This window comes from Gavia stellata, chromosome 9 (assembly GCF_030936135.1).
Source record: "Gavia stellata isolate bGavSte3 chromosome 9, bGavSte3.hap2, whole genome shotgun sequence".
NCBI lineage: Eukaryota > Metazoa > Chordata > Aves > Gaviiformes > Gaviidae > Gavia > Gavia stellata.
Window position 1 is genome coordinate 34,339,129 of NC_082602.1, and position 558,586 is coordinate 34,897,714.

Consider the following 558,586-nt stretch of genomic DNA (forward strand, 5'->3'; position numbering starts at 1 on the left):
AGAGAAGAAAGGTGCTTCAAGGCACAGGCTTTACACTCCGCAGATGCAGGTTCAGATCCCCACTCCCCAGCAGAAGTCCTTCATGAACCCTCATGAACCTTCATGAACAAAGTCGAATGCCTGTTTCTCCCCAGGAGATACTATCACCTCCCAGGTTCAGGGATGTGCTATGAAGAAAATTACCTGAAACGCTGCTAACTACAGAAAAATCTTAGTAACAAGAACCCATGTAGGCCACCCTGGGACTGTATCACGCAGGCAGCCACTGCATCTGGAAGCTTGCAAGGAGCAGCTGGATTCTTGAGGTGGTTGAGACAAGCAGAGCCAGAGATGCCAAACCTGCAGCTTCACACACGTAAAGACCCCTCCAGCCATCCCCACTCACTAACTCCATTCCTGCAGACAGCACGCCACTGCTGTGCACTGATGTGCCCATGTTAAGGGCAATAGTAAGAAGTCTTACTAAAACTTTCAAAGTTGCCATTAAGCTCACGCTATAAAGCTCTTCCAAACAGCGTTGGTCTCTTCCTCCAGGATCTGTAAGCACACATGCATGTGGAACCGAAACTTGACAAGAGGAAAGACAAGCAGGGGACCACAATCTCCTCTCTGGCTGCCCGCTACGCAAACACTGTCAGAAACACAACTGACATTTCCTTTTCCTGCTTTCCTCCATCCTTCCTCTCCAAAGGCGCACGGAGCGCAATGCACGCTCAGCATGCACAGGAGGTCTGCACGCTGCTTCGCACGCTGCTTCTGCTTGCTGGAAAGAGAGCAGCGAAGTTTCCCATGTGGCACACAGAATCACGGAATCACTACGTTTGGAAAAGACCTGTAAGATCATCAAGTCCAACCATCAACCCAACCCCACCATGCCCACTAAACCATGTCCCACAGTGCCATGTCCACACGTTCCTTGAACACCTCCAGTGACGGTGACTCCACCACTGGGATTTTTTGTTTGAAGAGTAGACAACAGCTCGCGTAGAGGAGAAAGCAGCACCCTCTCACCGTTAGCAAATGTGCCAAGAGGCCTTGCCCTCCCCAGCAATCGCTGCACGAGTTCAGGTCAGACAGTACAAGCCTATGTTAGATCAGATGACCTTTAACGATGTTTTGTACAATATTATTTTGCTACTCAAACCCACAGGTATCCCTATACTTACCCAGAGGCCAGGCAACTCTCTCACCTGTTGGAGAAATCTATCTATCCATGCACTTAGAGGCCTGACAAGATCTGATAACATCTGCCTCTTCTGCCCAAAGCAATTGGGCATTTACCCCATTTGCTCCCCAGCAGCACCATATTTGCTGTCGGGGGAGAGGGAATAGCCCAAAGAGCACCTAGCACTCAAACATGCTGTGTTCAGCAGATATTGCAGACTCACCACCAGTACTGCTACACGATGTATTTTCTTTAGCCTTTTCCGTATTGCTGTCCCTCAAGAGCTGTTTCGGATGAGCTTTTCCACCCTTCCACCACCAATGCTCAGAAAACACTGCAAGCAAACTGAGCCCACATCATCTCCTCCACCATTTCTTGGTAAAGGAAATGATCTGCCACGAACTCTCCGAGGTCAAAGGCCCCAGTAGACTCTAATATCTTGGCTATTTCATTGTCTAACCAGTTTCTGTGTGTCTGGATCCTTCACTTAAGCCACAGTTTTAACACAGCATCCCTATTCGGTTTGTGCATAATTTAAGGAAGAGCTGAATGTCATTTCCTTCCTTGCGCAAGATTGGATGCAGCCGCATGTCTGAGCACTTTGCTGCACACACACCTCAGGTCAAAACTGCAGCCCTTGGTATTTTGCAGAGAAACCCCTGCCGAGTTCAGCGGGGGCAGAACTTCAATCTGTCTTTGTAACATCAGCATCCTTCACCGTGCATTTTGCGTGTCACCTTGTTTCACTGTTTTCACTACAACTGCCACTTCATTTGGTGGTGTGAGGTTTTTTTGCAGTTCTATGATTTAAAGAATCTTAAAGTATATTTTCTTACTAAAATACGGACAAGAAAAAAAATGTTACTCTGCGGTGAAACAAACCTCTGACATACTGCAGTAACAGCCGGCACTGCCTGATGGCTAGACACATTCAACCCGCCTTCGAGCATACAGAAGGAATCCCAAGGAATCCCTCTTAGTATCCTTCAGTAATCGAGCAGATTACTGAAAGTTGGGTGGTTTTCATTTCTTCAACTTTCAGGAATTTTCCACCAAGTAGGAATAAGCCTTTCTGACAGCTCTGACTCAGAGTAAAAGGCAGAAGAAGTGACAGGTTTGGATAGCTTGAGAATAAAACCAGAGAGAACACACCTGCAAATGACATCAACCTCACACATACTGAAGTAGACTATAAAAAAGTGACAGCAAAAAAAAAAAATCGTACGCTGCAGGAACCCACAAATCAGGAAAACTTGATTGACAGCATAGTAACACCTACAGAATAACAGACTAGAATTGCTGGTAGAATGTTCAAATATATTTAAATTAATCCCCCCATTCCCCAAAAAGCAATTATGTTGACGCTGGAAGTACCTAAGATTTCAATCTGTTTTGAAACATCAAGCTGCCAATATTTTCATAGTTTCTGCAATACGACCATTAAGGAGAATTAAAATGCAACATTGCTAAATGATTGCCAGTACATCATCCGCACAGGAGAGAGAGATTAAAGCTGCTTTGACAACTGCAGCCTCACCCAGCTGCAGGAGAACATTGCTTATGATAAACAGCCTACTCCTGAGCAGCACTCAAGGGCAGCAGCTCAGAAGGAAAAGGGTACAGACAGCTTTAACACAGTGTAAAGGCTCTTCAGAGCACATTTGGACAGCCAGAAGCACAGATTGCCAAATGGTTAAAACAGCATTACTAAACCCAGGGGAATTCAGGTCATGCTGTTTCTGCTTAGAAAGGGACAAAGAGGTCACGTACCTGCATTGTGGTCTTTCTGTAACCGAGTAGTGTTGTCCTGTCCCATCTCTTCTCCTCCCCCTTTCTGCTCACAGCATCTGCTTATAGAGATGCACAGAGTAGCCCAAAGACCATGCCCTAGGGCTAGGAGGGAAGTTGGGGGATTTGACAGCGTTGAGCATCTGCAAGTCAGAAGACACTGGAGAGCCAAAATAGAGGCAATATTTGACATCTACATGGAAAACTACAAATTTCAGAATCAATTCCGTGAACACGTTGGAGAAGCTGACAGATGCTAAAATCATGCCTGTAAAGGCACAATAAGTTTTGCACAATCTCAGCATGTGATCAAAGACAAACTCTTCCAAGTGGTGAAGTGCTCCCTCCCTTCCTTGAGTTGTCATGTTCTGTATGACCTGGGAGTTGTATTATTAGCTCTTCACGATTCTGAAAATTCCCAAAGATTAGTATCTAGGGCTGAGAGAGTTGTTTTCTGAAATTTATCTAGCCAAGAGAAGAATTATTTCTTCTGTACAAATATCACTCTTTTGCTTTAAATTCAGTTTATTAGCCTTAATTTGATTGATATAAAGTAAGTCACAATGGCTCAATAAAAAGCAGCCAGATATGTTGGGGATTTTTCTGTGCATATGTAGCCCCTGGAAGAAATAAAGAGAATAATTTAATAATGGCCAAAGCATTTGTTTGTATTCAACACAAGAGGAATTCATCAGACTAAAGTAAGCTTGAACGAAGTCACTCTGAGGATGCAGACCAACAGAAAATTAAATTAGCTCCAGTGGGAACTAACTTCACATGCATTATTTTTCAGGATGCTTTTAAAACTCAATAAAGCTCTTGAAATACTTTAAATACAACCAAAGACTGGCTGCAAAGTAGCTAAATCAATTTAAGAGTGGAGGTTCATTCTGCCCTGGGAATTGCTAAATAGAAACACAAGCACCATTTGGTGGTACAAATAACAACACCCTTCCCAGCCCAACACACACGTCCAGCCCAGGCACATGGCTAGCAGTTCTCCCACCATCAGTACCTACACAGACACTGGGGAATCCTGCTCTGCTCAGCACCCTTTTTTCAGCATGTAGCTCTACACTCCAGAGCATGTGGGAAAGTGCCCTCTGTTAGCCAAGAGCGCAGTCACTGCCGCTCTGGCAGGAGACTGGTCTTGTGGTTTGCCCAGCACGATTCAGCTTTCCCAAAGTCCAAGGGAGAGCTCTCTTTTCTGCTCACTGCTCACAAGTAAATCCAGGGCAAAGGACAATCTTTTGTTTCCCTGTTCATTAGGCAAACCAGCTACAAACCCCAAAGGTTAGCCATGGGCCATATGCACAGTTGTTACATCTTTTTAATTAAAAACTTTACTGCAACGCACACTGTACACAGCACACGCATCAGGGCCTCGGGTACCCCTGCACGCCCAGCCCGCACCCAGCCCAGCGGAGACCCTCGGAGCAGCCGTGCCAATTGCACGCAGGTTTTGGAACCAGAAAGCCACGGTTTTGATTTCTTACAAAAGAGCCCAGGGATTACATGCTTTAGGAGGGGCACCGTGGCTTTGGTAAATATGCCTCAGAGGGGATTCCTGAAATTTGCAGATCAGTGACTGTGGTTTATTTTAAGGTAACAATCAAAGAAGCAGTGTGATGATAGGCAATTTCAATAACAAGGTATTAAAGTGCCCTGTAGATGAAAGAGACCATTCTGAAGCAACAACTGCGGATGCTGAACAGCCACAGAGGCTAAATTGCTGCCGGACTGCTCTGCTCAGTCTCCTTTGCTCAGCTGGGATCTTCAGATGCAAGTAGGTTCTTAGAAGATGAGTAGCTGTGTTGGCAAGCAGACAAGAGGAGCTGGCAAATTACAAGCTTGCTTGCCTTCTTGTCCTACATCAGCAGATCATGAAGCGGCTGATGACCAGTTAGTCCGAGTTCAGAGAATTTGCAGCAAAGAAAGAATTGTAGAAACTCTTTGCTAAATAGAATGAATGAAATATTCTCATGCTAAACGTCTTTCTTGTTTCCTTTTAAGCCAAGGAAATCGTCTTGATAATTCATCAGCAGGGTCAGAGCCTGACGTCACAAATTCCCATTTGAACTCTTGTCATCTGCGAAGTCAGAGTTCGGACACTTGAGTCTGTCCAGCAATACCTACGTGCTAAAATGGTGAGCTATAAAACATGAATGATGAGGGCTTGTTTCAGTAGTTTATAGCATAGGCACATGGCTTCATACGACAACAAACGTAGCTGAGTTACAGTAGGGCAGATCACTCAACAAGCATGTGGCAAGTGAAATCCTTTGATACAGATTTCCACAGGTAAGCTCTCTTACCAAAAGCTCTCTACAAAGCTACCATGAAATAATGGAGAAGCTTTACCATGTGAATAAACTGCCACTGGAACGGTACGGAGCAGGAACCAACAGGTCTCACAACAGAGAGAGGTCACCAGCAGAATACCACAGCACTGGGGTCAGGCTAATTGCTGTATTCCTAAAAAGCTGAAAAGGGGGTGAACAGTGAAATGCAAAGTTCACATGTGATCATCCAGGGAAGTAAAGAAGAGGATTGACTATATAGAGCTACAGGACTTCATTTCACTAAGCAATGGCGTGAGAGATCCAGATTACTTATGTTTACATTGACTGACAAAATGATGCATTGGGAAAACACAATCCTAATTTTACTTTCACAAGGAGCTACTATTACCCACAAATGATGTCTTGGGATTATAACAGAGAGCTCTAAGAAGCGTTAGCTTGATATACACTGGTTATTAAGAAAAGGCAAATTCAACACTGCAAATTATTAGAAAAGAAAGAACAAAACATTATTATGCCAAAACACTAATGAGGTGAAGGATTTATATCAACGATTGTGTGTGCAGTTTTTCAACTCAGGACACATCCCTGGAGAGAAACATGAAACAGAAGTATGCATGGGGAATTTCATTTTACCCTATGGGTGTCTCTCTCCTGCATATCTGCACTCAACAACTATGACATTCCCTGAAGTAGAAGATTGGAGTCATAACTGGAAAGCATATTATCACTTGAACGTGCTTTCAGAAGTTGTAACTAAGATTATTTAGATTACAAGTAGATAATCACCAGGTACGATGCATCTCTCTATTTTAAGGGAAATGGTTCTATAGCTCAGATGAAATTCTGCCTAACACTCATTCCAACAGACTGAAATGTCAAAACCACGTACCTTGAACAACTCGGGCTATCCAAGCAACTGGGAACAGCAGGTGCCTGCTCAGTAAAGTCTTAATACAAAAGTCATTAAGAACTAAAACAGGCCTGTTTTCCTTCTGCTCTTGCATAGGTAGGACAGGTCTGTCTGGCAAGTTCTGCTTCCAGCTCCTTTGATAAGAAGGGTTCAAGTACCAGCAGGCCATGGCTATTAACAAGGACCCAAAAATAGAAATCTTGAGGTATACCCACTTAGTGCCGTGTGGTACCTGCTGGAGAAATCTTTTGCTTCACATTGACCATATAGAGAATTCAAGTTAGGCACCTTAATGAATAGGTCATTTTAAGATTTCATGCCTTGACCTGTTTCAAGTATGAGGCATATGTCACTGCTTAGCCATTCCTGCCACAGGAACAGGTTACTATGAAGATAAGACGTGAATTTGCAGTCCATCGGCTATCCCATAGTCATTGGCTCTGCAGACTTTTTGGGTGTATGCTCACAGTGCAACTCACTTCACAGTCACTCCATGCTTCTATGGGACAGCAGCATGAACCTAACCAGATGCACCACCTCAGCTCTTCGGCAGTACATGCAGACCTCCATCTATCTTGTACTTTGAAGAGGTGCTCTTACCCTGACAATGCACCTCATCCACAGGGTAACATCTGCCGACCATCCTGAGATACTCATTTATGAACTGTTCTCTGTACAAAACCGTTCAATTTGCTGATAGATGGCAAACGGTGCTAACAAATAAATTACCTGCTGCCTGCTAAAAGAAACCGGTGATGAGCCAGGTCATCTCAGAAACTGTAACAGTTTTTCTTAAGGAATGGTTAGTTGAAAAACAATACTACAGAGGCAGTAAGTACTATTACTAAACTAATTCTGTTGTCATCATTAGGGGAGTCAGCTTTCCCATTCTGTGCTAATTAGGTAAGTTAGCAGAAACTCAGAAAAAGAAACATTAACGAAAAGTGTATCTGGAGCATCCCAGGGACAGACAGAGACAGCCAGAAGGGATTTCTGAGTACTTATTGCCTATGAAATTTTGGAAACCCCTTAAACCAGTCATTCAAGTTAGGTCAAGATATATGGGTTTAATCCTTGCACTCCCTCTAGCAAAGTACAAAGCACTTTGTCAGGGAGCTTTCAACTGAGGCCAAATCAGCAAGTTTGCTTTGCTAATGCAGTAACGCTGGTCTTCTGTGCCTCCTGACAGAAGGTAAGGCTTCCCCTTGCACGCGATTCTGCTCCCCATTCAAAGCCAGTGTATTTAAGTACTGATAAAGATGAAATTCAGATTCTCTGACCTTTTTCTGTTAACAGGCACCATGGGTATTAAAATATCTTGTTGGGCCAGTATCACACCAATTTACAGTACAAAAAGTAACATCCTCTGGGACAAAAAGTAACATCCTCTGTCCTGTAATTACTAGAACGACACCTGCCAGAGTAAGCCCATCCCTGGTTCACACCTTCTGTGATTACCACTACCTGAAGTTTGTAAGCCTACCAAAAAGCTCATTGTTTATCCTAGATTAAATCCAGAATTAAGTGCTATAAGCATAGTGCACTCAATACGATTGACTGTCTTGCACCACGTTGCCTTGGAGACCAGCAGACAAAAATCTGAGACAGATGACCCATAGTCCTCTTCCTTGGAGGAAAGATCCCACTCCTCTACCAACCAGAGAATATTTTCCAAGAAAGCTCTAGAAGGAAAGAGTAGACTCTACCCGCAAATTCTCCTCTCTTACCTAGAAATAAAAGATCAAATAGGACTGAGACCTCCACTTCCTTTCACAAAAGTCGTAATAGTTACGGACTGAGGTCAGACTCTGTGCTGAGAATGTGCACGATGGGACATGAGTACGTGCTACAGTGCTGACATGACTTGCATGCACCAACCTAGAAAAGCAACTGCACAGCAGAGCTTCACCCTCCCCTGCTTCCACTCAGCCAAAGGAACAGCACCGAGAAGGCTGCAAGCGAGGCACCTGTACCTGTTACTGCAGACCTCCGGGTCAGAGAAAGGGGGACACACAAAGCCCCACCATCTGTATTTTTCCTGCCCAGAGACAATGTTGGGAGCACAGTTTGCAGCTCAGTATTACACCATGCAAACACCTCCACAAAGATGCGGTGATCTTTAATGTGCATTTAAAGGCTTCTAGTGGAGGTGCTCTAAGAGCAGTGAAGGAGCTCTTCAGAGCAGCAAAGCAAACACCACCAATGAAAGCATATACTATCATCAACAGACTTATTTACAGTATTCAGCTGTGAAAAGCAATCTCAAGAGCTAAATGAGTGGTCAACACAAGACATCCCTCAAAAAAAGGAATCTTTAACTAGAGTAGCATCAGCACAGTGACTACCCCCATGTTATCACACCGTCCCAGCAGAGCAGAAAGGGAAGTACACTAACTCAAGCACTGAACACTCCTCCCTAGCAGGACCTTTTTATTGTGGTCAAGAACTACAATGATCCTAAAGGTACCATAACTTGCACATCGTGAGCTGAACGAAGCACCCTCTGGGTATCTGGTGCGTGTCAAGTCATCAAAACATCTTTGTTTTCTCTCAACTGGAGCTGGGTTGAAGACTGGAGTCAAATTCAAGCAGTTGGTTTTTATTCCGAAGCTCTACAGAATAGTCCTTTCACTGGGGTTCTCATAGCATGCATGGAAAACATTTTTCAGTCACTCAGAACATGGACTTTGTAGTTGGTTTCTATGTTGGTTTTTTTTTTTTTAAACCTGTAGAAAGTAAACAATCATATTAGGGAAAAAATAAAAGGGATGAATCTGGCTGACCATATTTCTATCAAATGACAGGAGTCAAAAAATTTTGCTTTGAAGTATTAATCCACAAATACTTCCTCAACAACTGTAGAAAGGTATCAAGGAGATCCAACCTTGGAAGAGTTGAGTACTTACCTAGTTAGACCCCCGGCCCTTCATCATTTGTATCAAAGACCATCTTGACCATATATTGACAATTGCCTACTATTACAGTAGTCAGCAGGATGAATTTAAATATTTCAACTTCCCAAATCAAGAAATGAAATTAATTTAAAAATATTTTAATGTAGCAAGTTTGGCTATAGAACCAGTGCAACATCAAGAGGACACCCATTGTATAACCAACTTTACTGCTTAATCTTAACAGAGTAAGCTACAGATGCAACGGAATTACCACAAGTTATTTGGTTAAATTAAATACTGCAGTTAGGATCATGCTGTTGGTAATTGTGGCTTTACAGTACCAATGCTCAAGTTGGCTGAGTTAGTTTTACTGTAAGTAAAATGCAAGTTTACAGAGAAACAAAATAATTTAGTATAGTATGCTGTATTCTGTTTCATGCTCAGTCACAATGATAACGTCTTTGACAGATAAACAATATTTCAGCATTATGTTAATAATGCCAAAACATACAGGAATTTTAATGCCAAATTTACAACATAATACAGTGCTTAACAAACAGATTTCTCAGGTATGGTGGCCAAGTGAGAGTGCTACACAGGACTGAGAAGCATCCAAGCACTACCCAGTGCATACGAAGTGAACCACGCTGACAGGAATGCTTTACCTTTTGATGGAATTATTGTTCTAGAAGTTTGTGTCCCAAACATAATGCAACATAAAATGAATGTTGAACCCTTGCCTCAAACATGAAGCAAAAGGACTACATGTTATTTAAAAACTTGAACCAATAAAACTACTTTAAGAACAGAAAAACATTGTGATCACTTGACAAAGATGACAGAGCTTGATTACTGTATTATGTGAACTAGAATGGTAATGAGGTTGTAAACAAATTTTAACCAAATTAGGTTAATGCATCTATTCTTAACTCAAGAATATTGTCATTTCAGCAAACAGTGATTTTTAAAGCTAAGGACACTATCAGAGGTTTTATTTTTGTTTAAAGCCAAAACTGAAAATTCTGGAAGCTGGCAAATCATTTTTGTTCCCTATTAGCCTTCATTAACTTCTCCATTGTGTACTTCAGCAAAATTTTAAAAATTCCTGGTTTTGTCTAATTCTGCTTCAACTTCAGTAGCTGGTAGCAAAGTTGAAGCAAACACTATCAACACCTGAAAATCCCTACTCAGTGTGGTTTGGTTTTCCACCGTGGGGATGAGATTAGACTGCTGGCATTGTCCACATTGAGAACAAAACACCGAAGCACTCGTTTTTAATTTTAAAAGAAAAGCTTCCTCAAAATGAAATAGGCTTTGCCAATATGCAAAGAAATATATAGGTAAATCAGATTTGAATCTGTTAACCACAGCAGTGTCCTCCTCCTTATTCCGCCCCCCGCCCCAAAATAACAGCATTGCCAAAGTGGCTGATGTGAAACTCATAGAATTAAATTAATTTACATGAAGTCTGGCTACAAAACAAAAAGAAAAAGAAACTTTGTCCCTGCCGCATCTATTTTATCTTTTTCCTGCATTTTGTAATGAAGTCATGCAAGCATAAAGGGGGTTGTGTTGGGTTTTTTGTGTGTTTTTTTAAAACAGGCGTAAGAGTTGTGCAAGACAAAACTGAACAAACTTTTGTTTCACTTCAGAAAGATTTTTATATTACCAACTCATTTCTCTTCAAAACTAAAGGTGATAAAAAATAAATCCATAGTAATAAAAAAACCTGTAGTCAAACTGCTTTTTCAAGTATGTTTCTCCCCTCATAAAAGATTTGCGTTAGCCATACTACTGATTAAAACCCATGTCACAATCATTAGGATTCAGACCATAGGTCCAGATCTCCTGGAACTGGGCTCAGCTGGATCTCCAGCTGAGTTTGCACAAGACTGGAAACAGGAGGCCGATGGGTATGCACGCATGCATTACACCACTCCTCAACTCCCTGATTCTGACAACATCCACTATCACACCCCTATCACATCCTCAAAACAGGAGAAATGGCACAGGAGCCACAAAGTGATCTTGGACAGGTACCATCATTTGCTGATCAACCAGATGCAAATCTGGTTTGTGCTGACGGAGATGCACTTTGCAGACCTACTAGACTGGAGAATTTTGCCCACAATGTTTCTATATAGCACAGCATAAAACACATCTTAGTATTTCATTCAGTCTGGAATTCACATCTCAATCTATTGCAATTATGGAAGCCAATGAAAAGTCAATGAGAGGGGTTCTACAAGAGTTGGTCCCAGCATTAAACACTAATACATATGAAAAATAAAAGGGAACAAACTTCGAGTCACTATTAGTGATAGATTCAACTTTTCTTCCTTCTTTTTTCTTCCTCCCATAAATGCAAGAGAAAAGTGCAACTTTGCAGCATGTTTGTTCACATCAAGTTTTTCCTCAAGAACACATTTTGCAGTAACAAAATATGGTCTATAAAGTTGCAAAGTGCACAAGCTGAAGGCACAGAGTACAAACACATAGGAAAACAGATTTCAAAATACCAAGTAACAAAAAAGATAAAAGAAAAATCTAGAATTTAAAACTCCCTGACAGAAGATACATTTATATGGGACCAACTCTTAAAAGGTGACAATTTTTAAACTAATGAACAAATACTGCAAAATAATGAAAATTTATTCTTATTATTTAAGTAAAAGCTCCAGAAAATACCTTGAAGTTTAAAAACTAATACACCGATGTGTTAACTAGTTTTAAGAATGTTCTTAATATTAAGAAAAGAGTGCAAAAAAGATTCTTCCATTCTAACGCTTTTGGAAGCTGCTGATTTCGGCTGCCCATGTCCACTTTGAAAGGATTGTTTTTCAAGGTGCATTCCTCAAAAATCGCAGAACATGAACTTGTTAAGAGGCCAGACCAAGGAATCATGTCTTTCAAAGTCATCCCAATCGTAGCAGCAACTGACATTATTATATAAAGAAGAAAGTCCGAAACTCTTCTTTGAGGCATAGTTCGTGTCAGAGCTTGAGTATCAGCAGTTGCCAAAGGAGGCTCCGGATACCACCTGCGCTCCTCCAGTGTCTGTTCTGGCTAGGGATAGAAGCTGATCCAGTATATTCACTATCTGTATCCCCTGGAGCTTGCACAAGCTGATGAGCCATCTGAAATTATAGAAAAAGTTCAACAAATTCTCTCGTATTAAACTTTCACCCTATGTATTTTGCCCCTCTTGCCCCAACAACCTGAAAACCAGCACTGCCTGCAAAATGTTAACAGTGTAAACTGAAGCTGATACACCAAGTAAACAGCTATTCATTCATTTCAGGTTGTAATAACAGTTCATCATAAAACTGCACGACATTTTATGGTAGGAAATAAAGCAAACACACTCTGCTGAAAGCATAGGAAGAAGCTTGGCAGAAAGAATACAATAAAATGAACTGAAGTTAACAACAGCACCAGAACAGGTAGTATTTCCCAATCTCCAAGGCTATTTAATGACCAGCAATGAGGACATTGTATTTAAATCCTAACCTAGAATGTATGCAACTAGATTCTCTCCTGGCCAAATATTTAGCCAGCACCGAAGATGGGACCTTTGACTGACTGCAACCAAATGAGAATGGAAATATCATTTCGCCCTCTGCTTCTCCCCCCCCACCCCTAACCTATAATCAAGGGAAATTAAGGGAATTACAAAGTGAAGAACCTCATAGTTAAACATGCAGCACAAGACTTCATCTACAAATGGAAGAGAACTTCCCAAATACTGCCTTTAGTATCTCAATGCAGGTGGATCCTGTGTTGTATCAGACACGTAATTGAGGGTTCCAAGTTGAAAAGCACAACCCTTCCAAAGCCTCTGTTCTGTCAACAGACAGAAACACGCATCATCAGTGGGTGATTCATATCAGAGGTGGACTGCCTCATCATTTCATTGCCTGTTACGTGTATCCTGACCAGGCAGAGACCTGGGACAAGTACATTCTTTTTCCTTAAGACCTCAGCTGTACACTTAAATGAAGTGGAAGTATTTTGGCCTCGGTAGCTAAGATATCTTACTACCTTACAGGTGGCTGTGGGACTCTAGCACAGTTAGCCAGGCTCTAGACCCATGAAGTTTGTATCGTTACTTAGAATGGTAAAGGTTACACTGGCAGACAGCTAGCTTCAACGTGGAGGTGCAGCCTCTGACACCTCACCACCCCCCCCACCCCGAGAACCTGGAAGCCCACCGCTACCTGTATGCCCAGCCCATCAGGGACCGCAGCACACCGGAGGGCAGGGTTAGAGGCGTACTTACTGTAAGTTAACTCTTCTCCAGCTCTCTTGCGTGACTGGTCACCTCTAGGAAAGAGGGGGAAGAAAGCTACTTTCATTTTAAGAAAAGGAAAACAATAGTGAAATACCTCAGCACAATCACCGACTTTTACACGCTTCAGCAACAAAATGCAAACATAGTAGCAATAACACATGACTGCAGGATTCTCAATTTGCTAAAACCAAAGTATAAGCTATATTTTATAGATTTAAATAGCTCATCTTTTTGTTAAAGATAGTAGGTTTGATTTTATAGGATGATTTTTTACAAAATGAAGATGAGGAAAAATTGCTCCTATGCAGTGTGGTCTTATGTCATGCATAAAATTGCTTTGCTTAATTCAAACTTCTCAACCAAACTTTATAGAACTACATGAAAAACTCTGCACCTATCAGTCTAAAAAGGTAATATGCTCCTGAAAACACAACAATCGGACTCTAAGCAAGTCTGTGCTGACAGCACTCCCTCTTCAAGCAGAAGACTGAAATAAATAACTAAAGTTGTATAAACACCAGTTGACATGATTGCTCCTGAAAACCCAGAGTCAAATTCCCATCCATTTGGAAAACAATTTTTCCTTTCATTCTTGTGCACACAAACTCTTAAAGCTGGAAAATCTTGCTGCTTCACAAGATTCTTGTGATGATAGATACACTATTGAAACTGTTATAGAAGGAAGAGAGATTCCAATATATTTTCACCACAATAGCTGTAATTTCACATTTGTCTGCTGGAAGTTGGTAAAAATTGGTGTTTTTTCCAATAATATGCAGTGTTCTTTCCTGAAACCACTCTTAAGGTGATGGACCTGCTGTGTATGACTTGATTAAGGTCTTTCAGAAGAAAAATACTGCCAAGCAACTGGCTTGTGTTCCCACTTTCTGCAGCAGCAGTATTTAAGTGTTGATAAGCTGACTATTTCAACTAGAAGCTGTCGTGCCATTAATGCTGATGAAGACACCTCACTGTGCTGTGTTCCTCATGGTTAATGTTGTAGGAAGTGCAGCAGCAAAGACATCACCATTTTTTGGTGCAATTATAGGAGAACAGATGACATTTCATGCTAACCCAGAAGAGAACAGACTTAGCACACTCTATGGTAAAAGAGAGAAACAACCCTTTTATACATATATACAAATACATTTATATATGTAGGAATAAAACCTCAAAACAATTCCAAAAGGTTATAAATAAATATAACCTATGTTCCTGAGCATAGGAAGAAGCATATTACATCTTGAAATACATTTCAAAGCAAAATGCCTTTCAAATACCGCTGTAAAATGCCATGTAGCAAATTGTATCACCTGTACTTCAGTTTTCTTTTACCTGTGTGCTTTTAATGACGACAGACTCGACTCCAACACTTTATATAACCTCCACATCTACCAGACCGCACTGCCTCCCTGGCAGTACAACCATATAAAATATATTGCACCAAACATATTCAGAGACTAAATGCCATCAATCAGTTACTCCACTGCAAAGCTTTATTTTGCATTTTTATGTACTAAATTGAAAGCGAGCTACATAGAAACAGCAATTGCACCAAAGCACAGGCTAGGGTGGGCCAATTTTCTAAACCTGCAAGACATACCAAAACTCTTCACATGGGCCAATACCCAGAAGATCACACACGGCAGAAAGCCAAAAAGGAAGAGGAACTCTTAGAAATTAGACTCTGCAAACAGTATGTGACACAGAAATTTTTACTTAGTTCTCCCCTGTATGACTGTCCTCGAGCCCTAATCTCTTCTTTGTCCCCACCTATCACAGAGGACAGACAGGACAGAAACAGTTTCCTATGGATTTGCATTAGTTCCAGTGCTAGAGAATTACTCTTCCACATAAAAGAGAAGTTGCTAAAATATATTCTGAGGATCCCACCAAGTCTCCAAAAAGAGAGCACCACAGAGGCAGCTAGCCTTTGCGATGGTCAGTATCCTTCCTACTACCCTTCCTAGCCTTTTACACAGTATCCTCCTCACAGCACCAGCCAACAAACTTTACAGCCAAGCCTGTCGTTTTCAGGTACCTAGGGAAAAACATTTCTGAAACTGATTGTTTTTGTGGATATGGACTGTTACTACTTGAAACTTAATTTTTAATTCTCTGTGAAGTGTGAAACAGGTGAAATGCAGTTGTAAACAGAACTATTATAAGCCACCTACAGAATTAGTAAGAGTGAAAATCAGGCAAAACTAAAATGTTCTTTTTTTGTTTTGTTCTGTGCATTACATTCTTTTGGACATTAGGAAACATTTCTTCACCAAGAGTGTGGTCAAACACTGGAACAGGCTTCCTAGAGAGGCCTCAAGCCTGTCAGTGTTTAAGGGGCATTTGGACAATGCCCTTAATAGCATGCTTTAACTTGGTCAGCCCTGAATTGGTCAGGCAGTTGGACTAGATGACCCTTGTAGGCCCCTCCCAACTGAAATAGTCTATTCTATTCTATTGTCAACATTAGATGCCTACTCAGTTTCAAACAAACAGTCTCAAACTTCTATTTCTTGGGCCAAATGCACTGCTTTTCTCAGCCCAAGCTCTTACAGCTTTCTTTTTAGTGTCTTAACTCATGCTTCTCTATCCAAAAATTCTTTTCTCAACAGAAAGCCTTACAAGGAGTGAGTCTACAATACCATTTGCATTTGGGTCAGTAGTAGAGTTTTGAAGCTCAATAATTTACCGAGCTTTGAAGAGAGAGATTAACTTTGAGGAAAACTACACGAGCGTATGAAATCCAAGAGTACATCTAACACTAAACATACCTAAATCTAGTGGGTGTTCCAACTACAGGACCAGGTTCTTAGTGTTGCACAGGTAACAAGAAAGATGAAGATGTATTCTCTTCACGCAGAACCAAACCTCTCGGGAACAGAGCACAATAGCTTTCCCAGCCTGATCTTGGATTGTCAGACTACTGCAAAGTGATACACTGCTGTGGTGAAAGTGCTGTACATCTGTCTAGGGAGTTAAATAGAAGAGCATAGAGCAAGAGGAACTGCCCAGAGTGAATAGTACAGGCTATGAACATTTTCCACTGCCTCTTTTACTGTTGTGTTGGGGTTTTTTTCCCCAATTCAATACTCAGAAGAGAAATGCCTATTTAAAATAAACACTTTGACTGTATAAATAGCTCTGAAAGTGGAATAAATAGAAGTCATCAACTGACATTTTCAGAAGCATCATGAAAAAAAAAAAGTCAGCTTACAGAAAATAAACAGCCAAAATAAAGGCTGAACAAAAGCATCATCATGCATTAAAAGCACAATCAAAACACAGGGATGCAGAGAATCACAGAATCATTTAGGTTGGAAAAGACCTTTAAGATCATCAAGCCCAACCTCAAACCTAACACTGCCAAGTCCACCACTAAACCATGTCCCTAAACACCTCATCCACATGTCTTTTAAATACCTCCAGGGATGGTGACTCAACCACCTCGGTGGGCAGCCTGTTCCAATGTCTGACAACCCTTTCAGTGAAGAAGTTTTTCCTAATATCCAATCTAAACCGCCCCTGGTGCAACTTGAGACCATTTCCTCTCGTCCTACCACTTCTGACTTGGGAAAAGAGACTGACACCCACCTCGCTACCACCTCCTTTCAGGTAGTTGCAGAGAGCGATAAGGTCTCCCCTCAGCCTCCTCTTCTCCAGGCTAAACAACCCCAGCTCCCTCAGCCCCTCCTCATCAGACTTGTGCTCCAGACCCCTCACCAGCTTTGTCGCCCTTCTCTGGACATGCTCCAGCACCTCAATGTCCTTCTTGGAGTGAGGGACCCAAAACTGAACACAGCATTCGAGGTGCGGCCTCACCAGTGCTGAGTACAGGGACACGATCACCTCCCTGCTCCTGATGGCCACACCATTTCTGACACAGGCCAGGATGCCATTGGCCTTCTTGGCCACCTGGGCACACTGCTGGCTCATATTCAGCCGGCTGTCCACCAACACCCCCAGGTCCTTTGCTGCGGGGCAGCTTTCCAGCCACTCGTCCCCAAGCCTGGAGCTTTGCATGGGGTTGTTGTGATCCAAGTGCAGGACCCGGCACTTGGCCTTGTTGATCCTCATACAATTGGCCTGGGCCCATGGATCCAGCCTGTCCAGATCCCTCTGTGGAGCTTTCCTACCCTCCAGCAGATCAACACTCCCGCCCAACTTGGTGTCGCCTGCAAACTTGCTGAGGGAGCACTCGATCCCCTCGTCCAGATCATCGATAAAGGTATTAAACAAAACTGGCCCCAGTACCGAGCCCTGGGGAACACCACTTGTGACCGGCCGCCAGCTGGATGTCACTCCATTCACCACAACTCCTTGGGTCCGGCCATCCAAACAGTTTTTTACCCAGCAAAGAGTGCACCCATCCAAGCCACAAGCAGTGTCTCTCCAGGAGAATGCTGTGGGAAATGGTGTCAAAGGCTTTACTGAAGTCCAGGTAAACAACATCCACAGCCTTTCCCTCGGCCACTAAGCAGGTCACCCTGTCACAGAAGGAGATCAGGTTAGTCAGGCAGGACCTGCCTTTCATAAACCCATGCTGACTGGGCCTGATCGCCTGCTTGTCCTGTACGTGCTGCGTGATGGCACTCAGCGTGATCTGCTCCATTACCGTTCCCTGTCACCGAGGTCAGGCTGACAGGCCTGTAGTTCCCCACATCCTCCTTCTGGCCCTTCTTGAAGATGGGTGTCACATTTGCTAGCCTTCAGTCCTCTGGGACCTCCCCAGTTGGCATGAACTGTTAGCAATCTGTTTCATGAAAATATTTCAAGACTTCCGATCATCTACTTTTTGGTACCATATGCAGGGTTGGTAGCGCTCAAAATGTGTGGAAAATACGGCCGTATTTCAGATACTGAGTTGTGAAGGTTATTTATTAACTCTTAAATTATTTCTTCAATGTTTTTAGGTGTATCCATTTTTACCATTTCAGCACTGTTCAGCACAATTACTACTGAAAACTAATAATTATTACCTAGTAAATCCATTCTGCATAAGCTCTCTTTGAAGTTTCTGGTCTTGAGCAGCATATTCCTGAAGCTCAGATTCCACAGCAGGGGGTAGAATATTTGGGATGAATTTAGAAAATAAAGCTGGTGCCATCTGTACCCATTCTATAAGAAGAAGGAAAGCAAGAACAAAACACGTGGATGAGATCTTTTGTGAAAATTTTACTCTTTCACAAATGTAACTTTGCTCTATTTTAAATATTTTAGGATCTTGACTTAAAAAAAAAAACCCAAAACACAAAAAAACCCCAAAACCATCCCCAAAACCCACAGAAACCAAGCCCTAAAGGAGAACAAATAATCAGACTGTTAAAATCAGATGTTTACATGTAGATAAAGGAATTACTGGTTTTTTGGGTCATTAACCTCATCATCAAATTGAAATTCAGTTCTTGCTGCATCTCACAGGGCCTGCTGAGTCTCTGGACACTCTCAAGGACAGGCACTGATGATCAGCAAACTCACCTTGATAATCAGATCATTTGAACACTTTACTCCAGGAAGTGTATTCACAAAATTTACACCTCTCTTCCCTGAACCTTACTTCTAGAAAGCACAGTAGTATCACCATACAACCCTGCTTCTCCATTCCCCATTTCAAATGAATTAATGCAATTCTCTCACTGATCTTTGAAAGCTTAGATGAACACTTGTTTAATGGTCATTATATAATTGCAACCTGTTTTAGTTCAGCTTCAGGACAGAAATGTGATTTAATTTCACTACACTGAAAATTGCCTTACAGGAGCAAGACAGTTTACCTTAAAGCTGTTTTGAGGCTGATTATAAGAAACACAGAAGACTGAGCAAAGGATGAAAACCGGGTTTATAGCAACTGTGTAAGACATTCTGAGAAAAATAAATACTCCTCAAGTATTTCTGAAGCCAGACTTTTCAGAGGTTCTGTCAGTTATCTTAAACTTCATCTCTACTTGGAAAAAAGGGATGCTTTTAAATATATTCACTAAGGCACATCACAAGTTTTTATCTAATTCCCACATATGTTTACTTGGTTGACACCAAGCTTCAACAGTCTTTACTTACCAGCAAACTCACTAAATAAACATTACTAGCGTAAAGGTGGTTTAAACAAAAAACAATGCACTAATGTCCCTCATTATAGAATCATTTAGGTTGGAAAAGACCTTTAAGATCATCAAGCCCAACCTCAAACCTAACACTGCCAAGTCCACCTCTAAAATATGTCCCTAAGCACCTCATCCACATGTCTTTTAAATACCTCCAGGGATACCAGTGACTCAATCACTGCCCTGAGCAGCCTGTTCCAATGTCTGACAACCCTTTCAGTGAAGAAGTTTTTCCTAATATCCAATCTAAACCGCCCCTGGTGCAACTTGAGACCATTTCCTCTCGTCCTACCACTTCTGACTTGGGAAAAGAGACTGACACCCACCTCGCTACCACCTCCTTTCAGGTAGTTGCAGAGAGCGATAAGGTCTCCCCTCAGCCTCCTCTTCTCCAGGCTAAAAAACCCCAGTTCCTTCAGCCGCTCCTCATCAGACTTGTGCTCCAGAACCCTCACCAGCTTCGTCGCCCTTCTCTGGACACCCTCCAGCACCTCAATGTCCTTCTTGGAGTGAGGGGCCCAAAACTGAACACAGCATTCAAGGTGCGGCCTCACCAGCGCCGAGTACAGGGGCACGATCACCTCCCTACTCCTGCTGGCCACACCATTTCTGACACAGGCCAGGATGCCGTTGGCCTTCTTGGCCACCTGGGCACACTGCTGGCTCATATTCAGCCGGCTGTCCACCAACACCCCCAGGTCCTTTGCTGCGGGGCAGCTTTCCAGCCACTCGTCCCCAAGCCTGGAGCGTTGCATGGGGTTGTTGTGATCCAAGTGCAGGACCCGGCACTTGGCCTTGTTGAACCTCATACAGTTGCCCTCAGCCCATGGATCCAGCCTGTCCAGATCCCTCTGTGGAGCTTTCCTACCCTCCAGCAGATCAACACTCCCGCCCAACTCAGTGTCGCCTGCAAACTTGCTGAGGGAGCACTCGATCCCCTCGTCCAGATCATCGATAAAGATATTAAACAAAACTGGCCCCAGTACCGAGCCCTGGGGAGCACCGCTTGTGACCGGCCGCCAACTGGATGTCACTCCATTCACCACAACTCCTTGGGCCCAGCCATCCAGACAGTTTTTTACCCAGCAAAGAGTGCACCCGTCCAAGCCACAAGCAGTGTTTCTCCAAGAGAACGCTGTGCGAAATGGTGTCAAAGGCTTTACTGAAGTCCAGGTAAACAACATCCACAGCCTTTCCCTTGGCCACTAAGCAGGTCACCCTGTCATAGAAGGAGATCAGGTTAGTCAGGCAGGACCTGCCTTTCATAAACCCATGCTGGCTGGGCCTGATCGCCTGCTTGTCCTGTACGTGCTGCGTGATGGCACTCAGCGTGATCTGCTCCATAACCTTCCCCGTCACCGAGGTCAGGCTGACAGGCCTGTAGTTCCCTGGATCCCCGAGATCACAGCAGCACTTGATTAAAAAAAAAAAAGCACCAAAAAATCCCCTCCAAAAAACCCCAAAACTCCACGGAAAGGAAAAGGCACTTTTCATCTTATGCAATACAGTAAAAAGGTACCACATATAACATGTTACCTACTAAAAACCTACTGCTATTGAATAATTTAGCCCAGCTAATAAACTGACTTGGAATTCACAACATGAAATACTGTAGTAGGGTATTTCAAGCCACTGCCAGCTCATTATAAGTAAGGTGAAAGAGAATTATAGATTAAATCTAAGTTGGCCAACCAGCAGCCTGAACAACTGCCCAGGCTTCAGTGTTTTCTACTGTAGCCATCGCATGCCAGAGCTAGAATTAGAAGACAGTCTCTTTTGGCAACGTTTGAAGTCTAACAGCTGTCAAGTACTTTCAACTTGGAGAAAGTAAAAGAAGAGAACGTGAAGAGAAAGCCCATGGCCACCAGCCACATCAGCATAGCTTCTGCTTTTGCTCTCTGCACTGCCTAAACAGACACTTCCCAGTGGTGCTCTAATCCCCCAGTACCTCCCACAGGCCATATTTTCTGCTTTACTTCCCCATGGCAAGCAGATAACATCTGCTCGCCAGTTGCCATGATACATCCAATGGAGCATGTCCCACCGAATAAGTGAGAAGCACTTCCTCAGAGGAACTCTTGCCCTAACTGCTTCAGAATTCATCCTCAAGAACCAGCACGACCAAAGAACAGCCTTCTACATCAAGAAGTCTGTCCTGTGCTCTTCTGGTTGGAATAATATTAAAGTTCCTCATTATCTGAGAGACTGAGAAGTTTGAGGAGCAGGTAATTAGAGCAAATGTGTATCTGTTTAACAAATATCTTCAAGTCAATCACTTGCATCTTCTGACCCACCTGTGGAAAGCAGGTATCACAAACTGTAGTCACAATTTTTATACTTATATATCTTAGAGACATTAAACAACTATTCAAAAACTGATTAGGCCCATGATACCAACCCAAACCAGTATCTGTCGAGTTGTGAAGTTGACTGAAAGACAGGGATCATCTGAAATGGAAAACTGGGAAGTTGCAAGTCCATCACCCACAATATTAAGTGTGGTACAAGAAAACAACACTGACCTGCTTTCAAAAGAGTTATACTTTCATACTTATGTATGCACCCTTCCCTTCTTTGGTACTGAACAGTTTATAAAAATGAAATTACTATTGCCTTAAAAATTATGGTAGGATGTTAATTTTGCCGTTGTAAAAATAATCCTTGCTTACTGAAAGTGCTTTATCCATGCGTTTTGTAAATGGAGGGCCCACCACATTCCTGGCTTGTATACATGCTAAACATTACACTAAAGCTTTTTGTAAAGCTTTCCCATCCTCATTTCTATTTCTATGAGTGGGGATTGCAAAGCAAAAATAGACTGGAGCTCAGACACAGTCCTTCTCTCAGCCACACCAAGGCAAGAAGAAAGTATCAGTATTGTAAAAGGAAGGGATGCAGGTGCCATTTATTTATGGATATTTGGAATACTTGCTGTTTCTAAAGTCTTTTCAAACACAGGCTAGAGCTCTACTCAGTTCTCCAAAACTTACATAACCAAAGATTTTGGTACAAAATTGATTAAAATCTGCAATACCATTTTCCTTTCAATATAACTGTTGTTGCACAAGATGTCACGATGTACTCACAAGTTAATTAAGCTCTTCCATGAAATAATACCAACCAAATAATGGCTTCATAGAAGAAACGGTCATTCATCTCATGTCAAAGATCTGGCCGTTTGAAGTGTGACTCACAATGTAACTTTCACCATTTCAGTACTTCTAACTTCTGCCATGACTGACTCATTACACAGCCTTCTTTCTTTATTTCTACAGAGCAAAACAAATAGATCTTCCCTTTGTCTCCAGAGTAGAGGGTTGGGGTTTTTTTTTAAACGAATTTGGTATTCACATGGTACCTTGCACAGAGATGGGGCAACAAGAACCAGGGCCTCTGCATAGCAGAGCTAAGCATTATGACAGACAGAACACAACGCACACTTGTTTGTTAAATGTGCATTACATAGATAGCAACCGCATACATATTTAGGAAAACGTCACCACCACAGTACAAGAGACTCCCAGAAACATTTTAATTTTTTACCTGGTCGTAGTGTATACAGGCCTTTCACAATATTTGCCATGGTTGATGGAGTTATTTGAAACGGCGTTGACTGAGCTTCCAAAAGTAAAGCTGAAATAAAATTAAGAGAATTAGCAATTTTTCTAATCAAGAAATATAGGCTCTTACACATACATTTTTGTATCAAAGAAATACAGTAGTTGTGCTTTTTTAGTTATCTGAGGTCCTCACAAAGGAAACAGCCAGGTATCTGATTGACAGTTCTCAAGAGTAATAAAACATCACCTTTAAATAGAAGTATTCTGTTCAAATTATGTATGATGAAAATGTGAAATAACTTATTTTTCATCCATTTTCAGACAGGCAGTAGGAGTTGTGAGGAAAAACCAAGCAAGCGATGGCTCCAAGTATTGAGATGCAGAACTGAAGTAAACAATTTATTTTTAGAAGCACTCTCATACTGAGTCTGCCAAACACCTAGAGATCAACAAATCCTTACCTTACAGTATTTAGCATCTTGTACATAAAACTAAGGATGGATTGAAAGGCTCTGAATCAAGTACAAGTAGTGCAAAAAAAAAAGTAAAAATCATGTCTGAAAAGTTGTTCTTTTAAACATAAGTGAACATTTTTATTTCATTCTTGGTATCTTCTGTATTAAACATTGCAGTAATTGCATCTTCCTCTTGTGGAAAAACCTGGCAATAGCATATTTACTGCTTATATTATGATATCCAGGCCTTTATCCTGCCTTGTATTTATTTGAGGTTTGTACATATGTCTGAATTACAGAAACACACACAAAAAACCGAAATCAATAAGGTTTAAACCAACTGCTGCCTCTCAGTTTTTATTCTTCTACAAAGCAGTTGAGCAATATATATACCTTTCTGTACCCACTACATAGAGGAGAAATGACTCTTACAATTCTACCTAAAGGGCGTATCTCGTGTGCTTATATTGTAAGGACTCTGATTTTTCAGCTTCAGAGCATCTCCAGTTCTAGCTTCAGCATCTGCCACTACAGGACTTACCATAAAAAGAAAAACGTTCAGTAGCATGTTCTTCTCTTTCTGAAACTGTTTAAGTGGCTCATGTAATAGGGAGATTAAAAAACTAAGTATTTTTTTCTAAACTCCAAGTAATCAAAGATGTTACATTTAACTGTTATGGATGAATTTATTTTACAAAGAATGATCTTAAAATTGCTTGCTACTTTCAGCTGAAGCCTCGAGGGGGTGAGACCCTGGGATTTGTTTTGTAATGATATATTTACAGCCTCTTTCCTAAAGATTTTTCGAACAGCCTCTTGGCAGCCAAGAAAGTTGCAAATCATAAAATTAAAAAGGGCACAATGCTTTATAAGGAAGATATGCGATAGTAATGCACAATCCAAACAACGTATGTGTATATACACATATATATTTAATTAGACTGTAGCTACTTCAGCCTAAGCTTCACCAATAGATTTACAAAGTGTCCAGAGAATTGTAAATTTGTTCTTCATATGCAGGCATCAAATTATATTCCTAAAATATGTATAACAAATTATTTAAAACAAAATAAGCCTAGGAATTAATACTGACATAAAGACCACAAAGTCCGGAGTCAAAAGTCACTTGAACATTTTGGAAGAATTTAAGAAAATTAAATTAACAGTTTCTTGAATTTATTCCTGATAAACTGAAAATTGTGCTCTCAGTAGTATCCAAGTTATAACTAGCAAAAGCAATTAAAAAATATTTCAGAAGCTACTTTATATAACTGTATATGTACAGGACATACTGTGGGAGAGAAAGAAGCTATTCAGAGCTGCTTTGGGGACAAACACAGGCGTTAACGGAAGCTGCCTACAACTACATAACTAGAGGGAATCTGACTACTTGGATACCTCTGAGTAAACAGAAAATTGCAAGCCACACATTCCATCTACGGATGAAACCTGAAACACTGCCTATACTCTGAGCAGTCATATGTACTGACATCTTTCAATTATTATTTTTTTTTTTAACAACAGAGAACAAGTAGATGGCAGAGAAATAAAAATTTTATTTTATGGTATATATGGATCAAAGACAAGAGTTGATGAGCACACCAGACTGGTGGCCCACCTCATTCCTTTCAGCCCGTGGTACTGGAGACATTCTAATGGAAACCCCCACAGCACTCCCACAAGTGGTTCCTTAACATGTTCAAGGTGCCAGCCGACAGAATTAGTTGTACAAGTAATAGTCGAAGAAGATACTCCACATCCTGAGTATAGTTCACCATTATAAGCATACAATATTATTTGTCACTTTAAAGTAATATTCACCCATGAAGCTCATTTCAGTTGTGACCCTTTGCGACAATGTGAAGAGATGTATTTGCAATATAAAGCAAGTATAATGAGCAGCCACTTCTTTCTGTTCTAGATTACTGACAACATTACCTGGCATTAGAAAGGAATTTAATGAATAAAATCAGTGGAAGAATTCACCTAAAGATCAATCCTGCGGAAATATCTTCTTCATCACTTTACTGCAGCTTCAGAAATTAACATTTCTTATCTTTGTTTCTGCAACTGCATACACCACATGCTACAATGCAAACTTAAATCACTCCTGATTTACAGTCAATACAAGCGTGATGGTATTATATGCAACAGCAATATAAAAAAAGTATATATTTCCTGTTTCTCAATAAAGAAAACTAAAAGAATATACTATCCATTAAACCATACAGTATAAACTAATCCAGTCTACACCTTTTCCAAAAGCTAGATATCAATACCTGAAGAATGAATAACACTGATACGTATTTTCAGAATGATTTCCGTAAGAATGAACAAGACTCCTGTGTTTGGATATATCTGAAAAATCTCAGTGCAGGTTTATAGACAAAGATGTACATAAATGAAAAATGTAAAACTTCTTCACACACAAATACATCTTCAGTTTTGCAATGAAACCTACCTAAACATTCAATCCTCTATTACTTCTTAAGAGATGGTCACTTAAACTCAAGGAATAGAAACAGCCATGCCAGACACGCTGAAGTTACCTCTGTTGTTATTTTACAATCTTACAAAAGACATCCAAATATTAAGGCTTTGGCCCTTGCTTTATTAGAATAATTAATGAGACTGTACAACACAGAAGTTGCACCGACTCCTACCTACTCCCAGAAGCTCCACCTGCGGCATTTACGAAGATAGAGCAGGGTGAGGCAGAATAAAACTAAACCTCAGATGAATGACAGCAGTAATGACACTATGATACTATCTGACCACCTCCACAGTGTTTATGAACTAATATTGCTTTTTACAGACTAAGTAACCAATATGCAAAGAAGTTAATTAACCTGCAAATAGTCTTGAAAATAACTCATGGCAGAATCAAAGAAGAGAAGTGTGGGTTCCCATGATGAAATGATTTAATCGCAGAAAGATACAAGATGCTTTGAAATATTGCTGAACCGAGGTAAGACACAATACCCAGAATGGCCTCAGGATTTTTTTGAGGAATGGTGGATGAACTATATTGGAGTAAGTGAGGTATGAACCTGCAGCACTCCAGGTACTCTGCAATAACCAAGTTTCTCCATTATTGCACAGTAACACTGAAAAAGCTTGTCCCTCGATGAAGGTTTAAGCTACTTCCTAATTACAGTGGGGTACCTGGGGCAAGAGCCGGGACCCCAGTAATTCCAGGAGTAGTAGATGATACCTTAACAAGTTCACACCCACGTTCATAACTCAAGATTCACTTGCAAAAACTAAAAGTTAGGTATTTTAAAAATCTTTTTCTATCCTTCAACATTCCTTTCAAAATAGATTTATTTTGCTCAGCAAAGATGTGATATTTCTGGCAGAACAGTGAGACTTTCGCATGTTTGTGCACAAGTTTTTTTTCCTCCCATGCAGTTCATTAGATCACTGAAAGAGTAAGATATTTTAACAAATCATACGTAAGTATGGCTTAGGCAGGTATGTTCAAAGTTGCAATTATTCAACAATGCACTTTAAAAAATTATAAAGTGTATTCCCATTAAAAGCAACTCCAAGAGCTTCCACAACTAAAGCATTAGTCAGCTGCTACTCTCCCATCTTCAACAGAAGCAGAACTGATTGCTTAACAAAGCTTCAGAGTAAAACAAATGTATTCTGGAGATCTTTATCCCATTGTACAAACTGTGCTCTTTAATACTTAGTTCCAATATGTATGCAATATTTATATTATTTTGCAGAATAACCACCACTTTAATATTTCCACAGAACTTGAGCCCTTACACAACTGTACGTGCAATACACAGGGATGCACAGCAGTAACGATGGAGCTATCACCAGTGCACAGCCTAACCAGACTTTAATAGCACAGCCTCACCTGGCAGTTCTGCCCTTTAGGAATATCATCAGATCACATGTAGTCAAATCTATAGTATAATAAATTACCTTTCTCTCAGCTAAATTCTATCAGGTCCATCTGACCACCCATACCCTTCTACTTCACTGTGATAACATCAGCTTCACCTTCAACATGGTTCCCGTATCTCAACTTCACTCCCAAACCCAGTCCATGCAAAGCACTTGATTGAACCCCACATGCCAACAGCCATTAAATAGCAAGGGAACCGCTATGGCTGGCATTCAAGATGTGCCTGTAGGTTTTTGTTGTTGTTGTTGTTTTGGGTTAAGGTTTTTTGGGAGGTTGGCTGTTTTTTCATTAGTTTTTTTTGTTCTTTAGCATTTTGGGTTTGTTGGGCGTTTTTACCTGCTGCCTATTTTATTATTAAATTGACTGATGAAGCTTGATCATATATTACCTTTTCATTACTTTAACCCAGGTACAATTTGTACATGTTAACTATCGATCTAGAACTTCAAAAGCCTTTTGCATGAAAACCGACCTTCCCTCTCACTTAACCCTCATGTTTGCAGTTACATCAAACTCCTCATGATTCTGCATTTTTATTTTCCTTTAAACAGAACTAAAAATAAATTTTTAGCAACTGAAATTCTTCAGAAGTTTGTAATGAATTAAAATGTAGATTAGAAAAAAAACATAAAAAGTTGTATTTATTACTAAGCATTTGCCACTAGGCATTTAATAAACCCACATATTACTTTTAAAATATTCATTACATAGCCCAAAAGCTTTATTAAGTATGTAATAAAAATGCTACAAAATAAAAATTCCAAGTCTTAATCACATAGAAAATATTCAGTGTTGTAACAAGAATAAATATGAAAAACAAAGCTATAAATGTAGAAATATAGACTTTCAGACTTCCATAATTGGAAAATAAGGTGATATTTTAATGTTTACAATTTTATGAAGGCTTGCTGAAATGGGAACATTATTCCTATTTCTTTACCAAAAGCCAGATTAAACATGACAGTCATTATTTGAGACTGTATTTTCCGATTAAAAAACTGCCTTACTTCGAGGTGCTGCAACTTAATCAACATGAAACAAGAAAAATAAGAAACACAGCTGCAACTTTTTAAAATAATTTAGTTCTTTGACAAAAAGTTTAGTTCAGTGACAAAATTTGTGTGTAGATTAAGTGTTCTTTAAAAAATATAAGCATATTCTATAATACTTGGTAACAGTACTGTTTCCAATATGGTTACAATAATTACTTAGCCCTGTCAAATGGCAGCTACCACTTCTATATCAGTGATACCACCCTCCAGCTGGTGAGTGTGTTATTCTTGATTATTTCATCAGATCTACAGCGCACAGAGGGTATAAGAAAGCTTAATAGCTACAAAAGCTATCCTATACAGCCCTTGAGAGCGTAGGGGTACCTGCTGAGGTCTAAGAACAGACTGACATTAATGTGCCAATTCAGTGTTTTCAAGAAGGAGGAACGGCCGATTATCCTGCAATAGCAGCATCCCATCACACTCCCCACAGGCTGGAAAAGAAGTAGAACATACTGCAGTTGACTTTCATTATCAGTTGTCTGCGTCTACCAATATTTGGAATGAAGACAGGAAGGAAGGAAAGGAAGGAAGGAAAACATTGTTTTAAGGTTAGAATGGGAATTTGAAGTGGAGGTAATGAGATTAAACTATTTACCTGTGTAGAATAAGCCAGAAATTAAACACTGAACAGATTCACAATCCTGTAGATGCACAAAAATCTTTAAGGATTACTTTTAATGAAGAATTGGATAATAAATGCATCCCTTCCCTACATCTCAAAAAGGACCCTTTATGCTATAGAACCCTCTCGCCCCCAAAAACATTTGCTGTCCAAAGCTGGTATTTCAACAGCTTTATAGCTGGGGAAAAAAGTAAATTAGCTTTTTGTTGTAGAGGAATTCTAACAGAAACCACTCCATTTTAGTCTGTTACAAATACACTGCAATAGATCAGTATTTTCTCCTAGTGCTCTGCTACCTTGCTTCATTTTTAAGACCCTCGGGAAGGAATCTTCTAATTTCATTTTACCCATGCAGACACATAGGCTGATTCTAAAGACAGAGAGCAAGTTACTCCACAGGCAAGTAATTCTGCCCTTTTTTTGTCTGGTTGGTTTTTTTAAGAAATCGACCATTTTATTTTTCTGTATCATTCTTAAAATTAAAAAGCAAGAAACTTATCTTTATGAAGGTGGCAATGTGCAGATTTTCTTCTCATACTTTTTTCCTTAAAGTGTGCAAAATCAGTAAGCAAAGCAGTGTCTAGGGCTGAGCAACATCCAATGTATTACAGAAGGAAAGAGCCTCAGCAATCAAATGGGACATTTTTTTAACAACGTATTGGTTCTGCCATCACGGTAGTCACTCTGTGTCTCAAAGAAAAAAGAAGTGATTTCAAATGCTTAAGGGCAGATTCTATATTAATGCTTTAGTTCAGATTCGAAATGTGCTTTTGAAGCAAATTCACTGATCATCCCTGCTTACTGCTCCTTGGTTCACATGATAGAGCTGCCTTGGAGCATATTAACTTAATTCCTTTTGGGCAAGATGAAACCAGATGTGCTCAAACTACTAACTGGCATTCTGTCCACAGGACCAGACATTAGCAAGCATGAAATAACACTCTCCAAAATGCATGTAAAGAACACTGAGTCCTCAACACCAACACATAGGTGTTTCATACTCTGTAGATCTGCTCCCTTTACACCACAACACTTATTAATGTAGATGTAGACTAAACCATGCAAGGAAACCTTCAGCTCTTCCTACAGGGCACATACCTTTCAAGATATAAAGCCATGGTCATCGAACTTCTGCTGCACCAAACCTATAATGATGCTCTATGCATTTTTGCCAAGACTAGGACAGTGACTTTTGATCCAACTCAGTACAGCCTCTCAAGTTCATTTATGAAAATAACTGCTATTTCCTTATGAAGCATAAGCATTAGATCTGACATGGAAATGAGAAGCAGAAAGAAGAACAACTTCTTGAATGTAAATTTAGAAGGGCAGCATACAAAAAGGGTGGGGGCAATGCGTTCTGTAAGAAGCTGAAAAATAACAGGAGTGTTTCCGCCTTTTTCAAGGGATTTTCTCTGCAGTTTGTGGGTCAAGGCAATGACAGCTTGGTTCTCATATGCAGATCATTTGAAACAGATGTTACAATGGAAGGGGAAAAAAAGAAATGCCAACTACAGCAGGGAAAAAGTCAATCCAATCCATCTTTTTCTGGTCTATCTCTGCCAAAGGGTGAGGCACAGGGAGTTAATAAAAAACCCAAGACATCAAAATAAACCCCGTGTTCTCTGTTGTAGCTGTATAGGCAGGCTATGAACCTGGCATCCATCACAGTCCTTCTCTCAGCCTTTTGTACTGCTCCTCTTCTCCTGGGGTATGCACAAACAAAAGCTAGATAGGGAATTTATTAACAGAAGGCATTATGTCATAGCAGTATGCAGCCAAAGATATGAGGGTCCCTTGCTTCACTGACATCAACAGGCTTCTGGAGGTCAACACAGCAAAACACATCTGCTAAGTATGTAGGGCTGGGTGCCCACAGAGCAACACACCCTCTCTGCTTACAAATACTTGTACTTGCAAATACTCTCTGCCATTGAATTTTACCTACTGCAAGTACTAAAAGTAGAGAGTTTCAAGGGCTGTTACTCATTTTCACCGCTGAAGACAGTTAAAGTTTGCAATAATTGCCATTCTAGACACAAGAACACAGATGTTTCCAGGGCACTGAGATTACAGTCCAAGAAACCCGAGTCCAACCTACTAGAAGAGACAGTAGCTGCGTAAGGAGAAAAACCACCTATTTCTGAATTTTACTGCTTACAAGTCATCTCATGCAGGACTCTAGCAGGAACAAAGACAACATTCTCCACCACCCCTTCCCTAATGACAAGGGGATATTATCTGCATCTTCCCCCCACCCGTTTCTGAAGCTTCTTGTAAATAAGATGCTGTATCTTTCCTTGTTACATTCAGTTAAGTAGTTCTACACACAGCAACTTCTCCCAAGCCATTTAATACAGCAGTCTTATCAGCAAGAGCCAGCTCTGGCTTTGTAAGGAAATAATCAGGTTATATTCGCTTAGTTCAAATATATCCACTTTAATTTGAAGAGCATTGACTTGATAAATATGTGTAAAAGTGTTTCACAAACACAACTGTGTTCATGGATCTGCGTATTATATAATTTTAATGTCTTTAACTGCTCAGAAGTGCTCTAGATAGTAGAGCTTTTATTTTTGTTTTAAAAAACACATTTCCTCTATCAAAAAAAAAAAGGAACCAAATCCAAAATTGGAACCAATTTCTGCAGGCAAAGTTTGTCCAAGTGAAGTTCACTTAGGGGATATTTCTTCTGTAAATAATGGATTCACACCTTAATCACTCTATTTTCTGCAACTAAGTGCTCAGATAAGTGATCCCACCACAGAGACCATTTTACCAGGAGTTGATTTTGCATCTTTCTGCCTTCAACCACGCAGCACAGGGACTAGGGCCGACTCAACCAGGGGAAGTTTGAGCAAGATCAAACACTATGGAAGAGATCTATGACGCACTGCTTTTCTGACATTTTTTTTTTCCCTGTCTTTTGAAATGGAGCAGGAATTTTTTCTTAAATCAAATGAACATGAAATGTACTTACAGTCCTTCCTGAACACAACTTCAAATAGAAATGCCAGCTTCCAGGCTCTGATAAAATGACAAGATACTACAGATAAAAACCCCTTCATACAAAAAAGCACAGCAACAAATTTCAAGAGCAAGAGCAGATGTTATTCTTGTCCTCTGAGTCTAGATCACAAATTGATTAAACTGATTTTGTTGCTTGCTTTTTAAAACAGAGGGAAGGCATGCTTCTTCTCACTGAAGTGGCAGCTGCAGCATCTCTTTAAAAAACAGCCCCAGGATTCCATTTCTCTATATAGACCACAATTTCATTGAGACTTTAGTTTCCTAAACATACCCACTCAAAACCTTATCCCTGCCCCCCCCCCCCCCCCCATACAAAAACACTTTTCTGTTGAACTAGATCTGTATCAAACATCAGGAAACAGTACCACCCACTGACAACGACATCGGGAAGTAATTAACAAACACTGACTTATATTCTATTTTCATAGGGCCCTTACACTTCCAAAAATGAAGGTAATACTCTTAGCTATTATGGTCTGAATTTCAGCAAGCTAGAAAGAACAGCTGAGAATGGTAGAAAATTACACAACACTAGAACTTTTTCCAGCACCTTTACAGCACTATATCATGTGCTATGTGTCTTCAGTTATTCCTCAGGAATCTGTTAGCAAGTTTAGAATTTTATTTAGGCATACTTTAACTCAATTTAAAGATCCTATTATCCAAGATTTAACCAAGTCAGATCACAGTTAGGAGTTTATACATGTCAGTATATATTATCTTACTTAGAAGTAAGATAAAAATGAAATAATTTAAGTTTTAACAAACTGACAGTAAGACTGAAATGAAATCGAAGGAAGTTGCTCATTAAACAAGAGACCCCACATACAGCAACAGTCTGTGACAGCTTATTTTCTAATGTTTTCTTTTGATTTTACTTCTGCAACTAACATAGAGCTGGGCAGTATTTCAGATTTCACACACACACAGCCACAGGTCTTTTCCTTTCAATAGTTCATCTGCAATTTCTATTTGATTCTCATATTATCATCCACAGATAACAAATTACATAGCAACAAACATCTGACATTACTCAGGTTCTCAAGATTTGACCAGTGTTACCTTTGCTTTGTCATTGAAAAAAAAAAAAAAAAAAAAAATCACATTAATGCTTTCATTGCCTGAAAAACGCATACACTTAAAATCAAATGTATTTAATTTTAAGGCAATTATCAGCTGAATTTTCCATGATCCCATTGCAGCAATTGTCTTACCAGGTTTCATGATATTGTTAAACCTGTTTGGCACAAAATAAAACATCAGGTCCATGGGTGGACATTCCTCATTGTCCTACTTTTTCCAAGGTGATCTCATCTGCTACATGGCTCAAAGCTCTTCTTAGGGAGACTTTTCCAACTGGCAAGAACAAGACAGCATCAGAGCTGACAATCTCCCATCATTCTAGAGTACCAGGCTCCCTCACCTCAGGGTAGTCACCTTGTTCACCCACCCTTCTCCCAGGATACCAACTCACAGTGACCCTAAAAAACATAGCAAAGCTCCTTTCCCCCAGCCCTTCGCTGGAGAGAGAATGGCATTACTACGCAAGTAAAGACAAAAGGAGAAATATATTCAACCCTAATTGCCTGTCATTTGGTTTCCATTTAGCATAGAGATAGCAATTGCGTCAGAGAAAAGAGGAGGGGAGCAGCTAGATGAAAACAGAGACACTGCAGTAGGGCTGGGTTACAGAAAGGAGTACACCAGGCCAGATACTGCACCTAACACTGGGCACCTAACTGCGCATCCAGTTGCACAAAGCACCTACAATTGCAGTTCTTTGAGCACACTGCTCAACTGCTCACCACTCAGCACACCACAACTTTTCCAATTTGAACTCCAAGTCTGACCATCTCTACCTTTGCTAATTGCCCTCTCGAGGAGCTAACCAGGCCGGTACCAAGGTCCCTATGCTCACACAAACACACACTGATGGTGGCAGGTTGTAGGCAAACTCAGCGGTTCACCACAGGAGTTACCCACAGGAGCACTTAATGGGAAGCATATCACTTGAAGCATATTCTATTTGCATTAACCTATTAGCTTAAGAGAGAGCTGCTGTCAGCATTATGCAGTTCACTAATAGCAGAGTACTCGAGTACATCATGGCAATAACCCCAGCAGTATCACAATTCTTTGTCCACACCACATTCTTAATAATACCTGTCAATATCTTGATAATGAAATTAAAGAGTAACAGCATAAGCAACAGGACAATAAAACATTCATTATGTCATAATCACAAGTCATAAGGGAAAACATATATTGGTTCCCCCAGATACTCAAGAAAACCATGACTTCATGCAAAGTCGTATTTTGAAAAAATAAGTTGAAGTGTGCCACATTTCTTAAAACGGAATTTGTATTTAAATTCACTAATCATTTGCCATTTTCTCCCTACTTGCTGTGGATTTCTGCAATATCTGAAAGCACTGTGGTTTTCCAGACTCCCATCATAAGAAAAATTCAGGTCTACTTACGCATTAGGTTGTAAATGTGCTTTTCTGCAACATGTTCCGTAAACAGCTTTATAAGGTCATCTTTTAAGTCTCTGTTAAGCTTGGTTTCTATGTAAAATTTATTCTGGAAAATAAGACAGATGTTTTCAAGTTTTTTTTCATAATAGCAAATAAAGTAAACTCACTTTTTCCCTGAATAAAAACAGTTCAAAATTTTAAAGCTGTAGAATATTTGACCTGTAAAGTGCTTCCTCGGTGACTGCATTTATACTACATAGAACATACCTGTACAACAAAAAAACATGTGTTTAAAACCAAGAATGCATGTGGTACTATTGGTAACAAACCTACTTACATACAGGTGTGCATATTATTTTTTTTCCTATATCTACAGATATGTCCCCATATTAATCAAGACTGGGGAGTCTGTAGAAAAACACTTCATTTTAGATCATTATAAATGCTCTAACACCGAAATAGGGCTGGACATCATGTTTGCAACAAAAGAAAACATTTTTACCAATGTCTAAAAGTGGTTAAGCCATTAAAATAGGTATGTTACAATAATAAATCATCCATACAGCTATCCAATTCTGTGCTTCATCGATAATCTCAGAGGACAGCTACTCAGAATTAATCCACTGTGCAAATAAGCGATATATACAAATCTATACAAAACTGAACTACATTAAAATTTTTAGGATTCGATTATCTTGACCCACTCAGCATTAATAATAAATTCACCTCTTCAACCCTCAAAGGAAATCCTGTTCATGAGTTCCTTGAGGGCCTCTATACCTAATATACTATTTAGTGTTATTCCTCAGTTCTCAGCCTGCAATTAATAGTAAGATTTCTTATCTGTATTTTATTCATAGATGGGTTTTAAATGACGGAAAAAAATAATTGTTTCAAGATAAATCTGCTATCGTTACAACACTAACATGGAAATAGAACAATTTAATTCATCTGGACAACTTGTCTAAAAGAGTTAAACAGATACTGTAATAGAAAATCAACTTAACCAAAAATAATGTACTGGAACACTTATCCAAGAGATTTACTAGAGGAAGGGATATCTTAAGGGAGAAAGGCTTTTCCACACTTTAAATCAAGTTGTTCTCCTGTTCGCTACAGCATTTAACGTAATTGGAACAAACTCTCAGAACACTATTAGAGCAATCTTTACATTTTTTTGTGAATTCCATTCTCTTGGCCATTACCAAAACTATACACATACTGGAATCAACTGTCCATGCAGAAACCACTTAAATTTTCAAGGCAAGCATTCAGCAGCAGATATTGACCTTTAATGAAAACTGAACCTGTTAGAAGAAAGGCAATTCGAGAGCTGAATACATGCCCCTACTGAAGTTTAGGTTTGTTCCAGTGATGGACAACAATCTTAAAAAGATTTTTTTAAAAGTTTAGTAACTTCCTATTGCTGGTTCCCTCTCTGAAGCTATCCTACCTGCAGAGGTTTTATCAAGGGCTATTACTCAGTTGTTTCCCCCTCATCTGGGCCTGTTCTTTGAACAGAGATTGAGGGAAAGGCTCTGCAGACAGAATAACCTGTCTCCTAAGAAACAGACTAACTTCATTTGTAGTATTTTTGGTGATTGGTGAATTGCCATTGCAACAGAAATTCACAGCAACTGAAGACACACATCTTCTAGGAAGTGTTAAGCTACACACCATATGACAGTCCTTCATCAGACCTAACCTCCTAAACCATTTCCACCTTGAGCTTCCTGACCACATACTGCCCTGCGCCCACTGGTGCAACACACAGGAGTGACCAGAGCATCTCACCACAAATCTACTGACCTGAATCAAACCTGACAACGTCAAACTACTCATTCTTACGAGTTGACAGACGAGATGCACCCAGCTAAGGAAATCACTTACTCTGTTCCTTTCCCAGCCTCAAGACCTTCTTACATTGAAAGCAGCTGGCAACAACATGTGCAAACTGTGATGCTTCCTCTTATTCAAGGGCTGGAACGCCTATACCTTAAGTTTCATAACTAGAAAAGCAACAAAAAACCCCCAGCAGTTTCAAGCAGAAGAGTTGCAACACAGTACTTATACATAGAACAACTGTAAAATACTCTTCACATTTGCTCACTTGGAAACACTTTTCCAAAAAGATGTTACACTTGCATGAATTTAAATAGACAATGAAAAATCATCTAATATAAGTACTTTGTTTCCAATCCACAGTGCTGACAGGAGATAGCAGAAGAGCTGTCACCTTCCCCATTCTTGTTAGTGGAAAAACAGGAAGATTTTCTGTATAAGATGTCACTACCTAAGCTGTACCAGTATTTCCTGAAAAGTGTGTCAAGTCACCTGAAGGTCTAACTGACAGGTAAAAGGTAAGCAGATATCAATAACTGAGAAAGTCAGATATGATATAAGCATTTCTTCTACAAAACACCATATCATAAAGCAATCTGGCAAACATTAAAAGACATAATTGTGTTCATATTATTAAAAGATCAATAAATACTTGAAAGAGAAAAAACAGTATATAAGAGTGCTTATCATCTCATCCATATATATACACTCATATATTTGTGTATCCAGACACACACAAAATGCCCTCTAGCTGATAAGCAACAAAGTGCAATACCACCCAGTAAGAATAGTAATATTTCAGAGGCAATGAAAAAATTCTTAACTATCCTAAAACTACAGTGCTCACAAATGTTAGGCTCATTTCATGCCACAAGACAACAGATTTTCAGCTACATCTCTAAGTATAACTAACAACCGAGAACCTATTATAAAAAGTATATAATCTAAATGCTGATTTTATTTTTTCTTGAAGTGGAAATACGATTTTTATTCATTCATGTGTGCAGCATACTGTGATATGTACAATCTGCAAGCATACAGAATAACCTCATTTATATTTACAGAGCAAACAGTTATTCACTAGGAATTATTCTTAGGAATAAAGTACTGTGAGCTAAGGTGACTTCCAAATTAATTTGCTTTATCTCCAGTTACATCCCAAAACTTTTGAAGGAGCTTAAACCCACAGAATTTTGGAGGAACAAAAGTGCTTTGGGCCTCCATGCTTTCTCAGAAAGTCCACTGTAGCAGCGTAAGACTGAGAAAAATCCATCACCATGTGAAAAAGAAAACCACGAGTGCTCCTAGCAGAAGAAGGAAAAACTTCCTCAATTGCAAAGTCATCCCTCTCAACCATCACTCAAAATAAGCTGTGAAACACACCTTGGTCACCACATACAAGCAGGTTAAGAAAACACCTTTCCTGTATTCCCACCATACACGCACGTATCAGGAGAAAGAAGAAACGTGCTGCTGTTAATATCAACACACACAGGACTAAGCCTAAGGCAAAATACTATGCCTTTTTTGGCCATGAAGGGACAAACACACGTTCTGGTTGTACATAAAACCTTTAGGTTTTCCTTGGCTTCATATATTTTTTGAATATTTAAATGCATATTAAAAGTCTTCCTAAGCAGGAATACAATTATCCTTTCAGAACAAAGTTTATCAGTGCAACTCAACAGCTCTGGAAACTCCTAATTAAAGCAATCACATCACTACCAAAAAAGGAAAGCTCTGCCATGTCTGATAAAGAGGCAGAGTTCAACAACTTAGTCCTCTTCACTTAAAAATACATTGAAAATATCTATTAAAGTAATTGCAAAGGTCTGATTTATACTGTAGAATAATTAGGCTTTCACCTCTTGCTATTGTTTTTTTAATTGTATTTTCTTCTCTAAATAAAGGAAACTGCTGCTGCTGTATAGAGAAAACTTGATTAGATGCTACAATGTAAAATTGCAGGATTGGCTCTATGTAAAAGTACTTCCAAATGCATACAGGAAAAACTAAGAGAGGAAAACATTTTTCACCCGGACTTCTCAAGAGGCTTTTTCCGCATCATGCACAGCACTGATTAATAAATTATTTCAGAGAAAAAGTATGAGACTTAATTTGACTTTAGCCTTCGAAGCCAGCTATATAGCTGAGCCAAATCAGCATTACCTTTGGCAGCAAAAGGAGCTAACACATAAGTCACTAACTCGCAGGCCTAACTTGAATTAAGTCACTTAAATGAGAAAGTGCTGGCAGGAACAGAGGTTTACTGCCTGAACAAATCACTAGTCATGCTTTAAAGAAGCTTCTCCTTTAAAATGATAGAGTACTTTCACTTTTCTTTTTTCTCAAATTAAAAAAAAAATACTATCTAACTATTCATTTTACAGGTCTGTTTATTACTCATTAACCATTTTTACTATGTTCAGGTATCAGTTAGACTCAAACTGTAAAAAAAGAAACATTGGGGTACAGACCACTTCTCATCTGAAGATAGAAACACCACATCATAACTGTGTACAAAGATAGATATGGAAATCTATTCAGCAATTATACCTTGTCTGGTCATAGAGACAAAGCTTATAATGATAAAATCTGTCTGCTTATATGTCTATCATGAACATTTTTTATATGTTAGTTACTGCAGTCTTAATCGTTAAGGATAGATTTTGACCGCTGTGATGGAAGAACCTCAGTGACAGACCTGAGCACTCAGTAGAAGTACACACTTTAACAGCTTATCTCCATTTGTAAATGGATATTAAATTATGAGATTGCTTAATCACTTGTCTGAAATAAACAAGTCAAGCACACACAGGTAAAACAAATGGTTAGCATCTAAAAGTATCTGAATGCAATAGGGGGAAAAAGTCTCTTCCTAGTTTTTTTCCCAGTATTTCATGACAGGAACCAGGAGAAAAATAAAAATCATGACCAGGAACACATCCCTTAGCTTACAAGTGAAGCTGTAGCAATGGACTTCTTTCTGTATTAACCAGATAAAGAGCACATTAGAAGACACACAGTTCAAGAAGGGCAAATCCCCCTTTTAATGCAACAAATCTATATGGCGATACTACACTGAACGACTATAGCAAATTACCTGGTTTCAGGTGCATTCACTGAAACATAGGAGATTCTTCTAAAAGATACTACTTGCCAAACTCTGGGAAGCTCCCAGTGAGGATTATTTTAAAGAGTTTGAGGTTTATTTAATTTAATTCAGTTTAAATATTTTTTCTTTAAAAAAAGAAAAGGTTTCTTTCCCAACAAATACTTCCTTTAGTTTTTATTTCTAAGTGATGCCAATGCAAGGACAGTTTCTGGGAGAAGGGCAAATTTCAAGCTTAAGCTATTCATTACCATAAAAAAAACAGTAAAAGTCTTGGCACTTTGACAAACACAATGCAAATTATAAACTTCTTCAGAGCTACAGAAGACTTCATAAATTACAAAATCAGCACAACAAACACATAGTGTTATATGGTTTCTGAACCTCTTGCAAGTGTGCCTGACAGTGCTATGAATAGTTTGTGTTCATCCAGTCAACGCTCTAAATTGCTTTGTCAAGTGGCACAGACATTTCCAAGAGACACTTATTTCTGTCTTGTCTGAATCTGTGCAATTTAAAAGCAAGCAATCATCTTTGTAGCCTGTCCAAATTACCAAGCCAACATGTAACAAGCTAATAAACTCTCTGTTCAAAAAGATAAATAATGACCTAACTATTTGGGAAGGCTTTTTTACAATCAAAATAAAAACCATTCCCCCCACTCCCAGGAAAGAAATATTAGGGCAGAAACACCAATTGCAAAGCTCTATATTTAAAAGCACGGCTCCCCCATCGTCTCCCCACGCAACTTGATCAGTACTGTTATGCAGGTAGCAAAACCAGGCATTAATTGTAAGTTCTACAAGTTAAAAATCATTATAGCTGCATTTTATTCTTTTCACTTTCAGTCAGCATCTTGTGTATGGACATACTTTATTTGAAAGGAATTTTCTAAAACTTACCATATATATGAAAAGAGGCACAATGCTCTGCAATGCTCCCATATACTGTCCAAGAGCTACGTTAAATCTTTCAATATAGAGATCTGGAGGGCTGGCCTGCAAGAAACCGTAAAAGTCAGGTTGTAATTTGAACAAGAGAAAGATCTGGAACAGCATGGGCTATGCTTTCATAGCAAACTCAGAAAACTACAAAGTATTTGATACACTAAGTCCGCACAAAGCAAGCCACACATCATTCCAGAGTTTCTGCTATAACTCCCTCCAGCAAAAACAGTTTTCTTCAGTAACTGGTTTTTGCCTAGGACTATGTGTCAGTGCCCAGCAAAAGGTCCATTCAATAATGTATGCCTGTAACAAACTAGCATTTAGCATATGCAAATAAAAACACTTAAAGACCAGACCTTCACTGTGAAAGAACTATCCGTCACACCTAGAATCCATAGCCAAATTTCAAGGAGTGCTGCGGTGTGTGCTCCCAGCCCCCTGCAGGCTTTTACTCCAAGACAACAGGGTGGCATTAAGCTGCTGCTTTGCGTCTGAGCTGGCAAGGGCACATCCTCCAGCTCCAGGGAGCACTGTCACAGAATCACAGAAGGACCGGGGTTGGAAGGGACCTCTGGAGATCACCTAGTCCAACCCCCCCGCCAGAGCAGGGTCACCTGGAGCAGGTTGCACAGGAATGTGTCCAGGCGAGTTTGGAATATCTCCAGAGAAGGAGACTCCACAGCCTCTCTGGGCAGCCTCTTCCAGGGCTCTGCCACCCTCAAAAGGAAAGAAGTTCCTCCTCATGTTTAGATAGAACTTCCCTATGATCAAGTTTGTGCCCGTTACCTCTCGTCCTTCACAGAAAACATTTTTAAGGTTTTGCTGGGTCACCTAAGGCAAGACAAGTATTCAGGGTGTTGAGTTGGAGGGACTACAAAGCAATGTCTTCAGATAGAGCTCCGCATCTGACGTCCTGCACTCTAGATCAGGCCCAGGAAAATCTACTGCAGTGCTCCAACACACAGCATTACCCGCAGCTCCAAGCAAAACTTTGCTACACAAAACCTGAATGTGCCAACTTTATGTAGACCTTGTAGAGCCCACAGTGACAGCACTGCTATTTTCTGTGTACAATACCATCTTTCCCAAAAAAGGAAATAGGGAAGCTAAGAAGATCTGTTCCGCAGCAAGCTAACTTAAATTGAGAAGGGAACCAGAAAAATGGGAAGCGCTAACCACTGCTTCTTCTATAAATATTTATTTGGAGGGATGCAGGGGAGCTGCGCTAGAGCATTTAGGAGTGCACCTACACACCCAGAGATGGAAGTGGAGCTGAGGTAACATGTTCCTCCACTGTCCCCCTCTCCATCCCAACCCACCCACATACAGTGCTCTGCCTCTGGCCAAACTCCTCCTGCTTTCCCCACTATGGTCTTTTCAGAGGAGGAGGTGGGTAGCTGCCCAAGTTTCCACTGTTCATATACATATACACACACCTATACACACCCAAGGACAAAGTATTGCTTGTTAATGAGAAGCAAAACTTCTCTTCCCTTGCACCATCTTCCTCTCTGACAGCACCAAGCCAGAAAAGGATCGAGAATGCAGCAGTGACTGGGACCTTGCAAGAAAACAAGCTCAAAAATTTTTCTAAAGCCAAAGCATCTGTGGCGTGAGAAACGCTCAAGGCTAGCTGCACCTCACCCACCTTATCGGAACTTAAAGCTCTTATACTTACGAAGCAGATTTTTCAACCTTTGCACAGACATTCACCAGGGGCCCTACGAGAACAGTCAGAACTTCTGTTGGCTTTTTTTGCTCTATTAGGTAGTCTAAATTTATAAAAGTTTTCTTCCTTTAAACTAGCTTTTTTTGCCTCCCTCCTTAATATGCTTAATAGACACGTGGGTAATTTTCACAGCAAACACCGAAACAGAGCAGGCGTTTCAGAAAGGAAAGCAGAACTGGCAAAGGAATAAAGGGTGTTACTGCATATGCTGTTGCCAAACGTTATATGTGGTTATCCCTCATTTTGATTGTAACTTTTTAATCTTATTGCATATGCAGTTCTCAGGGGTGGCCAAACAAATTTTAGTTCAAAATGCCAACAATGTATAAAAGTGGCTATGAACTCCAAGGACTCCCTTTCATATATATTATATTGCAAATAACATGCAATGAAATCTGCATTTCTAAGCAGTATGTATTCCTGCTTCACTCCTTTTTAACCTCAACTTTAAATATGGTTATACTCTCTGATTTGTAAAGACTTGGTATACAGCTTCTAAGATTAAAGAAAAAGGAAAATTCTACTTCAAAGAACATATCAGACAAAAGGAGACCATAGCCTGACACAGGCCACCACTCTTCTCAAACTGACAGTTTGCACTTTTCATAAAAACACCAAAACCCACCAGAGACAGAGCTGTCTGGACAGTCTGTCGTTTAACCCCATGAGCAGACTCCAGGCAATGGGATACAGCCAGTCTGCCACCCTTTTTACAGGGGACATTAAGGATTGAAATCTTTTTCCTCCACTGAAGATGAAAACTCTGCTAACTCACCTCACAAAGCCTATGTCACATTGAGAGAGATGTTTTAAGAGGGAACAACAACCGCACCCCGAGCTGTCTCCGGAGAACAACATCGAGTCCTCTAATGGAAGGGTACCTGTTCACCACCACCACTACCACCACCTTGCAACCAAGTGGAAAACAAGTGCTCCAGGTAAAGACAAAAAGGCTAAGAGAAGTCCTGACAGCTTCAGGGGAAGCACTCACTAGTGTCAGGCAAATATCAGGCCTTGGTCTTAACCTCTGGAATGCAAAATCGAAGTGTTAACTGCTTTATCAGCATGAGATGTTACCTTTCAGTTTTATTCTCCTGATAGTGCTTCATGTCAAGCCTCAACAACCAAGAAACTAACAGGAAAGCACATAATACCTGACTCTGCTTGTTTCCAAAAACAAACAAACAAAAAAAATATCACTCCTCATTTATTGCTTGACTTGTAAACTAACAAAAAACCCAAGCCAAGAGAAATCAATAATAGTATTTCCACAGCTCATCTGTGAATTATCGTAACCCATGTGGGGAAAACAGAACCATCTGTTTTCTGTTCATTAGGGTGTTACTGTATAGCTGCTCTAAACTGCTAGACTGAAATCAGTTACTTGTTTGAGCATAGGAACTTTCTCCACATCTCTACGTTCACATTAATAAGACAGTAGCTGGAGTGGGACTAACTTTATATAACATATATTAATTTTATACACTAAAAAGCAGTGTGTGGCACCAAACTCATGAGTAAATAAACGTTGCTAAGATTTTCCTATTAAATGGCCATCATTACAGTAGAACTTGCATTTAAAATATATATTTATTCAGCTATTATAAAAAACAAATAAAGAAACTGCCTAGGCTGACATTTTTCACTCAGTCTTCGTCCAGGAAAGGTAACACGTACATTCAGCTGTCTTAATTACAGGGGGATGGGCAGAATTAAGCATGACAGTTACTTCTTACAACCCCCCAGAAAATATTAAGTCTTTAAAAACCACTCCTATCTTACTTGAGGGATGTATTACTGAAGCTATTCAAAGAAAGAAAAATATACTGCTAGCCTAAGGTTTTCCAGGAAGGAAGACGATCCTTCATTTCTTCACTTCCCATCCTGAATCCTATCAAACTGTCAATTCAGGTTTTGTTTTGTTGTGGCGGTTTGGGGTTTGTTTTTTTTTTGTTTTGGGGTTTTTGGGGTTTTTTTGTTTTACACTCTATATGGGGAGACAGCTTAAATCCTCTCCTACATTTGCTCTCATCTACCACTCACAGGGTTAAGAACAGTTTTCCAGTAGCAACTATATAGTCCGTCTGTCCACAGGAGCACTGAACATTTGGTCAGGTTTCTCAAATTGTGATGCAGTTGCATTTGCTTAACATCTTCAGCTTGGTTTTGAGTCAACTACATCTTAACATAAAATACTATGGCTGCTGTTAAAAGCTGATGTTAAGGGCATCATTTAATCTCCGTACACGCCATAGTGGACATCTCAGCACAAAGAGAAATGAGAAGTAACAAGGAAACACATTTGAGAAAGGATGACATGTAAGACAGACATCTTCAAACAAAACAAGCAATTAAGAGACCCAGAATACTAAATTACCCTTCCCTTATTTGAAATCCAATATCTAGGCATTTCAATGAACTTGTGGGCAAGAAACTGTATACATGAAAAAGATGTGGGTGTTTTCAGTTTGAAAACCAGTTTGAATGATCATTCTTTGCTGAACATAGGAATGAAACCAGAAGACATGCTGCTGGCTCAAGATAACTCAGAAATGGCTCACAAGAAAGAAACAGTGACAACCGTTCTTTGCTTGAGGAACACAAAGTTAATCTGTTTGTGAATAGTCGTCTGGCACAATCAGCAATATATTCAGCAGAGCCTACATTCCTATGTTGAATGGGCAGTTCCATTTTCCTGGGAACATGCTCACTGCCAAAATGCCAGCATACATGCTGCAGCATCTCTCCCACGCCTGCAAAGTGAAAAGGGAAAATGGCTGTGACTACACAAATTAACCTGCTATTCATGTAAGTGGTCTGAATCTTTTAAACCAGTTTTTGTTCTTTCTCAAGAAAATGTAATTTGTTTACTTTGCCTTGCAGACAATTTATGTGATGCCCAGGTCTCCCTCACTAGACAAGGGTACTATTAAAACTTTTTACAAAAAACAGACATCAAGCCAAAGTACAATTCATTCAAAGACTGACTGTGTCTTCCAATTCAAGTCTGCACTCAAAACGGTTCAAAGCATCGTGACATACTCTCGTATAATTGTCTTAGAGCAGGGTAACAGATGTAGGCCATGTTTCCATGTCCATTCTACATGTCTGTAAAACAAAAAGACATTGTATCTAAGGACCATCAAAACTCCATTTAATAGTAAGAAATCTTCAGAACCTTTTCCATCTAGTAAATACAGATTCATTTGTGCTGTATTTACTTACATATTTCTGTAATTATATCAGGGTCTGCAGCACCCAGCGTAGCATGGCAAGGAACTGAAAATGACTGCAGGCATACAAGCCTTTTCAAAAAGCTGCAGGCAAGGATGCTTTTCTCAGATTAGCTTGCTGATGACAATGTCACTTTTAATGGCAATTCTGGCAATATGGTGACCCCTACCTCTACCTCAAGTCAAAAGCCATCTTTTTCACATCCACACATGAAGATGCACACATTTCTAACACTTCCTGAGTTCTAATACTGATCATTCATTTGAGCTGATTCAATTCAGTGTGATTCACAGCAGTAAAGGCTTGTTTCACACACAATTAAGCAATGTTCCCCCAGCAAAACTGATGGATAAATACTTATGGCACTGAATGTTTGGGTTTTTCTTCTTTTTCCTTTTAAATATTATGGACCAGATAAATGGCCAGTCTGAGTCTCCTCTTTAAAAAAAACGGACTGTTGATATTAACAGATCATGCCGTTGACCCAAATGGACTTTATGAAATGCTAGTGATTTAACATATTTAGTAAGAAAAGAGTTGGGAAATGCAAGTTCTCAATTTCCATTTTCCACCTCTATTTCTGATCTTTTCTATAGGCAGAACATAGACGAGGCTGATTTGTTTTCTACACAAGCGTTTGAGAAACTACTGCACCTATGGAAATTATTTCAGGGAATCAACTAATTTCAAATAAACGAGAGCTGATGTTAGTGTTATTTCTATGCTACAAGAGATGAGACATGAATATGAAGAAGGCTCACTATTTAGACAACGCCCATGCAAACAGCATAATAAGAATGGGCTTCTTCAGTGGATGGAGTATATAACCTGACCTCCCATAAGTACATTACTAAAGTCTAATCACAACTTCATTAGCAATCTGATTTACTAAGTTTACACAAAAACCAGCCACAGATGATGATGTTGAAAGTTCTATTTTACAGACTGGCATAACTGTTCAATTACAACATAGCAGTATATAAAGGTAATGTAATCATCAGTGTACCTTGGAAGGAAAACAAAATATATGAACAAAACAATCTGGAGTAAAATTACCTTGAAGTATATATATCAGGAACTGCTATGTGGCGGTACCCAGTACATAATTCTGCCCGCAGTCAGAAGTTCAGTTTTACCAGTCCCTCAAAGCACTACTTGGATGCATTTTTATACCACCCTGAGTATATGCAAAGCTCACAAGGAAAACGTGACAAGCCACTTTGGCTTCATGCTTTTACCCCTGTGATCAGGAGGAATACTGGGTTACACAACTGTTTCTAAAAGACAAATAAGGATGTTCAGAACCTAATCTGAAGTCTGGAGTAAGGCATCTGTATTTATCTGATTAATGTTTCGGAAAGAGCTGGGGCAGGAAATGACAGGCTCCTCACCACTGGATGGCAAAACTCCACATAATCACAGGGGACAAGTGGAAGGTAAACGTGAGACAGAAAAGAAGAAAGGAAAAGGCAAGGAAGGAACAGATTGTCCACAACAGATATTGCTGACATATTTTTAAGAACAGATGGCAACCAACAGTGACGTGATACAAGCCACTCAGTTCCCAGAGATTTGGCAGTCCTCAAAATAGCAGAATGGCTTTTACAGTAACCTGACTCCAGTGCATATTCTTCCAAGGTGATAAGGTATTTTCATACACTGCACTGACTGGTTGGAGAGCTGACAAGACAGAAGGCTGAGACGTTTTAAGGATTAATATGAGGCAGGAAAGCTTTCTGACATCGCACAGCGAAGACCCTAAATCTGCAGGTCGTGGGGGCCACACAGCAACCATGCAAGTTATCTACCAACACCAGTGACTGCTCAGTTCAGTCATGTTCATTATAAAAAAATACATTGTTCTTAACACACACACACACCCCCCATACATATCAAGACATAATAGAGGAGAAAGACCCCAGGGCCTCTGGAGTGTTCAAGAGCCTAAGTATGCTACCAGCAATTGGCTCCAAATTTAATTCAATGCTTTTAGACAGATGGAATTTAAGCAACAATTTCTGGTGGTTTAGCTCTACCACTTCTGTCTGATTTAAAATAGAAACAATGCAAGCAAACCAGAGTTTATTTACTCAGAGACAGACTGATTTTCACTTATTAACTTCAATGAGTGTAAAAATTACATACAGTTAGTGAATTCAACTGTTTCTGGTCAAGACAAAAAATAAAACAACACACACACACAAAAAACCCAATAGATCCCCTTTTCTCTTTTCTCTAAATAAAAAGAGGGTGCAACATGACCAAGAACTGCTTTCAGCTCTCAGTCATTTCCTAAAGGAATTACTGAGATGATTCTAACTACGATGAAAATATTTCACTGCACTTGCACAAAAAAGCTACTTTTACCATGGGCCAGCTCAATGCCTCAGTGCATTTTGGTTGTCAGTGCTTGAAGTACTTTCCAGTGTCTTTTGCTGAAGAGATATACGTAATGGGCAGAATACTTGACTTTAAATGACTTTATCAGAGTGCATAAGAATAAGGTAAGCCAGAAAAACTACTGCCTAATGCAAATATAGTTTTATTCATTTTAAAAAGAGATGTATTTAATTTGAAAGCATATGCCTGTGTATCCACTCTACCTCACACATCTGAATGACTCGGCACTTACCCACAAAAACAGCTATCATTATTTTAAACCACAACATGATGGGCTATGTCCATCACCAATAAAATGTTTCCAAATAAAGCATCTTGGAAAAATCATCTCTATACTACGGGCTTCACGGACCTCAAGACAACAAATTCTGATCAACTCCAGAATTAGGGAAATCTAATTCTCAATTACTGGAAGCTCCACATGGCAAAACTCAGTCTTACTATTGCAGAGAAACTAGTCAGACATCGATTGCAAGAAAGGCAGGCAATCCTTGCTCAGAGTCTTTCCGTAACTGAAACAGCCTGAAGAGAGGATCGTTTATTTACACCACAGTAAGGAGGGAGCTAGAAATGTCTTGGGATATAGGAGGCCCCATATCAAGAGGTGATGGTCTGATGACAAGCAATTCATCTCATCTAAATGTACTACTACTCAGCAGGCAACGTTCACTGCTTTTCACCCGATATCTAACAGGCAGAGAATACACACCAGCCCATCCACATTTTCATAATGCCTCTGCCACCACTGAAAACTATTCTTTTTTTAGGTGAAAACCTGTGAAGCAGACCTTCAGGAGTGCACATGGTGACAAACACCAACACCACACAAGGCGTCTTGCAGTCTGGAAGAGCAGAAGTCACGCAGGGGATGACCAGGTAGTGCATGCACGCCCCTGTGTGACCATGGGGACCTGGCAGCAGCATCCGAGACACCCAGCTCAGGACACCCGAGTGCCCCCCACTCTGCTGACTTCAGCCAGCTGGAGAGGCAAGCTGAGGGCTAAGCACACAGGGGAAAAAAAAATCAGATAGGGAATTTCTCCAGTGAATGCCACGCAGAAAGAAGACAAACTCCAATAAGGCTAGAACCATGCAAGAGCAAGTCTGACCGGTCCCCTGAGGTGCTCCTACTTTTACTATTTGGTATCTGACAGTTTTACTGCTTTTGCTGCTGATGAATGGTTCTTGTAGGAAACAGCTTGCTCTGTCATGTTGGTTACATGCAGATATTCTGCAATCCACTTGCCATTAAACTGTTGCACTTCTACGCAGAGAAGTTGCTCAGCTTGTCCAGAATAAGATATTGCATTTGCCTGCCATTTCAGTTTTCATGATTAACTGCTTTCTCACACAAACATTCCTGATTATATTGGGCTACATTTGCATCTCTGCATGTAAAAAAAAAAATATAAAAATTATCTTGCATCAAGTCACACCTTGCCAATTAAAGAGAACTCTGCAATTAGATTAAATATTGTTGGCAGGTGGGATGAGTTTATGTCAGAGAAAGCAAAACAGCACATATTGTGCATTAAAAGGATTCGCATATATAAGGGTTTTTTTATTGTTTGCCTGTGTGAACCAGAAACTTCCAAGTGACCAACATTTATAAAGTAATTCGTTGTTGTTGCTAGGATGAAGATCTAGCACCGCATTTTCAACATAAAACACAAGTAACTGAGTGTCACCAAAATGTATTACGATCAAAGAAGCGTCAGGATAATAAAATATATTGTAGTAAAGCAATTTCTTGAGAGTAAATTTTACAACCCACAGTTAAAAGTTTCTTTACAGAACAATTTTCTAAGGCACGTGAGTATTACTTCAAGCAGCTCAAGAAGATGGATTTACCATCTAAAACCAAAGTCATGTTCGTGTCAGACAAAACTCACGTAATACAAAGATGGTATCATGTTATATTACAGTCCTCTTGCCACCTGCCACAAGGTGTGTCTAACCTACGTAAGGAAACTTTTGCAAGACAAAGATTGCATTAAACAGTTGTCTCAATTATTCTTTCAACAGCTGATGTTCACAAAGCAGCCTTGTTTTTAGGCAGAAGCATTTAATGCACATATGTGCTAAAGCAAACTTGAAAAGCAGCGCTCTCAGTCAGTTTTGGAACGTTAGGGGAAACAATCAAGGACTACCACAGAGCAAAGAATTTAGGGTATTCCCAAATTCAAAGCAAAGTAATGCTGTACACTACCATGGGATGTATCAGACGAACTGGCCAAACCTGTACAGCTGCAATGATTCGTAATTCTCACAAGCAGAAGAAAAATGTACAGGCTGCACAAGCTCAGCAGAACCAAGGGAAGGCTTTATTTTAAATACTATGTCCATCTACTTGAACCATTTTTTACAGAACAGTGAGGCTGTCATTCCACGAGGAATAAATAAATCGTAAAAGAGAAAAGAAGCAAAGAACATAGCTCAAGACGACCTAGGTATTTTGTAGTCAAAGATTGCCCCAAAGACCATGCCCATTAAAAGCAGGTGGTTATTTTTCTTTATAAGGAAAGCAACAAGAGGAAAAGAGTGAAACGAGAAGGACATCAGAGCGATCACAGTGCTATCTATTTCGATGGGAATGCATGCTTAGGCAGAAGTACCTGATGCAGTTAAAAGTAGTAAAACTGCTTTTGACTGACAGAAATTAGTTATCAACTGTTAGAAGCACTGAAGGAGCTGCTGTAGTTTAGGGCTCCTTTGTATTTGGCATCTCTATTTGATGCACTACAATACAGTACAGAACTCAAACATCAGTTACGGAAGTCACAAAAACTGTAGGGAAGTAAAACAGTGTTGCTGCTACAGCAATGACAATTTCAAGAACATGCCTGGAGATTCTAGCCTAAAAGGAATTTTCAGCAAGGAACACACATGAAAACAAACATGGATGCACAAATAAGATGCAGAGAAGGATAGGGATATATAAACTGTATTAGGACTGCTGTAAACCACTGACATCTAGAGATAGGCAAGAAAAATGCAGAATAAACCGTAGCACAAAACTTTCAGATGCAATACTTCCTAATTTATACGTCACAATTCATATTTAATTGACTTCATTTTTTCCTTTAGATCTTCCCTTTTGTGCCGCTTGTGATGCACAAGGATCGTAAACCATTTATACAGATTAACACAGCAGTGGCAGACATCCACATCATGTGCTCAGATCATGTTTGAAGCATTTACATCCTAGATTATACCATAGATTTTCCCGGTCTCTAATCTTTGATTCTATATTACATATTCAAGTTTAGCCACTGCTCTCCACATGGTTCAGATCTCTAAGGCTAATCAGTGCTATACAATTGAATCTAGTACTTGGTATTCTGTCTGACAGCCAATTAGCAAATGAAGCAGTCCACAATTTAGTAAACTAGTGTATATCAGTCTTAATGGCAATCCCCTCCATGGGCCATCTACATGCTGCTCTGATATAATCACAGATCCCAGGAAAGACAGAATTAGATTGTGCAGCTTCTTACCTGCAGCTCCTTTGAGACTCTCTCTAAGTGGTTAGTTATCTTTTTTATTAGGTCACTATACATCTGTTCCGAATGCTGCTGGCATACACACTTATACACACAACTGCAGAAACAAATATAGGAACAAACAATGAACTTACAACAGTTTGCAATGAAGGGTAACAGACTTCAAAATATTTTGTTCAAGTCTCAATCTAGAGGATAATAGAGTTAATTGAACGACAGCTGAACTTTTACAAACAGCCCTAAGCTTGGAATGAGCTCCAGCAGACCCTTAAGCCTCCCCTGGAGGCCCCAGTGTGTCCGACCCATTCCCCCTCCCCGACCTCACTTTAACTTATGAGTTCTCTTAACAGTGCACTTCAGAACAGCCAGGATAATTCTGTCAACAGCACACTCCTAATTCTGGCTTTTGTCTCTCCTATGTGAATGAAGTCTCCATTAAAATAAGCAGGTTTAATGATTATGTGCATATTCTAGGGCAAAACCCTTTTTAAAAGAAGGGCAACACTGACAAGCGGTCATAGAAGCTGCACCAAAACTGTGCTGGCATTTTAAAAAGAAACAGCAGTAAGTTCTAAATTACAGACCCAAGCATGTTACTCCATCCTTTGTTACTTAAATGCTAAGAAAACCCTACTTTTTCATAATAAACAAAGATATAGAGAAAGAGCAACAAAACTTTAATTCTACATTCCATGGCTTAGCTGTATTAACTCTGGTCTTCAGTGTTACCTCTGATTTTTATGAACATTTTATTGCTCTCATACTGCAATATAACATATCTGCAAAATAAGGCTATGTATTGAAAACGTATTTACCACAGTTGTAAAACAAATACATATATTACTTTCAGCAAGTAGTTACGTTAAGGTAGCTATCATCACCAGGACTAACACCAGAATTATCTGTACCAAGCAGCTTTTACTTCTCTTGAAGTCAGCATTTTGAAAGCTAGCTGCCAAAAATCAAGAGGCACAAGGAAGACTTCACCTGGTATCTTGGGCAAGCCAAATCTCCTCCCCATACCTCTGTTCTGCTCCCTTCTCTCCCCATCCCTCTGTACGGAGTCCTGTGACAGCAAGCAATTTAAGCCAGAGACTGCTCCTTAGGACATGTGCAAACAAACTAGCAAGGCACAGACCCCAGACTTGAATTCTGCAGGTTTTTAATAGCACCGAAAGCCTAAAGCTATGGTACAGCAACACTGTGACTCTGTAGGGGAATTACGACATTCCAATTCTCTACTGAGAAGGTGGTACAATGACAAACAAACTGCAAACATGGGATTAAAACAACCACAGACTATGGGCTATTGGAATTTTCTAATGCAAGTGAGAGGTTAGGCACCAATTCAAGCCTTCAGGGGCCAAGACAGTGCTCTTATTCAGTAAATGCCACCCTCAAAGTCTTCTGGAGGAAGGTTTCACAAGTGAATTATCAGTAACTTTTAGAAGTTTGTATTTATTCTCTTTGACAACTTCAAAAGCCCCAAAAATACAGCGTTCATCCCTATGCAAAGCCTGCTCATTTGGCAAACCATGCTATTTCTTAAAAACCAAAAGACACCCCACACATCTCCTACTATTATTTTTAAAAATAATTGAGTATCTGTAGTTTGATATTATTTAAATAACAGTCAAAGTCATTCTGTTTCTTTCACATGAAGTCTACCAATAGCAGATCCTATTTTGGAACAAGCAAGTGCAAAAGATATTTTGGTATGATGCAGTAACAGCAAAAATATCAATTTAATTTAGATCAAAGAGAGAAACACTGATAAGAAAAGCCAGACTGATTTTTGCAATCTCTTACAAACCAGCCAGCTAAGTAAAAAGGGCAAATGGCCATATGTTTGTTTGCTCCATAACTAACCAGTGTATAGCCACTTCCACAAGTTGACCACTTCATTTGCAACGATGTAACTACACTGAGCTTTAAAGTACAGGTCTGCTTCGGGTTACATGCAATACTGCTGTATCTATTTCTGCAGCACATTCTGTAGTCAAACACCAATCTTCATATGTACATGCAGAGTGTGTTTACATTTTATTTGAACAGTTCTATTTAGAGGTTCCTTCCCCATTTTCAGATCCTGTTTTCAGTTCCTGATTGTGGGCTGATTCTGTGAATCATCCTTGCCCTGCTATTACCCAAAAGAAGTCAGCAGCTTGTTAATCCTTTAGCATAACCAAACACCTTAGGAAGAGGAAGACCCAAGCAGGACATTAGAAGGTAAGCATTTATTGAGAGGGATGAAGATCTGACCTCTGTAAGCTGTCTTGAAGAACAGCGATCTAATTGCATTGTACGTGGGAGGCAGCTGTAACGGTTGCCAGAAGTACAACTTAGCTGTCCACATTCTCCTCACCTCTCTCCTTCACATCTCTCTGTCAACATATTTAACCCTTTTAATAGGAAGTGACTATGCACAGGCAGACTTTGGACTCTAAGATGAAAACAGTCACTATTCACACTTTGATACCTTACAGGTAAACTGATCCGTAGTAAGTATCTGCATACACACCTTTGAAGTTATCTCCTAGCTTTCACTGCTGTGGAGTAGGCACCTACAGTTATCACTGATCATGTCAAATACAGTAGTTTGGGTATCTAATAATATATTTTGAGTTTGCATTATGGAAACCTTGATTCCTTTAGTCAGCACAAAGACGATCAAAAAGACCACTGTATTTTCAGCTCAGTTTCACTGTAAAAAAAATATAAAAGAGATGTAGCTGTTTGAACCACTTCAAAAAACACCCCGTTTTCAGACTAAAGAACTAGCCTAGGGAAGCAGAGAGGATCTAAACATCAAGTCTGCTACAGACTTTCTGTAATACTCCAAGCCAGCATCATCATTAAATTCAACAAAAAAGCAGTTTTTCTTCTATGTTGTCTAGATTAAAAGTCAAGAAAAGGGACACCCTCTAAAATAAAATAAAATAAAAAAACCCCAAAGCTCCTGGCTGGAAGAGGCTGTGTCAGAGTAATTACATCCACAGACATAATTTTTAAAAGAAAACTTATAAAACTGACACACTAGCTTTATGAGTAACACTAAACTACAGACAATATTTTGTTTTGGTAAAAATACATGCAACACACATCTGCGCATCATTACAATACTGCATCAAGTGTCATCCTGATGTATAAGGGTTATCTATGAGAAACTTAAAACCCATTATTCCTTTGATAAATAAAATTTTTGAGCAGTAAAAAGATGGCAAATATAAACTGAAGTTATCTGAAAACCATAACTAGGTACAGATCTACTCTAGGTATTAAAGCATTAATTTTGCACGCCTACTCTTTATCAGAGCTGACTATGGGGAGATGTTGGCTTAACTCTTACTGACAGCTGTTTGCACATTGGGGATTTCAAGCTAGGAAAAGGATTTTGATTACTTACACTAAAGCTGCAAAATGTCTCACAATTCAAATCTACCATCTCAGTTATTATTGATACACATGCTGATGTCTGAGTACTGATAACAGCAGTTCCAAAAGTTTGGAGAAGAAAGAGGAAATTTAATAAAGTTTTTAACCGGACTTAAGAGGGAAGACTAAACACCTGCCATTCTTAGATCTGGTTCCCTAATCCAAAGTTTTAAACTGGAGAGACAAAGGGGCTAAGAGCAAGTGGGCAGGAGACAACAGAGCTGAAAGCCTCTAAAAACAGCCGTCAGTGACTGAGCTGCCAGTGTTACTTCGTAGAGTGCCATGCTATGGTAAAGAAAAACAAGACAGCCGTGCTACTAGTTGTGGTGCTGGCAAGGGCCAGTAGTTTTAACAGCATCTTGGCCAGTAAGTGCAGCAGCAGCTACACAGTTTCCATCCTATTTACCAACAGCCTGGATACCTGTCACCTACAGAACAAAAAAAATCTCCATTTTAGTCAATCTCTTAAGAAACTGCCAGGTTTCTAAAACATTTAGCATTTTGATTTGGAGCACTAGTGTGGTTTTGAAGCCAATCCCCTACCATCCCCACTACTGCGCACTAGCTTAGTCTGCAGGGCAGTTCTGGTGTGTGACTAGATCCCTTTTAAAGCAAAGTAAACTGCAGCTCCAGGCCAGGTACAAATCAAATGTGCTCCAGACAACAATGGAGATATAAAGGACTGAACCTTGTGTCACTCCTTCAGACAGCCTCCAACTGCACATGCAGCGGGATGGCTGGGCAAGGGGGAAATCAGACCAAATCTATCTGATGCAAAATGACAGTTTATATGGATGAACCTTGGCATCAGTTGCTTCTATTTTCTTCTGCACCTCTACTGCACCAAATTGGTTCCTATTAGACATGACAAAGAAGCCTTTTGAAACATTAAGTCAAACGCCTACCATGCCAGTCTCTTCTTCCCCTTTGAGAAAAGGGATGTTGAGACTTTAATACATTTCTTAATATATTTACACTAAGCAACTGCGGTGGAGCCTACTTTAATGTTAATGTTTTCAGCACTTATGTATTGTAATTCTTTAGCATTTATTCCTGTTAACATGGGATGTCAAGATATGTATCTATTTTTCACTCATTCCAACCATTTAAACGATATTGTACTTCACATAACCTGCCCACTTTCCTCCTCATACATACAAAATATGACATATGCATAGGCTGCAAGATAAAACAAACATTTAACCTTAAAGAAAAAAAAAAAGTAATGTAGCACTTAAAAGATTTCCTTACCTGTATATTTGTTCATAGGAGATAGGGATGTAGTCACCAGGACTCTGAGTTAAAAGCTGATCTATGGCACTGTCCAACTTTGGCCAATATGTGCTCTTATAGTCTTCAATTGTTATAACATTCATTACTACAAGAAAAAGACAAAAACTACATTTAGTAACTTTAGCTAAAGATTAGAAGCAGGTGAATGCTCTGCAATTTCAGATCACACCAATAAGCTGGCCAAAAAAATTGGGAACAATTCACTTCCACTACAATAACCTCATCTAAAACTAAAGCCCAGACTTGAATTTGTACCTTTTTATTTACAGAAAATAAAATTAAATCAGGAAACCTGTCAAATCAGTGCTTGGATATTTCTTAGGGCCCCAAGTAGCAGAGAAAAACAAACTTCTGGGAGTTCTAGCATGAGAATATAATACTACTAATTAAAAAAAAAAAAAAGAGTAGTTCAATAGTTAGTTCAGATTAATAAATTACACAACTTTGTGGGAGTCCAGAATCAACAATTAATACTGGGTCCTCACATGCAGGAGAACAAGCTTTGGCCAAGACTGGTAGTTTTTGGAATACTCCTTCCCAGCAGATGTATTAATTTTATAATTCTCAGGTGGGACCAGCAGCTTCATTGGCCTAAGAGCTGATGCAACTCCCTCTGCCTTCAACTGCAGTTAGGCTCCAGGGCAACGTTTTTGGATCTGTATTACAGTTCCCCCTCTAGCAGGCACAATAATACTCCTTTTCCAGATAAGGATCAACACAGGGAAGAATAGGAGGCATTTAAATTAGAGTTCCTCATCACTCCCTGATTTTCCTCCTGAGCTTCCCAACTGCACCCTCTTGCGCAAGCCACTCAGCGTGCCTTCACAGACACAGAAGAGTTTTAATCTCTCTCTTTTCAGGGAGGATTTCTGAACTAACCTGGTTCAGTTCCAATAACAGCCACAGTAGAAGGGTTAGCATACTCCCTTCAGAGATTACTCACAGGACTACCTCACTGGCTTGTCACACCACCATAGCTTCACAGCACCCACTCAAAACAAAGCCCTAAGTAACAGCACAGGGTATACTTCATATCAAAACTATCCAGTCCAGGAAATCTAAATTAATTTCTTCATTTGAACTCCACGTGTGGGTCTGGGTTATATGGAACAGAGAATAAAGGTAGTTCCCACACCAAACAATCCAGCTTAGACACCGCACTGAAAAGAAATATTTTGAATAGAGCTGCATTTTAAACACATGTGTAAATGTAAATTCACTGCTGGGTTTGAGGAGCAAGATTTCTGAAACGTTATTTTCACAAGGGATTGAAAGGAGCTGGGTAGGTCACTTTTAGCAGCACTATGAAGAACAATTCTAGGGAAATACAGGCAAAATAGTCAACAGTATCATGAGAAAAAGAAGAGTATAAAGAGAACATGGAAGAAAGAGAGCGGTGAGACAAGAAAGTGTTTGAATGCTATCTGTAAGAGCAGGTATTACAGATTCCTGTTGTGTGTCTTTTTAGGGTATTTCAGCCAGAAACCTTGCTTAGTGAAGAATGTTAGTGCAGTACTCCTAGCCCCAACTAGCCATTGGTTCGCTCTTGCTTCATACCTGTTACAGAAACAGATCCAGTTAACCTAGTAAGTGTCTGAGCAGTGAACAGGTCACCACTACCAAGTGCTGCAGGACCAGGACGCCAACACTCCAGCCTGCAATCTGAAAGTACGACACCATTTGCTAACATGTTGATAAAGGATACGGGTCCAGGTACATAACTATCAGGACGTAAATTAACAAGTCCAGCAAGTCAGCTCCACGATGTAAAAGCATCCGTACAGTCAGGAACAGCACAGCACCTGCCTGACAGTAAATTCACCCCTTATTCATCTATTTCACAATGACTGGCTTGAGTTCTCGTCCCTTGCAGAGAGAGCCCAGGCTCCGGGCAGATCTTCTCAGGACTAGCTTCCACGTAGTAGCTTTACTATTCATGCTTACACTCAGCAGCAAAATTTGAGCATTTGTATTTCATTTTGTTACCCAAAAAAAAGGTGGGTCTCCACAGAAGCACTCTGTTCCACAGAAAACATTAAACTGAAGTCAGCATAAATATTAGATCAAGTCTTGGTTTAAGATTTCAATGTATAATCACACCCACATCTGGTTTAACAGATTAAATGAGCTCTAGTCATTTGAAAGAAAGTAGTCAAGTAAGAATTAAGAACACTGCAAAATAACTTTTAACAGGCTATTGAGATGTCAATTTTTTTTTTTTATAATATGGAAAAAGAAAGAATTAGCAGAGAGGAAGGCCTGCCCATTAGAAGTGTCACACAGGTAAAGGAGAAAACGCTTTTATGAACAGCCCCATGAGACTTGCATAGGAAACACTGATGAGTTCAAAGTAAGATTCTAGAAAAGCTTCATTTTTATTCAAAAGACTCTTAAAAGCATTATTTCATTTGATTTCCACACTTCAGTTCTGAAACTAAGCCAACAATAATATTTATACAGTTAAGAGTCCAAAGACTACACACTGAACAATCACTGTTTTTATTCTCCTAATCCAGAAAACAAATTCCTTCAAAATCTCAGTAACTGTCACAAGTTAGTAAGGTCATTTTTTTCTGGCAATGCATGCACACACACACAAAAAAAAAAGCCTAAGGATGACTTAAAGCAGCACCCTCCAATTACAAACTCTGCAAGAACAACCTCCAGACCAGTAAGGAAAGGAATCACACAAATCCTTAGAAAGAAAAGACAGATTGCCCTTTTAGAAAGTTCTTTTATTTTTTTTACTCTCCTATCTTTTTAGGATGTCATTCTTAAACGTTTATCCCTACATTAGGTATTCAAGATTTAAGAGGATTTGTCCAACAGCCTCCATTTCCAAATGGCAAGGAAAGGGTGATACTAAAAGATGACTTTCATTTCATTGAGATTTATTAAGTTTCTGGGAAGTGACACAGACATTTTGTAACAAAGCATGCTAGAATGCATGATTTTATCCAACTACAGCAACTTGAGGTGGGGCTGGGAGAGAAACCAATCTGATCAAATGGAAAGGAAGCCAGTTATTTTCCAGCGAATTATAAAAGACTTCACAAGTAAAGCTTGAGAAGAAACTGCTGCTTTTCCATATACAGAAACAGTGTTTCTTTTGAACTTTTAAGTCAAATACAGCAGTGAAACCATTTAAGTGAACAAGAATATGCATGAGCTTCATATCATAACCTAGATATTTCAGTATCATAGACATAATTGAAACATAGCCTGCTCCAAGCTACCAAATTCTTTGATATCAACTTCAATCAGAAGAATGGCAAAAAACACTAACATTTTTAAAAAACAAAAGCAAAGAGTCCAAGAGTAGGTATACATCCCCCATGAAATCGGTAAGAAAAACTTAAACACACATAGCTCAAAAAAGATGCTGGAACAGTAATAGACATAGGACGTGAAGAATCGAATAATAATTTAAAAAAGAACATCATTCATACTGTTGGTTTTGTTATTTAGATGAGACAACTGAACCTGAAAAGCTACTCAAAACACTTACTACGTTCACATATAAAAAACACCCTTCTTTTAAAACTATAGCTAAAAAAGGAGGGGACAGAGCGGAACAGGTAATCCAGCCTACTGTCAAGTAAGCAGACATCGGTCTGACAATTATCTGTCATTTATTCCGACAATAAAAATCAAAGAAAGCAATTAGGCATCTTTCAGAAGCTCTATTTCATCTCACAAAGTGACATATATGAAGCTTTACTGTTCAATTAGCAAGGCACCCTACAATCCTAAAATATTTTGTCAAAGTGTACAAACTCTTCAAGCAGATGTCTGAGACTGATCTACAGACTTGTCGCTATCGCTGTGGCTCTACGCTTTCCTTTTTCTCAGCCGTCATGCACATGTTTGCAAAACAGATTTTGCTATATCCCCTGCCTGACACATCCTAGCATATATTAGCAAGTTTATGAGTCCGCCCCGTAGTTGCTTTCAATTCTATTCTATTTTTACTACGTGTTTCTCAGTCTGCGTTAAGACTGGTTAGTAAAAGTAATGTTAAACTTTTTCTTCATCAGACAATTTGCCTCCACAGCAAAGCACATATACCGCGCTGAGCTACATTATGCAACAGGGTAGTCAACAGATTTAATGGATATGCCAATGCTCACAGCCGCATCTGCCCATCCTAAATGGGATCAAATACACTGATAATCATCCTTGCTTGAAAAGGATGAAAAAAAACAAGAAGGAAAACTCTTAATTTTCCTCACAATTCAGATACACTGCAATGACTAGTATAGAAGAGTTTTGCTTAAAGTATTAAATGCTTTTACTCTTACTTTCTCCCTTATGGCATTTGAAAAATATTTTTCGTAAGACTACTGCTTTATAAATCCATAACTATGACTGAAGCTGATCAACTGTAAATAAAGATTTAGTTGTAAGTTCACCACAACATGGAAAAAAGATCTTAAGTTGCTTTAACTAGAAGAAAAGCTATTAAATGAACTATACATTATTATGTCTGATTTTAGTTCTCAGACTCACCAAAATCTCAAGGAACGGGAATTGGATTTGGCCCCTTAGAAAGATTTTAAAGGGTTTCCATCTAACCTTCCTCCTCCATTATTCTGCCAGCTGAATTAGACAAAAAAAGGCCCACCAGACAGCTTTAGTCTGCAACTACGAACATGAACGAAACCAACACACTGCAAGTAATTACGTACTGGAACACAGGCATAGGATTTTTTGTCTTGGAGGAAAGAATCAGGAGGGAGAGACCTATCTGAATATCAGAGGTGCTCCAATTTATCATAGAGTTGTTGGAAACCGTACGTCACCCACATTTTTGAAGGTCACCTGCAGGATAACCTGTCTAAAACTAAGCCTCAGCATCATGAAGCAAGCAAGGCATGAGTCCTTGCTCATTCAACTGCAAGAAGCTCTTCATGCAGCAGAAAACAGAGAACTTTGCTATCAAGCTTAAGGCTGACAATCAGCTGCTCTATGCATGTTCTACCATTGCTAAGAGCAGGCAGGAGGAGATCTAGCACAGTCTCCCTTTTTGCTGTACATGGACATCAAAAGTGGCCTTTCTCCCTTTTTCTATACATGAAAACTAAACATAGGAGATTAAGGGATCCTCTCTGCCAGAGCCAGGATTAGAACAGGCAGGATTCCAACTCAGCTCCTGTACTTTCTCAGTCCATACTACTTCACTGGACTGGTTCTGTTCATATACGCATACCGTCAAAATTATCCACAACACAAAGGGTACAGAAAAGTTCTAATGAACTTAACTCAGAGAATTTTGTATTTTACAGGAATTTTAATTTTCTTTAAAACAATACTTAACATCAGTAAGACAGATATTGTGTTGGGATACCAATGTTGGAGAAGTGAAAACAAGAACTCAAACCACACCCTAAGCAAAATCATGCGTAACCACTTCTTCCCCCCGCCTCAGACATAAATTACAGATTAGCTGGAAAGTCACCTTCCTATTTGGTGAAGATCCAGCTTGAAAACCATTTTCATTCTGAAACAGAAGAAAAAAACTAAGACTCTAAATTTCTGGATTAGGAATTCAAGAGCTTCATTTAGCAAGGCCGAACGACATTTCATTTCAACTGACTCAAGTGCTTACAAGCCACCCCAAGGTACCTGGAGCCCTGACAAGCAAGGCAGGCAAAGAGCCAGAAAGCTCATGGAGTCTGGGAGCCTCAACTTCAAAGCTGCTGGCCTTGGCAATGTGCCTAGAGCTACGAAACCCAGGCTACCAGAGAAGCAGGGATCCTGAACTTCGAGCTTCTGATCCACTCTGGGGCTGAGCTGTTGAGAAGCTGGACAGGTGAGGTAGGGGAAAGGGGGAAAACAAAATAAAAAAAGTACGCTTCCCATCAAAATTTCATCATGGCAGTTACGTGTTTACATTTCCAGGAATACTTTTAACTAGCCAAATCCAAGTTTTCCTACAGCCATTAGAGAAAAGGGCATATTTTGCCCAGAGGTGTGACTTCTGGGAATAAAAGCAGAATTGAAATGAACAGCAGAAAGATATTCCCTGCCCTCAACCTCAGCTCAGCAAACCAACAGAAAAAATTGCCATTTCTGTTAAAAGCTACAACCAAAAGATGTTTCAAAACTATTTTTTGGGGGGTAAATTCATTTTCAGTTGTTCTTATCAGGACTTTGCAGACATACACCCCTTCCAGGGCAGCACACCCCTTCCAGGGGCTCTGCACACATTGCCATCCGCCATCAGCAATCATCTTTGGGTTTTTCAGGTGGAAAGAAAAAGTCTTTAGGAAAACACGACCCGAGCTAAAAGCTTCAGGAAAAGCGACAGTGCCTCTGTCGAGCTGAAAACCCTGCCTACACTGGCTCTCCCAGTTCTACAGCCAGGCCTATCACGTCACCGTGCCGTGACAGGAAAGCAGCAGTTGGGGTGTGTGCAAAGAAAGGTTATTTTCTCCTTCCAAGGCGCCTTAATCCGTTTGATTTCGCTTCGAGAAGCCTCTCGGGCCAAGGCCCACGTAAGGGACCCGCCGTGGGGCAGAGCGGAGCCTATAGCCGCCGGAGAAGCGCGCAGGGGGCAGCGGGAGCGGCGGGGGAGCGCAGGCTGAGGAGGGAGCGGGTGACAGCGCCGCGGAGCCGCCCGCGGGTGAAGTCCCCCCGTGCGCCCGAGGCCCCCGGGGCGGAGGGCAGGGAGGTCACTCACGGAACTTGGAGGTCGAGGCGTTGATGTTGATGGCGGCGGCGATGGCTCCGGCTCCCCCCTTGCCCGCGGCGCCCCCCGGCTCGCAGCCCCGCAGCACGCCGTTGGCCTCGGGCACCGCGGGGAGCTCCGGCCCGGCCGGGGGCCCGGCGGCGGCGCCGCGCAGGAGGCGGTCACCGAGCGGCGCCGCGGCGGGGCCCAGCAGGTGCCGCCCGTAGCCGCCGGCGCCCCAGTTGTTGTGGTTCTGGTCGTCCATCATGGCCTCGCAGCCGCCGCCGCCCTCCTCCTCCATGCTCTCCTCCTCCATGGCAGCTGCCTGCCTGCCGGCGCGGCGGGGAGCGAGGCGGGGCGGGGCAGAGGATCACCGCCCGCCGCCCATGGCGGCCGCTCTCCGCTCGGCGGGGCTCGCCGCGGCACGGCTCCGGGCACGGCCCGCGGCCGCCAGCCCAGGCTCCGGCCGCACAGCGCGACACTTTGCGGCAGGCGGAAGACGGCGGGAGGACCGGGAGCCTCCCCCCGCGCCACTCCCGGGGCATGCTGGGAAGTGTGGTCCAGCGGGGCGGAGCTGCGATTGGCTGGAGCGCGGAAGAAGGCGGGGCCGCCCGCAGGCGGCCCGCCCGCTGTGCCTTGTGGGACGGCCCGGGGGCCGCCGGCGCTGGGAGGGGGCAGGCGGGCGGGGGGCGGCCTGCCGCGGCGCGGAGCGGGGACGGGGAATTCCTCTCCCGGTTCTTCCCAAGTGGCTAATTTTAACTTGAGAGGGGGAGGCTCCAGCAGGTCCGGCCTTCGGCTTCCCTTTCTCGCTGAGGAGGGAGCCGCGGGACTGCCCCCTCAGCGGCCGGGGCCTGCGCTCGCTCTCGGGCCCTTTGGCTGCATCCCCCTCTAGCGGGAGAGCGCTCCGCAGCCGGCCCGGGTCCGGGCGGGGAAAGGGGCACTGCCGCCACAAAATCCCCTTAGAAAAACGCTTAAACACGGCTGTGGACGTCATACCGCCCTTCCCGCTCTTGTGTGGTGATCTGTAAAGCGCCTGCGCAACGTGGCTGTTCTACAGTGTTTCTCCGGTTAATGGTGGAAAAGCCTGCACAAGTAATACATGAAACCGTTTATCTTGTCAATGAACAATGTAACAGCTCAAAACAGTTTTTTAATATTGTCCAGTTGCTTTCAAGTATACTTACTTTCGGTTTTATTTCCATTTGCCACTGGCTACTGCAATGGAAGAATGGAAATGAATAGTGGGGTTTTATTAAAAATAAGTTTCCACTGTGTGGGTTTTTGCTCTTGCTTGGAAAACAAGAGAAGTGAAAAACGTAGATAAAAGCAGGGGTGTCTAGCCTTCTTTCCAAAATGTCTCATGAAAAGTGAAAAGCATGCCGTTTATTTTCCAAATAGCAACACCTACTTCTATTTTAGCATGAGGCAAAATTGCCCTATTTTATAAAAGCAGAATATGCCACTGATTTCACTGCACTTTGGAACGGGCCTGTCTTGAGTTGCTTTCATAAAGGCAAGCAATGAAAAGAATTTGTCCCTATTGCATTTTTTTCTTATATTATTTGAACTAATAGTGTTTTTCTTAGATGTAAAGATCACGCTGTGGACATCAATGGTTTGTTCAGTTTACAGTCCTCTCCATTTTCTATCGTGGTAGACGTCAGCAAGTCACCGCTGATTTCAGAGACCAAAAGCTGATGTCGTGCATCAGGCATAGATCTTAGATTGTGGATTCAGCACAGTCACACGTCTGTCTTGGCTGTTCATCTATTTCTATCTACACCTTGACCACAGCTGGAAAAAGGACAGAAAGGACATTTTTGTTGACTTCTGCTGCATCTTTGCGCTTACTGAGTGGGATGTGTAATACCATGCAAATATCATTAGCATCAGTTATAATGGATATTAAACTTGGAAAGCTACAGCAGCAAACCATTTTTAGTTTAGGTAAGTGTTGCAATTTTCTGGTAATCACAAAGAAACATAAATGAAGTTTGCATATCTTCACGGCTTCAAGAAAGACATGTTCATGTTCTCAACCTGCAGAGCAACTCCGTCATACCCTCCCACTCATCTCCACTGATCTAGGAGTGGGTCTCAGATTGTTTGCTCGTATTTAAAAACACTGTGAGCTGAGGAGAAATCAGAAACTTTTCCGTATCAGCATAGCTTTATCTTTCTTTGTCTTACTAATTTCAAAAGTGCTTATGTTAACATCTAAGAGCAGTGGAAAAGTAAGACAAACCCACCATTTTTCAGTTCTAGGCTTTTGTATTTTCCGTTTCATACTCTCTTGTTGCACACACCTATTTTTGTTACCATCTCTGTAATTTACTGACCAGCTGGGGTCTTTTGGGGTTTTTTTTGCTGTCATCTTTAAAGGTATGTTTCCTTTCTAATCCCTTTCACAATGTTCCTTGCACTGTGACTACACTCACTGCACTTCCTTGTGGAAGGAGTCCAAAAAAGCTTAGGAAATACTTCACTATGGAGCTCTCTACAGAGACTTCTCTGTTGCCTTGTGCAAAAGGCTAGCTCATCTTACAAATCAAACAAGAAGCTCTTTCTTGCCTCCCATAAGGCAAATGACAAGCTGCAACAGTCATCTATGGCTCATGCTATTTAAACACATGACTGCATGCTGATAAAGGCACTATCAAATACTTCATCATTAAAGCAGCACTTGTTTTTGCATGCACTTCAGAGACTTCTCTGCATCGTTTCCTTTATTCCTCGTCAGCATGTGAAAGATTGATTCAGGCTTTAAATACTGTCTTGGCAAAATCACCTTTTGCAATACCACAACTATAATTATTTTCAATATTAGTTGGGAATACCACATACAAATGCAATTCTGACAAGACCTGAGTATCCTCACGTCTCCATAAAATCCCTGAGGACTTGAGACTTATCTTTATTGTAGCTAGCTCATCAGTAGACTATAGTACTTTCGCCAACAAAGTAACATGCAGGTGTCACACTTCCATTTTAGATTCCTGGCTCCATATTTAATTACCTAGACAAGTATCAGAAGCATTCGTTACATCTTCATAGTATTTACCTTTTTTTTTTTTTATTTTTGGCTCAGCCCTTTTGATAACCAGGTCACAGCCGCAAGCTTTACTACAAATTAAAAAGGAAGATCAAGGTTTGCTAACAGTACCCACAGAAAGTGTGAGTCATTACAGAAATATTTTCTACACAGAAATTTGTAGAAATGAGGCTACAAGGGAGCTTTTCCTTCTAGGCTTTCAGAAGCAGGCTATGACACTTGCTTCTCCTGGATGTTTCTCTCTTATGTAATTTCAATTTTATATGAATGTTTGTATCAATCAGATAAGGGTATTTTCTTTTTCCTCAGAGATTTGTGTTTATAAAGCAGAATTTTTAGGTACTCCAGAACAGCTGTTGCGGCACTCCTTGTCACAGCTGGGTGTATGCAGGTAGCAGTTAAATGATATATGAGGCCTGTGGGGAAAAGACATGCATAATAAGTTTTGTTTTATTTCCTGCTATTGGTAATAAACATTATGAAATGGATACAATTCTTCTTCTTTTAAAACAGACCATTTTTCCTTATTTCCCAAGCGCCCGGTCCGCTGAAGTCACTAGGAAAGCTTTCATTGATTTCAATGGGATTTCAGTCAAGCCCTAACACAGCATATAAAATGCTTTCCAGATTTATAGCTCTGGTTCTAAAAGCCAAATGAAAAGAGAAAATAATTCTGACAAGAAAGAAATATGAATGCTAAGCAGAGCCTTAAATAGCAGTCCATCAGGAGGAGCATGAAACGTAGTTCTTTCAATGGCAAATAAGACAGCTCCTTGCAGAATACTGGCGGAGAGCAGGTAAAGTGAAAAGGAGGTTTGACTGCTCGTTATTTTTGAGACATATTTTGACAATCTCCAAGAGATGGCTTGCCCGAGCTCAGAGAACCCATAGTCCCTCTGCAATCTGTGTCATACCCCTTCCAACAGCAACTACCTCTTGGGGCAAGGTGATTCATGTAGTTTTCATGGCAATGTGCCAGTTACGGTATGGAGAGACCACTCTTAGTGTTTCTTGACTATATACAGTCTGCGAACGCAGGCTGTATACAGTCTGTCTCATTATATTACAATCTCTTGGTTGGTCTCTGCCTAGGAAAAAAACAAAGCAGCTTATGTGGTAAGTCCTTGGGAACTAAAGGCTATTAACACATTTTATCAGCGGTATCGATTTCTGAGAGTTCAGAAGAAGGAAAGACAGCACAAGCAGATATCAGCTGCCTGGAGAGGAACAATCCCTGCCATCTTCCACAGGCAGAAGAAAGCAAAAGAAACAGTGTGTTTTGAACACAGGGAAATCCCAACTGCCCCCCACCCAGACAGCAGGACTATGCTCTTGCCAGGTGCCAGCACGGTGCCTTTGGTGCAGGAGAGAAGCACACACTCACCACACAGCCAGGGAACAGTGGTGTAAGTGCAAGCTGCTGATCAAAACCAAACACAAGCACTCCAGAGATGTTTGTCCTTTCTCCTGTACTGTGCTAGACATATAGGTATGCTCTTGCTCTGCAGGGCACAACAAAAATACGTAGTCAAATCAGATCATATTGTCCTGAAACTAACAAAAGAGTCGTAGGAGACACACCAGGGTCTGCTCTGTGTTACCCCTGGGTGCATATGCAAAAACTCAGCTGGATCATTTGCATTTAGGGTAAATGGGAAGGTTTTACATCAGGTTCAAGTACATACCTGCTTCTGTCCTTTAGCAAGTAAGGCTGTGTTCCTCCTCTCCAGCCTTACAAAGAGAATAGGACCCAGAACTGTGTGAAGCTGTTTGTAAGGAAAATATATTTTCAAACCAGCTCCCTTTTCTCTGCCTGAACACCATCATCAGCAAGATAACTAAGAGCACAATGACTACAGTAGTACATCCAGTGAAATTTTTCCAACTTCCCCACTAGTGGTCACAATCCCTGCATCATCTGTGCCTGATGTGAGAGCCCTCAGTGCACTAATTGGCTATAATTAACACGGCCAGCCTCACCTAGGACCCCCACCCATAAACCTCTGCCCTGTCGTCCAGGAGCTCCATTTAAGCTCAGAGCTTGAGGTTCACTCCTTGCCTGTGCTATGATGTTGTGTATGTCTTGTTACTGTTCTCTACCGGGTCTTTGCGTGTTACTCTCTCCCTCATAAATTATTAAACAGGATTATTGCAAGGTCTGTGTCACTCAGTTGCTGGCTATGAGGATAACTCAGTATTTGGCCATGGGAACAGGCAGAAGAGACAGCCCTGTGCTGAGGTGTTCCCTGGGCCAGAGCCTTGGCTGAACGTACGCCGGATGCTCTGTTATGTCAGTCAGGCACATAAAGCAGTGCCCAAACCCGAGCCCTGAGGATAGCAGGATGGGTGGCATGTGTAGCTTGTAATTTTACAGCACATATGCTTTGCTCAGATGGGTTTGGTTTTGGTTTTACAGCACCAATACAAAGCACAATTCTTTTAGCATAATTACACTACAAGCATTTTTGTGGTATGTGATATGGGTTAATCTTTCTAACTATGGGCGTGACCAGACTATTCTGTCCCATAAGCCCGTATCAGAAGGGACTCACATTTAAATAATAAAATGTATTGGCTGGTATTCATTAGTAACCTCATTTTGGTTGTTTCTTGGGCCTTTGGTCAGACAGTCCAATACGTCTGGACTACACTGGGCCAGTGTGAGCAATAGAAAGGACTCTGAAATCAGTGCTTTACAAAACCAGCTGCCTGCCTCCAGCACACGTGAAAGATCTGGAGTGCGATCTGTCAGTGCTTGTGCACCACAAAATATGAAGACAGTTGAAGACAATTCCCTACCACCAGGGAAAGCTTCAAGCATCTGAAAGTCCAGGATGCCCGGAGCGTGCCATCACCTCTTGTGTGCAATTATACAAAAGGTGAGGTTTTGGCCGTATCTGAGCTACCCATGGCAGCTAGTACCATGGCAGCTAGTACCATGGCAGCTAGTACCATGTCAGAGGGTTACATGTGTTTGGCCACTGCATGATGCCACTGAAGGCCGCGCTCCCACCAGCCAGGCTGAGCCATCACCACGGGTCCACGTCCTGCCGGCACAGTGCCCTGGCACTGCGTGGTCCTCACAGGGGACGTGATGCCACTTTCACGCAGCTTTCTTCAAACCCGTGGCTGTCAGCCCTTTTGCTGGGTGATGCTCACGCGGATTCTCCACCGAGGGTCCCCACCCAGACTGGCTCCAGGCCCCACCTCCCACGCTTGGCAGCTCAGCTGGCACTGGTGTGGTCACACTGGGGCCGAAGTGGATACATCATTCTAGCTCCCCGATGGATTTAGGTTCTTCAGGAGAGGCCTGATGCATTTAACACAGTAAAAAGCTGTGTAGGCTGTTTCACTGATGCTGTTTTCAGAGCCCGTCATTAGATGTCAGCCCACTCCCCTGGGACCGCGGGGCTGGGCAGGTCATCAGCTGCACGGGCGCATCCAGCGACTCCTGCTTATAGGGTAACATTTGGAAACAAACAAAAAAGCCCTGGTTTTATTAATGCAAAAGGAAGAAGCAAAACAGCATGTAAATTTTCTGCTGTTTCATCATGTTTTCTCATTTGACTTGCTCCATTATCTCCCGGTAATCTGCCGCCGAGCCTCCACCTCCGCTCGGGTGTGCAGTCTATTGTAAGCTCTCTAAAAGCGCCCCATTTATCAAACAAGTGCTTCTTGACTGAAAGCAAAAAGGAAACTCTAGAGTTCTTTGAGCAAATTTTGTTTATTGTATCATTAAGTATTTCATTTCTTTCTCACAATGTATTCAGAGAATATGTGCAAGTCCATGAAAACTTTGGTTCCAGTAAAAGAAGAATAAATGATAGAATACATTAAGTAGCATTTTTGGAGAATCTGCCAAAGCTTTTGCGCTTTAATCTTCAATCCAGGTTCCCCTTTCCACTTCGCATTTGAGAATGCAAATACAAAGACGTGTTGGGTATAAAAGCACAACAAATTCAGTCATTTAAAAAAAAAGGAAAAGCGAAAAGGATTTTGATATTAACTGATTCCAATAGGATCTTCTCAGTAGTGAGAAACTTTTTTAAAAGGGACATTGCCGATACATTTAGGTATACAATTTAGGAAATATTTGGGAGTTTTTCACGACAGAGTGAACAGAGTGAAAACTTTCATTCCTCCTTTCTGCAGGTAAGTGTAACAGCAGTGTTGTGCTGGTTACCAAGAGCCATCAATGTAACAGAACATTCTGGTTTAATTTTTCCAAAATGAAAATAAAAAAACCCAGCATAAACAGTGATGGGCAGATCACCCTGTAAAGCCAACCGTCATTCGCCTAGAGGTGGAGCCAGTCATCTGCAGGGCTGAACACAGAGGAACGACATTTTCTGAGCAATAATGCAGGAAAACTGGAAAAAAAAAAAGTCAGTCATGTATTTGCTTGAATAATGGCTATATATGCGCGATATACATCCTCACCAGTAGTGAGCAGCAGATTACTGGAAGGTTTAGAATACATTTGTGATAGCCACAAGAGAATTTTTCAGGGGAAAATCTGGGAAGGAAGACTGGGATGGGGAGGAATCATTGCACAACCAAAACCCATATATAAAGGGGAAGAGAACAAGTAGCACCTCCCTTACAGAGTAACGCTTTGCTGCCCTACCGTATAGAGCTCTACTACTGATTACTGACTTGCACAATGCTTTTAGGTGTTAGGCAGCACTTCTCTTGCTGTTTCAAAAATAGGCCTTTCTAGGACAGTTTAATCAGATAGTACGAAAGCTTTCTCCATCACATCTTTTGTTTGCTTTCACATCTAAGGCATTCTGGAAAATAATTTGCACAGCACATATCTGGCTGGCGTGAACCACCAGCATGCAGCAACAGAAGAACTGGCGCCCAGTCTTTGTTTTGTATTAGATACTGGATATCAATTTCCTCATTCTTGGTATTTTCTCAGAAAATGGAAAAACAGCATCCATAGTTCCTCCTGCTGGAAGATAATGCATGAATTCACCATGTCTTGAGTTTTAAACTGGACCGCTATCTTTCCATAGCTATAATAGAGGAAATACCGGTCCATTAAGACTTTTTTTTCCAATAAGCTGTCACAGTGGCGAAGGCTTTAATGACAGTCTATCACACGGTTTCTTGGTCTGGTTTCAATTCAGTACTTAAAGGAAGGTCCACCCATGTATTCTGTGGGACCTGATGCCACTTCCCGCTTTCCGTTCTGCGTTCTCCAGGTTCAGAAGTTGACACCTGCTCTGATCTCCTCCAATATCTCAGCTGGCCAAACTAATGTCCCCTTTGTGAAACACTTCAAGGTGAAAGGAGGAATGTAAGAGGTTTTACAGACAAACTTAAACACAGAAATAATAAATGCAAGAGATTTTTAAGTTGTCTTAGTCAAGGACCAAAGACACCCAGACGCCAGCCTCCAGCCCTCATGATTACTGTTCTTACCAGTATGGCAAGTGGCTTTCCCTTAATCAAACTTCAAAATTAGCGCTCCAGCCTCATTCTCCTTAATCTGCCCAGAATTTTGGCATCATTCACCACCCACAATCTTGTCTTGCCCGGCTTCTTTGCTGAGTACTCTCTAATTTTCTTCCTACTTCTTCAGTTATTTCTTCCCTTCAGCCTCTCTCCCCGCCGCCCGAGGCCGTGTTTGTGTCCCTGGCTTAACTTTCTCTCCTCCTCCCTTCCTTTCTGGCAGTAATACAATCTCAACATATCAAAAACTGTAAGTTCAACTTCAAAGCCAGCTTTTAATTACCCTCCCGACTCACTACCTTATCTCCTTCCCTTACCCCTTCTCTTGGGCGCAGTCCCATCATCCCACCCGGGCACTGCCCTGGCTTGGGCCTCCATGTCCCACATCCTGCCGTTCTTGGAAATGGGCGCGAGTAACATTTTGGCATACAGCCTCTCTTACCCACCCAAAGGTGCCAGCCCCCTGAGCAGATTCTCTCCTCTTTCCTTGGTTACCGTGACCTTTTTTTCACTTCCCGTCACCAAATGCAGTCATGTTCCCCCCTTATCCATCAAACCGACCATGTCACTTAAACCATCTCAGACCCTTCTTGAGTTTCTGGACCCTCTTCTCCATCGCATCAAACAGAAGCTTCCCTTTCAAGGTTCTTTATGATCCACTTCTTGTCTTCCATTAAGTATCAGGAAACCAACTCTGTCCTCCATTCCGTTCAGGATAAAAGCCCTTATCTCCTACTTGTTAAAACACTCACTCAGGCACCTTTGTGCTTTTTCCCAGGCAGCTATAAGTATCTGTGAAACTATCCTCATTATCCTGAAAATTCTCCTTTGACATTATGTCAATAAAATCCTTAAGTGTTAGGCTGCCGGTGTGCTGAAACCCTCTGACTAACAGTGGCTCATATTTCCTCCTGCCTCCCTCCCTGTCTATATCCATTCATTAGCTCTTGTCTGATAGTGAGATCTCAGGCTTTGAAGGACAGACATTGCCTTTCTCTTTCACAGCCCCCACCACAACGGGGTCTTGATCCCTGACCAGCTGCTGTATTACAACAGCAGGGGAGTAAATCAATCCATAGTCTTTTCCCATGAAAATTATGCTTCAAACTTTTTTTCTAATTGATAGCATACTTGTCCCAAGTTCACCGTGGACTGCAGGAATTTTGGTGCAAACAACACAGAAAACATTGCATAATAAAGGGAAGCAATGAACCAGCAAGAACATCGATGAACGTTATTGAATACTAATTCTGACTTCATATCAGAATGAAAGAAAAAGTAAATGTGGAACTTCCTGACAGCACATCAGCAGAAAAGTGATAAAAACATGCAAAAGCATTCCTGGGAGTCTTTTATATGTACAATATTTTAAAGTCACACCTTTGCTTCTGCCAAGTATTTGTATCTAACTGCTGGTAGACCCTATCAGGAAATGAGAATAGAAGGAGAAAGAGGCTTTTAAAGGATTCTAAAACTCTATCACCCTGTAAATGTCATCTTCTGACATGGCAAAAAAATACCAAATCCCATCCTGTTTTGTGCTTGTTCCATGGTAATAACATTAACAGGTTATGCTTCAGGACAATTAGTTGCTCTGCTCTTGCCACTCCTTCTTACCAGCTGCTCCTTCCCTGCTCCAAGACTGATTCACCAGGACAGATTTTATTCCTAAATCAGAGACCTATCCACTTGGCTTCATAGAGGTCTCTCCTGAAGTCAAAGCAGAATTCAAAGAAAATACTCTTTCATGTTAATGTGGTCAAAAAAATTGTGTTTTCCTGTTAGACAACAATTTCTAAGCTATAAAACTTTTCTAGGGCAACTTTTGCTGGCAGAATTATAGTGGCAGCACAGCTAGCATAACATTCCTGATATTTTACGCTGCAAACTCTACCAGTCTGACATATGCCTAAATCTAGAACAGAGGGACTAAGCTTTTAAATAGTTTAATTCATTGGTGCAATTTCTTTGATATGTATCAACAGAAAATGTCATCCAGGATCAAAGTCATAACAGAGATGCTACAAGACAACAAAGTGAATGGAAAACAATGCAGGAGCAAATATAAACAAAAGAAACTTTTTTTACAGTGAATAATAGGGCATGGGGAAAATATCAAACAAATCACTTCTCTTTATGTGTATTCATTAGTGTGGCTTAAGGCATGTGGAAATTTTACTACAAAACTCACTGCTGCAATGCATAATTAAGAAAAGCACAGGGACTGCTTACTGTTACAGCAAGAAATCTCAGCTGAATCTAACCATCTTTCATGTAGTTTTCTTTGCACCACCTCTGTTGAGGTGTAATGAGAATTACCATATTGTAGGTGAGCTTTTATGTGCTGCTTTATAAAAGAAGTTAACTTCTTTGCAGAAAAACTCCAAATAAATAAATCACTATGGAGGAACTGGTTGAATTCGACAAAACAAATGAAATACTTAGTAAACTGTTACTTAAATAAACATAAATAAAAAAGGTAGCAAGTAGCCTTTCATGTGTGTTCACAGACAGGAATTTACTTTCAGTTGTCTTTAAATGTTTCTTCTGAAAGTGAAATAGGTAAAGAAAACCCCGTATGACAAAAATAAAGGGAATTAGGTCAGCTCTGGACTCATCCATCAGTGTAAATGCAGTACATCTCCAGCTCATACAATTCCAAAATCATTTAAAGTGATTGTTTTCAAGTCAATCTTCTATCATCCACCTTTTTTTTTGCCAGAGGCCAGAAATAGCACCTCATAATTTATCCTCTATGTCAACCTTTGCAACAGCTGCCCACTTCTGAGCCACTGAACTCAGTTTACTGCATCTGCTTTCAATATACACACTGGCACCATATTTTCTCTATTGCATTCATCTGTCAAATATGGTTTAAAAGAACATGCTTCAGATAATGCTAAGAAACGCTATATCCGCAACGCTACTCCTGCGCTTATAATTCAGTGTGTTTGTGAACTGTCTTGAAAAGCTTACAGAACTTCATCGACCTTCAACACATTGCAATGAACTAATGCTGCAAATTTATGGGTTGGACGCCAGAGAGAAGTTGGTGGATAATTTTTAAATTTCTAAAATTAGCAGTTCCCTTGGACCCAAACGTTTCAAATTTCTGCCCCAAAAAAGTGGTGAAACCTTCCAAGCTCTTCTTCCAATCACCCTGTATTGTGACCAGTCTGGGACACTTGCCTCCAATGAGTTCCTGGAGCCTTTCCCAGTTCCCAGGTCAGGGTGTGAATCTCCTCCACATGCTGGCTCTGTGAAGATAAGACTCAGGCATGACAAGCCCTTGTCCCTCTCCATATTGACCTTGATGCTGTGCTTTAACCAGAAGAAAAACTCGGGCGCATGGGTCAAAAGCGAATGCACTTTGGGCAGGTGCCTGTTCTGGGCAATCAGGAGTAGGATTGTACCATGGCTTGTGCTTGTCATTCAGCATAGATGTAGCATCCTTCCTTTTATAAAAGCTGATTACAAGATGCCAGTGTACCCAGGCTGCTCTGCACAAGTTCTTCCTTCTCTGCAACTTGCCAGAAAGTCTCTCTGGCTTTTCACGTTGCCCGAATGAAATTTAGCCTGATCCAATCAGAATAAAACTGGTGGAAGGGACCTCAACACTCTTGCCATTTATTATCTGTTGTAGGAGTCCACCTGGAAACACACACCCAGGCCGGGTCCGTGTTGTACCAGGCACTAGCCAAGAGAGTAATCTGGCAACAAATCTCTGCTCTGCACAATTTACTGAGCAGATGTTGGACAGGACAAAAAGAACAATCCAGACAATGGGAGAAGTCTCCTGAAGTTGAACCTCACCATACCAGGTTATTGGTCTGTTTCCACACCCTCACTGCTCTGAAGCCGCAGATTCACAGTTCCTGTGTGAACGCGCACAGTAAGATTCAAGTAAATGGCAATTGGCACATGGCAGTTTGAGTCCTTTGTGTCGGTATCTCCTTCTTCATCTTTCAAAAAGCAGAAGCAGCAGCCGGTCGGAACTGGAATGCAACCAGGTTCATGTTGAAAAGGGAAGAATTCCCTTTAAGAGGTTAGTATCCAGTCTCAGCTTTGTTCAGCACCACCTCCTGAATAGCAAGAATTATGTTTGAAAGGTATGTTCTTTTGAGCAGCTCCTGAATAGGAAAAACTATAGGAGACTGCACATTTATACAAAGAAAGGATGTGCTCTTCTCCATTTACTGATCCAATGCTCAAAGAGCACAGAAATCACCTCCTGCGGGTGCCAGGCTTTGAGAACAAAACAAAACAAAAAAAGAAAAATGGATTTTCTGGTAACTATGGAGAGGCTAAAAAAACGTTTTTCTAGGTCACTGAAAGCAAGCAAAACACAGGAAATGTTTTCTATTGCCACTCCACTCTCCTCTCTGCTCCCCCCAAAACATAAACAGTCCTGTGATTCTTTGGAAAGCTGCTCTTTCTTTGTTGAATCTTGAAAGAAAATATAATTGCTTTTTCCATATACCGGTAATGATGAGAGAGACCAAGATGTATTTTTTACATTAAGCAATATGTCATTCATTAAAATTACTACTGCCTGAGTTGAGGAGTTTCTAGCAGAAGTGACATCTTCTCAGAACATGTATTGAAAGGAAGTCAGGTAAATAGAAATTGTCTCCTCTTATTTTTACACAACACATCAAACTCTAGTTTGCAGCTTAACAAAACCTGTCTTTTATGTTCTCATAGGAGTTGCAGGTTTGTTAAAATACCAGCCCAAAGCTGCTATGTACATTTATCTATGTATATATGATACTAAAAAAAATAATTCTCCATTATTCCAAGTGTGACCAAATCAGTTCCTAGTGAAATATTTAATCTTTTATTCTTTGCATTCAAATGTATAGATTTAAACTAATTGGACTAGATTGAACTAAATATATATCATTTGTTACGCCACTGCAATCAACAAATGGAAAGAAATATTAGGCTTAAGGGATACTTTTTCAATAGTGAAGGTAAGTAATTAGGAGTTGTGGCCAGTGAAGGAAGCAGCGGACTCTCTGTTACAAGCGTCATCACTCAGTACATCAGTGATGCTTTCTGGCTCATGATGCAGTGGTCCTTCGTAGCTTTAAAAACTTCTAGAAGTTCTCTCTGCTGATCATGTCATCTCCCGCCACTATCTGTTATACAGTATCAGCAACAGACCTGCCAGACCTTGATGGCATTCATTCCAAGAGACCTTGTATCACATGAAATCCCAGAGCTCTCATGCAACAAAAATAATGGTGTGCCCTTGGTCAACAGCAATTTGTTCCCTGTCTGTCAGTTCATTCCCTGCGAGGGCGGCATCGCCCAGCGGCAGAACCCAGTGCCTATCACACAGGGGTGCACAGCTGGGAGATAAAAGTGAACATGCACTGTTTTTTTAAAGCAGAGTTACAGAGTCGGAGTGATATCCCTTTGCCTAGGACGCACCTAGCTGTACAGCAAATGCAACACATCAATTGCTGATGTTATCAAAGGAAATAGCATTTCCAGCCACATGGGAAATATGTCAGCAAAACAAATGGATTCAAATAAACAGCAGCAGAAGGCGCATAGAAATATTGATTCATGGCTTTTTATCCTCTGTCCTTTTCAAATGGTCCCTTTCCAGCACTCAAGCTGCTGTGATAAATACCTCCTCCCCTTCCTGTATTCTTGACTACTGGGAATACACTTTCTGTGATTTTCTGAGCCCGGAGGAAAAAAAAAATTAAAAAAAAGAGACATCTAAACTTTTTAGTTATTCTGGTTTCGAGCCATTAGCTTCCCCTGCAGTATCAGGCATTGCTTTGAACATCTCCCTAGTACAACAATGGCTGATTTGTAACAAGGTGCTTCTCAGTAAAGGCAAGGTATTTGAGAAAAACACTGAATTAAGTGTCATTAACAAAAGATTAGCAGTAGAAATGCATCAAAGGAAGCAAGATGAAATCCCTGTAAAGTGAGCAACTGAAGCAACTGGAAAAGTCCTTCCCATTCAGACAGGTCACCTCTTCAAGTCCAACCCAATCAAAAGTGAAAATGAGTCATCTGTAGCTTTGGAGAAATGAGATGAGAGGTCTCTCCACTGGGTTTACATTTGATAGACAGCCCCAACACAAAAACAGTTGCTGTGAATTTTAGCAAAAGACAATGCAAGGTTGTAGGTTTGGCTAATTCAATCAAAATATTTGTCAAAAAAATATTATGCTCATTTTTTGACTAAACACCACTATCAGAAGAACTTTTTTGCCACCTAACCATAAAAGCACAGAAAAGATGTGCAAATGGTTTTTGTTAGCTGCTGGTTTGTGAATGGATGAGAGGAAGGCAACAAAGCACAGGCAGCATCCGAGGGCTGTGAGCCTTCGAAACCTTGTGGTGAGGGTCTCAGCTGCAAAGGATTGTCAGCTACCCCCAGAAGGGCCATCTCCTGCTTTCCTATCCCAGCTACCTCCAGGGAAGCACAGCTTTCCTCAGTACTTGCAGACAAACAGGATCGTATCAGAGTCACCGATGCCACCTCTCCTCAGTCTCTCTAATGCCTAAATTAAGCTAAGCATTTAAAGAATACCAAGAAAACTAACTCCTATCCTTCAGCATACCTAATACCTGGCTTCTCAAAGCACGGCAGTGCTGCCCGTTCAAGTCTTGCCTGTCCCCCAGGCAAGAGGATTCATCTTCAAAGTGGAGGCAGCAAAGAGACATTGCTGATCCGATCCCTGTGCCCTGAGGGCACTGCTCAATGACTTTATAGGTACAGAAAGGGAAAAAAAGCCTTATAAACAGTAAGGAATTGTTTGTGCTGACCTCAACCCGTTGGACTGGTTACCCTAGCTGGCATGGATCTTATGAGGAGACAGCCCTTCCTGTGCCAGGTGAAGGCACAGACTAAAACCCCTTCTTAAGCTCCAGGGTTCACAGCCCAGAGCACGTTCTTGGGGAGGAACATGGGGTTTTTAGTGAGTTGGTGCTGTTCTGCTAAATGATCTGCAAGTGCTTATTCCCCTCCTCCTACGCTAGTTGTCCTTTTTTACTGCTATAATAATGTTAGTATGACTGCATTAATAACTGCCCCTGATGAATTTCAGGAGTTTCAACACATACTTTAAAAGCAGAAGTCATTAGCAAGTATCTATTTTACCACTGACAGCTGAAACAGTGAGAAGAGCAATCATTAATAACAGTTAAGGTTAAATATATTCCTGTAGTCTATCACCATTCACTTTCCCTAAATGCACGACATCAGGTAGTAAGCGGTGAGGAGAAGGACAGTGTGAATTACATGGTGTGGCAGATACAACCATCAGTGGCGGGCTTTAACATCAAACCAATTCAAAACAGGAGTTTGACAAACAATGCCAGGTGATCATCATATGACATTAAAGTCCTCATAATATCATGCTTTCATATATGTGATATATTGGAGGCAGCTCTCCGGTAGTCCATAATGGCCCACCTGCCATCACAGTGATATATGCCCTGTATATTAAGGAAATGAAACAGGAATTATGCACGATGCATCATTTCTCTTGCTAGCGTCGTTGGGCAGGGAAGACTGCAGCACCCTGTTTCTTCAGGATAAAATAGGAGTCTTAAATCTTTATTGATATGAATGGGGGGGTGATTTGTGAATAAAGGGTTTATTACATTGGGGGAAAATGGAGATTCAAGTTCACCCCATGGGGCAGTGAAAGGGAGGAGCACAGCTTGCATAGCCCCAGCTCTTAGCCATCCACAGGCTGATGTAGGAATAAGCTTTTCATCATAGATTTCAACTACTGGCCTATGGATGGTTTTGCAATGGAAACTCTTCCTACAAATCACAAGTTTGAGGGTGCTGTAAGACCTTGGGCAGCCAAGCTAGATTTCAAGTTTCCTTTGACAGTCAGCAAAGGCAACTTAAGCTTCTCCAGGGGACCATTCACAGGACTTCAGCACCCTATATATTCAACAGGGAGAAATAAGTTAATGATACCTAAAACTAGCCTGTGAACACTCTCCCACATACAGAAATGTTCTCTCTGAAAATTCCTGTGTAATTTTAAATATCAATTCTATTTGTAAATAAGAAAAAACACTCCCCAAAGAAGAATTTAAACTGTATCTCTTCTCAGGACACATTTACTGTCCTAATTTACTGTATTTATAGGAATGAAACAAGGCCATATAGCTCATTAGCCAGTGATGGCAGTGGGAACCTGTAACCCAGCTCACTGTCTGCAAAAAGAGAAGGGGAAGAGTTCTGACTTTTGGCTCCAGAGAAGTGGAGTAGTCATGCTGAGGGGGGTGGGGAGCATGGGAAGCCGAGCATCCCTCTGAGCAAAAGGTCAGACCCACCCTATGCTGTGTCCATTCACTGGGAGAAGGCTTGGGACCACTTGCTCCACCTTGGGCTCTTCTCTATTAGAAAACCCCATTTTGTTGCCTATTTTGGCCGCAAATGCACGAGCAGATGTTTAGAACACAAAATCATTACCCAACATAATGGTTCATCACCTTCATTGCACTAAGCGATGCTTTTAAAGCTAACCACCCCAGCTGATTTCAGAGACTACCTGGAAAGCACAGCATTTCTAAGTGTAGAGGAAACGACATGAGCAAGGTGCAGATGCAGGCCAGGTGCTGAAGGCTTATCCAGGTGAGTCTTCCTGCTAATGGATAAGAATTCTGTCCGAGGACAGACTGACAGCTCAGTCCTGCTGTGGCTTTGTGTAGACACACCATAGGACTGTGGAGTCTCCACGCAGGACAAAGGAGACATTTGACTTCCCTGGCAAGTGCCTAAGTGCATGCTGCAGCTTACAGACCATACCCTCCATGGTCGCTTCTTTTTGGGGGAAGGTAAGCGTTACTGCAATCTGCATAAGGCTTCAGGATTTACAGGCAGTTCATAGCCTGCTCCACCCTTTCTCCTACAAATGGACCAACACTTGATGATGAAAATTCTAGCTGTGCTTGATTCAATTCTCTAACTCAAGATCTAGAGGGCTTCCAGCAGAAGGGAGAGAAGAGTGGATGTCATTTCAACTCCACTTGTCATACAACATTTTTAAAGCCTGTCGCCCTTCAGAGTCCTACCCACCCACTCAGCCCAAGCAGCCTGGAAACCCAGCCACAGCACAGGTATCTCTAAGGCAAAGCTGGATCAACATCCAAGAGAACGCCTTGGTTAGCCTAGCCCAGGGGGATGGAGAGGCGCCTCGGCAACCTGCCATGAACAGGGTGGCCCCATCTTGTTTCAATATAAAAACATTCAAGGTTTGGATCACCAGAAGGCTGCCTTTTTTGCATATTTACAGATGATTACAGGTACTTACCAGGTTTTCAAGAAAAAAAAAAAATAGCCAAGCCTGCGACCTTCTGTTTAGGGTGGCTGTGCCGTTCAACCTGCAAGTTAGGGGGTAAAACACCAGCAAAGCAGAAATCCTCCCTGACTCACAATGAGTGGATCTTGCACCACTTCATGCAGGTGCAACAGACCCACCAAATGAGAAGACATAAATCCAGAAAGACAAGATCTGTTTAGAAAACCACACTATATATCTTGAAATAACAGCCTGTTCCTTTCCCAGCTGTGCTACCTAAAGGCTAACTTTGCCTCAGAAAGGGTGATTTAGGCCTGAAAAGATTACATCTGTCTTCCCAACAGCTAACGAATGAAACACACACTTTTTTCCCCCCACTCTGAGCTCTGCTCCATTCCTTATTCCAAGGATGAAATGGGAAAAATAAAGAGGTTGCCACTACTCCCTGATTCAGAGCCTTCCATGCCCTGCACAGGTTGGAGCAGCTTGCGGATGCTCTAGCTCACTCCCTTGCAGTAAGATAACTGAAATACCTCATAAAGAATGAGGAGAATTAAATACTAATCTACAACTCAACATAGCTTTTGCACTAGAATGCCAGTGCACAATAACAAAGCAAAAATAACAGCTATCTCTGTCACCTTTGCAACAGCAGGCAGCTTTTCAGTCCAAGTTTCCTGTGTAGCCATTTATAGCAGCACAGAGCAGGTGGAAATCATTGCTGTTCTCATCTGGTGGCATTTTACACCCACTCTGGATCAGGGGAAATCACTATAAAGAGGTACGGTATAAGAGAGGTAAATGTACAGCACAAACAGTCATCTTAAACATTTGGCAACAGCTAGTTTCCATGCTCACCATCGCATACCTGCAAATAAAATTAGACTGCCTGGGCAAATGTAATTGTGAGATGCTCTGGAGTGCTGACAGAAGAGAGGAATCAGCTTAGCTACTAACAAGCACCCATCTGCGGCATGGAGCAGGTGATAATCCCAGCTCCAGCCTGCACATCCCTTCCCAGGTCAGCTCACCTTTTGCAGGTTTTCTCCCTCCCCAGGGAGCAGGGGAGGCAAACTCCCTCTTCTCACTCCCAACAAATTTGCATCTGCTATTCAGAATCTATGTTTTCTTATTACAGAGCTGACAAAGTGACAGCAATAATTAATCTTACTGTTTACAGAGCTGATTGATATCAAGCGGAATTAAACTACTGTAATCAAGTTAGTCCACTGCAGATGTGTGAAGTGCTACAGTTTATCAAATTCTGCAGGCACACGATTTGATTCTGCATAACGAGGGAGAACAATACTGACAAGATAGTGGAGAGCCAATAAAATGATGTAGGATTTCATGAATGCCTTTTTTTAGCTCTTAAAAAGTGCCACACTTGTCAGCTGTACAAAAGGTGCCATGACATGTTAATACATGTCGTATCAAAATTGTCAAAGGAGGCTGCACGCTGGCTCCGTGGGGATGTGCTCTGTGTTCAAATCAACATGTGCATGCACAGCGTTCTTGTGAGACACCCGGACTTCAGAAGCTGAAGGCTCCTGAAATCAAGTAATGGGAGTAAATGTGCAGATCTATAAAGGTGTAAAAAGATGCTGCTAAGGGGGATGTTGAAATAGAAGCAAGACTCAACAAGGACAATCATCTCTGTCAAAGGCTTTTGGTGATCGATGTCAGCTGCCATCACAGTAGGAGGAGGGAAAACCACAACATGAATATTTGATTAAATTAGGCCAACCTGAAGTCTCTGCCAGAGCATGTGATGAGAAGTGTTTTCTATGGGATGGCAGGCTTTTTCTTTCACAATGGATTATGCTTTGTCTTGCTTCACCAGCTTCTTTTTCTTCTTCAGCTGAAGTGCTTTTAGCACTCATAACAAAAGGTATGGCTTGTCAGTGCTGGGGACATCTGGCCTCCCATGCCAGCTCAGCAGCAGACCTGCTCCCTCCCCAGCGTGCTCCCCACTAACCTGAGGTGCAATTATCACAAACAGGCTGAGGGCACAGTCAGAGCAACAAGACAGGCTGAGCTCATCTAGCAATTGGCTGCCTGCAAAACCAGGCAGCCCTGCGCTTCCATCCCACCTCCCACCCAGTTTAGGTCTGGACATTCCTGCCCCCGTCTTGGTGCTGGCCCTTATATTGACCCCCAACGTCCTTCAAGCTGATTCAATGCACTAAGCAAGCAGATATCAAATCTGGGGGACGAAAACAAGAAAAGTTTCCTATGCCACAGCCAGTACAAGGCCAAGGGACCAGAACATGAGCAAGGATGCCAGAAGGGGGGAAGAGGCACAGCCTTTCTGGCAACAGTAAGGAATTGGCTCAGCTCTCCCAACAGCCAGAGGAGCTGTTGTATTCAGAAGGAGCAAGTGCTATCAGGCCTTTATTTGATGCACCTCAGGCAGCTGAGGCAGCCTGGGGACCGTCTACACAGAATTTACTAACCCCTTGGCATTTATTCCCTTTTCACTTATGATGCTTTACATCTAACCTAGATGATAAATCTCCTGTACTCGATCCTGTTCTTTGCTCCCTTTAGAGAACTAAGCGGCTCTACACTCTCTTAGGCACTACGTGCTGTTAACAAATCACTTGCAGCGTGGATGTTTGCTTGCAAAGACTAACCTGTAGGGAATGGCTTATTTTCATTAGCAGCCTGGCCTATTGTTCAACACAGATCCTAAATCTGCAACATGTACCCTGACCTGCCCACTCAGTCTCTTGTTTCAAAGACTTTTTTCCAGACTAGCCACTCTTTTCTGGCAGATGCCATCAGAATAGGAACCCCTTGGTACCTCAAGTAACTCCACAAGACCGTGCTGCCAAGCAGTCACCTCCCCCTGCCCCAACCATGCAACCACAAAGAGGGAGACGTCCACCTATCCTGCTGACCCCCTTCTCCCACAGCATGGAAGTAGATGTTTCTCATCCATTGAGGCAATGAAAAATTAGCAAGCAGAGTAGGTCAGAGGTGAAACTGGATATTTCCTCCCTACGGAAAAACTGTACATGGCAGCATTTACTGCATGTGTCTCTGACTGTAAGAGAACACACTAGTGCTGGAAGAGACCTTCCAGGTTGCTAAGGCTCACTCCTGCTATCACAAATAGCTCTTCCATGTAAAATTGCACATAAATTGATCGAACTCTCTCCTTAAACTAATTAAGTCTTTGGCATCTGTTGCAAGGCCATACTCCCCTAATGCCTAAAAGCTCTCTGCCAGTTTCCAGCCTCTGTTCATTTTGCAGCTGGTTTATACTCATTTTCTCTGTTTACCTCCTATCAATTCCATTGACTGACTCCTTCACCTCATATTATTCAGTGTTTCATTGTGTTTCTTCATGCTCCAACACTAACAAAAGGAAGCGCAAACACAGGAGTACACATTCAGAGCAGCAGGAAGAATCATACAGCTTTAAACAATTATGAAGGGATGTGGCAAAAGGTAGGGGATAGCCCACAGCTGAATCTTGCAGTTTTCTGCATAATAAATAAACAAAGAGGGACTAGGAAATTGGACCCATGAGTTTGAAATGAAACAAGATTCTCTATGCCGCACGCAAATGGAACAGCATTAATAATCTCATACAATGACCACTTCTGTGTTAGATCTGTATTAATGGGGATAAGCAAACACAGCTGGGGAACCGGCTTTGGGGAAGAAGGAAGACTTGAGAAAAAGAAACTCAGTTGTTGGAAAGAGCCAAGAAGGCAAATTTAACGTTATTGGAGTAACGTGGTAGAACTCACCAGACAGTCCTTGTAAATAGATGTGGGAAGTTATGCTTCCTTTGCTCTGCAGAGGGAAGATGAACATGAAGAGTTCATGTCTTGCCTCTAAGCAAGCAAGAGCTACTTTTAGTGTCGTTTGATTCCATGGAAGAAGGATCAAGGTTCAGGAGCTGGGTGGTACATGGGTTGGAGCCAGCCAGAAACATGCTTGGGTGTGTAAGATAGCGCGGCCCCGCAACAAACAAGGCTTCCTCTTTTTAGTGATTTGCTCATGCCTGATAGAAGGTCATTCTTCATTCATGTTTCTCCTTTCTCTCCAATTAATAGCACCCCCCTCCCCAAGATTACCAGACTGGACAGTACACAAGAGCAGTTAAAGGAGAGAGGGAGCTCTTAAAATAGAGCAGTTTCATTTCTGTGAAGCTCTCAAGGTTATCTCTCTTGGCTTTCAAGACACTTGTTTGCAACACCTCCTCTTTCAATAACCAAGATTCAAAGTTTCCGAAGTCTTTTATGGAAAATCTCCTAAAATGTATCACATAATGTCCTTTCAGAGAGAACATCTTGAACTCAGGCAATGGAAAACATCTTCACAGGCAACAAGCAAAGAGGTAACTTAACAAAGAATCATTATAGGAATGATTAGGCTTTTTGCTGGCGACATCAAAGAGTTTATTTACTTGATACAGGACTGGAAAATAGACCAGAAAATGTTATAAAATGTTCCAGCTCATCTGAGAGCAAGCACAAAAGCTTCATGTACAGTTGTATCGCCCTTTCTAAGCTGAAAGCAAATAAAAGCCTTGTGATTAATTCCATGAGTACAAAACCACGAGAAGCTAGGGGCTCTGACCACCGTGCGTTTAAGTATCTAAGGAGATGTAACTTGGTTTCAGAGAAATTCTTGTGAACAAGTCAAACCATTTTCCTTTCTATGTTTAAAAAAGCTAGAGAAATTTTGAAGTTGCACTGAAAAACTCAAAAAATGATCTTTTTTCATTTAAAATCACAAAAGCTTAGGTTTTAGTTGCTGGAAAACATTCTTTGCCACATTTTTTCTCAAGTAAAAACTTAGAAACAATCTGCAGAAATGGTATTTTGGGTGCAATTTTCATTTCCATCAAAGCTTTTGCCAGAAAATTCTGGCAAAGATGTTTTGTTGTTGCTGGCAGTACTGCTCATTTGTAAAAATCAGGTAAATCGCTAGAGACAAGCACAAGCAATTAATTGTCTCTTTATTGCACTATACATTAGCCTCTTGTTTTGTTTGAAGGTACTGCAGGTTTGCACCAACACGAGAGGTTCAGGAGTGAAGTGAGCAGGGACAAGGCAGCAGTGACAGCTTTCTTCCCGACTGAGGATAAGGGGATGCCCATGCTTTGTGAGCCCAGCAGAACCAGGCACTGCTCCCGCACAGGTTGCCCCTGTTTCACGATGAGCTGGCTCTACCGATGACCTGCCAGAGCTGGGGATTGGACCTTACTCATTCCCAGAAGCAGGACCTGAGATGCCTTGTGGAGGACTCTTTGCTGCTTAGGAATGATGGAGCAAGTAGGATCAGATGGAGCTGCAGGTGTTCACATCCTGATAATGAAATAACATGAAGAACACCACAACTTAGCAGGGTGATGGTGATATAGCACCTACACAATCAAAAACAACTCCAGTTCAGACTCCAGTAGGCGTAATAGGTAGAGTCATTCATGCTTGGCCTACCAGGGCACCTTGCCTAATTGTCTGCATTTGTTGGGGGTGGGCACGCGAGAGAGAATATTTATACCAAAACACAGTGCAGACTTGATTAACTGAAATAGTGCACAAGTTCCATTTTTTCATTGGAAAGCATACTGGGTTTTTTTCTGGTAAAAGCATCCTGGGCCGTTCATTTTCACATTTTCAGAACAACATATTCTGTTCTATGTCAAAGAAATACTTGGAGCAACGCAACCCTTTTTAGCTTTTTTATTTTACATTTCTGTGGGAAGATGAAAAAAGTTGGGGGGATCAACCCACAAGCATTTTCCTCGCACATTCCTAGTTCAGTCAGCAAACAAAAAAATCAATTCTTCACCTGTTTCTAATGATGAGGGTCACTAAATGTGAAACACATTCTTTTCCAGTAAGTCACTCCTAATAAAAGGCACGAAACTCAGTGGGCAGATGGCTTTCGTGTAGATCTGGAGACATACAAATTGAAATTAAACTAGTGTCCAGCATCCCCTTTTCTCCACAAAAGGTAGGTATTGAAGGGGAATGGTTTTCTAGAAGCTAGTGGATGTGTGGGTTAAATTGTTCAATAGGTTTTATGATGATTTTGCTATCCATTCAGCATAAGCGGCATTTTACTATGGTGGTTTCTGTACAGAGAAAGGTATTGGACATATTTCAATGAAATGTTTTGCTAATAATCACTATTATGAGGTTAGTTTAATAAATAGATGACAGCAGATGAATGGTCTTGCTCTCAATGTCCAATTTTCTTTCATTCCTCCCTTCACAGAAGGGGCATTTACATTCATGTAGAGAGAGGGGAAGGCAGCAGTGTGAGCAGGTCCCTTCCTGATCTAACATTTTCTTCTCTGTAGCTACTCAGTTCCAAGTATGTCTCTGCAATAAAAAATTCTAGGTCTTTACACAGCACCTATCAGCATGGTGAAGTGGGGACAGGTTGATTTTCACCACAGCGACCCTCTTGCATCTGTCATGGCACAATTTAATAGTGATACTGAAAATAAAGTAAAGCTTTCGCCATGTAGGAAAAGAGAGAAGTCACTCCCCTCCTGCTTCAGCCCGCACTCTTTGTTCAATGCAACAAGGTGATGGAGTCCCTCTCACCTCTTCAAAACCCAGGGCTTGCTTTGCTTGCAAGGGTTTGGAAACTATTTCCGACGTTTTCTCGCAGCTGGTCACTGGCAGTGGAAGATCTGTTCCAGCACAGCTAGCCCAGCAATGCCGAGCACCTCCTGCCCTGATCACGCAATCTCCCTCCCAGCCGCACACCTCCCAGCATAAGCAACGCAGTCACCGTTTCATATATTTTTCTACTGACACAAACCATGCACCTCACAACTTCAGGAGACAGAGCACCCCCAGAACAACAGGTTTTTGCAGAGCTGCAGTGGTCCCATGTCCTGTGCCAAAGTCCTGAAGGCAGTGTGCCTGCTGCTGCAGCAAGTGAGGGGATGCTCAGGGGATGGAGATGTAGTATCAACAGACACAGCCCCTATGCCTCCAACCACCAGCTCTCAAAGCCGGCTCTGCCCTCCTTTGCCTGTCTCCCTCTTTGCCCTGGCAGAAGCTCCTTGTCTGGGTGCAGCCCAGCTCTTATCTTCAGATCTGGAAAGTTCAATATTGCCAGCACGGGTAGGAAGCTGCTAGCCAGGTCTTGGAGCTGTACACACAGATCAACGAGAGATGTAGATCCTGAGGCTGCAACACAGATTGTCCATAGCAGGTCTACAGACCTCTGCCTCCACAAAGTCTCAGAGACAGTGTCCAAACACACTCCTTCCATTTCAGGGTTTCATATATACTTCCAGGAGTAATTTTCTCATGCCTCCTAACATTAGAAGTTTGAGCAGAGATTTACAGGGTGGGGGCAGACTGGCAGCATTTCTTGCTTTAGTACAGCCCACAGTGTGTTCACCCCGTAGCTCACTCACTGTAGGACATCACTGTAGCTGTACAAAAACATGACTTTTCCTTACCCACAGGCACACACGCACACACACACACACTCAGGATGAAGCTGGAGTTGTAACTCCATCGTATAGCTTTGTCACAGCTGTCACTAGTTCAGGAAAAAGAATTGTGAAACTCCTCTTCCATTTTGAACTAACCACTGAGCAATGTGTTAATTTTCTGGGTCAGCATCCCAGGATTTTCCTTTTCCTAGCATGCTGTTCAATACTCTCCACTCTTTGACATCATGTACAACTTCTATAGCAAGAGAGTGCTTAATCCTCTCTGAAGTAATTTCTTTCTTCTTTTATGACTGGAGTCCTGGACAGTCTGTTATGCTTCAACCCCGGCGCTATATTTAACTCAGCCATCTTGTTCATTCTTCCTCTCGTCTACAGCTTGGCTAAAAGGAAGAAATTGCAGTCATGAATAAAGCACCAGGAAGAAAGTAAAATTGTTTAACACACTCTTAGGCAAATTGCAGCATCTGGAAAAGGGCTGGATTTCTACAATGTTTTTCATTTTGTTTAGGGAGGATTTCCATACAGCTTACTGCTCGGAGGTGAAATGCGAGAGTTAAAAAGATGCGACCTTACGAACATAATAAATGGGACAGAAATTGAAACAATGGTCAGATAGCAATAAAATTACTCTGGTCACAGGGAGCTGCCTCAGACTCCTGACCTAAGTTGAGGGCTTGCTTCTGCAAATCAGGTGACAGCACATGCAATGGGCCAATATAGCTCCCAGGGTATATATTTTACAGAATAGTTTTCAGCAAACCATGGCCACCACTGTACAGTCTTGCTCAAGAAAAACCAGTTCAACGTGGCATTTGGTATCACTTCCAAAATAAGAAAACTCCATTTGTCTACATTCATATGCCACCGCACTGTACATAACTCATTAGTCTCCATGTTAGTTCTGACACCCTTTTCAAGACAAGTGCTCTCTCATTTTGTTATATCCACAGGATGCAGCCACAACACAATCAAGAGGAAGAACATGCATTAGGGCTGCCTGATTCTGACATTGATCATATGGTTGTCCTGCCTCAGCTATATCATGTGGATACAGCCTTCACCATCTCATCCAGACAGCAAGGAATGACCACAATTCACAGTATTGACAATCCTGAAATGCCTTATGTACAAGAATTAGGTATGTTTGGTTTTCCTCCGAGCACCATGCTTCAACATCTCTACAGTTTATTTTATGCTGCTTTGTTCATCTTTAGCAGAGGCGTATTTTCCTGAGGCATGTAGAGCTTGCATTGGGGGAAAAGAGGACAGCTTTTTCAGATATCTCTGCCTAAAATAAGGCTCTTACCTACATGCAAAGCCACACGAATATAAATAGTCTGATCTTCAGAAGGATGGTAGATCTGGATAATTTTTAATGATCTGGGGACAAAAGTTGCCAATTCTGCCTCTATTCAGTCAGTTTTCTAAATATGACATTTTTATTTTCTGTTTTGCCTGAGCACACACAACTGAGACGCTCCAGGTTTTAGCCTTGAAATGTTAGTACAACTGTGTGGGTGACAGCCCACAAAGCAGACACCAGCACACACACGTGCTTACAACACAAATGTTCAGATAAGTCTAAATTCGCAGAAGCGTAATGTGCTGAAAAAGTTCATCAGCAGTCACATTTTTAAACAATTTCAATCTGCTCTATTTCATACTTTTCTCTTGGTGACAGCAAAACCTCATGCAAATCTCCTGCATGTTCCCAGCAATAGAAGGGGCTTGCATACACATTGGCAGCAAACGATGAATTTCACATTCAGATTTGAGACCTAGAACCAACTGAACTTAAAACCCACCTACAAAGGCATGGCACACACATTAACAAAGTTTCCACTCCCAATGTACCAAGCAAGAACTGTTTTACTCTGAATCTAGACCCTTTTTGACTGTTTCCCAAATCTGGAACTGATGCAGATACCACAGATTAGATAAAAGCACCAATATTTGTTTAGTAGCCAGATAAAGGAAGAGCAAACTCCTTTTACATTTTAAACTTTCGATTGGTCTGACAAGTAAACCAGGAAAAAGATGAGCCAGGAGAAACTGAAGCCTTTAGCCTGTGACATCCTGCTCTCAGCAGGGATTTCTATCAATCAATCACGGACAGATGCTCCATATCCCCAAGCCCTCTTAATGGCCCTACTTCCAATCGCAGCAGAAATGCTATTCTCCTCTGCACCCTTGGCCTCAGAGAGGACCAGTGGGACATGATGCCTCCAGCCACCACCCAGTGGCCTGGGACGTCTTCCCTATTCCCACTGCCCCTGCCATAAATAAGGGAGGTGTGGAAAGGCCAGTAGCTTTGCACCAGCCGGCCGGGAGTTATTGTTCTGTGAGGCTGCTCACAAAGACCCTTTTTTTTAAATTGTTTTGTGTCCTTTTTGTTCCACCAGACCCACTCTAAATAGGCATTTCCTTTGCTATTAATGAAATCTGCTTCAATTTCAAAAGTTCTGTTTGCAGGCTGTAATCTCAGTCCCCGTCCAATTTAAATATCTGTTGTTTTGGTGGTGGACTTCTGGACTACGTCCCTCTACCTCAATGCCAAAAACATAACGGAGAAAATTTCACCCACCGTTAGGAGCCATCTGGTTATGCCGCTCTGAAAAGTGAGACAGATAAGGAGCTGTATGATACCCATGTAAGGCAATTTGCTGGCCTGTTTATCATACCTGACTCTGGGGTGCACAGCTTTATTTTGATTTGATAAAAAGCAAAGGAGTACAGCTGCAGCACACTGCTGCTTCACTAAGCCGACAGATGGGCATCACTGTAAGGAAGCCACATGGCATTTTTTTGTTAAACTCAGCTCATTAGGTTTTATCTGCAATATGTTGCTGTATTGGCAGAAAACCTTTTAGCGAGCAGAAACATTAGCCAAAGTTTGTCAACAGATATGGGGCAGATCCTATTGTGGAAGGATATGTGTCAGGGCAGGGGTGGGGTTTGATTGCTTCTCAATGCTCAGAAGTCTGCTCTTCAAACTTTTTTCAGCGCTCTCTGTAATTTGTATCGTAATGGTAGTCCTGACTAGCATATTAATAGAGCTGCTATTCACAGTGTGCAATTGTTGGTGCATTTCAAGACAGTTCACAAATCCCTTTATCTAAATAAGTGCAGAAATTTTGTCAGCAAAACCTGGGAAATGGGAATTTTTCCTTGCCTCTAACAGATAACAAAAACCTAGATGCCCACATTTCTGTAAAAGTGAAAAGTGCATTTCTAAGTTGAGAACCACATCTGCTTTTACAGGCTGTATCATTTTGAGATGTTTTGAGCTGTAAGCAGTCCTTTCCTATCTTAGGTCACGGGTTTAATTCCAACGGGCCAGTTCAACTTTCTTTGAGAGAAAAATGAAGCTAAGTTCCGTGTGTTAATAGCAGCTTTAGCCGCAGATTGGTAAATTTGGAAAGCAAACCAAAGTATTTTCAATTCACAGAAGAAACATCAGAAACTTTGGAAAGTTTCTTCTCAGGGGAAGGAACTGAATGGGCTGCTCTGGGAGCTCCCCAGCATTTCAATGCCTGCTCACGTGGGAGCCCCAGTACCAGCCATTTCACAGAATGGGGTCCAAGTGAGGTATTGCTCTCTACAATTACCTGAAAGGGGGTTGCAGAGAGGTGGGTGTTGGCCTCTTCTCCCAAGTGACGAGTGACAGGGCAAGAGGAAATGGCCTCAAGTTGCACCAGGGGAGGTTCAGGCTGGATATTAGGAAAAATTTCTTTGCTGAGAGAGTGGTGAGACACTGGAATAAACTGCCCAGGGAGGTGGTGGAGTCACCCTCCCTGGAGGTATTCAAGGAACGTGTGGATGTGGCATTGTGGGACATGGTTTAATGGGCATGGTGGTGTTTTTTTGGTTGATGGTTGGACTTGATGATGTTACAGGTCTTTTCCAACCTTAGTGATTCTGTGATTCTGTGATTAAGAGCTCTCAGGGGCCCTTCTGCACCAACTTCTCAAAGGCCATTTAGGTAGCCAGGAGGCAACGGCATCCACATCTTAGTCCAGGTCAGCAGTGTGCTTTCAAAGCAACAGTCCTGACCATTCCCACTTTGCTTTGGGTGATGTCCATGAAGTGGTCTGGGAGTACACACTCTGCATTCCTCTTGGATGAAACTAAACCACCAGATGAGCTGCAATAATGCCCCAGTCCTTAATGGGCACTCAGTCCACAGGACTGAATTAATCTGAAACAATCCCCCAGAAACATACCCAATATGGTCATCAGGGCCTCAGCACCATTTCACCCTCGACATCTACAGAACCCGATTACTTGCTAAATTAAATGCATCGAATAATCTCTCTTGTTTTAATTTATGGGAAGTAAATTTAATTTTACACTTGGGCCTTTCATTTACTTCAGATTTGAGCCAAATCAAATCAAACCCAACCAAAATTTAATATCTCCAGCTTAAACCAAAGTAGGAATATCCACACAGATTTCTGGTTACTCTAAATTTACCAGTCTAATATGATACCTTGAATTAAACCATACCACCTCAGCATCTAAATGTAACCTTAGTATCTGTAAAAGAAAACATTTTTCAGTAATGCAGAGAGTTGAGCTATGTTTTCCATTAGTGGAAAATGTGATCCCATTCTGAGATACTTCGTATTTTTATATCAGCTTTTATTTTTAGCTGTTTCTGTATTAGAGCAGTGCCCATTATCTTGCTATAATTAAAGGTCACTGCTCCTGTTACTATCTATAGCTGTAAAACTTCATGGTAGGCTGCCACATCTTGACCCAAAATTAATATATGTATCTTAGATCATATATTTCCCCTTTCTTCAGTTGCCTAGCCTGTGTGCATATAATAGATGCTCTCCAGCTCTCAGCCATTTTAGGAGTGTATCTGAAAGATACTGCAAAAGGGTAAGATCACTCTTTCTGGGAGACACAGCTGTAATCATCGCTGGTATCAATCACTTAGACCGGGGTTTCACCAGCAAGGAGCATGCAAGCTCCCGCAGTGGGGAACATGCCAGCACTGCTGGCTTGCTGTCTGTTTGCCAGGGAAGACTTGAGCCTTTGGGCTCCTCCAAGGAGACCAGCTGCAGGGCTGGAGGTGGCAGGGAGAGCTGCTGCCTTTGGTAATCGGAGTCCTCCTACAGCAGCGGTACCTGAGCAGAGTAGGTGTGGGAACCACTGGCTTAAGCTGAAATCCCTTTTGGGTGGATTTGCCTTTTTGCTTGATTTCTGCAGAGCAGCCAGCAAAGTGGAATGCTAACCCGTAAGTAAAGTTCACTGGCATTTTTGTAATTCAAATAAAGAATACCTTAGACTTACTGCCAGCTCTCTCTTACTTCTGCTGCCATGCAGTCAGAGCTTATTTTACCATGGGTAAAATGGACTCTATGAAAGCAAAGGATGGTTTCATATGTAGAAAAGAATAGATGTGAAGTTTGCTATATGCTTTTGACCTTTTTGTTGCCATGATGATCTGAATCTGCTAACCAACAGTGCAACAGAGACTATAAAATAAGAGAAGCATTTATTCCCTCAGAAATAGCCCTATTTCCCAGTAGTCCATAAACTCCGCTCATTTCAACACCAGATGTCTTCCTCCATCTCAAGCACTAGAAATTTTTCTGTCCTTTTAAACTTCAGTCTTGCTGGAGAAAAAAAATACAATATCTAGTCACACATGAAAGAGCTAAGCTCCATGGTAATTGAACAGCAGAGATTCTACACTCCAAATTCTGCCCGAGAGCTTGTGTGGATATTGCCTTTCAAGGGCAGAAAGGGGAATGGCTTTTCCTGATAATCATTGTATATATAGATACTACAGGAAAAAAGCAAAGGGCTGTCAGCATGGTGGGAGGGAGTGGGAAGAAGAGATGGCAGGCTTGACTTTGGAAAAATGCCCCCAGGTTTTACCTGAGGTAGGGTCTGTATGAAGAATTAGGTCTCAACTCTGCTGAAAGTAAGAAAAATCTGCTGGCATCCAAGTTGTAATTGATATTCATGAAAATGTATGAGATTAATGTACTCACTCGGCACTGCCCTTCAACCTTATAATGAAAGCAGTCAGGTCTGAGAGGAGATGGCGGAGAATAAAGAGGAGCGGGAAGAGTAGAAGTGAAACAGGGAAGGGGAATAAGCGAACAGAGCTGATTGACCGAAATATTCCCTTTCTATGGATCTGCTGGCCAAATGCGCATCTCTTTTGCACCACGTAACACTGGGGTTAAGTAAGATTTTCCCTCCTGACCTAAGCCACTAACATACCTGGATCTGTGCTCTTTCCAAGCATACATCAGAGCCTGTAACAAGCTACTCCACAGGAAGCTTTTCTGATCCTAGAAGAGCAGCGCTGACCCTTCACCATTTGGTTTTAGGGACAGGACACAGGACAAAAAGGACCTAGCACACTGTCAGATTTCCTGCAGCTGTGAGCAATACCGCGCTAGAAGCATCAGGAAGGAGGGTCTCCAGAGCTTGGATGTGACATAGATAGAACGAGAGAAAACGGCCTCAAGTTGCACCAGGGGAGGTTTAGGCTGGATATTAGGAAAAATTTCTTTACTGAGAGAGTGGTCAAACACTGGAACAGGCTGCCCAGGGAGGTGGTGGAGTCACCATCACTGGAGGTGTTCAAGGAACGTGTAGACATGGCACTGCGGGACATGGTTTAATGGGCATGGTGGGGTTGGGTTGATGGTTGGACTTGATGATCTTACAGGTCTTTTCCAACCTTAATGATTCTGTGATTCTGTGACATGCCACCAAAAGCTTCCAAGTTTTGTCTTGGTACAAATCTAGGACACAGTATATTGTGCCACAGGAAGAGAGCAGAGAGATAAAGGGACCCCAGACTGCAGCTTTTGTTAGAGTTTCGTTACAGTTACTCCCCCCCTCAGTCCTGTAATTTAGCAGCCCTAGGTGCTAAATCCTCATTGTGTTACACCTTTCAATACAGCAGAGAAAGTCTCTCAGTCCCTGCAGCACCACTGAGCTATGTTGCCTGGCTGTACCCTGAGCAGTCTGCCTTCTGGGCTGCCTTCCTCCACCCAACCACAGCCAAGGCTTTTAGCAAGCAATCTGGATGTTGCCGAACAACTGGAGCTCCCTCATTCTTTGTCAGGGTCTCCTTTACACTAATCTTTTTTTCTGACCATCTTATTTTCTGAAATGCTTCATAAGGTAACTATAAAATTCCATCCATGGCATTTCATTTCAAGGACCAGCAGGTTTTGCTGGCACTGTCTTTGCTGCAGAAAGCAGGATCAAGAACAAGCATTTTTCAAGCAACTTTCCTGTTGAACCCTTTGTCTCTCTTTATTCACTTCAAGACAGCAGAGCTTCATGCACCAGACATAGTCTCTTTACAACCTCTTCAAAGCAATCATTGTCCCCTGTGATGAAATTTCTCAGAAGGTGAAGTTGTCCAATACCCTGACATGCTGCCACTTTTTGTTTCTGCTGTTCCCTTTATCCTACAGAGGGTGATCAGTGTTGCCATGTCCTCATCCTGCAGAAAACACAGATGCATGTCCTAAAATCATTCAGCCACTCTTTGGAGGACTTTGCCCTAGCCTTGAACACTGTTACTCTCCAGCAGAACATTCTCAGCTCTTTATATTCTACCCATTATCTTGGCAAGACTTTCAACTCCCTGTGCTTTCAAGGTAGAGCAGGAGGAGGGTATTGAGAGATAGCAGGTCATTCTGTCCTCTGCCAGTCATCATCATCATCTTAAGAGACATTTAGTCTAGTGTTGGCCATGGCTTGGTCCTGCCTTTTCATGAACATCTTTACGGAAGGTCTAGATGATCACATGGTACTAAGTGAAATATAATTGTGGAGCCAAAGAAAACCTTCCTGTTGACCTCTGTCTATGATTAGTCTCAGTAACAGAGTTTGCCATATTACACATAGACCCTTGCAGAAATGATGCTGTTACTCTGGTGTACTGGAAAAATGCAAAAATGCATCTAAAAGAACTGTAGGAAGGACTTTGTTCTGGGGGAAAGGGGGGTGGGGGGGTGGGCACAGCACAGTGAAACCACCCTAAGGAACAAAATCGTGGTGATGCACACCTCCCTTGCCTATAACCCCTCTCTGGCTCCACCTGTAGAATCTCTTCTTCCAAAACCGTGGTGTAGCTCAAGGGTTGTACAGTAGATATTCGCCTTCTCTGCTCAGCTTTGCTGGCATGCCATAGCAAATATGTTTACAGCACATTTGACATAAGACTGGACTGCTTTACAGTGAAAGAAAATTCGAAGCTTATTGTGGAAAACAAAGAAACTGAAAACTGAAATATCGCCACTGAAGTACTACCATGGAACCTCCTCAGAGTAATGTTCCTGTACTCCAACTTTCTCCAGAAGCCACGTACCCTGTCATACTATATCCCCATCACACACTACAAAATATTCCCAGGGTGAGGAGACAGCTGTTTGTGGTGCACAAGGGAACGGGCAGTCCATCTGGGAAATAAAATTCCCATAAGACATCCTTTCAATATTTCTAAATAAAATGTTACTGTCAGTTATGTGACTTAAGGGGTGGGGGGGAGTTAAGGACAAAACACGGTCTTTTCTCAAAAAGTTTAACTTCACTGGAAGTCCAGTTTGCTGTTAGAAACCATTTCAGAGGACATTTTCAGTCAAATCTAACACGTTTCTTAAGGCTCGCAGCTGAGTGTGCTGGAGTGCACTTTGGACCACAGGCTGCTCAGGGGAGCGCGGCAGGGGCAGTGTTCGGGGAGGAGCTGCTGCCAAGAAAGTGGAGCAGCTCTGCAAACTGCGGTGTCTACTGAAGTAAGCTTAATGGGAATTGGTCTTTTTTTGCTAAGGAAGTCTCACTTTAAAAATTAAATCCCACTTCCTTTCAAGGATCATAAAAGCATATGCCAGACCAAAACCTGCCTGTACTTGGGTATGGTGCACATGTAATTAAAATCAAAGAGAATATTGCTTAGGGCCCTGCTCACACTTACTGTCTAGTAACTTCATCGCTGCACATGGGTGTTGCCGCAGTAACTGCATCACTGCATGTGCACGCTGCTGTCCTTTGCCCTCCAGTGCAAGGAACATGCGGGTGGATTGAACACGCTGTCTCCATGAGTGCTGCAGTGATAGCTGGCAAGACGCTAAAGACTTTCAGATCCTATTGACCCTGGTGGGAAGGGAGGGGATTCAGAATCTCCTCTGGCCTTCGCTTTGCCATTGTATCTCATTTAAAAGGGTTGTTTTTACCATTATGAAAGAAGTAGGTCACAGATAACCCTTACCAGTTCCCGGCTACCCACTTTGCTACTGATGTGGATTAGCACCAAAAAAAGTAACATTATTCTTTTCTCACATAAGGATGATGCAAATTACCTTCTCATGTTTAATTCCATCACATGAAAAAGGGACAGCTGAGCTGCCCACATCTCCATTTGATTTTCTTCTCTATGTTTTTCCCTGGGTTACTAGGACTTCTTCTCATCCCTTTCATATCAGCACAGAGAGAAGACCTTGTTAAGTTGCCTCTTTGTATTTAAGAAACCAAATCTGCTCCCCCCCCGCTGGCACTGAAAACCTCAGGGGAAAGAAAAACACTTTCTGACCTCCAAAGTATTTTCTGAATTAAGTAGACCCTTTCTTTTTCACCAGAGATCACAGAACAAAGCACTAGTGATCGGTCTTTATGAACTGAAGAGATATCGGGAACCGATGCAGCTCGGCATTCAATGTGCCATTACCCCAGAGATGAATTCCCTCCAATTTACTTTCCTGGTTTTGTTTCTCTCTTCTGTGGCTGCATTGTCCTCCCTCTACACTTATCCCAGGGCTGAGCAGAGAAAGCGTCAAGGTCCAAGCTGATAAACAACAGATGAATTCCACCACTGTACTCAGCGGCTCTTTTTGTACTTTCATTGACTTCTTAGGTCAATCAGGACTTTATAGGCCAGTTTTCCCTTATCTTGAGAGTAACAGTGCACATACGGAATGGAGACATTTATATCCAGCTCCAGGAACAGCATGCTAACTATATTTATCTTTCCAGGCGATTATGCCAGACTCATCACCATGGTACCTGCAGTGCACAGACTTTTAGCTGCGGCCTTTTGATACAGAAGCCATTTGGTAGCCCTCACCCAACTGCTGGGAGCCATGAAGTGCAAGGGACCATTGATGCTGCTCTTGAGTTATTTGGGGAGGAAGGGAAATGTTAGTCTTGTTAATCATTTCTTACTGTTTGCATCGTAGTACGCTCTGGTATGCTAAGTGCCTTAGCTCTCCTAGGCTGAGGGTTTGTGGATTATTAATCATCCCTATTTTCAAATATATAAATCATGATAACAGTAAAGGCAAAGGAGGAGAAGTAGAAATCTGCTGTTAACCCTTCCAGCTCAGAGGATGTGGTCTTCCTGCCTGATTCATTTTCCTGATCTCACCAGCGGTCCTGGGTTGTCCCTGTGCCAGTCACCTCTCCAAGAGAGAGGCCCCTATATGTTTAAAGCCATCCTCAAACCCGCTCAACACAGTAATCTCACATCCACCAATTTCGGGGTTTCAGACCAGGCCCAGAAGATGACTGGGAGGTCCCAGGTGCCAGGCTCCTATAGTGAGGGAAACCCGCTAGCTGGACAGCAGACCCCACTTCATTACTTGTATGAGGACCTGGAACAAAAGCACACAGGACTGCTGCAGACACAAGTATCCTTGGGTCGAGAGAGAAAGGAAGACACGCTGGCTGTTAAAAAAACACAGCAAAAATATGCTGGGATTCTCAAGTCCATAGAAACTGGGCTAATTTAACAAAGATTCACAGGTGACTTGATGCTAATACAATTGTCAGAGTGAAAAAAAATTTCCCTCTTTCCCTCCTCCTGAATCATTCTAGCCTTTGCCTACGCTAAACCAGTATTTTTGAACTGGAGCACACCTTCCTCAGCTGGTCTAAATATTATATCCAATAAATACTTATTGGAGTAAGGCTGCGTCTAAGCCAAGCCCACAGGCTAGACAGTCTTCTAGTCTACAGGAAATCTTTCAAACTGTACAGACCTTCATCAGTGCCAGAAATCTACATTGACTTCCGTCCCAGCTAATGAAGTTCTCAAAAGCCAGAGCAAACCACTGCTCAGGCTGGGCTCTCTTTCAAAGCTGTGACAAGCTCTGTAATACAGGAATCACATTCACATCTTCCATTAAGCTCCAGACAGTGCATAACCATACCATGTAATGTATCACTACACTCCTCCAGCTCATCACAGCTAGGAAACAGTTTAAAAATAAATAAGTTTATTATAAATAAATTTGCAGTAAACAAATAGGCTAAAAGTAGGGTTGTTTTCAAATTTTTCTTTTTTTTTTTTTAATAAAATCTTTACAAAACACTGATATGTCGGGGTGGGAAGGAAAAAGGAATGGTTAGGAAAGATTGTGGAAAAAAATCTTCAATAAGATTAAGAATTAGTACTGGGAAAAAAGATATTTTGTGATTGAAAAGACACAATTTGCAAACCAATACCACCTGAAGTGATTTATCTCAAGACAGCATCACAGTCTGCTCACAGCAAGACTCATCTCAAGACAACACCAGCTCTGATCTCTCCCCACTTCAGTGCTAGGGAATCCCTGCCAGCCAAGAAAGAGGACGATGCTCGCTTCAACTCTGGGACCAGCCTCGGAATGCGAGAGAGGTGCTGCTGTGTGCCATGCTGCTGCGACCTGCCCAAACCCAGGTCTGCCTACCCAAGTCTTCAGAAAGCAGGTCCCTGGGTGAGGTAGGGGGATGGCTAGGTCATTAGGCTAGATCTACAGCAAAAAATTTCCACCAATACAAGATTTTATTTCAGGGAGACCTCTCCTTTCTCAAGTTTGTGCGTAGCCATGAGGTTTGTTCATGGTGAGCATCCTAGCTGGTCTGGGGAGGGGAGGAGGTGCCGCTGCTTAGAGCAGAAGACAGTTAATGTAGCAAAACAACCACAGTACGTGTGCTGGTAGTATTTAGTCCAACAGTTTGGCCATTTTAAAATTAAATATAGCACAGAATGACAAATTATTGCTAATCGTCATGACTTGTGTGCATGTCTCATGCTATGGCACAGATTAATATTTTGGGTTTTTTCTGTTGTGCTACAATGTTTATAGCTAATAACAGTAAATCTGCTTTTTATGTCCCTAGTCAGACATAATGCTCTAAAAGTCTTGCAGCAAAGAAAAGCAGCCGAAATCCTGACTACAGTGATGATGACTGAAAGCTATAGTCACAGTATATCTAAACGTTGGTTTGATTTCAGGTTTAACTGTGTCCTAACTAGGCATGTTTATAAGAGATCACAAAAGGCTGGTTTGTAAGTATATACAGCCAGATTCTCATGTAAATCAGCATAGTCCCATTTCAATCCCCTGGACTGCAGCCTCAGGGAAGGAGTTGGTGTCAGTGGAGCTACATCTTTTTACAGCAGCAGAGCCCATTACATTTAAGAGTTTGCAGAACCAGAGCAGGTCTTAAATATTGAAGGTTTTATCCTGCAATGGGCTAAAAGGATTCGCATGTCCTGGGAGCAGCAGGCATTTAGTGCATCTCTGGAGAAACCCAGTCCTCCGCATAGTCATTTTCTGTTATCATCTGAGCAAAGCTACGTACGTACTGTCACGGTGGGTGAAATTCACCCCTGTGAAGACAGTCTGCATGGAGCATACCTTGGTTCGAAGCTCAATTCATCCTTTGAAGTGAATACAAATGAATTTATACGAGGGAAAAACTCCCTGCTCTCTAAATTATCCTTTGTACAGCCCTGGAGCTAAAAACCCTACGCCCAGAACTGTATCGTGAACATGCATTCAAAATCTCTGCAGATATGATAGGGTCAGTGCAATACCTCTGCTTAAATTTAGATTGACAATTACAGAGAGCAGCTCTAGCATTTCTAAAAGGAAAAATATATCTGATTCCCCTCTGCGCTAAGACTCAATAGGTCCAGCATAAAGTGTCTAGAATACCAGCAGTGCTTGAACAGACATAATAATCAATCTTATCTGCATAACTTATTCAGGTATTTATAAATAGTTAATAAAATTGAGAAACCCCTAAGTGTATGAAGCAGGAACAAAAGATACGAAGATTCGTAAATAAATCTAAGCTGCTACAAAGCGTTCTCACTTAGCTGTGATTAAGGCACAGCGAAGTTCAGCCCTTTGTGTTCTGACACGAGGGTGAGGATCAGCAGAGGCATTGAGGTCCCACCTAGGGCAGCCTGGGAGGGTGGAAAGGTTGGTGTTGGTAGGGGAAGTCTACTGCCCAGCTTCGCTCGTGGGGCCATATGGGGATGGCTGGCTAGCCTAGCTGTAGCTGATAGCAATTTTTCACATGGACAAGCTCTCAGCTCTCCAGGCAGAGGAAAGGGGCTGCCATCCCAAGAGCTGCCTCGGGGAACCTGTTCTAAGACAGAAGCAAAGCCGTTCTCTAAGTAATTATGCCAGGGAGAAGTTAGCTTTATCTCAAAAGAAGTTAGCTTCTGAACACAAGAAATACTCCAGAATACTTGTAGAGCACTAGCTGTCCCAGAATAGCTCAGGCAATCAATCTACCCACACAAACAAGCCGTCAATGATTCATCTTGCAGAATGAGAATGACTTTTCCTGGAGGGAAAAAAGAACAGTAAGGATTTGTGGCCTGGCTGAAGCTCAAGTTATATCTCCCATACTCTCTTCATACAATTAACTTCTCCAGGGCTCTTCTGAAATGCTCTCACAGGCAGAGAGGGAAATTTAGGTTTCTGCTGCATTGGTGTCAGTGGCTTTGCCCTCACATAATGAACAAATATTAGCTCATTTTGTTTTTCATCTTTTTCTCAGATGCCAGCTCTTATTTTTTCTAATCTACCTAAGAGTAAATATTGCCAGAAGCAAAACGACTCTTAGAACAGCTCCTGAATCATCTCTCCTGTTTTCTAAGAGCATTTGAATTAGACCGAGAAAGCCACCCTGTAGTCATATAAGCTATATATTGAGCATACCGATTTGATTACAACCACTTTGGTTTCCTGGACTAACATTTAAATGGGAAAAGACAATCAAAATGAACCAATATTAGATATAGGCCTTGCAGGCAAAACACTTATTGTGCTGAAAACTTGGAATACTGCAATATAAGAGAGGAGAAAAAGATCCTGTCTAAGTGTTTTATGCAAATTGTAAGAAAGCAAGAAGAAAAAAAAACATACCAGAAACACTACTGAATCCACCAATTGGATGTTGCTTTATGGGCAAGTTCTTAGGCAGAAAACAGTAGTAACTTGTATTCTCCACATTGAAATTAAAAATGCACTTATAGTATAGTGGATTACGGCTTTGTGAAATATTACAGTTTTCTTTATTTGCTTTTGCAGGTAGTTAAATTTAAGCGCTACTTACATTCCCCTCATCCCCGAATTTAAAAGGCAATAAATTGCTTTAGTGTTTTCAATTTCTTTTCCTTCAAGAGATGTAAATTGATTGCCTGAATCCCTCCACAAACTTTATTCTTATGAATAGGGGAGAATAATTTACAAGGTTATTTGCCCCATCTAACTCCCCTTCAGTCCTGGGTCTCCTTTCTCAGAGGCCACCACTACAACACTTCATGTTCAGCAAGACAGGAGAGCGGCAGCAGCCCCCGTAACCCCATGTCAGTGCCACCCCGCAGCCTGGAAGAGAGGGATGGGCATGCTCGGGGTCTGTTGGACCTCTCAGCTCAGTGGTATGGAAAATACAACTGGACTCAAAGGAGCAAAGGGATAAAGGATACTCCTCAGAGACACTCTTGGAATCTGCCTGAAAAGCAGTTCTTCTTGGGCTAACAAATCACTTGTGTATAAACCAAGCAGATAGGTTTTCAAACTTCCTGGCTGGCTGAGCAACAAATCAGCTACAGAATAGGCATAAAGTAACTTGACCAATTAAAGAGCCAGATGTTGCTAAATGGCACAGTTTAGCAAAGTGAAGGCTTGGGCTCAGGCCAAGAGCGTGACTTCAGGCTCCAGCCTCAGGAGCGGCAGTCTCCAGTAAACCTTGCTGCAGTGCTTCGAGGTGCTGCCACAGGAGATCTGCAATGTTCCTTTACAAGAGGTGACCACCTCCACCACACCGGTAACTACACAAGACCTGTCCCGTGCCTCTGCCTCAGTTTCTCCTGGTCAGTTCAACCCGTAGGCAGGTCTGCACAAACACACGCAGCAGCAAGCTGGGCTGGCTGACTGAGCAGAGGCCAAAGCAGTGGCAGGGAGGAGGATGGGAGCAGCGTGAGCACCCAGGCCCATCTCACCTACGTTACTGGTTATTCGTGGTAGGCTCTGATCACAGTAAGCAACACGCACACAGCATCGGTGGTGACGCCCTCCCATAGACGTGCTGCTTGCCACCGGCACAAGGTGCCAGGCTCCTTCGGGCTCCTCGCTGCTGAGTGGTGTGGCTCACCAGGACCATGCGCCTGCCCTGGCCCTGCTGCTCCCACACTGGCACACGCGTTTGGAGGAACAACCCTGTATGAAAACCAAAAATCTTTATCCAGAAAGGCTTTCAGTCATGCACAGTCAGAAAGTTGCCTCCACAGCTAAGATGAGTGACACCAGAAGTTTGTTTCAGTGAGTTTTTTGGGTGGTGGGTCAGGCTTTCTTCTGCCTGCAGCACAGTGGAGATCCAAGCCATGGCTGGAGCCTTTCCAAAACTACCTGTTTGTATAAAGTTCAGAGCAAGCACAAAGCTTCTGCCAGTGCAGTTTCAAAACACATTATAGAGATGACAATAAATTCTTTAGCAAGCAAATAGCATGTAAAAAAAAAAAAAAAAAGGGAAGCTTATTTAAAACTATCTGTAGCTTTTGATTCTGCCTTCAGGAAAATAAAAATACAGCAGCATGGGGAGCGATGAGGGGGACAAATCAACTCAAGGGGGGTACCCTCCCTTACATGGTTGGATTTTTCCAGGAATAACAATCATTCCCTAAGCAAAGCCTTATTGCCATTCATTGCACACATTCCATGCAGCCTCATCAGCCATCCCACGTGCAGTACAAAGTGCAAGCGTGCTTACTGTCAAGTGACAGGAAGAAAAATGCCATCACCAGGCCAGTGCCTTCTGCAGCAGATTTGCAAAATGGAAACCTGCAAAGCCTTAAAGGGTAAGAGGCTGGCAGTGTGGCTAATTCTGTAAATAACTTGCACGCCTCGACAGGGAGGCACATCTCTTAGGAGAGATACTGAGATAAGACGGATAACCCGAGAGCTGAAGCTGACGTGCACAAGCAGCAGGGGTGCGTGGCTGAGAAGCCTCGGCCAGCAGAAAGCACGTCCTCCCTGAAGCCCTCATTGTGCTCCTTCTCCGCTGCTCACTGAGGACAGTGGCTCTTCCCGGCTTGCTGATTTAAAAAGCTCCCTAAAAGGTGAAGGAAGCTGCGAGAGAATTGAAGTATTTGGCAAAACGCAGCCGCTTGAAGACGTTACATGCACAGAAAGCCTGTAATCCCATCCCCACCCTCATCTAATGTCTAGTGACAGCCCATCAAACGTTCCCTCTTTATTAAATTCAACTGTGAACAAAATTAGCAAAGAAATATGGGGTTTAATTAATGTTTGCCTTGACCATAAATGAAAGAGAACTTAAAATTTTTTACTGTATTTTACTAATCAGAGTCATTCAATATCTTGGATGCTAGTAAATTAATTCTGAACTAATGAAGTTAAAGGAGGTCATTTGTTAGAGAAAACTGATTACATATCGGGATCTCCTGGGGACCTAAATGAGAAAATCACTATAATGAAAAAATATTTTAAATGATGCAGGTCAACCAAGTAGATCATTAAGGATGGGGAGGGGGGTGGGGTGTAGAAATATTAATGATACTGCGACAGGGAAATGCCAAAAGGGAAGTGAGCTGACATAAGTAAGCAGAAAGGCATTTACAGTGCTAGGTTGGGTTTTTCCCCCTTTTAATAATTGAAACACATGAATTTCATTGCTTGCCTCAAATTAGTCACCGGTGCCCAGGTATTTCAACGACAGCATAACAGCAACATGCTAATGTGCATTATGTACCTAAATTTATTTGTGTAAAGCATAAACATTTTTAATAGTATTAATCACAGTGGCACCTAAGAACCCAAGCCAAAATAGGTGCTGTACTGGGCAAGACATGGGAAAAAATAGGCAAGGGGAAGGGAGCGATCCCTGCTTCTCAGAGGTTTAATTTCAACAAGCAAGCAGCAGCCAAGGGAGGGAGGCTTACATGGCACATCACAGCATCAGGCTGGTGCTTAAACACAGCTGGCTAGAGCAATGGGAGTGATGTAGCCTGGGCAAACAAGAAACGGTCTCAGGGGCTGGAGCTATGGTCTGTCTAGCCCAGAAATCCCACTGCCTCAGACCACGGCAGTGGGAGATGCCTCCTAGGCAGAGCACGTGAGCCTGACCACTCTCTGCAGCCTGTTGTCCCTGTGCTCCTCCAGCACCTGTAATCACTGCAAGAGGGATGTAGACAGCACTGCTCTACCTGCACTCTTTATATTCACTTCAGACCCACTGTCTGAAATTAAATGGGTTTAGTTCTGTTTTGAACTTGCTGACACCGCAACCTCCTGGGGCAACACATCCCAGAATTTCGCTGCCTGCTATGAGAAACAGTAGTTTCTTTCGCCTGTCTTACACTCATCTCCTACCAGTTTCAGTGAGTTCCTCCACCCAGAAGCAGTGCAGCATTTGGTGAGAAACAATTCTGCAGTCACCCGATTCATGATTGTACTAACTTTGATCGTATCTTCCTCAACAGTAAACCAATTCCCAACGCTTTGCTCTCAGCGCCCTTCCTGAGGACACCCAGCACTGTGTTGGATTCTGTGGCTGCCACTGCACATGGATCTCATGATTTCAAAGAGCCATCAGCAATGGCTCTCTCCTAACAGTGGCAGTTCTGAGTCTGGCATTGTGTAGGCAGGGTTTAGATTATTCTTTTTCCTTATGCATCAAGTACTCTTCTGAGACTCCCTGAAACATCCCTCTTTACCACATTCACGTCAACGCTGAGGATGTGACTGAGCCTAATCTTGCATGGCAAAGCACATAAGCATTCAACATAATGGGAGCATCTAGATAGCATCCATAGTCAGGTTTGCTGAGTTTTACTGAGGCAGTTTACAGAGCTTCAGGATACTCCCAGAAAAAAAAAAAATAAAATCAAAGGGGTGACTGAAGGTAGAAAGCAAACAAGGCAGGAGGTGCAAGCAACATCATCCCATGGGGAGTGGCAAATGTAGCCCGGCAAGGAAAGTTGCATGGCATGGCTAGAAAAATAAGGGGAAAAAAGAGATCTCTGTTCAATAGCATGAGGATGGGAGGATCCTCTCATGAATTCAGGAAGGCAGAAGGAATCTAGGGAATATTAGTGGAGAAATTAATGTACTACTGAAGGAGAAACAAAGCAGCACCAAGAAAATTAGTTGAAATAATCCTTTAGGAAAAGGGAAGTAAAGCAGCTAAAGCACTGACACATCTGTTTACAAAGCTTATCAGAAAGCAGTTTAGTCAAAGGAAAGAGGAACCAAAAGCAATACTAGATCCACTAAATCCACTTTTCAGGATTTCTTCACCAAATTAGGCATAGAGAAATACACTAGTCCTACAGAGCAGATGCAAACTATTTAAATGAGTACATCAGGCAGTTCTATCGCAAAGAGATGTAATTAGATTTGAGGAGCCAATACCTCAAGCAGAGCCTGAAAGGGCGATCAACAGTTTACAGCTTGGAAAACTCCCAGAACTGGAAGCCAAATTCTTCAGAGCATTTAAACAAAAACTCATCCCCTCATTAAATGGAGCATTTGCTGAAATTCCAGGAAAGACTAGGATGAAGCTACCACACTATTCCCACACAGAAAAAGGCAAAGCCATTAATTATTGAGGGTTCTTATGATTTATTTCTCTTTTAAATTTGGGTATTAAAGTTAGTGCTAAAAGGCTGATGACAAGATGGAGATTGCTTTTTTCAATGGTAAGCATTTCTGACCTTTTAGTTACCAGTTGTTTAACTGCAGTCTCCAGATGAGCAGTAATAGCAATTGATTTGTGTTCATTAAACTCTATCATAGAACCAAGAACTAATCCTGATGTTTTACAATGTAAAGACAGCATTAGACTGAGTTAAGTAACTACATCAGTTAATATTATGATGATGATTTGGCTTCAAAGTAAGTATGCCTCGCATTGAACTGAAAATTGGAATTCTTGTAAGAGCTTCTTCATTAAATAAATATTCCTCAACAATGAATTAGCCATGACTGTCTCTTTTTAACTGCTCTTTCAGTCAAAGTTTTCTGACCACCTTCAAATGAGAAACCCCAACAGTTATAAAGCAAATGTTGTAAGACCCAACTTTCATTTCCTTATAAGTGTATATATATCTCTCTCTCTCCATTTATATCCATTATATTGAAATATTATGAAAGCAGGTATTAATTCAAAAAATCTGGAGTTATCAACTATTTGACACAAAAACCAAAAACCTCAAATCTTTGCATGTGTGTGTAATACCTAGTAGAAAGGACTGGCATAGTCAACTGAAGATGTTAGTCCCGTACAAGCAAACAACAGGAAAAGAAAATGACAGTTCTACCAAGCTGAAAAGGAACAGATTACTGACACAGTATAGGGGGTGGGGAGGAGCTTTCATTCCTACATGAAAGCAGAAGGCAGGTTTAAAGTAATACTACGTCCAGAAATGTAACTGTCACCTTACCGGAACCTGAGAATTAAATTCTGCCATATCCCACTGGTGTTGCTGTGTGGATGCTGCCCCTGAAATTACTGTACCACAAGCAGTGTGAAGAAAAAAAACATAGGCTTGAAAGAAGCTTGCAATATATTTGCTCTTGGCCCAACAGAATAAGAAAATAGTATGACCAGAAGTATGAATGATATATTTCTCACTCCACTACTCTTATGTGGAGGACTACATTTATAAAACAGCTAATTACAGTTTGACTCATAAGTAAGCACTGAAGCTGAGTTTCATTTTACTCAGATACATAAATTTTTCTCACCTATAAAACTTAGAGCAGATGTACAGTGGCTGTACACAGCTGATGCTATCATTCAACGTGGTTGATCCAGATAGAAAACGAACGATGGTTTGCCATACTTTGTATGCACATTTTGAAGGCAGTATATTATCCATGCAATATTGAGCAATAATTTCTCCATTCCTAACCATGGAAGAACCATATATTTTTTATATATATGTATGTATATATGTATTTAATTGAGAGCACAGATTGGCCTAAGTTACAAAGCTGCAAAATAAATCATTTGTGCTCCTGTGATAGGTGTTCTTCACAGTTTGGCATCACCACCCAAACTTCTTAAGACACCTTCACTTTTTGGCACAGCAGTCCTTGGAATGTACAAATTCCAGCATTTTGGCATGCCCTGAGTTGTGTCTACAGAGACAAGTTCTGGTTGCCAATGGAAATTCAGGCTGCATGACTCGATGTGCATGTGCTCAAACTGGAAGAGGACATCTGTGAAATCTGCTCTGATGATTACAACTTGGAAAAAAGGGCGAAATGTATCATCAGTGAAGCACAGGCATTAAAAAAACCCCTTGTTTATTTATCGCTGGCCAAAAAAACCCCAATGGATCCATTACTAAAGTTTAGCAAAAGTATTAGCTCAATAATAAAAGACAATTATAACCAACAAGTGTGTTTCTGAAGAAGCCAACTGACACTTGCTGTTGAGGGATTCCTCATTATCATTTAACACAAGATGTTCTTGCAAAGTTTATTTCTCATTTCTAAGACAAGAATGAAATTCAAGAAATTTATTATTAAGAAACAGCCAATATATTCCTTCTTTTATTTTCCATTCAAGCATGCTCACAGGGTTTTGGGGCCATTGAGAGTTGGCAGCAGATCTTTGTTCTCAGTTACTACTACTACGACGCAGCACAATTCAAGTGAATTGAAGCACTGTTTCAAAATAAACATCTCTGCCTCATGTCCAAACATTGCATGGCATCGTACCACGAGAGGCTAAAGTAAGTCTGGTAGAAAACCAATCAGTTATTCTAACCGCTATTTCCTACAGCTGCTAACTGTAGCGTGGTAACGAAAGCATGGGGTTTTGCACAATCCTAAAATATTGCAATCTCTTGGCTGTGAAAGAAGAGTGTGGCTCAAGCTGAAGCAATCTACTTCACACCAGCCTGATCTTGGTGTATTTGGCGATCGCTGCCAAATATAAAGCATATGCTTTGTCCAAAATCTCAATGAAAATCTCTGTGTGTGTATATATATGCTGAATTATTAAATTCAGAAACCCATAGCAACATCTATGATAATATATACCACTGCTATTATTACACACAAGAAGCTCTAAAGCCACTTTTAATCAAAAAAGATCCTTTTAAATCTATACCTGGTTTTAGTGACATTACTGTTAATGCAGCTGATGAAATATTAAGCATGCAATTACTGTACATGCTCTATAAATGGCTTTCCTGACATTCAGGCTGTATAGAAGGCTGTTTCAAAATGAGAAGGAAGATATTTTTCTCCCAAGTATCTTTTTCCCAGAGAGAGATTCAAGATTAGGTTGAAAGCATTTCACTCAGAAAAGATGAGAGCCGCAACCAAATGCCGCATTCATGATAAAAAAAAAAACCAGGCTGGAGGAGAGAAACCAGCAGAACTCCCAGATGCTGTCCTGAAAGAAGGTGGGGCAGCCGTGTTCAGGCTCCACACCCGGGGCTCCCGTCTGGTACACATTGAGTCACTCACGAAAGGAAGGGAGAGAGAGGCAATCTTCTTAAGAAAGCTTGTTACAGCCTTGCAAGCACAAGGCACATACGAAGTGTGGGATAAAGATCACTTCATGCTCATTTTTCTAGGAAAACAGAGCATTCAGAAATGAGAGACGGCCCCGGTCTAATCTCCAACAGAGTTCACGCTCTATACACTGTAAAAAGGAAGGTTCATTTTGCAGGCAATCTATTGCCACCCCACTTTTGGAACTGCAGCTGTAACCAGTATTGACTGATAGTGTCTAATGGTCTGAGATGGATGTGCTAGCGTAATTGTATCTACACAGGCAGGTGTCAAAAACGTACTGACATGAACATTTGGAGAGCTATAGTATCTGTCCGTCAAGTACACAAGTCTCCTAGTAAAACCCAATATAACAAAAATATAATTCCTGACTGCAATCAGCATACGGCATCCGCTCCCTGTGTGTGCACACACATACACAGTCGCTCTAGCCTATGCACTGATATGACTAACAATTATTGGGACAAATAGGTAGAAGCCCTACAAAAACAGTTTCACTGCAGGACATTTATGACCCTTTGTGATTAGCCCGTTAGAAACCCGTCACATCATTGCTGATTGTTGTGGTTATGGGCAATCTGGTCATTATTGAGACAACATGCACAAGAGATAAAAAAAAAAAAAGTAAGTCCTTTTACTGTCATAGGGAAAAATGTTGCTGCTTCTTTATATACAGCATCCTTCCTCTGGGACACTAACAACGGCTCCTGCAAACTGAGGGAGAAGTCTCCTATTTTGGGGCACTGCTGTCTGTTCTCCCTATGAGTCTTCCTCTATGAAATGAAAGAAATTGGCTGCCAGACTGGGGAATCCTTTCATTTCAATGCTCACCCTTACTAGCTTCAGAGCTGTGCCAGAAACCCTCATTCTCCCTGGACCCAAAGCTCCTTCCTACATTCCTGGCTCCTGTAGCACAATTTTCTTTCAAAAAGAGCATCATCAGTCCCCTTCTATTACACAGAAGCCTCTTCAGGAAAAGCATAGCTGGAAGGATCCCAACAGCTGGTATTTATCCAGGAGACTGATAATTGTATACAACATGGGCCTCAAAAAATGATTAGTGCAGTAGAGACAGCTCCTGCTTTATAAAGATGTGATATAGAGGAGGTCAGGCTAAATGCAACAATCCCTTCTGGACTTAAACACTATGAATCTATGAAAAGATCATTTATTTTATTCTGTGTCTCATAACCAAATGATTATGCTCACCCTTCCTCCTAGCACATCACTACCGGTGACAGGTTCACAAAATAATACTGCTCCAGACAGAATGAAAGATAATATGCTAAAAAAAAAAAATTAATCTACAGTATTTAGATATTACTACTAGGATATTATTCATTTTGGTCTTGTATTGGACAGCAACATCTGCATCAAAACAGATGCATTTTCAAAATTGCGGTTAAAAATTACCCAGCTGATAGAGCATCTGACATACTTCTGGTGTATTGCATTATTTCCATGCAGCTGGAGTTCTGCATTCAACATCCTAGTCCTCTGGATCTGGAAAAAATGTCTTTCCTTTTGTTCCCCTATGAGCTTGGATCTGGGATACTGGATGATAATCTAAATATTTAAACTATTATTCAGGTCTTTAATCAATTCTACTAAACAGCATTTCTGGACATACTCCAATATAAAATAAAATGCTTTGTGCTGTAATTGAAGAATTACTGCTATTAAAGGATTTAATCCTAAATATGCCACAGCACGTTTCTTCATACATCAGATGAGCAGAGTCTGAAGGGCTGCTATTTTTATCGGGTTTGCATTTTACAGATAAGCATTAACTGCAGATTACAGGATTGGTTCACACCAGGTTTCCCCACTGTACAAAGGCAGAGCTTTGCAGAAGCAGCAAAGCTAGACAGTTCTTAGCTAAAAGTAGTGCAAGTTTAAATATCATTACCATATTTTCATACTTGTCTCTCTCTCACGGTAGCAACTTTCCCTGTTGCTAGGACAGATTCACTGGCAACCCAAGGAAAGGTCTGTAACAGCTGGAAAGACAAAAGGCAATCACAGAGGATGGCCATGAACATGCTGGCCTTGGCAACGTGATCTACAGCCTGCGAGGGCCACCGCAGAACCCGCTGCCCCACAGGACACAGCACAGCCCTGGGCAGGGAGAGCACGAGGGGTCCGGCTGGTGGGATGCTGCTAGAGACGTGCCCCAGGACAGCGGTGACACCTATGTCAGCAAAACCACATCTTGCATTAGGATACAGGAAAAAAACCCACCCATCAGAATAGCTGCCATAAAATAAGAGTTAGAATTTCTTTTGGCAGTGTCCTGGAGGGAAGTATAGCAGCAAATGCACCATGTGAAAATGAAAGCTGAGAGAAGAGGGAGGATTTGACTTCAGAGAGGTGTTCAGGGCAGAAAGCAGGGTTATTCACAGCCTGTGTTTGTCTTGCTGGCTGCCCAGGATAATCAGAGAAGGGAGGTAATACGGGAAGCTAGGAATGATGAATGCAGCGATTTGAAAATATTTGCAAGCATCTCCTTCCATCTCACTAGGAAATAATTGTTGTGGCAGTTTGGAGCTATTTGGGAACAAAATACATTTCAATGAAAGTGAAAGGGAGGAAAAATGATATTCACAAAGCTATCTAAGGACTCAGGTAAGAGCTATTGGCCTGTGTAGACAATGGATACCCAAAAGCAATAAAGAAATGATGGGAAGAGAAAGCACTGGGTGGGGGGTGGGAAATAATCAAAAACCTCACTAAAGGATTGGGAGACAGGAATCTGGTTTTATGAAGGAAGCACTGAAGGACAAAAGAGCAAGCCCAGAGGAAGCCACTGTCAAATATGTAAGAGCAGAGAATGATGGATTGAAGAAGATTCCTGATTGATGCAAAAGGAAAAAAGTCCTCAGATGTACTTCAGAAAGGGGATATACAGCTGAAAGTAGGTGAATTGCACTGCAGAGGAGGGGATGGAATTAGTTCTGAATCCTTCTGCAATCTGCATTTTTAAGGTAGCAGTGAAGTACTTGACTGTAAACAATATGGCTCACAAGTAAGACACTAATAGGCTTGTGTTTACAGTGATGTTTTTCAGGACATCTCCCTTTGATGCAGGCTGGTTACCTCCTTTTCAAAGCAGCAGGAATGCTTGCCTATAGAGACAGCTGAAGGCATTTTTATTGCGCTCTCACCCAGGTCTGCTCCAGTGAGCTCCAGATAAAGTACAGCAGAAGCAATGAGAGTGGTCCCCCAGAAGCATGGCTTGCACTGGGGACACCGGAGCTGGGACAGGTTTGCTGAATTAGCCTCTGAAGAAAAGACTTTGGTTAGGGACCTGGCAGAATGCACTGGTGAGAAATTAAAAGGGAATTACTCTAAACTGCTTCTTCAAAGAGAAAGGACAAAATTGTCCACCAGCTGAAACTAAAAAGCAGATGAGTCACTGGAGGAGATGAGTGTTTGCTTTAATTCACCATCTTTCATATTTCAGAGGTTATTTCTCTCCAGATGAGAGCAAGAGGCTTGTGCTGAAGCACCAGCTCATAACTCTGGAATGGTGGTTTCAAATCCTGGCTTTGCTGCATGGTTTTCCCAGAGCAGTGAACATAATTCAGCTCACCCCGTGCTTCATTTTCCACATGCAAAAATAAAACGCTTGCGCATCTACATTTACATTTCAGGGCTCTGGGAGGAGACTGGACACCACAGGAGGGTTGGGCTCAAGAAGTTGATGTCCAGATTGACAGGAAGCCAAGTGAAGGATGGATGTAAAAAGCAGTAGCTCTATTTGGGTGGTTTAGAGTTGATGCTACAGGAATGACTTGTTTTTCACCTCAGTGGCAACGCCATAAAAACCTTTCTGACCAAGCCAAAGCTTTTGATTTTAGAGTACCTGACGAAGTGTGCTGAGTTGAAAGAGCAGTTCCAACAAAGCAGTTGGAAGAGCAATTCCAACTGCTAAAACAGTTTCATCCCTCCTCATCCATCCCTTCCCAAACAGGTTTTGAAGAAGAACTCATATTTCCACAAAAGGGAAAGCCTGTGCCTGCTGCTAATAAATTCAGGTCCTCTATTATGGATGGACATCTGTTCATAAGTAATGGTCTGACATCAACAAGATGAAATTCAGTAAAGACACGAAGAGAAATCAAACACAAAAACATGAATCAGGGATAACTGATTAGGCAAAATCACTGCGGAAATGGAGGTTATCACAGACCATCAACTGAATCTGAATCGCTGCCATCACGCTGTACACACGAGGTTGATCCTGCTCTGGGATGCACTAGCTGACATGTTACATGCAAGACATGGGAGATGAATATTCTGCTCTACACAGAGTTGAGAGATCTCAGCGGGAATATTGCAACCAGATTTGTGCATCACACTAAGAAAAATGTGGAGAATGTGGAGATGTTTCAAAGGAGATCAACGAGAATCATAAGTGAAGAAAAAAGTGATTTATGGGGAAAGTTTGAAACAACTGGGTTAATTTTCACTATAGAAGCAGTCAGACATCGCCTGAAACTAAGGCAAACAGGCTATCAGTCTCTGACTAGGTAAAAAGCAAAAAATAATTGATAAAAAGACTAGATAAACATCTTCCCAGACTAGATAGACCTGTTTCTGCCATGGAGCAGGGGGATGGGCTAGCTCTTGACCTCTTAAGTGCACTCCAAGCTTAAATATAACAACATGTATCATAGGATGTACTAGTGAAATAAAGTGTCTTTTTTGTTAAATACTGTGAGAAAACATAAAGCAAATCTCAAAGCTATTAACACGTTAAAAAAAAATCTACCAAGACAATATCTCTGTACATGTTGGGCATATATATTAGGACATATGGATACATGGCTTGATAAAACATCAAAATCAATTACAATCAAAAATATTGCTTGTCTTAGCAATTGCTTTTCTTGTAAACACATGTAAGGACTGATTCAATAATCAATCCCCAATTAATCCAATGAAACTGTAGCCAGGAATATGTATGTTGACCACAAGGAAAGTTACTTAACCCCATTCAGCTAATAATTACTTTCTAGCTTGAAGCCAGATACCTTTATAAAATTTTAGCTAGCAGAGCAGCAGATGATACTCCTACTTTCCATGCAAATGCATAATCCTTTTCTGAATGCTACTAAGCTCTTTGCCACCAAAATCAGTGGAACTCTGGCTGTTTACATCGGATCTGTGAAAGGCTTTGAAGATGAAAAGAACTGTGCAAGTGCTAAGTGTAGCTATTTTGGCAAGGAATCTAGACCAGAAATGCAGGCTGTTACACAGACCCTATTGTTTCCTGTCAAAAGTCATCTTTATCAGCATAAAGGCAGAAGCCAGCAAAACCCAGGCAGTCTGATAAAAAAAGAGGGGGGAAAAAAATCATTTGAGATCCAGTAGTCATTTCCCTAGGATATTTTCAGAGGCACTCTCAGCAGAAGGGTGCAGTAAAACTTTACTGTGTCCATTACCAATCCTTTCTTGTATCAACTCTAACTTTTTTTTAATAATTATTTTTATTTGTTCTGACATGGGTTTTGATGACTCAGTAGGTCAGGCTAGTATTTGGGGGACTCCCCAGCAACCTCAATTTATGCAGATGAACAGGAGAGGGGTATGGAGGTTGAGGTGAAAAGGCTGTTTGTAAAGAACAGCTCAAGGTGAGCAAGCAAAAATATGGGGTGGAAAGAGTGTTCTGAAGAACCCAAAGCACAGCAGATGAAAGAGCCCTGGCACAAATAAAAGAGAGCAGGTACAAAGTATTTTTGTTTGGTTTGGGGGTTTTTTGTTGTTGTTTTTGGTTTTGGCATTGGTTGGGGTTTTTTTAGACAAAGAAGTCTAAGTCTCAAGGTCTTGGAAAAAAGTTCAAAAGAGAAAAAGGCAGAAAATATGGCATTGGAAACACATGCTACAAGCAGGTAGGGAATCCACAGCTAAGGTGCTGTACAAACCAATTCCTCAGTAAATGTAAATAAAAGCAGGGTAAACAATGAAAAGAAAGAAGAGCACTGGCGAAAAGGTGGAAGAAATACATGTGGTTAAACAGGCTGGGTTTAGGGCAGTACTCAGGAAAAACATACCAACATACTACTTTAAGACAAATCTCAGAAAAGTCTGCAGGACCCAACTCAACCTTCTATAATAATTTAATAAAATTTTAGCAGGCTCTGACAGCATCGCACAGAAAGCAAGAGATGGGGAATTCTGCAAACTTGTGCATCCCAAGAGATTGATCAAGCTGACAGAAAACATTTACAGCAAGTCATCGCATGTGGCAACAGTGGAAAAGATGATGATGGAATGGTTAAGGATGACTACAGAAGTCAGACAAGGATGCATGCTATGTCCAGATTTATTTCTCTGGTAGCTGAAGCTACAAGGCTTTAGCCTAACAACAACTTTAGCTTGGAAAGAAGAGACAGGGAAAACTGAGCTGTATGAAAAGGCTGTTGATCCATAAGTAAAACTGACCTCATGCCATGGATCACAGGGACTTTACAGAGAATAACTGAAAAAAGTGAATGAGAAGACCATAAAACTCAATCTAGGAATTGTTAGAGGACAACAAAAAATAAGGCTGTAGGTTCAGGTATTCCAAAACCCTGCAGGTTCTGAGGACTCCAAATGGAGAATGGGAATTGCGAAGATGCTGGAAAGAGAAGGAGCATACCTATTGCTACTGACTGCAAATGAATCAAAAATATTACAAGATCTATGAGGGTAAAGCTTTTTTTTTTTTTTTACAAAATTCATAACTGAAGCCACTCAGCAGGCTGGAATATGAGGGAAGCAAGTGAAGAAAAGTCATTGGCTGTAGAAATTACTTTAGGTAAATGGTAAGAAATTACATGGAATAATAAGGTCTAATGACACAGAGTGGTAGGATGTCTTATTTCATTTCTGTTGTTGCTGTTGAGTTAAGGGACATGCTTCACATCCAAGTTTACGAAGCAGAGAGGTAAGCAAAGTAGCCAAACAACATCTAGCTTAACCTTTCCAGTGTATAAAACAAAATGCAGCGTCACAGAAACATGGACTTGAGCCAAAGTCCCCTGGGGCCAGAAATGCTCAGCACACTCCTGCAGGTCTCTGCAAACCCCAGAGCCAAAAGGAGCACAGAGAATCTGCTGTTCTGAGAGAACTGACCACATCAGTCATTCATGCATTCAGGATATTGCCCCAAAAAACAGCCGCTGTGCATTTACACAGTGTTTTCATCATTTCCCATCTTATATTTGATAAACTTATGTAGTGGGTCAGGAGAATTTCAGTGAATTCCTCTGACAGCAGAAGACCGAGGTATTCAGTATAGACCTCTGCAACTGCTAGAAGCATGGATCTAGTTTTTCTAAGACCAACTTCCTCGTCTACATGTGTCTTTGCAGTCTTCACAGAGAGGATTCAAAAAGGTCAGGAGATCTGCTTCCTAGGGAAGCAATCAGCAGACAAGGGCTGTATGGTTTCCTCATCCCCTCCACCCCATCACATATTTGCAGGCTGCACAGTGTGGTGGGGTACAAGGGACCTAATGTCATCCTGCTTTGGCTTTTTCTTAGATCCCCATCTCAAAAAGATGTGAAGGGCTGCCCTGAACCCTCACATCCTAACAGCTCTTGCTAAAACCAAATAAAACAGGGGGGGAGAGGGGGGAAGAGTAAACTTAAAGCAAAGGCTTGCTGCTATGGTGAATTTCCAAACACCATGTGAGTCACTTAGAGGAAGTTTCTACATGCTTATGTCTTCCAGCTCAAATACTGTAATTAAATTACCTTAGCTACTGACTGGAAAAAGCTTTACTATTGCAATAGCTAGGTTTGAAGATTAATCACATTGCCATTATACACCGCAGGTGGTTTATCACAGAAGTCACCCAATTGCATTTTAGGACAGTTGGCATTTACTAAGAGAAAAACACACTTTTTAATGTCTGTCTAAGCAGAAGATGCAATCCCAACCATTGTCCATTCTCAAAAAAATAGACTGAGAAGGCAATGTTTAAAGGGGAGAGACAGACTGCAAAGCTGTTCTGACACTAGTGATTAAATCCTAAGAATTTAAGTCTGTTTTGCTTTGCAAAAAGAACTGAAAAACCCAGCAGCCCACTACTGATATCTTTTGCAAACTGAATTAGTGTTGTTCACAGTAAGATTTTCCTTGAGCACAACTGAAGAATGGGCCATGTATGATCAAAGATGTGGCCATACCACTGTCACTTAATATGCTATAAGACAGACAAAAAATAAAGGCATGATGCAAAACTATGCATTCCATTTTAAGAAACATTTCTGGGTGAGGTTTTGAAGCAGGCTCTGCTTCCATGTCATCAGCAAAAGCTGATTTTCTAAATGGTTCAGCAACCAGAGCGTTGAGATCTTTTGTTATACTGGCTAAATTGACCCAAAATAAGTTGCTGCGTATTGAGCACTTTTAAAAATGTGGTTAAGGGATCAGAATGCTTCTCTCATATGCCTTTAACAGAGAAAGGCTACTACTTCCAGTTTTACAAAGGGCCAGATGGGGCACTGCCCACAGAGAGTAGGAGTTTCATGGGTAGCAGCGCTGAACTTGGGACTAGTCAACTGAGCCCTCAGTCAGAATGAATGAGAGCTAATAAATGCTGTGGTAGGTCAAATATGGGGTTTTTTCTTCTTGCTTCACCAAAGAAGCCACAGGAGAAAAGACAGCCCTTGGTGTTCTGACCTCTTACCCACATTTTATTTCATGTAATGGTGCTTATGACTGTTCTTTCTTTTTCTGTAGAGAACTGATAATATTAAACCAGAGTGAGAACAAGTCATGTACAAAAAAGTTCCTTAAAAAGGCAAAAATTAGCCACCCTTGGAAAAACAATAAGGGAGGAATGTGAATAACACAGCATTTCCTGTGGCTTGTATACTTATCTCATACCATAATGATCAAGTGGCTTACTTGTCTCTACCCGTTACAAAAGGGATTCTTTGCATTTTCACGTGGTTCTGCTGTACAACCAACCACACAGTTTTACTATTTTGTCTTAGCTATTTTGGTGCTTAGATACTCAAATCCTTTCCCCTTCCCCCCAGTAAGTAAATTTTCCAGGCTAAAGTTCAAAGTAAATTCCAATGTGATTATACAAACACATGCATACTGTAGATTGACATCATACAATGCTATTCTTTGTTGCTGGATTTTTTTTTTCCTTTTAGTTTGCAACAAATTTTGTATGCCTGGCTTACTTCCCTAAAATAGTAGCTTATTACACCGTACCGAATAAGATAGCACTGTATGTATTCCTCTGGCAGTTTAGATTTCACAGGAAAAAAGCTCATGATTTAATTCATAAAAATAGACTTACAAAGGAAAAATAAGAGTAACAGCCCTTATGAATCTCCCTGTTTATTAATGCATGTGATTAGTGGAGTGGAGAGAAAGCAGGTTTATATGTTTCAGTCCATCATGACTGTGAAATTGAACTGTAAATGGTACCTAGTGCAGTCAAGTGAAACAGACACCATGCCGGGAGTTAATGGAAATGTGGAGAGCTTTTCTTTTTAACAAAGTACTGGAGCAATTATCCCAGCACACCCACAGTGAAATGAGATAAAGTTAGCCTGTGCATTACAAAGGCTGTTAACTGCAAAATAAATTTACTGACAGCCATTGGGAACCTTTCGTTCATTGTTCCTTTTTCTGCACCTATTAGCTAAAAATGACAAACAGCGTCAGCGGGAATAAACAGCCAGTGCTTTGTGGGGTAGGACAGTTGTTATGGGCATGCTCTAGCAGACAGCTGTTTGCTCCAGGTTATAGATACTACTTAACCCAGAACACAAATAAATAGTTCAAGAAAGTAATACACTTCATTTTCACACTCACCTGGAAAAGAGGTGGGGATTTGGGAGTAATCTGAAACGGCCCTGTTCTGCCACTCTGGTAACGCAAGCACCAAGTGCTTCTGACAGCCCTGCTTTGCTGTCAGGGCTTTGTATTGACATGAACCTCTTATAGTAATAGTAAAAATACATCAGCGCTTCCTCCCAGACTCAGCTTTCCCATTGCTTCCCTGGCTGCCTGTAGCACCAAAGAGTGAAGGTCATGTTTGAGGCGTTAGCTGCTTCAGTGTAGTATTGAATTCTGGGGACAAAGAGGATGAATGGCAAGTCCCGTTTGCCCTCCAAACCCCACCCTGGTCCGCATGCTTAATAAAGATCTCCTTCCTCCAGCTCCACCTGCTCCCCCAGCAGCAGTGCGGCAATACCAGCGTGTCCAATGGTAAATATTGATCTCCTGGGGCAGACCTCACCCCCGTGTGCGCGGTCAGGCAGAAAGCCCTGCCCAGCTGTGTGCAGTCTCTCACCCCCCCCATCCAAAGGGGAGCTTTGGTGGATGAACCATGCAGGTGAAAACACAACCGCTCCTTCAGTCAGGAACCTGAAAGAGCTTTACTTCCTAAGCAGAAAAAGAAAATCCCAAGCAGACACTGAAAGGCTACCCGTATAGAAAGTTTTCATCAATAATCACAATGTTTTTCTATAGATTTTCCATTTAAGGGAAAATCCTTCCCTTTCAGAAGTTCATTAGAAAGCACCACTGGTATGTTACAAGTTACATACCACAGGAGACCAACCTCAGCATTTTATGAGAAACTCGCTAGAGAAGCTGATATAGGAATGATGTTAAAATGTTTTGAAAAATCAAGCAATTTAAATATCAACTGCAACTTCTGTTTTACAAAGTCCTTTATTGCTAGTGAGGACTGTGCTTAGGCCTCTTTGATATACCTAAAGTAGCAGCATACTATTTGGTTTTTATCATGCTATTTTGAGAGCAGCTCAAATGCAGGCCAGCATCAAATACAGTACATTGACCCAAAGTCAAGCCACATTTTATGTAATACCAATGACATCTCTTACTCTTACGGCAATATGATCTAGTTCCTCTTTGCATTTCCAGTGCAGATGAAAGAGAGGGCTATTTATTCACAACTCTTCCATTGCTATTCTTGGTCTCTGTGCTGGAGCATTGCTCTTTTCAGCAGGTGTATTGACGTCCCTAATTCTCTCTTCTGGAGCTCATTGCCATGGTTTGTTGCTATTAGCCTCAGCTACTCAACCTCTGAAAGCACCCCTCCCTTCTTTTCAGGGAGGTATGATTTGAAGATCTCCATCTTTTGGCCTCACAGCTATCGTTTATGGCTGTCAGTCAGACAACAGAAACTGAAATCAAAATAACCAATGCTCTCCTCCATAGCCCGACTGTTACTGTCACTTTTTCCTGACTTTTATTCAACATAATCAAAATTTATTTTATTTCCCTTACTTATGTGTCTTAGATAAGCATTCTATGCAGCCCTAGCACAGCTGCATCACAAACCAACATACTCTCCATCCCCTCCATAACCTTAATCCCAACCCCAGCAAGTAAGAGCCTGGTAACTCTGGGAACTGCTCTAATTTCAGCCCTCCTGAGCCATACACAGGCAAAGCTGTCCTCACATAGATCCTCACTGCAGAGTTGGGACACTGTATTTTGCAACAGCGGTTAGACATGAAGCCAGCCTGGACCCTGGGGAAGTCACTGCTTCGTCCAGCCCAGAGCTGCTAATGCATGTGTACTGGCTCCTCTCTCTGCCTTGCGGCATTTCCATTTCTTTACACGTCTGTCAGATTCTTTCCATGTTGCTTTTCCCTTGCTGTGCAGTGTAGCAAGATGCCAGCTTTCTATTTTTTGCACCGTGCATGCTCTGGATCTAACATTATGCTTAAGATGCTATCAAGTAGCCAAATGTGACACGTTTTCAAGGTTGGCCTCAAGGTAGCTAACTCAGGGAGTAAGCCCTTCAATCACAATCAGATACCAAGCAAACAAAAATAGATGAGGGCTGACAGGAGGCTGGCGTTATTATACTGTCTATTTCCAGCTGGTTTAGTTCAGGATGTTTTTATCAAGTGAGTCTCCAGCTCACCTCACTAGTATGCAAGGAAGGCAGGAGGGGAAGTGGCTGTACAAAAATGGAATAGTTTGTGATTTATAGCTGAAGGAAAACTAAGACAATGGTTTGCTTGATTTATTAGATGTAATTGTGCCTCTAGCATCATCATACGACAAAGCAAATCCTAAAGATAAAATAAACCTGGGGGAGGAGTGGGGACGCACAGCTGTGAAGGCATCATTTCAAGATGCAGCTTTTCTCCCTCTCCTTGCATAAACATTGCGTCAAAATTATTGCAAACCTGCAGCTACCCAAATGGCACTCGTTGTGTCCTTATGTACAGCACAAAGTTCACTATTGACTTCAAAGGAACAGAAAGATACTGGGAATTTTTACCTTTAGTTTGCCGTGCTGATATAGATCAGGGAGATTTGTAGACTTTGATCTTCCCTTATTTAATTAAAGTCAGATGGAGCCCAGTTGAAACGTAAAGTTTCAGCTTCAGCAGAGGACTCTATGGCCCAGCAGAGTTTTCACCAGTCTTTCATCTCCTCCGATCAAAGCTCCTTATCCTGACCCAGCTGATGTCAAATTATTCTGATCAGTCTTGGTGAAGAACCATCTTTTTATTTGTGATGGGGACTTCCTGTGAATGTCCAAAGACATCTCACATGGAGGAGCTACACTGTTGTTTACCATACTAGCTTCAAAATACATTTAAAAAAAAACAGACTTTGACTGCGCTACAATCCAGTAAGGACCACAGCCAGACCCCTTTAAATACAGGGATAATAGCATACATCTTGGATCAAGGTCTAATATAGGTTCCAATCTTTCACTGACTTGTTCCTGATTTTTGCACCTGTAAGGAATCAAAACAGTGATTTTGAGTGTAGCTGGCCTGAGCGTAAATGAGAGGATAAATAAGAAGTTGTAGCTTCTCATTAAATAATTGGGTGCTGCTTTCATAAATCCATTGTTTCACCTGAACATATTACAGATGATTCTAACACTGACTGTTCTCCTACCTGTTATCGCTATGTGTTATGTCTTCTGTCCTGCTTGTTTGCCTCACTTTCAACAGAGATAAATGTTGGTGTCACAGCGACAGAACTGTTGCAGCCCATAACACCTGATTACAAAGCAATAGTTACATCTCGGAAAAGAAACACCACCAGCCCCATGTGAAGCTCTGAATCCACAAAGAGCTCTGCAGGAATTGGACCCTTTGGCTGCTTGTGCAGAGTCCCATTAATTCAGGGGGACTTTCTCATGCAAAGTTCCTTCTGGGCATACAAATAAAGTCTACGTCTCATGCACGGTCCCCTCATTCTTCAGTGGAGATGCTCAACCCTACTACTCTGGCCCCCCCAAAACCCACCAAATGTCATGGCTGTGGCTACCCATGGCTGAAAGACTACTCTTATGATCTAGACTGATTTACCTTCCCACTTGAGAACTTGGCAGCATGGTCTCAGCAGGCTTGTAACAGCCTACAAGGGCCATGGAGACATGAGATGGGAAAGACACTTGCATTTCAGTATTGACAAGCCAAACAACATTCAGGTGCCCCAGGAGCTCAGTTGCTCCAGTTAATTACCAGGGAAATTAGGAGCACCTTACCACTGACCACATACTAAGTTTCCTGTTGAAGGTATCAATATTACCTGTCTGAAGTTAAGGGTTCTGAAGACCACTTGTTGCTAGTAAGGGTCTGTGTTAATGCTGCTCTAACTAGTGGGATTTGGGCCTAAGTTTGCTAATGATCTGACAAGTGGTCCTTTCTTCCAGGGGCAGGATCTTAGAGTTTCCCCAAAGTAAATGTATCAGTGGGAGTTAAATGTCACCATCTACCTTTGGCTGATTAAACTATGTTTTTCTACATCTGATACAATTGTAAGAGTACACCGTGCTGATCAGGCACACGTTTTGCACAAAATGTCATGCATGTTTATTATTAGATTAAGCTGCAGTAGGTTTAATTTTAGATCTTTTGATTCAAGTGGTACAATGAAGATTAAATGTTAGGCATTATTAAAGATGCAGATGTGGTTATATTGAATTATAAACCTCATTAAGTGCAATGTCCTAGACAAGCTTGTGAGATAAGCTACAAAGGACTTCCTTACTTCATTCTGAAGTTATTAAAATATTAGAAGGTAAATCTAATCATAAAAATATTATGATAGAATGAAACTGATACTTTAAAAACCTTATTACAAAAGACTGTATTTCTTTCATGTATAATTACTTCCCTCTCAGTTTAGATTGCTGGATTGATATTAAAATGCAAGTATCTTTCCTCTTTTGAACACACATAAAAAGCAAATACAATGGAGCCAAATTTTGTCACTGCTTTCAGTGCCTGAGCCTTGAAAGGTCCTCCTCCTCATTGTCAAGCTTTTAGTTCTCAGCAACATTAAAGTTATCCACTCGTGATTATATCTGGTAGCAAGGCCATCCCTACTTGCATGGATGAGTGGTTGAGATACAGCTATCACAGGAAATATATGATGAGATTTTGGAATGTCTGAGGTGGCTGAATTTAGAGAAGAGACCAACAACATGGAATTGGGCAGAGATTCATGAAAAAATAAAGGGACACAAAGAGGACTCTCAGATCTTCTCATCAACTCCTTTAACATCAGTCAATTGCTATAGCCTTCTATTTTGTAGTAGAAAAGCAGAGGGTACACAGTGAAACTTGAAAGGGCAAAAGGAGAAAAGTTTAGATTTAATGAAGCAAATTTTTTTTTATGAAGCATATAATAAACTTGGGAGATTCATTGCTATGAGATATGGACGTTCCCTATCATCCCACTTCAAAAAATTCCCTGTCAGCATGGATAGTAGAATTTCACCATGGCATTGGTGAGGCTAAATGATCTATAAAAAATAAAAGCATTGCTGGCCCAGAGCATCAACCAACCGGTGACAGAGAGGTAGGGAGTCAACTGTCCTGTGGGAGTTCCGCAATTGCACTGCCTAGCGCTTCCCTTGCTCTGGCTCTTACTGTCAACATGTTGCTCTGACCCAGCAGGGCAATTGCAGCTCTTTCACCCCACAGGCAGGTACAAACCATTTCACATTGCATCAGGACTTTCACAGGTTTTGTCAAAACCCGCGGGAAAGCGGTATCCAAGTTCTGGAGAAGGTCTCACCAGTTCTGCTAAGCGTTCTGCCATTGCAAGGCAAGGCTGAGCTATGCTAAAGCCATTGCCTGATTCTTAGGTTTTGCAGATGGACAGCTTCTCCCTTCCAATTTAAAGGACATAAAGTGTTTGTCCTAGCCTGGACCACCTCTGAAAAAATGCCCATAAAATCCTTCAGTTCAAGATCCATGTTTTCTAAACAGGGCTTTCTTTTATTTCCCCATTAAACGCTGGCAACTCTTTGACTGCACTGGATAAAGGCCATTCTAATACACTGCAAATGTAGAGATAGCAATACTATTTCTCATTTGCTAAACAACTGTAGTTGTAAAGTAATGTAAGAATTTAAGAGCATTTTCTATAGGTGCATTATGTCAACTGAATGAATTAAGTGACCACAATGGATTTGATCCATGATAAGATATTTGAATGTGCTTGTTTGCAAGACTTGCTAGATCAGATAACCTGATTTGTCTCTCAGCATACAGAGCAGGTGTCTTCAGATAAAGCTTGGGAAAAAAGTACCAATTGATTTGATTGCATTATATTTTACATTAGATGTTCCTTTTGGGATTCTTGTAAAAGCTGGCATTGATTTATAGCTATCTGTCAGTGACTCAAGGCACTTGATGCCAAAAATGGCAAGATAAAAAAGCTTGTTTTACAAATAAATCTTGAAGAGCAGAGCTAAAGCAATGATTTTTGTAAAGTAGGCAATCACATTCTAGTGTGTTAGAGTTTGAATATTGCAGCTGTTAGGAGAATTTGAAAATAAAACATGAAGATACTGCACTGCCACTAGGAAGGGAATTGAGGAACTGTGAAAGCAAGACTTGTAGCAGAATATCCAAATCTTTTATTTTATTTTTCCAGTAGGGAGTTACAAATCCAGAGGTACAAATTCTCCTGCTTCCTTTTAGCTGTTATTCTGTGTGACAGGCTAAACATTTTTAGGAGCAAGGAGTTTCTCCTATATTTAAACCAAACTGTATTTAGTACTAATTTTTTTTTTTACCAGGCAGAATAAAACAACAGGATTTAAAGGGAAATATTAGATTACTTGTGAGGGTTTCTGAGAAACAGCATGGTTGGATATTTTTATCTTCATTTCCTTGTCTTTTACAATTTTAATTTGAGAAAATGCATACACTGTGAAATGTTCAGTTAAATATTTCATTGTTAGTGCATGCTGCAGAAAGCAAAAAGAAAGATATTAATACTCTAAAGATCAGTTCTTATGTATTTGTTTTGGTGGGTAATTTGTTAGTGTAAACTGAAAAAAAATCAAGATTCCTACTGAGAGCAGACACTCTGGAATAAGGCGAAAAGTAATAAAGCACTATAATGACTTCAGATGCTGCAGACAGAACTACTAAATAAAACACACAAATGGGGGAGCCAGAACTATTGCCTTTTCTTCTGCTCTATAAACATAGGTCTGCAGAACTTAGATTGCTTCCATAGCTGGAAGTAATAGCAGCTCCTATATCCTCGTTGAGCAAAACCAGTCATGACAACATGATCTCTCACACAGCCTGTACTTTTTAGCACATGGACAATTGTAAGATGACTCACCACACTTTTAATTGCAGCTTTGATCATTAAATCTTTTTTGAATTACTGAAGACTCTATTTCCGCTTTTCAGTTACAAAACCCATCAGAAAAGAATTTGAGGTTTCAGGTTAGAAAGTTCAGCTTTTCTTTTAAAATCCCAGCCTCGTTCAATGAGCATCCATAAAGTGCTGCAAACACGAAGACAAAGCATAAGACAGACCACACCAGACCAACCTCCTTAGTCTTTAGCATCCTACACTGGCATCCACCACTTTATCTTGTCTGCCATTTCCAGGTCATAATTTTTGTTGCTTTAGTAACCTACCAAAACACTGACCTTTTCATTGTAGTTGGCCTGCTTCTGGCACTAATCCCTCTTTTCAGATTAATCAGATGCTGTTTAAATTTTTCAGTGAGACTTTAGATTCAATAGTCAAGGAAGGCACCACTAGATGGCTCAAGGGACTATTAGGCTGCTTCTGCTTCACAGAATTCTCTAGACAGGGCGCTTGGTGGTGGCCCCCAGGAAGCATGGTGCACCAAAACCAGCTTCCCTTGGCCACAGAGGAGCCGTTCAGGCAGCAGAAGGCAGGACCCAGCTTTGCCCTGTTTGGGGCAGCTGTCCAGCAGCGAGGTCCCTCTGGCACCATGCAGTGACACCTCTCCTCAAACAAAACCAGCTTCCCGCCAGTTGTACCCCATGCCTCATGAAGCAAAAGGGCATATTTTGCCTTGTAAAGGTCCTGCCCTGTTCTGACGGAGCCCCATTTCTGTGCGATGCATGAGCAGTCAACAGAGGAAAAGGATGATCCCTCACTGGCACATGTAGTTTGCTCAGAAATGCTCATTCTGGCTTTTTTCCCTTGCATAGCCACATGAATCCCAAAGCAACTTGTCAGTGACTTTTAATTCAAGCTGCTGATTAACACAGTTGGTAGTCATAATCACCAAATGTTTCCTTGCTGATGTAAATCCCTTCCCCGATGGAAACCCGGGACCTTGCCACAGCCCAGCTTGCGAGGACAGTTCCTCTGTGCATGCTATGTGCGAAGAATGAATTTAGGCATTAGCTTAATGGACTTTTAAGTCTCTCTGGTCATCGGCCCCAGAGAGGTGCATCCAACTGGCTGCTTCTAATAGTTAATTTGTTCCACAATTGGAAAGGGAATTTTTCTCTTTAACAAGCTTTTTAGTGGGACCATTTCTCCCCTAACCAACGTCAGATCTTTTTGACTTCCGCAGAGTCACTTTAGATTTAGACTGATACAAGGGAGGTAAAACTCAGCTCCTTATTATACAGCTGAGCTTGTCTGCTCAGGGAAGTGCAAAAAAAGAGCAAGGGAACTATAAGAGGAAATTACAAATAATGTCGATAAAAGCAGCACAAGAATCACAGTTCTTATCGAAGTGTGCTACAAAAAGTTCTCCTAAAACCATTCCACTATTGTACAGTCTTTTCCTACAACAGCACTTGCTTCATCTACTCCCACTCTTTGGCAGCCCTCAGGTGGGCACAGTCTCGCTCAAGTCATTTTCTTATGGGGGAGGGTAGGAATTGTAGCATTTTTAATATTTCCCCAAGTTTCACACACATCGATAAGCTACAGAAACCTGATCAGCTTTAGCTGAAACACAGCAGTACAGTAGCCAATTTATCTGGGATATTTAGAAATGAAAAATGGGTCAGTACACTTATTAACAAAAACCTTCTAGCTGCCAAGAGAGCTTTCGGGCAGCCAAGGACTCATTGGTAGGAGTTTCCACAAATCTTGTTTTTGTCAGACTTCTTACAATAGGGCAACATAATCAGGTGAAATTAAAATGGCCCTGTGTGAGACAGTCAGCAAAAAAGAGGGCCCAGCCTTCAATTAATGTCACCACTAACAAGCCATGTGAAAGATAATATAATGGATCTTGGCTGATTTCCTGCCAAGTTTTCCAGACCTCACTTTGCTTTTTTGACTTTACACGCAGTATCATATTTAGCAGGACTAATGAGCCTGCATTCCTCTAATGGGCCCAACCCAGCATGTGAGTTCTTTTTTTTTTTTTGTTGATGATCTCCCTTGCTCAAGAAATCAATGTTTTGAAAAAGACAAAGAATAAGGTCTTTGCGGCATTATGATTCCAAGGCCTCTGCTCTACCCTCACTTTTAGAGCACACAAATAATTTTTGCCTAGTAATTTCAGAGGAATTCACAAAAATATCTTTCTGCAGGATTGCAAATGTTTCTGCTCCTGCTGCAAGGGCCCAGAGCAGCTCAAATTGTTACAGTTAATTAGGGAAACTGATGGAAGGAAACAGAGAAACAGAAGAGAAATGAAAGCAAAAGATCAGCAGAATTCATCCAAGAAACTCGCTCTCTGCTTTCTAAAGAAAAGAGTATTTCCATTTCCTCTGGTAAGTCTTCCAGGACAATTTTGATGGCACCAGGGGGTCACCCTTAGCAGCACAGTTCATCAGAAGGCAGCCACCATCACTCAAACGTAGCTGAAAGTTCCTCCCCAAGGACACAGAAAAGGCCAAGATCCTCAATGACTTCATCATCTCAATCATTACTGGTAAGACCAACCTTCAGCAGTCCCAGGTCCCTGAGACCAGTGGGAGTCTGAAGCAAGGCAGACCTACTTTGGTGGAAGAGGCACCTGGATCCAGGTTAGGGAGCATTTAAACAAAGTGGACATACACAAATCCATGACAGCTGATCATGAGGTGCTGAGGGAGCTGGCTGATGTCATTGCAAGGCCATTCTTGACTGTCTTTGTAAGATCATGGTGATCAGGAGAGGTTCCCATGGACTAGAAGAAAGCCAATGTCACTCCTGTCTTCAAGAAGGACAAGGAGGAGGATCCAGGAAACTACAGGCTGGTTGGCTTCACCTTGATCCCTGGGAAGGTGATGGTTTCCAGCATTTTTTTTTGCTGCATTTCCAAACATCTGAAGGACAAAAACAGGATCAGAAGTAGTCAGTATGGGTTTATAGGGGAGTAGTCCTGACGCTCCTCCTTCTCAGAGGCCCCACGGGCATGTTTTAAGTGTCTGACAGCCCTTGGCGACATCTAAAATTTGGTAAAGACAAGTAATCAACAGCAAGAGAAGAGCTTCGCTTTCAAACATCACAAGAATCAACAAAGATGATGACTGCTACAGTTTTCTTAAGACATTAGTATTAATAAAATTCATTCTGAAAAGGCCAGGACATTAAGTGCTAAGCAGATGATGAGCTCCAATTGCAGCAATTACTGATTGACTATGTAATGTGCCCTGGGTTTTGCTAATGCTGTCCTTGTCCTCTTCTCCCCCTCCTTCACCCCTTCTCCAACCGTTAGCTAAGTCTTTTTAGGCAATGGACTGTGGAGTGAGACTTCATGCAGAAGGTGTTTTGTTTGCTGATGACAGTTTCTCAAATTCCATTCCTCCAGTGAGGTTTTTTTCTCCCTTGTTGATTTTATGCTGGTATGTATAGGGTCTCTGCCCTCTATCCAGCTGTCTCTTTTCACAAAGCCTGTAGGGTCACAATTATCATGAGCAGTTTTTATGCCTTTGTGAAGTAAAACCATCCAACAGGTTCTGCTATGTAAACCATCATAAGGTCATGCCAGTTTGCTTCATGTAAAAAATAAATCTCAGAAAGGAAAAATGTAGATAAGAGAGGAAAAACCCTGGGTGCATGCTCGATCTACTAGATCACGTGGTCTCAACAGATTTCTAATGCTGATTTCAGTGTTGAACCTTGCTGCATGCTGCCTGGGTGGGGTGTTCCCATTAACAGTAGCATGGAAATATGCTGAAACGTGTGAGGTTTCAAGTGCAGAAAGTTTCTTGCTAACTTCACTGAGTTTGAGAAATTACCAGAATGTAGGTTTCATTAAGAGTTGCTTTTTTATGCATATGACAGAGAGAAATTGCAGCCAGTGGTGCCTTTGCTGAAAAGACTCCATTAGATTGCCATTAGTTGCTAATAATATATCATAATTATTTTTATAGGGTTAAGCTTGTCTCTTTCCTCATCCACCTGCCTTGCAGAGATAACCTCTAAAAAAACCCTGAAGGACTGTCAGACTCCAACTCAAAAGCTTTTCCCTAGCTAAATTTTCTAAACAATTCATTACCTATAAAAGATTGGTGAGAATACAGAGATATGACCCTGTCTTTCTCCAATTTACATTCTCACATAACTCCACTCAATGCCTAGTCAGACTCCGGAATAATTTGATTTTTCTTCCATTATTACTATGGAGAGATATTCTGTATATTAGTGCAATATCCATTCATTTTTCAGAACACATCTCATTTGCCATTCGCTACACAAACACTTGACTGTACTTAAAGAATTGCTAGTCACAGTTGTGTCACATATCTCATTTAAAATATCCATTTTATTTAGTGTCTGTGGCATGGTTTTCAAAAGGTTGAGCCTTAGTAGTGCGTATTTCTACTAAAAAATGAAGAATAAACTCACTGCTAAGATGTATGCTTGTGTATGTGCATGTGTTGTTGGAAATATTAAATGCTGATACTTCATTTTCTTCTTATAAGCTTTGCCTGGAAGTGAAGCTTATCAGTGAATCTGTCAGGTCTAGTGGCAGCATCTGCTGCCTGACCTTTATGCAAGCATCTTAGATGATTTTAATTGTAGAGTTGAGCATTGCTGCTGTATAAATATGAACAGCATATCAGCTGACTTGACTGAGTCTTGCCAAGAGGATTGTTTTTTTTTCTCTGCTTAAAATCACGCTTCTGTAAGCTTAGTCCTGCTATGCATTGGACTTCTCTAAAGCTGGAACTAGCTCCAATAGCCTGTAGAGAAGGAGCAGGCAGGATAGCAGGTCTATCCCTGGGAATAGGCATGGGTGACTAGACCTGGAAACACTGATAAGGTGCTACAGCTTAGACCTGAGCTTGAGAGGAACTGAAATCATAGAATCACAGAATAGTTTGGGTTGGAAGGGACCTTAAAGATCATCCAGTTCCAACCCCCTGCCAGGGGCAGGGACACCTTCCACTAGACCAGGTTGCTCAAAGCCCCGTCCAACCTAGCCTTCAACACTGCCAGGGTTGGGGCATCCACAACTTCTCTGGGCAACCTGTTCCAGTGCCTCACCACCCTCATAGTGAAGAATTTCATCCTTATATCTAACCTAAACCTACCCTCTTTCAGTTTAAAGCCATTACCCCTTGTCCTATCACTACATGCCCTTGTAAAAAGTCCCTCTCCAGCTTTCTTGTAGGCCCCTTCAGGTACTGGAAGGCTGCTAGAAGGTCTCTCTGGAGCCTTCTCTTCTCCAGGCTGAACAACCCCAACTCTCTCAGCCTGTCCTCACAGGAGAGGTGCTCCAGCCCTCTGATCATCTTCGTGGCCCTCCTCTGGACTCGCTCCAACAAGTCCACGTCCTTCTTATGTTGAGGGCCCCAGAGCTGAACACAATACTCCAGGTGGGGTCTCACAAGAATGAAGTAGAGGGGAAAATCACCTCCCTTGACCTGTTGGTCACACTTCTTTAGATGCAGCCCGGGATACAGTTGGCTTTCTGGGCAGCAAGCGCACATTGCCGGGTCACGTTGAACTTCTCATCAATCAACACCCAGAAGTCCTTCTGAGGGCTGCTCTCAATCCATTCTCTGCCCAGCCTGTACTTGTGCTGGGGCGTTGCCCTGACCAAGGTGCAGGACCTTGCACTTGGCCTTGTTGAACTTCATGAGGTTCACACAGGCCCAACTCTCAAGCCTGTCAAGGTCCCTCTGGATAGCATCCCTTCCCTCCAGCGTGTCGACCACACCACACAGCTTGGTGTTGTCGGCAAACTTGCAGAGGCTGCACTCAATCCCACCCTCCATGTTGCCGACAAAGATGTTAAACAGCGCTGGTCCCAATACCGATCCCTTGAGGAATACCACTCGTCACTGGTCGCCACTTGGATATCGAGCTGCTGACCACAACTCTTTAAGTGCGACCATCCAGCCAATTCCATATCCAGCGAGTGGCCCTTCAGTCAAATCCATGTCTCTCCAATTTAGAGACAAGGATGTCACGTGGGACAGTGTCAAATGCTTCACACAAGTTCAGGTAGATGATGTCAGTTGCTCTTCCCATGAACCTTTCAGCAGTGAGAGTCCAGTGCAGCAGACCAACCCATTGCCATTTTGAGAGCCGGACTAGTTCAGGTCAGAATAACTAGCTATGCTGCTTGCGTATGAAGGTCAATGACTTTTTCTGCCACTATGAAATGATATCTTTACACACCATGGAATGCTAAATACTCATTTTCTCAAACTGAATTAACATAATTTAACTGAATGCCATGTATCTGCATTCTGGACTTTCTTCCATTGCAGGAACTTTAAATGGTGACATGACCTCACCAGCATATATGAATCTTCACTGCAATGACCCTCTGAACTAAAGCCAAGTTTAATTATAAGAAAATTTCCACAAGGAGAGTGAATCAGACTTCTTTGTATGAAACCAGAAGGTGCTGTAGTGCTCTCCAGAGAACGTTACATACGTAATCAACAATAACAAAAACCAAACTTGTGCAAATAGCAGTATTTTCTGGGAAATGAGTAACATGGTGAGGAGGAGATTTTTTTTCTTATTCTTTTTGAAGAACGATATATTTGCAGAGATGGAATTTGGGAGGAGACAAAAACTATTAGTGCATTAACATGCAAGTTAGCTAATACTTTCAGGAAAAAAACAGAAGACATCTCCATTTGTGGAGACAGTCAAAACCCAACTGGACACGGGCAACCTGCTCTAGCTGACCCTGCTCAAGCAGGGCGGGTGGACTAGATGATCTCCAGAGGTCCCTTCCAACCTAAATGATTTTGTGATTCTGTGACACTAAAAGTATCAAAATATTTTTTCCTTCACGTTTCAAAGTGTTTTGGTGTTTCTGCTTTGAGAAAAGGGTAGATTTCTCTTCCAAACTCTAGTTTAGGGGTGCTAAAATACTTTTTGAAGTCTTAAACTGAGTTTTGAGTTTGCATTTCAGAATGACACAGATGAAGTACATTTTTTTTAAGTTGGGGTGGAGAGAAAGAGGAATAAAGCCTAAGCGACTCACAAAAGAAAATAGATCTTTCAGTTTGAGTCAAAATGAAAAAAAATTTTGTTTTGCCCAGATAAGTTGCTTTTTACTATTATTTTTAGGTTTAGCCATTGAAACAAAATAAGAAAAATTTCCATCTCTGTTTCTAAATACAGTTACATTAAAGTTACAGTCTTCTTGATCTCTAATATCAGTTATGAAAAAAAAAAAAAAGAAAAAAGGCACAAAACCACAGGAACATTGTTCTGGATTTTGGGTGCTTTCAATGTTCAGAGATGCCCCAAAAGAAATTCATTCCAAGCAACATGAGACATAAGGAACCCCAATTTAGTATTTCAAGTTGTGAAAGATTAAGTATCAAATTTCCATCCTACCTCTTCTGCTTAGATCTGTCAAAACAAATTAGCACGTTTCAGGAACATTTCCACTTTCTTTCATCTATCTGGTTATTCCAGAAGAGTTAACATGTACTATTTCCTTCTCTTATCCAACCACTTGAATAACATCTGCCCTCTTCGTCAGCTTCCTAAAATAACTGCCTTTGGCAGGTTAGAAAAGATTTTTCACTCTGCGGTGCAAAATAGCAGACAAGTAATGAACTTAGGGCTCAGCCCAGCAAATATTTAATTTGGCGAATGCTAAGTTTTAACTTGTGATATCTCATCTTTGCATTCAGATATCTAAAACAGGTGATACACGCGTAATGCAAAAAGCTAGAAGCAAACATCACAGCATTCAGAAAATAGCTGCAGGTTTTTTGCCATGGAAATTATTTCTGCTTAAAACATCAACCCAGAGTAATTGTATATTTTGTTGAGAGTGACAGCTGAATTTTTCATGTATTTGCTGTCTTTTGATGGCAGATAAGTGGGAAGGGAAATGTGCTCTCTGAAGGCTTTTATCAACGAAAATCACAGTCAGAAAATTGCACCATGGAGCACAGCAATATTTCCATACTTTACTGCACTTACAGAGAGAAAACTGTCATTAGGGCTAACAGGGTGTTATATAAAAAGAGATGTTTCTTTTTACAGATCCTTTATTTGGCCAGATTTTTTCCCCCTACAGTTGCAGGGGGTGGGAGGCCATTACAGCAGAATTTAAAGTATTAGGCTTTTCAGTGAAGCACAGTTAATATTTTAACAAGGAGATCCAACAAAATTCCTGCTGGATCTGTAGACTGTGATAAAACCCAGGATGGTACAGATTCACCCTGAGGAAGCTATTCACCTGTATTGCATTTAAACAGAAGGGCCACTATCTTGAACCAAAGAGGGAGCAGAAATACATCTCTAAAGCCTTGCTTTGCTGTACAGACATCCCTTGTTCCCAGAAGACCGAGATTGTTCCTCCTGATGCCCTTCACGCATAGTTTGTAGGGCAGACATTTCAGGAGAACATCAGTAAAGGCAGCTGAGCAACTACCTTCTCCTGGGAAGAGGTTTGGGAGGGCTGTTTGTTTGTTTTGGAGTCCTCTGGAGGACTGCAGCCCATTTGAAAGGGAAATAGTATCTCAAGAGCACACTTGTAAGTGACCAGACTGGAGAAAAACAGGGGGTAGACTCCAACCGATGCCCCATGGGATTTCAGGAAAACAGGCGTGCTTGCCACTGGGCAGTGACCTGGGCTGCAGCAGGAGCCCTGGGGTCTGCTCCTGCTGTTGCACCGACTCACGTTTACTAAAGCTACCAAAGCCCTTGTTGCCGCCTTCTAAGTGTGAGCCCTAACTCGTAGTAAGAGTTGCTATTTCTACTGTTAGGAATGAAATTCCTGACAGGCAGACCCCTGCAGATCCACAAGAATCATCACAGCAGCTGTAAAACCGTTTCATCTCTCTATGACTCAGTCGCGCTGCTAATACTTCAATTATTCGCGAATTTTGTAAACAAAGCTATTCTGGGATCCTTCGGAAGTACCAGTTTCCTTCTCCAAAGGCCACCAGTTAGTGATGGCTTCATTCATCAGCAGCCCCTTCACCTTGGGAAGCATCTCAGCCTAGGCGCTCTCCCAGCTCGCTCTGCACAGCCCTTTGTGCCGTTGCTCTCGGCTGTGCTGCAGCCACTCCTCCACACTCCCTTTACAGTCAAGAGCACGACACCTCCGGAAACCCGGCACACAGGATCCAGCCCCCAGTGCCGTTCTGTTTGCACTCTCCATGGATTATTACAATAATAAAAGCAGCAGCTGCCTGAAACAGATTTCTTCTCAGCAGAGTGGTGAAAAATAGCCAAGCCTTCTCTGCCATCCTAGCTTGACAAGTGACAAGAAAAGCTGCACCCATTTTGTTCCAATAAAGTGATTTGAAATTAAAAAACAATCTCAAACGCTGCTTCTGACCCAAAATAGTATTAGTACTAACATAGGTGCACCTTTAACCCACTGCCATTGAAAAAATGAAGACCTCTAAAAATTCTCGTATCTTTTTCCCTGACTATCCCAAATAGCTTGAAGCTGCAATAATCTGTTACAGTATCTGGTATTATAGGAGGCCCCCAAGGTAACATTGCAAATAACGAAGGTCCCAATCCAAGCCATTCGCTTTGCAAGCACAGAGCAGGATCCCAGGCCCTCCCCGAGACCAGGGAGGTTTGCCTGGCTCATACTAGGGACAGCCGTTAATCATTTGATCTGTTTGCATTAGGAAGAACCTACTTCTGGGATGTGGGATAGATGAGCTCCCAGACCTGAAGAATGCAATCATCAAAAGTTACGGCTAAAATTGAACAGAGAACTGCTAGGGGTAGGAAAGCTTAGGAGAAGGAAGAATTTGCTTAGCAGACTAATATACGCACCATGTAGGAAGCAAAAAGGCTTTATAGTTTATAAGGATATACAATCTTCCAGGTAGGAAATGGGGCGCAGATCCCTCTCCGCTCAGGACTGGGAAGCCAGCTGCCAAGAGCATCTTTCCCAGCATTAATCAGAACGGGGAGTTCAGCCTCCGCTGTGGCTGCGGACAGCAGTCAGACGGGGAAGCCAGGCAGGGACCCAGGCTGGATGCGCAGATGGCTCTGCACCCTGCCTGAAAGCCAGGCTGTCTGCACAGGTCTCGGGTCGCGCTGCCTCACTTAATAAATGCGATGACAGTCATTCGGGTGCTTGGAAAAGGTGACAAATTCAGGCATTGAAACTGCCATTAATCAAGTCACATAACTCATTGTCTGTACGCAAGTAAAACATCCCGAGTTGTTGTTCGGGTGTCTCAGTCACAAGACCCTTTGAACGGCTGTCCTTCTGCTCAAACCTCCTGATGGTTGAGGCATTGTTTATATTCTCCGTACAGATCACTGTCACAACTATTAGGGGACTATTTGCTTTTGTGTTTCATGTTATGGATTTTATCTCTAAAGCATTCACCTCAACTATTTACCTAATACCCACTCAGCATTCAGAAATATCAAGCACAGCAAGTATGAAACATTTTTTTCTTGTTCTGCCAATATTCAACTTTTCATCTACTCCTCCAGCAAGGAGCTGGTTTTATCTTTATTTGGGATACTTCAGCATTCCTTTAGGAACTGATACATATGCTGCAGAAAATAACAAGTGATTTTTATTTTCTTCTTAATAATTGATTGGGTAGAATGGAGCTAGCTCCCTATAAAAAATAAATAAATAAATAAAGCAATAGCCTGATGCCCATAAAAGCTTTTGGTCCTTCCACAAGTCGAGTTTAATTTTAACTGGTAGGTAATAGAAAAAGAGAGAATGGGTCTGAATGGACAAAACTGTCAGAGACTTCACTGTACAAAATAGTAGCCAAAGTGCTGCAGTTTCATCTTTTAATTCTTAAGACCCACAAAATAGAGGGAAGTCAGAGCCTCTTAAGAAAACATGACCATTCTCCTTCACGCTTCTCTTCTTTCTCCTTTTAGGAAACTCATTGTTTCTAGTTCTTTCACAAATGAAGGAAATACAAGTGTTGAGTAGGACCTTAATGAGAAGGAGGAAAATGGTATATGAATAGGAACCTGCAGTGGCCCAAGACCATCTCCTGAGTCCATCCATACTGCCACCTAGATATTGGGAAAGCTCGCAGACTGACTTGGCTGCACTTAGTTAATGGTCACTCCCTTAGACGAAAAGTTCTCAGAAAAGACATGGAAAAAACCCCAGGGTTACTGATTAGTAGAGATGTAAGGGCTAGTTTCTCCTTTGCCCAAGTAATACCTTACCAAGGTTGCACACTTCCACCGCTTCCAAATGCATTTCCTCTTGGAGCCCAATTATCACAGAAACCAAGGCAGGCAATCAAATTCTGCCCAACCCAACAGTTGGGATTTTTCCAGCAGAGGAAATATCTGTCTCTGAAAAAAATCCTAAGAGTTTTCCTACACTTTACAGATCATTTAGTTGCTGTTACTTTACAAGAGTAGATCCAGTAGGTTTATTTGGTCAGTATATTTCGTTCTGGTCTTTAGCAGACAACAGACCTGTTTATATTTTCCAAAAAGACAGACCTACTTCCTTCCTTTTGCTTGGAGGAGTCCTTTTCAAGCAATAACTCCAGAAAAAGAGTATAGGAATATGAATAAATTATATTACAGAGGTTTTCAGAAGAGAAAGATTGAAAAGACCTTACAGATCACCTAGTTCACTTCCCTTACAATTAAAGACCAAGACCAACTTTAGCCTGCATTATGTGAAATAAAATATTACCTGAACATTCTCCTGTCTTGTAAAGAGGACTTAAAAAACAAAAAAAAAACCCACACAAAAAAACCACATACACTTTCCATCATATCATTAGAGACCTGGTCACAGAAGTTAAGAATATTGCTACAAGATGTACCATTACTCCGTATTCATGTTTTTTGCATAGCTCCATAGAAAAAAATAAAAGTTTGCCTGCAGAGCGTGATATCAGTATTGCTATGTCAAAGCCCAATTCTGTGTTTGTGGGCGTGAAGGTAGTGAAATAAATTAGAGGTACTTACCACGTTGGTTTGCTGGCTATAAGAAGGTGAAGTGGAGGATCTTCTAGCTGAGCAAATACAATGTTCTTGCACAAAACACACTCTCACAATATAAGTAACTTGAAGATTAACAATTCACTTCATTTGAACTGAGAAGTGGTTTGAAATAAAGGCACTATCGTTTCCCATGACTATCATACTTTACAAACACCAGGAGACACTGAGATCACTGAGATGAAACTTCTTTCATTTCACAGAAGAAAATGCTGCTCTGGAAGCAATCAGTGGTCAGCAGAATATAATAGCAGCTGACATTTCAGGTCAATATGAAAGCAGTTTGGAGCCAGCCATTTTGGAAGCCCTCCAGTTTGTCACTTCATTGCTAACAAAGACAATGTTGCAACATGTTTTGTTTAATATAAAACCAGGATAGGATCATGGGAGAATTATTTCCCTCTCAACTTCACCCCCTACCAACCAGCTTTCCAAATGCAATTGTTCTATTTTTAAAAAGCTCATTTGTTCTTATTGTTTTTGCATCAAGTTGGCAGCTCACCCATCTGTCTCCCACTGTGCTTAAAAAGATGTCATGATCCTGCAGTCCCAAACGCAGTCCTGATGTTTCCACTGAGCCAAAACACATCTGCAATGACAGCTTTCACTTAGGGATGAAGCTATTTTTGAAACAATGACAACCTCACTAGTCAGATTTCAGATGCATTTATCAAAAAAAAAAAATCAAAAAAAAATCCAGTGCCACCTCATCCAAGGTACCAGGATATTCATTGCCTAAGACATTAAAAACAAAGCTTGTAAAAGCTTGTTTAAAGGGATCCTAGCTTCACCATACAAGTTGTTTGATAGCAATACCATACAAAGGTGGTTGGGAAAATGAGGCTGCCTTTAGGGCTGCACTTCACCCAAAGTCCCACTGTGATATCTTAAGCAAACCCCCAGCTCCAAAGGGGTCCTCAGATCTGTGATGGAAATACCAGATGAGACACCCCCGGAAAATTACTACTTGTTCCATGACAACTGGGAAAGAGACAGAAAGCAAGCAGGTATCCAAACCAACCTGTTAAAGCAAGGTAGTTTCAGGGTTTCAAACCCAATTCTTGCAAGTGACTGAAGGCAGACCCACTATTTTGCAGCTTCCACTGAAGGGAATAACACTGTCTCATGGCCAAAATCAAACCGCATGTGCTTTTACGCCTAATAGCAGTGAAATCTAATGGAGAGAGTCAAATTTAACATGCCAGTCTAGGTCCCCTCATTCTCTCTGCTGCCTCAGGTTTTGGCTGTCTTGGTAAAGATAGTAAGATCTTCAGAGGTGGGATTGACTCTACTGAAACACAGTCTGCTGCAGAAAAACTACTCTGCTTTTAGATGAGACCTCAAGCACAAAAGTAGTATAAATACTAAGAAGCTTTCAGACCTGGCACAACCTCCAGCACAGTTTCTGATGCTCAATATATGCATCTTGGTTACTTCAGTGGGTTCCCTCACCTTATTTTGGGACTCAGATAAGGGTCCCCAAGACTCTCTGACCTGGTAGAAAATAGATATTGAGTCACTTTCTCACTCCTAAGACTTCTTCCCCGTGAATCAAGTCAGAGGCAGAGTAGACACACACTTGCCCTAAGTGTGTTTCATGGAATAAATAGGTTTGACAGCTGAGCATTTCTGGCAAGAGTTGCACCCAAACTTGCATTTTTTTAAAGAAACTGAAAGCAGACAATCAGGCCACTCTCCCCAGAGGGACAAATCCTAAGGAGACGATTTATTTTTTTTAATTATTACAGTAATGAATATTCTGTCACTGTAGTAGGGCAAACATAATTGTTCAAGCTGCTATGCTGAGACTAATTGCCCAGTCATTTACAATTAGAGGTGTTAATATGGTCATTAAGATGTTACAAATGGCTCCTGAACATCCTCTCAGGTCACTGTGATGTATAGAGCACCCTGGCAGATTAGCAGAGGGAGGTAGAGGTTGGGGACCTGAGCAGGTCACAGTGCCATAGGATATGCGACAGGCAAGAACATGCCCCAGCCTTCCTTCCTGCTAAACTCTGGCTGGCCAGCAGTGAGGGGACCCTGCTGAAGGGAGACCCAGGTGTACCCCAGCACAATGTTTTTCTCTGTGGGGAAAGGACAACACCGTTCAGAGAGGACTGGCCACTTTCACACAGCTTGCCTGCAAGACCTGCCAGCCCATCCAACTCCCTTGCTTCAAGACACTGCGACCCCACCAGCCCTTCCCTGCAGCAAGCCAAGCAAGGCGTGTGGTGCCACGGGCTCCCAGGGACAATTAGTCATCAGAATTAGATTGAGAGTTCACTCATAAGCTTTGCAAAGGGAAAAGACCATCTTGTAACTGATTTCTTGTGTCCACAGAGCAGCCAACATACAAGACAGTGCTCCGTGAAGCTTTTAATCCATATTCCAAGGCTGGAGAGTGCAATTGCACCCACTCACATAGAAGACTTCTCTCAGTTAACTGAGCTGTTAAAACTGGGTGGGTGTCAGGTTGGCGAGTGCAGCCTGTGGGGTTTCATGCCATATTAGCTGGAAGAGGCTGCATTTGCATGGAAGACTCCAGACTCCAGCTATATTCTACTTTGAAATGATTTGGAATCATTATTTTTCAAGAGGTCGGTTTGTAAAGAGGCATGAAAAAAAACTCTCTAAAAATAAACCAACTCCTGTGAAAAGGCTTGGCATTCCCCTGTCAGGTTTCAGCAACTAGAAGAGAGAATAGTCTGTCTGGTGTTGGCTTCCAGCCACGAGGAAGTTCATATCTAATATAATCAAGCCACATTAGAAAGAACTGAGCAGATAAGAAGCCAAATGCAACTCAGACCACAAGGCTTCCACTGAAAATGTGTTTTGACTTCAGAAGGGGGAGAGGAAAAAAGAAGAGAGAATTAGAGATTCAGGGCCCAATGCTCCTCAATTGCCCCAGATTTACATCCATTATACTCCAGCAGAGTTGGTCCAAATCCACCTTGCTATGAGAAAGGCAAGTGCTTAGCTTAGATCAGCTGCAAAAACATTTCTGATTTCTTCTCTCTCTCCTAATTGCCATTCAGGGGACAGTGTGATTTGTGTCACATCCAGCCTTTCCCCATTTATTCTGAAGGTTAAAAATGTCACAACGGGTGAAGAGTAACCAGCATTTTAAAAAAAAATGTTTGTAGATACAAAAGTATGTTATTGCAACTCCAATGAGAAAATAATGCTTTCTTTGTACTTGTTTTCTCTTGACAGACAGCTTAAATTAGGTTGCTGAATAACTTGGTACATGGTACAACAGTAAACCTGTCACAAAAGCATGTTAATCAAAGCACAACTGATACTTGACATCCCCCCGTGAAAGGCATTTTTACAGTGTTTCATTAAAATTGAAAGGAGGATTAAGAGGCCTATTTCTTGATTAATGTCTCTCTCTGACTGGGAGATGTAATCCTATCTATAACCTCAAATTACTGGAAACAAAATTAAATTTCTGCCAGCAGATCATTCCAAGCACATATGACACTGAGCACAAAACTATTCATTTCTTTACATTCTTCATCCAACCTGGAGACCCTCTGATTTGCAAACACCATAGTGGGAGCTCCACCGACACTCCACGTTACAGGAGACACTGTGGAAGAGCCACTGAGCTCTATGAGGGTCGGACAAACATTGCTTTTAGTGTCAAAAATTATTGCAAAATTATATGGGAAGATCCCTGGTGGCAAAGTAAATCAGATTGTTAGAGAAAGAGAAAATTTCACAGAGGCGGAAATTTAGAGAGAAGGTAGTCAACCAGCCTTGCATGCCACACCAACGGCGACAGTGAAATATTGCAGCTGACATGGCATAGCAGGGTGTGACACCAACATCTTCAGGCTTTGGGAGGAGAAAAGGCAGCCAGTCTGGAAGAAACACAATGTCAGGTTTTCTAACAAGATATGTCCTCACTGTCTTCTCCGCCAGGTGACAGGGATCCTCTTGGGAACCCGACTCTCCTTTGTGACCAGCGGTGTGTTGAGAAGTGGACTCTTCCTACCCGCCAATGAGCTTTTATTTCTGTAACTGAAACAAGGCCAGGAATTCGGTGTCAGGAGTGCACATTCCCAGCTGGTGCAGGGACGGCGGAGCTACGCTGGGTATTCCTGGCTCACCAGCCCTGACAGAGAAGCCGGCTCCCTGCCAGTGAGCACAGCTCTGGGACGTTTGCTTTCAAAACCCGGCATTACTTGTACCAGCAGTGCTTGGAAGCTGTGTGTGCCCAGGGGAAGGAACAAAAGATGATAAAACTGGCACTAATTTCAGCCTGTCCAACTCCAGACAGGGCAAAGACAGTATCGGGGCAGTAACTCAGCTGCAAACACAGCCCTAGCCACGTGCCAAGATCCCCATTTCGCAGCACTTACTGCTCACACAAAGCGGCAAAATCCTGCCTGGCTAAATCCCAAGAAACCCAAACCAACTGCATGTCCCTTTCAAACAAGATAAAACCATGCCTCAGTAGTCCACCCCAGCAGCACATAGCTGCATCTCCCTCAAACTGAGCGTTACTGTTGCTTCCAGGAGCAAACTCCAAGTGGGTTTTTGCAGCAGCCCAGGCAGACATCACTTGGCTTCTCAAAGGCAGGCTAGTCCAAACCACTCACAGCTTTGCTGTTTCAGCCACTTTTCCCTGGAAATATCCTCTGCCTGCCTCAGCCAGAGGGTTTATCTTCAGAAGCCAATATATGAACTAGAAACCTAAATTTCAAGGGCACCAAAATGCACAAGAGTTGGACTCTCAACAGATGCCTCTCATATTTTTGTGCTCCAGTACTCCCCTCACAAGACCATTACCACCCAGTGCCAGGAACGATTTATTCCATTAGATAAGAGCTAGAACAGCGTAACCTACATGCACTGAGATGTCAGCAGCTCGCCTAAGGCTACATCACGTTTCATAAATAGCTCAACTTTGATCTTCTCTTTGGTTGGTCTGAATATTACTTCCCTCATCTTCCCTCTCTGCAATGCACTGCTGCGTCGCGGGAGAAACCACATGATTTCAGCCTCCTTGGAGGCACTGCCACAGCACCCCCCACTCACCATCACTGCCTGCCCAGTGGTACTGCGAGACCATATCGGAGTTGTGTTCAGTCATGCATACCTGGGAACTTTTCTTAAACAAAACAAAAAAAAGCATTTAACACTAAGCTCTGGAAGATGGCAGAGCATTAAATACATGTTTTTAAAATAACACTGAAATACTTTCATGTATCTGACCTGGATCTTGACCAACCAAGTCTCACTCCAGTTTTCTGCAAAGAGGACAAGCTTGTAACCCATCCACCCCCTCCTTACATTTTTCTTTCCCTATTGACTCCTTAGCACCAGCTAAACACCTCTGTTCTCATGTCTGTTTCCAGAGTCAGTTTAAAGCAGTCTGTGAAAAAAAGGCAGGGTTCAAGAAATGGATGGGGCCATGTTATCCTCAAAGTGTGTTAAAGGCAATAAATATCAGGATGCTCCTCTCCTTCCCATATGCATTTCTTGGCAAACCTGCCAGTGTGTTAGCTCAATGTACACATACAGGCAAGTACATCTGAGAGATGAGCTTTGAGATACATCCTTTTATAGTATCTGTAATAATTTAACAAGCTACACGCTGTTCCCAGAGCACATTCATGGGAGACAGGGGTTGTTGTTTTAGCCTTTGTGGCTTTGTTAAGCTTTGAACTGAGGGTATTAGGTTGTACAGCAGTAAATGCACTGCAAGTTGCCTAGAATTTTCCGTTATACCATTTATATCACATAACCTTAGTACTCTTAAACCTGGCATTTTTTATGCTATATCCACTGCCTGAAAGAAGAGCTGGGTCTTCTGTTGCCATTTATAACATCCCAATAGATCTTAGAGAGTCTTATCAAAGGGCAGGTTTAAACATTGCTACAATAATTAAAAATCTAATCAGTTTATTTAAATTAAAAAAAAAAAAAGAGAGAGAAAGGATGTATCAGGCATTCGAAAGCTTCAGGGTCAAGTCCTTTAGAGCAGTATTCCACTACACTTTTTTTGTTAATCCCACCTTAAAAACTCAATTTCTTCCGATGAAATAACAACTTCCTCATTTGCAATCTAACTTGTAAGGAAATATTTACACCACATACACTGGCTTATTTATCTATTAAGTGAGCCATATGGCATCAAAACTGGCAATTTAAGTGGGAACAGACAACAAATAAATGGTGCAGAAAGCTAAACCTTAGACAGCCGCAAGGACTGGTTCAGAGATGAGCTTCAGCGGAGACAAAAAGAACCATTTCCCAAAGAGCGAGAGGAGTCTTGACCAGAGGTCATTAGGGAAGCCACCAGATAATCAGACTGGTGTGCTACTCTATCATGGGTATGTTCTCGTGCAGAGCGTTGACCCCAAATCACTGGGCCATACTGTATTCATCAGTTCTTTGCTCAACCTCTGCAGCCCACCCCACACGACATGCCAGATCATCAGCCCCCTCCAGCCCTGCACTGATCTCCTGCAGCGCTGAGAAAGGCATGTAGTCTGAAGGAGAGGCCAAGCAGGCTATCAAACAAAGTGAACCAACACTCCTGGATTCTGGCTGTGCCGATGGCAGATGTACAAAGCAGGCTCAGGTCGGTGGAACCATTTGCAGGGATCTGGCAAAATTGAGCATAAATCAGTGTCTTGAGAATGCCCCCTGGACTCTAAAAGCTGCTTTACAGAGAGGAAGAAGAGCAAAACCTTCCCGGCAGCTCACTCCCTTGGGCTCCTCGTATTACTGATGCTGGCAAGGGGGGAGGGAAGAATGTAAAACAAGATTTCTCTAGCTCTGTCCTCATCTATGTTATGCCCATTTGAAGCCTTCTGCTCGCATTTCTAAGTACCGACATGACTCTCACTGCGCAATGCGGCGGTAGATATTGTTAATCAAGAACATGGTTATCCTACCTATTTATTCTCAGTAGGCTGAGGATACTAGGTTGCACTGTGTGGAGTCAGGAGTTGGACTCGGTGATCCTCGTGGGTCCCTTCCAACTCATGATATTCAATAATTCTAATTCAATAATTCAATAGGAAACAATGGGCGGGTCCATGGGGAAATGGGAGCTGGCAGAGGAAGGAAGGAAGAGGCAGATTTAAGTTTTCTGCATTTCAACAGCACCAGAAACAGTTAAACGGGTCACCCCACCTTGATGGGGCATGCTGCACCAGGACATCGAAGGCAAGATCTTAACTTAGTTCAACTGACCAACTAACATCAGTCTGCCACTCAAACACTGCTCAATGTGCATGCGACCAAGCTGAATGCAAGAGCAAAGGGCCAGGATGGCACCAGAATTAAGACAGGAGGACTCGTACTTCCCACGTGGAGCAAAAAGAGAAGCTGCCTGGCAGGCCCTGAGTTGAAGCAAAGCCAAGAGCAGACCCGATGCAAACCCCCAGGAGCTGTGAGGAACAGGACACTTCCTCTGCTTAGTTTTGTCAGATGCACTTGACCACCAGGTCATCTAAGTGTCCCAAAGGAGTCCCACTCCCTTTTTCACGCCATTTTAACAGCAACACACAGCTACTTAATTTTTCCTATTTACAACGTAATTTATGACCATTATCTTGTCTGGTCCTCAGGCTCAGTTTGGATTAATACACGCAAAGGCAGAGGTCAGCACTTGAAAGAGGAGCCCCTCGGTAGCCAAAGAAGATGGCAGCATGAAGAGACACAGCAGAGCACATGGCAATGACATGACGTTGGATCTGCAGCAGCAATGCTGGCTTCAGGGCCTAACACGCAGTGCTTTGAACATCCTTGGTTATCTGAAAAACCAAATAACCCCCTTCCTCCCAGCTGGTTGGCACCTGTGGGTCACTGTGGACAGTCCCTTATGATTCCTGGCATCACCTTGGTACCCAAGGCACTTATAACGAAGGGGTGTAGGGCTTGGTACTCTTTACCTTCTAGTCAACATTTGATTTTGATATGAGGAATGTCAAGTCCTTACACAGCACAGCAGCGCCAATACAGACTTTTTGGGCAGGAGGAGATAAGGAGCATGCTGGGTTCTAGCTCTTGTTAAAGCATGAAGTATCACTTACAGCCTACTGCATCCAGCATCATACACCAGCTCCTGCATAGCAGGGAACAGCGCCCAACATTTGTCAGCATTAACTAGAAAAAAAGCAGCATTTCTCCTTACTTGTTTAAGATTAGAGCCCCTCCCAATGTTAGTCTTACTGGGGAATTTTGCCTGTCATGGTTATCCTGTTATTGAAGTTCTAAGTAGTGTTGGGCACAAAAATCTCTTTGGTTATCTTCAGAAAATAAGTGTCTTTAAAAGGGCTTGGATCTAACATAGAGACCATGTGGAGGGGAATACTGGAGTGCTGGGAATTTTAAAAGGCATGAGGTATAAACATTTCCACAGCTACCTGATTTGGAAACCAAGAAATGGGAGGATAGTTTAGTTTACTATGAGGTTGATTTCTTTTCTGATTTCTGTAACAGAGTGTTTTTATCATGTGAAACGATACTCAGTGCCGCAGCTAGTTAAATAAAACAAGTGGGAGAGAGCAGAGAAATAATTCTGAAACCTTTTGAAAATGAAGGCTTTCTTCCAACTCAGGAGCCATAAATAAGATCAAGTATTTGCCCTCAGGGAAGAACTTAACACAACTCCAATTCAGCCAAAGGAATCTTTTACCAAGGCACGTCTTTGCCCTCCCAGTCTGCTACTGTGCCTTCTCGTCACTCCCTTCTGTTTGGGAGTCAGAGTCACTCTCTGCATTTAATAGCTGTGCACTACCAAAAGTCACCCCGAAGGAGTCAAGAGAGCCAATAAAATTCGGACAAGCCTGATTTCTAACAATTGCAGTTCAGTGAAAGAGGACTTTAGCCTTCAAGGCTTATCAAGCAGCCTGCACACCCCACCGACCCCAGCACCTCCCAGCATCAATGCCCAAGTTTCTCACAGCTACACCGTGACCCTGTTCCTTACAAGACAGTGCAAAAGTTGCAGAGCTTTTCACTGCTGCAGGATTATTTCACTGTACTTGAACAGATGCTCCATATGAAGCTGTTCCAGGTTGGAGGGCTTATTTCAGAAGGGGCTCCCAGCAATCCAGTTTAGCACAATGTGAACCATTTGCAGTCCAGGTTCATTTTCCCCATCCATCTGAAAACCACACAGAAACCAAACAAAATCACATCTGAAGACCCATGTAGGCACAGTTTCCCCCTCCTTCTTTCACCACAGTGAAATATTGTCTTCCTCCCACCCTCGGAAAGCAAAACAAACCCTGAAACCAAAAGCAAATCAGAACCTTTTATGAAGTGGAGAAGGACAGTGCAATGGGTTGCACGATGTCAAGACGGCCAAAAACTTCATATAATAAGTCCCAAAGGTCATACAAGGAGCCACCTTGCTTATGCACATATGCAAACATCTACATACTATTAAATGTTTGTTTGTCATAGTGAAAACACACACAAGTCTGATAGCCCTAACAGACCTAATGATTAGCTACAGCTTGATTGCTACGTAGCAGTAACAATCCTATTGCTGAAGAGATGGAAGTGGTACCACACACTTACATTAGGAGTTTGCACTGCATCCATACTGACATTATATTGGTCCCACCTCCGGTACATTGGCAGGGCTTGACAGCTTCTCCAGCAATGCTTTTCGGCAGCACTGATGATGATGACACAGAGATTGAAAAGCCTGGGATATGCTGGTACATTTTCAAGAAGCATCTTTCTCTCTCCCTCACCTTATTACTTCCCCAATGTCATTACCTAGTTTGGGCTTCCATTTCTGGTAGTTCAGATTAGCTAACAGTTTTAACACCTGCTACCCTGCCAGACATCTTAAGTCAGCCACAATTCCAAATGCAACAGGCCAAATCACTTTTTAATTCCACCTGTATAAAACCAAAGTCACTTCCCAGTGAACTCGGTAGAGCTGCCCAAATTTATTACAGGATAATATGAAATAGTGTGGAAAAGGAGACTATGAACCAGTTCCTATACAGGATGGCTTGCAACAATTGATGACATTATTTTCTTCTTGGAGTAAAACCTGTCAAAATCCTGTAATTAAGAGAATGCCTTTGTTGCACGGAATTTATTTTCAAATACCAAAATCATCCTATATGGAGTAAATCTGTGTTCATCTTATTTGTCGAAAGCCTCATTTCCAGCATGATTTACATTCCCCCTTAAAGACTTTCTCAGCCAAGCTGCCCTAACCTCAAAACAGTTGAAATAATCCAGAATTGTGTGCAGTGGCAAGGGGGTGCTGAGGCAGTATTGTAATCTTGTTTCCAACCTGGCTTTTTCTGCATTTCCATTTTGCCTGTGTGTTTACAAAAAGGTAAAGTTTTATATTTCAAAAAAGCCTTCCAAAGGTATTACACCTATTAACCTCAGAGCAAGATAAACCAAACCTTGAATATATGCGCCTATAACTGTTCACAAACTGCTTCAAAGTGCATTACAACTTCTTTAAAAAGAAAAATCACACACAAGTGTGCTCACACTGTTAAATAGTATGTGGAAAACTTGGGAGTTGTTTTTAAATATAAGCTTCTAGCCCAGCAGATGCACCATTACTGCTGTTTTGGGGGGCGGTTTTTCATTTTAGGTACAGCAGCCTTCTGCTGCCTTCACAGCCCTCCTGGTTCTGGAGCTGTCGTAAGCCGCTCTGAACAGCTGTTTTACTGTACAGAGGACCCTGAAACTCCATAATACAGCCCCCCACATCAGCAGGATACTCCAGAGCCTGCAGAGAACAGGAGCTTCCATTACTTCTAAACACTCAATCAGCAAAATGACCCAAGACCCTCACAAGCAGCAGAAATCTGAATCCACCAAAAAAAAACCTGCTTCAGTGGGATGAGGCGGTTGCATCCACTGTTCGGTGTAGGGACTGAGCTTTCCCAGAAGCAGTACATCCCCACAGGGCCCAGCTAGGAATGTGCCTACAATAGCATGGAAATAATATGCCAATATTCCAATTCCAATAACAACATTGGAAAATGCTGAGCTTGCCAAAGCTGATTCATGTGTCGGGGGGGGGGGCGAAGGTGATTTTAACACATCTTGTTCCTGCCTCCTGTTTCTCTCTGCTTCTTTGAATTTCAAAATTCAAATGCTATAATTGGAGTTGAGTGAAAAACAGAATTTCTGTCATATGAGAAACTGACATTTTGGCATGTTTTTACACTGAATCAGAACCAAAAAAAAAAATATCTGAAATTTCTCATGATGTGACAATCCAAAAAATCCAGTTTTGAACCCATCTATATGGATACATTTAAACATCTTGTTTTGAGAATGTCAAAGTAATGTAACAAATTAAATCCTTCTCAAGTATATCAATATTTTCTGTGAAGAATCCAAACAAACATGGAAACAAGGATTTTACCTTACCAAAGCAAAACAAAAATGTTCCTCAGTTGAAAATATCTGTGTGATTGACACCTCTCAGTAAGACATTTTGATGAAACTGCATTTTCTGACAGAAAATTGTTCCATCAGAAATTTTTATTAGCTTTCCTGCAATATAAACATGTTTGTTTTACACATGCCTAGGAGCAAATGGCACTTTGCAATATTTTCATTGGTTAGGTGCCTCCCCATAAATATGAGGACATTACACTGAGTCTGGGTTGGTTTCTCCCCATTCCCCCCTCCCCACACAGAACATGTACATTTATCATCTGATTAAAAACATTATTTATCTTTATATAAAAACTTATATTTCCTAACAAGCCAAGACATTTATAAATAACTTATAATACTACAGCTGAGTGCTAAACATCATGATTTAGGATGAAAGAAGAAACCTTTCTGATCATTGTCCTTTAGTATTTCAAAGCCCATTTTTCATGTTTATTTGCTGTCACTGGTGATAAGTGATTGCCTTGCTGTATTACATTTCCCCTGCAATGGTGAGTTGTTTGAAAAAGGAATGGAGGACAAGCTGTCACATCAAAGAGAAAAGACTAAAACCCACCAGGAGGTGAAGCAGGGGTTTATTGTCTTTTGCCCTGGGTTTTGACAGTTAATTAGCTCTCATCCAATTTATGCTTGTGTGGCAGTTACACCAGGGTCAACAGCAACAACTCCAAGGTGAGGCAAATGCAAAGGATACAAGACAGGAAAACCTGCTACAGAGCCCCAGGAAAGCAAAGGGCTTCATCCTTCACCCCCAGCCACGGCTGATGGAGTCGTTCCCTAATGAAGCCTTTGACTTGTTTATTTTTTCCCCTCACCGCACAGAGGCTTCTTTCGACAGCTTTGGGCACTGAGGAATTGCCAAAGCGGCTGCTAAATTAAGCAGTCAGCATAGCAGCATCTGTGGAAAAATGCTGTCCCTTCAGCTTGCTTTGTGTCAGCTGCCTCGGGAAGAGGAAGAAGAGGAAGATGTCAACAAGGAGGTGGTAATGAAGGGCTTCATCCAGAGCCTGCGGTGCTCCATGGGGCTGGACTTCACTGTCTGCCCTTCAGGACCTTTTTGCCTCCTCAGCAACCTCTTCTGGCATCCAAAGATCTTTCAAGATTTTGCAAAGCAAATGTGCTTCCTCTCTCGTTACCTGTTGCTCTTACTGCTGCTTTAGGGGGTTTTGCCACCTGCACTTTTTCTTTCCCCCCACTGCCAGTTTGAAACTCGGAGTGCAGGGAGCAAGCAGTGCCCAAGCTACACTCCTGGGGCAGGAGCAGGAAAGCAGTATTTTCACACCATGGGATAAAACCTTTGATCAAATCACATGCCCTAGCTGCAGTAAAAGCTTAACCCCTGGAAGAGTGCTGCCCTACTTGATCCCTAGCAAAACACAGCAAGGCCTCACCTCCGAAAAGAGAGGTTGGATCAATTTAGAGGTCGTGTAAATGTCTCAGGGGAATGTAACAGACAGTAGCACTGGAAAAAAGAATTGGAAATGAAATGCAAATTCTCTTTATATTAGAGTAAACATCCACTGAATGGGAACTTCCAGCCATAACTGAACCAGTCGAGGCTCAGACTGGAGAGCCAGCCCTGAATACTACCGAGCTCCTTGGCAATGCCTAAGACATGCCCCATTTCCAAGCAAAACCTTCATACCTTGCAGATAGTACCTGCTGTCTCAAAAAATAGTTTATTTTCTAGACTTACCCATTCAGATCTTACCCAAGCAGAGCTGGGCAGTTTCTAGGCACAGAGGAAGTATCTTTCCTACAGAGACACTCCTAAAGAGACAGCCCCATTTAGCCACATTAAATATGGAAAGCACTGCAGTAAAACTAGCACAGGCAAAACATCCAGAGCCCTGTCTAAATACTGCACTGTCCCTGTGATAGCACCTGATGGGATCCAATGGCTGAATTCCTCCTTTACTGCCCCATGCTCCTATGTATGTGCACATCCCATCAATGATGCCACAGTCCTTTATACTCTTTTGGTAAAATACATTGAAAAGTCACCAGCAAATTGGGAGCCTGAAGCACAGAATTATCAAACTTTTTCTATCAAAGTCACTTCTGGGGAAATTTCCTCTAAGTAAGCCAGTCTGTAACAGGAGTCACCACAAGCAAATACTGAGCTACCAAAGACAGTGGTCATCCTTCTGCTCATGGCCTCTGGAGGCAGACTGTGAGATGCAGCAATGAGCCCATACAAATTGTCTGCAGAAGCTGAACTACTCGGGTCTTGTGGATGCAAAAGGCTGAGAGATTCCAGCTAAGCTGAAGAGCCCGGCCCCAAACATTGGGCCAGCAACAGAAGGGGAGCCAACACCTTGTCCTTATCCCCTTGGATGTACCAATAGAGGCACATGCTTCTGCACATGAGCCCCCTGCTACCCAGTGAGGCATGGCCACCTCTGTGACTTCCCCTCCGAGAGCCCATGGCTGAAGTGATAGAGGGACCTCTGTTTTATTAGATAGTTCAGCTCAAGTACACTGAGTGCAACTTCAGATTCATCACCCAGGAGCCTAAGTCAGGAGCCTCATCACCATTCCCTATCCCCATTGACAACTGAGACCCAGAAGTCCCTCTGCAGGACCCAAAACTGTCACTCTCTCAAAGCACAAATGCCTCTTTCTTCTGAATACAAGGAGCTGAGCCCCTAAGAGACCCAACTTATTTGAGCACCTACGGCTAGGTGGGATGATTCTAGCTCCTGCAGCTGATTCCTAACATCATCTGGCATAACCTTACATTATGCAAAAAACCCACAATGCTGTCTTAACGAAGGACGAATGTTAATACAAATTGTATGAAAGCGGTCTCATGAGACGCACGCAGCAAACTAAACAGACTAAACTTAGCCCGTGAGCTCGTGGCTTTGTGTTTCTCTCAGCTGTGAGTCATTGTGTGGGGCAGAAAACTGCCTTCCGCCCCCAAAATATCACAGAAAGTAAGCAATGCCTCACGTTACAGTAAGAGAGGCTCTACACAGCAGGGGCCAGAATTGTGTTACTCACAGGGAGCCTGAAGACTTGGCAACATCGTGGCCAAATCTGTCAATTACGTTTCACACAGGCCATTGAGCAACCAGCAGAAGAGAATCATTTTCAGCCAGTCCTGAGATCCAGCAAGGTTCAGATTAGAAATAGGATAAAGACCCTCTCAATTCAAGGTCACCTCCTCCCTCCTTTCTCTTTGGTTCCTTGAAAGACTCGTTCCAATCTTCTCTCCTCCCTTGCTATCGTGAACATTGTGCACAGCACAGGTCTTTTCCCCGAGGTGACATGATCTGTGACTGCTGCCTCGGGACTTGGATGCATTGCCTGGGAAGGCTGCCAGCCAGACGAGAGAAGCAAGCACCTCTCGCAGATTAGCAATAAGCGCAAACAAGCCTTTCTTCTGCACAAATTTGGAAGTTTGAGAGTTTGAGCATGTACGCTAAACACTTCCCAGCAGATTTAACAAATTTGCATTGGCAAACATTCATTGATTCAGCTCAGGTCTCCCTCACCTTCAAAAATATGCACATCAGGTACCATGGTGTGTGTTACCTGAGTGTGTCCCTGTAAAGCACCACAACTCACCACACTGCTTTAACGCAGGTACTGCATCCGCTTTGCAGTGCAGGCATCAAAAAAAATATGGTACTGAATAGTCAACTCAAAGGGAAGGCAAGTCAGAAATTCTGAATCCGAGTCTTCTGCTTTGATCAGGAGACAATTTCCTCTGTACATACTTCTCATAGCAAAGGAAAACAAGTTCCTTAATACGAACTCCAGGATGCAAGGCATAAGCATGAAGAGACAGCCACCAGTGAGAGGTAAGACATACACGTATATGCAGCTTGACAGTAGCTTTCCACATGTTTAATATCCAAGCATACCAACTACTGCCTACTTCGGGACAGTGAGCCATGACTGGGGCCACAGGACATGGGCCCTCATGTGCCCTCCCTGCACCAGCAATTAATTACGCAGCACAAGAAGTCAAAAAAGTCTCAAATGCCATGACCAAAGCAGGTGCCGGGCTCTGCAGGGGAGAGTCCCAATCACATAACAGAGGAAAAGGACTGTGTCTTATCTGATGTGTTGCCAGACCAACCAGGGTGGGACTGGTACCCACACCAGGCTTTTTCCTAGATTTTTTTGTACTCATTTCCCTCAGCCCATACCCCTGAGGAGCACCAGACACTCCTCCACTATCTCTCACTGAGGATTATCTATGCTTCTTTCAGATTTGCAGAGGCTGCATGGGGGGAGCAGAAACTTGAAATGAATCACAGCACTTTAACATCCTCTCCATTAAAAGAGCTTTTTCAACTATCTGTGGGCAGATGCTGCTGCTCAAAGGTCATGAATACGGAGGACAGCGAAGACCCCCAGTGCAAAATGACCTGGTTTAAATGTCTATTTACCTTTGGGAAGAACATGGTGAGGCTTTTAAGAATGGATAGAAGGTAAAAATTCTAAAGGAAGATCAATATTTGGACATCAAGTACCTCTCCATTTCAAAACCATACCAAGAACATTTGACATGTGCATGCATATCTTTTGCCAAAGGACCTTTGAGTTAGACTCATGAGAGAGGGTTGAGGGTTTTTTTTTTTGAACTACCCTCAACCCAATATTTTAACAAACATTGCTTTTCATTTCTGACTGCACTGCAAATCCGTTATGGATAAGGAAAGTAGTCCTAAAACACAATTAAGAGCTGGAATCATGAGGTCATAGCCTTGCAGCTATGAAACAATGACCTCAGCACAAAGAATAGATGGAAGATACACTAATCCCTATTAAAGAGGGAAGCTGGCAAATAATGCCTTTTAAATCATTTAATTTTGCAGCATGCTGAGCCAAGGGTGCGTGAGGCTGGAGGGGAGCTGAAGGAGCCATGCCAATAGATTTATCTGCTCCCTGGAGCTCAAGAGGCGCCCTGCTTAGCAGAGGCACTGGAGAGCTGGATGAGCACTGTGTGTCTAAACATGCACACAAACACACACAATTTTTGGTCTCATCACCCAGGGACTAAAGGGGCTTTCTGCTGGGGGCTTCCCGGCTGACACAAAACAGCCTGGTTCACACAGACCAGGAATAGCTTTAGTTTCAGGATGTCACAGCTACAAAACAGCCCTCAGGAGATGCTTTATTGAAAAGCTTGTCCCAAGCCTTTACTCATATCCACATCTTTTGTGCCTTCCTAGTGCTACAGAGGAGCTCAGAGCTCCCATGATCTCTCTCTCAAGCACCCTCTGCACAGAAGTTACAACACAAGATAGTCAAGGGCATCACTTTCCTGGCAGGCTCTTCTCCTCCCTCCCCCAGTTCCAAAGCCCTTGGCTTTTGAGCAAGTGCAAAGCTTTCAGCTTTGAGCGGTCATTGGAAAAAAGGTGACGCAACCTGTAGGAGGAAGAGATGTCAGAGGAGAAGCAGTCGAGCAGGGGAAGGAGTCTCTGTTCACCACAGGTCTGCTGGCAGTCAGAGATTATGAGATGCATCTGTGAGGAGAAGTGCCATTGCACAATCAGTCAAAGCAGCAGTGTTTCTTTTAGAGGCATTCAGATGCCTGGGCATCCTACTGAGTCTTCAAATAAATAATATTTGATTGTGACAAGTGCCTAGCATACTTCTGAATGCTGTAAGAAAATAAGGCACTGACATTATGAAAATATTAGAGTGGCATAAGTCAATCCCACTCATCCTATTAAGAACAACAACAAAAAAAATCCAAAAGCCCACACATTTGATTAAAAAAAAAAAAGTCCTCACCAGCATTAGCAATCATAAAAGCCACTTTCCTGGCAAAGCTCAAGCTACCTGCAGAGAATTCACTTTCCTTGTCTTTTGACAAGAAGCTCAAGGGAAAAATGCCATCCATCCCTCTTTCCTCTATATGCTTCATTCTGCTCCATATGGTGCTGCCTGATAGTAAATGAGAAATTAAAAACATTAGCACCAGCCTCTGCCCTCTCCTCCCCCATTGCTTTCTCCCTGCAGTGACTGTACAAAATATGCTGGCCCAAGCTGGAGATGGAACCATTTAAGTGCTGAGCTCTGAAGTCACAGACAAGCTCTCTGTTGTCTGCTCAGTTCATAGATGCCAGTTTTGTAAAGCACCGACTGTCCTTCTGAATTATTTTGTCTTGGAATATAACCCTATTGGCAGACTGAAACTCTCTCTATGGATTTTTTTTTTTATTCAAAACATTAAAAAAAAAAGAAACAGAGACAATCAGAAATTAAAACTAAAACCTTTGAGTTTGAGGCAGGCAGCAGTAAGCTGTAATACTATATCCCAGTCCTTCCAAAACCAAATTTCTAGAGACATCTTTTCTCATTAAAAAAAATTCTGAACCAAAAAAATTTTTCAGTAAATTCCAATCAAAATCTTGAACTGCCATTTTACTTTATGTCTCAGATGCCTTCAAAATAAGCTTCAGCATGTGCCACATGCAGTCAGCTCCTTCAGAAAAATATTGTAAAACAGGAACCAAACTTTTTTTTCTTTTTTTGATATTTTGGAGCAATTGAATGAAAAGCCCAAGAATTGGGGGAAGTAGTCAGTAGGCACTGAGGTTTTTTTTTTTTATTATTCCCATAGCAACCAGAAGTGGAGGCAGGGGCAGGTGCCGCATCAACTCAGAGAAAGCTGTTCCTCCCTGGTGCACGCAGTAGGAGACAAAGCCAAACAAAGGGAGAGGAGGTCATGGTGAAACGGGCACAGCAAACGTGACAAATAACATATCACTATGCGCACGTGTATGATGTCTATAGATTAACCTTGGCTCCTCACAGAATACCCATTATAATCATCTCATTTTTGTAGGCATCACAGCCTTTTGGAAAGATTTGAACGCTGAGGGTAATTAAGCTTTGTCATCAGGCTATAACAGCGACGGCCTTGACTTTCACAGGCAGTGCTGCGGGCACTGCTGAGCCTCCTGCGCACAGGGATGCTCTGCCAAGGGGATCTCTGCCCTGTGGGCAGCACCTCAGCTCCATGCCTCCAGCCACATCAGCTATTGCCCAGCTCTGCTCTTCCTCACTTACCAAGAGTGAAGACTGAAATATTCATGAGAAGGGTACAAGTGCTGCCTTTAGGAAGGACTCTCTTGCACGCACACTTACACGCATGTACATGTCTGTCTTCTGTGTAAGGCAGTTGGCAGGGTACCGGGGCAGAGCCACCAAAGCAAAACCACCAGTGGTCAGCCGGCTAGCCCAGGAGCCTGTGGAGATGGAGAGTCTGTCCATCACAAAAGTTGCAGTATGTTTTCAAAAAGAAGTTTCAAGAAACTTTGATTCAATTGCTCCATCAATCCTTCCATGTACGCCCATGATCTGAAACAGCAGCAAAGCAAACAGTGACATCTGGCACCGCTCATGCAGGGGCACCAGCTGAGATTCAGGCTGCCCATTGGGGTCCCTGTGCAAGGTTTGGGACGCTGCAGCCCCTGTTCTTATCGGCCTCCGCACCAAAATGTTCCCACCAACAGGATAAGGCCATAAAGTCCCTCAGGCAGAGCCCACTCAAAAGGCCTGGAGAAGTGGGCAAAGGAAGAAGCTATAACATGTCTCCATTTTTCATTCAATCTGTGAAAAAAAGCTTGCTCCAAGATTTAAAAAAACACTGATAACTGCCTCAGACTTCATAACTGCCACATCAACAAAATCTATGGCCCTAGCTACAATTCACTTAGCATACTTTCACAGAATCACAGAATCACTAAGGTTGGAAAAGATCTGTAAGATCATCAAGTCCAACCATCAACTAACACCACCATGCCCATTAAACATGTCCCACAATGCCTCGTCCACACGTTCCTTGAACACCTCCAGGGATGGTGACTCCACCACCTCCCTGGGCAGCCTGTTCCAGTGTCTCACCACTCTCTCAGCAAAGAAATTTTTCCTAATATCCAGCCTGAACCTCCTCTGGCACAACTTGAGGCCATTTCCTCTTGTCCTGTCACTCGTCACTTGGGGGAAGAGACCAACACCCACCTCTCTGCAACCCCCTTTCAGGTAGTTGTAGAGAGCGATGAGGTCTCCCCTCAGCCTCCTCTTCTCCAGGCTAAACAACCCCAGCTCCCTCAGCCGCTCCTCACAAGACTTGTGCTCCAGAACCCTCACCAGCTTCGTCGCCCTTCTCTGGACACGCTCCAGCACCTCAATGTCCTTCTTGGAGTGAGGGGCCCAAAACTGAACACAGGATTCGAGGTGCGGCCTCACCAGCACTGAGTACAGGGGCACGATCCCCTCCCTACTCCTGATGGCCACACCATTTCTGATAGAGGCCAGGATGCCGTTGGCCTTCTTGGCCACCTGGGCACACTGCTGGCTCATCTTCAGCCGGCTGTCGACCAACACCCCCAGGTCCTTTTCTGCAGGGCAGCTTTCCAGCCACTCGTCCCCAAGCCTGGAGCTTTGCATGGGGTTGTTGTGACCCCAGTGCAGGACCCGGCACTTGGCCTTGTTGAACCTCATACAGTTGGCCTGGGCCCATCGATCCAGCCTGTCCAGATCCCTCTGCAGAGCCTTCCTACCCTCCAGCAGATCAACACTCCCACCCAACTTGGTGTCATCTGCAAACTTGCTGAGGGTGCATTCGATCACCTTATCCAGATCGTCGATAAAGATATTAAGCAAGACCGGTCCCAAAACTGAGCCCTGGGGGACTCCGCTTGTGATCGGCCGCCAACTGGTTTTCGCTCCATTCACCACAACTTTCTGGGCTCGGCCATCCAGCCAGTTTTTAACCCAGAGAAGAGTGCACCCGTCTAAGCCACGATTTGCCAGCTTCTTCAGGAGAATACTATGGGACAGTGTCGAAGCCAAGTGCAAAGGTACGTAGAAGCACAGAAAGCTGCCTCCTGAAAGGAGACACTGGCTTCATCATTTAACGAAACCCGTATAACCTGGGAAATTGCTGCTTTTCCCACCTTCTTCCTTCCTACAGCAGCAACGGCAAGTATTTCCCATAAAGACAGCATGGAGAACAGGATGCACGAAGCTTGCAAACTGAGGAAGAAAAGAAATGACAGTAGCCTATAAAACCAGGGAGTAGAGAGGAGGAATTCAGGGATAAAAGTGAGAAGTGGCCTGAGACCGGAAATGGAAAAATCCACACTGAGCACGATGGAGCTCTTATCTATGCAGAGAATTACAAAGAAAATCATTTACCTGGAGAACATGACTATAAATGCTCAAAAGAAAATCAAAAGATACTTGCAGGGAAATACAGTAGCATAATTCCGTCGCTAACTAGAATATTGTTCGGGGTACACTCAGATATTCACTCCATCTCTTACAAAAGGCAAAGGGATTCATACCTAATCAAAAAACCTACCATAGCATAGATCAAAAAGTGAGTCCTATCTAGTAAGCCTTTGGAAAGCACACCTTTCAACTAACTGTTTTCCAGGCCAAACAATTTTATTAAAGGAATTTTTGCCACGTACATAAAAAAAGAAATCTAGTAGCAGAAGGCTATGTGAGAACGCTCCTTCTCACTTGATAGTTGTTTCTCCAGCAAGAAGGATAATGGCACATATCATGCAATGCATATACAGAGGGTAATTCCTGTTCTTCAAAAATCAATGTCACAGCATCCAGATTTCACTCCAGGGCATTTAAAATGCATTTCTGTTCACCATACTTAGATCAAAGAGCTGGCCAGGATGCCAATGTCTCCTCATTTGAAATAAGTGGCTAAGCATTTGCCAAGCTTCAAAGTACATACCATCAGCACTGAAGGCAGATCACACCAGGTGAAAATGCTTTCTTCCCCTTTAGCAGGCAAAGCTACCCCCTTACATCCCTCTCAGATGCAGCCATAGCTATGTTTGTCACCAGTACCCATGGCTATACTTACCAAGGGGGCCCAGGAGTGTCAAACACAGCAGCCAGCCTCCTCCACAGCACTGGCTGCTCAGATCACATCGTGCTCAACACTCAGGAGATCCTCCTGCTCCTGTGCCCAAGTAATGGCCATCAGCAAGCAAAACCCAGCAACACAGTTTCCCTCAATGCCTTCTGACACAGCTACCCTGGCACAGAGAAATATGGCAAATAAAACAAAGAACAAAACCAGAGATGAGATATTCTCCCCGGGATAGCTCAGCTGCAAAACAAGCTGCAAAATGAGGCCAGGCTGAAACGAAGGGTAACCACTTTGAATCTACATGGCAATTCCTTTAGGACAAAGATTTCCTTTCACCTGAGGTGGGTTTGTGATATGTCCACCAACCTAAGCTTTTGTGATGTGCTTAAATTAAAGCATTACAAGCAGAGTCCATTAAAACCGGACACACAAAAAAGGCAGGAAACCCCCATCATTTGCAAATCCAGGAATACATGCACACTGCTCACTGACATGGCCTGAGCTCCAAGCCTGCAGACACACTGGCAGATATCCCCTGGGCTTTTCCAAGCCTTTGAGGCTGTTCAGTCAAGTGTAGACGCTGTCTGTGAGCCCCTGTCATTGCTTTAGCTTCCCTGTTTGAAGGTGTCTATAGACTTGGGGCCCCTGTACTAATGCAGCACAGTTGCAGAAAAAGCTCTGGGGGAAGCTTAAGACCAGGATAAACAACTTATTACGGTTGATGGTTTTCTCAGTATTTCGACCAATGCAATGCCAGTCACCCAAAGGCAGGGCTGTGAGTCTCAACATTAGCACAGGCATAACAGAAAGTGCTTTTCGAGGTCTGTCTTCCTGCTAATACTGGATTACTTTATATTGTATCATAAAAATTGTCCGAATGGCAGTTCAACAAGCCAGGACTTGATTCACAGACCTGCCATGTTACTGATGCAGCTGAGGTCAAGAACTACAAATAGAGCAGATAATTAGAAGGGAAGCGCATGCTGCTGAGCAAACACATCAGGCATGGGAAGATTTTCTGCTCTGGAAAGGTAGAGAAACTGCGTTTACAGAACTACCCGAGCATCTTTTTTTGAATTGGTTAGAAAATGCATCCCTCAAAAAACAAGGACTTGAAGGCTTACAAATACCAGAATATCAGCCTGTATTCGTTGCAGTTGCTCTTTTAGGGTTTGAACGTGGGGCTCTGTAGAGACCTGAAAGACTACATTCACCAGTGGCATAACACAATGCAGGCAGCCCTTAGCAGAGCTGTCCCCTTATTTCCCGGGAAAATGAGATATCAGGGACAACCCTTAGGGACTAACAGATCACATTCATTGCTGGAAGAAATGAAGAGAAATGCATTGCATTGCACACCTTCCACCAGCAGAAAACAACAGGCTTTGCTGTCTTGTTTTACACCCCGGAAAGCAGAGCATGGATACCTCCAGCCTGGAATTCAGTTGACCTGACTGCTGGGAGAGAAATGCTTACTTTGATACGGAAGCAAAATATCAAAAGCTTTTCATTCTTGCCTTAGCTATGTGCTTTGCTGGTTTCCCTGTCTCATTTCAAGATTTGGTTAATTTTTGTGTTTCAATTTCTTCTCAAAAGCTACCAACAGACCACCTGTTTTGGATGCACCTTTGCGTCTAAGGACATGGTAGACAAACAGTCCATTCATACTTTTAAGAGACACTGTGCGTGTGGACATCAGGCAGTATTCAGATGCTTCAGAAGACATACAATCCACATAATTCATCTTGTCAGTAGAGTAATGCTATGCCATTGACAAAACCCCTACATAAACACCCAGCTGGTAATACGATTACGCCCTGAGGAAAAAAAGATTGATAGTCTTGGTGATTTTACTGTGCTATAACAACAGAAGCCATCTTTGTCCACATATTTCTCTAATCCTTTCCTGAAACATTACTAAATACCATTGCCTGACAAAGGTGAGCTCTACAAGTTAATAATACGTCACAGAAAGAGCAAGCTAAAACCCCAGTGTTAAGCTTGAAGCTGTAGCCCTTTTGCTCACTAATGAAGCTGCAGATACTGGAGATATTTTTAGGATGCCTGCAAACCTTGTTATAATCCACAAAGAAAAGTTTAACTATGATAGGAAAGACATGGAATGTTACAGAAAAATAAAAACTAAATATCTCCTGATGCTATTAAAAATGTCCAAAGAGCCAACACAAAAAGGCTTACTTGACATAAAGCAAGATTTAAACAAATATTCTTCAGTGTTGTAATTCCTGGAACAAAACTTATTAGCAAATTTAAATTAATTCTGCTCTAGGCATTACGATACACTATCAGTTACTCCCTTACCCCCCCGGGAAATATTTCGCTTTTGCTGTCAGTCAGCCGCTTGAATGCTTGGAGTTTACCAGCTGCATAACACATATTGATTTTTGATGAATGACATCTCTCTCTGGGCCATTATGGTTTTGTTTTCAAACCTTATTTAATTGTTCGCCTATTTTTCAGTGAAATAAATGCAAAGTGTTTATTCTCCAAAGGCTGTAAACAGAGATCTCAGGTCTAGTTTCTATGACAACCTCACTTGATACAGCAAACCTAGATTATCTCTAATGACAGACATGAAGTTTAAATTGCACATTCTGCACAAACAGTGCACTGTTGACCTTTTATTGAAAAATGGAATACAGTGTGATTAGCATAATGTGCTATATGAAAGGGAAAATTGTGGAATAATGCAGATTGTACTCTAATCATAACTACAGCGCTAATCTCTAGCAAACTGTTTGCCAGAACATGAAGCTTTAAAAATTAAGATTTTTCCCAGACACCATTTTCAAATCCTGTTAGATAGTAATGCTATCACATTAAATAGTTCTCAGATAACACTTGCTGCTTCTGTTATTTTTCTCCCATTGCAGTTTTTAACAGGGGAGTAAAAGTGGATAAGGTTATGTAGAAATATGGCAAAAAAAATTCCAGCTATGAGAACTATTTTTAAACCTCCTGAAGGCATTTTTTTTCTTCATGCTTACAAATTAGTTTCGAAGCGAGAGCCAAAAGACATAGTCCTTTCTGTCGGGTGCTGTCTTCCAAAACCTGCATGTTTTCCTAGGAGGAAAATTTGCATGTATGCTAGTGAATAAAACCCAGCTCATCTATGGAGACAGAGAGGCTGCAGGAGACACTCTGCTTTGCAAGAGCAGAGATGGAAAATATCTTGCCTTCATATGCAGCAAGTTTCAGCAGCCTTTGATTTTGCCAGCTACAATTTGTTGCTGCTCACAGAAATGTCTGCAGCAGTTTACAAAATGTTAATACTTTGGGGAGTTCGGCGCATGAATTGAGGTGCCCATTGGAGTTGAAAGAGTCCTATGCTGCTGTAAGGGGACAGCAGGCTGTCAAGTCTGTCCTTCCCTCTGCAGAATACTTTTATTTCCTTTAAACTTTCATGAAACAATAGGAAATATTTCCAGTTACTGAATGAGATTTCAGCTCACTTGTATTCAACATAACCAGTGAACAGTCTGGAGACAACCAACCAACCAACACCATCGTTAATATCAAAATACTGTTAGAGATAGTAGAACTGATGGGTCAAGGAATTGGAGATGAAGCAGACTTTCATTTCTGCAGTCCCAAAAGTAACGCCTGGTTGACTGTTACTGTCCTTCCTATGTTTAAAAAAATTTAAAAAGTAGCATTGGCTATGTCTCTAGTGAGTGACAAGTACTGAGGAAAAAGATAAAAGCAGCTCTCCATCGCATAGCGGGAAGTCTTGGATTGTTCATGCCTGGCCATGAAAACTGAAAAACCATAGGCACTCAGCTGTTGCCCCTCTTTCTTCCAGAGGATGATACTCAGCAACTAGATCTTATTAGCATTACATCGAAGTGGTCTCTCCATCCCCTCCTATTCAGCAAACAAGCTAAAAATGATTTTCAGGTGCTAGTCTACAGAACAATGCCATTAGAGGAAACCTATTCCCTCATTTCTCTCTCACTCTAATGGGTTTATGCCATTAATACTGTCAGCTGAGTTGTTTTTAACCAGCAGTTAAGGCAGCAGTCATAATAAAGCATTTTTTAGCAAAGGCAGACCCCAGTGTACTTGCATTCTAAGCAGCTATTCACCACTACCACTATTCTCTGCATATCAAGAGATCTCTGGTTTCCAGGGTTTTCCATTTGGCAGTATTATATTTTTCTTAATAAGCATTGTCTTCCACTACAGCAGCTGACAGGAAGGAATCAATTAATTTAAAAGACATCCACTTGTTTTCACATGGAGTTATTACACTTGTAAATGTAATCCTGTCATTTGATATATAAGATAGGAAACTGTGTGTTTGGTAAGGCAGTGTGTCCCAAGCTTAGGGATTTCTAACCCCTGCAACACTGCCCAAACTCATTCACTGTAGGAGTGATTTTTAAACTTAACTGCCCCATGTGATGGCAATGAGCATTTGTGGCACTGCTCAAGTGTTACGGGACAGGGGCTATATTGACCATATCTGCACAGGTGTTCAAATGTAACCATACACATTATAAATCTTTGCCAAAATAAAAAAAAAATCAAGGTAAATATTGACAACAAAAATGGCAGCAGAAGCCAACATGTCTGAACAGTAACTTTACAAGCGGTCTCCCTACCTACTGGTATGTCTAAACACAAATAAATGAGTGCTTTTAAAGACATTGTAAATTATAAACCTATTTAAACATAGGCTCTCACGTCTAGCCTCTCTGTCAGACTAATACATTCCCTGGACTTTCACTTCTACAGGTCAGAAGAAAGTAATTACTTCCTTGTGCTTCTACCACATTTCTTCATTTTCCCTTGTAATATTTTTAGTCAGGATACTGACTAATTTTGGTACCTCCAGTTAATTCTTATCCTCTGTTTCACGTTTCCTTCAGGCACAGTTTGCATAGCTCTAGTCACCTGTACAAATATTTAAAACCAGCAAGACAGACCAAGCATAACAAATCCAGAAATAAAGCAACTCCCACAGAAGCTAATGTTTACCCAAACGAGAGTATGAAATATTCCACACCTCTCTCCAGGCAGCCTCTTCTGTTTCTCTAAGGTGGGATCTGATGACACTGTGGATAATAAGGTCCAAAGAGCCAAAGTCCCTGCCATTTCTGCATTCCCACCTTCGACCCTTAGTTATTCAACCTTTCCAGCTTACTCTACACGATCCTGGAAGGGTTGCAGCTCGTGTAGGCTGAATGCAGGTGTAGACTTTGAGATGATGAAGATGTATGTATCAGTCCCATACTCATCATACAGAAGAGTCTGGACTCCAAGCCAGACACAGACATTGTCAACCCTGTCACAGGACTAACCTGTGAGCGGGAATCACCATCCCTCTTTATTGTCCCATGTCTTCAGCAGAGCTGGGATTTGGCTACCCTAATGAAGTGAATGAAAAAGTTCAACTGGGAAAGAAAAATTAACAGACAGACCTAATTAAGTAAATTATTCCCATCCAAGTAAAGCATGTTGTTAAGAACACTGAAAATTCACACTAGCTGATACAATCACCTTCCTGCAGTAAGTAAACATCTCCTACAAGAAGTCAGACAGCTGAGATACCATTTGTTTTGAAATGAACTTTTAGCCCCATAGCTCAGCCAAGTGTCCACATATTTTTTTTCTCTGAAACATAACCAGCTCTGTGAGATGCCAGACAGCTAGGAGAGCAGTCCAGACTCAAAACAAAAAGATACTGTTGTCTTGGGACTGCCACAGTCATTATTCCTACCTCTACACATCCCACCACTTTTGTAAGGCTGACAAAATAGTTAACAGATAGCTCTTCCACTCACAACTGCTTAGCAATGCTGTGAATTAAAGCTGGACTTGGAATAAGGCAAGTGGCAGAAATGAAACATAATATGCTCAGTTCCTGCTGTAAAGACCAGAACCAGGAGTCCCAAACAGATGCAAGACTCCAGTCTACATTGACCCACATGTTTACAGACACAGGTAGCTCATCCTGCAGGTGAAACTGGTTTGCCATTCACTTAGAGGATTTCTAGTCCTCTCCCCTGCTCAGTAAGCTGAGAGATCCCTGAAGGGCCACCAAGCCTTTACCTCCCAGCCACAGGTATCTCAGACTCCTCTTTGCAATCCCCATGAACCCAGGGAAGAGCTGGACTGCTCAGATGGCCTGTATCAGAAATAGCGTGTTCAGCAGGAGTAGGGAGGTGATCGTGCCCCTGTACTCGGCGCTGGTGAGGCCGCACCTCGAATGCTGTGTTCAGTTTTGGGCCCCTCACTCCAAGAAGGACATTGAGGTGCTGGAGCGTGTCCAGAGAAGGGCGACGAAGCTGGTGAGGGGTCTGGAGCACAAGTCTGATGAGGAGCGGCTGAGGGAGCTGGGGTTGTTCTGTCTGGAGAAGAGGAGGCTGAGGGGAGACCTCATCGCTCTCTACAACTACCTGAAAGGGGGTTGTGGTGAGGTGTGAGGTGAGTGTTGGTCTCTTCTCCCAAGTCACAAGTGACAGGACAATAGGAAATGGTCTCAAGTTGTTCCAGGGGAGGTTCAGGCTGGATAATAGGAAAAATTTCTTTACTGAGAGAATGGTGAGACACTGGAACAGGCTGCCCAGGGAGGTGGTGGAGTCACCATCACCGGAGGTGTTCAAGGAACATATGGACGTTGCATCGTGGGACACGGTTTAGTGGGCTTGGTGGTGTTGGGTTGATGGTTGGACTTGATGATCTTACAGATCTTTTCCAACCTTAATGATTCCATGAATGTTTCTGGGACTCTGAAATAAAACATCCTGCAATTCAAGTTCTGTAGTTAATGTACACTATTACTCTATATATGATTCAGTATGCTGTGCTGTCTACCTATATGCAACATTCATTTGTTCTTTGATCCAATAGGAAACTAGATTTTTAAGTAAAAATCAAGTTGATGTTTACAGTAATATACTTTAAAAGTTACTTTAAATTTTAAGGAAAAAGGCATTCATAAAAGGGGCTTCTACCCTTCACAAGAGCCTCTGCTTCAACCATTTGTTGGCATCTTTTCAGATACTCTTTGTAATGACTAAGGACTGTTCAGGACCTTCAACATCTATCACTGCATCCTCTGGGAAGAATGTATTTGATCAAGAGATGTTGGGGAACTATTGCCCCATCCATGGAAAGGATTCTTAACCAGGTCAGGAGAAGCATGAGGGTAAGGTTTCGCAAAAAATTTTCTTCAAAGTCTTCATCTGCTGTAGCTGCTTTCTTGTTTTCCAGCAAGATAATGAGGACACAACACCATAAATGAGTGAATGTGAGCAGAAAGACCAATCCCAAAATGGGTGATGGCTTGCAGTTAGGGTGGCTTCCAGATTTGCTGGATTCCTGCTATATTGATAGGCTGTAGCAGAATTCAAGAAATATATTATTAATCAGAGCCTGTGAAAAACAAGATGAGAGTCAAACTGCCAGACATGATAGGAATGTTAGTCAAAGGTGTCTGTAAACTTCTGCTGACCCCTTACACCAACCAGGTCAAGAGCTTTTTCATTAATGCTAATGCTTTTCATATTAGTGCTTCACATAAAGAAATCCTGCTGACTGCTAGGGTCAAAGAGTTCACAAAATGTGTTAGCCATATCAGCAATACGCTGATGATTGTTTCTGACATGGCCCCACAGCTAATGAAGGGCCATTTGTGAGGGAATTGCTTTTCACGCAGAAAGAGGTTTGTGATGAAGGTATAAAACACATCTAGAGTAGGACAGGCTGCTTCTTTCATGATGCAGTAATGAAAAAGACCACCATCCTACTGAGACACAGTGTATCTGTGCAAGTAACATGTCCCTGGGTTTCTTCTTCCCATTCCTGTCACTACATTTCCTCATGCTTCCGCTCCTGATTGCTAAATGACTAACACCCCTCTATTCATGGCCCTGCATCAAGCACTTCACCTGTAAAATTAGACATTTTGAAGCTCAGGTGAATACTACAGCTCATCATTTCTCAGCCTATTACATCTCCTGCATGCCTTTCTTTTGGGGCACCTGTCAGTGAGGCCTTATAAAGAATACAAGGCTCCAATCCACTGCAGTACAGGGATCGCAGCAGTAGGCAGTATAAAGGACTAATGAAGTAGTCCCAATCTTTTGTATCACCACTCATGTTACTGAAGCTTTTGCTTTCTAGCTTGCAGTTTGAGTCACAGCCCAGAAAGGACCTCAGGAGTGGGGATTGCAGAGTGGCAGAACAAGCAAGCCCCTTAGCAACAGAGTGGCTTTGTTCAATAAGAAGCTGTCTGCAATCTGTTCTATAGTCGTCTGCGAGGAGATCCATAACCACGAATTAAAAAGTGAGTTATCCTTGCTGTGTAATCCTGTGCCAGGCAACATTTCCACCTCCTTTGGTACAGATTGGTTTCTGCACTTGCCCAGGCATGAATTGATCACAGAGAGGTCTGGAGAGGGCTTTAGGAGGTCATCCAGAAAGGGACATGAACTCTGGCACTCCTGGCAGATATGTCTCTAACGTATTCTAAAAACACTCTATGGAGACCCCCAAGAAACTGGGCCTGAGAAGCCACTCTTCTTGTCATTGTAAAGAAAGATAGTCTCTATTACTGTGTCTTCCCAGGATCTCAGAAACATCCGTCACTTTATGTAAATTATGCTCTGCTGCGATAGCCTGGAGGCTCTCTTCCCTAACAGATAACACCTTATCTGTTTATAAAAGACCTTCACCAACTTGCATGTTTAATTTGTTAGTGAATAATGGTTTCATTACCTAATAGGAGTGGCTACATGTATTATGGGGGACCGCAGAATTATGGGGTTTTCAATCATTTTCACCCTGAGGAGAACAAGTTACCATAATAGTATATGAGTATATAGGTATTACAAGATTTTGAGGAGGAAGGGATTGCATGCAAATCTACAGAATCAACTGAGTAGAAAATCTACAGTGATCATAAGCAAGGAACAGTCATGCTGAGAACATCTCCCTTTATCACCTTGAAAAGGATCTGCTGGGAGACAATTCCATATTATGAAAAATGTCAAGATGTCAGATACTCCTTTTCATCCCTCAGAGTGGGATGAGACAGTGTCTTTCTCAAGCAAGTCTTTTCCATTAGATCTGTTGTTCTTTGCATAAGCATGATACCAAGCAAGGAACAGCAGTAACACAGACTCAGGTTTCCCACCCCACCATCGACCTGCAAAACCATGGATTCTTCTGCTGGAATTGTTTGTCCCTATGGTCCAGGAGGAACATGCAACAAAAAGCTCTTTTTTAAAAAACACTTTTCCACAAAAAGTTTTGTCTTTGATGAGCCATTGCTCTCCAGCACAAATACATTTAGTCAACATTCCCAGCCTCTTCTTCAGCTTCCCACTCAGGTAGAGGAATGAGGCAATGGTTCATAGCTGTATTATTGCTGCTGTTAGGGTCACAATGGAGAACAGAACTCCAAAAGGCATCAGAGGACACAAGCAAAGAATTTGACGTCAACCTTCAGCCACAGCACTTTTCCCTGGTGTCTCTCATGGGGTTGTTTTTTTCCCCACAGAAAAAGTGGGAAAACTACATTCTGTAAACGGCTGCAGTTCAGACCACAGCCAGCAGCATGGATGGCGTAAATGAGGAGGACATGTACCATACCTCTTGAGGAAAACCAGTTACAGCTGGCAAATTAAAAACTTTTGTACTAAGAGCTAGGCTGCTGCCTTAATCTAGGGCTGGCACATTAAAAACAAGAGTCCATATGTCCAAAAGCTTATCTGTTTCATTCAGCTGTATCAGCTGGTCTAATAAGAGATATCTCTCCTTACAGCTCTCACCATGGAAATGGGAGTCATTTATCAAGAAGGACTTTTCCCTGAACTACCTTGACCTTTTCTGTTGATGCTGCTTTTTCACTGTGACTGTTACGCATTTAGGGGACAGTCACACAGTCTAACTTTAAATGCATTATGAGCTTACATGCCCTATATAATAAAGGGACCCCAAAAGGAGTTGCAGAAAGCTGTTAGAGTCCTCCAGCTAGATACTACTTCTACATCTTACTGTATCCCAAGTACTTACCTCCAGCATATATTTCTACACATAGACTTAGCTATGGAGCTAAGTGGATTCATATTGATTTCAATGTTGTTACAACACATGCCAATATGTATACTTGAAGCATATTCATTAAACTTCAAATTATATATATTTTTAAAGGGTGCTAATAGCACCATTTGATGTGGTAATTATGGATATTGGCTTCCTGTAGAAAGAGCACTCAAACTACCAGCTAATTTCACACGGAAAACAGCTGTCACATGGTAATGACATTAAAAGCCACTAAGCTGATCTGCATTCAAAGCCATGCCATAGAGGTGAAAGGCCCTGTAGCCAATTATTACTCCTCTGAGCCAGACAGTCCCCAAACACAAGCAACATATGCAGATCCATCCCTCCTTGTCTTTAATTAGATCCTGCCTACCCTCTGTAGCAACAGCAGTATAAGTGAGAAGGGCACATGTTAGGCAGTGGGGAAATAATCACAAAAAGATCCCGACGTGTTCTGTCTGGCACGTCCTGCTAACACCTGCATGCTGTACACGGGAAGGAAAACCAGCAGCAAGAGACAATTTTTACAGTGTCCGTTCTGCAAAATGTATGACTTTCATGGAGCTAATAAGCACAGGGCATTCTGTGCAGAATTGCCCAAGTCTCTTCGTCCGCTGCAACAACCATGTCACTGACAGATTAACAATGACTGTTTTTTCTGGTAGTTGTGGGTACACAAGGAATACAGGTTTGCACCCACTGGTTATGAGGAAATAGCTTTAAAATGATCATTGGCACAATCTGGTACTACTTGAGTGAATCTAGTCAATCTACCCAATTTGCAGTGATTATGAAACTGGGCAAAAGCTAATAAAAAGGTCCAAAGAAAGGTACTAGAGCAGCCTAACTGCCTTAGTAGAGATTTTCTAGCCACAAACTCACCTGGCTGTTGCTGCAGGTTCTGACACGGAGGACTCCCATGCCCATATCTATGCAAGGTCCCACTTGCTCTGACGCCAGCCTTTCTGGTAGAGTTGGTGCAAAGTCCAGTTCTGCTTCTCTTTCCAGAAGGAAGAAGGTCCACTGCCAAAGGTCCCAGGCCTTGATCTCTTTCCTAGATCTCTCAGCTTAAGCGGATCTTTTCTGCAACACCAGCCACTCTGCAGTAGCAGACACACTTCTTGTGAGCAGAGTCAAGTGAAAGAGATCTTCCATTGCTTTAGCCTGAACAAGTGATGTGATCCATATCAGTATATATGAATGGTATGATCTATACCATTCAAATAATAGTGGTCTACAGGTCTTTCCCACACTACTCCAAGGTATCTCCCTTACAACTGCTCCCGCTCCTCCTGCACATGACTTTGCTTTGTCAGTGAGTGCCTCCTCCTTTCCCCCAGCTCTTCTCCCTGCTGTAGCCAGTTTCACCCTAGGAATCCCCTCTACCACTGGAAGGAGGGACAGTTATCCTTCCTTTTAATCCCTCTGTCAGGTGAATCCCCACCATACCAGCTGCTGCCTATTCACCAACCTACCTATTTGGCAGAACCAGGTTTCTAATGTGGAATTGACACAACCTGCTAAAGAGTGTGGGTAAGCAACAAAGTCTTGACAGCCCACTAACCCAGGACAGATGTGCCAGCAGCATGCACATACATTAGTCCATTAAGTATCTGCTTCCCAATCCCAGAAAGCACCTCTAGAAAGGAGACAAACCCCCCTGGGATCAGCAGACAAGAAGCACAAGATCAACACACTGAGTCATACACAGAGTCATTCTCATAGAAATCTCCCTCCTTCTCTACAGTACACTGACTTCAACACTTACTCAGTAACAGATTAAATATTTCATTTCTGAATTTCAAAGGCTGCAAATGAAAACACCATCAAAAAGGGAAGGAATCGTAGCATAAATAATCATAGCTGCATCCACAAACTGCAATTAATCACTTACTTTTTACACTGCAAGTCAGAATCTATGAATGTGGTTTTGTTCCACTGATCTGCATGAAGCTTAATAGGGATTTTTTTAAAAAAATCACTGCCTAAGAGTTTCCAAAATGATCCTATAGATTTTACTGTCAATGAGTCAAGAATGACCAATACATAAAGAATCTGCAGTAGGAGAAGACTTGTGCATTTTCCCTCAGAAAAAAATGGAGGCGATCTCAGAGCACAGAGATACTAATGGAGTGCATGGAGCGGGAAGGGAGGGTCTGACACTATGCCCTCAGAGCTATGGCTCAGACTAATGAATTATCTCTGCTTGGTTAAATCTCTGGCATTACTAATCAGACAAGAAGCATAAAATGGAAAGTTCATTAGCAAGATCATAAAAGAGTCATACTGACAAAGATCATTCGACTTGGCGATAGGAAGGTCAGTTACAGGAACTGGGAAATCGCTTTGCTTAAGGAAAATGCGTTAGACCAAAAGTAACTCAGAGTCCAGAAAAGACCTGCACTGGAGTTGTGTGCAATGTTCTGCTTTATTTTTGGAACATAAACAGGGAAACATTTCCTTGACAGTGGATAAACTAGACTTTCTTTAATCATTTTCATCCTGCCCAGGGTAAGCTGGACAGTATCAGCTTTCCCCCACAGCTGATTCATTTACCTCCGCCCAGACCCAGACAGCCCACAGCTCCTCTGTAGGAAACGCATTCAGCACAAGTCACAAGATGGTCTCAGAAGCAGAATTTGCTAATTGTGTCAAATTATGTGTGAAGGGTTTACAATATGGATCACTGCCCACTTGGGATTTAAAGGAGATCGCTAAAGTAATTTCAAGATTTCAAGATAATTCAAAAACCCAGTTCCCAGAGGTTACTAAACACTCTGTCCCCTTATTACTACTAAAACCATGCTACACTGGGGGTTGGATTTTTTTCTTCAGGGGTAGGAGAGAGAGGAAGGGACATGGTGGTGGGTTTTTTATTAGAATAATTAGGAGGGGAAAAAGCAGAATCTGTATATTCTCCATATTTAGCCTGATTTCCTAAAGAAATAAGGAATAATAAGGCTATATAAAGCCTTTTCACTTTTGAGGTCACTAGCCTATTTCAACCACATTTGGGAGAGAGAGCAATGGCAAAGGGATTCCTACACATCTCATGACCATGAACTAGGCAGGTAGAAAGGAGGCAAGAAATTATTGCTGCCTCTCAGGAAAACAATACAACCTGAGCTCAGTCATGAAGGAACACCAGAGAGGTCTGTTAGGAAGGCTGCAAAACCAGGAAAAATTCCATCTGCACCTTTAAGCCTTGAATAACCGCTCCCCCACAAAAGACACAGACCTGCAGGAAATTCAGTTGCAGTCCTGATGCATGCAAACGACTTCTTCTAATCCAATGCCTCTACCTGGAGATGCTCCGTCAACTGAAGCAGCCAACTTCCAGCAAGCATTTTGCTTTCCAAAGTAACTGTGCCAGCCAAAAAGGACTGAGGCATAGAGGAAATTAAGACGTTTGTGTTCATTTGTTTCTATACAAGTCAGCAATCAAGAAAAAGCCACTAGTCAAGGTTTACCTGCCTCATCTTTCTTGCCTCAGCCCCAACACTTTGCTGCTGCTTGGTGGGAGCAGGCAAGCTTCATCCTTGCCAAGGGCACTGCTGCATCCTGGCAGCCCCAAGCACTGATCACCAGCACAACAGGAGCTCCTGCACCCCAAAAAACTGTCAATGGGAAACAGAAGAATGTCACCAAAAAAAAGGTATTTTCTGGTGTTCAGCAATGAAGCCGGCAAGAAAACATTTCAAACATGCAAACACACAACTCCCACTGTAGCCAGGCAAAGGTAAGACACCAAGCACCTTGCCAGATGTCACTCTCCCTATACGACTGAACTGTGTCAAGTTCCTCTTACTACTTCCCCTCAAAAAACCAACACCCTCCCTACCCTACAAGCAATTGTCATGATGCACATCGGTAAGAAAGTATTAAATAAATGTGAATGGTTTCTAAGCACCCTACTCCATGCAGGATTAACCTGTAGAAGATACATTTTGGAGAATGGTCCTTTATGTTTATCCACGTCCAATCTAAATTGCAGTGGGGAAAAGTATCCTGACCACAAAAGAGCGAGACAGTTTTACAGCTAGGACACATAACACAATAACCATTTAGCCAGATTAAAGCATACTGAGAGCTGCATCAAATATTGTTTAGAGCACATAAAAACTGCTTTAATATTTAAATGTAACCCATGGCTGGGCTCTTTAGATTTGCTAGATTCACTGGGGCTGCACAGCTATTAGCTTCTACATTTCATCTTCAATTTCTCTTCACAGTAGGAGAAACATAAAAATGAGGGTCACTGCTTGGTCATTTCATTACCCCTGGCAGAGAAATGTGCTTTGCACAAATGAGGAAATATTTTAGATGTAGATTGTTGTAATGTTGGTGTGACAAAATAAAACCAGAGTTAAAAAATAATAACGATATTATAATGGTTATTTTGTAGAATAACATTAAAATAATATGCAATGTTGCAACGGTCCCCTTATCAAAGGGCCTGGTGTATTTCATTGTCATCATTTAAAAGGTCCATTAGCAAGAGCCCTGGAAATGTATGGCTCAAGGTCACAACCAAACTAAATGAGACTGAGCAGTAATTCAAAAACATTAAACTGTTTATGGTTAGAAGTCCAATAAATAAATCCTCAATACACACACACACACACACACACGAATCTTAGCAGCAAACTCCTCTATGAGTCTCCTTTTATTTCTCCAAAAACAGAAACTCAATGAAAGAAATTGATAATCTGCTTAAACCCAGAAATGGATTAGATGAAATGTCACTTTGGGAGACGTGTGACTTCCTGCCACAAGCATGGATTAGGCTGCACAAACTGTTTGGCAATGGGCGCCCTTGCGAGCCAAATGCAAACAGTGCACTCGCCCAAGTCCAGCGGCCGTGAAAACAAAGAGATGGGCAAGACCCAGGCAGGAAACAGGGGCTGACACAGGCATGGAGCCCTCTACTGCCACACTGCATGGGGACAGCTCACCTTGGGCAGGGGGAGAAGATCATTACTAGTCTCGAGGAGAAGATTAAGTGCAGAAGAAACAGGAACACAATGTTATTTATTAATCATGACCTGTGAGGAGAAAACCAGTCATCTTACTAACACTTAGCTCTATTTGCACTATCTAAAGCGTGGCATTTAACCCATATTCTAAGTATCTGAATAAAGGGACTTGATTTTCAGTCACACTCTTCTCCTCCCCAAAAAAAGTCAGTGGGAGGTATGTGCCTCTGCTTTACCAACTTTAAATGAAGATGAGAATATGTCACTACTTTGCAGTCACTTCTGGCCCTGAATGAGAAATGTTGTTGAAATGAGAAACCTAGCAGTGCTTATTACGAGGCTATTCCTCCTCAGCTTTCTGCTCTGGCCCCGAGCTCTGCCTTAGATCCTGACAATGGTCGTTTTGCTAACCTTGGAGGATCAGGACATAAGTCTTATGGTGAACATACCAGGAATTTCTGTGTACAAGAATCACTGAAGTTGGGCATATTCAGCACAACCAAAGTCACCAAAGTGTGGAAAAAGTTATTTAGGTGGTTTGATGAGAAATGTTTTGGTATATTTAGGCACATATACCAAAAGACTCTCCCATGAGCAACAAGCTCCGGAATAGCCTCCAATACAAAGCATTGTGTCCTGAAGACCCAAGCCCAGCTGAATATTAACAAACACAGGAAATCTCTTCCAGTCTTACTGTTTCTGCCTGAAAAGCATTCTCCTAAACCTCCCAGTTTAATATCTCTCACTTTCATAAGCCTTATAAAAATGCCAAAAATGGAAATGAGATTCACATAACACAAATGCAATCAATCACAGAAACTGATTCTTGGGGAAAAAATGCATAAAGTATACTCTGCTGACACCTGTAAATGGAATTCAGCTTCCAGGTAACTTACACGTCTTGCCGACAGCATGTTTTATTGATGTCACAGTGATCTTGTATTTCATTTCCTAGCTGAGTGTGGATGCAAGAGAAAAGGCCTTGGCAAGCGATTGTACTAACGCTTTGCATCTGGCTGCGCTCAACAGCCATTTGAAGGCTGTAAGTGCCTGGAGAGCAGTGGCACACCTCTCTGGAAGTTTAATCCATGACAGGAGCTGAATGCACATCCAACAAATTATAAGTTACATATGAGGAAAAATATTATTCTGTTAGCAGTTAAGTCACAGCCCTGCAATAAGTAAATTCCAAAGCAATACAGCTTTGTCTAATGACTATCAGTTGGCCAAAAAGAGCTCAGGGGTATGTAACACAGGCAGAAATAAAACCCCATACATCTTGATTTAGATACGTTGAAAGCATTTCCTCTAATATGGCTTTGTAGTTTCCCACTAAAATCTTTCATCACGGCAGCCCTCAGCTCCCATGCATGCAGTAGTACAGCTACTACAGACAAACCCCCTCTGCCTGGTCGGTCACTTAATCAGGGCTCACATCTTCCACACATACAGGATATGATTCAAAAGTGACATAATGCACATTCATCCCAATTTCCCAATAATCCCCTTTCACCACTTGTGGAAATGCTAGCTCAACAAAACGTAATGACATTATTGCAGTTAAGTCATTTTCAAGTTAAGTGCCTGGCTCTCTGTCTCTGGGACCCCACCAACAGTTAGGCTCCATCGCGGCAAATAAACAAAGGCTTCAGTTTTGCCTCATGTTTGATTAAAAGGGGGATAAAAGCTGGGTTTAATGATCTCAGTTACTAAGGGCCAATCCAGATTCCATTTAGATCAATGTGAGCCTGTTGCCTTTAAAGGCAGTTGGACCAGACTCCACCAATGTAGGACCTCTCCTTTCACATACACTTCTTAAACCCTTCCTTCCAGGATTTGTCAAGTCCCTCATGGTGGCAATTCCTCCTTGTGTCACAGATTCGCCAGGCAGGCAGGATGCTCTGTGGCAGTCTGCAAGGTTGGTCTCTAAGCAAACTGAGCCCTTGGGATGCAGGCTGTCTACCAGCAGGCTGTGCTCATGGTGCCCAGTTGGTCCAGCCCCGAACTGCAGACACCATGGAGAAACAATCTGATACCTACAGTGTAAAAGCCATAGCTGCAAGCCTGGAGGTAGTGTTGGCCAGATAGATTCAGCTCCCTGACCTGTCCAATTTCACTTATGTCTAACCTCCTCCTTCTCCCCTGTGCAATGAGGCAGAGCTCCACATCATGGGGTATGGAAGGGACACATGACAGACCCCAGCCCTGGCTCAGCGAGGGGCTGCAAGGCAGCCCAGCCCATCACCCCAAGACCAGGCACAGCAGAGCAGTCAGACTCAGGAGCTGCAGCCAGCACAGCAGTGTGGACACACAAGTCTAGGAGCAAGCTCAAGGCCAAAGCAATGTGAGTACATCTCCCATGGGATGTGCACATCTCAACAGAGAACCTCACCACGGCTGCCACCATCTTTTTTTGAAGTCTGCTGCATTCTCAGTGAGGAAAAGTAAGAGAGCAACTAAATAACAAGCTTTTAAAGGAAGAGATTTCCAGGCTGGGACCACATAGGGCTTCCTGGAGTAGCAGAAGGAAGTGCTACTATTTATAAGATGGTCATCAATGTTACTGTGAAAAGCACCAAGCGGCTTTTCATTCCTTACAAAACCTCTGTCACTCAGGACTGGAAGTCATCCCTGTTGAATTCCCTCCTCCATAAAGAAAGAAATAATACTGAAAACTAATAACCAACAGCGGAGCTGGGGAAGGGAAGAAGGACTTCTCCAAGAAGGGAGAGCAGCAAAAGGTGATTGCAGGGGAATGAACTCTAGTTGTCCCAAGGCAGGTTGCACTGGGGAATGGGAAAGAAGTCCCTACCCTCTCACAGAGCCACCAAAACCTCTTACAAATAACCTCCCAGAAACTCTAACTAACCCTGCACACAGCACCCGCCCTGACATGGCCCCAGCCTTTATATTTCACCCACTCAAATCCATAACCCCTTCAGCAGCCCAAGCAAGCCGGGGACACATGAAAGGAAAAAAAAGTAACTGGAGACTCACATCAACACTCTATGTGCATCTGCAGGTTCCAGCTAAGAAGTTTAGCAGACACCAACATTCACTGCTTAAATTGCACTGTGCCACCACAGGCTGCTCGTGGTGTAAAATGACATAGCACAAGTCTCATAGTACCTAGAGAGCAAGCCATAGACCAGGGCTCCATTTTGCCAGGCACACAAATTTCATGGATATTTCAGGTATTTCTAATCTCTCCTGTTCCATAGAACCAGGTCTCCATGTTCTTGAAGGATCATTTCTCTCAACATATACACTCCCTTCCAGGCAAGAAAAAAAAAAAAAAATTATTCATTTATTCTTCTCTCCTCTCTTCAATCCTAACTGCAATAGTGTCGCTCAGATTTGGAAACTTGAGGTGCCCCATGGAGACAAGACAGCCATTTTTCCATTACAGCAGTGCCAAGCAGCCGTCCCACACAGCAAGACATCCCCTCGCACACCCTGCCCCACGACTCGTGCAGAGACAGGGAGCACCACTGAACTTTCTGCTTAACTTTCTGCAATTTATGAAGAGCCCCCAAAGGACCTCCCAGAGCAGAGCCTCAGGCTGAAACAGAGACACATCCTAAAACCCCAGAGCAGGGATGCAGTGACTTAATGACAGTTCAGCCTGTGAATCTAGAATAGCAACTCGTTTATTGTCTGAAGCTGGAATCCACTTTGTGTGATGACAGATAGCTTAGGAGAAGCAGACCTTGCCTGCCAAGTGAACTTCAAAAAGGACAGGGGGAAAGCAAAAATGTGGCTAGAAACCAAATGCATTGCTAAACCTAGATAACACACTGTTTACCAACAGCAAACTAGATTAGGGGAAAAAAGGGGGGGATTTATGCTAATGTTCTTAATTTAATAACTGTGATCAGATATGGCTTTGTTTCTTCCATGTAATTTGTGTAATACAAATAAAGTACAAGGGCTCTTTTCCACTATAGGAAATGAGAATTATTAAACATTGCATTGAAAAGCAAAGGAATGTGTTTATTGACATGAAAAATGATCCTGCGGATACAAAAGCTTTTGTATGTTAATTGCTAAATGTCAATGCAATTTAGAAAGTGGTTGCAGAAGGGAAGAATTCCTTTCCAAAACAGAAGTGGCTTTTCCTCATCTACCAGCCTGATTCAAGACTGCATCTTGAAAGTATTTATGGCTGTGTTTTGATCGGTGACACTGGGTCAGTACCCAAAAACATCCTCACTTCATATTGATGTGGTTACTTGCTAGGAGGCATAAAGGAAGTGAAGGATTTCCTCCCAGTTTTATTACTGAATGCTCAAAATGTTTCCTGGGGTAAACAACACTAAAGCCATCTGGTTTTTTCTCTTTTTTTTTTTCTTTTTGGAAACAAAAGGAGAACAACAGTAGCAACTAGTGAATGGAAAAATACAGATCTAGAGCTGTGTAATGAAAAAGACCCTCCTCTGAAAGAGGGAAGGGGGAACAACCACACACGTCTTTGGCTGATATATAAATTCAGCAGTGTTGGAAGTCTTTGAATATGTTGTCTCTGGTCTTCCGTCCCACTCCATAAAGGAGAAGAGAAATACAAAATATGTTATTCGGCTCCCAGCTAGTTAGAGATGATTCAGTAAATTAAATTTTGGACTGGCAAATGAAGGAGCTTCTTAAATTCTTTAATCACAGCCTGTTGATTTACTGCTCCAGGGGAAAAAAAAAAACAAAAAACCAAACAAACTTTTGCAGCCCTGATGGAGAAAGGCAATTAAAGAAAATTTATAATGCAAACATGAGCATATTTGCAGAAGGAAGTGAATACATTTTATGCAAAACCTCTTCTGTGAAGCATGCAAACCCTGCTAGGTATAGAGCAGCCAGTGCTTGTTGCACTAAGTCAAAAAAGAGGATGCATTTCACCAGGACAAAACAGCAGAATTTGCAGAGCACACTGTGGCTTCCTTCCTCATCCTGCACCACCTGGAGAACCTCTGACTGTAAAACCTCAAGACAATTTAACTAATACAGAGGAAACGTTGATGTGTCATGGGATGACTGCCAAGGTCTCCCTTCCATGTCCAACACCTTTCTCTGCCAAACCATAGCCAGCCATGCTTATGGAGATCTCTCCCTTCCTAAAGTATCATCTCCTTAAAAGACACTATTTCCACAGCTCTGCAAAAGTGGTTCTCATAGCTATGGACAATCCATAGCTTTCCCAGGAGCATGGTCAGAAGCAGCTTATCTTCACTAGCTCTTATCTAGAAAAATCTAAACACAGGACTGGCACTGAGGGAGACAAATATAAGGAAAGGCAACAGGAAAAGGAATCCAAAAAGCAGAAATGAAACCTAATGGCTGAGCAGAAGAGTTTGCTGCCCCACTCCTGCCTGGAGAAACACAGGAAATCATACAGTTAAATGACTCATCTGGTAAGCTGGGCTCATTAATAAAAATGCTTTTATTACAGTTATACAGCGAGGAACAAGGAATGCAGGCGATGCCTACAGCCTTGCAAGTCTACGTGGGAACAAAGTGCCTCTCCTACCATGCCTGCAGTTGTAGTCACACAGTTCAGCATATGTGTTCCCCTGGCACTGCTGTGGGGCTGCAGTTGTGTTTCTCCATAAACCATGGTGGGATTAATGCAGAAAGACCAGGCACAACTCTGGGATCTGTACTGTCCCAGAAGAAATTGAAAAATTTCAGAGTATGAAGAAAACTGCCACCAAAATGATTTAAAGGCTGGGGAGGAGGAACTGCTTCCAGTGAGAAATTTGATGGGCAGGATTTGTTTAGCTTATCAAAGAGAAGACCAAGGGTGACTTGATTACAGGGTATTAAGCACCTCCACAGAGAGAAAATACCAGTCGTAAAGGGCTCTTTAATCTAGCAGAGAAAGGCTTAACAAGAACCCATGGCTGGAAGCTAAAGCCAGACAACTTAAAATAGAAAATACAGTTCAGATTTTAAACAGTAAGAGCAAACTGGCAAAGGATGCAGTGGATTCCTCAGTCCATCTTGAAACATGCTGCACAGCTGCCTCTATTCATAGCAAGGGCCAGCCCTGCAAGGAGCACTGCTGACACCCTTCCCCTCCACACACCGCAGAGCTTGAGCCACAGGAGATGCTTTCAAAGAGGGAGAGGGACTTGACCTCCCACACCCGCTTTGTGAAAGAGCTCCGGCTGTAGCTGTGCTCCCTTCAGTGCAGGTTATCTGTGATTCTGTGATTCTATCTAGATGAGATATATGGAGTGTGGCACAGTTTCTTCAAAAATTGATTGCACTATTTAACAGATAAATTTGAAGTCAGCATTCATTAAAGAGTATACAAATTTACTGCAACTGATTTTGACTTTCCACCTGCAGAGCAAGATTCAAAGAATATTCAAAGAATATTCAAAGAAGATTTAAAGACAGGTTTTTGGCTACTGTTTTGTAAAGCATTTGGTATCCTAGTAATATTTGGGATTCTTCCTCCTATCTAATTACTTCTATTTCCTGTTTTCTTTGGAATTGCTACTATGTTCTGCATTGCTGGAATCTGAAATATTGTTTCTTGGAACATTATTGTATTTATGCATACCACAAACTCCAGAGATGCTGAATTCCTTTTTGTTCTACTGCTCCAACTTTTGAAAAAATATTTCCCATCTCCAGCAAATATTAACACACCTCCCCAAAAAAGTGTGAAAGCTTCAAACCTGTATAAAAATGTTTAACCACTAAAACATTGTTTTCATTTAAAGCTAAAAGAAAAACACACAAAAAAAGAGTGGCTTCAGTTTTCAAATACAAAATAACATGTTGTTGACAGTATTGAAAAGACCCATTTTGTCACAAAGCCAGTTTCTGTTCAATAAACAGTGAAGAAAAATTATATTTCTGTACTCACACTAGCTGCCTGCCTAATTCTGTGCTCCAGCAATTTGGTGAAAAAACCCTTTGATAGTCAGTTCACATGTTCATTTCCTTCAGCTGAAAGAAAAGGAAAAGTGTTGGAATTAAAGCAAAGAACTGGGAAATTGCATTTTTTTCCTAACTCTGCCACAGATCAAGAGACAGGTCTATTATCACACAGGCAATTTCTCTTTTACTGAAAAAAATGGGATATAATATTCCATTTGAGGAAATACTGCTTTTTGCTTTACTGCTTTGACATCTGTAAAGGGATGCAGGGTCAGCTGATGGGAAGCCAAATGTATTGCAGCTCTTCATTACGTTCTTTCATACATTAGCTTGAAGACACACTCAGGTTTTGGGTATAAAAGTCCAGGATTCTGCAAGTAAACTTGCATTGAAATTCCACTTTTTAGGTACGTCCCTCTCCCCAGCCAGTGCCACACTGTAACCTGTGCACATGTGTTTTGTAGTCTTTGTCTCCTCCTCATAGTCAGGAAGGTTCTCTGCCTTCTTGCTTTTGTGTCCTTTTCCCCACACACCACTCCTATTCTCATCATTAATGGTTGATAAATAGCTAATGAGTGGATTGGACATTAGGACCTCCCTTTCCATCTGGGCTGCATGCTATTTTACAGGCCCTGCTAGATCTTTATTAGATTTGGGTGCAGATTATTGATTTAGGTAGATGAGGTCGTTGTAACCTCATCTCAAAGAGAAAGGAAGCAGGAGAAGCCAAATGTAATTCAGCTGTTATTTTCTGTAGCAGTGCAAGTCAATGGGAGATAAAAAGTCAAAACAAAACCAAAAAGTGTGCGTTAAAAAAAGTTGTAACTGGACCTTATACCAAAAGCAATGCTCTTACAAGCACTTGAAAGCAAAAGACCTGAGATAAGGTATAAAAGTTAAGAGCTTTTCCCAGTTTAGCACTACAGAATAGGTGGTAGGTGCTAGTAACGAGACAATGTTAATAAAATGCCAGGCTGTTCCTAGGGCAAAGTGACATCTATTTATAGAATAAGAACACTTTACCTAAGATATAGTGATGGCTTAATAAAAGGACATCTTTTGCTTAAGTTATTTTTACTCCTGTTAAATGGCCATATCAGCACCCGCAGATCTAATAAAAGCAGAGCTCAGACTTTGTACTAAGCACTTTCGAGCATCCTGTCAGAGGTAACTTAAGCACAGAAATCTCCCAGAAAGTCTGACATTCAGAGCTGGTGCCTCTAAAAGACTTCAGCATGCTGTCACCACTTATAATCCCATGGAAGTGAGCACTAAGAGTGTATATGGGTTCAAAAAGAGACTGCTTAAACACATGTAAAAGAAACCTGGAGAGACTTTAGGAAATAAATCCTTGCACAGGTGTGTACAACAGTTGCGTGTTCATCTTTACCTGAAGCCCAGTCCACGCACAGGGAAGCATGAGCCCAGGTGGAGGACAGCACTAACATGGCTAACTGTGTTCCTGGCGACTCACTGGTGGCTGTGTACCTTTCTCCTCCTCTTCTCATAGTCGTCTCAGGCCAGCCCTGTCCTTCCCAGCTCCACCAGACAGCTCACAGCTGTAAATTCAAAACAGATGTGATCCCAAGCTAAGCACCTGCCTCTGAGATAGAGGTGCCAACTGCAGCTCAGCACCCTCTTGGCCACCCCCACCTGGCCTGTTTAGCCCCACGAGCACCTCTCTCATCATTCTCTGTTTTGGGGAATGTAACCCAGGGTGGCAAATTCCACCAGGCAGCAGAACACTTAGTCAAGCTCACAAAGGACTTGTGTATTGTGTGCCTAATCCTTGAGCATTTGGGGATTCCCATCCTAAAACCACATACCAAATCACACAAAAGCCGTTTTCACCTGGACACAGGGTCGTTGTTCACTCCTAATGCACCGTGACAGGTTGCTGGCTGTTTCCAAATTACAGCTCTTTGATCTCCTCATTCTAAAGGAATATGAAATTCAAGATTGCCAGTGGTATCCAGGGGCTGTCAAGTTGCACTAAGCTCTCTCCCTTTCACATGACATCCAGCTGGTGTTTACCTCTGTAGCCACGTTGTGGTGTGGAATTCCAAAATCACTGAGCGCAAGAGCTGCGGGGAGGAGGCTTGGGTTGCTCACGCATGCTAAACTCCAGTAAGACTTTGTCCAGCTTGTGACTGAGTCTGCACAAGCCGCTCTGTCCTATTTAGCAGATAAATTTGGTTACCTGGAAGAATGCCAGGCTGGCAGCACAGCCCCCTCCCTGCAGTGCCACAGCAATGGCCAACAAGGAGACCTGGCAACTCAGCAATGCCAGATCCAAACTATTTATTTATTACTATGTTTTACCTGATATGGCCCATGGTGATATGAGTGTTTCTTTACCTCTCATCCACAAATGACCAGCATTAAATGCTCAGCTCATCAGTATGTGATAATGCTCACATAGGATTCACTCTCTCTCTGTTTTTGGTAAGAAAAACCGTCAGAGAGAGCAGCATATTCTGGTTTACTGCACCCGCAACCAGCTCCTGACCAGGCACTGCAACCTTACAGCCCACCGAGCATAGGTGTATCCTGACCCATCTTGTTTTAAACCAGCCAGAGAGCCAACACCCTGGGGACTGATGTGATTTCTGAGACGTTGGAGAAGAACTGGGACAGTTTTCAAATTGTATGTATCTGCAGGCACTTTTGCAGCCTATGCTGAGTCCACCCAGACTGGGCTGTTTTGAAGCTCACACCATAATATCCAAGCTATGATGCAGTCTGCAGCAGAGCAGTAGACGTAATCCTCATTCCCTGGGGCTGTGGGCCCAAAACTTGGGTATGCTATGGTGCATGACCTGCCCCAGGGAATCATTCTCCGACAGTGATGTCTGGGACACTCAAAAGAAAATTTGACCATATCTGTCCAAAATGCAATTAAGAAACTACTGCCACAGGGCCAGAGCATCTTAGCCTTCATTTACCATTTTGTGATTTCACCATTACTCTAAAAAGGTCAAGATATCTCTTCACAAAACTGGTTTGAGTGAAAAATTACATATTTCTATCCGGTGTGTGGGATGACTAGCCTGTCTCCAGCTCTTACCAGGTGTGCAATAAGAGGCTGATTCCTAGTCTTCCTCATCTTCCAAAGACTAGAAAGATTCTTAAATCAAAACCACAACAAATTAGAGCAGTCACCTTCACCACAGCTGACTGAGCATGCCAACCATGCAGTGGGTGGGTGTGAGTTGTATGCCCATATGAATGTTCATTTTCTGGGTAAGAAGACAGGAAGAAGCTGTAAAGTGAAAGGTTTTATATGTTTGACCCAGTAAGGCTCTTTCTGCAAGCTCCACTCCCTCACTCCAACTTAAGCCAAATGCTCTCTTGTTGAACTTCACTGCCACTACAGCCAGAATTTCCTTTTTGCCTCATTAGCCAGAGCAGTAGCTTGTTGTTTTCAGACTTTGCTAACACTTCCTTCCCTCTCCCCATCCATAATGCTCCATCAGACATCATCATGCTTCAGTAAGAAAATAATGAAGAAAAATGTATATTCAACAGAGTTTGCTAAGACTGCTTGCTTTGCTAGTCTCCATTTTGACTTTTGTTAATTCTTGAAACATTTCTGCCAGGCAATACCTACCCTGCAGCATGAAGTAACAATATCAATAAACACTACCTGGATTCCCTGTGGAAATACACCAGTTTCCTCCTCCCCTTGGGATGACAAATATCCTTGCCCCAGCTGCTTAGAAGTTACCCATCTTTTCCTCGGCAAAACACTCAGATTTTCCTCACTACTTTCGTATTTTGCAAATTTTTTAAGGAAGAAATCCTTGCTGGAGATGTTTGCAGAGAAGTTAAGGACCCATGAGAAGTCATACAGTGGGGAGGACACTGTAAGGGCCATGAGGGCATCCTCCCCTCTCCTGCAGGTTTGGCTGCTGGAGCTTAGGGTCAAACAGGTCTGATCCTGATCCTGACCCACAGGCTGACAACCTGGCCTGGCCTCAGCCCATCCCTGTCCCTGCGGAGGTGCCTGGTGCTCTGGGTTGGGGACTGCCCCTGGCTGCCCTGCCCCCCGAGCCTGCCCTGCTCCCTGGCTGGGGCGGTGGGATGGATCCTGCCCTGCCAGCCTGAGGAATCCCCACAGCTCCTGGCCCCCAGACAGCTACCAGCCTGCACACTTGCCTACAACTCCTGAGCTCCCACCTCTTCCTTGCTGCAGGAGACACCTTTGGGGATCTCAGCACCTCAGTCCCACCCACTGGAATCTGCTTTTACATCTGGGTCTGGCTCCTGTTCCCCAATTCTTCCCCAATAGAACGGCAGGACTTTCCTGTTTCACAGCAGTGAGAGGTTCAACACCGAGGTGCTAAGGCAACACTAAGACAGGGCCCTGCCTCAGACCGTCGTCCTGGTCATGACTCCAGGACGCTTGCACAGCGTGAATGGTCTCATTTCCTGCACGTATCGCAGTTTCCATGAGTGTTCTCCTTTTGGTTGATCCCATGCTGGTAGCACAGCAAACACACACCAGAACTGCACTACTAATAACAACCTCTCGGGGAAGCTACAAAGCAGGGCTGTAGATAGCGATTTCATTAGTCATTAAAGCAGCAACTAAGAATGCAAAGCATGGACACCACCAAATACCAAGTGGCACAGATCTGAAAAAACAGTCAGCACACACCAGTCAGCCAAAGCTTGAGTCAGGAACACTTCCCTGTGAGACCAGGCTGCCACAAACACGACCTCTGGGAATACCCTGCAGAGACCTCTCTGGAGCCAACCAGTGCTCTTCAGCAAGCTCATGCAAAGGTAATGCTCCTGTCCACATCAACCCTGAGAAATCCTTCAGGAAGTCTGGGCTCTCTGTAGGCTTGCGTGCATACTTAGCATTATAACTTTACTTATTTCTCAGAGACTCACTAAAAACAGCTTAGCATCAGTAAATGCCTTCCCCTAGATAGCTCAAAGAAGTCATGAAGAAGCCATAAGAAACAATCACTGCTAATCACACGAATGGTTCAATAATCCTAAGGATCGCCCAAGCCTTCAGTACCATAATCACAAAAAAGAGAGCAGCCTCTCCTTTCATTTTCCATGTTTTTTTCTCTTCATTTCACCAAGATTTCCTTGTTCCTGGATGGGCAAACTACAGTGCTCTTTGCAAGCCCTGTCCAGCACAACCATACTACAGGACAAAAAACTATTTCTAAGAAAAGAAGAAAATCCAATGTCTGCGTCTGCACAGCAGCAAAGGGAGATGCTGTAGTGGACCTGACAGTCCTGGTCCTCGGTGTTTACGCTGGCCACGTCCCTGCTTTGTATGGATACGCCTGAACATGTGCATGAACATGGAGGTAAGGGCTCCTCAGGCACTTACCAGCATCTGTGGCTGGGAGCAGCACGTTATGGAAGGAGTCGGAAATTGGTACCTCCTACATGCTTGGGAAGAGATACACCATGCAGCTAACCATCAATGTACACAGCTTATCCCCTCCCACCACCATTCATCCAGAGAAATCTTTGAGTCACTGCTGCCAAGAAAGCAGTGACATTTCAAAGTAGCCACACACAGATTAACCAGCATTTATGTTGGCTGCAAACGAGTCAACACAAGCTGATCTTACAGCCCCAGACACACCAGGCCTCCTGTTGCCATTTATTTGGCAACAAACAGAGATCAGAGTCTCATGTTCTCATTCCTCACCATTAGGTTCCTCAGGTTGGCTCACTGCTTGGCCCAGGCTCAAAACCAATGTCATCTGCAGCAAACATAGAGCTAAATTGTACTTGTGGCCACCTGGTCTGTGGATGCGTTATTGGCTCTCACTCAGAACATGGTGTTTCCTAAAGAGTTACAAGCTGGGGTAAATGAGAGGGATTATCACATAACAAACACCGGTAGGTCCTCCTTAATTCAGAAACTGTGCTCTACATCCCTAACCACCATCACCAGACACCTTATCCTTCAATGTATAGATAGTTTTCAACCTGTGGCCCAAGGACACCTGGGAATCCTAGGATGATCCTGCAAAGGGTAATTAAGAAAAGCGAGTCTATTCTTAATGGGCTTAAATGAGCTCTATGGGGATCCACATGCTCACTGAGAAGTGTTTTTAATAAGAAAAAAAAGTCTTATACAGATATTCACTGCACCAAAGAGTTCTTTCTCCAAGATGGACGGAAGTCAGCTAGAGACACCTTCTTGGCCCTAAGCCCCTCTCCCACAAACAGCACACCCTCCACATACTGTGTCTGTACCCATGCACACTGACCAGCTTAGTATCCGATGACCTCCCGCTATGCTCACCTACCAGATTTTCAGCCCGTTACTGCTGGCTCCTTGACCTTTGCCACAAAACAGAGCGCTGAGTTTTGAGTCTGACTCTTAACCCCCATAGCTACACAGAGAGCATGCCAACAGAGATGGAAAAGACCATCACAGCTGCAGAAATGCCTTTTATGGACCAAGCAGTTGAGCTCTGATGCAACTAGACTGACATGATGCAGAGGGGAGGTCTCCAGGTGGTGTCACCCCAACAGTTGCAGAAGGCTAGCACAATGCTCCTTCAGGTCCTCAACTCTGTACTCGTTTCTTCCTTTACCACCACCAGCTTCATATAGATATGTATATAAGTATTATACACACAATCCCACCTCATCCCTTCCCAAGGGGTCTCGGGCAGCAAAGGCTTGTATTTAACATTTTAGAAGCCCCAAATCTCAACCACAAACTCCTGGAACAAGCTGAGGGACATACTTCCAACTTCATTTGTACCCAAACATGTACACAGTCACCTAGTTCACTCCTGCGGCAATCGCACTGTGTCTATTACTATAAGGTGCAATCATCTCTTGCACTTTTGACAGTACTGGATGTAAGCAGTCCACATGGATCTGCAGCTGTTCTAAGGTAGATGTTGATGACAAGCCTACAGCTCAAATTTACTACTGTATTTGTCTAAACAGCAGGGCCCTAGGAGCTCATTTCTCTGCAATCTGAATTCCCACCTGAGGCAGGACCTGACCCTGACAGGTGCCCTTTCCCTCCCTGAACTCCTGGAGTGACTCATTTTCCACTGCTTCACCAGTAACTCTTCCTTTGTGTTTCCCTCTCTGCTGCATCTTGGAGAGCATACTCTATATCCTGATTTACATGGAGAATCCCTGGGTTAAAGTTGCTTTGAGATTCAAGCCACTTTATCCTTTATGTTTATGAGCAGCAAGCATAATATTGTACGAAGATGAACAGTTTTTAATCAGCAACACCAATACCTAAAACCCTGAAAAGTCTTCCTATATAAACTCAACCCAAAAGAACCAAACAGCAAAAAGTCACTGGACTGAGAAGTAAAGAGGAGAAAACTTCTTTTCTAAAAACAATATTCATAAAATTGAAAACAGACTAACGTGGAGGCAGCTCCTGTAATACAGTATCACTAATCAAATGCTACAACACGTTCGCTCTGAAGAGAAGGCGCACGTCATGCCACATGCATCCAGTCCCTTCTAAACTTCATTAAAGTCTAGTAAAAAATAAATAAGATAAATATCATTTGCATTTATTATACGAATTAGAAGAGCTTGCCAGATGGAGAGCTCTCCTCCAGCAGGGCTGTTGTTTTCGAAGAGAGAAAAGCACTAGCACTACCCAGCTGTTTGGGGCCTGTGATGTTCCCACTCTTAGAAAACCATCGCCCCTGGCTTCTCCCTGTAATTAGTTAGTGCTAATACCCTTGGTTAGTCTGTGGAAAAGTCACATTCTGAAAGATCACCCTTGCGAACAGCTGTACTCATGAGACAAAACGTCACCACTCCAAGCTGTCAGCCAATTCATCTCCAGCGGAAGTCAACCGGGCCATAAATTGGGAGTTCTTTATCTCAGGACAGCAGACCGAACGGGGTTTAATTGCTGAGCTATGCTAATGAGCCTTGTTTGCGACACAAGGTGCTTCATGGTGGCTCTGTTTGAAAACATGGTATTGTAACCCCCCTGAGGGCACATACAATCAGCTTAAAAACACAGCCGTCTGGATACAGAGGAGAAATCATGTAACGGTCCCTTCAGCATGGCACATTATCAAAGGCATCATTAACAGCTGCTTCATGGAGTGGCAGGAGGCTCTCCTGGGTCAGCTTAGTTCAGTTCTCTCCTATTCTTTCCTCCCTCCTCATTTTTTCTAAATCATGAGTTCTGTAAACATCCCTGTCAAATCATCTGCAGGAGAACAAAAAGATACCAAGAATTAAGTCTTTCCTAGCAGATAAGGGCTGTGTCTGTTTTTAAAAGGAATTAAAAAAAAAGCAAAGCAAAACAAAACATACCCAGGGAAAAGCAAACAGACAAAAGAATAGCGGCAAGTCTTTCTCGATGGCTTGTTGAGACACAACCTACTGCAGCCTGGATTTCACTTTATTCCTTTTGGATTAGGGACTGCAGTAGTGAAGACAGTATTGTAACATTCACATTTAGGAAAAGAATAGTCCAGGTGGACACGAGGCTACAGGTTTCCTTGTCCAAATATCGTACGCTGTTTCTTTTGCACCATTAACAGTGAGGCTTGCTTGACACAGAAAGCGCAAGCCACATTTCTGTGGGGAAGGCCAGCGCTCAGCATCTTTAAAAATCAGTAGTACTTAAATACGGCATTATTATTCTTATCGTACTACCCAGGGACGCGTGACAGGCATCACAGACCCCATGTGCTAGACACTCTACAAATATCTATTTCCCTAGTCTCTGCGATCTTTTAACCTGGGGGCCCGACCTTGCATATGCTTACACACTCCAGTAACTACCAGCATCGCATGGCCCTACTGAAATCAACAAAACTGATGAATGGAATGAAATCAGTAATTACCCATGTGCTTAATTATTTGCAGAACTGGGGGCTAAGTGCTTAATTTTTAGCTTTTTGCTTGAAAATATTAGTTCTAATCTAGTGTGCCTCACTTTGCGCTCAATCCCACAAGGAACAGCGCGTTCTGGCCTAATTAAGCAAACTGCTTAACAAAGTGTTTAACTTTAAGCATGTGAACAAACCCATTGACTAAACGCTACATTCCTTGGATTAGCATGCTCGGCCCCTTGCAGGATGGGACCCTTCAACCCAGGTATGAGGGGTAACATAACTGCGGACGAGGACCAGGACTCGATTCCCAGAGCCACCTGAGGCTGTGTGCACAGGGTGCTGGGCACCCCAGGGCTTCCCTGGCTGTTGCCCAGCAGTGCAGTGGGTGAGCCAGGATGCCTGGCAGAGCTGGGGATCCACCAATGGGTCCCCCGTTCCCTTCCTGGATGGCACCCGAGTTTCCCTGTGGAAGAGGGTGCGGAGAGGCAGTACTGGGATTTAAAGAGAAGCTGCAAATGTTCTCTGTAATTAACTGACTGAAAGTCTTCACGCTCAAAAGCACATCCCTCATTTAACATTGGCCACAACTCCCACTCTGCAGCCGCAGCCTGGTTCAGGGAAAGTGAAGAAACAGCCAAGCCCTGCTGCAGCGTGGATGCCCCTGGGAACCAGAGGGGAGCAGACCTCTCTCGCTGCCAGACTGGGAGAAGCACAGGACAGGGATGAGGCTGCAGACAGGGACTTGCAGTCAGCACCTCTCTGCATCTCTGTTTCTGTCTCCTTTTTTGCCAGGCTGAGGAGTTCCTGGGACAGGGCACATGCATGAGACCCAGCTCACCCCAGCACAGGCTGCCCGGGATGAAGCCTCCAATAGTGGCTTGCTTCCGACAAGCACTAATTTTAGGCCCTTTAGGACACAAAATAATGATAACACCCTCCCTGGAAAAAAAAAATCCCCCTGGGCCTGTGTAAAATTAGCAGTGTGCTGACTGTCCCACTTTTGCTCCTGCTATGTGGGGCAGCCTGGCTTATTAATACGCTGGACTCATTTCAAGATCCTTTGCTTTCCTCCTTGCAAGGGGAGCCCGGGGCCAGCCAACCTGCTTCTCCCAGCGGTGTTGAGGATGCCCCTGCTCACCCTGATGGCCAAAGCTTCCTGCACACCACCCTGGCAAAGTAGTGGGAGAGGACAGGGCAAGGAAGGCAGAGGTGGAGAAGCTGCAGGCAGCCCTGGCCCCTGCAGGGGAGGAAGAGGAGGGACACACCCTTTGTTAGCACAAGAGACACCCCAGCAATGAGGGCTGAGGGGCAGAGGACAGCTTGGACACTCCAAGGGGGAGAAGATAAGCCACAGGTGCTCTCCAACCTTCAGAGCCCTTGGGAGCAGCCAGGCAAAGCAGCAGGGACTTCAGTGCCACTCCCTGGGGCTGAAGAAGGGGCTGTCCCTCTGTCACTGCCACACACACGCGCACATCTGGAAACAAAGCACAGCTTAACAGGAAAACTCTTTGAAAGTGGCATCATTACCATAAACCAGTATTAGTATAAAATACGACCTCTAGCCAGGAGCACAAAGGAGATTGGTCCCTTGAGACCTGTTACCTGCCCAGGTGAAAACCTCCTGTAATGACTCCCCAGGGTGAGGCAATTTCAGAGCTGCTGTGAGATTTCTTCTAGTGTGGAAGAGAAATCCTGGCAAACCTGCAACGTCCAAGGAGCAACTTGGGGAGAAAAGGGGAGGTGACCCCCAAACACATCTACAAGCAATGTGACCACACACGTTAGAGCCATTCAAGGAGAGGAAACCTCGCCTAAAAGAACAAAGACCTTGGAAATAAGCTTTTTCGTAACGTCACATACCCTGTTCTTTCACTCCAAACTACGATCTGCTCCAACATTATATCCCACTGCTCATGATGAGTGTTGTAAGCTCTGATCCAGACCCAGCTTCCCTGTTAAATACTGATTTAACCTCAACTCAGACAAAACCTCAGAAAATTAGTACTAGATTTGATTGATATGAAACATAACAATGTATGAAGGGAGAGAAGAAAGGAAAGATCCAGGGAAAAAAGATGTCAAGTACCTTAAAACAAGAGGAGCAGTTAAACTGCCCTTGCCCCACACAGCAAAGCCCCAAGAACTAAGCCTAAGCAACAAATTTATTTCAGTAAACAAAACCCTACCAGTACGGCACTGTTTTTCTCTGTGCAGTTTTTTCCCCCATAGGGGCATCAAGTTGTGTTGCCTTGTTTTTTGTTGGGTTTTTTTCACAAAGCACATTATTCCATTTAAGTGGTTGTGCATGTTTATTAATAGAGCAAAAATGAGTGAACAATGAGCTACTCCAGGGACGCTGAAAGCCTGCACTGGAGCAATGAATCAGAGGAGCAAATCCATTTAGCAAAATGCTCATTTTAAGACATGTTCCTTTCATACTTGAGTTATTTTCCTCTACACCCCAAACGTAATTAGACTCATAGTGATATGCCGGTCCTGCACCTACGGCACCGTGTACATCTGAGCTACCCCAGCCCACCCTCCCCACCTGCCCCAGGCACACCAACAAACACGCAGGACCCCCGAGCTACATCTACTGATGTTGTGCTGCAAGACAAGCAGAGAGCGACCAACGTCAGCTCCAACATGTTGGGAAGCAATGAACAGTCACTAGAAACCTCTAGAAAAACACCCCTCATTGCAGCAAGGCCTGAGGTGGACTGTAAATGAACCAATGTAAAATGAGCACCGTTCAAAGTTACTGTTGCTCTGTAGTGGATGGAAGACCTGAGATACTGAGATGATTCTGGCCCTCCATCATGTACCCTGTAACCACAGGTGAGCCCAAGGGCTGCAAAGACCTCCTGGGATGATGGGAGACAGTTTATAGCTCCTTGCAACTACTCTACAGAGGCATAGGTTGCTATTACCAGTTATCACTCTGCTCCGGAGCAGGGAGGAGGCCCCACTATGCTCAGTGCTGCTGATAAACCCAGCGGAAAGACAGTTGCTGGCATGAATACAAATGCAAATGTGGGCACAATTCCCAAAGCAGTGGAAAACCAGCTCCCCACAGCTGGCCCTGAAAAGGGAGTCAGAAGAAAGCAAGGCACACCATGAAGGTGTGCTAACTCAGGCCACCGCCGAGGGAAAACACATGTTGCTCGCTTGCTATTGAAAGGAATCCAGTAACATGAGAATAAATATTTCAAGTCCAGCTCATCACTTATCATAACCCACCCAGCTTTGGCAGTGACACCTGAACTCCTGCTACCTTGGGACCACAAATCTCCCTGAAGATACCAAAGGTCAAATGTCTTTTATTAATTTACTCTTTCCAAATGGGATTGTTATTTACCAGCTGTCAGTAGCTGTGTGCTCGGCAGTTTCAGCTCTCTCTTGGCTTCGCTTAAATAGTTTCCCAGCCAGTGGGAGGCTGCTGCTGGCTTCAGCAGAGCCAGGACAGCCTCTGATGTGGCCTTATCCCCCGGCATACCGCAAGCACCAAACCCCTCTGTTTACAGTATCGCAGTTTCTATGTTCACTCAAACAAGATTAGCTGATTTCAGACAGTGCCTAATGAAAGCTGAGGTTTTTCATGCCAGTATTCGCCTTTCCAGCATGCAAACACAAGGCTGGAAGATCGGCCTGGCATTCAGTCTGCAGCATGTGACCATTTAATGAGGGAGGTCTATGAACTGCAGGACTAATGCACATAGGCACAAAAGCAGCTACCCGACGTGACTTGCTTCAAGTGGAAGGATTTTTTTTGTGATTAAGGCCCACGATGGGGAAACAAACCTATTCCTGGCTCTTTCACGGCCCTAGTAGGCGACTATGGGCAAATTCTATAACCATGTTCTACCTTAGGAGTCCCCCACCATAAAAAGGAGATTAAAATGCCCTTTCTCACAGGAGGATGCAACGGGTTCAGGTATTAGTGGGATGAATGTCACAGTAACGCTTGCAAAATGTAAAGACTAAAATGGAGAAAGCCCTGCTGTGCTAGCTTTAAAAGCCTGCGTGGAATTGCTGGATCACAGTGGTCTTTTGGGTCTCTCAGCAGCACCTGCAGCAAATGCAGTTTCATTGCTTCCCTCCGCCCTGCCATCCTACCCAACAGCAGTCTGCCTGCAAAACATCAGGAAGGAGAAGCCAGCAAGAACAGCAGCTGTTACAGGCACAGAATGGCTGGATGGCAATAAGCATTTTGTGCCCACGCAGGGCGCCAAGGGCCAGGCGTTCCTACACTCCCACCTTCAATTACCGCACTGCCTACTGGACTGTGGCTTCTCCTGCAGAAGGGCAAGGGGCACCTCGCTCCTCAGCAGCCTGCCCCAGCTGCCCTGCTCAGGGCAGGGCTGGGCGATCCCCAGAGGTCCCTTCCAAGTACCTGGTGGCTCGTGTTGGCTCGTGAACCTCGTAAAGTCGCAGCTTACGCAAAGTCACAAAGTCGCAACCTCCAGTGAGGTTGTTCTCTCAAATGACCATGATGAGAATGAAGTTACAGCCTTAGAAGGAGGCAGGATGGCCCGGTGCTCCATGACTTACCCCAGGCTGAGCAGATCAGACCTGGTTTTCATTCTTCCCTCTGGCTGGCCTCCAGTTGGGCAAGTGTGTGTCCATCTTTGACCTCTTTCCCCACCTTTAGCAGTGAGGGGGAAATAAATTGAAGAGACTGAGCTGCTCGGGCACTGACATGGCAGGAAAAGTGTCTTTTCCCCATTTTTCTTCAGTGTTTGCATACTTATGCCAACAGACGTTGCAACTACACCTGAAGATGCTGCATTGCCCCAAGACTGAAGGTAGCGCCCATGGCAACAGGAATTTCCCCGGACTCTGGCAGCACACAGGCAGCTGCCGAACCTTTTCAGTCCTACCAGATGAGCAGTGTCAGGCACCACTCAATCCGCCGGAGATTCCTGACAGTTCGTGTCACCTTTATCTGATTTGCCTCTGAAAGAAACAGCGAAATAACATTTTCTCTCTGCTGTTGACAGGAGAAAGTCACAAATAAACAAGAAGAGAAAGCAAGTAACTAACTAGAAATAAGTAAAATCAAGACAGGCTGAGGAGGTGGCGGCTGGAGTTCGTTCTTTGTCCTCTCTTTCCGTCCTGGTGGTCATGGGGCTCACCTCCAACAGTGGCAGGTAAAACACTACTGGGTGCCTTTTTTTCCTCTTTAAATAATTTGTCAGCCTTCGGCCCCTGCCTTTAGCTGACAGATTTTTAAAAACACGCCTTTTGGCAATATCAGTGTAAAATAAAACGGCGGAGGCCAGGGCTGCCAGGCCTCACCAGGCCCCGCACTGCCTCCCGTTGCCACGGAAACGGCGAGCGCAGCCTGTGCTGGCCTAGGCCCTGGTGGACCCTGGCCCTGCTGCCAGACACCCCCAGCCGCCCCACAGATACCCCCAACTGCCCCCCAGACACCCCCAGCTGCCCCACAGACACCCCCAGCCACCCCCCAGCCAGCCCCAGCCGCCGCAGCGCTGCCGGGAGCCTCCCCACACCATCCCTCAAGGCTGTGGGCTGGAACCACTCTGAGGGGATGGGGAGGAGAGGCCCATGAGTAGACTGCGCTACTTCAGTGAAATCAATATAAAATCAACTTTGTCCAGTCCACACAGTTCCACAATTCATGGCACAGCGTACCAAGTGTATCTTTTAAGCACTTTTTGTGCTCAAGTTTTTGCTGTCCTCCCATCATCCCAATTCAGAAAGATTATCCTATCTGCTTCAGATTGCTTCAAACCGTATTTTTTTTTCTGGCTTCTTGTCACATCTCTCTCTCCTCCCTTTTTACATATGTTATTCCCTGGTTTTCCACAGAGCGAGTTAAAGCTAACCCAGATTTTCATATTTCACACACCTTTTTTTTTTTTTTTTTTAAATGAACCACTTCAGGACTCCCACTGTCCTAGGATTAGCCCTGCTAGATAACTTGCGATTTTTTTGCAGCCGCAGAACAAAAATATTATGGTTACATACAAAAACAGGGCTTCGTGTCGGCTAACAGCCAGGGGAAGGCAGGAGGGCAGAGCCCGGCTGCGGTCGCAGCCAGCACCGCCGACGTGCTTCAAACCACGCTCGACCCGCTGCCAACATGGGCAGTCTCTGTGTTCACTGTCTATAGCTACAGTAACTTAACGACAAAGTTATGGTTGCAGAAAAATTGTTTAAATAATGGCAGGTTGTAAAGGGATGGCTGTCACCCAGAAAGAGCAGAGGGGCACCTGCCCCGGACCGACGTGGGCAGCGTGGCTGGATGGGCAGCCGGATCTCCCGACTCCACTCCCAGGCTCGCTTGCAAGGCTCGCCGCTCCTCACTCCTGAACGCAGGTTGATTTCTGACCTTAAACTACTTGACGGGCTTCCCTAGAGTATCCACCGTGGTTTCCATGGAAGTCTCCTTTTTACAATGAGATAAAAATGTGTCTGATCTCTTCCTAACATGTTAGCAAACAGTGAAGGAAAACAACAGAAGCCTACATGAGAAAATATTTTAGCTGTTTTGCAAAGACATAAAAATCAGTGATACAAAAAATTCCATATTAAACATCTTAAAGATCCAACCCACAATCTCTCTTCTCATTATGAAGAATATTTTACAAAACAAACAACCTCCTTCAAGTAGATGCAGCTATCTGTAGTTACCGAGCAAGGGGTAGAAAGCTTGCCCTCAGACAGCATTTCAGGCAGCATTTAATAAAATTCCCAAGATTTGCGTGCCATTTGCCACAACATATAGTGTTTACAGGAGCGGATCTCTCCAAATAGCGGATTAAAGATGGGCTGGATTTTTTAAACATCTCTATCCCGTCTAAAAAGCTTGAAATGCTGAAAGTGTGGTTACATTTTATCTGACGTGAGTCCAAGAGGAAACGGGAAGAGGGGCAGGGATGGAGTAAGCCAGTAAGTAACACAGAGAAAACCAATCACCACCACCTGTACAGCCCAGCACAGATTACACAGTTCAATTCTGGATGTATACAGATCCTGTATACATTAAAATATTGCATGGTGTCACTGGCACAGTTGGTTCAAGGTAAGTCAAAGACTCCATAACTGCATTCACAAGAGTCCCAGAATTTAAGGACAATTAATTCAATTTCTATTTGTTTCATTTCATAGTAACTTTGACCATCATATATTATTACATTTCAAAATACGTTGAACATCTTTGAATTCCAGTGTTGTGATGTTTTGTGACATTGCTGAACAACAATACAATGGCTCTGTCTGCTGTCTTAACTGGTAATGGTAAAAAAGAGGAGCTCCTGGCACTTGTTAAAACTCCATTAATAAGAAGCAATCCTGTTCTAGGAAGGATTTCACCTCTCTCTTCATTTGCAAATGAATGAAAATCTCTCTCTTTCCTGTTCCCTCTTTTGCAGGCACTGTCATTTCACTAGTATTCCTCCACACCACAGCACCGGCCATGATCGAAATAACTATCTAAATGAAACCATCTGGATTCTGTGCGGGTGAATTTATGTTGTGAGGTTTTCATGAACGACAGCACAATGTATCTAGAGTCGGGTGACACTTGGCATGTGTCAGAATGAAATAGTGAAATTTAAAAAATCTCTCACAATTTCTGGGAAAAAAACAGAGATGTTAAAATGAGCAGTTTTAAATGTTTTATTTTAACAAGGCCAAGACACTCCAGCTTTATAGTTCTGACAGCTACAGTTACTGAAACAACACTAAGAAGCATTTTGAAGTAACCATAAGGTTTTAAAACTGTTTTTCAAATACTGATGAATTCCACATGTGTAAAACACTTCCATTTCAGTAAAAGCTTACAAGTACACTGTTTTCAAAGGCATACACTTTGGTTCCAATACACATGTAATGCATATCTAGGCTCTCAGGAGCATCATAAATTTAAAGAAAAATCCAACCAAATCTCAGCACTGTTCCTTTTTTATTACCATTGCTATTTTATGACCTTGCATAAAATCAGTTCAATAATATTGGCTTTCAGTAGCATGCACTTTCAATAATATTGGCTTTCAGTAGCATGCACTTTCAATTTTTATAACATCTGGGTGTTAAACTTAGAGGAAAGTTGTTTATTAGTTTAGGAAACAATGGTGTTTATTCGCATTCTCTTTTTTTCAAATGGGAAGAGCATTCATATTCATGTGGAAAGCTATAATAATTTGGTACCAGGACAAAACTGCTGAGAAAATCAAGATGATCCCTCCAGAAATTTGAATGGTAGAGGAATCTTCTCACAACTAAATATACTTACAAACAAATATTTTTGCTTTCCTCAGCTGCTCAAACAAAAATCCAAGTGCCCAGAATTGGCAAATTACCAGAAAAATGGTAACAAATGGATAAAATATTTATAAAAAAATAAAAAAAATCCCTCCAAAAGTAATAAAATCCCAGGAGAGGCCCCCCACCCTGGGGATCCCCACCTTCCTTTCTTACACCAGGGGAAACAATGGACAACTAGAGTGCGTGACACTCACCCTTCCCGAGCAGCGGGAAGTTATGACTGTGGTTTTTGCTCTTTTCGCCTGAGTAACGAGACAAAAAAGTGGAATACCTCATCACTATGGCTCTTTGTGTCTCAATTATTTCAATAATATGATTACAATAAATCAATAAATAAGGCTAAAGCTAGCAGGACTCTTCCCATTAATTGCAGTGGGACCAGAATGTCACGAGTTTGTCTTTTTAAAGAATCAGGATCCAGGGACAGAGTGGAAATCTGCATTTACATTTGTGCATGTACATTTACATCTTCTAAGTGGCCTATAACATCAGTTGTTCTGCCTAATTCAGAAAACAGGATTTAAATGTTTTTTAAATCATTTTTTTCTCTGTGTCTCATCTCTACATTCTTGCTGGCTTCACCTGGCTCTGCTCTTACTTTCAGGGCCTTAAAGCAACAGATTTTCCTGATCTCCTTCCTCAGCAGTAAAACACATTTCCCCATCGCCAGTCTTGCCCGCCACTAGCGAATATGTCTTCAGTTATCTGCATGCCAGCAACATCTTGAAACGCAAGCATATCCATTTCTCCCTGTAGCACTGACTCTATCTTCGGAAATCTTGCTTTTTCCATGGAAGTTTCATAAACAAAATTCTGTGACACTGGATTATACCTTATTTTAGTTAGTCTGGTACTGGAATGGTCCAAAATACCCACCCTTTCATCCTTCCAGCGGCCCAAGGGCTGTAGTAAGACAACAGTGCCTCAACACAGGGCATGTGTCTACAGCAAGTATATTCTACTGAACTATAGTTTGGTGTCTTGTAACTGTAAGACGGTTAACTGTGTTGACATATGTACTAACATTGATGCCACAAAATGCTGCGTGACACCCAACCTAATACACTTTGCTGATTGAGAAACTAGAACAGCACAGAACTAACCTGGCACACAGCAAGTAACCTGAAAACTGGCTGACAAATCTCCAAGTGTAACTGTAGACAAGGAATCATCACCTGGTAGTTTCCAAGAAGCTCCACGGTGATCTATTCTCAGCTATGTAACATCTTTACTGGAAGAAAACATGAAGTCATGCTCTAATAAAGTTGCAGATGACACAACGCAGTGGCGTGATAACAGAGGGAGAGGATTTGTTGCTGCCGGGGAGCTGGCCAGGTCGCATGGCCGAAAGAAGGCAAGGAAACCCCACATGCTTTGATGGGGCCAAGCTCAGTCCCCCAGCTCCACATGCACAAGAAGTAGGGCTTTGTCTTGGGAGTCAGAGACGCTACAACAGGTTTGGGGATCACAGTGGTTCATCAGCTAAGCACAAGCACAGTCATTACAGACAGGGAAACATTAAGAACGTTGTATTAACTCCTTCCTTGGCACTCAGGTGGCTGCTGTCAGAGTGCTAGCGAGCCTGGCAGGGCCCCACGTTTGCTCCCGATGCCTTTTTGGGGTGTCAGCCCCTGGCACTGTGGCACGGCCGTCAGGCGCGAGGGTGGCGGGGCGGTCTCCGGCAAGACAGCCTGCTGACAAGCACTGTCCTCGGGGAGCAGGAACACGCTGTCCCTCTGTCTGGACCACGGCTCTCGCCCTGCCTTCTCAGGGCCCTGCTGTGATTTAAAAATATCCTTTCCCAGACTCTTAGCAAAGACACAAATCTTCTGGTTTACAGTTTAACTCCTTGGGCAGCACATGATACAAACGCTGAAAACCAATAGGTGTAAGACACCATTTAGACACCAAAAACATATAAATACCAAGGGCTTTGCGTGGCATTTCAGATTGCGTCTTTATTTTAAAAAGATAAGGGGAGGGCTACGCAGGGAAGTATCACCCTTCAGCATCCACCCACTACAAGCTACTGTCAGAAACAGAATACTGAGCTAGATGAACCTTTGGTCTGAACCTATTTTTATGTTCCTACTCAGTTGTACACAATATTTGAGCACAGTACTGTAGCAAAGAGTGCAAATCTTCCTGTGCTCCTTGGCATTACTGGTATAATTCCCACTGGAGGGCTGTGTTAAATTTAGAGCCCACAATTCATAAAGGATGTTGACAAGTTGCAGAGAGTTCAGAGAAGAATATGAAAGATGGAAAAACAGCCTTTACATTACAGATCCAGGAGCTCAATCTATTTAGCTTATGAAGAGAGGAGGTTAAGGGATGACTTGGTTAAAGACTATCTATGTTTACAGGGAGAACGAAGGTTTGAGATCATGGTCCCCAATTAGCATAGGAAAACCTTAACACTGAAAACAGGCAGGTTCTGACTGGAAGGATGGGGCACATGTTTAACAGCACAAATAATGAATTTATTACCAAAGCCAGAGCTGGAGCAGGCAGGATGATTCTTCATTACAGGTTTTTTTTGAATAACATTTGGTTATTTTTTTCCTAAAAAGACATGCTGAAATTCAAACATGCGCAAACAGAAGCAACCTTGTGACCTGTGACATCCAAGGAAACAAACAGTAATGCTCCCTTTTGCTTTTATAACATTGATAGTCTTCTCTCCCTTCCATCAGCAGTTCTGACAGTAATTCCAAGCGTTTAACAGGTATGCGTATAATCCTGATCACAGATCCTCCTGGCAGATCTGGTCTGTGTATGTATAAGCACCAAGTAGCTCTCCAGTCTCTCTGCTAATAGTCTCTCACCTGCATGTGCCTTGAACCATAAGATAACATCATAGTGGTGGCACTGGTGCTTTGGCTGCCCGCTGCCTGACGCCAGGAGCAATCGCACCCATGCCACCTCCGCCAATGCCTCCCTCACCTCTTCCTGGTGTCTGCCAACAGTGGAGACTACTTTGACGCACCCTGGCCCAAGCAATTTCAACCAGTCCTTAATTATCCGTTCTGAGTTTCCCTAACACTCGAAGTCAGACGCCCTCACTCTGCTTTAAGCCCATTCCTCTGTGTCCTATCCAACAGGATCATGAAGAACAGATTATTCCCTTCTTTGAAGGCGTTTAAGACCATTTTCATGCCTCGCTGCAGTCTCCTCCTGACTCGACAGCACCAATTCTTTCTACCTTTCCTGAGAGGTCACAGCTCTCATTAATTTTGCCGCTGGACTCACTCCAACTGCACCTCCTCTTCCTTGAAATGTGACCTCCCCAAACTCGACACAGGGCTGCAGGCGTTCCACAAACTCACAGCAAAATCCCAAGATCTGTCACGTGTGTCTGAGAGCAGAACTTCGCCCTCTTTTAATCCCATCTCGTTTATCAGCAATATAACGTTTTGCACATTATCACCCCAATTATAAAGGCTTGTAGGTGATAATAAGATTCCACTGGATATATTCCAGCAAAGCACATTCTAGGTTTTACTAACTTCATTAACCAAGAAAAGCTGGTTAATAGCTGAAAAGTGCAATGATGCACATAATCATACCAGTTGCTTTGCTACTACAATTATATTATTAAGATGGATCTTCGAGGTACAATTTCCATGTATAATTAGTGGTTTATCCCTTCAGGAAAAAAAAATCAAAAGCACACAAAGGTTTGAACCAAATCGTTCTTACTGAAAACACAAATGAAGTCATGCTTTCAGGGTCAGCCTCAGAACAGGATTTGTGAGAAAACAAGAGGACAAGAATTTGGACACTTAACACAGGCTCCCAGGGGATGTGAAATGCCGAAGTGCAAATTGCAACCTGCTCACACTGCTGCGCACAAGAGATGTGCACACGGGAGCACCCAATCTCACGTCATCTGTGGGCATCCATGCCCAGGGCTCCCAGGGGTAAGGAGCACGGATGGGCAGGAGCCAGCTACACCCCAGCCTCTGTGCAGGAGGGTGCAGGAGGGACCCCATAGTCCAGGGAGCAAGGGAAAGCCTTGGGGGCAGACGGGGCTTGTGTCCCAGCCTAAGCTGTGAGCATGGGCACGAGATGAGCTGGGAGAAGGGCACAGCCAAGGAACAAGGGAGAAGCCCTTTGGAGGCACACACCATGGTGGAGAGCAGTGAGAGTTGGACGATGCCTTCTGTGCGTGTGGCCCTGGCCAGGCACTGGGGTGGCTGCCAGTTGCATGGGCACCATTGTACATCAAGGGAAACACCAGCCCCTCCACCACACCGGGGCCTCCCCAGGGAGAGGGCTCTGCCATGGGATCCCCACCAAGCCCCAGAGCAGCAGGACCCAAGAGGTGCACAGCACTGCAGCCCAAGCCCTGACCCTCAGAGATGTCCAGGAACCCTCCCCAAACCAAGATGCGTTTGACCCAAGATGTTTACATTAACAGTCCGAGGGGCATTCGCCTTCTTGCCCAGCACACAATGCTCCGAGAAACAACTCGCTGAGATTGCATCTCTTTTCTTATGGGAAGATCAGAGGAAGTCAGACTCCAAACCCCAATCTCCTCTGTTCAGCTGCAGGATACACCCAAAGTCCCCAAACATGTTTGCTGGAAATCTCAGGGTGGAGGTGTTGAATCTTTAATGAAGGCCTCCTTTCCCCAAAATCTTAAGTCTCGAAGTTAACTATGACTTCTGAGAAGACAAAAGATCCCAGAATATATCAGAAACAGAAAACATTTAGACTGATTAAAAATTCTTTCCCATGTTCTCTTGACTTCAGCATTCTTCAGTTGTTTCACTATTTTCTTGGTCATCACTGTTCTTCCCAATAGAGACAACTTCAATTTCAGGTTAAGAAAACCAGCACCAGCAAGCAAGCAGAACAATGAAGAACCCTCTGTTTACTCCTTTTACCAAATAACAAAACAGAAAACAACAGTGCTGGTTTTCAAGCGCAAGCCTGATTTTTTCGGTTGCTTTTCTCTTAAAGTTAAATCATACTTACCAGCTTGACAAAAAATGCAATGACTGTTTTTCAGTAGGAATTTTCTTACAAATTTAATCAAGTTGTCAGGAGAAATACTATTATCCTCACCATGTGAAATTAACATATCAGAAACTTACCTACTGTCTTGCATGTGTGTATGACATTTATATGGATCAACTAATATATATGTCTTCTGCTTGGTAAAATTTCACACAATAAAAAAAATTTCAGAACTGAATTTGCGGTCATCTTAAAGTCCTTGATATGGCTGGCTTTGCCTAGGAGCTTAGCAAGAGCCTTTGCTGGATTTAATCAGCCAGGCAGACCTCAGAAGTTCTGCTGGAATTCTTGTCGCTATTAGAAATATGCACTATCATTTGCTAATTCAGGTTCAGAATCAATTCAGAAACTAAAAGCAGTAAATCCTCATGCAAGTACCAAGCTCTCTCAAGTATATCCTGGAGCAGTAATTTTTGGAGAGGCAAAATACATAAAGGAATGTAGAGTGTCTAGCCAAAATTTTATTTGAAATACTCTTCTCAGTGAATCCAAAACGGAAAGCCTCTGCTTTTTCCCAAAAGCATTGGCTTGGCCTTCCACTTCCATGACGTTGCACGGAAGACAACAAAGCGTGGGCAGCATGCAATGCAATCGGTACGTAAACTCTTGGCCACCCCCTTTAAGTAGGCAGGAGTTTCATCACTGATATCAACTGAACAGGATTTCACCCTGCCTTGCAAGTCACCGTAACATCTCTCTCTGCTTTAAAAACTCTGCAGTCTCCTGAGATCTAACAGAAACTGCCAACTTCGAGAAAAACTGCAAGTACTGTAGCAAGACCTGTAATGGTAAGCACGTACTTACATGTTTGCTGAACTGGGTTTACATTTATTATTACCCTGGAGTTAAAAGAAAGCGTGAAACAGTATTACACGCAGATGAAGCCAACCAACACTTCAAATTTAGCTGGGTGAAACCTCTGAAATACCAGACCCTCCAAGAGCCACTGACAGCACGAACCTCTGACACACAGCTGCTGGGGCAGACTCTGACAGAGGCACATGATAATAACCTGCCAGCCGTGATAAGCTCCAAAGATGAAACCCTGGCTGCACCAGAGACCGACAAGTCAGGATTTCAACCTCGGCATTTCAAAACGCACAGCCCAGGTCACAGGCTGGTGTCAGTGGGCGCAGTCGCTTTGGCTGCGGTCCAGCAGCTCCGCACGGATCAGAGAGGTGTCGGTCCCCAAACACCCATCCTGCCTTGGTCGCTTTACTTGAGTTTGAGATATCTGGTAACAATAAACCCAACAATATCAAGTTTGATGTAATTCATTACAAAACTGTAAAATGAGCATGTTTTCTGTGCTATTTCAAGTTCACAGGATCTTTACAGAAGAACCTGTTTTTCAGTTTCAACACGAGTCTGATTTGCTATAAGAAGGAAAACTCATTCCACATGTAGAAACTGAAACGCTGATAGCATTTATTACGCTTCCCTGATGTATTTATAAAATGCATAAACACAAATTGTTCTTAAACAAAAAAAACCTTTCAGTTTTCATAAAAACTGTTTGATTTTCTCATAAACACTATATATTCATTTCTGTGCTACTTTGACATTCTTCTCCATGAGATATTAATGTGAGTTACTGTATCCTCAGGAAAAATATGCTTCTGCTGATAAACATTTGATTCTTGGCTTGTATTTGTGTTCTGCAGTAGTTTGGATGGGCAAGTCAAAACCCTGGCTAGTCATCTACGACCTTTGCATTGTCCTTTAAATTCCATGCATTTGCAAGAGATGATGGAAGAGCTGATTTTGTCTCCTGTTTATCAGCCACAATAATTAAAGTGGATACATTTTCGATTGTAGAAATAGTCTTGTAATGGATTTTTTTTTTTCTGGCCAACACTTTCAGCAGTGCTCTGAATTTGAAGATTTAAAAAGGTCTGTGTCCGGAAAACACTTTGCCTCCTTAAAACTAGCTCAGCTTCAGCTGCAAACTTTTCTGGGGGAGAGGAAAACCAGTTTCTCTCCTCTCTGCACTGTCAGCCTCCAAAACATGAAGTCTATTCTCCTCGTATTTGCTGTCAGCCCTGGAAAGGGCTCAGCTGTCGCCTCGGCAGCCCCTACGCATGCCCCTGTGCATGCCTACCGCTACGGCCACAGCCAGGCTGATGCTGCCAGACTGCAGTTTGGGCTCTGCTGAAGGCTCAGGTTCAAACCATACGGGATGCAGAAGATGCCATTGCTAGAGATAAAACGCATTAGGGAAAAGGATGTCCTTTCGCTGGAAAATCGAGCACTCAACAGTCAAGCAGAGCCATATTTAGGTTGCCCATATAACTTTCTGCTATGACGTGCACATTACTTATGCAATCACTGCTTGGATTCTCCATGCCATCCAAAGCCCAGCTTGTACAGCGTCCAGGTTACGAGCTAGCTCATCAATATTTTACTCCAGGTCTTTCAACTGGTGGCATTTGTCAAAGTCTGTAGTTAAATAGGATTATTCGTTTCTGTGTGGTTCTCCAGGAACCGGTCTGGGATCACAGCCCAGTTGTTGCAGCCCAGCTCCTCACTTGAGCCTTGAACAGATACCACTGCAGTCAGGGAGAACTGGGAGGTTCTGCTAGGTGCTGAGACCTGGGAGCCACCCATCTAGTTCTGCTTCACTGGGGACCTACAACTGCCTCCTCTGTTTGCACACCCATGAAATGGAGACTAACATCATGCTGTCTGCTGTCTCTTCACCGGGCAGTGATGTACTCTTGGAAGCACCTTTTTTTTTTCCCCTCAGCTCTTTCCAGTTGTCTGCATGCAAAGAGGCAGAGCAGCAGTTCTTAGCGAGCTGGCTGCCACTGTGTGCTGCTCTGGATTTTTGATGTCTGAAATCAAATTAAAAGACAGCTAAAAATACATGACATTCCCCACCAGTTCTGTTTGCCCGGGTAAACATTTGCTGCACTTGCCAGAGGACTGTCATGTAACTCCAAAATGGCCGAAGACAACGGATCCAGACAGTCACTCTGCCTCCAGCGTGGTGCCTGAAAGTTGTGGTCTGCACCATGGAGAAGTTTGGTACCCCGGTACAGAAACACCTAATGTGTTTGGTTATGCAGAAATAGCCCACTGGGCTCAGCATGGATCAGAGGAAGGTGAGACCACCGCTGCCTCCTTTGCAATCAAACAGATTTCTGCCTCCTTGAAGGATCAGCTGCTTCCACACAACAAAAGCAAAAGCACATCTTCAAAGAAAGATTCCCGAAACCAAAGTCGTATTTCACAGCTGGCTTTTACTTCCCTAATCCTCCATCCCAGTGTATTCTTGCCAGTAAAAAGGGCTCGAGTAATTTCATTACATTTCTTACCAACACGCCCCTGCTAGCTCAAGCTCTCCTTTCCCCGAAGCCTGGGAGCCGCCGTACCTGGGGGCCCCCCTTCCCCACACTAGCGATGCAGAGCAGGGGCTTCCTCCCCGGAGCCCCCCGCCAGCACCGCCGCTCCACGTGCACTTACAGCGCAAGCCCTCGTGCGCCGCTCCCTCTCTAAAAGGGAAAAAGCGGGGAAAGCGGTTAGCCCATGGGCACATCTAACAACAGCGCTGGAGCCTCTGAGCAGACTCCAAGCTGAAGCTCTGCTTTCGTGACTTGTGTTTGTATCCTCTGCTGAAACCTAACTCGCCCATGTTAGTCCCACCAGCTGCTTCCAATCTTCTAAACAGAAAGATCGCTCTGTGCTATAAACTTCAGCTTTCCAAACACAAGCATCATCTGTTAAGCCAAAAGCTTCAGACAGGATCCCCGAACACCAGGCTGGGAGTCCGACCAGCACAGGGCATATCTTCCCTGCGTCAGCAGACACCTAATGTATTTTTAGTGCTGTCAGAAACAAACCACTCCTTGATACTCCAGAGGGAAAAAAAAAATCATCTAAAAGCAGTAGTGAAGCTAATATTTTAAAAGACCCTTTCGAGAACTCGCCAGCCTCCTGGGGGAGCTTGTCAACATCTCCCACGTTAAATAAAAGTCACTTTAACATCCACAGGGGTTTTAAAGAAAAGCTGGAACATATCAAAGCTGCTGGGATGGCAAGCTTCATAACGTGCACAATACATCAACACTTACAGACACTAAATCCTCCCCAGCCTCAAGGGAGCTAGCAGCCCCCCGGAGTAAGCTCTTTTTCCTAATGTATCTCTCAAATGAACCGCTAATCTCCTCTCTAAACCTGACAGCTGTCCTGCATGCACTCAACCCCCCCTGTGCTTAAATCCGTCTATCGTTCTTGTTAGATGACTTGTTAGATCATTTTTTCTTTAATATGAAGAAAAAAAGAAACCTTTCCTCCGACCCTATACAAAGACCTCACTGACCTGCTGTTGGCGTGCATGAGAGCAGCACCACATTGCTTTGGCCCCGCGGCTTTCGGAGGCTTCCTGGGGAGGCAGCGATGTCCAGGGACACCGCACCCGTGGCACGCTGGGGAGCGCTGCCCAGACAGGCTCTCCCTGTGGCAGCCAGCAGCCGGACGTGGTTTGGTGACCCCGAGCACCGCGGCTCTGTCCCTCGGGAGCAGGGTGGCACGTACACTGGTGTCCACGACCACGGCTCTATGGCTCCGTAGTTTTAATATATATATGGAGCAATCCAGGAGCAATCCTGGGCTCAACAAACTCCTGCAGCCGGCCGGCACTCCCACACTGCCCCCCCCCCCAGCAGATTACTCACTCCCAGCAGATCTGATGGCTTCCTGCACTCAGAGCTGCTTAAATCTATGGCATGGCTTCTCCCTGCTCTGAGGGACTGCGGAGAACTTTCCCCTTCGCTGGGCAGAGTTTGGCCCGTGGTGTTGCATTCACGGTGCCAACAGCTGTTTGTCACTCCTGCTCCAGCCGATAGTTCTCCAGGGTTGCTGTGCAGCCTTGCCACAAAAACTCACATAAGACACCACCGAGACAGCTGTGGTCTTACGCTGTCAAAGTCCTTACAAGGGTTGCCAAAAGGGTAGTTTGGGATAGAGTCAGAAATAGTCCCAACCTCCAGTTGAGGATAAAGCAGTGTTTTTTCTTGCAGTTCTCAACATTTCAAATGAAAAACATTTTCAAAGAACACCGAAACACCAATGCTGCATCCTTCCTAGAAGCAGCTACTTCTCCATTAGCTGTTCATGACCATATTTCTTATTTACTGTCTGAAACTGTCTGACGGAAGAGTTTCACCGAGACATCGATTTGTTCCAATGTCAACAGCGGCATTCCCTACTCTTGCACCAGCACTGTGGCATGCCACCCAACGAGGAAGGTCAGCTGAAGTCTGATGATGCCTGACAGCTCTGCAGAGACCCAACCCCTGAGTCAAGCTGTTGGGTCTTTGCTCAACACCTGGAATGTGAGGGGCCATTTGCAAAAGTCTGGACAGGGAAAGCAGCGGAGGAACTTTTGCAACATACCTTGTACGCTTGGATTGCCGACGTGCATGAGCTCTACCAGAGCTGTCAGTCAAACAGAGAGTGCTGTTAGTGCAGTGCTGGACGGGTATCTATCCTTCACAGTATTTTTCAACGCAGATATTTTTTTATGCTGCTCCGTGTTCCTTATCACTCCCTGCATTAGCAGTGAGGGGAACAGGACCATTTTCCTCTCTGCCTGTGCTACTTACACTGCTACAGCGTGATTTGAAATCATTCACTCTCCCAAGATTTCCTCTTAGAATGTCTAGAGAAGAAGATGAGAGACAACAATTGCCCCAGGATGTGATGCTCAACCACTCTGACTGATCGCCCTGCGCCGTTTCACCCATCTGTTACATCTGCCATTCCCCCCTGGCTCCAGCGCAACCTGCAAGCGCTCACCCCTCGTGAAAATCGGGCCGTCCGTTTGTATTCAGAGAAGCAATGTCCCTGTGCCCCACTGGACAGGCCCCAAAACGCCCCACTGAAGAGAGAAAAGAGCTGTCACATAACTGCGTCTCGGAGAAGGGCTCTAGGCTGAGCCTGATGCCGCACAACTGTGAAATGTCCCTGTGGTCACCTGGTGCAGAACAGGTCCCACCATGAGCACGGCTCCGAAACAGGACTTCTTTTGCAAATGTTTTCAGTACAGAAAGGAGCCCCGTTTTCCAACCATGGCATTCACACTCTGAAACGCTGCTGCCAGCCGGCTCCCCTCCATGCAGCCGTCCGCATTGTTCCTTGGTACACCCACTTCCCAGCCACTTCACACGGCTGGAGAAGCATATCAAGACCTTGCGGTGCACGGAGCCGGCCCCTCGGGAGGTTATTTCTGCTCTCCGAGAGCTTATGAAACCTGCAGATTCCAGCTGCAAGCAAACCACATTGTAACACTGCTTTACCTGCCAAGGGAGCGCCTGTCAGACCTACAAATCAAGGCCGTGCACAGGGGAGACAGATTTACTACTGACAAAACTCCACCCACCACGCTCAGCTCTTACCAGGGGCTGGAAATTAATAGGATTTTTAATTGCGGCTGCATTTTTAACTCCTCTTGCCCAAGTGGAAGAGCAAGCACGTGATGCTTCCCAGAGGTGGATCTGGTTTCTGGGGGGCCAGAGCAGATGGGAATCGTCAGGGGCAGGAGAGGGGACTTGCATCTCCCCGCCACGGCCCCTCGTCCAGCAGCGCGGCGGCGGCTCTGCCAGCACCGGTCAGAGGGGCGAGAGCTGGGCCACCGAAACCTGGACTCGTCGGATTCGCTGGGTGGGCGCTGCGGGACACCCGTGCCCATCCCGCGGTCCGGGGTCCCTCGCACGGCACCCTCCATGCGCACCCACCGCAGACGAGGCGCTCGCAGCCACAGCGTAGGTCGGCCCACTCCCTTTTTAGGGTTGAATCTACCAGACCGGTTCCACACGGCTGAGCAGCACTCCAGTGAGCACGGGTCCCTCACCTGAGAGCCCATCCAGAACTTTTAGTACCTTTAGATAGCAATAATCAAACCCACTTCTTAGGAGGGGTCCGAGGAAGAAATCACCTCTGCCCCGTACAACTTACTGGCACCTACGGGAAGGCACCTGTTGCCCTCAGTGAGCTTAACTGCCTTCCATTTTGGGTTGCGTATTACCAAACTTCTTCATCCTTGCCTCGCTCTGCTGAAGATGGAGAAAAAGACGCGTGGCCGCCAGTGCCGGCGCTTCGCCCGCTCCCAGCGGCACCGCTCCCCCCCGGCGGGCCCGGGCGGTGCCGGATCCGGCCCACACGGACCGCTCCGTGAAGCCCCCGCTGCTGCCGCTCCCCAGCCGGGCCCCGACGGTGCGGGGGCTCCGCGGGGGCTCCGCGGGCCCCGCCCGGCCCCGCCGCACAGCCCAGCCCGGCGCAGCCCAGCGCAGCGCAGCCCGACCCGACCCGATCCGATCCGCCGCCCCGCCCGCACGTGCCGCCACACCTGCCCCGCCAGCGCGCGCCCCGCTACCGCCGCGCCCCGCCCCCCCGCCGCCTGCCACCCAATGAGCGGGAGGGGGCTCTGGCCGGCGGCCAATGGGAGCGCGGCGGCCGCCCCCTCCCCTCCCGCCGCCGCCCCCTATTTGAGGCGCGTCGCGCCGCCGCGCGCTCGCAGAGGCGGCGGCAGCGGGCGGTGCGCGGCCGTGGTCCCGGGGCGCGGACGGGCGCCCAGCGCAGCCCCGCTTGGCGCTCGGGGGAGCGGGCGCTCCCGGGCGGCTGCGCCCCCATGGAGGCTTTCCCCGGCGGCAAGCTGGAGCAACACCGGCACCTCCCGCCCGTGGAGTGCCTGCCGGGCGCCCGCTACGGCGGCCGGAGTCACAGCGCCTGCGGGAACGTCTTCAACTCCTGGAACGACTACCTGGGGCTGGCCACGCTCATCACCAAGGCCGTGCGCCCCGGCAAGGGCTTCGGCGCCGAGCCCCCCTCGGTGGTGGTGGCGGCCGCCGTGCCGCCGGCCGAGGAGGAGGAGGAGGAAGAGGAGGAGGAGGAAGAGGCGGCGGGGCCGTACTTCGAGGGCGCGCTGGACTTGCACGACCTGGACCTCTGCGGGCATCACCACCACCACGGCGAGGGCCTGCTGGAGGAGCGCTTCGCCGACTTCAGCCCCTTCCCCGGGCGCGGCGGCCCCGCCGCCGTCGTCTTCGACTGCTCGGGGGAGCACCCGGGCCGGGAGGGCTCGCCCCACGCCTGGGGCGGCGTGGTGGTGGCGGGGCGGCTGCCGACCCACCCGCGGGCCGCCGCCCGCCTGCTCAAACCCGAGCTGCAGGTCTGCGTCTTCTGCCGGAACAACAAGGAGGCCGTGGCCCTCTACACCACCCACATCCTCAAGGGACCCGACGGCCGCGTCCTCTGCCCGGTGCTGCGGCGCTACACCTGCCCCCTCTGCGGCGCCAGCGGCGACAATGCCCACACCATCAAGTACTGCCCGCTCTCCAAAATGCAGGCGGCCAAACAGCTCAGACACGCCCGGACCGCCCTGGGGAAGAAGGGCCGTTAGGCGCCGGGACCCCGGCGGCGGCCCTGGCCTCCTCCCGGCTGCTCCCTCTGGGGTTGTGGCCTTACGGCGGATGGCGTTTGTGTTCTCTCGCACGTTAATATAGCAAAGGCGGAGACTGGCGAGCGGGAGCGCCGGGCCGGTGCCGGGCCGCCGATGGCGTCTGGTGCGCGCTGGCCCGCGCGGAGCCCGGCGCCGGGCCGCGGGAGTCGCGCAGCTTAGATGCACTGTATTTGTTTATTGTAAGAAAAAATATATATATGTGATTTTTACGGAAACGGATTTACGGCGGCATCTAACTGGGGGGGGGGGGTGTTTAAAGCAAGCACCGGGCAGAGAGCGCGGCCGGCGGGGTGGGGGGCTTGGCGGGGGTCCCCGGGCGCTTGCAGCGGGGCAGTGCCGCCCTCCGCCGCCGCCCCGTCGCCGCCCGCCCCGGGCTCTGCCTCCCCCCGAGGGCGGGGGGGGGAAGCGGCGGCAGCCCCGTCCCCGAGCACTGCGCGCCGTCGGGCGGGGCGGGGGGGTCCGGCGGGGCTGGGCAGGCTGGTGCTGCACGGCGGGGGCCGGGCGGGAGAGCTGCCGCCCTGCCTGTTCACAGCAGGGGCTTTCCTTAGGGCACGGCACCGGGCGTCGCGGGTCTTCAAGTAAACAGCCGAGCAATTTCCTCTGCCGATCTTAAAACCGGGAAACAAATGGTGGTCAAACCTGCGCTCGGTTACTCGGTTCGTAATGAACACCTCCTCCCCGAAACCGCAGCATCCTACCTGGCACGGTGGGGGAGCAGTGCCGCGCCCCACGGTCGCCCCTGCAGCGTTCCGCTCGTGAGCGTGGACGGCCGCTGGTCTCGCAGGTCCCCGTGTCATCGTGGTACGTGGCTTCGGGGAGGGTCTGAGAGGAGAAAGCGTTGAAGTGCTTGGTTGAAACCGGAATGACTCTGGGCCGAGGTGCAAACCGAGCCCTTTGCTGAGGGAAGGGCAGTCGGTATGGCAGAGAGTGGGCTTTGATGCAGCTTGTGTTTGTGGTGGAGAATGGGGGGTGGTGGGGAGCCTTTGGAGAGGAGAGACCTGGGCAAAGCAGAAAGCCGTGACTGTAGCAGAACGGTGGAAGAGGAGGTGACATATTTTCAAGAGTTGAGAGAATGTGGCTTTTAACTCATTGCAAGGTGGGAGGGATCTACCCGTGTGCTTAATAAAAGCCTTAACACTACCTAGACTGTACAAAACGTAAGATTGATGCTGAAGTGCTGGACCTTAGGTGGTGGCAGTTCCTCGGTACCGAGTATCAGACAGGGCTACGTTGCTTCTAATCCTCAGGAGATCAGAAATGGCTTTTGTTGTGACTCGGAAGCAGGACAAGGAGCAGCAGCGGGTTTGTGGTTTGCTTAGGAGGCCTCCGGGGCCGAAAGGCAGGTGCCCAAGTTCTCGGTGCAGAGGGGGTTATGCTGTAGATGGCTTTACCAACACCTGGGACACGGAGGGGTGCTCGGTCTGTGGGGGTGGCCCTGCCAAAAGCAGGGAGGTGAAGAGAGCCTTGTGCAGGAACTGCTGGGGCATCACCAGGAGGATGAGGAAGGAGACGGGTCCTGGCAGAGAAAGGCAGATGGGAAAGTGAGGGCTGATGCGCGCTTGCGTGGATTCCTCTTGATAAGCTGCTCAACAGGGTGGGAGGCAGGGGGAGAGCAGGAAGGTTGAGAATGGAGTCAAAACCTGTGCAGGGTGGGCTGGGGAGAAGGTCCTGGCATTCATTATTCATCATGGCTGTTGACTCACAGCTGCAGCGATTAGGAGGGAGAAACTGTTTTTTGTGTGGAAGTGTTCTCTTAAATCTTCATCAGATGGCTCCGAAGATGGTGTCAGGTCTAATTACCAAATGCAATGGGGCTTGCATTAAATAGCACTTGATAGCGGCTGCAGCTGACCTTGGGGCAGCTACCCTCTCCTCCTGCTAAACATCAGTTGCGTGTTGCCTCTCATTCTGCGGGGCTCGCACCTCGGGCTCTTCTAAGCTGTTAGATGTGTTTGGTTTTGTGATGCCTGGTCCACATAGGCTGACTCTGCATCCACCACACACTGGAGTCGGGCTCAAGTGTGATGCTGTGGGAAGAGTTTTCTTCTGTACTTTTGTTACCTCCTTGTGGGAACGTTGAAGATCAGTATGTATAATTTAATGCAGCTGACTGTTACTGGATGCGAAAGCAAGAAAGATCTAAGAAAAGCTTTCTCAGGTGTTTTCTGAGGGGTAATTCTGGCAGGGCTGGATCCGGGGTGCTCCTCGCAGTGTGGCGGTGTACCTGCCCCTCCTCTCTGGTCTGTACATTAAGCTACTGTGTAGCGACAGCCCTATTGCAAGGCCTGGAAATGCCTCACCAGGGCAGGAGATCCCCTGCCTTGGATGGCCGTAGCCTTTTGCTGTGCCTGTTTCTTCCCCCTGCCTGTGTTAAGAGGAAAGCTGTTGTATGAACGGCCTCTGCTGCTGCCTGTCACCCCTGGCTCCTCTCCTGTCCTACACACGTACTTACAGCCCTGCTGTGGAAAGGCCAAGAGCTGCCTGTTGTAGCCGCTACACAGCATTAGGCATCTGGTCAAAGCCTTAACAGGTAAGGCGGTAGAGGAGCAGCTTCGAAAGAACAGTTTGGAAGGAAAAAAAACCCCAAACTATTCCAGAGAGGAGATGACAAGATTCAGAATTGGCAACAGGCAGCCTGAGAGCAAGGCTCTGCAGTTACTGTACATGATCGTTCAACGGGGCAGCTTACCCTTTAAACTTCTGCAAGTCAGTGTCTTATAAAGACACTGAACCTTTAAGGACATTTTGAGTTTTTTTGTAAGTAGGCTGCTGCGATTTCCTGTGCACCAGCACACTCCTTGTGGCACTGAGTAAGCAGAAACGTGCTTGTTCTTGGTACTCTGAAAAGCTTATTACAATAGATAGTGCTTATAGTGTTACTTTGATTCCTTAAATTTATTACTGGAAGCAATTTAGGTTACTTAAATCCTGGGAACAGCAAATAGCTTAATCTGAAAGCAGCCCAGGCTGGAAGCTGTTATACGCTCCACAGAAGAGGTCTGAGAAAAGCAAGCCTGCTATTATTTTTGTTTATTCTACAGGCATCTGCAAATCAAAAGATTACGGCCACTCGTTTAAACCAAATATTTTATCTTTATTACAGGGACATATTCCTAAGCATCTGAGTGATGGAATCTTTTCCCTAGTGATATTTTGGTAAGAGGAATTGAAGAGGTATTGGATAGCCTCTGATCGTCCCAAGTTGATACTAGTCTTGGCAAAAAGCAAGCTACTTCTAATTAAAAACAACTCTCAGATGCACGGATAGCTTGATCCAGCTGAGGTCAGGTAAGTCTGTACCCATCTTTAGTGAAAGTCCTATCTGGACAGCATTCGCTCTCAGTCTTACTGCTGACCCGAGTGCCTCAGGGAGCTGCCACGGGACGAAAGCATGATGGCTGTAAAATGTCTTTACTTCCCATAGATGTCCCAGTTTGACCCACCAAATGTATAGGTTAATATATATTGGAGATAGTCTGCTAACAGTCACGTGGGGAGGAGGATAATTACTTCTAATACGCCTATAGTCTGGGCAAAGTAGAAGAGTGATATGCTAAGTCTTCAACTGTGGAAAAAGATGTAGCGAAGCCAATGAATTATCCTCCTGCCCAAGAGCGACAGGACCAACAAAGCTTGAATTGCAGCAAGGGAGATTCTGATCAGCAAAAGGCAGTGGAATAGTTTGCAGAATCTCCATCCTACCATAATTAAACACATCAATAATTCTTTGTCAGAGCAGGACTGGATAAAGTGTGGAGCACTTCGTTCTAGCTGGTCCTGCCATGGCAAAATAGGAAGGATTGGGTGCTCCTGTTATGCCACTGGCGTGCCTACTTCTTGCAATTCTGCAGTAAAGCGCACAGGATGGGTACTTGTGCCTGAATAACAGTAAATTTTCAATCTTGTGTTTCACTGGGCTAACACCTTTACTTTGTAGGCTTAGACAATTTAACAGTACCTTTTGGTTACAGAAAGAAATCTTGCTTAAATGTAGCAGTTCCTGTCAATGACTGCAGCCCAGGGATATTAAAACAGCAGAGATACATTTCATTTACAGCAAGAGGAGAGCTGTAGTACTCGTCCTGTTCGAGGTTGCCTCCTGGCTGTCCACCGGCAGCGTGGCGCCCCAGCGTGCCCCTGATCCTGCTCGCCACCCCACCGAGGCCCCCGAAACCACGATCGTGATGTGTCCCGAGATGCAGTTGTCGGCTGTGCCCCAGCTGGAGCGGCACTGCTTCGTTCATTGCCCCTGCCCTGCCAATTCTCATAAAATACTGATTTTCTTTTTTAGAACAAAGGCGCTTCAGAGAAAATAAAATTAAAATGCCTGTACCCTGCTTCTGGTGAGCACAGTGAGAGTCCTCAGCCCGGCCCAGCAGCTGGGGGTCAGTCTCTGGGCTGCTCTGGAGCAGGGAAGAAACTGAACTGTTCATACCTGGTCACCTGCCTGGCTCTGCTCTTGGAGATTTGTTTTAATCGAGCAACATTTGCATCCCCTTAACCAGCAGCAGTCTTAAGTTCTGCCTTCTACATACAGCATGTGACAGTTTGTATTCTTCTAAGGTTCGCTGAAAATTTTAGATGTTTAGCTGAACGTGAATCAATCAAACACAGCAATGCTTGGCAGAGAATTCATTTGACTTCATCAGTGTTTTCAGGTAACCAAACTTTGTGCTAATGTGTAATTACGGCAGTAGATGGAGGTTTTAGCTGTCGGATTGGGTCAGTAGTGGTTTTTGATCACTGTAGCTAGTACTCTGTCTAAAACGATCAAGCAGTGAAATAAACACACTGGCATGTCTGTAAAGCTCACATCTTGCAGATCTTTTCTCAAGCTGCCCACTCCTGAGAATTTTACATGTGTTGGCAATGTTACTGCAATCTCAAATAATGGCAGTTAAGAACGCAGATTTGGGAGCAGAGCTTTAGCTGGTGTGGTGATCACTAATGTTTATCCCCATCTAAAAATGGCTTTGTTTGGACAGAATTAAAAATGTGTAACTGGAGGTATAAGCATTCATTCTTTACACCTCCCTGATGACTGGAGAAAGGCAATGTTGCACCCATCTTCAAAAAAGGCTAAAAGAACCATCTGAGAAGCTCCAGCCAGATGGTGTCACTTCAGTCCCTGGGAAAATCATGGAGGAAGTCTTCTCAGAGCATGGTTTTGGGCACATGCAGGAGGTGGTGATTGGGAACAGTCAGCATGGATTTACTGGGGGTAAATCATGCCTGATTCACCTGCCTTCTACAACAAAATAACTGCGGACAAGGGAAGGAGCAGTGGATGTTCTTCATCTTGACTTTAGCAAGGCTTTTGGTGCTGTCTCACACAATATTCTTGTGCCCAAGTTAGGATGTTGGACAACCAGGTGGGCAGGAAAAGTGGTTGGATGTTCTGGCTCAGCATCATGGTCAGTGGGCTGGACTGTGCTCGCAGGGGCCTGTGCTGGGACCTGGCCTGATATCTTCCTCAAGGAGGCAGCAGCAGGTGCCCTGTCAGCAGGTTTGTGGATGGCAGCAAAGCAGAAGGACCAGTCACTACACTTGGGGCAGGGCTGCCATCCAGAGGGACCCGGACAGGCTGGGCAGGAGCCTGGTGACACTGAACAAGGAGAGGGGCAGAGTCCTGCACTGCCAAGGAAGGAGCCCTTGTAATGACAGAGTGGGGGCTGGCTCAAATGCCTCTGGGGCCCTGGCAGGCCTAAAGGTGAGCACGAGCCAGCAGATCTCAGGCTGTTTGAACAGGACCATAACCTGTAGATAAGGGCAGAGAGCATTCCCCTCTACTCAGCACTCAGTAGACCTCATCTTGACCACTGCATGCAGTTCTGGGTCCCATATCCCCCCATACAAGGAGGGCATTCCCAAATTGAAGCAAGTTTGGCAGAGGGCCAACAAGATGGTCAGGGGATGGAGCAGCTGCCTGGGAGGAAAGGCTGAGGGAACAGGGCTTGTTCAGCCTGGAGAAGCGAAGGCTTTGGGGAGACCAACAGCAGCCAGGCAGTAATGGGAAAATGAAGTTAGGCTTTTCACAGCAGTGCATGAGCAGGAGGCTGAGAGACAACAGGGAGAAGGCAAAAAGAGAGAGGGTTATGCTTTTTCACTGTGGGAAGTCAAGCATTGGACGACATTGCCCAGAAAGGTTGTGCAGTCTCCATCCTTGGAGGTTTTCAAGACCACACTGGAGAAACATGGTTCTGAGAAACACAGTCTGACTTCACAGCAAGAAACTGGACTGGCGAGCTCCAGGGGTCTCTTAACAGGAATAAGCCTGTAATGCTACAGCACAGAAGGTAAGGACAGCAACAGGTAGCTGAACACCAGCAGCACCCACTACCCCAAATCTAGAAGGCAGTCTCTGTTACTGGAGAGCTGCCATGCTCTAGTTCCATCCTTCATAGGACTACATGAGGCACAATGAAACATTTTAGTTTAGAAAACACTACCGTTCTGAAGGAATTCTGTGACTCAGTAAGCAGGGAAGTGACAGGCTCCAAAGGCACAACGATCTGGCCCTCAGAAGATGACTATGAGGGCAAGTTTTTCCGAAGAAGTGAATAGGACCTGGAAGGCTGAGGACAGGAAAAGGCCAAGAGGGCTATTACAACTTCTGTTCACACATTAAAATTAAACCAGGTTTCTCAGGAAGAAACCATCCCAGATGTTCTCACATTCTTCAGCTGGTGCAGAAACAGGTATGGGTACAGAAAATACCTGTTCAACAGCTGTTCTGCATTAACATACATTGCAGGAAGTTACTAAAAAGTCAAGACACTGTAGCAGCTAATTCCTTAAGTTGTTTATTTATCATTGAAGAAACACACAGCAGCAAGTTCTGTGTTGGCTTCAGTATGACCAGATAGTTAAATCGTTGTTACCACACCCCAAAATTGAAGCCAACACAGCCATTACTACAAATCACTTTTTTGGAAAGGGAAAGAATTGACCCTGAAGACAAAGAGTTGGGGGAAAATTCAACAATTTCTCCAAAACCACACATTTTAAATATGACAATATTTATAAATCCTTGAAAGGCATGAATTACCCAGTAATGCAAAAAGCAGTTGTGATATTGGCAACAGAAAATACATAGCCATATGCTTACCAAAACACTTAAATTGTAAAAGCTTGAAGTTTTGTGGTTGTACACTGCAGCAGTATACATTACTGGAACAATGACTGCAAAATGGCCTCATAGGCATTGTGTATTCAAGTAAATCTACAGAAAATATCCCAGTGTAGCTAATGCTCGTAATATTTATTGTATTTCAACTTACCGAATTTAGATATGATAAAATACATCTCTCGGAAACCACCTGCCCTCAAAGATACCTACGTAAAAGAGAGCTTTTATATTTTTTCTAATTTTTTGGCTAATTATGGAAATCGATTAACTCTGCCTTTCAATTATTCCACTGTGTGAACAGAGGTGTTTTCAAATGCATGTTCTGTGACGATAATACCCCATTCCAAATTAAGAAAGACTAAAAATAGAAAGGTCAGCCTGTTTTGGTGCGAGATAGAAGCATTACTCAAGACAGCTGTTGGGTTTGCTTCTTTTTATTTTAGCAACAGATGACCCATGAAATAAGCATCATTTGAAATTTCAAAAACTGGCATTCCATTTCCAACCTTCTGCTGTGAGTTTTGTGCATGATCAATCTATATGAGTAAGTAATTCAAGCTCATGCTTTCATGTTACCTCAAAACATTTGTTAAAGAATTCCAATTCAGAATGTTTATAAGCACAAATATAATCCATGGATTCGATCAAATCAAAGCTAAAACATTGGTTAAACTCTGTGATTTTCACTTAACGTCGCACAGTGGTCCACCCTTCTTCATCTGTCTCATTTTTAGTACGGCGAAGGGGCTCGCGCTCCTTTTCTGTTTTCCAGGAACCCTTCTCCTTTTCCCCATCTCTTTCTCGATCTTTTGATGCTGGTGGGGGAGCAGAAGCTGGAGGAGCAGCAGGAGCAGGAGCTGATCGCCGAACTGTTTCACGTTCTTCTCCACGTTCTTCTCTCCTATCATCAGCACGCCGCCATGAGCTTGCTACAAATACAGAAAGACAATGAAACAACCTTTGTCATGCTCCACCAGCAGCCTGCAAGAGTTTAAACAAATATGCTCGGCACCGACAGTCTGATTTACTGATTCTCAATCTTGCCAAGAGGTAATACAATGATGACAGGCAAATGCAGTTTAATTTTATAGTGAAGTAATGGACAGGAACTACTCAAGCCTCTTTTCATACTCAGGATTGTTGTGAGCAAGCCAAGTGTCATCTTTAAAACACAGTAACTGCAATAAGAATATTCTATTGATGTACATGGTTTTATGATGTAAAAATACATTCTTATGTTATTATAAGAATTAAAAGCATCTCCTTAGAAATGACTGAACCTTGAAAACAGAAAAATCCTAACTTAAAAACACTTGTGGAAAATGCTTAGGTGTCTCAAAAGACAGCAAATTACTCTTCAGCCTACTGAAATCAAGAGGTATGAATGGCACTGATTACATGACTCCACTGATGAAAGCATTCACCATCCTTTACTATATGAAAAATTGTTCATTTCCACCAAAAGGATGTTAAGAATTCTACCCCAGCTACGTGTGAACAAAGCTGTGTTAAATACCAAACCGGACAGTCAAATACCAAAACTTCCTGATACATTAAAACCAATAAATCTCCACACTGAGAACCCTCAGCCTTTCCGCCAACTGAAGTCCTGTACGACGTGTTCTGTTCCAGTCTGCTCTCCGAGACCACCTGCCTGACAGCCCCCTCCCACAGTCAGTGAGCACCCACACACAGGGCAGAGACCAAACGAGATTCTGAACCTGAGAACACCAGAATTGGAAGATGTGGCATCTCAGGCTAAATGTATTTGCTGTTACTGTATTTTTAGAACACGGCAAAGGATTAATAAATGTACATCATTAAACCAGGTTAATGTACATAATTAAAACAGGTTATTCATCCACACACTTAAGATGTTATTCTTATACTGCAGATGGGAAATGCTACTATGATAGAAAAGAGTACTACTAAAAAAAGTTAAGATTCAAGGAAAGATTCCCAATTACCCTGAAGCTTCTTTCTATTACTTTGCTTATGCAAAGGGAGTTTAAGTGGCTGAAAATACAACTGATTTCCATTTTACCACATCCTAGAACTGTCAGAGTAACATGAAGGCCCTATAATGAATGTAAGCCTTTAGGAACATGAAAATAAACATACGTTCTTCACGGTCAGATCTGAGTGGTGGTCCTCTTCTGAGGGGTGGATCTCTGTCATCAGTACGACGATCCCTCATGTCACGACCACCTCTGTCCCATTCTTCACGACGACTTGAATCTCTCCAGCTAGAAGTTTCCTCAGCCGGCCCTCTTCTCCAGCCAGCATCATCCCTTTTGCCATTCAAAACACAAAATAAGACTAAATGTTAAGATTTTACCTTTGCTATGGAAAGAAGCAATAATAAATCACAACACAGATATTTTCAGGCCCAGTGGGTCTCTATTTAACATACTGACGTACTTCCAAAACCTTTTCTGTTCTTCTGCAGCCTAACATGAAATTCTCTCGATAACAGGTTAAAAAAGAAAAAAATAAAATTAAAAGCAGTAAAGCATTTTGGGATTCCTTCTGTAAACAGTTAACGTCGTCTTAAAAATAACAAGCCAAAAAAACCCCAAAATGCCACTATCCATTTACTGGCTTAAAGTGCTTAATTTCATACAAACCAACCACTGTTCCTTTCACTAGGTGGTGTCACATTATTTCTTTATCAGGAGGGCACACTTTTTTTTTTTTTTTTTAACAGAAACATTCTAGAAGTATTTAAACAGAGAAGTCAAACCTGGGACGCCTGAAACGATCATCTCGATCAAAATCTCTATCTCTGTCAAATTCACGGTCCTTTTCATTTTCATCACGATCTTTGTCTCTATCCCACTCACGGTCTCCTGGAGGTCTGGAGTCTCGGGGAGGACCCCAGCTGTCCTCACGAGCCTTTTCTCGTTCTCTCCACCCCCCTGTAAGTAAGAAACGCAGTCAAAGGAATTTGTGACTGACCTCTGATCTCTCTTGTAGACAAAGAATCCTTTACTTCCCCCACAGAAACCGGTTCTTCAAGTTTTGATCCTTGAGGATCCAACTCAAGATGCTTGTAGGAAGTGTGCACACTGAGTGGAAGCCATCAACAAAACACTGTAAAACTGCTTAATATGAACATAGCAATATATACGTCATATATCAGGACTAACTGCCTGTAACAGTTTAGCAGAGCTGATTATACCCTGCAGTTTTCAGTCAGAAACCACAAACTCCTCAGTGTCTTGTGCAAAACAAGTGCAGGAAGAAGTAAAGGGGGTAGCTCAGACAGCAGAGTCCTTTGTGAAAATCTACAAGTGCAGAGATTTTAGGCAAGCAAATTTTTATGAACATACTGCTTTTTACATCACTACTTTAAAATACAACTATAATTTACAGTGCATCCTGCAATATCGTTCCGTTATTTATGAATGGGAGTTCCTTATTATGCAGCCTGCTTTTTCTTTACATAGGAAGAAGGTGAAAGCTTATTGAAGTGCAAGTATTGAGATTTATGATAATGTTGCTACAGGTTTGGACTACAGAATTAGCGCCTACTTTATGAAGTTGATGTGCCACATAAATCTGAATAAAAAGAACCAAGAAATCAAAATCATATCTAACATTTAACCATCATCAACAGTTCTGAAAAGAATCAGAAACAGTTGTAGTAGTCACCATCAACAAGACTTAGGACTAGAAACGAACAAGAATAAGATAATTCAGATTGTAAGAGATCTCAGAAGGTCATCTACTCCAAACCCCTGCTCAAAGCAAGATTTTCAAGAAAGGTAGACACAAAAGCAAAAAAGGAATGGTAAAAACAGGAATATCTTTGTACACATAAAAAAAAGCTTCTCAAAATCAGACCCACCTGAATGATGTGTCAAAATCCTCCTCAGAAGGAGGTTAATGTCAGACATATAGAGGGGGCAGGGAAAGAGACAAAGGTGTGCTAACCTAGCGAGAATGTTTCTCTCCCATCAGAGCATTCAACTTGTCTATTTTGGTTTTGCACATAGGTAAATTACCAGCATTACTATGTGACCTTTAGGTATCTTCCAGGCAAGCAACAGACATTGCTGCGTTTTGTTTTTTTTTAAATTCAACCGAGTTAAAAGGTTTAATTATGCTACTACACTAAGGAGTGTCTGCATTAGCCAAATTAATCCAGACGTTTTCAGATTTGATTCTCCCATCTCTGGCACCACGTACTTTACACCCATCACATACTAGGTTAACACACAATTTGGAAGTTAAATTATTATATTTTTGTATTTTACCTGGTTTACCAAATGGTCTCCAAGGACCTGGCCTTGAATCATCACCGCTACGCCATGGACCCCTGTCATCATCTCGTCTGGAGAGCCTGTCATCATCTGCGTTACGCCATGGTCCCCTGTCATCATCACGCCTTGACATCCTGTCATCATCCATCCCGCGCCTGGGACCCCTGTCGTCATCCATCCCCCGCCTGGGACCCCTGTCGTCATCCATCCCCCGCCTGGGACCCCTGTCGTCATCTGCGGCACGCCAGCTGCCCCGGTCGTCATCCAGCCCACGCCTGGGTGGCCTGTCGTCATCCAAAGCCCGTCTGGGTGGCCTGTCGTCATCCAGCCCACGCCTGGGTCCTCTGTCGTCATCTGCTGCACGCCAACTGCCTCTGTCATCGTCCAAGCCGCGCCTGGGTGGCCTGTCATCATCCAAAGCACGTCTGGGTGGTCTGTCATCATCCAAAGCACGTCTGGGTGGCCTGTCATCATCCATTCCACGCCTGGGACCCCTGTCGTCATCTGCAGCCCTCCAGCTCCCTCTATCTTCATCCAATCCACGCCTGGGCGGCCTGTCATCATCCAATCCACGTCTGGGCGGCCTGTCGTCATCCCCTTCACGCCTAGGTGGCCTGTCCTCATCCCCTTCACGCCTAGGCGGCCTGTCCTCTGTTGATTCCACAGAAGGACGTTCCTTTTCTTCTGCAGCACCACGTCGTGGCAGATCATCCCCTCGTCGCGGCAGATCATCCCCTCGTCGGAAAGGTCTTTCATCGTCTCTTGCTTCTCCTCGACGCCAATCTCTATAAAACCATAGGGAATGAGCAAAAAGTAGACACTGACATCCAGGAAAGCTTTACACATTAGATCGACAGTATCAAACCCCTCAAGCCCATTTCTGAATGTATCCATTTGATGTGTGGTTGCAAGCACATTTACAGAGCTTGCAGTTTTCAAATGCACATGTTCTAAATGCCTTCACTGCTATGGGAAAGTGGTAGGTAATTGTACCTACAGCTTCAGTAAAGCCTGAAGCTGTCTTATCTTATTATCTCCTTCAGAACTACAGTTTGAAGGGGATAACTACAGTCCCTTGTTGGTTATCTGCTGCAACACAACACAGAAGAGGTTTGGCTTCTATACTAAGCCTCATCTGACAAACTCAAGCTAAGTCTCAAAGAACCAGTATTAAAAAAACCCACAACCATCAAGTAAGCATCCCCCTTCTTCAGGCATATGTCCAATCCCTCTATTTTCATATGCTTTGGCACAGTTCCAGCCCAAGAGATTGGCAATACTTTCACTGACAAGCATCTGCAACTAGATACAGCAGGACAACGTAGTAAACTCATGGCTCAATCCACTGCTACTCAGGCAAGCGGGGTGCACCAGGCTCTGGCAGGCTATCAGTGCTTGCATGGACTCTCCTTACTAGGATGTACATAGGAAGTAAAGAATTGGTTAGAATTTTCCCTGGGCTACTGAGTCGTCAGTTCATCTTTGAAATATGTTTGGATTTGTAACACTGAAAAGATCAGACACTACTATACAACGGTTAGAGCCTTCCACTCTTGTCACTTCTCTGGACACACCATTTAGTTTAATGTCCGCAGGATTTTACACATATTTTTAGACCATAAACCTTGGTTTTGCCACCAGATTAATTTCTTTATTTCAGGAAATTAACCTTCCTAAGCTAGTTCCTCAGCTATAAAAAGAAACAAGCAATAGTACATCATAGAGATGTACTGGTACCTGTTTCTTGGCAGAAGACAAGCTGCACTGGGGTTGAATCTCATAGATTCCAAAAAAACCCAAAACACCCAACCAAAACAACAAACCAAACAAAAAAACTCCTACAGGTTTAGAAATCCACTATGTACTAAAATGTAAACAAAAGAACAGCAATGACTTGCTACAAAACAACAGATGTAGGACTCCACGAGGTGAGAACAAAGCAGCAACAGTTTGTGACAACTCTGCATCTCAAGAATTTCAAGGAATTGTGAGCAGCGTATTTCCTAGTTTTGGAAGAATAAGGGAGAATGCAATTACCATTGAGCTGTGAGATAAACACAAGACATGGAGATTGTTAACTTCCATTTAGATTCTAACTGGATAATCGTCATTGAAAAATCTGGTTATTTTCATGTAAAAAGACATACGGAGAAATGGTTATAAAGTTCATCAACTGAGCAAGTATTTCATTCATTCATACTTAGGTACTGTTTCAGAGGTTTAGCATTTTTATGAAATTATTGTGAAATTATGCCTCTTGTTTTGACATTTTTTTCCTCGTTTGACAACTTCAGTGTTCATATTTCAGCTTTTGTCCTTTCCCTCATAGAAATCCTAACTCCCGCTTTAAAGGTTTACTGAAATTAAGAGTCAAGCATCTGATAATGAATAAGATCAAAGCGATGCATGAATATTAAGAATATTATCAAATGGCAGTCACTGGTAGTAATGCAATCCAGTTTCTATTATATAACACATTTTTCAATGACCTCTAAAAAACCCTACACACAGATCTACCAGAGCTGAAAGCATGCAGGCAGCTTTACCAAATAAAGCAGAAATTTCCTGGCAAAGTTCACACTATAGTGTCTACCACTGTTACAGGTTTGTAACTTTTTTTTGCTCATCTTTTAACTCAGGCACAAACAGCAGAGACATAAAACAGAGGTCAACTCCCCTTTCCTATACATTTTGACTTTTTAATATTTCTTGACCATAAGCACGTAAGCATTTGTTGATCCTTTGGGACAGCACTCTGGCAGTAACAACTTAAATGAGCTGTGCTAAGAATGACAGCCTGCAGCACTGCCCTGCCACTTTTAGTGAATACCAGGTCTATATTACTTGTCATTTCATTGTTTCAATAAGTTTTCGTTGTTTCAATGAGTTAAGTGTCTAGTTTCTGACAGCACTTTATGGATTTTCTGTGATCTAGAGAAAGAACAAGAGGTACCACCATAAAATTACTTTTTCCACTAAACCAACTGGCTTTTAATTTAACTCCTACATATCACTTTTATGTTAACCTCTTTTTCCTGCAACTGCAATATTTGTAGTATTTTTTTGTATCAGGATTGCCTTTCTTCTCTTCCCTATAAAATTTTATTACATCTACCACAGAAAGATAATTAGTTTTATTTTCGTCTTTTGTTTCTTGTGATAACTACCTTTCTTGCACAGTGAAGGAACAAAGCAAATACTCACAGTCATAATACAACTCATAATATACATACAACTCATAATAAAGCCACTAGCTGTCCAAGAGACAGACAGCCCTTGCTAGACTATTCTGCCTTTCTGTAATCTGTTTTTTCTTGTAACCAGAACCATGGTACGGAAAAGATTGAGAACAGTGGAACATGCTGAGCACCTGGAATACAGCACTCTAGGGATTGCTGCATAGTACAATTGGTTGCTCCGTGACTGTAAGGACCTGTGTACCAACACGGCATGTACACCACGGCTGTGCCATTTCCATGAGAAATTGTCTGTGAGACAAATTTTATAGCTTCTCTCCTTGTTCTAGCATCCATGAGGACTTTTTAATACATACATCCAATAGCTGTACTTATGTCTAGATACATGCTGCAAATTAAATCTGATGCTCTGTTCTTTATGTTACTGCCTTTATCGCTTGATTCAGAAATACGTTTTGGAATTACTTTACTCACTTATAGTTAGGTTTGCACTGCTGTCTTTGTATCCAAAACATTTTCCCTTTAGGGTTAAAACACAGCTGAAGGTAGACTAGGGGCTACTAAAGAATGCAGAATTACACCCTTCTTCTGCAATTATGTCTAAGCATCATCACTTTTACTTTGTTATTTCTTAAGTTCAGCAAAAAGAAAATAATTGAGAAACATTGCTTTACTTAAAATTCCATAGAGATATTAATTTTGACTGCTATCAGTATCTCCTTTTAGTATTCCTCAGTATATTTGTTTTAATAAAAGAGAGAAGGGAAGTTTTACCGAACACGCTACATCATAATCCAAAGTACGCCTAATTTTAACTCCGCAGTAGTCGCTCTGCTCAATTTCTACAAAAGTTGAACAAGAAGTGACTAAGACAACACTGAGAAAACTGAGAAAAACTGAGAAAACCTCTATGCTATAATAATTCAAAAATTAGTATGGGTCACCTGTATCATTCTGTTGTGGAAACAAACAACCACATTGAAGCATACAAACAGATACATTAAACACTTCTGCAGTATGTTAATAGTTAAAGGCTTCACCCAGGAGTTTCATCCAATTTTTGATTTTGCAATTCACAAGAATGCGGATCACTACCAAGAATGGCAATACAGGTTTTAAGGAAAGAATGAAAGACTACTTTGTTTATCAAAAGATCATACTCTTCAAATATGTTAGTAGAAATTACTAGAGCGAGAAACAGTAAATTAATTTGCTTCCACTGGAATCAGAATAAGCTATTATGGATTTAAATTGCTGCACTGGAAATTAAGTCTAGACATTTATAAAAATCTATCTACCTGGAAGGCTAATTAAGCAATAAAACACACTGCCAATTGGAACAAGCAGTGGTATCTCCATCAGCACATGCTGTTAAGAACAACTAGACGTGCACCATTAGAAATATTACAGGTACAGCTCATCCTGTTGTGGAGCAAAGGGATGGACAAATGTTAAAGTTCTTATTTTCTACAATTGTATAAACAGTCTTCATTATTAGTGAACATATCCAAACCCCCTAAAATATATAGATCTGAAAAAGTTGTTTTGGGGGTTTTTTGTTTGTTTGTTTTTTAAAATGCCAAGTACCTCCAGAATATTCTTCCTTCAGAAATCCTTCCTCCAATATAGTCTTTCAGAACTTTGTTTTAGTTTATGGCACATATTTTCTGCTCTGTGACTCACTCTGGGACTTGAATAGTTTAAGACTCTGAATTTTTAATTTACTATTCTTATATATTACTGTCAGTTTTCTAAATGGAAAAATCTCAAACAGTTTAATCATCTAGGAACCTTGCATTTGTTTGTCATCCTTCCCCATTCTGTACTTACACAACTAACACCAATGTTTCAGTAGGACAGAAATCTTTAATTTAAAAAAGAAACCAAGTAAGCAAGTTGTTTATCAGATGCAGAAGGTGTCTGCTAGCTTTCGCATATCTAAGCTAAATAAAATAGGAACGTTACCTGAATGCAGTTCCAAGATAAAACCTCTCTCTCATTCTGAGATCCTTACAAAGCAATTTTTTAATAGAAGGTAACTTTCAGAGATGTAAAGGCATAAGATATTACTCAGCGCAGCTTTAGCAGTAACAATAAAAAGGGAGCCTACAAATTTTGAGCCCAATACAACCGGTGCTTAGTAACCCAATGATTACCTTTCTACTGGTGCTCGTCGCCATTCAGATTCTGTCTCACCACCTCTTCTCCAGGAGCTTTCAGACTCCCTATCACCCCAACGAGATTCCTGTACGTCAAAAGAAATTGGCAACATTCTCTGTGAATACTTTAAAATGAAGATTTTTCAACATATAATTTCCTCCTTTCAGAGCATTCTATGTCATTAAAAACCCACTTGTTACACAGTAGAGAATACCGAACCATCAGAGTTTGAATAACTTAAGTATGGTCTTAACTGACTAACTTTATTGTTTCTGGCAGAGTTTAAAAAACAATATGGTTCCCTTTGTGCCACATACTTTACTAGTAGAGTAGGATATATGCAAATACACTAGAAAGTTTATGAAGAAGTGTGTGAACAATAGCTACAGTGAGCCATAGCTACCACCTGTTAACACAGAACAGAGGTTCTAACAGTTTCACTTTCCTGCTGCTTAATGACAGTAGGAATAAATTAAAAAATGTGTTTGTTTTTGTGCTTTCTAATCAGGTCAGAAAATGTAACTGAATAAACTGAAAGCTCTCTGTAGCAGAGACCATTTTGTTCTGGGTAACTCAATGCACAGAACCCGTGAGGTATTTGTGATTCCCACAGGTTGCTTAGATGCAAGGCAGAGCAATAATTTTTTTTTTTTTTCAATTAAGGTAAAATGTCCCTCCCCATTGCTGGACAAAGGCAAACCATTTAAACTACTTCTAACGCAGTTTATTCCTTAATTCCACCACAAGAGGCAAATTAGGTAAACCATATAAAGTACCTGATTTCACATAATCACACAACTTCTTTATAAAAGGGTATTCTGGTTTTAAACTCCTCTTTGAAAAGTGTTTTTATTTATCCAAGTCTATGCTTCAATATGGGGAAATACACAGGTTGCACAAGATCTTGCATATCCACTACTCCACGAGTGTCTACTTAAATGCTTTTGAAATGATATCAACAAACAAGGGTCAGCAAAGAAAAGATTCCGAAACGGCAAATGTCATTTTTCAGGTGGTACAGATCTCCCTCAGAACCTGAGTCAACTGCCCTGACTCAGTACCTCTTATGTGGAAAATACCGGTGGTGATTATTTACCTGACAGACTGTCAAAACAATTTATACAAGCTCTGGTCACTTATCTTCATGGTGTTACTCAATGAAGCATGCATTAAAGAAAGACAATGGCTATGGTGGATGAAATTTAAAACTAGTTCTCTTATTGATAAGTTCTGAAAAAGGGGGACCGTAGAAGGTTTGTGGTACTCAGTTATGTGCTTTTAAATCATTAAACATTTATTTGCAAATAAATTTGCCTTTGCTTATATCTTACATGTGCAAGTGGGAAGTTGCACACACCTCTTGGTTTTATCTTATTGCACATTTCTTATAAAATATAAAACTATGCTTTTATGTTTAGTCTGGGATTTTCCTTCAACATCTACTCTAATTCCTGACTTTGGCATGAGCCACTACACTTGCTTCCAATATAGTTTTCCTTCTTTTGTGTTTAAGAAAATTTTATTCAATATTCTTTTTAGTCTTTATTTGTTTAGTTTCTAAACAGCTTGGAGATCTTGGTATTTTCTTTGTTTTACTTTACTACTGAACTACAGATTTCAGATCCTGATAGTGAGCTGAAACTAAGTGACCATAAGTGAACTATTAAATTAGCCACCTATGCTACAACTTAAAAAAAATTTTAACCCACAATTTTGCAATGCTACCATCTTCTTCCAAATAATCTACTGAAGAAGGAGCAGTCAAAAAGAAAACAAACCTACAGGTATTACCTACCTTTCTTGAAAATGGGTCATCCAGACCTCTCCTTTCTTCTTCTCGACGACGCTCTCTTTCTTCTATCTCCATTTCTCTTTGACGTTTTTTCTTCTCCAGTTCTTCTAGTTTTTTGACACGTTCCTGGTATTCACGCTGTTCCTGCTCACGTTTCTCACGCTCAATGCGTTCCTTTTCCTCACGCTCTACAGAGTTGCAAACATAAATAGAATGTATTACCAATATAAATTCCACTACTTTGCTGTATCCACAGAAGGGCTACAAAATACAATCTCTCCCCTTTGACTCGTTATTTAAAAAAAAAAAAACTCCAAGCATTTCACAGGATGCATTTAACTAACCATAGAGCTTATTTTCTGGAAGCATCCTAACTCAAAAGCAATAGGAAAAGGAACCCTGATACATCCATTAATGTGACATCTTGAACAACAGTTAGAGAGAAAGGAAAGAAAATGTTCTAATACCCATACATTAATTCGATGTACAGACCACTAATGTGCCAGCTAAAATATCGGTAACTACCTCAAGCATGGTAGAAGATCCCTTCCTTAGAAAAGGTCAAACAAAAAAGTCAGCTAGCAGTGTCAGAAATTTGGTATTCAGGACTGCTTGGCTTTTGTTTGTTTGGTTTTTAAATATTGTATGATTATGAACTCTGATACATAAAATCTTCATCCACCAAGTGACAAGTAGGACAGAAATTTACCTTACAGGATGCCTATCATCTCTTCTCTTCTAAAGCCTTGAAATGGGCTACCGGACAAAGCAATTCACAACAAAGGTCACTTACCGTTCTTGATCTGACACCAATGTTCCCTTTCTACTCTCTTTAAGATATGCACAAACAAGTGGACAGAACTTAAACTAAATGAAAAATTGAGAGTCTTTGATCTTAGTCATTAGCCTCTCTTACTTTATCTCCTCCTTTATTCATGTGTGGGAGAAGGAGGCCAGGAAGCATTCATTTTCCCTTCCTCCTATAAAGCTTTACCTTCATCTGTATGCTGCATGGGTAAGCATTCAGAAGGTGCATTAGGTAAAATATAAAGGTACATTGCCTAATATCAACAAACACAGTCTTCACCACTGACTGAAAGTGAAAAGACTTCCTCCAGTATTGTGAAACAGGGAAACCAGAAGTTAGCTGTGTACACGTCTGGAATGGGTCAAGGATGCAAAGGATAAAATAATCACGTTCTTGATTATACCTTTAAGCAGCTGTTCTTCTCGTAATCTTTGTTCTTCTTCCTCCTTTTCTCTGTAATAAGTAATGCGCCTCTCTTCTTTGCGTTGTTTCTTGCGTTCCTCCAAACGATTACGCCTCTCTTCTGCTAACCGTTCCTGGAACTGCTTGAGTTTATCCTAAAAGACAAAGAATACGCATGAGAACACAAGAACTGTAATGTTTAAGAGCTAGACAGTTACACAAATTGTTAAATAAAGCTGCACAGAAACACAAACCGACTGCAACTACCTGTTGGCCGTTTCAACCTCTTCTGCAATAAATTTCGGGAATATACTCCTACTTAGAAGATAGACAATCAGCATGCACAATTTTAGTCCTTCATCTGCTTTTTCAGGAAAGTAATTACCTGAATAATAATTTACCTGTACCTAAATTACATTACCTAAAATTACCTATATTGTTGCAAAGAATCATATGCAGTTACTTAACTTATTTTAACATAATACCTCTTTTTCTTTTTTTTTTTAAAATCAGTTCTTACTGCAACATAGCCAAATTATCAAAGCTGTAAACAGCCTCAGCAAATGTAGAATTTTAAAAATGTAGAGCAAGAAACAAAGGCACAGTTCTTTCCCTGCTCTCATGGTCTAATTTGTTACTAAATTTTGCAAACATAAAACATAACTTGAAGTTCCAAAGACTTGAACTATCAAAATAATTTCCAGATTCAAACAAAAAGATTAAAAAAATAATAGACAAGTATTTCTATCTATTTCTCGGCTTCAATATTATTGTCAATATTACTCCATCACCACAGGAAGTCCAAGTACTTGTACAGATATAGCTGGCAGCTCATATACTACCTAATGATCTTTTACTAATAGCTGCATTGAAATAAATAATTTACCTATCTTTTGTTTTCCATAAAAGCTATTCCAGACATTGACAAAAATTCTAAGTGGTAATATCTAGGAATGGGTGCAAGAGTATTTTATTTCTTTTTTAGTCAAAGCAGAAAATAAACAATTCCATAAATCTGAGCCACTCTAGATACTAATTTGTTTCTAGTTTTCATGAAGAATCACTGGGTCACAAGTTTAGTTCCTCACTTTAGGGGAATATTTCATTACACCACCATATCTAGTGTACCTCATAAACTGTTCGTCGTGATGCTTTGAGCCTGGCTTCAAATAAATCTCTATCCTCCAACATCCTTGAGAGTCTGTTCTTATGCTCAAGGGCTTTCTCGCGCTCCAACTGCAAAGTGGTGATCTAAAAATAGAGAACATAAAAATTATTACAAAGTAAAATCTATATATTTGCATTCAATCTACCTTAGCCACTAGAAAGAGAAATTATCTTTTCCTCTTTCATATCGTAAACAGAAGATACTGCTGTCCATTAGCACAATGAAATTGTGAAGCTAACACTTCATTCTTCATATCAACTTCTTCCCTTCTTCCCTTCAATTCAGCTGGGGAAAAAAAGACACTGCAAAACTCACTATTTTTCATTCATCGCTAATGGATTTTATCATCTGAATAAAAAATTCTTACCCTTTCTTCTTCCTGTTGCTCCCACAGCTCCATATCATGCACTCTTTGCTCCTCATACGCAGTCTTTATTAAAGGAATTTCTTCTAAGCGCTTCGCTCTTTCAAAATAGTCAATCTAAATAAAGGTAACATACCTTTAGCATGCCATAATGCAAAGACCAAATCTGGAAGACTCAATCTTCAGCATCCCCCAAAGAAAACCCCAATATCTGGAGACTTCTCCAATATATCTGATATATTACTGTTACATAAAAACAACCACGTTGGACCACATCAAAGGTCCACCTAACCAAGAACCTGCCTCTGCCACTGGCAACAAAGCGCACTCCTAGGCAAGGGTGCAAGAATAGAGGCAGGCATATATACAATACTCTCTCAGCATCATCAATTTTCAGCTCCCGGCATCTCCTGTGTTGAAGTCTTTTTGTATTTATTAGGCATTGGTGGATTTCTCCTCTTGCCCTTTGAACTCAAAGAAGCTTTTCATATAGAACAACGTACTTCGGAAAGAACTCCTGTGTTACAGCTTACAGCACAAAGACCCACCTTCTACCTACAAATAGTTCTGAATATGGCTCCTACCAGCTTTATTTGATGCTTCCTAGTTCACTATCCCTTGCAGTCAGTACGAGAACAACTGCTCCCCATCATCAGCTGTTACAGCAGGTACACTCTTATAGACTGCTACCACATCCTCTCTCCAGAAGTCTTTCAGTCATAGGCGTACTAATTTACATGGACATTTCTTACACAGAAGGCAATTCACATCACTGATAATTCGTGTTGGCCTCCTCTCAAACTTCCAGTTCAACCACGTCCTTTTTGAGGTAAAGAGACCAGAACTGCACACAGTGCTCAAGTTGCAGATCCAAGTTCTCACCGCTGACTAAGAATGTTAAGTTTGGAGCCCATCATTTACTATGTAAAGCTAAAGAGTGGGGGATTTTTTTTTCCGCTTTCCCTACACAAAGTATTTTATATGTATGTAAACTGAACTTCATTCAAAGATTCTTCCTTTTACCCCACAGCTGCGAAGTTTTCTTTGGTGAAGAACTTTGTAAAACGCTCTTTGGAAAATCCAACTTAGTTAGGCCAACCAGACCACCCTTACTCATATGTTTGTTTTGACAGCTTCAGAGAACTCCAAGAGGAAGCCCTGGTTCACGATTCTTCTATAGGAGCTGTGGTGACCTTTCCTGTTAGATTGTATTTACCCAGGTAACTACTAATTCTACTGTTTAATTTTCTGCTGCTTTGCCCAATATGAGCATCAGGCTTACAAGCCTGCAGCATAAAAGCTCCTCATTGGAACCTTTTTAAGTAACTTGCCACTTTGAAGTATCAAGCCAGCTTTAAGTGAACTGAATTACCAAATGTATCACATAACCTCTATTTCATTCTTGAACACTGTTGGAAGTCCTGGGTGAGTTTCACTTGCCCAAGTTATATATTTCTATTTACTATGACAGCATGTTCCTCACACTTTTATAGTCACTCAAGTTTCAGGCAGATCCTATTCTGCCACCTAGAAGGGCTCTAGCAGTGGAATTTCCTCTGTTTCAATGAGGACTAATACAACTAATTAAATTTAGCTTCCCTGTAATGGCCTCACCTTTTGTGAACATTTGATCTTCTCTGAACATTTTTCAATTACAAGTCTTCCCAACTAAGACTCAGTTCACATACAGCTTAAGGGTCCATTTTCAAATCAACTCCATTAACTGGAACAGATTTGTGCACTGATACTAGAAACTCAGTTGGTTTTTAACCCATTTACATTTTTTTTAGTTTCACACAATAACATTTTGAACACCAGTATTATACATGTGTGTATATATATGTGTGTGTGTGTATCAATACAGGAGTTCACAATCACTAACTAAAGCGTTGTATAGACATGGTTTTGTACCCTTCCTACTTTATACCTTTTTCTCCTGATTCTTCAGACGTTCCTGAAGTTCCTTCTTTTCTTTTTCAAGCTGTTCAACTTGTTTAGCCATAATGAAGTCAGGATCCAATTCTTCGAGATCCTACAACCAAGTAAAGTTATCAATACAAAATAAAGCAAACGTTTTTTTCTGTTACAAATGTGGTTTGTTTATTTATTTATATAAGCTTCTCTGCAGTTTTCCCCTTAACTTTTAAACTAGTTTGCTTCAGAAACATTCTCAGTTTCTTTTCCTCTCTTCTGGGTAACTTGTATTTTATTTTTTAAAAATTCTAAAGCATTTGTACCTCGATTTTCAATTGAGACACAGTCCAGGTACTACAAAATTGGATCTGCAGGTCTGTTTTGCATTTCAGATACTGTTCAAGCAACAAGGCGGGCAGAGAGAACTGCTGGACTTAATTCCCCCAGGTAAAAAAGGTCCTATCCAAACTCAGAATTAAGGTTTATTTACACTGTTGAGCAAATTAAATATTTAAGTGTCTCATTTTTAAGAGAGGCTGTTTACAAGACCAGTTACAGTATAAAACTAGTAAAGAACATGAGATTCAGGCAACCTAGCAAAGTAACACCAAAAGCATAAAAAAGTAACTCAAAACTTCAACAATAAGTTGTCTACCTCAATATCAATATCTTTAAATGCTTTGGCTCCCAGTTCAGTCTTCTTAATCTGCTCCAAGCGCTCACGAACGGTCTTCTTTTTGATTTGTTCATGCTCCTGCAGGATACGCTCCTTCTCTCTTTCCTTTGCCTCCTGGCGCAGTCTCTCTTCTTCAGCTTTCCGGACTTTTTGTAATTCTGCTTCACGTTGTTCCAGTTCTTCTTTTTCACGCTGAATGTTTAGACTTTCAAGGCGCTCTTTTCTTTCCTCTATAGTTTGACGACGTGCAAGAATACGCTGATGCTCCTTCCTTGAATTTTTTAGGAAGGCAGTGACTGCCAGTTGATGTTGTTCTTCCTTCTCTTGCTGAATTTAAATTAAAAAGGCAGAAAGCATAGTAAATGCTTCTCAAAGAAAACTCAAGGTTAGTTTTACTCTCCAAACTTGCCAACTACACAGAAATACAACTGTAATTGCAAATCTAATCACTCATCCAAGTGGCCTACAAGGTCGTATCAACTGATTAGAACCACATCCAAATGGAGAAAGTCGCCTGTATCAGACAATATTCTGCAACACATCTTAGGTATGGTATTTTCACTTTTTTTCCATCCAAAAAAATTGCACACCCTTATGTTAGAGACGTTTAAGACTCTAATAGAAAGGGGGATGTGGGGGGATCAATCTTGTTTGTTTCTGCATGTGTTAGCAAGTATACCACCACATGTACTGTATTTCACCAAAGCTCCCTTGTTTTTCAAGTTTTGTTTTTTTCCAAACGCACTGAAGTAAGAGAAAAATACCCTAACTGACACAAAGCACTATCTGCGAGATGATAAAAAAAATGATGAGTCAACAATTTAGGTATAAATATTGTATATAAACCCATTTAAATTAAATTATAAAAAGCACTAGACTTCCAGACACTAGCATATAGACTATTCTTTAAGCAGCCTTCTAACCACCCCACTGTTCTCCTCCAGAGTACCTACACAGTTCTTCATAGAGATTCATGCTGTATACTTGAAGAGGTATAATTGCGCCAGCTCAGGGAGCTGCCCATTTTAATCAGTCCAGCAAGCAGCAAAACACTGCAGCCCAATCAGTTCGCTACACTCCCTCAGTCATGGTGCTCTTGAAATGTGAGCTAGCTCAGAGGTATTTTTAGTAATCTGTCACTTCTGGGGCATTCAACAAAAACACTGAAACATCTATACTTTGCTGCAGATCTCCAAGCACTTAAATGGAAGTGCCAGAAACACAGAAATGAAGAGTTTTAGACGAATTTAACGATTTTGTGAATTATAACAAATTTGACAGAAATCAGAAGTTTTTAAGCTCCTGAAAAAAGTGAAAAGTTCTGACTGAATAGCAAAGGAAAAAAGGATATCAACTTGTTCTGTAGCTTCTCTAACCACACAGATTGCTACTAACCTTGATACTGTACTCCAATTTTACAAGCGTAATTACTATCATTTATTTCTTACTCAGCTAATTGTACTAACTTGTCAAGTATAAGACTGTCATTTCTATCTATGAATGTACAAATAAAGCATATTTCTTCTTTCAAACCAATAATCCATCCGTCTAATACCAATCACTAACAAATATTTTTAGGGAAAAACCTACATGGAAATATTTTTATCTTAAACACTATAAAACAGCTAATGTATGTTCAAGCTAACATAAGTAAGCTAGCATTAGGTGTCATGATACAGTCCTACCTTGTGTGTTTATTTTAAGAATATTACTTAGTATTTCAATCCGGATAAAGAATCTAACATGGACATCTTGCTATCAGCCTTTTTTCCATATGGAAAAGTTATTTGCTATGTTTGCTATGAAATCTTTCATAAACATAAAGCAAAAGAAAAAATTACCACTGCTCTTTTAAGAGCAGTGAAGGTTTAGCTTGCCACAACCAAAGCACGCTGGAAATCCGAGAGTGATTTACACCTTGCTCCAAAGGGCTCTGGAGAACCTGAAATGTGAGCTCATCGGTGAGTCCAACCTTGAAGCCAACAGCTCCAGTGAGGAGGACAGGGAGTGACAAGGACAGGTCAGTTCTTGAGTTGTGGGATCATTTGTACGTGTTTTTAGATTCCACTATGAAGTTACATTCCAGGTGCTTCACAACAGCAGTTTCTCCAGGAACAATAAAGAAAGCAAGCAAACTCTTGGATTTTCAAAAATGCATGCAAAATTTTAAACAAATCCTAGGTCTGTAGGCCCATCTATGGGTAAATTATTATTTCGCATATCTTAAATCTGATATATGCAAGACTAGCAATTTAAACTCAGGCACCTTGTGTACGTTTTGACATGATTTTAGTTATGACCAAATGCTAACTAGTTGAGTGATTTAAGAATGATTTATTCTTTTTCACAAGCACAAATAGCTGACAAAATTAAAAGGTACACCTAATCTGAGAAAACATCCTCATTAAATTATAAGCTCTGGTATAAAGTATTGACTTACTAGCTTACATTTCTACTTAATCCACAAGTATATAAATGCAGCCCATCATTACTGTCAAATTATATCAGAGATTGTTACCACAATGCTCTGAAAAACAGAGCAACACACTTCTGAAAATAAACAAATGTACAAAAGCACCAGTCGCTACCTACTCAAATCCTTGCAATGTCATGTTAAATTCATCATTAGATTGCTCGGTGCCTTTCGTAAATCAAGGAAAGGCAAACCAAGCAACTCCTTGGTGTAATAATTCAAGTATGATCTCACAACTTCAAAACAAGCTTGTCTTGCTAAACCAGAAAATTTAGATCTGTTAGAACAGGTGAGTATGTAACAGATGCAGAAGGATACTTTGTCATTAATAAATACATCAATGCTACACTACATTTATATATATTGACACCTCAAGGTGTCAATTTTTTCTAAAGGGAGGGGACAGCAGTAACAATATTGATTACCACTACGCTGAAAACAGAGTACTGGAATGAGCCGTTGATCAGACAAGCAAAACATAACAAAAGACTGCATAAGGGCAACAGATAAACATCATACAATGCACTTGGGGTAATATCAGAATTTGTCAACATTTTCACAAGACTTAAAATGACTTACCAGTAAGTGAGGAGGCTTAATGACTGCAAGAGCCTTAGCCAGAGCTGAGGACATAGCAGTCAATTGATTTCTAATTTGCTCAGAAGGCATGCTCTGTAGCTGAGGGCCTAGTGGAGCATCTTCTCTAGTACTGTAATTCAAATCTGAGCCAAAACTCAGTGTCCGGGTAGTATGATCAAGGCGAACCTTTGGGGAAAAAAGAAAAGGGAAGAAAAAGGCTTGTATTATTTAATAAACAATTTCTCTGTTGCTCTGCCTATGACCAATGAGTCAACAGAAGCTCTAAGCAGCAATTACTTTTTAACAAAAAAATTAGCTATACCAGACTATGAGAAATGCCAAATTAGTAGAAGGAAAATAGCACTGTGAATAAAAGTTTGTTTAATTTACATGGTTTATACAAAAAAAAAAAAAAAAAAAATCAATCACTGGAAGAGGCTGAACTTTCAATGATTCTATGAAATGAGCACTGCAAGACAAATCACTCTTGCCTCTTCCTCCAGATTAGCGAAACGTGAAACAAGAATCCTGACTTTAACGCGGGCAATTTCAATGCATCCAAAATGTAAGTTAAAGTTGTGTGTTAACCTAAATGCATTAACTTAGCTTTATCTAAAAACCTAAAAATGGATAATTACTAAGCAACCTCAGCTAAAGACTACTTGTATCTCATCACCAGCTTAAACATTTCGTAACAGGCTGTTATTCATTCTATACAGACAAGTTTACCAACAATGCAATCTTCAACAGCAGCTGAAACATCTCAGACATTGATGTTTTACTTCAATCACTTGGTTAGACAAAAAACAACATCAGCAACTGCTAGCTCTTTAGTCTTGCACAACTAATTCAGCAGTCAGAAATTCGCATCCCTGTTAGTCTTGCTTCAGGATATTCTGGGCTAAATTATTGGGGCTCACGGGGCAAGTTTCAGCAAATTTTATTTCAAGTTTTACTTCTACTGCACTTACATTAATGGTTGTTGACCTAAATCAAAAATATACAACAAAATGCAAATAATCACCAGTTCTTAACTTATTGTCACATGCATCATTTACTGTAGTTTATCTCCATCTATCAGAATCTATTGTCTTCCTTGGGTTCAATGTCAACCAGTTAGTTTTCATCCAATATAATATGCATGAATCCATGTATCATTTCAGAGAGTCTTTTTACAGCACTTACTTGTAAGTCGCAATGTCTGGCTGCATCAACAATACTACGTTCCAGCTGGAAAGCATCAACAAAAGGAACGAGGGTAGACAGACGAGAAAATTCAATACTTTGATAAATCTGGGCCACCTGTATGTGAACAGAAACATTAGATATTTTTCCTCATTAAAAAAAGATCAGAAATAAAAGTTGTTGTACAGGCTCTAAAGCTAACTTACTAAATCATCAATAAAGGAATGTATACATATTAATACAATTACAAATACTATTTCAGGATTTTATTTCTGTACTGTATTCAAACTTAACCTAAGATTAAATGCCGTTCCTGAGCGTCTTCTTTGTATGAAGGAGACTGGCAGCAGTAACTACATACAGCTATGCTGCTAATTAGCCTTCAACTATTTCTTTAGCACATCAGAAATAACACTGCTCGTCACTTGTAACGAAAGCAGGTCAATGAAATGTGCATTTTATAAAACACCTAGACACAAAAAACCCCCACAAAAACTAAATACTTGACCCAGATTTTAGTCCAAAAAATTTTAAGAAACGATGAATTACCTTAAATAAGACACCACAGATCTGTAATGAAGAAAATCTAGGCAAAAGAATATGCCACTGTATGCAACCACTATAAAGTACAGCTACTACGGCTGTACCTAAATGAAGTACAAACCTGAAGATATAGGTTATATACTGGAAAAAAGTATTTCAAAATCATAATGTTTTTCTATTGATGGAAAAAATTTTACTTCATCATGGCAGTTCCAACTTAATATTCTTCCAAAGCATTTTCTAACTTATGTATACCTATGAAGATACATTTTCTTTATTCATACCTGCTGCAGAAGGCGAAGAATAGTATTGTTTTGCAGGTGAGGAACATACAGCTGCAGTTCAGGTTCCTTTTCAGCTTGGTCTTTCACCCAGTTCAGAACCTATCAAAATTCTAAAAAGTTACTCTATCTGCATCAACCCTTAAAAACTTGAACATTAAAGTACGAAGCATGGTTCTTAAATACTTCTGGTTTACAGCTCATGAAACAAGAGCACTTCTGCCCAGATACTACATTCTTTTACTTTAGTATATCTTTTGATCAGAACACTTATTTATAATGGATAGCTAACATTTTTTGTTTGAAGGCGACTGACAGTACTGGCAACATTTGCCGCACTGCTAATTTACCTTCAAGTTCTTTTTAGCACCTCAAATATCTTTGTTCCCACTATCAAAGAAAAAGAACATGATGTGCTTCATCAATTGCAGAATTTACATTAACCTAATCAACAGCTCTCACATTATTTTACCTTCCAATACTCTACATTTTAATAATAAAACCAGTCATTGGTATATTTTTCCACTTCCCACACAACCCACTAGCATGCATACGTGCGTGTGCGCACACACAGTTTTCTCATGTCTGCACCTTTAAAAAAAAAAAATTTAACTCAGTACCATCTCCACCAAGACGACCTTTTGATACGTTCCCAAAACTCTGAACCTTTATAGGGGCCCTCTGAATAGCACCCTAGAGACCTGAATGAATTTTCATTCTATTTCAATAATCTGGTGCACTATGTATAGCAGATGTTACATACGTGTCATTGTAATGGATTTGACCAAATAAAGCCTACCATTGAAAATTCTGGCAATAGAAAAAGCCAGTTGCTATTTACCACACACCACTATTCTAATAACAGATTACTAGTCAAGACCAATTACTATCAGAGAGGTACAAAACTTACCTTGCTGACACGGCTACATAACTTGAGCGGGTGAAAGTCTACTTCAAGCCAATTGTAAAGTTCTTTCACTTCTGGAACAACATATTGCACTACGTTGAACCTTACCTACAGTCAAAAAAACAATGCCAAAGATTTCAAAATAAATACAGTATTAACAAACAGTTATGCTTGAAGAATTTTATACTCCAGAAGTTAAATAGGCACCACATGTACCTTTTAATACAGAAGACTACTTATTTTTTATTATAGCATTCTTAATTGCAATGACAATAATTCTATGCTACTCCACTTAACTGTTTGTATTTAAAAATGGAAAAGTAGACAAAACCATACAAACAAGATAAATATTTACACTAGAGTACCACCCTCAACTTATTAGCCATTTCTAAGACACAAGTCCTACTACATAGATGTAGGCTCACATCCAAACTAAAACCACACATCTCAGTTTGTGACTAAACTTCTGAAGTTTTAAACTGTGGTTTCAAGGCAAACTGAAGAGATACCAGAAGAAGAATTAAGACAAATTGTAAAATGAACCTTGAATGTAATGCATGCAAATGACTGCAATAAATTCAGACATCCTCTGAAAATACTTAACTATGACGGAATGCCTTATTTGTTTATGAATATCTGGGAAGGTCTGAAAATAGAGAAATCTAGCCTCCCTTCAAATTAAACACAACAAAGTTTTCAGCATCACTTAGGTCCTTACAGCTGCCATTTGATATCTGACCTGTGCTTATCTGAAATACACTTAAAACAGAAAAATAAATACTTGGTTCAGCAAATTACTCTGCACCTTACAGTAGGGAAAAACCCCAAAGTTCTAGCTCACAACCCCTTTCAGACCCCTCAAAGTTTCAAAACAACATTTGTTGCTTGGGTGACATAAAGGACAATACTGAATCTGACTCTTCAGTGCAGACAAGCATTCAGGCCTCCCGTTATTGCTGCTATTTCCAACCAGTCCTTCTTGCGAATCTGAAATTTTAACACTAGACTGTAAGTCATGCGATTAGCCATAAAGCCATTTTAATTTTTTAAACTGCTGATCCATAACTAAGCACAGTGCTCTAGAAGGAAAACAGTCCAAGAAGAGGACTCAATGTTTAAAAGCTTCTCATCTGAACACCACTACCTACCATATCATTAATGAGACTGCCACGTGTAGGTGGGGCCTGAAGACCCAAAAGGGTTGCCAGACGTCTCTGTTTCTCAACAATGATGCCATCCATATCCAGAAGGCGAGCAATATCAGTTCTCTCAGGAGTTATAGGAATTGACAGAGTGGCCAAAAGGACTCGAGTAGACATCCTGTTGACAAAGTATAACCACAAAAGATGAACTGCAAAAGAACGCTAATTAATTCCTTTTAATATATGCGCCCATCCAAGAGTAAGAATGAGTAGCATTCATGATGCAAAACTGTAAAAATACCAGCAATAACAGAAAAGACACCAACTGCACAAAAAGAGTACAGAATGCAGTATTCTTCAGTAACCAGGGGAAAGATTTTGGTAACATCTTTTCATTACTTACATATGTGCGTGTATATACATATGTATATATACACAGAAATGATAAAGAAATTTAAGCTGCCTCTGTAAATATCAAAATACTATAAAGTAATGAAAACAGCAGAAAGCACCACCTTTAAAAACTTATTTTACCTGCAAATCCATACCACTCATTTTGATTGCAATGATTTTTAAAATTTACTGTGCAAGCCAGATGTACCTTTTGATGTAACGATACAAATTACATTAAATATTTAAATTCTGACCTTAATACCCAGTGGAAAAAGAATATAAGAATTTCCATAGAGTATTTATTCCTGCTCGAGTCTGATTCTGTAAAGGCCTGCACATGAACTTCAGAGGTTAATGCAGTCCATGATTCTGCATGCCTCAAAAGCTTTGCCAGTATCATACTTGTTACCACATAATTAAAGGCCATTTGGCTATACAGACTTTTATACATCAAGGAAAAGTTTATAGTAGTTATAATGAAATCTTGTGAAGTAAATACCACCACTCAGAAGAGAAAAAGGAAGCAAAACACAGGTACTTATTAACTTGCTTAGCTTCCCAGTCAGTAACAGAGAAGGAAGTTTAACTAAGGTGACCCTGAGGTTTACATTATTTACACTGTAGCTTTGCAAAATATCCTCTTGCTCTCAGTTTCTTTTCAGGCAATTAGTACTGGCCACTTTAAGCAAAGCTGCTCATAGCCATACATGTAATCTGCTTCTTTTGGGGTACAATTTCATTTATTTTTGAACCTATGGGGTTAAAAACACAATCTAAAAACACATTAAATTTCTTTCCCGACCTCTGCATCTCCTCTTGTGTGAGATTCTTTCGCATTTCTCTTGATAAGTGATAAAGTCGGTGAAGTGTGGATGCATGAAAAAGAGCGTTTCCTGATTTCCAGAAGACAGTTGAAACTTTGTGATAGTAATTTGCCATCAGTTGTGGTTTGGGTGGTTTCTTAGACAGTGCAAATAGCCCATGAATATCCTCCACTGCTTTGAAAGCTTCCTAAAAAACACCCAAAAACACTACTTTTAGGAATTTTTTTGCAACACCCAAAAAAGGGAAAAAATGCATATTAACTAAAGGTTGTAAGACTATAATATATCTAATACCACTGAAAGCTGTGATCTTCAGTTTTGCCAGCTACATGAAATGAAATAGTTCTTTCCTAATAGAGAAATTATTTGGACATACTGCAAATCCATTAACTATCTGCTTAGACTTTGGTAGTTAATGATTAGTTTGTGTGAGTTTTTGAAAACTGGTTTCTTTCAGATCGTCAAGCTACAAACCAAGGGGAAAAAAAAAAAACCCAAACCAGAATAACAAAAATTCTACTATTTTAGTATTATACCAATTCTACTATTTATTTGTTTTACCATTTTTCATAAAAATATTTGTGATCAAAAATGTGTATAGTTTCCCTAAAAATACATATAATCTTGGAAATGCCTTACGTGTAATTACTTACATACCTAAAATTGAAACAGAGAACATTCTCCAAATTCACAAAACCAAAAAGTGACAACCTTGGCTTTTTAAGGAATTTGACATTAGAAATGTTGGAAAAGCAAAGCACCTCTTTGAAAAAATTGCTTTGATAGTGCCCTCACTGGCTAGACACTAACATAATTCAACCAGCAACGCTGGGGGCCCAGCCTAAAAGCAGGCTTTAACATTTATCAACCACTTCCCAGGGTTCTAGTTCATGAGAGTGCAAGATGGCAGAGCTGAAGGTGTCATCATCAACTTCTCATTTTCACAACTCTCAACAACTTCAGCCACTTATCCATTAACTACTACCAGCAGAAGCTTGGTTTGAAATGCTATGCAAAAAACAGCAATCCCAGGAACATCAGACTAAGTATTCAATATGCATGTAGTACCACATTCTAGATATTAAAACTTTATTCTTTAGCTATTATCCTGTCTTTACCTTGGAGTATATACCATGAAACATGATTTGTGTGGAACAGATACTGGGAAGGCTGTAGACTACAGTGTGATTACAGGAGCCCTGCTGCATACCTGCCACAGCTCCATACTAATAGCACTGTCAAGTTGCACAAGCCTGGTCTCCAAGTGCATTGACTGACTGTCAGGATTGTTGAGGTTGATTGCTGTGCTTTGGTTATGATGACGCTGGATCTGCCCCAAATGCATTCGCAGGTTATCACAGAGTTTACGGAACTCAGCTTTACGTGTGTACTGCAGGCAGAACTTAAAAGCTGCAAAAATGAACAATACAAATTAAGAATGCTCACTAATGGTGACTTCATGGTAGTTCTAAATGGGATTAAAATATGCAAATCAGTACGCTTAAAGAATCTTCATTTACAATCCAAAGTCGTATCAAACAAGATGCAATCTGTCACGCATAATGAATAAGAGACAATGCAGAGCACTTCCATCTTGACCTCAAAAAATGAAGATGCTTCTACATAATTAAGCTTAAGGAGCAAAGGGAGTACTTTGACTCTCTTTAAAAATGTTCTAATTTAAGCAGTGATTCTAGCTTTTATTTTGAACTAAGTGCAAATAAAATTCTGTGAACGGCAAGAATTCAGGTTTTGGCTTTGTAAAATGTGGGAAAAAATTCTCAAGTCATCTAAACGTGGTAAAGTTAAATGAAGCTTTCAAATGACTGGAAATGACACAGAAAAATTTGTCTTTGATCCTGTAGTTCCTCTCAGAAAATCTGTTTTCGCTTTGCCACTGTCACTCTGAAAATTCTAAAGTATCTCTACCAGAAACAGGCAAAAAAGGAAGTCTCAACACTATAGCACAAAGACTTAAATACACTACAGCACCTAGAACTCACATGACTGTCATCTTTCCTAATGTACTTTCACAACTTGCATCCAGAGTTAAGAACCTAACAGACTCTCTTTTCAAAAATACAGATCCCTAAGTTACACATACAAAGGAAAACATTTTTCCGCTCATCTCACCCTTAAGAAAAGATTAACATGTAAGTATTCATTCTTATAAATTTAATTTTTGCACAATAATGCCAGAAAGAATCAGACTAGACTTTTTCCTATTACTTTCCACATAATATTTTGCTAAGTTATGTCTGTGTCAAAATTGATAGCGCATCGTAATTTTACAGTACCCTTTTGCGTACAGTAGTATTTTAAGTTAGCCGACATAGAATATGTTAATGGAAGACACATTTGCCATTCTGGGCAACAAAGTGAAAACATGACTAATTTTGATCAGTAATTTAGAAAAAATAAAGACACAGCACCACTAATTCTCATACTCTCAGTATGTCCAGGAAAAAAATAACTTTTTCCTTGCAGGTTCTGTTACAAGAAAAGATCACTGTTCAGAAACTCAGTAATTTTAAGGAATGTCTGTAATTTTAAGAATAGTATGTGTGTACATACATATGCTTACGAGATTAACATATTTCCAACTCTGAAGCAATATCCAAATAGAAATAACCTTTAATTTTCTAGTTTTGTAGAATGTAATATGGAAGTCCTAGATCTCATTATACTTCTAAGTTTCCATCTTTTTGACTTACCTTGCTGTGCAATATCATGGTACAGGCGTTCCACTCGAGAATTATTTCTGAGAAGATCCAAACATTGCCTATACGATTCCCATAGAAATTTAACCCAGGGTGTCAAAAGCAGTCGGTCAGTACGATCCTGAGTGTCTTCTCCACTTACAGCACTCAAAAGAACACTACAGTTGGGGTAGGTGGATAAGGAAAAAAAAAAAGTGTTTATTCCCCACAATTCTCACCGATTTTTCTTATCAAGAGCTAAGATGAGACTGGACAAACCTGAACAGCTAATTGCTGCTGAACAGTCTATTGCTTATTTTCAAATTGGTCCCTCAGACTTCTCTCTTTTCCTTTAAAGGCTGTAGATAACTTTTCTTATTGTTAAGTTTCAAACTTTGGCCCCTGCATAATGACTGACATATACAAGCTCCAGAGGTAAGAGACATCAGGAGCGCTTGTACCCTTCACATGAGTAAACCAAAGGAAACTAACTCCAGGATTTTCACCTTCCCTCTTCTACCAGGGAGCTGTGCACTGTACCTGTTAGACTGAAATATGACTTTCTGTGTAGATACTTTCCTACTTGCTGAAACTTTCTTTTTAGTCACTAGCAATGCTGCCAGACAGTTTACTTCTTGCTGACATGACACAGAAGCAATGTGTGCCTTATGATCTGCAGACATTGAAAACTAGAATACTTACAAAAAAGTATCAAATCCTTTAAAAATTCTGAAATGCTCACATGATCCCTTTCTGCTAAAGTCTGCCCAGCATGACAAACTTACAAAGAATCATCTTCCCCAAGCCTTCATTTTAAAAATCCTTTTTGAACTACGCTTCTAATAACGTAAACTCTCAATTCTTGTAACTCTCTTCTACTACACTGCCTCCAGTTCCAATTTACTTCCCTGAGCACCAATACTACACACAATATTAAAGATGAAATTTCACCAGTGCCTTCTCCTACAGAGCAAGCAGTGAATCCAGCAAAAAAAGTATGAGAAGTCTAGAAAACAGGACCTAAAAAACACTAAAGAAACTGGTTGTTCAGATAAAGAAGAGTGACTGAAGAGACACATTTTCTAGTCCTCCGTTATATAAAAGAGAACAAGGAAAAGAGTGGTCAGTCCATCTTCAATGTCTAACTATTAGTGGGATTCCTCTGTAACAAAGACTATTTCAGGCACTGGAAATAACATGAATGGCACTGCCATCCTGGAACAACTACTGAAGGCAGGTCTGTAACCTTTTCATTTTTTGCAGCCAATGAGTTCCCAACTTCCACCAGAGAGCCTTGCTGTTAACACGTAAATCCACAGCCTTCTACTCCATGTCTTTCTGAGTTTTATTTGACTACTCTAACTCTATTCCTCACAGTCGCCTACACAAGGCAAAATGTCCTCTACTTTGATAATTTCTTCCAATTTTCTATCATCAGTAAATACGACTTTGACTTTTTTAGTTTCTGTGCCAAGATTTTAGTTGAAAAAATTCCCACTAACTTCACTCTTGCTTCATATCTCCTTTCGTCATTACATGTCATCAGTTTCTCACTGGGCAATGTCTTAGTCCCCTTCCAATTCAACTGCAAACATCCCTTCTGGTATGGTATCAAGAGCTTTACTTTTCCCCAGGTTAGATCTTTGGCATTTCTTGAATCCAAAAAATTAAATTACCAAATAAAATTCTAGCGTAATCAGATGTCATCTACCCTTCAGCAAGCTTGTGCTGAATTTTAACTTATTTTTAACTCCATGTACTATTTCCTTCCTTCAAAAACTCATACTAAAGACCTGAATGTTATTACAATCAAGGTAACAATGCATCAGCAACTGTTCAGACCACTACTCAGTCCTGCATATGCATGATGAGACAACACACTATCTGCTCAGATGGGTATCCGCAAAGCTTTAGTACCCAAAATATCTGCTGATATTTTTAAAACTCAAGGATAGAAATTATGCTGTCATCCAACACGAAGAGAAAGGTGACTTTTCCGTTCACCTCGGACAGGGTAATTTCCATGCTCTGAAAACCAATCTCTTTCTTTTATTTGAGAATCAATATTCTTACAAGAATCAGTAGCAATCTCAACCCACCTCCTCAGCATTTTACCACCATTTTTCCTAGAATTCTCCACTTATGGCTGAAGATCCTTTTGGTATTTAATACCTTCTGCAAGTTTTAATTTGATTTGACTTACGGAAATTTTAGTTTATTCCCTACACTTTTTGATTTTTTGAAGGATACGGACAGATGGCCTCTTCCAAACTCAGCTGGAATGGTTTAAAACATTTCTTCACACCCCTCCTTGTCACCCCTCTTCCACAGATGTCAACACATACATAGCTGTACTATCAGAGTTAATGTGAGCATTCCCTTAATCAACAGATTCATCTGAAGAACATAAATATGCAATCGGAGCTAACCTCACTTTGCCTGAAGCAGATCAGGAAGTTCTCCCACAAAGCATTCTGACAACAGAATAGTGGCTTCTTGCAGAGCTGGAGAGTGGTTTCACCCTAACCTAGCACTACTTGCTTAAGCAAGGTCTAACTGAAGGTCTATGCACAACCTACAGCAGACATATTTACCGAACCTTTTTTCCATTCCTTCTATGTTCTCATTATCCATCCAATTAATTATAACACTCTGAATTTACTTTTTACGCCCTTTCTTCTATTATCTCATCAGTTACCCAAGCAAGTATGAAGGAACATTACCTTTTGTTTGTACAGGCACAACGTGGTCAGAAAGACTGGAGGTTATCACATACAGGAATTAAATTGGCCTAATGTAATTAATAGCAATTGTACATCAACTGATAATAAGCAGCTTTCAATAATAAACTCTCCAATACCATTACAGATGCAGATCTGAGTAGGCCCTAGAAAGCAGTGACCCAAGCCCCAGAACCGCTCCTACTCTATCTACGTTTTCTATTCTTTACTAGTTACTTTCTTTACTTTTCTTTACTCAGACTTAGGATTTTGTTCAATGCAAAATACCGTTCCGATTTTTTTTTCCTACCCTTAGAACCTCCAGAACACCACTAGTATTCCATTTCAAATTCACCATCTTTATATCTCAGTTCTCTGAGTTGCCAATATACTTCATGAAAATAAGGATACTTTGCTGTGCAGTGCTACATTTCAAAGACAGGCCGCCTACCTTTCTGGGGTTTGAATGTTATCTAAGTCTTCTATGTCCAGTACCATCTGCTGGGATTCTTCCTTAGCTGCTTCTGTTTTTTCTTCAGCTAACTTTAAATAGGCTCGAACCACATCTTCTAAAGATTTGATGTTCACCTACATCAAAGGCAGAAAATAGGAAGATGTTTCCACCCACAACAGGCAGCAAATATTTGAAATGTAAATGCTACAAAACTAGGAACATCTAAAAAGCAGATTAATTCTAACTCAAGACCAAGACCAATGAGTTACTTTTAGATCATATCAGCTGACATATACCATGCTTGCTACAAATGAAAAAAAAAAAAAAAAAATCAAAAGCCATACCTGCTGGCAAATATTCTTGTACTGGTACAATCCTTCTTTTGCCAGGTGACTCTTGCGGAGATCCACACAGAGTTCCAGGTACTTCAGCATAATCGGCTCGTGGATTTTCTGCCATGTTCGGTGTTTTTTACTTTTCATAACATCATAGAGAACATCAAGGGCAGGCTGCTTTTTGCCAACCTCAAGGAATTCTGAAAGTAAAATCCAATTAGCAAAAGACTTAAAAACATGCATCTTCTGTTTTGCATGCTTAACGCTGTAAACTTTTAGAATTTAATGAACTCTAACCAACGTTCATTGATGGTTTGATTTAGCTGGCCGTATCGAAAATGTTGGAAGATGCAACTGCAGTGGCAGTCTTTCAATGACATAACTAGCAAACGAACACAGAGCTCTCCATTAACATGAAAATTTCAGGATGGCAGAGATGTCTCTCCATCCATCAAGGCATGACTGGGCGCTTCATACATAATGATAAAATATACACCTCCAGTTTTAAAACTAGTTTCATCAAGAAGGACAGAGAATACACACCAAGAGGCTTGTAGTACAGCACCTACCAATGTCATTCAACAAGATGCAAACCATCCAGTGAATCTGACTTAAAAAAAAGTCTTGCCCTCAAACCAAGAAAGAAAGAAACTTCATTCAGAAAAGTTGTGTGTTTTTTTTTTTTTTAAACTCAGAGTGGTGTAGAGATGTAGTTTATAGAACAATTACACTAAAAGTTGCTACAGTCCAATTGAAGGGTCATACTTTTTTTAAACCAGCCTTCCTGCTGAAACCAGTGTCCTTTTTATTCACTCCCAAAGCAGCTGCTGTTCCTAACAGGTTCTCTCAGCATCACAGCAACTCCCATCTATGATATACCACACGTCCTGCTCAGTACAAAATACAGCAAACAATCCACGAGCAAATACTGAAGCGGCACTGCCAGCTACCAGCATACACACAGGCCCTACACTAGAGGCCCTCTTAACTGCAGAAAAGCAATCAAAAGAACACTGAGAATGGGAAGCAAACAGGTTTAAAAGATAAGAGAAGTCGAGTACAGCTAAAAGGAAATGTGTGCATTCTTACAGGATGAGGGGTGGAGTCAGTACTTTCCATGAAGTACTTTGGAAACCACTACATTCCTAAAGAAATAATGGCAGAAAGAATTGAAGTAGGGGGCTGCCTCCAGATGTTCAGACATCAGACAGAGCTTCTAAGTTTTAGAATCTTAGAATCGAAGTTAAACATGGCCAAAAGATATATTTTGAAAGCAGCAGGGCTGTTTTAATTTAAGGGCAATAGCACGTATTCGGGGCTTAGTTTATGTAAATAATGAGCTTGCGTAAGATGAGCAAGTTACTTTATAGAAAAAACATAGTGTTAACATTTAAAGATAAAGGTTACAGTGTGACAGTATTCAGCAGTATTTTTTTACTCACCAAAGGAATTTTAATAAAGCTATCCTCCATCCCATAATTTACGCTGTTATTCTAGCGCAGTGCTGCTTTTGAGATAATTAATGCTCAGCTTTACGATTTCTTATTTATGAAAATAAACTTGAAATACACGTTTAATCTTGCAACAATGCCAGGCCACTCCAACCACAACTCTCAGTGGTCGATAAGCAACTGGACAAAGCACAAAATTAATTCATATTGTTTTGAAACTTTTAATTAACTCCAGTCCAGCAAGTTCTTACAAGTAAGTCAAACAATTAAGGCTAATTTAACAGACACTGTATAAAAGCACATACAAAGTGAACCCGAAGAGTCAAATACAGCACACATCACCATGCCTTGCAGTAGAAACTCTTAAGTTACGGAAACGAAGATTTGTAACAGACAAAATGTAAAGCCTTAGCCCCCGAATAGCTGTCAGAATTACGTTTTTTTCTATTTTTTTCTGTTATACCACTTACAATGCTAAAAAGTATCCAGAACAGCAACTGAAGCTCTGAGTGGACAAGAACTACATGATTCACATCGATAACTCCTCTACTGCTAACCCAAAATCCTGAATTAAGCTACATTTTCAATCTGGGAAAATTTACATCACTACAGAAGGCGACAAAGATGTCATGCGTTATCCAATATCGCTAACAGAGTGCAAACTCAGTATCTGCAACAATAAAACACTCCCAAAAGTTGCATTACACCCTTGACTACAAAGCAATGCCAGATATTAACAACAGCTAAGGGTTCGCTTTGACCTGTATTTATTGTTTATAAGGAAACATGGCCTTTCTTACATAGCTGTACATATTTACAATCATTCAAGCTCTTCTTATTTCCAAACATCATCTATCTATGTTGAGGTCACTGAGAACCTAGAGCATAACGTGCTCCTAAATGCTCACTTAAGCCTTACATACAAACCACAAACACTGAAACTCTGGAAAGTGCACTGGATGTTCCAATTTGAAACGTCAGTTTAACTTTAAACTGCTTCCTGCAACATACAACCTGCTTTAGGTATGACTTCTCACCCTTTATTATACTTGGACAGGGTAAAATTGAGCCCCTGCAGTCTGCAAGACTTGACATTGTTTGCCATGTTTTCCATTCAGTCTACCAGGACTCAGGATTGCTAGCATTTATCTAGAGAACACTCGCTTCAGTTCTAATCCTTCAGTTCAACACCACTCCTTTGTAAGAATTAATTTGTCAGAATTTAGTAGACTTGCAGCAGTACAAGAGATGTGGATTTAAAACTTCAATACCAGGAAAGCCAAAATAAAATGTCAGATTTAAACAGTTTAAGATCAATATTCCAGCAACGTGACTTCCTCACCAACTAAGTGCAACTTACTCTACCCAAGAATTCTGAAGTTTAACTAAGGGTTGTATACTATGGTATGTGCATCTTTTCCAGTAAAGGGACCGCTAAAATACAATTTCATCTCTGGAAGCTGATTTTATCTGTCATCTTTTTATCTTTGTCCTTTGCGGGAATGATTTTTACAATGAATTTTAGATTAGAAATCTCGAGAACGTGCAATACTTTATTTAACATTTTCTTGTTAAAATACTGAGGACTTGAATTACGTATAGTCCCCAGACTACACAGCCTCTTCATCTGTCATTTAAAGACCCGTACATCATCTGTAATTTTTGGATGTCTTTAAGTATCATCCAGCAATCAGCCCTGGGACAATGAAGGGTCTAAATGGTCTTGCTAAGTGCTTAAAATAGGATATGATAAAAAAAGAAGCGTCAAAGCCATATATTTAGATGGAAAGGAGACAGCTGGTAAATATAACTAGTCCAGCTTTGTATGTGGTAGTCAGTGAGAGACAGCTACAGTGCAGTCCTCCTCGGTTTCTATTCCAGGGGTAAACTTATTCATCAGCCTGTGCAACATTTAAGTTTAATCATGTGCATTCTCACCAGAGTCACACGAAAGATAGGACTACCAGATACGAAGCCTACATGGAAAAACAGGGCCCGGGATCCGACCGGCCTTGAAATCATCCCGGAGCGGGTGCGAGATCCAGGCCGGACACCTCACGCCAAGCTGCCGGCCAGCGGAGAGCTCCTTCCCGTCGGCGGGCACGGTGGCGGCTTTGCCGCGGGCGCAGGGCCGCAGGCTGAGGTGCCGCGGGGCCCGGGCCGCGCTGCCCTCAGCAGTACGGGCCCCCGCCGCCGCGACCCCCCCTTCGCCCAGAGCCGGCCCACCGCCTCCGCCCGCGGGCGGCCGGGGGCCCCGCCAGGGAGAGGGAGGCGGAGCCGGGCCGTGCCCGCTCCCCGCGGCCGCCCGGGCCTCGCCTCCGCCATGCGGCGCGGCCGACGCCGGCAGGCCTCGGCCATTTCCTCGCGGCAAAGCGGCGCCGCACCGCTGCCGGGCGGCTTCTCCTCAGCGCCAGGGAGGCGCCGGCGAGGCCCCGCGCCGCAGCGAGGGGCCGGCAGAGGGGCTCTAGGGGCGGGCACGGCCCGGCGCGGCCGGGAGGAGGGGAGGACAGCGGCGCACGCTGCCCGCCACGGCGGGGAGAGCGGGAGGCGAACCGGCGGTGGGGGTGGGGGCGGCCCGCACTGACCGTTCGCCCGCTTCAGGGCATTCTCGGGCCGCTGGAAGTACACCGGCATGATGGCGGCGGCCTCTCCTCACAGGGCGGCGGCGGCGGCGGCGGCTCGCTCCGTGCTCCAGCCAAGCAGCCTGCGAGGCCGGAAAGGGAGGGCGGCCCGTCACCCGCGCGCACTGACGTCGGCGGAAGCGGAAGCCCCTCCCGGCAGGCGGGCGGGGCGGGGCGGCGGCGGCGGCGCGGAGCCGTGGCCGTGAGGCCATGGTGAGGAAGCCGGGGCCGGGCCCGGGCTGGCCGCGCGCTGTCGCTGGGAGGTTCCGGCGGGGAACCTCCGCCCCCGGTGGCTCAGTCCGGAGCCCGTCGGAGCGAGAGCCGCGATGGCGGACGGCTCGAGCCCCGCGGCGCTCGGTGAGCCCCCCGCCGAGAGCGGTGCTTCAGGCTGACGCCGTGGCTGCTTTCCGCTGTTAGTGCCCAAGTGACATCCCGCGCTGTGCCGGGCCTCCCGGCGGAGGCGCGGGGACGGAGGGGTTTACAGGGCAGGAAGCCGGTTAGCTTTGCCACAGAGGCAGGGCCGGTCACAGCGGGTTGTCGGGGGTGGGTGCCACCGGCCCCGCGTACCCGTCAGTTCAGAGCAGGCCCTGGCTTCATCAGACCCTCAGTGGTGGCGGCCGCCCTCCAAATCGGGGAGCCGGCGTGGGGCACTCCGTGAAGCGCATAGGCTAACTTAGTCTTACGGGTTTGGAGTAACTAAGTTTAATGCAGAAGAACATTTTGGCAAAGAAGTCATCATGCATGCTGAGCCTCTGCTCTTCACAACTTGTTCAGCCGGTTCAGAAATTGGGCTTTGGGGCAGTTAAGAACTTGCAGAAAGGCCCTGCTTCTGTGTGCACGTAGTCATCATCAGCTGCAGATGCCATTCTTAAAAATTTGGGAAACTATTTGGGAGGAACTCAGCCATTCCTCTGAGGAGCAATAGTAGTAGCAATATTCAAATGAGTGTACTTGTGATAACTTCTAGTGCCAGTGTATTTTTCAAAGCTACTGATGTGAAAATTTCTATTGGCATACGGAGAGACAACGGAAGCTGTGTAAAAGTGTGTGAATTACACACAAAACTCCTGTAACAGCAGCAGTAAAAGCAGTAGAACAGCAGCACGTGAAAATCACAGAATCACTAAGGCTGGAAAAGACCTGTAAGATCATCAAGTCCAACCACCAACCCAACCCCACCATGCCCACTAAACCATGTCCCGCAGTGCCACATCCACACGTTCCTTGAACACCTCCAGGGATGGTGACTCCACCACCTCCCTGGGCAGCTTATTCCAGTGCCTCACCACTCTCTCAGGAAAGAAATTTTTCCTAATACCCAGCCTGAACCTCCCCTGGCGCAAGTTGAGGCCATTTCCTCCTGCCCTATCACTAGTCACTTGGGAGAAGAGACCAACACCCACTTCATCACAACCCCCTTTCAGGTAGTTGTAGAGAGTGATAAGGTCTCCCCTCAGCCTCCTCTTCTCCAGACTGAACACCCCCAGCTCCCTCAGCCGCTCCTCATCAGACTTGTGCTCCAGACCCCTCACCAGCTTCGTCGCCCTTCTCTGGACACCCTCCAGCACCTCAATGTCCTTCTTGGAGTGAGGGGCCCAAAACTGAACACAGCATTCGAGGCGCAGCCTCACCAGCGCCAAGTACAGGGGCACGATCACCTCCCTACTCCTGATGGCCACACGATTTCTGATAGAGGCCAGGATGCCGTTGGCCTTCTTGGCCACCTGGGCACACTGCTGGCTTATCTTCAGCCGGCTGTCGACCAACACCCCCAGGTCCTTTTCCACCGGGCAGCTTTCCAGCCACTCGTCCCCAAGCCTGTAGCGTTGCATGGGGTTGTTGTGACCCAAGTGCAGGACCCGGCACTTGGCCGTGTTGAACCTCATACAGTTGGCCTGGGCCCATCGATCCAGCCTGTCCAGATCCCTCTGCAGAGCCTTCCGACCCTCCAGCAGATCAACACTCCCGCCCAACTTGGTGTCATCTGCAAACTTGCTGAGGGTGCACTCGATCCCCTTATCCAGATCGTCGATAAATATATTAAACAAGACTGGCCCCAGTACTGAGCCCTGGGGGACTCCACATGTGACCGGCCGCCAACTGGATTTCACTCCATTCACCACAACTCTCTGGGCCCGGCCATCCAGACAGTGCACCTGTCTAAGCCATGATTCGCCCAGGAGAATACTATGGGAGACATATGTGACTAATGGGAAATTTTGGATGAGTAAACAGCAGAATAGTGCGTCTCCATGTAAGGCATTGAACACAGTATGCTTTTAAGTTTTTCAGCAGAAACGTGCACCTCTGCAGCTAGATCATTGATGACATCATGACTGTAGCTGTGACCCTCTACAGACCTGGCTGTCTTCCACTGGTTTCTTAAGGATTTCTAAGTATGGTTTTCCAAAAACGTGTAGGTAGATAGAGAAGAACTCTGTTGATGATGACTAAAGACAGCCTATTCTTGTCTTTTGAATTTCTGTTTTGGCATGTTTCTTTCTGTATACTTGTTTGGTTTCTTTTTGCATGCTGTTCACATTAACCGTCTTGCATGGCCACCAGAAAGTTTTGTAACCGTTATACAATGCATTTAAAAATTTACTTCTAATGTTGGCTTGTAATCACAGTTTATTGCTAAACAGAAAAATAGTTAAAACTAAGAACAAGAAAGACACAGTCACTGTATGGAAGCTTTAGCACCATTAGCATATCCATGTAACACTGACCCCTTTTCACTCTATTGCATGAGCCTCCATTCTACAGTAACAAAAAAAAAAAAAGGCAACTTTGCTTTATTGGGATCTCTTCACTTGGGAGTTTCTCCATCTCCTTGTGTCCTTTGTCTCTCTTTGAGGTCCAGTGACAGGTGGTGTACACAGTACTGTCCATCAGGCCACACTATTGATTTATACAACAGTATTTTAATACAGCCTGCATTCTGGAATGTCTCCGGCAGCATAGTTGTTTCTGTTTCAAACCACGGTTATATATTCAGTGGAGTCTTCATTAAGCTATTTATAGTGCTGAACAAGTCCTTTTCTTGTCTTCCTAAAATTACTTGAAAAGTCTGTCAGATGAGTACCAGAGACACCGCCCAGGTCTGGGTGGCAGCCGCCCAGCATCTGCAGGCCGCTTGTGCCCGTGTCGCCAGAGCCAGTGCCTATCCTAAGGCTTTGCAGCCTTCTCTGGGGGGCATCCATTTATTGCTGGTTTATAGCAGCATTTGCTATTCGAGAGCCTGCTCCACTTCTTTGCATCTCTCTGAAGTTCCTGAAAGCCCTCCAGGCTTGAATCAGACGATTTTGTGTCAGGAACAGCTTTTACGGTCTGGCTCCTTGTGTCTCTTTCTACACGGTAGCTAAGTATATGAAATGTGTGTGCTTTAACTTTACGCCTTTATGAAAATCATATGCTGGACCACCCTGTAGTGTGTTCCCTAGCCAAGCGTAATCCTTGACGGGCCTGGCCTCTCTCCCAGGACTGCACGTTTTCTTCAGCACTTGTGATGCTCCTGCAGTTATCCCAGGTATTTTTGAAGTTCTTTCTTCCTGATGTGTTTCTTCTTCCTAGTCAGTGGCCACTGGCGGAGTTTGTGCGTTATGGCTTCCTTATGTGATAGTCAGGTACCGTTGTTCATCCCAACTTGAAAGAGATCTTTTAATTCTCAAATAAACATGTCGATGCATGGTGTTATTCGGGAATAGCTTTATGAGTATTCCCCGCCGTACTCAGGCCGCCTTTCAGGCACTAACCAGCCTTTATGCATGCTGTGTAGCACGGGGCAGGCCTGTATTTTGGGCTTCGTTCGGGGTGCACCTTCTGGCCGTGACTCCGGGAGGCGGTTGCCAGCCGGGCCCCCTCCTTTTGTGTCATGTTTCTGTGAATGGTGCCTTGTGACTTACAAAACGAGGTAGTGCAGGCAATGAAAAAAATGATTTTCCTTTTTTTTTTCCTCAGTTGCTGCTGGAAAACAGGCTGGCAGGTATCAGAGAGGGCGCGAGGGAGGCCGCTGGAGGCACCATCACCACGGCTGAGCGGGGTAGAAGCGGGAGCGCTGAGTAAATGGCGGCCCGGGGGGAGAGGGCAGACGGCCCGGGGGGCGGGGCCCAGCCAGGGGCGGGGCTTGCGGCGGGCGGAAGGCGGCGGGGCTGGGGTGGGAAGATGGCAGAGCCGGAGGCGCAGCTGCTGCTGGCGGTGGGGCTGATCGGTAAGAGCCCTCCGGGCCCTGGGGAAGGGCTGGGGCGCGGGGGGCTGCTGAGAGGGCCGGGCCGGGCCGGGCCGGGCCGGGCGGGCGGGGGGTGCCGGTTAGCAGTGCCCCGCCGAGCTGCGGCCGCAGGGCCTGTCCCGGCCGGGCGCTTGCCAGCCTGCGGTTGTGCCAAGGGGTTCCCGCTCGCTGAGGGCGGCGTCTCGGTCTGCCTGTCGCGGAGCTAAACCGTGCACAACTCGGCCAAAGTGTCTGAAATGCACGGCTTCTGAGGTTTCTGTTATGAAACCAGAAATAGGAAAAGCAGGAAAAGCCATAAATAAGCTGGTCTGGGTGCTTGTTGGTCAACACCTTGCTCGTATGAATGTGTGTTCAAACTCCCGGTGCTTTTTTGACCTCGTGAAGGAGGTCGAGAGTGGATATTTATTAACATTTAAAAAATAAAACCCGTAGCACAAATGCTGCCCTACGGCTTAAACCGTAGTGGCAAAACTGGATGTTTAGGGTCAGGGTAAGGTGGAATTTTAATCTGATTCCAGGAAACAAACCTGATTAACCCATCGATTTACTTCCTTGCTGCTGTTTGGCATTCTCACAGTGAACATCTTTCCACCATAGAAAAAGACACCAACGGAGATGCTTTGTGGGTTTGGTGTTATCCGTCTGTAACAGCTGAACTGAGGAGTCTATTGCTGCGAAAGTGCTGCCTTACAGATGAAAATAAATTGCTTCATACGTTTGTATTTGGCCAGTATAAAAGGTCATGGTTCTACATCACAACTGTGGAAGTTCAAGATTCTCCAGCCTTGAAGAAGGTAGGGCTTGGCTGGCTGGTTTTTCGGTAGAGTCCAGGGAAGACTTCTGCAAAGCTTCCTTTGGCAGTTTAAGCAGTGTTTTCCCATTGTATGCCATGAGGAAGGGAAGGGATTTGAGGTTTTGTGTGCTCACAGGTGCAGCTCTTACCCAGCTGTCTAACCAGTCCACACGTTTCGTTTTTCACCAAGACATATATTGGATGGAATTGCAGAGGGATTGAGATACTTATTACCCAATTTAGATTCTTGGTATTAATATGGAAATTGTATTTCATGCCATTATTTCTGGTTACTTTGCAATTCAAGTTCAGCAATTTATTACTTTTGTAAAAAAAGTTCTGCGAAGGGTCATTCATAGTGTCCAGAATCTTGTTCTGTATAGAACTTGATGCTTTTTTTTTTTTTCCAAAGGGTTGAGTTATGTAGGTACTTTCTTTTCCGCTGCATCGATAACCGGAAGACTGCAAATATGCTTGTATATTCTATACTTTCCCTGTTATGAAGATGATTAAATTGTCTGTTAAGTTTATTCAATTTTCATATTTCATGCTATATTGTTAAGCAGAAAGATAATGTGGTAATTTTGCATGCCCACAGCAGAATGTTGCTTGCCTTCCCTCACCCCAAGCTTACATCTCCTATGAACCTTAAAGGTGTTTGGAAAAAAAAAAAAAAAAAAAAATTATGTGTCCCAGTGCTGTCTCTGACAGTGGTAGTGGGAGATGCTATTTAAGGAGGACACGTGAGCCTGGTCATTGTCTGCAGACTTTCAGCCTCATACTGTCCCAGCCCACAGTTATTTGATTACGGAAGCTAAAGAGTATTTCTGTTTGTGGGCCTGCTATCGGTGAATTTTTTTCTGGTCTCTTTCTAAATACATTGATGCTCACTGCTTCCACAGCCTCCTTTGGCAAAAAATTCTGGAAATTTCCTACCTGCTGTGGGGAAGAAAAATACCTTTCTCTCTTTTAAAATAATCTCATGAGATTAAAGGAAAGCAACTCTTATAGAGTAGATTAAGCAAAAGATAGTATGTACTAGAGCTGGCTCAATGGAAATAAGTCACATCAGAAATCCATTAACCAGGCTTTTTCTGCAGTTAGTAACTTGGATCTGCTGCTACCACTTACTTTTTTTTTTAATTGAAACACCTTGTCAGAGTACTGCAGTAAGTTCAATAATATGAAAAAGACTGTTCATATGGGGTCATTAAATAAGCTGTGTGTTCTTCTGTGTGTGTGTCTTGCCCAGGTGACCCACTTCTCCATTGTTCTGATGGCCAAAGACTTCAACCCAGAGAAGTATGCAGCCTTCACTAGGATACTGTGTAGGTCTGTACAAAAGCTGTTTTGAGGTACTGCTGTGTGCATGTTTTGATCTTGCCAAAGCAAAAGATTAAATTTCATTGTGTTGTGTTTGCATTTGGTCTAACAATCTGCTGGAAACTCAGTCCTACAAACTGAATCAGATTATATAAATCCTTGATTTGAGCTTGAGTTCATGCAGTAAGCGTTGGGTGAATGTCAGATGCCCGGTAGGTTTTAATGTGGCTTCTCCAGACATGCACCACCACCACCCATATACTCATTTTCTCTGAGAACATATTTTATGTCCTCAATGTATAAAAATGTCTCAAATGTATAAACATTTGTGAAGATGTCAGTGCTTTTGTAGTCAAAGGTCACCATGTGTATGGTGGACAACTCGCCTCCCTTCACATCTCTCCTATAGATATTCTTGTAGCTCCTCTGAACTAAGCACAGCACCCAGGGACATTTTTGCTTTTCCTCTATGAAAATGAGAGCCCTCTGCCTCTTGAGGCCTGTGGCTCTGTCTTCTTCCTTCTTCCAACCAGACTGCCATCTTCTCCTTCCCTTGTCCCGTTTACTCGCTTCCCTCCACGTCCCTGTTCTCATGATCTCTCTCGGCATCTTTCTTTGCTTTTCTTTCAGTTCCCAAATTAGTTGGGTCCCAGTTCTTGATACCAAGAGTATTCCCTGAGCTTTTGCAGCTAATTGGACACAATTGTGAGACTATTGTATCACAGACTTGGGAATGCCATCAGGCTTACCAGTTCTGCAGGGTACTGAAAAACTGAAATTGCTGTTTTTTCACTGATACATGAAATATTTAGATTCCCTGCAGATCACAACTAATGCAGATTTATCAGCTAATACTTCTTTTCAAATCCGGGATGGATTCTTCTAAACACGATAATTGTGTTTCAAATGTGACATAGCTTTGTACTATAGCTAATATGGAAAACAGATAGTTGAGAGCTTCAGTGCTATTCCTGAAGTACCTTAACCTGTAAAATAGGTACGGTGTCTCTCTGCTGTCTGGAAGACAGCTAAAAGTGCATGGGTTTTGTTGGTATATGGTGGTTTTGTTGTTTTTTTTTTTTAATGAGTATCAAGGACGTATGTTTATATTTTTCTTTCATCATTTAACAAAGTATGGAATAATGTCTAATGATACTTGGATAAAAAATAAACTAGTCATATGGTCTGCATGTAATAATAGGAGTTACTGTAGCAGTTGCTTTTTCATAAAGCAGGTACCTTCCAAATCTGCAAAGAATCTTTAGTCTGGACACCTGTTTACACCTTTGTGCTTTGTTTCTGTGTTGGTAAATGTTGGTTCTTTCATAAAATAGGAAACTCAAAATGCAAGGTAGTTTTTTATCCTAAAAGACAGACATGTTTTTGTGTGCATGTTAAAAGACTTCTAGATTAGTATTTAAAACCTCAAGTACGTGTCCAAAATAAGAATTCTTGCCAATAATATTGCTGTTTGTGATACTATGATTTTTTTTTTCTCTTTTTCCATATGTCTGCTGGTACTGATTGCAGTCAAAATACCAGACTCTCTTCTTTTCACACAGAATCTACTTGAAGCATGGAAGTCCAGTTAAAATGATGGAGAGTTACATTGCAGTCCTTACAAAGGGGATCTGCCAAAGCGAAGAAAATGGATCTTTCCTCAGCAAGGATTTTGATGCTCGGAAGGCTTATCTTGCTGGTTCCATCAAAGGTTAATTAATACCAGAAGTCTCTATTCTGATTTCTTTTGTACAATATAAAATACTACCCGGTTTTCATGTGTACTTCAAGTAAATAGTGTTAACGGTATTACCTGTGCCGTTATTATTAAGCTTCTTCAAAAAGCAAATGATAATATCAGCATGTAGATCTTCTATAAAATAATTTTCCCCTCTTTTCTAGATATAGTATCTCAGTTTGGAATGGAAACAGTTATCTTATATACAGCACTGATGTTAAAGAAGAGAATTGTAGTGTACCATCCTAGAATAGAAGCTATCCAGGAGTTTACCAGGTACTTTGTCAATCCCTGCTTCCCCACCCACCCCCAAAAGTCCAACAAATTTTGAACCTTCTTTGAGAGAAATGCCCATATTTTAGGGAAAAAGCCTTTCTTAGACCTGTTTATTGAAATCCTGCTAAATCCCTCTTAAAGCTTTAGCCATATGTTCGTCAACGCGGAGAAATTTAACTGTAGAATGAGTGACAAACTCTGCTTGCACTGATAGTAGAAATCTCTGTAGTTCATATATATGCATGCCAAATGAGACCTAGTCATGCTAGTTCTTTCTTATGACATGCATTTCATACTGTGAAACTTTAGTTAGTATAAGTAAAAATCTACTGTGTGTCAAGTGCCAATTTAATTTTCCTAGGACTTTGCCTGCTTTAGTGTGGCATCGACAAGACTGGTCAATTCTTCATTCATATGTACATCTAAATGAGGAGGAAGTGGAAGCCTTAAAAGCCTGCACAGGTAGTGATAATTTATTAATAAAAAATATAAAGAAAATTTCATTTCAGTTTCTATTGCTGCAAGGTCTTGTACTAGTGCTCTTTGGGGGGAAAAAATGGTTACTTTGCTATTAATGCTATTGTTCAAAGTTAAACAGCATCATTTTCTTTAGAAAAGGCAAATCAACTAAACACGTATGTTACAAGATAACTTGTTAATCTGGTGTTTCTGGGTGGATCTGCATCAGTCTATCCCAATCACAGATGCAAAGCAGCTTTGAGACTTTTTTGATGTTGTGATCAGAGGGATTGAAAGTCTTACTGTTGTACAGAGGCAGCTCACTTTAGATAAGCTACTTTTTTTTTTCCAACTTCTATACATAGCTAGTAACTGAATTTGTAGGATTTTTTTTTTTTTTTTCCCAGTTCCTAACTCTGAAGTTCCAAATGTTTATTCTGACTGCTGCCAGTGAAGTCTCTGGCTCCTATTCACAAGTAAACTTTACCAGCTATGTAGGAGTTTGATCTGTGTGACACGTTGCTGGGTATATGTAGTACTTAATGCATAATCCAGGAAGAGGCCCTTGGTTTCTGCAAAGGTTAGCATGACACATAATGTGGCAATTAAGAGGCTTCTCTATATAGAATAATGAGCAAGACTACTCATCGTCAATATTTCTACTGCATTACCAACAGTGCTTGTTTCAGCTCAGTAAATATCTTCCACAGAGAAAAATTGCTTGAAGTTTGTTCACCTGGCATGCTATAAATAACATCTGCTGGTTTTATTCCTCTGTTCCAATCTAATACTGACTTAGACAGTGACAAGGGGCTCCTGAGCAGAGATTCTTTTAAAGAGGAAGTTCAGTGGTTTTTTCATTTGCAAATGAATAATTTTAGTAGCAAAGTAGAAACAGAGTGTAAAATTTCAAATAGATAACTCTTTTGTATCATGTGTTGTGTTAGGGGTTCATCCATGATATAGGAAACTTTAGAAGCTAATTTTTAAGCTGATCAGAAGTGAAGCATTCTGCTGGACACACTCATCAAATGACTGATAATGTCAAGAGACCAGCCTCTTGGATCCAATGAGTATTGGGTCAAATACTCTTAGAACAGACTTTAGGACTGCAATTTTCCACAATATCTTGGTTTTGTTTTGGTTATTAATATCTTAATCTTGCCAAAATTCTGCTCTCCAGGTTACATTGCTGGATTTACAGATTCTGAAGTGAACAGTAGACCAGACCTCTATGATGTGTATGTGAATTTGGCAGATAGTGAGATCACTATTTCCCCTGTAGTAAAAGGTTGGTTGCTTTTTGTATTTTGGATTTAGGGTCTGTTTATTCCGAACTTGATAGTAGCTGCTGAACCTCGCTGTAGGTCAAGCAATCTTGATCCTTCTTCCATCCAGGTTCTGAAAAGCCAGTATGTAAGCTTCTGTCCTTCAGTTTTATTGAGACCCTGGAAGACATGCTTTGTCTTCCAACAAACGTACAATTGAGAAATAAACATCAGTATTAGATGTTTACATGGAAGAGACATTCAGCTGAGGATTGCTGAATGCAGAGATACCACATGAGTCTTTAGAAAAACATTGCACTAAGTACTTGGAGATTGGGGACTATTTGAAAGGAAAGCTTCTATGTTGTGTGTCACCTTACTGTTCCTTGTCATCTGCTTAGGGCTGCTTTAGAGGTAGACAATTGGCCTGTGCCAGCATGGCTGTTGGTAAAGTCAGGTTACTGTCTTTACCGATAGATTTCAAATGGTGGTCATGAAGAGGACTCCTTGTTTTGATTCATCTGCCTTTCTAGATATCACAGAAACGGTCATTTTACGTGAATGTGTGCTTTTCCCCCCCTCCCCTTACTCAGAGGCAATGACGATGGGAAAACTTCACAAAGAAATTGGACAACTAATTGTTCAGTCTGCAGAAGATCCAGATAAATCAGACAGCCAAGTCATTAAGGTTAATGTTTTATTTTTATTTTTAAATCTAGTTAAATTACTTCTATCACTAGATCTTGATGGAAGGAGGGGAGTAGGAGGAAGATTTTCCCTGGGAATAAGTTCCTCTCTTGTACCCTCTGCTTTTTACAAATGAGCATTTTTATTCTTCATACAGGTTTTTAAGGATGACATACTTGGTTTATATTATCTCTTGGGTAACGACATTGCTGAAGAAACTTCAGAAATTGTATTGATTATAAGACTTCTAGTAAAATTAGTTTCCCAATTTTATTCTGCAAAGCATGTATTTTGCTCAATACCTTGTCAATAGAATTGTCAATACCTTTGAAGAAGTCCTACTGAGATATGGCTTCTCTGCTATAAAGCCTGATTTTTATGATCATGGTTTTCTTTCACTTCCTCCCCTATCTAATAGATTATTAGACATTTCACAACTGAGCAATTTAGTCAAAAGAGCTCAGTTAGGTCAGCGAGAGGAGCCTGTGGAGTGGCAGTGCTCCCTTTATTCAACATTGCGCAAGAGCAGACTGAAGAGCTGTTGCAAGTTTGCCTTAAAATAAATGGGGTCTTTATTTAAAATGAACTATTTATCATTATTTTTGTTCTGTATTGATTTTTTTAATAAGTGTATGTTAAAACATTATAATACCTAATACTATATTCATGGTTGCTTGTTTTTCTGTTCTTCAAGGATATTTCTCTGAAGACAAAAGACATCTTGGCTACTTTAGCCTCACTTACTGAAGTTTCCGATGGCAATGAAAAACCAACCCTTAACTCTGAGGCCCTGAAACAAAAGCGATTTCCACCAGCTACAGAAAACTTTCTTTTTCATTTAGCAGCTGCTGAACAAATGCTTAAAATCTGATTTTGATGCACTTCAGTGTTATGGACCAACTGAAAAATACTGTCTTTGCCATACAGATAGGAATACCTGATATTTTATATGGAAAAAATTAAAGGTATAAGAGTGAATGTCGTATTTACCGTCATATAATGCAGAATGTCAGAGCTTGACCTGGAACTTATGGAGGCATATTTGGGAACATTCCTGGTGTCATTATCTTCCCCAACTATAACTTTGTATATATGGCTCCTGTACTTCATATAACAATGTGGGTGCGTATAGAAGTAGCATGTGCCTGTGTGTCCAGGCTGTGCCAGACATTATTATAGTGGCCATTTGTCCTGCAGGTTCCAGATGTTGGACAGCTCTATTCTTGTTCTGACTTGTCTTCCTGGCATCTGGAACACGGGCTGCAGCACACATGCTGTAAAACCAGCACAGTTTGGATGTGCTAGTCTCTGCACAGGGCTACACTGAACATGCAGTTGGTCTGAGTGCTCATGCTGGGCTTCCAGGTATGTCAGCCTGTCAGATACTGCTCTTGCTTGGGACTGCCTGCTACCTGGAAATCCCAAATAAATGGACAAGTTCTCTTCTTTCTACTTGAAAGTGTCTAGGTATTAAAAAAAAAAAGTCTGGGAAAATTTGACATGGTAGCCTTACTATATAAAGGAAGAGGTATTTTAAAGCTCAAGTGGGAGTTGAGCACCTCTTTTGGACTCTTGCCTTAGAGGTTTTCCCCCATTTCACTCCGTCCCATGCCTTTGATGGAGGGAAAAGAGGACAGGGTTACTATATTTAAAATGGGACTTCCTAGGGGGGGCCACAGACAAGTGCTGCTGGAGTAATTTAAGAAGTTGTTAGGGTTTTCTGCTGAGAAGATACCTGGCAATTCATTCCTGATCCATTTGACAGAAAAATCAAATGAGTTAAAGCCTAATGGACTAGAAATGTTGAAATGGCCAGGTAGCACAGGTAGAGCACCAACTGCTTAAACTGCTTGAGCTGTAACACAGGTACTATCTGATGGTGCTCTGTGTAGATTAAACGAGATGGAAACTTTGGAAGTGATAGTGAAAACTGGAAAATAGTTAGAGAAAATTAAAATTTGTCTACTTGTTTGGTTGCATAGCCATAACTCAAGAGAATATTTTTTTTTTTTTGCATTGAGCAGCCTGAAACTAACTGCTTTGTAATCTTCTGAGAAGAACTTAGATTCTTTGTAGGGAAATACTCTGAGCCAAACGATCTGTATTTCTTCAGAACTGTCCACAACAAATCAGTCAATTCTGCAGTAGCACTTTGTTATAAGAAAAAGTAACCTTTTTCCTGGCCTTTGTATAGATAGGCTGTAGCACGTAGTTTTACATAGAGATTTTATACTTATGATTAAAACTTTAGTAATCAATATTTATATTGTGAAATAATTGGATGTTTGCTGTTCTGAAACTGGTAGAGTTCATCAATAACTATGTGCAAGCAATATTGGTTTGAAAAAGGGTTGTCCTTTTGCTGTGTATCATATGTTAAGGAAATCTATTTTAGAATGTGGATAAGGAATGTGGCATCTATGTATAAAATAGCTAGTTATTAGAGTCAGTAAATGAAAGTGCTTCAGAATAATCCTCTATTTTCAGGGGTGTAAAATTCTACTTGCTCTGGAGTTCAAATTCTGAACACAGAAGAGTGTGGGGTGTTTTTTTTAACTTCTGAGAAAAATACTGCAATTGCCTTCATTTACCTGCAAGTGCGCTGCAGTTTTTTTCCCCCATTTGCCCATTAATGTTTTTTCTTCATGGTTCTTTAGTATTGCTGCTTCTGTTTTGGTACTTTTACAACAGTTGGAATAGCAGAACTGCAAAATTATGCTGAAAATTCAATTCAGCACCTACTTTAAATCCACTGAAAGGGAAGTCTTTCACCGAGAAAAACCTGAACGTGCTTTCAGTCAGCTGTCTTAACTCCACGTTGTAACTATGAAGAAATTCACATAGATGCTTATTAACAAAAAGCCTTATGGTATATCTTTAAGGTGGTATGGGTGTTAGGGGCAACCACAAAAAGCAGAGAAGCTCAGTTAGAAACTAAATATTGAATGCTTACTTTGCTTTCTGTTTTGGAAATGTTTAAGTTGAAAATCTTGGTGGTGTGTTAGAGCTTGTATTCTGACGTTTGTGTGAAACAAATGAAATATAATTTTGCACTTAAGCATGCTATGAGTCCAGTTCATTATGTCTCTTAAAGGGTAGACCGTTCAGGATTCTTTTGATTTATGTAAATTTATTCTTGAAAAGTTGTGACCACTGAGTCACAGGCCTTGGCTCTTAGTTTTGCAATACTGGGATTAAGCTACAGCTTGATGTTTAGGTCAGAAATGTACTACTGCACATTCAAACAGTTTTGTCACTTCCGATGATTTTTTTGAGTCAGTGCTGAGAAAGATGTATTGGCCTCCCTCCCTCCTAATGTGTTTGCAGTTTCCTAATGACTTTTGACACTGTTTCCTCTCAAAAAGGTTTAGAATAAAATAGAAAAATCTGGAAGGTCAAGACAGGGAAAGGTTTCTGCTTATTTCTCACTTCCCTTTCCCCAGGATGTATACAAGCAGACTCTGTGCAGTTGCTGGTTTTGCCAAGTCAGATGACATCTTTTCTTCTTCCTCCTAGAAGCAAAGACCATGTAAAATGAAATTTTCATTCATACCTTCTCATCTTACTGCCTTTCTGTTCTTGGATAAATACAAAATGGTGAATGATGGTTCCTGTCGACCTGCTAAAAGACATGCCTCCAAAAGGCATGCAGCATGTAGAATAATTGAAAGCTTTGAATTCAAATGAAAATTGTAGCACTGCTCCTTCCTCAGTTGAGGCAAAAGGTACTCCTCAGGCACTCTGCCTTGCTCACTGTCCACGCGATCCAATTAGCGTGCTAGCTGTAGCATAACATCTGCACTATGTTTGCAGGTACTGGAAGGTTAGATAGTGAACAAAGCAAAGGCTTGTGAAGGTGAGCAGGATAACCAGTCGATCCCTTCGGTTGTAATTTTGCTGAGCAAATTGGGCTAGTCCCTTAAGGCTAACTCTGTTTTTAATGCTTTCATCCCTGGGGTTTTAGTCCCTGGTATTGAGCTGGTCTGCCTTGTTTCCCCTGCAGGCACATGTCAGGGGGACTGTTCTGATTGTGAGCAATACAGTGCTGTGTAACCTGGGAAAAATTGATGCAGGACATCTGAGTGCATCTGTCTTAAAACTATGGGCTGCTTCTGATTTCAGCCTCTGACTGTTTCAGTTCCCCAGCTACTGAAAGGGCTAACGAGGATTTGTGATCAGTGTGTTGCAAGACATTGTTTGAAGCAGCTGAATTTCTAGATAAAAAAACCAAGCCGTAAAGCTCAGTGTAGGAAATTCACAGTTGCCTCATACTGCCTTACACCCTTCCCTAGGCAGCTGCCTGGCTGGAGTCCGAGTCAGAGGGATCTTTGGTCAGGCGAGGTCATTCCTTGTAGCTGCTGAATGATGTGAGACTTGGGAGGAGACTCCAAAGACTGGGCAACAGCTCCTTCCCAAGGGACACTGTGCAGCACGTGGCCTGGTGTTTGCTGTCTGATAGGGAAGGAGCCACAGTGCAGGGCTCTCTCCCCGCCTGCATCCTTCCTCCCTCCACCCCTATGCCCTGTGGGGAAAAACTGTGTGGCTGTGTTACAGGCTTGGGGGTAACACAGGGACACAAGCTCCAGCTGGGGAAATACTTCGATCTCAGTATTTCCTAACATGGGAGTGGCTTTTTTTTTTTTTTAAAGCTACATTAAAGAAATATGGAAGCCTCATTGTATATTCCTAAATTTCAAGATGACAAGCTGGGTAGACAGGGAACTGCTACCATATTGTGCTGTGCTGAGCCTTATGTTTTCCTTGAAGCTGAAGGCTTCCATCTACTGTAGTTTACCACACCTTAAACTGGTTCCACCACTAATGCACTGTCACTTAACACACCGGCCGGTGCTAAGGGCAGGAGACAGATCTGCCTTGGGCTGGTATGTTGTTAATCTATTCCAAGTTACAAAGGGGAAGGTTTTCCTACAGGTGCAGACTCTCCTCCTAAGTCCTTCAAACTTCAATGATGCTTTTCTGCTTGCCCCAGTCTTGTTCCCCTCATTTATCTCATCCCTCTGGACTACCAGGTGTCTGGTCCTGGCAGTTCTAGTCTCATAATGACTTTATTTCAAGACCAAGGATGCCAGGGCCTTTCTAGCAACATATTTTCCCTGCCCTGATGGGGGAAGCAGCTGAGTCACCCAGCCTGACAATTTAAATGGCAGGTGCCTGCCCTCCTCTTCTGGAAAATTCTGGTTAGGGCAATAAAAACATTTCTGAGAATGGGGGACAGGAAAGAGGTATTTAATAACCCCAAGGGGGCTGTGTTTAATATGGCAAACTTCAACTCGAGTATTCAGTAAGAAGCTGGTAGAGCTTGATAATGGGCAGCTGTAATAACAGACATTATTACCAGACCTATTCCATAAGCCTTACTCACAGAGTTGTAATGACATCAATTTGCTTAAAACATCCAAGTGTGGTGCCAGAGAATTTATAGCTTGTCTAGTTACCATGACAATTCAAAGTTCATGAATGTGTTATTTTCAATTTGTTGGCTTTGCTCTACTGTTGTTTTTCTGTTTTTTTTCCTCTTTGCTTCCACTGTGGTTCACGTAACTAGCATTTACTTTAGCCATTCTTAAATTATGTTTAAAAAAGAAGTGGGGAGAGGTGTGGGTCTTTGTTGTAGTGCCAATTAATGTTTACCGAGAGTGGAATTAGACCCCATCTGCATTTGCCTTTGGTATGTTATTGAAATAGGACTAATAGAGAAAGGGGGGTTTAGAGAATTTAACTATAGGATGTTAGCTGTGCCACCATTATTAAAGATTTGGAAGGAGACAAACACTTCATTGAGAGAGGCAGGCTGAGACTGCAAGCCTGTTCCACCTGACCCTGTGGTATCTATCTAAGGAAAAAGAGCAGGGCAAGCCTCCTCCCTGGCATCCTCCCAGCTCAGAAGTCCTGAGACTGATGTGATCTTTCCTTCTCGTGTCTCCTTTTGGCTGCCATTAGACATGACATCTGGCTAGGCAGACCTTTGGTCTCGCACGGTACAACTGCTTTTGTGTTGACCCTGATGGGATTTTACTATGTACTTAAGAGCCTTGCCTTTGTGGGTTATGTTAAGTGATCCCTGTTGAGTTCGGTAGGTGTAAATGATCCTTTACCTTTAAAAATTCACTACAGTCCTCCAGTGGAGTAGGGCAAACTCCTTGCCACTCCTAGGTTCAGCAACTTACAGGCAGTTTCCATACTGCCTTCCTGGAACAGCTTTACAGCATGCTCCCCTCAAGTTACAGGTCCGTAGGATGGGCTGCTACTCCCCTGTCCTCTTTCCTTGTCTGACCCTTCCCTGCAGTAAGTTGTTAGAGGAAGGCTCAAAAAATGCAGAACTCAAACAAGAAACTAAACTCAACCCCCTACTTCCTACTCTTGTTCAGTGCCAAGAGCGCAACAGGAACCGTTTTCCAGCAAAAGACCAGACCTACTGTTTTTCCTTCCTTTGCTCTATGCTGCTGTCTCCCTGTAAGGATGGAGTGGATTGGGAAACCTTTGGTTCCCTCACACTGTGAAAAGAAATTTAATCCTCCAGCAATAGGAGAGCAGTGACCTGTCTATTGCACTCTAAGGAAGTTAAATTATGGCAAACTTTGGAGGCTGTACTTGTAAAATTATTTCTGTGAAAGTGATTATGACATTATTTAGTGCATATTTATCCTTGTCACACACAGCCTTAGCAGCACCTCGCATAACATCTTCAGTGATCTTAGAGCCATCTCGCTTATCACCCTGCCTATAGTTATCACAACCACAGGGTCTCCTACCACACTTGTGGAGCTTCCTTCTACCTTGTTCCCCCAGGAGAAGGTGGCAGGTCAGCAAACCATCTGAAAGCAACTGTACTGGGCCAGACCAAAGATCTGTTCAGCCAAGTGTCATATCCCAGTGGCCACCAAAAGCAGACACAAGATGAGAGTGGGCAAATAAGCTATTTACGCCTTCCACTCTCCCATAGTATGGAGCCTACGAACTTCTTTTGCTGGTGTAGTCTCCATGAATTAGTGTCCTTCAATGGATTCCCTTTGATGGAAATGCCCATTCTCCTCTTAAGTTCACGTCAGATTTTAGCATCCGTAATGCCCTTTGGTAAGAACTTCAACTACATGTTGAGCTATCTGTCACTACCCCTAATCCCACTCCTAGTGTTAACAGCTCACAGCCCAGCCATGAAGCTGGATTATCCCCTCTGCCGAGCTCATTCCTTTTCACTTTTCCATATGATATTTCACCTGTTTTTACAGCTGGTATTGTAAGCTGTTTCTGTAGCTCTTCACAGACTGCCCTGGTCCCCTGAATGATTTTGTATGATCAGCAAAATTTATCACTGCAGTGATCAACAGGCTAACCTTTATGCCACATCTCAAAAGACAGGTTTTTTTGTTTGAGTAAACACCTTCAATGTGCAAAAGTGAGGATTCATCGTTGTCCACCACAAGGGCAGAAAGTCACAGAATTTCCCAGTGGCTTCAGTGTAAAAAAGCAAGTTCTAAAGCTCAAAGGGGCATCAGGCCTCACAACACCTTCAAGGATGTCGAGAAAGCCAGGAGTCACTTTGTAGCTGAGTTTGATACCCGGTTCCCGAACATTTCTTAAACAACTAAATTTAACCAGTATTATATTGCCATCAGGGTTGCTTTGTCTAATAACACTGTAATGGCTACCTCACTCATGTCTCATCCTTGAAATGAGTGTTACTAACTAAATACAATGAAACATATAAAGTAAGTATTCTGAGAAGAACCAGCTTGACCTTACCCAAAGGACTACTGACGTTAATGCCTTTACCAGCTGTGTTCCTGGAAAGCAGCACATTAAAAGCTGCAGCAACAGCAGAACAAAGTTTTGTATTCAATAGTCTTTTAATTAAGAAATCAATCACACAAGGAAGCATACAGAACCCAGCTTGTGACAAATGCTGTGTTACAGTGCTTTCTGGTACTAATATAATTTACAGCATTAAGTTATGTGTACGTATCTGCCTGCAGGCTGGGGCTGGCAAAATCATTTTGCAAAGTCTGCCTTTTTATAGACCACACCATTGTACACCAAATCTGGTATGTATGCCACCATAAATTCACAATTCAATCACTTACATATGCCAACTGAATTTGTTGATGCGTTCAGAATTCACTTCAAAGCACACGTTTACATATTAAAGCCAATCTCTAAATTCCCCTATTGTAGAATAACTCCGTTTCTTCTGTAGATGACAGAATTTCTGGTTCAAGGTCTGCTCGCTTTATCTGCAAGATATAGAAAAGGGGAATCAACACCACCATATCCTGGTAAGTATATGTTAAGTCCTCTTTACTGCATTGAACTTTGCACAAATTGAAATGCCGTATTCAGAAATAAGACTGTATGGTATCTGGGGTTCTTTGCTTATTTGGGGGTTTGAGGGATTTTTTTGTTTGTTTGTTTTTTGTTTTGGGGCTTTTTTTTTTTTTTTGCTTCTCTGACATTTTCTACATGCACACACATAAGGGAAGAAACATGTTTTATTTAAAATTAGAGGTACTCCTGAGATCTAAACAGAGCATTAGTAACATTATCTCCATTCACTGTAGAATCATAGAATCATTTAGGTTGGAAAAGACCTTTAAGATCATCGAGTCCAACCATAAATAGATTTGGGCGACTCACCCAGGAGAACTTCTGCTGTGGGCTGAGCAATTGGGAAGCTCAAAGGGAACCAACCAGCCATACTCTCAGTACATAATTTCTCATAAATACCATCATTTATGTTCAGTTTACCCTTGTTGCCATAAGAGATTAAGAAATCTAAAAAAAGAGATTACAATGCCAGAAGGTTTAGGCAAATAAAAGAAACCACTGAAAATTGCAAGAGCCCAGTCTGTGATTTTCTGAGAATATTCACACAGTGCTGATAAGGGAGAGGAAATAAATGCAGAAAGGAACCCCAGGCTCCTTTCTCACTTGGCCTTCTCCAAAGCCCAAGGTTCAAGGGCTACATCCTCCATTTAAAACCTGCCAGGAAGGCGTACTTTCCGAGGGAACAGATTACACTTTACAGTTCAGCAAGACAGGGTAAAGAGATGTCCCATGTGAGTTGGTTTATCTCTCTGATGAGCTCATGCTGACTTTGCATGAAAGAAAAAATTCTCATCTACATCCTTCCTATCTCCAGCAGGACTGAAAACAGTGCTGGAAGACCCTTAGTTTTAATCTTTAAGACAGCTCTCCTGATGTTGCTTGCTTCACACTGTTGTGAAAATCTGATAAATCTACATTGAAAAGTGTAAATATAAAGAACACAATGCAACTTAGACGTAGCAGGTCCTGTAAGCCTCTGCCTTAGCACATGGGCCTTCACAAGCAGCCTCTCTGCTGCTCCATTTTAGATGCACAACCACATTAATCCTATTGATTTTTTCTATGTGTCCTTAAGACTGCTAGCCATAGTTATAGAAGGACTAGCTAATATAACAATAATCCTAAATCAATTCCTATGAAAGAACTTACCTCCCCACACTGCGGGAACATACTAAGCGAGACTGGTAGCATTCCTGCTAGTACTGACGCAGTCACAAGCATTCTCACTGAAGCCAAAGCATGTGGAGTTTTTGCAAATTTTGCTCTGTCCAAGACATTGAAAAAGTAAGTATGTCAGTTTGGGCTTGAAAAATAATCTGACAGTGAGACAAAGAGCATTCACTAACTATTTTAGTGGTTGAAATTGCACTGAAATTAGTAATATCTTTAGGATTCATAAGTCTACGTTGTTTCCTTACTTTATTTCCTATGTTCTTACTCCTAACTTCCTGTTCTTTCCCTTTGTTTTGTGTTTAGGTGCAGCATTTTCCAAGCCCAGACTGGCAATACAAGATTAAGAAAATAAGCAGCAAGATCAAAGTGACAAAAGAAGAGAAAGTGCATTAATGCTTTAAAGTGTCTCAGTTCTTTGACTAAGATTTTTCTTGCATTACCCTCTTTCCTTTCAGATTTAGTTCCTCTTGGCAGTCCTACTTTGCCTTGTGCAAAAATTTATTACTGAATAGAGATTTCAAATTTTATCTTACATCTGCATTTATGTCTTCTGGTAACAGGAGTCCCTTAAGCTAAAAAAGGGGAGAGGGAATTGATTTAGGCAATATCAAATTACATGACATAGATGATCCCTACCTGTATTATTTACATGATATAGATGATCCCTATCAAAAGCTCAGGGCAGGCTAAGAATTCTCTCATAAAGCATACAATGAATTCTTCTTATGATAGAGGGTTTCTAAATGTTGCAAAAGCAAGAACAAGTTTTACAATACATGGAAAAGTATTTGGAAGTTGGGATCCAGTTTTCATCGCAAATTCAAGAGCCATATTACCTCTTCAGAAATAACAGATCTAAGCTAAGTGCTGTGAACAACCTTGACACCAGACACGGGGACTCAAATCAAGTTTTAGGGAACCTAGGTGCCGGAAAACAGCCTGTCAGGAGAGCACAAACATGTTTCCTGCATGGGAGCGGAGAGGAAACCCTCATAGTTATATGCAACCTCCTGCAAACCCTCAAAGCATGGATACAGACAATAACCAGATTCACTTACTTATCTAAATGGATCACAGTAGCTGAACAGAAAACTTCCCAGATAATCACTTCTACCAAGGCAAGTAACACCGCCCCCCCCCCGCCCCCCCCCCAAAAAAATTGGCAAGTGGTAACAGCCAGACTAAAAACCGGAATACGCGCTGACCAGGCACCCCCAGCCCTTTTGCAGTACCTCCTACCTTTCGAAAAAGTACATAAGCACAGCTGGCAGGAAGAATGTTGTCCCAAACAAGACTGCTCTTGACAATGCTGTTTCTTTAACGGCCTCCAGGAAGAGAGAAAAATAAATGCTGATAAAGCAGTGCTCTGTGCAGCTTCAAATGCTGCATGCTTCTGTGAGCACGTTTTTGTCTAATACGCTGGAGTTTCAAGCAACAGGTTAATGAGGAATAAAAACATTAGTTTCCATTTAAGAAAGAATTCCTCTAACAAAACACCTCCAAGTGGCAAATATTCCACTTGTGACTAAGAAATACCTTAAAAGGGAGGTGAAACTACTGATGCCGTATCAAGTTTTCCTACCACAATAATAATTTTGCTGAGGCTTGCTTTTTTTAAGTTGTGCTGAACCTCTTCCAAATGTTTCTATTTTCTGGGCACCCTAACTATCCTGTGTCAGATCTGCAGTTCTCTCTACAGCTGTCCACAAATCTTTATGCTCATCTAGCTGTTTCCACCCCTCTGGACAGCAGCATAGAAAAGGAGGGTCACTGATAGCACATAAAATATGACTCCTTGCTCTAGCTTCCGTGCCAGGCTCTACAGTGGATGTTGATGAGCAAGGCAAGCAGCAAATACAGAGTCAGCAAGTGGAGCCCAAGGACAAAATGTACTAGCACACTGTAGATCAGGGCATTACCCTTTGGGACACACAGCTTTTAAATTATATTTCCGCTATAGAAGGTGCATGTCATATGCATAACACAGGGCTTTTCTCTGTGGTGTTCCATCAGAAGAAGGTCCAAGAGTCTCCTTCTGAGGTGACCAGGGAAAGCAGAAATGCCTGTGCTAGTGTCCCTGTGGCTCAACTCTGGCACTCGCTATATTGGGCTGGGGAGGCTGCCAACCCTTGAAGACACAAGAGAGGTGCCAACCTGGTTCCAGAGACCTAGTCCAAGCCTACCCAAAGATTCAGCACCTGATCTGGGATTCCTCATTTCAATATATCCAACTCTATCTACTCTCAGCATCACATTCAGCTCTTAGCAGGGAATGAAAGGCAAGTCAAAAAAGAGTCATCCACCCACTCGCCTACCTTCTCACCAGCCTTCTGTGACAGTCCTACAACCTTGCCATTCCTGTCCATCACTTCAATACCATTCTCAAATTCTGGGCTTCTCACCACCGCCGCAGTAAATGCACTCATCAAGCCTGCAGAGTTAAAGAGGATTTTGCTTTAAAAGATCCAAAAGGACTATCTCAATAGTAACATTGATAATTACGTGCATTTTACATTTCCAGTTCAACAGATCACAACTGTATAACCTAGCAGCTTAAGAGACTGCCCCATAAAAATCTACTTGGGATCTTAATTTTTGTTTCAGAAGTTTGAGTGAGATTTTGAGGCCCAATCCTGAAAGGTGCTTTATCATTATGGACTCAGAGCTTTCAATCACTGCCATCCTGCTCAAATCAAGAGTACTTTGTTCTTAAGAGAAAGGGGAGGGGTTTCTGTTGTGCATAAGTTTTGTACTGGTCAGCGCAAAATCCAGCACAGAAAAGAAGACCCTGAAGGGAACAGACTTGAAGTAAAGACTGCATCCCTGATTTGAAAGGGAGGGTGCCCGGGGGACACTGGCTCTAATATGTTCCATTATGGCACTTCTCTGCCCAGCTGTGTGTCTGTCAAAAGTGGCAGCGCTTCAGCTGGATCCTAGATGAGAATGTTTCAGTCTCCTCCAGACCCAGCTTTACAAGGTACCTGAAAACATCCATCCCACAGTTAGTCACTGAAAACACAAGCCTAAACCACTGGCACTTATAAAGGCCATATCAAATAGGATTTAGTCATCTAGCTGGTTTTCTCCTTTCTCTTTTCTAGACCAAGGTCTAGGTGTAACAGGGCATAGTCTGGCAAACTGACCTTGTTTGAAATAGTAGATTTCTCTTTTTATTAGTTTTTGGCAGGGCTGTTCAATAAAGGCATCAGTGCAACAGATGGCACTTTTCAAATACTGGCCTAATACTAATCAATTACCCTCAGGTTTCTCTCTATATTTGAGAAAATGGAAGCACATTTTAACACCTGCTCCAAGGGAAACAAGTCAGAAAGCTCTTATGCAGATCCTTGGAAAGATTTGGGTAGCCATCTCACATAACTTGGAACAGAGGAGATGACATTTGGTTTAATTTTACCAGTTCCCCCTAGGAAAGGCCAAAATTTTTTTCATGACATTAGAAAAACAGTTAATGACATCAAGTAATTAAACTTGTCCCAGTGCAACTTCACCATGTCAGTAGAGCTGTTCCAATAATGAACTGAGTCCCATTACCTTGCAAGGTTAATAATATTCTGTTGTAACAACTCCCACTTTCTACAGTCAGCAGTTAGGTAGCCAGCTAGGTAGCCAGCAGCAAGCCCAACATGAGTAAGGAACTATGCCAGTGCACACCTAGAGCTGTGTCGCACTCTGGTGTCATGTATGTGCCACGCCAGGTCGTGCCAGTTCCGAGTGCTACTGCCCTCCTGATCCCTCCTGGCAGTCCTGATGGTTTCAGGTATAATGTCCAAGACAAAGAAAAAGGTCAACTGCATCCCTGAATATCTTTGGAGAAACAGTTGCATGTCATGCATACAGAAGGCAAAAGAGTGTTCTGCAGCTCTAAAACTAAAAACCAGCAAGCATCAAATAGAGGTCAGCTACACTGAATAGTGAGTGTTAACTGTCACACAGAAAGCACGGTACCCAGCAAAGGCAGTCAGAGAAGGCGGCTAGGAAACAGACCACATCTGTGCAAGGGCAAGAAAATTCTAGTCAGATGGGGGCAGCAAATGGCCCTCAGACCAGCTGCACGATGTAGTTTCTTTATACTCACCAAGAAGAGGAGCAGGTAGAAGTTTTTTGATGACTAGTTGCGTTAACGGGCTCTTCAACGTGTATCGATTCATGAAGACCAGAGGAAGAGCCTAAGGCATTGGGAAGAAACAGGCATCTTCTATTAAAAAAAATGTGCAGTATTTCAGTATATACAACAGTTTAGGAAAATAAATCTGTGACTTAGGATTTAGTTACCATCTATAAAAATAAATAAATGCCTTGGTTTAATGTTCCAACAAAATACAAAAGTTCTCTAGTTATTTAAGGTATTTGTAATCACTTTTAGATAAGAATACAAAATATTATGATAAAAAAGCATTAAGCATTATTCTGTATAGGACAATAGCAGTATGAATACAGAGACAGAAAAAGGAAAACAATTACCTCTGACTAATATTCCTTGGACATCTGTTCAACTGCCTTGTGACACATACTGCTCTCTTCCCCCAAAAAGGTCACCTGGTGCACTTGTGCATTTGTTCCTGATTCTCTGCAGTTTCTATATTCCCATAATACACTTGCAGGAAGTTTCATTTAGGAATAAATGGCCAGGAGACCTGCTAGTGCTCAGAGTCGCCCTTGGAGGACAAAGGGGAAGAACTCCCACATTCACCCAGGGGCATAGCTGCCTCCTCAGACCTCTGTAAAGTCCTGAGCACTGCTGGCCCAACTGGTTTGCCTAGTGGACAGAGGTGAAAGTCCATCTAACAAAAGCAGGAACAGCCATAATTTTCTGCCAGAACGCTTATAAAAATCACTGTTTACTGTGGAGGGTGGAACACATTATAGGGGCATCTACACTTGCAATGAGTGGCATGAGGATACCAGAGCTCATTCTGATGTAGCAAACTCTGGAAACCACAAATTCCTATTCCAGCACAGCACAGAGCTAGCTAGGTAGCCCTCAGCTACCTAGCCCTCCTGGAAGGCTAATTACCCTGCATTCAGTGCAGTATTTTCATGGCTATGCTGCTTCTGGGATCTGAGCTAACTCTATCCAGTACAGATGCCTGCAGATTTCACCACTTTTTTAGAGCTAGACAGATCTCTTCTACAGCACCACATCAAAAAAATCACCTATAGCAACAGTGAGTACTCTGTGTTTGTAAAACCTGGCTATTTCCCCTCACCACCCATTTTCTAAGCTTGCAAAATAATAAAGAAAAGGACAGAAGAGGAAGCATCAGAGGAAGCCAAGCAAGGTATTGGCTGACAGATGATCAGGAAAATTCTTATTCTCAGCAGTTCTAGGGGAAAACATCAGAGCAGAGCATTAAAGCACAATCCTGAAGGATATCTGGCAGTGTGATTACCTCAGCGCCTACTCCTTCTCAGGAGAGCTTATTAGGAAAGCAATCATTGAGCAAATACATACACCACTACATGCTGCATAGGAAATGGCTCCCAAGCTGTAGAAGATCTGCTTTTCTTGAAGCGAGTACCCCTAAGAAGGACAGAAGAAACATATTCAACAAGTGCATTTGTAAAACACTCGTAAATCATGTTCAAAATGGTCTTGTACAATTAAGATGATTTCAGAAATAAAAATCAACACATACTTCAGCTTTTGCAGTACCATTTCCATTTAATAGGGTGAATCCTGTGGTATATGTGTGAAACACGAACTGCAGAAAGGAGAGATTATAAACAAAAATTAATTTGGGATTGAGACTAGAAGACTTGTAAATGTAGAAAGGAAGAGGTAATTACCTGACAAAAAAAAGTTTGCTTTGCCTGGAGCTGAAGAGATGAAGCAATAACCTAAGAGGAAAACCCCACAAGAAAATTAGGTTCAACAAGTCTAGAAGTTTTTGGTGAGCAGTGGTAGGCTAGAGCATGAAGAGAACTGCTATGTTACTATTTGCAGCAGCACCAAAAGCTCCAGTCAGCACCCGAAGACATTTGTCTTGGTTCTAGGCTAATACACTTTCTTGCCACAGATGTGACATACTCACTTTTTCTATCCATTATAAAGCACAAAGACACAGGGATTGAAACACTGTGTGGAAGAGTATTCAGGCAAGATACCTTCTTACTCCCCCCAAAAAAAATGCATTTGTACCTGTGAAGCTTAAATAGATGCAAATAAAGTAACTAAGATAATAAAAATGTAATTAAAGTAGTGAATGAGAAAGGGTCAGATTGTTTTGGCTAGTGGGGATATAAATACTAGATCTACCTGATCTAAGATCAAAGATTCTAGGATTTACTTCCCAACTCAAACAGTGAATAAGAACTTCAGTTTTAATAAACCACAGCCTTTCTTGAGGTCTGGCCTACCAGGTGTGGAGCACTCTCAAAGTACAGAGTCAATCAAGATAAGGCAAATATTGAATAAGAGAAGAGCATGGAATGTCCAAAGCCTCAGAGTAATTAATTTAATATTAGTGGATCAACTACCTTTATTATTAATTCCTGCACTGATTCTAACCACATCTATGAAAGAGTGTTAAGCTGTAAGTATCAAAAAAAAATATTGCTGTTATTTCTATTACTGTTCTTAATGAATTTAATGAAAGTCTTGATGGCTGTTATACTTTCTAGTAGTGCCATATAAGTTCACGCTGTAATCTCTATATGGAATGACATATCTCAGTATGTATACTCATATGCCAAAAACAAAGACAAACACATCTAAATAAATAAACATGCATATAATTGCAGCTACAAATTTTATGAAACAAAATGGTGCAATTTTTGAACACTGTAACAAGAGTTTATTTTTATATCTTTTGTAATTTCTTGACAATGCCATTTCTCACTTGCAAATGCACAATCTACATAAGAAAAAAAATCATATTCTGGGTCTGAAACACAGAACACAATGTTTGACTCCTGTGTACTGCAGTTCCAGTTTTTTGAGGTTAAACAGACCGAAACCAGGCCTTGCTCTCAATGCCTAGCGAATTTCACCTTGCATCAGAAAGCTGACCTTCACACATGAACAATCTCTTTAAATACTGCTGAAGGAAGGTAGCTAACGGTTTGGACTTCCAATGAGATTCCCTAAGGGCTCGATTTCTAGATCACTCAGCAGTAAGAAAAGATGTCTTTTAAAAAGCTGAAAACACAGCTGAGAAGCCTAAACCTTCTCTTCCCTCCCTCCAACTCCTGGCTTTGGAAAAACATAAGCCCTATGGTACACTAGCATCTTTCATGATTACTCACCAATGGAAGAGATATGGGCAGGAAGGCTAAAAAGAAAGAAAACTTCATTTCAGTAAAAATAACTGCTGAGTCTAGATTTTGAGCAGAAAAATTCCCCTTACTTCCCCTCTCTATTTTCAGCTCTAAGTAAAACTGCCCACAACAAACCCCACCATCACCATGAACTTCAATTCTAACCTTTGTCTCTCACTGCTCATTCAAGAAGCCAGAATATCCAGTCACAGCTTACTGCCAAAAGGAACCCTTGTGAACTCCACTCAGCGTGGCTACCCAGGAACTATATAATGAGTTTTGAACAGAAATTGCTTCTCCTCCCTCTCTTCAAAAAGAGATAGGTGGCAACAAAGGCTGTCACAGCTGTGAGTGGTTATACAAGATAATGAGTAAATAGCCTGAGTATGGTTATATCTGATTAACAACCTGTGCTGTCTTGGCTCCCTAAACATCAGCCCAAGCAGACTTTATCTGCCACCACAGCAAGTAAACTCATACAATAGCCACATTCATCAAGTGAAAGCTTAGCTTATAGCAGACTGTTTTACATGTAAAGGTATTTGGGAACTCATTCTGTAGTGACAAAAAACAGAGACTGGTCAGACTATTTCCACCTACTTGAGCAGGAGAAATGTGGGAAAAATTCCTCAGGAGCACCATAGGAATAAATAAATCTTCAATAGACATGACAATGCAACTAACAGAAGAAAGAGTCTACTTGTTTTTCTACATGGAGAAGAGTATCACTGTAGTATCACAGCAGCTATTTACTATGAGCTATTCCCCTTTGATGCTTCAGTCACATACACAAAACTTCTCTTAAGGGAACTTACCCGGAGGTCTAAACAAAACAGGAATTATCTTGTCTGTATCAGGATGTACACTGGACTTAAAAGAAAAAAAACAAGTCAAATTAGACTACCTTTGCCATACTTGAATAAGAAAGAAAAAAAAAAGATTTCTAAATATTTTGTAAACTTACCAGGCTTAGCAGGAAGGCTTGTTTTGTCTAAACAATTTGAAAATTAGGTTAGTAATCAAGTTTCAGAAGAGACTGGGTAAAATCTTCTTTCTAAATTTATCACATCTTTTGTTTCCAATAACTTGCTTTTATATGAAATGCATATATGTATATGTATACATTCCTTCAATTATTTTTTCCCTAAAATTTCTCTACATATACTCCTTGTTGAATATAACTTACCCGCACCCCATGTGCTGTATAACAGCACCGAAGTACACATTATGGCAGAACAGAAAGTTAATTTTTAAAAGTTAAGCTAGTAGGTATTTTAAAACAGAAAAAAACAATTCTTAAATATGGCTAAAAGCCTAAACACATATGTTAAGACTTCAGCTTTTCTGGAATCACAGAAGTTTTTATTTCTCCTTTCAGACTTTGTCACAGAAGGTACTAAATGCCACATGGGAAGAGCCAAGCCCACAATGAATCAAAAGAAAGACTCCTTCTAACGAAGCAAGGGCTCAGCACTACTTTCCAGCAATTCCACGAGTAAGTTTTCCACCCAAGTACTCCTACTGCTCATTTTATGAGATGTGAAACCAAAGCAACCTGCCCTCTCTACAATGATGCAACATCAAAGATTCAGAATGAGCTCAGTAAGCATTTTACATATTTATCACCTACCTACATCATCCCAGCTGGAACAGACAGGCTTAAAGCAATGACTTCTAGAGAGATCCGAGAGCGTCTTTTAAACTCAGCAATATGATAGACAACCTAGCATTCTTCAGGATAATAATACTGCAATTTGGCATCAGTAGTCATCCAAAGAAATTCCTACCAGATTCATAGATGAGAAAAATCTCTGTAGTAATGAGTTTTTCTCAAGTTATCCCTTGTAGTTGAACCTCAGTATTCTGTCTGCTACATCTCATACTAATATCAACTATTTCAGCCATGAAAAAAGACACCTCTATTTTCTATAAACTGTGCTCCAAAATACCTGATCATTCTGTATGGGCTCACTTAGCGTCTTTCCACTGTTTTGTAATAATAACCTGGTTCTTCTTATTTCATCCTGTTTGAGAAAAAAACAAACGAATCAGAAAAAAACCCTCAGATTTCAATATTCTACAGTGCAATATATCAGTTATAAGACACATTAAATACAAAACCTAGAATGTCAAGCTAACGCACCTGTCCTTCATCAAAGCAGTTAAAGCAAGAACACACCTCAACACACAACTAATTCACAGTCATAAAAACTTCTAGATTATTCAGGCCCACTTGGTCCCTTTAAGTATCAAGCCTTCAACTCATTACATAAATGCATATGAACTTTAAGCATATAAAAAACCTCACTGAAATCAAAAGCGTTATTCTTGTAGTTAAAGTTATCCATGTGTTTTGGCAAATTCAAAGATTTGCTGCAACCATCTGATATCCCCACAGGCACCTAGATGACTATTTTAAAATGAAATTCCAAACCAGACTTTTAAAATTACCAAAAGTGAGTCTCAACATCACTAGATGTTCCTGCATGTTCACAAATGTGCGATCAAGTTTTGGATTGTACAGTCTTCCTTTAAACTTGGCTTAAGATTTTAGTTATGGAAAACAGGTAACACTTAAACAAAGAGAATAAAACTGTAACCTCATGTAGTTGTCCATCGTCTACATTAAAAGCTGCCCCTCTCAGGAGAATTTATGAGATGATTTGATGTTTTTTTCAACAGGCACATCTCTATTTGCAACAGTGTATTTTAATTCAAGGAGGTGTGAACTAATCCCAGATCTCCAAATCCCTGAATGTACTATAAAATTTTCTTGTTGGCGTTTACATATATGTAATGTATATTTACTGAATTACCTTATTTGTACGTGTAAATATATATAGATATATGTATTCATACCATACATACACATATGTATAGAGAGAGGTGAATAGATACACACAGCACACTAACTCCGCAAGTGACAAGGAAATATCTCACGTACACACGTTTTGACAGTGTTCTTTAGCTTTAATGGAGCTTTCCCTTAAAAAATAAATAAATAAACAAATAGACAAAAATCCCTTTAACATACTGACCAACCAACCGACTCTCATACAATGTGCTGTGCTCTTTCTTCTGTCTCCCCTGACAAAACTATACAGAAGTGGATCGACAGAAAAGCACATCTTCCCCAGAATTTTGCTGTCATGACAGTTCCTGAAATTTAGAAGCTACACCTTACGACCGACAATGTGTTCAGTGTCACACTTTTCATAATTCATGTTAAAATCGTAATACTCGTTCTCTGGTATAAAAAGGCCCTGCAAATCAGGTGCGCTCCCTCTTAGGGGAGGATTTCTTTCAGTACTCGGAGGAGAATCAAAGAGCTTCATGACCTTCAGATTAAGCTGCACCACAAGGATGGGTACGTGGGTCAGCCTGAAGAGATTCTGAGCGCCTGTGGCGCAGCCCAGCAAACCTGTCTTCCCCAGTGCCGCGACAGCTCCGCATCACGAGTCCTCGCAGCAGATTATTTAAAGAACAGCATGCCCAGCTGCTCGCTTCATCGCTCGTTTTTCAGGGTTTCCTGATTCTTAACTGGGCTAATTCAACTGTTGGCACCACAGCCACGGTCTAAACAGGACTGCTGGTATGGTACTGTCTAGAAATGCCCTTTGTTTTACGTAATTCCATATAGAAATGCATACGCATCTATTTCTATTTCTTCTGTATATACGTGTACTTCGTTTTTCCTCAGAAGCCCTGTAACGACACCATGTTACACCTTAACAAAGTCAAAGGTCCTAAGGCCGATCGCTAATCCTCCTCCTGCCAGACACGTTTTGGAGCAGGAGCGATGGAGCAGCGGCCGCCGGCGCTGAGGCGGTGCTGTCCCGCAGAGCCCCGGCGGCCCCCGAGTCGGCCCCCCGCCGCGGCCCGGGCCCCAGAACACCCGTCCCTCCCGTCACCGGTGCCACCAGACGCGGCTTTGAGTTAAAACGCGACGAGGCCAAGGCGCGGTACTCACGGAGGATTTCAGGAGCAGCAGGGGATCCAAGACGTCCACCCAGAGGAGAAACCTCTGGAAAAAAGACTGACGGAGACACGTTTGAGGCAGACGAGGCGTTACCTCGGAGGCAGCCCGCCCGACCCGCGCTGTCCCGCCCAGCCCGGCCGCCCCGACCCCTCCGGCTCCCCCAGCCCCTCACCTGGCCCTCCGCTCTCCAGAACCGCAGGTTGGCGTCCATGGAACCGCGGCACCGGAAAGACACCGCCGGGGGACGGTCCGGCTGCTGCACGCTCCGCCCGGGCACGCTGCCGCCGTGCCGGGATCCCACCCGCCCGGCCGGGCCTCCCGCGGGGTAGACTTGGCGCCCGGGGCCGCCTTCCCGCCCTCAGGCCCTGAGGCGTCGCGCCCCTGCCGCGGAGGAGGGGGGAGGCCGGCTGTCGGCTGGGCCCGGGGCGGGGAGGCAGCGGGGGGCCGCGGCCCGCAGCCCGTGAGTACCCTCAGGGCAAGCCCCGGAGCGCGGGGGGGGGCAGCGGGTCGTGGTTAGGAAAGGTCCGATCGCCTTTTCCTCTTCCAGCAGTTTCCCCCTGCGCGACCCGGGAAGGCAGAGTCGAGGAGCAGGACTGCAGAGAGAGCCCCTGCGTCCTCCACATTGGCTTAAAATGACTTAAGGTAAGAGAAAGACAGAGCCACGCAAAAGATCAGTGTGTTGCTGCCCTGCGGTTTCACAGGCACAAACAGCTGCCACCAACACCACTAGCATGTTATTCTGCATTACTGAGCTGCACAGGGGTTTAACTTCACAGACTGTAGGCCCAGGAGGTCATGTTTATTGGAAAAATTGCATGGCTACTAGTGGATTTGCACGAAACAGAACTAAAACACTGGGACTGAAAAGAGATTTGCAAGTACTGAAACCTGGAGCATCGCCGGGCACCACACGTCAGACTCGTTTTTTCATCCTTTCACTTACATTGCAGCATTGAGACCTGTTATAAACCTAATTTAGGAAACAACAGTCATTTTGCCAGGGTGGATCCCCTGTGCTTCTGTTTGTCTCAAGTCTTTTCCCCTGCTCAAAAGAGCAGAGGACGAAAAATACAAACTCATTCAGTATTGTTTCGATTTATCCAGCCCTTCAGCAGCACACCCGCTACTTACTGTCTATGGCCTACCCACCACGGCACACACACACAGGCCTTGCCAGCTGTTAACTGCTTGCTGTGAACAAAGGTATAGAAGACATTTTCTAAGGCAATGCAACTTCCTCAAAATGCAGAAACAGTAATCTTTAGGGAAAAAGTGAAAGAAAAGAAAAGCAACACACTTGCTGCTAGTCAATGTTAAGATTTATTATTACAGCTAGAGATAGGCTATATATATTATAGCTAGAGACATTGTTTTCAAGCAGTACATTGAAACTTTTAAGTTTTTCCTGGAGACAGATTCAAGCAAATAAGCAATGCTTTAAATGATGGAAGATTGTCATTAAGCTCCAGTAAGTACACTATTATGGTTCAAGTTTTTACCATCTCCCAAGCAGAATACAAGTTCTTCATGCTTGTTAATGCTCCCGTGTAGCTGCACTGCATCTTTGACTATATGCAGGATTAAAATGGCACATATTTACATTCATTTAAAGTTATGGTGCATTTACACGCAAAAACAAGGGGGGCAGGTTTATAGTTTTTGCTTATTACATTCATCTCTTCCTCTGCAAAATTCATTAAAAACAAACCATGTATCAAAATTCTATTTTCTGTATTGTCCCCATTGTTTCAAACTCTTCTTACAGAACTTAATTTTTCATGGGAGAAAAGAAAACGCAGGATACTTTCTGGTCCAAAACTAGTTAAGGAAAGAGGAAAAACCCAGTGGAAAACAACTGTATTTTGTGTACTTGTTGTATTCAGGAAGACGACTAGTGGTCACAGAAATTAATGAAACTGAAGTTGCAAAAGGGGGAGGAAAAAAGCCTTAGTTTTTACCCTTCTTTTTAAAGCAAGACAAGGGAGTCAGTAAATATTTCAGCATTTAATTTCTTCTTAAACATGAGAAAATGAGAACTTTGACTTGATTTTTATTATTTTTTTTTTTTATAATCACAGCTGCTTTCCTAATGTCTTCAGTTTATGGTAACTAAGAGTTTTGTCCACATACTTGAGCGTTTATGTATGCACTTTCTCAAAATATTCTTTAGAAGCTTCTGGGCTTGGTTTGATCTGTCAAGAAAAGAAAGTTTAGTTATTATATGCTATAACTAAGATAAGAAAATTACAGATTTGACACTTTATCCAAGAAAATTAATGCATACTTTATAAAAACAATTGGTTATTTCTGGTTTTGCGCTTGGTTGAAAGATGAAAGCCTAAATGATGTACAAGCTCCTACTTGCAGATTTTAAGTCTGTAACACATTTTTCCTGCTAAAAAATCTGAAGACAACTGGTGGAGAGTGCAAGTCAAATTTAGAGTTTTAAATCCATTTGTGTCTTCTAAAAGATTTCTTCACAGACATCGCACATTTAGTATCATACAAATAGACTGAATTGGTCCAACCAATAAAAGCCTCAGATTTAGACAACAGGCACAGATTCAGTCAAGCACCTCACGCTAAAGTGGTTCTCAGCCCTTCAGACATGCAAAAATACACCAGTGTCTATATTTAGAAAAGTGGTATTTAGCAGATGCTTACTGTAGGGGAGTCTGGAGTCCAGTTTGCCGGGCAAACCTCTCCATGTGTTTCCACGTACTGGAATGCTTTCACCAAGCGGAGGGTCTCTTCCACGCTACGACCGACGGGGAGATCATTGATACTTAGATGCTTGATGATCCCATTTGGATCAATGATGAAGAGACCTCTGTAATTGAGCAAGAATTTAGGGAATGCAAATCATGTTCCAAGACCAAACACAAGAGACTGGATGAACTATTTCAGCAAGGTAGTTATTCTTAGATGCACGTTATCAGAGTTAGGAGCAACAATACAGTGTTTGATACATTGTTAGTGATCAAAAGCCAAGAACCAGTCAACTGGTATGGTATTGCAAAATTACAAAGTATGCATAAAGACACTTAAATTGAGACAGATGCATAAGAAAGGTAGAACTTCTAATTCCACCTATATTTTGAAGTTGATAGCTGGCATCCTTCCCATGTCTTTTTGATAGGAAAATCTGAAGGTATTGAGCGAAAAGTTGCTTACGCATTAAGCTACTAAATTAAATATTGTTGCATATAAACATTTGTGAAAACCAAAGTCCCAGTCGTATCATACTAATTAACTTAATTTGTCAATAAAACAAACATCAGAAGTTCCTGATCCAAAGAAACCAGGAACCAAAGGTCTCCAGAAGACTCCTACCCAATTCAATGGATCTCAGGGACCACTATTTGCTTTTAGTAAGTACTCCAATAGTGGAGAAGGAAATTTCAATTTTTTTATTCTAGATAATTATGGGATTGACTGTAGTGGCCTCTAGGACAACCACTTTAGAAACTTCTCACACAGAAGTTAAGGCGGTTTCTTCTCCCTTCACAGGAAAGAAAACAACAAGGGACAGACCTAAATTGTGAAAAAATGTAAAAAACTATAAAATGCTCTTCTATCCTATGATTGGTTTCCTTAGTGACATGGAGTTCTCCCACTCACTCAGAGCAGAATAGCTGGCTTTTGCCTGCATGCATTCTCAGAGAGGCCTGGAACCATTCTCAACTTAATGGCCACTTGCCATTTTCCTAGGGTGGGATTCAGCAGAAGTTCTACAGAAAAAGTAACATCTTACAGTCTTTATTTGGTCCTTGTGGAGTTTCCCCTGCTGGAGGAGACAGTATGGCTCACGTTGGTTTAGACTGGGTTGTGTCATAACCGAGCAACAGGCAATCACACGTTACCTTAATGCTATCCCAGGTCCTTCTAGCAGTACACCATAATCACGGGAGATTTGCTTTGTGAGGTCTGACAGAACTGGAATATTCATTTTGCCCAAACCGCCGCTCTACAGAAAACAGTAAGATTCAATTTTGTTACAAAACGCTTTTTAGGATTATACTTCTTGAGTTGCTGGATTCAGTGCTCTTGAAGTTATACTAACAACAAAACACATCCATGCCATTCGCTCCATGAAACAAACCACAGGGGGTGTGTGTGAGTGTTGTTGTTTGGTTGGTTTTTGTTTTGTTTGTTTTAAAGTAGTCAGGAACATTTGGTTTCTCTGGAACATGAAAACTTCTTTTGCACTAAGCATTTTAGAATTGCTTATTTTGGTGGTAAAAGGCTGTAACAACAGTCATTAATTTTCAGAAATATTTCCCTTGTACCCTATTCAGGAGCTTTGAATACAAAAATTTCTACTGCATCTTTAAATGTTCAAAATTAAACAAGATGAACATGGTGGGGAGGGAAGGGAAGACAAACCTGCATACTATGAACAGACAAAACACAAGACTTCTAACAGCCATGCTAGGAACATCAGCATTCTGCTTCTCTCTCTATTTAGTGCATCTATTTTTTTTTCCTCCCCCAAATCAATTTAAACACTATTTGGAAAGTCAACCAAGATTTCTTTCAGTTTTGCAGCACACTGGAACTGCAAGAGAGATAAGCTCTCTATCCTTGAAACAAGCCCGGAGTTTGTTAGCTTTTCTATTCCTGGCATCATCAGTGAATCATTGTGTAATCTCAGTCACTCAGACCCTGATCCTGCAAATGCTTGTCTGCAACAGAGTTCTCATACGCAGAGCTTTGAAGGCAGATGTCGGACAAACCAAGGCCTCTGCTTCTCTGGGTGTCAGTTTTCCGTCTGCGCCACCACGGAATTCTTTCCACCCTTCATAGGGCGTTTTGCTACATGTGCACTGAGCAGTGTCTGACTGGCATACGCTGAACAGCTTTCACATAAAGCAGTGAAGTCAGTTCACAATCACATTTTAGAGCTTTGATCAAAGCATGCAGACAATTAAGTACTCTCAACAGGCTCAGCCAAGCCATACTAAATCTAGCAAACTCTCCTCCCTCCCCTGTACAATACAACGGCAAAGCTATGCACCTGGAGGCACCCCAGTCTGCAAGTGCTACTACAGACTGCTGTCCACACGACCACATGGACAATGACTCACGGCACAGAGCTTCTGCACCTTCCTGCGACACTTCTGATTCCCTACAACTAACCAAACCAGTGAGGTGCTTTATATGATCAAAAGCATGTGTTTTTATATACACGTGAAAGAAGCTCCTCTCCAGTAAAAGCCCATCTTCTCTGTCACTTTCTTTCCCTGAAGAAGGCTGAAGACCTCCATTTGTATTGCAGAAGTGGAACCACTTCAGTGGAACCATTGCAAGTGCTCCAATAAGCTGGTTGTTCTTCTGCTTCTATTCTGAAGCCACCACTGTTAGGTACTGGTTAACAATAGTGACTACACAGCTGCTGTCCATTTTCTGTGAGGGTGCACACAAACCATCAGCTGTAACGAGCAGCTTAGGACAGTGACATGTATACGGAGTATTTGTCTTTTGAGATAAATGTATAAGGATATGATGTAACTTCCAAGACTATCAAGAGAGCAAAACAAAGACGAAAAAACACAAATTATTAAGGAAAAGAGCAAGAAAACAAAGACTGAGGTCAGAATTATGTCATTAAATGTAGAAGTTAATCACTTCACATACCACTTTAGGCAGTCTACTGAAATCGGTGTTTGCACAATTGTTTATTCAACTCCTCCTCTCAGGAACTCTTGTGAAAAGAAAACAAATCAACAGAGAAAGCCCCAAACAGCTCCCAGTTCATACCTTTCGTGGTGTATTTATCCAGGCCAGATGACAAAAATGAGAATCCACAGAAACTGCCACCACTTCACAGTTCACATCACGAAATTCATTTGCTTTGTTGCTGAACGCCACAATTTCTGTGGGGCAGACAAAGGTGCTGGGTGGGAAGAGAGAACAGGCTGTAATGATTCTGCAATCTTTTCTGAGAATTTTTTAGAAAAGCCTCTCACATCTGCTTCTAGGCACTAATGCAGCAGAGCGTTTTCTTTAGCCTGATAATTGTAACGATGTTTCCTGCTCAGGATTAGCTTCAGACAGTCTCAAAGCAACACCCATAGCCGCCTAGCTGGCACACCAGTTTTCAACTCTCAGTTCTAGACAGATTTTTTTCAGAGATGGAGAAACTGTCTCTGCTAGACACTCTCTAGACAGTGAGTTTTTGGAAACTATAGCCAAAAGGACTACAGGTTAAATCCTCCCCCACATGCCCATGTACACAAGGGTGCTCTTGAACCTCCAAGTCTTCCAGACGGGCTCAGCCCCTTCTGTTCACCTTTTGCTCAGCCGTCTAGCTGCAGTTCTGCTGGCCCTGCTGCTTAAAAGGAGAGAGAGTCTCCAACACAACCCTGAACTGCAAGGCAATACCCCCACCCGTGGGATCTGACTGTAAGAGGAACGACACTTGCAAGGCCACGTCTACCTCCTGAAGCAGTCCCGGCAGCTAGAAGATGCTCTCCATCCAGCGAGCCATTGCTTTAGCACACAGAGGCCATCTGCCCCCAAGTCTTACCACTCATACTCTAGAAACAGACACATCTGCTTTGCAAAACTAGCCCGGATAAGGTAAAAACAGATGCTTTAGACAGCAATGATCTGCAGCACTTCTGACGACCTTCAGGAAGGCAGGAGGGCATCTGAAATGGAGAAACCCGCACTCACAAGTCCAGGGGGTAGAAGAAGAGGACCAGGTACTTCCCCTTGAAATCATCCAGGCTCAGCTCTTTGAACTCTCCGTTAACAACGGCCGTTCCTTTAAAAAACGGGGCGTGTTGTGTTACCGCTGGAGCAAACCGCGAGGAGCCTGCGGGGGAGAAAACACAGCTACGGGCCGTGCCGCCGCCAGCCGCCCCGCCGAGCCCCGGGGCCGGGCCGGGCCGGGCCGCCTCCTCCTCCCCGCCGGCACAGCCCCAAGGGCGGCCGGGGCCGACAGGCCTCAGGACACGTTCCCGCCGCCTCGCCCGGGACGAGCCCGGAGGCGCGCGCGTGTGTGTCCGCCGCCCCCCCCGCACTTACCGAGGCTGAACTGGCGGCGGGCGCAGGGCAGGGGCCGCGCCGTCAGCCTCCTCCCGGCAGCGGCGGCGGCAGCGGGCACCTGCGGGGGGAGATGGAGGGTCAGAGCCGCCGGCGGTTGGAGCGCGGCGGCGATCGGGGAGGGTCACTCACCGCGGTCCGCAGGAGCCTTCCCAGCGCGGCGGCCATGTTGAGCGCGGCGGGCGGAGCCGGGCCCTGCGGGCGCGGGGAAGGACGGGGCGGGGCGGGGCGGCGCCGCGCCCGCCCCCCGGCCGTGCCCCGCGCCCCGCTTAGTGACTGGGAAGGGGGTGGTGAGAGGCGCCTTCCCCGGGCTGAACCTGTCGGCGCTGCGGGTCGTCTCCCCCGTCCTGGCCCGCAGTGCGGCGGCCGTGCTGAGGCTGGGGGCGTGTTTGCTGCGGGTTTCCCGCTGGTGGGGCAGACCGTGGGACCTCGTTTTGGTGTACGCTGACAGAGACCGGAACGGAGCAAACAGCGTGGCTTGTGCTCGGAAACCTTCCAGATACCAACTGCTCAAATGCAGTTGGCTCTGACTTAATTGAACTCGCTCAGATTGTAGTTGTTTAATCATAATTAAACCATTACGATGCGATAGCCATGTGCCTGCTTAGCTCCTCTCGGCTGTGAGATGATGCAAACCAAAGTCATTGCCTAATTGCCCACACAGGCACTTAGTGCCGCTAATGGGCAGCGCTGCATTAAGCTGAATGTGTGTCTGTGGCCTCCGTCTGTCCTGGCTTGTCCCAGTTCTGTTCACTGCACTGACCGTCACTGGGCAACCACACTGGCCCAGCCCTAGGAAGAGTGGTTGGGGTGTACATTAGCTCTGGGAGAGGTAGGAGAGTTGTAAAACCCTTCACAGGCCTCCTGTCTCCTGCCAGATGAAAGCAGCGCGGGAAAGGTGTACAGCTTGTGGAAGGCACCACACCTGATACATACAAACCTGTTTCCCTGAAGCTGGGTGCTTCAGAGAGTCAGCTGTTGAAGCTCAAGCTCCCACAACTCAAGCTAAAGGAGCTACTTTAACAGTCAGTCGAGCAGTACGAGGTTTTCTCAGGCTGTTTTTGTTGGATACCTGATGGTGGCAGCAACAGAGACCACCTTCACCAAGAAGCCGCCAGCTGCCCACCCTGTTTTAGGCCATGTGCTTTGGAGCAGCACAAGCGGTGTGCACAACCCAGAGAACTGAAAATCACTTTCTAAAAGTCCATTTTTCTTTTCTTAGCTTCTTCTTGTGTGTTTCTTTGTCTAAGTAGTCAAATCGAGTTGAACCCAGTTTCACTTCTGGGGTTTGGTAATTTCTGTTTTAATATTCAGATTTATAAATATCCACAGACTTTTACAAAGGGGAGATCCCACCTTGTGAACTAGCGAGAAGTCTGGCTCCACTGGCAGGATAAGCTCAGCCATCAGCATCTGGCGCCAAAGGCAGCCAGAGCAATGGCAGCTACATCCCAGCCCCCTGGGATGAGCTCAATGGATATTGCATCTATACTTCTGAACAAATCAGCAAACTTATTCCTGGTACTGATCTGTCTGGCATGGTCCAGTCATGTCTGTAATAGTAAACTCTGTGAGCCTTGAAAGAGGGAGGTTGTCTGCAACCTGCCTGTTAGGGTTGGTCACTAGCCGGTATTAACTCTACTATGCCCAGGAACTGTTTGGGGCAGTGTTAGTCGGTGTTCTCCAAAAGCATGCGGAGACCTTTCTGAGCCTTTAACATCATCACTAGTTTCAGTTGGTAGTGCCTTTCTGGGGCACTCCTAAATTTATTAAACCTGATGTAGCCAATGACAACTGGAAATGTGGTGTTGATAATCTCAAAAACTGTGGTGCCCAGCAGAGCAGCCAAAATAGCGTTATCTACTCATACATGCACAGAGATACTGGGTGGCTGGCTGGGCTTTTGATGAAGATGGAGGTGCCCAAAAGAAGATGATAAAGATGGAGGTGTTCTGCACAAGGGTGCAGGAGACAAACTGTTGCTATAGCCATGGTGAGATGAGGGGGAAGAAAATGTGGATGCTAAAGGATACAGATACCCGCATAGTTGTCTAACTGCTTCCTCCATCCACTGATTTCCTTTTACTCCAATAGACATCGCTTTTGATTTTGAAGCTGTTCCCTTCAGGCTCAACACCCCCTAACAAGCTCTGCGTGTGCATTTGAGCATGTGTGCATAGGTGTGTGCAAACACAGTGCTGGGTCAGTGAAATAAGAGGTTCTGAGTTAAGGAGCCTTACGTACCCCTTGCTTCTCATTAGCGCTTTGCTAAAAGAAACCTGAACGTGTGTGAGAGAGTTCAGTTTTGACTCTTGCTGATGAACCAGGGCTGCTTGAAAGCACCAGCTGGATGGCGACTGCTGGGAAGGTCACTGGCTGAGCAAGGGGGGTCGGCTGACTGAGCTACTCGGCTTATTTGCATGTCTGTTACCTAAAAGTTAGGGGCATTCTTGCTTAAAAACCCCTCAAAGCCTAAAAGTGGAAGCGAGTAAACTATTTGTATGTTAGAAAATATGTGAGATACAGTGTGGGTGAGCCATGCTGTAGCCTGCAGCCCTGGGAGGTGGAGAAGGAAGGACCGGTTGTTGAGAGATGTGTCCACAGTAGAGGTTAGGGACGTCTTTGTGCCACTGCTGAGGGCTGCCGGCGGAGCAATGAGGAGCAGTGCTGAGCCTGGGACACATGCAGAGCAGCGACTGTCGGTTAAGAGCAGTAAAGAAATAGGAGCTGTTACCTGGGCTGATTCCCTGAACAGCAGTGCAGAATGGCACGTCTGCATCCACAGCTGTCTAACTGGCAGATCCCCTCAAATGGAGAGACGTGCTCACCCAGCCCAGTCCCCCGCGGCTGGGCATCAAACTGGGCGCCCAGGGACAGCTGGGCCACAGCGGTTCCTTTCCCTCAGCTGTGGGAGCTGTATTGTGGCAGCAAGAAAAGGGCTATTGCTAGGATTTCCTGAGGATGGTTGTCTCACCCACAGATGATTATTCACAACTTCTAAGTTGATGTATTCTAAAACGTCCTTCCCCCCTCCCCGGAAAGTTATATTTGTTTGAAACTCTTTGTTTAAACACTTGGCTCGCAGGTGGGGAAATAATTGCTCATGCTTTGCTATGAAGGCAGCATAATTCAGCTTCTCAGACTTCTAGGCAAGAACTTGAACTACTGCCGCTTAACAGGGGGTTTATTTTCCGTTTTTACTGGGAATCCCTACAGTTTGAAGATGGACCTTGTCACTGCCAAAGCACAGCTGGCAAAAGAGTTGTTCCTTTTTCCTCAGCTCTGTCTCTGGCACAGGCTAGAGCAGCTGCTAAACCCAATTCTTCTTGCCATCCGAAGTTCAAAATAAATCTACCGAGCAATACCATATGTGCATCTTTCTCCGAATCTTGTTGGTTGTCTGCTTTGCTGTCTCCCACAGGCTTTTGCCTGGCCGGACAGGCCCCAGTCTCATATCTCATCCTGCAGTGCTGGTTCATACTGGTGCAGCATGAGCTCAGCAGTGCACGGACATGTTCGCATGTGAAGGATTGGAGTCTTCAAGCCTGATTCAAATTGAGACATCTGAAGTTGGTGAAAGACTTTCCAGGGATTTCAGCAAGCTTTAGAGCAAAGTTTGTATTGTTACAAGGTTCAGAGCAGTGGATAAGGCACTTGGATGGATAATGGGAGATGCAAATTTTATTTTTGGTTAGGATACTTATCTGCCTGCTCTCACTTTGTGCCTCTTTTTCCCTATCTGGGGATAATTAAATACACCTTTCTGGTGAAAAACTTTGAGCTCTGTTGATAAAAAGTGGTAGATAATGCTTGTGTGTTGCTACCACGATTTTTTTGTGAGTTAGTTTTTAAAGAGCTCTGAAAAATCATTGTTAACACAACAAAATGCTAGTAGCTGCATCTCTCTAAACTTGATGAAAGGGGTAAGCATATCCCAGATCAGATCTCCTGCTGCTGTGGGTCACTGAATGGCAGATTCTGTGCAGAGTACGGGATGCATATGTCTGCTTGTTTAAAAAATAAGATCTGCTCATCTTCTAGAAGGTTATTTAATTCCATGTGCTTAAATACTGTAACAATCATTTGTCCTCTACCTTGAGGAAACAGATAACTGAAAAAAAGGTTTGAAAATGGAAGGAAACAACAGAGGCATAAACATTTTTATCTAAGCCAAAGCCAAAAGTTTCGTTTAGACATGATGCATCACCCCATGGCTGTTGGTAGATGGCAGCCTCCGTCCTTATGCAAAGGGCTCTGTAAAAGGTTACAGCTGCCTGCAAATGCTTTCTCATAGGCCTGTGTGCTCCCACCTGCTGATACCGAATCTCAGCAGGAGGCAAAAGAATTTGGCCGTTTGTAGGAATAAGTTTCAGAAGCGATTCCAAACACAATCCAGCTTAGAGCTAATAATGAACAGGCTTTACTGCATTAATTGCGTGTTGTAACATGGATTTAGGAGATAGCTGCTGTCAGGGTATGTTTCCAATTGATAGGTATAGGCAAAAGCCTTTTTGACATCTGGTTTGCTGGGGGTCTTATCCTGACCTTTCAAGCAGGCTGTGCTGAGGCCAAGCAGTTTGTCTCTGGTGGCAGGATAAAACTGGGTGTGTTGCTGCTGCGTTTCTGGCTGGAGCTGCCTGAGCCCACCCTGCCGATGACTCAGCCCTTAGCGCGGTTCAGAATATCACACTCGGCCTTGCCGCTTTCCTGTTCTTATTACACTGATGCATTTGGGTCTTGCACGGTGTTGGCGTTTCATTTACAAACCTCTCTTTTCCCATAAAGGAAAGATGGCTGCCGACCCTGCTTTATCCTAATGTTCAGCACTCAAAAAGGGTTTTTTTCTGAGCCTTTCCCAAATGACTTTGGATGAAGATGTTTTATTTAAAAGCAGAACAACCAAACACATTAGGCACTTTAGAGAGCACATTTTTCAGAGTTTAACTGGGTTTTGGTAGCCTCTCCTTTTTTTTCCTTCCAAAATTGGCTGCTTCTGCATACGATTCAGATGAGTTTTTCCCTTTTCCCCCAGCAAGCACTGAATCAGGATCTTTAGGGCCAGCAAAAAAGACCTGTGTTCCTTCCCTGCCACCTTGTCTTTGAGTCCATGCTTGAGTATTTCAGCACCAGAGTTCACAACAGTGAATAGAGTAAGATAAGCAGTGGAACAGACTCACAGGTCTCCTGTTTCTTTCTCTCTCACTCACCAAGAACCCAGCTGCTCCCTTACATCAGGTGTCGACATACCTTGAAATTAAAGGACTGTGTTGTCACAAGAGAAAATGGGTATAAATAAATCTACCTCTTCCTAATATTTTTTATTTTTGTTGTTTTTGTGAACCAGGTGTTCCAGACACAAAACTGAAGATACGGACAGCTATGAAGAAGTCATGAGGTAAGACTCCACATGCTGCAGTGGGTTTTGCAAAGACCAACTGAGGGACTTTAAGGAAAGCAGGTCTGTGCAGTGGTACTTGCTCTGGCAACCCATGGGGAGCCACATCCATGAAAGCCGCCATCCATCTGAGGCCTGTGCTGAAGCAGACCCTTGTCATTTATCAGTGGTATGTTCAGGCTTAAAAAGCTGTAGTAGAAAAGAGAGATGCAGTGAGGACTGATTGTTTTTCAAAGGAGGGCATTTGAGCTAGTAAACACACCTTCCACGTCCTAGTGCACCACACTGACTCAGATTTATTTGAAACAAATTTTCTTTTGTTAAATACTGTAAGAATCATTAAGAAAACTCATTCCATTGTTCTTATCAATAAACATGAAGTCAGAATTGCTGCTCCCCATGTAGATGTGTAACTAAGACAAACATGTTATTGCAGAATCCCGGCAGTCCAGTAGCAGAGCTCAGCTTTCCACTCCCTGCACTCAGCCACATTTAAGTTATGTGACTGCTCCTGGTCCACTTCAATGCAAAGTCATCCAGCTTAGTTGAAATAACCACTCTGGCAGCAGCACAACACTCTGTTCGATTGCTGCCCCTGTTTCCGAAGGGACTGTGTAACTGTGCCTTTGGTTGCCAGGAACGTGAAGTGCTTCAGAGCTGCACCGTTCATGAACACTAGGTAGCTCCATGGGATTTATGAACACCGTATAGATCTGTTGTAACTCTTTTGATAAATCTACTTACCCTTTCAAGAACTAAATAAATGTTCACAGAGTATACGGGACAACAACAACATGCTGGAGTCCCACAGGGCAACACTGCAGATGACTCTGTGTGCCTACCACTTGAGTATGTAGAGGTACATATAGATAATAGATAAAAGAGGAGCACTAGAGCCGTCGGGTGCACATGCTGTTTTCCAAGCGCAACTCAAATTAAGATCAAGATCTGCCCTCTTCATTCAGACACCTGTATAAAAGTTACACGCCAAACACAGTCAGTGTTCACTCAGTAAATCCCTCCCCACTGACCAGCCTGATCCTGAGATGCGGCAAGCACACCGATACCCCATTGCTGCCAGCAGAAGCTGAGCTTGCTGCTGAAGCGAGTGCTGATTCACAAAACGGGGACTGAGACACGTGTGTTCATTTTTCCTTCGGAGAGAGGGGTTGCGTGTAGCATTAAAAATGTTGTATGTAATAAAAGGCATAACTGTGTCTTCCAATATCAGCCACGTCTGATGTTGGTGTTGTCCTTGTGATGACCGTTGGTAGGACGCTGGGCAGGGATGTGAAATGCACTTACGACCTGAGTATGACTTGCTGTGTTTACAAGTGAGCATCAGTCCTTGCACAGAAGTGGTCAAACAACAAGCAGGGCAGACACTCCTTAGGAACCTCATCTCTGTGCTAAGGCTCTGGTTTCCAGGAAGCAATTTTTCCCTTAAGAATTATTTAATCAGAGAAAAATCTTCCGGTACTTAGAAACAGAACTGCTGCTCTATAGAGGTTGGCATTACAAAGGAAGTAACCACAACATGGCACGGCTTTCGGAGGCTGAATGTTTTCTGAAGCGATAGGAGAGAGGATGTGGAAGATTGAACATAGCAGTGCCACCTGCTACGCACAGTAACTTTCAAAGTTCTGACACTTAATCGGGTACAAAAGGCATTTAGTACAGCCATTTTATCCTAGTGCCCAAGGTATTATTCCTTAAATGCATTTCTCATTTATTTCCTATGTTCAGAAAACGTGTTCTAGGCAGTCTGCAAGTCCTGCCATTGCAAGTCACTTTTGCCTGGCTGCAGAAGGAAACATGGCTGGTACAATAAGAACAAAATATAAAAAGTGGTGTCTATGCTCCACTTACAGGAAGGTGCATGTTAATTTGATTTGCTTCACGTGGATTTAATCAATGCAAATACAGATGGGGGAAGAGCGTTCGTGAGAGTAATGGGTTGGTTTTGTTCCTCTTTCTTTGCTTGACCTGCTGAATGGATCTGCCCTGTTGCCAGGAAAATCAGAATCATGCTGACACGAGCATCTGTCCTACATAGAGGGAAGAGAATTTATGTTGTAATCTAGTGCTTAAAATTCTCAAACTTTCCACAAGTGGCTGATGTCAGGATAAAAAAAGTGGTGTGGCAGAGAAGATGGGATTCCCTCGGGTACTTCCTTCGGGGACTTTCAAGGTCTCCAGGAAGGCGAGAAGCCCGTGCCGAGCCCGGGGAGGGGGGCGTGCGTCGCGTGGCAGAGGACGAAGAAGTCCGCCGGTTGTCGGGGGCTCCTTCGCTCGGCCGGGAGCACCTGTGGGGCGCCGACGAGCACCAAGACCCGCCGCGGCAGGGGCCGGGCCGGGCAGGGGAGCCCTGTGTGCCGCGGGCAGGGCAGCGCCGGGCCGGGGCCGCCGCCGCGGGGTGGCGCCCGGCACCAGGGCTGCGCCGCGCCGCCGCCGTCGGGGCCGCGCCGCGGGGGGCTCCGCGCACCGCTCCGCGCATCGCTCCGCGCCCGGCCCGCGGCCTCCCCCCGCTCCTCTCCCCCCCGCGCCGAAACCGCCCCGCCGGCTCCCGCCGCCCGGGAGGCTCCGGCCGGCCCGCGTCCGCGCCTTCCCCTGGGCGGGCGCTCGCCTCCCCTCCGCGGGGACGCTGCGCGGCCGCGGGGCCGGCGCCAGGTGCGGCGGGGCCGCCCCAGGACTACACGTCCCGGCGTGCCCGGCCCCGCGGAGCCGGCGGCGGGGATGGGGATGGCGCCTGCGCGGGGCTGCGGGGCCGCTCCGCGGTGCCACACCCCCGGGGGAGGGAGGCAGGAGCGCCCGAGCCCTCAAACCACCGGGGAGCCCGCGGGGCGGAGGATGGAGTAGCGGGGCGAGGCGCCGCGGGAGCAGATAGCGCGGGGAGCGCCGCCTCCGCCCGGGGGAGCGCGGAGGAGCAGGGAGGAAGGCAGGGATCATGCACGGGGGGATAACGCGCTAGGGGCAGGAGGCGGGTGGTCGCCCGGAGACTCCGCACCTCGGGAGTGACGTCCTGCTGCAGTGCCGCTGCCTGCCTACGCTGCCCGAGCTCGTCAATGGAGCTGGAAAACATCGTTGCCAACACCGTCTTGCTGAAAGCCAGGGAAGGTGAGAGAGCGGCGGGAGGGGAGGGGAGGGGGGGCTGGAGCATCCTTGTCGCAGTCGCCCCTCCGCCGAGCGATGCCCGCGGGGTGCGGGCGGGCACCGGCGGGGCTGCGCGCCGGTCCCGCCGGCGGCGGCTGTCGGGGTGCCATGTGGCCGAGCCGGCGTTGGGAACGGCTCGTTTGAGAGAGAGCCCCGGTGAAAAGGAAAATGCCGCTTTCCCCTCTGTGTGCGGAGGTTTGGGAAAGGAAGTGAATGAGATTGCAGAGATTACAATATTCACCCATCTCTTCCTTCCCCCTTCCCGCCCCCCTCCCCTCAAATCTGGTCCCACAGATTGTGCTATTTCAGCGTCTATTGTTAAAGGTCAGCTGCAGATGCATTCATTCAAAAGGGCTTAGCAAATCTGCGAACAGCTTTCCGCGCCGTGTGGTGAGACCGGCAGGATCGTATCGCTTCAACGTACAGTCATTGCCTTATTCGGCGTTATTAGGTGATATCATGTTGCTGCAAACATGCCCATTGTTGAGCGTGTGTTTGTCCCCAGCCGGAGCCGGGCAGAGGGACGGGGGGCTCAGCCCGCAGCCTGCGGATGCCCCGGAGAGCCCCGGCGCCGCGGCCGGGAGCGGGGCGGGCCGCGGGGGCTCGCCGAGCGGGGGGCTGCCTCCCGCGGCAGCCGCTGTGGACGGGCAGCTGGATGCTCCGGGAGATGCTGGTGCCGCCGGCGCGGAGCAGCCGCTGCTCGGCGCGGTGCGCGTCGAAAATAACGCTGGGATGCCGGCTGAACGTCTCCCCTCCCGCCCCGAGAACCCGCAAAGCCGAACCCCGATAACCGCCAGCAGATCGGGCTCGCAGGGCTTTTTTCCTCCCTTCGGGAGGGGAGGCGGCTTCCCCTCCCCGCGCAGGGCGGTGCGTGCCCGAGGGAGGGTGTCCTCCCGGGGCGCACCGCGGGCGCGGAGCCGGGCGCTGCCCACGGCGGGGCCGGGGGCTCGGGGCTTGTCCCGGCTCCCCGCGGGGACCCCGTCCGTGCGGGAGCGTCCCCCCCGGCTGGAGGGTGAGCGCCAGGCACAAGCAACACGTCTCACGGTTGCAGCATCGCTGCCAAGGTGCGATCCTTTTCTGCCGGTTGCCACCCGGTTTTATGTATGCGTTTATTTACTTGCTTACTGTTTCAAAGGAGACCTTTTTCCGAGCCTTTATTCAAACTTCTGCTCCCTGAAAACACTTGCTGGACAGGGCATTTCTAGGTGCGGTACAACCTGCAGCCTTTTTTCCACTGTCCTCTGAAGCGCCTGGAACTGCCTGCTAGCGAGGCCGGGGACCGCGCGGGTGGACTTCAGCTTTGGTCGCTCTGAAGCTCTGGGAGTACAAGTGAAGCAATATTAGTTTTGTAAAAGAAATCATTCAAATAGTTCTCCCCTGGAGTGATCCTTTTGCTGGGAAAATAGTTCAAATTGTAAAATAATGTTTATATAACTCATGGGCTGTTGAACTTGTGAGGCTTAGCTAAAGAGTAAAGTCCCGAGATCCTCCCAAAAAAGCTCTATAAATAATGAGGGCAAAGGTGTTGTTCCATGCAGCAGATCAGCGAATTATAACTTTCTGACTTCTGAAGGAGAATTTTTATTTTCTGTTGTCATTTTCAATAATGTTTAGGATGCAGTTGTTGCTACCAGCACTACAGTGCTGGTTTAGATTTCAGTAGACTTTAGGAATACTTTAAAGGACTGGTATTAATTATAGTTATTGTGTGTTGTTTTCGGAGTTTTACAGTCTTTTTCTACCATCCTCAGCAAGATGGTAACAGTAATGTTGTTTTATTGTGTCCTATTAAAGAAGCTGTTAGCTCTAATTCAGATGTTAGAACTTTATCAAGATTTACTCCAAACTATATTCCAACTTTTTTTTTTAACAATGAATGAAGCTCCAGTAACATTTTTTGGAGGCCTGGTGCTTATTTGTTTTTAAAGTTTTTTTGGAGGGGGTGTGAAATTTTTTTGAAATGAGGAAAAAGGACAAGTTACGTACCTGGCATCAGAGCCACAAGTATTATGCCTGTATTGCATATGTTTCCACATTTTTAGTTATCATTGCAAGGTGCTGTGAGTAAAGTGTTTTTAAAATTTGCAGGGAGTAATGTAGGTGGATGTCACTGCAGATGAAGAAGACGGACAGGATATGGAAGACCAAGAGTAAAAGCAAATTAATATATTGAGGATTATGGTATCTAAAAATAAGTGTGTTCCAGGTCCTGCAGACTCCGTCAATAGATTTAGCTGGGCGAACATGTAGCCAAAGGCAAGCACATGCATGCGTGTTTCCACTTGTTAAGTCAAAAGTAAAAGCTGTATTAGCTCAATTACATGGAGGTTGGTGCCTGCAATGTGGTACTTAATGTCAGAAGAAGGAAAATGATGGGATCTACTCTGCAGACGTTAGTAAGAGCAGAAGTTTTATCACAATGGCAAGGGGAACACAAACCCAGTATCAGTAGCAAAAGGGAAATTTTAGATGAGTTTCAAAGGGAGGTTTAGGTAGACCTGCAACATTAAGTACAACGGTGAGGACTTTTGTAAGGGACTCAGAAGTAGGGCTGAGTGACCACCACAAATATTTTCTAGCAAATATTGGTTTAAATTTTGCAACTCATTTGCTTTGGCCTTGCTAGCGGTTTTTCTGTGGTCTCTCGTGTAAGTTCCTTTGTGACTAAGTTGTATTAAAGCAACCCCCAATGCAAAGCGATTTTTTTTTTTTAGCTGAAATACCTGGGAGCAAGTTTTATAACTGTGATACGAATACTTGCACTCGAATGCTGATGATTACAATGAGAAGTACACCCAGAATTAACTGATGCCATGTGATACATGAGTAATCTTGTTAGAGGAACAAAAAGAGTAAATGCAGTTCACATACAAAAAGGTATTTCACGGAATAATTTTGAGGAGAAAATATATTTCAGGAAGTCTTCATCTTTTTGCAGAATATGAAGTTTTTGACACAAAATTACACATAAGGGACTTCTTATACTCAGAATTCTGCCAGTCTGAACACGTAAAAAATTGAGTTTTATTGTCTTTGAAAGTAATTTATAATTTATTAGGAATAAATTTATGCCGTTTCCTCAATTATAATTTCTCATTTCTTGGATGCAAAATCCCATTTCACAAATCGCTAGTCCCTTTTAGGACTGAATAGAAAATACATCTGGTTTAATTATAGGAACCAAATAGGTATTTGGGACCATCTCGTATTGCCTGGGGAAGAGAATAAGCAGAGAAGGGAAGACAAGAAAGATGAGAATCATAAAAAGAAAAGCCAAATAATAACAATTGCAGTCATTTCAGGTTGAGTAGGAACCCCAAATTATGAGGTGGTGAAACATTTATCTAGATCTTTTTGCCTTCATGTTTCTGAGTCTCAGCAATCGTGTCTGAACGACAGAATCATCTAGCCATTGGTAATGGAGATATACCATGCCGCTAGCAGCGAGTCTGGGGTGGTGAATGAATCCCAATTCATTTTCCCAGTTTAAGGTTGTTTGACAGAGGGCATCATCAGAACCAAGGATCCAATGGAGGGGTCCAGGAGAGACCAAGGACTGAGTCTCCCAACATTTCAGAGGAGCTTTAACAGCCCTAACCCAGAGAAGCGTTAAAACACATCCACAGGGTCATGAATCTACCCCTGCCTGTCAAAAGCAATAAGCTGATAAAAGGCAAGTCTTTCAAAGAGACTGATGATTAAACTGTGATGTTTGTATGAAAACCAAACAGTACGGTCAGATAAGTGTGACCAAGGCATGGTGATTACCTAGATACTCTTCCTCATGATCCATTCCTTCCTAGCTGTAAGATCAGTCTTCCCTCATGCTACCTGCTGCTTCTGTGTACATGAGCTTTCTTAGATAACCTGAAACACATTTCAAAACCCAAATGCAACTTGACTCTGAAACTGCAAAATCCTTTACAAATTTGTACAGACAGACAATTCCCACCACTTTAAAGTTTTAGTGATAACTAAATTAGTCATCACAGTTATTAGTTTTAGAACAGCCAGTTTGGAAGATAAACCATTGTTTTTCTCAGACCTGGGGTTTCTAAAGTGCAAAGTTTACCATGTAAACCTGGTAAAAGGAAAAAAAACCTTCAACCACTAAAACACAACACAAATGCATTCCCCCCCCCCCCCCATGTTTAGGTAGACTGGAATTCTAAAATAAGCTTATTTATGGCACCCAAGCAGAGCCTTTGACTGGCCTCGCTGAAAGGGGTGACCTTCTTTTTATATATCTCAGAATTTTTTGATGAGTGTACGCTGATGCCACATAACATGCAAAATGTGCCTGTTCATAAATTGCTGTATTTTTAGCTTGCTTTTGCAGGATGATCACAGGAGAGATTTGTGTGTGTCCTTATTGGCAAAAGACTAGCAATAAATCCTGAACAAGAAGCATGATTGCTTTCCAAGAACTTGGCTGCAGAGCAATTGGAAAAAGGGCAGTAGAACAATGAAAAGCATATTTTGAAGGAAAGAAGGTGATTATAGTGACAGCCAAAACCCCATGGAGAATATGATTATTGCAACTTAACTTTAGCTACTTCATTAACCAGTGTTTTGAATGCAGAATCTAAGGTCCTGTCCTGTATCCCTTGATATAAAACCAAAGTACTTTGTAAGGAAAATGTTGTCTCTATAAGACGAGGAGGCTTGCACGCAGTGACTCAGTTTAGTTTTCTTTTTGGAGTTCAAGAGAAGCTCTTCACCACTGCAATAGCTTAAAAAAGACGATATTCCAAGAATGGAATCAGCCATTGCTTCAGATGCAACAGGGTGCTTTTAACCAGTAGCTCAAAAAAAATGGGATTCCTTTTCAAGCCTGTAACCATTTCTTTCTGGAAAAAAGAAAATATACCAAAAAGTCCTTGATATTATAATCAAGGAAATTCAGAAAACAGGAGTCTTCAGGCCTTTGTGAAAAGAATGTGTAAGTCTGAATGACATAAAGATCTCCTTTTCCAGAAGGGACTTATTTCTGTAGCCATACCTGGCTTAGAGCAAGTGTGGGTCTGTGTGAGTGTGTAGAACTGGCTTGAAGTCCCTTTCTGGTGGTTTGGTGTTTTTTTTTTTTAATAGCAGGGCTGATGCACAGCAAGTTAAGAGCTGCGGTAGCTGTGCCCTTGGTGGGCACTCTGTTCTGCTGGAGTTCTCCCTGTGGCCCACTACACCAGCTTGCAGTCATGGGCAGCAGGTCTTGGGGTGTGGCAATGCTAGAGAAACCAAGAGCTCTTCCACTCAAACTTCTGTACCAAACAGAGAGGACTGTGCCCCTTCACGTGTGGTGTTGTGGAACTGTGATTTTATAACCTAATTGCTATCTAGCTTGTTGGGGTTTGTAGGCACTTCAAAAAATAGTTAGTACTGAGCTGTGATGGTCTCTCAAGCTGTTAACACACAGAAGCTATTAGCTAGTAAAACTTCTAGAACAAGTGTTAACTATGGAGGTTTGAATAGAGCTGCTTACATCTGCCCCATTAACCTCACGTGATTGCTTTCCTCAAGTGCAAAATCATAAATCTAGAGAGAAACTGCCTGTAGTCAATATCAATATGTTCCTTTTCTGAGAAGGTTTTAACCTGGTGTTGCTGAAATTGTCCACTCAGAAAAGAATTGTCAGTATTTATACAAGACATAGGCATAATTTTGTGACTGTATCTAGCTTTTTGTATTAAGAGTATTCTGAGATAACTTAGGCAAAAATGTCTGAAAGAGGTGGTTTTAGGGATGCTCTACTGAGAATGTTACCAGGCCAGCAGCACTTGGACCAAAGTAACACATGTGTCTTTGTGATAAACAGCTCCAGAATGAAAGCCTCAACCACAGCCTTGCCTTGAGATGGATCCTTTGTCACCAGCAAGTTGGTAGATGGGTGTGCACTGCCCCATTTTGAAGGCAGTGAAGAAGAAACAGCTGAAGAGGAATGCAACAGCTCTGACTTTGCTGTTTCTAGGCCCCAGGGGTATGTTGTACCTGTTCCGTGGCTGACCTTGCTTCCTTTTTCCTTTATACCTGTGGACGGTACAATGAGTTACTATTGGAAAAAAAAAAAAACAAAACAACTCACCCCTGCGTCAGTTCAATCTTACTTCTTGAAGATGAGCTCCCTTTCCAGGTACTGCTTTGCTAGCTAAGGTCTGTTAATGATCTCTCTTTCCCCCACTCCAAAGATGAACATCTGTGTGCTGAGGACTTTGATGCTTGCAGCGAAGGGTCTCAAGACCCGATCGTGTATTCAGACATTAATACAGATGTGCTCTGATCCTCATAAAGCCCAAAGCTGACTGCTAGGATGTAGGCAGGGTCCTTCTGCCTGGGTAGAGACGGAAGTTGTGTTTTTATTGCTTGGCTGACCTTATGTATTTAGGCATGTAGCTGATTCTTCTCCTATATTATTTTTATGCCAGTGTTACTCTGTGAATGACTTCTGGTTTGTAATGATGCAAAGAGAGCTACTGAAGCTCTAAGTTAGGTGCAAGTAGTCAATGGGATTATTTCCATGGCTAAAATATCCACAAAATCACATCAAGATCCATATCGGTGCATTGAAAAAGTTTAAAAGCAAATTATTTTATCAAAGCAGTTACTGTCTTTACAAAATATTAGTCAAAACCAACCAAATAAACAAGGGTTCCTCTTCTTTTACAGCTGGATAGCAAATACTATCCTTCCAACAGGTTTTTTTTTTGTCAATGAAAATGGTAGCTAAGGATCTAACTCGTGCTCATCTATGAGATCTTCCCCTGGATCTCTATTTCAAAAATACTCTATATGCTCTATTAGTTTTCTGTGTGGCAGTGGGTAAGAAGAGAATCAATTGTTCCTTATTTTTTACAGGCACATAATCTAAACAATAACAAGATGATATAATCCTAATATTTCTTTAAGACCACAGGATGTGAAATTAAATTAAAAGGCCAGGAAAATATAGAACCCTGCAGTTTGATTACACTCAGCTGGATTATCTTTGTAATTATTTTGCTTGGAGGATTTAAAAATGCATACTGCTTTGTGAGAAAGATTAGGCAGGGAAACCAAAATAAAAGTAAACATTCTAAAGAAAATATTGCAAAGATGATGGGTATTTTATTTCATTAAAAAATAATAATCCATAGAGTTGTCTGGTAAAATGAAAAGATGGAACAAAGCATAGGTGAGGGGGAAGATGGATGAGGCTGCAAAGTGTAGAACTGGCTCAGCTGCTTCTAGTTCATATAATACCTCTTCAGATGTAGTTGCAGAAACTGTCACAAGCATTTATTCAGGGAAGAAGGGCAGGCTAAAAGGAGTAGAAATTCACACAAGTACTCAATACTCAATTTGGACCTGGGAGTGAATAATGCAAATAATATTAATGAAGGAAGGGCGGCTGTCTGTGCTCTAGGTTGAAAATAGTTATTCACAGCTAACTTCTCAGTGGCACAACAAAGGCTGAAAAATTTGTATATCCATAATTTCCAGCACCTAGAAGTGCGTTCACTATGCATGAGTAATCCCATGGACTTCATGGGGGGACTGCTTGGTGCTTGGAAATGCAGATTGTTTGCACTCAGGGCTCAGTCAGTTCTCACTGCAGCAATGCTTTTCCAGTCAGTAAAACTTCACCAATATAACTGAAGTGAAACGAACTAATAGCAGCCATCGGGAAAGGCTGCTATGTCATTTTGTCCCTTGTCCTCCATACACTTTTTAAGGTTTGAAACAGTTTTGGTATAAAAATGACTCAATTTATGTGTCTATCTTTCAAAGTTTCTTTGCGGTTTAAGAAATCTTGATTTTTCTGGTTAAGTTTTCCTTACTCTAATCTCCTTAATTGTTTAATCCCTTTTGTACAGTTTTCATTCTCCAGGTACTTTCTGTTTCTTGTCAGTTATCATCTTGCCAAGTTCAACAGCTTTTGTTCTTTCCTCCTTCCAGCTTGTCAGCATGGATGGTCTACCCCAAATTTCGTGTAGTTAGTCCTCAGGACAAGTTCACTCCCAGTGGTGGATTCCTAAGAGATGTGGCTAGGGGTGGAGCTGGTCCTGAATCCACTCCTCATCCTGGCCCACCTCAAAATCATCAGAAAAAGCTGGTCAAATGGCGAGGGACCCTAGGGCAGAGACAGTACCAAAGAGGGAGTACATCAGGATATTAGTAGTTTCCATCAGCGAGGTTGCTTGTAGAGTTCCCTGTTGCCCTGAGGATGCCAAAGAGGCAGTTAATAAGCAGTAGCAGCTATTTTTGCGTTGGTTGAGTATTCTCTTGGGTCCCATCGAATGTATGATTTCACTATGAGCTTGGCTTTTCCTGGTAGGCTGAAGTTATATTACAAGTTCTAGAAGTTACCTTATTTTTGGTACAGCACCTCTTTTGCTTAACTACTCAAAGAGCCAATCTCTACCTTGTGTGGGCGTGCAGCACAGTGACTTCGGGGACTGCTGTTTACTAGGTCCCAATGCTCCTGGACCATTCCCCTTTTCCTAGCATCATTCTCCCAGTGAATGAATTCGGATGGCTTTCTTTCCTCTCTCTGTTGCAGTAGTCTAAATTTTTCTATACCAAAATTCCCATATTTTATTCTTCCCACCTTTCACATCCTTCTAGTTTATTTTCCCTGTCCTCTGTTTCTGACAGCACCTTTGAATTTGAGAAGTCTGTGCTGTTTAAAACATGTTTAATTAGATTGGATTAAATGTCAGTTTATTGGATGCATGTAAGGCTTTATGTATTTTCTCTCTTGTATTATCCTCGGTTGTTCTTTGGTCAGTTTTCAGTCTGTGTGACAAGGCTGTCATCTAAAATGACTGAAACTGTTCTTTTTTTTCCCCCATGCATGTGTTATGGGAGACCTTCATGATTCTATAGGAAGTCTTTATTTACAATGAAAGCTTTAGACTCTGCCTGACTGAGTGTGCTCCCTCATTTCTATCTAGCCATCTAGTATGTCCCAGGAAAGGGACTACCTGCCAGGAGAATGGAGAAAGTCTGTGACGCTACAGTTGCCTTCTCTTGGCAGCATCTGCAGAAGGCACTGATGGAGAATATCCTCTGGTGAAAGAAGTAAAAAAGAGAAATGCAGCTGGAAGAAGAGGAGATGGAGAAACAAAGGGAAGATGTCAGTGATGCCAAGTGAAAACAACACCAATGAGACCTCAGTGACGTTTCCATCAAAGTACTCCCGTAAGAAGTGCAAGGGAGAAAGATGTCTTTAGCAAGCAGATGAGTTGAGAAGAATGGATGCTAGGCTAAATCATCATTTAGCCAAGGTTGCCAAAATATCTGTGAAAGATATCTATTTATATATATCTATATCTATATATATCTTATTGGTGCTGTTCAATGCTTGCCATTCTATTTTTCTCTTGGATTTCTGCTGATTTCATCTTCCCATTGCTTTCCTTCCTTCTCCCTCATAGGTTTGGTTTTGTTTCTTACTGGGTATGAAGGTTAGATTGAGAATTCTATTCAGCCAATGTGCCTTCTTCCATCTTCTTTAGTTTCGGTTGTTAGATTTTTTTAAATCTCTTATTTTTTTTTTTCCCAGCGCTCTGAGTCTCTGTGAAGTTGGTTGCCTTTGGTCCAGCAGGAGAGGTTCTAGTGATAAGCATGCTAGAAATCAATAGGGTTGCTTTCTGTAGAGGTGATCTTACTACTTGCACGGCAAACCTTTCTCCAGCAGAAATCTAGTGAGACAACTTAACTCTCCTTTTTTGTTGAGAAGCATGGTCCCGCAATGCAATTGCTCACCCTGCGAGTTTTGCAGAGGAAATTTTACTTGGCTAACAATTACGGAAAATTAAGAGAATCTGAACACTCAGCATTAATCTTCTTACTATTAAAGGAAGAATAGTTGTCCAGTGCAACATTTGGAAGCAGTGAAAAAACTTAAATACAGGAGTTGGGACGGATCTATGAATAAACCCTTTCTGTCTCCCTCCATAGCAATTCCACATCTACATTTCATCTCTGAATCATGATTTTGTGTTTTCTGAGGATGCCAAGTTATAAATCATACATTGACTGAGAATTCCTCATGAAGCATACATCTGGGAAAGTTTGTGCTTTGTTTATTTCGCCAGCAGCCGACTTCTACGAAGAACTCTCCAGATGACACATGTATGATGTAAGCTTCTCTCAGTTACGGTACACCTTTCCTGGAAGCCTTGTGCATTTAGTATGCATCTCCTTTCACTATTTGCTCAATGAGAGACATAGGAATGGTTCAGGAATTAAAAAACCCAAAACTTTAGCTCTTTGGTTTGGAGAGGTGATAATAGAACAGAAAAGTGTTTGGAGTAAAGCTCCTTCTTGCCGCGTGCCATTGACTGAGGTGCCTGTGGAGAGGCATGGATGGAACAATCCTTCCCCAAGCCTATCTTTTCAGCCTCCTGCTCTGGGGACTTCTTGAGCAGAAGGTGGCTTTGCCCTATGATACTTACTAGAGGCATCTATCCTTTACGAATTAATTTAATTCATTTTTGACCACATTTATAACTTTGGCCTGAGCAGCTTCCTGTGGCAATGAGTTCCATCATGTAACAAAAGCATGCAAACTTCCGCACATGTGTACTTCATACTCTCAGTTGATGTGTGACTTATGTTTTGGCAACCTCAGAAAGCAGTCATTGTGAAGATGTGGAAGTGTCTTGGAGGGGAAAGAAAAGGAATTATCCACAAATCAATCAAATACTTCTGGGTTTTGGTGTCTTGGGTTTTTTTTTAACATGTTAATTTCATTGCTTCTGCCCTGATTTCTGTTAGGTAATTCATGATTTTATAACCCTTTATCACACCCCCTTAGTAGACTTTCTCCAGGCAGAAAGGTCCAAGTCTGTCATCTCTGTCATTTTGCGTCTTCTAATTCTGTATCCTTTATGAAATGGATGACCAAAACTACACAGCACATGTGTGCACCGTGGGCAGTGGCACAGTGATGCTGACCACTTCGTACTCTGTTCTTATCACAATCTTAACTTGATTGTTTGCTTTTTTCCCCCCTCTGTCATGAGTATTCATTACTAGGCCTACTGACAGCAACCTCAGAAATTTGTCTCCTGAGCTGCAGTGTTTAATTTAGAGCCCATCATTTGGTGTATATAGCAAGAGTGGTTTTCTTTCATGCGCAATACTGTGCTGTCTGACACAGAGTTTAATCTTTTTTTTTTTCTAACTTTTAAGTGATTCAATACTGCAACATACTCCTGCAACTCTTCGCAGGCTGTTTTTGTTACAACTGTCCTGAAGAAATTCATCTTGGCAGCAAATGTCATCTTGCTATTTATCTCTTTTCCAGACTATTTATGAATACACCGAATAGTCCGAGTCCTATCGCAGATCTCTGTGGCACCCCGCTAGCAGCCTCACTCCTCTGTCAAATTCTTATCCCTGATTTCCCATCTTGTCAACTGCTGCTGACTCACAACAGTTTCTCCTCTCCAGAAACAGTTTCGTCTCTTAAGAACTGTTGGTGAAGGTCACTGCCAAAAAAACACAGTTCAAAAGTGTCAAAAGCCACCTGCCCAAGCAGCTTTGACTCCAGCCAGCTTGTTCCAGAGGTGGAGAAGAAAAGCAAAAACCTGTGAATGAGAAATGTTGGGATTTGCCAGCTGATGGCAGTATTCGAAGGAGCCATCCCTGTGACATCTGGCAATTGGCAAAAAAATCAGGGTTGCACCAAGGGCTGAAAGACAAGGTCCCAGGTGAACACTGTTAAAATGGGCACTGTTCAAATTTACCCATCAAATCTCTGACCATCTGAGGCTGCTGTAAGGTCAGTGATCACTTCTAATGCCATGGAGGAGCGTGATACATGCCAGTAGGTCACTGGCCATAATGTGCTCAACAAAATAAACCCAAACCAAATCTCCCACCCGCCCCCAAACCCTGCCAATCCCTGGGGGAAAAAAAAAAGGAAAAAAAAAAAAAGGTGGTTTCAGGTAATTATTCTTCAGGACCTGTAAACTAAATACTCCCCTCTGTCCATGCATATGTGCATAGGATCAAGCTCTTCCATCAGACAGTCTAATCTGAAATCTCTAGCAGGTCTTGGGATGTTTGTTATTCTGGCTCATGCAGACCTCCAGCTGCAAAATGTTTATTTGGCTGTGAAAAGTCTATGAAGTAACAAACTTTGATGGATTCAGCGTATTGTTTTCTCTTCCTTTTTTGGGATGCTGTGTGCCTCCAGCTCTCATGAGGAACACATCTCTCTTTCTGTATATCATAAATATTAGACACCTCGAGTGACTGCCAATATTTGTAGCACAGGTATGAGCCATGCTTTGCTTGCAACCCTTTCGTGGAAGTCTGCATTGCAAACAGATTGCCTAAAAGTAATGGCGTAATATGACTGCACAACACTTTAATGTTTAACCTTGCTGTGATTTCAAGTTTCTAGTAGTTTATTCTCGCTTATTAGCAGCTTACAGGTTGAATAATACCATGACACTGGGATTATTCATGGAGTCAAGTGAAGGAAGTAAACTCTGGCTCCATCAGCATAGTTGGGAAAGCAAATAGAGAAATATATTATTTCTTGAGTGACCTCTCTAAGACCTCCTTGTGGTGGTTGGTATAAACAAACTGGTAATTGGAAAGTTTAGAATAAATAGAAGGCAGCTTTTTAAAACTTATGGATGTGCTATGTAAATGACCCTTCCAAAATGAAGCTCAAGTCTATATGTTACAAATCCTTTGCAAAGGGATTGTTTGAATATATTTTTTAGCAAACATCTACCAGCTGCGTGAAGGCATGAAGCTTGTTTAGAAGACCAAAAATATTTTACAAGGTGAGGACAGAGCATGCTTTTGTTTGGAGTTTCTGGCCTAAATTTTCAAAAATACTTAGTGACTTTTTTTTTATATACACATTTTGGTTTTTAGGTACAATGAGTTGAGAAGGGATTAAAATTGGGAATGAAATACTGGATATTGAGATCTGTTAAAATGTATATTCTGTGCAGGGAAGAGCCAAATGTGAGAGGTCTGGCATGTTTCTAGGGCCAGATACGGAGGAGGGCAGGTAGCGAAGCTTTGATCTCTGCCCTTTGTTAATCTCCGTGCTCAAGGTTATCGCTCAGATGTTAGGATGCAGCATCACATTTCGAAAGAGGGAGCGTAGAAAGCTACAATGCCGCCCATGTGAATCTGCTAGTGCAGGTGCAAGCTGAAGGTGCCATCCTATAAACACTAAAGCAGGTAAATAAACTTCAGATGTGAATAGTCCCATAAGGTGAACAATTTGTTGACAGAGGCAATTTGAGCAACTGCTCATCAGTGAAAGTAAATGCTTCACATCCCAGGTTCTTGCCCACTTGTGTAAAGAAGGTCGTATTTTGTATAAGTAGTTAGAGGGCCTTACACCTAATTCCAGCAGATAATTGTGGGAAGACCATTTTTTTAAGGAGGTTTTGCTTGTTTCATTAAAAACGTGATGAGTTTGCAGACACTTCACTAACACAGATCTGCACTATTACTGTTGGATCTTTTAATCTGGGTTTATTGCAAATCACAATGTGTGTTTTAAAAATCACAACAAGTGATGTATTAACTTCTCTAATATCTCATTGCAGATGAAGTTTCATTTGATCTTCGTAGATGAAGTTCAGCTGGCAGATAAAGCTAATTTTTAGGATTGCATAATTTTGCACAGGAGTGAATTTTGCTTTTTATAAGTCTTACGGTTTTCCTCTGGGGACGGCGAAGATGGAGAGGAACAGCTTGACAAGAATCAGTTGTTTTGATTTAAGAGAATGTGAGGAAATGGCGTATTCCAATAAATACAGATTTTATTAAATTTGAATACAGTGGCAAATAGTTTAGACTTAGAACTTCAGATTTGGTATGTAAGCAGAGCAACTCCACTGAGATTTGTGTGCATCGCTGAGATTAATGAAATATACTTTGTAAAGAAGGGCAATGATTCACTGAGTAAAAATACGCAACATCTTAAAGAGCTTGTAAACACAGCTATTAATTTTAGGGCTAGAATCTTATACTCTTTGTCTTAGTCTGAGGATAATGCCACTGCACTCCATGACACTATTCAGGGGGTACAAATTCAGCTCTTAAATAGATTTTGTAATAGATTTTAGAAGTGGCCACAGTTGCGTTTTTGTTTGCATGTTTTGTACCTCCTTTGAAATATCTTTATGATACTTTCACTGTATAAAATATTAATCTCTTTCATTTTAAGCCATCCTCTACACCACAAACCCTGCTTGATACATTTGCTGCAGTCAGTTAATAATAACAATTACAAAAGGAGCCACAGCTGACATGCCCCTCCTTTTCTACCTACTTACCTCAGGGCTTTGCAGTCTAGAAAGCACTCCTTGGTGTGAGTCACTAAAAAGATCTTGTGATTATTTTTTTTCCCTTTTTTTTTTCCCCAGTGTTGATTGTGCTTAAGGCTTAGTCTGATGCTGTACTTCACTCTGGATCTGAAGGAAGGGGAATGACTTTCCTCTTCTCTTTCATAACCTCAGGTCTTGTAATTTTTATTCATTCTTTTCAGTATCAGAGAGAAGCTTTCTTTGGCTTGACACAGCTTTGTGGAGATCTTCCCAACAGCTCCTGTCTTATTCCACTGTCTTGATCTTCTGCATGAAGTGTATAACTGTTTTCTTTCAGAAGAAGGAAGCCTCAAAATTTGGGCAGGAGCCAAAGGCTCAATTCAAGTTCAACGGTATTAAATTTTATTTAATGGAACACAGTGAAATCACCGTCATTTTCCATTGCACCCACTGGCCATGGGTGTCTGTCTTTTTAAGCTGAAAGCACAAGAAAACATATTTGGGTGCCAGCTCCTTTCACTTTTGACAAATAAGCCAAAGGCCCCGCTTACTGCTTATACAGGAATATTAGTAATCACTTTGTATCAATGGGGTGAACACAGAGATGACAAATACCGTTTGCTGTGGTCTGTCTGCATCAGTGACCTTATCAGGCTGGAGCAAGCAGGTGGTAGGGCAGACTGGGTATAGAGACTCACCTGAAAGAAGTTCATCAAAAGCTAGAAGTCAGGAACAACATGAAAATCGTTACAGGTTTTCCATACTGGGCTGCACCTGATGATGTGCCCTGGCACAGATGTGGGCCTTGGCCACTCTCAGCCTCTGGGCTCTCTATGAAGCCCTGTCTTATTTGCCTTGTATACCTGATGTTCTTTTAAACACTAAATATACCTTTTTGTATTCCTTTGGGAAGTGGGCAGATACCACCAGAGCCGTTGAACTGTGTGAAGTGTGTAGGCTTTTTGAATTTTCTCCTCAACTTTTCTATACACTGTTTTTACCATTCTTGCAGGGTCCCGAACCTCTATTTTTAGACTAAAGACAAGAATCCATTAACTCATCTCTATACAGTAACCTGCCTATAGAAAGAATCAGTCTAGTTGACCAGACTGGTATCTGGGTATTTAAAATGTGATCAAATGCCTAGACTTCCATGACAAAATCTGTAACAACTGGCATAGACCTGGTGGTAATTAGTGCTCTGACTCTTACTTTGTTTTCAAAAATGAAGCGGTGTTATTTGACAAGCAGTTCTTCTTCTGGCCAGGGGTATTCCACACACCAACCGCTACGACATAGTGAGAAGCGACAGGAATTTCCATCAGGATGTGACCTGTGATTGTGAACATGCTATCATTTATAAGTGTTCTTGTCTGTAGCTATCTACATCTGCCTATGGTGTTACTCTACACGTTTTCCATGAAGACATAATAACGTTGTCTATCTTCTGGTATTGCAGAGGCTTGTTCTTCTGCCTAGCTGTGCTTTGCTTCGAAATAGTTTGGAAATGGTCTTTTCCCTGGTAACTATTTAATCAGAATTGAAACATTAATCACATTGGTGTGCAACTGTGCAGGGGCTATAAGGTGTTGCAGAGTGCTGTGGACTCATCACCTCTGCAGTTCCTTGCAGAGAAGCAAGCCAAATACAGATAACTTACTACCCTGCCTCCACAAAGCAGAGGAAAAATACAATTTCAGGTGAGCCCCTCTCCCCGCTGCAGGGGTTAGAAAAGATCAGGCTGTGACTCAGGGCTTGTCCTCCTCTGCAGCAGCTGTACAGCCCCTGCCCGTTCCTCTGGCTGAATATTAAAGTTGTAATCCAATTCTTGGTGCATCTAACTCCTGTTTCTTCATCCTGGCTTTGCTTGCAAGGCAAACTGAGCTGCATGGGGATTGTCCAGTGCCTTGAGTTGTTTGAATGTTTGCAGCCCGCTATAATTTTGAGTAAAGCTCCCTGAGAGGGTGCTGTAACTGGGCTTTGGGCACAGCAAATGCTGGAAACAGCTTTCCCTCTGCTGCATCACCACTATCATGCAGTGCCACGTACCCTCTGGCATAGGCTCGGCACCCTTCCCTGGCAGCTGAGGCACTGCCAGCCTGGGAAGGAGCAAGGAGAGAGGGCTCAGTGGTACGACCCCTTCGTGCAGCCTCTGGAGAGCAAGAAACTGCCAGTCCAGGGAGACGTAGCAGGGACCTGCAGCTGTTTAAGAGGGGGCTGGGGTCAGTAAGAAGGTGAGCAATTTTCTAACCATGAGTAAATCCTGCACCTGGAAAGAGGAAGGGACTCCGGAGACTGAAACCGGAGTGGGAGCAGGCCACCAAGCACCATTTTGAGTTGCGTGTCCCAGCATTGGCATATAAAACTTTATTTTTTTCATCTTTTGAGTCATGATGTACAAGGCTACAGAACAGGAGAATGGTCTCTACCACCAGTTAGCTTTGTGCATCTGAGTCAACTGTTTAATCTTTCATGGTCAAAATCTCTTCTGCAACAGACCTGTTTTCTGTAAAGCAGCTGAACTCAAGGATCTAATAAAGGGAATATCAATGCAGGTGTTTCTGTTGCATGGAAAACACAGAATATGCAAGTAACTTCCTTTCTGCTGTAGAGCTGCATGGTTTTTATTTTCTGTGTATAAATCAGCATATTTTATTTGTTTTGTAGTAATTTGTAATACAGGGATCAGTATATTCTACAGTAACTTACCCTAATTATTCAGCAATCATCCTCTACTTAATTGTTATGACTAATTTTTCAGCTTGGTTCTTCTATTAGCTGTGCCATGTAAGGAAGTAAAAAATGCGTGTCATCACTAATTATCTTATGGAGCAATCATGATTAATGCCACACTAATGTCCAAGCAGATCAAGGAACAGTCCTATAGCTGACACCCAGGCAAATTTCCCCTTGAAGTCACTGTAGACGTTGATTGAGACTCTCAGGATTAAGTCCAGATCTTTCTTTCTTCTCAAAATTAGGTAATGTCACTAATCCAAGTTAATTCTTTCTGCTTCTTCATTTTTTTTTTTTTTGAGATGACTGCTTTCTTCATTGTAGTGTATCATGTTCTTTCTGAGATATTAAAATGTGAGGCGTGCTTGCTATTCAAGTATCCTTATTTGATCACCAAAACTTGTACTTTTTTAATAGGAATGGCTTAATTAAATTCTTGAAAATTTTCTGAAGGCTCTTGAAAATCCTGTTCTGCCTCTTAAGTTTTGGGCTGCTCTGTGCTTACATGTGAAAGGGAATGCATACACACTTTGAAGTTGATAGTATCAACTGCCAAGTTTATAACCTTACAGTAAACTCGTAATCTTTGCATTCAGAAATTCTTAAAAGCATATAGGTATGAAAAATCCTTATGTAGGCACTTAACCTTCTCTTGCAAAGTTAGCCGCTAGCGGCTATGTCGACAGCTCAGTAATTTCACAGAAGTAGCCACTAGTGTTTCCTGTCCTCCTTATGAACTTTAAAAATATTCATTGTTTACTTCTGATGATAGTAGTACTGCAGATGCAGAATCCTTTAGTGCTACTCAGTATTGGCAAGCGCAGTGAGAGGTGATGTGGTCTCTTCTCTGAGCAACGTGAAGTTTAACTAATCTACACACCCAGGTAGGCAGAGCACCAGGGTAAGGAGAAGCACCTTGCATGTGGTCGCACAGGGGGTCTGGGCAGGAGGCAGCAGCAGAACGCAGGTCCCTTGAGACCTGCTAAGTGTCACACTCGCTGATCTCAGCTCCCTGTGGTAGCAGGCATTTGCAGCCCTTGACGTTCATTCATGTTATTTCACCTCACCTTTTGCCTATAACCTGCAGAGGAAGTTGTCCTCTCATGCGGCAAACTTCTGCTTGTTTGCATTCTTGCAAATATTTCTGCAACTGTGAAAGCGTTTTACCATAGTTGCTGTGACATGATGTTGTAGGAAAAAAGTGTATGTCGGTTGTAGAGATTTGCGTGTTTCCTACAGGCAATTTACCCAAGCAGTTAAGATCTGAGATTTTCCAAAATATAAATATGATAAAATACAGTGGAAAACAAGAGCTCCTGCTACTGTAGCTACCTATGGAACTCACAACTAAATTGAGATGGAACGTGCTGGCCACCCCATACGAAAGCAGTGGGCTTCAAATGCTTGTTGATGAAAAAATGAAGTCATTTACATAAAAAACAAAAGAACTTCTCTGAAAAGCATTGAAGAAGTAACTTATTTGGGAACTCGCAGCTTCTCAGGACCTCCCCCCCCCCCCCCGGCTCTTATCCTAGCTAAAAATTTATCCAAGTATATCATTCATCAGTGATATTATGCTCCAAGCAATGAAGCGCCTTCCTTCCATCAAACTAAGATTAAGTATTTTGGCTCTGTAGGAAACATACAGGTAAAATGTTATCTCAACTTTTTATAAGGAGTAGCAGAAATGAGTACTGTGTTGAGACACTGTTGCAACTGGGAAGGCCAGCTGAAATAGCACCACTCCAGCCAAAAATAAAAAGTCAATGTGCACCTTGTTTAAAACAAATGGTTTCAAAGCTAAACTGAATAAGTTGGTGATGTGCATGCATTCCAGCAACACAAGTCACACACTGAAATAGGAATGTAGGCTTTCACTGTCAGCTCGTTTTAAATTTCTACATCTTAAGTTGGGTTCATGCTGCATAAATTGGCTGTTCAGATGCATTTAAAAATTGCAATCAAAATACTTGGTGGAAAAATTAGTAAGTTAAAAATTAATAGTGCAGAACTGAATCACAGTTGTGACATGGTTTTTCACTCGCACTGATATTTCTCCTGGTCACAGCACATGACCAATTGCTCAAAATGCTTGCACTGAATTCAGTGGTGACCCCTCGCATCAGACACAGAAGGTACAGAAGGAAACGAAGAAGAGGTTGGCTTCATTAACAGCCTCTTCTCTCACAGAGGGTTTTGGGGAGGCACTGGAAAAAGCCAGGACTCTGCAAGTCCTGGGGAAAGGTTTTCTACAAACAACATCACCTCTACCATAGCTGGCTCAAGTTGTTTTAATGAGTTCTTCACTTCCATCAGGCATTATGGTGTTTTCCAGTGTCCACAGAGCAATAACTATACTGCTGGTCACGCACTTATGGGACATTTAAAACCTGGTGATGGGCGATACACTCCTGGCATGGTACAACTCCAACTAAACGTGTCAAATGTGGCCAGGCTGTCTCTGATCCATGACGCTTGGCTTTTGCCTTCTCTTGCAGTAGGTTGTATGGGACAAGGCAGTTGCACTGAGCTTCCCCCCTCCTTTCTCTCCCCATGTTATGTCCCAGCCTGTGAGCCTGGGCAGTGCCAGCGTTTACTGTGGCTTCTCTTCTGCTTCCTAGTGAAGTGCTGGAGCAAAGCATGGCCGATGGGCCTGTGCAATCAGTGATGGCCTTTGTGGCATCCAGGAAGGAATAGGTGAAGGAAGGTTCAGTGCTGGGTAGGATGTCCCATCCCCTGGGGTTTGAGGAAGGTAACCTAGTGTCCCAGAATTTGATGTGCTACAGCTTCTGTTGTGCAGTAAAGTCCCGTTAGGGACAGGTCACAGCCCCCCAGGGAGGTCGGATTGCCCAGGTCAGGGGGAGGGAGTAGAAAGAAGGAAGAGAGAAAGTTTTGGGACCTTTGTTCCCAAACAAGAAAACTCAAGACTCCGCTTGTTCCTGGACTGGGAGGTTTAACAGTGTCACAGTATTTGGTGGATTGTGCCTGTGCTCAGAGCAGTGACTGAGGTTCCTCTCTTTAAGTACAGCTGTGACTTATTACTAGTCACAGTTCATTACCACGTTGGCTTCCGTGGGGCTGTATCAAATACTAGCATGTATTGAAAGAAAAGCAATGCTAGTAAGTTTTATTTGCAACTTGCTCTTTTAAATGGATTGAACGTTTTCAGACAGTTTAGTCATGTTAGGGCTATCTAAGCTTTAAATCCTCACAGGTGTCTCCCTGTGATCTGTATAGATTGTGAATGTATGGCTCCCAGCAATAATTACTGCTAGTGAAATATGGAACTAATAAATGTCTCCAGTAAGCGGCAAATTGAAGAACGAATTTTAAATAGTAAGAATATCGTTTGAAGTCCCATAAGGGTAACAACATGTTTCTGTAGACTTGGTTGATAAATAATTATGGTGTAAAATTGAACACATGGAAAATATTTCCTTTTCTGTTTTCTATTTATAACTTAATTTAAACATTTAGGGACAATGTTCTTTACTGCCAAGGAAAATAACTTGTGTATGGGCAGGTTATTAAAGATACTTGATTTTCATCTATAAATATGAATTTGTTCCCTAAACCCTCATGCATGGGGAAATGTATACATATGAATGGTTCATCTACCTTCAAAGTAGAACTTTGTGACCTCAGAGTCAACCTCTGAAAGGTGACTTGCAAGTAAAATCTGTAAGAGTTTCAATAATTCATCTTAAATCGTTGTTCCATGAGGCAATCATCCCCAAGTGAGTCTGCGTTAAGGACTAGTCTGGGACCTGTTTCCAAAGTACATGAACACCAGTAGGTTTTGCCAGTTGGCAGCCTGGGACCCGAAATATCTGTTACTTCTTAGTGCAAGTACACCATGCTGCAGTCTGTGACTTAGTGTTTGCAAATCATTTATGAAAACTTTCTTTTGTTTCATCTTGTAAAGCTTTGTAATTCAGCCGCTGCCCAGAGTGTCGTTAAGCTTGAGGGTATTAAGTGCTGCAATGGTTTTGTTTTAAAAGCATAGTTTTAATGCATTTTAGGTGTTTTGAACTCCAAAAGCATTCTCAGAACATGCAACATTTATCATTTCCAAAACTGAAGCTGAAATAAACTGTGGGTTTGTTTTTTTTTTTTTTTTTTTTTTTTTTTTAATTAAGTAACACAGCTCAGGCTATAGTTTTCTATAAAATCTTTGAAAGGGGATGTAACAGGCTTCCATATTGAGGACACAATGTTTTGATGCTGCTGATACTGAAAAGGGAATTCTTTTTTAAATACTTTAATGTCTGTTTAACTGGCATTCTGGCATCATTACCATATATCGCGCCATGTCAAGTCAGGGTATTATTTTATTTGGTTTAGTGTATGTATTTGTGCAGGTTATTGCACCTCCTGTTTATGAATGATACCATAGACTGGGTTTCTTAGCCTAAGCGTGGCTAAGACAAATACCAGTGGAGTCTGATGGAAAATGTAGAGCCTTAATAGATGTGCTGTTATACCCTGTTGAAATTTGTTGTATTTATTTTGCTCAGAAAGAGAAAACAAGTAATTAGCCAAGAAAGCTCACAGCTGCATAGCATACTCCCCTCTCTCCTATATACACACAGTCTATTGGTATACACAAAACTGGCACTAATGAAACATAAATAGATCCTTTTCCTGTGTGGAAAAGACTTTTAGCATTGAATGGGAATGAAAGCAATGGGATTCTTTGGAAATCCTGGTTATTTGGGTTCCCAGTTTGGATTTTGGGCTCTAAAGCCCTTTGTGGTTCCATACATGGTGCGATGTCTCCATGGGTTTGCTTGAGGGTTTTTTGGTTTATGTGTTTGTTTAAACCTGACGGGAGATGGGATCCTGTTTGTGGATTTCTGCAGCCACGTTATTTGCTGCAAAAATCTAAGCTTGCGTTGAAGTCCCTGTTTCTAGGCAGCTAGGTTGTTAAAACCCTAAGCTGAGCCTTCTCAACCTCAGTCAGAGGCACCCGATCTGGTATTTGCCTGATGTTAGGGAAATCCTGAAATCCATTGTTCTGAGATGAATCGATTGCCTCCGGGTCCTTTCAGGAGGTACTTCATTCTTGTGCCTGCAGACGGCGGTGAAAAGAGCCCGCGCTGATAATGCTGGCTCCTCGTGGGGGCTGGACCACCACCGGGCTGGCTGAAGATGTGCTCTACCCACCCCTCGATGGGAGCCTCCGACCAGCCCTTCGTCAGGGCCGTGGTGAAGCCGGCTGAGCTCTGCTGCTCTGTTGCCTCACGAGGAGTGACACAGCCTGGCCTGTGATAGGGGCTGCCAGGCTGAAGAAGTGCTGTGAGTCAGCTGGCTGCCAAATATGAAGTGAATTTTATCTTCTTTCCAAAAGCACTGTACCCTGGGAGCGAAATTACTTTTTTCCACCCAAAAACTCAGGAGAAACCTTTCTTTGCACAGATGCTCCAACGGGCAGTTGCAGCCCCTCCACGTGCCAAACCTCCTTCTCCTCCCGTGGATTTCAGGCCACATCTCCAGTGTGCTCTGCTTCCAGCAACCACTCCTTGTTCTGGAATCAAAGCTCCTCTTCCTCCCAGCAGCCATGGAGCCTCCATCTGTGAATCATGACTTTCCACCCCTAAGATCAAAGCTAGGTCCCAGCTTCTTTTGCTGTTATCTCCCTCCCATTTTAACTTCTCACCTCAGTTCCTAAAAACAGTGTTGCACGAGAGGCTTGGCAGGCTCTGAGCGGTGCCTTTCAGCAACATGCTATCGCCCGTGCGCTCCTCCGTGGCACCCGCGCCTCTCTCTTTCTCAAACTAAAATAGCCACCCACTTGCAGACCTGGCTGTACACCAGGTCTCGGTCATTGGCAGTCACGTCTGTTCTGTTCTCTTCTGCTTCTCTGTGAAAAATGCCATCACGTCCTCTGTCCTTTCTTCACCTAGGGTTACTCTCAAGTTTATTGTTTTGAGAAACTAACAAGCAATGCAATGAAGTCGTGGCATTTACCTCTCTGCCTCCATAGCGTTTCTGGCCACAGATGCCTCGCGTTCCAGGCATAGCAGGATCTTCACCACAGTGCCCTGTGCTCTTCAAGACCTTGAATAAAATTCAAATAGCCTTTCTGCATCTTAATTTAAAGGGGGGAAAGGCGATTTGGCTTCAGATAAGACAAGATGGATTGGCTTACATAGTCTGCATGAAATGTGGCAGAATCCTAACCTTCAATACCCTCCCAGTAGAAACAAGCTAATGAATTCCCCATTACTGTTCTCGTAGAGCAACTCAGAAGAAAATAGTTTTCTCATTTAGTGAAACATGTTTCCTTTCTAATTCTTCTGTGCTTTAACAATTACCTTTCTGTTTAAGCAGTCTCTTGGCATCAATAGGAAACCTCCTATTCGAACACCTTTGAGAAGTTCACACAAGTGTTTAGGGAAGTGCTAGCCCAAGCTCAGCCACCTCTTTCCCGTTATCTAGCAGAAACCCCTCCTTCGGACTTTCTGCACACTGCGTGGAATTTCCTTTTCTGTCTGGCTGAATTTTTGGAGAGACTTAAACATTGGCAGTGGCTCTGCAAAATTTTTCTGGGGAACTTGGTAGAGGTTGAGCTAGAATGGTGAATTATAATGAAAGTAAAGAACATAACATCACGTCATTCCCCATGAGACTTGGTTTCCGCTGTCACTTTGCCAGCATTGTGGCTCTGCGTGCATACCTGGGGCTGCTGGACCCCCAGCTCCACAGAGCTCCTCTCAGTGAGTCCCTAAAGGTTTGGGCTCTTGAGGCTTAAACAAAACACCCTTGTCTCGGAAAGCCTTCCTTTTCCAGGATGTGCGCTAGTAGACTGCAGCAGGGAGGTGAAGGGTAACTTACAGACAATGATAAATTTTCAAGAGGTCTCTTCTTCCTATAGGCAGGGGTATTGTATACAGAAATCATTAAACTGGCCCCCAAACTGGTTGCATTTAGTGGCGACAAATCTGAAAGGTACCGGTGACTAAGTTAGATAAACTTTGAAATGCCTAATTGTTCTGTTTTTCAAGCGCACCCTCACAGTAATGTTCAGTGCTTTAATAACAGTTTCCTTAGAAAGTTCAAAATGTTTTGTATGTCATAATGCCAGAAAAAATAACTCGTAGGGAAACAAAACAAATATGTAATTCTTAATGGGAAAGGTCACTTCTCTATCCCTTCCTCCTACCTGCTGGAAACAGTTGTTTAACTGTGTGTGTTTGGCCGTCTGAAGCGGTGCCCCCTCAAGCTTTTCTGTCTGCATCTCCCTTTTGGCGTGGAGAATTTCAGTCTCTTATCATAGCCCTTGGTTCCTTTATGCATGTGGAAACAGCTGTTGCCACATACTTATCGTGAAGTCGTGAGCAGCCACGGTGTGCAGCCCAGCAGCAGCAAGGAAAGCCTCGCTGGCCACAGCAGATAGTGGTACCGTAAGGGCAACCGTGGGTGCGTCAGTCCCGGGGAGCCTTATCTTGCTGGGAACGGGGCCAAGCTGCAGGGAGCTCTCGCTTTGTTTTCTGTCTTCAGCGGGCTCGTGTCCCCACCAAAACTTTGGACCTAAAGTGCAGCACGCAGTCACGTAAGAAAAAAGCATCAGGGAAATACTGGATCGGGGATAAGATGGGGATGTAGGCTGGTGGTGAGATCTTAATTGTGCGTGCTTGGCAAGCTGATAAGGTGGCTGGAGCCTAATCAGAGACCGGCCAGTTGGCTGTTCTGGGGGACAATCGATGTCCCCAGGACACAATGGGAGGGGAATTACGAACTCGCACGCACACAGGGAGAGGAAGCCTCCACTTGACAAAGTGGATGTTTTTGCATGTAGTTATTTTCTTCCAGTTTTGCCACTGTGTATTGACAAAGAGACTGCAGATCTCTTTAAAAGTAGTCAGAGGAAGTGAAGGTACAGAAAGGAATCAAAACGGCTAATCACTGAATAACTGTATTTCCATACTGTCTGTGTATGACAGATATGTGTTATACATACGTACACACACAGAGAAATATGCAGTTATCTATGTAACAGATAGTTGCAGAGAATTAGTCCCCTTGCACTAATGGCTGAAACTACTTGAAACTCCTGAAGGAGACACCAGTCTTTTTTTCCCAGCTGTGATTCCTCTTCCTTTGCTGCAGCCTTTCTTGGGGCTCTCAGCTGGCCTTACTGCAGTAAACTCTGGTACTTACTTCTTTATCTCAAGGTCCGTGAGCTCTTCTCCCAGTGCCATCGCCTCTCATTTGCCTCACGGTACAGTCTGACATGTACGTAACCTTCTTCTTTGCTTTGTGCCTTTTGTGACGCTTGATTCCTGTACAAAACCCCTCTCTCCTTATTTCCCCACAGGCATCTTTTCAAGGAGTGTGACCTTTTTTATCTCCTGCCACTTGATATGTTCACAATTAAAAAAAAAAAGAAGTGATGTTTTGCAGAATGCTACAAAGACCATGAAGCTTTAGGACCTCTTGTAAATGTTTTATGATAAATACTACTCAGGAATCTTTTGAGCACACCTGCAGTACATCTGGCTCTCCAGTGAAGGCTTAACTTGTTTGCCTGAAGTGTTTTAATTTTTAATTATAGATATAATGTGGACTGTTTGTGTATTGTATCAGGCACGTAAGAATTGTAGGCGATTGTGCTTAAAAAGAAGTCGTGTCTTGGACTGTGGTAGCGATCTCTGTAATCTGGATATTTTTTTGCGACAATAGCTAGAGCCAGATGGCTCAGAGAAAGGCGTAATGCTTTGACTGTCCCATAATAAAATATTTGGGAAGGGTTTTTTTTTTTTTTGTCACAGTAGCCAGGGATCACCGGACAGCTGAAGTCTGACTCTCAGCACTGATTTTTGATGTGTTTGACCCAAACACCCACGCATGCTTCCACATGCTTCCTGACAATTTGCTAGAGATACAGCCCAGTCCTGCGTTCTGTCTCTGAGAAGCTGAACTGCCACACCAAGTGACCTTCTGCAGGCACCTGGACAAAGTAGCTAGAGAAGCAGCTCATCCTATTCTTAGCTCGGCATGCTCATTATCTGTGAGAGGACAGCCTGCCAGAAATGTCTGGTGACATATTTGTCCAAGGGAGGGAGGTTTTTGCCAAGATGCTGGGGGTGCTGCTCTATGGAGTTGAGTTGAGAAGGAGAAAAATCTATGAAATGTGAATTCAAAAACACAGCTGTTGTTAAAGAAATAAGGAGCTGTTCCCAGTAACACAGATATATTCAAGATACAGATATTTTTAAAAAATTATTTTTTAAGTATCAGGAAATTAAACAGTAAATGCTACGGTGTCAGCCAAAGTTAACTCTACCTAATACTTTTGGCTTGGCCACCAGAGGTGGTAGCAGGCTGTATGTGCTGTTAAATGCTGTTTTTATTTCATTTAATTTTAAACTTAAAGCCCTTTATGCAGGTTAAACATTCTGGGACTTGTGCTTGACTGTCACCCAGCAGTTTCGGCTGTGTATGTGTAACCCGGCGGTGAGTACGCGTTACAGTTCTCCCTCTGTGCCTGGTCTGGATCAGTTATAAATTTGTTAACAGCTTCAGGAGGAGAGCCTGGCTTCGCAGCTTGCCCAGAAGAAGCCTGTGCTTGAGGGTCGCCCTGCAGTGCCTTTGCTGGCTCAGGATGGCAGCTGCTTACAGATGCTCGTCAGATTTTTGTAAGCCGCTAAGGAAAAAAACAAACCAGCAATTTATGAGCAATTGCAATACCTGGCAAACAGCTGCTCTCTGTTGTCTGAAATTAGGGCTGCTTTGCTGCAGGGCGTTCAGTCTGCCAGAGGCTCTGCCAGGCATCCAGTGAGGTCCTTCGAAGCACCCATTTGCAGGCGCCCACCCCACACCGCTGGGGACTCCCGTACCAGGAACTCCCCAAAGGGAAATATAGGTTGCTCACTCAGTGTGTTTCCAGTGACCCCAAAGTCAGATGCTGAAATCAGGTGGTGTGAGGCCTCCCCTGAGCTGCCCGAGCCCATTTATGCCCACCTCCCTTTGGCTGGGTGTGGAGGAGCTCTGCTCTTAGGGCAGGGAGACCTGCCTCCTCTGCTCCCCTCCTTCCTTGGGGAGATAAGTCTCTGGTGATAACTCCACAACATGGGTGGCAGGTTTTTTGGGGTTTTTTGCCTATATTTTTTAGCAGTGGGTGCCTGCAGGATTTAGGCTAAGCCTGTAGTGGTCAGGGTGACCCCAGTGGGCACAGAAGGGGATTTGGCTCTGAGAGTCCCTCAGTGGCAGCACTGTCTGGGCTGGGGCTGATGCTGGCAGGATCCATCGCTCTGGAGCTCCTCCTGGAGGACCTCAGTCCTGTAGTTCTTGGGCTTGAAATCTTCAGGTGCTCCTGCTGCAAACTGGGTGTGATTCTGGTGCGTGCCAAGGGTAGCACAGCTATTTAGGGTGTGGTGCCATTTGAAAGAACATCAGTGTTGGAGAGAAGAGGTGACTGTGGCTTCTGCATTGTTTGCTCTAACCATAAGCAAAGGTGGAAGTTGATCCCTGTGGACAGGTTTCGGCTGCGCTCATCTGTGCCCTGAAGAATGAATGCATAGGATTATTGCTTTGGATTCCTAAAGCCATGGATTTAATGCATGGATATAATGTCAAGAGCCACTTTAATTCAGCAGAAAAATATTTGGACCCACTAGGCAAGCAATTGTTTTTTTATTATCTGCACCTTGGGTAACAAATCCGTCCTGATACATGCAGGCAATATCAAGTCCATTGTTGTTGGCACCCAAAAATAATAGATAAGTTGTCTTGGGCAGTTCTAGTGGATGATGTCCAAAGATGACAGGCTTTTGCTGCTGATAAGTTTAAAGTAAATGTAGTTTTTTAGGTATATAGGAGAATTGTTGTTACTTCTGGGTACTGAGTGTTCCTAGTCTAGTTATGTAAGAACAAACAGTGACGAAATTGGCTTGAAGCCTTCTTCAAGGTTTATTTGGATCACAAAGAGAGTTCCCTACTCTGTAAAGAGAAAACTGGGTTGATTTCACACTTGAAGCCATTCACCATGAATGTCTGTAGCAATACCTGGCAGAGGTCCCACTATCACAGAATGAAGGCACCAAACTGTGTATCAAAAAATACAAGAAGAGCAAAGCAGCCGGGCAGGACATCTCTGTCAAGGAAATTGATGCCCCATTCATTCAGCCCTACAGCATGTTTTCCTTAGACATCCTGTGCCTCCTTCAGGGTTTTAAAATGAACCATAACAACTTGTTCCTGCAGACAAAGCTTCTCATTTGTACTTGCCAGGTCAAGCTCTTCATTTGCGTGCGGGCAGAGACCCTCCGCTGAATCAGCTTATTGCAGGGGGAGCTTCACAAGTTAAAGCAAGATTAAAAAATTGCATTCCTGCTAATGCATAAAAATGAAAATAAAAGCCAAGTGATCAGGCTTTAAAAGCCATGGTTTGCGTTTATTGATGAGACAAGTTTTCGGGCGACTGATGTTTTTGTGGCTTACCTATATTATAGCTAGGTCTCATCTAGGGAAGTATTAGTGGTATATAGTAAAGGGGCTGGAGAGAGATCCAGCTCTTTTCCATGCCCAAACTCCCATCAGTGCCCTGCTGAGCCTGTAGCAAGGCATCTTGTCACCTTTGCCTCTGCTTCCCTGTCAATAAAATAACAACGAACCCAGTTTCCCACCAGGATGGATGCATCATAAGACATTCTAGAAGTGCTTTAAGATCTTCATAGGAAAGCTTATGCTTCTACAGAAGAATAAAAAGAATTTACTTCTGTATGTGGGGGTTGCTGTGGTACATTCTTCAGCTTTGTATACCTCTCTTACGCTTTTTACAGCAGTCCGGGCTCGTAGCTGTTTCTCCTGTTGCTGACCTTGCAGGAAACAGGGCCATTCCACATTTGACAGTCACTCCCTTCACCCTAGAGTTTGTATGCAGTTTAATTCAATTCAATTGTGCGTGATCTTTGCTCCCTTCCACTCAGTATTGGTAAGGCGGTGGGAGATGAATGGAAGATGTCTTTGTCTGTATAGACATATGAATGGAAACTTCTGAAAGCAGGTGGCCAAAAGCGATGGGGTCAGGAGTAGGTTTGAGTACAACAATAGCTTGAAAGCTCTTTTTGACACCTCAATAACAGTAGTTAATAGGCATTTTTGCTTCAGCCTTTTTATTTGCTTAACCTAGGGTACACATACTACTTCACTGATCTGCTGCGTAAGTGCTACAGTATTTGTGGCCAGTTCTGGTATCCACAGCATCATCCTTCATTCCACTGTTGTGAACATTTTCTATGATTAACTGGCAGAGGGAGCCATGACCAGTTTGAGAGCTTTCTCTTGCTGTTTACTATCATTATAATAAGATATTTGACCCATACAATAACAGCATTAGCATTGGGTCCAAACCAAAATCTTTGGATTCAAAATGCTCTAAACTTTGGGAAATGGTCAGACCCAAATTTTGTGGCTTGGCTTAAGGTCTGAATGAAACGAAACCAAACGTGCCTAGGATTAAAACTCCTTTAGAGTCAGAAGCTTTACTTTCTTTTGAAAGACTTTCATTTTTTTTAATCTCCATTGTTTGCAATGCTTCTTAGGACTTTGCAAATGCAAGTCAGGTTTCTCTACAGATTTTTTTTCCCAGATCCTTTCATATATGTGGATTAGTTTCATAGACTTCTAACATAGAGGAATCTGATATTTTCCCCTTTGATTTTTGGTTATGTTCTCACCTCTGCAGTCAGAGGAGGAATTAACGCAGTTGTAGACTTGGTGTTTATAGGCTTCTGCCTTTTTTTTTTTTTTTTTTTGTGCTGCATAGATAGATGCATACTTTTGTATGCCATTCTTGGAAAAAACACTGGTGAGATGGTTTTAATTTTAAATTGGTCTGACATCTGAAGCTAAACATCTTAAGTGTCCATCTAATGCTTTCCCTTCGGAGACTTGTGTGCTATTGAATCTTTGATACACAAGGTCCACTACATGCCAGACTCTGTATTTTATAGAGAAATCCCTAGTGTATGTGTGGTGTTTAGGAAAAGAGTTAAACGCTACAAGATAGCTAGAGAAGGACTTGAGGGCCCTGGTTTGAACTTTTTTGTTTTGATACTAGTTTGTTACTTAACAGATGACAGCCTAATTTTCCTGATTGTTTATTTCTGAAAGAGTGTGAGTGTTTTCAGCACTCCTCTGCAGCAACAAACTTCTTCTGCCTTTCCAAAAAGTCAGATCACAGGCATTTCTGTTAACCTTTCTGTTTATCCCCTTTATAAACAAAGATTAAGGGGGCCTCCCTGGGAAGTTGATGTTTAAGTCCTTTGAGGACCTCAGCGACTGGATCTGCACGAGAGGGAGGTGGTACGTGCTTATGAGTCTCAGGGATGCGCATGGCTGGCACAGGCAAAGAAACATGGGGTTCGTTTTCCTTTCTCCTGCCTGGATCTGCAGCACTGCTCACATCTCCCTCTTCTCCCGGCCGAGAGCCTCCCCATCAGCCGGTCTGTCCGCAAAGCCATCCACAGCTGCCGTGTACCTTGAGTTTCAGCATTGCCCCTTTGCTGCACCACCTCGGAGCCGCAGTGGGGCTGGCACAGCACCCAGCCCCACGGCGGGCTCTGTTCTGCGGGTGACCTGGCAGCCCGGCTGCCTCCCTGCCATCCCCGCTGGGACGGCAGGAAGCTCAGCAGAGAGTCTTGCGAATGCTCCGTGGTCAGGAGGGACCGCGGAGCTGCAGCTGGCGGCTTGTGGGCTGGACCTGACCCGCGGTGGGGCCTGGCTCCGTGCCTTTTCCTTGGAGATGATGGGGAACAGGAGCTTGGGCACAGCAACCCCACTGCTGCTTATTTGCAGCAACTGAAGACCTGGCCTGGGTAACTGGAAGAAACACAAAACATTCCTGAGCCTGGAGGGGATCCATAGCTCAATTTTGGGCTTAGGATCCACTCCATATTCTTTATTTCAGTGTTTGTGAGGTTCATATTTGTATTAACTTCAGAGGGCTGTCAGGAAGCCAGATCAGCTCAGAGACCATGGTTAGTGCTTCTTGTAGTGCTGAACCCAAGTGCTCCAGTTCCTTGACATTATCATCACTGGGGGGGGGGGGGGGGGGGGGAAGGTAAAAATAAGGAAAAAACAGAGTTTGGTACATTGTGTTGATAATGTGAGGGTGGTAGACATCCATAGGCATACATTCTAGACATACCTTTACATGTCGTGCCTGAGGAAAAAAACAATTGCAAAAGTGTGCTTCCTAATGCATCATCCAGGTCTGAACAAAACAGCAAAAGTTCAGTCAACTGATCTTCTCCTAAAGTTAATGCCATGATATTTTGCATCATTTTTGGGTGGTTTTTTTAGCAAGCTCTGTATGTATTGCTTAACATTTAAAAGGCTAAGGTAAATTATTTTCTTCTAGAAATGCTAGCTGCAATAAATCCTTCCTCCCTGCTACTCCTGGAGTGGAGGGCTTGGCATTTTGAAGCCCTGAGCTGTTGGCTCACCTTGCTTGCAGAAGCTCCCTTCCTGCCAGCTCAGCTTTCCAGTGACCAGTGTCTCTGCTGCTCTGTGCTCTCCATCGAAGGTCCTGGGATGCTTCACCAGGGACCCCTCCCAAGCCTTCACATGAGGCCGTGCTCCCATCCCCGCTAGCATCCGAGGCGGTGTCTTGACACTTACAGCTATTCAGGGACCCAAACTAGCATCTGTCACATTAAACTCCTCTCTCTCATTATCTGCAACCCCTCGAAAACCTTCTTTCAGCTGAATGGCCCATATTATAGGTGCAGGCTGTGCCGTACCCTGTGAGTGCAGGGTGTGCATATGTACTTTGTGGTATGTGCTGATTGAGCTCAGTACTGCTGCTCTCTGGTACTGCTTTATAACAGTAGAACTGTTTGCTTGTGCTTGATGTCTAGTCCTAGTTGTCATGTTTATTCTGTGGCCGCCGTTGCCGGTGGGATTCAGGCTATACCTATAGGAGTGCTTTTATGAATTTGTACATATTAAAAACCGAGTGCACCCCGCTGCTTGTCCCTGTCCCTAGGTGTCTGCCCAGGTCTCTGTAGCCAGAGTTCCCTTACACCAAGCTGCCTCATAATCTAGGCTCATATTCTTTCTCCATACTAGAAACAAAATGCCCAGTTCCTTTTTGTGAGCTACTTGCCTGGCTTCTCTTGCTGGACTGGGTGAGGGCTTGGTAGTGCTTCATGAACTTACCCTCCCAGCTCTGGCTGGTAGGGATCTTTCGGTATTATTTAAAAAAAAAAAGAGTGGGAGGAAGTTATTCAAGTTGAGGCTGAACTGTCAGTATTAAATGCTTATTTGTGCTTTCTTCTGTGTTACCACTGGAAAACGAGAATGTGAGGGTGGAGGCGAGAAAAGTGTTGTTTAGCGGCAACGCCTTTGTGCAAGCACGCAGCAGCCTTGTGCTCGAGTGCATGGCCGGATACAGTGTGGTTTTGCCTGTGGTTAGGCTGCTAGGTGCAAGCGGCTTGGCCACAACCAGCTCCACATTACGTAAAGGTCATCTGGCCCAGGGTTAATTCTATTGCTACCAGACTTCAATGAAAGTAAATATGCAAAGCATTATATGACCCGGGGGGGGGGGGAAGGAGGATGAAAATTATGGTGCCCACAGATTGAGTGAGGAGGGCTATGTGTGTCGGTAATGAGTAATTTAGAACATCTGCAGACTTTTTATTTTTTTTAGTGTTTTCCATTTCCCTGCTTTATGGTAGAGCCTTTTTTAAAAGACCTGAAGGCAATGTTGTATCCAGCAATAGGTGAATTTAAAGGCTTGGATGCTTTTCATCTAGGTCAGTGCTGAGATCCAGCATTCAAAATTGGATTCCAAATTTTGCTTGAATAATCTCAATTTGCCAAGTCTATGTACATAAGGAAACTCACCCTGCCTCCTCCCAACACCCGTCCTCCACCCCGCCACCAAAACCAGAGTGTGTATATGTAGGGAGAGACCTGCCGTTTCCTGTGTGAGCATTGGACGGCTGATGTGGTGTTATCTGTTCCTCTGTAGAGGAACCACAGTGCAGTCACCGGGGTGGACACACCTTCTGCAGGCTGGTGTATCGGCTCTACCTTTGGGTCCGGGCATGCAGAGACCCCCAATTTCACTCTCTGCCGACATTTCTCCCCTCCGTCCCTGCAAGCACAGTTAACGTCAGTAGCACTTACAGTGTCCTTTCCATCCAGGAGTGGTTTAGGATTTTAGGAAAGCTACTAAAAAAAAAAAAAAAAATCCTCTGCTTGCAGAAATAGATCTTCAGGCCATTCTGGAGCATAGAAGATCCCCACTGCTTGGGACAGGGCCAGCTGGAACTGTTTAATATTCAGCTTTCAATTTTTTTTTGGAAGAACTGATCTGTATTAGATATTTGAGCATTTCATTCCTTTGTTGTCATCTTTCAAGAGAGGAGGCATTTCTTCTTCCACATCATCAGTTTAATCAAAAGGCTGAAAATAGGTATTTGGGGATTCCAGTGTTATTTATTTTTCCCTATTAGGAAATGAGTCATGAGTAAGTGACAGCACTGTCTCCAATCAGAGGGAGTCAGAGCTGGATGCCAAGGACTCATCTGCTAATTATGGCTTGTAACTGCACAGTCTTATAGCCGTTCTCTGAACCTTACCCTGTTTCAGGGGTTGCTTTTGCCTTTTATTACTTTTCTTCCCAGCAAGCTGAAAAGGGCGTTTCACTCTTTGTCAGTGAGGATGCATCCTGAGGGATCCTGAGTGCTTTTTCGTGCCAGTAAATTGAGGGGGTGTCGAAGATGGTCAGCATCACTCAGCACTCCCTCCATCAAGTACATCGTAGCAGCATCTACTGGCAGAAGCACTCATAAAATTACCCATCAATATCTCTGCATTTCAGCTGCCACATACTCATTGCACTGATGGAAAGTCACGTGCATGGGCCAGGCTGGGATGGCTTTACTGGAAAGACGGCTGAAAAGTAATTTCTTTTTCCTGGGAGACAGGGAGTGCTCGGGGTATTCTGCTTCATGCCAGTGCCACTTACAGCCTGTAACAGGGCTTTAAGTCCTGTTAGGTTTAGCATACCTCTCAAGATGTATACAGAGTGCTGTCTTAAGATGTTAAATATTGAAATTGAATGTAAAAAATCAACTCTGATGTTTTATTTGTTGCTGAGGACCTTTGCCTCAGGACTTTAGTCCTTTTTTATGTTATTGCTCTGATATGAAGTCATTTGTGCTCCCTTCAGTGCTGAAAATTAATTATTTTTAAGAGCAGAATGAACTTCATGTTAAAAAGCATTTGCTTTCTGCATTAAGAAGTATAACTGACTCTAATTCTAGGGGAAAGTTATACTGGCTTTAAGGGGAAAGAAAAGTAATTACAAATAACTGTGTGAAGCCAGATGAGATTGGCTGGATCTTGAGGAAAATGTATCTTAATCCCTTGATCTGACAGTCGCCTGGCAGTCAGAGCAGGAAAAGAAAGTCGCTGGCGTTTTTTTCCATCTCTGTGAGGTGGGAAATGCACATCCTACCTCAGAGATGGAAAATGAACAAATAAGTCTACTGGGCAGCATGACAATTACACACATTCTTTTCTTGAGAAACTGCACATAGTCAGGATGTTCTCGGTTTCCGGTGATACGAGTATCACAGGCTCTGCCTGATTCTCCTCTGGATCTCACACGTGTGTTTACATAAGTGCTGCATTACTGTATTATGGAGGTTTTTATTTTGTGTAGTGTGTTCATCATAGCTGTCACTCCAAGACCTAAACAGAACTGGAGCCCTGCCGTCCTGCTGCTGTGGAAAGACATAGGAATAAATTGTTTATGACCAAATAGTTTGCTGTCTGAGGCAATAAAAAAAAAACCACAACAGGTAGAGGAGAGGGATAGGATCTGTTCAAGCATCCATATTTCTATGCAGTATATGCATGCTTTGTTTGCATAGAGGAGGAGCAGATGCATTATAAATATTGTCTTTTTCTACTTTTTTTTTTATTATTTTCTAAAGTTCTCATCACCCAATGGCCTGAAACCATGGTGGGACAAGGTGAGACATTGTCCTCTCTTCTTTTCCAATCCCAAAGCATTCCTTACCATTCTTGTTTTAGACTGGAGTTTCTTCCTCACCCTCCCTACCCCCAAACAGGGGCTGGGCTTGTATCCCCCGAGTACAGGCTACAGGCATTTCCAGATGATGGAGAGCTTCCACAAAATTTCCAAAGCCACCTGTGTCTTGGGGCTACAGAGCTAATTGCCACCTTCTGAAACTTTGCTTGCTCTTGTAAAGAGCAATGCTGTGGTCAAGCTGTAAAATAGCAGCTTGAACAAACATGTTTGAAGCTTCTGATGTGCACAATAGTTGCATATAGAAATATACCTAAGGAAGACACAGGTTTCCAAAAATCAGGGTAATTTATCTGGGATCCTTTCCTATGTACCTCAGCTCCACAACAGCCTAACCCAGCAGCTCTTTGACAAAGCTGTGGGTTTATGTGGGGTGTTGGTGTTATCTCCTAGCTGCGCTGATGCTTTTACTAATGCGTTTCTTAGAGGCGATGAGGTGAGGTGGACTCCATGAGGGGGAATGCTAGAGGAAATGGTGGAAAATATCTGCAAAAATATGGTTCATGAAATGAAATACATTATAGCTGTGGCTCGTACCTGATACCTGCTTGCAGAAGAGCAGTCCCTAGGTAGAGGGATTTCAATTGCTTTTTTTAAGTGCTTGTGGTTTGTCCCTTTTCTATGTCCTTATAGCTGCTGTGGCTCCTCATATTATGCAGAACATATAAACCTTCAAAGAGTGTGTTAAAAATCATCCAGGTTAGGGGGCTAGACCATTACTTACATTCTGTAAATATTCTGTGAAGACTTGTCTTTGATTCCCCTCCTTTCCCCCATCCCCAAATCAGTGAGCCTAGAGAAGCTGTTCCTGAATTACTGTGTCCAGTCCCTGCCACGGTCACATAATGTCCAAACATTCCCTTTCTAACCTGACAGCAGTCCATCTTAAAACTACTTAGATTTTTTTGCCTTCACTGCGCTTATTTTTCCAGACCCTAAGTGCTTTTCTTCTTTTTCTAACCTGAATTTATCCACAGCCACTTCGTACCCATTTGTTTCTGTGCTAGAACTATCCTCTGACTGAAACCGTCCTTCTCTCCCCTCTTTCTTACCCTATTGATATGCAAGGGCACGACTCATGTTTTCAAATGCTTCACTAACCTGTTCTGGTTTCCCTCGAATGCCCTGACCTGGCCTAATAAATCTACATCCTCTGCGCTGAGTTTGCAAGGGCTCAGGACAGAGGCTTGTCAGGTTTGCTCTGCTTGAACTTTTCTTGACCTGCCTGCAGCTTTCTTCTACTTGCTTTAGTTGTAACAGCAATTTTTCTAATGGGCCACATGTCTACGGCTAATTTGTTTTACTTTTGTTTATCTTTGTATGATACCACCGTGGTTTTATGACTCTACCATAATGACGTAGTGTAGAGAAATACAGGCCTGGTATGATAACAGGAGCCTTGGGAAGTGGAGGCACAGGATGTGTGGTGTAGAGGAGTACAGGCAGGGGATGATAAGCAGCAGGGCACAGGGGTGGCACTGGAGACCCCGCAGCCATTAACAACTCACCCATGGTCTGTTAAAGAAAGGCAGACCTGGAGCCAGACAAAACCGGGTTTAGGGGTAACAAAGAAATGGTATCTAGCACACATAAAAGCCAGCGTATATAGTAAATGTAGGTGTAACGTGGAGCTACAGACCAATGAAGAAAGAGTAAAGGTGTAAAAGCATGTTAGCAAACATATAAAAATGACCCCAAGTGAATCCTAGTGTGAGGAAGAAGAAAACATAAACATTAAACTCCTCCTGGGGGAGGACCTTAGGTGATGGGGATTCATTGAAAGACCCCCACACCCCCAAATGTCAGAATGAAACCTCTGGCCTTGGGACCCAGAGAGACTGGGAAAGGGAGAGGATAGCACCAGGAAACAGGGTAGAAACTAAATGTGTGTGTGTATAACAGTTCTCACCACGCTAATATTCATTCTTTTTCTGTAAATAAAACAAAATAAAAAATAGATCTGGACTAATACTGATTAGGGTCTTAAGACTTCAGTTATTCTAACAATAAATACTTGGCCTTTTGTATATATATTAATATATATACATACATTTATATATATGGTGTGCTTCCTCTTTACTGATAAAACAGTATTTTGAGTGTAACAAAAGAATCAATCGTGTGACATCACCTTTCAAATTAAGGTTTGGGTTGTAGGCTTACAGCCTAGAGATGATAAATGTCCACAGTCTAGTATCACACACATCCCACCTAAATAGTTCACACGCCCTCCAGCCTGGCCTTGGCTGCCCTTAGGCCCCTTGGATGTGAATACATGTGTTTGGTCTCAGGCCGGGATTACGTACATGATGGCTGTTTGGGGTGCAGTGGAGGAAGTGTGAAAATAAGACCCCTGAGTGGCTTCCGAGGAGGCCCTGGGACCACGCTGGGGAAGTCTCTGTGCTAAGGCAAACTAACTCTTCTAAAGCTCCTTTCCCCCAAGCGAGATCTAGGTGATATTATAAAGTTTCCCTTATTATAGTGATCAGAATAAAAACCGGTGTAGTCTGCTGGTAGGTGAGAGCTAGGCAATCTGCTTGTGCTTTCATACTAGATGGATTAAATATTCCCCGCACAGCAAAGCCCAGCCTAAGGGCTAGTCCATCAAAAGGACGGGCAGCACACAGGAGGTGAGGGAGCTCTGCCGATGCTGAGGAAGCACGTGTGGCCATCGAAAATACGCATGTTGTGAAATCGAGATCAGATCCACGCTTGCTCTCCGCGGCTGTTGCTGTGAGTCAGACTCTGGCTGTTCTCGCTTTCCTACCAAGTCTCCTGCAGCTAAAAAGAAAGCGGCTCAGGCTGGGAGGCAAGAAGTGGTTCTCCTTCACCAGCACTGGTTTTCCATGCTGCAGGCAGGTGGGGATCTGCTCAGTACCTTGTTAAACGAAGATGAGTGATGGCAAAGCAAGCTGTCTTTGGAACATGTATGAATTGGTCACATTTTTCTAATTCCTTCTCTAATGAATCTTGTGTCAATAGTGGAGATGATTACAGTCATGAGTGAGAGAGGAGAGATGCTGTCTCATACATTTGATCTTGGGGAGACTGTCTGCATCCTCCTAGGTAGCAGAGTAGGACATATTGCACTTGACCACAGTGCTGGGACTCTCCGGGCGAGCAGGTCAGATAGGAACCAGTCTCCTTTCAGTGATTGAAGGGTTCCCATTGACTTCAACAGACAGTCATCTCACATCTTCAGAGCACGCCTCCTTGCTGAGAGCAGCCTGATGCTCATCTTCAGGACAATCTGAAGTGCCCTAGCAAAGCATTTGAGCAGACCTGTGACACTGGATATTCCCCAACTTCAGTTTCTCCCACTCTTTCAGTTGAACAGAAAGGTGAAGCTCCTGCTGTAGTCCATGGGGCAACATCAGAGCAGCTTCTTAAAATTCCCTGAGGTCTTTACTTGCCCAAGTTTTGTCCTAGGTGGCCATAAAATTTCGATGTTTGATTTCATGTTTGGTTTTATGGCTTTTGCTACAGCATGGACTGGCAGACGTTGAAGCCCAAGGTGACTTGCCTTCACTTACTATGTTGAACGTTAAAAGGAAATAAGAATTCTTGTACTTCAGCCTTCAAAATGCCCTTTAATGCAGGAGGAGAACCTTGGGTACATTTAATGCATTTCATCTACAAGAAGTGCTTTTAAATGATGAATGCATTGAAAATATTTCCTAAAAAAGCAGAAGAGAGAACTGGATATTTATCAACGAATAAAACTGCAAATGAAAGAGGCTTGTTTGAGGTTTATCTCTGAAAATTACTGAAGCATTTACAGACAGGTTTTGTCAGGTAATTTGCATATTCATGAGCTGTAATTTCTCCAGTTGCTGTATTTAGTTGATAATGCCTTTTTTAATACTGTAATTAAAAATTTTTAATCTAGGTTATACTTGAATTGTTTGCTCAGGTGCACCAAAACAATTGGTATTTTGTTTACTTGTTTTAAATACAGCTATTACATGTTGAAACATCAGTTGTAAGAAAAATTTTCGTATCTGACAAATTTCTTGGAGGACCCCCCAGGTAGTTAGACTCTTGACACTGCCATAGGAGAAGCCCGCAGCTACAGAGATGCTTAACTTCTGTTTGCCCAGACCAGTGCATGCACTCACAAAACACGGTGAAGAAAATGGAGGCACTAAAGGTTAATGGAGCAGGGGGTAGGTGCCTATAAATCTATTTTAAATTAAAATTCTTTAAAGTTTTGCAAAGCTGTTAGGAAAACTGTAAATATCTTCTGGACGGTCAGAGAGTGTCCTCTGAAGATGTAGAGAATTTGCAAAATGGATGTAGAAAGGTGAAAGCTGATGCAAGAAGAGTGCAGTTAAATGCATGGCACTCATTAAGCCTGAGGCATGGCTAGCCAAGCATGTGGCTGTGCGACACTGCCCACTCTTCACCTTGCATGGCTTAAGACAAATGTAGGACAACCACAAACCCTGTTGCAAGACCCCCAGCACACTTCTGAACTGGAAAAGAGCAAAACAATCAAGTACAGACTGTGGTTTCTAGGACAGGAAAGGGAAGGATGGAGAAGGAGAAGGAGAAGGATGAGGAGGCAAAAGAAGGATGAGAGCAGCAAGGCCCCAGAACCACCAGTAGAGTCCATCCATCCTTCTTTTGCCTTGAAGCAATGAAGATTTGTGTCTATGTGTGAGGGCAAGAGAGAAGTTTCTTCAGCAAGCTATTCTGCAAATGTCCCTGTCTAGTAGTCCCATGCTTGGGACTGCAGGCTGCTGTGTAGATCTGGTTGGGGAATGGAAATCCTATTCCATGGGCAGTATTGAAGCAAATGAGATTCAAATTAGAACAAATATTGAAAGCTGTGAAATATCCCATGGGCACAAATTGTGCGATTTCTTTTTAGAAGAGGTTTCTCCTCTCTCACGTTTTGTCATTGGTTAGTATTTCAGTGAAATATTTTGATGAGACTGAGATATTTAGCTTTCCACCTGTATCAGCTGGTGTTCAGTTATACGACTTTATAATAATGTAGAAATCTAAATGATGAAGCTAAGATGATGCATTTTGACCTTATCAAATTGCAGTATTCCAGACCAGTCAAGTCTGAATTGTTTTGATGATTTTTAGTGAAAACGTTGGCAAAATGTGTACTGTCTCATGGAACACTTGGATTTAATGGAAGCATCATTTCCCAGTGGGAAAATGTGCTATCAAACAAAATGTCACCAGCTGCTGGGCTGGAGAACATGCTAGTGGACAATGGGAGGGGAGGAAAAAAAGACACATGTGTCATTGACACACACATACACAGTTGATGAAATCAATTTCAATTTACTCAAGTTGTTTTAGCGTCACTTTCAATTACATATGCCAAGTAGAAAGCTACAGCATCCAGCTGTGGGAATCAACAAGACAATTGCACAGCAGTTGTGAAAAGAACAGTCAGCAGAGAAATGATTTGCATTTGCTTTTCTTGACAGCTGATATTTTCCTGATAAATTGCTGCCCTTTGTTGTTCTAGTTGCTTTGAAGAATCAACCTATTTAAGGGGGTGGTAGCTTTGCCCGCATTCCTGGCTTTCTGTCGGCTGGCACAGGTTGGGGATGAAAACAGGAGGCTGAGACAGGAGGAGCAAGTAGAAGAGGTAAAGTTGGCACAATAATTAAAGGTGTGCTGTAGAAAGGGTGCTGCTGTGACGATGGTGTCATCTAGAGCTGTGGGTCACAGTTTGTCATTCAGAATAAGTGGATTCGGAGACAGGTTGACGGTAGGAAAGAGGCTTTCATGGCTTGACATAAGCTGATGACCATCAAAACAAAGAGGCCTGTGAGGCTACAGGCTGCTGAGAAACACAGAGGAACTATAAAGTTAGACATCTTCTTCCTATAGAGTGTGGGTTTGTGCCAGTGAGAGAAGAGAACAAGAGAGATAGTCAAGGCAATTCCCATTTAAAACTCCAAACCACGTCTGTGGCTATGCTGTGGGATTTCTTTCCTTAGTGAGCCCCAGGAAGGAGGATATAGAGGGAAACGTTGGCAGCAGGATATGCAAAAGGTGTCCATATCAAATATGCAAAATTGTTCCCCCAGGATTTCCCTTCAGTGGGGTCATATTGTTGTTAAATGGCTTGTTAAATAGGATTTAAATGGCTTATTAAATGGGGTCCCCAGCTGGGTGGCTCTTAGTGGGCAGACTGGTCCAATTATTCTGGATTTGCCCTCTTCCTGCAGCAGCCCTGCCCTGCCTAATGCCAATATTTCAGCAAAATTCACTTTTGCAAGAGTGTTATTCTAGCCTAGGATCTGGGCCAGGCCTTTATTTCTGTTAATTACAGATCAGTCATTCTTTCTCTTTTCTAAATGTTGAAAATATGTGTTTTATGTGCAAGAATGGCTGATAAGTGATACACCCACAGGAACATTATATTTTTCTAACATCCGCCTCTGTGTTCTTTCTCTAATTTGCCTGCCGCTGTCTTTGTAGAGGATCTGTCTCCTTCCCCGAGCTCTGTTGCCTGCCTTTTAGATGTTTTCTTTCTCTTCAGCCACCCATAATTCCTACCACTAGCGCATCACAGTTTATTGCTTTTTAGTGCTTTATCAGTCGATGAGTGTGAATTTTCTCTTTATTTCAGTCATTCTGTGTAAATCTTCACTAGAGGTTTAACTGTAAAACCTTCCTCCCCTTTCTACTGCATGAGTGGGCTCATGAAGGGTAGTGGTGGTCCTGGTGAGACCAGAGCAGGGCCAAGAGTGACACACCAGGAGCACCACAAGTACGACCTAGCCCGTTTCAATAGGTAATCCTATTCTTAAAGCCTCTTTAGGGTGTTTTCTACGTAGCATCTTCATGATGTCTCCTGTTTATTTCAAAATAACACCTTTGGTCATTGGATAAGACTTTTATGAGTGCTGAAGTTAGCGCCTGGGTTTTCTTAATTACACTGAGACAATAGCAGGAGGCTCTCTGCCTTAAAATGATGGTCTGCCAGCCTGAACTGGCTTTATACTGGTGAAGATGTTGTGCGTCAGCACTGGTGGCCCTGACTCATCCAGTCCTCTTTAAGAATAATCTTTGAGGCATTGGGCAACGTTTTCAAAGTGCTTCCGTAGGCAGAGAGCCCGCATCCCCTCCTTGTCACCGAGATTTAAACTTCAAAGTGCCGAAGTCACCACACACAATGACTGTACTACGCAAGTCGCGTCGTATGAAGTGCTTGTTGCCCTTTCCCTGTGACGGCGTGTTCGTTATGGTGCGTGGGCTCTCCTAACGTGTGTGCCTTTGGTTCAGGAACGTGATGCTGAAATCTCAGCAGGTGTTGAAGGCGGCACCGCAGGAAAAATGTTTCCTTTGTCTGGGACCTGTTTCTGCTGCTGTACAGCTTAATGGGGTCCAGCAACCAAACGCTCTCCTTGAAGCACTGAATCTGTCAGCAGAGGTTGAGCTGGTTCAACACAGCGCAAAGCACCCATTTTCCCCTCAGGCCCAGGGATGACAACAGACCTGGAGGGAGCTGAGGCACTGGGTGCAGCTTGTCACACTTGAACTTTTCCCATGGGAGCGCCGCTTTGTTCCTTCAGCTTACCAAATCGGCAAAGTGGCGTTCCTTCCCAAGACAACTGTTGAAGAACAGCCTGATGACAGACATCAGGGCTGTCTCCTTCAGTCTCATGTCTGGTATCCTTTGTATACCAACTGTGTTTCCCTTCAAAATAGCACCTGTGACCTCTGTGGGGTAACCTCATTGTCCTGCCTAAAGAGACAAGTCCCTGGGCAGTTTTAGCAGGTTGAGCTGGTCCTTCTTTGCTCCGCGTGCTCCACTTCTTCATAATCAGCCTGAAACCTCCCCAGAGAAGTAAGGTCCACCTGCATTCATCCTGCATGCCACTTCAGACCTGAGACTTTATCGGGTTTTTTAAGTCCCATATTTGAAACCCCCCTATTGCCAAATCTGTCCTAGCCTGGGAGGCCTGAAGACACGCCTTTCCATGGGATGACGTACGTTTACTGCATATGTGTGGTGGGAGGAAAGGCCATGGCCGTGCTGTGCCGTGGTCGAGGAGCTGAGACACGCAGGCACATCCAACTTGGCACGCCTGGCTGGGGACAGGCCTGGAGCCAGCTTCTGACCAGACACCTTGCTGTTCTCGCCGACAGGCCTCAGCGAAGGCTGCCAAAAAACCCCTGAGGAGCGTGAAATCTGTTTTCTGGGGAAAGCTCACACCTGGGGCTAGGAACACGGCTGTTTCCCAGTCTTTTGTGGCTGTGGCCCATCACATGCCTGTTTGAACTTGCTGCTGTCCAGCAGTGACTGTGTGAGTCACTTCTCCCTCCTGGTTTATCTGGACTGCAGGGGGGAGTGGTCATAAATTCTTCACCAGGCTCTTCGAGCTTGCTGCGGGAAGTCTCCCTTGTATCTGGCTGCAGGGAGCTGCTGTGGCCTGGCTGAGTGTGGTATGAAGAGATGAACAGAGTGTGGAAAACTCCTGAGAGCTTCTGGGAGGGAACAGGACACCGCTGCTTAACATAAAGTGTGAATAGAGCTCGAAAGAGCTTTCAGCTTCTCTGTTGTCTGTGTGTGGTACCCACGTTTCAGTTGAGGACAGGCTGGGGATGAATTCACCCTGACCGTCACTCGGCCGAGGTGAGAGCAGCACCAGAGATGAATATCATGCATAGTGTCATTTCCACACTCAGTAACAAATACGACCACACAAGTTCTTGAAATAGCCCTCCTTGGGCTTGTGTCACGGCAAGGGATGGATTACGGCGGCCTGGAAGCTTCCTCACTTCGCTGACCAACATCCTGCCTACGGGATACGAAGAGCTCTCAGCAGGACACAAGATGCTAATAAATGATGAACAGGAAATTAACAGGAGTGCAATTATGTTGCCCTGCAGGGTTTCACATAAACATGCTATGAGAAGTGTACTTGTGTGACTAGGGAAAGGTATTGCAGCTGAGGGGTTTTAGATGTACACCTCTGCACTGGTCCTTCAGGCTTTGCCCCCTGAAGCAAGCCCAAAAGATGTGGAAGGGGCACTATCTGGCAAGCAAGTCCTTGGACAGGGTGCAACTGCTAGACCAGCTTTTGCTTTGAGCTATGCTTTCCAGCAAAGTCACCACCTCAAATGTATTATCTCGCTTTACCTTTTTGACCATCACACTCACAGACATGCTGCAGTGGGGTGCTTTGGAGGCCATCCCAAAAGCTGTGTCCCACCTTCTTGGTGGTATTTGAAGGGTCATGCTTCTCAGGGTGTCCTGGACAATATGGGTTAAGAGAATAGATGAAAATACCCAATACATTCATATTTGATTCTGTAGACATGTACATCCTGAAGTGCTGCAACTGCCACTTTCTGAGACAGTTATTTCTTGGCTGCACAATGCCACGCTTCACTCTCTGATTTATGGCAACAGTAGAGAATGAGTCTTAATTTCAACATCTGGCTTTTGAAGGCCTGAGAAATTAATATGATTCACAGAAAGGATTTTCATGATCAATACCTGCTAGCCCCTGACCAGGTGGGGTGGTCAGCTCTGCCCCTTGAAACTTTTATCTTCTGTGTAGCGGCTGTTCAAACACGGCCTTCGCTCTGCAGCAGGCACATCTCATGGCACTGGCCAATGTCTCAGGAGAGAAGCTGGGGAAGCCCTATGGGGAACGTCCTATGCTGTCAGGAGATGCAGTGCTTGCAATGCAAAGCTGAGCAAACTGACATACAGAAAGTATAACCTGGTGAATTAAGTTACATATAGGATTTCTTTAAATCAACGAGGAACCCATTTGACACCCTGTCCCTCCAGCTACCACTGTCTGCATCTGTCACGTTCTTGGGAAATAGGATCTCACCTATGGCTGAGGGGATTTTAAAGCAGAAGGAAAATGTGGAGATGGGTACAATGTGGATTCAGAGCTTCCCCTCCCTAGATCTGCACTGTGTTGGTCCCATCCTAAGGAGCAAATTAGAGAAGCCCAAGGACTGCTCTGCTGAGGTGTGCCTGAAGCATAGGTCGCTAACAGCTGAGGTGCAAGAAGAGCAAGTGTGAAAGAGATGATGCTGTGCTGCTGTGAAGACTCTGTGCCCTCCTAAGATCTCTGTCTGTGAGGTAGATTTTTCCACTATGAGGCAAGCCAGCTTTTGGACAGCTTCTTCCCCTGCAGCGGTACACACACTGCCCTACTTCAGGGGATGGGCTGGCCCTGGATTTTTAAATGTTAAAAACATTCGTCTTTTATTTTTGTTGCCATTCAATATTATGGGAGAAGATGTTATCACAACTAATCCGTGCGGTGTCTGTGGAATTTCTTGGCCTGTGAGGGTTTATATTGCATTCATGTATTCCATGAATTGGGCACAGGTTTTGCTTCTGAGAGCAGCAGTTTTTTTCAAGGGCATCCCAATAAGATGAAAGTGTGGTCGCTGACAGAAACCACAGTGTCAGACTACGGGCTTGAGGATGTTTTGGATGGCTCTGTATTTTAATTCTTGATTTCCCCTGGCATCTAGACAACCAGCAATTTATGTGAAATCCTAAGGCGAGGGAAAAAAAAGGAGAACGGGAGGAAATGCCTTAATTTAATTGATCGGAATATTTTGGAAATTCATATGTGCCCTTTTTTTAAAAAAGAGGTAACTAGAGAATAGAAAAACTACTGCGTAAAATCATAGTGAAGCTTTAGCATCACATTTTTCCTTGTTGTTTCTGCCTTCTAAACATATTCCAATATGCTGAAAAGAACAAAGCAATACTTATGGTTGAAAAAAATTAATACATAAGAGCAGTCAACCTGGGGAACTCACTGCTGCAGCTTTTTGGCAGGCAGTCATATTTTTGTAGGAAGACTTTGAAAAACCTTGGTACTATCATGATTTATAAAGTTTGTGGTTTTGCGTAGGAAGAGTAAGAAAATGAAAATGAGATCTTGTACTTCAGGATATGATCTATCATTTTTCTCTTCCCCAGCTTCATATTAAACACTTCAGTAAGCATTTTCAAATGCTGTTTTCTGAAGTATCAAGCAGAAACAATGAACAAATGTTGCGATCGAAGCTGAGAAACCTTAACCGATAACATACAGCTGTGTATGTGAATCATCTCAAAACCACATCAGCATTGTCTTATGTATGTCAAAGCTGATGATGTACTATATTGTTCTAACATACCTGCCCCAGTCTGTCTAGGCTGGAGGAAAACAGGAAAGGAGGAGGCTCCTGGCTATAAATGAGTATCTTGTTCCTTCCTTTGCGATCACAGAATCACAGAATCACTAAGGTTGGAAAAGACCTGTAAGATCATCAAGTCCAACCATCAACCAACACCACGATGCCAAAACATTTATGAGTGAGCTTTGACCCTGAAGTAGGCTGAGCTGGTAAGGGCCTTTTATAAGTTTCTGTTCATTCATAGTTCATTCACAATGTTTACCTTTTGTCTAAGCAAGGGGGTTTTTTTGCTGTGTGGAGCATTCATCCATGAGCCCATAAACCAGCCCTGCTTCCTGGTCCTTACAGCCTTTGACAGCGCATGCGAGGTTAGCTGGGCTGCTACGCAACACCAGAAAGTCCAAGAGGTCAGACTGAAGATTCACCTTTTGTCTATGCGTCCTCACTCAGGCTTTAAGTGTACGGTCACTAATACATCTTAAATTCTGTAATGTGATACACCGTCTACACAGACGGGCATCACTTTCTTCACGGCTCCTACCTAGGCCTTGTGTACAGAGGTGTCTAGTACAATGTTCCACCAGGTGCAGCAGTCCAGCCATGAAAATCACTGGCTGTATGTGCTGGCGTACAGCATTCCCTTCCCTCTAGATTTTGCTACAAAAAAACTGGGATTGAGCTATTATAACGCATCTTTTCTAACAGATGTTGTCTCTTTCTTGCGACCAAAACTCGCTAGTGATGTGCAGCTGTTATTACTTTACAGCTACAATGCCTATAAAGGTGGCACATGATAAAGGGAAGATAAAACATACCCGACCGATGCTGCAAAGCAGCAAAGTAAGTGTGAAACAGTGTTGTGCATGAGAGTGTGGGAAAGCTTACACACAAACTTAAGTTTAGATAATCCTGGTTAAATGTACACCGTAGTGTAATCAGATCGTGCCATTGTTGCTGTAATGATATTTGTAATAAGCAGCTTTTCTCAAAAGACTGGTGTTCATGCAGAGTGCTGTATTCTGTGGGTGCGTTTTTCAGGGTACTGGGTTATGTCTAAACTGGGCAACTCAAGGTTGCCTCCCAGTTCTTGGGTCCCAGAGGCACCAGGAGCAGACAAAGTGAGGCCGAGAAACTCCGCAGCAGAGGGAAACATGCTGGGAGGCGAGGCTGTTGTCCCTTTGCTGGCGCTGGGCACGTCTGCACATGGAGTGGAGCATGAAGCAAAGATTCCTGATCCTGCACGGACCAGGTTTGCTGCAGACATATAAAGAGCAGTGCCACATCAGGGTGGCGTTCTGCTCAGGCTAATTAGTGGGGGCTCTTAGCTAGTGCAGCTCCGCTCCCGGGGAGTCCTTGCAGCGTGCCTGCTCTGCCCAGTGCTGTGCTGCATGCTTAGGTTACTGATTCACGTAGAGCTGATCTGCGGCACTACGCTGAGCCCCATACACATGCCCATTTTTTTTCTCAGTAAAGCAATGGTTAAGACTGGGTATAACCCCCCCTAATTTAACCCATGGGCCCATATTGCTTAAAATCTGCACCGCAAGCAGGACGTAGGTTTTCTCAGAGCTCCTCAGACTCACAGGTGTGACACAGCATACAGAGAGCTGTCAGCGACTCCCTTCCGACACAACCCTTTTTACATCTGACCTGCTTTTTTCAGATAATGGTGTTTTTTGTCTTGCCCAAACAATCAGGAAGGGTTAACAGCAGAAAGCCCTGCGTGAGGCAGCTTTCCAATAGCCAGGACTCAGCAGCTGTATTTGTGTAATAATCCCACTGGCTTTAATCAAGAGAGGAGACTGCGAGAGGCTTGTAAATTCCTACAGCAAAAATTCTCCATTCTCATTCACGGAGCAGATCTTGCCTCCAATATGCTTATCTCCCTCCCTCTGTGTGCAGAGCCCTTGACGTCAATGGAAGATACGCTCTTTCGGGGAGAGCAGAAGACTGAGGTCACACTCTGCCCTGCAAACAGAATTATGTCCCTGGTGTTGAGGCGAGAAGGCTCTATGCTTTTGCACAAAAGCAAAAAGACTTGAAACAATGGCATGCATAGAAAAAGAGGAGGGTAGACTGCTTGCAGGAGAGATATTTGGAGCTGTATCAGCAGGCTGTGGAAGGATGCAACTCTCAGTTACATTTAAAAATGTGCTGTTTGGCAGCCATGAGCGGTGTGAAGGCTTTTCATTCATCCCCCCTTATGGATCGGGAAAGGGACATCTGTCAGCGCTGAACCTGAACAGCAGTCAATGGCTGCAGCACGCTGTGCTCATAACCCAGGACATTTAAGTCAGAAACCTAGAGGTCAAACTCCGCAGCTCAGCCATCGGTGGCCTCGGTGATATTTATAGATTGCATTACATTTACTGCAGCCTTTATGAGTAAAAGGTACTCTGCATGGTTAAATTAGCAGAGGCTAAGTGTGACCAATTGTATTTAACCTAATGATGGATGTTGCTATTTGATTTTTTTTTTCCTTGTATTTGAGTGGACCAGGTATATAGGTTTAAGAATCTCTGAAGAAAATATTAGATAATTTTTTATTATCAAATTCCATTTATAAAGCTGCTTTTGTTGAGGAAGTGCTTTGCCGAAATTAATGTTTTACCTAGCATAAACTTTGGAACAGCATCCAGCTCATGCAAATTAAATACTGCCATTTCCCTCAAAGAACTGTTTATTTCTTCATTATAATAAAGGAAGTGAGTTCCTAACTCTGCAGGAAACTTATCGCTCTGCGAATGAGGTTTGTAGTTGTACAGAAATATGCCATAGTCCTCTGAGGCCAAAAACTAAACGGGGTGACCAAAGCCAAAAGAGGTGTCCCTGAGCACTCCCCGGGGCGCTGCGATGCGAGGGAGGGTGTCTTCTGCAGGACAGTTTCCTCCTGGGCTTGGAAGTCAGTCAGCATGTCGCTCATGCCATGAAGCCTAGAGCATAAAAGGATAGTTTGTATTGCTTTCATTCTGTCCCATGTTGCTGCCGAGGCTGTTGTTATTCACCATTTACCTTTTCAAAGTATTGAGCCAATTAGAAAAGCAAATTTCGCCTTTGGTGAATGCTCAAGGGTGAAGCTGTAACGATGTGTGTTCTCCGCAAGCCCTAATTGCGGGTGTTGCAGTTGCGCTTGGGACTGCTGGGCTAAGCAAAACCAAATTCCTTTCTAATATATTTTATACCTCGGCCAAGCCACAATGAGTGGCCCCTGTTGTCCAGCTTCACAAACTGGGCAGCTGAGGCTGGTCAACACTGGGATGGGAAAAGCAGCAACAGGGAAGAAAGGGATGGTGCTTGGAGAACATCATCCTGGGTGGATAGCAAATGAAGGTCCCGGCTGTTGGATCAGGTGCTGGTGCTTATAAACTGTAAACTGCTAGTGCATTTATTGAAATGGTGGCTATAATTCTGAGTGTGAGATACAGACAGGTGGTTCTGGGTTTTTTTCCTTGTTAATTGTCAGACAGGTGAGTCGTGGGAATTGTTAAGAATAATAGTTCCCTAGTGGCCGAGGGAAAGGCTGTGGATGTTGTTTACCTGGACTTCAGTAAAGCCTTTGACACCATTTCCCACAGCGTTCTCCTGGAGAAACTGGCTACTCCTGGCTTGGACGGGTGCACTCTTTGCTGGGTAAAAAACTGTCTGGATGGCCGGGCCCAAGGAGTTGTGGTGAATGGAGTTAAATCCAGCTGGCGGCCGGTCACAAGTGGTGTTCCCCAGGGCTCAGTACTGGGGCCAGTTTTGTTTAATATCTTTATCGATGATCTGGATAAGGGGATCGAGTGCTCTCTCAGCAAGTTTGCAGATGACACCAAGTTGGGCAGGAGTGTTGATCTGCTGGAGGGTCGGAAGGCTCTGCAGAGGGATCTGGACAGGCTGGATCGATGGGCCCAGGCCGATTGTGTGAGGTTCAACAAGGCCAAGTGCCGGGTCCTGCACTTGGGTCACAACAACCCCATGCAACGCTCCAGGCTTGGGGACGAGTGGCTGGAAAGCTGCCCCGCAGAAAAGGACCTGGGGGTGCTGGTCGACAGCCGGCTGAAGATGAGCCAGCAGTGTGCCCAGGTGGCCAAGAAGGCCAACGGCATCCTGGCCTCTATCAGAAATCGTGTGGCCATCAGGAGTAGGGAGGGGATCGTGCCCCTGTACTCAGTGCTGGTGAGGCTGCACCTCGAATGCTGTGTTCAGTTTTGGGTCCCTCACTACAAGAAGGACATTGAGGTGCTGGAGGGTGTCCAATGAAGGGCAACAAAGCTGGTGAACTCATCTGATGGCTCAGAATGCCTGCTATTAGTACTGTTTTGTACATGATAAGTGGTCTTGTTAAGCCTTCTAAAATGAGTATAACAATCTAACTGGTGCCCAATGGGATATCCATCTTGTGTCTGACTACAAGGAATAAATTATGCTCTTATACTGATTATTGCTTATGCCTGGATTTGAGGATTACAGTCCTGCGATGCTGATGATTAGAACTGGTCTCCATCTTTGTGCACAGATGCTCCCTGTGATCCACTTCAGTGTCTGCCTCGGCTTTTCCAAATTGATTGCTGTTTGCAAAAGAAGGTAGATACAGTATACAGTTCTGCAAAAGCATTGCAGGCAGCTAGGACCTGATTTAAATTCTGTACAAGGTGGGGACTGGAGAACATATCTTCTGATGTCTTCTAGGTAGTTTAAAGAAGTATTCTTGGGCAGTTTTGGTGGTTCTGAATATTGGGTGGGTCTCAGAAAAACAGTATTCAAAAAGAAATGGTTTCAGAAAATTCAGAAGTATTAAAAAAACCTGTAAAAATTCACATGAAATTAAAAAATAAGTCTATTCTCAACTGAAGAAACAGAGATAACTATGAATTTTTTCTCTTTAAAGTAATTTCTCTGTGTTCCTTAACAAGAATGGTGACAAAGCAATGTAAGAAGTTATGTTCTATGCTTCACTGCCTATATTCTCACCCTCAGCTTAAAAATAACAGCTCTGTAGCACCTTCTGTTTTCTCGTGACATCTACACACATTTTATGAATAATCTTTAGGGGGAACGCTGTGCTTGATCTCTGATTGGGATTTTCCCGTCTTACCCAGTGTTGACTTAACCCTGCTTCCACAGAAGTCAAGAGTAAAACGCCCATTGATTTCAGCACGAGCAGATTTTGACTTTTCAGAAATGCTCAGCCATATGTGTTCTCATTTTGGAAGTATCATGTGGTTGCATTTGGCCCATGTCGTGTTTTAGTCACTCAGAAAGAACACGCGGAGTTCCAGCCTGTCCTCACCTGCCCTCGCGATTGCGAGAGCTGAGGGCCTTAGGGAGGTTTTGAGGGCCAAAAGTTTTGCTGTTGTACTGGTTTTGGGGTTGGTTTGTTTGTTTGTTTTTCTTCCCAAATTTCAAGAAAACATATTTCTATTCTAAGACAAAGGGAATGCAAACATTTCTAATTTGCTGTGAAAAATAATTCTGATAAAAAATGTTTTAACTCAGCCTATATGTTTAATTTGGTAATAAGTGAGAACAAAAAATTTATTATATTCAGTATGATACAATGCAGTATTTTAAAAGGGGTAACAATAGTTTGGAATCAAAAGTTAAAACACTCTATTTTAACCTTATTTGAAAACCTTTTTAATTTTCTTCTTTTAAAAAAAAAGTTATCAGAATTGACACATCTGTGAAACATTTACTTATGGCTGATCGGTATTTTCTGAGGGAAAAATGTTCTACTGAAAACTTCCATCTGGTTTTAGGGCTTTCCTAGTTGTTAACGTATTTACACCCATCAATATTAAAGGGAGGCTTAGGAAATACTCTTGGTTCATGTTATGTGCTAGGAACTGATTGAGGGCAAGATGAAGGGCTCTGACCTTAGATTGTAGGTAGCTTTAGCTAGGATGTATGCCTGCAGTCACAGTTTATAGGCTGGGGTGATGATGCGAATTTCAGCAGCTGTGAATTAGGAGTCCAGCCCATGAAATCTTACGCTCTCCAAGGGTAACAGCCCCTGGCAGAGGGGCTGGGTGCACAGACCCGTATCTGCTTCAGCCATCTCACCTGAGTCCATCTGCGATCATGAGCTGGAGCCCTTACCTTCACAAGGTATTTATATAGCCTAACTCTTTGCCTAAAATCATGTGAGAAATCTGTGCTGGAAGAAGGACTTAAAACTAATCCTCCCGGGGTCCGAGGTTAATGTCCTTTCCTCTGGATTATCATTCCTAGTAGCATCCCTATCCTCCCATCTGCTTAGTCATCTGTAAGGTAGCAAGCTGAGCATGTCAGGGAGAGCTCTTCTCTAGCGAAGGGTATAAACAAATTAAGGAGACAAATGCAGTTAATCTGTGTTTTCTCCCACATTCCTTGTGCTGTGTCCTGCTGTCACTGTGTGTTCTCCACTTAGTCCATGAGGGATTTGCATGGGACATGCTACAGCCCTTAAGCATGTTTCCTGATCTAGATCTGCTGGTTAAAGGATGTGTTGTCCCCCTAATGTAACTGCACGTGCCGCCAAGGTTTTCCATGACTTGTGAAAAATGAATTACTGTCTTCATGTCACATGGTTTCCTGGTTTAAACACACTGTGCGTTGGAAGGGGAGTCAGCTGATGACTTTGAAAATGTGCAAATCACCCGAAAGAAATTTGTCTCAGACATTTCTATGGTATTTCAGCTGAGGTTCCATGAAAAGTGCAAAAAATAACACTCCTTTGCCTAAAAACAAAGTCCCAAAACAAACCAACCCATAATAAATAAACACTTGCCAAGAGTCATAGAAATCTTAAACTGTGATTTAATATCCTGTTTCCCTTTTGTCTTAGTGGAAAAGGTCATGTAGATGAAAGACATCTGCTGTTGTATCTCTCTTGGATTTCAGGACAAGACTAAAGTCCTATTCTTGGCTTTTTTTGTGTGAGCAAATTGTCATGAATTCCTTCTATTCAGTTGTCTTAATCTGTCAGCTCTTGAAGAGGGTGAACAGGCCTGTGGACAGTGATTTCAAATGCCAGGCTGCATCCCTTATATTTTATTCTTCAGGGATGGATGCATGCCTGTGTCAGCATTGGGTGAAAGACGTCCAAATATGACTGGGTTCATCGGTGTGAGCTGGAGGTTCTGGCCAAAGCCAAGTCCTGGTGGCAGCTTATGGGGAAACGTTGGCCAGGATCAAGTCAACCAACAAAAGATTTCTTTATATCACAGAGGCCGTCTATCTTAGTGAATGAAGTATAGCCATGGCAGGAGGGATGAGTGCTGGCACACAGTTGTCCAGACTGTTTATTGTTAGGACCTTTTTCGGCACAATTTTGGCCTACGCTATGCCCATATAGGGCAACTTGTTGCAGGGACTGTTTGATACAGGCCAGGAACTGTTTCCAAAATCCCCATACTTATGTATTCTAGTTGTTGGAGCCTGTATGCAGGAAACATGAGACATTGCCCCATCCTGATGGGAGGCTTAGATGTCCTAGACGCCAGACAGCTGGTTAGGCTGGTGGTGGTGGTAGTTAGTGTTTTCTGCTTGCAAAAGGTGTGCAAGTATGCCGAAGAGAATTTAGGGTTCATGGACCAGAGGAAGAGAGAACAAGTGAGAGGGAACAAGACTTCGCAGTCCACTCCTAGAGGCATTTCCCTGAAATGAGGGAAAAAAAGAGCAAGAGGCTCCAGGCCCTTATTCATAGGGTTGCTTTCAAGACTCGGAAGGTTGTGGAAGGGTAGCAATTCAGCTTGCAACAGGTCAGAGACAGAAGGTGGCATCAAAGGCTGGTGGATGTTGACAGTCAACAAGAGTTTTCAGGTGAAAAGAGGACAAACCTGGAAAATAGAAGTAAGTAGTTAATGCTTGATATGATAGAGATGGACAGAACTGGGGAAGACAGAAAGACAAGAGATGGAAGGGTGAAAGTGAAGGAAAACAACTGGTCTGACTTGCCGTTACTCTTCAATGTTCTTTCCATCTTCATGTTTTTATTAAATCTATTTGAAATGTAGTCAGCTCTGGACAACTGTGCATTTATAGTCCTTGTTTTTTCCTGGCAAGTTCTTAAGGTTTTTCAGTAATACCACCCCATTTTGAAAAATGGGTCTTCCTCAGAAAGCAGTTGTGTTGATGAGTGGGAAAATTGTGACCTGGAGCCACGGGGGATGAAATCCTAGCCCGTGCTGAAAGCAAAGGCAGCATCCCCAGTGACAGCAACGGGCTCAGGATGTCACAGGGAGTGCTTTTGGCTGCTGTACTGTGAGCTGGAAACTCTTTGAGGAGGGGATCTGTGTTCATGCATTGCCGTGTACAAAGAAGTCCCAATTTTGTTGGCCTGCAGGCATTGCAAAAAAGCAAATGTTAAACAAGTTGCCCTGTGAGCAGTGGAAGTAATGAAACATCGGCACCATTGGATTCTCTGGTGTCTGGTAAAGGGTGAGTGTCAACCTTTTTTCTCAGCAGGTCTTTTTGCTCTCTCTAGCTGCTTGTTCTCCCAGCAGTAGGAAGGTGGCGTGCAACCCCCTTGACAAGTGACCAACAGTTCAGAGTTGATGGAGGGGATCCACACCACATAGTGCACACAGCAGCAACCTGTGCTTTTCCTCTACAAAGCTGGGCTGCTTAGAACAAACGGAGTAAAAAGAAAATAAAGAATGCTTTTCCCTCTAGCGTCTAGCAGTCCTAGTTATCTTAGATCCTCTGACAATATGAACTGGAAAACTTTTCAAGAAGAATGGGTCTGGTTTTATTTTGTTTTTTCTAATTAAAGCTCTGCATTTAAACTGTCTGTGATAATTTCTTTTTTTCCAGTTGTACATGTGGCGTGTCTCAACAGGACTGTAAAAGTCATGCTAATTTATGTGAGGGCAAAATTAATCTTTAAGCTGGAAAATCTTTTTCTATTTTTGTTTGCAAAATGCTTTTGGGTCCTGAAGTAGAGGGCACTGCTGAAAAGCCAAGGGATGTGTTGGTTTTATGATTTTTATTAATATACCTTAAAAGCAACTCAGAAATGTTTTACTTGATACCTGAAGCCAAGGCAGCAAAGTGCTAACTGCTTTGTCATTTACTAACATGGAAAATGTGAAACGTAGTAGGTGCACCTTCTACTTTTTTTCCCTGTCTTTGCTTCTGTACTTCTGGGAGATAAACATTTCTTTTTTTAATAATTCAGAACACTGCCTTTTTAGGCATAAAATACAAATAATTTATATTTATTTTTACTATCACTGTAAGCACTCTTCCACATCTCCCATGTTATTCTCCCATGAAAAGCTTCCATACGAGGAAGCCTTAGAAACCAGCACTTACTCCAGAAACAATCTGCACTTATAATTTTGTGCAGAGGGGACTCCTCAGTTAGGATCCTTATCTCTCTCTCTCTCTCTCTCAAGGGGCTTGTTTAAGGGCTTGCTGGCGTGTGTGGCTCCTGATGAGATCTGCTGGAGTTGTAAGTGCTTGACATAGCTAGACTTGAGGCTATTATGGTTGAGAACTAGTTCTGCTCTTGAGACACTAGTCAGGCTGTAGGGCAATCATTGCCTGCATTTCAAGAGGATTAAATATACAAAAGCATGGAAAATAACTGAAATTCCTGGTATGAAGGCTGAAAGTCTAGCCCTTAGCTTGAAAAAACATCCCGTGTCTTCATGCACATGAGCCCTCTTCTATGTTTACTGGAGACGGTGGGAGGCTATTAAATCCAGTCATTCCATCAAAGGCAGAAGAGACAGCCAGGACTGTCCTGCTTCCACCTTCCACCCCTGACACCCCGTGTCCCCTGTTGCTGTGGGAGAGGCCGTGCAAGGTGCCGTGCATGTCTGCCGGCGGCCCGAGAGCCCGAGCCGCGGGAGCAAAGGGCAGCCTGAACTTGAGGCTTCCTGCCTCATGTTCTTTCTGCGTATCTTTTCCATAAGCGCTCTTTTCAGCTGGGGTCCTGTTTTTGTTGTCATTTTAAAATGTAACTTGGAACATTAACTTCGGCTAGCTGAAATTATTTCCTTTTTGCCTCCTTACTGAGAAGGTTTATAAATATCGAGTTACACAGGAAGCAAATTCTCTCGTTATCAGATTGTTCTGTAGTCACTTTTCTTTTCCTCAAAAGCATAATGGTGAACTTTATCAGTGCTCAGTCATTTGTTTCCTATTAAGCACAAGTGATTAAGATACTGTTTGGCTCACTGGGAAGAGTTACTGACCTGTTTTGTCTGTAAATGTAGCTTTAAATTAGGAGACACCTGAAACTGGTAGGAAGTGAGTATTAATTGGGTTCAAGTTCCATAAGTACAGATTGCAGTTTCCCAGTGGGATGTGGTAAATAGCCGTCACCAAAATAATATTAATTACATTCTCTCCCAGAGCGGTCCCGAGAGGTGCTAAAATAGCACATGTGCCACTCGGGCTTAGATGCTTAGACACGAAGATCAGCGTTTGCTGCTGCGTTGCTTTGCACAGTGCAGAGCATGCTGCGTCACTGGGGGAGTTGAATGAGATAAGGAGGCTGGGATTTTCTGGGTAATTGCTTGGGGTTTTGCTCTCGCCAGTTTAAAAATCAGAATACCATCTAAAGCCATAGCTGAATTTCTTTTTTCTGCCCTGACACCCGGAGAAGAAAGATAATAACAGCGCAAAATACAGATTTTATAAAACACCTGAACAGAAGATGTTTCTTGCAGCAGAGACTATGTCTTCCCTGTAGGTTTGTTCAGCTCCAGAGTGACTCTCAGTGCCACACAAGTGGTACGTATACACCTCGTTTATTAGAATCGCTCTCTGTGTGACCAACTTTACACCTGGTCGTGCCCCTGGCATCGCAATGATGCACTGCCCTGTACTACCAGCACTGTCACAGGTGGTGCGCGCTGCACCCTGACCGCTGCCCTTTCCAAAACTGCAGCTTACAGGCTTTTGCTGCAAAAGCCCCTTTATTAATTTTGCTCGGCTGGTAAGACATGGGCCCTGGGGCCCGCGGGGATGGCCAGGTGTTCAGCAGAGCCCAGGTGGGCAGGCACCTCTGTGCAGGTCAGACCACTCTCACACCAGGACTGGCTCTGCAGCATGTCAGGCAAACTGGAACTGCTGAGCCAGATGCCTCCCTTAGCCCTCTAGGACCATGTTAAGTCTTTGGGGAGACTGTTTAGCCCCATAGACCCAGCAGCCTTCCTCCCTTGGGTATTGACGAGCAGCAGAAGCGAGAATCAAGCAAATACACAGTTCAATGACAGCTTGTCACTAACTACTCCGTTGTTAATTGAAGCTCAGCAGGCTGGATTCACACGGGATGCAAGTCCATCAGCCTTGGAGCTAGAATTGACTCCGACCTGATAATCAGACTTTTCCATCTGGGCTAGAAAAACATGAACCTGGTGGTTTCTTAGGGACATGCTGGCAGACACTTAAAGACAGCAATACTAAAGGCACCATTATAATTAGCTCAGTCAGAGACTGAGCACATAGATTTACTTGAAAACTAGTGTGTCTGCTCCTTGGTCGACGTGACCTCTGTGGAAATACACTGCTGAAAGAATATTTAGACTTTAGTCACCTGATTCAATGTTACACATCCTTGTTGACAGTGTTAAATATTACAGCTATTAATTAAAGATACCAGCATGTACCATAATGAGGGGAATGACTTAAGAAGTCACTCTACAGATCTCAGAAACTGACTGGTGGGTTGATACTGTATTTTTTAAAATTCAGAAAGTGCTTGTTCCTTGTTTAGGTGCCTTAAATTAAGCACCAGAGGGGTTCACAAATATTCAGATAAAAGGGAAAGATGTGCCCTTCAGTCCGTTTCACAACAGCTGTAAACTAATATAACTGCCTTAAAACAAAGGGAAGCTTTCATCCTTGTTCCTACAACTCCACAGGAAAATCTGAATTGAAACGAGATTGAGCAACAAGAAGAAAGTAAGTAGACCTCATTCTTAACTGCGGAAGAAGTTGTTTCAATAGAAGAGTGTTAGCCAGCTTCACAAAATGTCACTAACTGAATAAAAATGGTCACCTAGTATCTCCCGGTTTCGTTACTCCTCCCATGATGACACTTTCCACTCAAAGATGCATTACTGAACAGGGGTTATACAGGATGATGAAAGAGGACCATTTTCTGGAGAGGGAAATGTGAAGAAAATTTTTGCTTTTTATAATACATTTTGGTATTTTACTTTTTTTTTTTTCTGTTGTTCTCGATTTTTCTTCGAAACAAGAAGAAACAAGCTCAGACTGATTTTTATGGTGCAACTCACACTCCTCCAATTTAACGTTTTTTTTTACACTTGTTATATTCAAAGCTCTGGATCTGACATTCTTTTTAAAATATAAGCAAACAATCTTTCTTTCCAAAGCGAGCAGGATAATCCGTGGCTGCTCGACTGGGCCCAGAAGGTTCTGTTTTGTGCTGGAGTCAGCAGCAGTTTCCTACAATGACTTCGTTTGACCCGCGCTGCTCTGACGGGCTGGGGCTGGCAACAGTCTCAGCTCCAGCCATCAAAACATTCCTTTGTGGCCAAGTGCCCTTCTGCTTTCTCTGAAATATCTGGTGTCAGTTTTAACAAGAAGGGAAACAGACGTTCGTCACCATTAATTCGTCGGACAATTAAGCCGGTGATCTCTGACCTCCTGCCATTATTGGCTTTCATAGCCAGGGTAAAGACCCCACAGATATCTGTTCTCTGTCATTCCCCGTGAGCTGCCCTAGTATTTTATTTACTCAAAGGCTTAGCTTTTGCCCACCACCAGCCAAATGTATATGCTTTGTAATAAAAATTGCTAATAAGCGGTTCCAGACAGTGACATTAATCTCCAAGCGAGGATAACAGCAAGCAAAGAGAACAGCTGGCTGTCAGGAAAGCATGTGAGTGGGAATTATACATTTATTTAGATTTATGTACACATTAGAAGTGTCTGTCCCTGGCTGCAGCTGCTTTTGGTGCGTTGGGCTAGCTTGGGCATCTGGCACCGCTCTGAACCAGAGTCAGGGTCTTCACACCGGGAGGTATGGGTGGTGTGGGATCGCTGCATGGTGATGTTTTTTTCTTCTTCCTTCATCTTCCAGGCTATGACGGTACCTAGGTTTTGCTCTCTCCTGGAGTCTGTGGTGGGAGAATCGTTGTTCATCGTCGCCTGTTTTCACACTGCTCCCAGGGGCAGTTGGCTCAAATCAATACCGTGTTTTAATTCTGGCCCCAGGGCTGTGGAGAGAGCAAGTGGAAGTGCAGGACTATGTGATCAATGAAGAAATAGTTAATCCGTCCCTGGCACAAAGCTGCTGTTTTGTGTTTAATAAGATGGTGCTTACCACCGCGAGCTCTCGGGGTGGGTGGTGGGAGAGGCAAGGCGAGAGCAGGCCAGCTGCTTGCATCATCTTGCGCTTACGCCATGCAACCTTCAAGCCTCATTTTTTAGTCGCTGCTTTTGAAGGACTTCATTAGCTAATCAGAGGGACCCTCTGCCTTTGCTTTATGACGTTTCCTCTTTTTTGTCTTCTACCTCCTAATTTTCTCTTCTTATTTCTGCTTTTCTTGTTGAGTCCTTCAACTGGTAGCTATAGTAACACCTGTGAATGAGTGACTGTAGTACACCGCTACAACCCACTCCCCTTGGTAAAGCTCTGCCGGGCTTTCACATGCCTGCAGTGGCTTGGCACCCTCTCTTATAAGGGTTTCTCCGAACAACAGGGACAGTATTAGCTTGGGAGCTGGCTCCATCCTGCTTGCTATTTGCAGCTGCAACCCGCAGTATATTGTGGCAGAAGGAATGAGTCACTGGCAGAGCAATCTGTTACATCAGATAATCACAGATTACCTCCATTAACCTGAATCCCTTCTGTAACCTTTTACAACAATGATCCTAAATGCTGACGCATACAATTGTGTTACCATCGCGTCTTGGGCTGTCAGTGATTTTTGAGGACAATGCTTTCTATGGTTTCAGGGGTGATTTACCAGGGTGCGACAGCGAGATCCGCAGAAAGGAGCTGTTGGTGCATTGTTGCTGGACGAGATGATGGGGCCAAAGCCAGGCTTTGTAGCTGAGTAAAGGGGAGAATTTAGGTGAAATGCAGAGTCAAGCCTCTTCGCTTGCTTTTGCCCCCACTATTTCCCTCCAGCTGTGATCTTAACCCTTGCATCCTCCTGGCACCAGTCACACCACAAACTCCTGCAGTGCTGCAACCTAGATCTCCACCAAAGCTGTCCGAGTCCATTTGCAACAGCCCTGTGCACCCTCTTCCACCCTTGCCCTGCCATCTACCAAGTACTTCTTTCTTCCAAAGCCAAAGCGTGTGCCAGCGCCTTTCCCCCTCTGCCAGCCCATCACTGCAACTGTAACCAGGCATTTCAGGGTGGTTTCTTCCCCCTCTCCACATTTCCCCTATGGAGTATGTGAAGGCTTGTCATATATCCAGGGTTCATTTATGCTTTATGCATATGTCTGTAGGTGAGAATCTGACATGGTATTTGACCAGGGAGAGCTGGGAGGATGGACAGGGTTGTTATCTGCTTTTGTGGTAAAGAAAGATGTGGCTGATCCTGATCTCAAACAGAAAGTGACCCAATCTAAGACACGTTATGATGCTGTGCTTTTCTTCCCAACTGACTCTGGAAGCAAAAGGGCTGAAGTGTCACAGAAGAGATGTTCCCCTAAAACAATTCTGGCAGTGTCGCCCATACACATGTTCTCAGGAAGTTCCCAGCCTGATTTTCACAATTTTTAGCTTGTTTACATCAACTGTCTGAAAAGTGTTGAGAGAAAAGGGTGAATGCAGCCAGGCATCACTGAAGGACACTTCTTATGGCTGTTGGACTATCTTCCCACACTGTGAGACTGATTTAATGGTCCTCTAGACCACTGCAAAAATACACCTGGTAACACTTCCTCAGTGCCTCCTACTCAAGTGTCCACATCAGCACCTTTGCTGTGCTAGTATCTCTGGTGGGATTAAATGTGGGAGGAGAGGCTGTGGTAATGCAGTCATTCGGTAGAGTATTTGTGTGCATAGGCAGCACAAAGGGGCTGCAGAGTCACTTCGCGTCAGGCTCTGTATAGCTGAGACCTCTGTGTTGCATCTCTAAACATTTGAGGTCTGCCCATCTGCCTGCCAGAGAGCAGGACTGAGTACTCAAGTGGACTATCTAGATGCTTGAGGGACTTGCTTTTCTGCCTCCTTCATGGAGACTCTACACCGTTTCTTTCCTGCTTTTCTGGTGGCTGTTTTCCTGACTCAGACATAAACCATCTAAACTGAAAGACTGTGCTTTTATTTATGTGTGGAAGGCAAAACACATCTGGATTTCTAGGTTCTTATCAGAGCATCTCAAAGCTTTACCAATTCTACCAATTAGGTGGAACTAGTAAATCAGTCAGGCCTAATAAAACAGCCTGTCTCAAATCATTAATTTTTCATGACGTTTACTAACATTCTTTCTTTAGCCCTGTTGGTCAGTTTATTTAGGTGAGGGCAAAAAAACAGAAAAGAACATAATTCTCAGAGCTTCGCTACAGACTGCTGATAGGAACACACTTGAGTTCTCACCTTCTATCCAGCTGGATCTCCTCCCCACAGTTCAGAAATACTCCTTATAAAACTCAAATGTCAGGAACACAGAGGCTAAGTTCTTTTTTTAGAGACTGCAGAACTATTTGCAGGAGGAGAAGCCCACACAGCTCTTTGACAGGGACAGAGCAAACCCACATCGTTCCCTGCTCAGAGCTGGGTTTTTGCGTGTTCTCCCTCTACAACTGGCACCAGAGTTTTCAGAAGAGCCGAGCCCCATGTATTTGCGCGTACCAGGTTGCGTTGTCTATTCCTTCTGCCTGTCTCGTTCGTGCTGCCCGTTGTGCTGTTGTGTTGCTAAACATCAGAATTGCACAATGTGGAGCAGCAAATTGGCAGAGCCTGCTTAGACTTCTAGTCATTTCTGTCAGTGTTTAACTAGGATCCACAAGTTCCTTCAAGGTATTTTGGCTTTAGGGGCCAGCCCTAAGAACATTTGGGTCGCTTGAGGAATGCCACTGAATCCAGGAGCACTACACATGCTCATGGGCAATAGGCAATACATGGACTGTATGTGGGTGATGAGTTGCATTTACAGGTTTGGGTTTGGAGGCATTGGTGAGCAGCTTGCATACGTGTTACTAAAACAGGGTAACGAATATACAGAATAGGTCATGAGTTTTAAAAAGCCATTGCTTAAAGAGGAGTTCCTTCCTGGAAAGATGTTATCAAGCCCTATTCAAGCAGGATTTCTGGAGCATGGATTTGTGTTCTTTCTTTGGAATAATGGTAAGCAGGTCTCCTACAGTCAATGTAAATTGCAGCTGTGCAAATTAACTTAAGGGAACCCATAAGGAATGTGGGAATTTAGATTCACGTGAACATTCAGATATGGGAAGGTCATGTGCCTTGTTTAATTCCTGTGTGCTTCAAAACATGTGATGGTTGAGAATACTTCTGACAAAAGAATCTTCCTTTCTGAGAATGAAGTTTTGTCAAAAATGAAAGGGTTTGCAGGAAAGTGTCTACTTAAAAGAAAAAAGGATTTGCTTTTACTAGCTTCTTTTTGACAATATAGAAACATCATTTTAACAAAATAAAGAATGTCAATTTACCGTACCCATTTTGTTCCAATGATATAATATATCTTAATACTCTATTTGATATGTTCTATGATAATGTTTTGACGTTAGAGAACTGAGATGACTCAAATGTTATCAAAATGAAATGGTTTAATGTCTTTAAATCAGAATTTTCTAGAACTTTGAAATACTGACTCTCAGCTCCAGTTTGGAGGAAAACTCTACTGAGATATTTAGCATTTGTAGCAGGGTGATAACCTTGATCCTCAACAGCTCTGTTCAGAAGGTTGGTCTCCCACATAGTAATCATCGATACTGAAGTGTTACAGACAAATGTTTTCTGCTACCTACACCACTGATGGACAAAATCTCCTAATACTCCCCATGTTCAGACATCATAGCCTCTGCATGTTCCTACAAGACCTTACAGGTCCAGAAACAGCTTCCAAAGGAGCACAGTGTCTCCAGGTTCACTTGTTGCATTGTTTGTTCTGCTCTTATTGCCAACTACAATGTCAAATGCTATCCAGGCACCTTTCAATTTGAAGCCATCAACTCAGTTCATCTCAACAGCCTGTTGAACCACCCAATACATGGTAATGGATTCCAAACACAACTAAGCTGCCTGGATTTGTGCCAGTAGCCTAGTTTACTCTGAGGTCAAGAATAAGAAGTTAAAATTTTGGGCTGTGCTTAATTTTACTATTTTAGATGATAGCTGGTTTTATTTTTGTAAGATTTACTGTTTGTTTGTTGTTTTAATAGATTGTAGGTCTTCAGTACACTTGTAACTTCTGGATTATTTTTGTTTGTGGCATAGAAGCCATGATCTCTTTTTGCTCATTCATCAGCTGCAGATAAACACAATACAGTTAAAATACAAGGCATAAAAGAGAGAGACACCATAATAGACAAACTAAAGGTGCTTACGCAAGGGGAAAATTAAACTGCATCCAGGGAAATCACATCACCAAACAACTCTCTGTTAACGTGTAGCAGTGAAACGTATGCCCAGCATATGTGAACTGGCCCACAAAACCGAAAGACAACTTGTTGAAATAATCTCAAATGTGCATTAAAAATACCCAATGGAGGATGTAGTCAGACTTGTATGGAGAGTGCCACAATTTGGGATGCCCACTGGAGACCAACAGAAAAAACTAAAGGCATGGTTTTTTTCAGTTCAGTTAAGATCCTTTCAATGTGCTCTGACTAGGCATAAAGGAAGGCAGCTTATGTAAAGACTTCTTTATATTCCTAGAGTAACACCAAAATGGCCTTGACATATGATAGTCAAGCCCTGAGGATCAGTCTTCAAAGACTAATCCCTTAGCTTCCTCTGTCCCTTCAGGGCAGTGGATGTTGTTAAAGCGTATTATTAACATAAACATTATTATTAACATATAAAATGTGTTATTAAAGTCATGTTTCAGCCACTTGTCAGTATTTACAGTACTCCTTGACCTCTTATTTAAATAATAGGTAGATATTCCTGCAATAAATATTTGTTTATGAAGAGTGACTTCTGTAAGCCAACGTTAATAGGACTTTAGATGCCAGTTGTATGCAAAATGTTTTGCCCTCTGGTAACCAGATTGCAAAGCCAGCCTGACTCTGCTGGGGAGAAGCTTGTATTTTTGCTTATGAAATTCCCATCTCTGTGGTTCCGAAGGCTTAAACATGAAATATATCTGCTGTTCATTTCCAAAAAGCAATGGGATGGTTCACACGGCAGTTATCAGGCTTATGTATTTGTAGCAACATGCAGATGATTTATGTGCAAACATGCCGTGACAGCAGGGAAGATGGGCACAAAACCGTTATCATGGTCTGTGACTATTCAGAGTCACATTCATCAAAAAAGGCTGCAGGAGATAAAGACAGATTAGCATCGATAAGAGGAGCTGTGTAATGTGATTGTCTTTTAAGGGCATGTTGTGGACATTTTGTTGTATGTTATAAACCAGAGCCTCTAAAGACTAGTTTGCAGAGGCATTGTGTCCCCGTGGATGGTGAAAACCTACCTGCTTTTGAAAATCATACTCTCCTCCTTTTCCTTGGGGTGGCGTAGAATGGGATTCATAAAGAGGTTCCTAATGATCATGTAAGTGCTTTAAGCACAGGTTAGTCAGGAGAATCATCTAAGATCTTGTAAGGAAAAAACAGGGTTCCTGGGGTTTTTTCTGCTTTCCCAGATGAAAAGGGCAGGATGAAGGGCAGAGAGCAAGCAGTATCTTTCATTCTTTGAAAACAAACCATTTTTATTTGCTAGTATAGCCAAGCGTAGGTGGGACTAATATGAACCAAGAATGGTGAACCTGCATGAACTTCCATGTGAAGCAGGTCTAAGGATGGAACTGTTTGCCTTAGAGGACAGATGAGTTAGATATGAAAAATTCTTAGGGAAAAAGGATGGGCTGATAAGTTTTATTCATGCTGTCTCATTAGAAAGAGACACTCCAGGAAGATAAGCAGTTCCACGTTTAAACCTGGTATGCTTTTCGTTCACAAATACATGGTTAATCTGGAACTCACACCCACAGGAGGCAAAAGGGCATTCAGCAGTCCAGGGCATTTACCAGGAGCATAAGAACAGCCTGAATGGAAATAGCATAGATTCTAAAAAAGAAGAAGAAATTTTTGGAAGCAATATACCTTCATGTTCTGTTAGCCCTATCTAATTAATAGCATATGGAAAAAGTTCCTGATTTCCAAATACTTTAGAAACAGCTTTCTAAGATCTTCCTCTGAAGCTGCCTGCGGTCTGTCCTGTACTAGACAGACCATTTGTTTAATCTAATATGGCAATTCTATATGTGCTATATAGCTGCATACACTGTGATAGGAGAGAGTGAGTAAAGGAAGGCTGACAAGAGGAGAAGAAATGTAAACTTCTTTTGAGTGGAAATAGGACACTAACCATGACTTCTGGACTTCTAATGTTTTTTGGAGTTTGTTTCACTGCTTTCACGTGCTGTGTAATCAAGGCCTTGCAATCAGAGCGTAGAGAGCTCTGTACTCTTGTTGGGAAGGACTTGGATGAGAGCCTAGCTACTGTTGTGAAATGGAAGACACAAACTGTGGTTGTCCTTCAGGGATCTGTGGATAGTTTACCTAAATTACAGATTAACTAGATTGCAGATAACACAGTTGAAGGCAATGAAATGTTTGGCCATCTTGGGATAGCCAGGCCTGGCAGCATGGGGTGTGATGCAGGCTTAGCAACTTGGGCAAGAACAGAGTGAAAGCATGAAGCCAGCTTAGCCATGCTTAAAAGCCACCATGCATGGGTGGCACAAGGCACGAAGGGAATATGCTACAGGCATGACGCTGGAATGAATTCGCCCATCATTATATTTAACTCACTCTGTGTTATGAAGTATCTTTAATCAGCTGAGCAGGAGCATGGCTTGATCCTGTCGTTAGCAGGATTAACAGGCTCAAGGCCTTGGCTTCGGCTCCATGCTCTGTCTCTGATTTCTCATGTCATTTTGGACAAGCCACTTAATATCTCACTGGTTTAACAATATGCAGGTACTTCCTACCTCCTCTAGGTGTTAAGAGAGTAAGTATATCCTGAATAATGGAGGCAAAAAAAGTAGGCACCTTAGGCTAAGGGTAGCTCCTGCTCGCAAATGTTTTATATGTGTGCCTCTGGTTACGTCTCTCTCCTTGCAGTCAGAGATCAGAGGTAGATTTGCCATCCGGCATCACAAGATGCTATGAAAAAATGCCATGTATTTTTCAGTAGGTAGGACGTAGAGCAAATGCTTTTGTTTCCTGTAGGACTGGTTGACATGTTAGAGAATTAGCTTCAATCCTCGGTTTGCAAATGCTGAGTTGTTAAGTGCATGCAAGGGAGTGGAGCTGAGATTTCATGGTGTTGCTGGGAGCTCACCTTTTGTCATCCTCAGCAAACCCAGATTTTAAAGCGGTCAGACCCTCCAACACCGCATGATGGAACTCACATCTAAAACATGGCGCGTCTGTCAAGTCTTGCTCTGAGAAGCTGCCCTGAAGACTGCAAATCCTCCTGTCCAGAACAGACAGTGCAAAGGCAGCAATCAAGGCAATGTGTGAAAAGCTTCCCTTTGCAACCTGCACAATTACTGACCTATTCAGAGAAACCTCCCCTTTTAGCTTTTAGCTCTGCTAGACAATTTACCCTGTCTCAGCTGTCTCACTGCATTATGTCCTTCAAACCCCTTGGAATTAACGTTTGGAGCCAGCAGTGTTTGCTGGCTCCACAAGAAAAGCTGAGAGCGGAAAGGTCAGGTCGATTAAAGCAGTTGATCAGAATCTTTAACATAAAGACGTCACAGGCAAAACAGTAATGCTACTTCACGCTCAGCTAAGAGCAAATGATTCATCAGGCAAGGCTGCTTATTTTTGGAGGATGGCCACAAAAGAGAAGAGAACACGCTGGCTGTATCGATCACGGTTGTAACAGGGGACTGCAGAGCCCTTCTCCAGTTTTGATGGAAATTTAATGTCAGAAATAGATCATCCAATGTAAATATACCAATATATATTTTACATCGAATAGATTTTAAAAACATTCTGAGCCAGCTTAGCAGAATCATTTCATCTCTGCACAAATCTCAGAGCTGTTATTTAGAGGACAGGGCTATTTTGCAATGCTCTGCACAGCTTGATGCTGCTAAAGATGCAAGCATTTTGTGAAGACTTCTGTAAAGGTGGCTGGAGAAGCAGGTGTGCTCTGAAATCTCGAGTGCTTTGGCCTAGAGGGTGCACCTTCAGTGGGTGAAGATGTATCAGTGTAGAGCAGATGTAGCCTAAAGGATACTTTCATCTGGCTTGCTCCTGGTGCTCCTGTGTCCAGAAATGATTGGAAATCCTGTTCTAGCAGGCACCGCTGCCCAAGTAGCTGCATACCTCTTGTGCTGCCTGCAGTGCCTGCTCATACCTTAAGCAGAGAGCTCCTGCCTGCACCCTTACCACACCCCTCTGTCTGTTCCTTGGTAAGAGCAGAGTGGGTCTCTGCAGTGGGAGAGGCAGAAGGGAGAGGCGCATGTTTGTGCGTGGAGGTGGGATAAGCTGCTCTGGGAGCTGGCAGCCTGAGGAAGGGATCCAGAAATCCACATGCAAACCCTATGGCTGTCAAAGGAGGATCATTCTGCTCTGACACCAGCCCAGCTGTTTCCCTCCCTCCTTGCCATCCCCTTCCTTCCCATCACTCCCCCAGGGCTAATCAATATATACTTAATTCATTTAATTCCCATGGAGGTTTGGCATCAAGGCATAGAACTCAAAGTTTACTAGATAAATGAGTGTGAGGAAAAACATGAATCAATAGTTCAGGGAAGAAAATGCAGCCAAAGAGAATGACTGGTGAAGAGAAGGAAGTGGGAATTCCTGGAGGATCATTCCCCAGAGGAGCATGTGAGTGGAGTGGGCAGAGAAGTGTAAGTACAGTGTGATAAGACATAAGGGCAGGAGCACCAAGGAGTCTGCGGGAAGGCCCCTGGGAGAGAAGGAGTAGAGGGGCGAGCGGAGGTGGCAGCCTGGCAGGCAGGAGCAGCTGTGCAGGGCTGCAGGAGTGAGCTTTCAGGGAGACAGAAGCCAATGGAGCACCCTTCGGGTTGCTGAATCCAACCCCTGCAGTCGCTGGCGACCAGACCAGAGCTGTGCGCTCCAGGAAGGTTGATGAATGGACCATCACAGTGCGCATGCCAGCCCACAAAATGCTTCTCAGAGCCTTGTAGCATTCCTAAGACCTTCAGGCTGGAAGACGAAGGGTTGTATGCCGCAAGACGAGAGCAAGACAGCTTCTCTGATACTGTGGCTGGAGGGATGGGAGAGGAAATGACTTTAGCAGCAGTGTTTGGGATGCACTGAAGAGGGGAGGTTGAAGCAGAGTTCATAACAGACCCAAAGGGAACATCTGTGTTGCATAGTACTGTGTGGAGCAGTCGCAGCTCTCTGGGCTTTGCCGGAGACTAATTCCTGGAAAGGGTATCATAGCTGTAGTCCTGATAGTCTAAACAAGCTAGTTCCTTCATAGCTAGTGTAGATATCTCTGCTCTACATTGCATAACGTAGACATACAATAAGTTCCTGTCAATAAGGAGTTTAAAATAATTCAATGCAAGCTCTGCAATAACAAAACCATTGGTCACCAAAAGCAAAGGAATAAAAGGTGCAATGCAGAAAGATCAGAAACGCCCCACAGAGAGCAATACTTTGCAATTTTTTCAAAGGCTCGTGTTTTCTCTGTAATAGTCTGCTACCTTTTGAGTCAATGCTCTCCTAATTTAGCCTGCAATATCATGTAGTACCCAACACACCCTCAGTCTGCAATTGTGACTCTACCAGCCCCTCTACAGAATTAACTCAGCTCTGAATTAGTCATTCGACGTGCCAGTGAATGTAAAATAGACTCAAGTGAATCAGATTTTGTGTGCGGTGACTGAATTGCGGGAAATACAGCAACTTGGAGAATCTCAGTCTGCATCTGGGCTTTCACGTCCAGAGGGATACTTTTTCTCCGGTGGCTGTGTAGCCTCTCTGAGCAGGACAGGCACACAAATGAGCTGGGAATTAAACCCCCAGCACCACACCACACCTCCTGCCCTCTGCAGTAATGCTGATGTGGCAGCATAAAAAATGTGGAGGCGTAAGAGAGAAACCCAGGGGAGGGCTGGAGTAAAAAAGTGCCTAATGATAGTGAATAAAAACAGACAAGAAAAATCTAATAATGTCCTCTTAGGCTGAGCTGCTTCAGAACTGAGTGCCCATCTAGCAGACATTCGGGGAGAGCACACACAGCATCTCAGCCTGTGTTAGGCTTGCTTGGGCTGAGGGGGTCTAACCCCATAGGCACTGTATCATTTAGTGATCCCAGCAAGGAGCAAAGTGAGTTATGCTGGAAACGTTACCATTACTGATTGGAGGCCACTGCAGAAGGCATCCCCCTTGCAAGCTCCGATGTGGCACCTAGAGATGCCAGTGATGCCTGCAGCAAGGCATTTACAAAGGGATATTGGTGAGGGAGATTCATCAGCATGGAAAAGCTGAGGGTCTTGGACCTCATTCAGCCGGAGCTGGAGGAAGCCAGCTAGGTCATTCACCTTGAGGACAGTCCATTTCAAGAAGTCTCAGGGAAGAGTGAGAAGGGGAAAAAAGAGCGAAAAAGAGATTTTCTCTTCATGAGGATATTACATTAATTTTCTCCCATTGTTCTCCTCCTGTGGAAGCAGCAGTGACCAGAGTGTGTAACGTCAGCGGTAATGCCATGTTGGCAGTATGTGTAATGTGAGGGATGGATGGCGAGAACTGAATTTTGGTCTTCAGTTTCCAGCACTTCTTTTGGGATGGAATCAGGGCTTATTCCAAAACCATAAGGGGGAGATCCAGGTTGAAAAGATGTGAGCTGTAATTTTACAAGATTATTTGACTTGCGTTGAAATGGCTGTCACTTGAAGCAGAGATAATGCTGGAGATGCTCAGTTCAGCATTGTCATCTGAACTCGACCTGATGGGCCCATCTGAACTCTCAACCTTTACCAACCTGCTCTCCTGCCGGATGCCACTTCCTTGGTCTGTATCAGCACAGACAAGCTCAGACCTGATCTGTGCATCTACCCGCAATGTCCCACCTTTAATTACTAATGATATGCATAAGAACTGTGACTGGGCTGGTAAACTCCGGATGGGGCTATGCCCCCAAAGCAAACTAATCCTGATATTTCTTTCTCTGCAGGGGGTGGAGGGAAACGCAAAGGCAAAAGCAAAAAGTGGAAGGAAATCCTGAAATTCCCTCACATTAGCCAGTGTGAAGATCTCCGAAGAACAATAGGTAAGAGCTTTTCCCTTCCTTGGAAGTATTGAATAAATAAAGTGTGCTATCAAAAGTGGTTCAGCAGAATGGCATTAAAGGTACTCATCATTAAGTGGAACCAGTTTAGAGATGGGCGTGCAATGCGTATACCTCCCATGATGCTGCCGTGCAAACTCAACATTTTCTGGTTCCCAACAAGGCACTGTGGATCAAGCAGGAGGGACTGGCATAACGCACTTGCAAGGCAGGGCTTGGGGCTGGTAGCAGCCAGGCCCTTTGCTTTGCATGCAGAGGCTCTAGGAGCCAAAGGGACTTTACAGCAGGACAATACCTGGCATATGGGACAGATGCTTGGACTTGGTACCTACCAGGGCCAACGTGGCTGTAAAAGGGCATTCAGAAGTGAATCCCTGCACCACATCCTGCATTCCCTTGTAATGACTAGCTCTTTATCAGGGAGGAAATGAGACTTGATGAAAGCAGAGAGATTGCTGGTGTAGTTGAAGATTAGTATTAATTATACTCTGGATATGATGTTTGAAGCGGCAGCCACTGCCCTCTGCCAGGCAGGTTTGCTCAGCAGTACCATCCTCTATTCAAACCACAACACTACTTTATGTATTTTTTTAATAGGACATGTCATTTTTTTTTGTAAATTACTTTGTTTTATTGATGTGGGCCAAACACTGCAGATTTGGAAGGGAGCTTGCAGCAGCCATTTCCATAACACAGCATTTCTCCTGGTCATACCTGCCAAAATTCAGCATTCTTTTGACTGCTGCCTTGGCAAACTAGGCTACCGGCTGTCTCCTTGGGAATTCTCCACTGGAAAGCCCACTATTACTGATCTCACTACACGAGGTTAACTTCAGCAACTGAGGCCCCTTTTCTCCCCTACGCTGACATAAGATCTAGCCACTGTCAATGAATGAATGAAAGGCAAGAAACGGTAACAAGTGAGATAACAGGCAGCATAATTTGTCTAACTTGCGTGAACTCCTGGGATCTGAGTGACAGTGCCCTGGCACTATGTACATTTGAAATTCACAGCGTGTTTATCCAGAGAAAGTATGTGGAATGTTTTGAAACTCTTTTCATAGTCTCCAGTAATTTTTGCTTCCCTCATCTTCTGCTGTAGAGCTAAAAGGAGGTAAAGAAAGGAGGGGGAGGCAGGAGAAAAGAGAGTAGGTTTTCCCAGTTTATGGCCACTCTACAGACATACAAACCCTGGAACAATTTCTGAAGGTACAGAACCTGCTGGAAGCAAATCTGACTTAATATATTGTAATTTGCGTAGGGAATTCTCTCTGTTGTTCCATCAACCTTAGTTCCTATGGGGGAAAACAGCACCAGATAAAATGCTTGCTGTTTACAAAGGTGTAATATCCTAAAATGAGTAGTCTTAAAAAAATTAAGTCTGCTGGCGATTTCGGTTTCAGAAATGCTGTTTCTGGCATTTTTTTTGTGTCAGCTTTGTCCCAAATGTAATTTGTTTTGAATTTTTTTTGTGAATGAGTTGTTGAAGTAACAGGGCAAGAGCCCTTGTGGTGCTCTTGGTGGATTTGGCTTCACTGCAAAGATTGCCTGTTGACCGGGAATTCTAGCAACTGACTTTTACACAGTGGGAAATGCAGTCCAAATCCTTGTTCTGTGACTCTGATTTTTATTGAGTAGCTTTTCTGCTGAGCTGGATGTGATTACAGAAGGAATGAGGCACTGCTCAGCCTGAGTAAGGTCATCTGTCCTTGCTGGCTCTACCATTTTTCAGTTAATCTAGCTGAGGTTGAAACATCCCAGACAAGCAGTTGCTGTTTATAAACTTCTCTTTGTGCATATAGGGGATCTGACACACCTTGGATGAGCCAGACTCTCTGGGTCTATAGCATTAAGTCATTTGCATGTGTGTGGTTGATCTGAGGTGCTCAGGATGGATCTGTTGCACGTGCAGATCCATTGCACTGGCCTCTGTATGGCTCATGGACAACCAGGGACAAGTACAGGTCATTGCAGTCTGGCCTTAAACTGCTTCTTTTAATGTTTCTGCTGAGGAAGAACAACTCCCTTGGCTTTCACCCATCTTCATTTGTTATTTTCTGTAAGTGCTTTAAAAGGGTCTCAGGATTTCACGTGATGAGGTGTCTTTGCAGGTGATTTTGTGAGAGAATGTACCGAAATATATTTCTTGAACCATCAGCTGAACTGCTCTGTGATTTGCAGGGGATCCAACTGCTCGGTGTGTCTGCCCATCAGTCCCTCCCCTAAAAACTTCTTAGCCCACTGGTCAGTGCCAATCAAATTTGATAATGAAATAGAGACCCCAGAGAGGCTTCTTCCTCCAATCTCTATGGAAATAGGCAACCAGCAGAGAAGAACAACTTTATGCAAGGAAAAGGCTACAGCCTCAATTCAATGTGTTTAGAGATCAAGACAAATACTGGTAGGTTCTGCTCATCACAGACCTTATTGCTACGTGTCAGCCTTCCAGCACTTCTGGTCAGACACAGTCTTGCTGCTGTGCCACGTGTTAAAAAAAAAAAAATCACACCAAGTCTTAGGGGGTTGCATGAACTGGAGGACTAGGCTGTTGAGGTTTTGTTGTACTCCTCTTTTCTGGATGCTTCCCAAGAGCCTCCGTGGACAAGCTGGAGGCAGGGATGGGATGGACCTTTTGACTTAGAGCGGGCATGGACTGCTGTGAAGAAAGGCACGGATTAGTTTAATGCAGCCTTAAGCCATGGATGGAAAATGCTGCTGTTGTAATTGTGGCAATACAGCCTACATATGTGTGGAGATGCCCACATTTTGGTGTAAAAATGTGTGTGCTTTTGCACCCCACTAAGGTGTACTGAAAAGAGTCTGTGTGTTAAAAAAAATAGTGTAGTGTGAAAAGAAATCTGTGAAAAACAGGAAGGCTGAAATAAACCAAGGGTCTGCGACCTGTGTTGACACAATTATGAGTCAGTTCATACCTTTTGGTTCCCTCTATGTTTACAGGAGACTCTGTGTTTGACTATCCATCATCTGGTGTCTTACTGAAAGACTTGCTTAGTAAAGGCCTTTTTTCCCCTCCTTGTGCACAGAAACAAAAATCAAAACACCCGAGAGAAACACTGTTTTTTGATAAATAAACAAACACTGGAAACATCTTTATTAAAAGTGCCATTTAGCCAAGGAGCTATTTTTTTGGATTGCACTTAAAAGCAACTTCTTTCCGCCTTTCTTTTTTGTCCAAAGTACGCAACACCTCTTGCAGGGAAATTCAGTGGCCTTCATTGTGTGCTAATTAAATAGGCAAGTGGAACAGGGAAGCTATGCTAATACCTTTACTGGGCTCTGAGAGAGGCTTGTGTATGTATACTTGTATACTATGAACAGCTAATGTATGCTTCTATTTGCAGCCATCAAGGCTCAAGGTTCAAGGGACGTGTGGACGTGGCACTGTGGGACATGGTTTAGTGGGCATGGTGGGGTTGGGTTGGTGGTTGGACTTGATGATCTTACAGGTCTTTTCCAACCTTTGTGATTCTGTGATTCTGTGATCTTCCCGGCTGTATTTAATTGTGTTAAAACAGCTAGCCCTTTCCAGGTTAGTATCAGCACTGGCGGCCGTTTCAATCAATGAAAACTGATGTTTGAGACACTAGTGACAATGACTCATGTGATGGATGCTGCTAGTAGATGGTGTTCTGCTATCTTTAAAATTCGCAACTGATAGCTTAGCAAAAGAGAGATGTTGCAAGGGAAGGGAAAAAATAGCAAGGCGCAGCTTTAAAAATTCATACATTTGACAAACACAGCATGAAGAGATGCCACAAGTTAGGGATACCCACTAGTTTAAAGGCCATCAGTAAACAAAAATACAAGAAAAAGTTGTAATTTTAAAGGCCAGAGTGTCTTTTTGATGATAAAAGATTCTGGATGTCTGTAAATATTTCTGAATGACGCAAAAGGTTCTGTTGGTTAAAAGTGTGGAATTTTTATTTATTTTGCTCAGACCCATTCTATGCTTTTTTCTTCCATAAAAAAACTGCTTGGGTGAAAGAGTTGATTATTCTGATCTTTGGCAAATTTTCTTTCGCAACTGTCCAAATGCTATATAATAAATCAAGACTTTTTTTCCCCAAAGATTGAAGTTTGTGGGGAAACTGCCACAGAATGTGTCTGCTGTTTGTTGCATAGAGTGATTTGTTGCATTATTGCAGAAAACTTTAACTCCTTCAGTAAAGCAGTTTCTGGTTGTGCATTGTACTCAGGTAGAAGGAGAACTCGGATGATTTATCTTGTTAAATATTTATATTCAGTGAGATTTCACAGTTAGAAAGATCAGCCCCATTAATACTAATTTTGCCATGCCCTGTTTAAAAAGAGAAAACAATCCTGCCTTTGCCGTTTAACCTCTTAAGTGACATTTGTGTCCCATTTATCTAGGGTAAAAGTAGCTTGAGCTTCCAATTCTGGCAGGTTCTTTTCAGCGTTGTTAAAAATACACTTCTGTGTGAGAAACGCTTTGTAGAGATGGTGAAGAGGGTAAGTGGGACAAAATCAAAGCCGCAGAGTTCACATGCTCCCTTTTTACAAAAGCTGGCTCTTTTTTTCCACTACTGTACTTTTTCAGACGTGACCAAGACCTTCACCTACATGATTTTTTTTCAGTCACTTTGGAATCTGTCTACCTGGAGGCATATTGATGGTGCAGGCTCTGCAATGGGGTTCAGACTTACCTAAACAAGGTTTTTTGAGCCACCAGCATAGGCGCTGATAGCAATCAAGAAGCAGCAGTATGGACATCAGTGACAGAGAGATTGCTTGAGTATTTATCCAGCTTCCTAGAAATGCTTTGCAGCCTGCACTGAGCTCCATCCTGTGGTAGAAAGACTGCTACTATACCCCAGTTATCTCCTTTAAAGGCAGCTTGGGCACCTCTGCTTTGCTCCACGGTGCTGGGACATCTTTCATCAATTCCCACCAGCAATTCTCAGGTTCCTTAGGTTCAGACATTTGCCAGCACTGCAGAGATAAATGCATAGGTGAGGTGTCTTGGAAAAGAAAAGTGTGAGTTTCCAGGCTTACTTGCGAGGGAAACTGCTTCTGAAAGATCAAGTGACAGCATGGCGTGTCGATGTTCATCGCGGGATAATGGGTCTGTGTGGCACCCCTGCCCCGTCTGACGGCGTCAGACCCGGGGGGTATATCCGCTCAGGGAACGGAGATGTAGGCAAAGAAATACAGTGTGTGTGCAGATCCCAGAATCTGAGACTATGTGGTGGTGTCACTCATAAAGCTCAGGCACCGAAACTGGGAAAGAGAAGGCATCAAAAGCCTGGTCTGATCAAAACCACAAAGAAGTAGCCAATTTTCTCTCCACTGAATTCTTCAGCTCTGATGTTTACAGTGATTAAAAAGCAAGGTTTAGAAATGTAATCCTGAAGCCAACAAATAGATCAAAGGAAAGAATTGCAGCTTGCCTTCCACTGTAAATAACCGAGCATGACTGGTTCTAACTTCTTTGATTGTCTTGTACTATTGGTCTGAATACTACACCTAAGGCTGGTCTCATGTTTTCGGCTGAAACCAGTTTGAGTTTTTGAGAAATACTTTTTTTGTAGAAAGCATCAGCTTTCCTTGGAAAAAACCTTACATTTGAATTGGAAATAGTCTTTCAACAAGTAGTCAGGATTCTGTGGCATGAAATAACAGCAAGGGGAATTGCCTCCTATTTTCTTTCAGATGTGTAGGCATATGGGTAGCTGTGTTGGGAAGATGCTGGTGGTGTGTGTACATACAGCCAGAGCCGAGTACCCAGCACGGAGCTTACAACACCTCTGGGAGGCACTAGGTTTTCTGCAAACCTGGGGAACTGGAATCAGTGGAGTAGAAAATACTATGTAGTAAAAAAAAAACAAAAAACCCCATACTGTATCATTTTTATACTGTTCATTGATATATGTCTCCAGAGAAATTCATATCGTTTAAGGCCCAAGCTGATAAACACATAGGCTCACAAATGATTTTTTATCCACACAGGGAGTCCCTTTAAATTCGGTTGACAACAGATGGGGGTTTTTCTCAGCAATCAGAATGGTGCTCTGTATGAAAAGAAATTTTCCCACATTGGCGCCCGTGGATAACCGCAGCATAAGATACATTTCAGTCACTATCAGCAATAGCAAAGTGATATCTTGCCGGCGTTCTTGCATCACCCAGGAGTCAGCTCCTAACCTAGGTGGTTGTTGGCAGCCCAGGCTGCCTGTGCTCAGGGGATGGAGTGGGGCTCCTGCCGTAGGGGCCCTGCATTGCCCCTTGGGGTCACACTTGCTGCGCCAGGACTCGAGGGCTAGTCGTGGTGCTGTGGTGTGGATAGCCCCTGTGATGCTGGAGCGGTACCTAACAGAAAATCTCCGCGGATGAGGCGTCCTCCGTGGCAGTTGTCTGCGGGGCGAGTACAGAAAGAGCACAGAGAGAGAGGAACCCAAGAAGGACTGAAAGCAAAATTGGAAGAACTGCCGAAAGCTGCGGATAGGATTTATTGCTCTGGAAAAAGTTATGCAGATTTTTTTGGATAACATTAATGCAAAAAAAACCCGTCGAACGGATTTCTTTATGAAGAAGAAACAAAGTCCTTCCCCTTGACAGTCCCCACTCTGTACGCTTCCCTTCCCCCTCACTTTCTTTTTTTCTTTCTTCTACAGCAGACACCACTTTCCCCTCTCTTCCTTGAGCCAAAAGGTCTCTGTTGCTCTTTCGAAGTACAGCTTATGCAATCTTTTCAGCATAGACCTTGCCTTCAGCAGTGCCCTGTAGTTTCTTGGATTTGATGTACTGTCCCGTATCATGAATACATCTAAATTAAATTAGATACTCTTCAGGGGCAGGAACTGGCCACATGATAGAAACTGTTCCAGCACATGAAATGATACAGCTGACATCAAAACCATATTGTTTGTTTACAAACCCACAGTTGGTTCAGTTCCTTTCTTTAAAATCCTTCGGATTCAACTATAATTCTATCATAAACATAGGTTTCTAGTGCTCTAATGATGGACAAACAGAGCAATGTTTGATGCCCTTGCAAGATTAGCTGTATCCAGTTTATAGCGATGGGTGGAATTGAGAAGGGTTGGTTTTTTCCTTGCAATTTTTTTTTAATGCCATCACAGAAAGTATGTGAAAAACAAGCTGTTTTATGCATCTAGTGAGACTCAAGACTAACATTGGGCGAACAGGCTGCTTGCAGGCTGCTTGTACTTGACAGCTTCCAGGACGGGAAGGGGACGCAGGGGAAATGAGTTGAAATGATCTCAGCCCACATTCTATTTACAGAATTTATTTCACAAGACTTAATCCATTAAGTATTACCTTGGCAGTGGCAACCCAGAAAGAAACTAAGAAAGACGTTGCTATTCTCCATAAAGAACAGGCAGCAAATCCACGTCTCCTTACCAAACAGTGAGTCCACACCAGTCGTCATTGAATAGAAAGCCTCCTAAGGAACAAATATTATCACTAAACCTCTGTATTTTTATTTAGTGGCAAAGACTGTATTCGGTGCAATAAATTAGTCTTCGCAAATTAAGACGAAAGAAAAATGCCACGACATACTTTGAGTTATTTCCAGAAGTTATTATAGGGATATGCGGAAAAGGAATTAGAAGAAAATATATCCTTTTAAAAGATCCATTTCATCTCTCACTGAAAATAGAAGTAGGTATTGTGAGCTGCAGGGTTTTTCATTATCTTATTAGGTAATATGAGTCATTAAGGCTAATTAATACTTATGCAGTGATTTGGAATTGTAAAATGCTATAGAAGTGCTCACGGCTCCTGTTAAACAGTAGTACTTGGTTGTTAAGGAAATTTATTTTAAAACCAATTTTAAATTTATTTTAAAACCATTTGCTGGATATGGGGAATGAGAGGCAGGTCTACATTTATGATAAAAATTTAACTCTTCTCCCTGCTGAACTCACTTGTAACTTTGCTACTGGTTGTAATGAGAAGGTGGCAGAGCAAAGTAAGCCCCTGGTTTGGTTGACTCTATTCAGCTCTGCTGGAGTCAGTGAGAAAGTTTCCCTTAAATTGAATTGTACGGGAGCCCTCTTACAATGCAAGGAGGGAACTGTGGGGAGGGAAAAGAGAGAGAAAAGATCTACCAGACCTACACAGGGATGCTGTGAAGTGCACTCATGGGATGAGCAGCCTGAGATCCTCGCATCTGGGGATGCATTCAGGCTTTTAGGGAGGGATGGGATTAACCTAAGTTAATGCTTGTCGAGGAATATAACTCATTTGGAGTAGTCAGTAGAGGAAGCATTATTTTGCTTTGGCTTCTGCTAGTTCTTATAGGGGGCCTCTAGGATTGTGGCTGGGCTTTGTTTTAGACTTTGCTAGAAACAGTCACGCTAGAAGTATGGCACGCTGAAATGCTGCAGGTCAGTGTAGATGAACATAGAGCCTGAGCCCTTGGTTGAAACATCTTGTAACAAAAAATGGCTTTTTGGTTGAAACGTGTGCAGTAGAAAAGTGTAGTTATTATTCTGGTTAAAACCTGAAACCCAACATTTTTTTCTTTTATTTCCTCTTTCCATGCCCTTCTTTGGTGAAAGAGGGGGCAGGAGAAAAAGAAAGATCCTATTCTTTACTTAAAACCAGAAAGTAAGTGTTAGTCTTTATTTATATCGAAGTCCCTCAAAGTCCATAAAATATTTTCAGTGAAGCAAAATTCACATTTTTATACATATATATGCTATTTTGAATATCTGCAAAATGTAAAAACAATCTTGTACTTTTTTTTTCATTTTATTTCTATCTTTGTAGTGTTTCTTTTACTGTAGCACTCTTTGCCACAAAGTGTACTTCTTGGACACAAGGTGTACTTCGTTGTGAAGGTCCTTGATTTGTGCACTTCAGTTCCACTGGTTTAGTTATTTTTTCCTGACAGTGCAAATGGACAATAAAATGACTGTAAATACAATCGTTCAGTTTTAAATATAATACAAGGCACGGCAAATTATTTTATGGTGTAACAGGGTTGGTATTCATACTCCTTGTAAATCTGTGTTTGAGGTGAGACCCCAGATAAAATGCCTTAGTGCAAATCTGGCCTGTTATTATCCTAGTGCCCTTTTGATTTCTGGCTTTTGAGGAAAAGAGAGGTTGAGAGCTTTTAGGGTAATCCCACACATAACTTATAATGCTGGTTTTGAGACTTAGTGTGGGGGAGTTCACGTGGGGAATGTTAAAAGCCTGATTTTTGGTGGTTTGGCTGAATCCCTGAAGTCATTGAGAGATTCCGTTTATTTTTCAGGTAATCACTATACGCTGCTTTGAAAACACTTTGGAGGTGATAATTGAAAATATTTCTCTGTGCTCTGTAGATCAGAAATTGGGACATGGCCATGAATTCTGCTAAACATTGATATTAAAATAGAACCCCCACTTGGCAGTGTTGAAGCAGGAGTTATGAGACCATTTCTGAATAGAGTTCCTGGTTATGCCAGTACTTTTATTTACTTATTAATCACATTTTTACCATGCTAAACCAATGCCAGGGAATTCTAAGACAAGTAAAATAAAAATACTCTCTACCCTAAACTGTTGTCTCTTAGCTGAAGTAATGGAAAGGAAGAGTGAAAGTCCAATGTAAGGAAGGGAAACAAAATTGTAGAGCAAGATGGTATAATGCAAACTGTGGAAAATCTCCTGAGTTTGGGGAGGAAGGTAGATTGGTATTTGATTTTGTTGAAGAACTCCCTGTTGTCCTGGAATTGGTAAAGTTCAGTGTAAAAATGGCTCAACAAAAGGTGTGAACTCTTTTAATCCTTAAAAAATATGTTATGGACCAAGACATTTAAGTCACGATTAAATTTAGTATATTAAGAAAAATGTGAAGGTTTTTACCTTTCCAGGAGAATTGGTTAATTCAGAAAGATGGGAAGTCTATGGTATTAAATGACCTATAAAAATATAATCTGTGCAAAGTTACAAACTTCTTTGTACCTGCCAGATTCACCATCCTTCTGCTCTGCACCAGCATTATATTTGCACAGCGGCACCTTGAGGGTCTCTTCACGTCACATTGATTTTCTGAGCTCTTTTCTTGGACAAGTTAGGACAAGGCAGTGTTGACAGATTGATGAAGGCTGTTCTCATGAGCAACAGGACCTGGCTCAACTACATATAAGTATTTGCAATGTTGAAACAGCCCTCTATAAGTGCTTTCAGGCTTTCATAACTCCTGGTTCAAAATATTTTTGGCATTTGTAAACTTGGCTTATTGGGAAAAATGGCTTTGAGCACAGGAAGAATTTGGTGTAAGTCACTTCAGAAATATTCTGATCAATCCAAACAAACAATATTCAGCACTTGAGTATCACATCCATCACATTTGACCTTTCGGCATAGGTATAGTTTGTCTCATTGAGCAGTGACTTCAACACACTGAGCCTCAAGTGAAGTCTAAGAAGTTAAGTAAGGACACCCTGCAAAGGTACAACACTGCCTCTGAAACACAAAAGAGAGAAACCTGTCGTGGGGAACTTACTGAATAGCATGGAATATTTGATTTAATGTAGCAAAATATGACATATTCATGCTGATCAGCTCTCCAACAGCCAAAACCAACTGGCAGCCATGCCACTTCAAGCAAGATCCTTTTCAGATCTCTTTGACTGAACCTGCTGAGCCTGAGCATGAGTAACTAGGTGGGATATCTTTGGGAAAGACCTCCATGCTGGTGACAGGTTGGGCTCCACATGGGAGGGAGCTAATCTGTCCCTGGGGTGGGAACGGACCAGCACTGTTGGCTCCTGAAGGCCTCTGTGTGCCCCAGGTCTGTGCCCAAGGAGGATGCAGAATAGAAGACAGGAGAGCAGCTGGGCTGGGGACGACGGCTCTGTAGGTGAATAAGGGTACATCCCCTTTGCATAGTCAGCGGCAGTATTCCTGAGGCTTGTACTGCTTGGGAGAGGAGAAAAGAGCCAGAGTGAAAAGAGCAGCTATTAAGCAGCCCTTGTGTTGGGAGTGGACCTCATGACTGTCCTTAGTTCCACTTAGGCTTTCTTCCTCCAAGGTAGAGACTCTTTCCTTCTGAGACTGCTTTCATCCTTGCCCAGGAGACTGTGGGTGTCCATGGGGCGCCATAACCTCATTATCTTCTATGGAAAAAAAAAAACCCTTCCAAAAATATTGTCTGTGCCAGTTATTATCTATGCCAGTGTGACTATGAATCAGTGGTCAGAGCTGCGAGGGAGAATTACAGCCTTTTCTCCCTGTTCTTTGCCATGGACAACCCCTATTCCTATGACTAGGGCTAATGTCTTTTTTAGAATCTACTTCAAAGTCTCCTTGTGGGCCAGAGCTTTTCTTATGAGTTAAAAATCAACTTGTTTAGGTAAGATCTTAAGGAGTGGAAGGCGACAATGCAAAGTTTCAAACTTTGCAGAGGAGCTGCCAACGCAAAGGTCACACAAGGTTGTGGTTACTCCCACTGCGTGGTGCAATGGGCTTCGTGCATTAGTACCGACTGGGATTACAACAGGGCCAGCACAGAGAGGGAAGACATGGATCCACCCTGTAGCCCTGTGGTTTTCGCAAGTTTTCTGGCACTAGCCTCTGTTCCAAATCCTAAAGGACCTCTGATGGAGACGTGCCATCCTGGTTCAAAAAAGGGATAGGATTTTATTCTCAACAGCACCGTTAAACTACATGGAAAGTAACCATCACCCACAAACAATTACTAGTGAGCACCTATAGACTGCTTGAAATCTATAAAAAGCTCCGTAAGTGCTCACTGTAACTCTTAGCGTAGGTCACATATTCCTTTATTTTCTCTTTTTTCAAATGATATGAGACCAGTTGAAAACTAGTCCTTCTCCATCCCCAAGGAGAGATTATAGTTTTTTCCTAAACCCTCGTGGTATTAGCCTTCTGTCTCACTAGTTGCTGGGGAGTGATGATGCTAAATCACATCTCCCAAAAAGCCTTTATCCTTTGTGTAAATTAGCTGATAGCTTCCTTCTACGGATGCAAGTCAAAACAATGTTTTAGCTGGCAGAATTATATGGAATTCTGCCTCATCTGTTTTTTTCCCTTCCATCAGCAAACTAGTATTTCCCTAACAGGTCCCCAGATCTGGCAGTTTTCCAGGGCTTCCCTTTTTGGTAGGCATCAATAAGGAAGGGAATCTCATCTTGCTGCCAACTCAACCCACTTACAACATGCATTGGGGAGGGATCAGAAACCCTTTCCTTCTACTGCCTCAGAGCAGAGAAGGCACTGGGAGTTCAGCTGGAGGCTCTGCCTGTGAGATATGGATCATCAACACTTGAATTAGAGAGCATATACACCCCTTTGCTTTTCTTCCTCTCTTTTTTCCCTTCATTTAAGTGAATTTAAGTCCTGGTGACAGGTACTGCACAGATAGCCCTTGAAAGGGAAATGTTGTGTTTATCTCCCCGGCAGGTGCAGTCCGATTTCCCTCGCTCTGCTCTGGTCCCTTCTAGGCTGGAGGTACAACGGCAAGAGAGAGAATATTTCAGCGCCCATGATCGCTCGCTTTTGGCTGGCTCTGCCAGCCTGGATGCCAGTTGTGGTGGTGGGTTTTGCATAGCTGTGGGTTTGATACCAGTTTAGCTTGCCAACTGCCAGCATAAACTGTGTAACTTGCAACTCCACAAACGCCATGCCAGCATCTGTTTCTCATCCTACAGCATTTTAAATAATGCACATTTCCAGCTGTCTTCCCCTTCCTTCCCAATTTCAAAGCGCAGTTTGTTGGTTTCACGTATTGCTCTGAGATGCGTTTCCAGGCTGCGCAGTCCATGTGCAAGGCAAAGCTGGTCAGCGGGCTGCAAGATTTGACACGAACTCTCCATGCCCTCATCCTCCAGCACGGTCGTGTGTCAGAGCAGAAGAAATCCTCAGCTGTGAGCAGTCCTACAGTTTGTGGAATGTGTTAATTAAACAAGCGTCTCTGGAAGAGGTGAAATGGTGGAGGACCTCTGCAGATAACTTGGCAGCTCCCTAATACAGTATTCACAGCTACAAGTCTCTCAGGAAAAAAAGTGAACAGTCTTTATAAAGGGTTTTTTAAAGCCCTACTTTCCAGTAGGAATGTAATTGAAGAACGCTGTGAAGGCCGTGGAAGCATGCTGCTCACAAGCAGAGGGAAGATTAAATTCCAGTGCTTTGTTTGGGGTAAATTGCTGACCTTTGTCTTCAGCATTAAAGCCATCTGAAGAAAACCATTCCTAGCATGCAGCAGGATGAGTTGCTTTTGCTGGATTCTTTCCTGAGTACAGTGTAATAGTTTAGTATGAATATAGCAGGAAACAAGGAAAATTGAAAGCATAATTCATTTTGAATGGCATGATATAAGAGGTGATTTCTTTTAAGGAGCTAGAAGGCAAAGGGATCCATGTTAAATATTTTAAGTGGGCTCTTGGAACAATACCGTAGGGGAATTTCTCCCCCCCCCTCCCCTTTTACAACTGTAAGATCTATGTTTTCTGCTAGTTCTCTTTTTTTTTATTTATAGACTTTAAAACCTTAATCAGCACAATTTTACTTATCAGGTTATAAAAATGCTCTGTCTTCTGTCCCACAAAGTCAATAAGTGTTTGTTTCTTCAGGTCAGTAACAGTTCCCCATACTGCTTTCTGGGCAGATTTACTCAGTGTCAGTACAATTTCTACCCACTGAGTCAACGTCGCAAGGCACAACCTCTTCCTGCCGTGCTACGAGTAAGCATTTCCTATAGTAGCCTTATAATTTCCCAAATTTCTCCTCCCCCTTCAGAGCCTGGGAAAGCAGATGGACCCTACAGGATGACCTGGAGGTCATGAAATCCAGGCTGTTAGAGCTGAAGTGGGGAAGTACATTCCAGAGGAGACAACCCTTCCACCAGGAGTGTCTGCAGCTCCAGCTGCTCTCCAGCCCACACCGCTGAGCTTATACTGAGCTCTTCAAGTGATTGCAAGTGACATGGCCTGGGGCACGGAGACAGCAGATGTCTGGTATTTAGATTGTTATGGCTCGGTGTTTTCCACTCAACTGCTAGCTTATGACAGTCACGGGCACCCTGTGCAGCGCACGTCTCAAACAGGGCACCCGGGAAGAAAATCCATTGAAAAGCATCGTGCTGCCCTCAGTCATTTGAAAGGGGAGACAGCGTGCAGAAGCCGGCAGAGGCATGAATCACCATAGAGAGGTCCATATTCAAATGTCAAGCGCACAGTTTTCTCATCAGTCATCAGGAGAAAACCACTTGGCAAACCCAACCCAGCCCTGAACCTGAGTGACAAAACAGCCCCCTTCAATTTGGCCTCTCAGAAATGCTGGCTTTTTCATTATGTTTAAGTAAATCAGTTTTACTTCTCACCCCAGGCTTATAAGCTCCAGTTATGTCCCTGAATCATACTGGATTGGCCTGTCACTCAGCTGCCCTAGAGCATATCCAGTGCTGTCCAAATGTGATGAACCTTCTGTCCCATCAAAGCTCTAAACGTGAAAGAGAACTAGGAATGAGATGGATCTCCCATGGAAGTCGCTGGGGTCAGAGAATCGGTGCTTGGCATTGCTCTGCAGCTTCTTGTCGCTGAAGAAGGGGAAGGCCATGTGGTCAATGTGCTGTAATAAATATAGCTGACCTATCTGAAAGGGCTGCTGTGGGCAAATAGTTATCTGTGGCCTAGAGGGGGTTATCAGTCAACACAAGGAATGTGGCCTCTGGGGCATATTCAGACCTAGAATCAAACAGATCAGGGTTAAAGAGTCTGAGAACAGCAGAGCTATGGCCATGGTAACAGATGATGCTCTAATTCAAGGCAATGGAAGGTGCATACAAAAACGGTAATCTCTCAGGCAGCATGAGGCTGAGATGAGTAGTAAAAAACTAATGCCACCATGGAAACACGTCATCAAAAGGCAAAACCAAATCAGGAACAAAAGCAGCACCACAACAGGCACTCTGGGTTTGTACTGGTGGAAGTTCCCATGATCTCTTGATTGGGTATACAGAAGCCATTTGCCCACAGCCCTTCCCAAGCAGTCCATGAATTACAGGTATAATTGCAGGTTGTGCATGGGAACAGCCAGAAAAGAGTGGCAGCATAGGCTCATTAAGTAGTAGCAGGAGTAACTAATGTTTCTGAAGGGTTTCACCCAAACTGAAGATGAACGTGCCATGGTGTTTCATGCTGTTGCCTGTTGCAGCTGGGATAGCCTAGTAGGCATTTGCTATCTCCAAGTGTATTTGTACTGTCATTTCATGGTGTTGATCTATTCTACTTAAACAGAGTGCTACAAAGTAGATCTTACTTGGACCTCCTGGTCTCTAATTTGCAGCAAGTGTAACTTATGTCCCTATTAATTTTAGAAAAAGGATATTTTAAGGCTTCATTTCAGGCATTTCTTGTTATTAATGACCTACTGTAGCTCTTTGAAACTGCTACTCTTACCCAGAACTCAGATGCCAACTACTACTCATAGACACCGAGAATATGGGATCCAAAAATGAAGTCAATGCCTTCAATGCAGCTGGACTGATGTAGAGCTGTGCAGCTATGATGTGATACTGGACACAAGAAACAAAAAGTAGTCTCTGTCTTAACTGTGGGAAGTAACAAACTCAGAGTTTGTTCATCAGTGATTTCTTACCTTCACTTGATTTGAGGAACCCAGACATATTCCAGTTGAAATGTGGATACCTACATGGGAATTTAAAGCCCTGGCCTTGCTTACTGAGCTTTTAGAAGTCTTTGGGCCCCTCTGAGTACAGGCTGGAAGACATGGTCTATTTCAGGTGATTTCAGTTATTTAATCAGAAAATTATGTGAAGGCTGGAGTGAAGAATACAGGAAAACCTGATAAGAAACTGAGATAGATCACAAGTTAAAATGCTGCACAAGAATGCTGAGCTGTGAAAAAAGAGAAGCAAACCATTTCAATTACATGAATTGTCTGATCTAGAGAACTACACAGTATCACTGTTCCCAATGAAATCAATTAACTTCGTATGAATTCTTGGAGTGTCTTGGAATATGTGTAAAACTTTTCATAACGATGGATGCAGAGGAGAATTATCTGAATACAGAAATGTGAGTAGAGTCACCCTCCCTGGAGGTATTCAAGGAGCGTGTGGATGTGGCATTGTGGGATGTGGCTTGATGGGCATGGTCCTGTGTGGTGTTGGGTGGGTTGGTTTTTGGTGTGTTGTGGTTTGGTTTTTGTGGTGGTTTGTTTTTTTTTTTTTTAAGGTTGGACTTGATGATCTTACAGGTCTTTTCCAACCTTAGTGATTCTGTGATTCTGTGATTCTGTGATTATAATACCTTCAGTAAGGCTGTGCCAAGTGTAGGACCAGGCGACAGAATGGATGAAATCAGACTGTGTCAGCACAGGCACCTAAGGCAAAGTGAATGCTGTCTTGGGTCTTTTCACTGGAAATACAATTTGTGAGACACAAGCAGATTATTCCATACTAAAGCCAGGTCTTGCCACCCTTCCTGATCTAATCCGTCTTGATTGATGAGAGTAACCAACACCAGTTTTCTTAATTGTGCTGGAAATTTTACGTGTTACTTCTGTCATATCTCTGCCTACTTGCTGCCTGTATTTGCACAAGCTATTTTCATTGAACAGTGTAATTTGATTCTGGGCAAGTAAGTCAAAGAAAAAGTCTATGATATAGTTTAGCCTCCTTCCCACATCCTAAATGATGTTGCTGTTGGGCAATTGGCACTTGAGAAATTTCTCTTATGACATTTATTCCCTATCGTGCAGTTAGGAAAAGAATTGCCTGATCCTATCCTATTGAATCACAGACTCCATGCTTCTTCCTCCGAGGTCCTCGCAGTATACAGCAAATTTGGCAGAAGCAGAGCTGTGTTCACAGCTGCACAGATCTTGGCAATGTTGATCAAAAGTCTACCTGTCTTGACAACATTGGACTGTTGCTACTGCAAGTACTTCCTTGTGCCTAGAGAGCTCTTCAGAAGTCACCGTATGGAGCTGTGCCATGCAGTGGGGCAGTGGAGAACAGCAAACTGCCCCCTACTTCATGAGATGAGTAGCAGACTACCATTAGTGAGTAAAACCGGTATCACAGAACAGGTCATTTAGCCTACCTGGCATACAGGAAAAACTGACCGGTACCTTAACTCAATGAAGCATTCAGCAGTAGCCATGTGATGGGACGCGGCTTGATGGGCATGGTGGTGTGTTTTTTTGTTGTGTTTTTGTTTTGTTAATGGTTGGACTTGATGATCTTACAGGTCTTTTCCAACCTTAGTGATTCTGTGATTCTGTGATTCTGTGAATTGTCATCTTAATTCACTTGTTTGCCTGGTGGACTGTGAAGGCAAGTAAGTAGTGATGAATGTAATGGCAGCAATTAGATGTAGCCACATTGATGCATTTTTTTCCTTGAACATGTATCAGCAAACTCAAGAGTTTGCTACTTACAAATCTTCTGCTCCTCACTTTAAATAAATGAAAAGGTAAATGCATGTTTAAATGTTTTACTTATATTTGACTTCTGAAGCTAGCTCTCCATAATCTTTTTGGTCAGCTAGCAGCAGTCAAATAGGAAGCACTCTTGAAGAGTGTTATGGAAATACTCTCCACCACCTTTTTTCACACAGTCTCTTGTACTGATTGAAGCTTATGGTTTGAATCCTAGTTTTTTCTAAGTGGTAAACCTACTTACCTTTGCTTGAAGGAGCAAAATATATTGATACCTAAAAGTAAATGGTGTAGAATGCATCTACATGCATCCTGAATGAATCTAACCAGCATCTAACCTTGTCCATTCTTACTTTCTAGTTTTGCTCTACTGACAGCCTTTTCAAACACATTTTGTTTACTAATTCAGTATATGACAGAAAGCAGTTGGAGTGTTGATAACACTTCAGCTGGTTTTTGCTTCCTAACACCCCTTTGCAAAACCGATGCATCATGCAGGAATGAACACTCTAAAATAATTAACATCAGGATATGAGAATTTGTCTTCGTTTCTCCAAGGATCAGTCCTTTGACATTAAGAGTGTTGGATACATAGGTTCTATACACTTCGGTTCCTTTAATTCTTACTCCATGATTCAGATATTTTTATTTTCCAGGGCATTGATCATAGTGAATATTGCACATTTCTTCCATCTACACAAAATCTCACTACCTTTTCTGCTGCTATTTAAGCCTTGTACATAGTGTACCTACTGAAAGTGCTCTTGATGTCATCGTGTCTAATAGAGAAGCATACCAAGAGTATTTAGTTCCATTTTTAATTCTCCTTCTAAGGTGTCTTCTGATAATGGTGGCTTGAAATAACTGGGGACTGGATTTACTGACTTTGGAGGGCCCTGGCAAGCCTATGAGTAGTAACAGTCTAAATTGTGTGTTACTCTCAACAGTAACAAATTAATTATAGAGCCTACACATTTTTAACAGTAGATTTAAATGTAGATTGCTGATACTTACAAGAAAAGTATATATTTCTTATGAGTTTCTCCATTAGATACAATTCCACAGTCTAACCTCAGCAGATGTGGAATAGTGTCTCCAGATGCTCTTAATATTTCCCATTCCAACTTCACTGATAAATTGAACATTCCCTTGTACAATATAGTGCTACATCTGTTTAGCTACCGGTATTGCTATGGGCTATGGCAGACAGAAGTTAAAGGACTCTTTTTTACTAAATGCTTCACTATGATTGCGATGATTAATATTTTAATATTATTCTGAGAATTAAAAGTATTAAATAAGTCAATGATATGGCAGAGTCACTGACCTTGCCTGCAGACTGTCTTGAAGTAATTTCTGCAAGGTTCTTCCAGTCTACTTCCTTTCTGTTTAGCTTATATCTGTGGATGGGCTATTTAAGGAAGATTGTTGTCTAGATACCAAACTTCAAGATCAGTGAACTTCCTTGAGCTTAAGCAGCAACAAGAGATTTTAGCTAATTTCAGATAGTGACATTCAGAATAGCAATAGAATTCTTGTTAGAGACCTTCAACGGTTATCAATGGAAAATAAACAGTTTGGCTAGTCCCTGTGAGTTTTTAGATAGAACAGGATGGGAATATCATGGTATGAGTAAAAACAGGCACACACAAGGCATGTCTACACTAGTTTGCAAATGCCTGTGGGGTTCTGTCTGGAATAATGGAGGTCACACAGAATAAGCGAAAGCCCCAAAGCCTGTTCGGTTATTGCATTTTTCCAGTCATTGCAACTCTGCTGAATTCAATGGAATTAGACCAACAAAATTGAAGTAAATGCCATGATGAGCCCAGCATTCAATTTTTATCTTCTTAAATATCGTATTATCTCTCTGTTGGTTGATGAATTGCCATAAGGCACACTCGTATCATAACTGTGAGCTTGGAAGGAGCCAACCTGTATTCCTGTTTGAACAGGAAATAAGGAAAGGAAATGTGAGCAAAGGAAGAAAGAGGAGAGATTAGATTAGATTAGATTAGGAGAGAGGAGGAGAGAATAGCATGCAAGAAAAGCAAAGATAGAGAGAGGCAGATAGATAGACAAGACCAGTAATAGTATGGCCTGAGCATGTAAAGCGCTAGCACAGAAAGACAGCAGAAAAAAAGGGTGGGTAGAAAAAGAATAGACAATTATGATATTCAGTAAATGTACAGTAAATGTGTTTAGTTTTGTTTTAAGGCAAGTCAGCCATACTCACCATGTTGACTATGTGATTCAAAAGTGGTTTGGCTACTCCTAAAAAAAAAAGGAAAGAAAATTCTCCTGGTCTTTGGCAAAGGATAAAGTGACAACCTTCCAAACACCCTAATTTCCTTTCATTTAAAGTCTGGCATCCGAAAAATGGGGAGGTTGTCGTCACATTATGAGTGAGTTCATTTGAGAGCACAATGGTACACACAAGGGAAGTTGGCCAACAGAATAGGGAGGAAGAGAGGCCTTTTGCAGACAATTTTTTTCCTGTGGGACGTACCTGGGTCCCTCCAAGGCAAAATATGCCTGCTTTCATCCACCACAAAAGTTCTCCATGTGCTGTACCACATTTGGCAGTTGCAGCAAGGGTCAACTCAATGCTTTATGTTGCCCAGGACTGTAAATCCTGGTCTATGTAGTTTGCTGTGTGTGGGACTATCAGATGAAATCTTTTAATTAAGCTTGTGTCTGCTCTGCTTGGACACTGCAGCCTATATGGCATTTCTTATTAGCAGTAGGATGTTAAATGTAGTGTCCTGGCCAAATTCCAGCCTGGGTGTTTATATTCTGCTCACTTAAATGCCTCTGTTGGACCATTATATGAGAGCAACTGTGGAGCTTGTCCTTTGCTAGTAATGAATATGCCCCTACGACCTGCTTTATGGGAAGGCACATCAGCTCTCCTCTGGGGACCATGAATTCATGGTTCGCGTTAATAATGATAGCGTGCACCAGAACAGACCTTGTGGATTTTTTTCTTTTTTTTCTTTGTAATCTCAAGGTTTATTTGCTTACTCTTGCAGTATCATTGATTTTTCTACAGCGTTAGTGTCCCTGAATTATCACATGATGTATCTCCAGCATGCTGCCGTGCCATGGGTCCACGTAATGGGTGAAGGATAAAAAACATATCTTTTAAATCAGGGCAGTTTCTCAAACGCATATTTCTTCAAGAGGCTTGTTTAGTCTGTTTCTGTTTTGCCAGAACGTGTGTTTTTAGGGAGTCTCCTCTTCTACCGGAATAAATCATGATTCTCTTTTGCTACATCAATAGTAGCGGTTGAACCTGAGGAGACTTGGAAGGTGTCTCCTACAGGCATCCAAAAGCAATGAATAGTTACTCGTATTCTCTAAACCTTTCCACTCACTGGCGCAGGACTGCCGTGTTTTTCTGTGTTTATTCAGTGCCTAGCACCATGCTCCCCCTCATATGATCTTGGTCCTGTGCCACGATTAGGCATTAGCACAGTAAAATAATCTTTATTAGTAATAATGTTACAGATTAATAACAGGAAGAGTGAATGAGGAGGCAGGACTTTGCTTCCCTGCTTTGCTCCTCTGGGAGATTTGTCAGGCAGATGTCTATCCCAGCAAGGCAATTCTGCAAGGATGGAGCAGAGATCTACTCCTCTCTTCTCTTGAAGTCTCATATCAGTGAAGCAGCCACTGATTTCCCCTTGTAAAGAGGCTGAGTGGCATACCCAGTATGCCGTACCTACTGCTCACACTACTTTCAATATTAAAATGCATATGTAGGAGTGCTTGAGTATTCCCACTGGAGTTTCCCACTTAAGGCTGATAGATAACCCAAACCATACCTTGATGAATTATGGAGTTCCTCCTCCACAGAGTCTGCTTTGCTAACACTTTTCCCTCTTTGCAGGCCAATACCAGGTATTTATTTCATTTTTAAAACTATTGATTGAATGATCTTATTTTCTAAGTGCAAAGAACGGTAGAAATTACTAAGCTGTAGAACGGAGGCTTGAATCAGCCATGTCAGGCATACTGACCTATTGAAATGTAGCAAGATTCTGGGTTTCACATAAAAGGGATGCATGGCATGGGGTGGAGAAGCAGTTAGAGATCTCATTAAGGCCACGTACATGAGTGTGCCATTTTATATTTCAGGTTTATTTTTACCTGGAACATAATTAATTCAAGAAGCCAGTTCCACAGGTTTTATTTTTAGATAGTCCTGGGCCCAGCTGAAAAAAGGAAAACTCGTCATTTCCTCATAGTTGGGTTGAGTGAACAGAACAAAAACAATAGTTTCTAAGGGGGGAACTGAAGACTCAAGCCTTCTTACATAATGTAATTGGAGGCTGGAGTTCACACATGAAGAGCACGTCTTTATATGTATTCTGAAAACAAGACAACAGAAATACCGCATTGTAACTTGTATAACATGTAACTCTGTTTCCCATCAGTTTAGTGCACACTATTACTAGCAGAATGCAACACCATAGCTTTAATACCAAATACACTGTGTGAATTAAACACACACACCCAACCTCAAGTTGCCTTCAGATCCCTTGACTGACAAACAGTAGAGCTGAACGTCTGTTTTTCACAAGGGGATGGCCCAATTAAGAGGGTCAAAGTTATGTTAAGGCTGATGTTGGTCATGCAACGGGCAGTAAAATGATCTTGCCCTGCAAGTGCTACTTCCTACATTTTCTTCTTGACTTCATCTCCACAGATGAGATCAGTGGAAAGGAAGATGGGGAGGGAATAGCATGGAGATTGCAAAACATGCTGGGAGAAATGTACTTTTCCATGCATGTCTTGCTTGCTGGACTGCACATTCCTCTTTCCCTGATGACAGTATTATGTGCTGGGTTTTGCTGGTAGCTAGGCAGCTACCCCAGAGCAACAAATTCAGGTGCCAATGAAACTTTCCATTGACTGAAGTGGGTTCAAGGGCAGCAGTAACAACTCACAATTCAGTCTCTTCTGAGGCCACAACACAAGGTCCCATACAATATTTTTAACTGCAAATAATTCCAAAATCTTTCTCAAAACATAATCTGTATTTCATGCTGCATATCTGTACCAAAGATTTAGACGGAAAATGGGTTATTAGTACCTAATTTACATTTTATGTTTTATCCTTCCTGGCAAGTTAAAGCTGTGGTCAATGGTTCGGCCCCAAATGGCCTTTCATTACTCAGGCTGTCCAGACATTCATTACCTTATGAGTCCTTACCAAAGAGGCTCATATTTGTGCCAGAAATACTGAGAGAAGAGAGCGCTCATGTGGAATATACATAATGTAAGAAGTAAATGGAGTTCAAGGAAAGTAAGGTAATATCAATCCCTGATAAGCAGATAGAGATGCTTAATTATTACAAATCATAAAATTATACAAAACATTGCAAAAATCTTATGAAGTCTCTCTTCTTTTTCCTTGTATTCTGCTGTTTTATGTTTATCTATTTAGGCTGAAAAATATCTCTGGAAAAGAAGCTGCTTGTGTTTTGGTTCCCATATGACCCTCAAAGATAGCATCCTCTTTGAATTTTCCAGTCAAGCCTTCTGAATTCAGTGAGACTACTCGCAGGTCAAGGTCCTAAAACACCTGCAGGCAGGACAGAACTGGCCCTGTAACACATCATAAATAATAAAGACGCTCCTCCCAAAGCCAAACCTTCTGAGTAAGGGTTGCTGTTACTAGTGGGCTGGGTAGCACCATCCATTATTAAGGTTGCCTAATATTGCACATTATAAGATTAAGATTTTGCTAGAGTTACATAGACTGAAATTTTCCATGCTGGATGTTTTCTGTGCCTTTTTTTTTTTTTTTTTTAACTAAAAGCAACAGGCTAGAAGTGGGAGCCAGGATTGATCAGAAAGACAAAGCAGCAGCATCAGTCCACTGAGGTAGTGAGCACTGGTGAATTAACATCCCTATAGCTATTCCCTTAAATATTCAGGCTAAGTGCAAGACAGTTTATTCCACTTTCAGATGAGGTTAGTCACATTGCATATTGCTGAGGGAGTTCACAAAGGTTAACTTTATTTTGCTGCAACTCATCTACCAACATCCTCTTATCTTACTCATCTATGCAACATCCTCTTAGTCAAAAAGGAAAGAGGCCATCTAGGGAAGGATCCCGTCTTGAGGATCTCTGAATGCTTTTCCCTCCAGTGAAAGAAACTAACCACTTCAGACCAAGACGCAAAGTCTTAGCAGATGTCTCCCAAAGGATGTCCACTTGGAGAGCTGTTGCTGAGCTGCCGGTATGCAGTAAATTCATATTCCACTTGTACTGCTGCATACTATCTTGCTGGTGTAGGACAAATTCTGGGATCAGATTGGTGGGGATTTGGGACCCATTCTCTAGAAAGATTGAGATTGAATGTAGAAGTGGAGGGAACTTGCTCATCTTAGGGGAACCAGAAAGGAGAAGCAGTGCTGCTGGGAAAGATGGCGAGAAGTTAAGGGAGGAGTGGTGAAAGAGAAAAAGTGGGGAATAGTGGTCCAGAGAGAGCTTAGAGCTGAGAATGATCAGCTAACACAATTTACAGCTCCTTTCCCAGCTCCCAGCAGCACAAGTGGGTACCGTGACATCCCTGTTTCAGCTCTGCTGGTATGGGTATCACTATGGGTGTCAACATGATGGAGTTTCTGTTTCAAAGAAAACTTACTTAGGAAAGAGCTCAGGAAAAGCTGTGATAAAAGAACATTCTTCAAGTTGCCAAGTAGAAAGTTCCCAGCCTTTTGTGTGAGCCCTTCCTAATGAGCAAGGGTTTCTCTGTTGGTCCACAGCAATTTTTTTTCTCCAGTTTTCCAGTTCCTTAAAAGCATAGGAAATTAAATATGCAAAAATATGTGTTAAAACAGTGAGCACCTAAAATGGATTTTTAATTAAGGCTGCCTATGCAGCTTAAATTCATATCTCTGTATATATCACATGCTTAATTTTCTTCTCCAGGAGCCCTAATGCAGTCAGTTCAAAAGACTGAGTTAGTCTGGGGATGAAACTGGGTTTTCTAATAAAGGAGGATACAATGACTGACTCATTTATTGCATGAGGTAAAAGGTGTGTGATAATTTTAAATAGGGATTTGCAGCATCAAAGGAAATTGTCTCAAGGCCAAAGCACTAGGGAACTGGACAGGGATACACTCTGGTCAAACTAGGTCTTATGTGATGACAGGCAAGTCACTTAAAATGAGTTTTTCACAGTTAGCCTCTAATTGTGCATTTTCCATTTTCTGAGTAGCTGCCTTGAGATTTTTGGGTCTCAGTAGTAACATCTGCAACTGAAGCAAATGGAAGATTGATTGTGAACGGAGAGAATAGCATATGAAGTTAAATACACGGAAAATCAAGTTGCACCAGTCAGTAGATGCTTTTTACCTTAATCTTCATATGTTTAAGTTCCCCATCTGTAAAATTGGACTGATGATATCCTCTTCGTCTCCCAGAGGTGGTGTGAAAATAGATCCATGAATACGTGTGAAGTATTCAAAGGCTACAGTGGAGAACGCCACAGAAAGTTCCATGGGGAGATGAATCATTCTGTCTTCAGAGCAGGCCTGACTGGTGTGCAGTAAATAAAGTCTAGGGCCACACATTGAACCAGAGGAGAAAACGAAATACTGAATAGCTGCTCATTAAGTAAGCACTGTCCGTTCTGTGAGTTGAATGAGGCGAAGGTCCTGTGGGAAAAACAGTTTGCAGTGATGTAATTAAAGACTGTACCAGAACGCACGCACAGTGAGGCATGGCATTCAGGCTACACAGGCAACATTAATTCAGGTTTTTCCCAGGTTTTAAGGCTTAACTTCGCAACCTCAGTCACGTTCCTTTAATAATTTGGGGTGTGTCAATGTAACACTACAGCTGAATTCTTCCTTGTGGAATATTATGTCTTATTAAAAAAAAAAATCTCTAATCAAAAGTGAATGTGTTGCATTACTTCCTGTTTGCTTCCCACGCTGCTACGGTTAATTGCTTCTTTCCGGCGGGTGGAATGAAGACTGTTGAAGTCCAGTGGCCTCAACCATGGGCTGCTTATTCAATGTGGCATGTAAGCAGCAGGGATTTCCTTGTCCCTGGCTAGAGACCTGCATACTTTACCTCTTCCATGCAAGTAGGATGAAATTAATCAATGTTGGTTTTCTCAGCAAGCAATGAAATTTCAACCGCTGCAATGTCGGAGGAGGAAGACTCCTCAAAGGGGACCAGGAGAAAATGCATGAATGAGAAGTTCCTGCCAAGACATGAACACTATGCTTGAGTGTGTCTGAAATGTTGGGCGCAGAGAGTAAATAAGCCCCATGACAGGTCTAGCCTAAATACCCAGCATTTCCATGGCAAGTAGCCCATACTTTCACCAACCTTGGCATTGCGACGAGGATAATATTTTTGCAAGGATGCACTGCACTCGAACAATGTCTCTAATGTTTCAGTGTCGTTGCAAACATGCTTTCCTTTTAGATCGGCCATGTGGCTCTTCTTTTCCATCCCTTTTTTCCCTTTTCCTTTCATAGAAGTACATTTTATGTGTCTGCTGAAGAGGAAATCCCTGTCTTCTGTGCAATTCCTGGGCTCATCTGAGGACTCAGAAGACAGTGCACCTCAGTCCTGGGAATGTAGGTGTTAACCCTTAGCTGATGGTTCTCTTCCAGCCTAGCTCACTGTACTTAGTGTTCCCATATCTCACTCTCCTAGGAGAATCTGCATGTCTCTAAGGGTATAATTTCACAGGGCAATCTTGACTTCCATATTTTGTGAACTCCACCCAGCAACCATTGCACTCACTAATGAAGTAGCAGGAGCAGTCTAGCTATGCAGATGGGCCACACAATATTGCTGGTGAAGCGACAGCTTGCTCTAAACATCCAAGCACCAAAAAGCCATATACAGCATCTCTCCTACCCATTCTGGAGGTCGGCATGAAGGTACAAGCACAAGAGGCTACTCTTTTTGGTGGTAGAATTGAAAGGGCAATCAGAATGTAAGTGACTGCACCATAAATGATCCTCTTCCCGAGGAAAAGGGTCCTAAGAGCAATTTATCTCTGAGCATCACTTCCCATTTATGGGCACAGAGCTGATGCTTCACACAGAGAGAAGGTGGTGTCACCCACCTGATAAAAGGCAGCGTCAGCTGTTGCAGAGTTCCCATAAGTGGAAATAAGCCCATGCTTATTTCTAGCCTGATCCACCCCACCTCCCTATACGTTCTTGACCAGAATAACTTGGGAACAGGTTTCTCAAAGGACTAATGACATCTAGTTGTCATGCTGCTCTTACTACACCAGTGCTATTCCTTGCCATGTGTCGGTCTGTTATAGATCTTTATGAGATAACCGGATTAGATTACAGGGGTTTTTTTAATACTCTGCTTATTTTACCAAGCAGTGTGTGCAGACGTCCTGTTGATATCCTTGAGTGAAGCAATGTCTGAGTGGGTCAGCACTTGCCTGGAAGGGCACTGGAGAACACTTCAGGCATGCATTAGGATCTCAGTTATTGATGTATTTCTTCAGATCTAACATGTAGTACAAAAAGGGATGTTGAAGTATCATCTTCCAAGTGAGAAGTAAAATGTCTAAATATGTTTTCAGCTTTTAAATACCATAGCACTAATTATGAGGCAGACAACCCTAGCTGAAATTCTTGTTAATCTTGTCTTCTGCCCACTGAAATTCTTTCAGTAGCTTTGGAGGTGATAGTCTGGGCTTCTTGTTTTGCAGATCTGAACACCATTATTTTGTGTTGCTGAACATTTGTGGTTGTATGTTGAAATTCAGGAAACAAAATGTTATGGGGAAAAAACACTTTATAAGGGTAAGACATTCATATTATAGTGTGAAACTAAACCAAGAAGTGACAGAAAAAATGGAAAGAGATAAACTGAAAAAATAAAAATATTAGAATAGCCTTTAAGATTACAAAAATTCTTACTTAGGTTCCCTGTGATAACCCAATTTTCCTAAGAATGAAGAGGAAGTTCTCTCTAAAATCGCTGGGTTTTTTTGTAGACCTGAGTAAGACTGTTCATGGTTCTTGTGCCTGGACACCAGCTGCCATGCTCTCTACATCCATCTCGATAATTTGGTGTGAAGAGATCCTTGGTACTGCAGACTTCTGTCAAGCAGGAGAAAAAATACTCTCTATTGGCAATCTCCTCTTGCACAAATTCCTTTTAGTGTATTTGGCGTTTCTAAACGACTTTAAAATCTCTTTTCCACTATTCAAATCTATTTTACTCAGCAGCTCAGCTCCTTCATGCCCACTCAGAGGGGGCTGTCGCTCAGCAGGCAATCAAATCAGCCTGTGAATATAAACCAAGTCAAAGTCAGTGTCTGTATTATTACAAGTAGACCACTTGTACTTGGGCCAAAGATCCAGTGAAGTGGTAATTTAGCAGTGTTGTCAAAGGTCATTAATGCCCCTTAAAATTGTTGAGGATCAATTATTTTTTTCAGTGTATTATTGTCTCTGATTATTTAGGTTGATGGTTGAGCTTATTTTGCAATTTTTTGAAGGTTGAGATTGACAAACACTTAGAAAAATAACTTACCAGTGTAAGATTGCGGATTTTTATTGTACTTGAAGTTTGGGGTTTTGAAACATCAGGAGAAAAATTGACCGAAAAAATAAAAGTAAATTTAGCAATAAAGTAACAACTAATAGCATCTAGTATTTTGTTAAAGGACTCACTAATAAAATGGCTGAGATGTTTAGAACTTGTAGTGACTATTGAATGGCATGCAGAGTTAGTAATCCCCGTGAATAGTTTTATTATGTGCCTGTCAGCAACGTATGCTGCTTAAATATGCATTCACAGAGTGCCTGTGCTGGTGGCTATATGCATTCTGCCATTTTATTGACCTGGTACAGGTTTAGTCTTGACAGCTGCTTCGGTTTCTACCCAAGCTCGTCTAGAAGTCAAAGAGTAGTTTTGCAGAAGTCTTTTCGTCTTAAGAAAGCGATTCACAAGATGTCTCCTTTAGTTTCCTGGAATCGAGATGTTTATTTTGTGCTATGTACAACAGCAACAGTTCTGTAGATTCCATAACCTTAAACATTCAAATTACAACTTTTGCTGAACTTTTCTTTCAGCACGTATTACTCAGAATATCACCAGGCAGGAGTCTAAATAACAGCATTAGACAGAAAATAAATTCGGTATTGTGCTGGTTTTGGCTGGGATAGAGTTAATTTTCTTCACAGTAGCTAGTATGGGGCTGTTTCTGAGACATATGAGTAGGGCTTAGGTATTTCAGTTAAAATCTTTAAGATTGGACAGAAAAGTCCCAAATAAAGAAAAAATCTCAGTAGCTACCTTCTTTGAGGACAAATCATCCAGTTCTATCATCCCGACCCAAAGCAGAACAAAATGAGAACAGCCAAGTGTTTGTTCCCTGAATTTCCCAGGGCACTTCTGAGGTGAGCTTTCATATTTATTTGGGGGATTTTTTCCATTCCTCTGGCCTTGCTGCAGAGACATTGTTGAAAGTCCTTTAAGAAGACAAAAACAAACTTCTTTTCTAGTCGGGGTGGTGGTCACGGTTATGGTGTGGGCAGCCCTTCCCCTGGGGCTGCAGAACAAGCACCACATTCAAGTGCTGGGAAGTTTTGGTGATGGTGCATCTTCTGTGATCAATGTGAAGTAGTTTGGAAGTCCACCATGCCCTGAAGAGCTTTGTGACCAGCCATGAAGACAACAGTTCAGACACTGTGGTCAGGAAACCCCATCAAAGGCATTGATCCAGGGGCATGTGCTTTTCAAGTGTAATTTATGGGAGTGATAACCAGCTTACTACTAGTCATTTGAATTTTTTAACTAGAAGTGTAAGATACCTGACCATCTCTCTGTCCATCAGTCAGTCGGTCTGTCTCCCTGCTATTTTTTTGCTTTTTGTTTCCTTTCTATGCACTATTATTCTAACGGGTAGCCAAATGCAAAAGAAAGGATGTGTTTAAGAACATGGTACCTAATAATTCCAGTTAAAAAAAGATTTCAAAATATTCCCGTTGCACATTCACAGTCCAGATTTCCTGACGATTAATCATGGTCCATGCGTTTCCACTGTCATGCTGATGTTGACTGTGGAGCTGAGAGACAGACTACTGAGTGTTTTATTCATGTAAATTGGGCTTGACAGAGGTGGGAAAACTCGGCTTGATCAAAGACCCACTGGAATTGATGGGAATCTTTCCATCCATTTCAGCAGGCTTAAAGATCGCCTTCATTATTTGTAACAATTATTTGTCATCTTTCCCTGCACCCCACACTTCATGCAAGAATATATATTTTTGCTGCTATGAAAGAGGCTCAAACGTTAATGGCAAGCTCCATCTTCTCAAGCTAAACCTACTCTTGACCCTGCAATATCTGCAGTTGGCTTTTCAACTCAGAGCTTGATCAGTGACCCACATGGAAAAGGTGCAGCTGCCTGAACGAGTAACTTTTGGAAGCTATCAGAAGTGTTGGAGGAGGGCTGGAATAGCGCAGCAGAGTAACTCAGATTTTGTTAGGATGAGAATTTGTCTCCCACTGGTGAATAGCCTAGTCTCAGGGCAGAGCATTCGCTCTTTGCCATTTGACTGTGCTCCTGGCACAAGGCTGGGTGACCAAATGTCTCCTCTGAGACAGCTGAGGGTCCCTCCCCAGGCTCTGGACCTCACTCATGTTTTTGTGTGCTGAGACTATATTGAGCTCACAGGATCTCGTTTGATCCTCCTGCTGCTGCTACAAAAAGGGTGGGTGGGTTGTAATCCCTCTTGCCAAAACCTTTGTCCAAAATCAACAAAACCACATACGCGTTCTGGTTCAAGTACTCGTGCAAACATATTTATGCAACTGTTTGTGGAATTTGACTTTCAAATAAAATTCCATGAGCAAAGCTTCAATACAGCTGCTTTCAAAAAACAAATTAGAAGATCCATGTGTATCACCAAAGTGTATTTAACTGCAAATTTGTGACAATATTCTCCAAACATTTTTTCCGTATTGGTCCAACTCTAAGGTTTGGACTGTTTCCATCTTCAGCGTAATGCTGCTGTGATGTGTGGAGTTTATCCCTGTAGCCTAATACCATGAAAAGAGTGGAAATAAGGAAAGTTATACAAAACAAACACTGTCTGCATCTGAATAATTACATTAGATGTTTGATGATCAGGAGATTAAATTTTGTTTGTTTTAAAAAAGACAGCTGACAAGCAGAGAAAATTAAGTTGGCAGGACTTAAAACCAGTTTGGGGTAATTCCATTGTCTCAAGTAAGCTTGATTGCATTTGTATTTTTAATTAATTAAGCTTGGATAGCCAGTGCCAAAGCAACGCTCACTGTAACAGCATAGATGAGGGTCTCCAAGTTTTTTGTAGAAAATCCTAAATTCAAGGGGAAAAAATCAACCAAGGCCAAAGAATGTGTTCTTCCCCAGGGCTTCATCTGTAAGGTCTAGAGCTTTCTACAGCAATGAAGCGCCGGTTTTAACTGCACACCAGGACAAGCTGCTGTTTAAAATAAGGAATCTATCAAGCCATTATCCTGTCATAAATTGTAACAATTTCCATATTTTATTAAAAATAAAGAAAACAGATGAAATATTTATTGTTAGAGGGAGCGTGCTTTTGCCACCAGCAACACAACTTCATCAGCCCTTGGCTTCGGAGTTTCTGTCCTGCACCTGCACGGCTCTGGCCCTGCCAAGATAAACACTCCAAGACAGGGGCTACGTCATCGTTTTTAATCTCGGTGAAGTGCCAGGTGAAGTTATGGAGCAGTATAGCGGTTAATGTATAAAAAGCCTCTGCTGTGCTCTCTTGGACTAACTTTCCGCTCCGGGGGTTTGCATTGCAAGTAAATAGCAAGGAGCCACAGGGCTATCCAGTAGCACTTTGGGCTCACACCCTTTAATACGCTTATTCTGGCCATGCTGCTTTGAGGTAGGCCAGTGCTATTAGCCCCATTTTATAAATACAGCATGCCACTGAGGTCTGCAGGACGCAGAATATTAGTTGTACTGGTAACTGAATTCCCACGGGAGCCTAGATGCTTGTGTTAGGCTTTTATAACATGACTTACTGCCACAGTTCCTGGGAATTTTTGAATGAACTGAAATGAGGCATTTTTTTGTTCCTGACTTGTATTCTCTAACCATCTGGTTTGCCTCACTTTTTAAATGCGTTGCTGGAGACAGGGCAAATGGAGAGTCCTCAGCATCTCAACAACAGGTTTCCATATTAAAAAAAAAAACAAACAAACAAAGCCCCAAAACAAACAAACCCCCAAACCCAGAAAAAACAGACAAAAAGGACAAGAAACTTCCCTTCTGTTGCTTCCTTCCATTCCTGCAACATTCCCAAGCAGTGACCACAAAAAGGAGATCCCTCACTGCCTTACTGTACATGTACTTGGCCAGGTTCTGCAGTTTAAACAGCAATATCCATGTTTCTTCATCAGAAATGGGCCCATATTTTCAGTTTCTCAAAGAAAGAAACCTGATACATTTTTCACTGCAAGTACGTGGGTTCCCAGCAAAGTTTATGAAGTTCTGACTGGCCATGACATCTCCAGTACTGAACTGGCCGTGACATCCGCAGTACTGAAGGCCATTGAAAAATCAGAGGTAATAAGTGGGTTTGCAGAAGCGTTAACATGGCCAATCTCGGGATCTTACTTTTGAACACAAGGATTATCTTTAGTATTGAAGCATATTTATTAGACATGGAAAACCGTCTTTTGTAGAATGCAAGAGCTAATGTTCCAGCTTTCCAGATTATTCTGAAATACAAGAGCAACACAGACACTGTTAATAATGCAATCAAAGCAATTTAAATCCTTTTAAAGCATCCACAAAGGATCCTTTGATAAGAAGCAACTTTCATCAACCTCAAAGACTAGGCAGTTTAGTATGTAGCGTTTATTAAGTTTATACATAGACAGTGGTAATTCCACTTTCGGCTGGAGAAGAGCAGCAGTAAATTATAAGACATATTTATATGCACTAGTGTTAGACTTGCTGGTTTTAAATGAAAAATGTATTTATATTAATATAGCTTTAAATGGGATTATTCAGTGTTTAAAGATGCAATTTTTTTTCCATTAGTACCCTGACTGGACACAAAACAATTCTGTAAACTTTAAAGGCTTTGGTCTTTTTTTTTTTTTTTTTTTTTTTTTTTTTTGACAAAAAGAAGGGAATTGCTACAAGTGCACACTCCAAGATGGGCTGTGAGACTCTGTTTAGTTCAATCATGCTGCATATTTTTTAATCTTGCTTTTAGTTCCTGCTTTTCTTCTCCTTTTCATTTTGTGCCCCTGTAAGAGAGCTTACATGTAGAAAGCAGAGATGGGCAAAAGAAAAGAAGTGGTTTTAGGTTTGGGCTGGGGTGGTTAGGATCTCTTTTAGCAGCACCCCCCCTGAGTTTGAATGAAGAGGGAGGCGTGCGATTTTGGGACATCTCTAGCTGAAGTTCCCACCCATCCCAGGGCTGGTGGGAATTGCTTTAACAGGCCTCAGCCCCTTGGAAAAGGAAAATTTTACTTTTGGTGTGCCAACAGTCTTATGAACTGACTACTAGCCCCTCTGGCTCTGAAGCTGCTCCCTGTTGTCCAGCTTGAGTGTAGGGACTGAGGGTTCCCTTGTATTCGAATGCTTTCTTCCACGAGTTTGGTGTGCTTTCTGCTGTACTGGACTAAAGCAGACTAGAGGAAGAGAACAGCAGATAAATAATAGACTTGGAACAACGTCTGTTTGGAAGATTTTGATTCACCTTAAAGAAAAAAAAAATTGGGCAGGGAAGATGAGTTCTCATCTTGGGTCATTGAGCATAAGCAGGAAAAGAACAATTAATTCTTCCTACTTCCACTTTGGGGTTTCCAGGTGTTAAGGATGGGTTTGTTGGTTTGGGTGGTTTTTGGGGGTTTTTTGGGGTTTTTTTAATTTATTTTTAGGCAGCAGAATTACATTGCATTTGGATCTTAATCAGTTTTAATCCAGGCTGATTTAATGCCAAGGAGAGCAGAGATCCAGAGGCCAAGTCCAAATTTTCCCGTGCAGCAGCATGGTGCATGTCTTCTTGGTGATTCCCCAATGCATTCCTTTGAAATATCTTCTCCTGGGATTCCTGTGTGTTAAAAAGGAAAATAAAATGCTACTTAATAGATAGTACATAAGTGCAATCATTGGCCACACCAGTAATGACCAAAAAGCCAAAAAGATGCTCCTGGCTTTTGTAGACTTGAATAGGGAGATTTAAACTGAGCTCATCCCTCCTCACAGACGTCTACAGGAGGAAACCTCACCAGCTGGTTGCAGGTGTTGGGTTAGTAGCCCTTCAAAACGAGGGCTTCTGCCCAGAAACAGAAGTGCAACTTTCCATAGCAGTCTCGCTGAGACACCTGCAGTTTACACCGAATGAAACAGCATCAGAAAAGACTGGTTTTCAGCCAAGAGTCCGTACCCAGTTTTGTAGCTCACCACTAACCCATCAAACCCCACAGGTATATTGCAAATGGGAAAGAGGAGGGGGGACCTGGTCTGTCTGCAGACCACTGTTTCTTTCCAAAATTGGTAAGGTGATATTTTGAGCCAGAAAAAAAATGCTAGCTATTTAAATGGGAAATTAAGATGAAAAAATCTTCACAAGGCACAGGGAGTTTTTTATCTAATTAAAATATTAGATTTTTTTCCCTTTTACTAAAAGTCAGAGATTTTATCGGCAGCAACTTTATTACCTTGTTTTGTGGTTTTCACTTCATCGATGGCATGTTTTGATCAGTATGAAATTTTACTAATAGGACCATTTTTCCCAGGCGTGTGTTTAGATGTTTGTCAGAACCTTACCAGAGTATCTGTCAGGGAACAAGCTTGGCCATAGACTTTGGACGGTGGTGGCATTTTCTGTGTGCAGGTGTAACTATTTTGGTATTTTCTGTGTACTGTGTGCTCTTTAAAGTAGTATTTCAATACCTAATCTACGAAGTAAAGGGAAAAATGAGACAGTAGAATATAGAATAAACATTATTTATCTTTATTTATCTTATGAATGTTTATGATGGCATTTTATGTAATACCTTTGCTATATTAATCTGTGTCGCAAGTGTTAGGAATATAAAGAATTCACTTGCATGTGCACATTATTTGCAGTGATATTTTCTAAATAAAGAGTTTGGCGTCACTGAGAAGTGATTGCTTTCCTAGGGCTTTGACCCACACAGCTTTTCACCCCCTTTTTGGGTGACTTTGCAGGTGTTGAACAGGATTGCGCTGAAGCAGGAGGATCTGACTACCAAAGATATCGCTCTCAGAGCTGTTTTAGTTACACTTCATCATCATAAGCATATGGTTTCACTTCCAAGTGTTTAACATTTCCATTTCCTCAGGAAATCATTCTTTCTATTTTTTAAACTTTTGAAACTGGATGGATATTTTTACTGGCAGGCGGACCGAGAGCGACACGACGATTAGCCCCAGCCCAAGGCAGCCCCTGGCTGCGGTACCCGCCTGGCTCTCCATCCCCTCCCCTCGAGCAGCAGCTCGTGAGCACGCCTTGGGGTGCTTCAGCCAGGTCTCCGGGGTGCAGCACACTGTTAAAACACTTCTCCTTTCCTTGCTATAATAAAACTATCCACTCTTTTCTTCTGCTTTAGCCAAGAGACGTGTTTTTCTTTCTTAGTCCGCTCCAGGGCCCATGCATCCCAGGAATTAGTTGAGAGCACACTCCTTTAGCTGACTTAGTGAGGCCAATGGCAAGATCAGGGCCTAAGAAAATATTTTGTGTCACCTACAAGGAATGAAAGCAGTTGCATCATGTGTTTATTGTCTGTATTGGTATATCCAGCACTTAAACGAACATGACCGAGGAGTGAATGGCTCCAGGGAACTGCTCTGGCTTTTCCGTTTTCAGAGATTATTTCTGGTATTTCCTTTTTCCTAATTACGAACGGGTCACCCTTCTCACGTGTTGGCCAAGTTATGTACTGTAGGAGGAAGTCTGTGCTCATGTCTTCTTTATGTTGCATTTATCCACATATGTAATAGTGTTTAGCTGCTTGTTTTCTTTTCCTGCTATGCTATAAAGTGCAGTTACGCAATTTGCACGCTGATTTAGCTGATATCACTAGCCCTTTTGTTAGAAGAGCATCCTCTGCTACGGTGAGTGTCACCGTATCATAACGACTTTGATAAACTAGCTGTATTTTGTACAACAAGTGTTGTCACCGTACATCAAAGAGTGCTATACAGGAGAAAATATAGGGCAAACTAGCTGATTAATGTATTTGTTCCTATGTGTTTTATTCTGTTACAGATTCAAACAGTCGCATTTTTTGCACTGCTTGTTTAACATGAAGCTTGCTGTGGGTTTGGGCTTCTGGAGGGATTGAGTCCTGCCATCAGGCACGCTGTGTGCTATCAATATTCAGGGTGTATGTTTTATTCATACCCTCAGAAGAGTTAGTTAGTCAAGGTAGCAGAAACCAGCATCAGACAGGTGTAGTTCAACCTCCAGACCTCCCAGGAGAGCTCACCTGAGCTGCTCAGCCTCTGGCTTCGTGACAGCCTCTGGGACATTGTGAGATGCTGTTCTGATCCACTCAGGCTCTTTCCTAACTCCTTTGCTTACCTTAGCACTGTGCGTGTCTGCACGTACCTTCAGCAATTCCCTTCTCACTAAAAAAGCCACTTGTTCAAGCAACACAAGCTTGTGCCACTCGCAAGGACACCCCCAAGGCCGCTCAGCGTCCAAACGAGCCCGCTGGCTTTCTCGCCGTACATGTCTGTGTCGTGATGTTCCACGCTGGAGGCTCCAGCTCATGCAAACAAACCAGTGCCACGGACTTGCTGCTGATAGGTAGACTGGAGCTCAAATTAGGATTTATACAGTGATTTCAATCCAGTTTTATTTGCTAGAGGCTACCAAAGCATTGCAATCTTCTGGACAGATTGAGTGAGATCCTGATCCAGAATGGACTGGCAATGCCAGCCACAAAATGGTGCTGGTACATTTTTCCAGACTGCTTCAGAAGACCAGACCAGAGCAGGACCATATTGAATTAAAAGCACAGTCCAGCTAGCCCCAAGCCATGTGTCCAGTGACCACCCTGCAGGTGCTTCAGGGGCCAGTTCCTGAATACAGCCATACCTGCTCACAGGTGCAGCACTGGGCAAGCACCCTCCTTCCTCTTACAGGAGGCAGCCTTGGGGGCTCCTGCCCACCTCCCACCCAGCTCCAGGTCAGCAAGTCCGACATCTCGTACAGCATTTTCCATTTAGGAGGGATGTCCGGGTTTTGCAGAACGTGGTCCCCATGGTGTGACCTGCGATGAGCGAGCCCTTCAGCCGTGTGCCTGCAGATGTTCTCCTTGGAGTGGATGGAGCTGAAGGGTGCAGGGGGCCAAAGCAAAGGGGGAATAAAACACATTGCAGGAGCGACTTCAGGCCTGAGAGAGAAGTAACCAAGGCACTGACAACTTGTGTGGGTTTAGTATGTCTGTTTGCAGTGCTATGTTATGTGTTTAGAAGCTGGTTGTTTCCATAATAACAGCAAGTGCCATATGGCAGCGAGGAGGGTGGTGAGAGGAACGCTCAAGGAAACACAGTATGTTGTTTGACATGTGTGTGCTTCTAGAGGAGTAACGTGTCTCAAGCAAGTACTGCTGCTCCAAACAGGCTGGGGGATTTGCTGCTCTCACCAGGAAAATATCCAAAGCCCTCGTCATTTGTACTGGTGCAATGCCAGTTAATGATGCCTGCCCTTCTCCCATGTTTTCCTGCAGATAGTCCCTGTGATGGGTAAAGGACCTTTTGCTTTACTGGGAGTGATGGTTCTGGATGCACCAGCACAAGGGAATGGCATTTCAACATGGTGTTTAAGGGGAAATACAGTTCCGTAAGGGAGTGCTGTGTGAAACTGAAACCAGCTAGATGCCGTATGCTCCATCCATTCATTAATGCTCAGCAAGTAAATAGCAGAAATTTTGAAACCTTTGAAAATACATAGTTTGCAATAATTGTTTAGTAGAGAGTGGGTTGAGCATTGCCAGAGATTGGGGGCACTTTAGCGCATATCTAGGAAGCATCCAGGAAGGTCTCCACAAATTCCAGCTTTTCCTACCCTTTGATGTATGACTCACATTTCAAGGACTTGTAATTTGCTCCCCACATTCCCACAGACACCAACAGTCTGAGCAGTACCTTTGCAGAGTGCATATATTTCCACCACAGAAAAATGAGAAATTATTTTTTCATAATAGCTGAATGGCTTTTGCGGGACTTCTACCAACATCAGCTCTATAAAATTGAGCCTCTTTTGTTTGAGTCTTAAAGCCATTAATTATATTTGTATTTTAATACCTGAAACGTGATGGTGGGGAGAAGGCAGCAGTTCTGATTTGGGGTCGTAGTTCTGCACTCACTTGCAATGCTTTAAACTCCTAACCAACCCAAAAGGTAAAACTCTTCTCATTTTCATGCTTCTCTTCTCTTTATTGCCTCTAGAGAGAGATTACTGCAGCATATGTGAAAAGCAGCCGATCGGAAGGCTTCTCTTTCGGCAGTTCTGTGAAACTCGACCCGAGCTCGAGTGCTGCATTAGGTTCCTTGACTCGGTGGTAAGTCAATTCTTGTGATATTTTGGGGTGCTTTGCAGCGCTCTCCTGACAGAGGAGACTCCCCTGACCCCAAGAAATCACTGTTTCATGGGACATGATTTTGTGTCTAATGCACCTGAGCAAGCAGCGGACAGGGCTGACCCCGTCAGCATCCCAGTGTCATTGGCGGTAGAGGGGCAGCGCTGCACGCGGGGTTGGTACCAGCCTCGGGGAGTGCGAACCTCCGGAGTGGGAGAAAGACAGGCACCCCAGCATGGTGCTGGCGTAGCCTCCCTTCATGTCAACGCCCGAGCAGCTGAGCTGCTGTGAGTAATGTCTTTTGATGTGGGTGAAGCCTGCAGTGCTGGGAGGCACTGGGAGGAAAGGGAAGATGATGAATGGACTAACAAGAGAGGATGAGGAGTATGATAATACTAACATCTATCTCTTACCAAGCCTTTTCATCGATAGCCTTCAGGGTGATTTACAAAGGACATCCTGATTGTTATCCTGGTTTTTCAAATAGGAAAACAGAGGCACAAAGTATAGAAGTGACTTGATTGGGGTCACCAAGGAACAAATCTGCTCCACTTTCCACCCCAGTGAGCGATCAGTTAACCTGGCCACTCAGCAACCCTCCGCAGCTCCGGGGGACCTGATGCTCTTTCCCAATCTGGCAGCACTTGGCCGTGTGTAGTGCCAGCAGGAGAAGCTATTCATGGTGTAAAGGTCTTTCTTCCTGGGAGCCTGCAGAAGAGTAGGGTGTTGATGAGCCAGAAGGCTAAATAGTACCAGAGAGGAAGATGAACTTGTTGCTGCTGAGTGTGAGTACCTGGGGGGCTTCGCTCTCTGGCTAACACTGACAGTCAAAACCAAAATGATGCATGCCAACATGAATAAAGTTTTTTTTTTTTGTTTGTACCACGGTGAAACTATTCTGAAGTATAGGAAGATGTTGGGATTGCACTGAAGTTGTAAAAGTAAGAGTCACGGAGAGGACACGTGGTGACTTAAAGTTTATGTTAGTACTGCAGTATCAACAGCAAATCTACAGCATCACAGAAAGTGTTGGGTAAAGTCCTATTCAAATGAGTTTTAGCTGGTCACAACGTCTACCTGATATTCCTAGCACTGGTCGTGATTTTTCCCAGTGAAATGTTTAGCCATTGAGGTACGTGAAACTGCTACACCTGACAAACACTCTGTGCTCAAAGCCAGCAGGCTGAAGGACATTTCGGGTACCCTGGATGTGTTTATCCTGCACTGAACCGGCATCGTCCAGTGAGGTGTCTGCCGCTGATGAAACACCACACACCCATCTGGGGGGAGGCATCCCCCCAGAAATGCCACATAAGGTGTGACGCCTGCAGCCCCGAGGAGATGGGTGATGGCCGTCCCTCTAGGAAGCCACAGAAATCCTTTGGGAGACAGCCACAAAAGACTGCTTCCAAGTGGTTTTAATTTCAGACAGAAGAGACAGAACCGTCCTCAGTTTGGAGAGGGTTAGCGAGGCTCTGTTCTTTTCTCACGCCTCCTCTCAGCAGCAGGCGTCACATTTTGGTTCCAGCAGCGCCCAGGGGCTGCAGAGAACAAGCCCACATTGTGCGAGCCCTGCACACGCCTGGAAGCAGGCGCTCAGGGCATACCGGTTAAGCTGACATCAGTAATAACATCTGGGCAAAAGGAAACATTATTGTCCCCCTGTGTCCCCCCGCAGTGCCACCAGCCCCAAAGCACCATGTGATAACCTTCGCTGCAGCGCTGCCCGGAGCCTCTCCCAGCCTCTCCCAGCAGTGCCGGCTGCCCAGCCCGCCTCTGGCTGCGGGAATTGAGGGCACTGTGTCATTTCAGTCTCCCGAAGCCCTGTGGAGCAGTGCCAAGCAGCGAAACTCCGTTTCCTCCCAGCATCCGTGCAGCGCAAGCGACACCGGTCCTGCGACAGCTTGTGGTGGGGCTGGCTTTGTTTTAAAGCTCCCTCTGTGAGCAATCCCAGACTGATATCCCCAAATCCTTTTGTGAGGGTGTGCTTTGCACCCACCCGCGGGTTGCTTTTGCGAATTGGAGCTGCCCTGCATGCCTTTACTGGGCCAGCAATCTGTTCCCAGTTAGGCTCAGACTGGCAGTATGAGGTTTTCATGAACAAAATGCCTGGCTGTGTGGAGGTCTGAATATTTAGTCTTTCTCTCATCTTTTTAACGCTAATTAACAGCAGTCTTCTTTGTTTATTGATTTCAAATTCTGTACAAGCTTGCTCCCAGCCCATGAAAATCCCTGTACTAGGCAATATTGAGGTCGAGCAACACAGCCCGTAGCCATTAAATTGGATGATTGCTACTGAAATTCGCCCAGCGGGGTCACACTGCGTTGACTGAGTAATGGGATTCAGGCCAAGTCCTACGTTAGGCAAAAAAGTCCTGTAATGAGACCAGAAGCTTGACTTCACAGCCCTATTCTGAGACCACCAGGAATGTGAAACCTTTTGGAGACCACCTGCTGTAAAAAGCCCCAAGCAGAAAAAGCCAAGAGCCTCCATTTTCTTTTGACTTAGTTATTTTTCTAAGATGAGATGCAAAACTTAGCTTTTGTGTAATGTCAAATAAAAAGAAAAAATAATAGAGGAAGATACATAGCAGAGCTTTTTGCACATTGAGAGGTAGGACCACCTCTCTTTTACAGAGCGCAGCTAAGTGACTTTACCAAGTCACACAGTAAGTCATCAGCAGAAGCCAGTAATTGATGCCTCCCAATTTTTAATACAGTTTTTTAACCAGTGCGCTCAACTGCCTGCAAAGAACGCAGCGATCGGGGCTCCTGGGAGGAAACCAGAAGCTGAGTTAGTCACTCAGCAACCTTCCAACAACCTCTATTCCCATACTTACGTGACACTAAGTTTTGCAAGCTCTCTCTCACACCTGTGCATCCAAAGACTGCTAAAATCAACCAGACCTTGCAGACCAGACTACGTAAAGAGAAAATAAAAAATCCCCTCTTTGCTGACATTTATTTCAGCTATTGGGTGAAATAACTAACCTGGTCTGATGTAGTCTCCTGCAAATCTAATTATAGCAGCATCTGGGGATGTTTGTCTGTGCAGTTCAACAGTTTTTAGGCTGCTTTCTGAAGAAAAAAGGATTTGTATCATTAAAGTCTGCATACATATAGGTGTGTATCTGTCAGTTCCCTCTGAAACCTGTGAATACCTTGGCCAGTTTCAACCAATAATTGAGATTAAAGTGCTCAGAGGCATAACGTTTCTACATGTTTTCTGAGAACACTATTTGGCTAATTAGCCACAATCTATCAATTGTAAAACAGACTACAAAGATACGTGGTTTGTAAGCAGTAGGTTCCAACATTAAATGATAAAAGTGATAAAAACGAAAAGATGCAGAGCTTTGCAGTGCAGCGCTGGTGGAGCTGTGGGTGTTTGGTTCCCACTGCTGCTGTGGGACCAGTAAGCGGCCATCAGTGTGTCTGTCTGTCTGGGAAACGGGGCAACTGCAACCCCTTCTCCCAGCCGGTACAGTGAGGCTCTAAGGACAGAGAGCCATCTCTTACCACGGATATTGTGCAAACAATTTCATGACAGAGGTCCTGACTTGACTAGATAAATTATCTAGTGAGAAGTACCACTGGCTGTAGCTTCTGCCTCTGAATGCATTGTGTGCTTATCTGTGTGCACGTAAACACAAAGATCTCCCATGAATAGTTCACCAAACCCTTAGGTAGCCATTCAGATGAAGGAACTATGTGAACATAAACTATTACCATTAAATGGAGATGGTTTATGATTAAATCAGCTCCCCTATAAGCCCTTAACAAAGAATTCACGCACAGCCCTAAAGCATGCTTTGCTGTGCTTATAAATATTTTAGCGACATCATACAACTTTGGAGCTGCTGAAAGACAGCCATTAAAATCAAGTGTTAGGGGATACATTTCCTGTGCTGAAAGGCAGATCAGTGAGCAGGGAATCTGCTAGCAAGACGCATTTCCTTCCCCACAGCCCGTGCCTCCAGCACAAGAAGGCGGCAGTTCAGCAGGGACCTCCTGCCCCTGTCCCCTTCTCAACAGCACATTCCCGGGGTGCCGGCTCCTGACATTTTCCTCTCCTCTCCTGTGATTTTTGTGTGCTGATATAACAAAGGCTTTAGCTTCTGGACTCCCATTCCTGCTTCATCTACTCACATTCATTTTTTTTTTTTTTCCAGGGGAGGGCTTTTAACATTTTAATGTGGACCAGATTTAGATTGACTGGAGGAAAAAGTGGCTAATTCTGGTCAAGGAGAAAATAACCTGACATTATTTTCTCTCTAACCTGTACGCTGTTATTTCTTTGCACTGAAGTCGCACAGAAATGCATCCTCTGGAGGAAAATATCCTTGCTGCCTTTCCAGGTTGTTTCTTCTTGTGCTATCCGGGCATGGGGGCCGGGGGTGAGATGCACGATCTCCTCGGGTGGACTTTTCAGCTGAATGCTTCACTAGGCATTGCACTTATCTGGGGTGAAAGGATGAGTGAGCATCCATTTAATGCCATTTGTAAAAACCCTGTCTCGCTGTTAGGGAGATTTCATTTGGTTAAGTCCCTTACATGGTATATAAACCATCTGTGTATGTGTGTCTTAAAGCTGTTCAAGGCTTTTTCCATCAGAAATGCCAGTTTGTTGATATCAACAAACTCATTAACTCGAAACGTGTTTTTAAACAGTCAAAAGGGCTTTTTTTGCCCTGCGTTTAAATATGAAAAATGTGGTTTCAAGTTCACTTTTCATTTAGAAATGTGAGTTATTATGAATCCCAGCTGTTTGGGTTTTGCCTTCCAATTTTCAGTCACAGATTTTAAATCTCCAGTGGAGGCAAGTGCAAGGGCAGTCGCTGGAGCACAGAGCAGTAACAGGGCAGAGCCTGGAGTCCGAGGAAGGAGTGAGCAGGAGCTGGAGCAGAGAGAGACGCTGGGGATAACAGAGGAGGGAGCTGAGAAAGCGGAGGTGTAAAATTGGGACCAAAATGCCAGTAGCCTCCTGCAGATGCTCAGAAGATGACTCCACTGCTCCTGACTTATATCAAGAAGCCAAAACCACTCTGGTGGGAGTGTCTGTTCCTATCTCCATCTCCTGATGGGTACGAGGGCCTGACTCCTGTGGCCATGCCACGCTCCCGCAGACAACCAGCAGCTACCTGCCGTGGGAGAGAGTCCTCCCAGATCTGCAGAGAGATCCCTTTGGCTCTGTTTTTCAATTCTCACATACTTTTAAGCCATACAGTTTCAGGAGCTCAAAGAATATTAAGGTGAAAATCAAACACTGGATAAAACAATGATGTGTCAGAATTAAGGTTGCTGATGCGAGCCCCCGCTGGGTCGCTGCGCCATTGACCTGGCGATGCTCTCCATCGGTCACGGGCACCCTCCAGCCCCCAAACCTCTCGCTCGGCCGTCCCTGAGCTCACAGCCCCATCCCACAGCTAGCCACAGGCTAGATGTTGCTCCCTTTCCCAGTGGAAGTGCGTTTTTCCATCCGATCTCGCTCAGCCCATCCCGAGGGCGGCTGCTCCGAAAGGAAGGGTGCTTCGTACCCCTGTGCCCCCATTCAGCCAGGGATGCTTCTAGGGAAGCAGAAGCCGCTGAAGTAACTACTACCTCCGAAACAGCAGCCAAAAGAAAAGTTAGCAACAAACGGCGGCCAGCCCACATCCTCTCGCCATTTGGACTGAAGGATCCGCGCCTGCCCTCAGAAAAAGCCTTCCCTGCAGCTCGTCCCATGCAGTCAGGGTGATCATAAATCCTCCCCTCATTTATGAGCTATGAATAGGGCCCTGTCTGACCTAACTAGGGCGTGGAGAAGCTATTAGACTTCAGAGCAGGAGTCTTGAAACACATGCCTGGATTCATCAAACGAATAATGGAAAATATTTTGTTCCACATGGATTTTAAGAAACGATGTTATTTCTAGCAATTAGGGATTTGCAAACTGTAGCCATGCTTTTGAGTATTGTGGAAGAAGGGGATGTATCTTGTGATTTAAGCACAAGATTGAGAGTTGAGGACCTTGGTACGTTTCCCAGGCATGTGGCAAAGTGAGCATGGAGAAGTCACTCTGTCTCTCTACAGTCCGTGGCTGAAAATGTACCAGTATCTGTTGCTGAATAGCTCGAAAGTAGCACTGAAGGGAGAAATAGTAATGAACTTAGAAACAAAATGAAATGGGCTACTAGTACTTGAGCTACAGTGAAATCAACACTGTTCACAGTTGGAGCTTAGGGTTCCTTCTCACATCCTCACTTGTCTGTCACTTCCTACCTTCACCACCACAGTGTCGCATTTTCTGACAATGTCAAATGCAAGTGTAATTAAACTTTCCTTTTATTCTTTCCCAACTATCTTGAGACAGAATTAGATACTCTGTATATATGAGAGTGTGTGTGTGTGCGCGCATTTAGCTCGGCATGTGCTGGATCCCATCAGGAATTGCATTTCAAAACACCAGTCCAATTCCTGCTAAACTTCTGTCGTCTTCTGGTCTGTCCTGATTTGCTTCCTGTTGTACAATTTGGATGGGATGTAAATGTAATAGGGTGTCTGTGGTAAAAAGCACATCAAATTTTCTGACATCTCCCTGGTGCACTTCAAATGGTTGACGATGACTTTGAATCAGGTCTTATTTACTAGGGAGCCAATATAGTACCAGGATCCAGAGTCTAAAAGCAAATGCAGGAGAAAGAAATGGTCATTATTGCATAAATTGTAAATAGCATTGAATAGAGGACTGAGAAGATCTCCTAGATGCTTCCATGCCGAGGCAATGCCAAGGAGTTCTCCTTTCTTTGCAGTCTTCTGCACAGACAGTTACATTGAAGTACAATTATTTTCTGTTATTAAAATACATTGTTCCCATTTTCTTTTACATGAAAAACACCTAGTTTGTCTGTGAACCTAACCATAAACTGTAAGGTCCAAATAAGATGCAACTTTGACCTTTTAAAAAATTGTTCCTTCTGTTACTCTTGCCATTGCTTTATCCCCTAGCAAGGAATCATGGAAAAAAATGCTGTTAAGATGCTGTAAACATTCAAGAGTGTGTGTGCTTTAAGAGCTGAAATGACCTATACTCAGATACCATCTACAAAGACAGGAAATTGGACGAAAGATTTTTTTAAACCCTTGTATTAAGTTTTATGAGGACATAATCAGTTCATCCCCGAAGTGGTCGCTGAAAGAGAAGTACTGCACTTGTGGATTTTAGCTCTCGGTGTTTTTTTCATCAGCAATACAAGTTTCTCTGTTATTTGCAGTCATTGTCATTTCCCAAACCGAATCAGATTGTAGTTCTAGATTGTTCAAGCAACCTGCTATGTATGTGTATAAATATCTAGCTTCAGACTTAAGCTGCAATACCTAAATCAGCACTGACCAGATAGATGGGTAATAGCATTATTACTACATCGTGGTGTTCATGTAATTCCTAGGGCTGCTTAGCTAGGGTATCCATTACAGCCCGCCTTCGGATTTATTGCATCAAGCTCGGAGCAGTGCGTACGTCTTCCAGTGGGCAATAGTTCTGAAATTTGTTCTTCCAAGTGTTTGCCAGTTCAGTCTGATTTACCTTTTTTTCTTTTTCTTTTAACTTCCTCCTCATTTATCATCTCAGACAGCTTGTATTGGACCAGGTTACTTAACTGGTTTGGCAGGACCTTCTGGGATCCTTTTTCTAATACGAGTCATGAAAGCCCTTAGGCTATCTATCTTCTTTTTTTATTTTTTCCCGGAAAATATTTTGATCTAAGGCTAAAGCTTCATAACCTGGGCAGTGCCAAGTGGGAATGTCTCTAAGAACTTGTCGTTGTCGTTTCGCCACTGGAGTCCCACGCGGCGCATGTTTCCTTCGAATGTCTGCCATGGATCCAAGATTCCATGGACTAATGTCTTGGTGGTGCACAAGAATCCTTTCATTCTTATGTAAAAGTTGTCCTGAAACTCATCAGAAGTCAGTAATGCTATGATACACAGAAGAGTCAGAATTTTAAAATGTAGGTGAACCTTGTGTGGGGGAATGTGGTGCTCTCTTTTTTAGTGCACCGGGGAAGTCAAAGACAATTTTGCCTGTAGTGTCTGTTCCTCTAAATGGTCTCTCTTGTTTTATCTTGGTCCTAAGAAATCGGCTCTTAGATCTGCCTTCTGGAGGGACTGAGTCAAGGATCGCTGAAAGTGATGGGCAAATCTCTCTGCTTTGCAGAAGGAGTGTTAGACCAAGGGGAAGTGTTAGACCAAGGGGAAGACATAAATAAATAGGAAGGACACATTCGACCAAAAAGACAATCTACTGATTGAAATGCTGAGTTCACCTCGTGCTTGAAATACCACTGTGGCAAGAATTAACAAACGTTCACTTTCTCTACTACTCAAAGAAATAATTTTTCCTTCTCTGTCCATCTTCCCTTTGAGCAAATCCAAATAATGTTGCTGTCTCTAGTCAATGAATGCTTTCTGAAAGCTGGCTTGGCAAGGCTATAAAATATAAATGAATTACATTTTATTGGTGTTAATTAAGAGACATCGCCTCAGAAAATGCACCACTAGGGTTTGGTCAAAATATAGTGGAAAGTTTTTAATAAGATTGTGTGTACAGGTTTTACTTCCATCAGAAAATGGTATTTATCCTTCAGATTTTTCAGACACAGCGTTCCGTTAAGGCCACATCCAAAATGAAGTTATAATGGTGAAATATGAGTGCAAATATTGACTTTTTTTTAATATCTGTTCCAGGCAGAATATGAAATTGCTCCAGATGAAAAGCTGGGAGAGAAAGGAAAGGAAATCATGATGAAATACCTCATCCCAGAGGTAAGGGGCAGCCAAAGTGGCATTACTGAAGGAATGCTGCAAGGCACACCTTTGCTAAACAAGGTTGTTATAGGCTTTGTAAACCAGAGTCCTAAAATTTATGGTGGCAATCTCCAGTGAATAAACCTGCAAGTCTTATACAAACAGAGAGAAAAAAAATTATAATCCAATCCAGCAATTGACTTCTAAGGATGTACTTGAGCTTCCCAGGGGCTTAATTCATCTGTGGATGAGCAGGGGGCTTCTCTGGTCTCTTCTTGGTGTGCAAAGCTCTACATCTGTGGTGTAATATAAGCTGTTATCGACAGATGCCACAATTATTTCCTGTCCAGCTCAAAAGCGGTGGTGACTTTTCATATACTGTTATGTAGAAAGCAGCAGCAAAAATGGTCGTTGGTAACACACACTGTATTTTGGTACAAAAATTCCCACTCCTCCCCCACCACCATTTGCCCCAGGGTAGCCAGGGACATGCAAGACTGACGTGGGACAGTGTGTTTTGGAGCTGAGAGGTGCTATCGCCCGTTCTTGTTTCCACCACTGTCGGTTCCTCAGCGTGGCATCTCGGGGCTGTTTCGGGGCTGTCAGAAGGAGAGGAGCTCATGGTAGGAGCTGTGTCCACAGGGTGGCACTCCAAACAGAACTACAAATCTGCTTCGGGGAATTTTGGACAGGCTGCACCGGGACTAACCCTTTTTTGGGGGGGGTTCGATCGTTTGCTGACCGCGTTTAACCTTTTCAACAAAAGTCACTGCCAGTAAGCAATAAACATCCAACTTCAAACTCAAGAACAATCCTAGGATTTTTCCAAAGTTGCTTTCATAAGAGTAATCAAGATGTACAATTGCTGCTTCAACTGTTTTACAAGAGAAATACATTTGACCTTCAGGAGAATTAACTGCATTTTTGGCGGATGTCGTTCTAAAGCGTTTAAATGGTACAATATGTTTTGGAGGTGCAGGGGCAAAGCAGACCACTTTTTGTCCAGTCAGCCACTTTCCTACAATAAATTTCAATGCATACTTTCGGTTATCTCAGGCTGCATTTTGGGATCTGGTTTCATTTACTGAGCCTGGCTAGTTTCATGTGCAGCCATTGAGCACTGCCAGTATGAGTTCTTGCTGCCCATTCATTAGGGGCATGAAGTTCCACTGCTTTTTAAATCCACCAAAATGACCATTTGTCTTAAATTTTCTGTCAACAGAGGAACGAGGGACTAACACTGAGGGAAGATATTTCCCGCTTCTCTAGTTCTCATCTGGAAATGGAGAAAGGCATTTTGCTCATAGCAGGGCTAGTAAAGTGAGAGAAGGGTAGTACTGCTTTGTTTCAGATGGTCTTGGTGCAGGTTTCCAGACACCAAATCCCTTCCCTGCTGTCCCATGGCACTCCTGCCGTCCTTGTCCATTTGCCAGCAACCCCATAGTGCAGTGGAAGCACATGGAATAGTTTATTGAGGTAAGTGAATGAGCAGTGAAGACCAATCTGAGAGCAGTTGCTTCTTCATCAAGAAAAAGTGGTGGTGTTACAGGAAGGGAAATTACTGGGAGTCCAGAGCAGGAGTTTCCATTCTTTGCCATGCTCTGCACTTCGTATTTGATCTGTGTACCTGGTTTCTCAGTATGTGAAATGGGCATAGGGTATTTACAGTCTGTTCTGAAACTTTTCTGGTATTTGCAAGTTACCTTAACGTCTTTGGGCAGAAGGAAGCACAATGTTGTGCTCCTTCACTTGTAATCTAAAACTGCCTCCCTGGTGGTGGTGCTTTAATGTCTGCATTGGACTCGCTGCACTTTTTTTTTCTTAATGGGAAACTTCTGCTTCTTTCCAGAGGGATGTTTAAGCCCCGTGTAGCAGAAAATAATTCCTAGAGGCGAGGCTGACAGTGCCATAGCAATGGGTTGAATATGAGAGTCTCAAACAGGTCTCCCATGCAACAAATACTTAAAAAACTAGAGCAAGGCCTGGATTAATTTAATTTCTTTTTAGATACCTAACTAAGGTACTCAGGTTAGGAGTTCAGATGGCCTACTGTCCCTTCTTGTCAAGAAAGAGAAATAAGAATTTCCAAAGGACAGCTATTAAGCCATTGGAAGTCAGTGATTTCAAGCGAGGTTAGATGCTTGCAGTCAAGAGTGGTGAATCTGGGCCCAAATGTCCTAATGGAATATCATCCTGGCCAGCAAAGAAACATTTTCATTAGGAGCTGCATTTCTCCATTGACTTATCAGTCCCTTGAAAGATACAAATTGCCGCTGATTCCAAAGTCGTCTGCTTTCAGAGGAACTCTTCTTTTAAGTAGGTGTGTGTCTGTGCTTCAAAGAACCTGATTGTCTTGATATAAAAATAGTGTGACATACAGCTTGACTGATAGAATAAAATTCTAGGTTTAGTTCTTGGACAGATAATTCAGTCTTATAATGTGAGTATTTTTCCCAGAGTGCAGGATCAGAAGCAAAATGAAAACAAAAAGTAGACTTCGTGCTCTTTAATATTCGTAGAAGATTTTTAGTTCTTGCTTAGATTTTTAAATGCCATACATATTTAACATACAAAGTGTCAGTATATCATCATTCTAAAGTGCATTCGTTTGCATAGGGAACATGCACTTTATTTAATAAAACTTATACTACTTGCACAGCAGAAAGGACAAGAAAACACTCCACCAGATGAATAGACATCACACTAGTACTTACAGCCTCATGTGACTCACGCAGCCACTGTCTGCAAGATGGTGCTACACTGTGCTGTGCAGTTAACAGACTAAAACGTGTGGGAGCAGTGAATTCCCACCGAGAACTTTGTGTGAGAACATTCAGCATCAGCCCTGAGGCTGCTAAACAGGCTCAGCAATTGCCAAGATGGTTGAGGGGGAGAGGCACTTTTTCAAGTAATCTTGATTCAGGCTCTTCGCAGCTTTAACATCCTGAACAGCCCCTACGTGCTCGCTGGGGAAGTCAAGAAGAGGTCTAGCAGCCTTTTGTCGTGCTTGACGCCAGGGACAGCATGAGCGGGTCAGGCTTCCACCGTCTCCCTGGCCTACAGGCAACAGCGATAACAAATTCTGAATGTGTCCTGGCACCTGGAAGGAGAAACAGGTGGTTTAGGCCTCTCAAAGAAGTGGCACGTAGGATCAACCTCCCTAGGGTTGTGGTAGAGTCCTCATCACTGGAGGTTTTCAAGATGCTATTGGAGAGGGTGCTAGATAATCTGGTCTAGGCTCCCTTTCCCATGAAAGGTTGGACCAGATGATCTTTAAAGGTCCTTTTCCAACCTGAGCTGTTCTATGATTCTATGTACTCAGGTTCTCATCTAGGAAGACACTAGTATTCTCTCTCTCCTGCCTAAAGTTCGTTGAAAAATTCATATCCAACAGGCCATTCTGAACTGTTTGATGGGAGGGAAATGTAAGGAGTACATGTGATCTTCACGCTGAGAATGCCAAAATACGTGCGTTTTCATGGCTTCCTTAGCAGCTTCACTTGAGTGGTGAGCAGGAGAGTGAAAACCCACAGAAGAGGTGTCCTGTAGCTGAAGACACCCACCCATCCTTGAAACATGCTCTGAAGCATTGTTAACCTACTTCTCCAAGGAGATCCAACTGTGAGCTGGCTGCTCCTCAGGGGCTATGTGGGGATCAGCACTGGTGAGAGGGCCTTGTCCGTTAAGAGGAAGAGACCCAACGAGGCATCTGCCACCTTGTCCATTAAGAGGAAGAGACCCAACGAGGCATCTGCCACCTTGTCTGTTAAGAGGAAGAGACCCAACAAGGCGCGTACCACTTCAGTACTGTAATCTGAAGAGAACTCCACCTGTAGGCTGCCTTTGCTTAACAGGAGCAGCACAATGTTGTCACACTGGTGAGATTAAGGTTTATTGACTAGAGTCTTGCTTCTTCAAGAGATGCTTTAACAGTTTCTATGAAAAAGGCACTTAAAGCTGCCTTCTTGACTTAATAAGCCTGTGGGGCAAATGTCCAACCCACGGGAAGTCTAAAATTTCTGAGGTTGTGAAATATGATGGTAAAACTGCTAAAATGAATCACAAATATTTCTTGCCTGGCTTTTCCTAATCTGAACAGCTGAGTGGGGATTTTTCAGTTTTCGGTTGCAGTTCTGTCTGTAAATTGAAAAGCCCTCAGTGCTTTGTGGAACAGTTGAGTTAAACTGAACCCAGCCTGGCTTCATTACCTGGCTGCTTCTTTTACTGGAAAAGCAGAGAGATATGTTTACCTTTGTACTGCTTTTAAATAAGAGTTTTGCATCTCCATGCAGCATTTTTGCCTTCCTGCCTGACAGCTGCCATGCCTTACTCTACTAAATCACTAGCCCATTATTTTCTTTTTCACTGTAAATCACCTTGAGATACTTTGAGAGACTCTATATAAAACTAAATTGATTTGAAATGGCTCTTAAGATGGTCTCCATATGCCATTATAGTTTATATTTGGACTCAGCTGGGTACTAAAAATGTTACTGAATAGGATGTCTAATGTGTATTGTTATCCTCATTAATATACTTCACAGAATATGAAGAACAGCAACAGCATTAGTTTTCTTATCTGAATTCCTGTTCAGTCTCTTTTCCTCCAGGAAATGCACAGAATAAAGGCCATGCTAGCAATTTCTTTCTTTGCTGCAAGAGGTTAGCTGGACACAGCAAATAACCTCCTTACTCCAGTCTAAGGCTAGCAATGGGTATTTTGCTAAATGAAAATATGTCTTTGTTTTTATGAACAATTATAGGATAAGGAAGGGAGGGCAAAGCCCCATGAAAGGGAAACTGGCTCATTAGCAGTGCCTGGCCTTCCACTTGTCTGCTGGCTAAAATGTGCTCTTCTCTCAAATCAGTTTTTTCTGGAGAAGGAAACATCTATGTAGTATGGGTGAGATGGAATTAAAATGATATATGAGCCCTTCTGCTGGACAAAGCCATGCAGCTGAGTCCAGGCTCCTGCTTACAGACACCATCTCTCAGGCCTGTGCATTGGCAAAGAGTAGTTTTCTTTTTGCACACCATTGCTTTAATCTTGATGGAAGGATCCTTGCCTTCACTTGTTCTCTCCTTGAGATTTCTTTCCCTCTTCCTATTTTCACCACGAAAATAAATGCAAACTTCAGCACTTGCGCTTCTGAGTGAGTCATCTTTGCTGATCACTAAGGCCTTCCATCTCCCATAAGGAAAGTTTCATGTATCACTTTTTAATGATGCTAGCTGAATCCTGGAAGGGCAGGTCATACCGTACCAAGAATTGGATTCAAGTACTGCGACCTCTTCCTCTAACTGTTTAGTTTTACTAAATGCCTTCTAGGGAACATGTTATAATTAGTTTTTGGAATGGGCCAAAACAAAAGCTGAATGCCACTGTAAGGGAAGCTCTGAAAGAAAGAAACATTAAGCTTCTGTAAAGCAATCTGCATTGTTTTAATGCAAGACAGAGGCTTTGTGTTTTGAAAGGTGAGCCTTCAGGGACTGTTTTCTACATTGTTACCTTTCTCATACAGATTCAGCTTACATCACTTATGTCCAGCAAGTCATCTCATCTTCGTCCCCCTGTAAGCTTATTATCTTGCTGGTAAAAGGCCAACACAATATCGCTTTTCACTGGCTACAGTGGATGGTCCCTCAAGGCTTGGTCCAAGAGTTATCTCCAGAGCTAGTTTTCACATTTTTCTAAACCCTATGCATTTCATTAATGACCCAGTTGAAGTAAACAATGAATGAAGTGCCTGTCTGAACACAGTGTGTTACATGGATTCAGGAGCTAGAATTATTTACTTGCTCAAAGCATTATTCACTGTGTCCTTTGAGTTCCTATTAGGAGACTTTTCAGGATGCTAAATGCTTAAGTAGAAATCCTGGCCTTACTTGAGCCAAGGAGAGTTTTGCCATTTAATTAATTGCCCTGGGACTCTACCCTTTGACTCAATAGATTTCTCATCTCCCCTTTCTATTGACTTCACTACTCTACGGGCACCATTTTAGCCAGAGATGATAGCATTACTTAGGTCTCTGCTTTGCAGCTAGCATAATCGATACATAATCCGGTCTCCGGAGAAATCAATATATAATTCTTGTTGTTGTTCCAGAGACAGCAAGATCAATATCTCTGCTGGTCACTATGTCTTAGTCCAGGAAAGTACCTTCTCAGCGTACTTTCTGCATAAACTCATCTTTCCAAAGTTCAATTCTGGGAAAATATCTGAGCAGCAGAACAGCAACCTTGTTACTCAAATTAATGCTTTCTAATCAGAATTTCTTTTAATAAGCGTTCTTCTGTCACTGGGGCCAGGCTGTAATATAGTGTGGCAGAGGAATCTGAAAAATCACAGTGTTGCCTTGATTAGGAGTCCCTTTGCTGTGGTCTCAGACTAAAAGGCATTTTCTCACGGTTTATTCAAGTCCTATTTCCTCATCCTTTACCCACTGTTTATAATAGAAATGTTAGTTAACTAAACACTTAGTGAGGATTTTTGTCTCTTGCAATGGTGCCAAATTGCATGAGAGCCTATGGAAACAACATGGAGTCCGCTCTGTCCCGGTGATGCTCTCCCCAGAATAGGTCCTTGGACAGTCCTGTGTCCTGTCCTTTAGACTTAAGGAGGGCTGCGTTTGCAATGCAGTCGCTCAGACTGGTTGAAGGTTTGGGCTGGCGTCATTAACTACGCTGGTTTTATGCTAAGCAGTGCTATTAGTTGAAGCTCTGCTTTTCCTTCCTTGTTTTGAAGAGATTACACTCCCAAGTTCGCATGCTTCTTATTCTTAACTGTTTGTCATTTGTGGTCAGGAAAATCATTGGGATGGCTTGGTCGGTGGGAAAAGCCTTCTAGCTTCCCTGTGTTTGCTGGAATAACTCTGACTTGACCCTTTGGAAAACGGAAACTTGCTTCAGCTAATTGATGTCAACCACACATGTAAACCTGGCTCACATCTGTCTGCTGAGGCAGGGCAGGCCCCCCAGGCTGCTGTGACTCCTCTCGGAGACTAGCCAGGGCATCTGAAAGGGCTGAGGACACTGTGCAAATAAAAAGCAGTCTGCTCAGGGTTATCTAAGAATGGGAAGGATGTACTTGTCTGCCCTTGGCTAAGGAATATGCTCATTATAGTTTCCTCCTCTCATTTTCAGGGGGTTATCTTTTCCCTATCCCATCTGCACACCCTCATCACTTACACTCAGTTCATATGGATCATCCAATGGCCAGGGAGTTAATTCTAAGCCTTTAAGGTTCATTCAGCTTCCCCAGATACAGCCTCTTCTGCCTGAAAATGTTGCCTACATGGGAAAGAAGGAATCAGCCTTTTCCAGTTGTCTGAAACACTGGGTTGCAAGACATCCAGAAATCTGCAGGAGATGGCTTTTGTGCATTTGCTCGGAATGACCTTAAAATAGACCTCTGGTGAGTCCAGCCTCTTACACTCCCAACACACACGCTGCAGCTTTGGGGCATCTGCGTAGGAGAGATGAGGTGCCTCTTTCTGTCCACTGACAGAGTGTCTCGGTGATTAAAGTGCAATGAGGTGAATTCCATGCTAGGTGTAACGTAGTATACATTGAATTACATTGCGTGGCATATCCACACAGGTTTCTGTGCCCGATTTCTCAATAGTACGGGAGCCTTTTGAACACCTGACCTCCACAGCCCTTCCATCCGCCCACCATGACTTGCAGAGACTTTCCTGGTTGGTTCAGCTTTGGACTGACTGTTCATGGCTTGAGTGGGCGCACTCTTCTCTGGGTAAAAAACTGTCTGGATGGCCGGACCCAAAGGGTGGTGGTGAATGGAGTTAAATCCAGCTGGCGGCCGGTCACAAGCGGAGTCCCCCAGGGCTCAGTTTTGGGACCGGTCTTGTTTAATATTTTTATCGATGATCTGGATGAGGGGATCGAGTGCTCCCTCAGCAAGTTTGCAGATGACACCAAGTTGGGCAGGAGTGTTGATCTGCTGGAGGGTCGGAAGGCTCTGCAGAGGGATCTGGACAGGCTGGATCGATGGGCCCAGGCCAACTGTATGAGGTTCAACAAGGCCAAGTGCCGGGTCCTGCACTTGGGTCACAACAACCCCATGCAACGCTCCAGGCTTGGGGACGAGTGGCTGGAAAGCTGCCCCGCAGAAAAGGACCTGGGGGTGTTGGTCGACAGCCGGCTGAAGATGAGCCAGCAGTGTGCCCAGGTGGCCAAGAAGGCCAACGGCATCCTGGCCTGTGTCAGAAATCGTGTGGCCATCAGGAGCAGGGAGGGGATCGTGCCCCTGTACTTGGCGCTGGTGAGGCCGCATCTCGAATGCTGTGTTCAGTTTTGGGCCCCTCACTCCAAGAAGGACATTGAGGTGCTGGAGGGTGTCCAGAGAAGGGCGACGAAGCTGGTGAGGGGTCTGGAGCACAAGTCTGATGAGGAGCGGCTGAGGGAACTGGGGTTGTTCAGTCTGGAGAAGAGGAGGTTGAGGGGAGACCTTATCACTCTCTACAACTACCTGAAAGGGGGTTGTAATGAGGTGGGTTCTGGTCTCTTCTCCCAAGTGACTAGCAACAGAACAAGAGGAAATGGTCTTAAGTTGTGCCAGGGGAGGTTTAGATTGGATATTAGGAAAAACTTCTTCACTGAAAGGGTTGTCAGACACTGGAACAGGCTGCCCAGGGAGGTGGTTGAGTCACCATCCCTGGAGGTATTTAAAAGACATGTGGATGAGACACAGGGACACGGTTTAGTGGTGGACTTGGCAGTGTTAGGTTAACAGTTGGACTTGATGATCTTAAAGGTCTTTTCCAACCTAAATGATTCTATGATTTCTGAAACTAAAAGCGTAACGGGTCACAGATGTCTCTCTGAGATCAGGATTCATGTGCTAAACTCAGAAGCAGTAACAGGCAACTGTATGCTTGATCCCAACAAAGAAGAGAATAAAGAGGCACATGATGAAAACGGAAGTTAAAAAGACCTTATTTCTTACCTGATTCCCTTGTAATAGGAAATTAGGATTCTGGAAAAACATCTAGAGACTTCAGCAGCTGAGTAGCCTCACAAGAATGGGCCAAGCAAATTCAGATGAGATGCCTGAGGCTGACACCTTTGGCTGGGATGATGCAACTAGAAGAATCACTAAGCCAAGAATGTTAGTGTGTGTTATTTTAAGTTGGAACTGGGAATCACAGCATTACCATAAGGAATGTTTTAAATTTCACAGAAAATAAATATCTTTCAATTCATTAAACTATCACTAGATAAGTGTAAAAAATAAGAAAATAAGAATGATTTAAAAAAAAATCTTTTGATTACAATTGGATTTTAAAATAACCAGCATGTTTAAGTTGTGGAAATGTGGCACTTCAAACTACTCATGTTTAATTTTTTTTTCCCAGTAATTCAACTACACTTAAAAAAATCACTTAAACTGCATGCCAAGCCTCAGTTTTTATGTTAATTTATTATTTTTTAATCAAGCCATACTCTGACCTGAGTCAAAAATCAAGCATATAGGAAGTTTATTATCCTGGCACAGATGCTGTTTGTCCAACAAGCAAAGCTGAGGAAGAGCGGAATATGCCACTGCAAACAGTGTGTCATCTCCTACAATAAATGTCTTCCCTCTCAATTCTTTGCTGATGGCTATTACCATATGATTGTTAATGGATCGTGTGACACAGGTGATTAGGGAATGCCCTGTTTCCAGCAGTGCTAGGTAGTGATTTTGTTTGCTTTCGTGGGTGTTTCCAGTCTTTCTGTGAGTGGGCCACTGGTTCCTGCCTGATGTTTATTTAATTCACTTCCTAATCCTTTCCAAGCCTTCCTGAACTCTCCTTTGGATTTTCATTTCTTCATTCAGGTGTTTCCTCAGGATTTTGACCTGCTAATGGAAAAAAATGAAGGCAAATTCTGCAAAATCACCACTGCAATTGATAGCATTCACTTGAGTGTAGCCTGGATCAGGCCTTCATGCATGAGCTACCTTCATGCAAAGCAAATAACTCGTGGACTTCAGAGTGAGGATCACTTGCAAGGGAAGGGTTACTCATGTTTACAGGCTTATGTCTCAGAGGAGTGAATTCAAGCAGGGATCTGTTTGTTTTCCTGCAAGAAAGCCATTCAATAACATTGAGGTTGTAAATGAGTGTTTATAGATTAAGGGATTTTTTTTAATGGAACAAATGACGTTTGGTTTACCAGAGGAAGCCAAGCTATGACTATTGCAACAGAAGGTTGCTTGCTAATGCTTAGGCTATCCATCAGTGCGGGAGGACATTAAAAGGTAGAAAGGTTCTGATAAGAGGCTGGATGCTGGATGCTATCCAAACCTATTAAGCCACGTGATGAGAGAAAAAAACATTCTGAGAACAGAAGCTTTCAAAGTTGTCCTGTCATCTTTGTTGCCACTAACGGTGAGAATACCGTTCTTTTCCCAAAAAATGCTTTATCAAACATCTGGCTGCTTGTAGTAATGCACTATAGCAATGGCTCAGTTGAGTTGCTAACAGAAGAGGTTACATGATACTTCCAAGGACTGTGCGAGTAGCCTAACTTTTGGGTAGCTTGAAAGTCCTGGTTAGGATTAGCCTTCTCTCTCTATCCTGTTTCTTAAGCTACCCTCCTCGTCCTGCTGACAGCTACTGGTACTGGTTATTTCACGTGTTTTCATCCTTTAATCTGCGTGCAAAATGCTTTTAAAGTGGAAAAAAGGCAACAACAAGTAAAACATACTTTCCCTTCCCCTGCTTTAAAGCAAGTTTATATAAAACAATTTCAGCTGGCTAGTTTATGAGCACCCCTACACCAATAAAGCTATGTGTCTACAGAAAGGAGGAAAAGTATGTTTCTTTGGTAAAGAAACCTCTATAAGCAGGTTTCCAAGGAATTATTAAAAAAGTATGGGTGGGGAAGGACTAGGGTTTAAAGATACTGAAAAATATCTTGCCAAGCACTTCTTATGAGGCCCAGTTTCTCCCTAACTGAAGTCAAAAGCATATCTTCCATGATGACCAGTTTAGCTTCTTAAACTAAGCTGTACCAAAAACGCCATAGCTGGTTGGGATTGCGGTGAGTGTTTTTATTTAATTGAAGAGTATAAAGTCTGCAGCTGATTCACTGGACTTGCAAAAGAAGCTGATGAAACAATTAAATTTTGTCTCATGGGACATTTTGTAATTTCAAAATTACTTTCTATGGGGCTTTGCGTGTTTAAGATTTCCTCTGGTCACATATAGGAGCCAGGAAGAAATTTCTCCTTCTTGATCTAGGCAATCTTTTCTCTTCCTTTGTTGCTCTGAAACTCATGTTGTGGTTACACCCCCAAATTTCTCTGAACCAAATAATTTAATATTCCAAGGAAACCACATTTTGGATCGAAGATCTTTATGTAGGAAACGTTTTGACTCACAGCATTTGCATGGCAGTTGATTGTTTACCACCGTCAGGAGCATAAATGTGGTTTCTAGAAAGGAGCATGCTGCTTTCAGTAATAGCAGCTATAGAAAGGTCTATTGAGAACAGGAAAAACAAGGTATAGCTAGATAGCAGATCCTGTTGCTGATTAACAAGAGAGTCATGAAAAATGCTTCATATACTTTCTATGCACTTGTCAGAAAGGAAACCTCAGTGGTTGCTGAGTTTCTCCAAAGATGGGCATAGTTCAAGACTACACTTGTACCCCAGCACGGAAGAGGAAGGGTGCTGGAAACCCAGAGCAGAAACTGATCTTCTTCCTACAGTGGGCTGGCCGAGGCCCAAGAGGCAGCCCAGCAGGTCTGGAGCAAGCAAGTCAGCCTGAAGCTACACCAGATCTGCTGCAGTAAATGAGTTCATGAACTGAGGTGGTTAGCATTGCCTTTTGTGATGGAGTAGTACAACCTCTCCAGGCAGAAGAACGTGTTCAGCTGTTTGTTGAGGGCTCTATTGTCTTCAGTCATTGTATTTTTCTGTGTGTCGACACGTGTTTTGATAGTTTAGTAGAATATGAGGGAAAACAGATTCATCATGACTCCAGATCCGCTTGCAGCTACAAAACAAACCCCAGAGTTGATAGGCACTGCTGATTTGCTTCATTTAGCTACCAGCAAGTGATCCTGCCCTCAGTACTGAAAATACCATTTGATCAGAGAACAGGATTGGGTTCCATTTTTTTTCTCTGTCATCGACCCACTCTATAATCCTGGGCGAGACATTTCATGTCTTTGGCCCCATTTCCCACTCCCGGGCTAATGTGATTGGTTTACTTTGGAAGCTTTAGCTCTCATGACATGTGTATGTACTGGCTGGCATTGCGAGCCCCCATTCTCAGGTATAATGTCTACACGCTGTCATAATAGATAAATTGCTACTAATAACACAGCTGCTCTCCATGCTACCCGTCCACCTCACTGCCAATTCCTACATCTGTCATCTCAAAGCAAATATCCTGGAATTATGAAGACTTGTGCTTTACTGGTTTGCCTCATACAGACCCAGATGACTTTGTGGTAGGAAAAAAAATAAAAAGAAAATGCAGAAGTTGATTACTTAAAGTGTTGCAGCTGCTCCTGATGTAGAATTGGCTGTTTACTACATATACAGCTAAAACCGAACAGACAAGATCAGACACAGGGCAAGAAAAGAGAATGTTCCAACATTTTTGTGCATAACACCAAAAAACGTCAGGAGACTGTGTGTGCTGTGACAGTGCTGGAAACCTTTCCCTCACCAGGTTGAAACACATGCGTAACCCGGACTTCCCAAAATCAGAGTGCCACCAAGACACTCTATCTCCTCCTCTGTTGCTTTCCTCTGCATTTCTCATTGTCAGCCCCTTCGCACTTCCCCTTTGTTGGTCACCAGCTGTGTGGTCAGTACTTCCCAGGCTGTAGCTCAGACTGAATCCCAGTTGGCATTGGCCTGCCCCTGCCCAAATCAGGGAGGTGGGGGCACATCAGAGTCACCCAAAGTGGCTCCGGACATCTCCCTGTGGTGGGGCAAGCAGAGCTTGGGCTGTGCCCTGCGCTGGCGTGTGCCTGCTCTGAGGGCAGCAGTGCAGAGCCCAGTGGAGATGCCACAGGCCAGTTCTTGGGGTGAATCTCCAGCCACAAGTAGCAGATCAGCCTTGGAGACACAAAAAGGCACAATTTCATGGTCTCTGTTTTGCCTTCCATTACCTTTCCCCTTTGAAAACGTGCATTACCTGAGCACATAAACTTGTCTTTCCCTGATTTTGCGCCTACCAGCATGACTTGCATTTATCTACCTATTCTCCCTTTTTCTAGTAACTGCCCTGATTACAGTCCTCCTTGTGACCTCATGTGTGTTTGCCTCAAGGGACTGAGGACAATCAACACTGATAGTCACACCATTGCTACCTGTCAAGGTAACTACTCTCCTGCTAGCTGAGCCTTCCTCAAACATCTGGAGAAGGATGTGACTCTGCAAAAGCAACAGCAGGAATGGCCTTGCATGTGGCAGACTTCCCATCCCTGACACAAACCATTGCTCTTTGTTGCTGGTCTTGGGTCACGGCCGTGTGAGAGCAACTCAAATGCAGCAACATAACAACTGGATGAAGCCAGTATTTCCAGGTTTTGGTGTATGAACTCTTCTCATCCCATCATGCACCATCTCACACCAAAGTTCATTTTAGCCTGTTTCTTCCATAGTCTTGAGGTCTCTACTAGTAGCAAATCTGTGTGGAGATTTGCAAATAGATTATATGTGAAAAATAGCTGCCGACATCTGAAAATACACATATCATTAAGACAGAAGTGCTTGGAACCGGAGACAGCGCAAGAAAAGTTATGGCTTGAACTTTTGTCCATTGACTGAAATATTTTTAATTGTTTTAAGCTAGTTTGTTGTGGAATGTTTTCATAACCTGAGACATAACATATGCTGCACGCTATTTGTTTTATACAAGTGACTTTTAAAATAACTCATCGTTTTTCAATATCATGGCTACAAGTCTGAAACTTGCCAGAAAAGCAGTTGTGTTTATGACAAAAGTTTGCATGAGGTCTATTCATTCTAAAGAGTGTGGTATCTTTCTGGTTCATATAATTTTCGTAGTAATGAACAGTCGTGCTTTAAGATACTGTGATGACTCACATCCACTGGCAAGAGTTGGTATAAAATGAAAGCCTGTATTTCTAGGTTTCTGTTCCTTATTCACTAATTGCAAGCTACAAATGGACTGATTTGAGGAATTTGAGCATCTCTAGCTTTCATTTATCTCAGTGATACTTCTTTGATTTCAGTCACAGGTGATGATCAAGTCTTCTGCAAAACACAACTCTTAACCTCCCTGTTCACTGTTCTGTAAAATATTGTGAGATTGCCACCTAGCTCATGAAAACTTAATCATGCAATGAAGCTTTACTATTTCGAGGTTCTTAAATGAAAGGCAATGTGTAAGGATGAAGAATTACCTCCAGACTAAGGACCTGCTCTGTTTCTTGCCAAGTCCGTCTGACCAAAGTCAACACTATCCCTTTTTCTGATCTGAAGTTCAGGGTTCTGCAAGCTATTCCTTTTCTGCAGGAGACAATGGTGGTTGAGACAAGTGTCTTTCCATCGGGACTGTTCATTTGCAAAGAAGATACTTACTCCTTTGCTCAGAGCTCCAGGTTTCCTTTGGTGAGCACTCAGCATACAAACTCCCTTCCTCATCTGTTCTCAGGGCCATGTCACGTGCCTGTGTTTTAAAGAGTCCAGTGTTTTGCAAAATCATTGGTACAAAGGACTAGGAGAGGGCTCAAGAGCCTCTTGCATTGAGGAGAGATCAAATACACTTAGATCATCAACAGATGTCTGTCTGCCCTCAGAGGTCTTTCAAAACTCTGAGAACAGATTCCACAATATTCATATGCCTGTTCTTGTGCTTCCCTGTGTGGAAAATTAGAAAAAAAGTCTTCATAAGTGTGTTCGTTCTCATCATTCCCGCAGTGTAGAGCAGAACATGCAGAATAATTGATCCCTGCCCTCTTTATTAAAAACATTTTTATACTAAAAGATCTTTATCATGTTTCACTCTTACTTTTCCAGACTAAACACATCTAGTTCCTCAATGCTTCCCTTTGGCATTTTCTTCCCAAGCATGTTTCTCAACCCTCCAGACACTCGGTGCTCTCTTCAGCTCTCCATAGCTTTCTCAAACGGTGGTGACCCCAACTGGATACGTGTCTCCAGCTGGAGTCTCAGCACATCCCTATCAGTTCCCTTTGTTGTTTGGGCACTTTTCCCACAGAAACAGCAGCGCTGCACACAATAAACCAACTCTGCACACGCAGGTTCGTGTTGTGTGCGCATCTGCTCTGGGCTCCGTACAGCTATTGGAAATAATCAGAGTTGGTTACACAGAGACACCTGCTACTCACCCCACCCGGGTTTCAGAAAAGCTAACCCCAACTCATGGGTTGTCAGCAAAATGCTTTTATTCACTGAAGTTGCAAATCTCTGCTGGCCGGCTGCCTGCTTTCACTTCCACAGACTTCGAGGCAACACCTGTAGTGCAATACATCTTGACCAAAGTCACCCATTTTACACACTTGGAAGTTCTGTTTTAAGGAAAACTAGAACAAGTAACATGTTTTAATGAAAAAGTAAAATTATCAGAGAAGGTCTTCTGAATGTTTCCCTTGGTACTGCCGGCATTTCATCTTGTTTGATAAAGAATTTGATTAGCTGGTAGAGTGACAAAAGGTCAGGTGTCCTCCACACGGTCACACCGTCAGAGGGGAAACACCATCAGAGAAATGTTGCAAGTACCATGGCCAATGTATAGAGATGATTTTATGAGAAGGCTTATTTGTTTGTTGTCCTGTTCAGTGAATGTCAACAAATACTGTGTCTTGAAGGGCTGAGTGAAGTAGCCTGTAACAAAACTTACAGAGCTGTCAAAAAAGGAGAGTTTACATTTTAAAGTATAGTGATGCAACATGACAGTCAAAATAACAGATAATGGGGAGTTACACAGCCTGGAAGCTTTCATCCGATCTGAACCCGATTTTGCTTCTTTTCAGTTCTTCAGTGAGGTGCTGCGTGCCGGCACGTGGACGGTGCCAGATGCAGCACACACAGAGCTGCGTGGTGTGGGTCTCCGGGCATTCAGGCTGCCAGGGACAACTCTGCTAGCGCAGGGAAGACCAGATCGCATTCGGCTTGCGATGCTCTCAGCTCCCACCAAGAACCTGGTATTTATGGGTGATACTGCATCCAGCTTCAAACCTAGCCACCATGCTGTTTATCAGTGGTTGCATCCTGGTGAAGAGGAGAGGAAAGGGGGGGAAGCTGCGTTCAACCTCTCAGCAAAATATGAAAAGTATCTTGCAGGCCCAGAGGTTTAATTCGGAAGGAATAGCGATCTCCAGATTTTTGTGGACATGAACGCAACTAACTTTGAACAAGCGTGTGACATCTCAGCTGTTTTCATGCCGTTTATTGAAATGGAAGAGCAGCTGGGAGGATCTCTTTTGTCTTTTAAATTAGAAAAAAGCAAAATTTAGAAGAGAAGACTTTTTTCTCAGTGTGTTAATGGCACTCAGAAGTAACTGATTATCCATTTCTTGTTTCTCAGATAATCACTAATCCAATTCCGAGTTGTCTTCTTTTCTTAACAATTAAACAAGAGGGCATCACAAAACTGAGATGTTGCTTTGCCAGCAAAGTATTTATAAAGTGGTTTTCAGTTTCTGGCCATAAATGAGAAGATACAGGAGACAGATAGGAGATTCTGATTAAAACCTGGTGAAAGTAGTTTGGACTTTTGGACTTCTATTAAACTGTCTGGTCAAAAAGGGTAATGCGATGAGAGAAATTTTTGTCGTTGGATCAATTTAAGGACTTTTTGCACTGCCAGAGTCTTGGGCCATGAATCTGGTTTCGGTTCCATCAGCTTTACCCTAGTGTTACTCTGTTGACTTGACTGGTATAATTTCTCGTTTACGTTATCATCAGTGAGATCAAGAATCACTTTCTTTGCCTTCAGGAAACAGAATAGCCGTTAGGGAAAATACAGGACTGTACTTTTAAAACTACTGGGCGTTTTGTTTTGAATACAGGAAAACGTAACAGGTTTCTGCAGGTGTTTCTGAAGAGTTAGCAGAGTATTCTTTGTCACACGCTCAGATGTAATGGTCTTAATCCCAGTGTACGGCTTTCCTACCCGCCACAGGACATTTAATATGTTCAAAAAGGTGTCTCTGTTCCCTTGTAAAAGCCGAATTTGCTTTTACAGCCATTACCCATAATGCAGCGGGAGAACAGCGTTAATAACCATTTCATCGGGGCTGCAGAAATCTTTTGCACCTCTCCGGGGAAGAAGCAACTTTTTCTTCTATAAGTGGCCAAAGTGTTACCTTTGGAAGCTTTCGCTCTTGGGATCCAAATGCTTTCTTGCACTCATAACCTGCGCTACCCAATTGTTCTCCAGGGGAGCAAAAGTGGGTTGGTGGGTTGGGTTTTGGCTTGTAATTGTTTCTGGCTTTGTTTGAACATTCGAAGGCTGTAGGTATGCACAGTACTCAAACAGGGAAAATGGCAGTCATGGGTATTTAATGGGAGCAGTGGGAACCATGAACTCCCAAGGAAAGTCTCAGGAAGGATCATACACAGGCTCCCTAGAACTGTATGAGGAGTTGGGAAGGGTTGGGTATGCTCCTCCCATACACATGGTGCAGCTGCTCTGCCCTGAACGCTGTGAAAGGCTGCATAATGACACAAAATGTTTTGCTGGACCTACAAAACCTTTGGAAATGATCAGCCTGTGAAAAAAGTGGTTTTTTGTTACAGAAAGTGAAGTGGTCTAGTAAAGCGTTTGCACTACACTGTAAGGCTTTAGTCCATGTACAGAATGCCAGTGTATTTATGTCTACGTACCTTGATATTGTTAGCTCAATTTGTCCAGAGGAGGAAAGGTTCAAAGGTCAGCAGGGAGTGGTTTTGAAAAACCAAGTGGTGACTGTATCTCCCACAAACTTGAAGAGAGGAATCACAGTTCATGCCATTTTTAAATACTTCCCACATTGTCTTACAGTTTCTTTTGCTCGTTCTTCTCCCTTTTCCCTATAAGAATTTTGTTTCTTCTTTATGAAAAAGACTTAGCTTATGCTTATAATTTATTTTTTAAATGTACTTTGATCTCAGCCAAAAGTTGATGGAATTATTACTATAATAATGCATCATGTGCATGATCTTCAACACTAACCTCAAGGCAGCTTACCTGTCATTGGGAAATGAAGTTGCCTGGTGTGAGCAAGAATCAGGTCACTTGGTCTAAATGCCTAATTATGGGGTTTAGTACTTGCTTAACTTTTGTATCCTGATTTTGGTCTATAAATGATGAACAAATCCTAGATTTAATTAGTAGTAACTTCAATTAGAGGCCTAGTCTCAATTTTACTTAAGTGCAGCTCCATTCATGTCAGAAAAGACACTCCTGATTCACAGCAGTACAAAGACTATGGAGTTCAGTGGTGTTTCTGTACCCTATAAATCAGAGAGATGTTCAAGATAACCAGGTCTCAGAGCGGTGGACGCACGCAACCACATACAAGCTTTGGGATGCTGATGAGCTTGTGTAGCGCACCCCATTGAGTATGCAAAGTATAAAGTACAGGCATTAATTCGTATGGATCCTAGCCCAAATCAGCTGAAATACTGCTCATCATTAGGCTTTGGTTCCTATCTGAATATTCCTTGAAAAACCTTTTTTTTTCCTTTTTTTTTTTCCCCCAGTAGTTTCAATGCAGCAGCTGTAAGACTGGAAACAAGGACTTTTAAGGTTTTTTCCCTAGTTCTTTCACTGCTTCACTCTTGCCTCTACTTTCTCTCTTCAATCAAAACTGGGACTTAGATTTAGTCATGGGCATCTACAGCTAGGAATTTCTGTAAGTTGTCTGATTTACTGAGACTTGTTCTACAGTTCTCAGTTCCTGTCAAACTCAGTGGCCAATCAAGCTGAGAAAATCTGCCTTTGTCTCAGCCTCCATCTTTTAGATGATAATGTGGGGGCTCATCTCCCTCTCAAGAAACTGTGAGACTTCTTAATTATTAGCAATATACTGTTTGTGATTAAAAGTGGATGTTCCTTAGATATCTTTTGCTGAGGAAATGGAGGAATATATGGAGGAAATGAGGAAATATTTTAGTGAGGTCAAAGATATCCAGCATGCTCTGCAGATTGTCTGTCAAGGTTGAATAGTGAGACTGCATTACGCAGCATGCACAGACAGTTCTGTAAACCATGTTCCTATTTAAAAACATTCAAGTGGAACAAACTTACTTTTTCATGTCACAACCAGGATCATATTCACGTTTCAGCAATGGGAAGGAAAAGATAAAAGACTTAATACAGCTTTCACCATGCTGGAGATTTTCTGTGGCTCCACCTCTGCCCCTTCCTCTGTCCTCATTCCTGGTGTTTTTGAACTCTGCCCGCAATGCATTTCAGTGCGTGCCAAGATATCCCCAACTAGGGGTGAGTTAGTGAGAACATCTGGCCAGGAATGAGTGATGATGCTCTATGACCCACCTACTCAGCACATCTGGTGGTCGCGGCCATGGGTGGGGAATCTTACCGAGTATTAAGGCTTCTGCAAGGAAAGAGGATTGTCATCTATGGCTGGATTTATTGAAAATACCCAAATCCAATTGGTTATATAAAGGGGCTTTCATGTCAATGGGAGAAATGCCTATAAATAGGTGCAGACACACACACACACATGCATATACCCTTTTTTCATATAATTACAGTATACTGTCAATGAGTAAGAATGTGGACTGCCTAAAAACTGTCTTTATAGATAATTAGTCCCAAAGGTCCTGAACTGGTTAACCATCAGGGCATACTGCAAAAGACTGCCCTTTGGTAACGGCTCTTTGAGGGGGCTGAATGTACATTCTCTCTAAAGGGAAGAGAGGATGAAAAGAGTTTATGTGCTTGGTTGGCAGAGTTCCTTTTTGAAATGATTATTTTAAAACTGCTGGATTATTTTTGTCCTTCTAATGATGAATTAAGGTGTCCAGACACTTCTGCGAGCATCTTTTTGTATTATTTATATATAAATCAATAAATACCAATGCTCTGCTCTTGTTTTCCTTTGCTGGTAAAAAAAAAAAAAAGAAGATGGATTTTTCAGACAGCACAATGAATCATCAATGAAGTGAAAACACTGGGCAAATTCTCTTTTGTTTAAGAGAATGGCCTGTGCACAGTTCAGGCCAGCACATTTTTCATGGGATGCAAGGGAGCAGTTCAAAGAACTGGCAAGGAGTGGGTCCTGCATATTCATGAGGCTGGGCAAGGAGGTGAAGGTACAGGAGAAGGCAAAAAAGCAATGTGAGGATAGAGTGGAATGTGGAGCGAGTTACCACGGTATCCTATTTTACTGCTGTTTGACGTAAAGCTCCTTTGCTTTTACACAACCACTGGAATTGAATGAAAGCAGCTCAGGGCATAAATAATGAATGTGTCTTTTACACGTCAGGAGAATCTGCACCTCCTCACAGAGATAATGTGCCCTTCTCTTCTCTTCCCAGTCTCCAGCCTGCGTTCCCGAAGTCAGTCAAGATCTTATCCAACAGACAGAGGAGAAACTCGAAAACAGCCCCTGCAAAGAGCTATTCTCTCACTGTACAAAGTAAGTATAACTCGATACCCAAAGATCACAGGGCTGCAGTCAGCGGCTTGTAAGGAATGTGTCAGGTAAAGACAGACATTTCAATTTGAACCTGAACCATGTATCTTCAGTTTATGTTCATAATCCTAGAGGCATTGCTGACAAGTGGGGAAGTCATTTCATCTGAACAAAATGTAATAAATATTTCCATGCCATTATGTACACTAGACACAGGCACTTAGTGTTTCAGGTATTTGACAGAGTGTTCTAGCCAAGTAAACCAGCCATGAATTTCATGCTGTGTGAAAAGAGCTACAATGATAATGTATCCAAAGAAAACATCTCTGTTTCAAAGTGAATAAAAATTAAGTGGCTATACAGTCCATTTAGACAGAGGAATGTGCAAACTTGCTCCACATGGCTTTTCCAGAAAATCTTCACCAGGAGAATGGGGCTTTTTTAATGCTTTCTGTCTGTCTGTGGTGTTCAAAGGAACGTTCTTTATTTCATCTTTTGTCTGGCAAAAGGCTTATCAGTTTTTGGAGCGGCGAGGTGATTTGTACTATTATGCGCTAAAGCTCCAGGTATGCAATCTGCATGTGCAAACACTGACCCGAGTACTTTCATGCCAGCAGATCATAAACCAATAAAAATATGAAAAGGAGGGATCATCGCAAGCTGGCCCATGTGGTTTCTGGCTGAGCACGGTTTGTTTTCCCTGGGTGATGTAATGGGGATTTGTAAAATTCGCTCCGCTGTCATTCATTGTTTTGACTCATTTCATTGACCTTTTCTGTTTTCAGTTATTCTTTGCGTTGGTAGGAGATGTGGGTTATTTCTGGCCTTCTCTTATAACATAACCAGTTTCCTTGCATTGGCCTGGTGTCATGTAGAGATGCTCATATAACTCGCACCAGTTGTGTGTGCCAGTCCCAATGACAAAGGCAGAGCTGTGCTCGACACAGCCCCCCCTGATGCCTGTTTCCAGTTCTCAAATTGGTTTGAAAGCTGACAGTTCCCTCTAAAATGCACTTTGTTGTTGCCAAAGAGGGGAACTAAAAAGCAAACAAGTGGTGAAAGGCAGCTATTGTTCTTTAAAATACATGCAGCTTTTAATTAACTGAATGGAATAGGCTAGCGTTGGACACCACTTAATTCAGGCTCGTATTCACCGGCAGCCATTCCTTCATCTCAGCTGAAACGGATAAATGAGCCAGGTTTGAGACCTTGTTAATAAATATGCTGATCGTTTCACATGGACTGAAATGGGGTCAAAAGGAAGTTTTAAAAACTTGCTGTTGGTATTTACTTAATGTACTGAATAATGTTAATTTTGGAAGAGTTCACAGTCAGACCAAAAAAGGGAGGCATACATACAAGTATGAAGCTTGCTATCCTGTAGGAGCAGGAACGGGGATGAGTTTCAGACATGTCTTCATAGATAAGATCAGTCTGCGGGAGAAATGCATGTGTAACTTCTGCTTTGACCTTTAATATTTTGACTGTTTGCTTCTGCGCCCCTCCAATTTCCCCTATAATTTTGGCTTAGAATTTGGATATTTGTTAGAGCTTTGTATTTTACTTTGTAAGCTTGACTCCACTTAGGGGAAACCGTATGATCTGTGTCCAATCAAAGCTAATGAAGACAACAACAATTTGACTTCTGAATACTGAATATGTGTAATTACCTGCCTGTTCCAAATTGATGGTGCAAGAATTATTACCAAAAAAGTTCAAGCAGCTGAGAAATTCCAAAAACTTATGAATAGTAGCTCATGAACAGGGAGGAACTAAACTGAGGAGACAGGTTATTCATGGTGAATTGTTTGCTCAGGTCTAGAACTGCCCCAGGGTAAGACATAGCTTATCCATTCCCAAACCAGAGTGGTCCTTCAGAGAGGATTCCCTCCTCCAGCAAAATCTAGAAATGTGTCTGTATACCCTCAGATACAGACACAAAAGTGTCTGTATACACCAAAACAGAAATACGCATTCCTGTGGGCATTTTTCACCCAAAACCAAGTTTTGTCCCTGCCAGTGCTTCCAGCAGAGGTGGATGTGGTAGCCCCAGTAAGCAAGGCAAGAATCAAAGCCAGCAAGTCAACCGACCCCTGATAAACGATATGACCTCCTTCATCTCAGGCAGCTCTCTCAGCTCAGCCCATCTTTTCTTAGCTCTGAACCCTTGGCCTTCCTTATGGGATATCTGTTCGTCTCTGGCTGCTTGTTGCCTGTCACAAGCAACATACTTATTTCTCACATTTGCAGACTGGCCTTTTTATTCCTTTATTCCTTTGATTATGCAAAAGACTTTGCAACCACTGCGTGAGCGCCAAAATTATTTTCTTGATCCAGAAACAAATCCACATCCCTGTTCAGACTTTCTTTCCTCCCTTTTACTCTACAAAGCACATAGCTGTTAGGAAAAGCCCTTTGACTTTAATCACAGTTATTACTTCTTCTGTATAGCAGGAATTGAAATTGATTTTTTTTTTCTCAAAATAACACCTCTGATGGTCCCTCTTTGACAGAAATGGGCTTCAGCCAGAAATTTTCAATCCAGATGTGAACATCCCTCAAAGTTTAGGAGCTCAGTTCCTGAGGGTGTTGTGTTAAGCCAGTCTTAGTTTACTAACAGAAGCAAAGATATTTGTTGTCTAGTGACTGACAGCCTTTGTAAAAGTCCATTGAAGCCAGTGGGAGATGCCCTGTTAATTTTCAGCAAGCGTAACCAGAACATGTTACTATTCAGCTTGTGTAAGGCCTCCTGTTATAAAACCCATCAAACATACTACTTCGTTCCCTGAGTTAAATAAAGTACAAAATAAAGTAGAAGTAAAATAATCCTACCATAGAAGAAGTCTGGATTTTCTCCTCTTGCTTTGTTTCTCTTTTGTTCCAAGTTCAGGGTTATAAAATACTTATATATCCTTTTCATCTGAGATAGATCTGTCCTTGACCACCTCAGTGGGGAGCCATTCCAAGAATACCTAAACAGCATGTACTTCGACAGGTTTCTCCAGTGGAAGTGGTTGGAAAGGTAAGTGGCACAATTTTTTTTTTTTTAATTAAAAATGAATATAAAAGGTTTATTTTCACTTTCCATGCAAAGCCTTTAGAATATGGTCAAAATCTGACAGCTGAGATTGTACATGTTTACTCCCTTTGCCTTCAAGAGAAAGACAGTTTGGCCTTTCTACAGCGTTACTGTGCCTCAATCCTAACGTTTGCCATTTATGGCCCTCTCTGTGCAGCGATTCTCTCCCTCTTTTCACTGTTCTCCTTCAAGAAGGTCCATCAAGACTCATTCCCCATTTCTCTGAGCTGTACTCCAGGGAAGCTCTCCCAGAGAGCTCCAGGAAGGCTTTCCTAATTTAAGTGTTTGTTTGTAACTGTTTGTTATTAGAAGGTGCAAGAAGAGGTAATGGCTTTAGCCACAGGATGATGCCATATAGAAAAGTCATGGTTATGTTGGCATTAGACTCAATTTAACCATGAACTGAGTCTCCAGCTGTGACCATCCAACGAGCGTGATTGGTTTCTGGGACATGTATAGTGCTCCTTCATCCTCCACGAATGTGCTTACACCCATAAATACTCTTCAGCCACTCCCTTCTCTCTTAGGGACACTGCACTCCTGAAGGTGACATGCTCCAGCAAGCAGCTTGAGCACCTTCTTTGCACAGTATGCCTATGCACCGCAAGTAAATAGGAAAAGACCTACAGCCTATAAAAAGTAGGAATCCAAATCTCCTGTGATCTGAGAAATGTTTGTGGCCAATTTCATTGTAGGCCCTGTCACAATGAGCTACTCATGGCACAGCTTGAAGGACACATTGCACAATTTTATAACCTACCCTTGTGCATCTAGAATGCTAAACATAACATAAGATATGCATCCAGCCTCTGGCTTTTGCATTTGCAAACACCGTGCCCAAGCAAGACTGAAAGATGCTGCTCGCTAGGGAAGTAAAGAATAAAACAGAAATCCACCCCAAAACACCAGGGAGACAGTTTTGGCTTCTAAGACTCAAGTGTTCGGCTGTTGAATGGTATGAGGTACATTAGGTATGATTAAAATACATTCAGCCCTTTCAGTTGTCTTTCTGTTTAGCTATGCTCTGAATATGGTAACTTTTTTGTTCAGACCAGTTATTACAACTATTAAATCACCGTAAACAGACAAAAATATGGCATATAGATCTTCACACCATATTCATTGGCTAGACATTTCTGAGCACATCTAATAACCAGGCAGCCTTAGTGGGTATTAATTTGCAAGGAAAGGGGCCTTTGCCTTCTCTTTGTCGGTGAGGGCTGTAGCAGATGTACACTGCTGGGTAACAGTGACCTTGAGTTGAGAGAAGCCCCAGTTTCCACAAATGGAATTAATTACGGCAGATGAGTTAGAGCCAGATCCACTAGCGGTGTGTATCAGCATGATGCCTCGGAGATCAAAGGAGCTGTGCCAATTCCTCTCCCTGGAAAGCTACAAAGCTGCTGCACAAGAGGGAAGGGAAGCAGTGGGCAGAGGGGAGAGCTATTTCATGCCAAGACATGCTCCGCATGCCATCTTTACTGAATCCACCATTTACTCTTCCATTTCAATTAAAAAAACATCAGATGATTCATCTCTAGCCAGGCTATTTCCTATCTATTTTCACATTTGGGATGAGGAATTTTCTCAAATGCTTTGAGGATTTGTTTTTTCCATTCCCCCAACAAATGTGACAAGCTATTGGATGTGCCTATCTAGCTTAAGAAGCTGGGAGAACTGTTTTTAGGATTAGCAAGGAGATGTTAGTAGCACGGAGTGATTAACAGCTCCTTCTGACAGCCTGCTGGCTCCAACGGCAGAGTCAAACAGTCCATTTATTCCAGGGACATTGCTGAGCATGTAGTTATCACTGCTAATTGTTGCTTTTAACCCCAATAGCATTTGCAGTATCTTCACAGAAGCCTGAAAATAGCATCTTTTCCACTTCTAGTTTTGGCCTTCTGCATATTTTTCTTCCACTTTTAAAAACAATAATGAACATAAATGAAACAATTCACTTTAACATTTATTCCTTATTGTCATCAACCTCATCATCACTGTTGTGGGAACAGCCACGTTATTGTGCTCCCTCTGCCGACTGGCTGCCCGCCAGAGGAAAACAAAGCCAGTAGGAATATTCGTATCGACTGCTAATATAATTGTAAAACTTCAGTGATGGAGCAGTGGATACAGAATTGGATCTCTCTCAATCTACAGTCCTTCTTCTGTCATGTTATAAAACTTCGATGATAACAAATGTGATACAAGTTCAACGTAGGGCTGGAGCCCTTTTGGCAGAGCAGAATTTTGAGGGAATCCTGTGAGATCATATAGCGATCGTGTCTAGTGATCGTTAGGGAGCACTCTGCCCTCAGAAAGACAGACTTATTTAACCCTTCATTTGGCCCTTAAAAGGAAAGAGATGCTTTTCCTCCTCTCTTGCCCATGATGCTCTCCCAGGAGGCAGGTACCCCAGGGCTGGGAGCCTGGCTTCCTGCTCTCTCCTCCTGCGAACAGGACCTAAACCCACCTCTCCAGTTCCTGGGATTGTTTCTTTTCTTGTTTCACATCAGTTTCCTGTTTTGTTTAAGGTCAAGAAACCAGAAATATTTCCTGGTGGATTGAATTTTGGATCTCTTTTCTCATCTTGAAGACCAAGCAAAGCAATAAAGTGTTAGACCAGTACCACCCTTAAAAAATTCCTATATATCATGAGAATTAATATCTTATTGGAAGCTCTCAGGCCTCCTCTTTGCTTAACAAAGGCCAAAGCTATATAATGGAGATTCAGAACCCTCCTTGGTCCTAAGATGCTAGCAGAAATTATACTGATGACTCACTAATGTGTTGTATTTTATTACAGCTTAATATGTTGAAATTGAGAAGTTCAAGCCATACATAGTATTGAAGTAATGTAATTACATAATTATATATTATATTATATAATATGATTACCTTGAAATAATGTGATTATATAATATTTATCTATTTTGCTTTTCAAAAGTATACTCTGAAATAAATAAATCACAGAGAGTGCATTAAATGTAGTGTGTCTTTTTTTTTTTTTTTTTTCATTTCCTTTTCTTCCAGGCAACCAGTAACAAAAAACACATTTCGGCAGTACAGGGTACTAGGGAAAGGCGGCTTTGGGGAGGTGAGTAATTCTGAAAGTTTCTGTTAAGAGTGTTTCTTACTTCTCAGGCACTGCAGGTTACAGGAGCCTGATGCGACAGAAGCTGATTTTCGTTAATTGCTGACAGTTTTACTTAACCTCTCATGACACTGTAATCTCAAAAGAACACTTTTGAGAATTATTTTGTATTTGACTGTTGCATTCACAGTGGAATTAGGGTCACACCCTTATTTGTATTTTACTGATGGCTCGAGGTCGCTGCCTAGGCAGCAGAGTGAGAGGAGGCGCGGACAGGCTTTAGCTGAGCAGATTACAATCTGCACAGACAAAAGGAGGTGGGATAGGAAGCAGGCGGAGGAAAGTGAAATAATTAAACCGATATTACACAGCAGGTTTGGAAACAGTAGTCGGTTCCCCAGCTGCCCCCGCCTATGCTTTATTTGCTACGCCGCCGTCTCTAACCTTAAAAGGACTAAATCAGATCAAATCGTGAGGAGTAAAGTGCAACCCAGACACAGCGTTTGCTTCGACTTACCCAGCAATTGTTCTCTTTAATTCGCAGGTCTGCGCTTGCCAAGTCCGAGCGACAGGGAAGATGTACGCCTGCAAGAGATTAGAGAAGAAGAGAATAAAAAAGAGGAAAGGCGAATCCATGGCACTAAATGAAAAGCAGATTTTAGAAAAAGTCAATAGTCAGTTTGTAGTGAGTATTGAACTCCCTAGTGCTCAGCTCCCTGCTCACCTGCTGAGCACTGTTCTTGTTGAATCCGATGCATCCTCCTCCTGCTACAGGAAAGGTGCCAGAAGCTGACTCCCTTCGCTTTGCCCCTTAGTCCTGCTCCATGCACCTTTACCAAGTCTCATTTTAGCCCCTGGTCTATGAGAAAAGCACCAAACCAAGGCACCTGTTCCTACCATGGGAACGTGATGCATTTTACAGCCTTGACTTGCATCAGGGCTGTATCACGCTGAGCTATCTTTATCTAGTGTGATTACCTGAATTCCCAGTGTCTGGGAGGAGACTGAAGGAAATTCAACCCAAATAGATCAGAAGAGACTGGCTAGTAGGAGCATCTAGCCAGTGGCATGGAGCTGGTCTGCCTGACTTAGGGCCTTCCTGAGAGCTGCCAGCTCTTGTGTCTCTTTAAAAACTTGCCTTAGATTTAAAAAAAAAAAAAAGTGTTGTTATCTCAGCATCTGTCATGTTCTTTATACTTATTTTGGGAAACACTATGAATATAACAGATGCAAGATGTTTACTTACCTCTGGCAGAAGCAAAGTCAATGGCACATATTTAAAAGTGATGGGTAGCTTTTGGCTTGTCTGATCGTTCCTGAGGCACCCACCAGAGCCTCACAGGGGTGATGCTGACCTTCATGCCTCAGTGATGGTCCATTTGACCACCGCAGGACTGGGCTATCTGGGTCTTCCTGAGAACCTACTGAGATGATGGCGTTTTGACAGCTATCAAGCAAAACAGTGCAGTGGGAGGTGTAGATTCCCTTGACTATTAGGATTTCTCTTATGTGGAAAAGCATGCCTGGATTTAGTATGTTTGTTCAGCCTGTGAAGCTATCTGCACATTAACCTTGAGGGTTTCTGATGATGAGTAGGCTGGATTCAACAAATTAATCTATAAAATCCTAACATCTGATTTTTCTGTACTTTTAAAATGTATGTTTGCTATTGTAATAAGGCCCATATCAAATTCAATCAATATATTTTTTTCCTTTTCTAGAGAAAATCTTTAATGAAAAGTTAGTGCTTTCTTCTTAGCAGCTAACTGAACTGTCACAACTATGCTACAAATGTTTTTCTAGGTCAATTTAGCCTATGCCTATGAAACAAAGGATGCACTGTGTTTAGTTCTGACCATAATGAATGGAGGGGACCTGAAGTTTCATATCTACAACATGGGAAACCCAGGCTTTGAGGAGGAAAGAGCTTTGTTTTATGCAGCAGAGATTCTTTGTGGCTTAGAAGACCTACATAGAGAAAATACTGTGTACAGGTAAGCACTCTCTAGAGTCTTAGGACACCTTTTCTGGGTAGAAAAGAATTGCCTGCATCCTCCCTACTCATTGTGGTGCTGTACAGCTTAGATGCCTCAGTGCTTTGGCTGAAATTTCGCAGAGCCCTGTGCAAATACAGTATGATTCAGTAATCATGGAAGGAAGCAGTTGCTTCACTAAATACATCCTGTCTAAATTATACAGAACTAACACAAAGCTCCCCAAACCCTACCTCAGCGTGCACTGGGTGACATAAGAAAATTATGAAAGTTGCTTTAAAGGGATTTTATTCGGGAATCTAGTTTCTAGTTGGTATGAAATGGAGATCATTCTTTTCAAGCCTCTATTTTAATTAGATTATATTGCATTAGGGGCTGCAGCACATCAGACGTGGAAAAACCACCTCCTGTCCCAGAGGGAGCGCAATTAGTGCAAGAGGGTGTTTGAGGCGCAGGGCATGGATTTACGCTCTAGAACACGAACTAGTTTGATTAGCTAGATTGGATCGTGATGGTGGCCGTAGCGTGCCAGCCGTGGAAGGAGGCACATTCACAGCCGTGTGACGGAGGCGTCCTGCTGGCAGCCTCCCACCCGCCCCGGGTGCAGCCAGCGGGCAGAGCACTGCCCGGCGTGGTGACAAGCAGCCAGCTCCAAGAAGGACAAATTTCAAGTTCTCAGCTTCCAGTCTGGCTTGCAGCTCTATACAAGCACTTTTCCAGGGCATCATAGGGTTTACTTGCTGAATAAGCAGGGTGATTGCAGACAGAGTTCTTGTGACTCCATGAGGATTTATTTTTTGTTACTCAATGACCAATGTAGTTGTAAACAACATTTAATGTTTGTCTTCATCATCCCAGCTTGTGAAATCGTTATTGCTGGCATTCACAGCAGAAGAGGTCCTGTAAATTGATGAAAGAGCTTCCAAGGACAATGATTAATAGACAATATTATGTTATTTTTAAAAACTAAGCCACACTTTAAATCATTTGAGATGCCCATGTATAATAAGCATTATGCATATGCTGGTACACATAGAAATTATGGTATTGTTGTTCCTTGGAGGAGATCTCTAGCAAACTGCCACTTGGTTGCCTCACTGTGACTCAGATCTTGCTTGCTGGCATAAGGAGGGCAGACAGATAACATGCTGCTTTAGTTGGCGCTGGCCCAAGAAGGAGATTTTTTTCCCAAGGAACAAAATGGAATTAAGTGTTTAATGTCAATTGAAAAATCAAATAACGAGTGACGTGTCTGGCTTTTCTTTTCTTTAAAAAACATCCTACCACATTCATAAAAGTTTTAGGAGGTATTATAGTGTTTCTTTAAAAAGTACTAGATCACAAGCATACTTTATTGATGAAAATGACTGGTACATTCATAACATGGCTGGTAAAATGCCATACTAATGCCACTTTCTAATAAAACAAATTAGATCTGGCCACATAAAGTAGTACTTGGCTCTGAAAGAAATGTCATCCTACTTCCTTAAGCAGTTCTTTCCATGTTACTCTTAAGAGAGCTGCTAGTTTACACCTCAGATGGCACATTCATTTCGGTGATGAATTATATCCTTGTAGGTGACATTTTCTAGCAGTATTTTAGGAGCGTCTGCAGAGACCCCTAATTTGTAATACTGCAGCATGTTTTGGGACCTGTGAGAAGTGCTATATAGGTCAATAAAATATAGCAGCTAAATGCTACTGCTTTCTGAAGGTGAATAATTCATCGCAAAACACTTATTCCTCAGACTTAATTTCATTTTCGACGAACAAAATGCTTCTGAGTAAAACACAGCATCAGAAAATACATCCCCATCTCATGGGCTGGTGACGCACGCTGCGGACGTGACCTGAGAAAACAACCAGGCTCAGAGTCAGATCTATCTAATTCAGAATTCCCTTGCTAAACATGGCGCTTACGTTACGTTTCTCAACTGCATCATGGTAGTAAAGGTCCATAGGTCAATTGTTCATGGAAAGCAAACATAAAAAGCTGGTGGTTCTCCTTGAATTATTTATATATATATAAATACGTGTATATATATATATAAAAATTTTTTTATATGTATATATTATATATATAAATTATTTATATATACACTATAGCCGTGCCTGGAAGCTCCAGTCAGCATTAAGATCACATTGTCCTAGGCATTACACAAACATACAGTAAAGCCTTGTCCACTGTGACTAATTGAGTTGTTTATGCTGTCCTGTACAGCCAAAGAAAATCCCATCGCCTTTCTAGCATGGGCGCAGTGCCAGCAGTTTATGTTTCAGTATATTTAGCAAATGCTAGTTTACATATGGGAAGCTGTACCGTTGGGAAGTATCATTACATGTAACTGTGTCCACCGGGGAGTTTTATTTCTCCCAGACATTTCAGTACAAAAATCACGTTCCTCCTTGGCACTTGGAAGTGTTGGCCATGCAAAGGAAGCCAGCCTTGATCCTGAGGAACCAGAAATCTGAAAACAGAAGTGACAACTGATGTCTGGGGGGAAGGAAAGACTGCCCTAATTGCCCTAAATCACGGAGGACTGTAAGGACTGAGCTGCTGTTCTCAGAGTCCTCGTGGACTCTCTCATTTTCTCATTCAAAGACAGTATTTCCCAACTTGCATGCAGGATTCTTGTCAGTTGGCCACAGTTACAGCTTTATGTGGGACTAATAACTGCTGGAGTTTAAGATAAAGTAACTAATGAAGCCTGAGTTCTTCAAGGAAATAGTTCTTAAGGGATTCACAATAAATTTTTAAAAATAAATAGGAAATGCCCTTGACCGTGTTGCTCCAGCATTGGAAACCTTCTGCTGATAGGCAGGGAAAGCCCACAGTGGTATGTTAAACAAAATCGCAGCTTCTTCTCAGCATTCAGCTGTCCTTCATATATTTCAGTATTGTTTATTTGAAAAGTAGGCTTGGTACCACTGGGCACCCGGTGAAGTTTATCTTGAGAGGTCAAGAGGGTCTGAAGCAAGCAAGAAGAGGAGCTTGTTCACAGCGCTCTATGTTCTTGCTTGAAATAGTAAATAAAAACGAGACAAGTTTTGAAATTTTAATCTCAGCATTGTCAAAACTATACAATACCCCTCTCCATTCACAGGAAAATTCACGACACTGAAGTGGTACAGCTTGAAATGCAGGGCGGGCTCCTGCACAGACTGCGCAATGCGCTGATCTCCTGGTGCGAGGGTTTCTCTTGTACGCCCCCCTCTCTTTGCGCTTTGAAAAGAAATGCATCTTGCTGGGAAGCTAACAGAATCAAGCTGGTTCACAAATGCAAGGAGGCCTTAAAAAAAGATGAGGCCAACCACTTTTTGGATTTGCACCAGGCTAAATGCTGCGTTCCAGTAGGAGTCGATCAGATAAAAGTCAGGGCATGATGTTGTGAATTGCAGCAATACATTTTTCCCTGCCTCACCCAGCTGCGCTGGTGCCTTATTCGGGCTCCTGAGCCAGCACAGCCTGCTCCTGTCACACGGCCTTTCTGGGACACTCCCTGCCCAGCACGTCCCCGTCTTCCCTCTGACACCTCCAGGTCCCATCTCCCAGGCTGGCTTCATTCCTGCTGTGCACTAGCAGCAGGCTGTGCCTCGTCCCCGCTTAGCGGCACGGGGAGGACGGGAAGGAGCCCGCCTGGCTCCCGCCTACACAGCAGCCCACCGCATCCAGGAACGGCAGCGGCGGCTGCAAAGGTGTGCTCAGCTCCCAGGTTTGGAAAACAGCCTTGGTCAAGCGAGGGGACTTGAGCATGGCTGGCCTGGGCAGTATCTAGAAGCAGCAACTGGTGGAGTGGGTGTGGTGCAGACAAACCTTTCAGAAGAACGACCTGCCAAGGGTGTACTAAACATATGAAAACTGAGATTAATTTTTTCAGAAGTTTATAACTTGGCCAGATTTGGGAAATTTTTTTTCACGGGAGCGTAAAAGGCACATCTTTGACATCAGAGTGACCACCTTGCCACTTTTCATGGCGTTCCTCCAAACCACACAGGCACTAGAGTTTCACAAATGTTTGTAAGAAGAATCTTAATCTGGGCACAGCATTCCCCCCTCTGCCCATCATTTTCCAGACTCGCTGAAGTTATTACACATGTGCACAAGTGCATGTACAAACATTCACATATTTGGATTGAGTCAGATGCCAGGCATAGAAAATTTGAGCCGAACAGATTGCTATTTCCTTTTTCATATGCAAATAAAATATTTTAAGATTTAAAATATTTTTCTTTTTAACAAAATATTTTATAGCAGAAAACGTTACAGAGATTTAACAACACACAGGACTATAGGGCTTGGTTTACAGGGCTTACAGGACTAGATGGATGAGTCCATTATAGAGTGGATTAGAATCTAAAAGCTTGGCTTAGTGAAAAAATGTAACTGTAGTTTAGAAAAAGACATATGGTTTCAGTCTATCTGTGAAGTGAGTTGTAGAAAGTTGTACTGGATTCATGAGTTCCTTGCTGTTTGAGTTGACACTCAATTGGTTTATTATGAGTAATAAATGCACTCACACACTGTCGTATGGTTATGTTATCAAAAACAGCTTTATACAAATAATGGCTATCTTTCATTTTCAGAGATTTGAAGCCAGAAAATATCCTGCTAGATGATTATGGTAAGTCTCAGAGGTTTACAGAGATGCTTTAACAGTAAAGTAGATTAAGTTAGTTTTAGGATATATATTGCACAAAGACAAATAATGCTCTGAAGTGACTAAGAGGCTCAGCATACACGAATACTTCTGTCTTGGGGTGGGTGAAGCGCTGGAGCTCGCTACACGGGTGGAATGAAGCAGCCGTGCTGCTCAGCAGGGTCTGTTCTCGAGAGTGCGGCTTTGCTGGGGGTATCTGCCTTTTTCCATTGTTTTTCCATCCTTATTGTTGCAAGGCTGACACAACACAAAGGAAGTTGGGATTTCTAAATTTGTGCTCCCCGTTCCATTTTGAAAAGTACTTTCATCCTTTGCTGAGCCAACTCTTGTTTTATGCAAACCCAGGTACCCATTTGTTGCTGAAGGCTGCGATAATCAAATCTCACGCTGACTTACAGACCAGATGTAGCCCCTTCTGCCATCAGAGAGTGTCAGCCCATCCATCTACTGTCATCAGTTCAAGATACTTCCCCACAGCATGCTCTTCATTGCCTTTTTTCAGTTGGTTTTAAAATATCTAACGCAATCCACTCTAGTCCGTAGCCTCACTATTAAAATTAATTTCACTGATTTGTAATGCCCTTAATAATTCCTCTTTTCCTTATCAATGAAACTGCTCCAGCGATTCAGAACACTCTTTTCTTAAAATGTCTGAACAGTAAACTGCAAGAGTATTGTAGCGATGACAACAGTTGTGTTTTTGGACTAATTTGGGTCATATTATTACATCTGTTTTGTGTTGTTTTGTTTCTTTTTTCCTTCCAGGCCATATTAGAATATCTGATTTGGGTCTAGCTGTTAAAATCCCTGAGGGTGAATCAATCCGTGGAAGAGTAGGAACAGTAGGGTATATGGGTAAGTCTTCAGTACCTCATCTTTTTGATAATTTGCTGAGATTACTTGAGTTTTGGAGGTCTTTCTGCCATGTAGGCTCAAGAAAAAGAAGAAAAAAAGATTCACATTCAGCTGGGTCCAGTTCCCTGCAGCAGCCCCCTAAGAAGTCATGCTAGTGGAAGTCGGAAGTAGGTGAAAGGATGGATCACAGCAGCTCTTAATGAGACTGGTCTATAAAAGTAAATCAGCAAAGAAAATTAAAAGGGGAGACAACAACTGGGATTCTAGTGATTTTAGCGTAGATTTATTTTAGGAGGGTTATGTGCATAAAAGAAAGGTTTCTTTCTAGTTGCTACTTCGGATAAGAGTTAAAATGTATTTGTATGTTTATGATAAAATAGCTAAGTCCACGCCTATGGTCATCTTGACCACGGTCATTTTGAGTCTTCCCCTATGTGCAGGGGAAGCTGCACAAAAGAAGCATAGAGATTTGTACATTGGTAGAAAACACACTCCCTGATTCAACTAGATCTGTTTTCTAAATTCAATGTAATTATTTTCATGCATTCTCTGGGTGGGCATATTTCTTGGAATAAAAATTGCTTATGCTTATTTGACTAAATAGAAACTAGCTGATATGAGCCACTGTTACACCATATGGAGACTAATGAAAGCAAATCAGTTGTCATTTCTAAATTTTGTTATCTCGGTGTAAATTTGCGCGCACACTAAGACTCTGTGCTTGTGAGCACGCCTGTGTGTGTTTGTACCCATGTATGGAAATGAGGATGCCTGCAAGACAGTGACTATATGCCCAAAGCACACTGAATGGTTGCAACACAAAATAAATTGATTTGTTTTTTAAAGGAGGGGAAAATAAGCTATAAATTGACCAAAAAGACAGAATTTGCTTTTGAAGAAATGTCACTGTTGTTTACAGGATGTGTGTTTGTATGTCATTTCTTCCCTAAATGGAGAAGTCTGGAAGGACTTTTAAGATTGGGCCTCTGCTTAATATCTAGCTTCAATTTCTTTTCGGTTTTTTAATTGGTCTGCCTTGGTAGAGAAGTCGGAAGACAGCATGCACATGGCATGTAGCATGTAGAGAAAAAAACATGGCAAGTATAATGCTGCATTTTCTGTAATGCCGTCAAGAGAAATCAGGCGGTATTTTTATATTTTACCCACCATTCTCTGTGCATGTGTATTCAGTCACCAAAATGGAACTTCTAGAAATGTAAGGGTTTTTTGCCTATGTAAATATCAAGCATTTCCACAAGGCACATCTTTCTCCTCCACAGCTCCAGAAGTGTTGAACAACCAGAGATACACACTCAGCCCTGACTACTGGGGGCTAGGCTGTCTCATTTATGAAATGATTGCTGGGCAATCACCATTTCGTGGAAGGAAAGAGAAGGTGAAGAGGGAAGAAGTGGACAGAAGAGTGCTGGAGACAGAAGAGGTGTACTCCCATAAGTTTTCTGAGGAGGCCAAGTCCATCTGTAAAATGGTAAGGGGCTTGAAGGCCCAGGGTGGCAGCTTCATTAGCAAGCTGTATCTGACAGGGTCTGAGCAGTAACACAGTACCACAGAGGGGCTGCGGAGACAAGGAGTAACCAAGCTCATCTGTTGATGGGATGACTGCATTCTCTATTCATTCAAATGGTGTTTATTTGGGCTTGCTTCTCCATGAGATTCATCACGGTCATCTTGAGTCCTCTCCAAAGTTTTGTGGCCAAGGGAGCGGTATCTATTCTCTTGAGACTTTGAATGTTAGTTTGCAGTCAAGAATGCATTTCTGTCTTTTATAATCTTGTAGAAAAAATAAAAAGGACTTGATGATGCAAGACTCTGACTGTCTCCTGCAAGGAACTGAAAACCCCATGCTTCCATTGTCTTTGGTGAGAGCTGGGGGTAAGGGGGACAAAGATTATGCAATGAAATTGTTGTGACACTCAAATATCATCCCACCCCATCTCATTAACTTTGTTAGCAGCTTTTCCCCCGGGTGGCAGAGTAGCCAGCTTAGCCAGCTTTTTTTAATCCTGTTGAGCTGTCCTTTAAAATGTTTTCTCACTCTTTCAGCTGGGAGTCATTTTCGTAGCACAATAGCCATGTCTGACAATGGAAATCCTCAAACCCTCTGAGAAATCTCAAAGCTGTGTCTGAATTCATCAATGTCTTGTTGACATACATCTTTAGAAGGCTGAATTGTAATTTGGAAAGGGATGTGGCCTTTTTCTTGATGTTGTTTGCTAAAGAGTGAAGTCTCCTTTGGAGACAGTGACAAATCTGTGTATACTGGTAGAGAGAGAATGAAGGGAAAGAAAGGTCAACAAATAGGTAGTGAGAGTTTCACCAATATCTTGTGCAACAGGCAAGCAAACAGCATATCAACAACATTCTGGTTGGCTGGCTTCATGAAGAGACACTTCATGAAGTCTCCTTGCAAAATAATAATGGTAGTATTGCCAAGTATCATGCCTGGAAGTCATTAACTCACAGCGCACCAACTCACTGCTGAATCCCTGGGGTAGTAATTAACTGACATCACTCTTGATAGATACTCTAGGCCATTCGCTGCCCTTAATCTACGATTCAGAGCCCCCAGTGAAGTCAGCGTGGGAGGATCTAGGACAGCCACAGGCTCTTACAGACCATTTCATGTGCTCAAACAGCCTCCCATCTCTTCTCTAGTAGCGTCTCAACTCCCACCAGGTGAGGAGCAGCGTCTGCTGGAGTGGCACAAAGTTTCTGCGCATCCTGTTGTTAGCATGAAATGAAAATGTCATGAGGCAAAAACTGTATTTTTGTCGCTTGTTCTGTAGTTAGTTGCAGGCATGAGGCACAACAGAATGAAAGTACACTTCGAAAATAACCAAGCCCATGAGAACTTAGAGCTGAGAAGAATTAAATGTAGCATTGATGGGATAGTGCTGGAGATGACCTACCGCTCCCAGGGGAGTAGACAGTGAAAGTCATTATACTCTAGTGGTCATTTTCATCTTCAAGCCATAGAGTCTATGGTCTCAGGGAGTCAGGGACCTCAGGAAATCGTCTAGTTCATTCCTTTGCCTCAGGGAACCATGAACTCTGTGTAAATCATTCCTGACAACTTGATCATTACTGCTTCACTGTCTAATCACGTGTCATGTTTATTTAGGTGGTTTCTGCAAACTCTTAATGGCTCCAAAGATAACCCTGTCATTTTTGAGCATTAATGCATTAAAATTACTGTGCCTTAAGGCTGGAAGAGCCTTACTTCTGATACTGAGCGTGATGGCATTTGTGGTTTTCCATCCAAAAGTAATTTATTTTATCAAGTGATATTTTTAAAAATCCATGATTCAAATATATTTTCTCAAATACTTTTTGCTTTTTATATTGAAAACCAGAACTTTGTTGCTTTCTGTCAGCATCTTAACAGGGAAACAAAAAAGGGATAATTAAGTACCCATCATACCTGCAAAATGAATCATAAAGTTGCAGTACATGAATGCAGCTTGAGCCTTCATAAAGATCCAACACAAAAGGCTTTCCTGTAGTGGACTCTTCAGGGCAGGAGTGAGGAACAATACGTTTTCCACCATGTCTCCTAACCTTCTCTTCAAAGCTTACTCCATGAGCTAATAGCATCTCCATCAGGAAATATATTGTCTTTATTAATTTACTCATATGAAAACCCTTTAGTGTCACCCCATGTCAACCTTCCCCTCCTGGATGTTTATGCCCTTTGCATTTTTGCAGGCACATATCATAGCTCCCATTAATCATCATCCATCCCATATTTCCATGTTTCATTTTGTAAGTCACTTCCCATAAATCAGCCGTCATTTTGGACTGGAACAGAGATGAATAATAAATAATTAGGAACAGGGGCAGCTGGCTTTCTGGGAAGCTCCCCAACCCATAGTTCCCATATAACATGACTGCTTCATGGTGTGTTTTTTCTGTGAAAAAATCCAATCTTTCTAGGAAATGCTCCCTGTTTGTTGTTGTTATGACTTGTACTTCATTGATGTACATGCGTGTTTTCCTCAAGTGCAGTCTTACATCCAAAGATGTGACTTGAAGTGCATTCAAGTCAACAGTATTGGACGGGCCCATATTGCTGTGCTCTTCTGTCATTCTGTCAGTGTCCTGTTTGTCTACATTTCCCACAGACTGTCTTCCCTGCTGCTTCCTATTCCTGCAGCTCCCATTTGACTCCACAAAAGGGATCTCTGATGGGAGGCTGCAAAGAAGATGGAGCCAAACTCTTGGTTTGGTGCCCATTGACAGGACAGGAGGCGATGGGCACAAACTGAAACACAGGAGGGTCCCTCTGAACATCAGGAAACACTTTTCTGTGGTGAGGGTAGTCAAATACTGGAACAGGTTGACCAGAGAAGCTGTGGAGTCTCCACACTTGGAGATATCCAAAACCCAACTGGACACAGCCTTGAACAACCTGCTGTAGGTGACTCTGCTTTGAGCAGAGGGATTGGACTAGACAGGGATTGGACTAGACAATCTCCAGAGGCATCTTCCAGCCTCAGCTGTTCTGTGATTCTGATCTCTGTTCCCCTCCCAAAGTGCCTCACCAACCACCTAAAAGATGATGGATTCTTTTTTCCCTAAAAGCAATTTTTTCTCTTCCTCACTCACCACCAGAAACTCTGTCATCGTGCTGCTATTACTCCTGCCTGCTTTCATCCCTCCTCTCCGCTTTCATCCCTGGAAACCAACTTGTTCACACATGGTGACACCTTAAAGTTTATCAGTGCTGCCTGAGAATAACTGCTCTTTCATCTATCTTGAGAGGCACCTCACACACATCAAGGTGCTCTTCAAATGATTATCATTGCTGTTGCTATTGCTAATAATAATAATAAATCTTCTGTAGTAAGCCTTTGCAATAAGCTTAATTGTCACCCATGCCTGAGAGAGTTTTGACTCTTCAGTTGGCCGGATTGGGCTGTGATTTTATAAGCATAAGCATACAGCCATTTATGTCATTCTGGCATCTTCAGTTCCCACAACACCGTCTTGTCTTATTTAGTAATTGAGAGGTGACTATAGTATTACTTTTATGTTCTCTAAAAATTGTTAAAAATAGTATGTTTACTTCTGTTTCAGGGCTGAAATTTATCTAGGTGATCCCTTAAACTATTTGATCAGCTGGGTCAATGGAAGTGGTTTTACCATTCCTTTTTCTCCTTTCATGAGCAGCAATTTTCTGCACTCTTTTACCCTACAAAAAGTTTCCCTTACTCCTATAATTTTAGGACTAACATCTTAGGACTTGGAGTTATTTATTTCATGGTATGATCTGGATATGAACTGACTGATCACACGAAGATAAATAAAGCAGCACTTTGGGGACTGTTGGCTTTTTTTAGCAATCCTCACAACAGTTATTTCTTTTTGTAAAGGAAGCAAAACAAAGTTGTGGAAAAAGTCTCAGACATTGCAGAGTTTTAATCCCCAGCGGGGATCAAATGAGTGACATGAAAGTATCAGAGAGTTCTTTATATCAAGAAAAAGATCTTAATGTAACTTCACCGCTGCTACTCAAGACTCTTCTTTGAAAGTCCTATTCTAGTCACGCTTTGCCCATAACTCCGTAGACTAAAGCCTACCCTCATTTACACACATCCAGTGTCATCTGGAGCCTTTGTTACCAGAACATAAAGCTCTGCTGCTTGATATCAACTTCATGCATGGTTGGATGGCATAAGCCATCTGCAGATCTGAAGCTCTGTGAATTCTCCCTAGGCTTTGGCTGTAGAATTATACTTAAATTATGTTTGATTGGGTCATTTGCACTGCTGTCCCAGGAGGGCTTGTCATCAACCTGATGTAGTTGCTTTTGTCCTGCTCTCTATTCACATTGAATACATCCTTTGAAACTGAATTAAACAAAAGTGTAGAGATGACTCAAAACATACAGTTGTTTTCTCCGTTTTCTTTCCCTGGTCAGATTCCCAAATGGGATGCATATTTCAGGCTATTACGCAGGTTTAGTATTGCAGAAAGCTGCTGGGGCTGCAGGAAATGGTACAAGACTCATTATTCCTTGGAGAAAGGAAGGACTTTCCTTTCTGGAAAATACTGTAGTCCATGCTATCTCTTGATATCCACAACAGAAGCCAGGAGAAGTGTCTGGTTTCACCTGTTGCCATCTCTAGAGCTGGCGGCAGCTACAGCTTACCGTATTCCATGAAGTTCTTTTTTTCTCCATTGGGACTCTCCTCAAGAGGCAGACAGCTGCTCCCCTGCAGCAGGGCTTTGCAGGAGAATCCTCTCCTTTCTGTGGTCTTTCAGTCCCAGCCTATTCCCAGCGGCCTGTTCTCTTTTGTGTCTTTCAGCCTGCAGTTGCCAGCCACCCACGACCAACTGCATTCATGCTCCAGAGACTCCTTTCTTGCATCTGAGGTTACTGAATACTCCCTTGTTTATCACGGAGGAGCCCAGGAATCCCCAGACAGCCTTTTTCTATCCTCAACTGCCCTATCCTCTGACCACACACTCCAAACAACTTCTAACATTTACAGCCTGGCAAGGGTAAATTCCCAGATTAGCTTGATCTTCCCACTTAGTCCAGAGGCAAGAGAATTAGTGGCTGCACAGTCAGGAAAGTAACCCCCTTTCTTCCCTTCACAGCTGACTTGTAGACCAGAAACTGCAGAGGGTCTCCTTTATCATCTACAGGCAAGTCCAAATCTACCCCTTCCTACTACAGCTTGCTCCTCAGCAGCACTCTTCATGAGAGCTTCAAGGTATCATTTCCAAAAGTATATCAGAGCCATGGGTAGTAAAAGTGGTCCTTCTGCCTTCAGATTCTTCCTTCCACCTGTCAGGAAGGTCCTCTCAACATTAGAATAGAAGATCAAAAGAACTGTTGTCTTCTCTGCCCAGCCACAATAGAGCAGACCAGATCTTGACTAGAAATTCCAAAGCAATCTTCTTCACGTAGCCTAAATCCATATGCCTGTTGGGATTTAAAATAAGCAAAAAAGAACCCCCCCCAAAAAAAAAAAACACAACAAAAAACCTTGCCTCAAGACCATGAGAGCTAAAAGTCTCATGAAAGGATTTGAAAGCAAAACATCCCTTCTTCCTTGTACCTGGGGAAAGCAAGCTCCAGAGACGTGCCCTCAGAAAGATCTTTTTCTATGAGCTGGATCAGTATGGTTCTGTGTCACGTGAATCTATGTGCTCAGAGGATGGCGAGGCGTAGAGATGTTTCTTCAAGTCTTTCCCCATCTCTGTGAACCAGCCAGCTGTGGTGACCAGTCAGACCAGATGTCACCACCTAGACAGCAGCAGAGGCAGAGGAAACTGTGAGGAAGAAAGGGACGTTTCTATCTGGAAGCTGGAAGTTGCTGTTGTGGCCAGAACCACTAGCTTTCCCCCCACCCCTCAGTGCATAGAGTCACCTCTGGCTATTGCTGCTGCCACTGCTGAGGCAGAAAGAACAGAACAGGAGACTCATCTTTTATGTCCCACAAACCCCTTCACCACCTCTTCTGGCTGCTTGGCCTCTGCCGTTGTCGCTCGCTCAGGACTGGCTGGAGGATGGTCTCTGCAGACATGTGGCACACTGATTGCCAAAGCCATTTGCTGTCTCAGGCTGGAAATGAGGCCCCTAGCAAAAAAAATGCAGAACTGAGGAGCCTGTGGAAGTCAGATAAGAAAACCACTGATGCCCAGCGGGTAGCAGAGCATTCAGAGAAGCCTAAAGAGCTGTGACCCTGTAAACCTGTGATAAGGACAAGAAAACCCAGCTCTAGCCAGACACCAGAGGAAAGATTACCAGCCTCCCATTAGCAACAAACAGTTCTTTCAAGGTTCCTCCTCATTGAGATGATGTGGCTGAGACAGCGACACAACCGGAGGGTACCGGGGCGTGCCCTGAGCTGGAAAGCCTACAAGCGACATCTCCAGACAACCTTGCCGTAGCGGGGAAGCTGCCTGGCTCCCGGTTCCCAACCTGATTGTCCGCCCCATCTCCTGCATCCCACCCTCCCGGAGTTACTTGCCTCCTGCTCTCCTAAGCGAGCCCCAGCCAGGCGCCGCGGTACAGCTGTTCGCTGGCCGCCCCGGCTGGCGGGTACCGCTGGCAGATCCCCGGGGACCCCCCCGGGGACCCCCCGAGGGCTCAGTCCCTGCGCGGACTCAGACGCTCAGGGAAGCCAAACCCCCCCACTGTCCCGCACGGGCGCTGAGCCCCCCGCGGGCCCGCAGTCCCCGGGAGTTTTGCTCATCTCTTCAGCGCCGTTGGTCTGCGCAGCCCACCCGGGGAGCGGGCGAGGGGGGAGCGCTGCTTTTCAGCTCCTGCTTTGGAGCAGCAAAGCTGGAGGCGGAAGAGGAGGCGAGGCGTGAGCCGTTCCCTCCCCCGGGCACCCGGGCACCACTCCTGCCCCAGGGAGGGGTCCCCCACGCAGCTCCAAGGCCGCTTGCTCGCCGGGAGCCTTCCCCGAGGGGCGCCGAACGCCCCGCCGCCCCCGGCCGGGCCCCGCCGCCGCCCCGGCCCCGCCGCGCTGCCCTTTCCTCTGCTGCCCCCCGGCGGCCCCCGGCAGCCGCGCTCCCCCCGCCGGGCCGCGCCGCGCCGCGCCCCCTGCCCCTCTGCCTTCCCCGCCCCGGCCGGCGGCGGTGGGTAGCGGCGGGGCAGCTGCCGGCGCAGGGCCGTGGTCACAGCGCGGGCTGGCTCAGCGCCTTCCTCCAGCAGCCGTTTAGAAATCGGGGTACCACAGGTGCGGAGCGGTGGGGTGTCTGCCTGGCGGCGTGCCGGGCTCCAGGAGGCCCCTGCTGTGGGGAAGGGCCGGTGCTCTTCTTTCCTCCGTGGTGTTGCTGTGCAAGTATGTCGTCTTCTCCCCCAGAGCGGACCGCAGCGAGGCTAGCTGACTCTTCCCCACGCGTGTTTAGTTTTCTGTTGTACTGAGGCACGTCTTGTGCATCTCTTTAATAGGCAGTTGAAATCGCTGGGCAGATCACGGTGAGTTCGGACTTACATTTTCCCTCCTCTGAGAGAGCATCATGCAGGCTTCCTCAAAGATGGATGGAAGGAAAACCAGGAAACAAATCTGTGAACCTTTTCAGCAGATTGCCTGAAGTCAGTGGTACGTTCAGAAAGGTGCCTGCCCCAAGTGATGGTCTTTTTGCACCGGTCATTTGCATCCTGGCCTCTGCCTCTCTTCAACTGTTCAGATGTGATCTCTTAACACATGGATTTAGCCTACTTGATTCTATACATATGACTGTTTTGACTGTAAACACTTTACAGGAGGTAATTTTCAAAGGGTTTCACCAGCATGTAGAACAGTGCAGTCCTAATCCATTTAACTGTGGCCATTAAGGAACAGCAATTACAGTTCCCCTCTGTACTTCGTCTGGGCACATTCAAAACCAACTAGAGATTAAAATATCTTTGTGGAGCTCTTGCTTTTCTGACATCCTTACCATTCCTCTTGGCATGTTTCAGCTCCTCACCAAAGACGTGAAGCAGCGGCTAGGATGTCAAGGGGAAGGTGCAACAGAAGTGAAGAGGCACCCCTTTTTCAAGAGCATGAATTTCAAGCGGTTGGAAGCAGGAATGCTGGATCCTCCCTTTGTCCCTGATGTAAGTATGAGAAGAAGAACCCCCAGTGGCCTCTTTCAAGAGATTTGCTTCTAAAATAACTTCTCTCTCTTAGAGCTGTCATCACTCTGCATGGGTAGCTGCCCTAGGAAGATGTGATAAGCGGTCGGGCTGGAGTGGGGAGGCTGGGAGGAAGAGGAGAGCTGCTCTGTAGACGTGTGCGTGCAGGGTGGGTGGGCTTCCACATAGGGTGGTAACCTGGGGCTTGAGTCATTCCCAGTCACTTTACCACAGTCTTCCTGCGTGACACCGGAGGCACCACTTGGTCTATTCATGCCTCAGTTCCCAAGATTTAAACTGGGAACCTTTGTATTCCCTTATCCACAGTAGTAGTGTGAGAATGGGTGTGCTCAGGACCAGGTGGTGCTCAGACCAGTCAGCAGTGAAAGCCACATGTATGCATACAGATATATAGACGTATCTGCTGAGGTGAAACCGGAATTACAAAGTCCAAAGCTCTACGGAACTGAGGAATGGACTGGATCATCATGCAAACAGGCATTTGTTACGGAGGGTCTGAACCAGGTTCAGATATCAAGTGTCACCTCAAGCAGAGGAGGTGATTGGACCTGAGAGAGCGTTTTGAACTTGTTAGTGTTCATGGGGCGCAGAACCCAGCACTGAGTCTTTACTCAGGTTTACACACCAGTCTTGCACACACTGAAAGTCTTTGTTGCATTGGCAAGAACAAAAGTTCTTCCACCCTTTTGCGGTATCGGTCTCTACCCCAGTGCACAGAGTTATCTGATTATTTTCCTCCTGCAGGGCTCTCTTTCTGGCTAGACCCTCTATCCTTAAAGTTCCCATATGGTTCTAAGTAAACACTGCCATTTTAACGTATTAAGGAAAGTAACATCTTGGCAGCTCTCATTCACATTGCTGCAAACTCAACCAAACCAAAGTGGTTTGAATGCTACAAAAGTTTACTTTAGCTGCTCTGGTTTTGCTTTACATTTTACTGTGCGGCCTAGTTATTCCTGCCAATTAGCCCATGGTGTTACGACCTGCTTTAGTGGGAAGAAATAGGAGACAAGCTACTATTTCTTTCTGATGTAGAAAATTAGAAAATTCTGGGCTCGAATTTGGGATCTGCCAGAGTGTATTAAAAGCTTAACTGTGGCATGTAAGGCCTAGAAGGCACCTCTTATAGACATATTTGCTAAAGCAGAGGCACATAAATTTTTATGGCTATTTATTGGGAACTCAAGAGCTGCCCCTAATTTAATTTATTTGGCATTTCATCCATAGATTTCCAAGTGTTTACTGAAGTCAGCTGAATCACCCAAAGCTATATAGCCAATGGCAGAGGTTGTAATCCAACCCATGTCTCTCCATCCTCTTCTAGACTACTCTGTCTCCACAAAAATGTTGTGGATTGCAGCCGTCAGGAATGCAGAGGGATGCAGCCTCCAGCAAATAGGACTTCCGTCAGGAATCAGCTTGATTTCTTTGGTCACACTGCTCAGGTCTAGATAAAATACTGCACAGCTGGACCCGTGGGCTGTGCAGTCATGGTACCATGTGTAGACAGGAGGATCCAACACGTGCTTGAGATCAGCAGGTCGAGCTAGTCCCACAAGGCACCCCTCAATTATTCCTGCGCGTCAGAAGGGTAACTGTGTTGTTGACGGGACATCAGATGACCACGCTAACTCTAGGCATGCAGATGACCACACTAACTATGACAGGTAGCCACTGATGACTATTCCTGCTTTCTGTGACTGACTGCTGGAATATGAGCTAAAAGCAGCGTCACTGCAAAGAGTTCCGTCTCTGTCATCACAGAAAATTAAGCAGTTTAAAAAGGCAAAGCCATCTGACTATTTATTTGAAGAAAGGCAGCCAAGTTAAAAGAGTTAATAGAGGTGATTCTGGACAGCTTCCAGCAGCTGAGCTATTAATAAAAACAATGGAAAAATGCCAAACCTCTTCTGTTTTCTTTAGCAATTAGTATACATGCCTTTAAACTTTTAAGCTGCAAACTCCCCAGCTATCTGAGCAGAAGGACACTTCTTACTTGAGGTCCCTTTTCAGGGCTGTCTCCAGTCTGTCACTCATAAACATTCTGGTTTTCTGTTGTTCCCTCTGTACAAGAAAAGACTACTGAAGGATTTGATTTTTGTTTTCTTGCTCTTTCTGTCCTTTTCCCCTCACCTCTTAGCCATATGCTACATGGATGACTAAAACCCACTTTGGCTGTGCTGATGCTTTAAGGACTTCAAAGTGGGAAGCTTAACATGCTTAAAGCGAAGTCAGCCTTTGATGATAAACATGTGGGCAGAGCGAGTCTAGAAAAGCAGGGTGCAGATAGTCACTTGTTGTTAGGCATTCTCACTTGACTGAATCTGTGAATGAAAGCACATGGTCAAACTCAGACGTATATTTTTTCTCTTGCGGTTTTTCTTTTTTTTTTTTGTCTGCTGAGATAGCCCAGAGCAGTATACTGCAAGGATGTGTTAGACATCGAGCAATTCTCCACAGTGAAAGGAGTTAACCTGGACCAAACAGATGATGATTTCTATTCCAAGTTTTCCACAGGATCAGTGTCTATTCCATGGCAAAATGAGGTAAGGATGTATCATAGTAAAATGACTCCAATAAAACCCCTAACACAGGTGGTTTAAGAGGAGCTGTATATTTCCAGTAATATATAGCTACTGGATAACTTGCCAGACTCTAATGCTTTCATAAGTTACAAATGGCCTCTTTCAAGATCTATAATGTACCACAGATGTCAGGTTCAGGTGACTGTATCTGTTGGCTCTGCATATTTGTGTAAATTGGCAAGGATCCTACTGTACTTCCTTCTCCTGGATTTCTACAGAGGTGTTTTGACAACAGCTCTGAGGAACTTCCGTGCGATGGCTGGAAGTCCTAACGGGAGGCTCCTCCGTTGGTGACCCTGATCTCACCCATTGCCTTGTATCTGCAGCGAGTCCCAGCTGCAGCAGTTGACTCTGGACCTTGAACTGCTCCAGGGTTTCCAAATCTGGGTCTTTGTTTCTGTTTGATATCAAAACACAACCAACAGTGGATTTCATAATCCAACTCTGGATCAAACAGCAGATTCACTTGGGCAGAGGGGTGCTAATAGCTGGGATTTTGTGAGTATGCCTGGCTTTACCCAATATTCTCCACAGTGCTAAAGAAAAGAACAGAAAGCTTTATGGGCTAACTTCGGATAAGACTGATGTGCAAACATGCAGAGCGGATTCAGCCTCTCTTTTACATACAGCCTATTTACCGTGTATAGCCACCAGCAGGAATTCAACTGTTAACTCTCCTAACATACAGCTCAAGCTGCTGGTCCTGACCCTGACTTTGAACAATGTACCACTACTGGAATTTATTTAATGCAGTTGTATAATTTCTTTTTTTCTTTCTTACTGTATTCCACCAGATGATAGAAACAGAGTGTTTCAAAGAACTGAATGTATTTGGACCAAATGGTACTATTTCACCAGACCTAAACAAAAGCTACCCCCCAGAGCCACCCAAGAAAGGATTGCTACAGAGAATATTTAAACGACAGGTGAGATCTTTTATGAGTAAGACGAGGAACCTCCCATAGAAGCCCAGGGTCACAGCCATGTTCCGGTAATATTTTTGTAGGAGAAAGACAGTGCATCTTAGAGAGGGCTTGCTGTCACAGTTACCTGGTGATTTCCTGACTAATACTGCCTATCCCAGGTTTCCCATCTACTTCTTGTGATTTTTTTACCCCCAGAGGTTCCAGCGTTTTTCATCAGCTTTGTTTCCAGTGGTTGAAAACTTCTTACCCAAACTATTTTTCAGTGGTATGCTGAAATGCCTTTTGAAATGGTTATATGGTTTTGATAAGTTCCTTGTGAAAACCATTGATATATGTGTTAAAAAAAAAGAAAAGGCGAATGTTGAGTGAGGTAGTCATGGCAGGAAACCAAGACACTAGAGAAGAGAGCAGACCGGAGAATTTGTGATGTACAGCTTTCATGAGGCCCCATGGCACCATTTGCAAATCTAAATAACCTCCTTAGACCGATCTATTTCTGTAGGGTTAAAACCATGCCTGAGCATTGGCAAGTATCCTCTGTATTAGTCAGAGTTAGCAGATACTGACATTTTGCAGTGACTTGATTTGACTTCTGGAGCTCAAGTGAGTCTTCTTTGCTGCATTCCTCAAGAACTGCCAGGGTCCTCCTGACCTAGAGAGAATACAGGTAAGAAAGAAAGTGAAGAACATTCAAAGATCTTCAAACAAAAGTCAGTAGTTCAGTCAGTACATTATCACCATAAAAAGAACAATGTTGAATTAAAAGAAAGCACGGCATATTTGGGGAATCTAATTGTCATTGTCTTCCTCTTTCTACAGCATCAGAACAATTCAAAGAGTTCTTCAAATTCAAAGGCCAGTTTAAATCACCACATAAATTCAAATCACGTAAGTTCAAACTCCACTGGAAGCAGCTAGTTCCAACTCAGTTTTATGAAACAACATGTTGCATCCTTCCACTATAATCTATGGAGCTTCTATGGATGAGAGAGCCTCCACCGTTGAGTGAAAAAAAAAGGATCTCCCAAAAACGGAGATTTTCTATCCATTCCTTCCAGTGGAGCCTCGCATTTTAAGAAGAATTTTCCACTCAGGTCTGTTTTTGGAGGTGGCACTCGAGACTGTGTGAATCAAATTTGTCTATTTAGAACATTGCAATAGAAATTCAATGAACATGACTACTTGCACGTATTTAAATAGCATCATACTAGAACTGAATTTTGTCTTTATTATTTTTAAAGAAAAGTTTTGTAAATTTCTCTATTGTCTCAGTTTACATTTTGTACATTTGTATTTAAATGAAAGTCAGACTTTGGAGGTGTATATTTTCCAAGCAGCAGCTGTAAAGCCATGTGTTTTAAGACATTTTTTTAAAAGAAAAAAAAAAATGTGACTCAAGACTTCCAGAGCCTCAAACGAGAAATCATTCTTTTTAGTAATTCTAGAAAATTATTCATAAATCACTTTATCAGACTGGGTTTTATTGACATGCATTTTTATGGAACAGTTTATTCTTAATTATTTTACATCTGTATATTTGGTTTACAGCAACACTGCATACATTTCTCCTCTTCATTAGTTTGTAATGTCTCGCATTAAATGCTAAAAGACAAGATTTTGATACATTCAAGAATGCTACTTGCTATGCCTAAGGTTTGTGATGTCATGGGACCAGCACAGCTGAGATTTGCACTTACTTACATTGTTAGCTCATCAAAAACTTTTTGGTTAGAAAGGGAACCCTATTTTAAGCCCTTCTCCTTCACTAGTTTTTGTGCCATTTCTAATGACAGCAAGAACAAAACTGGGTGAGAGGTGACCAGGAAAGCAAATGACCATTTGTTTTCCAAGGACTTGAAACCTGCACCTGCTGAAATGAGAGCAAAACTTGAAGTGTTCTCCGTGCTGCAGTCAAAAGTCCAAGGCCTTTCCATAGCTGCTCATATCAAACAGGTAGCAAGAGAGAAATTTAATAGTCTGGTTTGTGCTGACCATGAGATTCATGTCAGCTTTCTAGAGGTGAGCAGTTCAGGGTGGGATCTGAGCTGCTTTTGAGCAGTAGCAGAATCTGTAGGTTGCGTCTGCACTTAGAGTTCTTCCATGTGTCATGCCAAACACACCATGACTCATGCCCTCAATTAGGTCCTCAACTTAATCGAATAAAATATCAGTTATGAAATAAGACCTCCCACTTTTGGTTTCATCATTCTTTGTCCAGGATCCTTTAACCATTGCTGAAAACATTGTTCCCACTAGTATAAACAGGGTCGGTCAGGATCAGTAGCAGTACCTCAGGCATCAGAATCATGCATGCTCTTCTCAAGTATGCCACTTTCTATTATTATTAAGAACACCAGATCACAAATATGGTTACTTCCCTTCAACAGGAATTGGAAAACCTTTGTGCCCCCCCAGCGCAGACAGGATCTCCATAACCCAACGTGTTCTGTAAAACAGGTTGGTTCACCATGCTCTTTACAATGTCGGCTAGAGTAGACTCATGATTTTACACCTTTGGGTCAATCAGGAGCATCTGAAGGTCAGCGTGGTGTGTCTAAAACTCTGTTAGTTAGTAGTGCAGTAATCCCAGGGTACAAGGAAGCACTGTTCCAGTGGAGGTCTTAATAGCCCAAATTCATTAGGCTGTCATGGATATGTTCTCTCTGACCAATGCAGAAGGGAAAAAAGGTGCAGGTTAGTAGTGACAAAGCTCTGAGGGAGAAAGTCACAGGAATTACATACTAAAACAGCTTGAGGTCATGAAGGAGAAAGACAGAACAGGGACAGGATTTGCATAAAGCAACTGACAGAGAAAAGTCAAGGAAGGGAGGTGGGGCTTTGGTGCCTTTATCAGGAGTAAATTATGTTAAGGTGCAAGTCCACATCATTTCAAAAGCCTCCATTTCTCCTGGTCATTAGTAGACAAGTAGTGAAGCTCTGTAAGCATGCCATAGTATCACCAAGAAATTGTTCCTCTTTTTCCTTCAGATTAGTGTGGTCCAGAAATTCTTTTTCCCTGCATTGGTGGTGCTCAGGGAGAGCTTCAGCCACTCTCCTACGTCAGGCAGATCTTATGGAAGAGGCAAGATTTTAGAAAGACAGTAATAGATGAGAATTTTGAGTAATTTTCTCTCTGTGTATGAGCTATAAACTAAATCTATAATGGTTTCAGCTTCCTGACAGGAGAGGAATGAAATACTGTAGAGGTGAAAGCCACTGTGCACAGATAGGGCTATTACTTCCAGTCCTGTTCGCATGGCCTGACATAAAGCTACCTATGTCAACAAGAATCTGATCAGTCACTTGAGCACACTCTGGATGAAGACGTACTTGCTCTGGGAGGTTTTCACAGGCGTTCTTCAATGACACATGGGATCTCATCTGAATTCGAGAAATGTAGGTGAGAAGTGGAGGAACAGGTCTTAGCCAGACAACTGACGTATATCAGTGCACCTGAGACAAGACGAGACACACGTCTTAGTTCTTCTTGGAGAGCTGCAAATGTTGTGCAACTCTGATTTGTTTTTACCACTCTAAGACATCACCTTCTAACAGTATGGTGTACAGTATGTGCACCCTCAGTTGATTTCATCCTGTGCACTGATGTTAAGGAAGGAGGTGCTGGCTGGGGGCTAGAGCGAAAGACTAAGCTCTTTTTTCCACTACTGCCATTATCTCACTTTGCAGCAACAGACAAGCATATTCCCCCATCAGAAAAATGTGGGTGATAATATCTGCCTGCCACCATGAGGAAGGAAGAAAGACGGTTGGGGGAAGGCTTAGCCCATTAATATTTCATTGGATAATTCTGATAAAACTGCAGCTATTGGCCCAAGGGCTTCATCTCCTACATGTTACCAATCTGGCACACGAAGACTAAATTTTCTTTCTTTACCATCTCCGACCTGGGAAATAAAATCCTAATAACAACAAACCCCTTACTGAAAGCTGGTGAACAAATTGCAAATAGATTGTAGATGGCCTTATACCTCTTAGATGCTATTAGCCTTAACTAGCGGTAGATTACTTTTTTATATGACAACAGTGAATGACAGCAAATGTGCCTTCTCCTGCTCTCCTTTCAGCTGGGACAGTTTCTTCCTCAGCACCTCTAGGTCTCTAGCAGTGGAGACACAGGGACAGGGCAAAGTCCGTAAATGATGAGAGCTGCATTCAGTGAGTCCTGATACTTGGAGAACGTTATGCTAGGGTTAGATATCCTGAAGCCTCCAAATGGTATGGAAGAAGGATGCTTATGTGCACTTGAAGCTTCAAGCCTGGGATGGAAGTCCCTCTGGATCCCAGCCCCTTGGGAGCAGTGAGTGAGTAAGGGGAGAGACAGAAAACAAGACCAGTTGAGGGAGATATCATGCTGCATCCCTAAAGTGTTGCTGTCCTGCCTGACAAACTTTAAACAGTATTACAATGCTGGGGCAGCAGAATTGTTGTGCTGTCAGTATCCAAGCCCTGAAAGAATTAATCAATATCATACATCACTAGTGATAATGAACAGTCCTAGGAATCTTCTAGTCAGGGTTTGCCTACAACAAAACCTGCAGGATTTTCTTTTTTATTACTTCTCTCTTTTTTTTTTAAAAATTATTCAGCTCACCTTGCACTCAAGACGGGTAGGACCACAGTCCTCTCACTGCCACTGTGTGACCAGGTGCAATCTGAGCCCAGAACTCAAGGCTGAAGCCCTACCAAGGCAGTCCCCTGCACAGCCAGGCTTCCACAGACACTTGGCATCTGGCTCCAGGGAGCCAAATTCAAGAAAAACTGGGAGCCGTGGTTGTTCAAGAACTCTGAAAAAGAAAGGCTCATAGTTTCATCATACAAACTTGGAGAGCATTTGCAATGGGATTTTTAGTATTTTGGTTCAAAGTGAATAGTTTTTGAGATGGGTTTGGACACAACAAAGGAGCAGAAAGGAGTAATTCTTTAATAGCTTTCCAGACTGATTAATTTTCTATATCTCCTTTCCAATTACAATACAAATTATTTCAAAAGAATGCACACATTCAGATCTGGTTGCTTGTTTTAAATAGACAGATGAGCAAACTTAGCTCTTTTTAAGAATCAGAAATCTTTTGCAATCTAATCCTGAATTGTGCAAGCATGTTTTTTATTTTTAAATCTTTACCGAGTAGTCTGATGAACACTAATTAGTTTACAGGCTTTTATGATTCAGATGTTTGCTATTCATTTTCTACAGTGTCTCAAGGTTCACTTAAGTCTTGCAGCTTTTTTTCCCACTCTCTGGTTGGATGAGAGGCTTTTTTAAACAAAAGCATAATGAAGGAAAAAATAACAAATAATAGACTCTTACGTGTGCACTCTTGACCTGGATTATCTAAAAAAGAGAGTTTTTACAAGAATGGCCATGACTCAGATGTTGTTTCTGAACAAAAACCTGCTTGTGAAGCTCGGAAAGGTGCGAAGATAATCAAACCAAACAGGTACTGGAGATCAAACTGAGCATTAGGGAGCTGCAGAATTCAATATCACAGCATTCATCTGGCCCTACTGATTAGGGGTGCCTGGTAACTGGCAGTTCACAGACAATAACAGCTATCCGTAAGAACAGTTTGATACCATCTCAATTTGCAGTCATGCCCTCCCGTAGAAACTATGGCTAAGAGTGCCATCAGCAGTAGGGAATCAAATTTGGCTGACCCAGTAAAGCATCTTATTCGAAGACACTGATTCTTAATGTTGTTCAACCAGACCTCAGGATCCAGCTTGAATTCTTTGCTTCATCTGTCAAAGCCTCACATTTCAAACCAGTTGCTGTTGATCTTTTTCAGTAGAGAGGCCTCAGCTAAAAAAGAAAACCACGAAACCAATCTGTAATGCTAATAAAACCTTGGGCAGGACAAGGAAGACAGACAAGCTGTGAGCTCTGGAGGACCATGTGAAAAGTGCCATGTGTGTATCTTCAGCAAGTGTCCGATGGCAGTTGTTATCACACATTGCTGCATGTTCTTCCTTGGTACATCATATGTTGCTCACAGTTTTTTGGGTAACCTGGAAATTGCACACACAAGGTCGTCTAAGCATAGGGTCTGGCCCGTGGCTCAAAGACAACGTCGTCTCTATGAGGGTCAGGTGTAACAGTTTGACGAGGCAAGTAGGTATCCTCTCAGCCTGCTTGAACAGCCATCACATAGGTCTCTGTTCCCATGTACCTGAGCCTCACTCAGGAGTTCCCTGTGTAGAGTTTTCTGGAAGAGCAATAAATGCACACCCTTACAGCACAGCTGCTTCTTCTTATGGACATCCATGGAACAGGTGGCTGCGGGACCTAACTTCCTTGTGGACAAGATACGGGTGTTCTAACCTCTGCTCTGCAGTTAGTTGTGATTTTTTTTTCAGTTCATGTTTGTCATACTCACTTGTTAAGTCTCTCAGTGCAGATGAGACCATACATCATACATTTCTAGGCATTTCCCATACAATCTTTGAAAAGACTGGACTTTGCTTTGAAAGAACATCCTTGGGTTAGCGTGCCCCTTGGGATGTAGACCGTCATCCTTCACGTGTGTAGCATGAAGCACAAAGTAGCCTGCAGGAGCTCTAGAAGTCCAGACTAAAATTAATAATACTTAGGTAATAGGTGACAACTTCATAAAACTTTTTGTCTGGCCCTGCAACAAAGAAGTCCAGTGATGAATGGAGTGGGACCCAGGGACTTAAAGGCTCTCCTGCCTGAGGATGGTCCTACCCTGCCTCAGGCTGTGGGGAGGTACATTTGGCAGTGAATTTTGGGAGAACCGGTCTGTTCAGTGGCTCCATGGAAAAACGGAAGGTTCCAGAGTTGTTTGTCAAGCCTTCCACAGATATGACCTGCAATTTAAAATACTACTAATTATTTAGCGTAAGAATAATAATGACTAACACCCTCCTGCTAAAGCTGAGAGAAAGACTGCATAAGTTTAAACCAATTCTTCGCTTTTGTATGCTGGGCAGGACACAATCTCTTTTTATACTAAATAATATTGTTTATGCAGTGCTGGCTGGTAATGACTTTCTGTCCTTAACTGCAAAAAGAAAAGAGAAAGAAATTGGTTCAGAGAATTTTGAAAATGATTTCTTTTAGGGAAACTGCCAAAGAAGGTGAAAGCCACCAGTATGCTACAGTATTACACACTCGCCTCCCCCGAACGTCTCTGTGATAATACAAATACAAGCTGCTGCGGTTGGGTCAGCTAAGCTAGTGTACTGACAAATGGGCTTTACGAAAGAAACAATTTTAAGCAGATTGCTGCCTATTCACTAAAATGAATATTACTGCTGGTGCAAATGCGTTCTCCTTGGTTTACATACTGGAGCCAGAAGCGGTGGCTTGTATTCCTATTCTGCCCATGTTTTTCTTCACTGCCCTGAGCAAACCTCTGTGCAATTTTGTTTCCCCATTCTTAAACATGGAGGGATGCTCTCTTGTCTATCAATAGAAAGCACTTTGGAGTCTGTGCATAAAACGGATCAGTATCAACTCTTTGTGTTACTATTTAAGTGAAATAGGCTTAATATAGCTGCTCTCATTTACACAACTAGGGAGATGACTCTTGTAAATTAGGGCTCTCTTTTATTATCGGTTTGTCTTAGTTCCTTAGAGATATTGAAAGAGAATGCACTGTGCTTCTGTAAAGACACCTCCAACGGAAGACGAGATGACAGTGCAAATGTTAAAGTATTCCTTTCTTATTTAAGAGCTAGCTAGTAATTATGGCATTCACACAAACACTTTGTTTATATTGGAAACAAATAGTTATGAGGAAGGGAACAAAATAACATTCATCAGTTCTTGGCCAACTTTTTTGGCCAAGCCTGCAAATGAATCCCTAGGTACCAATTAAGTGAGATGCTGTGTGAGGTCACAAAGATGCACGTGTGGCAAACGTTGGGTCAACTCACTGCCCAGCTGTGGAAACAAAAGAGGCAACCACATGCCTGGGATCAGCGGGCTCCAAAGGGGAACTCCAGGTTTTCTGGAGAATCAGCGGTCCTGTAGAGAAGATTCACTCCCAGAGAAGAAACATTTCAGGTAGTGGCTGGATGACAAATGTGTTTTCCTTTCTCATCGCCACACACGCAGCTGTTAGATATGTTTATTAGCAAGCTCAAACGAGTTATGTTTCATGTGTATTGAATGCGGTCTCCCTTAATTGCATTTCTTTTAAACACTGGACACTCTTCTAAAAGACTTAACATTTTAGCCTTTTGAAGGTGAAGGTTGTAAAAACTTTATTTTGTGTTTCTGAGCAATGTAGATAGACCTAAAGATTTCATGAACTATCATGTGGTTGCCCATATCTGACTAATAATTAAATTGTAAAATTGCAGTTTCATATTAGGGTTAGTCTTTTCACCTGCTTTAAAAATCAAAAATCATATTTGGTATATAAACACACACAGAATATCCTTCTGACTGAATTTCAAGAGTATATCCAGGATTAAATGTTTTTAAGCACTTCTAATACTGTAGTCTATAAGAGGAGCAGACACTTCTAAAGCGATGTTAAAAGTTGTCTTTCATAACTGAGTCAACAGATCATTTTTGTAATAAATTAAAGCAAGTGTTCTCAATTAGAAGAGCTAGTGGCTGTTGGTATTGTACAAAAAAAAATCATTCTAGTATCCAAAGGGTTAGGGGTGGGGAGGGTCTGTTTGGTTTTGTTTCTCTTTCCAGGGAGATCTTTAACATTGTTTGATGAAGCTAGTTTCATTTTGAGATTGTTACTGAAGATAAAGGCTTCTGTGTTCTATGGCTGCTTGGATTCTTCGTACATAATGTCCTAGTAATGTCACAGTGCTGCTGTATCTAGATCAAACCACTGTTTTGATTGTTTTTTTGGCTTTGTTTTTTTTTAATAAATTCCTTAATTTAAATACATGAAAACTATATGTTTTGCTTTAACGAGGCATATAATCACACGGAGGTTCCTCAAGTGCTCGGGATCTTGAAGGTGATTACAGTGATTGCGGGACGCAGCCTGTATCTCGCTAGGTGCCTCTGTGGCCTCACACTTTTTAATGTTACTGTCTTTTGTATTTTCTGTCCCATCACACCTTCACAGAGATTGAGGGAACTGAAAACCGAACTGAGGTTGTACCTCACTTTGTGGAGGTTCAGACTCTTATCTGAAAGCAGGCTGTGTTTCCCCTGAGATGTCCTTCCTCTGCCTTCCATCCTCACATCCCCAGCCTTCCTCTGCCTTCCATCCTCACATCCCCAGCCTTCCTCTGCCTTCCATCCTCACATCCCCAGCCTTCCTCTGCCTTCCATCCTCACATCCCCAGCCTTCCTCTGCCTTCCATCCTCACATCCCCAGCCTTCCTCTGCCTTCCATCCTCACATCCCCAGCCTTCCTTTGCCTTCCATCCTCACATCCCCAGCCTTCCTCTGCACTGCAGCCTGGCAGCCAGCGCAGCTCTTCACGACCTTAAAAACGAGTTCAAGGAAGGGATGACAAAATCACTAGTAGGGATGCAGGCTTCAGAAGACATGAACTATTAAGTTGAGCACTGTCTGATTTATGAGGCCCTACAGAGGACTTTGCCTAAGCTCCAATTAGGCAGAGAGAAAGTGTTTAGGGAAGGAAAACAACAACAGCAACCCACCAAGCGTGCTCTTTGGTATTCCGTACAGAAAGATCTAAAACAAGGATAAAGAGTAGCTGCAAAATCACCGGGAGGAATGTGGTGCAGTGCTTTTTCTTTAAGAGGAGAAGGAAGAATTTTTCAAAGAGGCATAAAGAATATTTTTATGAGACTGCTAATGGCAAACAGTGTTTGCGTCAAGTTTCATGAAAGAACATTGTGAAAACAGATTATCTGCATGAAAGCAGCAGCTCCGTCCAACAGCTAAACTCAGTAAAACCTAAGGTAATAGACAACATAAATTCAAGTCATGCATATTATCACTTTCCAAACAAACCCAAGCCATTTTTCACAAGATTTTAACAGTCTGAGAGGATGTGAGATGAAATTTTATTCCTTCTCTAACAGTTCCTGGTGGTTTTGTTCTCTCTGTAACTTGATGTCCTTTCTGTACAGCAACATCTAGATATGTTCCCTCTTGGGAGATCTAATCTTTCTTAGACTTTTCCACCATCTCTGGCATGAGATGCGCAGCTTCTCAGAGGAAAGTCATTACAATATTTTGAAGGAAATCCAATTAAAAAAACATGTCAACTTTTTTAATCCCTTAGGATGCTTTACAGATGAAAAATACCATAAATGGGCCTGACTGTGCAATTTCAGGTCTATGGGGTGTTTCTGGGGGAGGAGACAATACAAGTTTCTGCCAAGTCAGTCTAATTTGTTGGGTTTTGTAATGCTATTTCATATTTGGGATAGAGTAAGAGTAAAAAAATACACTGAAAATAGGGGCTATTAAAAATTTGTGCTCTGACTTGTCCTGAGTGGAGAAGAGCAACTCTGCTGCAGAGGTTGAGCAGCTTGAATATCCCATTTACAGACGCTTGGATAAATTTTGCCTGATTTTCTATTTTTTTTAATTACAGTTTATCACTGCTGAATTTTTTCTTAGTTCTGGAAAAGTTTGTTCCTCTGCCATCAGCAAGCATCAGTAGCACCCTAACAGTGCAAGGCTCCACGGACCTCTGTTAGCTTATGTGGCAGAGGTCTGCAGAGAGGCTGGGGATGCTCCAGACCTGCATCTGGGGTCACTGCAGTGTGATAATGATCAAAGTACCCGGAGCGGGAAGGCAGGCAGTTTGCCTGTTTTAAAAAGCTTGTAGGTAGGAAGTGACTTGCAAAACTAAACTTCAAAAGCACATATTCAAGGGTGCAAAGCCACATGGTTAAGAAAAGAAAGAATTAAGGTTGCCTGTGTTCCATTAATCTTGTTCCCTTGTCCTTATGCACTGTTATTATTATGCCTTCGCATAATAGTATGTTATTATTATTACGCATTCACTCCTAGAAGAGAAACTAACCTCTGGCAGATTTACAATGAAAACCAGATGCATCCCCTCTGTGGCATCTGTTAATACATTATGTGTTTCAGACTTTCATTTAGAGCTAAAAAAAAAATACTTTCCTTCGGGGAAAGTCTCACCTAATTGGCTGCTCCCCTCCATTTGCAGCAGTAAGGCAACTGTGAGTTCTGAAAAATTCATTTAGCCTGAGTCTATCACGCTTTCTCCCACACACAAAGGACCGAGAGAGAGCTCTCAGTGTCCGGTCTCAGTTCCCTTAGATGCTATTGATCCCAGGGTTGGGAAAGGGATGTGGAATGAGTCTTAATCTGTTCCCCCTCCCTTTCTGGGGGGAAACTCTTGGTTGTTTCCTGAGGGGGCTGGCAGGAGGGACACGAGAGAATCCTTAATCTGCCCTCTCCTCTCCGCATATATTCACTCACCCGCTCTGAAAGACAGAAATATGAGGCCCAAGAGCTGAGGAGGCATTGCAGTAGAAGAAATATTTCTGCAGATAGGTGAGTATTGGGAAGAGGGCACGTATGAACTGCAGAAGGGACAAGACACACCTTGGGGCAAGTTTCACCAGGGCTGAAGAAATGGGAGGAACAAGGAGGTACAAGCGATGGAGAGAAGCCAGCACTGGATGGGATGAGGTCTAGCCAGGGGCAGGGCTTACTTGTTAATTCACATTAAAACAAGTCTGAAAGCAGAGAGAGAAACATCAACTCAAACCAATGCTGTAATGAGGGATTTATTGCTGGTGATACCACAGGCAGTAGTAGTTCTTTCTGGAAGCTTAAAATAATTTCCCTGCTTTGGGTCTGATATTCAGTCAGTGGACTGTGGAATTAAACATTGACATTTCACATAATAAAAAGATTCAGCTGCGGCTGACATTGTAGACTTAGATGACCACTATAAACACTAAAATACAATCAACAATTTCAAGTTCAGATTACATTTGGAACTTGCTATGTTATTCTCATATTTACAGTAGGAAAGAGGAAAGGAGCCTTCTTTCATACTTAATTCCATCATTTTCCCTTAAATCTAGCATTTTTTCCTCTTTGCCCTTGTAGTGCTTTTTAAGTCAAAGGTTTGTGAGTCTGCAAATGAAACCATAATGGCCGATCACATTTAAAAGTAAAACTTACGTCTGTGTTTGCTTCTTCATCCATCAGACACTTACAACGATCCACCTGGTGATTACATGTGGCAACGAGTGAAAATCAACCATTGCTCATCAACTATTTGCATCTGCGTAAAACATCACCATAAACGAGTCAGGCCAAAGTGACATGATAAAAACCAAGAGGCTTAAAACAAGCAAAGTAACGAGGCAGAACACAGCAGTCTTTCTTCAGATTAGCTAATACAAACCGCACACTAAAACCTACCAGTAGGAAACCAAGCTGCTCCTTTGACACTAATCACCTTTTTTTAAGGCAAGTTAAGAATTCAAGTAATATGTGCATGTATTTAGAACACTGCTCTCTGTATATAATAAGTCACAACTATGTCTCAATTATACTGATTCTTTGCGGAAAATAATTGAAAACAAATATATGCAATGTTAATCAAGAACACAAAATGAGAGAACATTTTCTCCCACAAACAAGCACATTTCTGTGTCAGAGTGGACTGACATACAACGAACTACTTAAGTCAGAATGGTGCTGAACAGGAACAATTCCTCCTGGTTTTCAGGACGGCATGAAAAGCTGTTACCAGCTCCAGTATCATTTTTTTTGCACAAATGCTTCCAGGGGAGCAGCAATGTGCATTGTCAAAACGTCCAAGAGGTCACCCTTGTAGAGGGCCAGGACATTCTGGGGTTCCTCTTGATCGTTACGCTCGATCACTTTTTTGTTGTCTTGATTTGCTGAGCTGCAGGACTCTTCACTCTCCTTGTCATGCCCAATCATTACCACGGCACTGCAACTGCTTCTGCGCCGAGATCCTCTGTGGGTGAGGAAGGGGTTCTGGTTCTTGTCAGCAAATACTTTTGTCTTCCTATTAGACCTCTTACTTTCATAGTTTCTGAGCGCCATTAGCCTCTCGTTGAAATACTCTTGCAATGGCTTGTCACGAAAGCCACTGCCGGTTGTCGGGTGGCCTTGAAAGCAGCCCCTTGAAGAGCTCCCCGAGCAATGGACTAATGAAGGTCTGTTTGGAAAATTATTCAACTGTGATGAGGAGCTCTTTCCTCTTTCCAAATCCTGGAAAAGTCGGTTGAAGTCTGGAGTTTCTGAATAATTTCTTGATAACTACTTAAAATAAGGGGAGAGGGAGAAGCAGGATTGGGGGCAGAAGGGAGAAGGAAATCTGAATTAAAATATGGTGGCTTAAGTAGCAAAAGAATCTCAAGTATATGGTTCCATAGAGTAAATAGCTGTTAGGGAAGGTTTTAGGTTCGTAATCCAAATTCCCTGAAGACCTAACAGTTCGGTACCAATCCCTCTCTGGAACAGAAGTCCATTGGGTTGAGGTTAAACAATGCTGAGCATTTGTACTTCCCGCTGACTCTGATGTACTGCCACAATTCAATGTAGCCTCTCTGAAAAATCTAATTTTCTGAAAGAATCTCTCACCTGCCTGTATTAATAGGATTTTAGGCTCCTCCTTTTCAAATCTCATTGGCCTGTAGCTGCTGTTTCCCATGGTAAAACCAGATCCCACTTGTAAGAGATTTTTTTATCCTTTTCCCCTTTCCTTACTCCCAGGTAAGTCTGCTCTGAATTGCAGCGTATTATTACAAGAATTGCAATTTTCACATACAATACATTTCTACGTCTTAAAACTATGAAGTTTATTACTATTACCCCACAGCATCATAGATGCACATGGAGTTTTCTCCTCCTTTCCCATCATAGGATGCCTATCTCCTTGCTGACCAACCAATTTAATACCTGAATCACTTGAATAGTCAAAGAAAGGTCTGATCCAGCCCCCATTGACATCAGTGGGTGTCTTTAGGTTGATTTCAGGGTAACACTGGTGCTGCAAGTCCTTTTATTGACTGCGAGAGAAAATTTTGCTAGAAATTCACCATGTAAAAGATTGCTTTTCCATGTCCACAGTTAAATGTCCCCTGGGTTTTCAAAGTTACTGCTCTGCCATTTCCACCTTCCTCACAGCTATTCCAAGACACCCCAGCCTGCCTCAAGCTACCAGGAGCAAGAGCTGGTTTCTGTACACCGTTAGACTAGACCATGGCTTCTTCTCTGAAAAAACTTAGCAGTTCAGCTTGAAGGGAGAAATGTTTTATATTATATCACTGTTTCAAATCAATAAAAAGCAAGACTATACTGTGTGTAGATGACAGCCACAGTGGGATCATGGAACATTTTGCAATCATTTATTATGCCTGACAATGCCTTTGGTATAAAAAAAAAAGCCATCATTCACGCAGTTTTTGACAATTGCTAATTAAGTCTAGATACTTGCTAAGGGTCCAGCCACAAGTCTAGTTTCAGAGCCCAGCAACGTCTCAGTAGGGCACTCCATCATCAGCATTTGGCATGTTGCCTGCTGGTAATGAATGAAAAACATTGAGCGCAAATGAGAAATAGTGGGTTGGACATACCATGTAAGCTGAAAAGCAATCAAGTTTTTGATCTCTCACTATTTCATCACACTTCATTCTGCAAGGGACCCAGCAAATCTAATGACCCTGCCTAGAGTGGTTGTACTTTTGGAATAAGTTAGGTAATTGAAGAACACTAAAACTTGTCTAAAAAGTAGTCTCTCCTTCCTACCTCAAACCTTAAAAAATAGTTTAAAAATTAATAATCAACTTAATAATCAACTTAAAAATTAATAAACAACTTAATAATGTGGCAGAATAGAAGTCTTTCGAGTTAAGCTTTTCTATACCAAAACACAGCACAAAACTTACTATCATATCAAATATCAACTTAGCTGGAAGTAGGGGAATTACTCTGACGGAAGAATATGTAGTAGTTATCATATGTTGCAAAGAGATTTTTTGCATACAAACCTTAATCTCCTGGAAGCCTGGATATTCTGGGATGATGGGCAAGGTGCACATGCTAATACTGTTTGACCGCCTTTGTTTCATCGTCCTACGAGAGCAACTGCAGTTCCTGGAGAGATGGGATTGTCCCAGCTCAGATGGATTTTCAGCAAGATGGAGTGGTTTACAGTCTTTTATATAGCAAGTTCTCAGGCACATCGTTGAGGCAGGTCCCTCCATTTCAGCACAATTCAGAAGAGTTTGGAAGCAATCTGTGTTCCAGAATAATACTCTCTTCTGCTTTTCCTCTAATGCGTAGTCTTGTAATATTGAACCCCTTGACAACCTGTAATGTTGAGGGCCAGCAGACGCAGCAGAAAGACTAACAGCTCTGAGCAGTACGGCTCTTGCTAAACTGGATTCTTAGAGATCATAGGCAAACGATGCCTTCACTGAGGTCTGGAACCCTCAAGCCATTAACGCCGCTTTTATCCTCTGAAAGCTCTTCACAGAAGGTCGGTAAATCCAAACCATGAACGCAAAGGGCTCAGGTGAGGGGGGGATTTGCAGGGATTACAAAAGTCTCATAGCATCATCTCAGACAGCCTAATGTGACTGGTGACGCGGCAGCAATTAGAGAAGATCAACAGCCCACACGCTGGAGTTGTCACTCGGCTTACATCGGAGCAGGCAGATCACTGCCCTTCTGACGAGGGGTCCCTGACAGCAAAACATTAAGGGCTTTTGCTCAGCGAGGCAAAAGGTGAGTAAGTCGACACAATTAACCAACAGGTCAAGAAAGACAGTGTAGACAGCTGTATGAAAAAGTTCCTTCCAAAAAAGTCCTATGCCACTAGTCTCCCTCAGCGTGGTTGGAGATGGGCTACAGCCCTGGAGATCTGAGGAGATCCAAACTGCCTTGCTGTTGGTAGCCGTGTCTGGAAAGGGATGCGCTGCCTTCAAACAGCCCGGCACCAGTGCAGGTTTGGCAAGAGCCCATAGTAAGAGCAAGACTCCTTTCAGCCAAAGCTGTGAAAATGTTCGCAGTAAGAAGCAATAGCTGCCCTGAACAACTTGTGACCTAAATATCATAGATGAAGGGCAGTCAGGGAAGCAGCTCTACGGTTTTGATTTAAAGATACGATAGCGGTATCATCTGCTAGAAACAGATAAACGTCTGTAGTTGCAATAGTTGGTATGTCATGAACTTTGGCAGCATGGGGCTCCTTACTGCCCACAGCACGGGTGGATGTCTCCTGCCATTGGGAGGGCAGCACCTCCATCCGCTGCCCCACCGTGGCCGGTTTGCATGCAGAGCATTGGTAGTGAAGGATGAACTGCCTCTTCTCCATCACGTGCCATGGAGTAATTACCGTGCTCACTGGAGCTTGTGGAAGGTAGATAGAGGGGGTTTACAATCCCCTCAACCTCCAGCGCTTCTGGCTTATCCAAGGTATCCATAAATACTTGCACGTGCTGAATACATGCATGCAAATATTTATGGATGTCCTGGATGAGCTAGAAATCCATATCCATCCAGGGTATCCATAAATTTTTGCATGCCCGTATTCAGAGCACTGACTGTGAGCTGTAAAGAGCTTTGGATCTAATCCATGAGACCGTCAGCTGGATTCAGGTTAGTGCTTTAGACTATCTGGCAGATGGCAGCTTGGCAGGCTCAGGGCAGAACCCTCAACAGCAACACCCACCTGGCTGCTGGACAAAAGCAGGTCAGGCATAAGTAAAGAACTCATGTGAACAGTTACATCCAGCTCTTCACTATCCAAATGCAAAGGTGCAACACCACTTTTTACCAGTTCTGGCTCCGGCATTTTTTTATTTGAGGGTAAAACGATTCTCAGGCAGACAGCAAAGCTCACAGTGTGAGGGACCATTTTGGCTACACCCACAGCAGCGTATCACGGATCAGGGTCTGTGTCCATAGCTCTGTATGAGACACAGACAAATTCAAATATGAGGTTGATGGTAACAATTTGCATGTAGAGATGTCACGATGCTCACAAAGTAACAGAACTATGAGTCATCCCTGCTGCAGCCCTGATTATTTGCAATGTTGTTTTATACATAATGGTACCTTAATATGTAAGTACAATGCGTCCTTGCTAGTAGTACCTGAGAAAAATTAGCAAAGCACTAACAAGGCTTCTTGGCACCGAATTTCCCCCTAAAAGAAATTCCCGGTCCAATTTAGCAGGAAAAAAGTACTTATTTATTTATTTACTACTCCTTCCCAGATCTTTCAGATACTCTCTGAGCCAAAGTTGGCTTTGGGATATGTTCCAGGCAAACCTGGACCAGTAAGTCACTGTGGACAGGCAGGAGGTGGGTCTTGTCGGTAAGTCTTTAGGCCAAGTCAATACATCCTGGTCTAAATTGCTTGAGCCACGCAGAGACAAGCGGTGTGCAATCGTCTGAGTGGTGGCAGAATACGTAAAGAGAAGGGGGAGAAAAAAACACAGCAGCAGCAGGAGTCAAACTCATTTCACTGGTGACAGAGAGCTTTATTATTTCACAGTTCAAGGTATTCATGGTACTGCCCACAGTTGTCATCTGATTCAGAGAAGTAAGAACTGTGCAAAATAGCTGCCATTGACACGGTTGCTTTAGGAGATGGGATCTATTGTAAGTGTAGAGGCTTTGCAGGGGACCTGCAAATGTACCGTTATTGTCAACACACTAAAGAGTTCCCTCTTTCCATTTAAACTTGCAGCCTGAAAACCTCTCATTATCAAAATTCATTCCCTCTTCTCCCCTGAAAGCATTTGCATGGTTGAAGTGAGACACCAGCAGCTTTTAATCTGTAATTGCTCATTGTGCTTAATGAATACGCGAGTGCTACATACAATGTGTGACTTGCATGGAGCTTTAAAAAAAGAGTCCCACGTTCCTGTGTTAATGGGAGGTTCTGATTCTACTCTCGCAGTCTAAAATCAGAGCTCACGGGGTCTGTTCTTTTATAATCCTGTGTTCCTTCTTGTACCGTATCATTACTGCATACAGTGAGGCCAAGGTAATTCTCTCTTCAGCAAAGCTTTCTATCCTGTTTAACATGAAACTTTACATTATCCTTTGATCCTCCAGTGAAGAGAAACATGACTTTCAGCAGCGTGTAGGCTTCATTAGTTACCCACCTTATATCCTCACCTTTAGACTCTTTTAAGGAGAACTTTTTCTTTTTTTAAATGGAGAGTACCATTCCTCATGTCAGATAAGCCAGCATTGTTTATAGCAGTGTGCATGAACAGGTTGTGGCCACGAATCTCAGTTCTTCTGCCTTGGGAGTAAATCACTGAAAAGAAAACTCATGCAAGGAATTATTTAGGTTTCTACAGTCCCTACTATTACTAACCATTTGCATTTTCTCCACTGTCCCTTCAACAAATAAGACCTGGTCTATTTTTATATCCAACCTTTAAGTTTCATAAGTAAAGTGAATGACTGATAACACTCCCAATTAACCATAAATCACAAAACAGAAATTTTTTCTTTTTCAAAGTACCACTGAATGACACGGATGTTAATAAAAGTCCAAATCCAAATCCAAAACTGGGTGTGGGGTCCAAAATCAGATCCAGAACCAAGTAACAAATACATGGTGTCACACTTTTTATATAAATTATTAAATGCCTTGCAGCAAAAAGGAAAGCTATGCTCATCTGATGATAATTTGTATCAAGGTGATGAATATTTTCCCCAGTTAAAGATACCTAATTTATATTATAAAAGTATGGATTCATTCCCATAGTATCACCTTCACGAAGCTATAACACTCTGAAGGCTACACAGTTTTATGCAACGAGCAAGAAGAATCTCCTTCCCTACCATGTACGCTAGGGTAACTTCTGTGACTGTAATCTGCTGACCTCTTACTGAAGTCAAGGTATGTTACATCCCTTCACCCACCTAACCAGTCGTTTTGTGAGAGTGGGCACTCAGGCTGGTCAAACGTGGTTTGCCTTCTCTTAATGGTCAGAGTCCTAAATCTGCTGCTCGCCCTGGGTTCCTCTGGATCTTAACTCCATCACCCCGTTAGTCACTGCAGCCAAGCTGTCATCTGTGACCACATTTGCCACTAAGCTGAGACTGATTTTTACTTGTATTTACTTGTATAATGTTGTTACTAATAATTCAGTACCACTGGCATTCCCCCCCCACCTCACCCTTGGTTTGCCTCTGCATAGCATGGCTGTTGCCCTACCCTTCAACCTGCCGTTCCCAACGCGGGCTGCTTTGTCTGACAAAAATCCCACGAGTTGAATACATTTTGTGATGGTTTAATTAATTTTTTAGAGCCAACCACAATCAAGGGGCATTTGCTGCTGTTTATTTTTAAATCAAACCAGAGGTTTCCATCTAATTCTCTCACTCCAGGAGCTGCAGCTTTAAAAGCTGCTACAACCCACAGCCAAATCGAGAAGGATGCTCTCGTGTAAGACTGTGAGCATAAGCAAACTCGCAAAGACAGCAAAGTGAATTGCACAGCAAATCCTTTCTTCCTTGCTGTTAAAGGGATGTCACTGCTCCAGTGCTCTGTCCTGTACCACAAACATGCCAGAGTCTGCCTGAGGACCAGCAACAGCCCTGCTGCAACAGCCCCAGCTCAGCAAAACCTCTCTGCGCTGCCACATAAGCTGATGTGCCTACAGAACAGGCTGGTGCTTCCCTGCAGCCATCGATCTTGCACCAAGAGCGCTCCAGTATTACATGATGTAAAGCCTTCAAATTACAAAGAGTTTTTGTTAAACTGTGAAAAGCGCTGGTTTGTAACACCTAAGAACAGAGACAGGGAAGGTAGTCCCAAATCCTGGGTAAGCCAGAGCCAGGTGGGATTGCAGGGGAGCCGAGCAGTGCTGAAGCTCCCGTGGCAACCTAGGGATCTGAAGCAATGCCAAGAGGTGGGAAAGACGAGAGGTGAGCGCACCAACTCCATTACCTTCTGACCAAGGAGACGAACAGCCTGTACTAGTAACTATGGGAGCAAAGTATGTCATGAAAAGAGAAGCAATGAGCTGTTCCTTGCCCAGAGATGAGTGGTTGGGGGTGAGAGCAAAAGTAGAATTGCAAAAGGTTGAGTCAAAATTTTTGACTTCTGAGGTTACTCAGTTCCTCATTTAGAAAAGGCTTTGGTCTAGCCCTAAAAAGAAGCCTGGGCCGTATCACTGCTTCTGCATTCGGTCTTTCCCCAAATCTGGATGGTATGACTTTGTGTCTGTTGCATGTATCTCCCCTCCACTTGCAAAAAAAAAGTAGTGTGTATCTATACACCGTTTTACTTGGCAATCAAAACCCTGATCTCACATGCATTCTTCTGACCTCAGACCAAGTTTCATGCATCTCTTTTCCTTTCTTAGATGGTTAATACTCTTAAAAGAAGAAACAGATGGTACCCATTTGCAGATGTCAAATGCTTGCCTCACGTGGCATGTTTACTACTGGATTTTCACCAGAGACTCCTGGCCCAGATAGCGAGATTTTTGTCATAATCACCAGCTTTAAACCTGAAGCAAACATTCACTGACTAGGTTGAGCCACAATTACATTTATATTTCTCAGTGCTTCTGACTCTTTTTTGAATTGATTGTAGATTGGAGTACAGGAAAGGGATTAGGGATGCTTAGAGTTCAGGAAGTAGAGTATTAGAAGTGGATGTTAAATAAGAGATAGAAAAAGAATAAAAAATGTGACTCCTGCGCTCCTAGGAGTGGAAGTGCAATCTAAGAGCAAAGCTACAGGACAAGAACCTCATTTCTCAGTACATGTGAAGTTGACTTGGGAGCAATGCTACGGGCGTTTGTGATGAATACTCTGATTTATACTCCGCTATCTGCACAAACTTTCCCACATGAGCCCCTCACATGGAGCAGACAGGTGTCACCCTTTGCGTCACGGAATAAAGCAGCTGTGAAGCTGTGAGCTTTGCCATTGCGTTCCCCAGAACAAGGCTCTCAGGACTTGTCTTTCTTTGTTTCTTTTCCTGTTTTTGCATACAGGTTTCTGAGCTTCCCGGCTGGGTGACCGAAAGCACAAGGAAAGCACTCACCCCTCTGGGCCAGCAGTGTTCAGCATGGGATGTCGTTGTCTCTGCTTGCAGCTGGTCTGTGTTGAGAATTAATTCACCTGAACCCGTTGACCCTGGTGGCAGTTTTGTAGCACATTTACAACACTGCACATCTTCGAGAGGTATAAAAGCAGCCTCCTCCTTCTATAAGGGATTAATTCTGGAAACTAAAGGTGCACACTTAATGACAGCACTGACACTGCCAGGTTTTTCAGATGCATTAAACTAATGTGCTTATTCCACAAGCCCAAAGTGCCTCATCTACCCACCTTCATCCCACGGTAGCTTCTAAAGCACGAGGAGGCATTAGCAAATCTACCGCTGAGTAAAATCCAGGGTAGAGGAAAAATAGAGCAAAAGTCATATTAAAAGTCATAAACAAGGTGACTGCTATATCTGGTCAGATCTGCTCCACCAGATACAATCATTTTGTCTGTGTTCAGTACCTGAACTGTGTTGAGCTGTGAGCAGATTCACCCTGCTGAAGCACAGTGTCTGTCAGGGACCTCCCCACACTCGTTTGGGTACCTCAACAGGCTCAGGACTACCATATTTCCATCCTTCTGCCCTCACCAGGTGTGGCTTCTTGGGGGCAAATTGAGTTGCAAAAGCAATGAAGAGTTGACAGGTTTATCAGCTGTGCCAAGTGATATCAGCAATACAGAGCCAAAGGAGAAGGGAAGGTATATCCCCTGGGATCCCTGCGTCTTCAGCTGGGGTAATTTCTCCTCTTTTTGGAAAGTACATAATAATCCCCAAAACACAGGTGATTTCCTCTCTCACCTGCTCACAGTTGGTCTGATTCCCTGTCTGCTTTTTCTCTTGGTGGTATCTACTTGATTTTTCCTGACGCTTGCATGCTGCTCTTGGTAATGAGTCTAGATATGAACACATCACCTTCCTTCCTCCCATCAGCTCTGTTCCCATTGACTTCTCCTCCACCTTCCCTCCACACTCTTCCCCCTATTTCCTCTCTCCTCACACAGAGACAAACAAACAGGCCTCCCCACCTTGTTTTCTGCTGCTCTCGCAACCGCACCGCCTAGTACATCTTTGCCACAGTTGGCCAAGAGACCCGTAGAAGTGGTGGCAAAGAAGTTGACAGTACATGAGCTCAGCTTTGACTCTCCGCCTCAGCACGGCTGTTTGTGGAAATTGCTTGTATGAAGAGGAAAACAAAGGGAGGTAAGTACTGATGCATAAGTCACATCAGTGATACCAGGTCGCTATTCTAACAAGCGATGCCCTTTGCTCCCATGCAGTGAGTGCCTGGTATTCTGACCATCTGCACTTTCTGGAAACAGCTCTGTTTGCAGCTCTATCTCTTTTTGGATAGAGGCTAATATCGGGCAATCTCCAGTATCGCGACAGTGTTTGCAGGTCAATGAAAAGCCCATCTATGATGTCAACTTTTATCAGTGCTACTGAAAATATCACAGGCAGAGAATGAGAGTCAAAAGCAAGATTAGAAAGCCCAGGTTGCGTTCTCTAGGGCTGCTCCCTCGGTGGCCAGAAAAAATGTCATTGCTGGGACAATGTTGCTGCAACTCCTTCCTGCTGGAGAAGGAAGGTATTGCTTACGGCTGCTTTCTCTGTTAGTGGGTGGGAGGGCAGTTTCGGAGAAGACTGTTATCTCTCTTCATTTCCCAGGAGCCCTCCAGATAATTTTCCACGGAAGGTGGAAGATCCCCTGTGCTAAATCCTCTGGGAAAGAAGGATTGATAAAAAGGCAGTTTGAAGTTAGCAAAGAAGTGTTAAAAATCAGGCAGCCCCTCAAATTCCTGGGGATTCTGTTCTGTTTGAGGCCTGTGAGACCGTACGGATAATACCTGGACACAGGCAAAATCCTCCAGAACTATCCTGCCTTGGTGTACTGCTTTCCTTCCAGCTGTCCCCTGCGCTAAGTCACCTTGCCTTGTCTTTTGCGACCTCAGCTGGCACTGTGGGATCCTGCTACCAGCTACAAGCCTTGAAACGGGGGCATGGGGAAGGTGGTGGTTCCTACTTCAAGCGGGAAGCAGAGCTCTGGCATGCCTGAGCTAGATCCCCTTCCCCTCTGCTGTCCGGATCAGCCAGAGCTGAAGCTCTGCCTGCAACTCACGGGGCTAAAAGCACTTTCAGACATCATCTCCTGACAGCCAGCACTAAGCAAGCCGCTCCTCCGCGGCGGACAAGCAGTGCTCTGAGCAGTCCTGTGCAGGCAGACAAGGATGTAGCACCCCGCTTGGTGATTACGTGTTGGGGGAAACGTTCCAGATCCAACAGCCCAGGAGAGGCAGGGCTGCCACAGCTCCGTGCCCCCAGGTCCAACTGGGAGCGAGGCTGAGTGTGTATTCCCAGCGGGCAGACATACACAGAACACACCCCCACACACACATACGTGCATACAGAAATATATAAATGGCTGGCCATACGGATCCCCAGACCCCGTGGTCTCTCTGGCTGGGACTCCCCGTGCCCCTCCGACAGCCAGCTTCACCCATGGGCTCTCCCGCAGAGACTCATGCATACCCCTGGCTCAAAGGCAACTTCACCCTCTTGCCAGCTCGATCCGCACTGGAACTCACTCGCCACCCACACTCGCTCCGGCTGCTGCCTCCACAGACAGAGGGGCTCCCGTCACCCCCGGCCCCGCTCCAGCTCCTGGCACTTATGTCTGCTCGCTCCGGTCCTGCCGTTGCTGCCACCACGGACGCACAGGGCCTCCGACCAGTGCTGACTGGGCACGGGGCATGGCCAGACCAGCGCAGGGCATGGCCAGTGCACCAGCAAGAAAACTATTTGGATGAGACCAGCCCTTTTTATCCCCTTATCCCTCTGCCTTCCACACTTGTTCCTCCCCAAAGTGACCTACATCCCCTCCATTTCCCTGCCTTTGGTTCCTTCCCTGGACATCCTACACAGTAACTCCCCTCGGTCCAAAAGATGCTCTGGCATTGACTCATCCCGATGGATTTCCAGCCTGGACAACGGGAGGTGTTCAAGGTGTTCGGGAGGTGTTCAAGGAACATGTGGACGTGGCACTGTGGGACATGGTTTAGTGGCCATGGTGGGGTTGGGTTGATGATTGGACTTGATGATCTTACAGGTCTTTTCCAACCGTAGTGATTCCGTGATGCTGTGACGGGGCGGATGGCTCTCCCGGGGCCAGGACAGGGTGTCCCTTCCGCCGAGCCCTTGCCTCGGCTCCGCTGCCCGCCGTTCTGCCCCCGTGCTCCTCTGGGTTTGAGGAGATGGGCCTCTGACCCGCTGGGGGCCGCGGGGGGGGCTGGGGATGATGCGCACCCCCCCTCCCCCTCCCTCTGCGCTCCTTCGCGGCTGTGCAATACAAAAGCAGACACCCGAGCGCCTGTGCTTCCACCTCAGGCTGCCCCGGAACAAGCCACAGCACCCCCTAAACCCAAAATAACCTGTGTGTGTCCCCCCCCCCGGCGCTGCCTGCAGCCTCGCAGCCGCCGGAGCACGGACCCGCCGCTGCCCGCCGGCGGCGCCAGGGCGCCCCCTGCCGGCCGCGCCGAGGTGGGGAAGGGGCGCGGGGGGGGCGCGGGGCCCTGTTCTTTGCCAGCGCTCCCGCCGCCCGCACCCGCTCCGCGCTCAAAGGGTGCTCCGCCCCGCGGAGGGGCGGGAGGGGTCACAGGAAGGCGGTGGCGGGATATTGAAAGTTAGGGGGTTTGTTTTCCTCTTTTCCCCATTGGTTATCAGTCAGCGGCACCCCCCCGCCATGACTCCGGCTGAGATTTGAGCACCGTTCTCTCACGACCAAGTTTTCCAAGATGTTGGATATAAAAGATGGCCATACGGCAGAACCAACCTTCCAACGGGCAGTGGGGCAAGGAGGGCATCTAACAAATCCCTCCTCGGCTCCAGCTACAATTTAGGTACTGTTTGAGCCTCTGAAAATCCCAGCGTTAATGTAATGGTGGAGACTGTACCTCTGGCTTCTGTCAATTCCAACAGGCATCTAAGACAGGTGCCCAGAATGCAAATCTATTAATGGTGCTAATTTAATGAAACATGCAGCAGATGCAAAGGCTGTCACCTGATTAAATCACTTTTAAATTAGTGCTGTAATCTGTAGAAATAGATGGGATTGCAGCCTTGGTGGAACATGCAGCTGGAAAGCATGCTTAGCAAATCTAGCCATGGCAATCCCAACCTGCGGCATGTCCAGGCTCCCGTAAATGATTTGCTGCAAGGTGTAGCCAAATGCGTAGCCAAATGTACTTTTGCGGTAGCTCCATCCATATCAGTACAGCTACAACAGGAATAGACTGAAACCTTAGCTTCTAGTCCCGCTGGCAAAATATAAAACAAACCCAAAAAAATACCCACAAGCAAAAGCTTCTCTTTATTTTTAAAGAAGCTGTCTTCTCAAGACAACACTTCACCAGCCCCAAGTGCCTGCCCCATCCTCATTGCCGCAATTCCCGAGGAGCTCACCAGCACAAGCAATGATTCACGCGCTTTCTGCAAAGCCTCCCACGTTGTTGAAGCTCTGACCAGTATCTTCTGCTCCGTAAGACAGTGTTCTTCTTGTGCTGTGATGGGAAGCTGGAGGTCGACCAGAGTCCCGTTTAACAGTGCCTCTGTTTGAGAGGAGCAGGCTCAGGCAGCGGCCCCGCTGGGTACCCGCCCTCCCTTGCAGAGATTTTTCTCAGGGTTGACTGAGGTTCAGCACTGCCCAGCTTGAACCAAATGTATGCGATGAGCTAAGGGAGCCAGACAAGCAGTGGTAGTATGTGGGGGCATCCCTTATATTTGAGGGCGTGATGTGACCCGTCTGTCCTTTAACTTCTTACAGATCTCTGAAGAACAAGGACTGTTTTGTAAAAGCAAGTTTTCTATATGGTTTCCATGTATTGCCAAATAGAAAACATGGTCATACGCTGGTAAAGGGTATCATAACTTTCTCCTGCATGCGCCTGTTCATGCTGCGTGTTGCCATGTGCCTGTTCTGCAAGCCTGGGGATGGCTAGCAAAATCCCCGCTGCCGGTGCCGCAGAGGTGCACAAACGTGCCAGAACTGCGTAATACATCTCAGTGTTAGGAAAAACCCACAATCATGAAACATGTTATGGAACAGGCTGCAAAAAGTTAACACACTTTTCAATGGAAAACAGTGATGCTCGCTTTACTGTGAGCCACAATTTTCCTTTTTTTGAGCAGCTCAATAACAGTTACTTCTTCTTCCCATCACTGCATTTTTCCTGTGAGGAAAAATGGTGATTTTTAGAGGGTATCTAGGAGGACTTGTGATCCATCAGCCCTCCAGAGGTACAACCACCCCTACCCACTGTATTTATAAACTTTGAAGGAGAATGTGAAGGGGAAAAAAAAAGTAATCCCGACGTGGGTTATGCCTCAGCAAAATTGGAGGGGTAAAGGAGCAGGGCAAAGACGACAGAGAGTGAGGAGAGGGTGGGTGTGAGGACTGCACATCCTCTTGGAAGTGGGTGCTTCGTTCTGCTGTAGTCCAGATGCTCGTAAATCTCCCAACCTGGTGAAGCAAGATGTGCCTTGAAGCAAGATGCTGCTTAATATGAGACTACTGCCACAGAAGTAAAATTACAGTTGGCAGGACATACCCACATCGTGCTTTTGGAGACCTTAGTTCCCAGCTGAACTCATCCATAGGCGAACTAAGAAATGACGGTGAAGTGAATAATGGTTTTCACAGCGTAGCTACAGCTACCCTGCTCCCGCAGTCTTGGTCCCACGCCAGTCACTTCATACGGGACCAAAACCAAAACTAGTCTGAATGCAGACTAATGCCCATTTTCCTCATTTACATCCCTTTGGTCACTGCTTTGGCTGCCTCAATTTTATTTAGCACATCAGGGAGGCCTTTTTGCATACAGACTGATTTTCCCCCCTGTTCCTATCCCATCTGAGAGCTTTGCTGGGACACCGGTTACGTACACAAGGACAGCTGAACCTTAACAGCGTAACCTTGAACACAGCTACCCTTGGCAGCACTCGGCTGTGCGGCTTTCCCTTTCTGTCCACCCCCACCCTGCCGGGGGTCCGGCTGGGGGTCAGCGGCATCCTTGGGCATCCCTCTTTGAAAACGCTGAGCCCTAAAAAAACTCATCACTTCCAAGTTGTATTTTTCTAGCTTGTAGCCTCTCTTCTGAAGTGGAGGGAAAAATGAAAGAAGAGAAAAAAAAAAGACTGATGGAGGTTTTGGCAGCTGTCCTCTCACAGAAGAACATTCCACACTTGCACATGAAAGGGGTTTTTTAACAAATCAGAGCAAAGAGTCAAAATAACAAACACAAACAATTACAAAAAAATTGCCGCACTCACTAGTTTTTCTGACTGCTGCTAGTAGCTTAGTGAGAGGTTGGTTCATTGCCTAATCTTGAGCTCAGAAAAAGACAGTTCATCTTTAAGTTTACAGTGTTATTGGCCCAGCTACAGAGGATAAGATTTCCCTTAAGTCTTTGCCCAAGGCCCAGCGATGACTCCAAAAATAACAAGTCGCCTTGAGGTTGGAAATTTTGGTTCAGAGAAATTTTGATCATGTTCCGTAAATGATACACAAATATTCATCCGAGTGGATGGAAAATGCTTAAAAGCTACACAACGTAGAGAACGAGACCAAACCCGAGATGGAAATAATTTACTTAATTCTTTGCAGCACTGCTGTCACTTCCAGCCATCTGTTAGCTGGGACGCCGCTGATAATCTATTAAGCAGCTTGGGAGATGAAACCTTCCGAAAGCAGAGATCACAAAGAGTTCACTTATTTCTCTGCAGTAGAAAAGGAAGTGGGTGGGCAAAAGGGATGAAAGGATGAAACACACAGCTCGTACTCTTCTGGCTTCAGGATGAAAGCTTTGCTCTAAAAAACCCTGGTAATTTCATACTTCCTTAACGAGAAATGGTGTCAAAGATGTGGAGTGAGCAGCAGTCGGAGGTGTTCTCTGAGCCCGATTATCTTCATTACATGGTAGATTGCAATTTTAATCCAAGAGGTCCTCTCTAGGCCTGTGGATTTTCCAAGTAGCCTGGTCAGGATGTTGAGAATCCTGTTTTTTAACAGCGGCTAACAGAACAGTGCAAGAAAAGCCGCAGAAATGCATTTCTCATTCATTTTGGGAGCAACTTGCTCCTGCAGGGAACACCAAAACTCTGCCCCTGTGATTTGGTCATGTACCGAGGTACTCAGCCACAGTGATATCCATAGCAGTGTTGCTTTTTCTCCTTCAATTTTTGGGGTTTCATATAATTCGGTATCTCTCTGCTGACTAAAAGATGGGCATCAAGCTTGTCCTCTACGGTCTTTGCTGTCAGGTCCACCTCTGTAGCATTTCAGGTATGCAAAAAGGACATTTTAATTGCGTGTGTACTGCGGATATGAAATAATATCTAGACCTAGTATTCAAATCGTGGAAAAATTATGAAGTCAGTAAATACAGAACAGAAACTGAGAAAAATTTGTTAGGCTGTTCCTCTGGACTGTATCTTGATAAAGAACCTGAAAGGTTTTACCTTACCTCCAAGTTAGTATATTTTTTGTAACACTGGGAAAGCTTTGTGCTGCAATTGTTAGCGTAACTTGTTCAAATATTTCAAGTTCCCATCTCTTTTTATTAATGACATGGAAAAACACTTGAATCTATCTAATCAAATGCTCACGAGCAGTCGTATCCCACGGGCAGCTGAGATGGGCTTGATGAAAATGGAAACCACATTTGTTAATGCTGATACAACTTCAGCTCTGCTCCCACCAGCTGAACTGCAGCCTGGCACGTCGTCCTGTCGAAGCCCCGTTGCCCACCACGATTCCGGCCAGGCAGAAGAGCTCACAGACAAACCTGGGATTCCTTCCTGGGGAGTTGCTGCAGCCACGCTCTGGTAAGGAAACAAACTGCCAGACTCTGCCTGAAATGTATATTGCAAAGCAAACGAAAAGCCCCTGTGCATTTCTCACCCGGGGTCAGGACATCCCACTGATGGCAATTTCAGTGTTTGCCTGAGACATGAAACAGGGGGTAACGCTCCCCTTTCCCTGTCCCTACCCACGCAGTACCGCTTTTCTCAGCCAACCTTTTTTTTTGGTTTGCACATTTGTGTGGAAAGTGAAACAAGCTTTACAAGGCCAAAGAGGATCACGGGAATGCAGGCAGGCAATGGTTTTGACTTTTACGTATGGTACCTCTGGAAAAGCTAAAGCAATAGACCAGTACGGTAGAAACAAGCATGTAACAGCATCCATGCCCTGGGCCCGTGCTACAATACTCAGCATGCTGGTCACTGTTTCCCTTCGGAAATGTCCTGTCTTGGAGGGATTCAAATGGGCACAGCCCAAGGAAGGAACCGTCGTGGGGGAAGGGTTGCTGCTGGCCCTTTTCTGAAGTGGTTTTGTAGCATGAAGTACACTCAGGATGTCGAGAGCGTTATCATCTGCTCTGTAATGCCAGCTTTCAAAGCAATTTTAATCCGTTTTCATATCACAGTGATCCCCTCAAACTTTGAGTAAGTTTTGATCTAAGCAACACCAACTTCCTTTAATGAAAACCAGAGCCATTTTAGTATTTTAGCATAGTGTTTTAACTTAGCTGCATTTATTGCCTACAGAAAGTTCACCAAGTCCATTGCATTTGAGGAAACAAGCAGCTGTGACCTTCCTGTACGTGCAGCCTTACTCTAAGATCAATATCCCTACGTGTTATTCTGCCAAGAACCAGGAGAGGGTGCTGTTAAATTTGGCTACCATTTCATTTATCCGGCGAGCAACCGCATTCTGTAAAACGCCTTTCCCTGTTTCTTCCCCCACCATCCCAAGCACTTTAGTATCGGACGCTTTTTGACTCCTGACTGAAATGGATTTGCCACACTGACCGGCCAAGATCGGAGTAGTAGCACTGATGAAAGGCATCTTGCACTTCATTATAATAAAGCCCCTGAATTGGAGTGATCGGAAGCCATGCAGCAGCTGCTGAGCGCTTGTACGGCAACACAGTGAAGTTACACAGACCCTTTGGATAATGGATGCCCCACAGCTTGCTTTTAACTGTGGCTCTGCCAAAAGGGCACTTGAAGCCATTGGACATGAGCTGTGTTGGATTTAAAAGAAGAGGCACTGCCTCTGGGACAGGGAAATGAACACTATTACGTAAACAACCATTCCGGTGTGTCAGGGGCAGACATTTGGCAAAACTGGGTGACTTCCTAAGACTTGCTGCTCTGTTTTAGGATGAAAAAAGTTATAAACAAGCAGCAATTTATAAAAGGGGGAATACATCCCTTTTCAGCTTTGACCCACAGTCATAGAATCATAGAATGATTTGGGACCTCTCCCTGCATCGTAGACCTAACCAGTTTTTAACCCAGATGCAAATGCTACCCACTTAAAATCAACCTGAGTCTCCCGTAAAAATATAAGCACATTCCAAACTGTTACCCAAACCTGACTATTCAAACCTTTTTCTCTCCCTCCCTATGGTTTTATTCAAACCCTCCTTCTTCACATCAGTAGGTTAGCAACTTGAAGCAAGCATGATGGAAGAAACGGAACGGGAACAAAGAAACGGGAGGAGATGAAGGTGGTAGGAGAAGCATCTTCTGCTCTTCAAGTGACTTTCTGCAGTTTGTTCAGACAACGTCTCACTCAGAAGTGAAACCCACTGTGCCATCCCATCTTCCTATCTTCCAGGAGATGAACATGCTACGACAGAATGCAAGCAACTGTGTTAACAGGGACTGAAAGCAGAAAATGGGGTAACTATGGGACATGAAGTGATCTTGGCCCAAACTGCGTTCAAAACATGAAACAACTGTCAGCACACGCATTTGGCGTATTTGTAGAGTATTTTAATTTTTAGCTGAGAAACACACAATAGGGTAGAGTTTAAGGCATGCAATCAGGCATGAAACTTCTCTTGCTTTTTGTGCTCATACCTTCAGTGTTAAGTTCTATGAAAAGGAGTAGACCCTATGTTTAATCTCTACGTAAAGCAACTCTGAGTACCCACTTACAGCCTGAGGTTTGATGCAAAGTTTACAGTTGTTCCTGGAATGCAGGATTTGCTTGTAGGGAAACTCAGTTCTTTTTCTGTCTCTGCGATTTGTTCTATGCCACATAGAGAAAATGTCATATATTTCACAAAGTGAGTTTGATCAGTGATAATATCAACAGAAGCAAAATAACCTTCTCCACATATAGACATGCTGCAATTACAGACATCTGCTTGCACGGTTTTACTTTGATTGCTCTTTTACTGGAAAATACAGATAACCTAATGAATAGGAAAAAAACTTTGATTTCTGTATCTTGTAAGTCTAGTTGTTGGTTTTCTTCTAGAAAAACAAACCAAAACCAGACACCACAAATAAGACAGCCAGTGGGACAATGAACTTTCTACTGCTGAGGCAAAAGAGCAATTCAAAGATTAAGAATTTTGTGGATTTAGGTACATTATCTTAGAAACATCATAGGTATTGAAATAAACATCACAGGCATTGAGATGCTGCTAAAAAATACATTTCCATTTGAGTAACTTTTGGTTGGTAGTAGTGTAAAGCACCGTTGTGTCTACTCCTATGGGGCGTTTGCTCTTAACAAGCAAATTATACAGTACCTGACAGGAAGCATATTGCCAAGGAAAATGTTGTTTATCAGCAGCTACAAACGAGTATTTTCTCTCTTTAATGCCCTACCATTGTCCATACAGCTTCTGGTTTTATTTTTTATTATTATTTTAAAACATGATAGTCAAAGACTCTTCTCCCTTACTCATGCATTTTTAAAATCAATATGATTAAAAATGAATCTACTGTGCATCCATGTGATGAATGTGGTAAGAGCTCATTCTGCATTTTTCCCATGAAGGTCCCCATCCTGCACTTTTCTGTATCACTAAGACTTCTGCTGCAATAACTGGGAAGAGACAAATCCCAGCTCCTAAATCTGTTTAAGCAGCCCACTCCCAAGGACTTCAATGGTATCGTAAGTTCCATCCTCTGCTGTGGCAGGTGTTAAGAGTTCGTTATTACAGTGAATTTTCAAAAGAGGTAATCCTGAGATTACAAATAGTTGGCAAGTCCAGAACTGGATGGTCCCATTTCCTAGGCCCCATCACAACAAAAGGATTCATGCATGTGCTTACTTCGATCCTATTCAGCAAAACATCGAAATACAACTTAAGCATGAGGTCAAATACCACTGAAAGTGCCTGAAGCAAGATTATGACTTCACCATTAAATCTTTTGAGAGCATAAAAGGAAAGTTAACTCAGTGCATAAGAATTACATCTTAAAACATGCATATGGAGGCACTGACCTATTCTTTGATTTCCTAAAAATGAACAGGCCATTTAGCTCTGGGGGAAGAATCAGAACTCCCGTTCCCGCTCTTACACCTAACTAGGGAAGAGCCCATGGAAACAATTTTCTTTACACATTACCTGTAAGAGTGGCTCAGAGTTAAAAGAAATAATCAAGTCTACCAAGTGAGTTTGCATCCTCAAAAATTACAATCAAGGCTTAGTTTTAAAACACTGATAGCGACAGTAATGTATAAAACATATCTGGCCTTTCCAACAAAAAAGAACTACGAAACCATCAAAAGCAAACTGTGCATTTAGATTAGCCAGCACATAAATGAAAGTTCAAGAAAAGCAGTGCAAAAAATGAAAGAGTAAATAATGAGAGAATGTGAAACGGCTAGACTACACACTGCGAAGCTTGTAAATAGAGCATGTAGCTAATATGCTTTCCCAACTTAAACTGCAATTTAGTAACACTGCAGTGAATTAATTCAAAAATATATGAACGCATGAAAAACTGTATGCCAAAATGTGCTTTTCAGCTCTGACACAGTCCCAGGATGATACAGAAGGCTCATTGGGAGCGTCTTCCTTTACCATCCTGACATTTTTTGATTGCTCTGGGCAGAAATAAATTCCCCTTCCTCTCAAGCTTGATGTGAGAATGGCTAAACCATGATGTCAATCCCCTGTTCCATTGCAGCTATTGAAAGCTACGATTAGGAAACCCTGAAATACTTCTTTGGGGCAAACAAAATTAGGCAGGGTGATTTTAGTAGAAAGGTTTTAGCAAAACAAAGCCAGACTTTGTTGGTTGGTCCTTTGCCAAAGTATTCTCGCTGCATAGAGCAGGATTGCTCAGGAGACCTAGGAGAGACCAGATGCTTCCCAATACCGGCATCTGACACTGATGTTACGCTGACGTGCAGGACATGCTCCGGTCAAGCTTTGCTGAAATCAGAGTGCCCAGAGTGGGATATTAACTGTCAAGTTTCTTAATGGCTGCTAGAAGTGCTTCAGAGATTCTCTCTGTCTTACAGCTTTTGTTCCCAAGGGAATACAGGTTATTCCATCCTCTGAAGAAGGTGATTGTCTACTGCAAAAAAACGTGGGAAATTTAAGAAATACAGAAATGAAAATCATGACTAGAGAAGTGCTTTGATTCAACAATAAAGGCAAAGCAAAACAGGTAACACCTTGAAAGAACAAAGTTACATAGGAAGGGATTGGATTCTATCGAGCTTAACCCTGAAAGATGCTCTGTCCCTTCAGGAGTAAGTTTGCTGTGAATGACTCATCCACAAAGTAACGTGAAATGTACTCCTCAATAGCTTCTCCCAGCAATTCAGGATGTAAAAGCTGGTCACAAATAAAAATTACAAGGCAAAAATAAAAAAAAACCACCCTATCTCCCATTTCTCATCATCATGATGCCTCACAAAAGAAAATACAAAAATTGAAAGCATTTTAACTTGTGAAATATGAAACGCAATTCATGCTATGAAGGAATACCTCAGCCTTTTAGCTAGGAAACAGCCTTCCCATGGGTGCTTGGTTATTAGCTATCATGCAAAAACAATTAGTTGTTCAAGCAATTAAGAAGGTAAGTATCTCCTAAAAAAGTTTTGAGCTTTTCAAGCCCTAAATGCGACTGCTATAAACCTAGACTGTTCCTGAGTGTAATTTAGTTACTGTATTGCCTCTCCTGAAGAGATTCGTTGTATCATGTGTTGTAAATTCTTGATGCTCTTTTAGCTGCAGTCTGAGCCTCTGGTGAATTCTCCTCTTGCTCCTCAGACTTCTTATGATTTAGGAATATGTCTGACTTTAAGAAGCGGCTGTAGCTGTCATATTTCATGAGATTGAATATCTGGTAGGAAGGAAAAAACCACAAAAACAATTACCTAAGTAAAACTAGATTTTAAATTAGGACAGTATATGAATTCGAATGTATTTTTTTTCTGTTAGTACTAAAGCATTACTAAAAAGCATGACATTAAAATGCATTTCAAACTCTCAAAAGGGGCTGCATGTAGCAAACAATATTGTAGGTTCCACGGTCACTGTTTTGCAATATTATCCGTATTAGTTTAAGAATCGGATTAGGGTTTTCACAATAACCAACTTTGAAAACCTAATACTGAGAAGTGGGAGGTCACATGCCATGGTCACTAGGTAGGATGTTACAGCTGATGATCAGATAACTGCACGTGTGGACAAGCCAGGACGTTACCTGGTCCCCTCCCACAGCAGCCTTAGCTCTGCAGAGCCACCAGCAGCAAAACCTAGGGAGGGTGTAGGAAGATACTCAGGGGGATGAAGTGGAACTGAAGAAAAAGAGGTACCTTTTAGGCAACTTTCTGATTGCAGTTACTCTTGAACATTACAGAATAGCTCATTATACACGCAGAGCACTGGATAACTAAGAAAAGCCTCTAAACAATTTACACAAATACTGAAACTGCGAACTGAATCTAGACTGAAAGAACTGGTTTAACTAATGTTTCTTAAATTACGCCAATCCTCCTATGCTTTTTAAATTACTACACAGCCTAATGTCAAGATGGGTCTCAGGCCAGATCAGAAGTATTGCAGGTACCTGCCACAAAAAGCTGATCTAGTACAGATATAATTTGCCAGTTAAAGTGTGGTTTAAAATTGGTGATGGATTAAACTTGTGCCATCAGGCTTTTCACTAGCCCAAGACCTGCCCTTATTCCCACAGCCAGTATACAGCCAGCATGGAAGCATGAAGTCAGCACGGAGTACAGCTTTTCTCTCCCAGGGCTGGAGTTTAGGCTCATGCCTCAACACAACTGCCTTCTTTTCTATTTATACCCATTTAGGACAAAAAAGCTAGAACTCATTTGGCATTCTCTGAAAACAAAAGGGCTTGGGAGAGGAGCCTGGAATCTGTTCAGGTGTCAAGGTCAGGACTATATTTTGCTTGGTCTTAAAACAGAGGGGAAGGAAAAAAGTAAACCTCAAAACTATAACTGAGGCAAACCCAGAGCCTACATCACCCTCTGCCTATTATTTCACTAGCCGAGCCTCTCTGAGTCATGCTTCATGACAGATTACATTTTACGGTACTCAGAGTAACTAAATTTCCAAGAGGAATTTCTTGATTCTGACCTGCATGTGTGGATAACTGGAGCTTTACCTTTATGGGCCTCATTTCTAACTGATAGTACAACCGGGTAATACAACTGTTTAAGAGGAAAAAAAAATAAACATCTCAAACTGCTTTTTCATTTCACATCCTCAAGGAACCTGGACAGACAAAGGCAAACACACAAAACTTGACTGTTCCTGTCTGTGTGTTTGCTGAAATACCCCCCTTGCAAATAAACTACATGAAGCGTTTTATGAGCCACTGTTTGTTTACATATTTAAATATTTAAGTTTATGTTTAAAACAGCGGAAATCTTGCTTTATAAGCTACATATTGGAAGACTAAAAATCCCAGAACACCCTCTCAATGTAGACCCAAATCAATGGAGTTAAGCAAAGTAAAATTACACTTCCTGGCGTTGGCTAGCTACAATATAATTAAATTTATCCAACTAGGTCAAGGGAAAAAAAATGTAAGGAAGACATCGCCTGTTAAAACATAAGTCAGTGTTAAGAACTTAGACCCCTCTTGTTCCTGGTATCATTTAAAGCACCTCCCAGAGAGAAAGAGCACTGTAAGATCAAAATCTTCTGGAGCCTGGTCAGCCAAATGCACAGAACAGACAGATTTTTTTAATCACATGCAAAAGCAGAATTCTCTTTTTCCCCCCTCTCCTCTCATCGCCTCTGTGCAGCAGGAACATTTACCCTGTAAGTATTTTGAAATCTACAGATTTCACAGAATCATAGAATGGTTTGGGTTGGAAGGGACCTTAAAGATCATCCAGTTCCAACCCCCTGCCAGGGGCAAGGACACCTTCCACTAGACCAGGTTGCTCAAAGCCCCATCCAACCTGGCCTTCAACACTGCCAGGGTCGGGGCATCCACAACTTCTCTGGGCAACCTGTTCCAGTGCCTCACCACCCTCATGGTGAAGAATTTCGTCCTTGTATCTAACCTAAACCTACCCTCTTTCAGTTTAAAGCCATTACCCCTTGTACTATCACTACATGCCCTTGTGAAAAGTCCCTCTCCAGCTTTCTTGTAGGCCCCTTCAGGTACTGGAAGGCTGCTAGAAGGTCTCCCTGGAGCCTTCTCTTCTCCAGGCTGAACAACCCCAACAATCTCAGCCTGTCTTCAGAGGAGAGGTGCTCCAGCCCTCTGATCATCTTCGTGGCCCTCCTCTGGACTCGCTCCAACACGTCCACGTCCTTCTTATGTTGGGGGCCCCAGAGCTGAACACAATACTCCAGGTGGGGTCTCACGAGAGTGGAGTAGAGGGGAAAATCACCTCCCTTGACCTGTTGGTCACGCTTCTTTAGATGCAGCCCAGGATACAGATGGCTTTCCGGGCTGCAAGTGCATATTGCTGGCTCATGTTGAGCTTCTCGTCAACCAACACCCCCAAGTCCTCTTCAGGGCTGCTCTCAAACCATTCTCTGCCCAGCCTGTACTTGTGCTTGGGATTGCCCTGACCCACATGCAGGACCTTGCACTTGGCCTTGTTGAACCTCATGAGGTTCACACGGGCCCACCTCTCGAGCCTGTCAAGGTCCCTCTGGATAGCATCCCTTCCCTCCAGTGTGTCAACCGCACCACACAGTTTCTATGAACCACTCTGACACCACTTCATGCAGCATGAACAACTGCCTCCAAGCTATTTGTTTAAGGCCATCCCATGAGCACAGAACCCCACCCCACAACTAGCTCCATTTGAATCAGTAGATCTCTGGAGAACTGAAGTGCTAGTTACCAGTAATGTTGTAGACCAGACTGTGGCTTTCAAGCTCTGCCTTTTTATACTTCAGACGCACAGTGCCAGCAGTAGTTAACACTGTTCTTTAGAGAACAAATTACACCACTCTTCATAACTTTATAAGGATTGAAAACTAGAGGAGATCATAACTCTTCCTGAACTATTATCTAACAGCAATAAACAGAAGCTTCAAGCAGTGGAAACCTACAACAACCCATAAATGCTCTGCATTTGGTTTTAAAAGTTCACAGACTTTCTTCCCACACTAGTGGGATTCCTCTACCACTGGTCTAGCATGTTTCCAGTTCAGATATTGCTAATCCCTGGCTGTTCATGTGCATGCTCATTTGTAAAACTGCAAAGCATTTTAACTCCAGTAGTCTCTCCAGCGGCAGTCTTATAATCATCCACCCTGAACTGCAGTGCTTAGATTTACCAGAAGATTTTCTTTCCCTTCCCCCAAGTCAGAAGTTCTTCCATGAAAAACTTTGCTTCTTCACATGGAAATTGGACTTCAGACATTTCCACTGCTAATGACTTGGAACCTGCTTGAAAGACAGCAGAGCCTTTGCTCCTCAGAACACTTCAATTGACTCAGCCAGTGCCCAACTAATGTATTCAGTACCTGATGTGAAATAGGCTGAAAACACTATTTAAATCAGTGTGCTGTTTCTCCACAAAAGAAAAGAGCCAAATGGAAAATACAGGTAGTCCTGAAGATGGTACAGAAATTAAAAATAGTACAGACTGCAAGTGCTGGAAAGCCACAAATAAGAATGACTCACTTCATAACTTATGCTTTAAAATAAGCTAAATAAAAAGAAAATTTACCACCAAAAGACATGCCTGCAAAATGTCACCTACCTTCCACCAGGCCTCCCAAGTTCTATAGGAAAAGGCAAAGCAGATACCAACTCCTCTTTTAAGTTTTGTGTGTTACAGAAGAGGAGGCTTTTCAGGAATTGCATTATATTCATATCAATATAAATACCAAAACAAAGCAAAGTGAAGAATCTTGAGCTCTCAAGGAAACCAGTGGCAACTACGGAAACAAACATCAGCAATGACTCAGCGCAAGTGAACACACAGGAAAACGTAGGCACAAAGTTAGTCAGCTGGGCAATTTTCAAGCCACCGGCAGAGGAACCCGGGAGAAAACTTCATCCAGTTTTCCAGAAAAGTCCTGAACTGGAATTAGCATGGTTGCGCTAAGGCTCTTAACGAATTGGCTCTAGGTAGATGGGGCCAAGAACCTGGGGTATGGTGCATCCATCCTCAGAGCAGCTGCATTAATATCCCCAGTACAGAAGCAACCCAGCTCCATGCCTACCTATTCAATCCATGCCACAGGTCGCAGTAGGCAGATTCCCACCTTTCCTACACTAGCTCATGCTCAGAAAGCAGAGTCCATTAAAAGTAGACAAAAACTAAAGAAACTCTGTTCTTGAAGAAAATAACTTTACCTGGTCCTGGAGCTTCTGAAACATGAGAGGGTGAGGTGTCTCCAAAATGGTCTCATTCAAACGGGACTGCCCTTCAACGTTGACTTGGGAGGAAGCTTTACTGGACAGGAAAGTCATGTAAATTTCTTTAGCTTTTTCTTGCATCTGCAAAAGGACATAAGTATTTAAAGAATTATTTGCTGTGGGAATATTCTCTGTATTTGTTAATGTTTTGGTGGAGACTGCTCTGGGTCACTTGCTTCTTGAGGTTCACATTTTAAAACCAAAACATAGTCTGAATTAAAAAAGAAAACAAGTAACAAAACAAATATACATAGATTAGCTGATTTGTGTATATTCATTTGTATCGGAGGAAAAACATCTCTGCAGGCCAACTGCTGCACTGACATTAGTGAAAGCTACAGGTATTTGACACTTAGGTTAAACAGCAGGTTGTGATGTTTGAGTCTGAGAATCCACTGTAAAACTCCTCAGCATCATCAACTAGGCCTTGTCTTCACTATTTAGAACACTATTTTTACTAACAGATAACCAGCACGTGCAAGGAACCCAGAGGGAAAAACACCGTGGAAGCTTATTCTTACTACAAGGCAAAACAAACCAAAGTTAGTGTATAATCCATGCTACTGACAGATAACCTTGTCATACTACATGCTTTGTCCTAACTACGTTTTTACCTCAGGGCAGCTCACATGCAACACTGACTACACAATTAAAAAAAACACCAACAAGTATTTTTTTGGCTAATTATAAAGATAAGACTGTCAAGAGCCTCTGAAAGCTGATAAATAAGGGTAGATGGGACTTGCATAAAGCAGTTTGTCAGCGTTTGCCCTGATTTCTGCAATCCTGTTTCAGTGTTCTCTTGATAAATCAGTAACAGCGATAACATTTTGAGCCTACCTAGCATCTTTAAGCTTCAAAGCAGTAAACGAGTGGCCACAATCCTCCAAAATTACATGCCAGCTCCACCTTGACTAGAAGGTCAGATAAGAGAAGTCAGTGGGGGAGAAGAGAGCCAAGCCCAGGCAGCAGGCAAGCCTCCCTGCTGCAATCTGAATTCTGCACGCTGAAAACAAGGCCCATGCAGCAGCAGGCACTGTACGATCCCGAGCCACAGGGACTTGTCGCTGTTCCCCATTGTACATTAATGAGCAACCGCATCCCCAGACCAGCACACACTAAAGGGTTGCATCTTTGATGGGAAGTGGGCTTGAAGAAGGAAGCATTTAAACCCATACCCATGAAGGAGTCACAGAATTTCTTTCATGTTTTACAGCTGAGAATAAACATTTGGGGATAATTAGAAAAAAAGCTACATGTGTTTGACAATTCACAAGGCCTAAAGAGTTAACTCTCTCACTGCTGAAGGGGACACACATTTTCCAGGAGTATTCCTTTTTGAAACAGATTAATCATCTGGTGGGTAAAACATCATGTGTCAGGCACATTAGCTCACAATGAAGTGTTTTTAACAATTTCCGATCTTTCTAGTTTTACAGATCAGGGAGGACTGGGTCAGACATGTCTGATCTAAATGAGCCATTAATCCAATGGATCAGAGGTGTGACTGCTTTAACTGGTAAAGTTAATACCCTAATGCAGACTCAGTAAAGGGACTTTTAGCTATTCTCGCATGAGCAAGCATAATTGATTGTACCATCTGTCAGTCCTACCCAAATAACTTTGGAACCTGCCGTCCAATTTCAACCATATTTAAGAGAGAGGCAAAGGACTGAGAAATAATTACCTTCCTACTGATTCAGTGGAAACGACTGGCGAGAGAAAGGAAAGGGAGAGAAAAAGCAGCACATGCACCAAAGGAAAAGCTGCAGTATGTGTTCAAAAGTTATCTACTCTACTTGAACCACCAGCATCTACTTAGCTGCTGGCTAATCAATGCACACATATCTCCACGTCAGCCACAACACAAGGTGCTGCTTGCCCAAGGAACACAGGAGCAAGCTGGGCACTGCAGGGGAAGAGCAGAGGAAGGCTTGAGGGGAAACATGAAACTGGAAGTACTGTCAGGAAGTTTAAAGAACATGGGGGGGAACAAGAGGATTGTGCGGGAGGTTGGTGAAATGGGGAGGATCTCTGGATTTTGTGGGGAAGAGTGACAAAGAAAGGAAGTGAAAGAGCTGTGGTAGGGAGAGGGGGTTGTTGGAGAGGCGCAGGGGACCTGACTTTACAGTAATGCGGAAATATGGAAACGCATAGCTAAACAAGTTCTGCTGCATGTGGAACAACGGTTATGCTAACGTCTATGCTTCAGTAGTGGAGCATCAGCTTAACTACTTTTTTTTTTTTTTTTTTAAAGAAAGTACCGTTAAAGCTTCCAGTATCTTTATACATCCCACAAATGACATTCAGGGAGAGCCAGGTTCAGGTGGAGGAGACAGCAATGTTCCCTATTCAGTGGGTGGCATTCTTTGTTCTGTGTCAGCCTGAAACTACTGCCTCAGCACAGGGAACTCTACTCTGGAATTTAAACAACACTTAAACTGGGATCTTGTTCACAGGTGGTTATTAAAGGATTTCTGGCACTTTTCACTTACATCTGTGTGCTCGCCCCAGCATCCGTGCCAAATTCCCATTTGGAGTACAAAGTTCTGCCTACAGAAACCCCTTCGCTATTTCAAGTGGATACAATATTCTTTCCCACTTCCTTTCCTGAGGTCAAATTCAGCTCTCAAGCATGTGTGGTTCCCAAACAGGGTGAATGGAAGTCCCAGATGCTCATCAGAACAGGCTCCAGCAGTTAGCAGCTGTGCAGCATTACCCAGTCCTGCTTAACCATTGCCACATTCCATATGGGAAGTCACAGAAGAAACTCTTGAATAGGTATACTTTGTTCTGAAATCTCTGCTCTACAAAACTTCTCGACATGAGTATTTTGGTGGGTTTCAGCAATAGCTTAAAAGGTTCCCTGTTGTTTGAAGCATTATTACAATCTGTAATTTATTTTTAAAGCTCAGCTGCAAGAGAATAAACATTTAAACCTTGGGAAGCAGTACAATGGACATGTTGTTTATTTCATTAACAGTCACAAACACAACAGCATATGACTGACTCCAAAAAAATATTTAAAGTTAAATTTTATTCACTTATCCCCACCACTCCCATTTCAATAATTAAATGTGTCCTAAGATGAGGACCATATGGGTGGCAGCAGAGCTCACTGCTACAAGTGGACTTGACATAATTCCTTCCTCAATCCTAAATTCCTTCCTCAATTCCTAAAAATTACATTTCTATTTTAACTTCAATTTTAGAGGAATGATAAAGAAAAAATATCTTTTTTTAAAAACTACAGAGATGTGCCTTGAGCTGAGGGGAGGAGTTTGTGCTTCCACGTTGCAAGAAGATAGGCTGAATCCAGCCCATCTAAAGCCTGTCTAGGCCAGTAATGTAGTCCCCTTGCTGCCTAGCTCTGCAGATGCTGAAAATGTCCCCTGCTCCCTGAAACATGCATGCATTTTGTATTAGCTCACCCAAACAGGAAAACAAACACAAACTAGTGGAGCAGTCTGGTCTGAACTCCATTTCTGCCTTCTCCTGACTAAGTGTTCCCACCACTACTCTAGAGCCAACACAACAGCCAAGAGCCTGGATTCTCCTTGCCAGCGCTCCCTCTGGTCCCGTGATCTAGCAATCCTGGCTGCACAGTGGTTCACATTCAAGAGGAAGGGACAGAGAAGATGTATCTGCAGAGCATCTTGCAAGATCTGCCTGTGTTGGCTTGATATAAATCAGCTTCTAGGCAGAGGCCACGTGATTGTGGTTAGAGTAACAGACTGAACCAAATTTAATAAGCCTTGGGGAAAGGCCCAGGATATTTTCCTAGAATTGCAATAATACAGTTAGACAGTTTGCAAACAACAGGAAGCAGAAGCAGAGTGAGCCTGCACCTACCTGCAAAGACCAGAAAGGACACGAGGGAAGGACCGCACATTTTCTGAGCTAACCACCTTACTGGTATACCAGCCTATACAAAACTAAACACTGCTCCAGGCTGACACTGAAGGGGTGACAATAACCCTAGGCACAATGGATACTTAATCTACTGACCAGGTGGTGACCTTTGTGCAAGTTTAAACTGACCAAGAAAAACCCAACGCTAACACTCTCATGTCAATTAATGAAAAGTTTATCTTATACTTCAAAAATAGGGAAAAAAATCCCACTCGATCTGAATTAAATTGAAATCAGCTTCATCTGACCAAAAATCTAAGTGTCTATGAGCTAGTTTCTGTGGTAAACCAGTTTTAATGAGAAGCAGGTTATGAAATAAGTAAAAAGTTGTTTTTAGAATACTTTGCTCACATTAGATAGATACAAAGTGATTTCTGCAAGAGTCACTTTCAGAAGACAAATTCATGCTTCATGCTATCATAAACACCGGTAGGATTTCTATTTTTAATGCTTTTTCTAGCTTTTTAAATTACCTAAACAAAGCCATCCATAAGCAGTAGCTATAAAAACTTACTGTATGTCTGTATCATTCTAAAGCACATTTATTCTAGCCAGTTGTAATAGCTTTGGCAGTACCAGGCTCCAGATTGACCATACTGTGTAATGATTGGTACTGAATAATTAAGCTAAATGGAACCTAGTTAAGTCTCTGTCCATTCATTTGGCAATTCATTCAAGAATTCACTAAGCTACTATCTCTATACATCAGTTTACCATTTCCTGTACTAGCATGTGCAATCCTAAAATAGCTAAAAAGATGGAAATTATTTAGCAAGGGAAAATACGATTGTTATCCCATTGCAAAACGTCAGACCTTACAAAAGGATTTTCCACTTTCAATTCCATTTTAAAATGCAGTTTGATACCTGTCCAAGGGGTATCAAGAAAAGCCTACATATCTCTTGGCAAGGACACTGTATGACGTACAAAGAAAAAATATCTGCCCTGTACAAAGCAATGGGTTCTTCCCACTTGGTCGCAGACTGCGATGCTGGCTTCTACTTCACCAGCTCAGAAAGCAAATGATTTTAATAGAGTAGGGAGAGAGATCAAGAATACCTAGGTCCCCAACCCAGCATATTGAACATACCAGCCAAGATGCTGTATGGACATTTGGGGACAAAAGAGAGGAAATGCTTTGTTACAAACTGACAATAATGAGATCTGCAGCTTGTGTGGAAGCAGAGCCAGGTCAGTGGCACTTGACGGTACCTCGCTCGTGCAGACGGGAGGTGGCTTCCAGTGCAACCCAGACAGGCTGCGGTTGAAACAGTCCCTTACGGGCAAGGGGAGAGGAGGACTCTCAGCCTCACTCCAGCTGCTGATACGGCTGCCGTTATAGTAGCATCTCGCAGAGTTTCCTCTTTTATCCCATCTCATTTACCTTATTTCTCTTTCTGCCTTACATCTTACAGAAAAACAGCCCAATTAGTTGTTCTGTTCTGAAGGTTATCTGCATGCATGGACCTTAATGAAGGAGGGAAGCAGCTAAATACACAAAGCTGAAATAGTGCTAAATATTACAAAGCGCAAATTGAACATATTCCTCTTCTTGCAAAAAATATTATTTTTGTATTTTTTATGGATTTATCAATACCAAAAATTATTCACAACTGAAACAAGCAAATTGTTTTGAGGGGAATGATTTTTCAGTGCAAAATAGAGAATATTTACAGAAAGGAGACTCCTCTCTCCAAAATACGTTCAGTTGAAAATCCAGGGATTTTTTTTGTTGAAAATCTGCTGGGAAACATCTTCAGCTGACAATATTTGACTGACCTTAAGAGAGAAATCCTGCAGCCCAGATGCAGCTCTCTTACTTCTGCACTGTATAGTGCCCCTAGTAGCCCAGTTCCCCCAGCTGATTGCTATTCCCTGACATTTCTGACATTACTCAAAGCACATATGGTCCCACTTGAAGCAGGTTAAAGTGGCATTTTCCCAACCTCACCTCCTCATGGTACTCTGCTTACTTTGGCCAGAAAAGTGCAAAAGGGGCTATACATTTGCACCCATTGCCTTCTAAAATGTGCCCTTTGGCAACAAGAGCTGCACATACGTGAAAAGAGTAAAGGTGGGATTTCAAAAAAAGGGCTTATGGGATTTAGGAGTCTGACTCTCAAGGACAGTGATGCTCAACCGGAGTTTTGAAACCACTTTATTTCATGCTCACAGAACCCTTGACTCACAGGTCAAATAAATTTGGAATTTCTCAAAAAAAAAAAAATCAAAAAATCACAAAAGCTTTTTCAGAAACAAGCAAACAAAACACAGTACATACTTTAGGCCTGACTCTATAGGTTTCAAAGCCCCAATGTGAAAGTGGATCCTGTGCTCTTGGTGCATCTAAATGTAGACCCAAGATCCAAGCAGTGGAAAAAACTTACTGGAGGTGGCTGGTTGAAAAATTTCCAATAGAATATTTTCTACTAGAAAAATATAGCTTTCATGAAAATGAAAATGCTCTGCAGGTGTATATAAATTTGAATAAATATTTAAACAAAAAAGTCTAAATGGACCCTCCATTTCTTTTGTTTTGTACCTTGTAATTTGATAAGGCAAAACTCTTCATTTTGGTATTGTAAAACATTTTATTTGCACTGTTTGTTACTTTCGTGTTCCACTAAAATATTATAATGGTGTATATTTTCATGTAATAGCCACTACGCTTTAAAAAAAGTCCTGAATGAAATGTCTTTATATTTTGAAGCAAGATGATGCAACATCGCTCAATTAAACCTTTTGCTATTCCCAAGCAACAACTAAAAGCTCAGAGTTTTCAAAACATGGGAAACTTGACAATTTCAGCATTTTGTTTTGATTTGAAATAGAACCAGCTTTGTTTCCAAACAATTCCACCATCCTGATTTCAGTGGAATTCCTTCAAACATATTTACTTGCACTCACATGAAGCATGTTATGCAACAGAAACGTTATAGCTCCAGCCCTGCTATGGACACTTTGTTGACAAGTAAAATTTATTTAAGAAACATACCTGTTTTTTTCCCTGTGTCTTCTTAAATTCTTCACATGCTAGCCAGAACAAAACGTTTTCTTCACTAAATTCTTTCTTTAAAAATTCCTAGCAAAAAGAAAAACAAACAAACAAATGTTAGGATCCAGTTTCTCAATTGTTTTTCTCTTTTCCTACTATAGCTATTAAAACTAGAAGCCGCCTATGGCTAGCTTTACCATGGTATGAATTTACATAATACAGTGTAACAGAAACATTGCATTAGTGCATCTGCACACTACCAAGACACAAATGAACAATCATATATTCAGCACTTTGAAAGCACGTTCCAGGAGAACGATAAGCTACTTTTAATCTCAGAGCATATCAGTAACTAACAAGAAGAGTTTCTTCAGTCTCCCTTAAATAACTCAAGCAATTTTACAGTCATTACTCAAAGGGAAATCCAAAAATACATGAATTCATTAGCAGCTGAGTATAATGAACTATTTGAATAAGAGTCACAGATCACTTGAGATTCTCCTCTAGCATCTTTCTGGTTTTCTAATAAGTAAAATCTCTGCAAATAAAAGTGTTTCTAAACATGATCATCAGTGGCAATAAATTCACTTAAGTAAACTAAAGCAGAAGATGTATTTGTGTTCTCTAGACAGTGTTTAAACAAAGCACATTCCTCCGAAAGTGGGGCATGTTTTAAAATGGGGAAAAAATGTACGTTAAATTTCTTTATAAAACATAATGACTGAAATGTTTATAGCTCTGAGATCATCAGTTTTCACTTTCAAGTGTTAGAAAATAGAGATTAAGTAAAGCCAAGAATTAAATAGCACCAAGATTACTTTTTTTTTTTTTTAAAGAATTCTAAATCACAGTGTTTTGTAATTCTAGTTTACACCACTTTTCAAACCAGGCTGGCAGGAAACCATTTTATCCCAGTGCATTTTATCAGCGCTTGGTATGGCAAAACCATACTCAAGTAGCTAGTTGCTATTCCTATAGCTCATATGGCAAGAAGGCCTTGAAAAACCAACTCACTACCTCCACCTAATTAAGCCTCAAGCCCGCATTTTGAGCTGCACAAGTCCACGCTTTGTTGCAAACTTAAAGGGAATTCTTTTCAGTACAGCTGCTGCAACACAGAATAAGAGCCACACAGAATTACCAGGCTCAGGAGCTGTTAGTGGTAACTCATTGCTTAAGGAAGGACAACGTATGAGAATAAAGAGTGCAGGCTAAGTTCTCAGTGATAAATAATGCTTGGCAAGAGATGTCAGTGGCTCAAGGACTGTAGTTTATCCAACAGTAACTTGTTAATCCTTGCAACAGCTGATAGATCCGATTAGAAAGATGCAACCAAAAGTCTTCCGTGTGCCTTACAAGAGCAAGCCGCAGTGGCAGTGGGCAAAAGGCACTACCTCAGAAGCTCAGCAAATGCCACAGCTCCAACTCTGCCACCTCTGCTCAGGGTATGTATCTAGAAGGATGCATGCCTCTGTGCTTACAGCACTGCAACAGCTGCACCATTTATGCTGAGACTCATTCAGCTTTAAATCCTAATTTCAGCTTATATAAATATCCATAGTTAATATAGCAACCCTAAATCGTTTCACTCCTTCTGGATCTTCGAGGAGGTTCTCCAGTGATGTAGCCCATTTTGAGGTTCCTTTCAAGGTTTGGTGGCTGCTGCTTGGGTGACCCTCGCTGTCATTTATCTCTGGAAAAAATTGAAAAAAATGCCATCTTCATTAGAAGCGGTGAATGTCACATGCATTTCTTCCCCATTGCCCTCTGCACCCTTGGATTACAGCTGCTCCCTTTAAAGGAAACACCATAGAACTGAAAATAAACACACACACATATTTGAATTCTGCTTTGCTTGTAAGGAGGCAAAAATGCCTTGCGGTTAGATAATTCATGAGCATGTAAGTAGGCACTGTCATTGTTTTATAGGAGTTCAAGCACCTTTTGCATGTGGAACACAATGACCGCAGCCTGTGTAGTAAAAGGACCATTTGCCTTTTGTTCTGGCACTGTGTAAGACATTGGCATAAAGCAAATCCTGACCAGTCACACACATGAAATTTATTTTTAAGAAAAGAATCCTCGCTGGAGGTTGGGAAAAGGCAAAGAGAGAAAGAAAAATAATGCTTTGTTTAGCAGGAGAACACGTCCAATATGTTAACCAGTCTAATGGGAGGAAAGACAGCTGGCAGAAGAGCCTCATTCCAGCTGAGCCAACCTGCTATTGGGCAAGTGGTATTTGGGTGTTTTTTCTGTTTGCTTGTTTTAAGTCCACTGAAAGTCTGCTTTTACAAGGTGTACTGGACTGTGCTCACACCTCATCTGCCAGCCAGCCTTCTCACAGATAGGAGAGATGGTATATATTTTTTTAATTTTTCTATCCCAGGGACAAGTACGTTACATCCACGGCTGGTGATGCCAAAAATATTGTTTGCTGGCTACCCATCAGAAAACCTATTACTTGGGAAGACTCCAGTAATTTTACTGCTGATCTGAAAAACTCTAAAACAGACAGACATAAAGCACTTGGACTCCTTTCCTCTCACGCCCAAAATGCCCAGGGAAGACAGCAGGAGTGCAGGCCATGAGAAGTCAAGCTAAGAGCTCCACTTCAGGTCACTACACACTGGAAAGGTGCACAAAACTCTTACTGTAATCAATACAGCTTCTATTTATTTCTATAACCCCTTCATTTGTCCCTACCCACTTATTGGAAAGATGGATCTTAGTAACTTCTGCTTAAGCTCTGTTAAAAAAACCCCTTCCTCTACCATGAAACTAAACCTCAGCAAGTATCTCAAAAAACTATCTATGCAGAGCTATACTATCAGATGCCCTTTTCAGCTGGTAGCTAGAATAATAAATGCTAAGATTAAAGCCCTACAAAATCCTGGCACGACAGCAAAGCCTACTGAGTTTTGGTTGGTAGGGACCTGTGGAGTCTATTTGTTTTTCTAACAGTGAGATGGACCACTGTTTTAAATGAACGAACATCTCCTCTTCTCCCTTGATAGGAGTGGTTTTTTTATACAGGAGAAATTAAAAGCTGGAAAAGAGGTGAACTTTCTGGAGCTGTGGGTTCCATATCCATTGCCTAATACTGAGAGATCTACACTCATGCCCCAAGTAAATACAGACGTAAAAGAAAGGAATGCATCTAAAATGATGGCGCAAACGGTCACTGCTAGCTACATTTTCATGGGTAAATCCTGTCTCTCCTTTGCCTGCCCTGCTCTCCCCTACGATGCAGTTAGAGCACCGACCTGAAATTTCTTACACAATGAATGCATGACTCTAGGCCTGCACAAAACCTTTCAGGATCCAAGATCATAACCGATTTGGGTAAGGACTGTGACAAATTGGTCTCCAAAGCAGCAAGTATACCTACAGCTCCATATAAAAAACACAGAGTCTGCTATTTAAAGGTTAAGAGTCAGAACCTGAGGACTGTCTCCAAACCACTAACGCATACGTGACACAAGAGTACAGCAAGTTATCTGTGCCTCAGTTTCCCCTCCCCTCATGCAAAAGGATGTGGTTCTTGATTATCACTTGCAAAATTTATTTTAGGAACCTGACTCAAAGTATCTGGGCATCTAATCTCAGTAAAATCTGCGAGATTTAAGTGGGAATATCCAAGTACATTGGTGCAGAACACAATTAACTCTGAAGAGCTTGAATGTCTTGTTATGATCACTCTTACCTGCAAGCAGAACGGCAGCTCTTTTAGCACAGAACGTTTGGGAGTGGGATTTTATTTCTAGTGTTTCTCTTCCAGCCAGATTTTAAGTGGACATTAATGATTACTTTGAAAAGCATCTATTTCGACGAGCCAGTGCAATACAGGGCAGACCTGGTGCCATGAGAACCCAAAAAAAATTTCTGCTGAGCAGACAGAGGCCGGAACAAGTGCTTCCACGCGCCCAGGATACATCGGTCTGCTTCCCCTCAGCTGCTTTCACTGGTCTCTCATTTTACTGCTGGCCATTCTCTATCCTCCCTGATCACCATTCTCCCCAGCTTCCTCTCACTTCCAGCCTACCCAGCACAACCCAACTCCACCACCGTTTACGTTCCCTCCAACTCCTCCCTGTCATCCTCCAAACCCTGCGCTCTCCTATGACCCTGCTCCTTTTCTCCCACCTTCTCCTCCTACAGCCTCAGTAGAGAAAAATTTGGTTTTGAAGGGAGGACCCACATGGCTTCTTCCTAACGTCCATTCTGCTGAGCCTCCTTGTACAAGACTCTGTTACTCAGTTTGTTTCCTCACTCAACCAGCCCCCCACAACCCCCAAAGTACCGTAGCACTGAGATGAGGCTTGCCTGTCCATTGCTTGTACAATGCCACCCTTTCAGTTACCCCTTGCCTCACTTATTCAAGCTGGGAGTTCCCCAAAGCAGAGGCAATGGGATGGCACAGGTGCTGGGCAGCTCTCCCGAGCCGGCGCGGGTGCCACTCGCAGCCGCAATCCCAGCTCAGCCCAGGCTACAGCTCCCAGCACTGGGCCACGCAGAGGCAGGGGACACCAGCCGTAGTGTCGCGGTGGAGGCAGACCCTCGGACCGCTTGTACGTAATAAACACAAGAGGCCAGAGAACACTCTTGGATCCTGCCATCAGGTAGTGCCGTGCAGCTCTTGTCCTGAGCAGTCCCCCAAAAACACAGTAACTGCACCCAAACAGCCTGCTGGGGACATCGCCTGGCTGGTACCACCCTGCCCGCTGTGCCGGGGGCAACGCAGCTGGCAGGGGCCAAAGCTATACCAGGGAACGTGCCAACAGCTCTAGAGGGCTCAGGTCTGTGTGCTGGGCATGGCCCTGATCAAGCTCTCTCCCTCCGGGCTGAGTACCATTAATCCCCATGCTCAGTGTTCCTTTGCAACCGCCATAAAACATTAACATTCCCCTGCAGCGCAAGTGTAAATAGGCTGCACATGATACATGATAGTAGGAAACACCCCTGAAATTTTATGAGGATGTTAAAACTGCTGGGTATTTTTATTGTACCCCATTAAATACGCCGTCAGAAACACTTTTTTCTAATACAAAAGTGACCCCTCCCAATTAGGATCATAACTTCCCACCCCACATGCTGGTTTCATTTAGCAGAATTGATGTGTGATTTCTAGATTTTTTTTTAAGAGCTTAAAAGATAGGAAAGAGGTTTTCCCCACAAATGACTCAAGAAGCTAATCCCCAAATCCATATCCTATAACACGTTACTAAATTACCTTAAAAATGAGACTTCCACTGAAGTACAATTTAATGAAAGTCTGAAACAATTTATTTTAGAAGGCAATACTGCAACAAATGTAATTACATGAATGACCCTCCTGAAACCTATTTATCTCTGTTTGCTATTTATAAAAATAAATTTCTCCTGCTAAAATCATCTAGTGACAAAGCTACATAATATACACTTGGAAATAACGTCGTCGATACCAACGTTTAAGAGCCAAAATGTATACATTAGTATGATCATTTAAATGAGGAAGGCAGACATTTGCTGTTACTGAAAACTGGGAGATAATTTTATGCATCAAAAAGGGTATTACAAAATGGCAGTTCTTCTACCAATATTTCTGTAAAAGTAACACACAGAATGTACAACAGATGATAAACGTGCTAACTACGTTTCCTACTGTCACAGGAGAGCACTTGCTATCTTTTATATGGGTTAGAAACCAAGAGGCAGAGAAAGCCAGCAAAGCCTGCACAGCACAGCACAGTTGTAGAGTCTCTGCTGAAGCAAACTTTCCAGGGTGTACGACCGTAACACAACTGCTTGCACGATGTACAGTGGCCAGCTGCTTCTACAAACGCAGTTAATGATCAAGTGCTTATTTTAACAGCACCATTACTTCAGAGAAGAACCCTATACTAAGCCAACAAATGGGCAGTTACGTTCGCTGGAGCATTATTTTAGAGAAGAATCTTACAGAAGCTGCCTTTCCCCCATCGCACAATAGTACTGCTGCATTAGACTGCGGATACGGGCTCTTTGTAAGCGATAGATATAAGGGTAAGTGCAGCACTAATAACACTGTAATTATCAGTTGAAGTGTGGTATCAAAAATGGCAAATATTTGCATTCTCCAAACAGGAACTTGGACTGAAACCACAGAAAGTGTCAATAACATCAAAATATACAACTTTGCAGGTCAAAACTCACGGTTCTGGCCCTTGCTTTCAACAAGCACAAAAAAAATGTGGAAACCCATCAAACTTCCAGAGATTCAGACACAGCTAATTGAGTTAGACATGCTAATCTGTCTGCCTTCCAGAAGGGCTATGCACTACAGCGGTTTCCCAAGCTGCTGTCATTCTCAAACTGTTGATAGTGGCCTGCGTGGCACTGTATCAAACAGCACAGACTCACACGCTTCACGGAATCCCACTGAATATATCCCCTTACCCAAACGCCTATTCTAACCGCCTCTTTCCCGCACACACCTTTTGCAAACTCCTTAACAAAAGACAACCGGCACACAAACAGTAGATACGACAAAAGCACCATGTAAATAGCATATTCCTTATTCTATATTTAAACATTAATACACAACATTAAGAAAAGCCTTCTCAATTTCTTGAAGAACTTCTGATCGCACCACCTGCGTTTTCCCCTTTTTCACCTGGATCATAAAGCTGCAAGCCGCGAACCTTTATTATTACTTTAAAAGTGCTCCGAATACCTTGTCTTTTCCTACGGTCACCAGAATGCCTATCCAGCAACAATCATCAGTCTGGAATTAATAAATCCAAGGTTATGAAACAGAGGGAAACTTCATAAGTAGGCAGCTGAAAAGGGAAAATTCCCTTACTTTCCATGTATCCAAGCGCCCCTGGATGAATCCTCACACAACAATTTTTTCCTAGCAGCAGCTGAATTTTAGCCCTTTTCACTACAGAAGGGCTGTCCTTCGCACGCTTTGGTTGATTCAAAGCATGAGCCTCAACATCCTCTTTTGACTGTCTCTAACAACAGATGGCTACTGGATTCCACTTTTAACTATAAGGAAGGAAACTAAAGGGACGTTCCGCTTTTGTAGCATCTCTGGAAGTGTTCACCAGACATATATCCTTTAAAAAAAAAAAAAGAACTCTAGACAAGCACCACATTTGGCTTTTCTTAGAAAGATTGTGACTTCTTACTGCACTTTACAAAATGTAGTATTATTTTCTGGGATTCTGAGTTTGTAACTTTTACCCCAGGTGGTTTAGCAATGGCGTATATTACCCCCTTTGGAGCAACAGGCTTAGAGCATCAGAGATACGGCACCGCGAGATGCGCCGTAACAGCACAAAGACCTTACAACGCCCGTCTGCAGAGGGAACTGTGAACTCCTACAGTTATTACGCCTTGGTAACTTCCACCCCAGTTTAAGATGCTCCCTCCAAAGGCAAACTCTTCAAAGTCAGTTCAGTGCTTGAACGATCCCGCTCTGATGTTCTGGGCTATTGCCTCGCTACCGGTAACGGCGACAGGCAGCAGTTCGCAACTGAAATTTGGCTGATGAGGCATAAGCCCGAGCCGAACCCCGTTCCCTCTTCCGGGCAGCTGCCGGAGAGGGAAGAACCGCGCTTCTTTCCCGAGCACCGTTAGTCCATGCCCCCACCGCGCTGCTACCACAGCCGCTCCGCCCGGCGGGTCACCCCCACGGCCCGGGCAGAGCCACGCCGCGCCGGACACGAAGAGAAGCCGAAGGGGCAGGTCCACAGCACGGCGAGCCAGCCTGCAGACGAGTTTAAGCCCGCTCCGCCCGGCTGGCGGCGGGTACCGGAGAGCCGGGCGGAGGAGCCGGCGCGGCCCAGGTAACGGACTCGAGCAACCAGCGCTGCCGGGTGCGGGCTCGCTCGGCTCGTCCCCGCGCTGTGCCCGGCCGCCGGACAGCGGGGCTGCCTGAAAGCCCCGCGCGGCGCCGGGCCGCCGAAAGGGCGCGAGACCCGCTCCCGGCCCGCCCCCCCCCCTCCGCTCACCGCCCCCCGCCGCCGGGAGGGGGCTCGGCCGCGCGCTCCCTCCCGACGCTCGGTCGGAAGAGCAGCGCAGCCCTTCCCCTGCCGGCGGCGCTTCCTCAGGCGGCAGCGGCTGCCGCCGGGGCCGGGGCTCGCGCGCGGGAGGGGGGGCCGCCCCCCCTTACCTGACGGCGGGCGCTTCCTGCTGAGCCGGCTCACGGCCCGGTTAAACATCTCGGGGGTGGCCGCGCGGCCCCGCGCTGCCCGGAGCCGAGGGGGGCGGCCGCGCCTTCCCCGCTCCCCGCCGGGGAGGCGCCCCGCCCCGCCCCGCTCCCCCGCGGCCGACCGCCCCCCGCCTCCCCCCCCCCCCCCACCCCGGCCCCCGCCGCCGCGCGCGGGCCGCCCCTCAACCGCCGCCTCCTGACAGGCGCCGCGGCCGCGGCCGCGCCCTGCCCGCCGCCCGCGAGGGGGAAGCAGCGCCTGCCGCCGGGCCGCCTCAGCGCCCGGGCGGGGGAAGAGGGGCGGCCGCAGGCCAGGCCGGCACGGCGGAGGAGCGGTGCTGACAGTGCCCCGAGCCTGGAGACGGGGCCCGCACCGCTCCTCCACGCTCCCTCCCTCCCTCCCTCCTCCGCGCCGCACCCCGGGGTGAGGGGAGCAGCAGCGTTTCCACGTTACCGTGAGGCACATTCCTGTCAAATGCAACGTGGCAATGGCGGGTCTTCACCCTCCCGCTCCAGCGCCTGTGGGCCCCCAGCTGCTCTGCTTCCAGCCTTCTCCACTTCCACCCCCCTTCCCTACAGCACCGTTATTTCAATTCCATCCATCTCATCTCTCCCTCCTCCTTCTCCCCAGCCTGCTCCTTTCATGGCACTCTTGGACATCAGGCAGCTATCTCCACCCAGCATTAAAGTCTTTGCTGAGCAGGTGCAAGAAACAAAAACACTTGCCAAAGACAGTCACCTTTATGGATTTGTGCGCTTTCTTACCAACACAGACATGCCACGTTTCTTGTGCTGGGGTGACTCCTTTCCTCTTCCAAGATGTAGAACAATTATTTCTCAACAGGAAAAGCACAATTACGATTTTGACAAAGGTATTTTCACTTTCAGAAATAACTTTTTTACCAAAATACTTAATCGAAATTCCAGCATGTAGCTAGCGTGAGAAATCTGTGTAATTCTGACAGAATTGTAAGCCATCGACAATTACCTCAGGAAGCACAGGACAACAGTAGTGGGAAGCAACGGGAATGCTTAAATCCTACTGGAAATACCACCAATACCTAAACAGTCACAGCAATCACTGCTAGCAGACAAGTCAACACTTGTTTTATTTCCACCCAAGCCAAATCCCATCCTCAACACACAGTAATGTAGTTACAACTAGCTGTGTTCACAGAGGGAACGTGGATGGGCTCTCCATCTCACTTAAATGTATGGATTCCACTTACATGGACAAAGCCAAGATTTCATTCCTGGGAATTGGTAACACCAGAATGCCGAACAGAAGAATAAATTGCATCTGGGCTTCCAAAATAAACAACAGCACAATACCTTCCAGCTGAAGTGATTTGGCCTGCGCATCACTGGACTTCTGCCTTCAGTACCAGGGCCAAAAGCTGTGTTGTTAGCTGGTAAAGATTTCTTGGCCCTTGGTGGGGATTTAAAAAAAAAAAAAAAAAAAAAAAGCAAAGTTTGCTGCGCCGCCGAGGGAACTGCTCAACAGCTGCACGTGGCATTTCCAAGCAGACGTGTGAGACAGGCACAACAATATTTGGAGCACAACCAGCATTTCTGTGCAAGCATCAGAAGAGCATGGGGTAAAACCACACCAGCAGCAGTGCGCAGCTGGCACAGCCGGGAGAGATAAGGCACCTGGACAGGCACAAGTGAAAGGAACGTCCACGGTGTCAGTTTTGGAAGACAGCTTGGACATGGGCTCTAAAAGATTTTTCAGTCATAACCATTAACACCAGGTATTTTCAGGGCAATACATTTACACTGAAACAGTAAAGAAATGACCACATTTTATTTTTCTTTAACAATCAGCTCACAAAGCCCAAAGGTTTTGTTTTAAAATGTTAAGAACTAGTACTCCTAGGATACCTACATAGTCTTCAAGCTAATGTACTGACAACAGGTTACTGGAGTAGTTTAAGACTTAACTTCATAGATTTGGAGATCGGAAAACATAAGAAATACAAGAATGCCTGGAGGCCAAAGACTATGCCCATGGTACATGTTCCTGTGCTGGTGTCTCCAAGAAGCCTCACAGAGCCGAGCTGTCCATTTGCACTCCATTCATATGCTGCTAAACCTGACCTTCAGGTCTGCCACAGACTTACCTGTAGAAGCCAGGACATTTTCTGCTTCTTTCCTCCCCTTGACACAAAACTTTGTTTCCAAGATTCTTGTTTTCCCCCCTTTTCCTTGAAAACATTAGCATTTGGACTACTCCCCCAGAGAGAGTACCCTGAGGTTGGCACATCAGTGCCTGCTCTGCCAGGGTCACTGCTCCTGATGCCCATTCCGTGTGTTCCGCTCTCATGTCTCTCATGACTCAGTGCTTCATTAGACATAAATGACATGAGGGAATTTTCCTTCCAGGTGAACTTGGTGGAGATATTCAGGCATGGGTCATTTGCTGGCGATTTTTTTGTCTTTTTCCACGAATAAGCTCCAATACAACTATATAGCCACATGCAACTAATTATGACTTAATTCATACTGTGCCAATGTCCACATGCCAAATCTATACATTCTTACATTGATTTTTAGACCTTGCATCACAGCTTTTACCAGCTTTTCCTTAATTTCACAGGGTAAAGCTTCCCTTAAAAATTATTAAGCTAACATAACCCACAAGTCTGTTTGATAACCTTTGGCTGTCAAACACAGCATGCTCCCCAGACAGCAGGCCATGCCAGGTAATGTACAGCAGAAGATGCACACTTCTTCTTACCAAGTCGTTGCACTTACATCTAAAGAACTGTGTACCAATAAAAACTGAAATGTACTGAAATTTAGAGACACTTAGTCGATGAAATCATACCATCCGATTATATTTTCTGTTCGGCTTTTATTTCCGTTTTCAGCGCTACTCAGTACGTTCAAATAGTAAAGTTCATTTAAAAATGAACATAAAAGCTTTCATGAGCCTTGCATCTCCTGCTCCATTCTGTACATACATGACTTGTTAGCATATCGTGTGGCAGGAAACCTTGGACTGCTCATTATCCTAAATGAGGGCAGATTTAACAATTTGGATAAAGTTCAGCAAATTTCCCACTGACATTGGTAGGAACAGGCCAGGGGAGATGGAAGAAAATGAGAATGTGCAAGACACCCAAAAAGGCAGAAACGCACTTGATAAATCTGTGATTTCAGGCAAAGATATTAAAGATTCTATTTTAAAATTTTACTTGTATCCTGAAGAGTAATTGGTGTACTTAAATAGCTGGTTTTGAAAACAAATGGAAGCAGTTGTGCTTAGCTGTTGCCACTGCAAAAATTTATTCTGGAATGTACTGAACTATGAAAAATATCACAGAAAATTGGTAAAATCCGCGGCTCATTTCAATGCCAAATTGCATTTGAAAGACTTTAATCAACAGACTATGAGAAACCCAACTCATGATTTAAAGCCCTGATTTCATTTACACCAAGATAACACAACTGATTTCAGTAGAGGTACTTCTTATTTACATGACTGTAAGAACTTAAAATCTGAAACGTTAACAATGAGGAGAGGCCTTCAAAGTAGGAAGCTCCCATCTGCTACACAAAAAACCCTTTAGAATCTCATTTTAGACTTGCAAAGTTTATTTCCCAGTTATACCGCCTATGTTTCTAAAGCACTCCAAGAACACGGCACTGCATAGGTGTTACTATATACATTAAAGGCTGGATTCACAGACCTTGGTTTACATTATACTGCAGCCACCCGTTCTAGAGGTGACACTCACACCAGTAGTGTTTCTGCTGCCAGGTTTCCTTCAGACAGTTACCCAGGAACAGCTCTAACTCCTACCAGAGCTGCAGCAGTTGGAGCTGCTGATTCAGCATGTTCTCCAGCTGCCCTGTCAGACTCCAGTCTCACCTGGAAACGTCCTCTGGCTCCCTCAACTTAGTACAAGACTTACAGCACCACTGTCCCCAGCACCATTTTCTCTGCCAGGGCATGTGGTAGAACAGATGCTATGAAAAAACAGAGCTCACATGAGAAAGTCAACTAGACTAGTGTGGTTCAAACTCCCATGCACCAGGACTTCTATTGAAAGTTTCCTGCTTCTACTACCGAAGCCAGAGCATCCCTGAGAGAATTTTTAAAAATTTTTTCCTCCTAACAGTCTTCACTCATAATTGGCAATGCAGTTTTACGAGCTGAAAAGACAAGAGGACAAGATGTTTAAGTTTCCTCAAAAATCTCTAAAGCAAATGAGCATGCTTTTGACTGTACCGATTTCTAAGAAAATTAATTTTCACTTAAACCCAAGGACTAACCACTTCATCCTCACTCCTGTAAGAGATTCAGAAAGCAAAACCAAACACGACTGTAATTTTACTGTAATTTCAGAACCTTCAAAGGACTTTTTGAATACGGCTAACAGTTCAGCATTTTGCCCAAGTATGTTTTCACATGAATTTAAACAGAAAGTGATCGGTTAATATACATTCTACAGATGGACAAACCTAGCCTCGTATGATGAGACATCATAGGTAACAGTAGAAAGTAAGACTAGATGCCATACTGCAAACTGTATTCTGGCCAGAAAACACAAGGCATTTTAATCCACAAGAATACATGCATAGAAATCATAGACTGTTCAGAGTATCATAGGTTCAATACATAAAACCAGGCTTCAAACTTCATGAACATTCATCTTGGTGCTCGTGATGGGTTCGCAAACACAGCTTTTAAGTTTTTACTTCCAAATCAGCCAATGCTGAAACGCACACAGAGTATCATGAACCTAGAGGGACTCAGATTTTTTTTTTTTTAAACACATCTAAATATTTTAGCTCCTATGTTTTCACAGTTTAAACACAAAGAAATCTGTGACAGGCTCATTGCTAGACTACACTAGGCTGTGGTTAAGCCCACTCCTTTTGGAGAAAGCAACATGATTTGATGTTGTTAAGATCTGGGTTTTTTTTCAATTCAAAGCCAAGAGTCACATTTTAGTTTCATTAACCTTAAACCAGCAAGCCATTTTTAGTTTCAAATCATTCTGTAAGTCTCAGCTAAACACATTTACTATCTGAAGATTCAAAAATACCAGAGTAAAAGAGCAGATAATAAAACATGTTTTTAATCTTTCAGTAAGATACAGACAGGGAAAATATAAACAAACATACCCTTCCTGTAAGGTACACAGCACAAAACAGCTTTGAAGAGAATCCTGGTAGAAAACTGTATTCTATTTCAGGCTTGCCTAAATAAATCAGGGGAATTTGTCCCACACCCCTCACTTTGAACTTGGAGAAAGCTCTGACTCACTCCTTTGTAATACTTTCTAGTATAAGGAGGTTCACAGGGTCAACTTTTATCCCTAAGCTTGTGGAACATTCCTCAATACCTCCAACTCCAGCAGCTTTATGCATGCCAAAATACAGACTGCATAACTCTAGCAGCAACATTTAAACACACAGAAACTGAATTACAGGTTAAGTAATTCCAGTAGTGCTCCTACCTTGTTAGTTATGCCTAGACCCCTTCATAAATTGCACTGAAAAAAAAAATAAGCCCAAGTGTTTCAAAGCTTGCAATTTAAGTGAATTTTTTTAAAACAAAGTTTTATGTTGTTCTTTGCATCTGACAGCAAAGAAATAAAAATGTTTCATTAGGTTAGTATTAAATGCATATTTAAGTTTGATAAAAAACTTACTGCTAAACTAAACTTGAGTTTCTTCAACTTTGTTCTATAAAGAAGAAAGAATTAAGGTGAAGGAATTTTATTTTCCTTTTATGTTGCCTTTAAATTGCAAAAATACCTATGGTATTTAAAAACAGCTTTCAGAAAATGAAGTAGCACCATGAATTAAAACTTGAGATGAAGAAATACGGTTTTCAATAACCAATTTTACAGCAATAAAAAACTTGACTTGGTAAAACAATATTCATATATTCAACTAGAAATTAAGAAATCATCATCAAAACCTTAAAAACATTCTAAGCTCCTCTGGACTATATGTAGTTAGGACTGATGGGGGGGGCACAGTAAAGAAATCTCAGTTTTTGTGAATTATGTCCAGGCTGATACAAACCTGAAGATAAAAAAAAGGGGTACTTAACACAGGCTTTCAACATCCATCTGTAAGTATTAAAACATGCACAGAGCACAGAAATAAAATACTTTTGCAATACAGGGGAACATTAAAAATGATACCTGAGGTCAGTGTGTATTTCTGCTAAGAACCAGATGCAAATGCAACAGATTGGCTCCTTGTGCATGAAAAGCAAGTACAACTCTGTTGACTAAAAACATACATAAAGTGAGAAACACAGCAAAATAGACAGGGTACAAAAACCTACACTTAACAATAAGTGAATCACAACCCACAACTTAAGTATCCATATGTATTTTCTACAATGAAAATAGTTAGGAAGGAATGCCTATTTCTACAGCCTTAGTAAACTAAGATTTGGACATACTTGAATACTTCTAATGAGACTGCATCTTGCCTTCCTTTTATTTAGAAGTCATACAGACAGAAAAGACTCCAGCAATACCTGCCTAAGATTTTGCTGTAGAAGCCTTTCAGTAAAACGTCACTTTTCTAAACTGTGCAGCTTGTCAGACATTTGTTGGTAGATGCTGGGAACTTGTAAAACGTATTTAAAGCATGCTATCGCGTACCTTGCCAAATTTCCATGTACACATCCTGGAGGACAGGTTCTATATTGTTTCTTAAAAGGCCATAAAGCAAAAAGATGCTGGAAGGCATGCTCTCAGACATCAACACAACATCACCTTGTATACTGGCCCTAAATCTTCTTCAAAATGCAATATATATTCAGCAATGTATGTTGGTCCTCTGACCTCAGGTATTGACCATTTCAAAATATATTAGCAATACATATGAACAGCTGTTACACTTCTAGAACAAGGTCTTGTTATATGCATACTGCAAGTTTATAGTAATTTGCTCACTTCTGAAAATGTCACTTTAAAGTGATTTGAGAGATGTTTCATGGACTTCCGTATCCTTATTCCATGGTGTACATAAATCCAAGTAGGAGCCAAGATTAATCAAGGAATAATATCCTAGAAACAATCATATTTTATTTTCTTAAAGTCTGTCTGAAATTAGCCGTGTTTTTAGATAATTAGTCACAAATACAACAGAAATTTCTCCTAGAAAACCATAGCATATACCTGTAAATGAAAGAAGCCCTAATTCAAACTAAGATAGCAAGAGTTCAGAAAATAGTGTTGGACCTCAGTCCTCCTCCGAATATTCGCAAATACACAGGACAGATTTATTTTCTACAGAATACAAGCTTTACACTTAAAACAAAGCAAGCAGCAAGGCATCCATGTTTCCAGCATTTGACTGTACAACAGTGATCCGGTACGGTAGCTGTAGCATGGAAGAGCAGCTCCAAGAGGTTGATTCCATCTTTATGGTCTAAGGTGTATTCACGTAGCCTCCTTGTGCTTTCAGGTGCAAGTAAAACTGAAGTAGAAATTGTTCTACAAATATATATTGCAAAATTAAATGGTCCTTTTAATAACTAAGAGGGTTATTTTCCCTGCAGTCAGTAACTGAGTTGGAAGACTTGAACTAAGCAATAAATTGTATCAATTGGTCTTTCCCATCATGCTTGATAACCCAACATTAAAGGAAACAAATCACTTGTGGAATGAAAAAGATCTGCTTCATTGAAAGGACCAAAAAGAAACCACAAAGAGCATTTTTCATGGAACAGCACCCCAATAATAATTCTCCATTTATTAATGTCAAAGAACTAGCGACTCAAATGGAGGACGGCTGCTTTTCATTGTCACCCATGATATTTAAACTACAGAGTTGGCTCCAGTAAGTCAATTTCCATCTGGGAAACGTAAGCATTATTCAGAGTTTCATGTGGTAGACTTGTGATTCTTATTCAATTCCTACCCACCCCTGCTCCAGAAATTATACATTTAAAGAATGGGAAGGCACTGAACAAGCAGCTGTGTGCATATCAAACTACTTCAATTATACGAACAAAAGGGTCAATACAGGCAAACAATAGAATGCCAAGCTAAGAGGTCTAAATTAAGCAAAGACCTACAAATTCAGACGCTTAATGCAATTTGTCTAAGTTTTCTTTATTTAGTCAACTTCGGTATTCTAGCTTGGCTGTTTAATGTGAATCTATTTCCTCAGGAACAAAAAAGAAAATGGCCAAAGGTTATGTGTTTTCTATTTTTGTAATTTTGAAGCAACATTATTTTAAGCAAGGAGATAAAGCAAGTTTGCATCTGAAAGGTCACAATCCTTTAGATACTGCCGCACTACCTGCGTAAGCCTTTTAAACTTGATTTTAAATGTGTTTGACAATCTGACTTGGCACTGATGCTGCCTCATCACGTACACTAGCCTGGCATGCGTACCACCTAGTCTCACCATTTTTCCCTTTCCTCCTCCTCCCTTCCCCGCAAGTGGCTGGGAAAGACAGCTGCTGAGTATCTGGGATCAGCGAGAACCTGGGTTCATACAAAGCATAGCAACTGATCCCTTGTTTTCAAAAGGAAATACTCAAATGCCATCACCCATCACTACACAAAAGTCAGCTTACACTGAATTCCCTGACACAATTCCATTAAGTGTTTTTCTTCTAAACAAAAAAAACACTGTCTATGCAATTCTGGCATCTTACTGACAGTCTGAATACTAAGATACAAGGTAAAGCAATGCTTCTTTCCGCAGCATATCAGGAATACTTTAATAACCAAGAGAATTCAGATGAGCTTTAATCAAAGCATGAGTGGCTGTGTATTTAAGAAAGAATAACTTGTGTTCAAATAATCACTACTGATGTCAAATTAACTTTCTGAATCATTACCCTTTAAATGTCAGGGAGCAGAGCATGTCACTCACATCCATCATCTAGATCAGCAAAAATCCCCAGAAAGACGAGAGAATCAGTGTTCACTCATCAACAGTCCTGTTTCTTTTTGAAGTAAAACATTCAGTAAACATTTCAGCATTTTCTTTGATTTGAAGTGATGGTAAAGGTAGTGGGGAAGGATTTTATCCATGTGATACTGAAAAACACAAATATCTTTTTTTTTTTTTTAAACAATCAACTAGATTCACGGAAGTTGGCTGAAATGAAACACGACAAAGACCTTCCCAGCAGCTATTGCCTTGCAATAGCCTTTTTATGAACATAAACATTATTATATAGTGAAACCCTTAAATCTACCAATGTTGAACAGCACCACATATGATCAGAACAAATAAATTCCCACTCAGGTTCAAAAGAACAACTTCTTTTCACTATTACAGCAGCAATCCAGATCCCAAATTGTATCTATAAATGAAGATTCATTTGTAAAGAACAAGGCAGTTCTTTACAAACCCCATCCATTTTTGGAAGTATACCGAATAAAAGATTGCCTGTATCTTGCAATGTAAGAACAGTGCAACAAAATCTTTTATTGCTGACCACAGAACAGTTCCACATGATTGAACAAGGGCACAAGTCTTTGTTTTAAAACCAGTCAGATAATTAAGAAGTATCAGACACTAATCATGTCCATACAGTTTAAGTCTGCTTCCTTGTGTACAAACACAAGAAGAACAAATCACTAATTTTCTGCAAAACTAAAAGCCTTAATCACTGTGAGACTTTTTTGGCAAGTGAAATGAAGGAAATGGTTCTGATACAGTGAATAGCTGTCTCATGAAGTGATCTTCATAAGGAAGAAGGTTCTGAAGAAAGAGTATGTCTGAAAATTGTTAACAAATATACACAAGGAGGCAGGACTGATGAACAGCTACATGTAACCTTAGATTTACAGCCTTACTACTGCAACTCTGCAAAATACAAAATGGTTTTGTATGAAAAATTTTAAATAAAGCATCTTTTACATGATTGCAAGTGCATAGTTTACAAGTTCAGCCTTGTATGCCTGTTGTCAGTTTTACAGCAAAGAGGGACAATGTTTTGACAGATGACAATACAGGATAAGCCCTTTATCATGTTTCACTTTTATTGAACATTTTCTGCAAATGCAGATTACAACCTTGCTTCAGGTTGCACGCATCAACTTAAGCCATGATAAATCAATACTTTTTGAAACCCAAATCCTAGCGGTAAGGGGTTAGGTAGTGGTTCATTTCCGTAGTTAGAGAAATTACAACAGTGTAACAGTCACTCATAAAAGCAGTATGGTGCAAGAGGCTCTTTGGTGCCAAAAAATTGTCCGTGATGCATTTATGAACACTACTGAGTAGAAAGCAATCCAAATTACAGCTCTTCCTCGCAGTGCTATAGAAACATTAAAGGACACTGCAGATCCCCATATCTTGAGCAGTCTGCGAAGAAATATCACCATTAAAGAAAAGCTGTATAAAAATCAATGACAAAAGACTTAAATGAGAAAGTATATCCTATCTTTCATCCTGAAATACAGGTCAGGTATGGCCCAGCTCTACAGCAGGCATATTAAATAATCAGATTTAAGGTGATCTACACATTGAGACCTGAAAGATCATTGCCTTAATCTTACACCCATTTATATGGGCATTTATGTGGCAATGTACTTGCATCATCTAAACCTTCAGTAGCGTATAAAGAACATACTGCTTACATACCAGCATGCATCCAGAACATAGCCATATGTCAAACACCTACAATTATGTAGAAACCCCAGATTTCAAGTGAAGTCTAAGAAATCCTGAAGTAACTTGCAAGTCATATCTACTGACTCGTGATTTTTTTTTAAAACCAGAAAAGTGTAACAAAAATGCAGACTTACTTGTGATTTTTTTTCCAAACTACAATGTATAGGCCGATCCTCGCGTAGATATACACATATATACAAAATTTATAGAAAAACAGAAGTCCTGTAGACAAGATTTCTAACTTGAGCAGAAAAACACTACGTATACCATAAAGGAGAAACAGAGATAAAGGGCCAATTCTGTCATCACAAGCACTTATGGTTCCACACTAACTTCAGTCATTATTGCATGCATTAGATACCCAGAGATACAAATATCTCTGGGTACAGTTGAGCCAACTGACTAAATTGCTCTTCCAATATATCTCACTTCCAACCTGATCTAAAAGTCAAGGTACTATTTAGCATGTCAAGTAGAAGAGGAGGAAAAAACCCTCATGTGATTCACTACAGCATTAAGCGTAGTTACTTGCACAACCTGGCCGGGTTTAACAAAACTCCAAGTTTCCATTTCAAAATCTATTCTAACTTGCAACACCTGCATGGTAAGAAACAGAAAAGATAAAATATGCAGCTTCTCAGACACTCATTTAGAACTATCACCTCTAAAAAGAAACATTCCGTTTCTTTTAAAACGCAAGCTTTCTTCACTGAACTATCACTGCAAATCTTACTTTTTTTCCCCACTGTGCCTGCCTCAGTGTATTTCAGTATACAGCTGAAACATTTGCACCCCCTAGCTGTCACAGGTAAGACACAGTACTTATCTCTAACTTACATTCATTTTCAACTTCAAATTTATTGAGGCAGTTTATATCAATGTATCCATAAAATAATTCAGAAATAACCCAAGTATACCATTTAAACATCTTCATGATTTATCCATTTACACACTCAGTACACAAACAACCCAGCCTCTGTACAGGTTCATCACATGCAAACCACCCATAAAGACAAAAACTTTAATTAAAAATAAGTCACAACTCGGTGTACTGTTTCAACTGCATCTCCATTTACCAAATGGCACATTGAATATTCTCTAAAATAAGATGTTTTTAACAATTTTGTTAAAAAATTCTTGGGCAAAATATTTCTAGACTTAAAAAACATCAAGATTTTTCAAAACACTCAAGATACTATACAACTTATAATAACCTTGAAATAGGTTTACAAGGTTGTTAACCAAGGTATTTACATACCAAATAATGTAAAGCAAAAAATTCGTATTTCTAATGACAAAAAGATGATGCATTAAAGATTTATGAAATTAAAATTAAGGCTCTTTGTTATAGTTCTTTATGTAACTTTACATAATAGCCAACTTTGGAAATGTCAGTCTTGCACATTCTTGTCAATCTACTGCATTTAAAGCAGTAGAGTATATTAAGTATTACTTTGAATAATTACATTGCTACTTCTATGTTTGAGCATGCTTTTGAAACACTGTAATTATGAAATATTTACAATGTGTAGCCTTCAAACTTTATGTAAAAGCACAAGTATGACTGTCTGATTTGAATACAAACAACATACTTGCAAAAACGTTTTTACTTCTCAAAATTAAATGCAAATTACTACAGTTTTAACAAGCAAACCAGCTCTGCAAAGTTTTAATGTGTACCTGAATGTGGACAGTAAGAGTTATGTGAAATTACTCAGACAGTACTGTTTTTCATTTTAGACTGAACTATTCTTTGTATCAGACTGTTTTCTTTAAGCATGTAGAAAAATTAAATATTTTTTAAAAAATTATTCCAAGACCTACATATACTTTCTGAGCTATGCCCATAGGTTTCTTGAAAAATCAATACTGTCTAGCAGGTTGTAATGATTGGTCCACAGTTTATTTCAGGATGTGTGTTCAACTAAAAGCAACTTGCTGTTTTTCAACGTCATATCTCTTTAAAAGCACAGTGATATAAAACACTGAAGACAGAACAAAAAAATGGAATGGTAACCTAAAGATCAAATTCATTAGCCATTTCTCCTACTATATCAAAATTTGTAGTCAGAATTGTCTTTATTGACTTTATTTTTAATTTTTGTACACAAAGAAAAACATGTTCATATCCATCATGAACAAAAACTTAAAAAGGCAGAACTAGAAGACATTTGTGTCCTTCACCAAAGCAAAGCTGTGCTAAAGGTTCCAAACATTTCCATTTTTAAAATAAATATTTTCTTTTTTCATTGTCTACATTCCAGTCTTCAGAATGTCACTGGAAACTGCAGCCTATCATGAAATACACACTTTTAAACAGAGTCCCAGCTCACTGTGTTTGGTAGCTTGCCATACCATATCCAGCTTGGTTAGGTATTACAGGAGCACCTTGTCCCTGGGCAGGCTGAGCACCAAATCCACCCATCCAGGCAGCAGATGGAGATTGGCTTAAAAGGAAACAGAATGGTTAAACAAAGGAAAGGGAAAAAAAAAAAGAAAAATAATCATGCAAGTTACTCAAGTTATTTACAAGACAACAGACTAAAAAAAGAACATAAAACCAAACTTCCTACACTACTATTTGTACCAAAATAGAACAATTTCTTCTTCTCTTTAATGAGTAATTCAGGTGAAGTGCTACAACATGTGATTCTTGAAAATATCATAAGCTTTTTAAGAACAAAGAAAAAAAGCCCCACAAACCTTGGGTACTAGCTGCATAGGACAACCGCCTCCAAAGGCATAGACTTATGCAGGTGGCTGTAAGTCACCATCAGTGATGCAGAAATGCAAAAAATTCCCAACACCTAATCAGCATGAATACCAGTGATAGGTTTATCAGGGCGTAATATGTTTAATTGGCAAGAGATAATGAAGAATTAAATGAGCAAAGAAGTTATTTTAAAAGTATGTTAAACCAAAAAGTTGTTGTGAAAACTTCAGTCTTCGAGAGGTCAAGTTATTAAAAGCCCACCCAAATTCTGAAACTGTGCAAGTTAAAATGTCAGTATGTAGTTTCTTCTCTCCAGGGTTATGAGCCCTTTAGGTAGATACCTGGACTCCCTGGTTCAGACTCTCCAGCATTCAGCACTTCCAAGTCACAGAATCCAGAAAAATTTTAGATATCAGACAAGACGACCATCCGAAACTCCACCACAGTAGAAGTCTTTGTGCCTTGAGTCTCAACACACCCATACACATAAAATGTGTTATCAAGTACAAGTCAGAGTGACTCACCCCATTATTTGGTCCATGGGAATCATTAAACATAAGCTTTAAGCACGTAGGAGTCCACCTAAGGCTTGAAACCTTGTGCAATCCCTGAACCAAATGAGCCTGAAACTCAGATACAACATTCTTGGAATATTCTAAAAAATTAAGTAGATTTACTCACTCTACTCCAAAACCCTGTTGATTCCATGCTTGGCCATACATTCCATATGATGGTACTTGCCACCCATTAGCCATATATTGCCCATACTGTTGTGGATTTCCATATACTTGACTCCATTGCCCCCACTGACTGTAATCCACCTAAGGAGAGAATAATTAATAGTACTTCAGGTCCTAGAGATGGATTATGTTCATTTTGTCCTGCTAAATGCAACATTTTTGGCTATATCAATCACAGGGCTAAAATGAGCAATAATGAGATCAGAAAAAGAAGCAAAACATCACTGTGACTTAATTAGATCCTTGTACTGAAAAATGTGTTTGAAATACCAAAGAATATTTGGCTGGATAGTCACCTAGTCTGCAGTTAGCGAACTAGCAAGAATCAGAATTACCTCAAAGTTTCTCCCTATCTTGAATCATATCCAGAAGACAGTAACAGATATTCCATCAAAATCACTAGCCCAATTTGATGAACAACTGGAACATAACTGAGACAGAACATGGAATTTCATAAAAACACTACCACAAAATTTAGCTATAACAACTGGGAAGGCATTATGGATTATATACACAATCGCTTTTGTGATACAATGAAAAGGTTAAAGCACAGTTACCTGTTGGAAGTTTTTAGTCATATCAGGGGATTCTTTACCCCAATAACATTTAACAACATGTCCTTCAATTGTGGTTCCATTAACTGAAACAATAGCATGTGCTGCACTTTCATGGGTTGAAAATCTAAAGAATGGAAAAACAAACTAATGTTATGCTTTATAGTACTTTCACCTGATTGTTAAAAAACAGTGACTCCATACACACAAGAAATCCAGAGAAAAAGATCTGCTTTCACAGACACTCATCTTCTCAGGTAAAAAGATTGGTGGCCACTTTGAAAAGTTCCAAATTTTTCTATGAACATATGGTGACAGCTTTTAATGTATCAGCAGAAGTTCAATCAAGTGAAATTACAGAAAGATGAAACATTACTACATAAACAAAATCACAGATTTCATTTTTCTCTGTCCATACCTGACAAATGAGTAACCTTTTTCTGGAAACACCCTTATTTCCATAATCTGTCCAAATGGTGAAAACGTCTGTCTCATAAGTTGATCTACAACATATGATGTTTTTGAATTAGTAACCATCTTGGTCTCCAAAAAGCTTCAGTAATAACAATTAAAAAAATAAAACAAATCATACCTGTTAGCCCAGAGGCAATTCCTCCACAGTACACAGTACAATTTTTTGGACTTGACTGATTTACTACATCTTCAAATCTCAATTGTTTTGTATTATCTATAAAGAGAGAAGGCTGTTTTTAAGCAGTAGACTAACAGTAACCACAGAGTCCCAGATACTTACCTCGTACACAAGTATGAATTATACATTTAACAAACACATTCAACATTTTATGGTAGACCAGCAGTGCCACCACTACATTGACGTAATACACCAAAAGTCTATTCTTTAAGATCTGGAAGTCAAGCTAGATACATAACTAAGTGACATCATTTTGGCAACATTGTTTTATTCTCCATTGAACAGTGATGTAAGAGAGCAAACACAACATAGCATTACAAGGTGGTCTTACTTTCTTGTGTACTTTTGGGGGCTGGTGGTTTCCGTGTTGCCCAGTTAGTTCTGATCTGACGGCCTCCCAACCACTGGCCTCCCATGTGTACAATAGCATTTTCTGCATCCTAAAGAGATTAAAATAAAGATTGTAACACATCCAAACAAAAAGTATGTACAAGTCTACTTCTAAGAAAGACTCCGCTTTCACTGAATTCTGTTGACGAAACCAGTAACAGTACTTAAAAGTACATGAAATTCTGAACAACCACAGCAAGCACCCAAAAATGAAGTCATGTGAAGCCATCCGGTTACAGAGAAGGCCCTCAAGCGATCTGATAAAACCTTCCTCCCACTCCCATTTTCTACACACGTTAGAAGCCAACTACAATCATACATGTACTGCCTTTACACAACAAGCATCTGTATTAGAGTATTTGAAGGCTGCCCAAAAAAGTACAAAGGTCATACAGATGCCAGAAGCAATTACTGAAATAAAACAACTGTAATTTTAATTATATTAAAAAAATCAAATTACTTTGCCAATTGACTGTATTAAAAATACAATACACAAAAGTATATTTAATAGTAACAGGTGAAAAGTTAGGAAAGACTTTTCAATCAAAATCCCTCACTGAAAAATTTCTCAGATGTAACCCAAGTAACGTTTATACCATGCAGTACATTATTGCAAAAGACATTGTATAGTAAGATCTGAATGTGTTTTTTCAGAATCTTAATATGCACTCAACATAATAGGCCAAGTTTAGGTAGAAAAATTGTAAGTTCTGGGAAGGCTGAGTGGTAGTTACTAAGAAACTATAATGCTGAGATACAAATAGATTGAGCATGTAAGTTTCCTTTTATTTATTATTTGCACACTCCCCCATCCCATCCCATCCTCTCTTCTGCCCTCTGGAGGCATGCAGTATGTGTCTGAGCACAGAATGCTTTTAAGTTCTCTAAAGATTAAAGTCACTGTATGAACACACACACACACACACGAGTCCATGGCCCACGTGGCTTAACCTCTTGAGCATGAATTAGAAGACAATCTTTCAGTTCACACTGCAAGCAGAAACATCTCGTAAGCAAGGGATAAGTTTGCTAACACTTGCCAGAAGCAATTTTTTCCCCAATTGCTTTGAAAGAAGAGAGGCAGAGCAAATAGTACCTATGTTTTAAATGCTTTTTCCAGGGCACAAAGCTTAAGAAAGAAAATGCCAAGCACAAGGGACAAAGAGAACATATGGACAAGTTAAAGGTGAGCGGCTAGCATTGTCCTGCCTCACACTGAAGGCTTCCAGCTGTACCAGACTCATCTCAAACTCAAACGACTCAAGACCTTGATCCTCCTAAGTTTTAATTACACAGAGTGCTCATTTTGAAGACAATACATAAATACAAAAAAGAAATTATGGGAGATGACCAATAAGAAAAAGAAAACCTAAAGGACAAAACCAAACCACCAGACAATTGGAAAAAAAAAACCAAACCAAAAACCCAACTTCTTCAAGCACCCTCACTCCCAAAACATATTGAGTAAGTTACAAACTGACTAGGAAAGGAAACTAGCTCTAATGACTCTTGCTGCCAGTCTTGAGGATCATAGCTATGACAAAACCAGAACGGAGCCCAATGCCATAACTGTTCCAGTTCAGTGTAGGACTTCAATTTTCTTGTAACTGTGGTGTGCATTAAGACCTCAGGCTGGAGTACCTGAAGTCTGGAAACATATCCCACTTCACCACATCTAGCAGGATAACAATAAATTCTGAAAAACAGGCCTTAAACTACCAGCTCAGGATGGTTGTGCCGTAACCCTACAGGTGCAGCTGCTGCTTGAATCAACAGCAATCAGGACAAACTTTAGAAGTACTTCTTAGTACTACGTTTAGAACTCATCCATTAATTTTGCAGAATGAATACAGATTTTAAATTTAAAGTGTTTAAGACTCAGTCTTAAAAGAATCCAGTAACTTGCATTCTGTATGACTGTTACAGCATTTCCCCTACGGTCACAGAAACCAAACACAAACATATGATAAGGGAAGAGGGGTACAAGGAGATAAGGCATCTATTCCTCTTGTCTATTCCAGCTGCAACACAAAACAAATGAAGTGTAAGTGGAAAAATACACTAAATCAAGACATTCAATTGCAGTATCTTATGGCATTTGCAAATCCGAAGAAAAGAAATTCCAACTCCTTCCTCCGATTACGATTCAGCTCCAGATAACTGTTACAGAAGACAGAAAAAGAATCTTGACATGCAGGACTTCTGACCACACAAACAGGCTTATATGCCTAAAATCCTTAACCATGTGTGTTTTTCCTATGAAAAATATTTAAGGAAAACTGTTTAGTTTCCCCATGTTCACTTAAATATACCTCTTAAACACATACAGCTCAATTTTCCAAATAATCTTCACAAATTTCTTATTCTGTCAAACATTTATTTAACTTCCAAATTACCAAGAATTATTTTAGTCAATTGCACCGCTATAAATGGTAGGGCATAGCACTATTTTTATCAGTACTATACTGACTAAACTCTACAAATAACATCTTTAATATCTGTATCAGAAAGGGATACTAGTCACTTGTTGGAAGCATTTTTTCCTAAGCATACGTAACATTATCCATTACATAAATATCCAACACAAAACCAAGAACAACCTTCAGTTTTACAATACGCATAAGCAAAATGCTTTAGAAGTACAGAATCAAGTCTTAGCTGCAAATTAACTGCTCGATACTAAGAACCATCTTAGATTTCAAAATGTTCTAATAACTCAAGCGAAGGACCAACCAAGAGCTTTACTGAGATGCAGAGCTCAAGCAAATAAATCCAACCATAATTCAGTATATGACACACTTGGTTGCATTAGGTCCTCAGAAAGATTGAGCCTTAGCGTGAACCTAAACCTGCCAAACACCAAACCCTGCTGTGTAGCGTGGCACTGTGCTCCTTAGGACTGAGGGCTCCAGGATGTCATTTTGCAGGGGCTCCTCCCTTAAACAGGGAACCGCACTGGACCTGGCACAGTGCCTCAGCTAAGGGACCCAAAGCACTACTGATTGGACCAGAGACCCAACTCACTGTAGGAGAAATGGTTCCACAGACTAAGCTGAGCTACCCTAACACACCCAAACAAGCCTTCTATGCTCAGGAATCTTCTTTCACAATGTTCTCATAGCATCACTGTTACCTGAGTTGTTTCAACCCTTAACCACAAATAACAGAAGTTTTTGATTAAAGTAAATTAGTTTTGTGCAAGCAAATTTATTTCCCTTGGGAAAGTCTGATACATCGTGAATATATACAAAGAGGCAAAACTGAAAGTGGAAAATACGCAATTATTTTAAATCTACATTGTGATTACTCACCAGTTTGTTATAAAAAGATACAAAACCATAGCCTTTTGACTTTCCAGTTGCCATATCTTTAACTACCCGTGCATCCCTGTGAAAAGAAGCACAGCTATATGAGGGTAATATTAATAACCTGCAAAATAAAAACTAAAAGGAACCACACACACTGTATTGTGAGCATATTTTTTTCTTATAAATTCAGTTAGCCCTAAAACTACAGTCATTCCTGAACTCTCCCTATTGCTTCTTTACCTGTTAGAAAAAAGCAGTAGGACAAAAAAAATAACATGTAATAAACATGCAACCTATCCACATAACCTATACTGGCTAAAACTAGAATGTTCAAATTTGAAGTATAAGAGAAACAAAGTTTCCTTTTCTAATATTCTATTGGCTAGGGTCCTCTAAGGTTTACTGTTCTATAAATTACTGTAACAATTCTATCTAATTTACCATGCATTTTCTAAATAGTTAAATGTCTTCTGCCTAGTGATACAAAATATATGAAATATTAAAAAATCGAAAAAGAGGAAAAAATAGGAATTAAAAGGCATACATGGCCTGTTAACAGATTTCTTTATTTTTCTTGGTCAATTCTCTACCATCATTTTGGAGTTTGGGCAGCTGTAAATTTTGAAAAATTGACATTTTCAGAAATTTAAGAAAGGAGAATAAAACTAACAACAATGCTAAGCACACCAGTACGAAAACAACAAATTTACACAGAAATTTTAGTGAGTAAGTTAAAATGATTGGAAATATAGAACTGCACTGAATATAGAATGTTAAAATGTAAATACTAAAATATGTATATATAAATAATGTATAATAAGAATAAATAGAAATGAGAAAAAATCTACAACTGAGTTCCAGTGTGCACAGTTCCTTGCAGTTAGCCTTCAAGATCCTGTCCATTCTTATGAGCAATTCTGCAAAATAACCAGAATGCTATTACTTTTAATTGTGACTTGGACTTTAGAAAAACTGCAGGTCTCAGGTATAAATATAGATTGAGAAACAGAAACCTGAATTATTCTCTTTAAATCGATTTTTAAACAGTACTACTTACCACATTAAGAGACAAAAAGCAAAGTAAACAAAATAGCAGAGGTAAGAAATAAGATTTATGATTCATTTAAAAATATGCGTACAGAACAAGAGAAAAATAAGAATTTTGTTCTTAGAAATTTATTCCTGTAAAGTAGTACAAAAACGTTCATGTGCAACTTTAAAATATTTTTATAAAGATAAACTGATAGAAGATTAACAGACTTTTTTGTAGTGGTACTCTTTAAGGACATACATACTTTAGCACTCACAAGGATTCTTGTAATGTTAAATATGTTCAATTAAAACACCAGGTGACCTGGTGTCACCTGAATTATCTATGAGAAGTTTAAAGAAACATTCTCTTAACCGGCAGAAACGTGCACATATTGGCAATCCACCATTCTTTCATTTAAATATTTAATCTTAATTCATCCCCTTTTATCATTCAAAAAAGTAGATTTCATTCTCATATTTGCTTTTTTCAAAACATTCACAAGTTATTCAACTAGCTGTTTCATAAAATTATATTCTAATTGCTCAGTTTTCTATACTGCCTATGAAACGCAGTATGAATGCATACAAAATACACTGAGGATGCAACATATACCACTTATCAAGTCACTATTCTGTACACATTCTGAACAACAAAAAGTCACACTTAGGAACAGTAATTAAATTTTAATAGAAAGTTGAAGGACATTAGCATATAAATTAGGTTAAAAGCACATTGCTTTCAGCACAACCGGAGCACAATTACATTATTGTATTTACAATCACGATAGATACTGAGATGAAACAATAACCCCTCTTTACTGCCCACCCAACATAAGGAAATTAATGTCAGAAAAATAATCTAAAAAGATAAAAAATAACATTTCAACTCAGAAACAAATTTTCACTGTCATATTTTCTAACTGATATTGGAAATGTTTATTGTGATACTTACGATATTTTACCAAAAGGAGCAAATGCTGACTTGATGTCTTCTGTTGTTATTTCTGGACTTAAATCCCCAACGAACACATGGAAGTGATCTGAAAATAAATAATTTACTAATCAAGTATTTAACGCTATCTAAAATTTCAACTCCTGAGAAAGTGATGCTCTGCACACAGCACTGGGAACCAGGAACGCCCAGGATTCCATTTGATGAGCAGCAGCAATTTAATCTGTCCACTCCAGTTTCCCCAGTTGTAAAGCAGAAACAGAAGAATTAGTTTGCAAAATTCTATTAAACACAAGATGGGAAGGAGAAAAGTTCTGTTTAAATGCATTTATGACAAATTATTACCACGTTGTGAAGTATTTGTGTAGAAGTGATACTGTGGCATTACTTTACTTACTGGATGTATCTTTTTTCTGGCTACTTGGTGTTGTTGCCCAGTTTACTTTGACCTCCTGAAAATAAGTATAAGATTTAGTATAAATTCATAAAATTCTTACATTTTCTAAGTTCATTCAAGGGTGGGTTACAACTGTCAATGTTTACAAATCATGATTCAATATAAAACATCATAATTAGAACATCACAAATGACGTATTTCCTAAACAAGACTTACTTTTTAAAATCAGTATTTCAAAAATATTATTCTAACAATATTTAACTTTGGTAAACCTCTTCAACAAAATTAATGCTCCACAGTTTTATTAATATTTTTACACAAACCTATGTTCCTTAAATCTAAGATTACAATGTAAGCAACTTACCTTTCCCAAAATTTTTCTCCCATTCATAGCAGCTAATGCAGCAGCTGCATCTCTGTGTTCATAAAATTCCACAAAGCAATAAGGGTCATTGCTTGTATGCTGCAAAACAGAAAATCCAACAGAAGAGTTGACCCTTCTGCTATCGGGTTGCTGAGAAGAAAATCCAGGAAAATATATTACTTATAGCTAGAAACTTTAAGAATGATTTGCATTAGATTTATGAAATAGCCTTTGACATTACACTTAAATGCAAGAATTAAGGTGGACTTTTTATCAAAGGTCTAGCAATTTCTGAAGTATAGTTTCCTTTGTATGAGGGCTCAGTACTTTAAGTTTACTAAACTAAAAACAATTCAACTACCAGAAAAGTGATCTGCAGACTGGATGGAAGGGGTGAAAAAAGGGGAAGAATGGAGAGAAGAACAAAAATGGTCTTCTGTCTCATATATATACTCAAAGCTTGAAAGGTTCGTTCCCCAGATACATTTTTTGCCAATTTTCTCTCCTCCTACTTAAGAAGGCTTTCCTTTTATTTGCCTGAAAATCACTAGCAGGCAGCAACCTAGAAGCTGCATAATCTCAGTCTCTAGTGAAAAATGTTATACCCAACAACTGGGAAATATCCCTCTGAAAGGACTCAAAATAGTTCGACTGAGGGAAAATTATAATAATCAATTGATTGTTACTCTGTTAAACCTGTTTTTGCAGGATGGCCTATCGAATCACCGTTAAAAATACTGACAAACAAAGCTCACTGAAGTATTAAATGTACCAGAGTATTAAGTGCAAAGAACATAAAAGTTTTCAGAAAAGTTGATCAAGTGGAAATGATGATTAGAATGCCAGCTTTAACATTGGATTTAATCTGCCTAAAAGATGTAGTAAGTACAAAAACTAGAGCCTTACACCAAAATAGCTACATTAACTACTCTGCACGCACATGGACCAAAAGATGATAAACACTAATATTAAACTAAACAAGTTATTTCTTGCATGGACAGGGAAGGATCTAGCACGTAAAGAAACCGCTTTGGCATCAGTATTCTTGCCTATCAACCTCCCCCAGTGTCAGACAGAGCATAGCTCTAACACAAATTAAGAGTAGGCCTTTACCAGCTTTACTATTTAACATCTGAAAAATTCACGCACACTTATATGGACAAAGAAATCCTAATTCTGCCCCGTAAAACTGGATTGTACATCTTCAAACATAGTTCTGTCTTCACCTGAAGAAGGGAAGCTCTTAAGATCTAATAGCTGAACTGATCACAAGGCCTTTATATACCTAAAATAATAAAGTAGTCTGAAATTTTCCTTCTAAACACTGTCAGTACTAGGTGTCTCTAACTGACGCAAAAATGAACAGATGAGAGAAAATATACCTGAGATTATAAAAAAAAAGTCACAACAGCCATGAAGTGCTCCAAAAGCATATTCACCCCAGATGCCCCCAAACAGTAAGCCTTAATTCACCCCTCTTGCCATACTATTTTCCTGCTGCAATGGAAACAAGAATTGGGAAACCCATGCAAGGCCTTAACAGATTTAGTGCAGTTTATACTGCAGCTGAAGTGCTATTTTACTTTTGGGGGGGTGTGCGGGTGTGTGTGTGCCTTCTTTCGCACTAAGAACTTGTCTGAACATGAGAAGAACCTCTTTTGCGGATACCCAGATCTTTAGGCATTCAAGATACCTATAAACACTAGTCACACCATCCCTCTAAGTATTATATACCCCCAAAATACACACTTGAAATCTTTAAAACCTTGACATGTTCATGTCACATATTCTACAAATGAAAAAGAGAGCGAGCAAACAGTTGATACACCTGGCTAAAGCAAGGGGAAAAAAAAAAATCACAAAAGTTTTGCAAACATTCAAATATAAACTTGGCTGATGGTGGTAATAACAATGGACAGGTAAGAACCACTTAAATGTAACTCAGTGCCTACAAAAAGTTTACAACACACTGATTAGAACGATGGACAGTATGGACAGGTACTTTGACAGTTAGAAGTGCTGTAGCTGCAGGCCAGTTCCAGTCTAGAATCCAACCTGCACTTGCTGACTGCTTGGTGACAGGTGCTAAGGTCAGCCCAGTGCGTTCACCTCCATATGACTGAATATAGCTGCAAGTAGCTTTTTGTTTATCTACTTATTTCATAAAGATGTCTCACTTGTTATTTCTATGGTTATGTAAAATCTTAAAACCACAAAGCCTAAATCAAGGTAAAATGAGTGTTGGAATTTCTCATCTGGTTCTCAAGAAATCAAACTGATGATAACGCCTCTCAATCAGCTGAAGGTTGGGGCAGCAGAACCTTACTTCTGAAGGCTATATGACAATCAAAACTGTTTCTTCGGAGAAAAACCTAACAACTGTGCTCTGTTATCCTTCTGTTTAGTTATCTTTCTTCAGTAACCTTATAGAGAACGTGGCAGAGCTCTTATCTTCACTAAAAAGTTTTAATAAAGTGCCATATGGGAAATTGTTAGTTAAGAGAAAGATGACAGCGATTAAACAAGCATCAGGTGGATAATAAGCAGCTAAAATCCAAAAAAGCAGTGTATCACATTGAAAGTAAAAGAAGACCAGAGAGGAGTTACTAGTAGTGTTCCCAAAGAAGTCTGGTCACAAGACTTGCCTTCTAATACTATCATTAATGATTCTGACAAAAAAAAATAATGCAACTGTACTCAGGAAATCTGTAATTACAAGTTAGTATGAACATAAGAAGTAGTAAAAAGTAGGAAAAGCATACAGAAAACCAGAGTTGAAGAACCAAAGATTAAACCTAGCAAAAGTTCTGATTAGTCCCTGCCTGCTGGAAGTTTATCAGTTGTAGATAAAAGGAAAAAAATTAGGGAGTGAGAAGTTGCTTAGGATGTGTCAACAAGATCACAGAAATGACTACCAACCCTAAATGTACCAGAGTTTACAACAGAGAGAAGAAAGTGTTAATACTTACCACCAGTTTGTAAAAAAGACCTTATCCGGAATACTACAGAAAGTTTGTCACTTTGTTTCAAGAAAAAATTAATTTAAGAACAGACAGGTGCAGACAAGAGCTATTTGCACTGGCACAGAAGAGGCTCAGGAAGAGCAAAACTTATTTTGAAGGATTTTTTACTTTTCATCCATACTGAAAGCAGCATTTATTTGATAGGGAAAAGAATTACTGAGGCTCATGTTCAAATAAAGTAAAAAATGTACAAAATAGCCATGAATAACACTTGAAACAGTAAGGTTTCTGATCATCAGAACAACATTGTTCTGAAGAAAGGGGGTAACAATCCTTTAAATAAAGTGGAATCTCATCATCAGCTGGTAAAAGGTACATCAGGGCTACAGGCAAAATTACAGGACTGTACACAACCACAGATCTCTTCTGCAAAAAGTTATTCCAAAAGTCAAACACAATCAACCTAAAAAACCCACTACCAATAATGTCCAAAGAAGCCCCCCCAACTCCATTTATTTTGCACAACTGTATCCTAAGTTACATTATATTTTCTACCCCCCGGATGTGGAAGGCCTTACCTCTGTTATCATTTTACAGCTTTTGCATGGTCCAATCTGGCTGAATAACTGAAGTATAAGAACTTCAGTCACATCTCTGGAGAGGTTTCCTACATAGCTACACAAGGAAATAAAAAACCAACATTTTAAACCAGAAATTTTTTCATCTTTTCAAATGTAATTATGATTTTAAAATCTTAAATAACTATGAAAAATCTCACTTTAAATATCCCAGGTATCTTAAAGAAAGTATTTATGAATTATTTCATGATTAGTTTTAATGCAACATTCATGTAGTTTCTAAATTATGAAGTTGGCCACACAACTGAGAACATAAAGTTTGATACAGACATAATGCTGGACACCGCTATCTAGTGCCAATCGTTTCTTTGGCAGAGAAATGTCAGAAACAGGAAGCACGTTTCTCAAGAACGTTGGGTAGAACAAGCAACCAACTGGGCAAAGATGTTTTAAGCTTCACTTCCCACTGAGCATCTAATCAAGGCAACTTCTGAATTTGGGTACAAACCCACATCTAACTCCTGTTAGTTCAGTAGTAGCTATCAGACATAAACTGTGCTGCCTTGCAAGCAACCAGTTCAATTCTTCTGTTTTCCTGAGCATTTGGAAAACCAGCCCACTCACCAATAGGCAAGGCAATTTATGCAGCATTATGCCATAGGAATGCTCCGCACAGCATCTATCTCAACAGCTACCACCTCTGTAAAACTCCCCAAAATTTTGGCAGTGTTATTTTAATATCAACTGTACTTCCTGATTTTTTAATATATAAAACCTTAGAAATAATTCCAAGTTTTGAAATACCTATCAAGTTTAGAGTCCTAGATTTACCCGGACAGCTAGAAATCCAATAGCAGAGTTTTAGAACTACATCTAGATACTCTGCTACATTGTACACTCACAAAAAGTAAAACCAGGTCACAAAGATGGCTGAGAGTCATGCATGCAAAACTGAATTCTTAAAAAAGAAAAGTGACTAATTTGTACTCAAATTGTAAACAAAGTGATCAGTTAAGAGAAAGACTTGTCACAGCAACAGAACTCAAAAGTCATCAGCACAGGGACATTCATTATCTTTACAAGTAAGCCTGTCAAGACATAAAGTATTCAAATGCAACCAATAACAGAAGCAGAACTTTTGTGATTTAGCTGTTGAAACAATGTACATTTTATTAATTTTACTCTGATCTATTACAGAATGTCATAATACAGTAAACTGAAGTCAGCCTGAGCTGTTAATACACTTCAGTGAACATAAATGTGAACCAGAATTTCTTAATCTATGCATAAGCCAAATTCTTTAGAGTACAGCAATTTAAGTGCACACTTCATTTGCTTAATGGGCATCGCTTTAAAAACTTGGAAAAGCAATTTCTGTGTTTGACAACTGGACTTTCATCTAGCTTCAACAAAATTAAAATGGACACTATTTGTTTTCATCTGAACACCACACAATGATATCAACAGATTCTGGTTTATGTTGTTATTCTTTCAACAACTATGAAACAGTTCTGCACTTTCTCAGTCAGGACTTAAATGCTACACAAGATCCAGAGTGAGTTTCTTACATATCACATCACCTGAATATAGAAACATCCATTAAAAGCTTTCATGTACTCATTACCTTCTTACTAAATATGTACAAATTAATAAAAGTCATTAATAGAAGCTACATTTGCAGCTTGTGCTGTTATGAAGCATTTCAGTACAGAAGTTAAAAACTGCAGAATTCTGTTATACCCATTACAGGACAAACTGCCCATCTCATTGACTTTTCAATTCTCTATTCTGAAAACGTAGCAGTTAAGAATTTATCCATACCTTCTTTCTGAAACCTTAACTAAATTTTTGTTATTCATTCACCAAGATTAAATTGCAAATCACTAGTAGTTTTAAATTGAAATATTAACCTTTGCAGATACTACTAAAATCAGATGGAAAATATAATTACCAGTAGGAATTCCCACATAAAGTGTCAGTACTGCTGTGAACTTACTACTAGCACTTGTTTCCTTTGTATGTTGTAGAACAGTGTTAGTTAACACCATGCCTTAACAGCATACTGAGATAAGCACCTGTACAGTAGCACTGACATGAATTTAAAAACAGTGAAGTCCTATTAACATTATTTCTACTGCAAAATCAGGTACAGTAAGGAGTACAATTAACACTATAGAAAAACAGAATCTCAGCCTCTTCTGCGTCATATTAATATGTATTTTGGAAATGCAAGAACTCTGAAAAGCACTCTGAAGAATTCCTATTGATCTGACAAAAAAAGCCAGGAAAAGCTGTTCCTTAGAAATCTATTCAATTAAGGTAAGATAAATTACACCAACTGCTAGAAGAGATACTAAGTGGTTTTCCAGTACCACTATGTTTTCATCAAGATAGTTGTGAGTGAGAATGTTGCATCATAAACTTTAGCTATGAAACAGGTTGCCTCTTCATAAAAATCAGCAGTGTAATTCTGGACCACCTGATTGCTACATTCAAATGGGATGTAAACTCCTAACGGTCCATTAATTCTCTAAATGTATATGATAAATACTGCCTTGATGTTTAGTATTACCATATTCAGAAGGCATTAATACCTTTCACAAGTTGCTTACACTCTGAAACTTGAGTAATACACACGCTGAGAATACTTCACAATAAAAGGTTCATGTAACAAGGACAACAACCACAGAGACCCAAATCTCTTGAACTGCGTGTAAAATATTGGAATACAAACCTCTACAAATTTGAAACAAATCACTAAAAAATAAGACCTGATGGTTACTTTCATGTCTTTAAGTAGGTTGCGGTAACATTACCTCCTCCAGTACAGTTAAAGATGACTTAAAAAAACCACACACAACAAGCATCTTCAGTGTACAATGATTGAATACTATATAGCTAAGAAAAGAAATATATTCAACACATTAGGAACAGAAACCTTACCTTTCTGGAAACACAAAACTTTCCTCAGCTGATGCTAATCACCCACCACACATGACCAGCCTATTGGTGCACCCAGTTCTCCCCTTTCTAGCTCAATTTATACATGATATAATATAAAACATAACACAGTATTTTCTATTCTACTTTATGAAACCAAAATAAGCAGAACCACAGCTAAAGAAAACATACGGCTTTTAACATGCTATTGCACGGTATTTCAATCTTTTTGTTTTGTTACACTCTAGAGGATATATTATTCAAACTTTTTTAAAAATTGTAAAACCCAACAGAGAAGAAGCACTTACTATACTTTTACAGGCTGTTGTCTTGGTTAATGTGACAGGGCAGCAAAAGTTGTGGCTTTTTGCATACAGGCAATAGTGTTTGTTCCCTTCTGCAAGTTTGAAGCACTTAAATACCAATTAATAAGCACATACAAAAAAAAAACCCAAACCATATATATATCTATATATATATTTCCTGATATAAATGTCAATCTATTACACTTTTGAATGCTGCTGACAACACAAAGATAACAAACTGTATTTAAAATTCAGAGATCTTGTAGAATTATCTAAAGAATAAAAGAAGCACGTATCAGCAAGTAATGAGTTTTAAAATTGAATTCTTTGGCTTGAACAGAAAATTCCTCTTTGTGAAGGTAAACAAGTTTTTATTGTATCCTAGACAGGTAGAGAAGAAAGGAACATTTACAGCCACTACTTTCAGGTCCACAAAACTCCCCTACATACTATTTGGAAGAAACACAGTAAATTTGTTTTCACACAGACAACATGCAAGAAATGGCAGATTCCATATTTAAATGAAGAAAGTATGATAAGCAATAAGGTAACTGATGTGGTAAAGAGCCCATAGAAATTCTAGTAGCATCTCTGCCTACTGCTAGTGAGCTACTGGAAATAAAATCCAAAAATCCACTCTGTAGACTCCACTAGCAGACAATATTCCTCTACAAGGTACTAACTAATAGTTAATTAAGGGTTGATGGCTGGACTTGCTGATCTTACAGGTCTTTTCTGACCTTAGTGATTCTGTAAAGTATAAGAGAAGTGAATCCAGCTCCCAGTTCACAGTTGGAGTCTTACTTGTGTGCCCTATCCAAATTCCATGACACTAAGAATATAACATGGCAAAGCTAATGATAGAACAACTTGTAGGTATTCAGTGACTGTTCATGAAGTTTTTTCTAAAACCATTATCAGGAACATACAAATTTGGAAATTTTCTTCCAGTTATCAGCGACAGCCGATAACATTAGCAACACAGTAGGTTTCTGATAGTTTAGTTTCCACTTTAAAGTAGAAACAGGACTTTGATACAGCTTGTGATGGAAGGAGATCCAACAGTACTCAGAAAACAGAGCTTTCAAGTGTTCCATAAAAAAAAAAAATCAGAAACCCACAGCTCTTTTTAGGACCAGCTAAAAAATTACACATTGTGCATTTTCTATATCACATTTGAATTGAGGGGCATGACAAATCCTACAAAAAGGTCCCCCTTTCTCAAATTATCTTCAAATTGTTTAAAGCAGTAAGGAAAACTTTTTGGCAGAAAATATTGAATGTTATTCTTCACATTTCTATAAAGGCCTACTAGTCATCAAATGTGAGAAATAAAAATGCAAATGGTGTCTATTTTCTATATTAAGCTTCAGAAAATATTTTGAATTCTTAAGAGGTTCATGACTGACCTATCATGTCTGAAAACAGTATAACAGCCCTATAAGTACTGCAAATGGAAACAATTATTATTCCTGAGATATTTAAGATAGGCATAAATGTTAGGTGAACAGTGGTTAGGTGGGTTTCTCTTTTTATAATTAAAAAAATTCCTTGCAAGTGTTAAAAAAGAAAACTCCTTCCCAACCTACAGGTTTAGTTTTTCTTTCCTGAAGGAATAAATGGAATAGCAAAGACATTCATAAAGTATCACTTAAACTATCAACCAAGTGCTTAGGCAGGTGGTCAAATAACTACAGAAACAATTTGTTCTTCACTTACTCACACCCCCCCCCAACCATAAAAACAAACAAACAAAACCAAGGAGTTCGACTTACAATATTATTAGTTGTTCTTGGGTGGCAGTGAGTTTTATTTATACGAGAGATCATGACTGCTATACATGAAAAGTATTACCCAGGATAATCATCTTTAAAATACAACTTGCAATTCCGAATTTAAAGGTATTTCAGATAAAAGTAGGGACAAGAGGGAGATGTAAGAAATGCTACAGCAGAATTTTTGTGTTCTATGAAAAAAGCTTAAATAATTACAGGAAAGTAACCCTGCACGACTCTGGTTACTACAAAACTAGTATGAGGTGAATGTATACCCTGTTTATTAGTTTGAAAAATCAAACAGTCACATGTGTGCAATAAAACATCCTGGACAGCTGTAGAGATGCTATTTCATACATCTTAGTACAAATGTAATTTTTTCCTTGTCAGTGACTACGAGCTAAGTCAGGTCATCGATGGATGCGTTACTAAGATGAATGCACTCCCAATGTAGTACCAAAACTTGTTAGCAGTAAAAGAACATTTTAAAACTTCGTCTAGATATAGCACTTATTTAAAAAGAGGAGGAGCCAATCAGGAAGAGAGAGGAACCTTGCAAACAAAACTGAGTAAAATGCTGTGTACCTTTGCCCTTTTCCCTCTTGTCATTCGAAAGCAACACTCTGAAAACTAAGTCCACTATCAGGGCCATTTGGGTAGTCAACACAAAAAGCATTCAAGATACGATTATTTAAACTGTGCATCTCAGGGAGCAAGGACTAAGTAAGTACTTATACTACACTATAAACAAGTTAAGAACTTTTGCAGCCATAGGAAGGAGAAACAACACAAGTTGCCCTGAAAAGCCTTTAATGCCAAGTCATCATTTTGGTAATGGAAACAAACTGAAGCAATTTTACTGAAGAGATATTTTACTCTGTTTCAGTAGTTTCTTTAAAGTGGCCTTCAATCCAAATTATCTTTGAAAGCCTTTCTGAAGGCTACTGTCCCAAAAACTAAATAGACAAAGATTTCATTTGCACTGTCTTGAGCTGTCTCTCTCATATAGGCAGCCTGAACCCTGTACCGTTGAGACTATGTTTCTTATACAGACAGCCCGAACACTGAACTGTTCATACAGCACGTAACATCCTCTGGCAACTGGAAACTGAAAATCTATGAACTAGTTAAAATAATCAACAACAGAATTATGTGCTCTCACATGCCTAACCACATACTAGCCCCCCTCATATAATTCAATAGGACCCATCAAAACCATACCTGCAGAGTTGAAAAGAACTCAACAGCAAGCAAAAAAGCTCAAATTTGTATTTTTAAACAGAAAACAGATGACAACCACCAACTCATTAAACACTGCCTAGAGAGACACGGCCAACATATAGTTATTTCTTTCACCAGGGCCCAAGAGACTGTTACTGAACCACACTGTGAAATACTGGAGGAAAAAGCAATTTTTCCTGTCCTGCCCGCTGCAGAGCCTCGTTTTACGGCGTTCCCCATCCCACCCACCGCAGGTAAAACACAAAGAACTCTCCTCACGCCGGGACCGCTGTGAAGGGGGGACCCGAGGACGGGCGACCCGACCCGCTCCTCCCGGCGCCGGCCCCGGCAGAGGCTTGTGCCCGCAGGCCGGGCAGCGGGGCTCACCCCCCCCCCGCCCCAGGCGCTGATACAGACCTAGTTAAATCCCGAGTCCCCTCACCGCCAGCACGGCGGCAGCTCCGGCTTCCCCCGTTTTCGCCCTGAATCGGTGCAACGCAACGCAAGCCTGCGCTCTCCCCGTCTCCGCTGCTGGCAGCTGCGCTCTCCCCTGCCGCCCGGTCTCCTCTCCCCTCCCTCCGCTCCTCGGCCGACACCCGCTCCCCCTCCCCACGGCCAGCTCCGGACCCCGCTCCCCATCCCTCCCTCACACGCTCTCTCCTCAAGCGCCCTCCGCTCCGCTCCTCTCCCGCCCGTCCGCCGCCTCCCCCCGCTCCCCCGGGACCCCCGCGCCCCCCCGGCCCCGCTCTCCCCCCTCCCCACGCACCCGCCCGGCCCGCGCCTCCCCGCCCCCACCGCGGCCCGGCCACGCACGCCTCCGGGAGTGCATCCCCCTCCCCGCCTCGCCCCGCCGCCGGCCCGGCCCTCTCCGCCCCTCTCCGCCCAGGGCCCGCTGGGGCTCACTCCCCACCCCCGGAGGCCCCCCCCCGGCCCCGCGGCTCCCCCGCGGTCCCCTCCCCACTCACAGGGTCCTGGGCTGCCCGTCGTCTTCCATAATGGTGGGCGAGCGCCGCTCTCAGCTGCACCCGGGGGCAGCGCCGGAGGGGGGCTCCGCCGCGCAGGGAGACGAAGGGAAGGTGAGGGTGAGGGCCCCGGCTCCCCCCGCTCCGTCTCGCCCCCTCGCCAGGTCCCGACACCGCAGCCCGAACAGGAGAGGGAAGAAGCACCACAAAATGGCCGCCGCCACCAAACACTCAGGAAGCCGCGCTCTGCGCAGCCGCGCCCCGCCGGCCCGCTCCCTCTCGGACCGGATTCTCCTTCCCGGTCCCCGCCGCCGCGCCGCGGAGCGCGCTGGGGATCGTAGGCACTGACGGGGAGAGCGCGGCTGTTCGGCCGGCGGGGCCCACCGGCCTTCTGGGTGTTGTAGTCCTCCGGCCTCTCACCGCGCCGCGGGCCTACGGGGCGCGAGGCCGGGAAGAAACTACCGCTCCCAGCATGCCTGGCGGGAGCGGGTCAGCGGGCGTGTCAGGCCCGCGCCGCGGGGGGCGAGCCCGGGCGGCGCGGATTGGCCGCGGGCAGCCCGGGAAGATTCGCTTCTCTGCGCCGCCGCCTCCCGCCAGCGCCGGGGCCGAGCGGGTCCGGGCCCGGCCCCCGCCCCGGCCCCAGGCCTGGCCCCCGCGGGGTGCTGCCGGCGCCGGCCGTCGGGCGCTGCCTTGGAAGTAGCAGGGGAAAGCTCGCGTTGAGCCACGGGCCCCCGCGGGTTTCTGTCCGCGGGGGAAGTGAGGCGGCGGTAGTATGTGTATGACTGACGAATAAAGCGATCCGATACACCTCGGGGGGCTCGTCCTGTGAATATGTATTGTGTTGCCCTGTGCTTGCCTGAGGGGAGTCCGAGTTATACCGTGATATGTTACTGTATGTCACGTTCACAGGCAAAGACCGCGATTATATATACTGTCCACATACGGTGCCCGGCTGCCTTCAGATACCACAGTGCGTAAGTATAGCGCCAGTTGTAAAGATTATGATTGTTACGAGACGTGTAATGCTTAAGGGGCTCACCAAGAGCAGAGACGATGGGGAAAGAGCCCTGTCCGTCTGGTTTCGTTCCATATGCACCATAACGAGGTGTTTTATAGGAAGCACACTGTAGGGCACTGCTATTTGGGACCATGAAACCAACCTCTGTCGTAGGCACAGAAGAAAGCGCCGTTAATTAGCACTTCGAACCCCAAACAGTTGGTGTCAGAAAGCAGAACTCGGTGCCAGCAGCTGGGACTCGGGACAAACGACAACGGAGCAGTGACAATGTCTCAGCCTACTTTCGAAGGAAGAAGCCTCGTGCGTTACCAGCCTTCGTCAGCAATTTCAGCAGAGGCATCGAGCAATGGTCTCGGGAAACTCTTCTCCTGGAAGTGCTCTTCTTTTTACATCAAACGTTAAAATCCTTGCTAACACCGTTAAACTGTTCTCGCTACAAAAAAAAAGGTTTACTAGAAGACTTTTTGGGGTAACTGTTATTTTTCTTTAGCGAGAAGTTAAGTTAGGAGTTGTCAGTGAGGAAACGGATCAGAATAGCTCTGCATAGGCAGAGTACGAGTATCCTCGCGCGCACTTACTGCAGAATCATCACAGCACTCTTACTCTGGAAGAAATTCAATTTGTATGCATGTTGAATATTCAAGTACTCTTACATACTCTCCCTCTTCCAAAATAGTACCATCATGGAGAAAATTGCCTATATACTTATCAAACTAGATATTTTCATGCCTGCTGCTCACACAGTAATGTTTTCCTACCTTTAACTTAAACACGCAAGACTGTTGCCAGGCATATATTTCTGGAAGAAGCTATTCTAGCTCATAGATGCAGATACAGGTGGCTTAAGTAACTTTTAAAAATGTATTAAAACCACAGAAGGTTATCTACATAAGGAATTACTGGAATACTCTAATCATGGGGTTTGAATAGCCAGAGATCTGCATATAAAGAATCTGCATATCCAGCAGGGATCAAACACTTCTTTGTCAGATACTGGCGCTGGCAACGGCAGTGGAAGGAGGCACGAACAACAGGGAGAAAGGTGGTGGTACAGGCGGTGGGGGCAAAGCAATCGCTTTGAAGTGGCCTGCATAGTGCCCTGCATATGCCTGAGCCTGAGACCTCACATAAAACACACAGTTCTATAGCAGGGACAAAACTGACTCCTGATGCAAACCATCTGTGTGGCATTCAGGAGTGCCTGCGCAGGGAGCTGCAAATTAACCAACGGCACAGCAGGAGTTCGCACTGCTCTGTAAGTCCCAGAAAATTCGCTGCTGGATCTGTGTGATCCATACCTGGCAGACTGAAGTCTTGGAGCAGTATATTGCGGATTAGCAATGCCTCCTGGTAAAGTCTGTGGGCTAAAAAAGTGAATGAAACTAGACTACACATCTATACAAATAATTCCATATACTACTCTGAGAAGAGACACTTGATTTACAGCAGCAATGTAAAACAGTCATCTTCTCTTTCAGACATGTAGTTTTGTAAAGATTATGTTACCAAAATATTTTAAATATTCTGCCATATGCAAATTGACCAGCTATCTCCAAAAAACAATCAAAACAGGACAATATGTTATTCCCCTCTTCCCTTAAAAAACGTTGCACTAGAGCTTTAATAAAGTTTCACACCAACAGTCCACATTTCACGCCCTTTAAACCTTGTTTTTCTCTGCTTTTTTTTCCCCAGCATTGCATTGGAAGCTTTTTAAAAAGTAGCAAGTGAGAAAGGTCATGTCAGCAGATATAGATGTCCGTATATATAGATTTTTTATATATATCTCTCCAGATCAATAAGTGAAATCACTTATTTCACGTTTGGTTATTTGGCCTATAGGCGGTAAATCACAGGCATTCTCTGAGTGTTATGATAGTTTCCAGTCCTTATAGCTACAAGAGATGATGCAGCATGACAGATGAGGTGCTGCAAGACAGAAACGCTGTGATGGTGCCCGTTACTGACTAGCATCAATAATGTGCATCACTGTCATAACTGCCAAGTCCCTGACAGCGCAAGTATTTTTGTTTAATGCAGCAACAAAAAGTACTTTTGTTAAATGCAGGGAAAATTATTTCCTGCGTTCAAGCTTCCCAGATTGTATTAATCCAAACTTACAGCACTGGTGCTTCTATTTTATTTTGTTAGTCATTTGAGAGTGTAGGAATAGTATGAAGAGCTGATAATTTGTGCCAAACGACTCCAAAATTAATGACTACAAAAAGCGTTTAAGAAGTTTCTTAAACCACATCATGCTTTTCCACCCATGAAACCAAAGACGCCTTTGGTAGGAACCCAGCATTGGTGGCCACGGTGTCGCAGAAAACCTTCGCCAAAGCTGAGAACAAGGACAAGGAAATGGCTGGACAACTTACTAGAAAACAGAACATCAGTTGACACAAAAAGTGTCTTCTTGACATGAGTTTAAAAAGCAACTACGGTTCATTTTGGTTTCAGAGGTATGTAAGGTCCCTGCAACTTGTAGACAAAAGGTGGGTGTAGATTTAATTGCATCAACATCCAAGGAGTGGAGCACTTTATAAAGCAATTATACACTGACGTAGAAATCTTCTCAAAGTATGTCCCGAAAGCTAAGTTTTTCTATTAGGTTTAAAGACAGACAGATTTGTAGTATTCAAAATGTTGGATAGCATTGATCCCAGGAGAACTTCTCTGGAAACACCGCTATGCAATTATGTTTTCCCATTAACAAGTACCTTTTTGAGATTTGTTAATTAGCATGTCTTAATCTATTTGATGTGTACCTTGATGCCTTTCTATAGCGCTAATCTGCTAAACAAAGTGTCATTTACTGTTATGGAAAGACTATAATTCATTAAGTACAATGGCCCATTTTATGTCTGCAGATATTTTTATCAACCAAAGCAGCAATCTCCTTAAAAAATGCCGTAAGGACTGTTGACTAGGCTTATGTTCCATACAACCACTTTTTAGCCACTGAATCCTAAGCAGCTGGGAGAAGTCTCACGATCGCTAGCCCTTGTTCTCGTGGGGGACTTCAACTTAGCAGATGTCTGCTGGAAATACAATACAGCGGAGAGGAAACAGTCTAGGAAGTTCCTGGAGCGTGTGGAAGAGAACTTCCTGACGCAGCTGGTGAGGGAGCCAGCTAGGGAAGGCGCCCGCTGGACCTGCTGTTTGTGAACAGAGAAGGACTGGTGGGGGATGTGATGGTTGGAGGCCGTCTTGGGCACAGCTATCTCGAAATGATAGAGTTTTTGATTCTTGGAGAACTAAGAAGGGGGGTCAGCAGAACTGCCATCTTGGACTTCCGGAGGGCTGACTTTGTCCTGTTGAGGAGCCTGGTGGACAGAGTCCCTTGGGAGGCAGTCCTGAAGGGCAAAGGAGTCCAGGAAGGCTCGACACTCTTCAAGAAGGAAATCTTAGAGGCACGGGAGCAGGCCGTCCCCATGCGCCAGAAGACGAGCCAGCCGGCAAGAAGACCGGCCTAGCTGAACAGAGAGTTTTGGCTGGAACTCAGGAAAAAAAGAAGGGTTTATGACCTTGGAAGAAGGGGCAGGCAACTCAGGAGGACTACAAGGATGTCATGAGGTTTTGCAGGGAGAAAATTAGAAGGGCCAAAGCCCAACTAGAACTTAACCTGGCAATGGCTGTAAAAGACAAGAAAAAATGTTGCTATAAATGTATTAGCGACAAAAGGAGGGCTAAGGAGAATCTTCATCCCTTACTGGACACGGGGGGAAACACAGTGACAAAGGATGAGGAAAAGGTTGAGGTACTTAATGCCTTCTTTGCCTCAGTCTTTAATAGTAAGACCAGTTGTTCTCCAGGTACCCAGCCCCCTGAGCTGGAAGATAGGGGCAGGGAGCAGAATGAAGCCCCCACAATCCAAGGGGACATGGTCAGCGACCTGCTACGCCACTTGGACACCCACAAGTCTATGGGACCGGATGGGATCCACCCAAGGGTGCTGAGGGAGCTGGCGGAAGTGCTCACCAAGCCACTTTCCATCATCTACCAGCAGTCCTGGCTAACCGGGGAGGTCCCAACGGACTGGAGGTTAGAAAATGTGATGTCCATCTTCAAGAAGGGCCAGAAGGAGGATCCGGGGAACTACAGGCCTGTCAGCCTGACCTGTGTGCTGGGGAAGGTTATGGAGCAGATCATCTTGAGTGCCATCACGCAGCATGTACAGGACAACGAGGCAATCAGGCCCAGTCAGCATGGGTTTATGAAAGGCAGGTCCTGCCTGACTAACCTGATCTCCTTCTGTGACAGGGTGACCTGCTTAGTGGATGAGGGAAAGGCTGTGGATATAGTCTACCTGGACTTCAGTAAAGCCTTTGACACCATTTCCCACAGCATTCTCCTGGAGAAACTGGCTACTCCTGGCTTGGATGGGTGCACTCTTTGCTGGGTAAAAAACTGTCTGGATGGCCGGGCCCAAGGAGTTGTGGTGAATGGAGTTAAATCCAGCTGGCGGCCGGTCACAAGTGGTGTTCCCCAGGGCTCGGTACTGGGGCCAGTTTTGTTTAATACCTTTATCGATGATCTGGACAAGGGGATCGAGTGCTCCCTCAGTAAGTTTGCAGATGACACCAAGTTGGGTGGGAGTGTTGATCTGCTCAA

At 42.7% G+C, this 558,586-nt stretch overlaps 9 protein-coding genes, 1 long non-coding RNA gene and 2 other non-coding genes across 16 annotated transcripts; 3 read left to right on the top strand and 9 right to left on the bottom strand.

Moving 5' to 3' along the window:
- Positions 1-11,749: 11,749 nt before the first annotated feature.
- On the bottom strand, positions 11,750-63,057 carry CACUL1 (CDK2 associated cullin domain 1). Its single transcript, XM_059821154.1, has 9 exons — positions 62,754-63,057; positions 56,030-56,156; positions 51,338-51,440; positions 40,433-40,528; positions 34,580-34,682; positions 22,999-23,088; positions 18,334-18,472; positions 13,343-13,386; positions 11,750-12,200 (listed from the first exon to the last, which is right to left on the bottom strand). Exons 1-9 carry the CDS (start codon positions 63,055-63,057, stop codon positions 12,160-12,162), a joined length of 1,047 nt encoding a protein of 348 aa, XP_059677137.1. The 3' UTR covers positions 11,750-12,159.
- Positions 63,058-69,518: 6,461 nt separating this feature from the next.
- LOC132317554 (uncharacterized) lies at positions 69,519-208,549 on the bottom strand. Its single transcript, XR_009484105.1, has 3 exons — positions 208,468-208,549; positions 181,633-181,715; positions 69,519-70,163 (listed from the first exon to the last, which is right to left on the bottom strand). It is a non-coding gene; the product is annotated as an uncharacterized LOC132317554 (long non-coding RNA).
- Positions 208,550-211,421: 2,872 nt separating this feature from the next.
- On the top strand, positions 211,422-212,256 carry NANOS1 (nanos C2HC-type zinc finger 1). Its single transcript, XM_059821516.1, has one exon. It carries the CDS (start codon positions 211,422-211,424, stop codon positions 212,190-212,192), a length of 771 nt encoding a protein of 256 aa, XP_059677499.1. The 3' UTR covers positions 212,193-212,256.
- A 6,783-nt stretch (positions 212,257-219,039) lies between these two features.
- Positions 219,040-254,772, bottom strand: EIF3A (eukaryotic translation initiation factor 3 subunit A). Its single transcript, XM_059821117.1, has 22 exons — positions 254,699-254,772; positions 250,672-250,862; positions 250,325-250,461; positions 247,169-247,332; positions 245,665-245,864; positions 244,433-244,641; positions 243,244-243,415; positions 242,099-242,203; positions 241,192-241,290; positions 240,365-240,481; positions 239,180-239,365; positions 236,107-236,454; positions 235,465-235,569; positions 233,541-233,654; positions 233,134-233,256; positions 232,007-232,160; positions 230,799-230,983; positions 229,000-229,088; positions 223,641-224,431; positions 222,125-222,299; positions 221,503-221,672; positions 219,040-220,310 (listed from the first exon to the last, which is right to left on the bottom strand). The coding sequence occupies exons 1-22, from the start codon at positions 254,745-254,747 to the stop codon at positions 220,069-220,071; spliced, it is 4,125 nt and encodes a 1,374-aa protein (XP_059677100.1). The 5' UTR covers positions 254,748-254,772; the 3' UTR covers positions 219,040-220,068.
- LOC132317576 (small nucleolar RNA SNORA19) lies at positions 240,689-240,821 on the bottom strand. The gene has a single exon (XR_009484111.1). It is a non-coding gene; the product is annotated as a small nucleolar RNA SNORA19 (small nucleolar RNA).
- Positions 241,484-241,607, bottom strand: LOC132317577 (small nucleolar RNA SNORA19). Its single transcript, XR_009484112.1, has one exon. It is a non-coding gene; the product is annotated as a small nucleolar RNA SNORA19 (small nucleolar RNA).
- A 4,126-nt stretch (positions 254,773-258,898) lies between the features above and the next one.
- DENND10 (DENN domain containing 10) lies at positions 258,899-268,570 on the top strand. 2 transcript variants are annotated; one of them, XM_059821144.1, is made up of 9 exons: positions 258,899-258,944; positions 259,560-259,756; positions 261,008-261,087; positions 262,641-262,789; positions 262,981-263,092; positions 263,454-263,554; positions 264,735-264,842; positions 265,413-265,507; positions 266,201-268,570. In XM_059821144.1, the coding sequence occupies exons 1-9, from the start codon at positions 258,899-258,901 to the stop codon at positions 266,375-266,377; spliced, it is 1,065 nt and encodes a 354-aa protein (XP_059677127.1). In that variant the 3' UTR covers positions 266,378-268,570. The 2 variants fall into 2 exon arrangements, with proteins under 2 accessions (XP_059677127.1, XP_059677128.1); XM_059821145.1 differs by lacking the exons at positions 258,899-258,944; positions 259,560-259,756; positions 262,641-262,789 and having other exon boundaries at positions 261,025-261,087.
- Positions 268,571-273,365: 4,795 nt separating this feature from the next.
- SFXN4 (sideroflexin 4) lies at positions 273,366-286,490 on the bottom strand. Its single transcript, XM_059821333.1, has 14 exons — positions 286,452-286,490; positions 286,271-286,336; positions 284,250-284,324; positions 283,265-283,291; positions 283,116-283,170; positions 282,289-282,314; positions 280,831-280,881; positions 280,680-280,745; positions 280,496-280,564; positions 279,119-279,209; positions 277,338-277,453; positions 276,262-276,347; positions 274,999-275,113; positions 273,366-273,758 (listed from the first exon to the last, which is right to left on the bottom strand). The coding sequence occupies exons 1-14, from the start codon at positions 286,488-286,490 to the stop codon at positions 273,681-273,683; spliced, it is 960 nt and encodes a 319-aa protein (XP_059677316.1). The 3' UTR covers positions 273,366-273,680.
- A 1,090-nt stretch (positions 286,491-287,580) lies between these two features.
- PRDX3 (peroxiredoxin 3) lies at positions 287,581-293,497 on the bottom strand. Its single transcript, XM_059820954.1, has 7 exons — positions 293,462-293,497; positions 293,312-293,390; positions 292,958-293,099; positions 292,040-292,175; positions 290,143-290,246; positions 288,944-289,109; positions 287,581-288,471 (listed from the first exon to the last, which is right to left on the bottom strand). The coding sequence occupies exons 1-7, from the start codon at positions 293,495-293,497 to the stop codon at positions 288,418-288,420; spliced, it is 717 nt and encodes a 238-aa protein (XP_059676937.1). The 3' UTR covers positions 287,581-288,417.
- An 8,207-nt stretch (positions 293,498-301,704) lies between these two features.
- On the top strand, positions 301,705-467,914 carry GRK5 (G protein-coupled receptor kinase 5). The gene is made up of 16 exons (XM_059821532.1): positions 301,705-301,841; positions 372,391-372,486; positions 410,409-410,521; positions 419,264-419,341; positions 439,827-439,927; positions 442,854-442,946; positions 446,034-446,097; positions 446,639-446,779; positions 447,898-448,088; positions 452,673-452,710; positions 453,512-453,601; positions 454,882-455,090; positions 463,047-463,184; positions 465,632-465,769; positions 466,603-466,734; positions 467,554-467,914. Exons 1-16 carry the CDS (start codon positions 301,790-301,792, stop codon positions 467,650-467,652), a joined length of 1,773 nt encoding a protein of 590 aa, XP_059677515.1. The 5' UTR covers positions 301,705-301,789; the 3' UTR covers positions 467,653-467,914.
- Positions 467,915-500,627: 32,713 nt separating this feature from the next.
- RGS10 (regulator of G protein signaling 10) lies at positions 500,628-520,524 on the bottom strand. Of its 2 annotated transcripts, none has more exons than XM_059821135.1 (5): positions 520,453-520,524; positions 513,890-514,008; positions 512,316-512,402; positions 505,346-505,489; positions 500,628-500,881 (listed from the first exon to the last, which is right to left on the bottom strand). In XM_059821135.1, exons 1-5 carry the CDS (start codon positions 520,499-520,501, stop codon positions 500,735-500,737), a joined length of 546 nt encoding a protein of 181 aa, XP_059677118.1. In that variant the 5' UTR covers positions 520,502-520,524; the 3' UTR covers positions 500,628-500,734. The 2 variants fall into 2 exon arrangements, with proteins under 2 accessions (XP_059677118.1, XP_059677119.1); XM_059821136.1 differs by lacking the exon at positions 520,453-520,524 and adding an exon at positions 519,136-519,145.
- A 10,986-nt stretch (positions 520,525-531,510) lies between these two features.
- On the bottom strand, positions 531,511-553,073 carry TIAL1 (TIA1 cytotoxic granule associated RNA binding protein like 1). Of its 3 annotated transcripts, none has more exons than XM_059820984.1 (12): positions 552,958-553,073; positions 545,752-545,848; positions 542,211-542,309; positions 541,847-541,901; positions 541,450-541,537; positions 539,469-539,544; positions 536,099-536,207; positions 535,708-535,803; positions 535,534-535,618; positions 535,119-535,242; positions 534,503-534,642; positions 531,511-533,555 (listed from the first exon to the last, which is right to left on the bottom strand). In XM_059820984.1, the coding sequence occupies exons 1-12, from the start codon at positions 552,984-552,986 to the stop codon at positions 533,438-533,440; spliced, it is 1,116 nt and encodes a 371-aa protein (XP_059676967.1). In that variant the 5' UTR covers positions 552,987-553,073; the 3' UTR covers positions 531,511-533,437. The 3 variants fall into 3 exon arrangements, with proteins under 3 accessions (XP_059676967.1, XP_059676968.1, XP_059676966.1); XM_059820985.1 differs by having other exon boundaries at positions 535,113-535,242; XM_059820983.1 differs by having other exon boundaries at positions 542,211-542,360.
- Positions 553,074-558,586: the final 5,513 nt, after the last annotated feature.

What these genes read in the sequence shown, in the direction of transcription:
- TIAL1 (XM_059820983.1), bottom strand. Translation starts at nt 552,986, where the DNA reads ATGGAAGACGACGGGCAGCCCAGGACCCT. An exon ending in GACGGGCAGCCCAGGACCCT is followed by an intron (nt 545,849 to 552,957) that starts GTGAGTGGGGAG and finishes TTCCTTGTGTAG; the next exon opens with CTATGTAGGAAACCTCTCCA. An exon ending in CCAGAAAAAAGATACATCCA is followed by an intron (nt 541,538 to 541,846) that starts GTAAGTAAAGTA and finishes ATTTATTTTCAG; the next exon opens with ATCACTTCCATGTGTTCGTT.
- GRK5 (XM_059821532.1), top strand. Translation starts at nt 301,790, where the DNA reads ATGGAGCTGGAAAACATCGTTGCCAACACCGTCTTGCTGAAAGCCAGG. An exon ending in AGATCTCCGAAGAACAATAG is followed by an intron (nt 372,487 to 410,408) that starts GTAAGAGCTTTT and finishes TATTGCCTCTAG; the next exon opens with AGAGAGATTACTGCAGCATA. An exon ending in TATCCTGCTAGATGATTATG is followed by an intron (nt 452,711 to 453,511) that starts GTAAGTCTCAGA and finishes TTTTCCTTCCAG; the next exon opens with GCCATATTAGAATATCTGAT.
- CACUL1 (XM_059821154.1), bottom strand. Translation starts at nt 63,057, where the DNA reads ATGGAGGAGGAGAGCATGGAGGAGGAGGGCGGCGGCGGCTGCGAGGCC. An exon ending in CGCCTCGACCTCCAAGTTCC is followed by an intron (nt 56,157 to 62,753) that starts GTGAGTGACCTC and finishes TTTTTCTTGTAG; the next exon opens with TAATGAATGTTATAACAATT. An exon ending in ATGCAGAATGGATTTACTAG is followed by an intron (nt 13,387 to 18,333) that starts GTAATAATTATT and finishes CCTCTTTCCTAG; the next exon opens with AGGTGACCAGTCACGCAAGA.
- DENND10 (XM_059821144.1), top strand. Translation starts at nt 258,899, where the DNA reads ATGGCAGAGCCGGAGGCGCAGCTGCTGCTGGCGGTGGGGCTGATCG. An exon ending in ATTCTCCAGCCTTGAAGAAG is followed by an intron (nt 259,757 to 261,007) that starts GTAGGGCTTGGC and finishes TGTCTTGCCCAG; the next exon opens with GTGACCCACTTCTCCATTGT. An exon ending in GCTATCCAGGAGTTTACCAG is followed by an intron (nt 263,093 to 263,453) that starts GTACTTTGTCAA and finishes TAATTTTCCTAG; the next exon opens with GACTTTGCCTGCTTTAGTGT.
- NANOS1 (XM_059821516.1), top strand. Translation starts at nt 211,422, where the DNA reads ATGGAGGCTTTCCCCGGCGGCAAGCTGGAGCAACACCGGCACCTCCCG.
- RGS10 (XM_059821135.1), bottom strand. Translation starts at nt 520,501, where the DNA reads ATGTTTAACCGGGCCGTGAGCCGGCTCAGCAGGAAGCGCCCGCCGTCA. An exon ending in AGACACAGGGAAAAAAACAG is followed by an intron (nt 505,490 to 512,315) that starts GTATGTTTCTTA and finishes GTCCTTTTGCAG; the next exon opens with ATGCAAGAAAAAGCTAAAGA. An exon ending in TTCAGAAGCTCCAGGACCAG is followed by an intron (nt 500,882 to 505,345) that starts GTAAAGTTATTT and finishes CCTTCCTACCAG; the next exon opens with ATATTCAATCTCATGAAATA.
- SFXN4 (XM_059821333.1), bottom strand. Translation starts at nt 286,490, where the DNA reads ATGGACGCCAACCTGCGGTTCTGGAGAGCGGAGGGCCAG. An exon ending in TGTTTTGTTTAGACCTCCGG is followed by an intron (nt 282,315 to 283,115) that starts GTAAGTTCCCTT and finishes CTTTCTTTTTAG; the next exon opens with CCTTCCTGCCCATATCTCTT. An exon ending in TCTACCTGCTCCTCTTCTTG is followed by an intron (nt 277,454 to 279,118) that starts GTGAGTATAAAG and finishes TTAACTCTGCAG; the next exon opens with GCTTGATGAGTGCATTTACT.
- EIF3A (XM_059821117.1), bottom strand. Translation starts at nt 254,747, where the DNA reads ATGCCGGTGTACTTCCAGCGGCCCGAGAATGCCCTGAAGCGGGCGAAC. An exon ending in TTCTTCGCCTTCTGCAGCAG is followed by an intron (nt 240,482 to 241,191) that starts GTATGAATAAAG and finishes GTTCACATACAG; the next exon opens with GTGGCCCAGATTTATCAAAG. An exon ending in CAGATCTGACCGTGAAGAAC is followed by an intron (nt 220,311 to 221,502) that starts GTATGTTTATTT and finishes CTGTATTTGTAG; the next exon opens with CAAGCTCATGGCGGCGTGCT.
- PRDX3 (XM_059820954.1), bottom strand. Translation starts at nt 293,497, where the DNA reads ATGGCCGCCGCGCTGGGAAGGCTCCTGCGGACCGCG. An exon ending in CCGCCGCCAGTTCAGCCTCG is followed by an intron (nt 293,100 to 293,311) that starts GTAAGTGCGGGG and finishes TCTCCCCCGCAG; the next exon opens with GCTCCTCGCGGTTTGCTCCA. An exon ending in GGACTCCAGACTCCCCTACA is followed by an intron (nt 288,472 to 288,943) that starts GTAAGCATCTGC and finishes TTTTCTTGACAG; the next exon opens with ATCAAACCAAGCCCAGAAGC.